This window comes from Pelodiscus sinensis, chromosome 2, assembly GCF_049634645.1.
Source record: "Pelodiscus sinensis isolate JC-2024 chromosome 2, ASM4963464v1, whole genome shotgun sequence".
NCBI lineage: Eukaryota > Metazoa > Chordata > Testudines > Trionychidae > Pelodiscus > Pelodiscus sinensis.
Window position 1 is genome coordinate 37089702 of NC_134712.1, and position 576716 is coordinate 37666417.

A 576716-nucleotide genomic window follows, 5' to 3' on the forward strand; every position below is an offset into this window, starting at 1 on the left:
AGCTCTGTTTCCACGGTGGTTATGACAACTCTGGTTACATCATGCATCCTATTGGACTTACGTGGTGCTACATGAATGTAATTAGAAAATGTGGTCCAACCAAATGCTATTTCACTCTTAATCTCTTCTTCTCTATAGATTTCTCACATCTTCATCCTGCAGAGAAACTCTATCCCTACAAAGACGACATGGACTTATCAGTTATTTAAAACATTTTTGGTATACTTCAGTGCCAAGCATATTGGGGTAACATAGGAACTACAAATTTAAAATATATTAGTAAACATTAAAATGTTATTGTTACCAAGATGGAGATGCATGGACAGATTTTCAACTAACTTGCATGTAATTACCTTGACTGTAAGTATATTATATAATTACACAAGTAAAGCAAGTAAACAAATGTGAAGACAAGTGCACATTTTTCATGTTCACTTTTCTAAAAATCTGTCCTATATGTGAATTTCTCAAATACATTCACTAAAGTAATTCATACTGAACCAAATATTACATAGCTCTTCATTCACAACAGGACAGATCTAAGTAACAGTTTGCAGTATAGTTGTAACCATGTTGGCCCCAGGATATGAGAGAGACAAGGTGGGCGAGGTAACATCTTTTACTGGACCAACTTCTGTTGCTGGAAGGAACAAGCTTCAAGCTTAAAGCTCTTCCTCATATCTGAAGAAGATAACTATAGAGTGTCTACTCTCAATACAAGCTGGGGAAGATTGTTAAGAATAAGAGGTTCACACACACTGGATCAATATATTGATTGCTTCAGGAGAAAACTCAGTGGTGAAATCCTCGACAACCATTACATCCACTGTAATCTCTTCACTGCTGAGAAGACATTTATACAGTCCCTGAAATCCAGCCACCAGATCGTGATCAAACCAGCAGATAAAAAGGGAGCTATTGTAGTCCTTAATTGTAATAACTATCTTAATCAGGCCAGAGACCACTCTCTATTACCACTTACTACAAAGAACTCAAAGACCACCTTGAACTACAATTCACACATGAATTTGAAGATACAAGCAAATCCTTTCCCAAACAACTCCAAGAAAAATTCTACAACCTCATCCCCCACAAACCAACTCCAGGGACCTTCTACATTCTTCCAAAGATACACAAACAAGGAAAATTAGGCAGATCCATCATATTTGGCTGTGACATAGCATCAAGACTCAATAGAAATCATCCTCAAACCACACAAAGGGCCAGTTTCCTTCAGGACACTACCAATTCTTCCAGAAGCTTTGCAATATTAACAACCTTTGGCAGAACGCTATTCTTGCCACCATGGATGTCATCTCCCCTGTATGCCACCATTCATTGCTGTGACAGCATTGCTACCTTTCTCAGATACCTACAGGATAATGAACAGTGCTCAGAAATCCACCCCAAAGTATCCTAACACTCTTCTATATCATCCTCACTCACAGCAACTTTACATTTAATACGAAACATTTTGCCCAAATAATGGGAACAGCCCTGGGTACTATGATGGCTCCCTAATATGCCAATTTCTTTGTGGGCTATCAAAAGGAAGAATTTTGTACTATAAAACCTTGAAAGTATCAATAATACTGTCATCCTCTGGACAGATAACCTAAACTGCCTCTTAGATTTCTACCACTACTTCAATAACCACTATACCTAGCTCTCTCCAGAATATTCTTGTGCCAGCAGCAACTTCCTTGACTCCATAATCACCTTCAACAATGGAACCCTACAGATGACTATAAACAAAACAAAAACCATGGAACACCACACTTACTTCCACAGATGCAGCAACCATTCTAGACAAATCAAGAAATGCATCATTTGCCTTTTCTCCCAATTGAAAATATCATTTTCACTCCTAATCACACTTAAAACTCAACACTAAAATGCACACCCAGCAAGAACACTCCAACAGAGTAATGAATTACATCATGGAATAGGCCACCCAGATAGCCCAGAAGAACCTGCTTCAATACAGAAAACAAACAAAACCAAGTCACCTTAGGCCATACACCCCTAGCTGTCACCCACCATCCCACAATGGAACCTAAACAGGCTAGAAACAATCAAATAGTCTCTATCAATTATGGGTCGTACCTATCTCCTGAAACCCATTTTTTGGCCTTCAAAACAACCCCCAACTTCATCACCAGCAGGAAGTTGCCCACAAGCAAGGATACCAAATCAAATGGCACCAGATCCTTCCAGAACAACAGATGTAAATCCTGTAGACATATCCCACCTGCTACAAATTATAACTGGATTAGAGAATATTGAGATTTACATTGTAAAAAGCAACTAATATTAGTCTGTTTCTATTTTTTCCTTTCTTCCTTAATTTGTTTTCAAACCATTTAGCCCTTAATCTATTTAAACAAAGCTAGATCAAATCACCTATCTGAAGAAGTTTGCCTAGAGAAGACAGAAAAACGATGTTGTCTCACTCTCTTCGAATGCATTTCTTACATTGTTGTTTTAGTGTCAGTTATTGACAGATGTAGTTAAAGAGATTTCTGTCTATATCAGTAACAACAATTTAGTCTTATGCATCACCTTTCAGATCAGAACACATTACAAACTTCATGATCATCAGCCAGTTGATAGCAGAGAAGGACAGCTATGTGTATTGGAGAGCAGTGGAGATTATATATTATTTGGTGTCCTCTAAAAAAAGGATCCAAATAGAGGAGGTAAAATTCCAAGTTCAAACAAATAGCAACATCACAAACAATTTCTTCCACAATTTTTTTTAATTCAAACTTTTTTTTACCTCACTTTAGAACTAACGGTAAATACTGTGAAATTGAGGTTATCTACCAACATTTGGATTGGCCTGGATACCCAGAAGCCTCCTGCTCCAGGACAAGCCCAAAAAAGAAACCAATAGAATACCACTGGCCATCACCTACAGTACTCAGCGATCTACAACCCATCCTGGACAATGATCCCTCACTTTCACAGGCCTTGGGAGGCAGGCCAGTCCTCGCCCACAGACAACCCGCCAACCTGAAGCATATTCTCACCAGCGACTATACACCGCACCACAGTAACTCTAACTCAGGAACCAATCCCTGCAACAAACCTTGGTGCCAACTCTGTCCACATATCTACACCACCAACGCCACCACAGGACCTAACCAGATCAGCCACACCATCACTGGCTCATTCACCTGCACATCTACCAATGTAATATACGTCATCATGTGCCAGCAATGCCCCTCTGCTATATACATTGGCCAAACTGGACAGTCCCTACGCAAAAGAATGAACGGACACAAATCAGATATTAGGAATGGCAATATACAAAAACCTGTAGGAGAACACTTCAATCTCCCTGGACACACAATAGCAGATTTAAAGGTAGCCAGCCTACAGCAAAAAAACTTCAGGACTAGACTTCAGAAAGAAACTGCTGAGCTGCAGTTCATCTGCAAATTTGACACCATCAGCTCAGGATTAAGCAAAGACTGTGAATGGCTAGCCAATTACAAAAGCAGTTTCACACTTGGGGTGTGTCTAGACTTACAGGAGGCTTACAGGATCTGATGACAAAGGGTTCTGGGATTGGCAGATCCCCTTCTAGACTACCGCGCGGTGCCAACAATCAGATGATCGGCACAGCACAGCGGCCATTTTGATGTAAATGAAGCGGTGATTATTTAAATCGCCGCTTCATTTCCCTTTGCCGAGTACACTCATCTACATGGCTCCGTCGATGGAGCCATGTAGTCTAGACACACCCTTGGTGTTCACACCTCCACATCAGCTGCTAGAAGTGGGCCTCATCCTCCCTGACTGAATTTACCTCGTTATCTCTAGCCTGATTCTTGCCTGCATATTTATACCTGCCTCTGGAAATTTCCACTGCATGCATCTGACAAAGTGGGTCTTTGCCCACGAAAGCTTATGCTCCTACATTTCAGTTAGTCTATAAGGTGCTACAGGACTCCTTGTCACTTTTGCAGATCCCGACTAACATGGCTACCCCTCTGGTAATCAAGACAGTCTCCCGAAATAAGATAGTTTTGCTAACTGTGCTTGCATACCTAGATTTTGCCAGGTGTGCCAATTGACCCATACAAGCACTTTGATTGGATGCAGAGGGAGTGCACAGCTCTCGCAGTCAGCACACACCTCACTTCATGTGTGTGTCACTTTATTAATACCGATAGGAAAAACTGACACGAACAGAATTCTGCAGAATCTCTCAACCTTGCACATGAGCAACAGTACACAACATTTCTCACAGGCCATACACAGAACCCCAAAGGGTTATATGTGGCCCTCGGCCTGCAGGTTGCCCACCAGTGGTCTAAACCAACACTGTGTCACCCTAACAACTCTGACATAAGCCCTATGACTCTTGTGGAGCTGAAATTACGATGTCAGTGTAGTAGTCACTTAGAGCGTTTCTATGCTACTCACCAGATTAATGGGATGCAATTGATCCAGCAGGGGTTGATTTATTGCATCGAGTATAGATGCAATACATTGCATGCTGAGCCCTCTCCTGTTGACTCTGGTACTCCATTAGAACAAGAAGCATAGGCGAAATCGACAGACGAACATCTGCCATCGGCTCACCCCAGTGAAGCAACAATAAATAGATCTAAGTACATGTACTTCAGCTACACTATTCACATAGCTAAAGCTGCAGAACTTAAATCAATTACCTGCTGTAGTGTACACTAGGCCTTGCATTGGAGCAAGGCTATGGTTTGAACACTGACATAAATGGGTTGACATAATTCTGACCTTACTGTGCATTTGATTATGTTATAGAAGAGAAAGTAAGTGCTAGAACCTATATAAGAACTGCTTACTATGTTTCCTACCACTTATTCTAAAGATGGATGAAAGCAAAAACTGAAAGCTTTTAGTAAATAAGGGTATGTCTATACCACAGCATTATTTCTGAATAACTGATGTTATTCCAAAATAACTTAGTGCGCGTCTACACTACAAGTCTTTATTTCAAAATAATGTTGAGGTGGAGGACTTCTTACTCCAACTCAAGGTAATCCTCATTTCACGAAGTAAGGGAAGTCAAAAGAAGTGTTCTTCGACTTCCTGCTGTGTAGACCTTGCAAAAAATCAAGTTTTAAGCTATTTTGACTTCAGCTACACAATTGATATAGCTTAATTCAACTTTAGCCCTGCTGTGCAGATGTACCCTAAGAGGGGACTTTCATTAGGAAAATTACAGTGTTATAGGTTGCATTCAGGTTTTTTTCCATGCACAAAGAACAATCATATTATTTTAAGGTTTGCATTATTTTTAGTTTAGATTAATGATAAATAAGAGGAACTTTTTCTTTTGCTCTTTGTGAGCACGGTGTGCAGATGTCTCTCTTCTGTAGCAGTCTGCAGCAAATCTGTAAACAAAATGACCACTGTCTCTGAATGCAGGTTTGCTTCTTATTAAAGGAAAGATGCAGCAGACAATTCATAAAGGCATCATGCTTCCATGGTTTAATACATGACAGATTGTTTTTCTCTGAAATATATTAGCTCAAGAAAACTGCTATACTCTGAATCGGTATTGCCAATATAGTAGCTATTCTTTAGATTTCCTTAATTGTTTTCCTTACACTGTTTTTCAGCTGATGAAGGTTTTGTTGGAAAAACATTCAGAAGCCCAGATGCTTTTCCAAGCTCTTTTGTCTCCTCAACTTGGAAATCTGGGTTGGAAAACTCAAGAGAATAGGCTGTTTCTCCAGATTTTCAGCTCCCCTCCCCCCCTTTTTTTTGTTAGGATGGACATACCACAAAGATAGCTTTCCTTTCACTGTTTTGCTCTTTTAATTTTGGCTTCTGCCAGAACCAGAAGTGCAGCTGTGCTCCAATATGAAAAAAAACAACCTGTTGAACTTTATTTATTTTATTTTTTTAGTTTTATGTTTTGAGCAAAGTTTCAGATAACTTATGCAAACTGGTTCTAGTCATGCCACCTTTTATCAATTTACTTCAGACTAGTTTGATGGGGATTCTCTTTCAGATTGGTAAAAAATTCACCCTACCTGATTAGGTTTCCAGCTTGACTAATCTTTTTTAGGGTCACTGCAGATAAAGTTGATAAAGACACAGAAGCTCACAGCAAAATTTCTCTGGATTTCAACTAAGTCAGATAAAATTCTATACAAGATTCTGTTTCAACAAAAACAGTTGATTTTTCAAACAATAGGATAAGTCACTATTTAAAACACAAAACAAAGAATGTTTGGATAAGAACTGTATTTCACTCTTGAAATACTGTTGGGTCAGAGCCGCCACCTTGCTTTATTATGGATTCCTCAGATTTCCTATTGATTTGACCTCTCCTCTCATATCTTACAAATGACATATTTCTAGTGCTCCTGTCTGCTTCTATTAATTCACCTCATAGAAACTTTCCATGTTCTTTTGAGGCCACGCTGAGTCTTCCCAATTATAGATTGTTTATTATGGCATGACAGTAGTAATTTTGGCTGCAATAAACTTTGTATAATAAATCTAATTCAACACCAACTTTCCTTAAATTCCTCAACCCAAATTGAAACAGCACTACTTGCAAATCCTTGCATTCAGAGATTTTTTTATTGGGGCAGTATGTTTGAAGTGAAAGGATAAGAAGTTTTACAGATATGGGAGTTAGAGGAATGAGAGGATGTAAACTTTAGAAAAGCCCGTAAATCTTTGGGAACAGCATATTTCAGGCGAGCAACTCCAAGCTTATTCTGTCCATCTTCCCTCCGTGAACCTTAATGCTTTTCAATATTTTTGGGTGGTCTCATGTTAATTTTGGAGGCTGGAGTCATTTGATATAGACTTCTGAAGCTCTCAATAGAACTAATTCTTGGACTTTCAAAGATGCCTACAGTCTTAACCTTGCTTTAATGGCTAACTAGCTAAGGGCCTACGTCTGCAGTCCTTTTGCATTCAAAGCGTCTGTTGAAATCAATGGACCTTAAGTAGATATGACATTTCTTCATCTTAGAAGGAGCGTAATTTGAAATGTCTTTATCTTAGAAGGAGCATACTCAAGGGGATTCTGTTTAGGGACAGATTTATGTTTGTAGGGATGAGGTGGGAGAAGGGTACCTGAAACTTTGCATTTCCAAACAGTTCTGTGTTTTAGGGGTTCCAGTGTGTAATCTGAGTTTTAAATTTCCTGGCTTTTAGGAACTTTAACAGCACATGGAAGCTTTCGAGAAACACAAATGTTAAGATTTTTGTTTGAAGTTATTGCTAGAGATTTAAAACCCTAACAGCAGTTTCGTGACCTTTTTCATCTGGGAATACGTCCAATGTGATCAGCTCTTGTGAATCTTCCAGTGTTTGGCACTTTTCTCAAAGCCCCAGCTTCTGGACTGAATGAAATTGGCAACTGCAGGTTTCATTTGTTTTTAAGTTATCTCTTGATTGCAGAGAAGAGCTTGTAAATGCACACAAGTTTATAATAAAGGCTCAAAAACTAGAAAGTAACTAGAACCTTACCTCCCTTTTTTCTGCAATCTCAGGATTTTTAAACCAATCCCTTAATATATTTTTTAAGACTAATCTCATGATTTTTTAACATTTGGGGATAGAAATGCCATATGTTTTAATGTAGTCTTGAAGCCAAAGGATTCAACATAGCCTTAAAAACAGCAGAACAAAGCAAATAAAAACATTATTATGTTCAATGTTATTCTTTAAGTCCAATTGAGGTCCATATTTATCCACACTTAGTGACTTCCATCTGAAATCTGTTCAGCGTACAAAATGAGGTGTCTTCTAACAGATTGAAAATTCCAGCTGTTATGTGTTCTTTCTGCCTCACCCATAATAAAGATTCTGCAATAGGAAATTGACAATTTTGTTGATGATGTGTAAAACAGAATAGAAGCCTGCTCACTCTCTCAAAGTTCTATTGGTTCTGTAGTGTTAACAATAATTAAAAAGGGGTTTTGGTCAGCTAAGTAAGAAGCTATAACTCCAACCAGGGAATAAATGTTTTGAATAAAAATGTGTTTTAACATAGTAACTTTGCTGACAACTAGTATGCCTTAAGCTCTCAATGCTCAGAAAATTGTACATTCCTCCCTTTACACAGCTGGTTCTGTCTGTTCTTAGAGGTTGGGCTCCAAACTGGACTCCAAACCATCTAGCGTGCATGAGTTTATCAAGCAGCAACAGGATCCCCATGTTGACTGCGGTCTGCCCTGAGTCATCCTGCCACACTCAACAAAATATCTCATGGCATAAGCACACTCAGCTATCCCCTGGTAACTGGTAGATTGGCCCTTTTCTCTGCTGCTTCAGACAAGACTAGAATGAAGTTCTGTATTAATTTAAAATGTGTTCATGAACCAGTCAGCCATCATTTTCTACCATGTACCACACAAAGGACTAGGAATGATGAGTTTTTCCATAAGTCTTCTCCTCATCTCTTCAAAATCTTCCTGACACTTTCAACATGACAAAGCATCTTTGAGAGTCTGAGTAGTCTTGATGTTATCAGTAATGATTATTGGCATTTTAGCCCCTACCCAGAACTCTTGGTTTTAATGAGCGAAACAGTGTCATTTTCAGTGCTAACTTCAATTATGAATGCCCCTTGAAATGTATGTGTTCCCTCCATAAAACTGTTGGTAACTCTGACAGAGTTACATATACTGATGTTTTTAAAACCGAGAGAATAAAGCATCCATTGGAATGGACTATAAATTCTTGGTTAACAGGGGTATGAAGAAAGACAAAATCAATCTAAACACTCATCATTACATTTCTGAGGCCAAATTGTCACACCTCTCACACGGCTGCACAGGGGAGTATAGTCCCCTTCCTCCATTGCTGAAATTATGGCAGCAGTCATGGGGAAGAGAGCTGGAATTATTTGCTACTTCACACTGGCTACATCTACACTGCAAGTTTTCTCGACAAAAAATATGCTAATGAGGGACTCATTTGCATGAGTCATCTCATTTGCATATTTTCTGCCAAACCGTTTTTGCGCTAGGGTTTTTGTGCACAAACAAGCAGTGTGGACATTTTCTTTTTGTGCAAAACCCCCTTTTTCTGCAAGATCCTTATGTCCCCCAAAAGGAGGTATTCCGATCTTGCAGAAAAAGGGGGTTTTGCACAAAAAGAAAACGTCCACAGCTTGGTTTTGTGCAAAAACGGATAGGCAGAAAATATGCAAATGAAACTGCAACTCATGCAAATGAGTCCTTCATTAGCATATTTTTGGCTGAGAAAACTTGTAGTATAGATGTAGCCACTATGAATAAGTGGGTGGATGGAGACAAAGGAGGACAGGAGTGGAAGCAATCCCAGCTCTGGTCTACACTAGGGAGTTATTTCGAAATAACCCTCCTTAAGTTGAATTAATAAGCGGAGCATCCACATTACCAAGCCTGTTATTTCAAAATAACGAGCTGGTTATTTTGAAATCTGTACTCCTGCTTTCCTCAGGAAATAATGCTAATTTCAAAAATGTTATTTCAAAATATCATTAGTGTAGATGATCCAGTAATTCGAAATAATTGGCCTCTAGAGACCTCTCACAGCTTCACTTCTGACTGCTCAGGCCACACCTGACATCTCCACTGCTCCCCTTCTCTTGCAGAGCTTAAAACTCCAGGATACAGGAGAAGGGCTTCTTGCATGTGGCCAGCTTTAGAACATAAGAATGGCCACACTATGTCAGGCCAAAGGTCCATCTAGCCCAATATCCTGTCTTCCGACAGTGGCCAATGCCCAGGTGCCCCAGAGAGAGTGAACAGAACAGGTCATCATCATGTGAACCCTCTCCTGTCATCCATTTCTAGGAGCACCATTCCTACCCATCCTTGCCAGCCCTGTGAGGACAGCAGCATCCCAGGAGCCATGAATGACCCCAATGCTGCCTCAGAGCTTCCCATGGCTGACAGCACTTCTGTTGCTCCCTCAGCTGCCACTGGCCAGGGACACAGGAGAGCTCCAGCCTGGACTGGTGCAGAGATCCTGGACCTCATCGAGGTCTGGGGGGAGGAGACCAACCTCTAGAATTTCCACACCAGGAAAAGAAATGCAGATGTCTATAACCAGATTGCTGCCAGCCTGGCCAACAAAGGCCACAACCAGACAATGGACCTGGACCAGGACCAGGACCAGATGAAAGTCAAGGAGCTCCAACAGGCCTACAATAAGGCCAGGGAGCAGAGCGGATGCTCTGAGGCGGCACCACACACATGCTTCTACGTTAAGCAGCTGGATGCCATCCTGGGAGGAGGGCTGGTCACCTCCCCTTCCCCTGTCATTGTGGAGTTCAGTCAGGACAGGTCCAGCATCAGCCTCCAGGAGGGCAGGGTGGCCAATGAGGGAGAGGTAAGCCAAGAGACCATGCCTGCTGGCCAGGACCTGCTCCTCATCCTGGAGCAAGTCCCCCCATCCCAGGATGACTCCCAGGCCTTGGATGAACCCAGGGAAGGCACTTTAGGATAGTTCTATAACTTTCCCTATATATAGGCAGGGGCAGGCAAAGGCTACACACTCCTCTCTTGGCCTACTTAGCCTCAGGGGTCACACAACAGCCTGTGTACCTGGGTGCACATGGAGCGCCAGTCCAGAACACTCAGCCCCATGAAGCTTTCACACAGAAACCACTCGATCCTTCTCAAAAGGTTCCTGGAGAAGCCTGCCTTACTCTGCCCTTCATGTTGGGACACCTTCCTATGACAAACCACCGCTAAGGAGGCTGGGGTCATGGAACCACACAGCAGTGCTGCACAAGACATAGGGTCATACCCGCACTTGGGCAACATCTGCTCCTGGTCAAGTGCAGTGATGTGGAGGTGACTGATCCCATGCATGGGAACCTGCTGGGGGAGGGAGGGCAGGGAGCAGAAGAAGAGGAAAACTCACACACCCCTCCAGCAACCCTTTTCCCCACCTCCATTGGGCAGGTATAGAAGTTCTCTCTCTGCAGAATGCCACCAGTGCTGGACCTGGCATGTGTGAGACACAGTAGGAAGTTGAGCCACCCCATACCTCCACCCCCCGGCCTGCAGGCACCTGGTCTAGCCAGCACCTTCCCATGCCTGCTTGGCCCTGGACTGTGGGTGTAGTGATGCTCCCCTGGGACATCCATGCTCCTGCAGGAAAGTGCCAGCTCTCTAGGCAACATATGGCCTTGCTCGAAGCATATTGCCATCGTCTGATCAAAGACCTTCTTTGTCAGCTCAGAGATTAGAGCTAGGCTTCATACACTGTGCTTCCCAGGATGACTGTCCTTCTCACTTGTCTTCACAGCTGAGCCAGCTGTGAGCTTGGTGCATCCCCCACTCTTCATGCCATTTGCATGACTCCACGGGATCTGCAGGCAGAAGAGAACCCACAAGGACCTGATGCAGAAGCAGATGGCCTGCTTGCAGTCCCTCGTTCAGGTACTCAAAGAGGAGTGCCAGGAGCAGACTGCTGATTGGGAGCAGAAGAAGGCCTCCTGGGATCAGCTGGCATGCCAGCACAAAGCCATGTACTCCTCCCTCAGCTCAGTAATGGAGCATGCCACCAGCCACTTCCCTGCCCCATCATGGCCTGCTGGGGTGCCAGAACATGTGGTGGTGGAACCTCTTGGGCAGCCAAAGCCTCCCAACCAAGCAAAGGCAGGCATTGGTCCCAACCCCATCCCTGAAACCCGCTTCTCCCTTCTCCTCCCTCTGCCATTCCAGGTTCTTTCCCCAGTCCCTCCCTGTTGAATATCCTCCCCAATGAACAGTCCTTTTTTTCCACAAGAGAAGGGTTTTTTATTTGCTCTGCAGGGGAGGTGGGGGAAGGTGGGAAGGAAGGGAAGGGGAAGGGACGGGTGGAGGAGGAAAGGCACACAAAGGGAATGAAGGGGCTCCTTGTGGAGTGGTACAGGGGAGAGTCTCACAGCTTGCCTTGGATGAATCTCTCCCTCAAGGCCTCCCTGATGAGAATAGCCCCTTGATGTGCTCTCCATAAGGCTCTGGTGTCCGGCTGCTCATATTCCCTGGCCAGCCATTCAGCCTCTGTCTGCCCGCCCCTCCCGCCAGAAGAGTCTCCCCCTTACTTTCACACAAGTTGTGGAGCACACCGCACACTGCCACCACAAAGGGGATGTTGCACTTGCTGAGTTCCAGATGGGTGAGGAGACTCCAGAGCTTCCCCTTTAAACAGCCAAACACACACTCCACCACCATATGGTACCTGTTCAGCCTGGTGTTGAAGTGCGCCTTGGTAGAGTCCAGGCTGCCTGTGTAGGGCTCCTTGAGCCAAGGGAGCAAGGGGTAGCCTGTATTGCCCAGGATGACGATGGGCATGTCCACTTCCCCGACTCTGATGGTGCAGTTGGGGAAAAAGTTCTGGCATGCTTCTTTCGAAATAGGAAGGAGTTCTGGAAGATGCAAGCATTGTGTGCCTTTCCTAACCAGCCAATAGTGATGTCGGCAAAGTGTGCCTTGTGATCCACAGGGACCTGCAGCACCATGAAGAAGTACCCCTTCCTGTTTATGAAGCCTGTTGCACAGTGGTCAGGGGCCACAGTTGGGGAAGCACATGACGGCAAAGTCATCAATCATGGTGTCCACATTCCCCAGAATGACAACCCTCTGTAGCAGCACATGGTTGATGGACTTTGCTACCAGCAGGAGCATAGCCCTGACTGTAGATTTTCCCATGTTGAACTGGTTCCCAATGGAGCAGTAGCTGTCCAGAGTGGTGAGCTTCCACAGGGCGATGGCAACACACTTCTGCATGGGGATGGTGGGGCTCAGTTGGGTGTCCTGTCACCCAAGGAAGGGGTGAGTCACTCGTAGAGCTCCAGGAAGGTGGCCTTCCACATGCGGAAGTTCTGCAGCCATAGCTGGTCATTCCATAACTGCAGGACAATGCAGTCCTACTAGTCTGAGCTGGTCACTTACCATCAGAAGCAAAGTTCCATGGTGTCCAGGGGATTGAGGGGCATGTATAGTAGCAGGAGTGCTAGAGCCTGGGTGATCAGGACCTGCAGTCCAGGCTGGTCTTCATCCTGCTGCAGCAGCTTGCAGGCAGTTTGGAAGTACTGTGCCATGGGGTGCAGCACGAGCCCTGTGAGCCTGGCCCTGCTTTGCAGCATCTCTGGCTCTATGCTTTGAGTGCTGTGGCATCCGCAAGGGCAACCATTGCATCCATTTTGTGTCCCACGAGATGGGAGGCAGTGGAAGAGTGGCAAGTGAGATGCAGCCATAGAGAAGAGCCCCTGAAAAAAAGGTATGTGTTGCAGCTTGCCTGACCAAGCAGCCACAGGAAGTGTCTGCCCTCCTCGTGCCCTCTCCAGAGTGCTTCCAAGGGCTCTAAGTCCAAAATAGGTTCCAATCAGTGTGGATGCGCTATTTCAAAATCATTCTTATTTTGATGTTTCCTGTAGTAGGGAGACACTATTTCGATTTTGTTAAATCCGTAGATATGTCGATTTTATTTATTTTGAAATAAGTGTAGACTTGCCCCCAGAGAAGTTAACTGGGCATCTTGTGGCAGGGAGATGGGAAAGCAAAATGCATCAGAAAGATGAAGAACTTATTCCCTCCCTAGAGCAAAGGAAAAGTTATTAAGTCTGAGTCATGATTTGTTCCCTTGTCTGCCTGTAGGACACACAACCCCTTACACAGGGCAGACTACAAGATTACAATCCAGCTCATGGCAAGGACTAATTTAACAGAAATAGCACAAACAGCATACGCTGTCTGCAACTATACACTCAGATGTCTGACTTATCTGAATCAAGAATATTAAACTTAACAGCTGAAGAAACATACACACATCTATGACAAATCTGGGGGTAGCAGTCATGTGACAAATTGCATTTATCATGCACCCACAACTGCCTAACCTGCCCTCTGCCCACTGAGCCAACTCCATCACTGGGACTAACTCTGGGCAGCTTGAAGTAGTTTTAAAAAAAACAAATTGGCATTAAAATGTTTCCTTTCCACTCAGGTTTGGAACTTTCCCACTAAATGTGGAAACCACACAGACTTGAGACAAGAGGAGCAATATTCACTACTACACTTGATTTAAGATGGGATACTTCACAGCTTATCAACCTTTTCATGAGATACCACACTGCCTTCCAGTTCTGGTAGACCTTGGAATAGAATGCCTTAAAATCATGACATTATTAAACATGGAAAAGCTATTCTGGGGTCATGTCAGAGGTTTCCAAAATTGTATTATGATTTTCTTCTCCATACAGGGCTTGTACAGTTGAATTCACAACACTAAAACAATTTGATTTTACAGGTACCAATATTTTAAATTATAGTACTAATACTTTTAAGCTATGTATACACTGACGGCTTTTGCCGATGTATAAGGAGGTATAACGATCTTGCGCAAAAGAGAGTTTTTGGACAAAACAGATCCATCCACACTGCTTGTTTTTTGCACAAAAACCTCTTGTGCAAAAAGCCTCAGGCAGAGAATATGCTAATGACAGTGTGATAAATGCTAATGAGCACTTCATTTGCATACTCTCTGCAGGCAAAAGTCGGCAGTGTAGACATAGCCTTAGAAAGAGATCAACTCTCTAGCATTTCTAAAATAGCTTTTCTGTAAATCGGTTCATGAAGATAATGTTAGATAGCATGGGATAGTATAAAAGTATTACTGGCATGAGCTTGGGATGGCCACATTACTCTCACATGATGAAGACATAAGTTATCTAGGCAACTGCAAATGAGTTTCAATAAAATCCTTGTGCCCTAGTGCTGTTAGCCACACAAAGAGCTCCCATGTAAAGGGATGCAACTGACATTTTATTACAGCCGCTCCCCGAGCTGTGAATGGTCGAGTTACGACCGTTTGCACTTACGACCAAAGCTCCCATGGATCGGTTGTAAAGGCAGTCCCCGAGTTACGAACGCGGCCCGTGTTTACGAACAGCGCAGTCGCGTGTAACTCAACGGGGTCCGAGTTACGAACAGATCGAGTTACGGCCAAGTGTTTGGTCCGTAACTTGTTCGTAACTCGGGGAGAGGCTGTATTATCTCTTTTATTTTGAAGGATTTAGTAATAAATGAAAGAAATCTGTTCTTGCACAGAGAGTAACTAATTTTATACAGTGTTTGGAAAGGGTCTGAGGCTCCCAACTGCCGCCACTGCTACTGAAATAGCAGTGGCAACTGGAGCTCTGAGCCTTTTAAATTGCCACCGGAGTGTTGTGCCACAAACTTCTCACAGCTCCAAGGGATGTGAGAGAGCCTGTACCACAGTCCGGGAGGTACTGAGGGCCTGCTGCCCAACCCCACCCCTACAGCCCGAGGACACGCCCCCTCCAGGGGTGCAGAGCCAGCCGTCCCCCTAGCTTGCTCAGGGGCCCGCAAAAACTGTCAGACTCCCTGGGTGTGAATCTACAGTAACTCTATCCTTTTGTGCTGCAAGCCTAGCTTGAGGACTATATGTTCTGGCATTTATGTTCTCATTTCTGGTAGGATTACAGAATTTGGTGCGGTTCTGTGCTTGTACTACAGCATAGCCATATAAGTGGTGTAAATGGCCTTAGGCAACTCATGCTTCGGGATATAGTATAGTATAGGCAACATAGTGTTGCACTCATTGCTGTAGCACCTCCTGGTGTTAAGACAGAGGACTTCACCCCCACCATGGTCGCTTCTTTAGTCCTTCTTTCCAGAGCCTAGCTCTTCGGCCAGATGAACTCCTAAATTCAGTCACTTTCCAGGATAATGCAAATCCAACTGTACAACCATATCAATGGCCAAACTAATCATTCTTCTGCTTCTCTTGGGCCACTCTAATGTTCTTTAGCTCTGCTCCCATGCACTATAGAGCTCTATGCTGATGCTCGCTTCCCAGCTGGTTTCTCCCACTCCTCTCCTCCTCTTGGGACAGTTTCCTCAGCAACCTCCCTACTCACAAGTCTTAACTGAGACTTGCAGGAGACTTATGGAGAAGGCATAAGGGAGCTGTCAAAAAAGGCTTTCTTTCTCGACAGATCCCCCTCTACACTGCCGCTCTTGTCGCAGTACCATATTCTACAGTCCTTACTCAGACAAAACTCTCTGATATTAATTGACAATGGGAATTTTGAGTAAGAACTACAAGATTTGGCCTAATCTGGAGAAAAATAAATTGTCTTTCAGTTACGTTCAATTGCAGCAGAGTCCTTCCAAGCAGAGTCAAATTCTGCTCTTGTTTTCACCACTGTCAGTCTAGACATAGTATAATGAAATCATTGGGTTCCCTCTGAATTATACCACTATAACAGAGAGAAGTGCAATCTTATGACTCAGTTTGAGGGACTTGTTTTGTTACTGTTTTAGCAAAAATCTTTGAGAGCTCATGCAAGCTCATCAATTGGCAAGCTTTTCCTTTAAAAGGAGTTTAGCACTGGAAAGGAGTCAGAAACCACTTAGGAGGTTTTACTGTGGCCCACAAATATTATGGAGGCACAAGTTTTGCCAAATGCTTAAATTAGGGCCAGCTTGTTTAAAATCTTAATTGTGTGAGTAGTTCCATCTACGTCAGCTGGACTCACATGAGTAAGAACTATGCATGTGACTGGGACTTTGCAGGATCTGGTCTTTACTGGCAAAGCTAAACTCATGGCTCTACTTTATGTAGTTAACCTGCAGTTTTTTAAAAAAGGGATCCCATCAGTAAAGTGGAAACAGATATTTTAACCAAGTACATTCAGTTAAATCTAAAAATGCTGCCTTTGTCAAAGGTTAAACCATTCCCTTCTTTGCTCTTATAAGCATTTTAAACAATCTACATTAAAAGCTATAAATATAAAATACAAGGAATGAGGGTACAATCAAAGCAAAAGAAAACTTAAAGCAAAAGGGAGATTTCTGTCCTTTTTCTAATGCAAAATAAGTTGAGCCAGCTGTTTGTGTTTAACTAATAAAAAAAGGTATTATTTCACACTAAAAGAACAATTTATTTTGTGGATTAAAAACATTTAAAAGGGTCTTACCACAGTGAGCACTCACATATACTGGCAAAGTCCAGGGGGATACTTATGTGATTATTGCTCATCAATGCATATAAAGCTGCAAAATTTGGTCTATGTATTTAAAACAAGTAGGACTGTGTGACAGCCTGTCACTGGTCGGGGGCCGGGGCGGCCAGAGCCCCGGTCCCCAGGAGACTGACGCCGGGGAACCGGCTCTCCGGCGTTCCCCCAGCTCGAGCGGGCGGCGGGCGGGGGAACTCCCCCTGCGCCTGCGCCGGCTGCGCCATGCCGACTCCTTCCCCGCAGCCCCGGACGGCGGGGGCGGGGGGGCGGATCAGCTGGGCGGCGGGACGCTGCACGGCGGCGTGCCCGGAAGGGGCGGAGCCCCAGGGAGCGGCGAATACGGCGGGCCAGCTCAAAAGGGCTGGCCGCCGGCGGAGAAGGAGGCAGGCTTCCGGCAGGAGCACAGGAGCCGAGCCGGAGGCAGGACGGAGCCCGGGCGGCATACCCCGCGGCTGCCAGCCCGGCACTGGGCCCGGGGTCTTCGGGACAGCCACTGCCCCTGGCGGTCCCTCAGCTCTTCGGCAGACGGGGGGCGTACCCCACCGCGTCGCGCACAACAGGAGCGGGACGCACGGAGGCGGAACGGCGCCACGGAGCGATCCCTGGAGGCTACATCGGGAAGTGAGACACCACGAGACCCTGAACCAGGGTAGGTGTGAATGCGGCGGGCCCGATTGGCGGGCGCCGCCCGGGGGGAGGAAGGAGTCCGGGGCAGGGCGCTTTTGGCGACCTTGGGTGGACGAGTTTCGGAGGGATTAGCTCCCTCGTCCACCGCGTCGGGGCATTAGCAAGCCCCGGCGCCTAGGGCCCCGGGCTGGGACCCGGAGAGAGGGCGGGACCGGGTCCCCCTCCCTCCCCGAAGGGAGTATCCCACTCCTCGTGGCTTGAGCGGAGAGCTGTTGTAAGCCACGACCCCGCAAGGGGAAACGCTGAACCAGGGGCCGGCTGCCCCACCCCGCATAGGCGGGTGACTGTCGCCGGGTTCGCTGACCCCCCCTTCCTCCGGGGAGGGGGTGATCGCACCCATTACCGGGAGTCCCCCGTTGGGGGCCCCGAGGCCAAATAGGCACTAAAAAGGGGGCACGAGGGTTCGCTGACCCCCCCTCTTGGGGCAAGAGGGGGTGATCGCACCCTGAAACCCCCACACGCTGCCACACGGGTGAGGACAGAAATGTCAGGCCTTTGAGACTCTGTGCCCTCCCACAAGGGATGGGGCCTCAGGTGGACAGAGCAGGCTGGGGACTAGCCTCCCCTTCTGCATTGCCAGGACCACATGGCCAGAGGCTCTGAGAGCAATTTAAAAGATCACAAAACTGTTGCTGTGGTAGGGGCAGCAACTAGGAGTCCTGTGCCCTTTTAAATTGCCAGGTCCAGGTCAGCTATCCCCTTTTCTCCCCACCCCCATCAGTGGCCTTGTTGCCAGGCATACAGTTTTCAAACAAAATGCCTAGTCAAAAAGGGATCCTGGAAGCTCCAGTAAGCACAGCTGACCAGGATGCTAAAAGTCCATTTGGCCACCAGGATTGGAATGTCCCTCCCATTTCCACAACACAGGGTCAGCCATTGGAGCTCTACATGTTGCCTCTGCCCTGACACAGGTGCTGTCCTGAAAGCCAGCTCTCATTGGCCAGAAACCACAGCCAATGAGAGCTACAGGGGTGGTGCCTGCAGATGCGGGCCATGCACAGAGCCACCTGGACGCATCTTCACCTAGAAGGCATAAAAACATGCTGGCCGTTTCTGGGAGTCACATGTTGAAAATGCACCCCCCTCCCAAGCCTGCTTGCCAACCCTGTGCCTCCTCTTGCACCCTGAATTTCTCAGCCCCGGTGGAAAGTCTGCACCCCCAGCCAGAGCCCTCACTCCCCTGCACTTGAGCCTAAGTGCTTACCCCAGACTGAAGCCTCCTCCCATACTCCAAACCCTGTGGCCCCACCCTCCCAACCAGGAGCCCCATCCTGCACCCCAAGCTCTCACTATGACCCTCAACCTAATCTGATGAAAATGAGCAAGAGCGGGGGAGATTAAGTGATAGAAGGTGGGGGATGGAGTATGCAGGAGTAAAGTCTCAGAGAAGGGGCGTGGAGAGGAAGGGACTAGGGAAAGGAGCCACATAGGGGACAGGGCAAGGATGTTTAGTTTTCTGCAATCAGAAAATTGGCAATCCTAAAAAGGAACCCCAAAAGCATCTGCTTAGTTATAGGTTCAAACTAGGAACACCAATCCAAACCCAATTTATAATTCCCTGATGTCCGCTCTCTATTCTGGTGCAGTACCCAGAAAATGAAAACCCTTAGGCTATGTCTATACTGCGCCCATTTTGCGCAAAAAATATGCAAATGAGGAAGTGTGAAATATCGCCATGCCTCATTTGCATAACTAATGAGGCTCCATTTTTGCACAAGAGGCTTTTGCGCAAAAAGGAGCTGTGTAGATGGCTCCTTTTTGCGCAAAAAAATTCCTCTTGCCCAAGAGCCGTTCTTCTGTATTTTTTTCAGGAAGAACGGCTCTTGCACAAGAGGGAGTTTTTGTGCAAAAATGAACCGTGTAGACAGCTCCTTTTTGTGCAAAAGCCTCTTGTGCAAAAACAAAACCTAGTTAATTATGCAAATGAGGCATGGCAATATGCCATGCTTTGCCTCATTTGCATATTTTTGTGCAAAATGGGCGCAGTAAAGATATAGCCTTAAGATTTGGGTGTATTCACAATTTAAAAGCAGACCTAGTCCTGCCACTTGAGCCCCTTTCTCTGCTGCTGATACTCCCTAAGGTTCTGAGTTGTTTTCAGGAGAGGGGAAGTTAAAAGTTTTTTCTAAACAGGGTATTGTTAGAAAGTTAAACACATATATTGGTGAATGCTCTGTCCGTACCCACCCTCTCCTAATGTCAGTACAGGCAGTCCCCGACTTACGCGGATCCGACTTATGTCGGATCCGCACTTACGAACGGGGCTTTCTCGCCCCGGAGGTCGAGGTGGCGGATTGCTACCTGCGAGCTCTGGGGCGAGAAAGCCCCGTTCGTAAGCTGCTCCGGTGCCCCTGGTCTGCTGGAGACCGTCTCCAGCAGACCAGGGGCACCGGGCGGGTTCCCGCGCTCCTGAGGCTTTGCGAGAGCAAAGCCTCAGAAGCGCGGGAACCCGCCGCTGCTGCGGCTTCAGTCCCGGTGCCTGTGGTCTGCTGGGGACGGTCCCCAGCAGACCACAGGCACTGGGACTGAAGCCGCAGCAATGGCAGGGTCCCGCGCCTCTGAGGCTTTGCTAGAGCAAAGCCTCAGAGGCGCGGCACCCCGCTGCCGCTGCGGCTCTGCTCCCGTGTCCCTGGTCTTCTGAGGGGGGGGGGGGGCACAGCTAGTGTGCCCCCTCCCCCCCCAGCAGACCAGGCTTTTGTTGTGGACCCTGGGGCAGAGCAGCTGGGGCGCTGCCGATTGGTCCTGCAGCGCCGCTCTGGGCACTACTGGACCAACCCGGCAGCACCCCAGCTGCTCTGCCCCAGGTCCTGATTCAGCCGCTGATGGTCAGTTTCAGCAGTGGCTGAATCAGGACGCCTGGGGCAGAGCAGCTGGGGTGCTGCTGGGTAGGTCCAGTAGCGCCGAGGAGCGGTGCTACTGGAGCAACCCAGCAGCACCCCAGCTGCTCTGCCCCAGGCGTCCCCAAGTCAGCTGCTGCTGAAACTGACCAGCGCTGACTACAGGAAGCCCGAGGCAGAGTTGCTCTGCCCCAGGCTTCCTGGAATCAGCCGCTGATCAGTTTCAGCAGCAGCTGACTTGGGGAAGCTTGGGGTTCTTAAGTTGAATCTGTATGTAAGTCAGAACTGGCGGTCAGTTTCAGCAGCGGCTGAATCTGGACGCCAGTTCTGACTTACATACAGATTCAACTTAAGAACAAACCTACAGTCCCTATCTTGTACGTAACCCGGGGACTGCCTGTATGCCATTCCAAACAACATGATCCCAAAGACAGTGTTACAGAGATCTAGTAGCATATTAACACAAGCTTTAATGAAAACAAAAATATCTTGTCATCAGGAAGTTTAAATTTTCCATGAGAAATGTATGATATATGTCTGTCCAGCCTTTGTTTCCAGTACAGCAGGTGTTATATAAAAATGAAGTGCATTAATTCCCTGTTAATCACAAATAATAGTACTGTTAATTAATCAGTTAATTTGGGCAATTAACTCAAAAATTAATAATGGTTAAAAAACTAATCAGTTTTAATCATACTGTTAAACACCAAGACACCAATTGATATTTATTAAAATGTTTTGGAAGTTTTTCCTACATTTTCAAATATATTGATTTCAATTATAACACAGGATACAAAGTGTTCTTATATTATTTTAATACAGATAAGTGCACTGTAAAATGATAAACAATAGAAAGAATTTTTCAATTCACCTCATACAAGTACAATAGGGTAATTTCTTTATTGTGAAAGAGCAACTGAAAATGATTAGGGGGCTGGAGCACATGACCTATAAGGAGAGGGTGAGAGATTTTGGCTTGTTTAGTCTGCAGAAGAGTGAGGGGGAATTTAATAGCAGCCTTTAACTACATGAGGAGGGGTTCCAAAGAGGATGGAGAGAGGCTGTTCTCAGTAGTGACAGAAGGCAGAATAAGGAGCAATGGTCTCAAGTTGCAGTGGGGGAGGTCTAGGTTGGATATTAGGAAAAAACTATTTCACTAGGAGGATGGTGAAGCACTGGAATGGGTTACCTAGGGAGATGGCAGAATCTCCATCCCTAGAGGTTTTTAAGTCCTGACTTGACAAAGTCCCAGCTGTGATGATGGTGTTAAGGTTGATCCTACTTTGGGCAGAGGGCTGGACTCGATGTCCTCCTGAGGTCTCTTCCAGCCCTTATTATTCTATTCATGTATACTTTGTTAGCAATCTGTCCATGTTTCCTCTTCTTAAAGGGTTCTTTGTATTTGTAGGTCTGTCATGGGGTGTATGGCCCATCCCCCCCCTTGTGGGGTAAGTGTGGCCCAGTGGCAAACTCTCTAGCACCCCCGTTGGTTGGGTAAGTATGGCTCAGAGGCCAAGTCTTTAGCACTCCCTTCTGTGGGGTGTGTGTGGCTAGTAGCCAAGTCTCTAGCACCCCTTTTGGTGGGGTAAGTATGGTCCAGCGGCAAAGTCTATAACATCTCCCTGTCTGCCGGAGTAAGTAGGGCTCAGTGTCCAAGTCTATAGCTTGCGGTGTGGGTGTCCCCTCTCTGGGAGGCAAGGGCCGGTGGAGGTGGAGGGGCCCAGGCCCTCCCTTTCCACCGGGCTCCAGCCTAGGGCCCTATCAGTGACTCAGCAGGGAGTCCCCCCTGCCCCCTCCAAGAGGCATCAAGTCTGGTGGGGCTCTGGCTCCCCGCTCTGTGCTGCTTCCTATCCCGCCCCCTTGGCTGGCATAGTCCTCACCTGCACAGGTGGATACTGCTGCAGTGGCAGTGGTGACTGGTGCAGCAGCCGGTGTGGCGACAGTTGGTGTGGCAAGAGCTGGTGCGGCGGCAATGGCTGGTGCGGTAGCGGTTGGCATGGCAGCGGCTGTGGTGGGCTACAGCTGGCATGGTGGCCGAGGCCAGCACAGTGGTTGCAGCTGTAACTCCAGCTGGTGCAGCAGCTAAACCTCACACAGCGGGGATGGCTGCTCCTGAGCTCCAGCAGGAGTTCCTTCCCCTGCAGAGGTCAGCCCCAACTGAGCTGCTTCTCTGGCCTTTATACTGGGCCTGCAGTTGGAGCATGCCCAGCAGGGCTATGCGGGAGGGGTTCTCTCAGCCCAGTAGGCCTGGTTAACCTCCCCTCAGCCAGTGCGGGGTTGGTACACCACGTCACAAGGTCATGTTGGCCTCTTACTATTTTCCTGTCTGAGAAACTGCCAGCTCTCCTGAATTCTTTTTTCCCTTAGATGTTCTTTTTCCTCCACCTTCTTAAACAAAGTTGTCCTCAATATATTCTGAGAACTTGTGGCAAAACACAAACTGCCCAATATTGCTTTTCCAACTGATGTATGTATAGTTAATTCCCCATTACTAGCTGGTCTTTGTGTTTTGGACACGTGAGGTAGTGAGTTTAATTCTTATTCCCCACATCGTTTGTGCAGCTGCATTAGTATTAAAAACAACTTAGTCCTAGGTACACAGATTTAAATATTCAGGTTCACATAATTGATTGTATTTATACAAAAGCATTTGTATAAACTTATAAATGTTGCTCCTCTGCTTACATACAGGTGCTGGAGAGAGTATTTGTTTTATGACTGTCAAAGGAAACTTATTACTAAAAATAAAATTCTAATTTTTGTACTTTTATTGCTTTTGTAATCATCTCTTTGCAATATAGCATATGAAATTTTTCAACATTTTCATTTACTGTACTGGCACTCTAAAATAGGCAGACTAATGCCTAGCAAAATGAAAGCACAAAGGTGCTGAATAGAAATCCAGTCTGCTAGATGCCGAAGTTGTATCAAGATGCTTTCATGAAACTCCAGAAAAAATAGTCAACATCCAAATTGAAGTTGGATTATATGAAAAATTGCTAACCTATTCTTTAGGTGAAATAAACATTACAATTATTTAACTTTTTCTGTTATAGTGTGAATAACTTCCAAAGAATATGCTTATTAATTAACTTATTTATGTATAGGGGAGATAGCATTGCTGTTCGGAGAGAGGGGAGAGGCTCAATCAATATTTTCTTCACAGACAGCTTCTGTGGCACAGGAGCCAACAAACAGAGCTGTACACAGGGGAGTTTGAGTGGGAGTTTGTAAGGGGAGTTTGGATTTTGGGACTCGTTTGGGGTTTGTTTTTGCCGTCGGGAGGGGTGTGTGTGTGTTTTGGTTTGTTTTTGTGTTTACTGGACTAACAGGATTTAGGTGAGAAGGCTAATAAACACAGAGGCAGCAGTGGCCATGGCCCAAGTAGTAGAGGACACAAGGAGGATGATTGGATGTGGTAGCTGCAGTATGTACATGATTCTGGAGGGGGTACCTGAAAGGAGTTTTGTTTGCATGAAGTGCCGCCTGATAGAGCTGATAGAAGAAAAGATCCGAGGATTGGAGATGCAGGTGGAAACTTTGGTCGAGTTTAGAAGGGGGTTCGAGCAGATGATGGAGCAAAGGCATGAGGTGGCTGAAGGGGAAAGCTTAGCCATGCACATGGAAGCAGGATCAAAGACTTCTGAGGGGGGATTTCTGGGCAAAGAAAATGGACAGTGGAAACATGTGACTATGAGAACCAGGCAGAGGAAAAGATGGGCCAGTGAAGGAGAAATAGAGCTCAAGAACAGGTATGCAGAGTTGGAGAATGAAGAAGGGGTACAACAGGTGGCCACTGAAGGTGGAAGGGCAAGGAAGAAGAGAAAAGAGGTTAGTCCCATAGATAAAAGGGAAGAGTCGATGGAGACAACACACCTATAATGAGCACCAGGAGGATACAGCATGGGTTGAAGAGGATTACAAGGGAAAATAGGAATGGAAAGGACTTGCAGCCAGAAGAAACAAGAGATAGACCAGAGAATCGCACTATCACCAGGAAAAGGCAGGACTACGTGACTGGGGACTCCTTACTAAAAAGAATAGACAGGCCTGTAACCAGAGCTGATCCAGAGAACAGAAGGGTGTGCTGTCTGCCAGGTACTAAGCTGGGGGATGTGGAACTGAGGTTGAAGAGGATCTTAAAGGGAGCGGGAAAGAATCCATTGATCATCCTTCATGAAGGAACAAATGATACGGCTAGATTCTTGCTGGAACAAATCAAGGGAGACTATGACAGGCTGGGGAAGATGCTTAAGGAAATCGAGGCTCAGGTGATCTTCAGTGGTATTCTGCTTGTTCCTAGAGAAGGGCAACTAAGGTTTGATAGGATTATGATGCTCATAGATGGCTCAGGCAGTGGTGCTATAAGGAAGGCTTTGGGATATATGGCCACTGGCAGGCATTCACAGACAGAGAACTGTTCTCTCGGGGTGGACTTCATCTAAGTAGGGAGGGAAATAGACTTCTAGGATGGAGGCTGGCACAACTTCTTAAGAGAGCTTTAAACTAGGAATTTGGGGGAGACGGTTGGGAGATGTCCAGGTAATCTCTATGCTGGATTTTAGCATTGAGAGGGAGGAAAACGAAGAAAGAAAGGATATAGCTGGGGGTAGGAAAATGGACATGAGGAGGAAGGGTAGATTGGATACTATTCTAATAGGTCATATTGGAGGTACAATGTCCATGTCAAATTGGGTAAAGAATGTGAAAGAGGCCAAACAGCAAAAATTAAGATGTTTGTACACCAATGCGAGGAGCCTAGGTAACAAAATGGAGGAACTAGAGCTACTGGTCCAGGAAGTGAAACCAGTTATTATAGGAACAACAGAAACATGGTGGAATACTAGGCATGACTGGAGTACAGGTATTGAAGGATATGTGCTGTTTAGGAAAGACTGAAATAAAGGTAAAGGTGGTGGAGTAGCATTGTATATCAATGATGAGGCAGATTGTAAAGAAATAAAAAGTGATGGAATGGAGAAGACAGTGTCTGTCTGGGCAAAAATCACATTGGGGAAGAAAAACTATTAGATCCTCCCCTGGGATAGTGCTTGGGGTGTGCTATAGACCACCGGGATCTAATTTGGATATGGATAGGGACCTCTTTAATGTTTTTAATGAAGTAAATACTAATGGAAACTGCGTAATCATGGGACACTTCAACTTTCCAGATATAGACTGGAGAACAAGTGCTAGTAATAATAATAGGGCTCAGATTTTCCTAGATGCGATAGCTGATGAATTCCTTCATCAAGTAGTTACTGAACCAACAAGGGGGGATACCATTTTAGATTTGGTTTTGGTGAGTAGTGAGGACCTCGTAGAAGAAATGGTTATAGGGGACAACCTTGGCTCAAGTGATCATGAGCTAATTCAGTTCAAACTAAATGGAAGGATAAACAAAAATAAATCTGGGACTAGGGTTTTTGATTTCAAAAGGGCTAACTTTAATATATTAAGGAAATTAGGTAGGGAAGTGGATTGGACTAAAGAAATTATGGATCTAAAGGCAGAGGCGGCCTAGGATTATTTTAAATTAAAGTTGCAGAAGCTATTAGAACGCTGTATCCCAAGACAGGGGAAAAAATTTATAGGCAGGTGTTTTAGACCAAGCTGGATGAGCAAGCATCTCAGAGAAGTGATTAAGAAAAAGCAGAAAGCATATAAGGAGTGGAAGATGGGAGGGAGCAGCAAAGAAAGCTACCTTATTGAGGTTAGAGCATGTAGGGACAAAGTGAGAGATTAAAAGTCATGTATAGTTAGACCTTGCAAAGCGAATTAAAACCAATAGTAAGAGGTTTTATAGTCATATAAATAGGAAAAAAACAAAAAATGAAGAAGTGGGATCGCTAATCACTGAGGATGGAGTGGAGGTTAAGGATAATCTAGGCATGGCCCAATATTTAAACAAATACTTTGCTTCAGTCTTTAATGAGGCTAATGAGGAGTTTAGGGATAAAGGCAACATAACAAATGGGAATAAGGATATGGAGATAGATATTACCGTATCCGAGGTAAAAGCCAAACTAGAACAGCTTAATGGGAGTAAATCAAGGGGCCCAGATAATCTTCATCCAAGAATATTAAAGGAAGTGGCACATGAAATTGCAAGTCCATTAGCAAAAATTTTGAATGAATCTCTAAACTCAGGGGTTGTACCATTTGACTGGAGAATTTCTAATATAGTTCCTATTTTTAAGAAAGGGAAAAAAAAGTGACCCGGGTAACTACAGGCCTGTTAGTTTGACATCTGTAGTATGTAAGATCCTGGAAAACAATTTGAAGTAGTTAGGGACATTGAGATTAATGGCAATTGGGACAAATTACAACATGGTTTTACAAAAGGTAGATCGTGCCAAACCAACCTGATCTCCTTCTTTGAGAAAGTAACAGATTTTTTAGATACAGGACATGCAGTGGATCTAATCTACTTCGATTTCAGTAAGGCATTTGATACAATACCTCACTGGGAATTATTGGTTAAATTGGAAAAGATGAGGATCAAAATGAAAATTGAGAGGTGGATAAGGAACTGGTTAAAGGGGAGACTACAGCGGGTCATACTGAAAGGTGAACTGTCAGATTGGAGGGAGGTTACCAGCAGAGTTCCTCAGGGATCAGTTTTGGAACCAATCTTATTTAATCTTTTTATTACTGACCTCAGCACCAAAAGTGGGTGTGCGCTAATAAAGTTTGCGGATGACACAAAGTTGGGAAGTATTGCCAATTCAGTAAAGGATCAGGATAGCATACAGGAAGATCTAGATGATCTTGTAAATTGGAGTGATAGCAATAGGATGAAATTTAATAGTGAGAAGTGTAAGGTTATGCATTTAGGGATTAATAACAAGAATTTTAGTTATAAGCTGGGGACACATCAGTTGGACGTAACGGAGGAGGAGAAGGACCTCAGAGTCCTGGTTGATCACAGGATGACTATGAGCCGCCAATGTAACATGGCTGTGAAAATGGCTAATACGGTCTTGGGATGCATTAGGCTAGGTATTTCCAGTAGGGGTAAGGAGGTGTTAGTGCCATTATACAAGGCATTGGTGAGACTTCATTTGGAATGCTGTGTGCAGTTTTGGTCTCCCATGTTTAAGAAGGATGAATTCAAACTGGAACAGGTACAAAGAAGGGCCACTAGGATGATTCGAGGAATGGAAAACCTGTCTTATGAAAGATGACTCAAGGAGCTTGGCTTGTTTACCTTAACCAAAAGAAGGCTGAGGGGAGATATGATTACTCTCTTTAAATATATTAGAGGGATAAATACCAGGGAGGGAGAGGAATTATTTAAGCTCAATATCAATGTGGACACAAGAACAAATGCATATAAACTGGCTATCAGGAAGTTTAGACTCAAAATTAGAGGAAGGTTTCTAACCATTAGAAGAGTGAAGTTCTGAAACAGCCTTCCAAGGGAAGTAGTGGGGGCAAAAGATCTATCTGGCATCAAGATTAAGCTAGATGGGATTATGAAGGAGATGGATTGATGGGATAGCATTATCTTGGCAACTAATTGACCTTTCACTATGGGTGGTAAATAGACCAATGGTGGGATGATAGGAGTTACTATAGATAATTTTTTCCTGGGTGTCTGGCTGGTGAGTCTTGGCCATATGCTCAGGGTTCAGCTGATTGCCATATTTGGGGTCGGGAAGGAATTTTCCTCCAGGGTAGATTGGCTGAGGCCCTGGAGGTTTTTCGCCTTCCTCTGTAGCATGGAACACGCGGATCACTTGCTGGAGGATTCTCTGCATCTTGGGGTCTTTAAACCATCATTTGAACCATCATTTGAGGATTTCAATATCTGAGATACAGGTGAGAGGATTATTCCAGGAGTAGGTGGGTGAAATTCTGTGGCCTGCATTGTGCAGGGGGTCAGACTAGATCATCATAATGGTCCCTTCTGAGCTTAAAGTCTATGAGTGGGAATTCAATTTATTTTTTAGAAGAAATATTTACAATATCACTTCTCACCTAGAAGAATACAATAGGGTTTCACATGCTCTCAAAGAATTTCCTACGTCAGCAATGCAGCAACCTTTCAGAAGGGTCAGCCTTAGAATTTTGATAGGAATAGCTCATTGGTGATTCAGTGTCTTACCTCCATGCATGCAAAGTAAAAGCAGAGGCTCCATGGCCCTGGGTTTCATGGGTCCCAAATCCAGCTATGAACAACTATATGATGGAACAGGAGAAATTGTTTAGGGAAAACCTTTCAACAAAACTTAGTGGCTTGTTTACAAAATAAGGCTCTACAATGAAAAAGACTAGAAACTTTTTCTTTTATATGAGCATTTCTTAAAATTGACATGTAAAGGGACTCATTCAGGAGGAACACAGTGGCAGACTTCGTGTTCCCACACATAAACCATATCTCTAAGATGAAGTGCTCCAGCTGGATAACAGCATGTGCAGTGGTGATGGAACAGTTTCTATAATGGGGATGCTGAGAGCCATTGAACCAAACAGTAAGCCCTGTAGATGATGGAAATCACTTCCAGCAAGGAAGTGGGCTGCTCCCCCAGTACCCATAAGCACATGTCACACTGACTGTCATGCTGGAAATACATAAAGAGAGAATTAAATAGGCAGAAAGAGAAGAGTTGAAACTGCCAACATTGGACAGAATTTAGATAGGCAGAATGTTATTAATACAAAATGAGATTTTGCTGGGACATCAGGGTTAAAGAATCCTGCTCTTGTAAAAAGGCTGTGAAATCTTTAATTATCATGTGAAGTTTAAAATCAGAGTTGGGCAACATTTTTTGTTCACAAAATTCTATTTTTCAAACATATTTTCACAAAGACATCTTGTCTTTCTAAAAAAAATTCCATTGTTTGAAACAGAAGTGAAAAAAATTGAATTTTTAGTAATCTCATATCCACTCTGATACTGAAATCAAAATCTGCTTTAGGTTTACCTGCAAAACTTGTATCACTTGGAACCCTATTTCCCCTTCTTTATATATCTGTAACATGCCTTAAAGGGCACGTGACCAGGATTCATCACTGAATTTGATCTGCTGGCTGGATCATTAACTTCCCTGGCCCAGGCAGGGTACTGATGGGAGAGTTATATTAACACTGACCCATGCCCTCACAATTTCCCCTTAAACTACACTGCTGGGGAACTGTTTCAGTAGAAAAAGTGCAACTCTTGAATCTCCAGTACTTCTTCCTATAGCACCTGCATTTTCCTTGAAGGTGTCCCGTGCAAATACTGAATAGAAGAAACTATATCTGTCTTAAATGATAAAATCAACCCTAAGGTGATATTGCCGAATCAACAATACTTACTGTTCATCAAAGATAATTCCTAAGAACATAACATCTTTCCCTCTCATCATTTCATTAGGAAAAAAAAATCAGTCAGTTCAATTCACAGCAATGTTACACTGAATAGTAATTTTATTCAAGATAGTTAAATGGAGAAAATATTTTTGCGTACATTATTTAGACTTAAGTACTTAGAAAAGATTTCACTGTTAATGTTCTACACAATGAATGAACTGCAACTGTTTTATGCAGCTTTAACTTATTACCTTAAACAAATCTGCACCTTTGTAATTACTCTGAAAAGTACTGTAACTGGTGAGAACAAAAAGTAAACAAAAAAGGCTTGAATACATATTATAGAATCATAGAACACTAGAACTGGAAGCAAGTATCAGAGGGGTAGCCGTGTTAGTCTGAATCTGCAAAAGCGACGAGGAGTCCTGTGGCACCTTATAGACTAACTGAAGTGTAGGAGCATAAGCTTTCGTGGGCAAAGACCCACTTCGTCAGATGCATGTAGTGGAAATTTCCAGAGGCAGGAATAAATATGCAGGCCAGGATCAGGCTGGAGATGACCAGGTGGATCCAATCAAGGAGGATGAGGCCCACTTCTAGCAGCTGATCTGGAGGTGTGAATTCCAAGAGAATAGAAGCTGCTTTTGTAGTTAGCAAGCCATTCACAGTCTTTGTTTAATCCAGAGTTGATTGTGTCAAACTTAAAGATGAACTGTAGCTCAGCAGTTTCTCTTTGAAGTCTGGTCCTGAAGTTTTTTTGCTGCAGGATGGCTACTTTTAGATCTGCAATTGTGTGTCCAGGCAGATTGAAGTGTTCCCCTACAGGTTTTTGTATGTTGCCATTCCTAATATCAGATTTGTGTCCATTGATTCTTTTACGTAGGGACTGTCCTGTTTGGCCGATGTATATAGCAGTGGGGCATTGTTGGCACATGATGGCATATATTACGTTGGTGGATGTGCAGGAGAATGTACCAGTGACAGTATGGCTGATCTGGTTAGGTCCTGTGATGGTGTTGCTGGTGTATATATGTGGGCAGAGTTGGCACCGAGGTTTGTTGCAAGGATTGGTTCCTGAGTTCGAGTTATTATGGTGCGGTGTGTAGTTGCTGGTGAGAATATGCTTCAGGTTGGCGGGTTGTCTGTGGGCAAGGACCGGCCTACCTCCCAAGGCCTGTGAGAGCGAGGGATCATTGTCCAGGATGGGCTGAAGATCACTAATGATGCGTTGGAGAGGTTTTAGCTGGGGACTATAGGTGATGGCCAGTGGTGTTCTGTTGGTTTCTTTCTTGGGCTTGTCCCGTAGCAGGAGGCTTCTGGGTACACGTCTGGCTCTGTCAATCTGTCTCCTCACTTCCTCGTGTGGGTATCGCAGTTTACAGAATGCTTGTTGAAGGTCTTGTAGGTGTAGGTCTCTGTCTGAGGGGTTGGAGCATATGCGGTTGTACCTCAGTGCTTGGCTGTAAACACGATCCATTGTTTACAGCCAAGCACTGAGGTACAACCGCATATGCTCCAACCCCTCAGACAGAGACCTACACCTACAAGACCTTCAACAAGCATTCTGTAAACTGCGATACCCACACGAGGAAGTGAGGAGACAGATTGACAGAGCCAGACGTGTACCCAGAAGCCTCCTGCTACGGGACAAGCCCAAGAAAGAAACCAACAGAACACCACTGGCCATCACCTATAGTCCCCAGCTAAAACCTCTCCAACGCATCATTAGTGATCTTCAGCCCATCCTGGACAATGATCCCTCGCTCTCACAGGCCTTGGGAGGTAGGCCGGTCCTTGCCCACAGACAACCCGCCAACCTGAAGCATATTCTCACCAGCAACTACACACCGCACCATAATAACTCGAACTCAGGAACCAATCCTTGCAACAAACCTCGGTGCCAACTCTGCCCACATATATACACCAGCAACACCATCACAGGACCTAACCAGATCAGCCATACTGTCACTGGTACATTCTCCTGCACATCCACCAACGTAATATATGCCATCATGTGCCAACAATGCCCCACTGCTATATACATCGGCCAAACAGGACAGTCCCTACGTAAAAGAATCAATGGACACAAATCTGATATTAGGAATGGCAACATACAAAAACCTGTAGGGGAACACTTCAATCTTCCTGGACACACAATTGCAGATCTAAAAGTAGCCATCCTGCAGCAAAAAAACTTCAGGACCAGACTTCAAAGAGAAACTGCTGAGCTACAGTTCATCTTTAAGTTTGACACAATCAACTCTGGATTAAACAAAGACTATGAATGGCTCGCTAACTACAAAAGCAGCTTCTATTCTCTTGGAATTCACACCTCCAGATCAGCTGCTAGAAGTGGGCCTCATCCTCCTTGATTGGATCCACCTGGTCATCTCCAGCCTGATCCTGGCCTGCATATTTATTCCTGCCTCTGGAAATTTCCACTACATGCATCTGACGAAGTGGGTCTTTGCCCACGAAAGCTTATGCTCCTACACTTCAGTTAGTCTATAAGGTGCCACAGGACTCCTCGTCGCTTTTGCAGATTCAGACTAACACGGCTACCCCTCTGATACTTAAGAAATATGAGACTCTGTCTTTCACCTCTATGATATGGATGGAAATCTAGCCTGGATGGAGAGTGTCCAAATGGTGACTGCTTAGTGATCTATCAAACAAATTTAATAGTCTCGGTCTCTGTCAAATATGATAGCTATTTTTGTGAGACAGTCCCTTGCACAATTGATTCAAAGTGGATTGAAACTAAACAGTTTTCTCCTCAATACAACTGTTCCCTTCAGCTCAAAGTTGAGCCATACTTACAGGGTTAGTGCGTGTAAGTTTTTGCTGTCTCTATCTATGTTTGCTGTAGCCTGTACAGCAAATATATTTAGGTTCTACTCCGCAGCTCCCTCAAATCATGCTGGCACCAGCACCAATCATAAACAGTAAATTAACCTCCGCACATGCACACAAAAATCCACACACACAAACTTTGCCTTTCTACATTCACATATCTAAAAGTAAAGTAATTGGTCACGGCCAGTAATATCTTCCATTAAAATATGTTCTTCATCTGGGTCATTTTGTAGACAACCTCCACTACACCAGATTAGAACAGAGATACCTATCTATTGCCATTGTGTTTATATATACCTCCTTTTTTGGGGCATAAGTATCTTGCAGAAAAAGGGGGTTTTGAGCAAAAAGAAAACGTCCACACTGCTTATTTTTCTCAAAACACCCTAGCACAAAAACAGATCACCAGAAAATATGCAAATAAGATTGCAACTCATGCAAATAAGTCCCTCGTTAGCATATTTTTGCGGAAAAACTTGTAGTGTAGACATAGCCTAACAGTCAACTTGAGTGGTCTGGCTCTGATGGTACTGCTGACCTAACCAAGGGTATGTCTACACTACAATGTTAGTTCGAACTAACGGACGTTAGTTCAAACTAACATTCATAGCCGCTACACTAGCGCTCCGCTAGTTCGAATTTGAATCGAACTAGCGGAGCGCTTAGTTCGAACTAGGAAAACCTCATTTTACGAGGATTAAGCCTAGTTCGAATTTACTAGTTCGAATTAAGGGGTGTGTAGCCCCTTAATTCGAACTAGTGGGAGGCTAGCCCTCCCCAGGTTTCCCTGGTGGCCACTCTGGCCAACACCAGGGAAACTCTATGCCCCCCTCCCGGCCCCGGACCCCTTAAAGGGGCACGGGCTGGCTACGGTGCCTGTGCCAGGTGCAAGCCTGCCATCACCCAGCCGGCAGACCTTGCACCTGGCACGGCACAGAGCCACCCACCCGATGTCCCCCAGCCCACCCCCTCTTCCCGGGACCAGGCTGGCGGCTCCCGGGAGCTTGCCCTGGACCGCAAGAAGCGGGCACCTTCCTGGGCTAGTGCGGACATCGTGGACCTCGTCCACGATCTCCGCACTAGGCACAGGAAAGTGGCCGTCTAGGGCAGGAGAGCTGCCAGCCTGGCCACCCAGGAGCAGGTGTGCATGAAAATCAAGAGGGTCCACTGAGACCCCCGACCCTGAGCCCTGAGCTTACAATGGCCATCCTGGGTCAGACCAAAGGTCCATCTAGCCCAGTAGCCTGTCTGCCGACAGCGGCCAACACTAGGGACCCTGGAGGGGATGGACCGAAGACAGTGACCAAGCCATTTGTCTCGTGCCATCCCTCTCCAGCCTTCCACAAACTTTGGGCAGGGACACCACTCCTACCCCCTGGCTAAGACTAATCCATGGACCCAACCTCCATGACTTGATCTCACTTCCCTTGAAACTCTGTTCTAGTTGTAGCCTTCACAGCCTCCTGCAGCAAGGAGTTCCGCAGTTTAACTATTTGCTTTGTCAAGAACAACTTTCTCTTACTAGTTTGAAGCCTGATACCCATTCCTTTCCTTTGGTGTCCTCTAGTCCTTCTTTATGGGAACTCAGGAAGAACTTTTCTGAATGCACCCTCTCCACCCAACCCCTGCTTTTAGAGACCTCTATCCTGTCCCCGCTCCGTCTCCTCTTTTCTAAGCTGAACAGTCCCAGTCTCTGTAGCCTCTCCATCTGGGACCTGTTCCCAACCCCTGATCATGTTAGTTGCCCTCCCCTCTCCCAGCCTTTCTCTTCCCCTCTCCCACCTCCTTTTCCCAGTCTCCCCCAGTTTTGTTCAATAAAGACAGAGTCAATGTTGGAAGAAACGTTATCTTTATTTTGTACATCAATAAGAAGGGGGGCTAGGGAAGGGTAAGTGGAAGGAGGTGAGGGAGGAATGGGGTACGAGCCCCCGATGAGGACTGGGCTGGCTCTGCGGGCTTCTGGGGGTGGAAGCTCTCCTGCAGCCCCCCGATTGCCCCCTCTCCCCAGATGGCAGCCTGCGGCAAGTGCAGCCGGACTGATGGCCGAGTGGTGTGATGTGCCCAGTGTGGGTACTCCGGGCACTCCAAGCCAGAACTTCTTTGCAAGCGGGGCACCCCTTAGAACTGTCTGTCCGGGATCGGGGTCGGGACCCTTTAAGCGCAGCCCTCGGCTAGCCTGAGACAGCATCTCCACGCTCTAAGTTCTCCTCTGATGCCCTGCCGGCACTGCTTCCGGCCATCCTTAAGCCCTGTTCAGAGTCCACTCAATGTGGACTTGCTAGTTCGAATTAGCAAAACGCTAATTCAAACTAGTTTTTAGTTCTAGACGCGTTAGTTCAAATTAGCTAAGTTAGTTCGAACTAGCGCTGTAGTGTAGACATACCCAAAAAGACTGAGTTATCCAGACATGGTACAAGCACTCAATGTATGACTGAGAGCCAGCCATCAATCTGCTATCCCTTTATTGCCTTCTCTGTACCTTTTCCAATCCTTTTTTGAGATGGAGCAACCAGAACTGCATGTACATGAGGGGTGAGCATAGCATGGATTTGTATAGTGGTTTTATATCTGTCTTAATGTCTCTCTTTATGGTTCCTAAAATTTTGTTTGGTTTTTTTGACTGCTACAGCACATAGAGCAGATGTTTTCAGAGAACGATCCATGATTATTCTAAAAGCTCTTTCTTGAGTGGCAACTGTTAATTTAGATCCCATTACATTGTATGTATAAAAGTTTCAGAGGGATAGCCGTGTTAGTCTCTAAGGTGCTGCATGACTGTGTGTTGTTTTTTAAAGTTTTTCAATTACAAACTAACAAAACATGTAGATGGTATCATGAGCTTTCGTGGGCACTTCATCATCTGAAGAAGTGGGTTGTACCCACGAAAGCTCATGATACCATCTACAGTTTTTGTTAGTCTCTAAAGGTAAACTAACTGGGATTAAAATATCCCAGGCTTTATTTGCATGTTCCCAGGCGCCGCCATTTTTAAATGCCCGGTAGTTCGGACTCCCTGCCCACGGCTACACGTGGCACGGGCTAAGTAATTTGAACTAAAGCCCCTAATTCAGACTACCATTACTCCTCATTGCAGGAGGAGTAACGGTAGTCCGAATTAGGGGCTTTAGTTCGAACTACCTAGCCCCTGCCACGTGTAGCCACGGGCAGGGAGTCCGAACTACCGGGCATTTAAAAATGGCAGCGCCTGGGAACATGCAAATAAAGCCCGGGATATTTTAATCCTGGGCTTAATTTGCAAGTTCGAATGACTACATTAGCCACCCTAGTTCGAACTAGGGTGGCTAGTGTAGACATACCCTCAGGTGCTGCAGGACTATTCATTGTAAGTATAATTGGGACTATGTTTTCCAGTTTGCATATTATTTTTATTTATCAATATTAAATTTCATCTGCCATTTTGTTGCTTAGTTTTGTGAGATTCCTTTGTAATTCTCACAACCAACTTTGGACTTATCTTAAATAATTGTGTATATGTTTGCACATAAGTATGAAACTGTATCCAGATTCTGGGCCTGGTATATGAAAATTTGGATACAGCTTTAAGTTATTCACATTGGTAGATACGTAAATTGAAAATTAATACCCATGACAGAAGTTGTGTATATGAAACCTACTGCTTCTGGAAGCAATTCTATATCCTACAATGGTATTATAGCTCTTAAGAAAAATTAGAGCTATTGGAAATTGATGCCATAATCAGAAATGTGATACTTTTAAAGAATCTCCCCCAAATAAATTAGAGGCTTAGCTCATTGGATTGTTATTTTTTTTATTCTAAATTTCTATCAATTTTGTCTTTGTAATACCATAATTTCTCTTGAAATAGCCAGAATGCTATCTTCTAGATCTTCCAAATTTACCTCCCCATGTTTGATTTCATATATGAAACATTATCTTCATAATAAAGTATTTAAACTATTTCATGAAATGAGTAAAGTGGAATTTATTTGTTCTAGGATTTAGTATTTACACCCTTTTAAAAAAGATGACACAGCTTTGACTCAGCTAAACAGAAGTTAGAGAACATTGGTGCTACATGCATTCATTTCCCATCCAGCTAAGCTTTCTTTGGAATGTGGCTGTCAATTTTTTCCTGTTTCAGACCCTGAAGGAGGTATCCACATTAATTCAACCTAAAGACTCCAAATTTTTTGGACTTCAGTGAGCAAAATATGCCAGAAGGTGAAGTGTGAAACTATAATTACAATCTGTGGCGTGCCTGAGGACAATCTCTTCAATCAGATACATTCCACTGCTACTAAATGTAGTCTGTTCATGTTTAAAAATGTTTATTTTATCATAGCTACTCATAGCTTTTTATGCTATTGACAAACACAAAATATGTGCATCCAGTAAGTATGCTGAAAGGAGAACTATCCATTTCTAATGAGCCCACAACCAGGTGTGTGTGCTTTCCAAGAAACAATTAAACTATTGAGTATTTATTGTTAGATGTTGACATAAATGTAATGCTTAGGGTTTCATTATTGTGTGTGTAAATACCATACGTGCAATTAGAGACAATACCTATTTTCACAGTTTCTACAATACATACATTACTGGGGGCAGGACACAGTTTCAGGTTGATAGACCTTTATGGAGTTGTGGACAAGTGTTAACCTATGACAAGGACATGGAACCATCCCAAGGGCGGGCTGTCTGCAGGAATAAGTTCTCGTTACTACCAACATCCAAACCATCTACATCAGGCAGATTTTAACCATAGTTTTTGAACAAGTACTGAAAAGACTTTGTACTTGGCTACATTTACAGTTAAGCTGTGGTCAGCTGTTGCTGTTCCTCACTGTCATCAATGAGGAATCTTGTTGTGTATACAAAACTATGGATTCAAGAACACAGACATATAATGCCATTTAAGATCTTCTGCCCTTACACTCTTCCTTTTAGAATGATGTGCTTTTTATTTTTTCCAAAGGTGGGGGGAAGGCCAAATGCTTCAGATCTTTGTCTCCTTGACACTACACATTCTTCTTAAACCCTTGTACTTCTAGTGGAGCATAGGTCATCTACAAGTCTCCTCCACTTCATTCTGTCTTGAGACAAAACTTGTAGCTGACTCTAGGAGTACCCCAGTTGTTGTGCTTCCATCTCAATAGATCTTCTCCACGTTGTCCGAGGTTTTCCTCTTTTGCATTTTCCTTACGGGTTCCATGTGAGAGCTTGATGGACTATACTAGATGATGGTTTTTCTGAGAGAGTGGCCTAGCCATCCCCACTTTCTTCTCTTGATTTGAAATGTCAAGTGGTTGTTGTCCTGCTCTGTTCCAGAACTCCTCATTTGAGACAAAATCTTGCCATTTGATGTGAAGGATGTACCTCAGGCATCTGTTTATGAATGTCTGTGATTTCAAGACTTTTTAGTATGCCAGGTCTTGCATCCATACAAGAGCACACTCTGCACATTTGTGTTGAAGATTCGCAATTTCGTCTTCACAGATATTATTTGTGAACTCCATATGGGACGAAGAGTCTTGAATGCATCTGATGCTTTCCCTATCCTAACACTGATATCCTGGTCTGTTCTTCCATCTCTGCCCCATGGTCCATTCCTAGTCGTGGTGAGGTGGCTTGTGTGTCTCAATGACCTGGAGAGCTATGCCAGTGGGAGCTACAGCTCCTGGAAGGGTCATCCAAACTGGACAGGTCAAAGGGTAGAGACCAGACAAATTGGGATCACCTCTCCTCGAAGTAAAAGGGTTTGGCTTAGGGTTAACAACCCTATCCATAAAAAAACAAAAGTTACAGAAACATCTCCAAAGAAATCTACAGCTACACAAGTCTTGGGAGAAGTTGGCAATCTGCACGGGTTGAATATGAAGCATGGTAGAGAAAGCTGAAAGGAAGCTGCCCCACAGATGAACCTTCTCTCATCCACGACAACCACCCAGTTTGGTTTGTGGAATGTTTGGACCATATATCAAGCAGGGAAGGCAGCACAGATTGCAGCAGAGACATCTATACATTGTACCTTCCTAAATAAATGTGATTAACTGCTCTAAAGAATTACTTGTCCTATACAGGTACTATGAAAAATTACTACTTGTTTGAAATATGATGACATTACTGTGGTGGTATCATTCAGAAATTATACTTATCTGTCAATACTTTTTTCTTATTTATCATCAGTTCACCAATGTGGTGATAACATTTGATTTTGTAAGACTAATGTGAAATCTTACCTACTCTAATAAAGATGACGATTGCATCCTTTTGTCACCTATGGAACTTAATGAAACATTCTGCTTCATTAGAGATTATCTGTTCCAAACATTCAGAGAATTTATATCTACACACAACAGCCAAACTCTATTCTTATTTGCACTTTTGCAATCCCATTTAAATTAACACCAGAGAATTTGGCCAACCTTCCAAAACTGGGGATACTGGAACTAACCAATAGTAAGATGAACTTTATTATATACTGAAAGAAAAAATAAGAACCGCAATACTGGAATTTAAGAAAGACAGAGTCTGTTAATCCATTCGACCAACAATATAATTAAACATCAGGGGATAAAAGCCCAAAAGGAAAAATCTAAAGGCTGGGTGAAAAAGAAAACAAATTTAAAACCTCTTGAAATAAACCTAAAGGGAAGGTTACTCCCTGTGCAGTAACTGGAGTTCTTCGAGATGGTTGTCCTCGTGGCTGCTCCACCCTTAGATGCGTCAGCACTGCTGTGCCTCTGATCAGGATTTGTGACAGCAATGCCCGTGGCTAGCAGCACGTACGGAGTGCCAGCATGTGTTCTGAACAGACTACTGTGCCTGCACAGATGGCCACTGCCTCAATTCCTTCTCTGACCCGGATGTGTTTGAGTCCAAAGCAGAGGGGAGGAGGATGGATGGTGGAGCAGCCACAGGGATAACCATCTCGAAGAACTCCAATTACTGCACAGGTGAGTAATCTTTTCTTCTTCGAGGAGTGTCCCCATGGATGATGAAGCAGTATTCATAGGAGGAGGTGGGAGCTTCGGCAGGTGAGAATCTGTGACCGAGAGTATTGTTTGGCCAAATCTCATTTTTGCATCTGAGAATGTCTGGATGGCATAGTGCTGCATGAAGGTATGCATTGACACCCACGTGGCGGCCCTGCAGCTGTGTTCTGTCGTAACAGCACGTAAGAACACCATTGTGGCTGCAATGGCTCTTGTAGAGTGAGACCGTATGGTAGTTGGGGACTCTCTCTGTGCTAGGGTATACACTAGCTGTATGCAGGTAGATACACATTTCGGTAGCCTTTGTTTTGATATGGGTAAACCCTGAGATCTTTCTGTGAATTAAACAAACATTCATGGAGTTTTACAAAGGACTTTATCTGCTGTAGGTAGAAGTGCCCTGCATACGTCCAGAGTATGGAGAGCAGCATCCTTGTTGTCCTAATGCTGTTTGGGAAGAAGACAGGTAAGTATATGGGTTCATTGCAGTGGAAGGTTTTGGGAGAAATTTGGGATGTATCCGCAGAATCACCTTGTCTTTATGAAATATTGTGTATGGGGGGTCCGCCATTAAGTCTCTCATTTCTCCAACGTATCTGGCAAAGGAAATTGTTACAAAAAAGGTCACCTTCGTGGATACATGTAGTAATGAGCATGCGGCTAAAGGCTCGAAAGGTTTACCCATGAGACCTTTTAATACTGGGTGTATAGTTCTTCCTTTAAGGGATTCAGAGGCAATAAGCACACAAATTGGGTGAAGACTTAAAGATGTTACTAAGCAAATATTAAGATGAAATACCCATAGTAAGCATTGTGGCTACGTCTAGACTGGCCCCTTCTCCGGAAGAGGCATGCAAAGCAGGCAAGTCAGAATAGGGAAATCCACGGGGGATTTAAATATCCCCCGCAGGATTTAAATAAACATGGCCGCCGCTTTTTTTCCGGCTTGGGGAAAAACCGGAAAAGAGTGTCTAGACTGGCGCGATCCTCCGGAATAAAGCCCTTTTCTGGAGGATCGCTTATTCCTACTTGCCCTCCCCTCTCTCACCCTCTCTCTTCCCCTTTCCCACCCTCCCCGAGTTTTGTTCAATAAAGAGAGTTTCTATTTCTGAACACGTGTCCTTTATTTTGTACATCAGGAAGGGGGACTAGGGAGGGGTAAGTGGAAGGAGGTGAGGGAGGAATGGGGTACGAGCCCCCGATGGGGAGGACTGGGGTGGCTCTGCGGGCTCCTCGGGGTGGAAGCTCTCCTGCAGCCCCCCAGTTGATCCCCCTTCCCGGATGGCAGCCTGCGGCAAGTGCAGGCGGGCTGATGGCCGAGTGCTGTGATGTGCCAAGTGTGGCCACTCAGGGCACTCCAATCCAGGACTGCTTTGCTATCCCTCATCGAGTTAGACAACCCCTGAGAACTGTCTGGGCGGGGTGGGTGTCGGGTCCCTTTAAGCACAGCCGTCGGCTAGCCTGAGACAGCAGCTCCACGCTCTAAGTCCTAATCTGATGCCCTGCCGGCATTCGAATTAAGTTAGTTCGAATTAGTGCTGTAGTGTAGACATACCCTATTAGAGTAAAATTCAATGAAGCAAATCTTAGAATAAAATAGAATACTTATTAACAGGGCTCGCCGAACTGCGGCGAGCCCTGCTCGCCAGCTGCGCTGTCCAGTGATCTGCGCATGCGCAGAGCGCCCAAACCCGGCTCTTCTGAGTTGCAATCTACTCGCCATGGGTGAGTAGATTGCATTATTTGTCGAGCCCTGCTTATTAAGCCTAAGCAAATCTTAGAATAAAATGCAATGCCTACGTCCCTTCTGCTGCCGGGAACCCCCTGAAGAAGGTCAATGGATGGAACCCAGTGGCCAGTGCATAGCACCTCCCGCGGCTTCGGTCTACGCCAAGGTTTCAATGTTAGGAATATCCCCAGCACTTATATACTGTTGGATCTATAGTATTCACCCCTCTTGTTTTGAGAACCTAACAAGATGGTTGATACATTGCATATTTTCCCAGATCCAATAATTAGTTTGTTGATACTTTGCATAGTTTCCCAGGCCAAATAATTAGCATTATCAGGTGGGAAACATTAATCATAAATAGCTAAGATCTTCCCAAGCACTCCTGCACTCCCATGCCAGGTGGCTGGCCTTGGGACCTGTCTCAGAATTTGTTGAAAGTCAACAGTGGATTCCTACACTGTACCATCTTGAGCAAACAGCTAAACTCTTTGAGACTAACAAAAGAATAATAAAGCAAGAAGCACAAATGGCTGCCTAGATCATCCATGCCTGTAAGAAAATGCAGGCACAAAAGGAACAATTGTGGTGCACCAATTATTCCTCGACCTCACAATCGTCTTCCGCATTTCACTACACTAGGTTCAGGTCCCATGCTGTAACTGGGTCCTTGAGTGGTGGAAACATATTATGTAGCCCCTGTATAAACCATGTGACAGAAGAATGCGTATCCTTGTATGAGAGCATGGAAAGCAGAGATGGAGATGAGATGTATCCTTACGGAGCTAAGGGAAAGGCTTGCATTGTGCAGGTCTGTGACAGGGCACTTGCCCTACACTGGCCTTTTAAGGGCAAAAACCCAGCCCTGAGTGAGGGCTGAGAGTAAAGCCCCAGCTGAGGCAGTTGTTGCTAATGAGGGACCCGCTGGGTGCTAAATAAAAAAAGTGCTCTTGAAGGGAGAGGAGAACTGATAGCTGCTCTGAATAGAGAGCAGGAGGGACCTGGCTGCCAGGGAAACAGAATAGTGCTGGAGAAGGAAGGCAGGGCTGGGGAAGCTCTGGTCAAGTTTGTTCCCTGAAACCACTAGGGCTGCAGAGAGGCAGCCACGGTAGTCGAAGGCAGCAGGTCCACACCTCTTTGCCATTGATGAGTGGCCATTATAGACTGCAGTTTGTCCCTGAAGCAGGGGCTAGATGAAGACTGGCAGCAGGTCACTGAAGTAAGGTGGATACAGGGGAACTGAGTGTTCCCTCGGAGAAGAACTGGGTGCCCTTTGGGAGGGGAGAACTCTGGAGTGCAAAGTTGGATCAACACCTACCCCCGGAAGGGGACTCAGAGACATTGGAGTGGGCACTGCTGGAGGGCAGTGTCCTGAAGAGGATGCCGGGGTCCATGAATGACATGGGTCTGTAGATGCAATGTGTGGATAACGGGATGGGATATCTGACCGTTTTGCTGCATAAATTGAGATGTGACTGGTGGGAATCAATGCAGTGGCCGATTGCTCATTTGTAAGAGGTATGGGTACCACATTTTTCTGGGCCAGTTGGGTGCCACTAGGATTACTCGGGCCCTGTCCTGTCTGATCTTGAGGATCACCCGTTGTATAAGGGGAAACAGCGGAAATGCATATGGGGTGCCTTCCATTGTATGGTGAAAGAGTCCCCAAGGAAGTGGGAGCCTATGCCCGCTCTGGAACAGTATTGTGGGCAATGAGCATTTTTGTGTGTAGTGAATAGGTCTATTGTTGGGAACCCCAACTTCTTGAAGAGGTAAGTCAGCATTGATTGGTTTATCTCCCACTGATGATTTTATGGGAATTGTTTGCTTAGGTTGTCCACTAGTACATTGTCCTTGCCTGTGAAGTAAGCTGCGACCAGGTGTATGTTCCGTGGGATACACCATTCCCACAGACGCATTGCCTCTTAGCATAGTTGATATGAGTATGCTCCTCCGTGCCTGTTGGTGTAATACATTGTAGTGATGTTGTCAGTGAGGATTTGGACTTTTCTGTCCTGGATCAGGGGAAGAAAGCGTAGGCCTGCTTTTCTTACCACCCTTAGGTCTTGCAAGTTGATGTGCTGCCTAGTCTCGTTGTAGATCTATTGTCCCTATACCACTCTGTGGTGCAGGTGTACTCTGCAACCCAGCAGTGAGGCAACTATGGTGATTGTTGCTGATGGCGGGTTGTGTTGGAAAGGGATACCTATGCATATGTTGTTGTGTAGGCCTACCATGTAAGAGAGGATTTTATCTTGTTCAGCAAGGTAAACTGTTTGTTTAAAGGATGAATGCGTGGCCAGTAGGCTGAGCATAGCCATGCCTGTAATAGTCTCATGTGTAGACAACTATGAGGTTCCACAAACGTGGACGCCGCCATGTGCCTCACTGTTTGTTGGCATAGGCATGCCGTTATGACTGGCCTGGTTTGTGCTGTTATGAGGTCCTCAATTGTGACCCATTTGCGGCTCAGTAAAGAGGCCTTTCTGTATTCTAAGTGTGCCCCTATAAATTCCAGGGTTTGAGTCAGGGTCAAAGTACACTTCAGTATGCTTATCTGAAGCCTGAGTGCGTTGAAGAGGGTTCTGATCACTGAGACAGTAACACGCCCTATACAACAGGCTAAGGGTCAGAAGCCAACTGAGCCTTTTTCTCCCGCTGGAACATTTTCAGTTGTAATTCTCTTGATTTTTTGGAACACACTGTCAAGTTTCTGACAATGAGGACAGTGTTCTGTGGAGTGCTGTTCCCCCAGACAGCGGACATGACCATCTGAGACAGAAATGGATAGCCTCAAGTATGTCCCAGACACCCCTCTAGTTTGCATAGAACTGGTATGTCTACTTAACTGCTTATCTGTAGAAGTGGCTTGTTTTTAAAATAAGCTATCACTAAAATCTAGAGAGAAAGTTTAACAAGTATCTGAGGTCATAACTAATTAAAAAACTGGGTAACTATATAACTTGTCAATGAAGTAATAGGCAACTACTAAGCTGTGACCAAAGCCAGTGGCATTTGAGAAGGAACTGAGGAGGTGGCCAGCTGCATATATGCAGTAGCCTCTTCAGAATGCATGCTGGCACTCCGTGCACAGCTGGCCACGGGCATTGCTGTCACAAATCTCCAAGCAGAGGCACAGCAGCACTGACACACCTAAAAGTGGAGCACCCAAGAGGACACTCCTCAAAGAAGAGCTAAAGGAGATTTACACTGGCCTACATGTTTTCACAAAACAGAAATTAACAGGTAGAACAATTTTTTCCTCTGCCAAGGAAATCCATTATGCAAGCCTTGACTGTTAGGAAATAGCAAGTAGTAAAAACCAGATCCATCAAATAGATTGCTTGCAAGGAATAAGTGAATAATAAAGAAGAAAACAGTATGGCTTAGCCCAGGGGTGGGCAAAAGGGCCTCTGCAGGCTGCATCCGGCCTGCCAAGCAAGTTGATCTGGCCCATGGAGGCCCTGCCATTCCCTCCTGCCTCTAGACCATCAGAGCCTGGGGGAAGCACACGAAGTCTCCTCCTGCCTTGCCCCTGCCCTGCAAGGAGTGTGCAGTGCTTAGAAGCGCCACACGCTCCTGGCAAGAGACTTCATGTACTCCCCCACCCCTAATTGGTCTGGGAGTGGGGGGAGCACACAAAAAGTCTCCTTCCACCCTGTAAGGGTCTTCGTGCTGCAAAGCATCACATGCTCCCTCACATGCTCCCTCTCCCCAGGCCCTGATTGACTTGGGGGCAACATGCAAAGTCTCCTCCCACTGCCAGGGGCACAGGCACCTAGATGGAACTGCCAGCTGTTCAGAACAGCTGGTGGTTATCGGCAGGGGGGGCAGGGGGAGAGACTTTGCATGTTCCTCCACCCCCAGACCAATCAGGGTCTGTGGGTGGGGAAGCACAAAAGTGTCCTGGCCCTGCCCCTTCTGCCTGAGGCCCTGCCCCTTCTGGCAGCCCAGGGCCACTTCAAAAATTTCTGAAGTGGCCCCTGGTCAAAAATTATTGCCCACCCCTGGCTTAGTCCTACAAAAGTTGAAAGATCTCTTGCCACAGATTGCTTCAGTTGAAGACCAATGATCAAGACTGCAGTGTATGGATTCCCTCAGAACGGATCCGTAGGATCTCCTGGGAAGCTAATATTAGGGGAAAGGAGTCTAGGAGAGCTTGCTGCATTTTAAAGAAACCTTACTGAAGGTGCAGGAACAAACCATCCCAGTGTGCAGAAAGAGTATGCAGGGGTGTAATCAGGAAAGTCAAAGCGCAATTGGAGTTGCAGGTAGCAATAATGTAAAGGATAACGAGAATAGTTTCTACAAGTATGTTAGCAACAAGAAGATGGTCAGGGAAAGTAGAGACCCTTACTGAATGGGGGAGACAACCTAATGACACATGATGTGAAAAAAGTTGAAGTACTCAATTCCCTTTTTTTTTTTTAAATTTAGTCCTGTGAAAGCTGTTCCCCACTCCGGCACTTTGTGTGCAGGTGGGGACCTGCAAGAGACTTTAAAATACCCTGCCACTAAAGGCTTCTGTTTAAAAATTCCATGGTCACAGTTTCCCTAACCCCGGATAGTATGCTGTTACCACCCAAATGCAAAAGCCCCTTAGAGAATCTAGAAAGACGCATTTGGGAATTTCTTCCTGTGGTTTAGCCTCAAGCTTTTTAACCCTCTCTCCAGAGAGAGCTTAAATTTCTCTGTAAATTCCCTAACAGCTGATCTTGTAGTTTTAGTCATGTACCCACAAAACTTCCTACCTTCTAGAACACGGGAATCAGAGTCTTAAAAAGGTGATTTTATTAATAAAACAAAGACGACATACCTGGTAAAATATTACTTGGTTGCTAGAGGTTACAGAAAAACTGAAAAAAGGCAGATTAAAAACAGAGAATTGCTTCTCTGAGATGTAGTTTAAAAGTTACAGTGTATGGGGTAGTACATGGGCTCAGCACAGAGAAGTCTAAACTGACAATTAAAGAAAACAACCTGGTCACATCTCAAACATTCCTTTTCTACTCACATATCTGTTGTTCCAAGGTTTAGTCCTTCCCTATATGCATGGATGTCACTGGATTCTACATGCCTGGCTTAATTCATGTCTGTCCGGCTCACTTGTGGTCATACCAAGGCTACATCTACACTGTAGCCTTCTTCCAGAAAAGCTTATGCAAATGAAGCATGGAGTGGAATATTGCCATGCTTCATTTGCATAATTAATTAGCAGCCATTTTTCCACAAAAGAGGCTTTTACCCAAAAAGGAGCTGTGTAGATGGCTCCTTTTTGCACAAGACGGGGGTTTTTGTGCAAAAAGGAGCCATCTACACAGCTCCTTTTTGCACAAAAGCCTCTTTTGTGAAAAACGGCTGCTAATTAATTATGCAAATGAAGCATGGCAATATTCCACTCCATGCTTTGTTTGCATAAGCTTTTCTGGAAGAAGGCTACAGTGTAGACGTAGCTCAAGACTGCCATAAGAAGATCACTGCTTCAAATAAAAAACCCACAATCTGTTTTATTGGTTTCCTGCCAATACTTCCTACTTCCCTAGCATTCCTGGCCACTCTTCAGGACCCAGTATCTATGGTTTTAACCATTACAGGCAATTTAGTTAACTGAATGGCTAGGATGTCCAGAAAAGGGTAGCACTCCTCCCATTCATCACAGGTCTTCTCAGAGGTTAGTTCCCAGACTGTTACACCGGGCAGCACAGTATGGAGAGGAGGTGAGCAGTTCTCAGTAGTGAAAGAACAGTTGGACATGCACAGCTCCATTGGGCCAGAGAGTGCTGAGAGAGTTGGTTGGTGTGATTGCAGAGCCATTGGCCATTATCGTCGAAGATTCATGGCAACTGCAGAGGAGGGCCTGGACAATTGGAAAAAGACAAACGTAGTACCCATCAGTGTGCCCTCTAAGCTGCACAGCAGCACAGCCCTGCAGCTGCTTAATGAGCCCCACCCAGGGGCTCAGGACTCATGCACGGAACTGCCTGGAGGGGGGAGAGGCACTTCTATCTCAGTGACAGCAGCAGCTCCTTAGTGAGGACAGAGCAGCAAGTCTCTACCATCTGGTAGGGAGGGACACATTCCCTCCCTACCCATGTGCTCCCTCTGCAGCCAAACAACACACCCAGCAAATTCTATGTATGCAATCTCAGTTAACAAAACTACCCTGTCCTGGAGACCATCACAGGTCCAACAATCTTGTGACACATTGAAATAAAAGAGGGCCACTCATACCGCCCACTCACTAGCCTAGGCTACCCACTGCTGACTCACAGGGACACCCAAATTTTTCCATGACTTAATGGTGCAATTTCTTATCCAGATGACTATCATGAACTTTAGACATCTGGGGTGATTATTTCTTCAGTGGCTTATTTCTTCTCAAGTCCCCTCCCAAAGGTCTCCTCAAATTAAATGTAAGTAATTTCACCTACTGGGAGGAATACTAGATTATGATAATATGAAGGAAACACCACTGGAGCAGCTGTTGTATATCAGGTTATCCTTTGATGTCATCAGCCTCTGCAAGCAGTACCTTTTGACAGCATCTTCCATCAAAATGCTTCTGTTGGGGGGCTCATCCCCCCCTCAGCTGTGCCACAGAGTCAATGCCCCTCTATCAGGGGTAAATATGGCTCTAACAGCCAAATCCCCAGAGTCAGTGCCCCTCTACCAGGGTGAATACGGCTCTAGCAGCCTAGTGCTGAAGTCAGTGCCCCTCTACCAGTGTAAGTATGACCTTTGAGGCCTAGCTGCCTAGAAAAGCGGCTCCTGGACCAGGGGTTGATTGTCCAGGGCAGGGAAAAGGGTGGTAGGGGGACCCAGACTCTCCCTCTCCACTGGGTCCCAGCCCAGGGCCCTCTAGGCAAGGACTATGGCTCCTGCCCACTCATCAGGGAATCCGGCCAATACACGCTGAGCCGCACCTTTAGTCCTTTGCCGTGGGCTGCTTCCTACCACGCGCTGGTTCCCCTGTGGTCTATTTGCCTCAGAGTCAGTACTTGCCAGGGCTGCTGTCAGGGCTGTGAGTGCGTTCCTGCCTCCTTGGGGTTGGTGGCAGCTGCTGCCTCTGCTTCAAGATTGGGCTCAGGCACAGGCAGCGACTCCAGTCTCAGCTGCTGCAGAAACACTAGCACGGCCTGGACTACTCCTTCCCCCTGCAGCCTTCCTCGCTGCAGGACTCTCTCTGCTTTTATACTCTGGCTCTGCTGGGAGCATGCCCAGCAGGGCTGGAGGGGCAGGGCCTTCTCAGCCAGCTGGGCCTGGGCTACTCCCTGCCCTTCCGTGTGGGGCCTGTCCACCCCATCACAGCTTCACAAAAGCAGACTCCAGTTTACTTGCAGTGCATTTGTGAAATTTTCTGAGGAATGGGAATTCAGTCACATTACAGTGAACCCTCGTTTATCGCGGTAGATAGGTTCCAAACCCGACCGCGATAGCTGAAAATCCGTGAAGTAGGGACACCATATTTACGTATTTATTTAACATGTATATTCAGACTTTTAAAACCCTCCCTTTACGTAGTACTGTTAACAAACCACCCTTTAATGTACAGAACACTTAATGCATGTACTACAGTACCCTAAACTAAAACAGGCACAAATATTAAAATGTTAGAATATTAAAGTATAAAAAAATAAAGATTGTTACTGTACTCACCACGAAAGAAGTTGAAGAAAAACTTGAATGATGATGGCGATGAATTTGCTGCACAGTAGAAATGATGATGATGAAGCTGATGATGTCTTCTACTGTGCAGCCAATGATAGTATTTTACGTCTCTTCAGACGGAGGTGTCTTTTCCTGGGACACCTCTTCAACTTCTTCCTGGGACACTTCTTCAATTTCTTCCGAAGGCATAGTAGCAGGAGGAACTGGCTCTTTTTTGCGAGGCTGGAAGAACATTGTGATCGGAAGTTGCTGCCGCTGCTTCTTTTTTCGCTCGAAGAGCATCCTGTAGGGAGTCATGTCTTCATCGATTTTGTTGCAGAATTGCAGAGAACGAACCATATCCTCGTCCCACTCTTGCGACAATTCTTTCAACTCCTTCACAAGGTTGCAGAGCTTGGCAAGCCGTTCTAATGTTAAGCCCGTTTCTTCGACAATTTCTTGGGTCTCTTCCTGTGTTTCACTGTCTTCGTCACTGGCCGATTTCGTCAGGTCTTCGAGGTCTGCGTCAGTTAGCGGCTGGGAATGGCAGTCCAACAACTCGTCGACGTCTTCAGTCGTCATGTCGCCAAACCCGTCACCTCCAATTATTGCAGCCAACTGCACAGATTTCCGTACTGCAGAGTGTTGAATCTCAGCAGGTGTAAATCCCTCGTCATCGTAAACAATCTGGGGCCACAACTTCTTCCAGCTCGCATTAACAGTAGCAGATTTCATTTCTTTCAGTGCCTTCTGGATGTTCTGCATGCACGTGGCTATTGTGTACTGCCGCCAGTACGCCTTCAAATTGAATGTTTCATCCTCATCATCTTGGGCAGCATCCACACACGCAACGAGATCCGCCAAGGTATTCTTCGTGTAGAGGGCCTTGAACGCCCTGATAACCCCCTGGTCCATCGGTTGAATTAATGACGTTGTGTTGGGTGGCAGGAACTCAACCTGAATGCCCTCATGCGACAGATCAGTTGCGTGTCCACCAGCGTTATCCATAAGGAGAAGGATCTTAAATGGCAAGCCCTTCTCTAAGAGATATTTACTGACTTGCGGGATAAAACACTGGTGGAACCAGTCGGAGGTCAGCATCTTCGTAATCCATGCTTTTGGATTATGCATCCAGTACACGGGAAGGAGATTCTTATTTTTATTTCTCAAAGCGCGAGGGTTTTTCGATTTGTAAATAAGCCCCGGCTTTAGCAAAAATCCAGCAGCATTGCCACACATCACGAGGGTAACACGATCTTTGAATGCTTTAAAGCCAGAGGCTTTGGCATCTTCTTTGAACAGGAAAGTTCGCGACGGCATTCTCTTCCAAAACAAGCCGGTCTCATCCATATTAAACACTTGTTCGGGCTTGTATCCACCTTCAGTGATAATATTCTTAAATGTCTCATTCGCGTAAGTTTCAGCAGCGGTAGTGTCAGCGGAAGCAGCCTCGCCATGCAGGGAAACGCTTTTCAGGCCGATGCGTTTCTGAAACTTCGCGAACCATCCTTTGCTGGCGGAAAAACGTTGTTTCTGAGGCTGGGAATCAGTGGATGTCCCTGCTTGAGGTTCATCTAGTACATCATCTTCGTCTTCTTCAGCATGGTCGCCATCGTCGTCTTGAGGTTCCTTTGCCGCAAAATTCTCATACAAACTCAAAGCCTTGGTTCGGATGGTGTTCGTATCCAAGGCTATGTTCTTCTTCCGGCAGTCGGCAATCCAGATTGCTAAAGCACCTTCCATACGGACGATCGTTTTATTACGAGCAGTAACAACTCGCTTCGCTGACCTGCTAAAGGTGATGGCAGCCGTCTTTCTAATGTTCGCCTCGTCCTTCTTAATGTAGCGAACGGTGAATTCGTTCACTCCAAAATGGCGGGCTGCGGCCGCGTAACTTCTGCCTTCTTTCAACATATCGAGAAGTGTCACCTTCTCAGCAATCATCATCATTTTTCGGTGGCGTTTAGGCTCACTACCAGCCTTAGCAGAAGCAGAACGCTTGGGAGCCATTGCAGGGGTTAAACAGAAAGTTCAACAAAAAGTTCAACTTCAAACAGTCACGCACAGCACAGGTTAAAGTTACACAGTAACGTAGCAGCATCTACCCGGCGAGAGAGCGGCAAACAAAGTGGCCGCGAGAAGATGCTACTGGTCGGAGACAAGCAACAAACAATATTATTGGATGCAGTACTACGTATACATACAAAAGATTCATGGAAAAGATGCACATCCATTACATTTGTAGTAGTAGCCATCAGCAGCCTTACACCATTCAAATATGACAAAGTCAGACTGCATCTGATTTGTGTTTCATGTTCGATTTAATTTTACTACGTATACTGAATTATCGTATGATCACATTCTCTTTTCGTGTTTTATTTCTTTCTGTACTGAATTATATGTCATATGTAATGCAATGAACCATCAGTAAGAGCAGATATTACTAATTATTAATGGAATTAACAAAATATTTGGGGTCTTCATATATCGCGGCTATTTTCGAAATTTCCGGAAAATCCGCGATATATTTCTTTTATAATATATACATACGTAATGAAAAAAGTCCGCGAAGTCGTGAATCCGCGATGGTCGAACCGCGAAGTAGCGAGGGCTCACTGTACATCAGTACCTTATCACAGCCAGTCAAACTGCAAAGTCAAATTGGTAATTACAATTGCTAAGACTGTTAAAGACATCTACAAATAGCAATGAAAATGTATAGCAAGCCATTCTAATCTGGAGAAAGCCTATATAAGACCTTAATAGTAACCTAGTTCAACAACAAGATGTCAGGATGCACACATACATTGGCACAACCCACCCAGGGCTCAGGTGGGCTCAGGTACTGGCCCAGTATTACTACAATTAGTAGCACAATGAGGAAGAATAAGAGACAAAATGAATAGAGACATGCAAAAGCCAAAACCTACTATGACCAATAAGCTAAAGAACTACAAACATCGGGCTCAAATTATTATCTCAGTACAAATTATGCATGTGAAAGCAAGATGCTTGTGTTACAGCAGTGGATAGCCATATACACTTGAACTTTTTTGAAACACTGGGAAACAAGGGCATGCCAGATTAAAGATTATGCCGGGTCAGGGTGGGTAATGCAGGACCTGAGTGTGAGGGGGTGAGGATTTATCTGTAACCCCACTCCCGGGGGCACATGTGGCTCTCTACTCCCTGTTGCTCCTAGACACCACACCACTGCCGCTATGAGAGTGGTGGGTAAAAGCCACAAGAGAAGCAAATTTGTGCACTGACATTCCCTCAGCAGAGGGAGAGAGGAATCAGCAGCACACAGAGCTGCTGCCTCCTCTGTACTACAGGTGTTCCCAGATAGGGACATCTGGGGTACGGACATTTAAGTGTATTTCACTGATACCATAAATGCATTCACCCACTACAAGCACAAGACATAAATATGGACATGGAGAACTGTGAAATATGCACTCTGCTCAGACTTGATCAGCGGGACATGGAAGGAACACAGCTAGATGAGTGACTGACGGATACTGAAACAAATTCTCAAAACACTAACCAACCAGAACCATGTGCAAAGCAGCCTCCTGTCATTACAAGAAATGCCTGCACTTGCTTCAACATAAAACTGCCTGCAAGGCATACACAAGATTTTGTACAATACTTGGTGCTGTATAAATAGTGGGGCACTGCTCACTACAAGCATGTGATTTATAAAGTACTCTAGCATGTTGTGCATTAACCGATCCAGGTAGACATTGCCAGTGTGCACTAAAAGTTCCCTAATGCACTTTAATGTAGTACTGAATACTACTTTTAATGCACTGCACACCAGCAGTGTCTGCGTAGACTCACTAATGTGCAACATGTCACTGCACTATAGAAGCCACACCTCCAAAGTATACATTGATGCACCATGCAGACTAATCCAATGGCATGAAAGTGCTCTTCCAAACCTTAGGAAAATATATCTGCCAATCAAGTTAAGAGTTAGCTAATTTATTAAATAGAGTATGTGTTAGGTTATACATACTGTAAGTGTCAGGTTATGAGCGGCCAGACCTTGTTGTCAGAGACAGAGTCCACAGTCATGAGACTGATCTTGGTGTGGACATACACTTGGTAGGAAGTTACAAAAGCCTTTATCATTGCATTTATGGCCACCAGAAAGAAATAAAATATTGCTGAATTTTATATCACCTTAAGTGTCCTGCCAAGATGAACTCACAGCATAGTTGAAGAGCTGCCAACCTCACAAGTCCTGAGGCAGATGTAATCTTTCATTTTAAGTGTCTAATGAGACATGAGAAGTATTTCTTCCACTCTGCTTTATGTTGATAAGGGCTCAACTGGAGTACTGTGTCCAGTTCTAGGTGCCACATTTCAGGAAATATGTGGACAAATTGGAGAAGGTCCAGAGAAGAGCAACAAAAATGATTAAAGGTCTAGAAAACATGACTTTTGAAGGAAGACAAAAAAATGGGTTTGTTTACTCTGGAGAAGAGAAGACTGAGAAGAGATATGACAGCATCTTTCAAGTTTATAAAAAGTTGCTACAAGGAGGAGGGGAAAAAATTATTCTCAATCTCTGAGGACAGGACAAAAAGCAATGGGCTTAACTTCCAGCAAGGGATGTTTACATTGGACATTAGAAAAATTTCCTGTCAAGGTAGTTAAGCACTAGAACAAATTGCCTAAGGTTGTGCAAGCTCCATTATTAGAGATTTTTAAAAAATAGATTAGAGAAGCACCTGTCAGAGATTGTCTAGATACCATTTAGTCCTGCTAAGAGTGCAGGAGACTGGACTAGATGACTTCACAAGCTCTCTTCCAGTCCTACAATTCTATGATTGCTTCATGAAACCCTGGAACTGTTGTCAATTCCTGTCAAACCACTGGGGCAATGATATTGCAGTACAGTATTCACAGTGTTGAGCTGCCTCACTCGCTCCTGCAGACTTTAGTTGTCCAAAATCAGGTGTGAAATTGGGACTGCAATGCACAATTATCTACTTGGAGGCAAAGGGCCCAGCTAGGTGAGTCTGATGCTTTTAGCAGCTACAGAGACTCTGCTGAGTCTATCTTTTTCATACAGGATAGGCCCTCAGGGTTACTGTGATCCAAACACAACTTAAATGCCCAGGTTCTGAGCAGCCAAACCTAGTAGCCAGAACCAGAGTCTGCAGTCGTGAGACAGAAGTCAAATGTAGTCAGGCAATACCAAACAGTTGAAAGCAGGAGATAAACTGGGGAGCAGAACCATGAATCAGGAACCAGAATCACACTCAGACAGAATGCCAAAAAATCAAGCCAAGAAGGAAGAGCAGGAACAGGTAGAACCCACTAGTTCCAACAACTTCCTGTCTCTACTACTGGCTTAAGTGAGACTCTGTACCCAATCAACTGCTCTGGAACTTTACCAATAGGACTTCGGGAAACAGAGCCTCAATCTGGGGCTAAGATTCTTGGGATCCAAGTAAGCAATAGTTAGCAGGCTGCTAGGTGGAGAGTTGGTATGTGGCTGCTCCCATTTGAACCTTACAAAGGTGGATTTAAAACCTATGCATGGTGACACATACACGGAGATAATTTATGGGGCTGTTATAAAATTTTAAGTATGTAAGCAGGTTCTATGATATTAATGTTTAACCTTGTTATCAAATAAATGTGACAAAAGGAATGTTATGATAAACAGCTTCCCAATAAGGGGCATTGCAGTATATTTATATAGATAGCAATTTCTAGGGTCATGTAGAAGTTCTTGGACAGTATCTCTGGAGGAAGGAAAAAGCATGAATGTTGCACTGTCTTAGTTCTACTTCTTTTTGCTCACACATAGAACGATCTTTGTGGATTGGTGTCATGGGGCCAATAGTCCTTCAGGAAAATTAAGGCCTAATTGGCCTATTATGACCCTGTGTACTACACCTGGGAGCAATCAGGCACTCCAGGAAGTGCCCCTTTAGCTAATTAGTAATGGAGCAGTTGAGCTAGAAAGAGAGTGCTAGAACAGTTAAAGGGAAAGTTTCTTAGAATACAGGGGAAAAGAAAAGGAGCTCTCACTAGAGAAGCCCTGCAGCTGCTACCCACAGGAGATAAAGTAAGTGTCTGTGGGGTCAAGCCCTGAATGAGGGGGTCAGAGTGGACAGTGAGAGCTCTAAGAAAGCTGTCAGAGTACCTGGGGAAGGGAAACATGTTGGAGCTCTTCTTGGTAAGCTCTGTAAAGAGAGCAGGTGTAAGCCTCCAGGAAGTAAGGAGGAGGGATGTCTGGTAGAAGAAATCCATGGGGAGAAAAAACAGACTTTTGCCATAAAAGTTCAGGAATAGGCTTTGTAACTGGGAGTAGGGTGACCTCAGAGGTAGGCAGTATAGGGAATTATTACTTTAAATTTGTTAAGACTTTTGTGTAGGTCTCTGTTACTCCAGAAAGGGTTTGCATTTATGTGACTGCCAGAGGGTTGAACCATGGAAGACTGAGTGACACACAGCAAACAGGAGGCACTGGGGATGCACCCTTACGTAAGGTGGCACTCCCATGGGGAGTACATTATTGTATAGTGTGACTTATTGTTCACACTTTTCTATGTATTTAAACACCTTTGGACAAACTATTACATATTGAACATCTGTTCTTGTTTCTTGTCAGGCTCATTCTGGTGCTGTCCGCTCATCATCAGCTCAGTAAGATTTAGAGCTAAGCTCAAACGATATCACCATTACCAGTGGGTGGTTATAAGTTATTTGAAGTGCAAAGCAACAATGTGCAACATTTAGGACAGGAAATGTATAACAATGCTAATATCCAACTGAAATTGTGGAGGAAAATTAAATAAGCAGACTGTTACTATCCAACTAGAAACAAGCTAAGCTGCTATAGATGGCACCCCATAACTCTCAGGTGAAGTGCCATGGGATCTTTGTCAGTGGGTGGTAATATTAGTCTTACATCTCATTTCATCTCAAAATACTAAAATTCCTTTGGACACTTTTGTTTAAAAGCAAACACCTATGTTAAGTAGTGGCTTTACTGAATCAAAATACCAAAAAAAACCCCAACCCAAAGTCCTAAAACAAATTAAAAATATACAAAAGCACTAATTCACAATATGGTTATACAAGATGAACTATAGGATCACAAATCTCCTATATGAAAATTTCCACATTCAGTTGTTTTCCATACTATGATTGAAATCCTGGCTCCACGGAAGTGGCAAAACTCTTACCAACTTCAGTGTGGCCAGGATTTCACACTGCTTCTCTAAAAACAACATGCCTTGGGTTTTAATTTTCTTATTTAAAAAGGAAAACAAAAGATATGTATTTGCATTTGAAACTTTCTGTTCCAAGTTTCATCCCAAACTGAACAGTTAAGCACTAATATGAATCCTTCAAAACAGAAATTGAAAATGTAAAGGTGACTACACCTTAAAAAAAGTCTTGCTAGCTTGTTGCTCCATAAAGGGGCCATACAAAAAGGATTTTTCATAAAAAATAATGTAAATAAAGACTAGAATCCAAATTAAAGAAATAAGCAATAGAAAACCTTCTAGATACAGACTGTAGTATGAAAAAGTAACAGCATATATAGTCACAATTGCATTTAAATTTTGTATTTATTTTCTCAACTCAAACCTATAATATTGTTATGTTAGGTAAAAATCCTAAGAATAACCTATTTTTAAAATTACCAGAAATTCAAAAGTAGATTGAATATAAATATTTGATGTGGCTGAAACAGTCTCTCACAATTCAATTTAAACCTAAATAAGAGCCCATAACTTCTTAAATACTATGCAGCCACATGTTTTCTGAAATGCTGTTCTTTCTAAAAGTATGTCAGAGTTCACAGTCTGCATTTAATCAATGCCTAATAATATACAGTTTGCAATAATCAATGAACTATCCATACATTGTTTGATAGCACGCTATAGCTGTATCATATTGAAACTTCTGCTTCAATGCCATTTGAATGTTAGCAATTATAATATTAATGTATTCATATTAATATTATGCAAGAAAAATGTCTGTGGTACTTTTACAGTTCAAATGGGAAAACAGCTGGTGTTCCCTGACCCAGAATTAAAATTAACCAGGCTCCAATCTGCAAAATAAAACAATACTAAACAAATTATGAGATTCTCTTGAATGCATTAACATAGCTCATCAATCATTCAATACAATGACACCAAAAGAAAAAGTATTTATGCTGCAGAAAGTTGTAGGAATTATCCTTGGCTACATAATTATTATGAAATATGGGTGTGATTTGAAACCCTAGTATGTAATACAAAGCAAGATTTTGGGTGTTCACAACCCACCCTCAGACTGCTTTCAAAAGGCTACTATAAATAATAATCCACAGATCCCCAAATCCTTAATTGGAGGGGAGAAAAAAAGTTAGAACACTTTACCGCTTGGTCCAATAAGTATGATCATGACTGAGAATTGTGCTTTAAATCCAGTGTTATTGCTAGGCCAGATTCAAAGGAAGTCAAATACTCTACTAAGAAAACAGTGGAAGAAGTCCTGAAGAAATAAGTGCTGCATATAAAATGTATGCATGTCACACTCCATTTGTCTTTCATATTTAAGAATAAAGCAGCCTGTCCCGCAGCAGTTATTATATGCCATACTTTTTATTTTAAAAAATGCAAGAAATTTGGCATGAAGAACAAAAAAATCGACTGATGAAAAGCATTTATGTCATGGTTTAAATTAAGACCTTTGTAATGCAAGAATTACATCAGCGGTGGGCTTAGCTTAATGAAAATAAGACACTGTTTTTAAAAACTGTGAATGATCAAATCCTGCCTGTTCACTGAACAAGAGAGGAGAAGGAAGGGAACGAGTGTGCAATTTAAGCTGGAACTGGAGGGACTCCCACTTTACTTTTGTGAAGTATTCAAGTTTTTTAGATGTTTCTATGGCAGTGCAGCTAACTATAGGCAGATATGGATTTTAAAATATATTGGATACTAAGATGTGTCTCCAATATTTATATTATTTGCTTTTCAATGTTCAGTTTGATATTGTGGAATTTTTCTCTTTTTGGTTTAAGTTCTGATTAAGTCTTTCAGAAGATATACAATGTGCCTCTTTACGATCTTTCTAAAATGCTTATTAATATGTTTTGTATATGATTTGATGCCTTTCATAAAAAATTACATTAAAAATGAGAAGCAGCAATTAAGATGAATAGTCTGGAGATAGTGATGGGTCAGCTTTGGTTAATCATTTAATATATGTTTGGAAAAAGGGCAAATAAATTAGATTCATATTTTCTCTTCTTTGATTCATCTTTTCTATCAACTTTTGTCTTTTTTGTATGAATCTATATCTTTATTGGCCTTGTGCATGTTTTATGACCACATAACCAGCAGTTCTTTAGAATGTTTGAAAACAAATGTATATTACCAGACTGTAATAGAATTTGTTTTTAAAGAGTATAAATACATGGTTAAAATGCTATAAGGAATATTTGTTTTGTTAAGAAGTTAAATTCTGAATTGTTTAAATTGTTGTTGCATTTTTGTGATACAGAAAGATCTAAAGTCTACTTATATATTCCTTTCTTTGCTGTTATTGTAGGTAAATGTAGTTGTAGTTTTTTCTGTACAAAACATTTAAAATAATGAACTATATAAATGGCAGAAGACTCCAAAATTTGATTGTAATTACATTAGCTTGTATCTGTATACTTTTACATTCTTTTGAACTAATTAGATCATCTGTTGTTATTGTAAGAAATGGTCACCAATGTGCTATAGAAAATTGGTATGGTATTTTGCGATTGTTAGTGTTTTAGCACAGGATGGTTTCCTACAATTGTATTTCAGAAAGGATGATAATATATATTCAGACTGTCTAATGCCAATACTTTGAGGATACTATATATATTCAGAAGTGACCTTTAATAGTTAAGGGGGGGGGGGGGGAATGGATTTTAAATACTTTGTATTAATTATGGAGGAAAAAATGCTTAATACGAGATGTATAACTGAGTCTAGCACTGTAAATTTACCAATAAGACAATGAATTTTACAATAATGGCCCTTCCTTGTGACAAATGAATGAACTGAAATGATCAAAACAAGTCAGTGAGAAAAGAATGACTAATAGATCTCTATCTTCTAATAAAAATTTTTTCCCCAATGTACACTTATCAGAAAGTAATTATTCATTCCTACCAATCCCAGGGCTTCAGACACCTGTGGTTTTATTTTAAACAAATGTATTGAATGCCTTGCTTTTATTTTAACCTAAAAACTTCTATGGCCTGCTTTGGCCCTAAGGATAAAAGAATGAAGGGAATGGGAAGTAGAGGATATAGTATCAGCAGTGGGTCTGATTCTGCAGCCAGTGCATGTCAGTAGTTATAAGCAACTGCAGAACTGGGCCCCGTGTTGAAAATGAGGAAAAAATTGGGGTTGCATCTTTTTTCCTTGTATGTCATAAAAATGCCTAACATTTTTTCCCCATAGAAATATCAAGGTCAAATGTTATATTCTCTGTTCTGGCAGAAGTACCCCGGGAAAGGACTTGGATATGTAAATTAGGAGCTTGCTCATCTTTTGAATGAAGGGGACTGTATGGAATCTTTAACAAAAAAAGTTTTTCCCACATGCTTTCAGGCATTTTATTTAAATATACATTTGACAAAAAGAAACAAACTATTTTAAACAGTCTGAACAAAACTACTCACATCCCTCAGGTTACTCACATGTATAGGTGTTTGCAAGATGGGGTCCATATTCAATCTCACAGCCTCAGAAGCAGTGCCTTGAGGCAATATTAAGAGGAAGAACTTATTTAAACACCACAGCTTTTCACGGAATATTAAGATTGTTACGTGACAACTGTAAGTAGACTGTTTGCTATTAATCCATCTTTGTTACAGATAACAGAAATTCTGAGCATGTTCTAAATAAAAATAAATTAAGAAGAACTAACTTGACTCTGGATCTGTTCATTTTTGCCCCCAAGAAAAAATAATTTAATTTGCCCCTTGACACACAAATAGTTCATTCTAATTAGTTATGCTATCATTTAAATAATCCCATAGCTCACTTGGAAGAGCAAATTCATCCATTTCAAATGCATATCTTTCACACTGTAACTTACTTCTATTTCATGAAGAGAGTTGAGGAAGTCCTCAACTTACAAATGGGTTGTGTTCCAAAAGTTTGTTTGTAAGTTGATTGTTTGGAACTAAGAACACATTTTCCCATAGAAACAATGTTATAAATCATGGTTAAGTACCCAGGCTAGCCCACAAAAGTTTATTTAATCCATAATGTAGCTAATGTACTATATATTTGCAATTAAAAACAGGAGAAACAATACTATTGCACTACTAATAATTAAACAAATAAAAAATGATAAAATTGACTAAAATAGAGGGTTTTTTTTTATTTAACCCTGAATGCTGCTGCCTGAGGAAAGGCAGGATTAATTAGAGGAGGATGAGGAGGTAGGCAGAGATTCTGAAGGAGACTTCTGGGCATTCCCCAACTGATAGCTCCCCGCAGGCTCTGTGTCAACTCCTACGACCAGCCCCCTCCTCCAGACTACCCCGCCACAGGCTCAGCACCAGCTACTCTCCCAAAGGCTGCACCCAGGCCCCACTCACTACAAGGCAGCTAGCGGCACGAGCGTGGAGCAGAGAACTCCAGAGGAACAGGTGATAGCTGTGCAGTCGGCAGCTGGAGAGAAGCAGCAGTTTCCCCTTCCAAGTGCCAACTTCTCACAAGCTGCGTGACCACCCCCTGCTCCTCAGTCTTCCAGTCTTCAGCACTTACTGTTTCCTGGTGAATGGGAGCTGGGCACAGCCTGGGGGAAAGGGATGACTGGGGGTGGTCTGAGGACTGCTGAACCTGTCATTCATGCCGCTTTCCACAACCTGCAGCTCTTGCCTGCTCCCTTGAGACTAAAGGTGAGCTTTTGTTTGTATGTGCAGATGTTTGTAAGTCAGATGTCTATAAGTCAGGGAGTTCCTGTATTAGATAAATGGGCTTTCAGTCTTACAAAATTGAATTAGACCAAAATATTCATACTGATTGCCTACAGACTGGGATCCTAAATCCATATTTAGGAACCTCAGTGAAAGTGCTCTGATACTCCTCTCCAGCTCTTACTCTCCATTTATCACTGCATTGGCCCACTGAAGTAAATGGCAAAACTGCCATTGCTGTAGTTACCACAAATGTTATGCAATTGTAAATGTTAGGATGTAGGTATTCAGGCCTCCTATAAAGGCCTGTACTTTAAGAGTTTAGGAATTTTTACTATTTTGTTAATTGCAAGGGTATAGAAGAGAGTCAAAATCACAGTTGATCTATATGTGATGGTCTGAGGCCTTGTTCTTGGGCTAAGGCTTTTGGCTAAGCAGCAGGGGCATTCATAAGCTTGGAAAAGTGTGGACCATAGTTTGAATATGTTTGAGAATGCATGGATTCAAAAATAACAACCTTCTGTTTCATCTAGAAATATAAAAATAGGTACTTCAAGTTTATGTGGTTTGGGGTGACAACTACATATCAAATGTTAAAAAATACCTGAATTAACATCTACAGGGCCTGATACAGTCAAGTAACCTTATTTGTAAGAGAAAATCCATAAAGGGCTTCTCTACAGATTTTTGTCTCCTATTTGGAAACTGGTGTTCTTACTTAGTAGACTCTATTTGAAAATTAGTTATTCAAATAAATATTCCCTTTCAAAATATACTATTCTTGCATTAGTACTAAAACATATTGTAAACTCAAATGACCACTACTAGAAGGGACTTACTACTGGTGAGTGCTTGTATCACTTAGATGTTCTTACTTTCAAAATGCTGTACAGACATTTACTAATTAATTCTCTCAGCCATTTCTGTGAAGAAACTAAATATTGTTTTCCTAATTTTATATATGGAGAAATTAAGACGCTGACAAGTTAAGTAAATTGTTAAAAGCCACAGAATAGTTAAGAATAGAATAACTGTGTTTTGGGGTAAAAGGGTTAGTTTTAAAAAGTAGCTTCACTGATTTAAAATTTGAACAGAGGAAAGAGAACCCATATAAAGAACAAATTTAAAATTCCACCTTAATTTCACTCAATGTGAATAAATATCTGCTGAAATGGAAAGACCTGCACAGTGATCAAAGCAAAGTTTAAACAAAGAGCATCTGGAAAAAAAAGTTTAAAGGATATTTTATAATAATAATACACTGACATTTGGGTAACTGCATTTGATCAAAGCTGATGTACAGAGCTCAGATTTGACATTAAGTGAATCATCTTTTGTTAGGTATTTCTTTTTTATTCAAATGGGTAAAATTGTAAGTCTGAATGGAGCGATATGCTGAGGTTTTACTTATCTGCAGTTGGGGCAGACAAATGAAGCCCACTTAATTTTTACATAATGGCCCCCAGCTACCTTGTCTTTAATACAAGATGCAACATATTGAAACTACAGGTCATAACATGTCTTAATCCTTCCTAAACAAAACTGAATCAAGGTGAAGCATTGCTGTGTTGGCAGTAGTAGCCTTTGTGATTTCATCCATATTACTAGCTATCTCATACCACTAGCATAGTGGTTTTCAACATATTTTCATTTGTGGACCCCCAAACTTTTTTGAATGGGGACTGCAGATCACAGATTGTCAACTTACTACTGCAGTGATTTTCAATGGGACAAAAATTAGCTGCCCCAGTTATTCAGGATCTTTGAATCATTCCTTTAACCTATAGATAAGAGACTGAGTCTGTTTAGTGGAAAAAATAATATTTGCAGACCCTGTCTTTGGATTTCCAATAATAGCTATCATGAACTCAGACCACCTTTTCAGCACAGTTCTTTCAGGAATTATGCTGCTATTGACTGTTCCCGACAGGTGCACACCACCTTTCACCCTTTCTATGGTGTAGAGGAGAAACAAGTGATGTTAATTTCCTAGTGTTTTTTCAACAGGAAATTTGTGAGATTGCAGTGCAAGAACCTCAGAGAGTAAAGATCCAACCCCTCAATGCCCCTCATCCAGCAAATGCCTAACAATATATTATTGGTTATCTATTGTCCTTCTAGATTTTAAGTTTCACATCATTTCATGTCAATTAAAAATCCATTGAATATCTTAATTATTGTTATTATAAGGCCAGGTCTACACAGTGGGGGGGGGGGGGGGGTGGAAGGTCGGCTTAAAGTACGGAACTCCAGCTATGTAAATAACATCGCTAGAGTCAACATACCTTAAGCCAAGGTTGGCACCATCTCCACAATGAGAGGTCAATGGGAGAAATGCTCCTTTACTCCTCGCAACAGCAAGGAGTACTTGTGCTGATGAGGGGGCACCCTCAGAGTTCAATTTAGCAGGACTTTACTAGACCCACTTAATCAAATCCCATAAGATCAATTGCCAAAGTGTCAATCCTCCAGTAAGTGGAGACATGGTCTAAACTTGAAAACATATTGAAAAACAACCAGAGTAGGTTTAAAAAAAAAAAGTCAAATGTTTGAAAACATATTTATAAATAAAAATGTCAAATAAAATCTTCAGGAGACAGATTTTTTTTTCCTAGGTCTGCTAATGACCTGTTGTGTGACATTTAACACCCTTTGTCTTCCCTATTTAGATAAAAAATTCTTCAAGACAGACTACCACTTACTTTTTGTAAGTATAATAGCAATGCTGCCCTGACCTGAACTCAGTCATATTGATACTACAATTAATAATAATAATAATAAACCATCCATGCACATAAATTCAGGAATACAGCAGGGGCAATTATGGGAGCTTGATTCTCTCTTCCCATATTTCCCCAAATCTGAGGGAATATCCCACAGTACCATGCAAAAATTGCTCACAGAACAGCACGTCTAGGATCAGATTACATAACAGGGACTTAAAGCTTGTTTGAAAAATGGAAGTAAGCTTTCTAGTCTTTTTCATTCTGCTCGTTTTGAAATTGTTTCACTTATTGCAATATATGCATATTTTTCTTAAATGACTTTCAATTTTTTTCATTTTTCTGTTTTTCTGTAGTTAGGCTTTTGTTTTGCTTTTGTTTTACTACCCACCACCCTTTTCTCCTCTTTCCTTCCCTTTTTACTCATGGTCCTTGAAAAAAGGAGAAAAGAAAACAAATTATAAAAAGGACATTTTCCAATTTCATCAACAAAAAAGAAACAATTTTTTTTTTAAACATTGGTGAAACTTTCTTATTTTAAAAAAGGTCTATTTCACCCAAAAACTGTTTAATTCTGTTACTTATGCTAAGTCCATACAAGCCTTAGTTGTTCTGTGCATCATTCTATCATGGAAGTGGGCATCATTGTGTACTATCAAAACTGAACATCTTTCTAAAAGATATGCCATAATTTACCCAGATGTTATTGGCTAGATGTAGTAATTACTGGGTGAGGTTCTGTGGCCTGTTATGCAGGAGGTCAGACTGGATGAGCTAATTTGTGTTCAGTCTGTAAAACTATTAAATCCACAGTGTGTATGCCTCAGTGCACGTAACATTTGAAATTACATCATATATCTTCAATCTCATGGCCGAAAAAGGTATACGTTGGAGGCATGGGTGTGAGAAGAGGGACTTCAAACTATATAGATTCACTGGCCAAAATCTCATCAATCCCCAATAATGTCTGGATTGATTTTCTTTGAAATAGTTCACAAATTATCTTTTGAGTTAAAATCAAGCAGGAGAACATTCATTCAAAAAGACTGGGGTGGGAAACAGAAATGTGTCAGCGTTGATGTTGATTGAGAGCTATCAGGATATTATAATGAGCTCAGAAATTTCCTACAGGCGTACATTGAGACTGCTCTTTGGAGATTTCCATGATTTTTACACACACACATACGTTACAGGTACTTGGGAGTTTAATACAGCTTATGTTCCTATAATTAAAAAAATAAACCTCAGATTTAAAGAAGATACTCCTCAGATTGCTAGTTTCTACTGTGGATACTTTAGGTATTTCAGTTAAATTAAAATTGTGTTCCAATGATTGTCAGAGCAAAGGGCTGAAAGTCTGAAATCTTCACATTTGTAACCTCAGTTGAATCACAACTTTATAGTGTGACTTAGGTAACAAGTTAATTTTCCTGAAGTGGTTCTGTAGGGTGTGCATTTCATTAGGTTGTTAACATTAAAATCTCCTTTTGGAGGGATAAGGGTTAGGTGCAGGCTTGACTCATCAGAGTCGTAACTAGCTAATTTAGTGCCTGAGGCAAGACTGTCCTCGGCGCGGGTGGGGGCGCTGACATAGTGCGAGGCAGGAGTGAAGACAGCATAGTAGCTGTCTTTTCTGCGTCCCCCCCCCCCCCCCCCCCCCCCCCAGTTATGCACTGGAGGCAAGTACCTCACTCGCCTCACCCTTGTTACGGCCCTGTGACTCATGCACAAAATACATTGTGCTGGTGTAAGTACTGGGAACCTTACTGCTGCTAATCTGACTTCTCCAGATTCTGGTCTAACTGGGAAGGGGTGGGTCCCCTCTGCCATCATCAATTCAAATGAGAGTGGGACCACAACATGAAAGTGAAGCCACAATAATGGATGGAGTGCCTTGAGTTGTGGCCTGCCTAGAACCTCAGATTGGCCTAATTCCACACTGTAAATCTACAAAAGCGGTGAGGAGTCCTGTGGCACCTTGTAGACTAACTGAAGTGTAGGAGCATAAGCTTTCGTGGGCAAAGACCCACTTCATCAGATGCATGTAGTGGAAATTTCCAGAGGCAGGTATAAATATGCAGGCCAGAATCAGGCTGGAGATGACGAGGTGGATCCAATCAAGGAGGATGAGGCCCACTTCTAGTAGCTGATCTGGAGGTGTGAATTCTAAGAGGAGAAGCTGCTTTTGTAGTTAGCGAGCCATTCACAGTCTTTGTTTAATCGTGAATCTATTTACTTTTTCTAATTAAACAATTCATATAAAAAAATAAAATGGTTACAATAAATGAGTTTAGAAAATGCCCAATGTTTGTAATCCTTTCACTAACATTTTAGTCTGTGCTCTCATTGTACATGTACAGTGTTATTCCGGGAATATAGGCTGCTTAACACATAGACAAACTTGCATTAACATGATAGACAGGAACAGTTACATTCTATCATATCAGTGATCCATAAATAATGGGCCACTGGGAGATTTAGAAACTGTACCTTTTAATCCATGCCAAAGAGCTACATCAAGGTGCGCTGACGTGAAGCGCAGCTGACACACCTTGAAACATCCTTAAAACACCTCAGGCAGTGAGTTAGACCCTCCTCTAAAATGGTAATGATGTCAAAGGATGTCAGCTGACAGTTTCAGTGCTGGTGCCTAGTAAACAATGCTGGTAACAAAATTATTTTCCTACCTTTCATCTGGGTAAAAACACCAATTTCCTTTCTCTGTACCAAATTAACATATCTCCAAAACTGTTTAAAATGTACGAGATCTCTCACAAATAGTAAGAAGGAAGCCACAATTCTACTTAAGTATGGGGTACCGTTGAAGCATTGTAAGAGTCTCACAACAGTCTGTAATGTTAGGCAGAAGGCAATATGACAAAGCCCATGGATGGGTTTAGTTAGTATCTACACACACAAGGCTAAATACTGGGTCTAGTGTACAGCAAAGGTAAACAGGGTGTGCTCTGGGGAAATCCACAGGATTTAACTAAGGGTATGTCTATACTGCATTCCTCTTTCAAGAGAGGAATGCAAATGCAGCTGAGTGAAATTGCAAATAAACCTAATTTTATAAAGAGTAAGGGTAATTTCAAAAGAAGGGTTTTTTCTCAAAATAACTGCATCTGGATAGCGTTTTTTATTTCGTTATAGCGTATTTTGAAATAGTGCCCGGACGTGATTATGCAAATGAAGCATGGGAAATTCAAATCTGTGCTTCATTTGCAATTTCGTTTGTCTGCATTTGCATTCCTCTCTCCAAAGAGGAATGCAATGTAGACATACTCAGAGTGAAATCCACTTTCTGCCCAATTCCTCAAACCACAGAGAACCAATGAAATCATGGCTCTTATAAGAATCTCAAGCTGCTGCAGCTTCTTCCTTTCCATACAGGGAACAGTAGTGATGATTGACCAGAAAATATCTGTAAATCCTCTAAGCCCTTCCTTGTCCTTCCAAGATTGCTCCCAAAGTCCTGGGGTGACTTCTGATAGGGAGAGAATATTTCCTTTGCAGAACAATGGGACTATATCAGTTCTGCTGCAAGTCAAGCTTTTCAAACCCCAGACTGAGTTTTTAAATCAGCTACAGATAAATGGTGTAACACAATTTGGCCGGTGGATGGGACAAAACTGAAAAGCCATGCTCTAGCTAAGATAGAATCTCCCCTGGCTGCAACTAGGTTTACCAGTGTTCTCACTAGCATGATTTTTAAGTTCATTTATTCAGCTGCATAGGAGGGGTCCCAAAGAAGAGGGAGAAGCCTACATTTTGAACTTTCACATGGCTGTGGATTTAAGTCAGAAGCTTAACATTTTAACTATTTTTATGTTTCATGTTTAATAAAGCTTCTCAAAAATATGTTTCCATATAAGCAGTTACATCGGGATTTATAATTAAATACTAAAGAGCATGATTTATATAGAAGTACTTTTATTTTAACATATATTACAGAACATTTTAAAAAATCCACCTGCCCCTGCCAACCAACTTTGATTAATGGCTGCACTATTTTATCATGATCTGGATCATGATACATGAACATCCTATGCTATATTAAAATGAAAAAGATTCTGTACGAACTTCAGTTATTGTAACAGTAAAAGATATAGGGGGAGGAACAAGAACCGAAAACAAGAATGATGTCAATAGGCAAACTATAGAAATCCAAATCTTGATATATCCCCATAAACAAGTATAAGTTACACATAAAATATTAATAACATAACAGATATATTAGCACAATCTTAATCTGCAAAATTTAGCAAAATGACTGCTAACAGAGACTCACCATCAGCAACTGCTCTCTTTAACATGGGATGTTTTACTTATTTTGTTTTGCTTTAACCCCAATAGCTTGGCTTCTCTACATTAGTACTAGACTGGACAAGGAAGATACATTGACAGGAAAAGAGAAATACTAGACAGGGTAAGATAAAATCTAGGTTAGTGGCAAGAAAGAACTTGATAATAACAAGAGTCAGTAGGCTAGAGAATAGAGCAGGACTGGGCAAGATGTGGCTCAGGGGCCAGATCCGGCCCGTGGACTGCATCTGGCTGCTTTTTATTTTGCTCTTGCCACCTAATTTCCAGATGGTGGCTCAGGCAACAAGATCCCATTTAAATGGATCACAGCTCCTGGTTGTGGTGTTACCCTGGCAGGGGCCAGAGCCACGCACCTTTTATATAGCTGCAGCAACCCCAAGCAGCTGCCAGGCATTGTGGTAGCAGCAGCTCTGTAAAGCCCTTTGCTGTGTTTTTACTCCCAAGACTCTGGCCCCAGACAACTCTAGGGGGAGGCTAGTCCCCAGCTGAACCCCTTCTTCCCCCAGCCCCATCCCTTTCTGGGAGTGAAGCTGGCCCATGACCACATACCAAAATTCATTAAGTGGCACTCCTGAGAAAATGATTGCCCACCCCTAAAATAGAGTGATACAGACAATATAAGAGACAAGGGTGATGATAGAAAAAGTAGAGGGCTGCTAGAAAAAAGGATAATGAAGAGGGGATAGAGGTTAGGAAACAGTCGGAGGCTGTCTACACTAGAAATGCTACAGAGGCACAGCTGTAATGCTGCAGCTGCACCACTGTAGTACAGACATGTACTGCCCTGATAGAAGGTGGGGGGTTTGTTGGTTTGTTTTCTGTAGTAAATCCATCTCTCCATGAGGTGGTAGCTAGGTCAGTAGAATAATTTTTCCATTGACTTAGCACTGTCTACACCAGAGCTTAGATGGGCTTACTTACATCTCTCAGGGGTGTAGTAAATTTAAGTGTAGTGTTTACAGTGAGTTGGCAGTTTGGGGCAAGGAAGTTTCAGACACAAGCAAAGGGAGAGTTACAGAAAGGCAAGAGAAGCCGAAGGAAAAGAACAGGGAAAAGGTCTGGGGGGAAAAGAAGCTCAAAATGGATAACACGTAAATGCTGGTCTATATTAGAAAATGCCCTGAGAGAAGTAGTTAACACCTCACCTTATTAGTTCCCTAAATAGAAGAACTAGAGGACACCAAATGAAATTAATGGGGAGCAGGTTTAAAACTAATAAGCGAAAGTTTTTCACACAGCATGTAGTCAACCTGTGGAACTCCTTGCTAGAGGAGGTTGTGAAGGCTAGGACTATAATAGAGTTTAAAGAGAAGCTAGATAATTTCATGGAGGTTAGGTCCATAAAAGGCTACTAGCCAGGGGATAAAATGGTGTCCTTGGCCTCTGTCTGTCAGAGGCTGGAGAGGGATGGCAGGAGACAAATCGCTTGATCATTGTCTTCGGTCCACCCTCTCTGGGGCACCTGGTGCTGACCACTGTCGGTAGACAGGATACTGGGCTAGATGGACCTTTGGTCTGACCCAGTATGGCCATTCTTATGTTCTCACTGACCTGAAGTCAGCTTAACTCAGACACTCTTGCCATGGTAAATAAAATGCCAACACTACTACTGATTCCATTCCATATATAAGAAAGGAGAAGGGAAGGGCCACAATTCTGCACAATTTACTGAGTGATATTTCATTTTGATGCCTCCAAATGGGGGGGTGTTTGAGAAATGCTACCACTCATTATTTATCCCCAGGCTACGTCTACACTGGCATGATTTTCTGGAAATGCTTTTAACAGAAAAGTTTTCCGTTAAAAGCATTTTTGGAAAAGCGCGTCTAGATTGGCAGGACGCTTTTCCAGAAAAGCACTTTTTCCGTAAAAGCGTCCGTGGCCAATCTAGATGCGCTTTTCCACAAAAAAGCCCCGATCGTCATTTTCGCGATCGGGGCTTTTTTGCGGAAAACACTACTGTGCTGTCTACACTGGCCCTTTTCTGGAACAGTTTTCCGGAAAAAGACTTTTGCCCGAATGGGAGCAGCATAGTTTTTCCGGAAAAGCACTGATGATTTTACATTAGATCGTCAGTGCTTTTCCGGAAATTCAAGTGGCCAGTCTAGACAGCCATCAAGTTTTTCCGGAAAAGCGGCTGATTTTTCCGGAATAACTTGCTAATGTAGACACAGCCCCAGTGCAAAAGGAGCCATTCACCAGAAGCCTAGACAAGCTCATGGATATATTCAAAGCCCAAAGAGGGACTCAGAGTCCCGCAGAGCTCAGTGATCACACACAAACATATTTTGAAAAGGATAAATTTTGTGTGTGGAGTTCACCATTCATCCACTCCTTTATCCCCTACCCCCAATTCAACCCCTGAGCAGGACACAGCTTGCTTTCCACAAGCTAATGTGTCACTTTAAATAAGAGGTTTTTTCAGATATTCAGCTCAAGCTTTTTCTTCCTTTCATACTATTACACCTAGTAACCATCTAAAATACAGAGAGATGCACAGAAAAGGGGAATAGGAATGGAGGAGACATACTGCACAAGTAAAAAAAGAAATAATGGAGATATAGATTAAATGAAATAAAAACAGGGAGAAACAGGATTTGGGAAACGTCAGTGGGTAACCAGAGCAAGCAGACATAATTGTCAGCAGCAAGACTCTTGAGGAACAAAAAAACAAAAATCAGTGTGTGTGTGTGTGTGAAAATGTATTCATGTGTGAAAGGTTATTCACTATTGTTATATTTATTTTTTACATAATGACAAATGCGTGTGGCATCTTACAGAGATAATAAAAAGCATAGCCTCTGCTCAAAAGAGAGCTGTACAGATAGCAGTATGGTAAACTTAAAACCAGACACTGAGCCATTAACTGTTCTTTGCTACAGTTCCAGCATATTTGTTATTACAGAAGCAGCTTCCATGTGCCCAGAAAAGCCACTCTTGTCAGAAGTCCACAAGCAGGCCTGCTGACAGAAGGGGGGGGCAAAAGGGGCAGTTTTCCCATAACTTCACAATTCAAAAGGGCCCAGGGCTCCCAGCCCCTTTAAATCAAAGCTGGAGTGCCATAGAGTATGCTCTGGACCTTACTAAGGGCTGGCTCTAGGCAGCACTAAGGGCAGGCGGGGGGGAACAGCACACTCCGGGCAGTGCTGCAGGCCAGCTGTCCCCAGCCCCACCCCTTCTTCCTGAGGCCCACCCCTTCTGGGAGTACAGAGCTGCCAGCCCCCCATCTTGCCCAGGGGCCTGGCAATTCTTTCAGCTCTGCCTGGCTACAGGAAATAGCAGTATAGTGCAGTAGCTTAGTTAAACGAACTCAGAGAGAGATTTTAAAATATCTGCTGGCTATTTAAGATTATGGCTACTGGTTAAAAAAAAATCCAGGGAACAAGTAACTGTAAAAAAATCCCTGCCATTGCCTGGGTTCTTCATTTCAGTCAAAAATGTGTAGTGTTTTTTTTTAAGAACTGAGATATAGTGTGACCACATGTCTCTGTTAAGAGTGGGAAGATGATTGACATCTATTGCCTCTTGTTCTATACTCAGATTGTAAGCTCTTTGGGGCAAGGAACATCTCTTTGTTCTGTGTTTGTAAGTAGTAAGTAATACTAATAAATAATAAAAAAATTTGAAAAACACCTCTTGATTTGCTTTGCTAAAGAAAAATGTTACAGAAACTGCAAATAGAGTCTGACCCAGGAGAGACCATGTGGGCCAAATTCACCCCAGGATGCTTCCATTTAAATGGAGTTACCTCAGAGATATATTTGGCCCACTGCATGCCTTTGGGACTGCAAATAAGGAGACAGACTCTAGGATTTAGGGATCCAACACTGAGAAAACAGAGGCAGAGAGTGACTTGGAAATAGGTAACACATTATGGGAATGGAGCACACTGGGAGCTTGAGAAAGTCAATAAGGAACAGAGTATATCAGGGGCTATGAGCAGGGAATGGGTCAGGGGATAAGAAGGCACTGATGTCCGAGAACTCAGGTCAGACAGAGAGACACTGGAGGGGTAGGACAAAGACCAGAGAAAAGAATAGTTAAGGTAATCAAGGGAGAGATGAGAAGCAGCCAATAGTTCCTCCCTGGAATTTGATATTGTATACTGGACTCTACCCCTCAGCCTTTGGACCTGAAAGGCTGACAGTACCTTTAGCAGCCCCAATTCCCCACTCTCTTCATGCTGGAATGGGAGAGGTGGTGCAGCACCAGCTCTTGATCACACTGGGGCTTTTAGCTAACAGTTTTAAACAAGCCTGCCTTTGTCCGTGCTCCAGGGTTACATTCTGTTTGGGATGGTGTTAGTTAACATGGATTAGTTAACAAGTTTCCTGACACAGGCTAGACACATCCCTAGCATGGGCATGCTGCACCAGAGTAAGCTATGTCATTTACCATGACAGTAAATGTTGTCAGCATAAACATACACTGGTGCTGTGCTCCAGCTCCTACTGCTGGCAGAAGTTCCCAGCAGAGCCAGGCCTTAGTCCGCTGGTATGTGAGTTTCAGAGAAGCACCTTTTTCTCCTAGGACACACTCAGATGGGCATGGAGTAGGTAGGGGGGCTTAACCCTGAAGGGGAAAAAGGGAGTACACAGCAGTTCAACCCTCTGCATGGCAGAGCAAGAGACTAAGGGGCCTGACCCTCCCCGAGAGTGAGAGGAAAGGGTAAGGTCTGAACCCCGCAAAGCAGGGGTAGGAAGAGGAGAGGATGGGGAGCTGAGCCCCTCAGAGCGGGGGAGGAAGGGACGGGGGTGCGGGAGAAAGGAAGAGGAGGAGTGAGGCCTCAGCCTCCTAGAGCAGGTGGATGGGGGAGGAGAAGGTGAAGGCTGAGAGGAGTAGAGACAGTGGGAGCTGAGCCCGCAGAGCACAGGGAGAGGGGAAGGAGGGGACTCAGCCATCAGAGCTCGGGGAGAGGGGACTGGGGGGGGGGATGAGCCCCCAGAACACCGGGGTGGAAGCGGAGCTGCCCCGAGCCAGGACGGCCGGCTCTTTCCCGCTGCCCCGGAGCGCCGGGCGGGCAGTGGGACGGTCCCGCTGGCACCTCAGAAAGAGGCTCAAAGCGGAGGAGGCGCCGGACGCGGGAAAACGCGCCCAACATGAGCGAGGCCAGGCGGGACTCGCCTTCCATCCCCTCCCCCCAGCGCGGCCTGTCCGGGCGGGACGCGGGACTTAGCGGAGGGCGAGCGGCTCTCACCTCCGCTCTCCCTGCTCCCTACGAGACCCAGCAAAACAGCAGCGCCCCTACCGGCTGCGCGTGGGGCTTAAGGGCGGGCCGCAGGAGAAGGGGCCGGCGCGAGCCCCTCAGTGGCTGTGCGCGTGGTATAAGCCGGGGTCCCAGCAGCAGGGGGCCAGGTGAGGACTAGCCCGCCAGTGAAGGTGTGGGGGAGGAGGGTCTGAGAGGAGGGGTCCCGGCAGTGGGCGCGGGGCTTGAATCTGGGGCATCCCGCCGGTGACAGGGACTGAGCTCCCCCTCCCAGTGGCAGCAGTGGGGGCTCCCATCAGCGTAGTTCGCCTTTGCTGTCTGCATCGAAGCAAGTGCGGAGCCAGCCCTCCTCCCCCCCCCCCCCCAAGTCTGGCTCACTCTAGGAAGCACAGGTGCTGGGACTAGGGGTGTTTAGAGATGCTGCAGCACCGCTGGCTTGTAGTGGTTTCCATCACGTACTGGGTTTACCGTTTGAGTCAATGGCTCTCAGCACCCCACTGTACACATTGTTCTAGCAGTCCTGCTACGAAGCCATCACCAGCTAAGTTTTAAAACCAGACCCCTTTTGGAAACAAAGTGACCTCTCCCTGCCCCAGTTAGCACACAGGACAGCGCCCTTATTAGGGGCAGAAACCAAGGTGACAGCCCCCTACCCCCACCCCATGTTGTGGTCTTGAGATTGTTCCCATCCCAGCCTCCCAAGGCCGCTTGGAGGTTAGGGCGGCAAGTCATTTTAGCCCCACACTAGCGTTAAAGTCCGTTTAAAGACGATCTTTAGGGAACTGCACGAAGCATTTGGAGCATCCAGTCTGGACGTTAGTCTCTTTGGGGGCAGTTGCAGAATGACTGGCGGTTTGGTTTCTCTGGTGCAGTGATTTATCTCTGTTAATGATTCTGGAGGCCTTTTAAACATCCTCTTTCTTTAACTAGGCACGAGTTACATTTTTGACGGCTTTTATTGACAAATCCTGCAAGCGCCTGCAACTTCTCCGGCTTTGCAGAGCTGAGCCCTGATAACGCAGCCATTCAGCAGATTGTTAGAACTGATAGGGATGTCAATGAAACGCTATTGGGACGTACAATGATCCTTTCCCGGGTGACGGGATCCAATAGGATTTTATTTATGTCCCAGTGTTTGTTTTCAGAGCTATCAGAAAAGAATCGTCTTCTGCAGTATAAAGTCCCTGTCTACGCTAGTGAATTGCCAATGTTCAAAGTCTAATAGCAGGAGACTATCTAATGCAATCTTTGGAAAAGAGATGACTTTTACAATATAAGGGTTGATTGCAAATAAGTTACTAATAAGCCACTGTGGTTTACGGATCGTCGTATACATTATTTCCCAGGCACTCTTTATTTGCAGCTATTTCTTTTTAAAAAAGTTGTTCATTCAGTTAAAAAAAATACAAGAGATATTCAAGCCATTAAGCAGTGAAGTTGTAAATACGGGCACTTCCATTTTATTTTACAATAGATAACACAAAAGCAGCAGTCATAAAAGCGAAAACAAGAACACTTCAGAAACGTGTGACAATACGTTCCCAGAGGGGGAAATTTATTCAATATAAGTTACTATTGCAGCTGACACAGCAGTAAAACAAAACGTGTAGGAAAGTAATAGGACAGAGCTGGAGATATGGGGGAGGGGAAGAGAGGAAGAATTATTTTGAAATACACTTCTAAAAGATATTTTGACTCCCAGATTTGTTATCAATGTGCATCCAACAGAACAATACAAAAAACCGACAACAAACCACATTCTGTACATAGCTCTAAAATGAGCTGCGAATATCTACAGGACACTAGCATATGCTCTTCGTGTGGGTAAGATTGGGGCCCGATCCTGCAGTTCACAACTACCTAAGGGAGTTTTGCTGGAGTATGATATGCAGGCTCGACCCCAGTGTGCGTGTATGTAGCTTTCTACAATTAAGTCCTTGAGCAAAATTAGCAACTTGGAGCTGCAGAGGCAGGTGCAGGTCCTTGGCTGCTCTAGAAGTCCTGCCGCGGGGTGTGAGTTAGACTGTGCCGCCGCAGATCACAGTTTCGCCTGAACACTTTGCCGCACTGCTCACAGTTGTAGGGCTTGATGTCTGTATGGGTAAGAAGGTGAGTTTTCAGATTACTTCTTTGATTAAATGTTCTTCCACATGTGGGGCATTTGTGTGGAGATTCCTGTTCAGATTTGAAGCAAGCAAAGGATTAATCCTTTACAAACTACCTAGTTTACTTATTATTTTTGTTATTAAATAACATAACATGAAGTATAGGGAATCTACTTAAATAAACCTAGACTCTTAATCCTCAGATACAAAATCACATCACTTTTAACTACTTGAAAATAACCTGCCTGTCCAAGTATATTTTAGTCTCAGCTCATCCCATGTCATGTCCCTGAAATCCACAGACAAAAACTTGCAGTACAATTCTTCAAAGTACCAGGCCATGGCTATGAGAAAGACTGAACTTTACTCCAGACACTCAAGCCCTTACAGACATATACAATATATTGGGGTACAACCAAATCGTTTCAGTGTGCTAATTAATATTTCATCGTTGGTTTTCCCCTACACTGCTTACCTTCATTTTTTACTAATATAAAATATTGAAATGCATTGAATAAAGTTTAACAAAGACCATTTATAAGTGTCCATATTCACAAATAATTTATGTAAATTAAATAATCAGTAGATTCTATTGCTTTTTTCTAAAAAGTACATATTTTAAATACACTAAATAAACATGTGTCTTAAGAAAAATAAAAGCAAAGGGCTATATCCTGCTATGAAGCAGATTGCTTTATTGAAGTAATTGGGGAAATATGCTTTAAAAATTAATGGCAAGCTATGGCTCATTATTTCAGGCAAGTAAACATAAATTTGTCTACCTTACATATTATTTAAGGTTTTGTGCAACATAAACAGGGAAAGAATAAGAACAGTATAAAGATAAGAAAGGATTTGGAACTAAACTTACCTGCATATGTAAAGTTTTATGAACTGCTAGAGTTCTGGATTGGCAGAATCCTTTCCCACATTCCTGACATTTGAAAGGTTTTTCTTTGGAATGGATATATCTGAAAGTCAATACAAGGGTTTGAAGCAATGGCTATCCACAGATACAAAAGCCACAAGAAGCCTCTAGGGATTCTTTAATCTATACTTTTTGGGGGGGTGGGAGGACGAATCCTGACTTTTTCTTACTATTTATTCATTATTTTATTTTTGCTCTGAAATTCTGTGTATGATTAACCTTCTTTATCAGTTGAAAACATTTACAATAATGCTTATCAACGCTAGATTGCCCTCTCTGGTGATAGATTAGACTGCATAATGGAAAAATCATCTGTTTCACCAACTGCTCTCCTTGAACTCAATGGGAAATTTCCCGTTAAACGTCAACGTGAGCAAAATCCGGTGTACATGCTATTTTATTTTATTTTTATTTTTGGTAGAAGTTCTACTCTACTAACCTAAAAAAGGGGGTGTGGGAAATGGCCCCTTACATTCAACTCTTAAAATCAGATTGTAAATACCGTTCTTGCTGTACTATTACAATCTTATCAGAGATGGGGAATGTTTGTTTCGGTTAATAGAATCGCCTCCAAATATAATCACAGGTCCAACCCACAAAAAATACATATTAGTATTTATTTGCTAATCCCCCCGTAGAGAAACAGCTGTAACAATGTATCACTTGGTTTGCTACTGCTTCCCTGGCTGAGAAAGCTGAAATGCTTCTACGTGGGAAGTGATGAATCCACCAAACCTTCATGACTAGTTTGAACCTCAGGGGAAAGTATAAGGAAAGTGGGCATATTTCTTAAATTCACTGCGACCCAAGATCGGTGGGGCCTTGAGTTTTCCTTGGCAGCAGATTGTCCACATGCAGCCAGCCTGGGATGAGGTTCTACTGCAGTGATCTGAATCTGGCTGACTCTGAGCCCACGGAACCTTTGTAGTAAATGACAGGAAGTATTTCTGATGTGAGGTCTAGAGAGAGAAACCGCTGCACCTTTTACTCAGGGTAGTAGGAGAAACCAGTTTGCCTGTGACTGCCTCCCTCACCTGTGGTCTCGGAGGTGGTCCTGTCTCCGGAAAGCCTTGTGGCAGATGTCACAGGTATAGGGCCGCTCGTCCGTGTGGGTTCTTTCGTGGATAAGCAGGTTGTAGGATTTGGTAAAGTGTCTGCCGCAGAACTTGCAGATAAACTCTTTTTTCGTTTTGGAAGGTAACCTGCCCCTGGAGGGCTTTCTGTCCGGAGACAGTTTGCTGATCCCTGAGATGGGATTTCCAAGTCCTGGACTTAGCTTGGCCAGATCTGCGATCTTTGGTGGGTCCTCCTGCGTGGCGGCCACAGCCAGATTGGCAAAATCAAACCTGGGTCTGTCTTTGTGTAACGCTGGGATGACATGGGCGATGGCCCCTTGCTTTGGATGAAAGAGGTGTGTGGCGAAAGGTAGCGTTGGGAAAGAAAATCTGGCATCCATCAGGCCCTGAGCTGCAGCCATCTCCGTGATGGTAGACCTGGTAATTTCATGCACATTGGGATACCCCAATGTCCAATGGTTCATATGCATGGTCTGCACCGCGCTGAGTCCATAGAGACCTTGCAGGTGGTCGACGGCTGCTGGGAAAGTGTTCACTGCCTGGAGGAAGGAGTAGTTAGTGAGCTGCAGTGAAGGGTGGAGCGGGATCGGAGCTGGAAGAGCCTTGCTTCCCATCTTCCACGACAGCGGTAAGCAGAACCCTTTTCCTTTCTTCGTGGCTTTATGAACTTCCAACGACAGAAAATCCTGTAAGAAACTGGCCGAGAGAAAGAGATAGTTTACTGAGTGCAGCCTGTTCCTTACTGACCGAGGCAATCGAAATATTCAAACAACAAGTGTTCCAGGCTCCGCGTTTGTTTTGTTTTTGCTCTAGCGCACCCGTGCAGATCCCAGAGAATAGGAAGAGAAACAATTAATTCCCTGTTTGGGGGAAGAAACCAACGCACAAAGCGTCTGGTTCAATTAATTCACAACAGCCGAAAAATAAACTCATCGTGAGAGTGTATCAGGAATGCAAAACGAGTATCGACTCCTAAAGTCATTTACGTATTGGTTTGTTTTCAATCAGTCACTCGCCCAAAATATCTCCAGAGACTGAATTCCCACCAAGAAGCCAAGTGGCTTTAGCCGCACATTGCACAGCACATTGTGACAGCAAAACGCCTTCATTCTGCATTCAGCGCTACCTTCCCCTCGCGCTTATCTCCAAAAGTCACTTCGAACCTCTTCAGACTTATTGATTCGCCCAAAGCTTTGAAGGAGCCGCTGAGGCAGACACATCACCTCTGAGGCCTTCTTGGGAGATCGAGGGAGGAGAATGTGCGCTAATTTACAGGGCTGCAGGCTAGAGGTGACAATGCAGCCTAGTTTATTCTAACTCGGGTGCTTATTTTTCTTCCTTCAACAACAACTCATTTATCAAGATAATTGAAGGAGAGAAAAACGACACGTTTCCAGCACTGCAGGTTCTAAATAAATCCACTTTGCTCTCAGATCCCTTCCAGATGGTCGGAGCACCGCCACACAAGAAGGCTTTGGGCGAACAACGCCATCTGCGGAGAGGAAAAGTGGCCAGGTCCGCAGGCCTCTTTAGACCTACGGACGTATTCACTTCTCTAGACCTCCAAATACAGAAATGCCCCCTTCCCTCTGGATCGGGCTGTTCCCGACTAGATTTCATGGCGATGTGTTTCTGCCATTGAAAACCTCCCGTGCTTAATGGCGCCCAGGGGAATAGACAGGAGAACTGCAAACTCGTTAATATATTAATTTCTCTAACTCCTATTTCTGTCAGGAGGGACACACACTGCGGTGCAAAACAGCCAGTGTTACTAGTCACTGACTGCAGTAAGGTTACAAGAGCCTTGGAAGCACGGGATGTTGCGGGGTTTCTGCCGCAGATTTCTCCTTGCCAGACCCAGATTCAGTGTCTGAGTTAGAATAATACTAACCCCTTTCAGAGAAAGCTCGGCGGACACTGCACTAGCGGCTTCCCCGGGTGTTATTGATTCCTCCTGGTTAGTATTGTGGCCTATTGCGGTATCCGAACGTCTCTGCTGTGTGGGTCTGTTCCTTATTAAGGAAGACATATTGGGCCGTCTTTCCAATGGGCTTTTGACCCACGATTTGTTGGCTACGACTCCGATCCCCACCCCCTCCCTTTAAACTGAGAACGGAAAATGCGATTTAGTTTTTTTCAAAAGCACCTGGACGCTGCAGCGCGCTGTCTCTCCTGCCTGCTGGGACTTCCACACACACGCAGGTCGGTGTGCCCCACCCGCGGGGCTGCCTCGGGAATTCGGCCTTTCTGAATGAAAACCCTGGGCTGTACTCTGCACTCTACAGGATCTGAGTGGCTGGCTGGCCCAGCTGACGGCCCCTCGTGCTGCTTGCCTGCTCGGCATCTCCCCCCAGACGCAGCCCATCCGCTCCTGTGTTTATTTGCTCTTCTTCATTTTTGATTAGTTGCCGGAGAGCGTGAATATGTGAGAGAGAGCCCTTGTGTTTCTCGGCTCCACCGTGAAAGGCGGCAGCAGCCCTGCGCATAGAGTTTTATTAATGAAATGAACCCCTTCTGAGCTGTGGTATGCACTCTGGGAGAGCAAGGGAGGGAGTTAATGAGAGGTGTGTGACAGTCAGAGGGTTTCACTCAGTCCATTCAACCGAAACTATAAACTCCATTTCTAATCAACTTTCCCACCGCTAATCGTGTTCCATGTGTAATCACGGAGCTCCCACTTCACACACCAGAGCCGCAGTGTCTGGGCTAAGCTAGAAATCACTGTGCGGAGCAAAGGCAACTTTGTGTCTTTTCTTTCTTTGTGTTAATTCGTTTTCTTTCTTGCTGTTATGGTTCTATGCCCATCAGGTTTTTTTTTCAGATCAAGACAAGCCGTGTCGTTTTCCCTCACCAGTGATACAGAAATTATGTGTTGGATTGTCCGAAAACCATCGGTATGGGGCACCAAATATAACGGCCCCTGGATTTCTGGAGATGGAAATTGTGACGTGTAAGTGTCAAAAGTCTGAAATACTCTGCCCTTAAAGATTAAATGCACATTCTCCATACATTAGTTAATGTGCCTTTCTTCACTGCTCATAGCCTCAATATTACTGGTTCCCGAATAAAACCAATCGACTACACAAAACAAGATACACTTCCCGAATATTTGAGTGCCCCTTGCTTGGTCTTCGAAGTGGAAACCTGTATTTTTCGGTTCTTTGCCAAAACACACTTCGGTCCTACAGAGTTTAACTTTCAGCATGGCCTACTTAGAAATACATCTAAGCCATTTTATATTAATATAAGGATCAACCATCCACGTTTTCAATTTTAACTGTGCCACGTAGGAATTTCTTCTATTTGCATTTATTGTTTACTATGAAACCAGAAGATGGAAGGCATTTGCAGTTCTTTAAATCTGGAAACCTAAGATTTTTTTTAAAAAAGACTTACTAACAACAGTACTATTGTAAAGCATCACCTCTGCTTGCTTTCCATTCAAATACGTTATAGGAATGTCCATTTAAGCAGATTAGGATCTCTTTCCCGTGTTGCCAATATGACATGTTTACAGGTTAATTTCAGTTCACTGATCCTATAATTTCAAAACTATCGGATATTAAAAGCTACCAAAAGGAGCTGTAGTATTCTAGTAAGTTTACCTAAATCTTTTAATACTATATTCCTTTATTATACGTGATCCAATTGTATGGAGCGCGTGTACTAATATGACGAAGAATCATATCCATAAAGTAATTCTGTAAAAGGTAGTATTCAAATATATTTCATTTACTATATAACATGTTTAAAAATAAAGTTGTATCTATGAAATTGACCATAACGAACGCGTTGCCATTTGTACTTGACTTAAAACAACACATACGCTCACACACAGAGGAACAGAAAGTGTAGTAGTGTGTGTTTTCCTCCCCTTTAAAGGCTACTTGTAATAAGGTGAGAAAAAACGGATGTTATTTAGACCTTGGTACTTCCCTTTCCCTTTCCATTCAAAGCACTTAATTTAATTAAGGCTGGTATCTGCATAATAGGTCTGTTTATCTGCTTGCTTATATTTGACCTACTCCTCAGCGGCGCTGATTTTCTTTTTCCTGTGATGACAATTTGTTAAGTAGAGAAAGTAGCTGTCTTTGATGATCTACAAAGTGAAACAACAACATATTGTTTTTGTTCACTGATAATAGGTAGGCTGAGATGATACTCAGTTACCCTACACAGGCGCCTTTTTAACGTGTCGAGAAAGCCAAAGCACGTTTATCGTTATTACTATCTACAAGTCCTCATTTAATTGTAATTAAATGTTATTTATCTGCGATATCCTACCACACTACGCTAATCAAGCAATAAATGCACGGACCTAGCCTTGCTTAGGGTTTATTTAACATTAAAGGCCCAATCCAGAATTTCTCGAGAAAACAAAACTTCTTAGAGAGACCCTAAACTGAAAACATACTTCAATCATTATCTGATATGCCAATAACGTAAGCAACTGTGCGGAAAACACATCTGCTCAGCACTGCATGGGATTGCAGAGAAGCAAACTGAAAGTAAACCCAGAAATGCTGTCCTCGCCTTAGGAATCGCTTAGCTGTGAGAAAGCAATTTGACAAATATTTCAGTATTTAGCTTGAGCACATATAAGGGAACGTATGATCACGCTGTGCTGCTGATTTACGTTTATAATCAGTCTCCGAATACTCAATAAACATGGACACCTTTCAATACGAACATTCTCGGTGACTGTAGCTATGCTGCAGAGCAATTATCGTTGTGGAGCACGTTACAAACTATAGCATATTATACCTAAGTACACAATCCTTGATGTCTCTTTTTCAGGGCACGGTTCTATGCATTCTTTCTCACAGCAGCTACGTGGTAGTAACAGTGTGACTTACCTATCACAATGAGCTTCTCCCAAAGGGCCTCTCAATACAAAGTTCAAGAAGCGATCCTAGTATCTTTGCAGTGTCATTAGATCCACACCGAACCGGCGGAAAGCTCCACCAAAAGAGTTTAGCAAAGCTGGGTCCGAGTAGCTTTCAGCATGTTGTGGAGGAGGACGAAGAAGAGAAGGATTAGAAATTACTCAAGAGTTTCTTCTTGTCTTTGGGACTCTTGCTGCGGAAGTGTGTAAAGTCCTGGCTTTCTTGGGTGGTTGTGTAGAGACCTCTCTCCTAACCTCTCTCCCTCGCCTTCTCCTTAAGCCTCTTGCTTTCGACTCTTGCGAAGTTTGATACAAGTCTGAGTCTCCCCCTCCCAGGTCCATCACATTTCAGCAGTAAGTGGCGTGGAGCACTGTCCCCGCCCGCTGTCCCACCCCAAGCCGCACACATTCGAACGTTCGCTGCTTTAGTATTCTGATCCCGCCCAACATAGAACGTTCAGAGGGTTGTAAAGTTCCGAGCCCTCCCTCAGCTCCGCCTCTCTTCTCTTGTCACTGTACTGTTTACTTGTGTTTAGATAGCAACAGGGTTTTAAAGGGGCAGTGCTCTCTTTTGTCATTCCCTCTCCAATTTCTTTTCACGTTACCTAAGGTGACTTTTTCCCTTGAGAAAACTCTACGCTTTCATAAAACAACATCTCCCCGCCCATGCCTCTCTCCCTGACTCCATCAGTTGCAGGGAATTCTGTACTGTCCCGATTCCCCGATAATAGAGTTGCTTGGAGCAGTTTGTGAGAGCTTTTCCATACTGCTATAATTCACGTGAGAGCATTTCATACTGCTAAAAGAATGCTTTACATTCTTAATACGCTCTGTTCAATCTTTGAAGCCCTTACATTTTTTCATCTTAGAGGACACGTATCTTGATGTTTGCAATGACACTCTGTACGCCTGACCTTGTGTATTTTTACCCAGGACAATTTATATAATATAACCTTATTTTCTTTATATACGTCTAACATTTCCCGAATGCATCAAGTTTAGCTGTCCATATTTCCGAAAGGTTTTGTATGTACAGTTGTCTGATGCAAGTAGTTTTCAGTTAGTAAATGTTAACCTACGAAATTTCTATCATTCTAATTCCAAGTAATATTTAAACCTGCATTATGTTCTCAAATGCATCTTCTATATTCTGTAAGTGAATCCAGATTTATAGGTATCTGTAATGTACATGCTGATATATACACCTGAGGTAAACTGGTAGCTTCGATAGACATTTCGATGAATAAAGGTAAAGAAACTTCTAAATGCAGACCAAATGACGAACCACGTACTCTTTGTTTTCAGTTCCTTGATCATTAGAAATATATTGTTTTATGTCATTAACTGCATTTCAGTTGATTTCACTGTGGTCAGGATTATTTTTTAAAAATGTTATCATTTGTTATATATTAATAAAACGTATCGTAGGGGGAGCTGATTTTATCATGAGTCTGGAGAAGTGAAAGGAGAGCTCACATACAGCAGCAAAGTGTAATTAAGAACAAAAATGCATATGATGAAATTACATTTTAAAGCGTGAATAATATTCAAGGTGAGGATTGTGGTGGTTAATTAATTTCCGCAAACGAAAAGAGAAAAGCAATAAAGCGTTCGTGGAAACCACTTTATTTTTATTTTATTTTATTTTAGCTTTTGAAAACAACCTACAATGAAACAAATCAGGAACATAAATGTCAGAAATAAAAGCTTTACAATATTACATATTAATAAGGGTAATGCAAAAAACAGTTTACATTAAAATATTTCTATTCTTTATTATTGATGAATGATTAATGTAATCGTTTTTTGTTTCTTTTAAAAAGTGTTATTTATAAAATGCAATTTAACGCAGTTATATTGGTTAACATGCTATATTATTTCAGGAAGCAGGAAATAATAAGAACAAGGCTTAAAATGAAATATTTTGGAAGTAGGAGCGACAGTGAAATTTGCCATTCTACATTGATAAAACTATCGATTTACGCCATCGGTGAAAGTGTAAGCGCTTTGAAGCTGTCTCACAGTACTTAGGTACTAAATTTGATAATTATATTAGTTTAAAAAGCTGAGGCTATTGGCAAGGTGAAAGTAGCTGGTTTTTTCTGTCTTCTCTATGTTATTCTATAATAATATAGTTTGTTCCAACGGCAAAATAGAAGGCAACAGACCTCTTTATTCGCAGAGAGATTGCAGAATCCAAGTAAGACCTCCCGCCCTATAAACAAACCTGTTTGTGTGTTTCTTTCACAAGATGCACTATTGCAGCCCGTTTTTATTAGGAAAAAATATTCCGATATGAAACGAGGATGTGAAGATGAAAATAAATGGGACTGTAGCGATACACATATTGTCTCATCCAAAATCTCCCAAGTCATATTTGCCACCTTCTTGGTCCACGTGTTATCAAAATAAAAATCAGCTCAACGACATTAGTGTATTATATTCTATAGCTAGTCGAAAGATACCTCGCCATGTCTGGACTTGATTGGGAGAGATTTTAAAAAGTACTCTCGGCAATATTGTCATTTTTGACGTGCTCGTGCCATTTGAAAAAGAATCAATAAGCAGGTGTCCTTTCGGTGCTATGACTCAAGAGATCACATGTTTTGGTTTCCCCTGAAATACTGGGAGATCTTTGCTATAGACTTAAACATATGTCTCCGTAAGCCCTCCGCTGCCAGAGCACAGAGCAGCCTTCCACACAGATGTTCCTGAGAATTAATTTGATGCTGAAAGGGTCCCATCAGCAGCGGAACAATCATAATAAAATACTTAATCAGTCGGGTTAAATAGCCCTAGAGATGCTGAGTCAGCAAACCAAGCTGAGCCAGCCAGGGGACTGGAGGGGCTGCGGAGGAGCCTGTCCGGGAACAGCTGCCCTAGCTCTGGAGCAGGGACTGACCAGGAGGGAGCAGGAACTGCAGAGGGACCTGCACAGCACAGAGCTTTACTTCCCATTTCCTCTTCTTTACACGCACACACAGGAGACTCAGGCAGTAGAGCTCGTTTAAGCCTGATACTTCCGCAAAGGGGGTTACCGTTTATCCTCCCTGCCTTTATCATTTCGACACCAGACGGATCCCTGCAGCAGAAAGCGGGCGAGCAGAGCGGTTTCCCAGACCGTGCACTGCAGGCTATCTGTGCCTCTATGTGCACAATAAAGCCCGCTCTGTCTGAGGCCTGCTGCTGCAACTTTATTAGAAGGGCAGGTGTCACTCTCCCAAGCAAATCCCACAGTAACGTTGTCATCTGCTAGGGAATGGCGGGGAGAGATACCCAATCCCCGCAAATCCCAGACATCTCCAGTTAATGTTACCAGCCCCACTCACGGAGCGGGAGAGGGGGCCTGGGGCAGGATCTCCCTTCGCTTTACCTTCCCCCAAAGCCGACTGGCGGCGCGGCGCTAGGCAATGCTCCGGCTCTGTGCACACCCAGCCCGCCAGCGCCAAGTTCACGTGTCTCCCCTGCCCGGGGAAACGTCTAATTATTAACGACCGGCCGCACAGGAGCGGGGAAAGCTAAGCCTAGAGAGCGGGGCGCGTGGGGGAGGCTCTCGGAGCGAGGACGCCTGTGTGATCAGTGGCACGGATGGGGGCTGGGGCCAGGCAGAGGCGCTCCAGTTAGGAGGCCGGCAGCAGCTTACTGCCTCAGCGGCCCGCGGCCGAAGAACAGGAGCGCCCCCTGGAGGTGTCCGCTGCGCAAAACGCAAACAGGCACAGCCGGGGCCGAGCCGCCCGGCAGCCCAGGAGCTGGCAGAGGGAGTAAGGCAGGAGGGTGCCTGTAATGTGCGGTGTGAGCAAGGTGGCGCAGGGCGAGGTCATTTATTGCGGCTCTTTATTTTCGCAGATGTTCAGGGATGAACATGCCTCCTGCAAAGGCGGGAGATTGTATTCCCTGCGCCGGGGAGCACGCTGGGCTCGGTCTGTTTTGTCAGGTTTGAAGAACATTTCACAGCGCTGCAGTACCACCGTATCGTACCGCTCTCGGCACACGGGGCTTGAGGAAACCCTGACTCCTCAAGGGAGACTTTTATGAGGCGGATGCTTCCCCTAGGTGTGGAAACCGCCTAGCCCGGAGTAGCCCCTTCCAGAATCCAGCACACTGTTTTGTAATTACTGCCCCCATCGCATCGCCAAGTTCACAGCTCAGCAGCCAGCCGGTTTCTCTACCTTTTGGAAACGCGTCGTTTTCGCAAAGTCAGAAGAACAACGAGATTCAATAGCCCGTTATTTCTGTGAAATGGGGGCGGGGATGCGGGGGCGTGGGAGTGAATGGAAAACGGTGGGAGGATAGAGGAGCTGAACGGAGAATAGCTGCAAACTTTCTGCGCTCAGTGGGAAACGCAGATTTCCCGCGAGCTGCTGTTCTTGCTGCAGCTTCGCAGATACTATCCCAGTAGGGAAGCCGGATCCCACAGCCCTCGAGCAGAGGATTTCGTTGGATTCGGCTGGCGTCTCACCTGTGCTGGGTTTACAGCGCAGATCGTGTGACAGGGAATCACTTGCTTGAAGGGCTCCCTTGGGGTTTCAAACTCTCTGGGCTCACAGTCCTGTCTTAGTCAATTTTCCCCCAAATCCCTCTGCACGCTTTCTTTCCGCTGTGGCTTCTCCGGGATAAGCTTCTTAGACGGGAACGTTTTTTCTTGCACGCTGGTTATTGGCAAGACAAATACATTCACTGCATCTTCTGACGGAAAAGCAATCAGGGGTTAGGAAGCAACTTGCACTACCTTAAACGCGAGGGTCATTTGTTAAGGTCTCAAAAGGCTTTGAAGCGTGTATACAAAATACTTAAGCTGATGATTAAAGTCAGCTAAATCTCTGCAAACTGCGAGATGGAAACGCCAGTTTTTCTGCACTTTTCTATAACTTTAAAACGTTGTTTCGGGCGATAGGAAAATTCGAAGTCCTAGAACGCTAACAGACGTTTTCTGTTTCTGTAAAATGATGATAGATTGAAAATGCCGCCTGTTGCCAATTTAAACCAATAGTGAAGAAATATCAATAAAGTGTTCTTTCAAGGACCTTATTCTTGTCCTCAGGAAGACGAGATAGGTATATTATCAGCTAGGAATCTCGTGTGTTTTCTGCGCTTTTGGCAGTCAAAAAGTGCTATTTTTCTTAACTTAACGGTAATTTAAAACTACAATGCAGAGATTGTTTATGTCCTAAAGAAAGTAGAAGTGAAATGTTTCAGTGAAAATAACCCAACCAACCACAACACAACGCAGGCGCAAGAAATATTTGTCTTGTTTTTCCATGAAAGACAGACACACACAACTGTTGTTCATTTTCTGGCCTCCGGCATCACAGCGTTTTGCTACGAAGTGCACTATCTTGAGAATAGAAGCGATCTTAGGTTGCTCTTCACCAAATGCCTGTCATTACGCGCTGTCAAACAATGCAGCGGGTATACATAGAGCCGATTACATGGGTACATTATTACTACCAGTGTTAACATCAGCTCCAAGTGACGTTGGATGACACAAGAAAGGACAAACAATCACAGTATAATGTTTACTTACTTCCCATATTTGTATCGGATCACTCCATGGAACAATCCAAACACAGCTGTAATAATCTCGGCTACACTGTTTTTTTTAATACAACATTTCTCTAACAGCTGGATCCCTTCCAAGGGAACATGAACATATGTAATGTTTATTCTTACTGTAAGGAATACATTAATGGACAGGCTTACTTGACTGAGACTATGTCTTCAAGGTAACCTTGACCACCCGTTCTGTCGGTAGCTCAAACTGCACAGAGGTTACAGGACGACACCAGTAAAAAAAAACCCGACGTTGTGTGTTTATTCCATGTAGCATTTGCGATTGCACGTTTCACACACAGGACAAGTGAAAACGGCTTCACAATTCATCTATTAAGGGAGATTGCTTTAAAAGGAGAGGGAGGGAGTATTTAAAAGAACTCCCGATTTACATTAATGGCAAAATGAGTAGTGATTTCAAATGGCGCAGGAGCAGCCTCAGTCTTTACCTATTAGCAAATTGTGTAAGGCATTGATACCTAGTTGGGTTGTGCAAGGTAAATAAATCAGCCTAATTGGGCAAGACACGCTTTGCAGGACAGGCAAAAAGAATCGAATGTAGCAAGGATACAGAGTCGGGAAGGGGCACAGAGGGTCCGATCCCGCATTCAAACGCACTCTGTTGGAGCTAGCGGGAATGTGGGATGTTGACTGTGGGGAATCAGTCAATTCTATCAGCTCGTGGGAGGCTACGAAACCTTGTGCCCAGGTACTCAGCCCCAAGGAGAAGGTCGCGGTCGCTAGCTGAATCTATTTTTCATCTGCATTTGGGCTTTCCCGTGAAGTAGGGAAATGAAGGAACACTTACCTTAGATAGCATGATTCTCACAATCAAATATGTGGGTGTTGCGGAGGAGGGGGACAGGGAGAGAAATCCCTTGAAACTAAATCACCTCTTTGACTCCCTAAGGGAATCTGGCCCCTAGGGCTAGATACAGAGAGTCGCATGATCGGACTCCTGAACCTTCACATCCCTGGCATTGGTCTCAAAGAGCAACACGCAAGAGAAAGACTCGCCATCGGACAACAGCTCACTTGCCAACAGATGTCCTTAGTATATACACATCTGACTGTCGAAAAGGAATGAAACATTTGGACGCCCCATAGCTTTTGGGGGTACAGGGTCGGGGAAAATACTCTCCTTCCAAAGCCAATGGATCTGTCCTGTATCTCAAGTCAAATGCAGGCACTGAGCCCACGAACGTGTTTTCCCCATCTGTACTGCACAGCTCTCCGGGTATTTCTGCCCTTCTTTGAGCTAGGGTGCTGAGAGGATATGAACTCACAACAGTACCGAGCTCTTGAACGCAGCTGAGCTTTGGAGCGTCCAAACAGTCAGCAGATTCTCCATGTGTGTGTCATGGATGCTTTTAATGTTTCTGTATAACAGATTTCTCTGCAACCAGTTCTAAAGGCTAGTTTGGCAGATATGACTCCTGGGATTTAGGTTTAGATCCGTTTAGTTGACTTCTGTCTTGCCAAACGGATTTATCCAGCCTCAAAAACTAGTTATTTTCCATTTCTTAGTAAATGATGTGGATTACTTGTTAAGAAGAGAATTGCTCGCAATGGGCATTTGTTTACCGTTTTAGCAGTTTTTAAAATCATTATTGACTCATCTGACAAATATGTCAACCATTTGAAAGACGCACTCTGAACACTGAAACATTAAGGAAAACAGTTACAGTTGTGTATTCAGACGACTTTTTACTAACACCCAGAAGATCAACTAGTGTATATAGTTTGTTAAATCATCAGCTAACTCAGTCATTTTGTTAGTTATTTATGTGTCCAGCCATGAAATGCCAGGATTTAACAAATAAGGATGACATTTATAAGAAAAATAGATGCAAACCCAATTTCCCTGTATTTCTAATCGCAGATAGAATTGATCTCTAGCACAGTCCTTACTTTAAAGCAGGAACTCACCAGTCAGGCGGAAACCCCTCTTAAAAGTTCCACGTCGTTAACTTTAATATTGTGATATCATTGTCCCGATTAAACTGTGCTGAATTTAAAACACCTGCAGCCTATTACGTGGTACCATTAAATTAGAATCTCGTTTTGCTTTTGGATGGTCCATTCAGTAGTTCCTCCCAAAGAAGGACGGTAATGGTCTAAGGCGAGTATCAGCACCACTTATTTACCCAGCCTTGCTGGGCTCTATTAGGGATTCCAACAACGTGTGCTGTGCGCTCCCCGCCACACCACTGCTCGGTACCTTATATTTTACATCGCTCTTTTATGTATTTAACACGGAATAAAATCTCCACTCCAAATGAATCCACTGCGCGTGGGGGGCTTCTTCTTCTTCCTGTCGCAAAAAGATATAGAACATCACATCGAGTGGCAAATGCTCTGCGCGACATTGAAACCCGCACTCCGGATCTCTCTCTAGAGGGTACCAGGATCCTCTGTAGCCCTCGCGTCTTCCCACTTTTTCCAGCACTAGTTGTCCGATCTTCCTCTAATGGTTTCTAAAGGCCATTCTAAGCGGCAGTTTATTTTGCTAGTTCTTCGGCTGTTTAAGTGCTGTTTCACCGGATATCACAGTCACAGTGCTGTCGAGAGAGATGCTTTATCAGTCACCATTCTTCCTCAGAAGTTTCTGTTTTGCTCATTTATCAGGGTGACGGGTGATTTTTAATGCCGCAGATTTTTTTTCAAAAGTCCACAGAAATGCACAAATGGACTTCGATGCTCTCTCTGAAGATCTGGTAATGATGGGGGGACGGGAGAAAAGTAACCCAGAAAAAAAAATCTTTGTTCACGTTGAAACATTTATACTCTGTTTTCATCACGGTTTTTTTAGGAGTCTTCCACGGTGTGAAATTTAAATGAACTCTTTGAAATTCAAATGTAGGATTTAAATATCTGAAGACTGGTGCTTCTTAAAACAGAAGCTCTAATCTGTGTGGGAGTGTGAATGGATTTGCAGTTTGCGTTATCTGACACTGTCACATTACCCAGTCAATATATTTTAGTTAAGAAATAATGAGAAGTAGCTAGTTACAGCGTTTACACTGAAAGTTCACACCCCTGGAATTTTTACTCCAAGATACATGCTTCATAGGGGTAAGCGGAATGTCTTCAAAGCCACTCCAGAGCCTAAGTTAACTCCAGTTGAGAGTTCAAAGAAAAGTACAGTAGCTAAAGTACTTGCCTATTAAGTGATTAATTGTTGCCGATGGGAGAAAATGGAAATGAGTGATGTCTTCTCTCCTCCCCCACCAGCTTCACCAAGTTCTACTAGTGCTATGCTGACTTTTCCTTCAACTCTGGACTATCAAAGGATTTGTGAAATGAGATATTATAGAGCCCAATGCTACTGCCATGGAAAGTCCCAAGTCCCATTGATCTTGATGACAGCGGGATTAGGCTCAGTGGCAAGAGAAAAGCAAGATCATCTATTGGACATCAATGTGAAGACACGTCTTTTTTATTGCCAAAGATAAGATATTGATTCTATGACATCATCCTATTGAGATTACTTTGTTTATAATCTTCCATATAGTGCAGTGAATGGATATTGGTGCAGTAGAATGATACTTCTTCATTGCATTAGTATAAAATAAGAATATTCTAATAGGTTGAGAGAATTGTAGTAGGTCCTGATCTCAAGCCTTTCCTCACATGAGTAACCTTTTCTCACAAGTGATAGGTGAGGATTAATATAGCAAAGATGTTCCCAGTTCCCCCTGTTTAGACAAATAGCATTGCTGTACTGGAGGGACACAGAATTTCAATTTTCTGGGAAGACAGTGGGAGGTAGGGTGACCTAATCCTTCAGTATTTACTTACTCTTTATTAATGCGACACCCCAATAATATGAAAGCAATGGAACTAAATGAAAGTTTCATCTAAGCAAGGACTGAAAAGAGACAATGCAGGTGTGGGCCTTTGTACATGAGTTGGTAGAAAGAACAGATGCTTAGCAGATCCTATCTAGTATATGCTTGAGAGAATTTGTCTGTGTGAGAGTCTGTTGGCTTGTTTGTTCCAGAACTCCTAAACAGTAAAGAGCTAGAACCACCAAATCTGGTATTCAGCTTCCTCTTATCATAACTTAAACAAAGATATGGGGTTGGTTGTGCCAGGAAAATGGGATGTGCCCTGAATAGGACTGCTTCTTGTAAAACAATACAGAAAAGAGACTAGGCAGGTAAAAGGGGCTGGCTGGAGGTGTGCCCCTCTCCCTCTGGCTGTCCCAGCCTGAGCCTCCAACTACTAATCACCCTTTAAGGAGGGCAGGGAGACTGCCCTTCCTTGATTCATAGGGAACATTGCTACCTGTTACCCCAGGTGAAACTGAACAGTTTGTTGCACTCTTCATTCTGACTGGGGAACCCAGGGGGCAGATGAACCCGGATCTGCCCCAAGCTAGGGGATATGCACCTCGCCCCTGGCTGTGCCCACTGAAGCTGTAACAGCCATGGAGAGGCATGTGAGAGAGGGCTGGGATTGTTCTCTTGCCCAGGGGCAGCTTGTATACTGAACCCCTCATACCCAATCCTATCCAAAAGCAATGATTTAAACAAAGAAAAACAAAAATTAATTGATTCAGAGGGGTAGCCAAGTTAGTCTGTAACTGGAAAAACTTAAAAAACACTAATAGTCTTTCAGCACCTTAGAGACAAACAAAACATGTAGATAGGTTAATTAATTGAGTTAAGGACCCAAGCAATGTTAAGTAAAGAATAAATGATTATATATGTAAGGTATAAAAAGATATGGAGAATCAGGTTAATTTTATCTGTAAAATAACTACACCCAAAGTAAATGCTCATATTCTTAATTATAGCAGTTATACATTAACTAGTGGTGGCAATACTGTAAATAACCACTATCTATACTTGGTTCTATTATTCTGATAAAATGAAAGATCATATCCAACTGGTTGTTTTAAATTAATTGTATTTTTTCATGACAAAGGAAATGATTACTAATTTCAGACCTCAAACTAACAGCACAAACATATGATTAATGATTAGGAAAAAAGATCCTTATTCTTCACTGAAAAATCCTTGCTGAAATAACTACTCTGATAAATGAGCAATATGCCCTAGGCCTGTTCTTGCTCCCACTGAAGTCAATGGGAATTGTGCCACAAATGTAATTGGAGCAGGATTATACCAAATAGAATGGACAACAGCCAGTCAGATTGCTGGATGGAATGCCCTTAGTTACTGATATGGAACCATACTGTACTTTCAGTATTTCAACAGAACTGTCCATCGGAATCTCTGGTACAATATGGACTTTGGGTCCCAGTCCTGCTCCTGTGGAAGTAGAGGGAAGATTTGTTTGAGTAAGGACAGCGGAAACTGACTCAGATATTTTAAAGGAGTGCATTCACCCACTCACGAATCATCCTCTGTATCATACACTATTAGTACTCTATTTATTGATTTTTCAATAAAAATGCATAGTGCATTAGTGACTGCATATATCAGTCTTATTAATAAAGTTGCAAAGAGAAACCCACTCTTCTAACTGAACGAAAAGAAGCCTGTTGTCCCCAAACCACGGATAATGTATATCAAAACCATACATAACACGACTTAATCAGATTCTTCTTTTTAACAGGACTCAGCTGTCAGGATGCAAGCTAGTTGGAGGGGATGTTGTATTAGGAAGACTTGATGAAAATTGCTATATCTGCTAAAGTGATATATTTGACAATAAAGTTATCTTAACATTTTCCCTATAACAAACTAGAAGATTGTGCAAATTCGGTGTAAAATGTCATGGAATCACAATTCTCCATTTACTTACATTAGTGGTACCATTTTACGCTAACTGCATGTAGGTGTCAAGATTACACAAGATGTAAGGCAGCAGAGACTCAGGTCCAGTAATTTCACTTGATATACAGCTAGTGTTAGGAAAGGAAGAATTTCATTGGCTGAGATTCTGCAGTTTCATATATCTTGTATGATCCTGTAGTCCCTACTTCCTAAGACTACTGTTCTAAAATAAATCAAAGGGAAAACAGTATATAAAAGCAAAACATTCGTTCATGAAATGCAGTTGCACATTTGGTCTCACTTTCTCACCCAAGGCAGGAGATGTGAAATATCCATACATAGTGTCTTATGTCTCATATTATTCATCTCAATCTCCTTTAAGGAATTGCTTTATATCCCAAATGAATAACCTAATTTCCACAAATAAAATTAAAAATATAGAGTGAAAAGCAGCAGACAATAGAAAATCTGAGTTTTTTTCCTATTGCGAACATGCAAAATACATAAGGTCACTAGGTATATAGGTAAGTTATGTTTTGATTTTTTTATGCTAGCACCATGCTTACAATATTCTTAAAATAGGTCTACATCCCATATGTATTTCCTGTTTTCAGCAGACATTGTACTTGTAATAATGTGCATTGCAAACCACACATTTTAATACAGCATATTGTCTAGCGTTTCAAATATTTTATTTTAAGAGTATCATACACATTGTGCAGGCAAAAGTAAAATATCACTTACAGATGTACACAATGTCTATATTCATTTTAGGATCATTTTTCTCTTGTTTGTGGCTTCTAATTAAAATAAAGGCTCAGCAATAAATATGATAAAAATGATAACTACCTCAGAGCAGACCCCAGCCACAGACAGCTGGGTAAATCTTATCAACAACTTGCACTCTTTAGCACAGATTGTTCATTTACAGAGAGTCAGGGATCTTCTTTGATAAATGGTCAGGGACTGTAAATTCTTGAAACTTAAGGCATAGGGCCAAGGAAAGATAATTTACCATGATTAGACATTTAGAACTTAAAAAGATTCTGTCAAAACTGAGATTCTAGATGCATTTGCTCCAATTTATATGCATTTGCTCCAATTCAGGAAAGCAAGTAAGCAGTTGCTTAAGTTCCTCACTATTGAGAACATTACAAAAAGAGGGGGGGGGGGGTGTTGGAGAGGGTCTATCCCTATAACATCAAGGGACAATTGCAACTCTAGATCAAGATTTTACCTGATACGACTCCTTTGTGGCACACTCTCATTAATGAAGTGCTTCTCAACTTCCTTGTTGTAGCTATCCAGTTTTTCACCAAGGGTATGTCTAGACTACAGGCTTTTTTCGACAGAGGCTTTTTCGAAAGTGTCTTTCGAAAAAGCCTCTGTCGAAAAAGAGCATCTAGACTGCATTATGCGGATCCAAAAATCAATCCGCTTTTTTGAAAAAGAGCATCCAGACTGCTGGATGCTCTGGTGACAAAAGAAGGCACCCAGAACCGCTTCTGCCAGGGCATGGGGGCAGCATGTACTTCCTGGTGCTGCTGCCTGCCCTCTGCAGAGACTCGTGCTTAAAGGGACCCCCCTGAACAGCCATTGCTCTGTGCCTGCAGCCACCTTGCTTACCTCCTAGAGGGACAGCAAAGGTTTTGCAGTGCTTGCTGTGAGTGCCCTGCTTCCTGGGACACCACAGCAGTTTGGGTTTTTTGGCGGTTTTTCTGATTTTGATCCCTTTTTTTTGTCATGGAGCCAGAGCTGCCCCTAGGCGGGCGATGGCCCCACACAATAGTGCTTCAAGTGCTGCTGCAACTCCATGAGACCTTCATGCTGTTAATGTCCAGTCCGGATTCTGAACCCAGCCTAGAGCCCCTCATTCGGGATGCAGCAACACTGTTCTTGCCACCAAACTTTTTCCATGAGAAGTGATTTTGGAGGCTGGAGACAAGTACAGACTGGTGGGACTGGCTCATAATGGAGCAGTGGGATGACCAGGCTTGGCTCCGAAACTTCAGGATGCAGAAGTCCACCTTCCAGGAGCTCTGTACTTGGCTTGCCCTACCCTGCAACAACAGGACACCCACCTGCGCCCTGCCATCCCGCTGGAGAAGAGGGTAGCTATTGCCCTCTGGAAGCTGGTCACCCCTGACAGCTACCGGTCATTGGGACACCAGTTTGGTGTGGGGAGATCTACTGCTGGCACCGTGTTGATGGAGGAAAGTCCCTGGGGGGGGGGGCAGTCCATAAGGTGTAGGGGGACTGTAACAGGAAAGGGCGGGGGGGGGGCAATGGAGGGGAGGTGATGGAGGGCTCCTGGCCTCACTCCACCCTACTGCTGGGAGCAATCATGGCGGCGGGGGCAGTCCTGGGGTCTTGAAAGGGAAGGCGGGGGTGGAAGGAACCTCCCAAGGACTTGGGCAACCCCTCTAACTTCCTATTCCGTGTGTTTGTATGTGTCTATTTCTGCAGGTGGTGAGGGCCATCAACTCGGAGCTGCTGAACAGGATTGTTCACCTCGGAGACCTAGACACCATCATGGCTGGTTTTGCTGGGCTGGGATTCCCAAACTGTGGAGGAGTGCTTGATGGAACTCACATTCCCATCTGTGCACTGCCCCATTGAGCAGCCCGTTATATTCACCAAAGGGTATTTCTCCATTGTGTGCAGCCTTGGTTGACCACCGTGGACTATTCATGGACATTTGTGTGGGGTGGTAGGGCTGGGCACATGATGCTCGGAGCTTCTGCAATTTGCACCTTTATCAAAAGCTGCAGGCTGGAACCTTCTTCTCCCAGGGAAACTTTGCTGTTGGGGACGTGGCGATGCTGGTGTGCATTGTGGCCTATGCGGCATACCCCCTCATGCCCTGGCTCATGAAGCTATACACTGGGCATCTGAACCTGAGCAGGGAACTCTTTAACGTGCACCTGACGCAGGCGCGCTTGCATGTGGAATGCGCCTTTGTCCGGCTGAAGGGAAGGTTTAGGTGCCTGCTCACTCGCCTTGATATGGGGGAACACAATATCCCAAAGGTGGTGACTGCATGTTGCGTCCTCCACAACCTGATGGAACACAAAGGGGAGACCTTCCTCCCAGGCTGGGGGACAATAGCTGAAGTGGAGGGGAGGTGGTTTGTGCAGCCTCGGACAGCTGCCGTTCGCCAAGCTCATCAGGTGGGGGTCTGCATCCAGGAGGTTCTATGTGAGCGCTTCTCAGCTGGAGCCCAATGACTTTCCCCAAGGTCTCCCTGTGCGTCTGAGCACCTCATCCCAAAACCTTTTCTCCCACAAGCCATCCCTGCACCAGCCTCTGGACAGTTAAGACACACACCCCATGTTAAATCTCAAAAATATAATGTTTATTAACAATTAACGTTCAAATAAATGTTTTAAAAAATAGAACTTTTCAACATGTATTCAAAAATAAACTGTTTTGTAAGCTCTACAACTGTTTTTAAAACTGGGGGAGGAGGGGGGAGGGAGAGAGGGTGGCCAGGCAGCTTACGAATGATGACTGTATCGCCTGGGCCGCAAACCTTTGCCATCTCGGTTCTGTGGACCCAGCCATCCTTAGAGTCGAGTCGGGGCTGTGCTGGTGGGGGGGAGCTGCATATGGTTCTGCCCTAGTAGCGGGGGAGTGGGGAGCAGGGCTGGAGGAGTGGCAGTGGCTGAGGGAGAGGAAGAGGGGACAGAGGGGGCTGAAGCCGGATGAGCGGGAGGAGTCCCCATGGGGAGAGGACCTGGCACAGTCTGGGCCTCTCGGACAGTGGCACACATAGCACTCCACTGGGGGAGGAAATCCTCCAGGAGACGATTGTGTGAGCGAGCTTCCTCCCTTCCCCTTTCTGCCATGGTGTCCTCCATTCTCTCCATGGCCTCGACATGCCTACTCAGGAGGTCGTTGTAGACCCGCCAACGCCTGTGGGTGCCATGGGACTGGGAGGGTAGTGGCACGGGTGTTGCCCAGTGGTCAGCAGCAGCAGGTCCAGCTGTGGAGGAGAAGAGGGAGAACTGATCAGTGTCAGGAATTCACACACTGTCCTGTTTGGGCTCAGTGAATAAGTCCTTACAACAAGGGATGGGAATGTTGACACTGCAAGGCCATGTCTGGCCCTGTCAACCACCCCGGCCTCACAAGGGCCCCGTTGTGGCTAAGGCAACGTTGGCCCCCTTCTACATTCCCCCCCTCCACCATGGCCATACAGGCCAGGGAAGTGTGCAGCCACAGTGGGTCACAAGATGTAGGACAGGGGCCGGGAGCACCTTGGGTCTCCCAGGGCCACCACCCACATACCCATCGCCTGCCCACCTGCTTGCACATGCACAGAGAGATGCAAGTTGTCTAGGAAGTCCAAGACATGTGCAGATTGCTCTGCATCCTCTCTGCTCCCACCTCCTCCGTTCTGTGTCTGTGACCCTGACTGCACTCACCTGATGTTCCCTTGCCAGCTTCAGAGGATGCCTGCGAGGCCTCCTGGGTCTCAGGGACAGGCTGCAAGGTCAGGGTCACCACAGTTTCAGTGGTGTCCTCCTCCTCCTCGTCTTCTCCTGGAAGCTGCTCCTCTGTGTCCGGTATCCCCTTCAGGCAGTGCTGCATCTATGTGTGCAAGCCCGTCTGCACTAGCACTGGGGCAGACAGTTCCCGACCAGTCAGGATGCGGTTGAGCTCCTGGTAGTAGGCGCAGTGCACTGGTGCTGCACCCGAGGTGGAAATGTGCTTACGAGCCTTGGTGTAGCCCTGCCTGAGCTCCTTTACTTTGGCCCAGACTTGGTCCAATGTCCTGGGGGAGAGTCCTTTTTGTGGCAGTCCCTGAGCCATGTCTGCATTTCTGCGCTGGGTGTGCAGGGCATGGAGCGCTTCCTCCTCGCTCCAAAGTTTGAGCAGGGTCAGGACCTCTGGCCCTGACCAGGCTGGAGCTCTCTTCTTTCCCTTAGAGGGCATCTGTGATGGCTCCTTCGAAGGTCCTTGGGGGCCTCGGGGATCCTGGGCTTCACACATGGCCATGTGGCAGGGAGGCAGGGAGAGCTGCGTGCTGACAGTCTTAGTCTATGGCCAGCTTCCTGTCAGAATGGCTGCCCAGGGTGTCTGTGCCTTTAAAACATGGCTAAAGACAGGAACAATAGAGGTTTTCCCTGAAGATGGACTGTCCACCAGGGGTTTTCCCTGGAGGTCTTTTTTTTTTTTTTTTAACCAAAAAACCCCTGTGTCCACACTGGCCTTTTTTCGACAGAACACTGTCGAAAAAGGCGTTATTCCTCGTAAACTGAGGTTTACCGCCATCGACAAAACTGCCACATTCTGTCATCTTACTGTCGACAGAACGCAGTGGTAGTTTTGTTGACAAAAATCCACTTTTGTTGACAAAACTCTGTAGTCTAGACACACCCCCAAAAGCAGCAGCTCTCCCTGGAGCCTTTCCTGTAACAATGTGAGGGAGATAAGCAGTTGGTTCATCATTGAAACTCTGGATCTCGTTCTGAGATCACTTATGCTGGTAGAAATCAGAAGTAATTCTACTGAAATCAATGAAATTACATTGGTATAAAATCAGAGTGAGATCAGGGTGGAACATAGAAGTGCTGCCCTGTTAAATGAATAGATAGGTATGCAAATGAGGCTTGGCGATATTCCACCCTTGCCTCATTTGCATATTACTTGCGCAAGAAGCCACGAGTGTAGACATAGCCGATGTGTTTTAATAGGACCAAATGTAGTTATACAAATAGGAACAAAGAATATAGGCCACATTTACAGAATAGCAAAAAGTGAATCTGAAATAACAATGGATAATCTGCTGAACACAGGTGTTTTCACTGACACTGTGACCATGGAGCCTATTGAGAACTTGGTTGTATCAATGTTGGAATCTCACATAGGAGAAGGAAGTTATATTAAATCTGTCTTTGGCATTGATGCAACTGCTATTGGAATATTGTGTCCAGTTTTGGTATTTGCAGTTCAAGAAGAATGTTGAAAAATGCAAGAGCCATCAGAAAGGCTGAAGAATAGGAAAAATGTCCTTTTAGTGATAGATTCCAGGAGCTCAATCTGTTTATTTTAACAAAGAGCAGGTTAAGTGGTGACTGATCACAATCTGTAAGTATCTATGTGGCAAATATAAATTTGAGAAGAGGGTTCTTCTCAATCTAGCAAAGATTAAAACAACATCTAATGTCTGGAAGCAAAAGATAGACAATTTCATACTAGAAAGAAGATGCAATTTTTAACAGTGATAGTAGCTAACTGTTGGAATAAGAGTTGTGACGGATTCTCCATCACTGGCCATTTAAAAATCAAGATTAGATAATTTTTCTAAAACATTTGCTTTAATTTAAACAGAAATTAATTCAGAGAAATTCTGTGTTGTGCTATATAGGAGGCTAGACCAGATTATCACAACGATCCTTTCTGGTCTTAAAATCTATGAAACTATGGTGAGTAGAACTGAGATTAATGTAAACTTATTTTATTTTGAATAACTATTAACATTTATCAGAGGGGGACAGACCCCCATGTTACAATCACCATTGGCTATTCTATTCCTTATAGAGTCCTCCTCACTTTTTATCTGGGAAACCCATTGAAATACAAATCCAGAGTGCTGGGTTTGTTATATTTCACATATTTATGTCAGAATGTCCTTCCACTCTGTCTTCCCACAGTATTCTTGTGTGCTGGCAATGGACAAAAATCTTATTTTTTGATGCAATCTAAAACATTCTTTCAGAGTTCAGATAGAAAGTTTTCCTCTGCCATCTTGAAAAATGTCAAATTTATTACTTTATTATTGCACTAAAATATTTAATTTATTTGACCTGCTCACTCATTAGAGGCTGGTGGGACTTCTAATTCAGTCTCTTGTCTAACTGTTCCAATAAATATGCATTTTTCATATGAAATTAGAAGAACTAATTTCAACCACACTAATTTCAATACATTTTATCACAATTGTGCAACAGTGGTGATACATCAGTTATAAATTGTTATGTCTACACTGCAGAGTTTTTCCGGGATACCAGAGGTATCCCGGAAAAACTCTGCCACGTCTACGAAATGTGTCTGGTCTTCCAAAAAAATTTTCGGAAGAGCAAACGCACTTTTTTGGCATCCCCATAAACCTCCTTTTACGAGGAAGAAGGGATGTTCCAAAAAAAAAAGGGGGGGGAGAGGTCTGACATTTGGTCCAGTGTAGATGGGCCAAATGTCGGAAAAACCTCTTCCAAAAAAAGAAGCGGGAAAAGTGAAGCAAATTGTGGTTTTCAATTTGCATAGCTTTTTCCGGAAGAACAGTGCAGTGTAGACATAGCCAGAGTGATTAAAAATCTAGGACCCTCCAACAGAGCAGAAGACATACTATCACCAGCTTTTCAGAAGACAGACAGAAAATAGGGATGGTGTGTCAACCACAGTGTCTTCCAACATTTATGCCTTTTTCACCTCATTTGTCTTGCTAATTAAATAAATGTGCAAGTAACATTTTGGCTGTTTAGCTTTTACTATTGTGTTCGTCTGCTGCATTGTATGGCTTCTGCTTGTTGCCTGCCATACATAGCACTTGTCTGTCAGTGCCAGGGGGGTAGGTTTGGGTTTAGTGTTCTGGGAGGGATCAGCAGAGGAAGCAGGGATTGGATGGAGGATTTAGAAGGATAAAAGCAGAAGGCCAGCAGTTATGATACAAGGGTTCAAAAGGATAATAGTAGCATATTGGGCAAGGATGAGTTTTCCCAGCCTTCTGCTGTTCCTCTGGGCTTCAAGCAGGAATTCTGTATTCACAGCTGCACAGAATTCAAATTCTGCTCGACTGGTCTGACTACGATTCTATCTGATTTTCCATAAACAGGGCAGATGACAAATATGCTTCAGCATTGGTGCTCAACATAAAAGAGGGGAATTCATACTTCTCTTGCTTTACCAATATACTGTCTCCTTTTGGAAATGAAAGACTTTGCCAAATGCAGAAGCTACTGTGGCAGCAACCAGCACACTGCGGCAAATATGGAATCCACACATCAAATTGCTACAAACAGTGTTTCTGTTGGGATTGCAGGCCTTATTGTCTCATCATTCACCTCTGCATCTCTCTGCACAGTAGTGATCAGCTTGTACACAGCAAAAACTGTGCTTCAAACTGCAACAGTGTGGTTAATCTTCCCAATGCCATCTCACAGTGCTCCTTCCCATTAAGGTCAGATTAAGACAAACTGAACCCTAGAGATGAAGGGCTGTTCAGAACAGTAATACCAGGGACACCCATATAGGACCTTTTAATTGGGGTCCACATTGGTGCTTTCACACTGGCTTCAGCTGCTGGTCTGGCTGGAGGCAAGGACAGAGTTTCAAGAGGTTGGGGGGGGGGGGGGAGGCAGCAGCTGTGTGCACTGGGATGCAGCTTGCTTTTCATCCAGATCCCTGGACTATTAGGGAGTGAGGGGAAAGTACTTGTATGTGCATGCCTCTTACACCTGGCTGGTGAGCGCCCTCTCACTCTTTTCTGCCCCTCCCACAGCACCTCCCTTCCACTAGCTCCTTGCCACACACCCCTAACTGTGGCCTGTGACCCCAACACAGTGAGTGAGAACTCTTCCATCCCTGAAGCCATGGTGGGGAGAGATTTTTCAGGGAGCCTCAAATTGGCTGAGGCCCCTGGGCATGTGCTCCTTGGCCTCTGCAGTAATCTGCCACTGGGACTCAGCTGTCTTTCATCTAGCCCTAGCAAAGCTGTTAATACCACACAGGCAGTTCCTTCAGTAATCAGAGTTGGCTGGTCCCAGGTTTCTAACCTTTAAGGGGCAAGCCAGGTAGACAAAGTTTGCCCCTTGACAAGCCAAAACTGCCCAGGGAAATGCCACATGGCTGAATGTTTATAGAAAGGCATCAGTCACCTTATATGCCTCTACATGGGACAGAGCCAGAACTTCAGGATAGAGGGTGGTATAATCTACTATAACCAGATACCAGGATGTATTTTTTTCTTGCTCAGATGACTTTGCTGAGGGCCCCCACAATGTCACAGTGAACATTTGAAAGGGTGATAGGGAGTGGGTTAGGGCTGCCTTACCCTTCTCGTGGGCTTTCTCCAATAGCTAAGATGGGTCAGAGGATTTAAAATAGTTTTGCACTGCCTCCAATACCCAGAGCCAGCAGAAATTCTGCAGTAAGCACTGCTTAATGTACTGTATTCCCATATGCCCCAAGAAGGATCTATTGTAGGTCAGGTTGACTAGACTAAATTACTGCTTTTGTGATACCATGTCCTCCACAGTTTCACATTGTTGTGGGGCATCTATTATAGAGTTACCCCTGATCCTAGAGAAACCTTCAGAAATGTCCCTCTGTCAGGAGATGGCCACTAGCAGGGGATCAGGTATCTGTTCCTGCTTGAGCTCCACAGCCGATACTGGGATATTAGGTCCACACTCTTCTCAGGATCATCAACAAGTCTCCTCTCTGTCACGGGCATGCATTTACACTGTCAGGCAGCAGCTCAGAGCTGCCTCTCTGCCTGTCAGCTTGCAGCCCTGAATCAATGATAAAGACAGCTGCTTTCTGCTTTGGGTAACCATACAAGTGAATCAGGAGCAGGACGTTAGATCATTCTCAAACAAGACCTCAACCAGCACCTGGGAATATACTCTAACATCCTTAGGCCCCTAAATGACACTCCACTTAAGAAAGATCCAAGTTATTGGGATTTCAAGGTCCTATTAGTCTCTTACTGGTCAGGAGTTTATTGGGGATGATTCTTGAGAGATCTACCACCTCTGGGCATGCTAGAGTGATGTGGGCTCATGTGTCTCCCCATCCCAAACCCCTTTTCTATCCATCTCCACTGGGAAACAATATTTTTTCATTTTAGACCTGAAATAGGCAGGTTTACTTAGTTGAGAATCAGGAAAGGATCTGATTCAGTTGCTTGCAGGTTGCTATCACTAATCCCACTGAAGGTTACCATTACCTGGTCTCCTCAGTGGTGGCCAGTCTCTTATTTTGGCTATGTCTACACTACAGAGGATTTTTTTTAAATGGCTGTTTTTCTGAAAAAATTTCACTGATATCCACCCTGCAATAGCGTTCTTTCAAAACATTTTTTTGAAAAAACAGAGGGTTTTTTCTGACCTTGGTAAACCTCCTTCTACGAGTAAGAAGCCTTTTTCCAAAAGAGCTCTTTCAGAAAAAAAATGGCCATTTTCCCAACAAAACCTGAGTAACGTTCACACTGCAATCTCATTCTTCTGAAAGTAAATCGAAAGAACGGAGGGGTTTTCCCAGCATTGGTAATCCTCTTTCTACGAGGAAGAAGCCTTTTTCTGAAAGAGCTCTGGCAATTGCGTAGCTTATTTCGAAATAGCTTATTTCAAAATTGGGAGCATCTACACGGCACTTATTTCAAAATAGAGCACTCTTCCTCTGACTTCCCTTACTCCTCATACAATGAGGGTTACAGGAGTTGGAGTAAGAAGTCCTCTAGCTTGACAGTATTTCAACATTATTTCGAAATAAATATCTGCTGTGTAGTCGCAGACTAAGTTATTTAGACATAATGTTAGTTATTTTGATATAATGTTGCTTGTAGACATACCCTGAGTGAGCCTGGGGAGGGCTAGAGAAGAAACCATTGAAGCCATGGAGGCTGGACGGATTCCTGAACCTAGAGAAGGACAAATGTTATCTTGAGCTTGGACTCTTTGTTTACCCTGAAAGTGGAGGTCTTTCTGTGTTTGGCCAGAGAGCTAAGTCCCAAATCACTCTATCAGCCTAGGAAGGCCATTGTATGAGGAGGAAGAAGTGAATCATTGCTGACTGTGTGTGTGTGTGTATAGCAATGCACTTATTTTATGGAGAGTTGGAATGACAGTCTGTTGCCTCAGCAGCATCTCCCACACGTCTGGAATCTGAAAATGAGAGCACAGCAAAGGTTCATTAGCTAAGGTTAAACAAGGTTAACCCTGACCTTTCCCTATTTCCCTCGGAAAGAGCTCTTAAACAAATATAACAACAAAATAAGTCAAACCAAAATAGATCCCAAACTGCTGTCCTATTTTATTCAAATAATAATGTCTATAATTTATTAAACCAGAAGTGCCAGAGATTGAAACCAGTGAAGGTGTAAACAGAAATTGGGGCTATGCAACTGCCATAGGAATACTTAAAAGTCAGCGCACTTTAAAATGGAGAAAGAAGAAAAGTCCTTGTTCCCCAGAAGTATTATTTCTAGAGCCTTTAGATGTATACCAGTAAATAAAAATGTGAGAGATACTTGAGCTCCCATAAATGATATTGTGGATGGAAACTGAAGTGCTACAAATATACGCTAGAGACAGTGTACATCTGATCCAGTTCAACATTAAGACTAACATTGTGTTTTATTTTGTTCTTCCTAATGTCATAAAAAGCTATATAAAAATGGAATGGAGCTGATGTTTACTTTACAGCTAATGGTTCCCCAAATCTACAAGAACTTCTAAAGAGCAGATAAAAGCAGCTGCACATGTGATATAGGAATAAACATCCAGAAGAAAACATTACTGTAATCAAAGTTCCAGCTGCTGTCTACTTAATTCTTATCTGCATTCTTTTTAATCAGGCACATTTTGAAGTCAAAGGCATATTTCCAACAGCTTTTGTCCACATATATGTATATATGTCCCTTGAAATATTACAGAAGTCCTGTTTCATATCAACTTCAGTGACAATGTACACTATTTTATTAACTTTCTTCTCATCATCCCCCATTTTTTTCCTCTGGGCCTCTCTTATGCATCTGGTGTCTTTACTAGTGCTCAAGATGACAAATACTGATAACTGTGAAGCTGCAATGCTGGGTACTTCTATAAGGCAAAGCCTAGCCAAGGTTAGTCATTGATTTATGTGGCATATTCTGTTCAACAGTGCAAGGTTTTTTCTAATCCCATACCTTTTAATCCTCATCACCTTCAACTTAGAATGTGTCAGATTTCCATCTTATTATTGCAGCTGTGGTTTCCTAAAACTATATTTTTGGAATGTAGTAACTTATTTAAATAAGTCAATTCAAATTAAAATAGTCAGTTTTTAAGAGACTAGACTCTCCGATAATGTGCTAGCAGCTGAAAGTGATTTGATCAATAAATGTCAGCTATAGATTACAAAAATCTAATCAGGGATTTTGAAATGAATGTTTTTCCCTTATTTTCCACAGATTTTTACAATATTGAGACATTAAGACAAGGATTCACTTTATGAAAGGAAGTTGCTACACAATACACATGGTAGAACACAGGTTGTGCAGGAGTGCAGGAACAATTTGAATTATGGGGGACTGAGAACCATTGAATCAAACTGTAAATCCCATGTATGTTGGAAACCACCCCTACTTACAGCACCTGTGAACTTGTGTGACCCATGGGCCTTGAATCCAGCTCTATAGAAGTAGCTATGCTCCAACCCTCCGCTTAGCAGCCTGCTGCCAATTACTTACACAGGACCTATGAAACCTAATCCCAGTTTGAGACTCTATCCCTGACTTCCTATTGGCAGAGTCCTAGAGTAGCTGATCCGCCTGCTGGCCCTACTTAAGCCAGCAGCAGGAACAGTAAACTGCCTGCACAACTGGTATTGCCCCTGCTATTGGTATCTGACTGCTAGTTTATCTCCTGCCTCTGAATTCCTGGCATCTTGAAGTGGCTTGCTTCCAGTTACTGACTTGTGGTTCTGATCTCAAGTTCATCCTCTGCTTCTGAACACCTGGTATCCTGACTCAGCTGATTCTCAGATCCTGTCTTGTGACTATAGACTCTGGCTCTGACCACTAGGTCTAGCTGTCCATGACCATGCTGTGACAGCTTGCATGAAAAATTTCTATGCATGTGCAAAGTCCTAAGGAAATGGGCTCTGTTCAGGACAGGTACCATGTCCCTGAGGTTAATGTTATGATCCAAAGTACAGTGAAGCCAGGTGTGCTAAAAAAGCTGTCTCACATGTGAATCAATATCCTGATGAAGCACCATGGTTCAGGGTTTTTTGTTTTTTGTTTTTTTTGTTAATGTGATATATACATGGATATGTAGGACAAAATGCTTCTTCTTTGTGCTCCCCTGCAGAACTTAGTTTTGGGGCTAGGGACACAAATACTTCTCAAGAGCCACTTAAAAGTAGACAAAGCATTTCTTCTAGTTCTTTGCTGGCAGACCAGGTCTTCTGTCTTTTTTAGCAGTTAAATTGCCTACACTGCAAATCTGCTGATGTTGGCATCATGAAAGGATAGCTTTCTGTACTGACCAGTAATACTTTGATTTTGGATTTTTCACCATCAGAGCTTCACATGAAAGCAGAAATACTCTGCTGGGACCAGGGGTAAGGTCTTGTCCACTGCTAGTCTCTTAAAGATGAGATATATATGTGCATGTGTCTGCGAGTTTGTTTTGTTGCAGAACTCCTCCTAAAAGGTAAAAACTATACATCTTACCATAACTTAAAGCAAGGTCAGGGTTTAGTTGTGACAAGAAAAGGGAAAGTGCCAGGAATGGGACTGTTTTCCAGAACATGGAAAGGGAGGGGGCTGCTGTTTGGAGGGATGTGATACTGCAGAGCGGCCACTCGGGGCAGCAAGTGCAGGGGAGAGCTATACTGCAGAGTGACCAGTGGGGGCAGCTGCACCACCAAGAGAGTGGCAAGCTGGGGTTAAGGTTCACCATCTTGTCTGCCACCAGACTGGTAAGTAGTCCCTCTGCCCTCCCCAGCCCTTGGCTGCAGCGCAGGAGGAGAAAGAGGGAGAAAGTCCTGCTGGATATGAGGGAAAGGCCCCTGCTGGGTGGAGGAGCTGGCAGGAAAAGAGAAGGCCCCTATTGGGCAGGGGGTCTGGGGGTGAGAGAAGGCCCCTGCTAGGCAAGGGGACTGGAGGGAGAGAGCCTAGCTGGATGGAACCCTGAGCCACTCTTCACTCCCCAATCGTCACTCTCACACACCCCATCCTTCTGCCCTGCCCTAACTCCTGCACCCCCCACACTACCAGCCCCCTGCCCCAAAGGACCTTGGCAATGCCGGGTAAGTCTTCTGGTATTATCTAAAGTTCTCTGACAATAGTAGTTTAATCATCATGGTTGCTGGAATTTTTAATGGTTTTTGATAATACTCCCACAGTTCAAGTATCTCCCTATACTATATTCTCAAACTCATCCACACTGTAAGAGCTAATTATCTCTTTGGTTTATATAGCAGTAAGTGTTATAAGCAGACAAAGATTTCTCAAACTAGGCTCTGTATCCTGTTCCATGAAAATTGCCAGACATAGTCTGCACAGTATTGTTTAATCACTTGGGATCAAATCGTAGCTAACTGAAGGCCTGAGATGCAGAACTCCAGTCCTATGCTGCACTGAGATGCTTTAAGCTCAGTCAACCAAGGAGTCCATAAAAAACACACCTTTAGGCAGGTAGGCTGGCTGGCCTTAGATTTCATCATTAGGAATCAAATTAAAACCACAAATAAATGGACAACTCACTGCAGCATCATGAGAAAAGTTTGCATAGGTTCCCACAAAGTGCATACAATGATTTATGGGTTCATTTGTGGCTGGCCTAGACCCACTGGGGCTCTTGTCTCCCAGGAGACTGTGGTTACAGAGTGCCTGTCAGTTGCTAACTTGTGCTTACATTCATTTTCTTCAGTGAAAGGAGTCCTTGATCTTCATTTGAAGGTTGATCTGGCTAGTGTCTAAAGGCATCCCATTTTCCCTGCTATTTTTAATGTACTCCTCTTTCTTGTAAATGGTCACCGTTATGAAGATCATCCAAAGGCCAGGACTCCTCCTAGAAGATAACTACTGATGTTCTTAAACAGCAGAAGGCATCCAGAGGAGACACTTTCAGCCTTTCCCTGAAGCACAAAGTAACTATGAACTCCACTGTCCTGAAAAACACAAAGCAATCCTTAAATTCAGGTTTCTACAGTTCACTGCACTAGGTCAGCTTAGTACTACCATCATGCAGGAGAATGGATTACAATCCTACTCAAAATGTAGCTAAACTTTCTCAAATTCATATGTCTATACATAGCACTTGAACATATGGTAAAAGGTGAATGTCAGAAATGGCTGCACTGAGAACAGACACTTCTGCAGCTGCTGCTTCACATTGCATCCCATGTCTTCAGTTGTTTCCAAGTTGTTATTTGCTCTTTTACTGTCTCAGAATTTACTGGCTTTTAGGATAGATTTGGATCAGAATGATAATCCAGCTTCTAGTGTCATCCCCAAATGAGTGAAATTCTAGGAGTGGTAGTTACTGTGATTGATGGGAGTTGTAGGCTTTTAAGCAAAGCCTCCTGGGAAAGTTATAAAGAGCTCTCAGTGGTGGTAGTGGGAGAAGAAGCAGGAGTTGTCTCTGCCTGTAAGGAGAAATCCAGGGGGCTAAATTTTGGGTCTGCTTAATTTAATGGGAACTTTCCCATTGACTTCACTGGACCAGACTTTCGTTCAAAATGAGGAAATAATCAAGAGCCTTAGGTATCCAATCCAAAGGCCAGGGAAAGCCTGAGAAGATGCCTGAAAAGACAGCTGAGTAAAGCACGAGGGAATATAGTATAGTGGCTAATATACCTTGACAGAGTCAGTCACTTCCATTGCTGTAAGGTGGTTGCCTTGTAAGAAAAGAGGCAGGAAGTGTTTATGGTTACATCTGAGGGCTACGTCTAGACTGGCATGATTTTCTGCAAATGCTTTTAATGGAAAATTTTTCTGTTAAAAGCATTTGCAGAAAAGGGTGTCTAGATTGGCACGGGTGCTTTTCCGCAAAAAAGCCCCGATCGCCATTTTCACGATTGGGGCTTTTTTCGCAAAACAAATCTGAGCTGTCTACACTGGCCCTTTTGCGCAAAAGCTTTTGCCTGAATGGGAGCAGCAAAGTATTTCCGCAAGAAGCACTGATTTCAGACAGTAGGAAGTCAGTGTTCTTGCGGAAATTCAAGTGGCCAGTGTAGACAGCTGGCAAGTTTTTCCGCAAAAGCAGTTGCTTTTGCGGAAAAACTTGCCAGTCTAGACACAGCCCTGATGTTTGGGCTTTTATTATTTGGAACCTCCTCCTCATGGAAGGGGGAGGGTATGAAAGATCCTTCTGAGTCCCAGGGGAGCTTCAGGACATTACTATATTGACAGAATTACTCTCTTCCCCATCCCCACCCCCACACATGCAAAGGAAGCTGTAGCTGCACACCAAGGTATGTAGATGAATGGTCATACCCCAGAAGGGAAGAAGTTTTGCTTTAGCTGGAGAGCTAAACTACTCAACAGGAAGAGGAAATGGGGACTGTAGCTATGCTCACACAGGTAAGATAAGAGGCTTTTCTATGTTGGGAAAGGGTTGATAACTGTATATGACTGGCAGGCAGAGAGATCCCCTAGAAATGGTTGTAGTACAGAGTGTGGAGAGCTGGTTTGATCTACACTCTGGCTGAGGGAGAGAGGTGTTAGTAGCTTGGTGGGAAAGCTATACTCTTCAGCCTTGCAAGAGTCTTGTGTAACCTACTGGTGCCCCTCAACAAATGAGTTGTTACAGGCACCAGATGGTGACCGGTGAGAGCCAAGAACTTTTTATCATGTTGGAGCCAGTCCCCTCCTTCCAGTCATGCACTGATCCCAGAGAGCACACTTCTAGTGAGTTCACAATTTTTTTTCTTATTACTACAAGTGGGTTCAGGCAATTAGGTGTGATGTACAGTGTGTTCTGTGGCTACACAGTGCAGGGCCCCCGGAACAGCTTGTTAATATATCTGGAGATGAAGCGGGAATCCTTTCTGTACATCTCCATTAAACTCTTTGATTCTTTTCATAAGGTTTCTGGGGAGGCCATCTTATTCTGTCCTTCATGGTAGGACACCTTCCCACATCAACACACCAGTAAGAGGTCTGCCATCACTGAGCCACAAACCATTGCAGCATAAGGCCCAAGTTTATGGCTGCATCCAGTCAGCATCCGCCCCCGATCACTCTGTGTGATTCGGAGACAACTGATTTATCACATGACAATCTGGATGAAGGAGGAGGGAAAGCTATTAGCTGCTTCCTCTGCTACGAGCATGGCTTCAGCCTCTGGCCCAACCCTCCTCTTTCTCCTGTCCTCTCTGCTGCAGGCTGCCCCACTGGCATGACTGGACCCATCCCCACTCCTGACCACAGGCTCGTGAGGGATGAGAAAGTAGCATTCTCCTGGGAAGCCACATGTACCGGACAAGAGGGAAGCTGCCCTGCCCCACTGGCATGATCATACCGCATCCCCCAGATCCTGACCACAGGATCATGCCCTAGTGGCCACTTACCATGCATGTCTGCATGAGTCCAGATGCTCCCCTGAGAATGTGTACCTGCTGTACAATGGCTGCTTTAAAGCAAAACTTTGGCCTTGCACAGAATACATCTCCATTGTCTTTACAGAGACCTTCACTGTATGCTAACAGATTTGGGTAGGCAGGAAAGGTGGTAGTGAGGCAGGAGAAGTTGGTGGAGAAACCAGACAGGAAAGCTTTTGGGGACGTATAAGCGAGGCACCAAGAGAAAATATTGGCGGTGATTGAGTGCCTAGCAGTGTGCATAGAGAAGAACTCTCCCTGAACTCCCTCTACCCCATGCAAAATCACTTTCCCTCTTCCTCCAATTCCATAGCCTTCACACCCAGGGGCCCCAGGACATGGGTTGGGAGAACTCAAGGGCAAAGTTACACTCAGGTCTCGAGAGGGAAAAGGCTGTCCTTCTTATGTTTCTAAGCACCCTCCACTTCTGGTTCCCACCATGGACTCTTCTTTCCCTGCTGCTTTCCCTAAATAAAAATGCATGATTTCTGAACAACAGTCTCCTTACTGCTTTTACTGCAGGGGTAGGCTGGGGGATCACAGGCAAACACACTGAATGCAGGGGCCCCTTGATGAGACACAAAACTGACCATCCATAAAACGTTTTTTCAAAGCTTCTCTGATTTGCACTGCCTGGCACTGTATTTTCTTTACTGCCCTGATGTCTGGCTGCTCAAAATCTCTGGGTAGGCACTCTGCCTCGGCTTCCCAACCTGCCAGATAACGTTCCTCCCTTTCTCCTGCAAAGATTATTGGGCATACACAGGCTGACACCATAAATGGAATATTACATTCACCGAGGTCCATCCTAGTCAAGAGACTCCTAAACCTACCCTTTAAAATGTCCAAAAGCACATTCAACCACCATTCTGCATCTGCTCAGCCTGTAGTTGAACCGCTTCTTACTGAGGTCCAAGCTACCCGTGCACGGCTTCAAGAGCCATGGGAGCAAGGGGTAGATTGGTCACCAAGGATCACAATTGGCATTTCCACCTCTCTGATTCTGATTTTTGAGTCTGGGAGAAAAGTTCCAGTGTGTATCTTTCCCAAGAGGAAGGAGTTCCTAAAGATGCATGAATCATGCACTTTTCCCCATCATCGCACATTGATGTCAGTGAAACGGACCTTGTGATCCACCAGCACCTGCAGCACCATGGAGAAGAATCCCTTGCAGTTTATGTACTCCTTAGCAAGGTGCCAGGGGCGAAGAGGGGGATGTACATTCCATTTATCACCCCACTGCAGTTAGGGAACCCCAGTTCCTGGAAAAATCATGGAGGGGATCCTCAAGGAATCCATTTAGAGGCCTTTGGAAGAGGGGAAAGTGATCAAGAATAGCCAACATGTATTCACGAAGGGCCAGTAAGGCCTGACCAATCTGATTAGATTCTATGATGAGGTAACTGGTTCTGTGGATATGGGAAAGTCAGTGGATATCTTGACTTCAGCAAAGCTTTTGATACGGTCTCCCACAATATTCTTGCCAGCAAGTTAAGGGAGTATGGATTAGATACATGGACTGTAAGATGGATAGAAAGCTGGCTAGACTGTTGGGCCCAATGAGTAGTGATCAACAGCTTAATGTCAGGTTGGCAGTCGGTTTCTAGTGGAGTGCCCCAAGGATCTGTTCTAGGGATGGTTTTATTCAACATTTTTATTAATGACCTAGATGGGGGGGATGGATTGCACCCTCAGCAAGTTTGCAGATGACACTAAGCTAGGGGGAGAGGTAGATATGTTGGAGGACAGGGATAGGATCCAGAGTGACCTAGACAGATTAGAGGGTTGGGCCAAAAGAAATCTGATGAGGTTCAACAAGGACAAGTTTAGAGTCTTGCACTTGGGACAGAAGAATCCCAAGCATTGTTACAGGCTGGGGACTGAACGACTAAGTAGCAGTTCAGCAGAAAAGGACCTGAGGATTACAGTGGATAAGAAGCTGGATATGAGTCAACAGTGTGCCCTTGTAGCCAAGAAGGCTAATGGTGCATTAGGAGGAGCATTGCCAGCAGATCTAGATAAGTGATTATTCCCCTTTATTCAGCACTGGTGAGGCCACAGCTGGAGTATTAAGTCCAGTTCTGGGCCCCCCACTATAGAAAGGATGTGGATGCATTGGACAGGATCCAGCAGAGGGCGACTAAAATGATTAGGGGGCTGGAGCACATGGCCTATGAGGAGAAACTGAGGGATTTGGGTTTGTTTAGTCTGCAGGAGAGAAGAGTGAGGGGGGATTTGATAGCAGCCTTCAATTTCCCAAAGGGAGGTTCCAAAGAGGATGGAGAAAGGCTGTTTGCAGTAGTGATGGATGGCAGAACAAGGAGCAATGGTCTCAGGTTACAGTGGGGGAGGTCTAGTTTGGACATTAGGAAAAACTATTTCACTAGGAGGGTGGTGAAGCACCGGAATGGGTTACCTAGGAAGGTGGTGGAATCTTCATCCCTGGAGGTTTTTAAGTCTCGGCTTGACAGGGCCCTGGCTGGGTTGATTTAGTTGGGATTGGTCCTGCCTTGGGCAGGGGGCTGGACTTGATGACCTCCTGAGGTCTCTTCCAGCTCTATGATTCTATGATTGCGGCAAAGCCACCCACTATGGTAGCCACATTTCCCAGAGTCACTACCCTTTGTGACAGAATGGTATTGATTGCCCTGGCTACTTGTATAATAATAGCCTCCACTACAGTTTTCCCAACTGAGCAGTAGCTGTCTAGCATTGTAAGCTTCCACAGGGCAATTGTCACATGCTTCTCCACGGTCAGAGTGGGTCTCATTTTGGTATTCTTGCACTTCAGGGCAGAGGAAAACGCTATGCAAAGTTAAATGAAAGTGGCCTGGTGCATTTGGAAGTTTTGCAGCCACTGCTGATCATCCTGTATCAGCATCACAATGCAATCCCACCCATCTGTGCTTGTCTCACAGCACCAGAACCAGCATTCCACTGTGTTAATAGGATTGAATGCTGGCTGCGCTTCCATTTTGTACAACATAAGGGCTTGCCTGCACAGTGTGCGTGTGGGACTCTGAGATGGAGGAGATTCCTCCTCCTCCTCCTCATCCTCTTTCTGGAGTGCCATGCCAATGCTCTTGAAATACTGTGTCATTAAACGCATCAAGGTAGACATCACCATCACAATGGTTTGATGTAGATCTATGCTTGCACTACTATGGCATCTGCACAGGCAACCAGAGCCAAAAAGAGTGTGAAAATACTGTTTCTCAATCCAGAGACGGGAGTAGATGAGTGCATTATGGGATGCTGATGACATGTACCCTTAACAACCTGCTGCACAATTTTGGTCACAGCGTACACCAGGAGCATAACCCAGAATCAGTGGTCTAGCAAGGGGGGGGGCAATTACCCGTAGGCATTACACTAGGGGTGTGCCAATATAGTCACCCTCTGCTCCCTTTGTCATCCCTTGGCTTGCCAGCTCCTCCTCCACCCATCACCACCGTCTGGAGCCTCCTCCCCCCCCCCGCCCTCAGCCCAACCCTCCTCCATCTCTGCTGGCAGGTTAATGCATGCGGCGCCCAGCCCCAAACTGGATGGGGCGGGGGAAGATGTGGTACAAGCTCCCATCCCCCTCCTCCCAGGGTTGGGCTTAGCCATGTGCCAGGTTTTGGGACCCGCCACATAGGGGTGGAGGGTGAAAAATTTTTCTTTGCCTCCAGGCGCATAACAGCTTCTGCCCAGAATGCAAAGTGGTGCAGGCACTGTGGGATAGCTACCTCAGTGCATTGCTCTCAGAGTCAACAGCAGTCTCTCTACTGGTGACATGCTACTTCAAACGATGTTGAATTCTTCTCTGCAGTGAGGACATGGACTTTCAACTTTGCAAAACATATGTGAAGAAATTAACCATAATATATTCAATCTCATCTCATAGTGTAGACATGGCCTAAATGAGGAAACTAAATACAACAGGCAAGACAAACATCGGTGTAAATCAACATTGCTCAGCTGATGCCACCTGTGAATCTGGCCCAATATATACATTTATAGATTCAACAAAATATAAGGCTAAGAACACAAATAATCATGACAAGGCTCACTACAACTTCTGAATTTACATGAAAAGATTAATGCTGTTCTGGATTTTTTAATACTAAATGACACATACACAAACAAGCTTTCTAGAATCCATTAGCGCAACTGAAGGCGCTATCTAAAAATTGCAGTGTACAACATGACGATGAACAGGCTCAAGGCTTTAGAACAGATTTTCTAGCAATACAAGAAGACTGCAATAAACAACCATAGACACCTGTTTTTCTTAAAACACTCTTTTAGCGGAAGTCACCCTAGCTGAATTAAATTTGTTTCCCTTGGGTCTGCATTTTCTTTGGTTAAGACAACAGCTGCACCATATGGAGATGATCCACAAGAAGTGTAACAACACATGTTTGTGATTGCCGTATCAGCTTTGGCAGACCTAAGCACAGAACTCCTTAGTTGCCTCTTCCCAGGAAGCCAGTTTATAATCTATAACTACATCTTGCAAAATAGTAGCCCAAATACATATAGCTTTATTTTTGTTTTACTATATCAGCATGTACAAGAAATAATCAGAACACAATATTATGCATAACAATTAATATTGGACTAATCACTAGCATTCTCAATGGCATGTACAAATAGGAACTGACTAGGTTTACTCATGCCTTATGTACAATCTTCAGAAGTCCTAAGCCCTAAAATGTAATCCAGTCCTACAGAGATACTCAGGCTATCATCAGATTTTCCAGTATCTCTATTTCAAAGTTGTAGAAATAGTCAGTAAATGTAACTTCTCCATGACATTGCTGAATTCCTAGAAAAATATGAACTATCTATATTTATGGACAGGTTTTTGTTTTTCACTTAGAGAATGGATGCCAAAAGTTAGGCTTGTGGTATTTGAATAGGCTTTGGATCAGGGTCTAAAAACCATTTTTGAGGCATCTAGCTGGGAGGTTTTGAATTGTGCCATGCTTGAAGATTGGGCCCACTTACATACCCAAAAACAAACCTGCATCCTAATTTCAGAAACTCATTTCTTTGAAAGCCTCTCTTGAATGTGAAATAGGTATCTGACATACAGCATGGGTCAGACATATTCAAACACGCAGATTTTTATTCCTTTTTCCCCATCTAAAAGGCACTCTGTGTCATTTTCTCACTGAGCATTTTTGGCATTCAAATAAGGCAAATTATCATTATGCATGATAAAGGATTAAAAATTGATATTGTCTACTACAGGATAAGAGAAACTAAACACTGAAGATGGAGAAAATTAGACACTGAAAGTAATGACAAACTCAGACTAAAACTCCAGAATCTTCCCCATTCCCATGGTTACACAAAATATTGAATTCCATTTTATTTACAGGACACAAAAACATGCTCACAAAATAAGTGACATGCAGTTTCAAAGTGATTAAGACCAGGTTTGCATTGGAAACTTCTGCCAGTATAACAATGTCTGGTGGGGTGGGATTTCTTTTGTCTGTTTTTCACAGCATTTCTGCATGGGAAAAAAAGCCCTAGTATAGTTGCAGTTATAGGTATAAAAAAGCTCTTCAGCTGATAAGGTTATTTTGCTCAGGCAGTTGGTAAAAGCGATACTGGCAAAAACTCTTGTGATGGTAAAAGCTGCATCTGTTAGGAGGGTTTGTTGTAGGGATGTAAAATCCCATTTAATTGGATTACTGATTAAAGGGGACATGAGGGGGGCTGCTCTAGCTCCACTGGGTTGGAGCAGCACCCCGCTGTGGACAGGGGCTGCTTTGATTGGCCAGTCAGAGAAGTGCCTGCATGTAGTGGGTCCTGCAGGGCTGAAACAGCTCCCCATCCACTGCAGGTGGGAAGCTGCTCCAGTTCCTACAAGTTAACCAGAACCGGTTAACCATTCATATCCCTAGTTTGCTGGTATAGCTATACTAGTGCAGTGGTTCTAGAACAGACAAGGTCTAAGCGTAATTGTTCTGCATAAATGTTAGGCTGATTATAAGCTATGACACCCAGGGCATGAAACATTCACACCTCTGAGTGTAGGGTTGCCAACTTTCTAATTGCACAAAACTGAACACCTCAGATGCCCTGTCCCCACTCGCTCCATCCATCCTTTATCCTGTCATCATTCACTCTCCTCCATGCTCACCCACTTTCACTGGGCTGGGGCAGAGGGTTGGAATGTGAGAGGGGGTGAGAGCTCTGGCTGGGGTTGCAGGCTGTGGGGTGCCTGGATGGGGATGAGGAGTTTGGGATGCAGGAGGAAGCTCAGGGGTTGGACTGTGTGTGGGGGGGGGAGAGGGATGGGGTTCTGGCTGGGGGTGTGGGCTCTGTGGTGGGCCAGGGATAAGGGGTTTGGATGCAGGAGGGGGCTCAAGGCTGAGACAGAGGTGCAAGCTATGAGAGGGAGTTGTGATCTTGAGTAGGGTGTTGGTGTGCAGGAGGATGGTTGGGGTTGGGCTCCAGGAGGGCAGCACTTACCTCAAGAACCTCCTAGCTGGCAATGCAGCAGGGTTAGGGCAGGCTTCCTGTTTGCCAGGGCTTCATGATGCCCCAGCAGTGGCTAGAAGGTCCAGCCCTTAGCAGTAGAAGTGCAGCCAGAGGGGTTTTTGCACAGTGTGTGCTGCCCATGCCTGCAGGCACTAGGTTCCATTAGCCATGGTTCCCAGGCAATGGGAGCTGGGGGGGCAGTGAATGAAGCTTCCCTGATCACCCCTTCATTGGGGGACTGGAAGGATATGCCAGCTGCTCCACTGTGTCTCCAACTGGACTTTAATCCAGACAGTAGTGCTGACCAAAGCTGCCAGGATACCTTTTTGATTGGGCATTCTGGTTGAAAACTGGACACCTGGCAATCCTGTCTGAGGGCCGTACTTATGCTGTCATAACTGCTGGTGTAGATCCAATTAGGCTGACAGAAGAAGTCTTCTGTTGACTTAAGCCAACACAAAACCCTGCAGTGAAACACTGTGTAGATATGGCCTTAATATTAGTTGTATTCTCCATGGATGCATCTGAGGAGATGATCCCCTCAGTGGCAGCTTAGCCACACTCATTTGCATTTCCTCTTCCTTTCCCTTTTGCGCTAAAACCTCTTGGCTGTGTCTAGACTGGCCAGTTTTTCCGGAAAATCAGCCGCTTTTCCGGATAAACTTGCCAGCTGTCTACACTGGCCGCTTGAATTTCCGCAAAAGCACTGACTTCCTACTGTAAGAAATCAGTGCTTCTTGCGGAAATACTATGCTGCTCCCGTTCAGGCAAAAGTCCCTTTTGCGCAAAGCTTTTGCGCAAAAGGGCCTGTGTAGACAGCTCAGATTTGTTTTCCGCAAAAAAGCCCCAATCGCAAAAATGGCGATCGGGGCTTTTTTGTGGAAAAGCGTGTCTAGATTGGCACGGACGCTTTTCCGCAAAAAGTGCTTTTGTGGAAAAGCGTCCGTGCCAATCTAGACGCTCTGTTCCAAAAATGCTTTTAACGGAAAACTTTTCCGTTAAAAGCATTTCCAGACAATCATGCCAATCTAGACGTAGCCCTTGAGCAAAAGGGAAAGGAAGAGGAAATGCAAATGAGAGCGTGACATATGCAAATGTCCATTTGCATTTCCTTTCACAAGAGGATCACCGTTTAGATGTAGCCTCAGCTGGGGCTTCGCTCTCAGCCCTCAGGGCTGGGTTTTTGCCCTTAAAGGGCCAGTGCAGAGCAAGGCCCTATCACACCCCTTCACATGCCAAACCCTTCTCTGCACTCCACTCACAGTTGCTGCCCTTGGTCAGGGCAGACCCAGAATTGAGAGGTGCATCTACAGAGTTCACCTTCCATCTTGAGTGGGGGGGGAGTAAGGAGGCATCTTACTTACTCTGGTGGTCACTCGTCATCCACTTGCTGCTCTCTGCCACTATTCATCCTACCTCGCTGCCACTGCTCCGCTGGCCGCTCATTACTCCTCTTTATTGCCATTCTACTGGCTGATCATTGTGCTGCCACTGCTCTGCTGGCCAGTTGTCACATCTTCCGCTGGCTTGTGTTGGATATGGCTCTGGGCCAAACCTAGTGATTTCATCTCTCAGCCCAAAGCACAGTCCAGCCACAAGAAATTCCAGCATCCACTGGAGTGAATTTAAAATAATAAAGATACTCATTATGGAGCCTGCTTTAGTTTTATCATTGGGGGAGGGGCTGAAGAGATAAGAAGGGCACGGAGAAACAGGTTGAACCAGTCTTACAGCTTACTCCTGGAGGTCATGCAGCCTGCTGACTTAGAGTCCTGCCCTCCCCAGTTAACTTCACAGACAGTCAAGCCCTTGTCCATCAAAGGTTCTTTACATTGACAATGTCCCTCCTTTTGAGCTGAGTTAAACATAGTCTGACTTTTTTGCATGCACAAAATAACTACAAGCATTGGTACTCATGCCTCACAATTTCTGCATTTAGTGTTAACGCAATTTGTGACCCCACAACTGCCAAATTGGTACAATGGGCAAAACACCATTGTAGCAGTTGAATATCTAGCAGGCCTAAGAAAAACAGGGGCAAACTGTATTTACATAAAGACACCCAGGAATTCTTTCCCATTCCATCTGTCTGTAATGGAAGCACTAATTCACACCCTGTTTACATGTAGATTCAGGTATGTTGAGAGAAGAATATTGTTCAGGGAGGTGATCTTCCTATACAAACAGGAAGAACTGCTTCTTGTGAGTCTACAGAAGGGGAGTATGCTGACATAAGCTCTGTAATGAAGACATATCTATAATTTAAACCACTAATTTACAATAACTCTTGAAACAATAGCACCAGCGCAGTTTTTTAAAGTTTTTTTGATTCATGTAGTTTAAAAGTAACTAATTTGCATGCTGCATGAATAGCTTATTCTGATATGAGTTAAGCTATGTTGATGTGTCCCAGATGAGAAATCTAGAAAACTTTTTTCAGTGTGAGACCTGACTATTGACCGCTCTCTGGACTGTAAAGTCAGCAGAACTGTCAGTTGTTTCACAAATACAACACTCACTTTATTTCAGCTGTGGGACGAATGAGAGAGAGACACTTTAGAACCGTGGATAGGGTTTGATCAATGGCTAGTTTCATAACCAGGGCAATTTTTAATAACTCAAGATATACAGTAAGTCCCCTTTTAGCTATTATTGAAAAGAACCCTGTAGTCATTTAGGTTATGTCTACACTGCCACCCTAGTTCAAACTAGGGTGGCTAATGTAGGCATTTGAACTTGCAAATGAAGCCCGGAATTTAAATATCCCGGGCTTCATTGGCATGTTCCTGGGCGGATGCCATTTTAACCTGCAAGGGGGTTTAACGGTAGTTCAAATTAGGAGCTTTAATTCGAACTACCTAGTCCGTGCCGAGTGTAGCCGCGGGCAGGTAGTTCGAACTATGGGCATTTAAAAATGGCATCCGCCTGGGAACATGTCAATGAAGCCCGGGATATTTAAATTCCGGGCTTCATTTGCAAGGTCGAATGCCTACATTAGCCACCCTAGTTCGAAGTAGGGTGGCAGTGTAGACATACCCTTAGTTCCCCCTTCCTGTTATTGCAACCTTGCCTTACAACTACACTTCCTATAATTAAACAAAAAGCTTCACTCTATCTGTCCTGTGAAAGGTTAACAAAAACAGGGGGAAATTACATAGACCAGGGGTGGGCAAGAGGCTGCCAACGGGATGAATCCGGCCCACCAAGTTACCAAATTCAGCCTGCAGTTGCCTTGACAGAACCCTTAGACAGAGAACATCTCACTCTTTAAAAAGCCAGATATTCTCCATTCCGGACTGCTGGGGAGGGAGGAGGAAGACTTCTCATGCTGATTCTGCCCAGCAGAAAAAACTCTTAGCTCCCATTGGCCAATCTCTCAGATTATGGCAAATAGGAGCTAAGAATTTTTGCTGGGAGCAGGGACAGCATAGGAAATCTTCTCTGTCCCACCTCCTCCCACCTCCCGCTTCCTCTCATGCCTGGAGAAGAGCCACGTGGAGCAGCAAGCATCCTGCAGCAGACAGTTTGCCTCAGGTTTCTGCTGGTAAGCACCTCCGAGCCAGAGCCTGCCTCCAGCACCCCAGCCCCTCCCTTCCCTGCCCCCCCACCGCATACCCAACCCCTCTGCCTCCTCCTCCACCCAGCCAAACCCCCTCCCAGATCTGGCACCCCAATCTCCTGCCCAGATCACAATCCCCTCCTGCCCTAGGTCACATCCCAAAACCCTGCACCCCAGTCTCCTGCCCTTAGTCACAACTGCCTCCTTCACCCAAACTCCCTCTCAGATACCATTCTCCCTCCTGTAACCCAATTCCTTACCCCAAGCTCTCTTCTGCACCCAACCTCTATCCCAGACCCCAGAATTCGCCCATTAGTATCATGGAAGAGTGCAGCCCTTGGCCATTTTCCAAAATCTTGGAGTGGCCTCCTGTCAAAAATTATTGCTCACCCCTGACATAGACAGTGCTGCCCTCAAATAGGGACATCAACGTGTAGTCCATGACATGATTAACTGATAAACCTTGGCTTAACCGGCAATCTTATAGACTACATGCACTCCCCTCCTCCTGTCACTGCCTCTATCAGAGGCAGCAAGTGTGTGTGGAGGGGAGCAGAATCTGATACCTGTGAGGCGCTGGCTTCCCCATGAGCACTGGATCTACCTGGCTCCCCTACTCCCGTGCTGCTGCCTCTGATCCCCGCAGACAGGAGCTCAGATCTCTGCAGACAGGGCTGCTGTCATCCTGTGCTGCTGCCTCTGTATCAGAGGTAGCACAGGGAGTTGTTTTTTAAACTGATTCCGCTCACGGACCGGCTCCTACCTGCCACCCATCGCTGCTGCCTCCAATACATAGGCAGCCATGCAGGATTGCAAGGGGCTCCCTGGGAGTGGGAGCACACTGGCTGCTAGCCCCCACCCCCCGGTGACTATTGAATAGTTGGTAACTGATAAGATTTCATGTGGTTACATGACTATTCAGTTATACTATATCTAACATCCCTACCCTTAAAAATACTTGGATCCAATCTCCAGGTCTTCATCAATGGTTGTGCCACCTAACTTCTTCAAACTCCCTGTGATGGCTGTCAGATTGCTGTTTGCAATGTAAGACACATGGCAAAGTAAAGGTAACATTGCAGAAGGGACAAAGACATACAGGATATAGTCAGAGGGGTAGAGAGGGAATTCTCAGCTAACAAACTAAAGGAATCTTACTGGCTAATAGGGCTCTCAGTTCTGAGAAATTACAGCTGTCAGAGCAGACAGCCTACCATTTGTGCCAATGAATGTTTTCATACAAACAGCTGAGGCAAAAATCATTGTGAATTACTCATTTCTTAGCTCCTGCATATTGTTCTTAACCTCCACACAGATAACAATTTCTTGGTGCTGTTAAGTACATTTACTATCTAATGTTCCAGTGTGGTTGGTAACTGACTGGAGGACTTCTGTGTGTGTGTGTGTGTGTGGGGGGGGGGGGGGGGGGGCATGTAAATTGGCATGGTAAATGTCTCTAGCATAGATGAGCTCAAAGTAATCTTAGGTCCTATTACTAACAATAGGTGACTTTATTCTAGACAAAAATAAGATTAACCGATGGTGAAATATCAAGAGCACAATTGGTACCATTGTAGTGCAGATTAGGACCCTTTTCCCCAGTTAGCTGCAAACAGCAATACTTAGAATACATCCTATTCTGTTTCAGAGTTGTTTAATATACTGTAACATAATTAGGAAAAACAGCACATGGTATTAAAGATTTGAAGTTAAATGATCAACTTAAAATCCCATGTGAACAGACATATCCTTACCTGTGGCATTAATGCTTTGGTTATTAAAGTAGCTTAAGTAGTAAGTAAAAACTTTAGAAATCCAACTAACTCTGCCACACTTCATTGAGTATTCACACTGGTTGAAGGGGGAATAAATGGTGTCAGACCCTGGCCCTAAATTTGCTTCTTTGATCACAATTTAGACAAAGTAAATCAATAAGGTCAATTCCACTCTTTTATGGTCAATTTCTCTTTACACCACAATACTTAGGCTGTAAAAACACTGCAAAGGAATGTTTGTTTATAAACAAACTTCAGTGTAATTCAGGAAAAAATATTGGAAACATTATTTCCTTAGGCTCTTGTAAACTTTTTTAAACAAAACTAAATTTTAAGCCAAACTTGAGTTGTCAGTGTCCCTTATAATATCTGATATATTTATAACTATCTTCTGACTGACAAGGTTAAGGAAATACATAGCATTCTTAGATAAGCCTGCAAGGTTACTTCATGTTAGACATGATAGCTAGAATCTTTTGTTCCCTTTTGGGCAACAGAAAAAGTACATGCAGAAGTTGGTTCTCCTTATCTTCTGTATAAACAAGCCAGGATTCTATCCAAGGCCTCTTTCTTAACTTTCAAAATCCCAGTTTATTAGGCAACTGCAACACAGAAAACATTAAGACACAGAAACAATTTACTGACAATTTGAACGTTTAAAATGTGTAATATTTGGAATAACCAGTTTAAGCACATCACTTAGGCATTTAACTCACTATCCAAAGCTCTTTGAAATAAATTGGCATCTTTCAATTGATTTTAATGAAGTTAGATCAGGTGTTTGCATATCAATCAAATATATGAACACCTACGTGTGAACTCCTTTTAAACAGAAAACAATAAGACTTAAAAATAACTCAAGCTTTCTAATTTTTGTCCTGTGCAATTTATTATAACTTGTATGCAAATAAGACAATCTGTAACTTGCTAGTTCATGTGCTTTGGTATACCATCATGCTCTTCTATTCCTCAAAGCCAATGTGCCCTGTTTTAATTCATCCTTGAAAAGAACTGTACTTGTTGTGATAGGTGCCAACTTTGCGAGTGCTCCAGAGCTGTAGCACCCATGGGAAAAAATAGTGGGTGCTCAGCAGTTCCATGGATCAGCAAACCCCTTCCGCCCCAACAGCCTTGCCAATCAGCTTCTCCTCTCTCCCTTCCTGTTAAGCAGGGGAGAGGCAGAGAGTGGTGGGATGGAGTAGGGGCGGCAAGTGGTGGGGAAGGATTGGGAGCTTGGTGTTGGGGTGGAGTGGATGGGGTCGGGGCAAAGCAGGGTCAAGCACCTCCTCTCCCCTCTGCCCCAGGAAATAGGAAATTGGTGCTTGAACTTTTTGTTATGGCTAATTCTACAGAGGAATGAATGCTAATATATATATTTGTAATATGGGGGATTGGATCAGCGGCTTCAAAGGAATAGTAGCTGTTGTTCTTCTGGCAGATTTTAGGCTGGATCTAAACAAAACTTTTTCTTAAGATCCCATGCCATTGCAACCTCTGGTGCAAGTGCAGCTCTACCATTGGTAGAAACTGTGGGATTACCAGTTTATATTATCCATTAACTTCTTCATCTTCATGTGGTCTAGATATCAGTCACCAACACCATATGCTTCCAGATCTCCTTTAATGGAAAGGTAGAGTTAGGAAGTGGACAGAAATACTGTGTCTTTCCCCTTTCAAGTCCAAAACATATCTCTATCTCCCTTGCTATAAGCACTGTAAGTGGGCATGCTCACTCATTACTGTACTCTGAAGTCAGGTCCCCAAGATCACATAACTGGGACTGGATGAATTACTCCAATAGGCTGTGGTAAAAAATACTACTGTTTAGGCAAGTGACTATGAAAATGAATAATGTTGTAGACTATTCTTTATATCTGTTTTTGACATTGAATTCAATGTATTGTCCTTCCATTTACATTGAGAATACATAGCTAAATTTTAGAAACTCTGTAGGGAAAATTGGAGGTACTGGCATGTGAATAAAGGAAAAAGCATTTGGACAAAAAAAAAAAAAAAAAAGCCTAGGGCAGTGATACTAAACTAGATCTATCCACAGGCTGATTTATGATTTTATGATAAGAGGCAAGCCATTTGTGTAAAAGGCAGATGAGAAAATAAACAAAAAGCCCCCCAAAACAACCACACTTCAGTTTCCAATAAATAAAGGCCCTGATTGCAATGTAAGTGTTAGTATTCCTATATTATAATGAAGATTATAAAACAAAATTATTGCCTATGTTTGTGGCAATCTTTAATTGGAGAAGCGACATTGATGATATCTGGCAAACTTTGTAAAGAGTGGTTTATAGGAGGTCAGGGCAAGGAGTATGCACTGGTGAAGATGCTCATCTGTCAGGTGATTGTAGGGTTGGTATTGAATGATATTTATAATGTTTATAGTACAAAACACAGATTTGTGGAGGTACATTGATCCAAACACTATTAAAAGATAGTTAGATTTTTGGCTATTCTGACACTGGTCATCATCTTGAGTCCAGAAATCACAAAGTCCCGCTTATCTCTATGCTCTCAAGCCTTAATATTTCTAATTGAAACACACCTTCAGCAAATGAATCAAGAATATTCTTTGCTTCAGAAGATCAAGGCCCATTCACAGAGACAACAAAGGGATCACAAACAAATAAAAGCAAATTCTTTGGAATTTTAAAATCTCAAATCACATTTTAATTGATCAGATTGCTGCGGACCTCTTACAGGCTACGTCTACACTGGCCCCTTTTCCGGAAGGGGCATGTAAATTTCAGCAGTCGTCGTAGGGAAATCCGCGGCATTTAAATAAAAATGTCCGCCGCTTTTTTCCGGCTTTTAAAAAAGCCGGAAAAGAGCGTCTAGACTGGCCCCGATCCTCCGGAAAAAGTGCCCTTTTCCGGAGGCTCTTATTCTTACTTCAAATAAGAGCCTCCGGAAAAGGGCACTTTTTCCGGAGGATCGGGGCCAGTCTAGATGCTCTTTTCCGGCTTTTTTAAAAGCCGGAAAAAAGCAGCGGACATTTTTATTTAAATGCCGCGGGGGATATTTAAATCCCCCGCGGATTTCCCTACGACGACTGCTGAAATTTACATGCCCCTTCCGGAAAAGGGGCCAGTGTAGACGTAGCCACATTGTTTTTATTTAGGTTTCATCTGTAGCAACAACATACAATGTGGGAAAATGCAACATCTTTCCTGTTAAGTCTGTCTGAAAGATTTTGAGATTTCTCTGAAAAAGACACACATTTTCAAAACAGATCTCTGACACTTCTTCTTAAACCCTTGTATTCCAAGTGGAGCATAGGTCATCTACAAGTCTCTTCCACTTCACTCTGTTTTGAGACAAAACTTCTAGCTGACTCCAGGAGTACCCCAGTTGTTGTCCTTCAATCTCAGTAGATCTTCTCCATGTTGTCTGAGGTCTTCCTCTTTTGCGTCTTCCTTGTAGGTTCCATGTGAGGGCTTGATGGACTATGCTGGATTATGGTTGTCTGAGAGAGTGGCCTAGCTATCCCCACTTTCTTCTCTTGACTTGTATATCAAGAGGTTCTTGTCCTGCTCTGTTCCAAAGCTCCTTATTTGTGACAAAATCTTGCCATTTGATGTGAAGGATGTACCTCAGGCATCTGTTTATGAATGTCTGTAGCTTGTGATTTAAGACTTTTTAATATGCCAGGTCTCACATCCATACAAGAGCACACTTTTCACATTTGTGTTGAAGATTCGCAGTTTCATCTTAGCAGATATTTGTGAACTCCATATGGGATGAAGAGTCTTGAACGCAGCTGTTGCTTTCCCCATCCTAGCATTGATATCCTTGTCTGTTCCTCTGTCTCTGCCCATAATACTCCCCACGTAGATGAACTGCTCCACATATTCCAGGTTATCCCCTCCCAGTGTGATGGTGGTGGTGTTGGACTCGTTGTTCCTCACTGTCTTGGTCTTTCCCTTGTGACTGCTCAGCCCAGTCATTGAGACAGTTTTTTCCAGTGTTGCAACCTTTTCTTCCATGTTGGTGTTAAGGGAGGGCGACATCGTTAGCAAAATCAATGACAGAACTGGAACTGTAAGCTGAGGGAATTCAAGTGACTAGTAATACTGCACAGAAAAGCTACCTGTGGAGTGAAGGTTCAGGGCGGCATTTTGCAGGGTGATATCCCACCTCCATTCGGCCAGTGTCCTGGGCTCACCACTACCATGCTGGAGCCTTCATATTTATTTATTGATAAATAAAATTTGCAAAATGTTAATATATTGTGTGCAGATTTTTTTTTGGCACAGAATTCCTCCAGGAGTAAGTATAAATGTGTATGGCAATGATATCTGCATTTCCTTGCATTTTGTTAAATATGCATATTTAATGAAGCATTAGTATATCCTAGAATTCTCAGGGATCTGACTGGGAGATATTTGAGTGACTAGTGATTATCTTCAAATAGATGGGAAAGATTCCAGAGGATTGGAAAATGGCATTGTATTTGCCCGATCTATAAAAAGGTGAATAAAGACAACTCAGGAAATTACAGACCAGTCAGTCAGCTTAACATCAGTGCACAGAAAGATAATGGAGCAAATAATTAAGCAATTAATTTGCAAATACCTAGATTTATCACCTTCTGTGTAGACTGTTATTTATCAAGAACAAATTGTGTCAAAACATCCAAACTACTTTCTTTAACAAGGTAATAAGTCTTGTGTATAGGGAAGGGAGGAAGTGATAGATGTGGGATATCTTGAATTTTGTAAGGCTTTTGATACTATCTCATAAACAAACTTGGAAAATTCAGACTAGATGGAGCTACTATAAGGTGAGTGCATAACTGGTTGGAAAACTGTTCCCAGAAATAGTTATGGTTGGAGGGCTTATCTCTTCACCCTCCCACTTCCATAATCCTTGTATGAACAAAGAATAGCAATAACCTGAAGTCTGGAGATGAAAACAATGTGATGTTTATTTGTGTTAGCTTCCAGCAAGCATGAATCCCATTTCCTTTTTCAAACTTACTTCTTGTTTTCCTTCAATTTATATAGTAATATTCTCAGCAATCCCTAAATCAATCATTTTACTGAAATTTAACTAACTATTCCTGACATTGTAACATAATGACCTAACCAATTATATCCCACCATCTTAATTGGTTTACACCCTGCAAAGTTAATTACACTGTGACAGAAGCAAAGTACTAGAGGCTATGTCTACACTATGGCTGTGTCTATATTGGCACCCCTTTCCGGAAAAGGGATGCTAATGAGACCAGTTGGAATTGCAAATGCCGTGGGGGATTTAAATATCTCCCGCGGCATTTGCATGAACATGGTTGCCGCTTTTTTCCGGCTCGGGGTTTTGCCGGAGAAAAACGCCGGTCTAGACGGGATCTTGCAGAAAATAAGCCCTTTTCCGGAAGATCCCTTATTCCTACTTTCCAGAAAAGGGCTTATTTTCCGCAAGATCCCGTCTAGACTTGCGTTTTTCTCCGGCAAAACCCTGAGCCGGAAAAAAGCGGCAGCCATGTTCATGCAAATGCCGCAGGGGATATTTAAATCCCCCACGGCATTTGCAATTCCGACTGGTCTCATTAGCATCCCTTTTCTGGAAAGGGGTGCCAATGTAGACACAGCCTATGGTTTTTTTCAGGATACCAGAAGTATCCCAAAAAAACGCTGCTGAGTCCAGGGAACGCGTGTGCATTTCCGCTTTTTTTTGTGGAAGTGGAAACATGCTCTTTTGCAAGCTCCTGTATTCCTCCTTCCCTGAGGAAGAAGGGAGCTTCTGAAAGAGGTTTTTTTTCCTGACATTTGGCCCATTCTAGATGGGTCAAATGTTGGAAAAGCCTCTTCTGACAAAAGAATCGGAAAAAGGTATGCAAAATGTGGAGGGCATTTTGCGTAGCTTTTTCCGACAAATACTTGTAGTCTAGACCTAGCCAGATCGACCATACAGATAAACAATAGAGAAGTGAGGACTATAATGACAAAACAATAAAGAAATGAGGATGTCACAGTACCCTCTCCTCTCTTTCTCTGGTATTTATTTGGAACTTGGACCCCTTAACTCCATGCATCTGAAGAAGTGGGTTGTGCCCATGAAAGTTCATGATACCATCTAGATTTTTTGTTAGTTTCTAAGTTGTTGCAAGACTATTTGTTATTTTTTTGTCAGTTACAGACTAACACAGTTACCCCCTCTGAAACTTTTGAGGTATATAAAAAGTTGTTACAAGATGGTAGGAAACAAATTGTTTTTAACTCCTGTAGATAGGACAAGAAGCAATGTTTGAATGTTTCTCCTGTCTTGTTTACTGACCGTATGCCTAAACCAGGGACTGTTAAACTGATCCTCAGAGATTGCCAGCAAATAATTGTTTATATTAACATCCACTGGTTTGCATTGCCTGCAGAAGTCTCACCTGCCCTACACTTTAATTTAAATAGGGAGATTTAAATATTTCCTTTGTGATATTAATAGTGTACCTGGACTACTGGAGGAAGCCAAAGACTGAAGATTAACATCCCTCTCTGAAGCAATGAACTAACTACTAACACACCCTTTCTGGCCATCCTTAGGCATGTGCAGTTGCCTAGGGTACCACTAAATTTAGGTTTGCTGCCTCAAATTTTATGGTGGCCTATGCTGCACGTACCTAGGGATGGGATGTTAAGCAGCCACAGGTTGTGCTGATCTGGTTTTGGTGGCCCCATCCCCACGCCACACGCCCTGCGGGGTCAACACTGGCTCTGTCGATACCAACCCCCCCACTCACTAGGCAGCGGTGAGTGGCGCAAGTGCAGGCCAAAGGGCTCCGGGGGAGCAGGTGGTAGCCACGCAGCCGGCGGCTGGAGAGAGGCGTTGTTTCCCCTTCACAGCTCTACTGCTCTTCGGCGGGCGTCGTGTCGGGCCTGCACTGTGTCGCCCATCTACTGCCCGGAGGCCTCCCTCCCTGCCCCGCTCCAGGATTCCCAACTCTACGGGACCGGACACTATCGCAGCAAATGGCATCAGGTCCGTTTGGTCAGAGAGTGGGCAGCCCCCGCCCCCGTGGGGGTGCGTGCGCTGGTGCGGAGCCGCGTAGGGCCCAGCACTGCCAGGGTCGGCTCTGACGCCTCCGGGAGCCCCACTCTTTGTGGCGGTCAAAATGGCCCCTTGCGATAAGGGAGCTTTAATGTATCCCTTAAAACGGAGCTGTGCCACGCCCGGCTCCCCGCAGGACACGCACTGGCCGCCGGGGAAGCGTAAGGGGCTCCCGGCTGTGAGATGCCGCTGCCCGGAGCGGTCACTCCGGCGGGGCCCGCGGACCGCTGCAAACTACACATCCCAGCATACGGCGCTCTACAGCCAGGCCCGGCGAGGCGTGCAGTATGCTGGGAACGCTCTGCGCTCCCCATTGTTCTCCCTCCGACACAAGTCCGCTCGCTCTCGCCCGGGCAGCAACAGCCGCTTCAGTCCAGGCTGGGGGACTTTTCCTTCCGCCTTGTGAGGCTGCGAGTGACTTGGTTAGCCTCCAATCAGTGCTTGCCTTTGCGCCTCCTGTAACCAATGAAAGGAGGAAGGAGGCGGGCCTGGGGCAGCCAGCAGGCTAGGACTAGGTGGCGCTGGGATAGGTTGTGTGAGAGTCCGCCTCAGACTCGAGAGGGAGGCGAGGCGCATTTAAAGGGCCAGCCCCAGAGTTGCCGGAAAGTTGTGTGGAGTTAAGGGGGGGGGGGCCGGCGGGGGCCTGTCAGGCGATATCGCGCCGCGGCGGACTGGGCTCAGCGCGCTTCCAGCCCACAGTGGCAGCATGGAGCCTGCAGCACCGAAAAGGTATCGAGCCCCGTCCTCGCTCTGGCACTGAGCGCAGCTGGCGGCGTGGTCTGGTGGGTGGGGGCAGGAGCTGGAGCTAGGCCTCGCCAGGCACCACTGGGCTACGGCCGGCGCCGCCCTCCCCCGGGACTGCTGGGATATGCCCCTTCTCTCCCCCACTGAGAGTGACGTGAGGAGACATTAGGCCCCCCGGCCTGTGATCCCCTCCTCCCCCTTCAGCCTTGGCGCTCCCCCTCCGTGGGGGGAGGGGACAGACGCCAGTTCAACCCTCCCTCCAACATTGGCGCTAAGCTCTCCCCCTCTGAGGTGGCACTATTGGTCGTAACCCCCTCTCCCATAAATCGCTTAACAGTCACTACCCAATGCTAGGGTGAATGCGAAGACTGGCATGTGCTTACACAATTTAGCACCAATTCCTATGGGGGTGGATGGAAATGTAGACTGGACACCTACAATGAGCCTTCCCCCAGCTCAGGGATTCTTCTTTGCTTTCTACAAACTTAGTTTATTCACGAGGGATGGAGGGTGGAAGAAGAGAACATAAAAACACCCAACATTAAAACTAATCCAGGAGGGAAATCCTAATATATCACTCTTCTGTCTATAGAACTAATTTTGGGATGGCAGAGATTGTAACAAACTTCCTTTCAATCTTACATTGCAATTGTAGTCTGAACCTGACTACAAATGACATTGAAATTCCATATTTTTATCTCAATCCCTTCTAAATAAATAATGCTCAGTTAGCTTCTTTTGTAAATCTTGGCCCTATGTATCTCAACTAATGGATTAAGTTAAATCAGCAACCCATATTATTCTGGAATAGCGGAATTTCTAAGTGAAGACTAACCTTTATTGAGCCCAACAGAGAACTGTCAGGATGACAATAAATCTTCTGTGAGATCAGACTACATAGTCTAGGCTCTGAACTTAAATCTATATTTTTAAAACTAATGCTGAGGAAGAAATTGACATCGTGTGCTATGGGTGTACCACTACTAGCTTCCGTGAGGCTCTGGGCATGCTTCACAGTGCAGCTTTTAGAGATTATATTGGTAAAGTATATTGCTTTTACATTTGAAAGATCCTAGTTTTTTCACTGCTACCTTTTAAAATTTCATTTTAAAAAAAGTTGCCCACATCTAACTGCAGATCTACACTACACATTGCAGGGCAATGCCACCCCATGAATACCGTAGCTGGAGTTGCCAGGACTTAGGTCGAGTTGCCACAGGGTCAGTGGGAGAAACTCTCCTTTCAACTTCCCTGATGCTACTCATTCTGATGGAGTACTGAAGTCGGCCAGAGAGACTGATCAGTGGTAGATTTAGAAGGTCTACGTGAAGACTTGCTAAATCAATCCCTAGGGAATTGATTGTCACAGCATCAGTCTCCCAGTAGGATACACCTGCCCTAAGACACAGCAGAAGCCAGGAGAATATGTGAATGTTCTGTTGGCTATAGACAATAATCAGTAATACTGAATAAAAGCTGCTTGGAGTGAAATATAGCTTAAGGACACTTAATTGTTTTTAGAGGACAGGAATTTGAAAAATCATGACTATATTATCACCTCTCCGTTTTAATTATGGTTCTTCTGGAGAAAAGCTTTTCACAAAATGTGAGCATCTGAAGCTAATTGCAACTAATGTATTATCCAGAATTTTTATTAGACTGTAACAGAACAATAATAAAAGCCATGGACTTCATCCAAATGATTTGGATGGAGCTTTTACTTGAAAAACACTGTTAAAATAGCTTAATCTCATAATTAGCAGATTTATTCAAGTAAATTAGGAAGATCCAAAATTAGAAACTCTTAACAAAAAACCCTTACTGTTGTGGAATTGACAACCCCAAAGGCTCATAAATTGTCAGGTCCCTGACAGATAATGATTTAAATACATTTTGAATTTTGAGCCTTTAGGGTTCATGTATTTAGGCTTTTCTCCACAACCATGAAGATGAGAAACTTGATTCCAGAGCTTTGTATACACATGTTAAAGTTTAAAGCGCTGCTGAGGTCTCCGAGCACTCTGTCAGTGTTTCTCAACTTTTTTTTTTTAAATATCCCTTTAAAAAAAAAAGGCCTCCCTTTTTTTAAAAAAAAATTGCAAGTACCCCCAGTACCTACAGTTTTCAGACACACACAATTTTTTTCTATCCTTGCAACACATTTGTTTAAACAACTTAATCATAGCCGGGTGAACAATGAAATTTTTGGGTGTAAAAAGTACAAAAATAATAAAGCGCTGTAAAACTTAACAAAATCAGTTTTCTCCAAATTTCAGTTGTATTGATGTACCCCTCAGACTGCTCTCGAGTACCCTTAAGGGTACTTGTACCACTCATTGAGAAACACTGCTCTAGGTAAACAATCTACATGAGGCAAGTAGCTAACAGTGCTTGGGCTGCAGCTCCCAGCGCTATAGCATTATTCACACTGGTGCTTTACAGTGCTGTAACTTGCTGATGCTGGTGGTTTTTTTTACACTCCTAAGTGAGAAAGTTAAGATGCACTAACTTGCTAGTGTAGACAAACCCCAAGAGCTGTTGCTTTAAGGAAAACACTAAAGGCCTCATCTAACAACAAAAGTTATATTGCCTTACCTTTGCTGATAGTTAATGGGGTATAGCCCCACCCTAGTGTGAATGCAGTTATAGTAGCATGAAGTGTTGATACCATTATAGCAGGGGTTCTCAAGCTTTTGTATTGGCGAATCCTTTCACAAAGCAAGTCTATGAATGTGACCCCTTTGTAAATGAAAACATTTAACACTATTATAAATGCTGCAGGTGAAACAAGGATTGGAGATAGAAGCTGACAGCTTGTGCCCCTCCCCCGTCCCCTATAACACCTCTAGTTTCAGAATCCCTGTGCTATAGTTTATTGATGAGTATAGTTTTATACCTCTTCCTTTAGAAGTATATTTGTTTTCTGTTAGAGGTGATTGTATTTTCTTTAACTGATGTAGATATAGTTGTACAAAATTGCCCTTAGACCAGGCCTTAATATCAATAATAGCAATACAGTTTTGAGAGTTAACTTATCATACATAATGTTGCTATGTGAACTATCATGCTTCAGCGCAAAACCCCAGACAAATTGATAAGGTGGGGGATTTAGGAGGAAACTTTCCTAGTGAGCAGGGGTATCCTCTGACTGCTGATTGCCAGCTTTCTTGTATCTTTCCTCTGAAGCATTGTTTCCCAAATGGTGTTCTGGGGAACCCCAGAGTTCTGTGAAGTGAAAATAAGGGTTCTGCAAGAAAATTCCATTACAATAACATTTTATGATTTAAAAAAATAAATATTTAAGCATTTATTAATTTTATTGAAAACAATTTTCATTTGTATTGATCTCATGACCTTGTTTAGCATTTGTTTATTATTATCCTTACTTATTTGTGGTCTACTTTTTCAGCTCCACGTAGAAGACTTATTAGGGGTTCCACAAAATTATTTCGAGTTTAAAAGGGTTCCGTGGCCAAATGAAATTGGGGAAACACTCCTCTGAAGCATATGTTACAGGGTACTTTTTGAGAGAGGGTTACAGAATAAGATGACTTTGTTTTAATCCAGCTCAGCAACTTTTGTGGTATTAAATATGTGTTTTAAAACAAGATATATTAATGACAACTCATTGAGGGTTTTTTGTTTTTTTTTTTGCAGGTGCATTTTTATTTTATCTGGTATATATTCAAACTAACACCAACTTTAAGGCTTTTGGTTTGGGATTTTACTCACTGTTTACTTTTTGGTTTTGGAGCTGTTACTACTTCATTGACTATCTAGTGCATGTACTAGAAATACAGCCACTGTGGGTTCATCAAGTCTGTCAAATACTGATTCAGTTGCACAATCTAAAGTTAATGTATTGAGAACTTATATACTGCATTTTTCCTAGATAAAATAAATAGTATTTACAGAAAAAACCCACTTGTATTTCTACAACCCTTCCAGAATCTTGTAGCATTTTACAAGTACAAACTAATTAAATCCCTAACCTTGCTATCTTGGACTATATTTCCACTGTTTTCAGTGGGAATTTTGTTTACTCTGGTTGCAGGCAGGGTTTCCAACTTTCTAATTGCAGAAAATTGAGACCCACTGCTTCCATAAGGTCCTACCCTTTCTCCAAGGCCCTGCACCTCACTTGCTCCATCCCTGCTCCCTCTCCCACCATCATTTATTGTAGCGGTACAGGAGGGGGTGCAGGCTCCAGCTGGGGGTGTGGGCTCTGGGGTGAGGCCAGGGATTAGGGGTTTGGAGTGCTGAAGGGGGCCCAGGGCTGGGGTAAGGGATTGTGTGTGGGATGGGCCCTGGGACAGAGTTTGGGTATGGGAGGGGAATTCGTGCTGGGGCATGGAGTTGAGGGTTTGGGGTCATGGAGGTGTTTACCACAGCTCCCAAGGAAGCAGCCACCAGGTCCCTGCAATCCCTAGGCATGCGGTGGGTGGCTAGGCAGGTTCCATATGCTGCCCTTTTATGCTTGCAGGTGCTGACCCTGCAGTCCACTTTGGTCGTAATTCCTAGCCAATGGGAACTGTGGGGCAGTACCTATGAGATTGAGGGTAGTGCGTGGATCCTTTTAGCTGCCCCTGAGCCTAAGGGTGCAAGGATCTGGTGGCTACTCCAGGAGCCACATGGAGCCAAAGGCAGGAGTGAACCTGGCTTATCCCTGAGTCTCTGCTGCATTTCTGACTGGACTTTCAATTGTCAAGCTTGCAGTGCCAGCTGGAGCTTCCAGGGTCCCTCTTCGACCAGGCATTCCAGTAAAAAAAAACCCGGATGCCTGGCAATCCTATTTGTAGGTTCAGACTCTAAACTTCCTAGTTCACATTTCTGTATAGTAAGTCAGGGATAGACACTTATAAATGGATAAACAAGCATAGTGACTAAGAACAGTAATGGTCATTAACTTTGCATCTCAATCAGTAGTCTTCAGTTTGAGATATCTAAGGCATGAATTCAGTGGGCATTCCAGGATGCCCAGTATCTGTAAAGCTCAAGCTTTAGTTGTCTCCAGTTTGGCACCTAAACAGAGGCACTCAAAATTAGTGTAGACTTCTGAAAGCTTTACCATGACTTTCCCAGAGTTACAAGTGTGGGCAGAAGGAAGTGGTACTACCATCCCCAAGCATTCAAAATTGATTTCATGATAAGAGTTTTAAGTAGGCTTTTTTTTAAATCTATTGGTTTTAGAACCTTTGGGATACACCAACCCACATTTTTTTAGGCTTTTCACTGTAGAAGAGAGCAAGACACATGTTTTTTGTTTGCACTCACTTGAAGGTAAGGCTCTCAACTTCAGGAACTGAAGTTATACAGAAGATACCAAGACTTAAAATTGAAAGAATTGGTGAAACCTGGGGAGAAGCAGGAGGTCTGACACCTGTTTGCTAGCTGTAGCCATTAAACCAGTAGCATTCTCAAACTTCTAATCTGCAAAGGCAATACAGTTTGACATCCAACTGATCCTCTGATCAAGAAAACCACCTTCTGAAGCTTTCCTGGCTGCATCATCATAAAATATTTAATGCTTAGCCTGAACCAGTGATGGGCAACCAAGGCAAATGAGTAGGCTGCAAGAATGACCCTCTTTTATCTCATTGGGCCACAGGATTGAAATTGGGCATGTGCACTATGACCCCAAGAATAAGATTAAAATACATTGCACTTGATTCTCCTTCTATATCATGCCTTTTTAACACAAAGTTATCCATTTATATAGGGCAAATTAAATTGCTGGCAAAAGTAACATACCTGAAGGAAGTGCATGGCTCTCGATCTTCTTTGCAATCAGCATGCACCTTGTGTGTGCTCTTGCTCAGGAGCATCTGGTCTGTAAGGCAAAACCAGGCACAGCCTACCCAAAGCTGGGGCTGTGCTGGCCCTGGCCTTGGCTCTGTTCCTCCCCTCTCTGCCTCCAGCAGCCATATGGGGTTTCTGTGGAATGTTTAGTATGGTTCAGGCAGGTTCCAGAGTGGTTGGGAAGGCAGAGTCATAGGGAGCCTCCTCAGCAGCCTGTCCCTGAACCTGCATGGCACAGACACAAGGCTTGAATTACTGTTACAAGCAGAGTTCCCTCTGAGCTGCTTGGTAGCAAAGCTGCTCAGGTGATTAATCAGCCCCGCCCAGTCAGTCACCTGTGAAGCTGTGGTCACAAGGCTCTCCCTGCTGTTTTGCAGCCTGCAGTTCCCTTCATCTCACAGGCTCCAGGAGGATTGCTAGCCCTGCTCTGTTGGTTTGTTCTCCTGCTCGTTCCCCTCCCTGCTTGGCCCCTTACCCCATTCAACCCCCCCTTGCCTGTGCCTTGGCCCTTCTTGCTGCCTCCCCTTTTCCTCCTTTGCACTCTCCTTGCTCTGTGTGTGGAGTGGGGATGGGTTTGGTTTCACTTTCCCAGCAGCAGGCTCAGTAGCTCTTCTCCCCTTTCCTTCTCCCCAAAGTCCCTCTCCCCCTTGGTAGTGCGTGGAGTGGGGGTGTTGCCTATCCCAGTGAGCCCTGCAGAGATAGCTGCTGGATCCCTTCCCTTTGTCCTCTCTCTACAGGCTTCCTGTTTTGTGCCCTGAAGTGAAGTTGGATGGGAGGGGAAGGGGCTGAGGAAGTGGGGGAAGAGGGAATGGGAGGTGAAGAAGAAAAGGGGATGAGGAATCAGCAGGGGGGAGGGAAGGGAGAGAACTGCAATCTGGCATGCAGCATCTCCTCAGCAGGAGCTGGGGCTCCCTGGTTAAGCAGGCCCATATAACCTTCACCCTGACAAGCCCTGCTCCCCTAAATCTGGACTCCTCCAACAAGCTCCCCCAGCCCACTGAGCCCCAGGAAGTTGCACCTAGACCCCCATCCAATTAAGTCCTATTTCTTCAGCACCTGGACCCCACACCAAACCCCACCTCCCCTCGACTCTTCCACTAGGCTCATCCAGAGTCCCATTGTCCCTACACCAGAACCCCCTAAGAAGCCCCCATGCATCCAGATCTCCCATTGAGCCACCCAGACTGCCCCACATGAGGATCCCCCACAATTAGGGTTTCCAGGTGGTTTCAACAAAAATACTGGACACACTTGACATTACATCACAATCTACATTACATCTTATTTAGAAAATACCAGACATTTATATTTTCTCGTGTATATTTTCCTCAATTTGTTTCCCGAACAGAAAGCTCAATTACTGGACTGTCCGGTTCAAAACAGGACACCTGGCAACCCTACCACAATTATTCCCTCCACAGTTTCATCATGCTGGGCTGAACCTGCCCAGTCACATCTAGTATGTCTGGCACAGAGGGGCAGGGCCAGCCCTTAAACAGTGTTAGGGTCAGGTGCAGCCTCACTGCGGAGTTCCTGTATTGGGGGAAGCTGGAGTTTCAGGGTGATCTTGCCACCTCAATGTAGCCAGTGGCCTGTGCTCCTTTCTGCTAGAAATGAGAAGATGAGGGGTTTTCTCAATGTCCTTCCTGTCACAGACTTCCAGTATGACATTGGATCCATCATGTAAGGCTTGGTCTCAACGGGAGCTTGGATAAGGAACTTAATTATCCTGTGGCTCAGTTTCTCCATTTGAAAAAAGGAATAATAATAATACTTGCCTGCTTCATAGGAGTTTGTATAAATTCATTGGTTTTAGTTACGTGTTTTGATGTCAGATGGAAAGTGCTGAGAAGTGCAGTCTTTTACAATTTCAAAATCTTTTTGTGGTATTCATGTAGTAGCCACTGCTCCTGGATTACAGGAGAATTTTAATTTGAGACTTCATGGCTATGTCTACACTACGGGTTTTGCTAGAAGAGGCAATGCAAATGAAGTGCTGATTAGCATTTTCTCATGCTTCATTTGCATTATCTCTTCCGATCTGTGTTTGCACAAGACGTTTTTGCGCAAAAACATGCAGTTTGGATGTTTTCTTTTTGAGCAAAACTCCCTTTTTGTGCAGGGTCCTTATGCCCCTCCAGATAAACAGATCGGAAGAGATTATGCAAATGAAGCACGAGACTATGATAATCAGCGCTTCATTTGCATTGCCTCTTCTGGCAAAAGGTATAATGTGAAAGTAGCCCATGGGATAACGCCTCCTCCTATTGTGAGAAGCTCAGAGCAATTTGCCCAATTTTAGCGTTGTTAATTAGGTACCTTCTGCATATCTAGCACGTAGTACAAATATGCTCCATTTTGTTGAGAGAAATTGCAGAAAAGTGTGTTTGTGGTGGTTCTCCCCTCCTCACCCCCCAAGTAATTTGCTTGGGTTCAGGGATTTGGCTGGAAGGGGAAAACAACACAGTGAGCAAGAATAAAGGGTGTGCGCGAGACACCGTGGAAAGGGGGCGAGGCCTGGACTGGGAAGCTACAGCCTCCCAAAGTGGAAGCTTCACCAACTGCCCATGCCCTTGCTTTAAATGCATGTCACTTTTCATTTTGCAGTGGGCTGCTTGACCCTCCCCTCTGCTTCAGGCTCCGCCTCCACTCCACCCCTTACCTCAAACCCCTACCAGGCCTCTTTCTTGCCTCCTCCCCTGAGGCTTGGCCTACAGTGGGACTTTACATTGACTTGAGCCGCATTTGGTCAATCTTCTAAGTCAGGGGTCTCCAAACTTTTCTGCCTGAGGGCCGCATTAACTATCAAACAGCAGTTCGGGGGCCGACTACACACTTGAGGTCCAAATAAAAAACAATCAAAACATGGATGTTGTTTTTAATTATTTATTTAATATTATTTTATTCAGTTATTATTTAATAACACATTGATACACTACACATGAACACCTGTATTAGTGTGAATGGTGAAATTGTTTCCTGGATGCCAAAACAGAGCCCAGCCCACTAGTGACCTCATGAGAGAGCTAGCCAATAGGATAAGAACGCACTGGCCAATAGGGAGCAATTGTCCATGCCAAGTCCCAACCCCTCTTGCTGTGAGGGACGCGTAGAGCCCAGGCTCGGCCGTCGGTCCGCAGGGCGTGTGGCCGTCCGTTGGCGGCTCCGATCCCCCGCACCCCCGGCCGGGGAGTCTCGCTGCCCAGGGCAAGGGCTGCGCGGGTCCAGAGTCCCTCCTCCGTCCCGCTGGCTCCTCCGGCTTCCCTCTCCTGGCTGCCTGCCCAAAAGAAAGTGAGTGCCGGCCGCCCCTGTCCTTCCGGCCCCTCCCCCTTTTGAGCCGGCACGCACGGGGCGTGCCACTCACCCTGGCGTCCCTGCCCCTTCTCCTCCTGGGTCCTGCCGCCTTCCTCGCCTGCCGCGCCTGCGGCTGTGCGCCCTCGCTCCCCTCCCTGTGGGCTTTCCCCTGGGCTCCGCTGCGCTGCGCCGCTCGGCGCTTCTCCGGGGGAGGGGCTGTCAGTGTGGGGAGTTTCTTCCCCGCCCCAGCTCCGCAGCGCTGCGCCGCTCGGCGCTTCTCCAGGGGAGGGGCTGTTAGTGCGGGGAGTTTCTTCCCCGTCACAGTCTCCACGGGCCGGATGAGAGGGCCTCGCGGGCCGCATCCGGCCCGCGGGCCGCAGTTTGGAGACCCCTGTTCTAAGTGATGCGTCCATATTATCGATTTAAGTACTCCTGGTTTTCACGAGGAGTAATGTAATTCCGGACCTTACATGTTTGAATTTATGGTAGCTGAGACACAGTGATACTGGAAAGTCGAGGCTATTGGCCTCTTGGAAGCCTTCTGCAATCCCCTGTCTTGACCACTGTGGTCAGAACTTTGTGCTGCTTCTTCTCTCCCGGATAAGCACAAAAAGCCATGTGAAATGTAGATTGGCCTTTCCCTTGTGGCCAGCATTGCAAGCACATTCTGGGTGAGCAGCACACTGCAGCACACGTGGAAATGACTTTGAACAATCCTACCAAGACTGCAACGACTTTGAGTACTTCAGCTCCAATGGGCTCCAGTTCGCAGGAGCATGGAAGAGTGCCTGCATGGAGAGTCTAGGAGATCCTGGACTTCGAGGTTCAGGGTGATGAAGCCTTCCTCTCCGAGCTCTGAACCAGCAAGAGGAATGCCGACACCTATACTAAGATTGCATGCTGCCTGCTGGCTAAAGCCTATTCCTGGGACACTCAGCGGTGTAGATTGAAAATTAAGGACCAGAGGCAGTCTTACCACAAGGTGAAGGAGGTGAGCAGATGGTCTGGTGTAGCACTTCACAGGTGCTGTGACTACGAGCAGCTGGTCACTTTTTTTTTGATGGGGGAGGGGTCTAGCCAGCTAGTCTGGCCAAGATACACATGGTGTCAGCCTGGAGGATAGCATGGTTGCAGAGGAGGAGGAGACGACTTGCCAGCCAGTGACTCCCTGAGAACCAGGAGCTGTTCATGATGCTGGAGCTGGTCCTCTCCTCCTAGTCCAGCACTGACCCTGGGGAGGGTACTTGCAGTGAGTTCACAATATTTTTCTAACTACAACTGGGTTAAGGCAGTGAGGTATCATGTGAGGTGTGCTTTGTCTACACAGCGGGAGGGCCTAGAACAACTTGTTAATGTGTCTGCAGATGGAGTAGGAGTCCTGTCTGCACAGTTCCATGAAGCTCTCAGATCCGTCTCACAAGATTTTTGGGGAGACTGGCCTTATGCCGTCCTTTGTGGTAGGATACCTTCCCATGCCAAGCCACCAGCAAGTCTGCCCTTGTAACTTTTTCTCTGCAGCTGTGCCAGCAGCCAGCTTGGTGTGTCCTTCCCCTCCTACAGCATCTGCCCATTTGTCTCAGATCCATAGGTGAAAATACATGAGGGAGGACATGTTCTTTGAGCAGATGGACTGCATGCACTCTTTCATGGCAGAGATGTGGGCAGAGCACCTGGACTGGATTGCAGAGCAACCAGGAAAGAAGAGCTGGCAGGGAGAAGCAGGCGAGACAGCTCAAGACCATGTTCACCTCCCTGAATGCTGTGATGGAGTGTGTGTAGTGGAGTCATGCTCATAACACCCCTGATCCTCTTCTCCCAGCCCTGTTGCTTCCTCCCTCAGGGGGAGCTAAGCCCTCCAGGCCCTTAGGAGGTAGAAGGCAGTCCTACTCAGTCTCCTAAGTGCCCCCCCCTTTCCCTGCTGTTTGCCCCAAATAAAATCTCCTGTTCTTTGAACAAAGGTCTCTTTATTGGTTCAACTGCAGGAGTGGGGTGAGGATTAAAGGCAAACACAGCGAATACAGGGGCAACTTAGGGAGAGTGATGTGGAAGAGCCTCAAAAGGGGCCTTGCATGAAACTGCTTCAAGACCTCTGTGATTTGCACTGCTTCTTGTTGTGCTCTCCTGATTGTGCTGGTGTTGGGCTGCTTAATGTCTCTGGCTAGGCACTCTGCCTGAGCTTCCCATCCTGGCCATAAGTTTTCCCTTTGCTCTCGCACAGATTATGGAGCACACAACAGACTGACACCACAAAGGGGAATGTTCTGTTCACTGAGGTTCAGCCAAATCAGAAGATTCCTAAACCTCCCCTTGAAATGTCCAAAGGCACATTCCACAATCATTCTGCATCTGCTTAGCCTGTTGCTGAACTCCTTGTTGCTGGTGTCCAGGTTGCCTATATACTGCTTTTGTGAGCTAGAGGAGCCAAGGGGTAGGCTGTCGCCAAGAATCAAAATTGTTATTTCCATGTCTCCAATGGTAACTTTTTGGGGGAGAGGGGGGAAATGGTTCCAGCCATGGGCGGCTGGTAGCCTAGGCAGGGGAAGGCTTTGCCTTCCCAAACTTCCAGGCATGGCCCTACCCACACTCTGCCCCCAAAAGCCTGCTGTAGGCATTCTGGGGGTGGAGTGTTGCTGTCCCCAGCATCCACCCTCTCTGCGCCGGAGCTGGTGAGGGTGGAGCTGTGTGGCCTCTTCCCTCCCTGGTGTTCCAGGGTCAAGGAGCCTTGGGTTTCATGGCCCCCTCTCTGTGGGTGCCTCAGCCTCCCCCAGCCCTAGCTGCACTTACTGCCCATGGTTCTAACATGCATCTTTCTGAAGAAGCAGGAGTTCCTAAAGATGCACACACTGTGTACCTTTCCCAACCATCCCACATTGATGTTGGTGAAATGGTTCTTGTGGTCTACTAGTGCCTGGAACACCATCAATAAGTACTCTTACAGTTTATGTACTCCTTGGCAAGGTGGTTGGGGACCAGGATGGATTTGCCTATGCATTAGGCCTGTTGCACCACTGTAGTTAGGGAACCTCATTGCAGCAAAGACATCCACTACACCAGTGGTCTCCAACCTTTTTACACCCAAGATCACTTTTTAAATCTCAGAATAGGCGAAGATCTACCCCCCTGCCCCTTCCTTGATGCCCTGCCCCTTCCTTGAAGCCCCGCCCTCTCTATTCTCCTCCTGCCAATCACTTGCTATCCCCAGCCCTTACTTACACACTCTGATAAACAGTTTATTTTTAAATTATGCGATATATAAAATTAAAATCACGCGTAGGGAAGCCCCGCGCACGCGTGCCTGCCCCAGGGGCCAAGCCCCCCACCTGCGCAGGGAAACCCTGTGCGCGCGTCTTCCCCCGGGGCCAACCCCTCCCGTACAGGGAAGCCCCGCGTGCGCTTGTCCCGGCGCAACACCCCCCCCCCCCCCCCCGTGCAGGGAAGCTCCGCGCGCATGTGCCTGCCCAGGGGGCCGACCCCCCCCCCCCCCCGTGCAGGGAAATCCTGTGCACGTGCCTGTCCCGGGGCCAATCCCCCCACCCTGTGTAGGGAAGCCCTGCGTGCACTTGTCCCGGTGCTAACCACACGCTCCTCCCCCCCCCAACCCCGCACGGGGAAGCCACGCGCGCATTCCTGCCCTGGGGCCAACCCCCCTGCGTGCCTCCTGCGGGGCTGACTCACCCCTCCTGTGCAGTGCAGGGAGCCGATGTTCCCTCCCACAGTACACCCGGCAGAGCAGCTAGCGCTACTTCCGGAATCGCCGGAAGTGGCGCTAAGCTGCGGGACTTCTGTCCATCCCCTGGAAGCTGACACTACCTCCATTTTCACTTGAGATAGGTAGTGGGGCTTCTTAGGCTTGGGAGGGAAATGAGGGCGGGGCAGACAGGATGCCTCGTGAGCGACTGGTCGAGGCCTCGTGAGCGACCAGTAGATCGCAATCGACCTGTTGGTGACCACGGCACTATGGTATCGTGTTTCCCAGTGTCACTACCCTCAGTAGCAGAATGTTTTTGACTGCCTTGGCTACTTGGATCACAACAGCCCACACTGTAGATTCCGCTCTCTAAACTGATTCCAAACTGCAAAATTGGGTGACCAAACATTGACCTTAATTGGTTTGACCTTATCTTGTAGTGTAGACATGGCCTTAGATTGGTAAAAGTGAAGCCTTCAGGTAATCATTGCAAAACCCAATATATCATTATCTTCTTTTTCAACACGTACAGCAGAGATAAACAAACTCTGCAGCTGAGAAATGTTTCCTAACTTTTGTTGGAAGATTGTGAAGACTAGCTATGCTGCCTTCCCCACCAGTAGAGCTCAGTACTTTCTTGCACTCTTACAACACTTTTGGGTGGACCATTTTGGTGAATAATATTACAGTGAATTTAGCTTGTCTACCCTTCGGCTACGTCTACACTGCAGGGTTTTTGTGCAAAAATGGCTGTTTTTGTGTGAAAACCTGCGGAGTGTCCACACCTCAAATGTGCTTTTGTTGAAGTAAAACGGCAGAACAGAGGGCTTTTGCCGGTGTAGGTAAACCTCCTTCTACGAGGCATAACTTCCTTTTGCGCTACAGCTATTGCGCAAAAAGGCAAGTGTGGACACTCCAGAGGACACAAGAAACCCCTATGGGAAAAAGCACAGGTGCTCTGATGGCCATTCTGTGAAAAATCAGAGTTTTCTTGTGCAAGAGTGTCTTGAGTAGTGCATGTGTTCTTGCGCAAGAAACCTGCAGTGCAGCCGTAGCCTTCGTCTTTTTTTCAACAAGGCTATTTTATATCCTACTAGAAGACTAACCTAGTATTGCCTGGGTCCTTCAGGGAAGGGGGCTGTAGGTGTGGGGGATGTAGGAGTCAGGAGAGGGTCTTGAGGAAGTGGGGGAGGCAAGGCAGGAGGGTGGGAGCTTGTGGGGGTAAGAGTGTGAGCATTGCAGGGGGAGGGGCTTAAGGCAGGGGGCTTTCCCTCCCTCTTCCCCCCTCCCCCCGCCCTGTGGCCAAGGACTCAGAGTGAGGGGTTTGGGACGGGGGTGCTAATTACTTGGCCTGGTGCCAGGAAAGATGGTGGAGCCCTAGCCCTTCTGGCCACTCAGTTAGTGGTACAGCTACCCCACTGATCTCTCCGCAGTGTAGCTTTTCCCTTGCAGGCTCGTTGCTCCCATGGCCACTCTCAGGATCACATCCCTCTACTCTCTGGCCCTCCCTTTCCATCTTATGGAAAAAAAGTCACATTTTCAGCCTTTCCCATTTTTTTTGGCACAACATAAGAATGGCTGTACTGGGTCAGACCAAAGGTCCATCAAGCCCAGTAGCCTGTCTGCCGACAGTGGCCAGCACCAGGTGCTCCAGAGGGAGTGGACTGAAGACAATGATCAAGCGATTTGTCTCCTGCCATCCTTCTCCAGCCTCTGACAAACAGAGGCCAGGGACACTATTTCTATCTCCTGGCTAATAGCCTTTTATGGACCTAACTTCCATGAAATTATCTAGCTTCTCTTTAAACTCTGCTATAGTCCTAGCCTTCACACCCTCGTCTGGCAAGGAGTTCCACAGGCTGACTATGCGTTGTGTGAAGAAGAACTTTCTTTTATTAGTTTTAAACCTGCTACCTATTAACTTCAATTGGTGTCCTCTAGTTCTTCTATTATGGGAACTAATAAATAACTTTTCTTTATCCGCCTTCTCCACATCACTATTGATTTTATATACCTCTATCATATCCCCCCTCAGTCTCCTCTTTTCTAAACTGAAAAGTCCCAGTCGCTTTAACCTCTCTTCATATGGGACCCGTTCTAAACCCCCAATCATTTTAGTTGCCCTTTTCTGAACCCTTTCTATGGCCAAAATATCTTTTTTGAAGTGAGGAGACCACATCTGTACACAGTATTCAAGATGTAGGTGTACCATAGTTTTATACAGGGGCAGTAAGATATTCTGAGTCTTATTTTCTATCCCTTTCTTAATAATTCCTAACATCCTATTTGCCTTTTTGACTGCCACTGCACACTGTGTGGAAGTTTTCAGAGAACTATCCACGATAACTCCAAGATCTCTTTCCTGATTTGTCGTAGCCAAATTAGCCCCCATCGTATAGTTGAGGTTATTTTTTTCCAACGTGCATTACTTTACACTTATCCACATTAAACTTCATTTGCCATTTTGTTGCCCAATCACTCAGTTTGGTGAGATCTTTTTGAAGTTCTTCACAGTCTGCTTTGTCTTGACTATCTTAAAGAGTTTAGTATAATCTGCAAACTTTACTACCTCACTGCTTACCCCTTTCTCCAGATCATTTATGACTAAGTTGAACAAGACTGGTCCCAGGACTGACCCCTGGGGGACACCACTAGTTACCCCTCTCCATTCTGAAAATTTACCATTTATTCTACCCTTTGTTTCCTGTCTTTTAACCAGTTCTCAATCCATGAAAGGACCTTCCCTCTTATCCCATAACCAAACCCTGACCTTGCTTTAAATTGGGAGAAGAGGAAGCTGCATACCAAATTTGGTGGTCCTAGTTTTTAGTGTTTAGGAGGAGCTTAAAAAACAATTAATAGTCTAGCAGCACCTTAAAGACAAACAAAACATGTATCTGTTTTGTTCATCTTTTAGGTGCTGCTAGACTATTAGCCTGTAACTGGAAAAACAACAAACTCGACTACCCCTCTGGAGCTGTTTAGGAGGAGTTCTTGAACAAACAGAATCATGGATGCACAAATTTCTGAAGTATGTATATAGAAGTTATTTACAGTAGATTCAAGAAATGGGAGATAGAGGAGAGAGATTCTGCTTTAGCCTAGATTCAGCCTGTTAATTCAAGACTTAAAAGCTGGACCAGGAAAATAATTCCCAATCCCATTCTACCCTCCCCTCTTCTTAGCTTCCGAGGCACAGTGGCATAGACATATATTGCACAGGTCAAAACTACCAGTGCATATGCCACTTACCATCTCTAAGGCTTCCACAAGACTGCAAAGAGTCTTGGGAGGCTTAAAAAATCTAGCCACTTTCCCTAGAATACAAACAATAATTCTTTGTACTCTTTAAAGAGTTACAGCTAAAGCACATGCACTGGCCTCACCGTCTAGGTGGTTTAGTGACTGGCAAATCTGAGAGGGAGAAAACAAGAAAAGTCATGATGAAATGTCCACAAACATTGTTACATTCCCTCAAAACCTTGAAAAATGTGTAGTGGCAGAGTCTATATCTGAGAACTGATAGTCTGATAAACTTTCTAGGGAGGCTTTGCCATGGCAAAGGACAGCATTACAGTTTTCAGGACAGTATTGCAGTGGCAAGAGATGGTACAGAAAGAGAAAAGTGAATGCAGAGACAACTCTTGGAGGCAATTCAAAGCCAAAATGCCCCTTTGCAGCAAATGTTACTACAGGTTCAACCTCTCTAGTTCAGAATTCTGTGATTCAGCAACATCTTTGTTCTGGCATGATTTCAGTTAGCTGGATGTCCACTTATGAGTGTGGCCAAGTTTCCCATGGTCCCATAAAGTTTGTTTACAGACATCAGTCCTGGCTCTCAATGTTCTATGCTGTTGTTTAGCTTTACTTTATCCCTATGCCCTCGTCTATATTAGGGAGCTACTTAGAAATAACCCCCTGTATTTTGAAAGAATATGTGGTGGGTCCACGCTACCAAGTCTGTTATTTAGAAATCTGTACTCCTGCTTTCTTCTGGGAATAAGCTTATTTCAAAATATTTATTTCAGGAGTTATTTCAAATTTAGTTATTTCCAAAATAAATTTCCTTGTGTAGACATGCCCTAAATGTCTTTTAAGAGCCTAGTTCCTTCTAGATAATATTGAACCTCCCGTGGTTCAACAAATTCTCTAGTTTGGCACTGGACAGGTCTGTCCCAAGCAATGGGCAATACAGTACTGCAAAACAACACCTTGTCGTGTTCTGCAGTCCCTGATCAATGTGGACTAGGGATGGGAATGAGTAGTCGACTACCCGATAGGTTGTAGCATATGGGATAGCACTATAGACTACTCGATCACTCTTCTCACCCCTCCCTCGCCCCGCACTCTTAAAGGGACAGAGGAGAGCAGGCATGCAAAGATGCTGTCTCAATCTCTGGTCCCCTACGAGGTCTCAGGACAACCCTCATGCTGCCACTTTGCATTTTTAAAAGGGACGCAGCTACCCCACCTCCCTTACACTGCTGCTCTGCATTTTTAAAGGGACACAGCAGTGACAGACTGGCTGCTTGTCTGTCTCAGCACAAGCCAGCTGCTGCTGTTGTGTCCCTTTAAAATGCAGAGGGGCAGCATGAGGGAGGTCGGGGGGCTGGCCGCTGCTGTAGCGTCCCTTTTAAAAAATGCAGAGTGGCAGTGTGAGGGTTGTCCTGAGAGCCAGCAGGGGACCAGAGAATGAGCCAGCGTCTTTGCATGCCAGCTCCTCTCAGCCCCTTTAAGAGTGCAGAGTACCAGCCCGGAATTGTGCTCAGAGGCAATCTGAGCTGGAAGTGAGCTGTAATCCCTTCCTTAACAACTAGTCGAATAGTTGATGGAAATTCCATCGACTACTTGACTAGCAAATTAATCGCTACTTAACACTCTTAATGTGTACTGCTGGGAGCAAAAACTTCTGCTTCCCACTGCACCCTCCCAGCGTTGCTCCCAGAGGCCATTCCTCTCTGGAGCCCAGCTTAGGGCACCCAGGACTCTGTACCTGGGTCCCTATCTCCCTTGAGCCCTCTCTTGCCCTTGATATCTTTGAGACAAAGCAGTCCCAACAAGAAGTCTGACAAACCAGAAAAGGCAAAACACAGATGTATATTTGCCTGTGATAAGGAGTTCTCCCCCACAACTCGCTGTCTTGTGCCCTGCCCACTGCTGGATTTTTCTGTTTCATTTTACAGCTGGTTTAATTAAAGGGTTCTTTGTAGTTGTTTCTTTCATAATTAAAAGCTGTCTTTTCGTATTTGTTTCAGTTGAGGTGCATTTTTGTTACATAATTGTTTAATTAAAAACTGTTAATTTCATTCATAAAGAACTGACAGTTCATTTTACACAGAAAATCTGTGTTTTGGTTGCACTAATTGATGAGGGCTTATAAACAAATACTGGCAAAGAGAAGGCCAGTAGAGCTTGCCACAGTGTTTCACTTCTGCACATAACACACAACTGTACAAAAATCTCCTGTGGTGGGGGAGAAGTGGAAGTTAACAGATGTATCAGAGGCAGAAGTGTGAGTGCGTGTCAGGAGCCAGTTTTTAAGCCCACCTTCCACCCCCTTCCTGGTTACTGGCCCTGCTTCCAGGGCAGAGGGGCCAGGAGCTGGCGTGTAACGGTTACAGTAACCGATGAGCTTTTGCTTATTGGTTAACTGTTTAAATCGTTACATGATTACATCCCTAGTTCACACCATTACTGTTCATAGTGTTCCTGGGGGAAAACCAGCCTTCTTCCATTAATTTAGATCTGAATTCCAAAACATCCTAGCACCATGGACATTTTCAGGCCACCTAGCATTTAAGTTTGTAAATCTGCCATGAGGGTGTCTGATATTCACCTGGACGGTCCGGTATGTTTGCTTCCTGTCCAGTAAAAATTTTTGGAGAATACCAGACACCTAAAATGTCCGGTATTTTCTGATTCTTTCTCCCTCCCCCGCCCCCCCCCCCCCCCCCCCCCCAGCCAGGAGGCGAAAATGCTGGGCACCTGGCAACCCTACAAACACTCAGTGCCTGGCCCCCCCCCCCCTCCCGAGTCCCCCCTGGCTCCCAACTCCCCCAGCCCCCCAACCTCAGCTCCCAAGCTTATCTGGTTCCTCAAGGCTGCCTGCACAAAGTGGCTGCAGACCAAGGGGAAGCAATGCTTCCTATGGGTCGTAGTGCTAAACCGTTCCCCTGTTCCTGTCCCTGTACTCACTCTTAAAGGGCACATGCTGTTTTATTTTATTTTAAATTTTTTTTTTGCTCAACAACTTTGGTCCATCCCACCCCCCCCTTTTTTTAACTTCAACAGAATTTTTTCCCAGTGTTTTTTTTTTTTTTGCAGGGGGAGGGGGAGGGAAGTGTTCGGTATTTTTGTTTCAACCTTCTGGCAACCCTGAGTACACTAAAAGTGCAAATTTTGGTCCTCTCTTTCTCTAGGAGAGTGTGACAAAACCCTAGAAAAGCATTGGATTTGAAGAATTGGCTTCTGCATTTTTAACCAACCATTTCATTTCTCATAGGCAAGAGGAAATGTTCTTTTATTATTCAGAGATTTGGGAGGATTGGTCAGTGTAAAGTCTGAGCCTGTCTCCTCTTTTCTTTCTCTTAATACTAATGAATCTAATACTAATGATCCAGTCTATTAACTCTACTTCTGTTGTGTGGAGGATGCCATCTGTTCTTATGTTTGGCAGCTCTTTCTCTAATTTTTATGAGTGTAATATGTATAACTGTCTCTCCTCTTAAAGCTTGTGAGACAACAACAGGCAAGTATAACCGTGTGAGAGAATCTTCTATTCTGTGGATACATGATTGTAGGATGAAGTTAGCCCATTCACATCTGGTTTAAGTTGGTTTCCATGTTTTTTCTGACTCTGATATATACCTTCTTTATAAGGCCAGGCATCTCACTCATGGAACCCAAGGATTGATTGCTTTTGTTGATACTCTAAAACACATTCTTATTTTGTTTTAATGGATCAGTGACAATTCACACTTGTTCAGAAACAGAACATGCTCCTTACTACAGGATTTCAGTTTTACTTTTGACTTCTTAATCTTTAAGAAATGGAAAGAAAGGTTCAGAGGAAGTAGTGATTCATGTGTGGTGATGTTCTTGGTTTGTAAGACATTTATACAAATTTGGGTTAGTTATTCTTTGTGTTTGCAGGTGTTTTTTCTTCTTTTGTATTCATGAACAGCTTCTTTCCTTCACTTGGGGGATCTTTTACTTTGCCTTCAACTCAGACAGTTCCCTGAGTCTTGTGTACACTCACCTTTGCAAACTGCTTGGGCATTATTACAGTTTATACACCATCCCTCCCCAATGTGGGACTCTTCTTGTTCTTGTGTCAGTTGCTACATCACTGACATAATGTGTTTGACATATGACTTTTCCTTTTTGCCCTTTCGTTCTTTGAACTTCTTGCTTGCTTAGACACAAACTTTATGTCCAGAAAGGACCATCATGATCATCTAATGTGACTTCCTGCACATCACAGGCCACAGAACCTCACGCATTTCTCTAACACAGGGGTTCTCAAACTTTGTGATACCGTGACCCCCTCTAAGTTGCTTGTGACCCCTCAGGGGGTCGGGACCCACAGTTTTAGAAACGCGGCTCTAACAGGTCTAATCTCTGGCTGAAGTCCTCAAAACTGGATTTAAAGACTGCAAATTAGAATCCATCATTTACTTCACTTCAAATGAGGAAGTGACCCATGCCATACACTGCAAAAGAAGGTGGAAATTCCCCAAGGTCCCTGCCAGTCTGATCTGAGGGCTCATGCCTCCCTGGCCACAGATATGGTGGTCAGTTAGCCCCATTGGCCAGATACCTAGTAGTAATTTGGTGCCCTCTCCATATCTGACTATTCGAGTAATTAGCTAATAGCAGCCTCATCACAAGCTCAGTCTTGAAATAAATTAGTTTTTTTTTTTTTGCACCCACTATTTCACTTGGAAGGCTGTTTAACTCTGTTTTTTAGTCATATGTCCTGTCCCTCTAGAGCCTTCTTTTTCTGCACTTCAGCTTTTATTCTGCCACTTGGCATATATGAAAATGGCCTTTTCAAGTGTTGGATCCATGCCTCTTTAATAGCTTTTAATGTGTCTTTTTTGAGTTGTTACATTCCAAGATTGCTTGGCTTTTAATAAGAGGGTTGGTTAATGTTCTATGTTCATAACATTGGCTCTTTAATGTGAAAGACTTAACAAGCGCCTGTCTCTGCCTTTTTTTTTCTTTTGGTTTTTATCCAGGAAAATGTCATAGGTGACGTATTTTCCATAAGGTCCCAATGATTCTCCATGCATCATTTTTTTTCCCCCCTCCACATCCTCCATATGGAATACATTGTATATATATCCAGTACTACAAAACCAACCACTATCAAATAGAGGCATTCTTTTGCTCCTCTTTTATTATACTAGTTCCTTTGGCTCCAATATACACTTCAAATTGCTATATAAATCTTTTGTATCAGAATTCCGCATAACTAATAGTGCTGGGGAAGGATGCATGTGTTGCAGCTGCATGTTGCTGCCTCTCAGCAGCCATTTCTTAAGTTTCCACTTGTTGTAGTCAGTGTTTGCGGTCTAGTTGCTATCTTCCTAATCAGCTAGGAATCCATACCTTCCACTTCTAGCATGAGGTATTATTTAAGTGATGACTGAGGCAGGTTTTAGGATTTCTTTGTTGTTTTAAGTTAACTTATTAAGTAACAATACAATTCTGCTGCTGCTGTAATCAAGCTGGGTTGAATTCTTTCTGAGCCTCTGCAAATATTTCCTAATGACAAGACCATAGAGCAGCAGTGTAAATGCAAATAGGTTGTCAACATTATGGTTGCCATATGATGTGAAGGCATGAGGAATAGGGAAGTTGTAGCCGCTGAAAATTTCAGCGGTTACATTGTTACATATGGGCAGCTCCTTGTGTGCACTGGCTTCCGCCTGCCCCCATATCCCACACTGCTGCCTCTGATACAGAAGCGGGTGTGAGTGCGAAGAGATGGAGGGAGGAGCAGGCAGTTCCTTGGGAGTCAGCGTGTGTGGGGAGCCAGCTTTTAATCTGTCTCCCCACACATACCAGGAGCCTGTGTGTAACTGTAAAGGTTAACTGATAAGCCCATGCTCAACAGTTGACCGTGTATAGGGTTACACTTTCACATCCCTAATGAGGAACATGCAGGGCATCAGAAAATAAAGCATTCTGCAGGTATAAAGACTACCGGAAGGATTTCTGGAGGAAGAATGGAGGCATATGGAACCCAGCCATGCCAGCACAAATGGCATAGACTCTCCTCTCCTTACCATATTCAGCCAGTGCAGAATTTAGAAAACTGGGACAGGTGAGGCAATGGACTGTTCCACAAACTGGAAGCACAAGTGTTCTCTGTGTAGTCATATGCAAAGGAAGCAATGTGTTTTTGGAGTGGGGAGGGCGAACAGGAGGAGGAACCTGGTGAGAGAATAACACAACCTTTGATACTGGCCTTTGAACCTTTGTATTCAGTAGTAGTTAATATTTTGTATACAAACACTATGTACTTGCATTGCACAATATGTGGACTATTTATTACATGTCATAAAGTAACATGTAATAGTTATTTTATAGAGGGGTAGCTGGCTTTTTTTCCACTTGAATTTGTTTAATAACTTGTTTATTTTTAGAAAATGTGGCATTGTGGCTGCTTTCAAAGTAAGGAAAATCCAGGAAGTTTTGTACTAAGCTTTTGATAAAGTGCAAAATCTCACAATCATGTAGGTGCTTCACATCCCACCAATCATATAATCTAAACTTACACTAAAGTTTAAATCACCTCTACCCCTATATCAAATAGACAGTTTATATCCCTATAATAAAAGGAGAAAATAAAGTGATGAAAACAGGCAAAATCCCACCCCAACTGCAATCAGTCTCAAGTTCATTGGTTCACCTTCTGGTTGCCTGTACTAGGCCTGCAAACTAGCAGTGTCCAGATCCCATGGAAAAAAACTTTCCTTTGGCCTGGTAGATGTGCTGGGTGCACCAGACCATAGTAATTTGGACAATGATGGCATATAAATGGTAAGATGGTGCTGCCAACAAATTTATTAGCCTGTCAAATGTACACTGTACCAGAGGCAATAAGCGGCCTGTGGGATGTGATTTACCAGCATTCACCCTGGTGGGTCACCAGACTATTTACATTATCGTTAGCAGGTACAACTGCTTGTAGCTCCTGTTCGCTGCAGTTCACCATTCCAAGCCAATGGGAGCTGTGGGGCTCTGCCTGCAGGTGTTCAGGTAAACAAACTATTTGGGTATGTCTAGACTATATGCCTCTGCCGAAAAAGGCATGTAAATTAGACATACCGACATAGTCAATGAAGCGGGGATTTAAATATCCCTTGCTTCATTAGAATAAAAATGGCCACCGCGTTTTGCCGCTTCAGCTGTTTGTCGGCACACACCGGCAGTCAAGATGGAGATCGGTCAACAAGGAAAGCCTTTGCTGACACATCGTGTAAGGCAAGATAGGGTGAAGAGCTTTAGGAAGGGGTGGAGACTGGGATAGAAGCAAAGAATTGGAGGTTGGTGGTCGGAAACAGGGATGTAAAATCCTAATGAAGCAGTTAATGCAATGGTTTCAAATCGCCAGTCTGTGGACTGGTGCTGGACCACGAACTGTTGGCTGCCGGGCTGCAACTGCTCTGGGGGCTGGGGCTCAAGTACATCGCCTAGCGCAGGCAAAATACAGCCCATAGGCTGGATCCAGTCCGCCAAGCCACCGGATCTGGCCTGTGGAGGCAGTGGGGAGCCCCAGGTAGGCTGCCCAGCTTGCCCTACAGCCCCATGTGCCTGGCAGAAACACAGCTTCAGGGTTCCGTTTCAGTTTTGAAACTGGAGGGGAGGAGGAAAGTTTTAGGAGCTGACCTGCCCCCATCATATTTCCATTGGCCGGTTTCTGGCACAAACCAGCTAATGGGAGCTGCTTGTTAGAATAATAGGTAGCTAAAAAGAATCACACCCCCCTCTCCTAGACTCAGTTATTCAGGAAGCACATTGCCAGGCAGGCTGGCTGGAAAACATTTTAAGCTCTGCTGACAGGCAGGCTAGTTTGGCAGCTGGCAAGTAAGTCTCTTGGCCACAGCCTGCTTCTGGCACCCAGCCCTTTCCTGCCCCAACTCTCTGTTCCCCCTCCCCCCCAACTGCACATTCCCAAACCCTCTGTCCCGCTCTTGCACCCATCCCTCCTCCCAGATCTGGCACCCCAATCTCCTGCCCCTCCTATCCTAGGTCACATTCCAAACGCCTGCACTCTAGTCCCCTGCCCTAGGTCACAACCGCCTGCTTCATCCCAGCTCCCTCCCAGACTCCAGTCTCCCTCCTGCACCCCAGTCCCTTACTCTAAGCTCCCTTCTGCACCCAACCTCCATCACAGACCCTGCATCTCCATTAATACCATGTAAGAATGCAGCCCTCGACCACTTTCCAAAATCTTGGAGTGGCCCCCCCATCAAAAATTATTGCCCACCCCTGGTCTAGTGCCTCCTCTCCTGCCGCGGCTGTTGGAAGAGGCGTGTCCTGCCCTGCCTCTCAGCCAGTCAGCATTGGATGGGGGCAGGGGGTTCTCCTCCTGGCCACAGAAGAGCGGTGTGCTGCGTGGTGGGAGGACCCTGCAGAGCCCAGCACAGCTGCCTTAAAGCTTCAGCGACCTGGGCAGCAGTGCTTAGCTGGAGGCTGGGAAGTAGTGCTGGGCTAGGTGAGGAGGGGAGGACTGGGAGTTCCAGGGTCAGGGCTAGTGCTGGGGGGCTCGAAGAGGCAGGGGGCTGGCACTGGGGGGGCTCTGGGGATGGGGCTAGTAATGGGGAGCTCTGAGGGGCGAGGGGCGGGCTGTAAGAGGCCAGGGGCTGACACTGGGGGGCACTGGGGCATCCAGGGTAGGGAGCATAGGGGGAGAGGGGGCTCTAGGAGCGGTGCTAGTAGTGAGAGGGTTATGGGGGCAGGGCTGGCACTAGGGGCACTGGAGATGGTACTAATATTGAGGATTGGGGCTTGGCACTTGAGGCACCCTGAAGGAGGTTGGGTGCAATGGGGCTTTGGAAACAGGAGGCTCGCACTGGGGAATCTGGGGGGGGAGGGGGCTGGCACTGTGAAGGGCTGGGTGCAGGGGACTCTGCGGTCAGTGGCTGGCGCTGAGGGATAGTGGCGGGCTCTAGGGCAGTTGTCTCCAACCTTTTTAAGCACAAGATCACTTTTTGAATTTAAGTGCAAACCCAAATACCATTACCCCACCTCCTTCTCCCCCCCCCCCCCCCCCATCCTCCCTCACTTTCACCAAGCTGGGGCAGAGGATTGGGGTACAGGTTCTGGTCTTGGCCTAAAGGATTTGGAGTGTGAGAGGGGCTGTGAGCTGAGCTTGGGGCAGACAGTTGGAGTGCTGGAGGAGGTTCTAGGTGCAGGCTCTGGAAAGGTGTTTGGATGCCAGGTTCCTCGGGGCTAAGGCAGGGGTTTGGGGTACAGGAGGGGGTTGATGACTTGCATAAAGGTTTGAGATGTGGGCTCCAGCTGGACCCTGCTTACCTCAGATGGCTCCTGGGTGGTGGTAAAATGGGGCTAAGGCAGACTCACCCCTGCCCTGGCCCTGCACTATTCCAAAAGCAGCTAACAAACTTGCTCCATCTCTACTCCTGTTGTGCTTCCTCTCTAATCTGTAGAGATAGGATTTGGGGTGGGAGAAGGGGGCCCCTTGACATCAGCACTCTCCTCTCCTTGCCCTGCATAGCAAGCAGAAGGCTCCTGGGGGAACAGTTCCAAGGCAAAGGGCAGGAGATGCCCAGCAGTGGGAGGGAAGAGCAGCTGAAGTGCCAGCAGTTGATAGTGGACAAACCAATCAGAATCATCTGTCAGAGGCTCCAAGATCTACCAATAGATCCTGATCTACTGGTTGGTGACCACTGCTTTAGGGGTTAGGGCTGGTGGTGAGGGGCTCTGGGGTCTGGGGCTTTTTATGCTGCAGATGGACAAACCTATTCACAGACTTTTGGTGGATGGGAACATTTTATTAGCATATTTGCAAAAGTGTGAGGGTTTGACCATCCGCAGCATTAAAGGGTTGGGAACCGCTGAGTTAACGGGTTAAATGTTAGGTTAACTAATTAACTGAGTAAGTGGGATCCAGCCCAGAGCTGGAGGGATTATCCTGCTGCTGCCGCCATCAGCGGGGGGTGGGCAGTTGTCATCAGCAGGAGGTTCTGGGCTACAACCGCAGGTCTGAGGGGCTGCTGCTGGCGACAGGTGGCTCCCGGCCCCGGGACTCAGGCTGCTGCCACCATGCCGGCAGCAGAACGCTTCAAGCCTTGGGATCAGGAGGCAGCTGCTACTGCCAGCCATGGCCCTGAGGTTAGGGGATTGGTAGCACTGCCAACAGGCCACAGTGAGGGGAGCTGCTGCTAATCACCAGTTAACCTGTACCCAGTAAGCATCATCCTTAATGGTTACCAGTTCGCATCCCTAGATTAGAGGGGACTGAATTAAGTCTGGAAGGGGGGAATAGTATGTGATCATGTAATTGATGTGTGCACACAAGAGGCTAAATCAGGGTTGTTCAGGCAACCTTAATTCTGACATTTTTTAACTTCTTTTGAGTGGTAACTAGAGCTGTGAAATTGTTTTTGATTAATTGTTTATTCATCTTTGATTGATACAAAGCTATTTGCAAATGTGATAGCAATTCAACCAAACATTTTTTTTTTAGTGGACTGGGGTGCCATTCACATCATGGTACCCTCCACTTTGAGTTTTAGCTCTGTGTTAAGGCTCTCATCTGTGATGTGGAAGACCTGAGTTCAGTTCCTCCACACTTCTGCCTGACGTGGAACTGGGATTTGAACTTATGTCTTCCATATTGCAGGAAAATGTACTAGCCACCAGGCTATGCTATTCAAGGGGTCTGTATTTCCCAGCCTTTTGTTGAAGCTGCTCAAATTTGCATAAAATACTTGAATAGTCATGGGGGTTGTGTGGGTGCGAGAGTGTGTGTGTGTCTGTCTGACTCTATCATCTTGTGATTAGGGCACCCACCGACTAGATAAAGATCTAATTCATGTACCTGTTTGAGTCTCTCCTAATTGAAGAGCTATTCACAGCTACACATCATTGTACCTAATAGACTGGTGGTTAAAGTATTCTCCTGAGATGTGGGTAGATACAAGGTCAGATTCCTACTTCACCTCATGCAAGGGAGGAATGGAATCTAGGTCTCCGTGGTGAGTGCCTTAACCACTAAAAGTTGTGAGGAGGACAGTGTCTCCTTCCCTTCTCAATGGACAGGAGTATTGTCTTTTTCACTATTGTGTTTTAATGAGCAGCCTTTTATGACAGTCTGTATCTGATTCTTGTTTTTCTTTATAAGTGCTCCTGACACTTTTGTAGTAAGATTTTAATTTTTGTCCTTTTTCATTATAATACCTAAGTTTTTTCCTTGAGCTATATGTTTTAATCTTTTAAAGTCAAATATAGAAATGACTTATTGTAAAATATTATTTTTATTAGCAAGCTGAAAAAGCTAAGTGAAGACAGCTTAACTAAGCAGCCTGAAGAAGTCTTTGATGTTTTAGAGAAGCTTGGTGAAGGGTGAGTAAAACTGTTTGTGTGAGGGAATATGTGGAGAATATTTAAAACTAATATGATATTAAAAGTGACATAGTGTCAATGAGTATGAACTAAACTGTGACTTTTTTTAGCACTCAAACAGCAAATGCCTGTGTAGGTTTTTTGAAATCCTACCCATGCATTTTTGTCATGCCTTTCATTCACTGAGGCAGAAAAATAAGTTATTTTTGTGGTGGTAGTGAAGTCAGGAATATTTTCTTTTACACAAACTACAATTAATTACAAATTGGAATGTAGATGAGAATGATATAAAGTTATATTCAGAGTGGTATATGGGTTACCTTTCGTGTTATCATTTCATTGCTCATTTAGAGAATGTGGTTACTGTGAAGCAAAGTATCTATCTTCTTATTGCAGACTTACCCAGTGTTCCCCAAATCCTTCAGGACAGGGGGTTGACTGACAGTGTCGGGACAGGGGGACAGGACTCAGGACTGGGCCTTGGGAGTATGGGGTGGTCTTGGAAGCTGGGTGCAGGGGAAGTGCGAGAGTGAGGGATGGGGGGTGAAGAGGGGCTCAGAAAGGGGGTCTCATTTGACATGGGCCACTTCTGTACCCGCAGTCTTCCCTCCAGCCATCAGGAGCATTTTATGTTCCTCCAGCCCCCCTCCAGATGCCAAGGGCCTTTTTTCTCCTCCCCACTCCAGCACTGCGACCCCAGAAGGGAAGGGAAAGGGCTTGGGCCAGGCGGGCTACTTACTTGGTGTGCTTGCAGGCAAGATAGTGGAGCCCCAGCCCTGCTGGCCACTCCTTTGGTGGTACAGCTATCTCCAGTGGCCACTCTGCAGATTAGGTCTCCCCTGCGGGCTTGCTGCCCCAAGTGGTCACTCTCATATTGCATCCCTCAGAACAGCAAACCCTCCATTTGCATGTTATGGAAAACCACTTTCCCCAGGGCTTCTAGTTGTCCTGGCACAACCTGACCGTGCTTTAAGTTAGGAGAAGAGGAAGCTGCATACCAAATTTGGTGGCCCTAGCTCTTACCATTTGGAAGGAGTTTTTGAACAAATGGACTCGCAGACAGATGTGCTCTAAAAGAGATTGTTTTGCAGCTTGACTATTTTTAAGGTGGGGAAAAAGGTTGAAGTAGGGAAGGCCTCTGTGTAGGGAAGAGCTCCATTTTTATTGTGATTTTTCCCAAGGAAAGTGGTAGCTGTTCAGGTGTTTATGCTGTTGGGAAGAGTACAAGCCTACTCACGACCATGAGAATGTAGGAGTGCTGCAGGCTTTGTAAATTGAACAGGGGCTGCTTTATGTGACAAGTGGTGTAGCCTGCAATAAGCCTAAATTCTGTAGACAGTTATTGAATCATCTGGCATTGTGACTATAGAAAAGTCATATTGTTGGCCAAAGTAGTCAACTATAAAGCTGACGATGAGGGACTGAAATGGATAAAAGATTAATCTTGTCCATTTTCCCCTCTCTTGGTTCACAATTATGGAGTATATAAGAGGGACAGATGCCCCAGAGGGAGTGAACACAACAGGTAGTTATCATGTGACCCTCTTCTGTCATCCATTTCCAGACAAAACAGAGGCTAAGCACGCCATTCCTACCCATCCTGGCTAATAGCCATTGATGGACTTAACCTCCATGAATTTATCTAGCTCTTTTTTTGAACCGTTTTAAATTCCAAGTCTTCATGACATCCTCTGGCAAGGATGGACTTCTTTTTCAGATGCACAGTCATGGTGAAATTGAAATCCCTTGTAATTTATAAGCATCTGATTTAAAAAAAAAAGTATTTTAAATGAATACAGTGGTTGGCATCAGTGTTCCCTGTAAGATGAGTGCTTGAGCGGTCACCCAGGAGAGATTCAAATACCAGCCAGCTGATTGGCAGAGTGCCAAAAGCCAGCAGCATGTGTTTCTACTGGTAGTGCACAACCGCATATGCAGTGGTATGCATAACAAAATTTATTCCACACGTTGATGGAAAAAATTAGAGGGAACACTGGTTTGGTATAATCTTTGGAATAGTGCTGATTGGGAGGAAGAAAAGAAACATTTTTAGAACACTTCACTTCAATTTGTAATTCTTTGTTATTTTTAGATCTTATGGTAGTGTGTTTAAAGCAATACACAAGGAATCTGGACAAGTAGTGGCAATTAAACAAGTCCCTGTTGAGTCAGATCTTCAGGAAATAATTAAAGAAATTTCTATAATGCAGCAGTGTGACAGGTATGAACAATATTTATTTATGTATTTAATTCTTTGCCTCTTTTTTTATATGTTTATTTTAAAATGTACTTGTAATATGACAAGGGCGTAACTGAAGATTAGAAGAAGCCTATTTAAACCTGGCACTGAATTGTAATTTTAATGACCACTGCTTATTGCTCGCTGATGGTAACATTTTTACCTGAGCTTATAGTGAAATGTACTTAATATAAATCACTGAAAGTTATTAATATATTTTCAAATTAATATGAACAATTCACTTAATAAATGTTATTCTGAGAAGAATAAAGTACATTTTTGGATACGTACCTGTTTACAAGCACCATCCAACCAAAATAACTTGACATGATTATAATTAAAGCAAGATTTAAAAAAAAAAAAAAATGGTGTACTGTTAATATTTACTATGACCAGATAAATACATGTGAATTTTGAGTCCTCCACTTCAGAGCATTGGTAAGAAATGTGGTAGGCTAAGACTAATAACTGTTAATTTAAAAAAAAAAGAAAGGGGAAAGATGAATATCTTGTACTTGGAAGAGCAGTCTTTATTATACAATTGGCATTTCTGCAGCAATGATTACTCTGGGGGCAGGAGTGAGGGAAATGCTGTTATCCTACAGCCTCTTTTGGACAACTTATCCTCTGATTGTGGTGGCAGTTTTCTGAGTAAGGCTGCAGGAACAGGACCTTAATTTATAAGGAAGTAAAAATGAAAGTTAGCGTTACAAGTGCTACTTGCATTTAAATTGTTTTGTCCTCTGTGTGTATGGGGTGTTTTTTAAGAAAGATAATTATCTTGCTCCTGCAATGTGATCCATGATGGTGAACCCTTATGCATATGAGAAGTCTTCTTTAAGTTGGTGGTATAAGGGCCTCATTTTGCAAAAGTAGGGCCAAAATCTGTCGATCTTTAAACACACATGTCGTATTTCACCCCGCTCCAAGAGATATATCTATACTGATGTAAGTTCCTAGTGTACACCAGGCCAAAGTACCATGAATTTGGTGAGGTGTTCCATCTACAGAAATTTGTGTACAACTAGGTTCTCAATGATTGATGTAGCAAAATCTCTTGTCTATTAATATCGCTTTCTTGCTCTTAGCAGGTACATCTGAAGCATCCAGTATCTATTGCTTTACATTTGACACTTCACATAGTATTTGTCATAGTCTGAATTTGAGAAATGGAAACTATTAAATGATTCTGGACCCTGAAGGGTTATTGGAATTCTTCTTACTACCCCTCCTCCACCTACTCATCCACCTACCCACCCAAAACATAAACCCAAAATGGGAGATTTCCCAGGACATCATGGAAGCTTGGTCTTTTTCTGGAAGACTTTTTAAAAGATTTCCCAGTATGCTCTTCTTAGGGAGCTGTGCTGGAAATTGTGAAATAAGGTATATAGGAGGCAGTATAGATGCAGTTGGGGACAGCACAGAATAGGTAGGATGGATTGTTTAAATCACAAATTTTAATCATGATTTTAAAATCAGCAAACAGGAAACCTAAGAATTAATTTAATTATTTTTTATTAAAATAATAGATTTGACTTGTTTTTGTATTTGCACTTCTCAGTATTTGTCTAAAGATATATTGATTCTCTGTGGTTGGAAACCATTAAAACATGTTGATTTGCAAGTGACTGTAATCTTTACACTAAATTCGATGCTTCTTTTTGCTGTCGAGAAGCATCCACTATATTCACATTTATTTAAGTAATTATGTGTTTTGACATAAGTTTATTCAGATTTATAATATTTACTTTATTGTAGAAAATGGAGAATGATATTATATCTCATTTGTTAGATTATTCTTTTATTTGTGATTTGTGTCAAGCTCTGTTTGGATGCAAATTGTAGTTTGATTAAAAATATACAAAACAGCATTTTCAAAACATTAGTTAAAATTACCTTAAATGTGCTGGATACATAGGAAAAAAATCCCTAAAGTTTATTTTGCATTTTAAAGCTAACATTTATTAAACAAAGGAAGCATTATCTAAGTTAGTGATTTGAACGGATTGTTTCTGATTACCATGTCCTTCCAGAGTTGAGAAATAGTAAATCTCATCCTCTCTCACTAGTTTTTATTCATAGAGTAGAAGAGGAGAACAGGCGTTCCTGTTTTTTCAGCTCCTGATAGGTGGTGTAATGGTTCAGGGCAACTGCATATTTGTATCCCCCTCATCCTGGTCAATCAAGGGCGCCCACTCTAGTCTTCTAGGTCTTCAGCTATCAACTCTCTTAGGTGAAGAGGTGCATCTCTCTTCTTTCTATGTGGGTTTTCCAGGCTGCACAGTTGCCTGTGGACAGTGTGATAACCCCAGCATGTCCGGTGGTTCCCAACCTGTGGTCCACTGACCCCTGGTGGTCTGTGACAGTACTGTAGGGTGTCTGGAAATTTTAAAAATCGGAATCATGCCCACCACCGTGGACCTGATCTTTACTTTTCTTTTTCTTTCCTTACTTTTCTTTTCCTTTTTTTTCTCCCTCAGGGGGTCCATGAAATGTTAATACATTGAAAAGGGGTCCATACGCTCAAAAAGGTTGGGAACCACTCTGCTAGACAGTCCAGCATCTGTGCGTTTTTTCTCTCTGAAGGCCATGCCCAGTTATAAGTTACCACACAGATCAAAAGAACTATATTCTTACTAAAAAGCTTACCAGAGGTCAATCATCAATCTTATGTGGCCTTAGAAGGTCGTGTCCTTCCGACCCTTGCGAAAGAATTGGGAACCCTCCATGGACACAATATCCTTGACCATTTGCTTGGTCAGAAAAAAAGGACTTGTGTCAGACTATTCATTCAAAAGTCCTTTCTTTGTCTATTGGTCTCTGGAGAATCCATTTAATATGGGTGAGCCTTTCCAGGAGATGGTATCTTTCAGGGGTGAGGGCTGCAGCCTGACTGGTTCATCTTAATCACCACCCACTGTTCTTAATTCCTGGAATTAAGTAGCCCTCCATCATGGTGCAGCACACAGTCATACATATATAATTAACTTAAAACAGAGGACTCCAAGAATATTGCATTGGTTTACAATATTTGCCACATATCTCCCTGGCCCATCTTAAAAGAGGTTATATTCTGTCCCAGCTCACAATAATACATAAACTTAATACAGTAAGATCTTTTAAGTATATTGCAGGAAATTGCCATAACTGTCTTAACTCTGCATTAATTAATAATTGAACTGAACTAGCTGAATAACACAAATGAAGAAAATATTCTCTCTGTATATGCAGAAGAGGCTACTGCTGTCAAAAGATGCTTTGTCAATAACTTCTACAACTTAAATGGTTTAACTTACTTTAAAAGTTTGTCAACAAGTATATACTGCTTAATATGAAATGTTTTAGTTTTATTTAAATGATTTTAACAAATTACAGTAAATTTAGGTCTTGACATGTCATAGCTTCACATTTAATTTTAAATAGGTATATTTAAAAAAAAAAGAAAAAATGAATTTAAATAAAAAAATTTATTTATTTTTATTTGTTTTTTTTTAAATAATCTATTTCTATACACCCTGAGAGCAAATATGAAGGCAGGATAAAACTTTAAACTGAAACAGTGTGTTTTGTGTAAAAACACTGCATAGATTATATTTAAAACTGTTTCTTTTCTCCAGTGTAGGCACAAACTTTGAATGTGGCCTCCAGATCTAAGCAACCTCTGAAAAAGTGCTGCCAAGCCTGTTTTTAATATCAAAGAAATATTGCTTTAAATATTAAACTGTTTAAATTGTAAATAGAAATAATATAACTTCTTTTATTATGTCTTATTAATATTTTATTGTTAAGTCTTCATCATTTTTGCCATGGAAATACTTTTTCCTTTGTAGAGAGACATAATGGGAAGAGGCAGTGTTCAAATGGTAATGTGTTCTTTCAGAAGGCTGAAATGAATTTTGTAATACATATTGTCAGTAGTTTGGTATGTGGTCAGGCTGGAGTTGGATCGTAGTGCTTCTTAATGCATATCAGTAGGCACTTTTGCTTTTGTATTGGGTTTGAGTTAGCTTAGCAGTAGAACATATTGGCATAGAAATTTAGAGAAACTCTGTGATCTAGGCAAGGAGAAAGGGTCTTAATCGGGTGGGCACTAATTTTGGGCTGGGGGCCACTTCAACAATTTTTGAAGTGCCCCTAGGCTGCCCAGAAGAGGCAGGGCCTAACCCGGAAGGGGCAGGGCCAGTTTGATCTCTGGGCTACCCTACCTCCAAACCATGATTGGTCTGGGGTTGGAGTCCCCTTTGCGCCACCCCCTTCCCACTAGGCACCCATGTCCCTGGCCTGGGGATGGAGGAGTACGTGAAGCCTCCTCCCGCCCTGCGAGGAGCACATGGCTGGGCAGGGCGAAGGAAGTTTCGCGCGGCTCCCCCATTCCCAGGGCCTGATTGGCCTGGGGGCGGGGGGAGTGCGAAGCCTCCTCCCGCCCCTACCCCACCCTGTGAGGCGCACGTGGCACTTCAAAGTGCTCCCCCCCCTGCCCACAGGCCAATCTGGATCTGGGGGCGGGGGAGATGAGCGAAGCTTCCTTCATCCTGCCCCCCGCCCTGCATGACCATATGGCACTTTGAAGTGCTGTGTGCTCCTCGCAGGGTGGAAGAAACTTTGCGCAGTCCCTTTCCCAGGCCAATCACAGTTTGGGGGTGGGGGAGCGCGTGACATCTCCTCCTGCCTTGCGAGAAGAGCGTAGCACTTTGAAGTGCTGCGTGCTTCTCGCAGAGCGAGAGGAAGTTTCATATGCTCCTCCACCCCCAGGTCCTAATTGGGCTGGGGGTAGAGGAGCAGCAGGGCCTCGGCGGGCCAGATCAACCCGCTTGGTGGGCCGGATCTGGCCTGCGGAGGCTCTTTTGTCCACCCCTGGTCTTAAGGCTGCTTAAATAAAACAAATGAAAAGTCTTTGGAAGACTCAAACTCAGGCTGCAGTACTAGGAGGCCAGCGTCAGAAACCTGAGTAAGTGCCTTATTGCCAAATTACAAGAAGTGGCTGGTGCCAGTTTGAAAGCAGCCCTCCAATTATTAGTGTATGATAATTTTGCCTCTTTAAGAAGTTCCTGAACACCTCTCATTCATTAAGTATTCCTGTTACAGGGACTACTTGCTTCCCTTTTGGATTGGAGGCACCAATTTATATTGGATCACAGTTCCTTGTGCCTTTGGCTCCTTATCTCAAGGGTGGATTTATGTCCTTTATTTGCTATGTTGATGAATGGAAATACCAACTGCACAGTTTATGGCACTATATGAATAACAGTGTTCTGTAACAACTTGATATAGAAACCTCATTTACAGTTCCACAGTTATTTCTATAGCAGAAGTTTAGATTAAACAATATTTAGGTAGCTATTTAGATTTGTTTTTGAAATAGACTCCTGTTGGTTATGTAGAAGAAAAGGGGAATTTTAGAACAATTTCCATGCTGTCCAGTCAGCACTGGAAAAAGTAGAAGGCTACTGAAAACTGTTGGAAAGCAAACTATGAAAAGGGGAATAGACTTTTCTCAAAGAAAACAAGAGTGGGGAAAGTGCTTCCTCTTCATCAGAAAGCAATTGGTTATTAAGAAGGTCTTTGCATTTATTTGGCAGGGTGTGGTAGCATTGTAAGTCATTCGATAGGAATCTTTGTCATTTTGGTTAAGCAACCAAACTTCTGAAAGTCTATCTGTCATGACCTAAAATTCATTTAACTGCAGCTCACGTTCTTTGGCTATGCTAGTGAGTCCCAAATCCTCATTTTATTAGACCTTCAACACTGAAAAGATCTCCAATGTCAGTTCATTAATATATGAATCTCAACTGTTTTGTGTTTTTATATTTAGTCCCTATGTTGTCAAGTACTATGGCAGCTACTTTAAGAACACAGATCTATGGATTGTTATGGAGTATTGTGGAGCTGGTTCTGTATCGGACATAATTAGATTACGGAATAAAACAGTAAGTGCCCTTGTGTATTTTTTATACCATTGTTTTATTCTAACTTTTTAAATTTTAAGTAATATAATTAAGAAAAAAGATATGCTTTGTCTAAATCTAGGGTAATTTTTGAAGTGGGTTCAATCCTAAAGGCATGTCTGCATGGCAAAAAAAAGAAGTGTTCTTAACTTGGGTTAGCTAAATTGGGTTAAAATAGTAATGAAGATAGGGCAAGTTGGCTGTTAACTTCTATTAGCAGCAAGAGTAGGGGAGGCCAGGATTCAACTCAAATTGGTAACAGGTTAAAAGCAGAGTTACTAGGTATGCCTAGACGGCAACCTCCTGCCCCTCTTCCCAAACCAAAACACCATGGCTGTGTCTACACTGCACCCTTTTTCCGGAAAAGGGATGCAGATGAGACAAGTCGGAATTGCAAATGAAGCGGGGGATTTAAATATCCCCCGCTTCATTTGTATAAACATGGCTGCCGCTTTTTTCCGGCTCGGGGCTTTGCCGGAAAAAAGCGCCAGTCTAGACGGGGATCTTTCGGAAAATAAAGCCTTTTCCGAAAGGTCCCTTATTCCTGATTTTAAGAGGAATAAGGGACCTTTCGGAAAAGGCTTTATTTTCCGAAAGATTCCCGTCTAGACTGGCGCTTTTTTCCGGCAAAGCCCCGAGCCGGAAAAAAGCGGCAGCCATGTTTATACAAATGAAGCGGGGGATATTTAAATCCCCCGCTTCATTTGCAATTCCGACTTGTCTCATCTGCATCCCTTTTCCGGAAAAGGGGTGCAGTGTAGACACAGCCCATGAGGCAGCGAATTGGAAGAGCCTGGGTAAACTGATTTGGACTTGCAGGCTTAAAAATAGCAGTGCATACATTTGTACTCAGACTCTGAACCCCACCCTATTTGCATGGTTTCATAGCCCAAAGTGTAGCCTGAGCAAAACCATCTACACTGCTGTTTTTAGTCACATAGTATTGACCCCAAACTTTGAGACTTTCTGCCAAAGGTTTTTGTTTGTTTTTAGCAGTGTAGACATATCCACTGTGTCTTCACTGTTATTTTAATCCTACTTTAACTAAGGTTACCAAAACAGGGTTGAGAACACTCTTTTGTGCAGTGTAGACCTACCCTTAATGTTGGGCGCTCTTTTTAAATTCCATTCAGGCTGTTGGGAATTGGAAGTTGTGATTGGAATCTCTTAATCTGTGAAATCTCTCAGGATGGGGCCCCTCAAATATTTGTATATATTTCAACTAGACCAGGCATGTCCAAAGTCTGGCCCGCGGGCCAATTGCGGCCCGTGTTACGGTTTAATACGGCCCCACAGGTAATTTGGCAATATCTATCTTTTATGGCCCCCAACGAATCCATATGTATTGAGATGAATACATTGTAAAATCTCAGTTAATGTCAGTTGGTCTAAATCAGTTATAAATATATTTGGACACAACATGTATACTTGGTGTTATGTTCCTGTTCATATTTTTTGAACTTAAAAGTTGACAGACAACCTTTATTACCAATAATATGTAATGTACTTTACAATGCTCCTGACATATATTTCAGCTTCCTGGATTTTTTTTTCATCTGGCCTTCAGATATGGAAGGCAGAGTGATTTAACACCTGTTTAGATTTGTCATCCATGTGACGAAATGAAAAGTATGCCGTTTGCAATAAACTTTGCATAAAATAGTTAATTTGCATTTAATTTTAATGGTTCAAAGAATGTCAGACAAAATGGTCGGCCCTCACGCATGTTCACTTCATCAAATCTGGCCCTCTTTGAAAAAAGTTTGGATACCCCTGAACAAGACAAATAATGTCTCTTCATCGGCAAGATCATATTCTTGATCACAAAATTCAGTTTATTTTCATTTGATTATTTTGCACATCTTAAAAGAACTCTCACGGCATAGTTTGTATCTCTAAAATATACAAATTCTTGTCACTGATAGAGTTAAAATTGCAATACTTTGTTTCCCTTTACTCCTTCACCTCTCACTTGCCATCCTCTAAATACTTTGTTTAGGAAGTTGAGCTGTGGTTTGGGCTTTCTTTTTTTTTCTTACATCTGTCTTTCACCTAAATTGATATTTCAGCATTAATTTTCCTATTTCCTGAATAATTTGTAACAAAAACATACATGGGGAAAAGAGGAATTATGAAGTTTTTGACCTATCCATAGTGCCCTTCTAAATTCATGGCCATGAAAAAGTGTCACAGACTGTGAAATCTGGTCTTTTTTTATCTTTACCCTACCCTATACATACTTCACGGGGAGACCAGTGTTTCTCAATGTAGGGGAACTGACCCAAAAGCGAGTTGCAAGGGGATCACAGAGTTATTTTAGGAGGTTGCAGTATTGCCACCCTTACTTTTGCACTGCTTTCAGAGCTAAGCAGATGGAGATCAGCTCCTGTTGGCCAGGCACTTAACTCTGAAGGCAGGGCTCCACCTGCAGCAGCGCAGAAGTAAAGGTGACAATACCATACCATGACACTGTTATTTGCACTGCTGTCTTCAGAACTGGGTGACCAAGGAGTGGCAGCTGCTAACTTAAAGCCTAACTCTGCAGGCAGCAGCACGGTAAGGATGGCAATACCATACCATCCTTAACTTCTGTGCTGTTGCTGGCGGAAGTTCTGCTTTCAGCAGCTGCTGCTCTCCAGCTACCCAGCTCTGAAGGCAGCACTGCTCCCAGCAGCTGTGCAATAGTAAGAGTAGTAGTACAGCAAGCCTCCCCTTTAAAATAACCTTGCAACCTCCCATAACTCCATGAAATTTCAGATTTAAATAGCTGAAATAATGACATTTGCAATTTTGAAATTCCTATGGCCATGAAATTGACCAAATAGACCGTGAATTCTGTGGGGCCCTACCTATTAAGTTCTCACTTGGTGCAGACTAGGGATGTAAAACTGGTTACTTTTTAACTGGTTAATCAATTAAGTGGGATTCCGTGGGTAGAGGGCTGTTCCAGCCTGGCTGGGCTGCAGTGGCCCTTCCGCCTGTGGCATGATGGGCCGGGCCTGGCCTGGCCATAGCACCCCCCAGCTCATGGGGCTGCCAGCTGCTGGCCATTGGCCCCACATGGCTGCCAGTCACAGGAGCCAGTTAACTGGTAAGGATGGTGCTTACCAGGTAGCTGGTTAATTGGTTACTCATTCACATCCCTAGTGCAGGTTAGCATTATCCCCACCTACTACGTGTCTCAGTATTTGATTTTTTTTTTCCTTTTTATGTAACCCACAAAGAGTTGTCTCTTTAGAATGACAAATGTCATATTATCTAGGTGCCATGTTTACTTTAATACCATTTTTTGTTATGAAAGACTGTGTGCAATATTCGAGTAAAAAGTGAAATCCCTCTGATATTGAGTTCCAATATCTCAGCTATGGCCTATTTATGATAAGAAAGGTCATGTGCTGAAAAGCAACTATGGTCCTCCCCCGCAAGTTACTGTTAAATAAATGTTGTCCAGACCTCTAGGCCTTTACAACTTGTCCAGTTTGCAAAGGGAGGAATAGGATTTGGAATTATTGTTTGTGTGTGTGTGTGTGTATAGAGCATAAGGGATTTTTTTCAAGGGGTCCATTCTTTAACATCATTGTAACTTGAAAGATGAAAAAGTTGCTTTCTATTTTATGATGAGTACATAAAATGGAAGAAGTTGCTCTAATTTATTTGAATAGCTTAATTTTAATATATGTCCTTTTAAAAGTAAAAATTTCCCTTCTTTTCCTTTCAGCCTGTTTGAAAGAGATTTAAGAAGTTTTAGTTAACTAAATATATCATAACTACATTTAAGTTTCACATTTCCACTAAAATAATTTTCAGTTCTTTATGTTGTATGAAGTACCTAAGGCAAGTTGTATGTCCCATTAGTGGTTGTCACGTTTTTATAATAATGAAATTCTTATTTTTCTGTCTAATGATGGAGGAACAAAAAGACAGCTTAGACTGTTTATTCTCTGATTGCTGTATGACTTTTGATTACATGATAGAAAACTTCTGACTACACATTACTTAGAATAGGCTAACTAAACACTTCTTCAGGTGATGTTCCCGTGGGTGCTCCATTGTTGCCCCTGATGCCTATTTATAAATGTATATTTTTATGGCATATATACATCTTCATCAGACCCTTTCAACCCTCAGCCACCCCTTTTGTTGAAAGTGTGAGCAGAAAGATTTGGGCTTTGCAGCATGTCAGGAAGGTTACAAATCTTAGCTAAACCTTGTTCAACCAGAAGTATGGGAAACAAATTCCAAAACTTGAGTACCAATCAGACTCTTGTTAGCTACTCCTGTCCCTGTTCATATCAAGGGGCTGCCTCTTAGGTAGTAAAATCCCAAAAAAGCTATTGTTTTTTAGGGTAAACCTACCCTGATCTTACTCCAAAATGCTGACTATATAGATTGTCAGCATCAAAATTGGCTTCTTGAACACTGGCTTCACAGTAGCTGTAAGACCCATTTGCACTCTGCCCTTCCTTAGGGAAATGTTGGCAGTCTCAATCAAGAAGGAACCCAGCCCTTTTCTTACCAACCTTCGCTGATCAGGAGGGTCCAGCGTACAGATCTTAGCACAAAGCTACTTCAGCACTCTAACTTCAGTGAGCAATAGGGGATGACATTCAGAAGACTAATTCATTGTTCCCTCAAGACAGAGTTCCATTTCTATAGAAGGAGACAGTTTATTCTAAATTCAAGCAATTTTTATTTGCCGAGTAATATGAACATTTCTCAGGGGGAAGAACTCAACTATAGTTGTGATGAAACTGCTAGAATTAACTAAGCTATTGGCCACTAAAGATAGTAGGGAGAAAACTATATACTGGCTTTCATGAGATTTCTAATTCTTGTGTTTTGGCTGTAAAGAGAGCACTATGCTTGCTCAGGGTTCCAGTGTGAACTTGGAGATAAACCTGCTGAGCTTCTTTGGATTAAATTAGAGGTGAGAGCAACAAGAGTGACGTTGTTGTGGGCATCTGCTATAGACCACCAGACCAGAAAGATGAAGTAGGCAAGGCTTTCTTTGGACAATTAACAGAAATTTCCAGATCACAGGTCTTGGTTCCTATGGGGGACTTAAATTACCCTGATATCTGCTGAGAAAGTAATGCACAGATAAGCCAGCAAGTTTTTGGAGAGTGCTGAGGACAATTTCCTGGAACAAGTGTTGGAGGAACAAATCAAGGGGTCACATTCCTCTTGAACTGATGCTCAAAAACGGAAGAATGTATAGGGGAAGTAGAAGTGGGTGGCAACCTGGGCAGCAATGACATGAGATTCTTAAGTTCAGGATCCCAATGAAAGGAAAGCGTCAGTAGACGGACGGACCCTGGACTTTAGAAAAGCAGATTTTTACTCCCTTGGGGAACCGATTAACCTTGGGAGGTTAATATGAGGGGGAAAGGAATCCAAGAGAGCTGGCTATATTGTAAAGAAGTCTTCTTGGAACAAACCATCCCAATATGTAGAAAGAATAGAAAATATGGTAAGCAGCCAATTTGGCTTAACAGAAATCTTTGATGAGCTTAAACTCAAAAAGGAAGCTCACAAGAAGTAGAAACTTGGACAGGTGACTAGAGAGGCATATATACCCTGGCATGCTCCAGTAATATTTTTAGTCAGGAAGGCCAAAGTGCAGTTGGAGTTGCAGTTGGCAAGGGATGTGAAAGATAATAAGAGGGGTTTCTGCAGGTATGTTAGCAACATGAAGAAGGTCAGGGAAAGTGTGGAACCTTTACTGAATGTGGGAGGCAACTTAGTGACACAAACAACTTCAGCTCCTACACTGATGCACTGGATAGCACAGCGTGGGAAGGAGGTAAGCAGCCGTCGGTGAAAGAACAGGTTAAGGGCTATTTAGAAAAGCTGGACATGCACAAGGGGCTGGTTGTAATGCATCCAAGGGTGCTGATGTGATTGCAGATCCATTGGCCATTATTTTTGAAAACTCATGGCAATTGGGGGTGGTCCTGAATGACTGGAAAAAGACAAATATAGTGCCCATTTTTTAAAAAGGGAAAAAAAGGAAGGATCCAGTGAGCAACAAACTTGTCAGCCTCACCTGGAAAAATCTTGGAGCCCTTCTGAATACCTTGGAGGAGAGAAAGGTGATCAGGAACAATCAACATGGACTCATTAAGGGCAAATTATGTGTGACCATACTGATTACCGTTCTATGATGAGATTACTGGCTTTGTGGATATTAAGGAAGTGGTGGACGTGATATATCTTGACTTTAGCAAAGCTTTTGATACAGTCTTCCACAGTATTCTTGCCAGTCAGTTCAATGGACTAAAAGGTGGATAGAAAGCTGGCTAGTTCGTTGGGCTCAACCGATAGTGATCAACAGCTCAACGTCTAGCTGGCAGCTGGTATCAAGTGGAGTGCCCCCAGGGGTCAGTCCTGGGGCTGTTTTTTTTCCCCTCAACATCTTCATTAATGATCTGAATGATGGACTGATTTGCACATTCAGCAGTTTCGTGGATGACAGTAAGCTGAGGGGAGAGATATGCTGAAGATATGCAGAGTGATTTAGACAAATTGGAGGACTGGGCCAGAAGAATTCTGATGAAATTCAGCAAGAACAATTGCAGAATCCTGCACTTAGGAAGGAAGAATCCCGTGCACTGCTACAGGCTGGGAACCGACTGTCTAAGCGGCAGTTCTGCAGAAAAGGTCCTGGTGATTATAATGGTTGAGAAGCTAGGTATGCATCAGCAGTGTGTCCTTGTTGCCAGGAAGGTTAACAGCATATTGGGATGTGTTAGTAGAAGCATTGCCAGCAAATCAAGGGAGGTGATTATTCCCCTTTAATCAGCACTGGTGAGGCCACATTTGGAGTATTGTGTCCAATTTTGGGCCCTCCACTATAGAGAGGTTGAGGGTAAAGTGGAGAGTGTCCAGCAGAGGGCAATGGAAATGATTAGAGGCTGGGGTACATGACTTATAAGGAGAGGCTGAGGGATCTGGGCTTATTTAGTCTGGAGAAGAGAAAAGTGAGGTGGGATTTGATAGCAATCTTCAACTACCTGAAAGGGTGGGGATTCCAAAGAGGATGGAGGATGGTGGCAGATGACAGAACAAGGAGCAATGGTCTCAAGTTGCAGTGTGGAAGGTCTAAGTTGGATATTAGGAAAAACTATTTCACTAGGGATATGTCTACACTACAGAGTTTTGTTGGAAAAACGGCCAGTTTTCTGACACAACCTGAGTTATGCCCACACTGCAATCGTGTTCTTCTGAAAGTAAATTGAAAGAACAGAGAGGTTTTCCTGGTGTTGGTAATCCTCTTTCTATGAAGAAGAAGCCTTCCAAAGATCTTCCAAAAAAAGGTTCTTCTGAAAGAAGCCTAGGAGGATGGTGAATCACTGGAATGGGTTGCTCAAGAGTTTAATGGGACCAGGATTGACAAAGCCCTGGCTGGGATGATTTAGTTGGGATTGGTTCTGCTTTGAGTATGGCATTGGACTTAATTACCGCTTCAGATTTCTTCCAAACCTAATCTTCTATGATTCTTTTCTCACTGGATGTGTTTTTTTTTTCTGGGAATGGTGGTGAGGTTAGAGGGCATTTAGGGGCCACAGTGTCACTAGTGGATGTCTGAAGTCTCCTATAAAGCCTTACAAAACCATAGGTTGCTTTTCTGAAAGATCACTCTTATCTATCGTGGCTGCCTGGAAACTCAGTGGTTCATTAATTACTAAGGATGAGCTATCAGGAGAGGCCTGCCACTACGGCTGGGTAAATTGTTACTAACTTCAAACAGAAATTGTGTTTGATCTATAATGGGGGAAGGGGAATATTTCTTCAATCTTAACTCAAACATAAGATCCAGACTTGTGTCCAGCCTTCTAAACGGAGCCTGTGACTACCTAGGACAGTGCAATAGTTGTCATGGGAGCTGTGAAATTTTTAGCCATTCCATGGGTAATATTCCTTACAATGAAAGCCTTAGGTACTGACGTTTTAGCTATTCTGGATTTGACCCTGTGAGCCAGAATCACTTGAAATGCTAACAAAACGCATAATTAAAAAACCCTAAGAAAGAATCAGTCTCATTGCGAACTTGCTTCAAATAAGGCATTCAACATATGCCTTATCTGGAAGATGTGAAACTTGTTTTCCCCATGTATGATGGCCTTATTTTCTGACTTGAAAATGTTAAATTTGTAAGTTTGTGAAACATTTTATAGTTGCAATATTAAATTGCAACTGGTGAAATAACTAGGTACTCATTTGGCCAACATCACAAAAGTATTCAAGTGCCTGTTTTTGTGTTGTTTAAACTAAAATTATGTTTAACTTCTCTTAATCAAACATGCAAAGACATTGTGTCATTTCCCTAAATTTTAGTGAACTTTCCAAACACACTATCAAAATATATTTAATATTTTGCAATAGAATAATATATTTTTTAATACTAGGTACTTAATTATTAGAGCTGTATGTCACTAGGTATGTAAGGAGTTACTGTCAACTCCAAATTTCTCCCAAAGTTTAGATTACTTAAAAAGAAGCTTACTTGACTGATTTGATTTTCTTCTTCCATGCTCAGAGAATTACACAAAGTAAACAATATGTTAACAGTGATAAGTAAACTACATTTTAAAAAAATTGCTTTTGCTAATTTACTGTTGTTATTAATAAACATAGGTCAAGATATATTACAGCATAAGAATGGTATTTCTGAAAGGCTTATTAGTCACCAACGTAAACTCATTGAGGTCTATAGAACTAACCTAGCAAATAAGAATTATTCATTAACCAGGTTTATAGGACACAGCCCTAAAACTTTTAGGGAAATATAAACTGTATGTATTGATGAATATATATATATTTATTCCCTTAAACTGAATCATTATTTTTAAGACTTCAGTGGTGGAAGGTGCATAGACTCAGTGATGCTTAATTGGGTCCTATGGTGACTAAGAAAGGGCAGGTCTGGAAAGAGGGACCTAGCTGACTTTTTAAATTACTCCTTCCCATTGTGCCTTTTGAAGCCTGGGGCATGAGGCATGTCCCGGAGGGGCTAACTGTCCATACACATCTGCCTACCTCTTCTGAATCTGTTTAAAGAACGCAGTTAGGAGAAACTAGAAATCCATTATTTGCTAGAGAGTAGGAGCTTGCAAAGGCAAGACAATTAGGAAGTTCCAACACAGTCACAGATGATAAGGAACTGAGGGAGAGAACACTCTCGATGGGAGTGGCCTTGCATAGGTCGGCATGGTTACAAGCCTCGGGTTTATCTCCAGAGGTCCAGCACACTCTTGTTTTAGGGCAGGAGTCTGTTCTCTGAGCAGATGGAGTCCAAACTTCACTCCCTTAAGGATTTCCGAGCAAATATGAAATCCTTGGGAACGTACATCCCAGCTACCCAAAGGCACCCCTTTAGACTCTAACCCCCTCTGCAGAGGTTTGTACCTAGACAGTGCCATGAGCAGCAGTGTAGGCACAATAGAAACAATAATAGGAGGAGAACCCCCTTTCAGCAGTCAAACCAGGGGAATAACTCCTCCAAAGCCCCTCCTGGCCCAAAACAGAGCTTTTGACAATGCACCAAGGGCAGGGCACTAACCTCACTGGATCCTCCCCTTTGTTTTCAGCACGGGCGGATATAGGGCAGGGCGAACGGGGCGGCCGCCCCGGGCCCCGCGCTTAAAAAAGCCCTGCGCATGCGCCATGGCAAAGGGGGGGCCCCGTGGAGTTACGCTGCCCGGGGCCCCGCAAAACAGTCATCTGCCCCTAGTTTTCAGTTAGGCTATTCCCCTTCTACCATGCATGGGCCAGCATTACCTTGGACCATTGGGTCCTCCAAATGGTTGGAGTAGAATATTCCCTGTAATTCTCCTCCCGACTGCCTTCTCACCTCCCTTACCCATTCCTTTTCAGGGACCCCTCTCATGAGCATCTTCTAAGACAGGAGGTCTGACCACTCCTCAGGCGGCCCTTTGGCCTGTTTATTGTCCCTGTGTGTTTACCAAGTTAGGGGTGATCCAAGAGGTTCCCCTAACAGTAAGGATCAAGGGGCTTTATTCCTGTTATTTTCTAATCCTGATGGCAAAATGGGGTCTAAGACCTATTCTAGACCTGAGAAACCTCAGCTGCTACATGTGGAAAATGAAGTTTCAAATGGTCTCCCTAGCCACCATTATTTTATCTCTTGATCCCAGGGACATTTTTGTGGCTCTCGACATGAAGGACGCATGTTTCCACATTTTGATCCTTCTATGTCACAGATGCAACCTCAGATTCACAGTGTTGAATGAGCACTCTCAGTTTGCAGTGCTGCCCTTTGGCCTGTTTGTTGCCCCTGTGTGTTTACCAAATGCATGTCAGTGGCAGTGGCCTTCCTGTCCAAGAGATTATTGGAACAACTCCATAGGCTCGAAAGACTCACGTTAAAGCTGTTCAAGTCCCTTGGCATCCTCCTCAATGTGGAGAAGTGTTGCTAGGTTAGGTGCAAAGAATAGAGGTATTTGGAGCAACTCAAGACTCGACTCAGGGACAGGAGATGCTTCCAGAAGCTTGGTGTCAGCTGTTATGGAACATAGTGTTCTCTCTTATCCCATATCACACCTGACCATCTTACTAAAGGTGATGTCCCAATTCCATCATAATCAGGATATATTTCTCCCAGTTTTCTATCCAAAACCACACACTAGTGCTAGGTAAAGGATGCTGCACATGCTAGATGCTTTCTATGTTGATTGCACAAAAGCATTTAGGAAATGCCCTCAGCTGTTCTTGGCTATAGCAGAGCAGATGAAAGGGGACCTGGTCTCTGCACAGTGTATATCATCCTGGATAGTATGTGCATACCTGTTATGATCTGGCAGGGTCACACCCCCACTAGTCATAGGTCATTTGACTGGCGCACACGCCTCATCAATTGCGTTCGTAACACAGGTTCTTCTTTGGGGATGTCCCCGCGGGTGCTCCACTATGGGTGCTGGGCTTGCCCCTGCGCCGCAGACGGAGACTTGTCATTAGCAGTGTCTGGCCGGACCACGCATGTGCCGCAGGCTCGTGGCTTTCGCGCTCTTTCTGTCGCGCGGTCCGGCCCCTCCGCCAGTTCTTCTTCACCGCCTCAGGCTGCAGACGCTTCTAATTGCGCTCCTCACTTCACTGCCTCAGAACTAGACTGCTTCTAGTTCTCCCTTTTGTATATACAATTCCCTTCTCCTCCCTCTCTCCTCTCATTCCCCAAAAACTAAAAAAAAAAAAAAAAAAAAAAAAAATTTTTTTCAAGAGAGGAAGGACAAAGAAAGAACTGTCAGGAGTAAAAGCAGAGACCGCTCTTACCTCCCGCCTCTCAGCTGTTCTCCTGTCAGCTTCAGGCTACATAGCTCCATTCACCTTAAAAAAAACAAAAAAAACAGACTGTTAAGATAAAAGAACAAAGATACCTGGGCAGAGTCGTTACCAGGCTATTCGCTTCAACAACCACCTACTGTTCGAAAACAAAAGAAAAGAGGCAGCAGGTTGCCGGCAAGTCAGGGACCCGGTTTAAGAAATGCGGCTCTTGCTGTGAGGCAATGCCAGCCTCAGACGGCCATGCAGAATGTATTCGCTGCCTGGGGGAGTCTCACATCCCCCAAAAGTGTACCCATTGCTTAAGGCTCACCTCTAGAGCCAGGAAGGATAGGGAGAGGCGCCTCCGTATGCTCCTCTTTGACTCAGCCCTACAACCGCAGCAGGCTGACTCTAATCAGTAGCCTCATAAGCGCTGGGCTTCCTCCCCTACTGCAGGACTCCAGAAGAAAATGAGCCTGTTCCCAGCAAGATCCCTGCCAGCTGCCTTTAATGGCAGGGAGAGCCAGGCAGAGACACCTGGGACGTCTGGCATTGTAAAGCCACGTCCCCCTGCCTCGGCGGCTTCAAAGCCTAAGCGGCCACGGGAGTCTTCAAAGACACGGTCTCCCCAGCCTGCATCAGCGCAGCCGCTTCTTCCTCCTCCGGCGCCGAGCGTTAAGCCGGCGCCGAGAGCAACCTCGGACCCGACCACAGCACCGGCCCCAGGACCGACCACAAGTCACCGCGTGGTGCTGGACTACATGGTGCCGACCCGTTCCGCGGCAGGCGCGGTGCCGATCGCTCCTGCCCCGCCGCACCAGGAGCCGAGCAATTCAGCAGCTAGCGCTTGAGCGCATGCCGCAACTCAGCTACCCCAGAGCCCTGCTGCCCCCCATTCTCCACGTCACCGCAGCTGCTCCCGCTCCCGCTTCTTCTCCCCGACACGGTCCTCTCCTCTGCCAGCACTCCGATCCCCACGCCGGTCTCCTTATCAGTACTGGTCTCCTCGCGGATCGTCTAGACTGCCTCCCCGTTTCTGGCTGCTGCATCTCCCCATCGCAGGCACCAGTACAGGCATCTATCTGCCTCCCCTGCCTCGTCCAGGGCATCACACCTCCGCTCTTGCTCACCCTGCTCCCCGTACCGTTATCTGTATGGCAGCCGCTCCAGCTTCCACAATGACCGTTCACCTCACCATGGCGCCTACCATCGTGACGACCGCGACTTTCGACATTCCCATAGCCGATATTCTTACCGACCATCTCGCCACTCTTCAGAGCCGGAACATGCTCCCTTCGTGCACCATACCTCGGGGTCTTCCATTCCAGTTTCATCTCCTCCGGAGGATGCAGTGAACCCCGACGACAGCTCTCCCTCAGACGACCTCCGTCAATTCCAAGAATTATTTAAGCGGGTAGCTATTACACAGGAGATTCCGCTACAAGAGCTCAAGATAAGCAGCATAAGCTTTTCAGGAATCTCCAACCACGACATAGTTCATGCCTCGCCATCCCTCTCGATGAAGGCATCCTGGAACTGGCCGATGAGGTGTGGCATGCTCCAGCGTTGGCCCTTCCCACCAACAAAAGAGCCGACAAGAAATATTTTGTGCCACCAAAGGGCATGGAATTCCTCTTTGCCCATCCACAGGCTAACTCTTTAGTAGTCGACGCAGCTCAACAGAGATCTAGAGCCCCTCACCTCAAACACCAGGGCTCTGATAAAGACGTAAAGAGGCTCGACGTCCTGGGCAGGAAGGTATACATCTCAGTGACTTTACTCCTCAGAATCGCCAATTACTCGGCACACCTCTCCAATCATACCTTCGATACGTTCTCACGCCTCATTCCCCTCATGGATCATCTCCCCGATTCAAAAAGATCGATCCTGAGATCAGTCATCCAAGAGGGCTACACATCAGTGAGAACGTCCCTCCAGATGGCCATGGACGTTGTTCCGCCGCTACGGCTATTGTTATGCGTAGAGCTTCTTTCCTTCAAGCGGCAGGAGTTCCAAAGGAACTACAGACAGAAGTCGAGGACTTACCCTTCGACAAGGATAAGCTCTTTGCAGAGACCACGGACGCAATCCTGCATTCCTCTAAAGACTCTCAGACAACCCTGCGAACTTTGGGGATGTATACACCTCCCTTTAAGAGACGTCGGTACTCACCCTATCAGCGCAGATATGATTACTCCTATATTAGACACCAGTGGCAACAACAGCACCAACAACAGAGGCCTTTTGACAACCAGCGTTCTCGCCAGAGGCCTCAACGATGCCGAAACCCGACCGGCAGAACAAACATGCCTTCCAACAGCAAGCAACAGATTTGATGTGTTGGTCGAGGGCGAGCAGACAGCCACAGGCAGCACCGTGAATCGTTCAACCCAGTTATTCCATCGCCGTCTAAGACCCTTTCTACATCAATGGGCAAAAATCACCACGGACAAATGGGTCCTCGAGCTTATTCAGTTCAGCTATCCTATCTCTCTCATAGCCATCCCACCAACCACCCCTCCCACCCCGTCCCTCTTCAGGGACCCCTCTCACGAAATCCTCCTCAGACTAGAGGTCGACTGCCTTCTCTCTCTGGGTGCCATAGAGCCAGTTCCGAAGGACTTCAGGAACAGGGGCTTTTACTCTCACTATTTCCTCACCCAGAAAAGGTCCGGAAGCTGGCGCCCTATCCTAGACCTTCGTCGTCTGAACAAATATCTCAGGAAACAACTATTCAAAATGACAACTCTAGCTGCCATAATCCCTATTTTAAATCCACAGGACTGGTTTGCCGCCCTCGACCTCCAGGACGCCTATTTCCACGTCCCTATCCACCCTGCTCACAGAAGGTTCTTGCGCTTTGTCGTGGCGGAGGACCATTTTCAATACAAGGTCCTCCCCTTCGAGCTATCCTCAGCCCCCAGGGTGTTCTCAAAGGTTTTATCCGTGGTCACGGCCTTTCTCCGAAGCCAAGGGGTGCTCATCTTCCCTTATCTGGACGACTGCCTGCTCAAAGGTGCTTCGGCACACGAGGTCTCCCACATGGTTCACCTCACGATGCAAGTCTTTCGATCACTCGGACTCTTCCTCAATGAGCAAAAGTCCGTCTTGCATCCCACTCAGGACATCGAGTTCATTGGGGCCCGTCTGGACTCACTTGCCGGCAGAGCGTTCCTACCTTTGCAGAGGTTTCAAGCCATCCAGGACCTCATTTGCATCATCACCGTGAGCCCCCCCGTTCCACTCATCACATGTCTCAGACTCATAGGCCACATGGCCGCCACAACGTACGTGGTGAAATACGCCAGACTACACCTGCGTGCTCTTCAGCAATGGCTAACCCTCGTATACCACCACACCAGATACGATCTCCACAGGCCCGTTACACTGCCACCTGGCGTTCTTCAATCACTCCAATGGTGGACCAGCCACACAAACCTGCTGTCGGGCGTACCATTTCACCCGCAGCAGCCTCTCCACCAAATTGCAACAGACGCCTCCCTACTAGGTTGGGGGGCCCACATGGGCTCCCTCTCGGTACAAGGCCAATGGTCCCCACAAGAAGCAAGGTTACACATAAACCTCCTAGAGGTTCCTCTTATCATACCTTAACCAAACCTTTACCTTGCTTTAGTTTATGCCAGAAAAATGGAATATGTCTGGAATTGTATTGTTTCTCAGAAAAGGAACAGAATCATCAAGCAGGTGAAAGGGGATGGCTGGGGGTGACCCCAACCCTATATGGCACTGCCCTAGCCCTGAGCTCCCCACCCTCCCAGGCACCCATTAAGGATGATTGTGGGGGCTGAAGCTCCCCCACATTCATACAGAAACATTGTCACCTGTTCCCTTTTGTAAGGGAGTGAAGGGAAGGTGCACAGTTTCCTGCATTTCTCACTCTGGCTGGGGAGCTCGGGGGGGGGGGGGGGGGTGGGGAGAGGAGATGAACCTGGACCTGCCCCAGCTGGGAGACATGCACCCCTCCCCCAGCTGTGCTTGCTGGAGCTGCAGCAGCCATCAAGAGGTGCTTCTCATCTGGCCCCAAGCTGCTGTGGTGATAGAGGGCTTTGGGTAGTCCTTTCTCCTTGGGAAGCCTGCATACTGAACCCCACATTCCCAACCCCACCCCAGAGCAATGATTTAAATGAAGCATGTTCATTTTCATTGTATTTTCCAAAAAACAAAAAATTAATCGAGTTAAGGAACAGAGCATGCTAGGTAAATCTTCGTGTGTGTGTGTGTGTGTGTGTGTGTGTGTGTGTGTGTGTGATTGTATGATCTACATGTATTAAATAAAGGGTAAACTGCATTAATTCAGTATTTAGACTGAGTACCTTTAGTTTAGTACCTTTAATTGAACTAAAGATAAAGAAAATCAGCAATCTTAACTTCTTCAAATGAAGACACTATAATATGTTCTTTCATTGTGTGTTAACATAACAGTGACTAGTGTGACACTAGAACTATTCCATAATAAATAATGCTAGAGAGAGAGTGTACATAATGCTGCTCCTTCAGGAAGACTGCAAATTATGTAGTGTTTAAAAGATACCTTTTTCAATACTCTTCAATGTTTTCTTTGCATTGTTAGATATGCAGTCTATGTCTACATTATAGATCTTATGCTGGAACTTGCAAAAGGATTTTTCTGCTGGGATAGATATACCCCCTCTGAAAATGATGTTAACTGTGCTTACAGAAACACTCTCGTTTGTTGGCCTAGCTGTGTGTGTGTGTGTGTGTGTGTGTTTCTAACATTCCTGATTAACATAGATATGCTGATATAATTTTTAAATGTAGACCAACCCATAGTGGATCATATTTAGACCTGGTAAAAGCAGGAACAACTCCCACAGAAGGCTCTGGGCCAAATTTAGAGGTAACAAATGTTAATGTAAGTGATATGGTTGCACATATTGATCAGAAAAGGAAGCATGGATGGGTGTAATTTATATGCCAAGGACTGGAATAGGTGTAGTACATAAATCAGCTCAACAGAAAATTGTAAGATAAAGCAACCCTTTCCCTTTATCCCCTCTCCTCCTTTTTCAAGATACAACCTCTCCCATCTTCTCTGTGCATAGTATATAAACTACACATGCTTATGTCTTCTTTTCTTTCTATCTATCTCTCTGTGCATAGTATATAAACTACACATGCTTATGTCTTCTTTTCTATCTATCTATCTATCTATCTATCTATCTATCTATCTATCTATCTATCTATCTATCTATCTATCTATCTATCTATCTATCTATCTATCTATCTATCTATCTCTAACATGTTAATTACATGACCATTTATACTACCACTGTCTTTTGCCCAGTAAATTGTGAGCACATGTAATATAAGAGGCCTTTTTCCCCATATATCCTTTTACTCAGACTTTTGTCTTGCACTTCATGTGATTCCTACTTTCTCTTGACTCCTAACCAGTTAAAAAACTTTACTATATCAAGGAAAGAGGAAGATAACTTTTCATGCATAACAAGTTGCTTTCAGTTGTCAAACACTCTAAAATCCTTTCAAGTGCCACAACAGTGAGCATAAAGGAGGAGCACTAAAAAAAGGCTTTGAGCTGTACCCACTGAGGGGGAAAAAAAGTGAAAATAATTATTATGGACCATTGAGCCTGATGGTAGACTAGGTATGTGAAACGTGGTGCAAAGGTACTAGCTAATTTTGAGTGAACAGTGAGTTAACTCCACCACTGTTTTCATCCTCAGTTGAAAACAAAATGGGTAGGAAAAGGGACTGGGAGGGATAAGTTTCATACACAGAATAAGACTGGATTGAATTTCAAGTGGAATTTTTTCTAATTATTAAATATTTTAAATTTTGTTATGAACACTAACCTTTAAAGAGATGTGCTTACTAACTATAACTATTTCCCTTCTACCTTCCTCTATCTGTGGAATCATTCCGGTCTCTTATAAAATGATTGATCTTGTGATCTAATAAAACAAAACAGGAAAGGGAGGTTGCAGATATACCCTGTACTGTTTCAAAACAGCAACTGTAAAAAATTGCTGTTGCTTAACTCAATTTCTTTACAATTCTTGGGGTGGGGGGAAGGAGGGAAAGAGGAAAAGTCTGAAGCCTGCCATGCTCCCTAAATAGAGCATTCCTCTTTCTTGTAAGCTTGGTCTACATTACCAACTTATGTTGCTATAACTGTATTGCTCATTGATGGAGATTTTTCACATCCCCGAGTGACAGTTATACTGACTTAACCTGTGGTATAGAAGTGCTGTTACAATAGGTAGACTTCTCTCAGCAACATAGCTGCTGCCTGTTGGGGAGGTGGAATACCTATAATAATGAGAGGACCTCTCCTGTCAGTGTAGGTAGCTTGTTCACTAAGCACTACAATGGCGCAGCTGTAGCACTGTAAGTGTAGACTAGCTCTCAGGTTTCTGGAAGCTTGTTGCATTCATGTATTCCATTATTTTTTGGACATATACCACTTGCATGAACAGCTAACGTGGTTTTAAGATGGATTGTCCAAATTGTGTTACAGTGCATTTTGGAACACAGTGTTAAATATAGATAGAATCTTGCTGTGCAGGGCATGGGAGGGAGAAAAGATAGATTCTTTTTTGGTGTTTTCTTGATTTATTCCATAATTCTGATCAGAAAACTGAAGGGGATCTTTATGCAAAAGATGTATTCTTACTATTCACTTGAAAATAATTGTTGAAAGGGGGTATATGTCCCTATTATATTCATCCAGAGTAACTGAAAGGGACAGTTTTGGTTTTAGTAATCTGTCAGGATATCTGAGTAGTTCACCTGGTTCATTAAGTAGACAAATGAAAATGTCCATATCCCACTGAGTGTTTTCTTATATGATATTATTTTTACTTTTGGTAGCAAGGACCTATCATTTGTTGATCATTGGTTGCCTTCTTGAAAGCACAGTGTACAATTTATCTTTCAGTATAAATGACTGATAGATGACTCGTGTCTTTCCCATTTCTAAAATTTATCAAAGTGAGTTCCTTTGCCATTGCTGGATCTTTATAGTAAGTTATTTTTATAAGAATACCTTGTCCACTTTACTATTAAACGTCTCAAGCAATGGAGTTTAGTAGGTTTTCCACTCAAGAAGTTTTGTCTTGTCATTCATTCAGTTTTTTATTTCTTTAATTTTCATCCCATTTCTCCTTATGTTCTTTTGTTCTATCCTAACTGTTCTAGTCTAACTGAATGTGAGACAACAATTTTCCATTCATCTTGTCTGAAAAAACAAAAAAGCAAATACAATATGAAAAAAGTGGAGTGCAATTCTTCAAAATATGACACACAATTGTTGATTTTTAAAGCAAACTTTAATATTCTTTTAATCTTTTTTTGTAAAGAAATAATGGGCTATCTGATGTTTAGTGAGTGAAATGATGATTGTTGCAAACCCAGAATGATTGTGGATGGTAGTAATATGGGAAGTTAGTCTCTTCATGAAAGAGCAGAAACTTCGTACTAAATATTCTTCATAGGGCTAGTCTGTATTACAAAGGCTTGGCTGATGTTACTATACTGATACTAGAGAGGTAGCCATGTTAGTCAATCTCAGGAAAAACAAGAAATCTGGTGGCACCTTAAAAGACTGACAATTTTATTATGGCATAAGCTTTCATGAGTTGTAATTATGTCATCTGAAAAAATGAGTTGCAACTCACGAGAGCTTATGCCGTTAATAAAATGGCTAGTCTTTAAGGTGCCACCTAACTCCTTGTTGTTTATATTGGTACTGTATAGCTGGACCAGCAGAGCCCCCTAGTGGAGAGGCAGCTTATACTAGTCAAAGATGTTATAACTACATCTGTATGGGGAGTTTTGCTGGCATAATTTGTGAGGAATGAGATTTTTTTCACATCTTTGACACAGCAACAAGTTATTGCAGGGTAGAGCAGCGGGCATTAATCAGATGTGACTACAAGGAAAGTCGTAGTTATTGTAGTACCATTTTCTTCCCATAGTTACAATTGTTCTTATTTAAAATGCAGATGGTCTGATGGTTGAAATATAGTAAAGGGACAGCTATGTTAAGATTCATGCTGTTCTTCAATATAGTGTTACCACTACACTAGTAACATGATATATTATAATGCAGATCATATTGTATATTTGCAATTTATTACCAGCTAATTAAAATAATTTGGCAAACAGCAAAGTAATTAACATTTTTGAAGAACATTTTAAAGTATATTTTTGGCTGCATGTGTGAGGCACTAAGCTCAGTGTGATAGAATTTTGTTGTTTTGGATGTAATGTCATAACGCTTGCCCATAAGGAACTGGCTTTATGCAGGCTCCCCACAAGCACTGGATCTACCTGCCTCTCTCCCTCCCCCGCCAGCTACATGACTTTATCTTTATTAGCCTTGCCAGCACTGGTTCCCGACCCTCCTGGACCTAGTGGTAGAGGAACCAGTGGTGATTCCGTTAGTACCAGACCTGATCACCCGGGTCCTGGGGAGAGGCAGTTGTGCCACCTGAACTTCCTGTCCCTCCACCTTGCAGCATGGAAGGTTTGTGGTTAACTGGGGGTGAATGCCTCTTGTTCCAGGGCGGTAAGGAAGGTCCTGTTGGAGAGCAGGCAACCCTCCACTAGACTCGCATACTCGGCAAAGTGGAGGCACTTTCTTGTGGGTCACCGAGAGGGATGTGGAACCCATGGAAGCTCCCATCCCTCTCATCCTAAAGTACCTACTAGACCTTAGGCATCAGCGCCTTTTTACTTAATCCCTCTGGGTTCATCTCGTAGCTATTGCAGTTTCACCCAGGGGAAGAGGGCAGGATGGTATTTGTGAATGTGCTGATTAAGCATTTCCTCAAGGGGGTAGACAGGCTGTACCCACATGTTCACCAGCCCTTACCACCTTTGGATCTTAACCTTGTACTCACAAAGCTGATGAGCCCTTGGCCACTTGCTCCATGAAACATTTTTTGTGGAAAGTAGTCTTTTTGGTGGCTATTACATTGGCCAGGAGAGTGTCAGAGTTGAGGGTCCTCACATCTGAGCCACTTTATACAGTATTCTTTAATGATAGGGTTCGCTCCCAACCTACATTTCTCCCTAAAGTGATATCCCAATTTCATATGTCCCAGGACATCTACCTCCCGGTTTTCTTCCCCAAACCTTACTCAACACCTGAAGACCAATCCCTGCATTCCTTAGACATCAGGAGAGCTTTGGCATTTTATATAGATAGGACGAGGACATTTCGTAGGTCTCCATAACTCTTTATTTCCATAGCCGAAAAGATGAAGGGCCTCCCAGTATCGGCACAGTGTTTGTCATCGTGGATCACGTCCTACATTAAAACATGCTATGACCTTAACAGGCCTGATTCCCCTCCCCCACTTACAGCCCATTCCATGAGGGCACAGACCTCGTCTATGGCCTTTGTAGTGCAGGTGTCCATTCCTGACATCTGTAAGGCGGCCACCTGGTTGTCCGTACATACATTCACAAGCCATTACACCATCACGCAGCAGGCCAGAGATGATGCAGCCTTTGGCAGGACAGTTGCAGTCTATCTCTCTGTAGGCGCCGACCCTGCCTCCTTGGTTTGGCTTTGGAGTCACCTAAGTGGAATGGACATGAGTGAGCACTTGAAAAAGAAACGGTTACTTCCCTCTTGTAACTGCTGTTCTTCAAGATGTGTTGCTCATGTCTATTCCAAATCCCACCCACCTCCCCTTCATCCGAGGATTCTGGCAAGAAGGAACTGAAGAGGTGGAGGGCCATCGGGGTATATATGCACCAATATATGCACCATTTCAGAGGGCTTCTTGGCTGGCCCAATGGGTACCGCTGTGGGGAAAAAACTTTGAAATCTGGGCACATGCACACCTAAGTGCAAGGGTGGGCAAAAGGGCCTCCACGGGCCAAATCCCACCCGCCAAGTGGGTTGAACTGGCCCACGGAGGCCCTGCCGCTCCCCTGCCCCCAGGCCAGTCGGGGTGGGGGGAGCATGCAAAGTTTCCTCCACCCTGCAAAGAGCGGGTGGTGCTCCTCTTGTGTCATATATACAGCATTCCTATTAATATACCCCAGAGTTGAAAAGGATTTGTTTTTTCTCTGCTCTGTACCCAAAGTTGAAGAATTCATCCTGGTCAAGTCCCGTGAAGTGCTTAGCACCCTCAACTCACACTGAATTTATTATTGTTAATTTATTACTTTATATTGACGTAGCACCTGGAGAAGGGGTGGGGAATCTTTTTTGGGTTGGGGGTCGCTGACCCACAGAAAAATCAGGGGAGGTGGCGGCTGGGGGGCTTGACCGCCAGGGTGGGCTCCCCAGTGATGGGGCAGGCCCTAAGTCTCAGGGTCCAGATCTAGGCAACCGAGGGGCTGCTGGATGCCCCTATCTAGAAGATCTGATGATCAAAGTAATCTGTTGTGTGCTGTACAAATGCAGAATAAAGATGTCTTCCACGTAGGAAAGAAAAACTCATGTACAATTGCAAAATGGAGAATAACTGGCTAAGTGGTGCAGCTGAAAAGAATCGGAGTTATCGTGGATCACAAACTGAAAATGAATCAACCACATGATGCAATTGCAAAAGAGGCTAATATTCTGGGGTGTATTAATTAGGGATGTAAAATCTAGTTTAGTTGATTAACCAATTAAAGGGAGTCAGGTGGTGGTGATGGGAGTTGCTCCAGCCCTGCTGGGCTGGAGCTCCTCCTCCACTTGCTGTAGTTGGGCCAGCTGTGGACAAAGGCTGTGCTTGATAGCCAAAGCCACCCCTGTCTATGGCAGGCCTACCACAGATGGGCTGCTCTGGTTGGGCTGGAGTGTCCCTGCCCACTGTGGGCAGGGAGCTGCTCCAGCCCCCACTGGTTAACTTTTCACATCTCCAGTATTAATGAAGGTATTGTATGTATGACACAAGAGGCAGTTGTTCCACTGTACTCAATCGGGGGAGGGGAAGGGAGCCCTGAGTTGGAATATGGTGTTGAATAAGAAAGATGTGGACAAGTTGAAGAGAGTCCAGAGAAGAGCAACAAAATGATAACAAGTTTAGGAAATTAACTTATGAGGAAGATTATTTTTAAAAAAGAGCATGTTCAGTACTGAGAAAAGGAGGAACCTGATAGCAGTCATTGAATATGTTAAGAGTTGTTACAAAGAGGACTGTTGTCAATTGTTCTCTTTGTCCACTGAAGGTAGGCCAAGAAATACTGCGCTTCATCTGCACCAAGGGAGATTTAGGTTAGAGACTAGGAAAATCTTTGTAACTGTAAGGATAGTTAAGCATTGGAAAAGATTTCCAAAGAATGCTGTGGAATTCCTGTCATTGGAGGTTTTTAAGACGAGATTGGACAAAACCCCATCAGGATTGATTTAGGTTTACTCAGTCCTGCCAAGATGGAGGGGGCTGGATGTGATGATTTGTCAGAGTCCCTTCTGGCCTACATTTCTGTGATTTTTGTGATTCATTGCATAATTAAGCTAACCACCTGGGGTAGTTTAGGCCAGGTGTGAACCATCCCCAGGGCAAAGCCATATCCACATTAAGGATGTTAAGAAGTGGGTAACTGACTAATTTTGTAGTCGATAAAAGTTGTATTGACTAAATGATTAGTCGATAAGGGGCCCCACTGCAGCTCTGTAGTTTAAAAGTAGTAGGAGCTGGGTGCACATGCAGCCCAGCTCCTACTAATTTAAACTGCAGAACCGCAGCAGGGATAGGTCCCAGACCCAGCGTGAGCTGGGGCTGAGCAATTCCAGCTTCTACTGAGTCCTGGACTGCTGTGCCTCTACATTTTAAATGTAGTAAGAGCCTGGCACTGGGTTCTGTGCCTCCCCTTCTCTCCCCTCCACCCCAACACACCACGGAGATGGTGCTTGGGGGAGCTAGTTTTTAAGCTGGCTCCCTCCAGCATTGGCTCCTGCCCCACCCTCCGCCCTTGCTGCTTTTGTTATAGAGGCAGCAAAAGTTGAGGGGAAGAGGGGAAGCGAGTAGTGACTCGACTACGTGATAAGCCTAGGCTTATTGGGTAGTTGATTACTTGACTAGTTGCTTACATCCTTAATCCACATTATGGTGGTCCTCGCTATTTCTTTATTTGATTATTTGTGTTGGGGGCATATCGCATGGTTCTCTGTGGTGAGATGCTCTGATTCTTTCCTAGTCAATTGCGGGAGTACGTGTTTGTTCTTTAGGGGGAAGTGTGGGAAAGCATTAGAGGTTTATCAGATCTTGAATGATTTAATCTGCATGCTTGCTGCAAAGGGGATATATTAAAGTACAAGTTAAAATAGAGATCAGGTTCTAACCCTTACTCTGAGCTGGGTCTGCTAGCTCAGGCTTAAAAGGCTTTAATGTGCAGAGAATGGGGGATAGGGCTTTTGTTTTGTATGCTAAATCCTTGTAAGAGTCTGCATTAATTCTACTGTTGAGACACTTTCTTTGGGGCAGAATCTCTCTAAGAGTTTATAATCTAATTATGGATTATACTGGAGAGAGAAAATTCTATTTCTTGTATTTATAAACTATATACAAATATAAAGACATTTTAAAGAGTTTTAAGTAAAATCTCATAGTACCTTTCAACCTCTATTTTGCTTATGTGATGTTTAGGGCCCAATTTTGCAACGTGATCTGTATAGGTGAACTCCTGCTCCTGTTTGAAGATCATTTATTTCCCATCCAGCTATGTTTATCAAATTACAGTTTTAGACTCTGATCCTGAAAACTCTCTTAAACCTGGTCCTGCTTTATGTCTGTAAAGCATCTAGAATACTTCATGTATGTTATATAAATAATAGTAATTATAAAACAGTTTATGGAACCTGAATTGTATTCTTCTAGGCCAGTGGTCTCCAACCTTTTTTAACCACAAGATCACTTTTTCAATTTAAGTGGAACATAAGATCTACCTCAAACCCAAATACCCTTGTCTCACTTCCTTCCTGCCCCTTTTTTGAGGCCCTGCCCCTATTCCACTCCTTCGAGGCCTCACCATGCTCACTCCATCCCCCTTCCTCCCTCATCCTCACTCACTTTCACCAGGCTGGGGTAGGGGTTTGGGTTGCAGGCTGTGTGATCTTGGGCCTAGGAGTTTGGAGTGTGGAAGGGGCTCTGAACTTAGTCCAGGGTGGAGGTTTGGGGTCCAGGAGAGGTTTCAGGGTGCAAGCTCTGGGAAGGAGTCTGCGGCAGATGATTGGGTATGGGAGGAGGTTAAGGGGTTGGGACAGGAGTTCAGGAAGCAGGCTCTGGCTGGGCACCATTTAACTAAGACAGCTTCTGGTGGTGGAGCAGTGGGGTTAAGGCAGGCTTACTCCTGCCCTAGCCCTACACCACTTCTGAAAGCAGCTGGCATGTACAACAATGGCTCCATGGTCCCATGTGCTGCCCCTCATCTACAGGCACTGAGCCCACAGCTTCTACTGGCCACGGTTCCCTGTTATTGATCAATGGGAGCTACAGGAGTGGTGTCTGCAGGCAAGGAAGCATGTGGAGACCCCCTGCTCTGCCTTTCTCAGGGGCTGCAGAGACATGCTAGCTACTTTCACAAACAGCGGTTACCATAGGGATAATTACGCCAGCCACGGCAGGTTAGGCATTTTAGAACTAACTACTCAAAAGAATTAAATTTTAAGCATGAGAGAGAAATAAAAATTATAAAATGCAGAAACCAATCAACAACTAAAAATAACACACTTTGGAGCAGTAAAAGAGTTAACAACAACCCCACCACCTCCGTGTATGTGTTGGGTCAGGAGATGAGAGTGAAGGACCGTGTGTTAGTGAGAATGACAGACACACACACACTTTGTTAGAGTGACAGGCTACCTCCAGACTGCATCCCTCTGTCGGCAGAGGGATGCAAATAAAGCACTTTGAAAGTGCAAATGGGCCCGGGATTTAAATATCCTGGGCTTCATTTGCATACTCACATTCCGGCGCTGTGCCGATCAAAAAATGAGTACAGGATCTGTCGAAAAAGCTCCCTGCTGTTGGCAGAACCGCGGCTACACAGAATTTTCACTTTCAAAATGGTGTGTGATCAGCATGAGTATGCAAATGAAGACCAGGATATTTAAGTCCCAAGCTCATTTGCACTTTCAAAGTGCTTTATTTGCATCCCTCTGCTGACAGAGGGTTGCAGTCTGGAGGTAGCCACAGAGATTTGCATTGCAAAGCTCCCTCCATCCCCTTCTCTCTGTGTGGAGATCAAGTACAGATGTGGGGGGAGGAGGGAAACCCTGACATCAGCGCCCCCCTCTCTTTTCCCTCTCATGCACAGCAAGCATGAGGCTCCCAGGAGGGCAGCTCCAAGGCAGAGGGCAGGAGTGGGTGGCATGGTAGTGGGAGAAGGGTCAACTGAAGTTCCAGTGCTTGATAGCTTCCTGTTCAAACCAGTCAGGAGCTCCAAGATCTGCTAGCAGATCTGGATCTACTGGTTGTTGACCACTGTTCTAGGCTATAACATTGTTTATTTAAATTTATAATTATTGTGTGCATGTATATACCCAAGAAGAAAAGTAGTTAGTTGTTTGTTTTTCTTGTAGCTAACAGAAGATGAAATAGCAACCATTCTTAAATCTACACTTAAAGGACTTGAATATTTGCACTTCATGAGAAAAATACACAGAGATATAAAGGCTGGAAACATTCTCCTTAACACAGAAGGACATGCAAAATTAGCTGATTTTGGAGTGGCTGGCCAATTAACAGTAAGTATATGAAAAGGACAGAACTGTTTTAGATTGTTATAGTGTTTAGAACCACTGTTTAAAAAAAAAAAAAAAAGGGATTTCTACTTTTTCATTTCCTTTGATCATTCTTCATGGCCAGAAGTGATTGGTGATGATGGGAAAGACAGCACCCTTCTTTGAATTATGATTATTTTGTTGTTCACTAACTTTATTGAACTTACCTAACTTGATTAAAACACCCATAAAACCATCACCTTTTATGCCTTTAATATGATTTTAGTTGGTTGGCAGGGGGTACAACTCCTCATCTGAATATCTGTCTAGTTTTACAACAGGCTACATAAAAACTAGGAAAGTCAGTATAAACTAAAATTTCATGAAAACAAAATGAGAAAGTAAGCAATGTAAAAATAATAGTGTTCTGTGACACTTTCGGATTTTTATGTCTGATTTTTTGTAAGTATTTTTTAAGTAATGTAAAACTTGGTGCTATGCAAGTAAAAGCAGAGTCCTGAAATGGGTACAATAGTCCGGAAAGATAGAGAATCACTTCCCTAGGTAGATTAGTAGAATGTGTGTGCATACTGAAGATCCATCAAAGGGAAGTCAAACTTATGGAACCCAAGGAAGCCCAGAAAACATGTCGTCATATTTTGAACATCTCAGTTTATTGATCAGTCTTATCCTGGTGACTTATGTGACCAGAGCTTGGAAGAATACCATTTTCTATTTAATCAATTTTGACCCTTTTCTGGCACCATTAAGTTGCAAGTGTTCTAAAACTTGGAAAGTGACTGGCTCTAACTTGTTAGTCATATGGATTTACTGGCATTGCTACATTTCAAAAGAGCTTGATCCTTTGTTATGGCAGTTGGATCATGAATGTTTGCATTTTTTGTGTGTGACATAACAGGAATAACTTTTACATTATCATTGTAACAGTGTCTGCTGAACATTATAAATTCAACTAAATATATGAAGTGATCCTTCTAAAAATATTAGAAATGAAGCAGTTAGCAGTACAAATTGATAATTTAAGAGTAAAATTGTTATAAAAATATTGTAGTTAGCAATCTTAGCAAATAATTATTATTTTACAGATATAAATATGTATATAAATAAAAATCCTTGAAATTTAGGGTTAATCTTAGATTTTTCAAGAAATCTGAACATGTGAGAGTTTGGAAATTGAGTTAAAGTACCTACACCAGGGCTGGCAACAGACTTCACCAGGCCGTGGAAAAGATAGGGTGATGACTTGGTTCTGAGTCCCTGGAAGAAGCGGGGCCTTGGGTGGAAGAGGTGGGGCTAGCGCTAGCATCTCCCATCCAGCTCTCAGTGCCGCATGGGGCTCTGAAGGCAGTTTAAAGGGCACAGAACTCCTGTTGCTTTTCACTGCAGTAGCAAAGGATTTCCAGGCCCTGGGACAGATGTCCCCTTTGAATGCCCCCACCTTTCCAATGTTGGTGGCCCTAATCCATACTACCTTAATTCTGTCTGTAGGTGGTCATCAGAGTTGGGTGGGGATAGCATGTAGTTTTGTCCCTTCCCACCTAACATCCCTCAGTCTTTCTAAATATATCCTCTTTCCTTCCTCCTGCACTCTGTGTTGGAGATATGGAAAACAAACAGTCCTTCCATTTGATGTTTACACGTGAAACCTGGCCTGTGTCTCTGAAGCTACTGATGGTCTAAATTAGTTTGGCCCCATTCCCATTTTAAAATGCTAATACTTTTTAAAAATGAGTTTAAATCAACCAGACTTTGTCCTGTTGATTAAATGAGTCCAGTAAACTTTGTGGCAAAAATTTGAAAGAAAAGAAGATAAAGTGGCAAAACACCTTAGACTTATTAGATTCTGAGGAAGCTCTTTATTTTAAGAGCAAAAAAATCAAGAAATCCCTTGTTTCATTTACTGCAAGTTTGGAAAGAAAATTTTCTTTCAGTCACCCATGTCATCTCACAGTTTTTAGGGTATTTGTTTATATATTTAGGAGGGGGATTGATGTAGTACCTACAATCGAAATTCATTTCTAACTATGAAATATGAAACAAATGAAATGGAAATCTATGCAGACAAACGTGCTAATTTTAATTATACAAACAATCTAATTATAGGATACAATGGCAAAACGAAATACTGTTATAGGTACTCCATTTTGGATGGCTCCTGAAGTAATACAAGAGATTGGTTATAACTGTGTGGCAGATATCTGGTCCCTGGGTATCACTTCAATAGAAATGGCTGAAGGAAAACCTCCATATGCTGACATACACCCAATGAGGGTAAGTAATGTGTGGATTTTTTTAAAAAAATTATTGACTGTGGGATGTTGCTTGCACAGCTATCTGTAGAGTTATGGCTGATATAAATAATAAAAAAATAGGCAAAATCTTGGAACCTTTAATTAGGTTTCACTTACTCCTTGGCTCTGTCTAGGCTGGCAAGTTTTTCCAGAAAATCAGCCGCTTTTCCGGAAAAACTTGCCAGCTGTCTACACTGGCCGCTTGAATTTCCGGAAAAGCACTGACGATCTCATGTAAGATTGTCAGTGATTTTCCAGAAATACCGTGCTTCTCCCATTTGGGCAAAAGTCTCTTTCCGAAAGACTTTTGCGCAAAAGGGCGAGTGTAGACAGCACAGTAGTGTTTTCCGCAAAAAAGCCCCAATCGTGAAAATGGCGATCGGGGCTTTTTTGCAGAAAAGCGCATCTAGATTGGCCATGGATGCTTTTCCGCAAAAAGTGCTTTTCTGGAAAAGCATCCTGCCAATCTAGATGCGATTTTCCGAAAATGCTTTTAACGGAAAACTTTTCCGTTAAAAGCATTTCCTGAAAATCATGCCAATGTAGACGTAGCCCTTGACTTCTCTCTTATCAGTGCTTAGAAGACACTCTTACTGTAGTTTGTACCTTGCAAATATTGAGTTGATTTTCACAATCCCCCTATAGGAAAGTCCTGTTATCTCTCTTTTACTGAATGATAACTAAGGCACTAAGAGATGAAGTGATTTCCCCAAGTTAACAAAAGAAATGTTTCAAGTTGAACCCAGATCACCTGAGTTCAGTCTGCTGCTGTAACTGTAACCCACACATCTTCTAGGTGTGGTGTACTGTCCCACCTAGTGGCACTTAGGTCACTTACATTGAGAGATAATGAGGCCACGTGTTCACTTGTGGGAAGATCGATGCTGCTGTGGTAAAGACCCACTGAATCAAACTCTAAGGATGCCCCCCATCAGTGGTGGTACTCCTACTCTTCACGAAGCGTAAGGTAAGTCAGCTGGAGTGTTTCTCACATCGATCTCCCACAGTGAGGACAGTGCGGAAACTTTGTTTAAGGTACACTGACTCCAGCTATGTCTTTTAAGTAGCTAGAATTGCGCACATTAAGCTGACCTTCCCCTGTAATGTGGACATTGCCTTAGTCTGCTCTACAGACTTAGTTCATAATCAGCTGACTTATAGCTCAAGCGGTAGAGGCTCATGCACAATGCTCCATAGGTCCCAGGTTCGGGTCCTCTTGTCAGAGTTACATAACCATAACCGTGTGACCATCCTTCCCCCATTCAGTAGGTATTTTGATTAGTAATAGTCAAGAACAGAATTCAGGATTTGATCAATTACAGGCAGTCCCCGACTTACGCGGATCCGACTTATGTCGGATCCGCACTTACAAACGGGGCTTTCTTGCCCCGGAGGTCGGGGCGAGAAAGCCCCATTCGTAAGCTGCTCCGGTGCCCCTGGTCTGCTGGAGACCGTCTCCAGCAGACCAGGGGCACCGGGCGGGTTCCCGCGCTTCTGAGGCTTTGCCAGAGCAAAGCCTCAGAGGCGCGGGGAACCGCCGCTGCTGCCGCTTCAGTCTGGGTGCCTGTGGTCTGCTGGGGACGGTCCCCAGCAGACCACAGGCTCCCGGACTGAAGCCGCAGCCGCGCGGGGGTCCCGCGCCTCTGAGGCTTTGCTCTGGCAAAGCCTCAGAAGCGCGGGAACCCGCCCGCGGCTGCGGCTTCAGTCCGGGAGCCTGTGGTCTGCTGGGGACCGTCCCCAGCAGACCACAGGCACCCAGACTGAAGCTGCAGCCGCGGCAAGGTCCCTCGCCTCTGAGGCTTTGCCAGAGCAAAGCCTCAGAGGCGCGGCACCCCTCTGCCGCTGCGGCTCTGCTCCCCGTGTCCCTGGTCTGCTGGGGGGGGGGGGGCGCAGCTAGTGTGCTTCCCCCCCCCCCCCCCCCACAGCAGACCAGGCTTTTGTTTTGGACTCTGGGGCAGAGCAGCTGGGGCGCTGCCGATTGGTCCTGCAGCGCCCGCTCTGGGCACTACTGGACCAACCCGGCAGCACCCCAGCTGCTCTGCCCCAGGCGTCCCCAAGTCAGCTTCTGCTGAAACTGACCAGCGCTGACTACAGGAAGCCCCAGGCAGAGTTGCTCTGCCCCGGGCTTCCTGGAATCAGCTGCTGATCAGTTTCAGCAGCAGCTGACTTGGGGACGCCTGGGGTTCTTAAGTTGATTCTGTATGTAAGTCAGAACTGGCGGTCAGTTTCAGCAGTGTCTGAATCTGGACGCCAGTTCCGACTTACATACAGATTCAACTTAAGAACAAACCTACAGTCCCTATCTTGTACGTAACCCGGGGACTGCCTGTAGATTTTGACAGTGTTCATAATTCTAGACCAGTTTTTGTGTTACTAGATTGAAAAAAAAAATAGAATGTGTTATCTAAGAGTGAAAATAATTAAAAAATACTGCTTTTTGAGAAGTTCATGGATAGGTGTTGTCCAGGGACAGTACTGCCACCAGTTTGATATCCTTTTGTTTATTGAAATGCACTATAAATAATAGTTATGCCTTTCTCATAGGTAGGATTCTAATAAAAAATAGTTATTTTCATGTGCCATTTATAATTAGAATCTATTCCAGGCTAATAACAAGACATTATATGTTGTTAAAAGGCAGTTTGTTTCCCAGTATGTCTGTGAATATTTAATCATGACATACATACTTCCGTATAATATTATTTAAACTTTTTTGTCAGTAGCTCATGAGCCATCATGTTAATACAAATACAGGGAACCATAGCGGTTGAGTAAAAAGGTGCTGTTTTTATATCATGACAATAAATTGAATACACAAGAGTCTTTAGTAGACATGTTTTTTAAAAACCAGGGAAGGTCTCTAAAGTTGCAAAATGTTTTTTTTGTGAGTAGTTAAAGCAAAACTACAGATTGTTTTGTGATCTGAAACATAGCATTTAAAGAATCACCTAATAAAACTTTTGGCAAAGCCATTGTTTTTAGCTATTTTGTAATTAAAGTATGAATCAAAATAATTCAAATTGAGATGAAGACAACATATCTTTTTCAAGCTCACCCTTTTTTACTGAGTGGCTTAATTAATGAAGATTTAACATTTTAAACTGTTCTCAAGAACTGTATTGATTGCAGATTTATTAAATTTGATTGTATTGAGTTTTTTTTTTTAGTTTTACTGTTTTACATTAGCGAAATCATCTTTATTACATCTGGGATCATTTTAACGTAATTGCACGTAGTTTCACTAGATAATGAAAGGTAAGGACTAAATTATCATAGAGGATTATATGAGTATGACAATAGCTGCTTATAAACCAAAGGTCACTGTTTTGAATTTGAAAGCTTGTGAATCTTTTTAATTCTTGTAATCAAATGAATGATATCAAAGGCCAAAGTAATTTAACATAACAATTTTGGATTATACAGAACACATGTTCTGGTTAATAAATTGTGTTATGGTCTTTAAGGACTTGTATGCCTTTAATAGTCTTTTGTATATTTGATACCCAAAGTTTTTCTTAATTTTTATTAGTGAGTTGTTACAGTGGTTAACAAGAAATACACAGATTTAAGTTGCAATGGTTTTCCAGGAGTTATATGATCTAACTTCACAGGATCCTTGTACATATGCAGATGCTTTTCTATTTTGTTTTAGTTATGACATACAATTGATATAGGCAAGCATGAAAACTTGGGCAAATTTTCATTGCTGTTTCTGGGCCTTGCTTGAGTTCTGTGGTACTTATGTAAAGTACAATTTTGTTACGTGGTAATGCATGTTGGAATTATTATATGCACTATTTTGCTGTAGGCTGGTTGGCATTGCCACAAATGTAATACACTGCCAGTAGACCATTTCCTTGTCGACTGCATTTACAGTTTAATAGAAATATTACATGACTTTTTTAAACAAGTGTTTTGGCAGGGAGGAAATAGGAGATTCCATGCAAACAAGCATAGCTTCCTCCATTTAACCACACTCTAGCTACTCCAAAGAACTATACTAAGTTTCAGTTTAGGGGAGGATGAAAAGGGGGGAAAAGGCATTTCAGGTTGAAGAATAGCAATGATTTCTTCTTGTAAAGTACTTAAACTTGTGGTTAAATATTTCAGACTACATAAAGGTGATGAGTGCCATTTCATCTGATTGTGTTGAAGCTTAGGACCACCATGTTTGGCTTATGCTAGAAAGCCCATGACCATAAACCAACCCAATAGTCTAATAGTAGCACTTTTTTCATCCATGTAATGGTCCTGGGGTTGCCTCACCCTTCTGGTGTCTAACTTAATTTATGCTGCTGGTAGTTAGATAAGGACATACAGGCTGAACCTCTCTGGTCTGGGTCTCTCTCGTCCAGCAACATCTGTGGTCCAGCAGGACCATGGATGTTGCTGGACCAGAGACCTGCTGGACCAGAGAGTCTCAGCTGCAGAGATTGATATTAGCTGGAAGTGGAGCTGGTTTGTTGGGCTGGCAGCCCCAGGGCCAATGGCTAGAGAGCCTGCTGGGAGTGGGGCTGGCAGCCTGTAGAGCACTGCCACCCTGCATAGGGCTGAGAGCAGAACCCTTGGAGCAACTGCTGACCTGCATGAGGCTGGGTGGCTAAGAGAAGAGTTTGGAGGGATGGCAGCCCATGGGACTGGGCGACTGGGAGCAGAGCCCTGTGATCAGGTTTGGGGGCAACATGTTGGCCAGGCCAGCAACTGGGGACAGCCCCAGGTGAACCCACAGGCCAGAGCTCCCATGGTTCAGCAAGTTCTCTTGTTCAGGACCACTCAGGTAACGATGGTGCCAGACCAGGGAGGTCTAATCTGTACTTCAGAAAGTAACATTTATTCTTCATGAAGAGTAAATATTCTTCTCTTTGATGAAGGAAGTCTTAAAAGGGAGAAAGCTTATGGGTATCCTCAGGACTGCTCTGTAAAAGGCTAGACAACGGTATGGATGCCATCATATTTGTTTGCATTCTGTTACTATGTGTCTTTAAATGAAACTCTCAGCTACTTTATTTGCTCTTAACCTCCCTAATCAACAGTTACCTGCATTTCTGTTCTTCTCTACCATTTTATTTTGAAATGCAAACAAAAATTTGGCACTGGCCATATTTAATTTTGTTGTACTAGATATAGTCTAGACCCAGTCTTCAATGAAAATTCCAATTACCAATTTGGTAAATGAAAGCTTTTAGTTCTCTAGCAATATTTGCCCTTCTGATTATCAAGCTATGCCCTCCAAAATCCATACTTACTGGATCTTTAACAAGCAAAGGAAGTAATTTTTTTTTTTATATGTAAAGGAGTCTTTCCCACCTGCGCTTGCTCGCTCGCTCGCTCGCTCGCTCTCTCTCTCTCTCTCTCTCTCTCTCTCTGTGTGTGTGTGTGTGTGTGTGTGTGTGTGTAGTGACAGGTTATTTATAGCCAAATTCATTGTCTTCCTGGTGTTTTGCTTTAACAAACAAATTTGGAACACAATATCCTAAAGTTTACTTTAAGTCTCTCTAAGCTTGACTGTTACTAGGGTTCCTCCCTCAGAACTGGTCAGTCCACAATCTAGATATTTATTTTTTTCTCTCCTGCAACAGTGCCACTCCCACTCCCTTATAGCCAGGTAAAGTCATGAATCACCTGCCTCAGAGAGCTGACGGAACCCACTTAATACTTCACCAACAGGATCAACATCTACTGACTGGGTGGGGTCCTGCAGGTAAATGCTGCAGGTCAGTTACAGAAACCGTATTCTCTTGTTCTTGTGTCTACTTTCTTTGTAAGCTTACCGCACACTCACAGCAATGCATGCAGCTGTGTTTTGAAACAGGTTGGTAGTAGCTGCATTTTCAAGATATCACAGTATTGGCCTTTGTTTTCTGTGATGCAGTTTATTGGTACCGGGCATATGGACATCATGTGTTCCACAGATTATTCTAGGAAACCAGTTTGAACTGTTTTGATTTGTTTTAAGTCCAATCACGATATTTATTTTTCCATAGCACTTACCCGGATTATCCATACCTCCTGTTCAGCTTGTGTCACTTCCACCAAGGACTAAACTTCTTGTGTTCACCCTCCCCCGACATGTATCTTATAACAAATGATCTTCCTTCATATAGCTTTTGATACTGTATATGCTAACTTGTAATCTCATTTAAAAAAAGGATATCAAGTTTGGTAAAGGTAATAGTGTAATGAGGTAATTTTAGATTTCTGTAAAGTATTTTACTTGGTATCATATGTCATTTTGATTAAAAACCTAGAATGATGTTAAATTAACATGGCACATGTAAAATGGATTAAAAACTAGCTAACTCAAGTGTGTTTTTAGTTGAGGTCCTTGGTCCTTTGCTTGTTTAAATTTTCATCAATGACCTGTAAGACAACATAAAATCAGCATTGAAGTTGGCAGGTGATACAAAAACTGGGGGAGTGGTAAATAATAAAGAGAACAAGCCACTAATTTAGAGTGATCTGGATTGCTTGGTAAACTGGGCTCAAGCCAACAACATGTTTTTATGTGGCAAAATGTATACATTTGGGACCAAGAATGTAGCCATACTTACAAAATGGGGGACTCTATCCTGGAAAACAGTGGGTCTTAAAAAATCTGAGAGTAATGGTGAATATTCTGCTAAACATGAGATCCCAATGCGATGCTATGGCTGAAAGGATAATGTGATCCTGAATATGCAAACAGCTTTTATAGGGCTAGATTAAAGAGACAGTTCAAGTGTTGTCTTGATGACAGTCTGTAAGAACTTAAAGGGGGAAAATATTTAATAATCTGTCATGGGGTAGGAGCTACCTAATATTTGTACCTGAAATATGTGCTGTGTGCATTTTGATAGATGCAGTTTGTAACAGTTTACATTAAGAAATCCGATTCTAATGTTGCCCTTTAAAGAAGATTGCAGAAATTAATTGTGATTACAAAGTCATACTTAATTTATTATTACTTTTCTAATTCCATAATCTACCAAGAGAATGCCAGAGTGGCCTGATGAGACTGAGTAAGTAGGACTTCTTCAAGGAGTGTCACTCTGGGTGCTCCCCCTAGGTGTTTGAGCACCACTGCACTTCTAGTTGGAGAATTAAAATAGCAGTTCTCTTGGTCGATTGCTCACATGGAGCACCTAGCATGCGCTATTAGGACTGGCTACACCACATGCATAGCCAACTGAACCTTTCAGTTCCTTCTCTGCCATGTTGGCTTTGATTAGAACCCAGTAGTTGCTCTCAAAGATCAGTTAGATTCTTAGTTAGTTGTTAGTTCATAGTCTGTTGTTAGTTCATAGTCTAGTTAGTTGTAGTATTTTTTGTCTTTAAAAAAAAGGTTGGTTGTTCATTGTTCCTGCATTAGTGGTGATCTGTTATCTGGTCATATCCAGTTCTCCAGGTTTTAAAAGGGGTTTGACCTGCAGATTGTCAATACCTATTTTGGACAGATGCTTACAGTGTGTCCATTGCTTAGGTGAGGCACACTCCACCAGTCTGTGCCTTCACTGTAAAAAGCTCACCACCAAAATCAGAAAGGCAAGGGAGGTTCAACTCAAAATACAGCTCCTAGAGAAGTCTCTTCATCCACCCTCAGACCCAGAGCACACCACACCGCCAAGACTACCCTATGGTGGTGTCAGAGAGAGCAGCTCCCTCAGACTTGAGCTCAAAGGATTTTGCTTCAGTACAGTCCTCTGAGAGACACTCCCACTCATCATCCAGGTGTGATTCCCCCACAAAGAAGCACGCTCTTACAAAAAATATCAGTCCCAGCACTGGCGGCACCCAGGTCACCAGACTGCAAGGCACCGGATACACCTAGCAATGTGACAGCTCGAGGAGTGAAAGACCCTACTCAGGCCAGCTCTAAGGTTTTCAGTTTTGGCACCAGCAAAACTGCATGCTACCTTGGCACCAAGTGTCTCTGTGCTGTCACCTTCTGCACTGTTGGTATAAGCCAAACACTTGGCACTGATGGCACAGCCTACCTTACAAGCAATGCCTCAGGCACAAGCCTCCTGGTACCACAAGCTTTTACTATGAATGTGGACTCTTAGTCATGTCGGTACCTGGAACACCTCTATTCAGTAGCAATGGCACACCAGATACCTCCTGCTTTAGTTTTTCAGCCATACAAGCTGGGTCTTCTTTTAAGTGATAAGGAAGACGACTCCTTCCTGGGTCTCCATAGCTCTAGGTACTTCTCGCCAAGACCAACATAGTAGCCACCTCAGTGGCAACCTCCTCAGTAGCTGCCCCCACTTATACCTATGCCATCCAGTTGGCCTTATTGGGATCCCTGGGCCATATACCAAGCTCAACAGCCTCAACCACTCCCACAGCCAGCTCTATTATGCAGAGCCTGGGCTTCTCCTGCACACTCAACAGATCAATTAATAGCAGAGGAGGAGGAAGACTCAGAGATCATGGAGGAAGAAATAGAAACCGACTCTCCGGCACCAGAACATATGCCATCTTCCTTACCAGATGATACCATCATGTCCCGACCCCTTATGTCAAGGGACAATTTCAAGTCTTTCTAGGAGCTTTAAAAGAGAGTAGAAGACTCCTTGGACATCTCTCTCTGATGAGCTTACCAGAGACCAAGCATAGACTTACAGACATTCTTCATGTCTCATCTCTGGTTAAGCTGGCGCTACCTATGAACCCAGTACTTATGGACCCAGCTAAGCCCATATGGCAGACCTCAGCCACTAGCCCCCCCATCCTGTAAAAGGTTGGAAGAAAAGTATTATGTGGCACCTCAGAGATCAGACTTCTTATTCTTTCATCTTACCCCTAACTCTTTGGTGGCATAGGCCATAAACCAAAGGGGCAAACAGCAGGCTGTGCACACGGTGTCATACAATAGAGACTGGAAGCACCTAGACCAGTGGTCACCAACCTTTTTCAGTGTAAGATCACTTTTTGAATTTATGGGCAACCCAAGATCTACCCTAAGATAATGTTGTAGATAAACAATTTATTTTTAAATTATGTGATATATAAAATTAAAATCACGTGTTTATAGTTATGAAATAAATGGTCTGTTTTTAATTTATGCTATTTAAATCTAAATTGAAGCATTGATGATTATACATTTTGTCCTCCAATAACAAAGTCTCAGCGTGACACCTGTGACTGAACAGTATTTGCCAGTGTCTTGAAGTCTGGGTTATAGTCTGAGATTGCTACTCATACACAGTCCATCAGATGGGCATCTGTGAGGAGGGTGTGATACTTGGACTTGATTATCTTCAATTGGGAGAATGGTGTCTCACAGAGGTATGTGGAACCAAAATAAGCCTTCACTTTGAAAGCACAAGATGGTAGAAGTGGATAGTTTTCTCTGTTTACAAGTCTCCAAAAATCACTGTCCCTTGCTCTGACTTTCAGCTCAATATCATTTTGCATAGTAATTATCTCCATGTCAAGTCCACTGCTTTGTATATGAAATACCTGATGAAATTTGGTAGCCAAGCCACTAATGTCTTCTACTTGAAGGAATGGATTTGAGATAAACATGATAAACATGGTTCTATCATCTAATTCCTGAAATCTCCTGTTGAATTCCTCTGTTAATTTCTTCAGGTGTGCACAGAAGTTTTCTGGGTGGAACCATTTTTCTTTCTCATTAATTTTTTCTAGTACAGGCAGTCCCCGGGTTATGTACAAGATAGGGACTATAGGTTTGTTCTTAAGTTGAATTTGTATGTAAGTCGGAACTGGCTCCAGATTCAGCCGCTGCTGCTGAAACTGACCAGGGGCTGACTACAGGAAGCTGAAGGCAGAATTGCTCTGCCCCCAGCTTCCTGGAATCAGCCACTGATCAGTTTCAACAGTGGTTGAATCTCGAGCCTGGGACAGAACAGCTGGGCTGCCAGGTAGGTCCCTGCAGGACCAACCCGGCAGCACCCTAGCTGCTCGACCCCAGGGTCCACAACAAAAGCCTGGTCTGCTGAGGGGGGGGTGGGGGGGGAGGGCGCACTAGCTGGCAAAGCCTCAGAGGCGCGGGACCCCACCACCGCTGCGGCTTTGCTCCAGGTGTCCCTGGTCTGCTGGAGATGGTCCCCAGCAGACCAGAGGCACCGGGAGCAAAGCCGCAGCGTAGCTCGGGGACTGTCTGTATTCCCTCCAGACTTGGGAAGTGATGCAGTGTTTTATTCTTTAATTGGGAGGACCACAGGCCCAGTTTCAGTTTGAATGCATTCACAGCACTGAGCATATGTACTAAGTCCCTGTCCTTTCCCTGAAGTTCACAGTTCAACTCATTCAGTTTTGATGTCATATCTGTAAGGAACCCAAAGTCTAGCAACCATGCACTATCTGACAGCTCACTGCACACTTCATTCCTTGATTTAAGAGAAGTGTTGATTTCAGGCATCAGCTCTAAAAATCTTTGCAGGACCTTTCCTTGACTTAACCACCTCACATCAGCATGGAGGATTAGTTCACCATAGGCAGCATCGAGTTCGTTGAGTAAGGATTTAAACAGGCGGTGCTGAAGGGGTCTTGCTCAAATCAAGTTTACAATCTTAACTACTTTCATTGTATGAGAGAAATCCATAACTTTACTTGCTAATACTTGCTGGTGGATTATACAGTGATAATTGACAAAAGAAGGGAAATGAGGATCCTTCCTTCAAAATGCAACAAGGCCCTCAGTTGCACCAAGCATGGCTGGTACTCCATCTGTTGTGATGGAAACCAGTTTCTTGATTGGAATGTTTTTCTCAAGCACATACCTTTTGAATGTGTTGTATATAGCCTCACCTCTTGTTCTCTCTTTAAGGGGCAAAAGGGTGAGAAGATCCTCTTTAATTGTAATATCCTTAAAAACCATACACACAAAAACAATCGGCTGGGCGGTGTCGGTCATGTCAATAGATTCATCGAATTGCAGTGAGAAGCATTTGCAGTCCTTCAGGTCCTGCTGTAGTTGCTGAAAGACCTCTTCAGACATAGATTCCACTTGTCTTGCTACTGTGGAAGCACTAAGTGACATGCCCTGGATTGCTGTCATTATTTCTTCGTTTTTAAAATCTTTGAATAAAGAGTCAGCTGCCACAGACATTGCTGCTTTAATTATTTCACCATCTGTGAATGATTTCTTCTGTTTTGCCAGCAAATGGCAAATATGAAATAATGCTTCAGTGCAAGTCTTGCCTTTTGCTGCTGGTTTAAAAAATAATGACTGTTGAGCTTTCAGAATGGTCTTCAGTTCGTTAACTTTCTTTGTACATAGCATGCTGTTCAAGGGAAAACTATCTTTGAATTTACTATGTACTGTTGTGTGGTGTCGTTCCAAATTGCCCTTTACTGAATGATAAACTTTGATGACATATCAAGCATACGCTCTTATCTTTTATATTTGTGAACAGAAATTCATTTTCCCATTCCACGTGGAATTGTACATTTTCGATTTCTTAGGTGGCCTAGGTTCGCTATACATGATTATTGCCAGCCAGGGAGGTAGAGCTAAAATAAAAAGCAAGATAGCACTAAACTACCAAATGTGTGATATTTGTGTTTTGGTACAGTGTGGTGATATTATTGTCATGGACAGACTGAAGACAGCTTTTACAGCTGTTTGGATTTAGAATTTAACATTTTCATGATTTATTTGTGCATGATAATCAGTGTGGTCTGCTGGAGCTGTAACCCAGCAGGGACAGCTTCACTGGGCCCCAGGCCTTTCCAAGGACCCTGCCAGACCCAGTTCCAATCATAGCTGCTGTCAGTGATGGATACACTCAAGACAGCACAGGTCAATATGAGGGCTTCTCCAGGCTTTGATGTCACTGGGCTGGACTGGACCAGCTACACCTGGGAGAGGACAGGGAAAGGAAAAGCAGCAGAGGTTCCATTCTCATTCCCAGGCACTGAGGAAAACTCCCCACTAGGCAGGTCTGGGCAGGTTTGTGTCTGGGGAGAGACTGAGGCTCCTAGAATCTCATAGACTTTAAGGTCAGAAGGGACCATTATGATCATCTGGTCTGACCCCATGAACAATGCAGGCCACAGAATCTCACCCACCCTCTCTTAGAATAATCCTCTGACCTGTATCTCAAGAAATGTAGCCGTGTTAGTCTGGGGTAGTTGAAGCAAAATGCAGGACAATGTAGCACTTTAAAGACTAACAAGATGGTTTATTAGATGATGAGCTTTCGTGGGCCAGACCCACTTCCTCAGGTCAAATAGTGGAAGAAAGTAGTCACAACCATATATACCAAAGGATACAATTAAAAAAATGAACAAATATGAAAAGGACAAATCACATTGCAGAACAGAAGGGGGATGCGGGGGGGAGGGGGAGGGGGCGGAAGGAAGGTAAGTGTCTGTGAATTGATGATATTAAAGGTAGGGAGAGTGGGATGTTTGTGAGTTAATGGTATTACAGGTGATAATTGGGGAAACTGTCTTGGTAATGGGTGAGATAACAAGAATTTGAACTAAGTCCTTGTTGGCAAGTGTCGAATTTTAACATGAATGACAGTTCAGAGGATTCCCTTTCAAGTGCAGATGTAAAAGGTCTTTGTAGCAGAATGCAGGTGGCTAAGATATCAGACAAGATCACAAAGAGAAAACAGTTTCTTGCCACTTTAACCAGAAAGGACACTCTCTAAATGACTTAGCCACCTGCATTCTGCTACAAAGACCTTTTACATCTGCACTTGAAAGGGAATCCTCTGAACTGTCATTCATGTTAAAATTCGACACTTGCCAACAAGGACTTAACAAGAATTTGAACTATCTCACCCATTACCAAGACAGTTTCCCCAATTATCACCTGTAATACCATTAACTCACAAACATCCCACTCTCCCTACCTTTAATATCATCAATTCACAGACACTTACCTTCCTTCCGCCCCCTCCCCCTCCCCCCCGCATCCCCCTTCTGTTCTGCAATGTGATTTGTCCTTTTCATATTTGTTCATTTTTTTAATTGTATCCTTTGGTATATATGGTTGTGACTACTTTCTTCCACTATTTGATCTGAGGAAGTGGGTCTGGCCCACGAAAGCTCATCATCTAATAAACCATCTTGTTAGTCTTTAAAGTGCTACATTGTCCTGCATTTTGCTTCAACCTGTATCTCAGATATTGAAGTCCTCAAATGGTTTAAGGACCCCAAGATGCAGAGAATCCTCTAGCAAGTGATCCGTGCCCCATGCTATGCAGGAAGGTGAAAAACCTCCAGGGCCTCTGCCAATCTACCCTGGAGGAAAATGCCTTTCTGACCCCAAATATGGCAATCAGCTGAGGCCATATCTTCAGGTTTGTATTTAAACAGCATGGCGTGGGCAGGGATTTGCATGTGGGTTACACCCAGAGGCTATAAGGTGATAAAGGGATATCTAAGGGGGGAAGCATTGTCTGGCGGAGTGGCCTACAACATATCATCATGTGTGGAATGGGATGGAGAGATCACAGGGCTATAGGAAAAGCCTTTGGTATCCTCCAGCAGCACCTCTTGGGAATAGACAAGACATAGAACTGGTGCACAGATGCAGCCAGTAGAAATGAGCTGCCATGGGGATGAGTAAAGGGGAAGGGGATTCCTTTCTGTAATAATTAATATCTTGCACTGGACAGAGCCAGTGGGGAAAGTGGTGGAGAAACTGGGGCATTTGGGTAGCAGATAAAGGCAAACAGCTGCAGTGAAGGAGAAGGAAATGGAGAGACAAAGGAAAGATGCAGTTTGGGGATTTGTGCCATGAGGAGCTTTGACTGCACTTGGGGAGTTTCAATGTTTAACTGGCTGGGGAAGTAGCAGCTTGTGGTTTGTGTCACTTGAAGGTAAATTGCTTCATGGCTATTTAGCCCCAAAGGCACCTCTGGTGGCTGCCCTCTGTTCTAGCCTACTGGAGCATGGTGAAGCTTAGCTGGGATGGCCAGCTGGTCAGGAAGCCCTTCCTCTTTGCTACAATCCAGCTAGGGCAAGGCATAGTCTCCTCAGGCTGAATACCATGGGCACGCCAGCCCAGCTGTAGCACAGAACAGCCTCTGCTTCTGCTGAACTCCATGGCCAGCTGGCCAGGCAGCTTCCCCTCTGCGCCAGCCCACGTGGAGCATGGTACACCTGGGCTGAACACCATGGCCAGCTGGGCGGGCAACTGCTCCTCTTTGCTTCAGTCCAGCTGTGCCTCGCTCCAGCTGGGCTGGAGCAAAGATGAAGGGCTTCCTGATCAGCAGGAGCGCGGTGCAGTCTCCCCGGGTTCAGTGCAGGGCAGCTGGGCTGGAGCAAAGAGGAGAGGCTGCCTGGCTAGCTGGCCATGGCGCTCAGTCAGGGTGCACCACTCTCCACGATGGCTGGAGCAGAGGGAAAGCCACCTGATCAGCTGGAACACGGCACAGCCTCCTCCAGCTGAATGCCACAGGCAGCTGGCCGGGGTGTTTCAGCCTTCCTGACCCAGCAGATCCCACCAGCCTGCCACAGCTAGTTACCTGTGTTGCTGCTCCGTGAGTAGCTGCTCCGCAAATCAAGAGTACTAATTTAAAATTAGTGCGCAGGTGCACAGTTCAGAGGGAGCTGAAGATCGACTCATAGAGCCCCTGCAATCAACCAGTAGATCGCGATCTACCAGTTGGTGACCACGGGCCCTTGACCTATGTGGCAGAAAGGCATACTCATCAGCCACCCTCCAACTCAGAATAGCAAACTATGCTGCTCTTCTTGCCAAGTATGCACACAATGTATTTGATCAAATGTCGTCCTTTATTGAACACTCGCAGAACAATAAATAAGAATCATAAGATCTTAGAATACTAGGACTGGAAAGGACCTTGAGAGGTCATCGAGTCCAGTCCCCTGCCCTCATGGCAGGATCCAGTACTGTCTAAACCATCCCTGATAGACATTTATCTAACCTACTCTTAAATATCTCCAGAAATGGAGATTCCACAACCTCCGTAGGCAATTTATTCCAGTGTTTAACCACCCTGACCATTAGGAACTCTTTCCTAATATCCAACCTAAACCTCCCTTGCTGCAGTTTAAGCCCATTGCTTCTTGCTCTATCCTCAGAGGCCAGGAAGAACAAGTTTTCTCCCTCCTCCTGTTGACACCCTTTTAGATACCTGAAAACTCCTATTACGTCTCAATCTTCTCTTTTTTTGAATAGTTCATGACCAATGTTAATGATGGTGCACTTATTTCCCCCACTGTGCTCCAAGCTGCGTTGGACTCTTCATATACAGTGGCATCCTCTGTCGCCACTGCTGTAGTCATGTGATGAGCATCCTGGTTTCATCTGCCTGGTTTCCCCAGAGAGGTAAAGACAACAGTAGAAGATTTGCCCTTGGATCCTTCAAAGCTCTTTTCCAGCTCCACCAGTGCCTCCTTACACAGTCCACTCTCACGACTTTTGGCATACACATCTCTGTAACCAAGAGAAAATGGGAGATTTTTTAATCAGGGATACAGACCAACTCTCTTCGCTCAGCCACAGAGGTGATATGATAACATATGCAGACAGCATCAGAACAGATGCAGACAATCTGCGGACCCTGCATCAACTTCTCAGTTTTCAAAATCAAGCCAAACCTTTTGAAAGGTTGGTCGAGGGTCAGACAGTTCCAAAATCTCCAAGATAGCATCTGATCATTCCCACACCATTCAGGAATCGACTAGTATCCTTTTATCCAGTGTGGAATACCATCACCACAGATCGATGTGTTTTAGGGTATGTCTACACTTGCACCCTCTTTCGAGAGAGGGATGTAAATGCAGCTGAGTGAAATTGCAAATGAAGTGCGGATTTGAATTTCCTGTGCTTCATTTGCATATTCACGTTATGGTGCTATTTCAAAATAGCTCTATTTTGAAATAAACGCTGTGTAGCCATGGTTATTTCGAAAGAAAACCCTTCTTCTGAAATAACTTGTTGTAGGAGGAATAAGAGTTATTTCAGAAGAAGAGTTTTCTTTCGAAATAACCTCGTCTACACAGCATTTGTTATTTCGAAATAGTGCCATAATGTGAATATGCAAATGAAGCACAGGAAATTCAAATATGTGCTTCATTTGCAATTTCGCTCAGCAACATTTGCATCCCTCTCTGGAAAGAGGGTGCAAGTGTAGACATACCCTTAGAACCATGAGAATTGGTTATTGCATCACTTTCTTCTTCCCTCTCCTCCCACCTCTACTTATCCCTCCTCAGGGACCCCTCTCATGAAGTCGCTGTCATGTAGGAACTGAATCACCTCCTGCAACTAGGAGCAGTAGAAAATGTACCTGAACAACATAGGGGGAAGGGTTTTACTCCCATTTTCTTCTTACAACCAAGAAATCAGGAGGTTGGAGACTCATCCTTGATTTATGCAACCTCAACCAGTTAATTTGCACACAGCACTTCAAAATGGTAATGCTCGCCATAATAATCTCTGCCTTTGAGAAGGGAAATTGGCTGTCTACCCTTGATCTACAGGATACGTATTTCCACATCGCAATACACTCTGCACACAGATGATACCTCTGATTTGATGTTTATTTCTAATACAGAGTTCTTCCCTTCGGGCTCTCCATACCTGTTCAGATATTTTCCAAAGTCCTTGCAGTGGTTGCAGAGCATCTCTGCAGACTGGGAATTGTCATTTTTCCATATCTGGATGATTGTCTTCTAAAAGGGTCATCTTACCATGAGACAGAACAAGTGGTCACCATTACTAGAGCCCTATTAAGCAAATTGGGTCTGCAGCTGAACCTTCAGCTGAACCTCCAGCTAAAACAGTTGGAATTAATTGGTGCCCATCTAGATTGCACCACAGCAGCACTTCCCTATCAGCTGTTTCTCGTACTCATAAACCTATCTCATCAGCACAGAGCAGCCTCCAGGTTATGGTGAAACTGTTTTCTACTGGTAGGCCATATGGCAGCATCCACCTTTGTGGTCCAACATGCTTGACCACGCATTTTGCCAGTACACACATGGCTACAAATGGTTTATAGACCTCACTATCACCTTATCAACAAGCACTTTACTGTGCCCCCAAGATAAAGGAGTCCCTCTCATGACAGACAATCTAGAACAACTCCTGCAGTGGAAAGCCCTTCCATCCCATACCTACGTTGGTGACAATTACCACAGAGACTTCTCTTTTCGGATGGGGAGTCCACATCGACCACCACACTATACACATGTGCTGGTCTCAGGAAGAGTCCAAACTACAGATAAACCTTCTAGAACTCAGAGCAGTTCTCAAAGCATGCCACATCTCTCAACAATGTATTACATAAACTGTGAGGGCAGTGCTCATTCTTTTCAACTGTGTTGTGAAGTGGTACGCCTATGGAATTGGTGCATTCCACCTAACATTGACCTCATAGCTGCCTACCTTCCAGGCAGAGACAATATTATGGTGGACAATCTCAGCAGATACTTTGCTTTAAATCACAAATGGGAACTCTACCCCAGCATTCTAGTCCCTGTATTCAAATGGTCGGGGTACCTAACTGCAGACCTGTTTTCAAACAGCAACAATGCCAAATGCCCATTCTGTTGTTCCAGAGAGAGTCTCGGTTCCCAGTCCTTGGGAGACCCCTTTATGCTACAGTGGGATGCACCATTCATGTAGTTTCCCACCACTACCACTCCTTCATCGAGTAATCTTCAAAATAAAACACGACAGAGCCACAATCATTCTAATAACACCCAGTTGGCCCAGAAATACATGGTTTCCATACCTCCAGATGATAATAGTGTCCCCTTGGCAATTTCCACTTGTCCCTCGCTTGCTTATGCTCAGACGAATCACTCTCTCACCCCAACGCTTAGACCCTGCAACATCAGGGGTGGCATCTTGCTGGCTGATGTCATGTGAAACATCATGCTCTGCACCTGTCCAGGAGATTCTTCTCAATTGCCACAGATCATTTACGAGAAAAAACATATTCACACAAATGGCACCAGTTCTCAATATGGTGTCATGATCATCGCATCTCTCCCATGTAAGCCACCCTTCCATATATACTTGAGTATCTCCTAGTTCTCTAAGACACAGGATTCTCCCTTAGTTCCCTAAAAGTACACATAGCTGCAATAACAGCATTCTATCTCCTCTTGGAGGGCTAATTGGTTTTTGCTCATCCCAGTGTCAAATGCTTTATGAAGGGACTTCAGAATATTTACCCTCCTATAAAACCTCCAACTCCCACTTGGGACCTTAACTTAGTGCTAAGAGCTATTTACTATTGCATCTGTCCATGATGGTGGCATTTTTAGTAGCAATCACTTCAGCATGCCAGGTGGGTGAGCTGAGAGCTCTTGTGACAGACTCTCCATATACCATCTTTCATAAGGACAAAATATTGTTCTCTGTCCAAGTCCCAAGTTTCTTCTCAAAGTACCTACCTCCTTCCATTGCAATGAACCTATCTACTTTCCTGTCTTCTTTCCAAAGTCCTACGCTGATATCAGAGAGGCAGCTCTGCATGCTTTGGATGTCCACAGGGAAATTATCTTTTTATATAGAAGGTACCAGGCCTTTCCACAAGTTTCCAATGCTCTGTGCTTCCTCCACTGAAAGGTCTCAGGGCATGACTATTTCCAAACAGAGACTATACAAGTGGATCTCCAAGTGCATTTGCCTCTTATCACAGTTTTAATCAGGAACCCACAGCAGTAGTCCAGGCTCACTCCATGAGAAGAATGTCTGCTTCTGTGGCCAGCCTTAAAGAATGTCCCTATAACTGGCATCTTCAGAGCTGCCACCTGGGCTTCCATGCACACTTTCACAAAGCATTGTGCTTTAGAAACTTACTCAGCCTCTGACACACAGTTCGGATTCACTGTTGTGTTTAGGGTTATAGTAGACATACCAAAGCTCCCTCTGCCAAGCATGAATACGGCTTAATAATCACCTTGGTGGAGCACCCACAGAGATGCTCCTCAAAGAAGAAAAAAAGCTTACTCACTTTGTGCAGTAACTGATATTCTGCAAAATGGTTGTCCCTATGGGTGCTCCACCATCCATCCTTCCTCCCTTCTGCTTCAGAACATCTTGTTCTGGGGCAGAGAAGGAACTGAGGGGTTGATTGGCTGCATATATGGTATAGCTGCTACTGATGATGCGTACTGGCTGCTCTGTGTGTGCAGGCCCCCAAGGGCACTGCTATCATAATTCTCTGAGTAGAATGCAGTGACACTCAAACACCTTGGTGGAGCACTCACAGGGACAACCATCTCAAAAGAGCCTCAGTTATTGCACAAAGTGAGTAACCTTCTCTTCAAATTGATAATGAATATTATTTAATACTTACATTACAGATGCTTTAGAATGGTGGCTTCCTTTAACTTTCTTTTTCTTTTCTATTATTCCACTTTTCCTGGTAAGGATGGTAGCATGGAGAACAGGGAGGAGCAGACTTTGCTTTCCCAGGGCAGCTGAGGGATATAATGTCTCCAGCATGTCCTCAGGGCCTCCGGCCAGTGGGACATGCCTACAGAGTTTCAAAGAAAGCCTCCAGGGGGGTATCTTTATCAGGTGCCTGAATCACTTTAGTTGATTTCACTTGATCCATGGGAATTGCAGCTTTACTCCAAGGCTCTCTCCAAGACCTGAGCCCCTCACTGTGTCTCGCAGAGTAAGCCCAGCTATCCTGCAGAGAAACTTCATTCTTCTTCGAGTGATGTCCCCGTGGGTGCTCCACTACGGGTGCTCCACTACAGGTGTCGGGCTCGTCCCGGCGCTGCAAACCGGAAATTTTTGCTAGCAGTAGCCCCCTCCGGAGGACCGCGCATGTGCAGAGCGTCCCGCGGCGTTCGCGCCTTTTCTGCGTCACGCGGTCTGACCCGCCAGTTCCTCCTAACCGTCCACGGCCGCAGACGGATTTGGAACACGCTCCTCTCCTGAGGAGAAATCGCATTGATATATTTAGATATTCTTTCCCAGTTAGCCCCTTCCTACTTAGTGTTAGTCAGTTATTGCTTAGATTAGTTAGTTAGTAGTTGACAGTTTTAAAAAAAATATATATTATATATATTTCCTCTCCCGTTATAAAGTCTGAGGCACGCTCCGGTGAGCCCCTCAAGTTGATCTTTCCCCGGAGACCTCCTCAGCAGACATGCCCGGCTCTCCGGGATTTAAGAAATGTGCTTCGTGTGGAGAGGCCATGCCCGTCTCTGATGGCCACTCCCGTTGCATTCGCTGCCTAGGAGAGGGCCACATCCCCCAGAAATGTGGTCACTGTGCCAAGTTAACTGCACGCACAAGGCGCGACAGAGAAATGCGCCTGAAAATGCTGCTTTTCAATAAGGCCCTCCAGCCGCCGTCAGCAACAGAATGAGAGGATCCGGGTGCGCAGAAGTCTAGGGACGGGAGAGGCTCCACTCCGTCCAAGAGCCTAAGTGCAACAGACGCACGAGGCTCGTCGGGCCACCCTCCCACGCAGGGAGCGGTCAAATTATTGAAAGCCCGCAGCACATCAGCGCCAAGTCCCGCGCTCTCAGTGATATCGGTCCCGCCGGGCCGCCCGGAATCGGCACCATCATCGGCGGCACCGAGTCTCCGAACGGCACCGCAGCCAGATACGGTGCGGTCCTCGGCACTGAGGCACTTGGCACGGTTGCCTCATGATCGCTCCCAGGCTAAGCCAGCACCGGGAGTCGACCCGGCACCGAAGCCTAAGCAGGCACCGAAGACTAAGCCACAGCCAGCTAAGGCACCGGATACGGCACCGAGGAAACACTCGGCACCTAGGTCATCCCATTCAAGACCTAGTGATGCAGCTATCCCACACACTCAGGGCACGTCGGCACCAACCCGCACCGACCAACCATCGTGCGCGGCTGAGCCGGCTCCGTGTGTGGTTTCGGCACCGGCCCTTACGGCCCTACAACCCCATGTCTCTGAGAGTGACACGGCTCCACCATCCCCATCTTTGGCGCCTCGGTCACCACACCTTCCGGGAGAAGTCTCGGAAGTTGCCTCAGTTGCCTCCATTCCGGGTAGCCCGGTCCCCCAGACTCTACCATCCACGGCGGTGCCGACTAAGGCGCAAAGGAAGACCCACCATCCTCGCACACCTTCTCCAGGTTCAGATAGGGCAACCTTCTCTCCTGGGCCATTGCTCTCACCACCTCAAAGACGGCGGGACCATTACTACGATTATTCCCCTACGCATCGCTATTACAGATCCCCAAGGCGATCCCATTACACCGCCTCACTATCACCGCACATACTACTCGAGATCCCCGTATTGTTATTCATACTGCTCACGATCCCCGCGATCTCCTCCTCGCTCCTGTTACTATCGCCACAGGAGCGCCGCTTCTTACTCTCCGCAGTATTCACACCGTGGTTCTCGCCATCGTATGCACACCTCGCCTCATTCTGATCGTTCTCGTTCAGTCACAAGGCACTCACCCTTGTCCCCAGACCGGCAACAATTATATTTGCCACGGCCGACTACCCAGGGCTCTATTCTACCGGCTCAACGCCCACCAACACCTACCGGGGATGTGTCAACTACTTCCGCCCCGCATGACGATACCACTCAGTCGCCGGTGGCAGAGCACCAGTCCGTGGCCTCTCCGACAGATGCCGCTTCTTCTTCCCCGGACGACGCGGTTTTTCAAGACGAACCTCCTCTTGCGGACGACTACAAGCAATTTCATGAACTTTTCAAACGGGTATCGCATTCACAAAACTTACGCACCTCTGGGGCACCACCAAAACACCATGCCCTCCTTAGAAACTTGCAGCAGTCCAGCAAGTCAAAACTAGCTCTCCCTTTCGATGCCGCTATCCTGGAAGTAGCTAATGACATCTGGCAAACCCCGGCATCTATGCCCCCTACCAATAAACGCACAGACAGAAAATACTTTATTGATGCCAAAGACGCAGAATTTCTTTTCACTCACCCCGTACCAAATTCCATTCTTGTCGACGCAGCTCAACAAAAGGCAAGGTCCGCACAAGCGAGAAATTCCACCGCGGACAAAGAAGCCAAGCGTCTGGACTTGCTCGGCAGGAAGGTATATTCGTTGGCAACAGCCACATTAAGGATGGCAAACTACTCTGCCCATCTTGCTAACCATGACTTCGATAACTACTCGAAGTTGGTGCCGTTGATACAACATCTTCCTCATTCCAAGAGAGACGTACTGAAATCCATTGTGCAGGAGGGTTACACAGTGGCCCGTAATGCACTCCAGATATCTCTGGATATTGCCGACTCAGTTTCCCGCACTACGGCGACATCGATTGTCATGCGACGTGACTCTTGGCTCCACCTGGCCTCTGTGCCAAAAGATCTACAGCCAAAGGTGGAAGACCTTCCGTTCGACCGAGCGTCCTTGTTTGCCCAAAACACGGATCAAGTGTTTCACTCTGGAAAGGACTCCCGAACCACATTAAGAACTCTCGGGATGTACACTCCGCCTTTCAGGCGCAGGAGAGCTTGGCCGTATAACAGACAAAGGCCTCCTCCTTCTTCTTCTTCTTTTTATTCCAACCAACGCTTTAGACCTTACGACCAACATAGACAAAGGCAGTGCCCCCAACGCCGCCGCCAGCAGCCTAACAAAAACCACAACCAGCAACAACCGCGGCAGCAGGTTTGACAGACTTGTCGAGGGTCTGCGCACCATCCCCCTACTGGAATCCCCAACACGAGTAACCAAGCTCTTCCACCACCGTCTGAACCCTTACTCCCTTCGTTGGTTCGCCATCACCACGGACCGTTGGGTCAGGGAGATCGTAACCTCTGGACTCACCATTCCGTTCTCAACTTTACCTCCCACCAACCCCCCATCCCTGTCCCTTTTCAGGGACCCCTCTCACGAATCCCTGTTACGTCAGGAGGTCATGCACCTGATTACTATAGGTGCGGTGGAAATAGTTCCTCCCGAGTTCCGAGGCAGAGGTTTCTATTCCCGGTACTTTCTCACCGAGAAGAAGTCGGGGGGATGGAGACCGATCCTAGATCTTCGCGGCCTCAACCGCCACCTGCGAAGACACAGATTCAAGATGGTTACTCTGGGTTCCATTATCCCAGCACTACACAAAGGGGATTGGTTCGCGTCCCTCGATTTACAGAACGCATACTTCCATATTGATATCCGTCCAGCTCACAGGAGATTTCTATGCTTTACCGTGGGAGACGATCATTACCAATACACGGTGCTCCCCTTTGGCCTATCCGCAGCCCCAAGAGTGTTTTCAAAGACCATGGCAGTCGTAGCTGCGTACCTCTGTCGAGCCGGCATCACCATCTTTCCTTATCTTGACGACTACCTCCTCACGGCCCCTCCGAGACAAGAGACCGAGACCGCAGTTACCACTACAAAAGGTATCTTCGAGACTCTTGGACTAATTATCAATCTTCCAAAATCTACTATGATTCCCGCCCAGTCCATCGTTTTCATTGGAGCCAAACTAGACTCTACCACCGCTATGGCGTACCTACCTACAGACAGAGCCGACACCATACGGGACCTATCAAGCGTCTTGCTTACGGCCCCGACAGTCTCATACCTTATCTGCCTGAAGCTGTTAGGCCACATGGCCTCCACCACGTATGTCATAACCTATGCTCGCCTCCGCATGCGATGTCTACAACATTGGCTCCTTGTAGCCTACAAACCGGGCATTACCAATATCAATGGTCTCACACCTGTCCCTGCCCATGTCAAGGAATCGCTCACATGGTGGCTCCAACCGGCCAATACTCTGGCTGGTGTTCTCTTCCGGATCCAATCCCCATTAATCCAACTTACCACCCTTGTAGGCTGGGGGGCACATATGCTGCACTATCGGGTCCAAGGATTATGGTCCCACCAAGAATCCCTACTTCACATAAATTTCCTGGAACTCAGGGCAGTTTTCAATGCTTGTTGCCACTTCATCCACCGAATACAGGGAACCACTCTACAGGTCCTTACGGACAACATATGCACTGTATACTACATCAATCGGCAGGGCGGAGCCAGGTCCAGGACCCTGTGTGCGGAATCAGTGCGCCTTTGGAACTGGGCAATTCGTCACAATGTCACACTCACAGCCTCCTACCTCCCCGGCAAAACCAATACAATTGCGGATGCACTCAGCAGATCCTTCCATTCCCAACACGAATGGGAACTCCTTCACTCCGTAGCCTGCAATCTGTTCCAGCTATGGGGCTACCCAGAGATCGACTTCTTTGCTACTCGCGACAACAAGAAATGTCGCGCTTACTGCTCAAGAGCGGGCATAGGCACCCAATCGATGGGGGATGCCTTCCTGCTCAGGTGGGGAACATACCATCTCTTATATGCCTTTCCCCCAATTCCACTGATACCCCGGGTAATAGAGAAGATACTATCCGAATCAGCAACAGTAATCCTGGTGGCCCCGTTCTGGCCCCGCCAGACACGGATCACGCAACTCATGCAGATGTCGGTATCCAGACCTCAACGGCTTCCACGGATCGGCAATCTTCTCCATCCGGACATCGACCGTTTGCACCTGACAGCTTGGCTCCTAACTGGCTCCAAGGCCTAGAGCTAACCTGCTCCCAAGCAGTCAGGGATGTACTAGTACAGAGCAGACGCCACAGCACTCAACGATCTTACCTCTACAAGTGGCGTCGCTTCTTCGCTTGGTGTCAATCACAGACCATCGATCCCCTCAAAGCACATATTCAGTGCATCTTAGACTATGTACTTCATTTGCATTGGCAAGGCTTGACTGCTGCTTCCCTAAGAGTACACTTGGCAGCAATTTCGGCCTTCCACGCTCCAATAGAGGGTTTTTCCGTCTTCTCTCATCCACTTACAAAGAAGTTCCTCAAGGGTATTTCGAATCTCTACCCACCGCGTAGGCCTATCTCGCAACCATGGGATCTTACCCTCGTCCTGGACACTCTTACCTACCCACCATTTGAACCACTTGCAACTTGTGAATTACAGACCCTCACAATTAAAGTTACCTTTCTCCTTGCGATCGCCTCGGCTCGACGAGTCTCCGAGCTCACGGCACTCTCTGCCGATCCTCCCTACACAATATTCACTCAGATGTCAGAGTCTCACTTAGATGTCATCCAGCTTTCCTGCCAAAGGTTAATTCATCATTCCACGTCAATGAGCCTATAGTCTTTCCTACCTTCTACCCCAAGCCACATGCTACACCTGAGGAAGCCCGCTGGCACACATTAGACGTCAGAAAGGCGTTGGCATTCTATTTAGACAGAACGCGTCCCTTCCGGAAGTCCCCACGATTACTATTGTCATTGGCGAATCGCTCTAAAGGTCATCAACTGTCGTCACAACGTATTTCGGCACATATCGTTAACTGCATCACTCGTTGCTACACCCTCAGGAGCAGGTCTCTACCCTGTCCACCAACTGCGCATTCAACCAGGAGTATGGCCGCCTCCACGGCTTTCCTGAAGAACGTACCGCTACGGGACATATGCCGTGTGGCTACATGGTCGTCTTCATCCACGTTTGCTCGACATTATGCCCTTGACCGTCTCAAAGCGACAGACATAGCAGTCGCTCAGGCAGTTCTTTCTTCTGTACACAAGTAATTCTGAAGCACGACCAACGGTTAGATGACTGCTTCATACTCACCTGTAGTGGAGCACCCACGGGGACATCACTCGAAGAAGAAGAAATTGTTACTCACCTTGTGCAGTAACATCTGTTCTTCGAGATGTGTGTCCCCGTGGGTGCTCCACGACCCGCCCTCCTCCCTGCTTCGGAACTCTCTTTTGTCTCTTTCAGATGTTCCGGCTAGGAGGAACTGGCGGGTCGGACCGCGCGACGCAGAAAAGGCGCGAACGACGCGGGACGCTCTGCACATGCGCGGTCCTCCGGAGGGGGCTACTGCTAGCAAAACTTTCCAGTTTGCGGCACCGGGACGAGCCCGACACCTGTAGTGGAGCACCCGTAGTGGAGCACCCACGGGGACATACATCTCGGAGAACAGATGTTACTGCACAAGGTAACAATTTCTTTCCATTGGTTGTACCCATGAGCTCATCCTTTTGGTCATTACCCAAAGTTCATGACCATAGGTGGAAGATGGGAATGTAGACCTGTAAACTGAGAGCATTGTCTGAGAACTCAGCTCCTTTTTCACCTTGATCTGTACAGCACCTGCTTCACTGCTGGCACTGCACCAATTATCCAGTCAATCTTGAACTCCCATTTACCATCACTTGTGAACAAGACCTCTAGATACTTGAACTCCTGCACTGAGAGCAGTTGCTCCCTGCTTCACCTGGAAAGAACAGTCCACTTTCTTACAGGAGAGGATCATGACTTCTGATTTGGAGGTACTGATCCACATCCCGATTTCTTCGATATTTCCCTTGATATCCTGTTTATGAAAATCATAAACAGGAGTGAGTACAAGATTAATCTTTGGGGGAGTCCAGCACCCACTTTGAATGAAGTTGATTTAATGCCAAGATTATGAACACAACTCTCACTCTGAGAACAGAAGGCATGGATAGCATGCAAAATTGACAGTGATACTTCATGCTCCTGCACGTGTCAAAAGACATCTTGGGGAACATACTCGTATGCCCTCTCCAAAACAAAGGTATACTTGATTAGCAAACTCCCATGGTCCCTCGAATATCTATGAGAAAGTAAAGTAAATGACTAGTCTGTTGTTCTGCAACTGGGATATAGATTGCGGAGTGTATTCCACTGTTTCTCCTGAATCTGAGGTTCAGGAGGAATCTCCTCTCCAGCACCTTGGCATAGGGTTTGCCTGGGAGGCTGAGTAGTTGACCTCCCTCTAGTTGGAACATGCTCTCTGTTCTCCTTTCTTAAAGATCAGGACCACCAACTTAGTTCACCTTAGTCCAAAGGTACTGAACCCACCCACCATGCAGTATTGAAGAAGTGCATCAACCACAACACGCCAACATTGCCTAATGATTTGAACAACTCCAGATGGCTCTCATCCACTCTTGCTGCATTACCATAATGAAGGCACTTCACCACTATAGTGACTTCAACAAACAAATAGATCTGATCTCACTGGAGGCTTCTGGTAGTGCCTTTTGAAAGGGGAGGGTATGTCCTCTAGATTGAGCATTGTTCCTCTTCTCAACAATCTCCTCAATCAAGGTCAGTGTTTCGTCGTCCTTGCTGAGCACAGCCTGGGCAATAGCCCACTGACCCTTCCCCAGTGATTTGCCAAAACACTGTTGATGTCATCCGGGAGTCTTTTCATGGTCTTTTCAAAATCCTCCCAAGGCTAGGCTTTTGCTTCAATGACCATCAGAGACCATCTTAGCCAGCTGGTACGTCTCAGCCATATCAGGAGTTTGGTTTGCGAGCATTTCTTGGAAAGCCTTCTTTGCTTTTACAGCTTCCTTTACCACTGATGTCCACCAACAGATCCCAGCATTGTCACCATGACAGGTACCAGTCACCTTCAGGCTGAGCACTCTGAACTACTCTAGGCAAAATAACAATTAGGGTTTTCCTCTCTGAGACCTGAAGTCTTACTGAGGTGACCATCTTATCAACCAGGACAAACTCGATCTGCACAATACCCAGCCAGGCACTTATGAATATCCCCATGTCTTCTATGCAGGGCCACTTCAGAGTAGGAAAGACACCACAGTGGTAGTTCTCTTAAAACTAAATCTTGTGTGAACTTTGAGTGATTTGTCTTATGGTTTTAGAATTGTTCCAAAGAAGTAAATCCTTGTTCAGTACCTTCCTAAACATCAAGTTCTTTTACCAGGCAAGCATTTGTATGCGTACATGTGTGCATAGAGTCAGATAAACGAAAAACAGATTAGGGAATATATTTTTCCATCCTCTGGATTTCAGTGCAACTACTCTAGGATATGAATTGCCTTAATATTTGTGTTTTGTAAAGTGCCATGTACATTCTAGTCCTTAATAAATTGTGGTAGATTGTACACAGTATTCTCGTTTCTCTGGAAAGAGTTATGGTACAGAGAGGAAGGATGGTCCAGGATTAAAGGCAGTATCTTAGGCCTGGGGAGACTTGGGTTCATTTTGTACTCTGCAACAAGCATGCTCTGTGAACTTGGGCAGCTCACTTAGCCTTGTTGTATGGCTATGTCAACACTGCTCCCGTTTTGTGCTAAAAATATGAAAATGAGGCAAAGCGTGGAATATCGCTGTGCCTCATTTGCATAATTAATGAGGCTCCCTCTAGTGCAAGAGCAGTTCTTCCTGAAAAAAATGTGGAAGAATGGCTTTTGCACAAAAGCCTCTTGTGCAAAAACAGAGCCTCATTAATTATGCAAATGAGGTGTGGTGATAATCCATGCTTTGCCTCATTTGTATATTTTTTGTGTAGACATAGCCTACCTGAATTCTCTGGGAAAATCGGGATAACAGCACTTTCGTGCCTCACAGCGGTATTGAAGATAAATTCATTAGAAGTGGTGAAATGCTTAGATACCATGGGGATGAGGGCTATATATGTATATTAGGTAGACCTGTACAGTTTAATTGTTGGTTGTGTATCTTTTCACTCTACTCATGAGTGGTCCTGTAGCCCCTTGGAGACTAACAAAAATATATAGTATCATGAGCTTTCTTGGGCAAAACTCACTTCATCAGATGAGCTGCAGTGAAAATAACAAACAGCAAAAATATATAAACAACCAAAAAAAAATACGTGTCAATTGTAGGACTGGTTCTAATGAGGCTAATTAAATGGGCTGGAAGTGTCCCATTCTTAGCTTTTGATGTAAAATGCAGTGTTAAAGGTGGGGGAGATTGGCTTTATAATGCGACATTCAGTTAATGTCTTTTCTATTCCAGCTCATCTGATGAAATGGGGTTTGCCCACGAAAGCTCATGATACTATATATATTTTTGTTCGTCTCTCAGGTTACATCTACACTGAGGCTGTGTCCAGACTCAGGGTTTTTTTCGAAAAAAGTAGCCTTTTTTCGAAAAAACTTCACCTGCGTCTAGACTGCAGCCGCGTTCTTTTGAAATTAAATCGAAAGAATGCGGCTTTTCTTTCAACGGTGGTAAACCTAATTCCACGAGGAAGAACGCCTTCTTTCGAAAGTGCTCTTTCGAAAGAAGGCGTTTTTGAAAGCAAACAGGCTTTTTAGAAAGAGAGCATCCAGACTCACTGGGTGCTTTCTTTCGAAAAAGCGGCTTGCTTTTTCGAAAGTTCCGCGTGCAGTCTAGACGCGCTCTTTCGAAAGTATCTTTCGAAAGTGCCTCTTTCGAAAGAGGCTTGCAGTCTAGACATAGCCTGAGTGTTTTCTGTGAAAGAGGAAATGCTTAAGAGCCTGTGAACCTTATTTTTGGAGGAATAAGGGCTCTTGCGCGAAAGGGTGTTTTCCCAACAAATGGCACCGTCTACACAGGGCTTTTTATCGCAAAAATCTCTTCTGCAAAAAGGATTGGAAGAAGATATGCAAATGAGTGCGAGATATGCAAATGAGTGCTCCATTTGCATTTCCTCTTCTGCAAAAAATACAGTGTAGATGTAGTCTCAAGTGCCACAGGGACTACTCGTTGTTTTTAAAGTTACAGACTAACGTCCCTATGAGACTCAGACACTATTTTTATGTTCATATCTTATTAGGAGAAGGAAATTTTGCTCAGCTCAAGGAAAATGTCAGGGGAATGGCGAGGAAAACGTTATATAATGCCTGTAGGAGCCTCCATGGCTGCCATGTTCCCTATGGGTAAGGGTTTAGAGGAATTGTACTGCCCACCTTTCTGCTTGGCTGTGTTATGCAGGGAGCCCAAGGAATACAGAGCTCTATGATTTGCAAGTAGTATGCACCTTCTGCATTGCCTCCCAAGTACTGCCTCCTTAGCAGAGAATAACTGCCTAGATTTCACAGCCAGGTGGCCCTCCATTTGTGAAAGGCTGAGGGCAAGACTTGCTCCATAATACATATTCTTAGTGGCCCTATTCATGGTTAGAATTTCAAATTAGCGATTAATGTATTCAAGACAAACATGAGCACAATTAATACCAGAACAATATTTATCTTAAAGAGAGAACATATATTGTGAGTATAAATTGATTCTTTCTGTAGTCAAAGAAGTAGTCTCCCACATAAATCACTATGAGAAACGCCACTACATCTGGTAATCAGATATATAGTGCTTTTCCTCAGAGAGTGCAGTACTGTTTGTGGTTCAAATGGCAGTAGAACAAATGGTGCATTAATATTAACATTGAGCTAAGAATTGTATTTTTTTGCTACATTATTTTTTTCCAGTTTTTCTGAGAGCTAAACTTTAAGGAAGTGTGATGTTTTCTTAAGAGACCTTAATAAAGCAAGCTTTACATTTTAATTTAAATATGCTGTTACTTTGCATCAGCAAGCAGCCTATTCAACTGAGATCTTATCAAAACTCGAATAATTATCCATATAACCCCATACAATAAATAATGAACAGATTGTTAGATACTTCCTTCTAGCAGTACAATATTTTAAAAACAAAATACACCAAATGCTTTTTCATTTAAAAAGTATTTCTCTTGCCAGAATACACAAACATGGTTTTCTTAACCTTGAACAGAAATGTATGCATACAGAATGTAAGCCTATGACCGTGCTACTTGAATTGTTTGCTACCTAGTTATTATAGAAGGCTGCTTCTGGAGTGGTGGTCTGATATTGATGTATAGTGTAAATCCAGGACCCTAATTCATAATTTTACTCTGTATTTGAAAGTTTCTCAAATAGAACCAAAGAGAAGATAGATTTCAGGTAACATTTTGAAAATTAGGCATACACCACTGCACATATATAATCTATGTAAGCAAATACCTGGTATGTATGATTACATCAGGTATTTGCATACACATGGTCAGATGTCATATTGCCAAAATTTGAATATCCAGGTGAAGGTGAGACATCCTGGCCCATTGATGCCAAGGGCTTTTGACGCTAACTTCAGTGGAGCCAGGATTTCATCCACAATGCTTGCTAGTAAGAGTATTTCTTTCTGAGGTTGATCGGTGCTTCTTTATATCAACATTGTTAACATCTTGGGAGTTTAGTCACCGTGGTAGTTAAATGTGTCACTCTTTACGAAGCAAAATGTGAAGGTTAAATGTTTCTAAGTTTAAAGAAACCGTTAAGATAAATGTTACCTATCTTTTCAATGAATACCATATTTATATAGTGAAAATAAGCCAGGGCTCATTTATACTGCAGGGCAAAAGTTGAATTAAGATACATAACTTCAGCTACCTCAGTTGCGTAGCTGAAGTCAAAATAGCTTAATTTGGCTTTTGGTGCCAAACATTCTTCCTTCGACTTCCCTTACTCATCATGAAATGAGGGTTACAGGAGTCGGAATAAGAAGTCATTCATCTTGACATTATTTCAAAATAACAGCTTGCTGTGTAGACGTACACTGTTATTTCAAAATACCGTCAGTTATTCTGAAATAATGTTGCTGTGTAGACATATCCTCAGATATAAATATTTGATAACTTCCTTTGTTTGCACTTTTATCTCATGTGTATCCATCTAAGGAACAAACACAAAGGGCTTTCATGACAAATTGTAGTCTAGGGGGTCTCAAACACATGGCTGCAGGCCATCTATGGGCCGGAGTGCACTCGCTCCTTTTTTTTTGGCTCCTATTGCGGTAGGGAGGGAGTCTTTGATTCTGAGGACACAGAATCTCTAGTAGAATGTGACCCATGCTGGGCCACTCTGAGACCTTTACAGCCTGCCTGGTACCATTGACTCCAGTCCTGGAACAGGTAGCACTGAGTCTGGCAACAATAGACTCTGTGAAGAGACATCAGATACCTACTGCTCTGGCAATAACTTACATATTTTGTGGCCGAGAGATACTTGTTCTCTCGTCTGGTATCACAGTCTCCCCCCGTCTCCCAGTATAGGAGAGCCCACTGGGGGCTCTTGTGCATTTCAAGGCGGAAGTGCAACATGGAGCCTGAGGTCAATGGGGGACTCAGAGTCTTGCGCTGGCCCTGGGCTCCATGCTGCACTTCCTCAGATAGTTGACATAGTCAACTGGTTGCTTCCTCCCCTTGCTGCCTCTGTCACAAAGAGGCAGTACGGGGCGGGATGGAGAAGGGGTGCTTGAGAGAGCCGGCTTAAAAGACAGTTCTCCCCAGCTTTAGCTCCAGGGGGCAGGGGCGCAGCAGCCAACTTTGAAATGTATATTTCAAAGCTGGCACACCTGGTGGAGCCTGGGGCCAACAGGGAGTCCCTTGCTGACCCCAGGCTCCATGTGAGCGCTTCTCCTTTGAAATGTACAAGAGCCCCCACTGGGGCTCTTGTGCATTTCAAAGTGGAAGCACCTGCATGGAGTCTAGGGTCAACAGGACTCCCCGCTGGTCCTGGGCTCCACACAGCATTCCAACTTTGAAATGTACAAGATCCTCAGCGGGGACTCTTATACATTTCAAAGTTGGCTGCTGCTACGCCCGTGCCTCCTGGAGCTGAAGCTGGGGGGAACTGTCTTTTAAGCTGGCTCCCTCCAGCACCCCCTCTTCATCCCCCCCGTACTGCCTCTTTGTGATAGAGGCAGCAACGGGGGGGAAGCAACTAGTTGACTATGTCAACTATCTGAGGAAGTGCAGCATGGAGTCCGGGGCCAGCGCAGGACTCTGAGCCCCCCCATTGACCTCAGGCTCCATGTGGCACTTCCGCCTTGAAATGGGGGGGGAATCAACTAGTTGACTAGTGTGTCAACTATCTGATAAGCTTTTGCTAATCGGATAATCCACTAATTGATTAGTTGCTTACATCTCTATTGTGGACCTATTGAAGTTCAACAAGGTCATGAAGAAACTGAAGTGCAACATGGTCTCCCTTGACTTCCATTATCGCCTCCGTCGATCCAGTGGATAGGTATGTCACCCTCAGTTTGAAGGACACTTATCTTCTGTGTCCCTAACAGACTGCAGTATAAAAATATTGATAGAAATGTAGCCGTGTTAGTCTGGTGTAGCTGAAACAAAATACAAGACGATGTAGCACTTTAAAGACTAACAAGATGGTTTATTAGATGATGAGCTTTTGTGGGCCAGACCCACTTCCTCAGATCAAAAGGAGGAAATGGTTCTGGCCCACGAAAGCTCATCATCTAATAAACCATCTTGTTAGTCTTTAAAGTGCTACATCGTCCTGTATTTTGTTTCATATAAAAATATCTGAGATTCATTGTGAATCATGTGCACAATTAGTTTGCAGTGCTGCCATTTGGCCTGTCAGTGGCCACTCGGGTGTTCACAAAGTTCATGGCAATTTTCAAGGCCTTCCTGAGGAAACAAGGGGTTCAAGTATACCTACATGACTGAGTGAGCAGAGGTCAGATCAAAGCCCAGCTAGAGACAAATATAAAGTTAATATACTTAACTTTCCAGGACTTGAACCTGGTAATAAATACTCGAAAGTCTGTTCTCTCACTGGTTCAAAGGATAGAATCTATCAGGATGATCCTCAACTTGGTCCATACCACAGCGTTCCTTCTGGCGATAAGGGTACTCATAGAAAGCCTCATGAACCAACCCTTCACCACAGTGAGGAACTGCCTAAAGCTCCTGGGCGTCCTGCACCTACAGGTGCAACATGCAAAACTATGGCTCATACCTTTTGAGTCTTGGTTGGTGTTGGTATATGAACCAGATTGATAACACTTGGACACAGTAATCACATTTCCACCATCAGTTATTGCTTCCCCTTTGTGGTGGCTGGGGCCACTGGCTGTGTGTGCAGGAGTTCCATTCTCAAGACCCCATCTCTCAATGTATCTCATCCCAGATACTTTGGTGATGAGCCGAGGGGGCTCATGTAAGGCCCCACAGAATTCTGAGCTTCTGGTTTCCAGAGGAGTTCCTGTTATACATCAGTGTCAGGAAGATCAGGGTGGTTCACCTAACCTGTCAGGTGTTCCAAGCCCACTTGGAGGTCAAGTATGTGTCACCACTCCTCACAGACAACATGAGAGTGCTGTTCCATATAAACCGGCAGGGGTAGGGCATGTTCCTCTTTCCTGCACTAGGATGCTCTCCACTTGTGGCCACTAAATCCATATCTACTGAAGCCATAGAACAAATTAACAGATTCTTCTCCGACCACCATGAGTGGTCCATCCATCTAGACATCACAAAACACATATTCCAGAAGGGGGGACTACTCACATAGACCTTCAGTTCTGCTTCCTCCTGGGCCACAGCTCAGGGTTATTCACAGATGTTTTTCTCCTCCCTTGAATAGATGATCTCCTCTACATGTTTCCTCCCATCCCTCTCATACACAAGACCTTGCTGAAGGTCAGAAGAGACAGGATGCTTTTTATCCTGATGACCCTGGCCTGGCCACATGAGTACTGGTTCACCTCCCTCTTGGACCTCTTGATGGAGAAGCCATTCAGTGTACCTCAATTTCCAGACCTGATCTCCCAGGACCACTGCCATCTATGTCATCTATCCCTTCATCTCGTGAAAGCTCTATGGCTGAACCCCACAGAACTAGCATGCTCCCGGACAGTTCACGAGGTGCTTTTAGGGAGCATTAAACCCTCCACTAGAACCACTTAACTGACAAAGTGGATAAGATTCTCGATCTGGTCTACACAGAAGGGTATTTCTCCAACACAGTCAATACTGCCTTTCATTTTTTACTACAGGCAGTCCCCGGGTTACGTACATGATAGGGACTGTAGGTTTGTTCTTAAGTTGAATCTGTATGTAAGTCGGAACTGGCGTCCAGATTCAGCCGCTGCTGAAACTGATCAGTTTCAACAGCGGCTGAATCTGGATGCCAGTTCTGACTTACATACAGATTCAACTTAAGAACCCCAGGCATCCCCAAGTCAGCTGCTGCTGAAACTGATCAGCGGCTGATTCCAGGAAGCCCGGGGCAGGGGCTTCCTGTAGTCAGCCACTGGTCAGTTTCAGCAGCGGCTGACTTGGGGACGCCTAGGGCAGAGCAGCTGGGGTGCTGCTGGGTAGGTCCAGTAGCGCCGCCGCTCCTCGGCGCTACTGGACCAACCCAGCAGCACCCAAGTTGCTCTGCCCCAGGCGTCCTGATTCAGCCGCTGCTGAATCTGACCAGCAGTGGCTGAATCAGGATGCCTGGGGCAGAACAGCTGGGGTGCTGCCCGGTTTGTCTGCAGACCAGGGGGACGGGGAGGGGGGGGCAAAGCAGAGCCAAGCCTCGGAGCGCGTGGGCAGCGGACAGCCCTGTCCGCTGCCCACGTGTTCCGCTGCTTTGCTTCCTCTCCCTGGTCTGCTGGAGACCAGGGAGAGGAACGGCCCCGTTCGTAACGTCGGATCCGCGTAACTCGGGGACTGCCTGTACATGCTCCACTGGAATCAACAAGGCTTGTCCAGGTCATCTATCAGGCCCACCTAGCAGCAATCTTGGCTTTTTACTCATGGATGAAAAGTTTGTTTATTCAGACATTATCTGTGGTCATTTCCTCAAAGCATTGGAGAGATTATATCCTCATAGGTCCTCAGCCTGGTCTTGGTGCAGCTGACAGGTCCCCATTTGAACTGCTGGCAATATGCTGCCTGCTCTAGTTATCCTGAAAGGTAGCCTTCTTGTGACAATTACTTCTGCCTAAAGGGCCTCAGAAATTCTTATGTTGGAGCCACATCTGACATTCCTTCCAAAGATGGTCTCACACTTCCATAGTATTCAAGATACTTTCTTTCTGCTCTTCTATCCGAAGCCGCATGCTAACAGAGAGGAACAGAGACTCCAGTTGCTGGATGTTAGATGTGCACTAATCTTCTGTATAGAACGGTCTACATAATTTCAAAACTGTACACTGCTTTTTTTTTGGCCATTTTAGACAGGATACTAAACTTTGCAGTCTTGGCCCAGAGAATCTCATTATGCATCACTTCCTGTATCAGTACACATTATAGTCTGGCTCAGGCATCTTTAGTGGCATTCTTAGCTCAAATTCCTAAGTAGGAATGGAGTGCTCATGATAAGTGGACAACTGGCTAACTAAAAACATGCTGAACCATGGATGTTGCCGAACTAGAGAGTGTTGGATTAGAGAAATTCAACTTGTAGCAGAAGCAGAAAATTTTTGAAATTTGCACTACAATGGAAGTATAATTGGAATTGCACAGAAAAGATTTATTTCATGCTTGTAAATGAGGATTTAAGATAGCTCATCTTTTTTAGACTGATCCCTGAATGGGACCTCTGAAATATACTCCAATTGATGGTTGGCTTTCTCTGACTTTGATTAATCACTTTCAAAGTAAGCAGATGATTGGTGCAGTAATTGCATAATTATCCGCAAGTGAGTTAACTTGAAACTTTAAGTACAATAATTGTAAAGGAAGTTTGATGTTGGTTAGCTTCACATGCTATGTATTTATGATTTGAATACTTGCAAGTGCTAATCTGAAATAAACCTGTACGATGATACTATTCATTTATTTGCAAGATTTATTTGCAGTAGGGAAATGTTTGAGGTGGGAATATTATTTTCAAAGGCATATGAAGAGTAATGCTTAGAGGCCTAATTCAACCCAAACTGAAGTCAATAGAAGTCTTTCCAGTGACTTAATGGAAGTTGGATCAGGCCCTACATTTTTAGGTGTTGTTGAAGACAATTTGATGAAAATGTCTTTGTGGTTAAGTGCTGGAAAGTATTCAACATACCTAGCTCAGCATGCATTATTATTCCATACTCATGTGTTAGCTCCCTTTTCCCCAGAGAAATTTTAAAAACAGAACTTTGAATTATCTGAAAGAATTTAAACTGCCACATAGTCTGATTATTTGTGATGTGAGTAAAATAGCCATGTAGACCAAATTGCAAGGCATAACTGTTCTGCAACTTGAATATCTTAAAAAGGCCATACTTCAAGTAAGTAACTATCAGTAAATCATTGAATTCCATTTAAATTTGAATTTGTGAATATTGCAAAATATTTTATTCTTTGCTAATTAACAGAGATACTTATCTGAGAAACAAACCATTTCATCATCTGTGCATATGATCATATGGCAAGTTTATACAATTTATGTTAACTTGAACCAAGAGTTCAATAAAATATTCAGTAAGGTGTTTATGTATGGTTTTACATGGAGCTCTTTTAACTAAACATTCCACATTATCCTGCAGGATATTGTAAACTTCACCAGAGTTCAGCATCTGAAGCTAACAGCTATGTATATTTAGTACAGATACAGGTTGAACTTCTGAAATCTGGGGTTCTCTGATGCTGGACCACGGATGTTGCCGAATCAGAGAGTCCCAGCGTCTGGGATTGGGGGCTGGCTAAAAATCTGGTGGCAATGTGGTTGGTGGCCAGCAGCCCTGGTTGATGTTGGAAGCTGCAGTTGGCTGGCTTGCGGGGGTGGGTCAGTGGCTGGGGAGCCTGGCTGGGGTCAGGAGTGAGCCCAGGGGCCAAGGATGGCAGCCAGGAATGGCGGCCAGAGGGGAACCTAGGATCAGGGGCCAGCTGGGGGTCATGGATCTCTCCTGTTCAGGCAAACTGAGCAGTCCCGAGAGTGCCAGATCAGCAAGGTCCAACCTGTACTTCTATTTCTTTTTATCGTTATTTCTTAGTTTCCAAGACTAATACAAAGTATGCAAGGTCAACTTCTATTCAGGGGCACGGGCAATCAGCTTTATTGAAGAAGGAATTTATGTTCTGCTTTTTAATTGGAGTGTGACCTTTCAAGATTTTTTTTATGACTAGCATCTTGTTAAAGCCAAGGAGAGCTCAGTAAATGATTGAAGTGTCTCTTGAAACATTGAATGGGACTTTCTTCTTCCAAATAAAGTACATTTTGAATTTTCAAACTTGATTTTTTTTTTGGTTGGTTAGTTGACTGACTTGGGTAAGTACGATAAAGACGTTTGGCTAGCGTAGGGACATATTTTTTACTTGGATTTTGGATTTTATTTGGATTTGGTTAGAGGAACATAATTCAATTTTTAATCATATGGGAGAAAACCACAGTCAGACTTAGGAGAAAAATGTTAAGCTTCCATTCTGCTACTCTCTCTAAGAACCTTTTATATGTTTTCAGTTTGTCTGGATTGTTTATTTTTTAGAAATTGTAAAAATTATTTAGATTGGAAGGAAGCTAAAATTTGGGTATGAGGAATCTTAAAAGTCTGTGTATATCATTTTTTTTCTTTCTTGGTATTATATTGCTTGTTAATATACACTGTCATCTTTAAAGAGGAAGATGCATATTTAATGTAAGAAATATATTTAGAAGGAAGACTTGCCAATCAGTCTAAATCTGTTACAGTTAAAATTTGATGGTCTAAAGACAACTTATAATCCTTTTCTTGTTATAAAATGTTGTCAAATGTGTAGTAGTTTCAGTTAAAAAGTTTATGGAAACTTTGCTTTAAGGTGGTTTAAAATAGGACTAAATCTTTAATTTGAAATTGATGGCACCTGTTTTCATTTTGTTTCCCTGGAAACACCACTGGTACCAAAAATTGCCGGTAGACCACCCTAGAGAAGAACTAAATCATTCTGGCCTTTTCATTTTAGCCTTTTACTTTACTGACTAAATATTTAAACAGAGCCGTAACACATCTGTCAAAGTTTGTGAACTAACTCCAGTAAATGAGTTTGGGGTACACAGTTTGCAAATTTTCCCCGATTAAATGTTGTTTCTGTTGTTTGGTTAGTTTAAAATTTTATTAATATCATAGAAAAATGCATGAATATCACATGAGAAAAAATAAAAGCTGTGTTTTGAAAAAAAGTCCCATCTTCTGTCAAACAACATTAAAAGTTTGTATTTTTAGCCAATATGATCTGTTTTTAAAGTTGTACAAATATAAGGTTGGTTCCATATGTGAATAAGTTTTCATTATTGAGGTTGCCATGGGAAAGAAATAAAACCAACCCAAATGTTACCTCTACATTTTTGCACTTTTACCTTTCTGATAATGTCTATAAGTTTACATTGACTGTGAGCACTGGTGAAAGTGTTTGGAATTCCATGCACATCTTTAAGCATTATGGACCCACAGGGAAGTCTAAGAGTGGTGGTTGAAGAGGGCTGAAGTTGGAAACAGACAAAAGGCATAGTAGGTAGTGGTTGCCATTGTCTGTGTTCCTGAAAAGCCTCCCCCCCCCCCCCACTAGATTTTCTTTAAAATACATTGCAAACCAAAATTCCAACCACTATACCATAGTCTTAATGATCACTTTGTTCATACAGAGTAGAATCATAGAATACTAGAACTGGAAGAGACCTCAAGAGATCATCAAGTCCAGTCCCCTGTCCCCATGGCAGGACCAAGCACTGCCTAGATCATCTCTGATGTCTGTCCAACCTGCTCTTAAATATCTCCAGTGATCGAGATTCTAAAACCTCCATAGGCACTTGTGTTGCTTGTACAACAAATTCATGCTAACAACTGAACTTCTGGCTCATGTTGGAGACCAAAGGAAAACTTGAGATACTGGGAAATTTCATATGCAGGCCTGCTGAGAGGGTGGCAACAGGGGTAATTTCCTAGGGATCCGGACGATTGAAAAGGGTTCAGGGGCCCTGACTGCTGCTGCAGAAGCTCTTCCTGCTCTGGGGAAAGTGAAACCATCTCTTGATTCAAAGATGTTTTTGTTGTGCCACATGCAGGTTCTTGGGGTAGGTTTACTCAGCCCCAGAATCTGCATGGGGCATATTGAAAGCATCTGAATCAAGAGACACTGCTGCTGTTTTTCCACAGCAGGCAGGTAGGATCTGGATAAGGGAGGGGAGGTATGGTAGAGCTGCCCTAGGACTCCCGAGTAGGTGGGAGATGGGCTGAGCCAGCTCTGGGCTCTTTTGATGGGGGGAGGCACTTCGGGCTTCTCTGAGCAAAGGAGAGGCTTGTAGCCCTGGATAAGGAGTGGGAAAGGGAGCCCATGGATTTCTGCCATGGGGCCCGGAATTGTTGTCAGTGGTCCTGCTTCATAAGTGTTATATCTATCTTCTTCCTCCTCTCCAGAAACCAGGAATTATGTTCTGAGAATGGGTAGGTACTCCGCACCAATATTCCCTCTAATTGTTTCCATCCATGTGTAGATTTTTTTCATCCACGTGAGGAATAATTTTTATATGCACTGAGGCATGTGTGAATGTGCACTATTTGTGAAAACAAACATACAAAAGCTAGCTGTGGGTGCTCTGCTAATCAACTGGGCAATACTTGAATCTCTCCTGAGTGGCTGTACAAGTGCTCAACTTACAGGGAATGCTGCTCCATAGTCCTAGAAAGTAATTTATGGGGTGGAGGGGGAGGGCAATTCTATGGTGGAGATTTATTCTGGAGAAGACTGAGGAGGGGACATAAGTTTTCAGTTTCATCAAGGGTTTTCAAGGCCAAGGAAGAAAAAGTGTTTTCATTAACATTTGAAGATAGGACAAGAAACAATGGGATGAAATTGCAGCAAGGATGATTTAGGTATGACATTAGGCAAAACATCCTAACTATCAGGACAGTTCAGCACTGCAATAGGGATGCTGTGGAATCTCTGTCATTGCAGCTTTTTGAGAGCTGGTCAGATGAATAACACTCAGGGATGGTTTAGATCAGTGGTGCGCAACCTGTAGCCCGAGGGTTGCAGGCAGCACATCAGGATTCTGTGTGTGGCAGCAACAAGTTGGTGACTCATGCTGGTCACTCTGGCAATTAGCTTAGCTCAGTGCTGGAGCACCCTCTTCCAGCCAGCGTATTTATTGCCTGCTGTTATCTGCTGTCCATTCTCCACTGCCATGTATCAGGATCTGCGTCCCTCCAGGACCCTACTTTCCCTCAGGGCACTGCCCTGCAACAGTGCCATTACATTCTGGGGTCCTCCCCCTCAGGGAATCTCCAGGCCCCTATACCCATTTTGTCTCAGTGATCCTATTGACAGTCATTATCTAGCTCCTTACTTTAGGGGAGGTAAGGGGATGTGAACCTGCTGCCTTAGCCTACCCTGGCTGCTTGCCTACATCCCTAATATCCTTCAGGCCCCTGGTGCTCTTCCTTAGCCTGGGATTACTCCGGTGAAGCTCCGCTGGCTTTGCTGCCTTTCCCCAACACTGCTCTATCTGTGTTACCTACACTAGCAGGCAGCTAGGTCCCTCTGCCTCCAGAGCTGGAGTGAGAGTGGTCTCCTCTCCTACAGGAGCCCTTCTTATAAGAGCCTACGTAGGCCCTGATTGGCTGTCTCTAGGCCACCTCTGGCTCCTGGGATGGCCTTCTCCCAGGGCTGGTTTTAACCGTTTTTCCCCCCGAGCCAAGTGGCTACCCTGCTACAAGGGCCTGTGAGACATTTTGTTTACCATTGCCCATGTGTAGGCTTGCCAGATTCCACTGCTTTCCATCTGTGTAATTTTTTCTTACTAGCACTGCTAAAGTGACATGCACATAAAGCAAGGGCCCATTAAGTGATATTCACGCTGATTGCACACAACATTGGCTGTAGAGCTGTGAACTCCCTCTGCATCCAATCAGAACACTGTTACATTTCCATATGCACACCCCACAAATGCTTGGTATGCAAGTTCAGTTAGCAAAATGACCTAATTTCCTGGAGCCTATATTTCAGTCTTCTGTGATGGAGGACCACTCATGTGGCCCACTCACTAGCCTGGGTTGCCCATTGGTGGTCTAGATAGTACTTAGTGGTGGCTTGCGTGCAGGGGACTAGAGTAGAAGACATATTGGGGTCCATTCCAGTCCTACACCTCTATGATTCTATGATTATTAAAATGGAGATTCTGAGGTGTTCCTCTGCTTTCCAGAATCCTATTGTTATACAGGTCTGGTGAATGTCATGGGTGTGCAGTTGCCTCTCTGCTATTTTGTTTCAGTTCTTCATGCACTGAGGCGTCACATTACTTGAGCTCAACACTATATTTTGAAAGCCCCAAGAACACCCAAAGGTTCCAAGACGACTAACAGGGAATACTTGAAACTAGTAGTGCTTCAGCTAAGCAGGAAGGTATCTTCATGTGTGATATGTTCCTCTATCCACATTCTTCTGGAGTTTCAAGTTCAATTCAGGGGGATGTATGAAGGCTTGAACTACTACATTTATTTTTCCACCAGATGATCAAGGAGTGTTCACACATCCATTCTTGACAGTCTCTGTAGAGTCAAGCTGCGCAAGACAACTGATCATCAGTATAAACTATCTGTCTATATATATCTGGAAAGATGAACATTTAATTTGTTTAAACTGAGAGCTTAGAATAAGCACAGTACCTTAAAAACTGTCAATGTATTTGCATTCACAACATTGAAAGACTATTTAGTTTAGTGGGCCAGTTACCATGGAATCTTATAATGATCACATAATACTTTGCCTACTCCTGAGCTAGACAGAAGTTGTATTTCTAGGTCAATATAGGGAGGCTAAATCTGATAAAATAGTTAATAATTCAATATAAATTTATTTTTATGCCATGGTCTTTTTAATAATTTTTACTTACTTTTTTTAACCTTGTTACACATTGCATTTTTTCTATTTCTGTATCCTGGTTGGTAGGCCGATAATAGTGTCAGACTTAATTTTAGATAAAATTTATCTTTTTATGTGTTCTATTTTTTTGGAGAGTGTTTTATTTAAAAAATGTGTATTGATATAAAATAAAGAAGAGAGTGTCTAGTGTGACTGCCTTCTGCACATGCTAGTTGCTGTTCCAGGGAGATAAAGAAAGTAGAGCCCTCCACAGATACGGCTTAATATCTGCAGATATAAATCCATATCTACAGAATTGTAGGGCTCTTCTGGTAACCACAGCAGCAAAAGTAGCAGAATGTGGAGTTTCTCCTCCCAAGTGCCTGTGCCCCACCCCATCAGCTCCTCCACTGTGGCTGTACCACTCCCAGCCCTGCCCCCATTGCTTCACACAGCTGCCTACATCTCCTGACCAGGAGCATGCCAGTGAGCCCATATGCCTCAGAGCCAAGTGGGTGGGGTTGGTGATGATACAGCTGGCTGGGACACTGGCTTCTGGGAGTGGCATCCCAAGTTCTGCTCCTTTCCCTGCCGTGGTTCCAAGTAAGGATGTTAAAATGCGGTTGATTGACTAGTTGGAATTTCCGTCAACTAGTCAATAGGCACTTCAACATTCCTCCTTTGAAATCTACAAGAGCCCCCCTGGGAAGTTCCGCTGACTGCGGGCTACACGCAGCGTGTCTGCTTTGAAATGCATAAGCGTCCCCAGCATTTCAAAGCAATGGAGCCCGGGGTTGGCAGGGGACTCCATGTTACACTCCATGCTACGGAGTCCCCAGCTGACCCCAGGTTCTCCAGCACTTCCCTGGAACCCGGGGTCAGCTCCCCGGGGGGGAGGGAGGTTGCGTGTTGTCGTTTGGATTAACTGATAAATTTAGGTTACTGGTTAATTGTTTCAACAGCTATACACTAACATCCCTACTCTCGATCATGTTACCTGTTAGATTTAATGAGTAGGCAGACCTAGACTGGGTCTACACTTGGATGAAAAACCTAAATAAGAAGCGATGTGGTGTACTTTGAGAAGTTAAGAAAAAAAAAGATTTTTTGACTGACGCTCCACAGCCTTCCTCCCTCAATCCTTCCTCCCACAAATTAGGAGAGATTAATCTCATATTGTGGTCTAACTTCAACTGTTGTAATTTCATTTTGTATTTCTGAATCCCCCTTATAATTTAAATTAGATAATGTATTCTTCATGTCCTTTACTAAGCCATTGTATGCCTGTTTAATCTGCTGTTGTGTGGTTGCTGATTTGCCCCTCTTAAATGGCTGTATTTTTATGTCTAATGAAATATCCCCGTGTGTAGTGTGTGTATATCAGTTAGGTTTAAACAAGTATTTTTAGATTCTTCAAGGTGGATAATGCTATTTAAGTAAAAAATATCAACAAGAAAGGCTTCTCATCATTTTTTTTTTAAATCTTTGGGTTTTGTACTTGATTTATTAAAATCCATTTAGGTCCCAGCTGAGTGTACTCATTGTTAGGAAAATGTGAACAAATTTAATTTGTTGTATGTATTAGGGGGTCACTGGGAAGTAATTTTTAGTGGCCTTCATAAGTCGCAACATAAAAGTTTAATGCAATACAAATATTTAAAAGAAAAAAGATTTGGACTAACATTATGTTCTACCTCTTTTTCTTTGTTTCACTTATTTCCTTTTCTCATTTCTTCTTTGTAAAGATTCAACATGGCAGAACAAGTACAGATCCATACTTTTTCATCTAATTGTTTTAACTGTATTTCTGGCTTTAGAGTAAGATTGATTAGGGCAGGAGTGGCCAACCCGCGGCTCACAAGCCGCATGTGGCTCTTCCCCCCCTCCCCCTTAAAGTGTGGCTTGTGAAGCTGCCCCATGCCCCTAGGAATGGCCCCCGGCTCCCTGGGGCAGTGGAGCTATCCAGTGCGGAGATTCAAAATGGCATCACCAAGATGGCAGCGGTTGGCAGGTGCCTGATGTGGCCAAAAAACCTTGTCTTTTAAAGGGGCAGCATCCTTTTTTTTTTTTTTTTTTTTTTTTTTTGGCTCAACAAAAATTGCTCAAAAAAAATTTCTGGTGCAGCTCCTCACATTTCTCCGCCACTGTTTCAGCTATCTTCGTTTAATGGGTTGGCCACCCCTGGTTTATTTTGTGATCCTAATTAGTTTTCACACTGCTACTATATTTAACATGCTTCTTTCCTGAGAGTTCAGTCTATTGTTCCCTTTTAAACTGATGGTACTGGTTGTCCAGTTGTGTCAGAGGGGAACATATTTGTAATTAGCTATTTCAAGGTGTGAACTGGGTAAATGATTATTTATTTGTATACTCATTACATTTTAGTGCTTTGTTAATTGCATTTGAAACCTAGTTTTGCAAGTGGCTATTGTCTTAATGCTATTTAGTGATTTGTAATTTACTACTACAAAGGAATGATATTTCTGCTGCTCCTAAGTTTAGCTCTTTTTATATAGTTTATCTCAGAATCTTTTGAGCTATTTTTGATGTTGAGCTAGGCTTCCTGGACTTACCCTTGATCTGGTTCAGTACCATATATGTTTAAAAGTTGTCATGATCATCTGACTTGTACTATGGACATTCATCATTTTGTAAAGCACTCTTTACTGTAGGGCTTCCGAGTGCTTTATTCTGGAGCACACTTTTTCCACTGCTTCTTAATATTAACAGTATATCAAAAGTTCTTTTATCCAGGATGCTGAGAGAATAGGGGGTTCTGGTAAATTTGAAAATGCTGGTTAACTAAGAAGGAGGGGTTTGGAGTGCAGGGAGCGATGTGGGGCAAGGGGGGGGGGGGGTCCGGGAGGTAGTTGCAGCTTTGGGTGCCCAATTGGGGGCCACTTAACTCTAGTGGCCACCATAGGCAGCTCTCTGTACCTTTGCTGCTCCTCATGAAGGTGTGGCCAGATGACTTTGCTACAATCAGGTATGCTGCCTATGTCTGCAGGTGCAGCCCCTCACAGCTCCCATTGGCCACAATTCCTGGCCAATGGGTTGGGAGCTGCAGAGTCATTACTCAAGAAAGGAGGAAGGAAGCAGCATGCCTGAGTAGCCTCCTGGCCATACCTCTGCCCCCAACAGCAGGAAAGGGGAGCCACTTGCAGGGGCTGCTGGAGTGATTGCCCCCCTTTGGTACCTTGAGTTCCTCCCACACCCCAACTCCTACCTTAAGCCCTTTCTTGGACCCAAACTCCCTCCTGTAGTGCACTCCACTGCCCCTCCAATACCCCAGTCCTATGCTAGCTTTGCACTAGCCACATTACAAACTGGACTTCCTGTGCAGATCAGAAATGCCAGTTTATTGAGCTTGCCAGTTGAAGTGCCAGAAGAAAGGGCTTTTATTGTAATTGTTGCCTTTATTAGTTATATCCAGAAAATAAAAAGGGGTTATCTCTGTCTTATTTTGCATGAAATTAACCCTTGGTGTTAGAACTTTAAACTTAGTCAGTTATGGATGGCATTATTTAAATTATTATACCACACTTCTCTGTAACTAAATTGAGACTCTCTTAGGAAGCTTATTTATTTCTTTTGACTTGTAAAATTGCACTGTTCCAAAGCTCTCTGATTGTATGATACTTAAAATAATATATTTCATCCTTCAAAAATTGACTGAATGCCAAACAAAGATTCTAACTCCAAGGTCTGCTCCATGAAAGCTCATCACCTAATAAACTATCGTGCTAGTCTTTAAAGTGCTACATATTTTTCCTTTTGTATTCTCTTAGGCAGTAGCCTGTGTAAAAGGGGAAATATAAATGAGTCTCTTGAAGGTTATTAATTTTAGGCGGTAGTAGACAAGTGGCGGAAATAAGATTTAAGGTTGAAGGAACCACACTGAAAATATCACACTACCTATTTCTACACATTTAACTCTGGGAGCCATAGCTGATTTTAGTTGCTGCAGTGTTCCACGAGTAGAGGGTTCATCTTGGAAACCTTCCTCATTGCCTTTCCATGTTGAGAGCTCTAACACTTCCTTCTTATCCTCCCTTGTCAAGCTTTGTATCCCTGGTCCTCTTTGCCGGTTTTCCTACCCTAATTTGCCCATCTGTAAGTCTCTTGCACAGCCACATAAGAACGGCCGTACTGGGTCAGACCAAAGGTCCATCTAGCCCGGTATCCTGTCTACCGACAGTGGCCAGCACCAGGTGCCCCAGAGAGGGTGGACCGAAGACAATGATCAAGCGATTTGTCTCCTGCCATCCCCCTCCAGCCTCTGACAGACAGAGGCCAAGGACACCGTTTATCCCCTGGCTAATAGCCTTTTATGGACCTAACCTCCATGAAATTATCTAGCTTCTCTTTAAACTCTATTATAGTCCTAGTCTTCACAGCCTCCTCTGGCAAGGAGTTCCACAGGTTGACTACACGCTGTGTGAAGAAGAACTTTCTTTTATTAGTTTTATACCTGCTCCCCATTAATTTCATTTGGTGTCCTCTAGTTCTTCTATTTAGGGAACTAATAAATAACTTTTTTTATCAGCCCTCTCCACACCACTCATGATTTTATATACCTCTATCATATCCCCCCTCAGTCTCCTCTTTTCTAAACTGAAAAGTCCCAGTCGCTTTAACCTCTCCTCATATGGGACCCATTCCAAACCCCTAATCATTTTAGTTGCCCTTTTCTGAACCCTTTCCAAGGCCAAAATATCTTTTTTGAGGTGAGGAGACCACATCTGTACACAGTATTCAAGGTGTGGGCGTACCATAGTTTTATAGAGGGGCAGTAAGATATTCTGGGATATTTTCTATCTCTTTCCTAATAATTCCTAGCATCCTATTTGCCTTTTTGACCGCCGCTGCACACTGTGTGGAAGTTTTCAGAGAACTGTCCACGATAACTCCAAGATCTCTTTCCTGATTTGTTGTAGCCAAATTTGCCTCCATCATACTGTACGTATAGTTGGGGTTATTTTTCCTGATGTGCATTACTTTACACTTATCCACATTAAATTTCATTTGCCATTTTGTTGCCCAATCACTCAGTTTGGTGAGATCTTCTTGGAGTCCCTCACAGTCTGCTTCTGTCTTGACTAGCCTAAACAGTTTTGTATCATCTGCAAACTTTACTACCTCACTGCTTACCCCTTTCTCCAGATCATTTATGAATAAGTTGAAAAGGATTGGTCCCAGGACTGACCCTTGGGGGGGACACCACTAGTTACCCCTCTCCAATCTGAAAATTTACCATTTATTCCTACCCTTTGTTTCCTGTCTTTTAACCAGTTCTCAATCCAAGAAAGGAGCTTCCCTTTTATCCCATGGCCATGTAATTTACACAAGAGCCTTTGGTGAGGGACCTTGTCAAAGGCTTTCTGAAAATCCAAGTATACTATATCTACTGGATCCCCTTTGTCCGCATGTTTGTTAACCCCTTCAAAGAACTCTAACAGATTAGTAAGACAGGATTTCTCTTTACAGAAACCATGTTGACTTTTGTCCAACAAATTATGTTCTTCTACATGCTTCACAATTTTATTCTTTACTATTGTTTCGACTAATTTGCCTGGTACTGAAGTTAGACTTACCGGTCTGTAATTGCCAGGATCGCCTCTAGAGCCCTTTTTAAATACTGCACATCCATGCTTTCTCTATGCCAGGCATGTCCAAAGTCCGGCCCGCGGGCCAATTGCGGCCCGTGTTCCGGTTTAATACGGCCCCACAGGTAATTTGGCAATATCTATCTTTTATGGCCCCCAACGAATCCATATGTATTGAGATGAATACATTGTAAAATCTCAGTTAATGTCAGTTGGTCTAAATCAGTTATAAATATATTTGGACACAACATGTATACTTAGTGTTATGTTCCTGTTCATATTTTTTGAACTTAAAAGTTGACAGACAACCTTTATTACCAATAATATGTAATGTACTTTACAATGTTCCTGACATATATTTCAGCTTCCTGGATTTTTTTTTTCATCTGGCCTTCAGATATGAAAGGCAGAGTGATTTAACACCTGTTTAGATTTGTCATCCATGTGACGAAATGAAAAGTATGCCGTTTGCAATAAACTTTGCATAAAATAGTTAATTTGCATTTAATTTTAATGGTTCAAAGAATGTCAGGCAAAATGGTCGGCCCTCACGCATGTTAACTTCATCAAATCTGGCCCTCTTTGAAAAAAGTTTGAACACCCCTGCTCTATGCAGTCCCCATAGATAGTTTGATGTTCTTGTAATTCATCCTCAGGAGCTCTACCTATGTTAGGTACTTTTTTAAAACCCAGTTTCTTACTGCCTGTAATGAGTCTCATTGGTTGTATAAAACCAGTGTATTATGCTCCCGTTCCTAACTTCTGTTTACTTGTTCTGTAGCTGTGAGCTCCTCAGGGCAGGTACTGCCCTTTCTTTCATGTCTGGAAAGTAAATGCTTAGTAAATTGTGGGCATTACTCTGAACAGCCAGGACTGAAATATTCAGCTTATGGGTCAACAACACCTGAGTTTTACTGAGAAAGAAATGAGAAGCCAGTATAAATCATATATTCCTTGTTGGAAATACTGCTAAAATAAGCGTGTAGTAGCATGTGAGCTAGCTGAAATTTCAGACATAGCTCCATACAGATCACATTGGAGCTCAATCTAGTCTTGAACTGAAAAAGATGTACGTATATTGTTTTGTGTTGCTTTGGATACATACAGGTGCTCATGATTTATCTTTTGCTAACTAGAGCCCTGTGCATTTGTATTCACATCTCTGTCTGAAAAATGAGCCATGGGCATCTGCATATATAAAGCAGATATCCTCAGATTTGCAAGGTTCTAGATATAAAATTTTGTATCTGCACCTGTGTCCACCGAAATGAGTCACGGATATCCATATCCATGGATGTGGGTACGCAGGGATATAAAGCAGATATCTGTGGAATTTCAGGACTCTACTGATAACTGCAGTTCACTTGCAAATGCAGGAAAAAAAGAGAGAACTGCTTTTATAAAAACTTTAAAAATGTTTGTCTGTTTCTTCTTTGGTTCCAGTATATGTGGGAGGATCATTGGTGTGTTTGAATTTGAAGATTTCTTGCCAGAAAATAACTTATCAGAACTGAAATTCCTAGTTATCCTGTTAGAAATGATTTATTTCAAAACCATTTTTTATGTTTCTTGGTTTCATAAGCCATGACTTTAGTAAACTTTAGTCATGACTAGACTTTAGTAAGGTGTTTGATATGGTCTCACATGATCTTCTTATCAGTAAACTAGGCAAACAACTTAGATGGGGCTACTATAAGGTGGCTGCATAACTGGCTGGATAACTGTTCTCAGAAAGTAGTTAATGGTTCACAATCATGCTGGAAGGGCATAACAAGTAAGGTTCTGCAGGGGTCTGTTTTGGGACTGGTTCTGTGCAATATGTTCATCAACAATTAAGATATTGGGATAGAAAGTATGCTTATTAAGTTTGTAGATGATACCAAGCTGGAAGGGATTGCAAGTGCTTTGGAGGATGAGTCATAATTCAGAATGATCTGGAGAAATGGTCTGAGGTAAATAAAAGGCAGTTTAATAAGGACAAATGCAAAGTACTGCACTTAGGAAGGAACAATCAGTTTCATCACACACATGGAATGGGAAGCGACTGTCTAGGAAGGAGTACTACACAAAGGGATTTAGGGGTCATAGAAGACCACAAGATAAACATAAGTCAACAGTGTGACACCATTGCAAAAAAAGCAAACAGTATTCTAGGATGCATTAAAGGAGTGTTGTGAGCAAGACCTGAAAAGTCATTCTTCTGTTCTACTCAGTGCTGATTAGGCCTCAGTTGGAGTATTGTGTCCAGTTCTGGTCACCGCATTTCAAGAAAGATGTGAAGAAATTGGAGAATGACCAGAGAAGATCAACAAGAACGATTAAAGGTCTAGAGAACATGAGCTATAAAGAAAGACTTAAAGAACTGGGCTTTTTTAGTTTGGGAAGGAGAAGACTGAGCGGGGACATAATAGCTGTTTTCCAGTATCTAAAAGGGTGTCACAAAGAGGAGGGTGAAAAATTGTTCTCCTTGGCCTGTGAGGATAGGACGAGAAGCAATGGGCTTAAACTGCATCAAGGGAGGTTTAGGTTGGACATTATGAAAAACTTCCTAATTGCTAGGGTGGTTAAATACTGGAATAAATTGCCTAGGGAGGTTGTGGAATCTCCATCTGGAGATATTTAAGAGCAGGTTAGATAGACATGTATCAGGGATGGTCTAGATCAGTGTTTCTCAATCAGTGGCACCAAGTACCTTTAGGGGTACTTGAGAGAAATCTGGGGGCTACGTCAATACAACTGAAATTTGGAGAAAACTGAATTTTTGTTTTAAGTTTTACATCGTTTTATTATTTTTGTACTTTTTACACCCAAAAATTTCATTGCCCGCCCGGCTATGATTATACGATTAAGTTGTTTAAACAAATGTGTTGCAATGATAGAAAAAAATTGTGTTTCTGAAAACTGTAGGTACTGGGGGTACTTACATTTTTTTTAAAGGGGTAATTTATATATATATATATATATATATTGAGAAATACTGATCTAGATGGCGCTTGGTCTGCCATGAGGGCAGGGGACTGGACTCGATGACCTCTCGAAGTCCTTTCCAGTGCTAGTGTTCCATGATTCTATGACTTTCTTCTGAAAAATGCAGTAGTTGGGACAATAACAAAAACTCAGTTATTAATGTTAATCCCATTATTATGGGTGTTGTCTGGATTCTGGTTATATAGCAGATTTATATTGCAATCTTTTTGAATATACATCAAATGTTTTTCTCGTTATTTAGATTTGTTTGTTCTATGTATCCATGACCTTTTATTGTGTCTTAAAGAAGACAAAAGGTGTCCAATTGTTTTTGTTGCTATGGGCCCTCATTTTTATTTATAGAACTACTTGAATCTTCATATTAAGATATCATCATTTTCTTAAGGTTTTAAGGCTTAAATGGAAATGTAGTTTCCCAGTGAGAATCAGATTTTTCTAAACAAATAAAGATTATCAATAAGAATAATTTGGTGTGCAGAGTAATATGTTGATTTCCTATGCCTTTGCATTTCAGTCAGTGATGTTTTAAATTATGACACTCAGTGCTTTGCCTTAAGGCTTACGATTCTGTAACTTATTTCAGATGCATCAACTAGGCATTACTTAATTTGTTATGAAAGTGAAAGAAAAGTTGTTCAATAATTTTAACTAAATTGTGCTGCTAACATCTGTTTCTGATGAATTTTTGGTAATATGATAAAAATTTGAAAGAACTGTGTGATTACTAGGTTCAAATAACCTTTCCAATGATAGTCAAGCAAAGATGGCTTTTCTTTTTTTAGAGGGTCATTTATATGTATGAGGTGTTATTAAGTCCAAATGGTAGAGAAATATAATGCTAGGAGACATGCTGAAGTTTATACAGCTTTCTTCAGACAATGATGCCAATGGATTAATTGGCAAAATTGTAGAATAAATTTAGTTTTTCATCTGCTTCCTGAATTTAGCATTATAATTATTTTATAATTTCACTGAGGAGAGAGACATTTAAAGTGGAGTCTCTCTCATTTTGGTAAATATGCATTGTACATATGAAAGACTTCCAAAATGTGCTTAAGCTATTTTTTTTTGTAAATCATAGTGATTGCTTAGCCATATTTACAATATGTATAAACAGGAATAATATTTATCTTGTACAATTAATTGTACGTGATTTTACTAAATATATCACGGGAAAGGAGTATGGAATAATTAATGTAAGAGTTTTAGGGACTGGGTTCAGATCTGTAAATGTCTTTAGCTGTCTAAAGATGTAAGTGCTTAGTGGGATTTGGTTTCAGTGGCTTTTAAATACACAGACATTTTTAAAAATCCCACTAAGTGGCAAGCCGTATCTTTAGGCCACAGATTTAATTAAACTCATGTAAAAATTATTTAAATTAGGCTTATTTTGATGTAGCATAATTCTGTGAGGAACACACTTCAAATCAACCACATTTAAAGTGAAATAAGTGTCCACAGTGGAATTTTGCATAAGTTAATGACATTGCTTTAATGAAACTAGTGAAAGTGTATGTAGACAAAGTTTAAGATGTTTTCGAATAATCTGTAATACTGTAACTTCATTTTTTGTGTAATATTGATCATCAAAACCTTTCACATTGGTAAACTCTTGTATAAATTGAATTTGGATGTTCACAGTGCCCCTATTTTGTATGAATTTCTTAAAAACTAATATATGGTTATCTGTGAGGCTGTTGCAGAAAAGCCCCTTACGTTATTACTAATACCATTTCACAGAATGCTAAGGAAGTCCATCAGAAGTTGCAAAATCAACATAAATCATGTTATCTGGCTGTTGTGAAACTAAGGCTGTGTCTAAACTACATCCCTTTTTCGATAAAGGGATGTAGATTAGGCACATCAATATTGCAAAGGAAGCCGGGATTTAAATATCCCGCGCTTCATTTGCAATATCGACATGCCTAATCTACATCCCTTTATCGAAAAAGGGATATAGTTTAGACACAGCCTAAGAAATATTTCCATGACTTGACCTTTAAATATATTCAAAAAGTTCTGAAACAGGTACAGGAAATTCTTACTATTACTTCTTGTTGAATATGTATGCCGTCCTATTTCAGGCCTGCTCAAAACCCTTATACTGTATGTATTCAGTAATCTTGTGCTTTATATTCTTGGCAAAAAAAAAAAAAAATCTGCTAATCCCTAATTTTTCACAATAGGAAAGACTGTTCCCATCTCAGTGTAGATTTTTAAAAGCTCTTACCTTTAGATAGCTTCTTTCCCATGTAGCTATTTGCAGATTGTGATCAAGTCACCTCTTAACCTTCTGTTGAACATATTAAACCGAATATATTAAACTTCTTTAGTCTTTTACTGTAAAAACAGTTTTCTAGATCTAGAATCATACTCTTAACTCTTTTCTGAATCCTTTTCAATTTTCATGTTCATTTTAAAGTGTTTACATTAGAACTGGATTCCATTTCCCATTAATTCCATCATTAATGCCATGTGCACTGGTAATATAACCTGCATGGTTCTATTTTATCATTCCTCATTTAAAGCAGTGATTCCCAACCTTTTTTATAACATGGACTGGCAAAGCCCTTCACAAATTTTTGGCGGACCAGTAACATTTTATTTGCATTTTTATTATGCAAATAATGAATATGAAAATATGCAAATAAAATGATATTGGTCTGCCAAAGTATGTACTCCAGTCCCGGCCCCCAAAGCCGCCACAAACAGCTGGCTTTGGCTGTGGCAACCACCTGCCATGTGGCTGCTGCCAGAGCTGAAGCTGGCTGCTGTGCAGTGGCTCAGGGGCTAGGGTATACCTCAACTCCAGCTCTCACAGCTGCTGCAAGCAGCTGGCTTCAGCAGTGGCAGTTGCCAGCCATATGCCCTGGAAGAGGTGGCATGGGCGTGGCCTTGCATTGTGCTGTGGCCCAGCAGCCAGCTGTTCACAGCCCAGCACTGGTTCCCAGACCAGCTACTGGAAACTACTGATTTAAACAACCAAGGCTACGTCTAGACTGGCATGATTTTCCACAAATGCTTTTAATGGAAAAGTTTTCCATTAAAAGCATTTGCGGAAAAGAGTGTCTAGATTGGCATGGACGCTTTTCCGCAAAAGCACTTTTTGCGGAAAAGCGTCCGTGCCAATACAGATGCGCTTTTCTGCAAAAAAGCCCCGATCGCCATTTTCGCAATCGGGGCTTTTTTGTGCAAAACAAATCTGAGCTGTCTACACTGGCCCTTTTGTGCAATGGCTTTGCGTAAAAGGACTTTTGCCCGAACGGGAGCAGCATAATATTTCCTCAAGAAGCACTGATTTCAGACAGTAGGAAGTCAGTGTTCTTGTGGAAATTCAAGTGGCCAGTGTAGACAGCTGGCAAGTTTTTCTGCAAAAGCAGATGCTTTTGCGGGAAAAACTTGCCAGTCTAGACACAGCCCCAAGGGTAATGTTAATTGTGTTACCAGCCACATTGCACTAGTAGTTCATCATTAGTTTCCCATTGGTAAGTCCCTTTCTATGTCATTGCTTTCCAAACTATAGTCCTCCATTCTCTATGTGTGATCTACATATTTCTTCTAGATGCATGATTTTTCATTTGACAGTATTAAAATGTTTGTTTGAATGAACTTGCAGCTGAGGCCTGTCTTGACATGAGCAATTAACACATGGAGGGAGGCCTTGTTTTTCAGAAGATAGAATTAGGGAAGGAATAAATCATCAGATCGAAAACAGAATGTTTGTGCTAAATAAGATAAGTAAATAGGTCAGTAGGCTAAGACGACAGAATGTCTGAGCCAACTATAATAAGCGGTATAACGTGCAGGGAACTATTTATTAGGAACTAGATTACAAGGGAATTTGGGTATGTAGAGATGTGGTAATGAGGAAGGTGAACCAGGGTCAGTGTGGACAGTGTGTGCGGCACGGGGAATGGTTCGTACAAAGTAACAAACCAATCAAAAATATGTGATAGCAATATATAGTAAATGCAGACAGATGTTTTTGATCAACTCAGCATAGCACTGCTGTATGCTTGTAAGCAGCTTGGCTTCCCGGAGTGGTTTCCCCTCCTCCGTGTCAGTGGGTGGCCACTCCGCCCCACTGCACTGTCCCTTTAACGCCGTGGTCACCAACCAGTAGATCGCCATCTACCAGTAGATCTCAGGGGCTCTAAGAGTAGCTCTTGAGCCCTCACTGAACTGCGCACCTGCGCAGTTCATTTACATTATATTTCCTCATGTAATGTAGGCGGGGCTTCAAGGAAGGGGCGGGGCAGTAGATCTTCGCCTGTTCTGAGACTTAAAAAGTGATCTTGGGTGTAAAAAGGTTGGAGACCACTGCTTTAAGGTAAGCCTCCACATCACAAGTCTGTGCCCGACCTTCCTTCAGGTGGGTGGCACACAACAAAGTCTGCAGGTATAGACAGTCCCAGCCCTGGTTCAGGGTGAGCAGAAAGTCCCCAGAAGCCCCTTTTGGGGGCCGAGCCTGGGTTCTGGGCGTGGCAACAGGCAAAACCAGAGTCATTTTCTGGGTAGGCCAGGCCTTGGTTCAGGGTACAGCAATAAACAACACCAAAGTTAGTTTATCAGAGCAAGGCCAGGCCCTTGGTTCTGGGCGTGGCAAACACAGTCATTTTAAAGCTAGCCCAGGCCCTGGTTCAGGGTGGGCCAGGAACAAACTCCCAGTCAGTTACAAGGTCAGGCCAGGCCAGGCCCGGGTTCAGGGCATGGCATCAAACAGTCAGTTTAAAGGGAGGCCAGGTCCTGGTTCAGCGCGTGGCAACAAACAAACACAGTAAGTTTGGGGGCTTCTTGTTCAGGACAGGTGCAGACCATTTGCCTATGGGGCTGGCAAGGAGTGGAAGACTGCCACCCGGTAGATGAGTGGAAGGGGGGGGCGCAGGTCCACCCACTCCACTGCACCCCAGTCCAGGGCCCTGTGAGCAGCAGTGCAGGCTGCTATCGGTTCAGCAGGGGGTCCAGCCTGAAACTTGCCGGCCTTGGGGCCTTTAACAGCCTCCACTAACCCCTGGGCCACTCCCCTTCTCCTCAGCCGGTACCTGGGATTTTGACTGTGTCCAGGGAGTCCAGGGCAGGTTCGTCCCACCAGGGTCTCGGTGGTCTAGCATAGTCCTTTGCAGCTTGCAGGTCTGCGGGGCTCAGCCGGTCTGCTGGTGCAGGCTGGGTCAGGCATCTGGGCCAGTCCTCAGGGTCAGGCCTGGTCCGAGTCTTGGGCCAAGCCATTGGCCTTGGCAGTGGCAGCAGTTTCTCCCGGGTCCTGGGCAGGGGCTGGGGCATGGAGTCAGGCAGGCCCTCTGGGTCCTCTACAGGGTCTGGTAGGGTCGGTGGGCTGGGCCAGGCCTCAGCCTCCCTGGCAGGGAGCAGGTTGTTGGCCTCTGGCCCTAAGAAGGTAGGAGTCCCTAGCCAGGCCTCAGTCCCCGCCTCCCAGGTCGGGAGCCCTGAGCAAACCTCTGGCCCCCCTGCAGGCTCAGCCCCCACTGAGTCCACCGGTTGGGGTTTTATAGCTCTGGCTCTGTCCCCTGGCTTCCAGTCAGGTGGTTGGGCGGGGTCAGCCTCAGCCCAACATGGTGGCCAGAGGGGTTCCTCCTCCTTGTCAGTGGGCAGCCACTCCATCCCACTACAATGCCAAATGGAGATACCTGAGTGATGAATGTTGGAGTTGAACTGAGATCTTGGGAAGAGGAGAGGAAAAAGGTTTCAGAGGCGATCTCAACATTAGTGGTGCTGTGACTTGATCTTAGGAGGGTCTTGCAGGAATTTGTTCCTACTCCCAACACTACTCAGTTAGGGATGTAAAGTCCTATTTAAAAAGTTAACCAGTTCAAGTTATGGTTAACTGGGATCCTGCAGGCCCCATCTGTGCTGTAGTAGGCCTGGCTGGGCTGGACTAGCCCCTATCTGCAGCGTGATGCAGGCAGGGGTGCTGCTCTGGCTATGTTAGGCCAGCCACACCACGGCTTAGGCCAACTGCACTGTGCCACTGGCAAGGGCTGCTCAGGCTGTGCTGCAAGCTGGGGCTGCTTGGGCTGAGCTGGCCATGCCACAGGCTGGGGCTGCTTGGCCAAGCTGGGTTAACCCCACCAGGTTAACTGGAACCTGTAAGCATCACTCGTTAAGGGTGATGCTTACCTGTTAAACAGTTAACTAGTCACATCCCTACTCTATAATCTATCTCCCCGCCCTCTTCGTGTTCCCTCTTCACGGGCCATTCTTACTATGTGATTCTTTAACAGGAAATGGAAATTCTATTGCACTGAGGGGCAATAGATCGTGTCCTGCCTCAGTATCAAAGAAGTTTCTGTTCCCTGTATTTGTAGTACACAAAAAGGATGGAGGGTGCAGACCCATACTTGATCGTCAGCTATTCAACATCTTTGTGTGAAAGCTGAAGTTAAGGAAGGACATATCAACATAAATAATTCCCTCTGTTCAAGAAGGGATGTGTCTTGTAGCTCTCAATATTAAAGATGTATATTTTTATATACACATACACCCCTGCCCCAGGAGTTTCCTATGGTTTATGATGGGATGAGGGTACTTCCAATTCTGAGTCCTCCCCATTGGCTTAGTGATGGCACCTGTAGTATCTATGAAGGTTTTCTCTGTGGTTGCAGTCCTCGTAAGATGAGAGGGCCATATATTCTTCCCATATCTTGATAACTGACTCCTTGTAGGTCACTCTGGAGAGGAGGTCTAGTTGGCTTTCAGTATCTTTATCCAGAGTCTCACAGCCCTTTGTGGGCACATCTGCACAGCATGGCTAAAGTCAAAATAAGCTATGCAACTTGAAATATGTCAATTGTGTAGCTTAAGTCGAAATAGCTTATTTCGGCTTTTGGCACTGCCTACACAGCAGGAAGTTCGAGAGACAGCACTCTTCCTCTGACTTCCCTTACTCCTTGTAAAATGAGTGTTACAGGAGTCAAAGTAAGAAGTCCTCCAACTCGACATTATTTTGACATTTTGTCAAAATAACTGCTTGCTATATAGATGCGGACTGTGTTATTTCGGAATAACATTTGTTATTCCGAAATAACGCTACTATGTAGACATAGCCTGTGTGAACAGAGAATAATCTGTTTTATCTTCCATGAGGACAATAAACTTTATTGGGGCGACATTGGACTCTGTTCCTGCAAGAACCTCCCTTCCTATAGGAAGGTTTCAGATGATGTACAACCTAATTTCTTTATTTTTCCACAGACTGAGTACTAGTGTGTGAAAGTAACTATCACTGCTAGGTCAGATGGCAGTGTATACTTACGTGACACCCTTAGCCAGGCTTCATCTAGTGGTTCCCAAACTTTTCGGCATCACGCCCTCTTTTTGATTTTTGAGAAACCCTCATGCCTCCCCTCTCCCAAAAATAGCAGCAAAACTTGTTGACCAAAAAAAAAAAAAAGCAACTGACCAGCGCAGCAAAATTTGATGGGAGGGGCGCTGGGTCTCCTTACGCCCCCCCCCCCCCCCCCCCCCCCGGAATTTCTTCACACCGCCCCACAGTTTGGGAACCCATGATTCACATTGACTGCTGGCTTGACTCTATTTTGTCTACTTGCCCAACAAACACAACATCAACTCCAAGATGACCATTCGCACCTGGATCATCATTTCCTTCACTTGATAGTTGAATCCACACTAAGTATGAGTGGGAATCAGTGTTCCCTCTAATCTGCATGGCAGCACAGCTTCATAGGTGATTAATCAGCCCCACCCAGTCAGGCCAGCTCTGTGCATGGAGCCCTGAGCCTCTTACTGGGTAGGGCTGATTAATCACTTGTGAAGCTGTGCTGCGGTACAGCTTAGAGGGAACATTGGTGGGAGTTCTTCTTTAGTCTCACTCCCAATGCCACTGTTGCAAAAGATGTGTCCCTTTTGGAGTGGGGCATCTGCCTGAATGGTTACACTGAACAGGCCAGATGACATATCAACATTACGGAGCTGCACATACTCTGTCTTGCGTGCAAGGCCTTTCTTCCACTCATGAATGCCTGCCTCATCCAGTGGTGTCAGACAATGTCTCTGCCATGATCTACATAAACAAACATGGGGGAGCAAGATCTCTCTTGTATCTGGAGGCAATCAGACTTTGGAACTGTTGCATCAGACACATCACCACCATCCATGTGGCTTACCTTCCAGGTGTTCAGGGCTCCTTATTAGACAACCTCAGCAGGCATTTCTTGGTGGACCACAAATGGGAAATCTATGATTCCATTATGACAGATATTTTCATGTGATGAGACATACTTCTGTGGGGCATCTTTGAGTCACAATAAAAAAGTCTCTTTATATTGTGTCAGGGATCCATGGACCATGGCTCCCAATGCAATGCTCTCCTACTGTCATTGATAAGCTGTTTCAGATATGCCTTTCCTCCCCTCTTCCTGCTTCCAGAGATGCTAAGAAATAAAATATGTTGTGATGAGGTCTTTGCCATTCTTTTAGTTCCCTACTGGCCCAGGTGGTTTTGGTTCCTTTTGGATGTTTGCCTGGTATTGCACTATTGTTGGGCTTGCTGAGATGACACATACGAACACATGGAGATTGGAGTTTTTGTTTATAAGATTACCATTATTGTAGCAGGGACTTGCCCAGAAGCAAAAGCAAAGCAGTACCATCTGTTTGCCTCCTTTACCTCCCAAGGAGTAAGTGCTGTAATCCTTTTGCATTTCTCTTTTATTGTAATTATCAGCCCTCTCCAGGTGGGCAGTTCTCGTTCCCATATTTGCCCACTAATTTCCCTGCTAAATTTCCTGCACCTGTTTGTTTGCTCCTGCCAAGACCTTTATTGCTATATAAGGACCTGTTTTTAAATCCTTGGCTGTCTCTGTCAGCAAACACCATAGTCAGTTTTTCTTCCAATACTCATGCTTCTCCTAAAGAGAAGAGACTTTATTCTCTCAACGTCAGGTGCAAAGAACCAAACTCATCAGAAGTTCTCTAAGGCTCTTTTTCATGATAGCAGAAAGATTCCATAGAATCAAAGAAGACTAGGGTTTGAAGAGACCTCAGGAAACCATCTAGTCCAACCCCCTGCTCAAAGCAGGACCAATCCCAACAAAATCATTCCAGCCAGAGCTTAGTCAAGCCTGGCCTTAAAAATCTGTAGGGATGGAGATTCCACTATCTCCATAGGTAACCATTCCAGTGCTCCAGCATCTTCCTAATGGAAGAGTTATTCTTAATATCCAATCTAGAGCTCCCCCACTGTAACTTGAGACCATGGTCAAGCTGTATCCTCTCATAGGATTTCTAAGTGCGGTTTGGGCTGTATTATTGGTGATATAGGCTATCTCACATTCTGCATCCTGACTGTGTAATCCCTCACTCCATGAGAGCCCAGGACACCTTGGTAGCATTCCTGCAGAAGGTCCCAATGTAGGACATATGAGGAGCAGCCATCTGGAGTTCCATATGTGTGCTAGAAATTTTTCAGTGGTCCAGGCCTCTGCTGTGGATGCCATGGTAGGATCTGCAATATTGCATGCATCTTTGCAGCTGGCTTCCTCACATCCTCGTTTTGCATTCACTTACACTAAGTCTGAATTTGACCTTTTTATTTAGTAAATTAAAATCTGAATTATGTTATCTGTTTTCTTTTTCAGAAAAAGGTAAATGTTGTGTCACTAATAAGATGTTGACAAAGGCATTATTTCTTTCTTGGATCTAAGTTTTGAGGATATTTTCCCATTCTGGAACCAGTTGGTTGACATTATCGTTAAAGCTTATTGTATGCCTAATTACATGGTAGTTCAGGTTGATTTAAAAATACAAATGTTATTGGAGAAACAGTAGAGGCTTATACTATTATTATTTTTAGTGTTCACTAAATCTCAAGTGCTGTGTTTTTCTTTTGTACTGTAGTAGTTTCAAATCAACAGGCTTGAAAAGGTTAGTTAGCCACTTGGGATATTAAAAACGAAGTGCAAGCCAGCTTGTTAATAACCTAGTAACTATAAACAATGCATTTTTAAGTTGAACTGTAGAAGAGAAAATGGCAGTAGTCCTTAATTATACTGCCCTCATCCGTTTCCTCTGTGTGTGGGGGAGGGGGGAATTTTTTTTTTAAAGAGGTATATTTAAATGTGAGAAATCTAGGAGGAATGCAGAAGTATAAGGTATTAGCTTCAGCCTTATGTTTGGTGTTAGCCAAAATGCAATTCAGGCAGTTATGTTCCGTAGCCACTGTGTGACCTACCCAAGGGCAATCAGAATTTTTTCTAAACTAATTGACTCATGTTTAGTTTACTAAATGTCATCTGGACTCAGTAAAAAGCAAGTGACCTGCAATGAATTAGTATAATTGTAATGCAAACAGAACATCACATAGTTTTGGTCTCAGACAGGAAAGGAGAAAGTTAGAAAGACTTTTCTATTTGATAAATAAAAAATGGAAAATATGGGGAGCCAAATCTGATTCAGACTTTCATTTTACCTTTTATGTAAAAAATAAATAACACTTTGGATTTTTAGAATTTGTTTTTTGTTTCAGAATTTCTTTCAGAAAAAGAGGGAAAGAATCTTGTATGTAGAAAGTATGAAATCATGGTACTAATTCTTTTTTTGTCATAAAAATGACTGTGTCCAAAACAGAAGTTCTTTTCTGCACTATTCAGGCTGTCAGGAATTTTGGTGTATTGTTTTACCTTTTTGCAACACTGAGTTTGTAAGGTCACTTTTAAATGCCAGTATATCTGTTTTGGATGGTTCATTTATTGTGTTCTGTTGCAGAGAGGTAATGATTTTATCTACCAAGAGAACAAAGAACTACAAAGAATTGAGGTGTCAGTTCTAACAATATTTTTGAATTTTAATTTTGGGATTTTGATCTTGTAATTAGATCATTCAATTTGGTTAAAAGGGAATGCTGTTTTAAAATGTAGGCCTAATTTGTCATTGTTTAATAATATCTTTTATCAGTGCTACCTTTTTCACATTAAATGCAGTGACCAAATTTTTCTTGTGCAACCCCATTGTCTTCACTGTGGCTTCCATGAAGTGGGAAAGGAAGGCTGAATTTTATCCATGAAATATATTTATTACCAGGAGATCAGTCTTACATTGATCTAACAATAAAATGAATGACCTGTAATTTATTAGTTAAAGAGAATTACTGTGTCTTTTCTCTGCATGGGTGTACAAGATGGGGAAAGGCCACTGGGGCCTCTTGATTTCCCCCCCCCCCCCTTCCCTAGAACCTCCTCTGGCATACTGTCCCTCCTCACTTGAAGGAGTAGGGAGATTGGAGGCATAATGTTTAACAATACCCAATACTTTTTGTGATTTACTAAAATCTTCCTTGGCTGATTCTAGACTTACAGTGGTTCATAATTTAGTTATGTTTAATATTAGGAAAAAATATTAAAAAATCTCTGGGCTTTTGTTCAAACATGTTAATAGGTATTTTGGTTAATATATATTTTTAAATGTAACTGTAAAACCACAAATATTAGCAGAAGGACATAAGGGCAGACATGGTTCAAGCTACTTAACTCTCATTTTAAAAAATGATTTAGGTTTCACATTTACATTTTCTCTACTTATCAGTATTTACGATGTTTGCTTAAATTTTCTAAATTTTCATAGGTTGTACAAAGCAAATAGATTTAATTTTGTTTTGCTTTTAATCATCAGTCTGTATTAGGGATGTTAAATATTGGTTAATTGACTAGTCAAGTAACCTCATGAATTCTTATTGGTTAGTTGACTATTCTATAGTCCCTGGGGACGGGGACGGCAGCTAGTGCGCTTTTGCCTCACTCTCGAGAAGACCCCTGCTCCCTTGTGGACTAGCTCCCCTTGTGGACCAGCTGCCTGTCGCCCTGTGCTGCTGCCTCTGATAAAGAGCCAATGGCACGGGGTGGCAGCAGCCCCCGTCTGGAGGGGGTGGGTTCTGAGCTCCTGGAATCAGCACGAGCTGGAGCGGAGCTGGGCTGCCCCGCTCCTAATATGCTTTAAATGCAGAGCTGCAGCGGGGGTAGGTCCCGGACCCACTGCAAGTCAGGACTGAGCTGGGATGCTGGCTAGCCTGCTAAAAAATTTACTGGAAAATGGGGAAGGGGGAATGCATGTAGTCTATAGCATTAACCTGTATATAAGCTTTTGCTTATCAGTTAATTTACTACACTTTTACATCTCTAGTCTGTATATCTCCTCTTTTTTTGTTATTATATCCTACTAGAAGACTTAACTCGGAGTTGCTTAACTCAAATAAATTTTGTTTTTCTTAATTTAAATAATTGTTCTGGAATTAGGGGGCGAATGAGGGGTTCAGTATGCAGGCTGCCCCAATAAGAGAGGACAACCTCAGCAGTCTCTCATCACAGCATCTTTGGGCCAGGTGAGAAGTGCCTGTCTATGGCCGCGCAGTGGACAGAGCTGGAGGAGGGATGTATGTCCCCTGAATGGGGGACAAACAGGCATAAACATTTGCATAAACAGACAAACTCTCTGAAATATATAGTAGTTAGTTGTCCCTTTCTTCATCCCTGTCCCCTGTTACCCCAAAAGGGTTATAGCTGTCCCGGTCCCAATCTCTGGCCCCTTGCTTGCCCTTCTGTGGCCATTCTACAATATATTTGTCCCTCCTACCGGACCCTTCCCTTTCTATTTTATGAAAAACAATCATATTCCATGCATATCCCATTATCCTTGCACAATCAAACCTTGACCTTTAAGTTACGATAAGAGGAAGCTGTATGCCAATTTTGGTGGTCCTAGCTCTTACTGTTTAGGAGGAATTTTTGAACAAACAGACTCATGGACGGATGAACAGACAAATAGAAGCATGTTTCTAAAATATATTGTAAGATTTCATCTCTTCACTCTACCAGAGATGCCACTTATATTTTCTCTCCTATTATTTTCAGTATCTTCTTTCATTTGGCCTCCATGCTTGGAATGGCCTACATATTCTAATCCCTCACATTTTCCTTCCCACTTAAATCTGTCCTGAAAATCCACTTATTTTGTAAACCTTCCAACATTATAGATTTCCTTGAAATAGATGTCTCTGTGGGTGCTCCACTATAGATGTGAATGTGCCTATGCACTCTTGACTGGAGATTTAAATTAGTAGTATCTGCAGGTTTGTACCTGCACATTATGCAATCTCATACTTCACAGTGAAGGTATATAGGGAAGGAGTAGATACACCCATCTCTCTAGTTTCTGCTCAGCTGCCTACAGGTCAAGATGGAGAAATTGTAATGACTGCTCTTTTCCCTTTTCCTTTATTTTAATTATTTTTACACGTTTGTGCTTAAATGAGGGGTACCCTGATCTTCTGCTGGAAGTGATTTTTTGGTTCCTTTACTCAGCAGGCTAACTTTTAGGGTATGCCGAAGCCCCAGAATTCAGACCCTGTGAGGTTTTTATCCTGATGTGATGGGCACTCCAGCTGTCTCTGATGTCTCAAACTCAGATGTCTTAAGGAGAAGGAGAAGGTTTTCACAGGGTTTAAAAGCAGATCTTGCAAAAGACAGAAAGGTGAAATTGAAGTCCTCCTGATCCAGTGACACCTAAAGGCCTGGGATCTAAGTCTCTCCTCTCCTCCCCCAGCACTCCACAACAGCCTCATCCTCTCAGGTAGTACCTGTGATTGAGATGAAGGAGTTTAAGAAAAGAGAACCACATTTCCCTAAAAGGAACCACAAAAGGAGGAGTAAGTCATCTTTTAGAACTAAATCCTGGGAAAAGCTTGTGTCCTATGATAGGTACAGTGGAGGCTCCAACAGACCCGGGCACTGTTACTGTGTTAGTTACAACCGAAGCATATAGTCTGTTCTGATAAGTCTGCCAGCAAGCAGCACTGATAAGCAGCATCCCTGGTACTAGCCACAGAAATTTCCAGGCATTGAGACTTATCTACAACAAAAGAATTGAAAAGCTCCACCTTGGGAGCAGCTGAACAGCCAACACAGGCTGCCCCAGAGTAATGCACTGAAACTTGTTGAGGAATGTTTAAACTTGCTTGGGCACTCATTAATGGATCTCAAAGTTTTCATATTACAAGCCAATTTAAAAAATTGAAAAGGAAGCTGCAAAATTTAATTTCATTTATAAGTTTGAGACCTGCAATAGAGGTTTAAACAAAGACCATAACTATCTGATACATTCCACATCTTAATGTCATAAAAAGCCAAACACTGGGTACTCAAGAGTACTTAGAATCCGCTCTATCAGCTTCATTTAGCATGGACCCTCATTGACTATTCTTTTCCCATTTTTTTCCTTCTTTCCTTTCTCTTCCCAATCTCCTCTCTTCCTCTGCTATTTATTTGAAACCTGGACCCCTTAACTCCATCTGTCCACACATCTACACAAGTAACATCATCACAGGACCTATCCACATAAACCACTGATTCAGAGGCTCATATAAAAGCAGAAGTAGATTGTGCCCATGAAAGCTCATGATACCATTTAATTTTTTTGCTAGTCTCTAAGGTGCTGCAGGACTATTCATTTTTTTTTAAATATTTTTTCAATTACAGACTAACGTGGCTACCCTTCTGAAACTTATGTATCCTCAGGACCTTAATCAAATTGAAGCATGAGTAGAAGAGGGCCATTTTAATAGCACCTTCATGTTCAAGATAAATGTGATATTTGGGTCAATATTGTCTATCTGTAGCAATGCCTCAGTATCTCCTAGTTTCTGTAGTTGAAAAGGAACTGATGCTGCTAATTTAAATCTCTAGTTCAGAACTCATGGGTGTGCTTGCATTCTATGGTGAAGCATCCGTAGGGCCAAAACATCTCTCAGAACTCAATAGATAATGAAACTCTTCTTTAAAACCAGTTTTGTAGATGTTGTCTGTTTCAGCTTTGGTTGTATGAGAATAACTATCAATTTGCCATTGTAGTCCATTTAACACTGATAAATGAATATTTCCACAATGACATACTCATGTCAGCTGTGTTCATGGCTGTGGCAGAAACTTTAATTTCTTAACTAGTGAAAGTTAACTTACATAGCATAATTGGGTAGATTGATTAAAATCAAGATCTTTTAAATCATAGAATCATAGAATACTAGGACGGGAAGGGACCTCGAGAGGTCATCGAGTCCAGTCCCCTGCCCCCATGTCAGGACCAGATACTGTCTAGACCATCGCTGATATACATTTATCTAACCTACTCTTAAATATCTCCAGAGATGGAGATTCCACAACCTCCCTGGGCAATTTATTCCAGTGTTTGACTACCCTGACAGTTAGGAACTTTTTCCTAATGTCCAACCTAAACCTCCCTTGCTGCAGTTTTAGCCCATTGCTTCTTGTTCTATCCTCAGAGGCTGAGACGAACAGGTTTTCTCCCTCCTCCTTATAACACCCTTTTAGATACCTGAAAACAGCTATCATGTCCCCCCTCGATTGTCTCTTTTCTAAACTAAACCAACCCATTTCTTTCAGCTTTCCTTCATAGGTCATGTTCTCTAGACCGTTAATCGTTCTTGTTGCTCTTCTCTGAACCCTCTCCAATTTCTCCACATCTTTCTTGAAATGTGGTGCCCAGAACTGTACACAATACTCCAATTGAGGCCTAACCAGCGCAGAGTAGAGTGGAAGAATGACTTCTCATGTCTTGCTCACAACACACCTCTTAATGCATCCCAGAATCATGTTTGCTTTTTTTGCAACAGCATCACACTGCTGACTCATTCAGCTTGTGGTCCACTATAACGCCTAGATCCCTTTCTGCCGTACTCCTTCCTAAACAGTCGCTTCCCATTCTGTATGTGTGAAACGGATTGTTCCTTCCTAAGTGGAGCACTTTGCATTTGTCTTTATTAAACTTCATCCTGTTTACCTCAGACCATTTCTCCAATTTGTTGAGTTCATTTTGAACTATGGCCCTGTCCTCCAGAACAGTCGCAACCCCTCCTAGCTTGGTATCATCTGCAAACTTAAGAATTGTACTTTTTATGCCAATATCTAAATCGTTGATGAAGATATTGAACAGAGCCGGTCCCAGAACAGACCCCTGCGGAACCCCACTAGTTATACCTTTCCAGCAGGATTGTGAACCATTAATAAGTACTCTCTGAGTACGGTTATCCAGTCACTTATGCCCACCTTATATTAGCCCCATCTAAGTTGTATTTGCCTAGTTTATTGATAAGAATATCATGCGAGACCGTATCAAACGCCTTACTAAAGTCTAGGTATACCACATCCACCGCTTCTCTCTTGTCCACAAGACTCGTTATCCTGTCAAAGAAAGCTATCAGATTGGTTTGACATGATTTGTTCTTTACAAATCCATGCTGGCTGTTCCCTATCACCTTGCCACCTTCCAAGTGTTTACAGATGATTTCCTTAATTACTTGCTCCATTATCTTGCCTGGCACAGAAGTTAAACTAACTGGTTCTTCCCATAATAGAAGAACTAGAGGACACCAAATGAAATTAATGGGTAGCAGGTTTAAAACTAATAAAAGAAAGTTCTTCTTCACCCAGCATGTAGTCAACCTGTGGAACTCCTTGCCAGAGGAGGCTGTGAAGGCTAGAACTATAACAGAGTTTAAAGAGAAGCTAGATAATTTCCTAGAGGTTAGGTCCATAAAAGGCTATTATCCCGGGGATAGAATTGGTATCCCTGGCCTCTGTTTGTTAGAGGTTGGAGAGGGATGGCAGGAGACAAATCGCTTGATCATTGTCTTCGGTCCACCCTCTCTGGGGCACCTGGTGCTGGCCACTGTAGGCAGATAGGATACGGGGCTAGATGGACCTTTGGTCTGACCCAGTACGGCTGTTCTTATGTTCTTATGGTCTGTAGTTTCCTGGGTTGTTCTTATTTCCCTTTTTATAAATGGGCACTTTAGTTGCCCTTTTCCAATCTTCTGGAATCATTCCTGTCTCCCATGATTTTCCAAAGATGATAGCTAGAGGCTCAGATACCTCCTCTATCAGCTCCTTGAGTATTCTAGGATGCATTTCATCAGGCCCTGGTGACTTGCAGGCATCTAACTTTTCTAGGTGATTTTTAACTTGTTCTTTTTTATTTTTTCTTCTAAAACTACCCCCTTCCCACTAGCATTCACTATGTTAGGCATTCCTTCAGACTTCTCAGTGAAGACCGAAACAAAGAAGTCATTAAGCATCTATGCCATTTCCAAGTTTCCTGTTACTGTTTCTCCCTCCTCACTGACCAGTGGGCGTACCCTGTCCTTGGTCTTCCTCTTGCTTCTTATATATTTATAAAAAGTCTTCTTGTTCTCTTTATTCCCGTAGCTAGTTTGAGCTCATTTGCCTTTCTAATCTTGCCCCTCCATTCCTGTGTTTGTTTATATTCATCCTTTGTAATTTGTCCTACTTTCCATTTTTATGAGACTCCTTTTTTATTTTTAGATCCAGCAAGATCTTGTGGTTAAGCCAAGGTGGTCTTTTGCCATATTTTCTATCTTTCCGACAGAGCGGAATAGCTTGCTTTTGGGCCCTTAACAATGTCCCTTTGAAAAACTGCCAGCTCTCCTCAGTTGTTCCCCTCAATCTTGATTCCCATGGGACCTTACCTATCAGCTTTCTGAGCTTACCAAAATCCGCCTTCCTGAAATCCATTGTCTCTATTTTGCCATTTTCCCTTCTACCATTCCTTAGAATTTTGAACTCTATGATTTCATGATCACTTTCACTCAAGCTGCCTTCCACTTTCAAATTCTCAACCAGTTTCTCCCTGTTGGTTAGGATCAAATCTAGAACAGCTTTCCCCGGTAGCTTTTTCAGCCTTCTGAAATAAAAAGTTGTCTCCAATGCAGTCCAAGAACTTATTGGATAGTCTGTGCCCCGCTGTGTTATTTTCCCAACATATATTTGGATAGTTGAAGTCCCCCGTCACCACCAAATCTTGGGCTTTGGATGATATTGTTAGATGTTTAAAAAAAGCCTCATCTACTTCTTCCACCTGGGTAGGTGGCCTGTAGTAGACTCCTAGCATGACATCACCCTTGTTTTTAACCCCTTTTAGCCTAACTCAGAGACTCTACACTTCTGCAAGCAGCAAGCAGGAAACTTAAAGTATTGATTTAAATGATCAATTTTATATTTGTGGTTTTTAATTATTTTGCCAAGGAAAGGTTAAATGGTTGCTAACCATTAAAACATTTCAGTCTTCAACTAAATATAGCTGATACACCAAAAGTGTGTTTTTTCCTAAGTAAGCAAATATAGCTGATACACTACAGGTGTGTTTTTTCCTAAGTAGGCTTAGGCAGACACATTTATTGAAGCTGTGATGTAGCATAACATATTTTTTCAGATTCTTCATTTTAACTTTTGTATTATGTTTGAAAATGGAGAATAATGCTTTTCTTTACCAGAAGATTATTACTTTTTTGCTCATAATTCGTTAAGCTCTTCTTTGATGAAAATACAAATTCATTTTAAAGTGCACAAAAGCAATATTTTAATTTTTTTTGTTTAACAAAACTATCTTAAATGTGCGGGAAACATAAGGGAAGAAAATTTCCCAAAGTGTTTATCAGAACATGTTGTTTTGCATTTAATATTGATTCATGAAATCAAAGGAAATATTATTTTTAGTTAATAATTTGAATGAATTGTTTTGGTCACTATATTCTTCAGAGTTTTAGAACTAATAGATCTCATCCTTTCCTCTCATTTTTATTCTTCATTGTAAGGGGAAAAACAAGCTTTTCTGTTTTTTCAGTGTTCACTTAAGGAATGTCTACATTTTGAAATATCAAGGCGAGCAACCACACTACCAAGCCTGTTGTTTCAAAATAATGGGCTTGTTATTTTGAAATAATAACTCCTGCTTGTCAAGAGGAATAAGCTTATTTTGTAATAGTTATTTTGGGAGTTACTATTTCAAAATAACTTATATTGAAATAAGCTGGGAATGTAGACATAGCCTTAGTTTCTTATCTTTGAATGAACTTATTCACTGAGCTGAATTAGTTGAATAAGCTGAAATGAAGAAAACATGCTCTCTCTGCATCTGCAGAAGAGAGGATTCTGCTGTCAAAAGCTGGTTAAGCACATCAACAAACTCTGGTTCCAGATGCTTAGCCAGTAACTTCCATCAGTTCAATGGTTTGACGTTCTTTAAAACTTGATGGCAAATATCTATTGCTTAATATTTATATTTTGTGTTTGATTTCGGTGATTTTAATGGATTATAATAAATTTAGGCCTTAACATAAATTTCAATTTCAGATTTAATTTTATTTTTTTATTTAAAAACCCTGTATTTAATTTAAATAAAAATAAAATGTAAATAAAATAATCCAATTAAAATAAAATACCAATATTTGTTTAAAAATCCATAATTCTGTATCCACTCTGTAAAGTGCGACTTTTAGGTATTCTTTCTTTTTTATTGTTTTTTTTAACAAATACAATTGTAAATAAACTTTTTCTACTTAAAAACAATGAGCAGTTCTTTGGCACCTTAGAGACTAATAAATATATTCTATTGTGAGCTTTTGTGGGTAAAACCCACTTCATTAGATGAGTTGGAATGAAAATTTCCCAACTCATCTGATGAAGTGTGTTTTACCCACAAAAGCTCATGTTACAATATATCTGTTTAGTCTCTCTGGGTATGTTTAGACTACATGGCTCCATCAACGGAGCTATGTAAACTAGTATACCCGGGATAGGCAAAGAAGCGGGGATTTAAATAATCCCCGATCCATTAAAATAAACATGACTGCCGCGCTGTGCCGACGATCAGCTGATCCGACACAGCGCAGTAGTCTAGAAATGGATCGGTTGGCTTGGGAAGCCTTTGCCGACTGATCCCATATGCCTTGTGAAACGAGGCCTACAGGATCCCCGCTTTAAATCCCCGCTTCTTTGCCTATGTCGAGTAAACTAATTTACATGGCTCCGTCGATGGAGCCATGTAGTCTAGACATACCCTAAGGGTGCATCTACACAGCAGAGCTTAACTCAAAATAAGCTATGTAAATTGAGCTACTTCAATTGTGTAGCTTATTTCAAAATTGGGAGCGTGTACACAGCACTCATTTCGAAATACAGGACTCTTCCTCCAACTTCCCTTACTCCTCGTACAAGGATGGTTACAGGAGTCGGGGTAAGAAGTCCTTCAGCTTGACCAGGGCCAGCTCTAGGTTTTTTGTTGCCCCAAGCAAAAAATTTTTTGACTGCCCTTTCCCCCTCTTTTTTGTCCAGGGAGGGTGCACGTGCAAATGCAGCTTGCACGACTTTCTGGGGGTGCTCCTGCAAATGCAGCTTGTGCAGCTTCCTGGGGTGTTGGGGGCACAGCCTGTGGGGGAGTCCAAACCCTGGGCCATTTTCGTCTCCTAGGAAAGCACCAGGGACTCCCCACATGAGGACAATGGAGGGCAGGTTCATCCACAGCAAGTCAGTTAAAGACTTCCAAAGCATGCAGCTGTTCACATCACCTAGAGCTGGCATCCCGGTCCCACTCCTCACTCTGCAAAGGGATTTTATTATTAGAAGCCTTATAATCACTCAGACTTCAACCCCAACACATAAGCTGTCCAGCTTTTGGTGTCCATGGACAAGAATCAGCCTCACTATACAATGAGACAGTTCAAAGGGATTAAGAGAACTTTTGTTTCAACTCCCCAGCTCAACTGTCCAGAACAAGATAGGCACCAGACAACAAAACCCCACTACCCTAGGACATATTCCATGAGGGCAGCCCTGTACTTTCTCCTTCACCAAACAGCCTCTGAAGCAGGGTGGATTGATTTAAATAGCTTTCATTTAAATCTCTAATTTTAATCATGCTTTAAACTGGCAAGCAGAAAACCTTGGTTTAAATGAGAAATTAATCATTTAAATTATACTTTTAAAATATTTTCCTAAAGGATGGTTGAGTCTTATTGATTAGCAACCTTTAAAACATGTTGATTTACAACTAACTATAACCTTTATGCCAAATTTGGTGCATCTATTTACTAATCAGGAGAATACACTCAGTATAGCTACCAACTAAATAAATGCCCAAATAATTGTATAACTTACATGTAATCAGATTCTTAATTTTTACATTTTTCTTCTATTACAAAATGGTGTATAATAGGAACACTTAAGAGACCATTTTTACCCATTTATTATTTGCTAAGTGGTGGCTACTTTTTTAAAAATGATTTTCACCTATTTCTGTCTGGATGGAAATTCAATTTAAAATAAACAAAACCAGCATTTAATTTTTATATGAAATAAAACTACCTTAAATGTGAAAGACACATAACAAAAAAGTATCCAAACACATTTTTCATCTAAAATTCATTTATTAAACAAAGGAAATATCCATAGAGAATTTAACAGATTGATTCTAGTCATCATGTTCTTCAAGATGTTAGAACACTCTCATAACCATTTTTTTTTACTGAGAGTAGAGGAAAACAAGTTTTTCTGCTCCGTCGACTCTCGGTTTTGCAACGGTGAATGAACTAATCATTGAATTGAACTAGCTGAATAAACCAATGTGATAAAAACATTATCTCTTCACTTGCAGAAGAAGCTACTGCTGATGTAAACACTAGTTCCAGGTGTTTACACAGCAACTTACACTAGTGAACTGGTAGAATTTCTTTAAAATTTAACAGGACACATGTTCTGTTTAATTTTTAAATTTAATTAATAAGTTATTTAAATAGGTTATGATAAATTTAGGCCATAACAATTTTTAATTTAATTTTAAAGGTATATTATTTAAAACAAAGCCTATTTAAATGGGATCACAATTCCAATTTTAATAAAGCTCTCCTGCCCCAGACAGGAAGGGACTTGGGGACACGGGCACTGGGAACACCAGCATTCCCCTTCCTCAGACAAATGGGAGGGAGAATCACCTGGGTCCCAGGCAGGGGTGAGGTTGTCAGGATACAGCACAAGGGGCCTGGGTTCCTGGGCAGGTGTGGGGAGGGGAGTTCAGGGCCCCGAGAGCAGGGGGAAGGAGGACTGTTCAGAGAGCCAGACAGGAGATGAGGATCCAGGTGGGCGGCAGGGGCTGGGGAAAAGGAGACGGGGTCCCAGCAGGGTTGCAGTGGGCCAGGAGGAGGGATGCAGGATTGCTGGGCAGAGGCCGAGCCGGGGGAGGAGAAGTGAGGAGGGAGGTAGCGGGGACGGGGAGGTTGCGGGACAGTGGGTAGGGGCACACAGCTGGGGGGGGACAGATGGGCAAGAGGGGTTCAATGGCAGCAGAGTTGTGGGGGAGAGAACACAGGTGTGGGGGTGGCCGGCCGTGGGGGTACATAGGCGGGGGGGCCTCACGGGCGGGAGGCGGGGGAGAGGGAGTTGCAGGGGTGTACACGGGGGAGGGCTAACTGGAGGGGGGCACACGGGCAGGAGGGGGCCGTACTCACTCGAAGGCAAAGAAGAGGCTGCCAGGCTCAGCATCACCATCACCACCCGCGGCCACCCTGCAGGAAGCGCCCCAGGAAGGGCCGTTCCTTGGGACTGCCTGTGCAGAGCTCCCAGCTCCCTGGGGCCAGGTGCAGGCTCCGAGCAGCCGGGCGCAGGGCTCTCAGCTCGGGGTGGCCTCCAGGGGGTTCCCCGCCTGCTCCTCCTGCGGGCCGGCATGCTGCCCCTGAAAATGTGCCGCTCCAAGCACGTGCGTCCTTTGCTGATGCCTAGAGCCAGCCCTGAGCTTGACAGCATTTTGACATTATTTCGAAATAACTGTCCTCCTGTGTAGGACTAAAATATTTCAAAATAATGCTAGTTATCTTGAATTAATGTTGCCGTATAGATGTACACTAAGGTGCCCCAGGACAGCTTGTTGTTTTTAAAGTTACAGACTAACATAGTACCTTTCTTAGACTTTTTCCTACTTAAGTGTATTACCTATCAGATGAACATAGCTTTTTTCTGAATGTATTGGTGCTTCTTTTTCTCTGAAATTATAAAAAGATCTTTTTAAAGTAGGCAATCACATTTAAAAAAAGATTGTTGGGTTACTTTGGTCTGTTTCACAGATGGATTGGTGAGTTTATTCTCCTGTTATCAGATGAGAATTGTGATCCGATCCTGTTATCTTGGAACCAGCATATTTAAACATACCCCAAGAATTCTGTTTAAGCAGAAAAAGAGAAACATAGTGTAGGTCAAAAATATTTCATCAAAACTTTTTTTTGACAAAAAGCATTTTTCATCTCAATTTAAACATTTTGAAAAATACAAGAATTTCAACAAAAATTTCCATGGAAAATATTTGGGTTCAGAAAATTCTTGTTTTCAGGAATTTTGAAAAATCATTTTGATACATTCAATATGAAATTTACAGAATTTATGTGTGTGTATGTCTATATAATTTTGTATTATTCCACTACATGTCAGTAATAGTCATAACATACATTATTTGTCATTATTAGGGATGTAAAATCCTGTTTAATCAATTAACTGGTTCAATGTTCTGTTTAACCAGTTAAATACTTAAAAAGAGTGGGCCGGGGGCTGCTGCAGTGGCCTGTGACTCAGTGGTCTGCTCTAGCCAGGCCTGGCTGCTCCAACCTGGCTGGAGCTCCCTCCACCTGTGGTGAGGTGCTCTGGCTATGCTGGACCCACTGTGGGTGAGGGCCTAGCCCAGCTGGGCTGGAACAGCTGATGCCCACATTACAGAAGGGTCTGCTCCAGCCCAGCGAGGCCACTGGTTAACCAGTAACTGGTGATCATCTGATAAGGGTGATGCCTACTGGTTAACCAATTAACCATTAACATCCCTAGTCAGAATGTGCACAAACATATAATTATGTGTGTTGCTACTTCAGCCTGCCATAATGTGACCTAATTGACAAATTCTGGGTTTTTTATTTGAAAATCATTTTAGTGTTTCATTACATTGTTTCTTTAAGACACAAACAGGAAATACTTTGTTCTAGAAAAGAAGTGAAGCTGTTTTTACCAGCATTTACCTGGAATGATTTAAAAATTAAATAAAAATACTTCAGTGCTATGAAATAATGTGAAAATAACATAAAATGAAGTAAAAAATTCTAAAATAAAATTCTGAGTTTTGACTCTCACCTACAATGCTATTGATCACTATGTGGCCACAGAAGAGAAGTATGGATCACCAGGATGGATGCTTTCACCCCCCCCCATGTGTTTTATCCGTCATTCACATTTTAAGAACCTTTTCCTGTCCGTGTGATTACTAAGAATGTGATGTAAAGGCTTAGGTGTTCAGGGTTGTTAACCTCTTCTGTAGCGTAAGTCCCAATTTACAACAAATCATGTCACAGGATTTAGGCTACATTTGCTTTCTGATTTTAAAGGAAAATAAAAGCCTGTGAAATGAGGTCAGTGCAAGTTTTGTAATATGATACATGCGTGAGCTTACTCAAAAAATGATACCAAATTTACTTGTTATTTTAGAAGGGGTGGGGAACATTTTTGGGTCGGGAGCCACTGACTCAGAAAACTTAGTTGAGATCGCACACAAGTCAGAAACAACCTCCCCACCCATTGACGTGGCCCCTGACTGAGAAGGAGAAAGACACTCCCCACATTCCCCTCCCACACCAGAGCCTGCGGGAGCCCTGCCTAGTAGATTTTGTGTGCTCCAGCCCCATGGTGTGGTGATGGGGGGGAGGGGAGAGGACCTGGAGTGCCAGCATTGGCTCTCCAGTGATGGTGGTGGGAGCCTTGAACCTTGGGGGCCAGATCCAGGGAAGCAGGGGACTGCATGCAGCCCCCAGGCCTAAGGTTCCCCCCTCTTTTTTAGAATATAGGCTATTTCATATAATCCACACTAGGAATTATGAGACCCACGGCAAGCAGAATCATATTAATAATACTGTTTTGAAATTTAAAACAAATCTGTTGCCAAAATATAACATTGAACAGTAAGAGCAAGTTACATATGAAACTTTGAATGCAGTTGTGTGGCAAGTGGCAGCATAAAAGGTGAAGGTTGATTCTGTACAGTAGTTTTACAACTACATTATTACAGTTACTGTTGCAAAATGTTTGAGATCAGTATCTTTACATTCTTGACAATGTAACACAGCCAAATGTTATGAATTTACTGGCAATAACTGATTCAATATAAATTGCTTATTCTTTAATGACCCATCTTTGCTCTTAATCATGTGACTATTGTTTCCATTATCTTTATTTTATTTTCTCTGTGTCTATTGCTTTATTACTTTACCATCTTAAGTACATCATGCTTTGCTTTAAGAAGCATCCAAAGGTCATCATTCCAAACAGATGCTTACAGTAGTTAATGGATATTAAACTACTGGTAACAGTTGTAAAAAAACTTCTGCTACTTGTGTTAAAGTAGATGTTTTTGTCATTCTAAAGCAATTTGAGTGCAGTTATAATACTATGTTATTTAATTTAATATTATTTTAAGATATTATTAATTTTTGTTTTATCATTTGTTACATTAAAAATCCTCAAAAGGCTCATAAAATATAATTAGTATGTTAAACCATTTGTCTATGTTCATTTTCCCTCAAAAACATTTTAAAATATCTGCATTGATGTTCACTTGTTTCACTCTTCAACCTGTGTCTCCTCTACATTCTTTTTTCTCCTTCAATTCCATGAAACCACTGATGGAGCTATAAAGGTGGAACCTCTCTAGTCTGGCATCCTCGGAATCTGACTGGTGCAGAACCAGAGAATTTGCCAGACTACAGGAGGTCAATATTATCTAGAAACATTAGCAACATTTCCACTGCTTACTGGGTTCTTAGAAGACATTTAGCAGTAATTTAGAGCTAAATAACAGCACAGAACACTGAGAACCAGGAATGATGACTGTAAACAAGCTTTATGGGACTGTGGGAAACTTGGCCACACCATGATAAGCAGACAGCCGGCTATTTAAAATCATGTCGGACCATGGATATTGCGGACTAGAGAGGTCCAATCTGTACTTAATTGGGTAGGCCTTTTTGCTAGGGATCCTGATCTAGGACCAAGTCCTGATTAATTATTCTGAATTTTAGTTTTCTTCAGTTGTAAACAGGCAAATGTAGTTTTTTGTCCTATTATTTTCCTGGGTTTGATTTTGATTTAAGATGAAAATAATAATTCTGGAGAATGCTTATATTAAGTATAGAGAATGAAAGTGTGAAGGGTTTTACTAAACTTTTAAGAATACTGGAAAAAAATTTATATATTGACTTAAATTTGACATTGTCCATTTTTAAATAGAAAGTGCCATATAACAGGAAGCCAAAGTAACTTTCAATAAGAAGCACCTTTCATTATGAAGAAAGAGTGACTTTTTTAGTTTAATCAATATTGCTGTTTTTCAATTTATTATTGTATATACATCTTATAGGAACCCACTGGCATTTGTGTCAGTAATAGAGTGAGTCTCTTAAAGAATTATACAATTTTTATCCTGCTTTGATTTAATTTGCATAGGAAAATACAGTAATTATTTCAAATATTTTTGTTTAAAATATCTTGACTTTGCATCATATTAAAGGAAGTTAAAAATTGATTTGTGATCTTTTTACATGGGATTTCAGTATTTAACAGAGTCACTGATAACTACTTAGTGTCCTAGACATGAGAAAATGACTCAGAAATGCCATTTTTAAAAAAAGCAATAATATATCTTTCCCAGTTTATTCATGGTATTTTGTCATCTTTCAGATTGCTGAGCAGAACAGACTAGCATAGTTTTTTCTTATGGAGAATTTTTACAAGATCTCAGAATAATGTTTTGCAATGAGCAAACTAAGTTTACAGAAACACTACTATTTTCTGTCTGTTGGAATCTATGGGCCTGAACCAATGTGCATTGAAGTAAATTGAAATTTTTTATTTCTCATTGAGTTCCCTGGGCATTGAATCAGGCCCCAAATGTGCCCAGGCAGTAGTGATAAATGGTCACTATGAATCTTCATATGTATTTCAAATCACAGATCTCAGTTCAAGGCAACCCTACACATTTGACAAAAAAGACTAGTCCTTTTATAATCAAATAGTTATGCCAGTATGATACTCTAAATTAGGCAATGCCACCTGTATCCATAGGAGAGGGGAAGGAAGGGAGTATATTTGATCAGACTAAAAGAAATTATGCCCAACCTTTTGGATTGGGGGTGAGGGAAGTGCTGAGAGCAAGAGTGAGCCCTTCCTCCTTTATTGGTACATGAAAGAATATGATGGGAAGAGGAAAGGAAAGGAGGAAAGTATCTCTGCCTTTCATTGGCTGGTTGGCATAGAGGAGTTGATTGGTTATTATTCCCTTCTCCTCTATAAATTTAAAACCGGCTTGGACTTTCAAGAGCCATCTTGCTTTACAGCTATCCTATCCTCCCTCCCTATTGTTTCCGTGATTTCAGGATGTTGTCAGTCTGGCCAATCATCTGCTCTTGGGATCAGGAAGGAATTTGTTACCCATTACACCAGATTTGAAGAGATATAGTGGGTTATTCATCTTCTTCACAGCATTATGAAATCCCTGTCAGGTAAAAGGAGTAGGAACAGGAAATTAATATTAAGAGAGAATACTGGGAATGTTTTTTGTTGTTACAGCTTGTGTCCGGTGTCCAGTGGGGATAAAAGCTAAAAAGGGACAGTTGCAAGAGGTAAATGAGACCCAGGATTTGCTGGTTCCTGTAAAGAGAAAGTGAGACTTTAAGTCTTTGCAGACTGAAGTCCCTGTTGATATCCATTATCCTTCTTGTGGGGGTGAATGGGAGGGGATTCAGAAGTAAGCTGATTCTTAGTGAAGATGGAATAGGCTGTTTCTCAAGTTATTGATTTATATTGGTGTATATGATTTATATGGGAACCCAATAACACCACACAGGACCCAGTTAATTGAGCAGTATGTAAGAGGGAGTGGGCATGTACACCATGCCCTTTTGTTAAGTTAATAATGCTATATCCTGATGCTTAAACTCATTCCTTGTGTCTTTCATTCCTTTGCATTTCTTGAACAAAGGCTGTCATGACTTCCCATGATCTTTGATGAGGAGTTTTCTTCTTGCTTTCTTTACTAAAACACTTGATATAAAACTTATCTTTCAGCATTCTTTCAATGTTATCAGTGCTTACTTTATTTCTATTAAGCTAGATAAATGAGTGCTCAGCTTCATATAACTGGAACAAAAGTCATGCATGGGTGGTTATGTTAGCCTTGATTGTGTATTCTCTAAAGACACTCTTCAGTGATCTATTTTGAAGTTATGTGTTGCTTTCTTTAAAGCCATGGTGTCCAGCATGTTAGCCACTAGCCACATGTGGCTATTTGGCCTGTTGAGTGTGGCTGGTTGGCTTGAACAGTGTGGCTAGTTTGCTATTGTGGCTACTGCTTCAGAACTGGTTGGACACCATGGTTTTAAAGGTATTGGAGTTCTTGTCAAGTAAAGTACAGTTTATGTGAGCTTAGCATGCCTCAGTTAATTCAGTAGAAATTGTTGCTCAGCTTTTCTGGTGCAAAATGAGTAGATGGTCTGGTTTAGGCTGTCTCTCTTTGTCGCTTCTGTTAGAAATATGTGAGTCAATGAGCTCTTGTCTTTTTCAGGATTCAAGTTTCTCTGAAAGGTTGCTGTCTGCACTATTTGACCAGCTGGTAATTAGTTGCCTATTGTACCTAATTCTTGGATGTAATGTTTTATGTGCTCTGAAATAGAACATTTTTTTTACACAATCCACCCTGTTCTCCTACTCCCGTAGTCTGCTTCTGGGCTGCAGTTGATTTCAGAGGATAAATTTACTGATAACTGCAGCATCATTTTGCACCAAAGGTGTGACAAAGCTCTATGATGTGGGTCCTAAAAAAGAAAATAGGCAAAAATTTATAATGCTAGTGTTCTAGGTGCCCCTTTTAGCCTGGTTATTTGGGGACACTGAGCTCACATTTCTAAAGCAAATGGAATTGCACTAAATTCCTTTGTAGGTCACCTTTAAAGGAAAACTGTTACAGTATCTCAGATGATTTTTCTTTTAATTATTTGAGGGCAGTTGATTTTTTTTCTAAAGTGATTCATTTAAGTTAGGAAAAACTTCTTAACTGTCAGGTTGGTTAAACACTGGAATAAATTGCCTAGGGAGATTATGGAATCTCCATCTCTGGAGATATTTAAGAGCAGGTTAGATAGATGTCTATCAGGGATGGTCTTGACCGTGAGTGGTCCTGCTGTGAGGGCAGGGGACTGGACTTTATGACCTCTCAAGGTCCCTTCCAGTCATAGTATTCTATGATTCTATATAGCATCGCTATAGGAACGTTATATCAGTTTACTTTTGGAAGTTTGTTGACATAAAGGATAATGTAATTACTATAAGAAGTCAATAGCAAAACAGCCAAAGAAAATATATTCATACATTGCCTATGTATGCCTTGCTCTTATCAGTTCCTGTGACCGCCCAGCGCATGGGGCTCTCTACCCTTTGTACTCCCCAGTGCGTACTTCAGGAGGAGAGGGCACTTTGCTGCCTACTGCTTGGGTTTACCTCAACTGCAAGAGGGCATACCGTGCCCAACCCTAACTCCTGGCCCTCCAGATCTCTCCATTGTCCCTTGGACACACGTGCCTTCCTGACCACCTTCCCCATATCACCTGAGCTTTCTGCATGTGTTGCAGGTGGTCCCCTTTGGAGCTCCATCAAAAAGTCATTTGTACACAGGTTACAGCCCTTCTTTCGGCTCCTCCAGAACCTCTTGTTGAGGTTCTGGCTGCACTTTTCCTCTCACCTGTTCGTTTTGCACACCCCATCCGTGGCCCCACAAAGTCCCAGGACCTCCTCATCAATCTCCTCCTGGCTATAGCTAAAATGGCAACTTACAAGACCAGGGAGCAGCAGGGTTGCCAGCTGTCTGGTTTTGAACCAGACAGTCCGGTATTTGAGGTTTCTGTCCAGGAAATAAATTGAGAAAATTCCAGACATATAAATGTCTGGTATTTTCTAATTAAGTAAGTTTTATTATTACGAGTATCAGTCACTTACACTGCGTGAGCGTGTCTACCTGCCAGGCAGTACGCAACAACGCAGTAGAGAGGAGGGAGATGGGGGTGGGGTCAGGGAGGGATGGAATCAAATCCCCTTGGGCTGGACTCGCGTGTGCTTCGCCGGGACAGTGTGCAGGACGGGCAGCACGCCAGGATCTGCATGCGCCCAGGCCAGCCCCGCTCCCCACTGGCCAATTCTCTCCACCGGCTCTTCCCCTCCACCCTCCTCCCTGGCCAGCCCCGCTCCCCCTGACACCCTCCCAGCCAGCCCTGCTCCCCTTCGGCCAGTTCTCCCCCGGCGAGCCCCGCTCCCTCTGAACCTCTCTTGGCCAGCCCTGCTTCTTGCCATCTGGTTCTCTCCCCCCCCCCACTTCCTCCTGGCCAGCCCTGCTCCCCTCCCGGCAGGTCTCCCCCACCTCCCAATCTGAGAACAAGTGTGTCCGGTATTTTTTTTGAAGCCATCTGGTAACCCTAGGGAGCAGAGGTTGGCTGAAGGAGGAGCCTGCAACTCTGGGGCCTATATCTGTATCTCTTCCACTGGGTGGCATCTGCTGGCTCTCTCCGTCAAGGCCTTTGAGGAGCAGTGGGCACTGTCTGGGGTTCTCTGCTTGGTGTTCCTATCCAGCTCCCTCATTTTAGCCCTTTGACCTCCACATCCGTCCCTATTTTTCTCTTTATTTGTCCTCCATAATTGCTTGGGGGCCTGGGCTCTGTGGACCCTCCCCGTAGGCTGGGGTGGGAGGTCCTTTAGATGTGGGTGGGCTTATGCCTGCCCACCTCCCAGACTCCAATAGGACCAGTTCCTGTGACTCTCTGTTCCTTTCAGAAAGGCTTATGTTCCTGTAAATTCCACCTGGTGAAATATCTCACATCACCAATATAAAAAAAGACAAAACAACCAACAACATAATCTTTCTACAGTGTTTGTGTATTACAAAAGTGCATCTAAACTTGTTTCACACACTATTATTACAGGAAAAGTGCTACTTCAGGGTTTAAAAAAACAGGAGTCTGCTTAGGATTCTAAATCCAAGTTTAGGCACCTAAATAAGTGGCCTGCATTTCAAGTAGTGCTAATTACCCATTTTTATTTAAGTACCTAAAAATGGAGGTAGGAGTCTAAGTTTAAGCTTTATATACAAATTAATTATTTTAGAAGCTTGTGTTTTTGACCATTTAAGATTGATCCATAAATTCTTGGTTTCTTCTCAGTTTTGTTGACTATAAAGAAGTAAATACTTTCACATGATTTTGAGCTGCAGTGTAGTTAATTAAAATAACCTTGCCCCTAAATATGATGGCTCATATATGTAGGCTTGTTTGTTCTTGGTGCCACAGTTCAGTGTTTATGATCAAATAGGAGATGTATATATTTAGCTCATTTTATGATGATACTATATAAACAATAGTTACAAGTAGGCTGTTTTATCCTTGTGTTCTTATAGCTACTGCAGAAATTATGTTAAGTTTCAGATTATCTTGAGATAAGACTACAACCCAGCAGCTCAAAGTTCAGAAGAGATCATTACCTTCAAGGACAAAAGCAGCTGAGTTTGTCATCCTTTGCTTTATAGCAGTAGTACTTCATTTTTTCTGATAAACAGTCTGGTACTGCAAGCTAGTAGTTTAACACTAGCGTGGAGATCTATCAGTAGTGGATAGCACTACTTTTGTGAATCTGAACTGACGTGCCATGCTAGGAATACTGTGTAAGGTACCCCTCTCCAAGAAAATAAAGAAAAATAACTTTCATTATGGCAGGAGGAGTATTACTTTTGTTTAAAAAAATGTCGAGATTTGGTACTATGTGTTTCCTATAAGGTAAATCCTGAATTCATTTGTAAAATACAAGTATTTGACTTGATGAAATCCATTATTTGTTACTGAAATATTTATTCTCTGAAAATTGTAGAGAATATTTTGGTTGTATAACATTCCACTTTTCTTGAGAATATGAATTTAATTTTAGATTGTGGTGTTTAAACAAGGTACCAGGGCTTTCATAGACTATCAAAAATATGTTCAGGGATTCTGATGAAAATCTCAAATTTGTGTCCCCCCTCCCACCAATATTTCAAATAGACCTTTATATTTTGGTAGGTATGCCATGTAGAGTGGTAAGAATAAATTGTCTCATTTTTTTACTTCACTCAGTGGTTACTTTATTTTGTTTTCCCTTCTGTGCTATAAAGTTCCATTATCTGTGTAGGATGGTTACAGTGAACGAGTACTATGTTGTTGTAAAACCTCCCCCCGCCTTCTTAAATGGGGAAAAGTGGTGATCCCAGCTGAACCTGATTTCAGAAGTGAATATGTCTCTTTTAATATATCATTTGTTGCTATCTATGCAACTTTTTGTTATTTTATACAGCAACTGATGAAATTCTCATTTAATATTAACATATGACACTTCATTGATAAAAAACTTTCCCCCATCTTATTAGGTGATAGTTCATACGGATGCTTCAGAAAGGTGTCTATTCATCTTTCTTTTCCTCCTCTTATGCATGTAGCTCCTCAATTAGGGTAAAGTCTAGGGTCATGAAAATCAATGGCAAAAATCTCTTGGATTTAAACAGGACAAAGAAAGGACATATAGTGTGATTCTTTCCCCCCACCCCATCTGTAGTCCTGAGGGAATTCTGCACGCTTGTCCTGCCCCTGCCACCCCTATTCCCTGAGGCCCTGATCCTACCATGTCCCTTCTCTGAGGCCCCATCCCCACTCGTTCCATCCCCCCTTCCTCTGTCACTCACTCTGTCCCACCCTCACTTACTTTCACTGGGATGACACAGAGGTGGTACAAGGGTTTGGGAGGGAGTGTGGCCAGTGGTTTGGGGCTGAGAGATTTGGAGTGTGGGAGGGGATTTTGGGTTGAGCTTGGGACAGGGGGTTGGAGTGCAAGCTGGGAGTGAGTTTGGCAGGAAGTTCATGACTAGGGCAGGGGCACTGGAACTGGAGGAGGAAGGGGCTGTGGGCTCTGGGATAGAGTTTGCCTGTGGGAGGGCTCAGGGCTGGGGAAGAAGGTTGAGGTGCAAGAGTGGGTGCTGATTGTGAGTTCTGGAAGGAGGACACTGAGGGTTGGGGCAGGGAGGTTGAGGTGTGGGAGAGAATGAGTGCTGCAGTGCTTACCTTGAATGGTTCACTGTCAGTGGGGTTAAGGCAGGCTCCTTGCTTGCCCTGGTTTAATGTCTCTCAGAAGTGGCCAGAATGTCCTTGTAGCAGCTAGGTGGTGGTAGAGGTAGGTGGTTTCGTAGGCTATCCCTTCCAGAAGGCATTGCTCCCATAGTTCCCATTGGCCACAGATCCCAGCCAAGGGGAGCTGCAGAGTTGTTACTTGGAGTCGGGGCAGAATGCAGAGACCTCTGGCTCCCCACCTAAGGGGCGCTTCAAGGAAGGACATGTCAAATGTTTTTGAGAGCGTTGTGGTGCCAGGACAGGCAGGGAACTTTCCTTAATCCTGCTGCACACTGGACTTTTATTGGCCAATGTTTTGGTTTGACAACAGGAGCCTCTAAGAGATCAAGCCCAATTCCAGGAGAATCCCAATGAATCTAAGAGGGTTTCAACCTCACTCCTGGGGGAACTGTTCAGTGAGAAATACTTTTCTGTAAGGAAACAAAATATCTGTGGGGAACATCAATTTTGTGAATGTGCAGTGGTACAGAATTCCTCCAAGAGTACTACCTGGAGAATTTTTCTGTGTGTCTTTCAACAAAGTGGTATGTAGGATAAAATGTTGCCATTTTCACATTTTCTGTAAGACCTTTTCATACCTAGAAAGGTAATGACATTATTTTACTTATTTTATTGTGCCTTCAATGGCATCTTGTCCATTTTTATAATTAGTTTTAAATCACATTGGCAGAATCAAGGTGTTTGTTTACACCTGAATATTTTAGATTGCAAAATCAAATAAGACTGATCTGATTTTCTTCAGCAGTTCGATTTGTTCAATCTAGAAATTAAGTTAATAGATGGGAAGTGGATCTAATTCTTACTAGCAATATTTTTTAGATATATCTGCCGAACCAGGAAGTGCCCTTCTATGACATTCTGAAAGGGCAAAATCTTCTTTTGAAACTGATAACAAAATAATAGATAAAATAAAGAATGATCTGCCCAATAAGGTACAATTTAAATAAAGTAAATCCAGTGGGAAATAGCTATATTGATAGCAGATGGATTTGTTGCCTGAATCTCATTCGTATTGGAAATTCTAGACCAATTAAAAATTGTACTCCAGATTCTCATTCTGATAAAGAAAAAAAATCGTATAAAATGATGTGTTTATTTTGCTATAGTGTTGTGATTTTGCTGAATTTTTCAACTTTCTATTTTTATTTTCATTTTTTATTTAGGCTATTTTTATGATTCCCACAAATCCACCACCAACATTCCGGAAGCCGGAGCTCTGGTCCGATGAATTTACTGATTTTGTGAAAAAATGTTTAGTGAAGAATCCTGAGCAGAGAGCTACTGCAACACAACTCCTACAAGTCAGTATTTCAGTTGTTAAAGCAGTCTATCCTCTTCGATTTTCTAGCTTCAGAACATCTGTGAGGATTTCTAGAAGCCAAGAGCAATGCTGTTCTGATCACATGATCTTTCTTGACATTTATCTAACTATAAGTACAGAGATTCAAATAACAGCAAGCCGAAGCAAATGATAAGATATGAAATAAAATCTTAATGCACATTTCAAATTTAGACTTACTTTTAACTGGATATGCTCATGTATTGTGGTGATGTATGCACAAAATCCTTGAAGGGCTTTACAAACAGTTTGTCTGGATTCTGTCTGTATAACTTAGCTGGCATGAGCAGGCCCACATTAAGAGAAGATGAGCCTGAATAAGTGATTGCTGAAACAACTAAATATTGTGAATATAGTTAAAAAGGGAGACAGAAACTAACTAAACTAACTATTGTGAGTATCATGAGCTTTTGTGGGCACAGCCTACTTCTTCAGATGACCTGAGTGTTGGATGTCCAGAACCAAAATAAATGAGGGAAGAAGGGTGGGTGGGGGGCGGAAGGGAGGGTGGACAGAAAGAGGCAGAGGGTAAATAAATATCTAAGGCTTAGTCTACACTGCAGGGTTTTTGCACAAGAAGCCTTTTGCGGAAGAGTTCTTGTGCAAAAACTTCTTGTGCGAAAGCGCATCCAGACCTCAAAGCGCATCGCAAAAGTGATATGCTTGTGCACAAGAGAGCTCCCACACTGCATGGATGCTCTTGTGCAAGAAAGCTCTGATGGCCATTCACAGAATGGCCATCAGAGCACCTTTGCTTTTTCCAAAAGGGGTTTCTAGCACAAACCCCCCTCCGGAGCATCCACACATGCCTTTTTGCGCAAGAACTGTAATGCAAAAAGGAGTTATTCTTCGTGGGGAGAGGAATAACTCTACTGGCAAAAGCCTCTGTTATGTTGATTTTCTTGTGCAAAAACGCACTTGAGGTGTGGACGCTCTGCCGGTTTTCGCACAAAAACCTTGTAGTGTAGACATAGCCAAAGAGAAAGCCGAGTATGTATGTAACAAGGCTATAGTATATACCAAGGCTATAGTGTAAATCAAGGTTCGCTGTAAGCTGCACACCTGCGTGCTCGCGCAGCTGTTTTCTGAGCTTCTCTCAGTTCAAAGCTCCTATGCAGGCATGGAGCTCAACTGATCTGCAGGGGGAGGGGCATCTCACTGAGCAAGCAGCTAAATGGGAGCTAGCTACCTGCTTGAACTGAGGAGCTCAAAGAGCTAGTAAATAGGGAGATGAGACAATTAGTGGTGAGGATGAGGGAGGATGGAGTAAATAAGTAATTGGCTGATGAGGAATCAGAGGGGAGGGGAGCTTAGAGTGTCCCTCTGCAGAAGGAGAGAGAGGCAGAAACTCATCACTCTCTAGCCTCCTGGGAAGGGGGAGATAAGGGGCTGATTGCATGGGGTAGACGGGGGAAAAACAGGGTGGGTGGGTGCTTGCATCTGGCATCTGTGCAGTGAGGTGGAAGCAGTGGGCAGTTTGTTTGGGGTCTCTCACTTGCTGCAGTCCTCTCTGTCTGTCTGGGTTGAGGGGGGATGTGTGAGAGCCAGGATATTTGCATTTCAAAGTTTACATTAGGTGTTAATGGCTTAAGATAAGAAAGAAAAAGATTCTTTAAACAGAATGTTTTTGGAGTGTTGCAGATACCTAAAACTCTGAACTTAATGATTTTTTAAAATCCTGTGTTACTAATTAATACATGGTAATTGTATTGCATTAAGACCATATTTTTACTATGTGATAGAATTCTGGCTCTTATGAGTCAGAAGTAGCAAGTACTAGCTTGAGCTGTTAGAAAGGTTGATACATGGACTCCAAGGGTAGTGTTAATTTTCTTTATTTGACTTCATATTAAATATCATAAACATTGCTTCTTGTTAAATATTCCGTATTTTAATATATTTTCTTCCACACATATGGGCTGCTTACAATTGTGTGTGTTTTTTGTTTGTATTGGTGGTGTGCATCCACACACACACTACTTCAATATAGGAGGTGGTGCACATATGAAATTTCAACCCACCCAAAAGAAAATTCAACCCACCCAAGGATAGAAAATGTTAGAGTGAACACTGGTGTTGACAATGACATAATTAAGTCAGTGTAAGCTGCTTCACATTGACCTTAGTCTGTACGATAGACATGCCATCAATTTCAAGGATAGATCTATGTGCTATCTCTGGATTGCAATTTTTTCAATTGTCATTTTTCATTTGGTATAATAACTTACTCTGCCAGTCTCAGAACTGTAGGTATGTTCACTTGGTCTGAGAAATTCCATGGAAGTAGTGATGGAATAGTGTAGTTGACAACATGCATATGAAGTAGGGTAAATTAAATGGCTTTGAATTAAAAATAATCTGCATAATAAAAGGTAATGGAGATTTTTTGCTTGTTTTACATTTCAGCATTGCAAATTATTAAATAATTCATGACATATTAATATATATATTTTTTGAAGTAAGCAACAGCTACCCTGCTTTATGTCCAGTAATTTGTGTTGTCTGCTTGTTAAGATTAATTAAATGTTGTAACTGAATATCTGAAAAAGTTTATTTTTCTGTGTCAGACAATCACCATTCTACTCATATACTATGTACATTTCCTTTGGACAATTACACGCTTAACTATAAAACAGTTGTATTATATATGGTAGTTACATTTTCCCATGGCTTGCTCTATAAAAACCCCAAATAAAGAAACCTAAATCTTATTTAGTTGCAGAGCAGCTAAGAGAGATTATATGTTTCCCTAACCTAGATTTTAATTTCTGTCTGATACGAAAAACTATTGTTAAATAGTCTGTGATATTGAATAACATGTTATTTTTATCATCTGTTACTTGTAATAAAGCTGTAGCCGAAAAGTGTTTATTGTATTTGTGTTATATAATTTCTTGATTTTGTTTTCTAGCATACTTTTATTAAGAATGCCAAGCCAGTCTCAATTTTAAGAGACCTGATCACGGAAGCAATGGAGATCAAGGCAAAGAGACATGAAGAACAACAAAGGGAACTGGAAGAGGAGGACGAAAACTCGGTATTTAAAAAAATTTGTATTTTATGGGTGGTGTTTGTTTGTTTATTTTATAATTTTCTCCCTATATAAATGTTCCTCAGCTTGCAAGTTCAGAACTTTTACCTGTGTTCATGTTGAGTAATACTCCGCTGACTACTGAAGCATTAGCCTGTTTCCAATACAACGTTACCTAGTTGTACTGATCTATGAGGTCTTTTTTAACTAAAAATGCTTTTTCTACCTGTGGTATGCTACAGTAAATGAAAATGCCTGGGCTAAGGTTTTAAAAAATGAGTCAAGATATTCAAGGTATGCTTCTGAATCCATATTTAGGTATCTGAATAAGTAGTCTGACTTCAAAAGTTATGAGTACCCTACATCTTCCTCTGATGTCAGTTATAGAAAACAGTAATTTAAAGTATCAAATAGTAATTTGTGAATTACGTTGGTCGATGTTGCTATTTTCACATTATGCGCATGATTTTTCACAAAGCTGTATTTGGGACATGAATTAGGAAGTAAATGGGATGTATGTTGTTTGTTCTGCAGTACTAAGAGTAAATCATTCTTCCTTCATTTCATTACCAACATTAAATTTATTTATTGCAAGCCTGTGAAATGTGGTCAAGGAGATAATATCTCCAATGGAAAAAGACATTGTTCCGTGTGTTTCAAACAAATGCATTGCCATGCATCATCATTGGAAGAACCAAGGTCATACCAGAGCAAGGTGGAATAAAAAGTTGATGGCTTGAATCTTAATATGAATCTGACAGTTATGAACAAATTGAAAGTCATACATTTTCATAATGTATTGTGTATCATCACAATCCGAACTAAAGAAACTTTGTTAGGTACTCTGGATTTTAGTATGATGACATATATATAGTATATAGTCTAGTAAAATGTAGAATGCTTGATTTGGGTATGGCATAAGATGTGTTCTGTGTTTACATGATGTTTTAACCCTGACTGACAGTATGGGTATGTCTAAACTACAAAGTTAATTCGAACTAACAGCCGTTAGTTCGAATTAACTTTAATAGCGGCTATACGTGCAAACCTCTAGTTCAAATCTAAATCGAACTAGCAGAGAGCTTAATTCGAACTAGGTAAACCTTATTCTACAAGGACTAACGCCTAGTTCGAATTAAGTAGTTTGAATTAAGGGCTGTGTAGTCACTTAATTGGAACTAGTTGGAAGCTAGTCCTTCCCAGGTTGCCCTGGTGGCCACTGTGAGCCAAACCAGGGAAACTTTTCTGCCCCCCTCCCGGCCCCAGAGTCCTTAAAGGGGCATGGTCTGGCTACAGTGCTCGAGCCAGTTGCAAGCCTGCCAGCACCTAGACAGCAGACCCTGCAGCTGGCATGGCATGGCATGAGCCAGCCACCCGCTGCCACCCAACCCTCTGCCTCTTCCCAGGACCAGGCTGGCGGCTCCCAGGAGCCTGCCCGGGGCTGCAAGAGGCGGGTGCCCGCCTGGTCTAGTGCGGAGATCGTGGACCTCATCGAGGTTTGGGGGGAGACCTCCAACGTCCACGACCTCCGCACTAGGCACAGGAATGAGGCCGTCTAGGGCAGGATAGCTGCCAGCCTGGCCACCAAAGGCCACATGCGAATCCAGGAGCAGGTATGCATGAAAATCAAGTTGGTCCAGTGAGACCCCCCCGACCCTGAGCCCTGAGCTTAGAACATAAGAATATAAGAATGGCCATACTGGGTCAGACCAAAGGTCCATCTAGCCCAGTAGCCTGTGTGCCGACAGCGGCCAGCACCAGGTACCCAGAGGGAATGGACCGAAGACAATGACCAAGCGATTTGTCTCATGCCATCCATCTCCAGTCTTCCACAAACAGAGGCCAGGAACACTATTCCTACCCCCTGGCTAATAGCACTCCATGGACCCAACCTCCATGAATTTTTCTAACTTCTCTTTAAACTCTGTTATAGTTCTAGCCTTCATAGCCTCCTGTGGCAAGGAGTTCCACAGGTTGACTATTTGCTGTGTCAAGAAGAACTTTCGCTTATTAGTTTTAAACCTGCTTTCCATTCATTTCATTTGGTGTCCTCTAGTCCTTCTGTTATGGGAACTAATTAAGAACTTTTCTTTATTCACCCTCACCACACCATTCATGATTTTATAGACCTCTATCATATCCCCCCTCAATCTCCTCTTTTGTAAGCTGAAAAGTCCCAGTCCCTTTAGCCTCTCTTCATATGGGACCTGTTCCAAACCCCTAATCATTGTAGTTGCCCTTTTCTGAACCTTTTCCAAGGCCAAAATATCTTTTTTGAGGTGAGGAGACCACATTTGTACACAGTATTGAAGATATGGCATACCATAGTTTTATACTTCCCCTCCTCCTTCTTCCCCTGGCTTCCCCCTTCCAGCTCCCTCCTCCCAGGTTTTCCCCTCCCCTCTCCCACCCTCTCTCTTCCCCTCTCCCACCTCCTTTTCCCAGTCTCCCCAGAGGTTAATCCCCTCCCTGCAGTTTTGTTAAATAAAGAGAGTTTTTATTTTTGAACACACATGTCCTTTATTTTTTCATCAGGAAGGGGGGCTAGGGAGAGGTAAGTGGAAGGAGGTGAGGGAGGAATGGGGCACGAGCCCCTGATGGGGAGGAATGGGGTGGCTCTGTGGGCTCCTCGGGGTTGAAGCTCTCCTGCAGGGCCTCCTGGATCCTGACAGCCCCCCGATTGACCCCCCCCGGATGGCAGCCTGTGGCAAGTGCAGCCGGGCTGATGGCCGAGTGCTGTGATGTGCCGAGTGTGAGCACTCAGGGCACTCCAAGACAGGAGTGCTTTGCTGTCCCTCATCTAGTTAAACAAGCAAGCAGGGAACCCTGAGAACTGTCTGTCTGGGGTGGGGGTCGGGTCCCTTTAAGCACAGCCCTCGGCTAGTTTGAGGCAGCAACTCCACACTCTTAAGTCCTAACCTGATGCCCTGCTGGCACTGGTTCCGGCCATCCTTAACCTCGGTTCAGGGTCCACTCAATGTGGACATGCTATTTCGAATTAGCAAAACGCTAATTCGAATTACTTTTTAGGTCTAGCTGCACTAATTCGAATTAGCTTAGTTCGAATTAACTAATTCAAATTAAGTTAGTTCGAATTAGTGCTGTAGTGTAGACATACCCTGGGTGTTTTTAAAATTGATTAATTTTGGGTAATATTTGTCTAGTCAATTATAAAACCAGGTGGGAAGAATGGAAGTAGCCTTTCTATGTCAAGAAACATACCCAGATATGGAACTTTGTGCCTTCATATGCAGTTTTGTTATTGATTTAATCAGGAGATCTTGACTGATCAAAAAGGAGTTGTACAAAAAGTGGAAACTAGGTCATATTTCAAAGGATGAATATGAACAAATAGTACAAGTATGTAAAGGCAAAAATAGAAAGGCCAAGGCACAAAACAAGCTCAAACAAGCCAGAGAGATAAAGTATAACAAGAAAACATTCTACAACTATATGAGAAGCAAGAGGAAGACCAAGAGCAAGGTAGGACCATGACTCAGTGAAGAGGAAAAAACAGTAAGAGAAAATGAGGAAATGGCAGATATGCTTAATGACTATTTGTTTTGGTTTTCACCGGGAAGGTTGTTGGTGGTTGGATGCCTAACATAGTGAATGCTGGTGAAAATGGGGAAGGTTCAGAATCTAAAATAGGAAAAGAACTAGTTAAAATTACTTAGACAAATTATATATCTATAAGTCACCAGGCCCTGATGAAATGCATCCTTGAAAATACTCAAGAAGTTGACTGAAGAGATATTTCATCAGCTATTATCTTTTAAAAGTCATGGAATACAAAAGAGATTCCAGAGATTTGAAAAAGGCAAATATAGTGCCCATCTATAAAAAGGGACATAACAATCCACGGAATTACTAACCACTCATCTTAACTTCTGTAACAGGAAAGATAATAGAGCAAATAATGAAGGAATCCATTTGCAAAAGAATAGAAGATAATAAGGTGATAAATAACAGCACAGCTTTATAAACAACAAATCAACCTTATAGATTTATTTGACAGGATAACAAGCCTTGTGGCTAAGGAGGAAGCAGTAGAGGTAGTATATCTAAACTTCAGCAAGGCATTTGATACAGCCTTGCATGACCTTCTTATTAATAAACTAGGGAAATACAACCTAGATGGAGCTTCCCAGAGAGTAGTTATTAATTGTTCACAGTCATGCTTTGCTGAAAGGCATAATGAGTGGGGTTCCACAGGGATCGGTTTTGGGACTGGTTCTGTTAAATATCTTCATCAATTGTTTAGATAATGGCATAAGAGTAGGCTTATAAAGTTTGTGGATATTACTAAGCTGGAAGGGGTTCCAAGTTCTTTGGAGGATAAGATTATAAATCAAAATTATCTAGACAAAAGTGGAGAAATGGTCTGAGGTAAATAGCATGAAGTTTAATATGGACAAATGCAAAGTACCCCCCTTAGCAAGGATCAATCAGTTGCACACATACAAAATGGGAAATCTCTGCCTAGGAAGGAGTAATGCAGAAAGAGATCTAGGGGTCATAGTTGACCATAAACTAAACAAGTCAATAGTGTGACATTTAAAAAAAAAAAAAAAAGGAAAGGAAAGAAAACATCATTCTGGGATGTATTAACAGGAGGGTTATACGCAAGACACAAGAAGTAATTCCTCTGCTGTACTCCAGGCTTCAGCTGGAGTATTGTGTCCAGTTCTGGGTGTCTCATTTCAGGTAAAATGTAGACAAATTGTAAAAGTCCAGAGAAGAGCAATAAAAATGATTAAAGGTCTAGAAAACATGACTTGCAAGAGGAGATTGAACTAAATGGATTTGTTTAGTCTGTAAAAGAGAAGACTGAGAAGGGACATAACAGCTTTCAAGCATCTAAAAGGTTATTACAAGAAACAAGGATGTTAAGGAGAAACATTATTCTCTTTAACATCCGATTATATGACAAGGACCAATGGGCTTAGATTATAGTAATGGAGGTTTAGATGGACATTAGGAAAAATTTCCTAATTATCAGGGTAGTTAGTAAGCACTGGGATAAATTGTTGAGGTGGGTTGTGGAATCTCCATCTTTGGTGAGATAAACACCTGTTAGGTATGGTCTAGATCAGTGTTTCCCAAATAGTGCTTTGCAGAACCCCGTGGTGTTGGGGTGGGCTGGCTTTTTTGTTTGTTTGTTTGGTCGACAGTTTTCCCCGGTGTGTTTTTTTTTTAAAGGGTTCTGTGGCCAAATACAATTGGGGAACACTGATCTTGATGATGCTTGGTCCTGCCCTAAGTGCAGGGACTGAATTTGATGTCCTCTTGAGGTTCTTTCCAGCTCTGTTATTCTATGATTCTACTTAATTTATTGCAGAAGAGACTTTATTGGCAGGATCCTGAGCTGATGTTAATTTAGATTCCTAGAAGTGGTCCACAAATAACTGTATTCTGGAGCAGAACTTCACTTCATTAAAGGACCCTTAAAAGACCATTTCTCACAGATCTTTAAAAACTGCCTTTCTTGGCATGTTTCTCTTCCTATTTACAACCTCCTCGTGTTATGAGGAATAAGTAACACTTTCTTATCTACTTTCTGCACACCAGTCAATATTGTATATATCTCTGTCTCTATCATATCCTGCCTTTAGTCATCTCTTTTCCAAGCTGAACAGTCCCAGTCTTATTAATCTCTCCTTATATTGAAGCTGTTCCATAGCCCAAATAATTTTGTTACCCTTTTCTGAACTTTCTCCAGTTCCAGTTTATCTTTTTTGGAGATGGGCTGACCACATCTCCATGCAGTTCTAAAGATGTGAGAATACCAGGGATTTATACAGAGGCAAAATGATATTTTCTGTCTTATTAGTTATCCTTTTCCTAATGATTCCCAACATTCTGTTAGCTTTGTGACTTCCGCTGCACATTGAATGGATCTTTTCGGAAAATGATCGACATCATTCCAAAATCTTTTTCTTGCAGGGCAACAGCTAATTTGGCCCCCGTCATTTTATATGTATAGTTGGGATTATGTTTTCCAATGTGCATTGTTTTACATTTATCAACATGGAATTTCATCTGCCATTTTGTTGCCTAGTCACCCATTTTTGAGAGATCCCTTAGAAGTTCTTCTAGAGTAGTTATGTATCATCTGCAAATATTTGCCACTTCTCTATTTGCCTCATTTTCAGACCATTTATGAATAGGACTAGTCCCAGTACAGACCTCTGGGGATACCACTATTTACCTCTCTCTCTATTGTGAAAACTGACCATTTATTACCACCCTTTGTTTCCTATCTATTAACCAGTTACCAGTCTATGAAAGGACTGTCTCTTTTATCCCCTAACATATCCCATGACATACAGGCAGTCCCCGGTTTACATCAGTCCAACTTACGTCGGATCCCTAGTTACAAATGGCGGGGGGGGGGGGGGGCGCAGCTAATGCAGGGTGCCTCCCCCACTGTCGCTGCCTCCAGCGGTGTGGGGGGCGCTTCCCCCCAGCAGACCAGGGAGATGCGGAGCGGCTTTTCTCGCTGCGGAGGACGCGGGTCTGCTGGGGGGAACAAGACACCAGCCAAAAGGGGGCACCCCAGAGCAGAAAAATTAATTTCCTAGGGAACAGCAGGAGCAGCAGGCAGTGAGACCCGTTGTGTTACAGTCCCCACCTTGGGAGCAACAGCTCTTTCCCTCTTCAGCACTAGAGCTGCAAGTATCTTGTTAGTGTCATGTGAAATTAACAAGTCCCTTCCAGCCTGGCAGAGGTGAAGCTGAAAAATTACCCAGTGGTGTGGGTGGGCAAGAATGGGGAAGAGCAGGGCAGAAGGGAAGAGGGGATAAGCCCCAACCCCACACCCTGGCTGGAGCGGAGCAGGGTAAGCCCTGAGGGGATGGGTCTGGTTGCAAAGTGGGTGAGTGGACAATCAGGTCCCACCTGTGGCTAAACTCCTGTTCCCAACACAGAATTTTTCTTTAAAATTAATCCTGTGGATAAATTCACACACACACTTCACAGGAAGGGATTTCCATTTTCTGCTCAGCAGAATACAGCAACAGCTTTGATTGTATCAATATTTCACTGTGCTCTCCAATGACTATTGATTACACTTAATACCCATTTCACTGAACCATCTGTAGCAAATTCTATTTGGAACAGTAATATGCATTGAATATACTTTTTTTAGTTATAAAAAACAAAGATTCTGACTATTAAATGAATAACTGGGATCTTTCAGGTACCCCAAAAGGAAGATTTGGATATAGCATGAAACACTGAAACTTATGATCAATTTTTAATTAAAATATCAACCAAAAAAAAATCTTCATATCAAAACAGTATGTGTTTTTCTTAGAATAAGGAAGTTGTATGAGAATCAGGGTCTTTTCCACCTGACTCCAGCTCTCCGTTCCCCCCCCCCCCCAAATATGTACCAGTTCCGACTTACATACAAATTCAACTTAAGAACAAACCTACAGTCCCTATTTTGTACGTAACCCGGGGACTGCCTGTACTTATGTAAAATGAATTGAAAAATGCTGTTTTTATCTATCTTTTTTACAGTGCAAGTATTTGTAATACAATAATAACATAAAGTAAACACTGTGTGTATTGTGTTCTGTGTTGTAATTGAAATCAGTATATTTAAAAATGCTGAAAAAATCCAAAATATTTATTACTAGAAGACTTACCTGGTGTTGCCCAGGTCCTTCAGAGCAGTGAGCTGGTAGTGTGTGGGGGTACACCCCCTGGCCACCAAGTGCCTTTTCTCCTCTCACCAGCCCTGCCCCTGCCACAAGGGGCCTTCTCACTCCCCACAGTCCCTGCCCCCCCGGCTGCCACTAGGGGCTTTTTCTCTTTCCCAAACCTGCCCCCTGGCCACCAGGAGCATGTTCTCCCCCCACCCCCCCAAGGGCTGACAGGCAAGAAAGGGTTTAGGGCAGAGGGGCTACTTACCCAGTGTGATGTCCAGATGGTGGAGCCCCAGCCCTGCTAGTCACTCCCTTGAGGTCGTCTAGGTAGGGAGCTACATACTTGGCATGGAGGCATAGTAGCTTATCCATTAGTTGTTGAAAAGTAGCCGAAGCCCCATGAAGACCAAGAGGGAGGACTGTATATTGAAATAGCTCTTCTGGTATTGAGAACACCATCTTCTCCTTGGCGTCTTCAGCTAGGGGAATTTGCCAGTATCCCTTTGTCAGGTCTAGAGTTGTTAGGTATTGGGCTTCACCCAGATGGTCCACTAGTTTGTCTATGTGAGGGATGGGATATGCATCAAACTGGGATATCTCATTTAGCCGCCGAAAGTCACTGCAGAATCTTTTAGTGCCATCAGGTTTGGGCACCAGCACTATAGGGCTGGACCATTAACTGTGGGACTCCTCAATGATCCCCATCTTTAGCATCTTTTCCACTTCTGCTTTTATTTCTTCCCTTTTGGAAGCTGGCTCCTGGAAGGGCCTCATTGTCACTCTGGCTCCAGGGTCAGTAATTATGTGGTGGAACGCTTCCATCTTTTGACCTGAATTTGCTGAGAACATATGCTCGTTCTGGCAGATCATCTCAGTGACCTCCTTTTTCTGTTCTTCTGTTAAATCTTGAGCTATCTTTACTTGTACCGAGGATTCATTCACTGGGGCTGAGTCCCCACAGACAGTGGTAGAAGCCTCCCTCTCTTGACAGGGCTTTAAAAGATTGACATGGTATATCTGTTTTTGTTTTCAGCATACAGGCTACAGTACTTTATAATTTACTACCCCAGTAGGTTCAATTACCTTGTAGGGATCCTGACATTGGGCCAACAGCTTCCTTTTCTGCTGTGGGCACTAGCACCATTACTCGATCCCCAGGCTGGAGTTGCTGAACCTTAGCCTGTTGGTTGTAGTATTCTCACTGAGCCTCTTGGGCCTCCTCCATATGTTTTCTTAAGATGGGCGTAACTTGGGCTATGTGATCCTTCATTTGCAATGCATGTTCCGCTATATTCCTGCTCTCATTTGACTCTTCTTCACAGATCTCTTTTTCTATGTCTAAGATGCCCCAAGGGTTGTGTCCATACAGTAAGTCAAAGGGAGAGATTCTGGTGGAAGCTTGAGGGATCTTATGAAAGGTGAACATGAGGCAGGATATTAGCACATCCCAATCCTTCCCATCTTTGTCTACCACCTTTTGGATCATGGTCTTAAGGATCCTGTTTAATCTTTCTGTCAGTCCCCGTAATACACGAGGTTCGAAGGGATGCCGGAAAGGATGAGACCACAACTGGGGGTTTCAAAAAGAACAAACTGATTTTATTTTGATGGCGCCAGACAATCATCAGAACAAAAATTAAACAGATTGCCAGACAACACAAAACAATTCCCTGAGGCTTTTCTAAATCACAATAATTCCCAATAACTGCCCAGGGGTTAGGAACAGTTGAATTAACATTGGTATTATCCATAGGGCTGACTATTTACACAACTTTATACAAGGAAACAGTAAAAAATCTAAACCACAACTATTTATAAACTAACTTAGTAACTTTTTAGCCACTGTCACTTGGCAAGCAATAAGGACAACTAAAAAATCAACTAGGATAGGGATGATGGTGGGGGGGGGGGGGGTGTTATACCAGTTCTGGAGACAGCAGGAACACAAGTACCGGTCACACGCTCATAAACTGTCTCCACTCGGGTCGACCAACTCGGAGTACGCTCAGTAAGACTCAAGAGCGGGGGGTGCAAGGCGTCTGGGTGATCAGGCCAGGCGTTCACTCAATGCGAATCCCCAGTGAGAGAGGGGCTGCCTGCCTGTTTTATTGCCTGTGAACTTATCACCCCATAGGTTGGTTTTTGCTGCAGTGGGTGGAGTAGCAGGCCTGAGCACCAGTCAGCCCACTGGCTGATCTGTTACTGCAATGGGTGGAGCGAGCAGGGGAAGATTATTAATTTACATGCCCTTATATGGAAAACACTCCACCTCACAGACAGAGCCCCCTATACCAGCCTCAGAGGTATTACAGGCTATGGCTCCCTGCGACGGGCAGTCATTTCTGATGTTCTGTCTCGGACACTTTCGACCAGGCCATCGGTCTGTGGATGGTAAATGGAGGGCCGTACGGTCTGTATACGGAGCAGGGAACACAGGTCCTTCATTAACTTGGACATAAATGGGGTCTCCTGATCAGTGAGGATTTCTTTAGGTAGCCCTACTCGGGCAAAGATTGCCATCGGTTCTTTGACAATATCTTATATGCTGTATTTCGTAGGGGGACAGCTTTGGGGTACCTGGTGGCATAGTCCAGTACTACAAGTTTGTATTGGTGTCCTTGGGCTGTTTTCTCTAATGGCCCCACCAACTCTATGGCTGTCCTTTCAAACGGGACATCAGTGATCGGCAGGGGAACCAATGGGGCTCATAGATGGGGCCGAGGACTGTGAGATTGACATTTGGAACAGGAGACACAATACCTTTGGCCAGAAAAAGCAGTGCAGGATTCTTGCCTGGGTTCCTCCACTTCCAGATGTCATCCAAACAAATGACTATTGGCAAGGTTTAGAATTTCCCTTTGGTGTTTTCAGGGTACTAAAAGTTGGTGTACCTCCTGCTCTTGTAGGTGAATGACCCTGTATAGTAGGTCCTTTTTGATTATGAAGTATGGACCCAGTCCCTGGCTTTTTCCTGCAACAGGTACCCCTCTATCTCAGCCACTTCTTTCCTGGCATTCTCATTTCTGGGAACTTCCACCTGGTCCCATCTAAAAGTCACCCTCCCAGGACTTATGAGCCCAAACTCCAAAGGTCCTACCTCTGTTCTTTTGGTTGGTCCAGTAGGGTTGGGTTCAGAGCTGTCTTCTGGACCCCCCAACATCTCAGGGTTTTCTCCTTCCTGCATCTCAGGGTCCTCCTACCACAGACCGTATTTATCTGCCTATGAAGGTGGGCCTTTGGCCCTTCATTAGGATTCAGGTGCCTAAGGCTTTGGCTGCCCTTCTTTGCTTTTTAGTCTTCCTAACCTTCCCAGGGGTGGGGAACAGTTCCTGGGATATCTCCACAAATGTAGGGGGAGATCACTTCCTGGGTTGAAATTGCCCTAGTTCAGGGTACCCCTTTGGTTCTTGCCCTGTTAGGGGAAGTAGACTACTAAATCTGGGAAAGTCCCTCCCGATAAGTACAGGATATGGAAGGTAGGGAATCAATCCTGCTTGTAGCCCAGTGATCTTTCCCTTCACTTCTATCTTTATAGCTATGCTGGGGTAGTAGCCAATGGTCACATGGGCACAGGTGACCCCCATGTGTTTGGCTTGCCATAACTGGCTGAGCTTCACTAATTTCTCCAAAATCAGGGTGGTAGCACTCCCAGAATCTAGAAGTACTATATTTTCTACCCTGTCTACCTTCACCAGCCTGGTATTCTTATGTGGAATAACTGTGACCCCCACTAGGTTGAGTAGGGGTGCATTGATTGCCTGAGTCCCCAAGTTTACATTGCATAGGCTCCTTGAGGTTGGGGCACTGAGCTGCTATGTGGCCTAATTCCCCACACCTATAGCACCTGTAGCTGCCCCTCTGTGAAGCAAGGGGTTTCTCCACGGGGCCAGTTTCTCTAAAATTATTCCCACCACCCTTGTTCTCCATTGGCTTTCAGCCCCCCCCCCCCCCTTTTCCCTTGTTTTGGGTTTTCTGGGCTCTTGGTCACCTGAGCACGCTAGGTCATCATCAGAAGCCTGCCTCACTGGATACCTTCTCTAGGTAGGCGAATCAACTCTGGCTGTCGCTCGTCTCTCCACCAGTGTGATTGTCTCGTCATAGGTTGGATAACACTGGCCTACCAGCGCAAAGATCTGGCGGCAACTTCCATATGAATTGGTCAATGACCAGGGTCTCCAGAACCTTCTTCAAGTGGTTCGCTTTGGGTCTCAGCCATTGTTGTGCAAGGTGAATCAGGTCAAACAGCTGGGACCTTAATGGTTTATCCTTTTGGTATTTCCGCTCATGAAACCTCCGGGCCTGTACTGCTGTTGTCACCCCTGATCAAGCCAGGATCTCTTCTTTTAGCCAGGAATAATTTAGCTACATCCTGGGTGAACAAATCATCGTAGGCCTTCTGCGTCTCACCACAGAGAAATGGAGTGAGTATGCTTGGCCATTGTTCCTGGGGCCAGGCCTCCTGCTGAGCAATTCTCTTAAATGTGAGGAGATATGCCTCTACGTCATCCTCTGACATCATTTTTGGTAGACAGCCTTTGGCCCTCAAGGTTTGGGTCCTTGGAGTCTGAGTAGGGGTAGTACTCTGAGGTAGTAATCTCAGAGTAGGGCCCTGTCAGAGGCCGCTTGATTTATTAATAGCTGTTTTGTCTCCTGCTGTAGGTCTGTTGCCTCTTGTAGTGTCAACCTGTGACCCCCACTAGGTTGAGTAGGGTGAATTGGTTGCCTGAGTCCCCAAATTTACATTGCATAGGCTCCTTGAGGTCAGGGTACTGAGCTGCTATTTGGTCTAATTCCTGTGTGGCCTCTTGTTGGGCTGCCATGGCCTGCACCAGTGCTTTCACTAAGTCCTCCACTGCTGTGAGAGCCTCTAACCCAATTAAGCAGGAGAATAAAAAAACCACAACACCCTTGTGCAGTTTTTGTTTGTTGTTTTTTTTTTGGGGGGGGGGTTCCCTTTGCTCTCTTTCTTCCACCACACTGTGAACAAATCCCACTTCTGACACCAGTTGTGGGAAAGCTCCAGCGAGATCCATGGGTCAGCTTTTCCCTGGGCCACTTCCCCAAATGATCCTCCTGGTATCGGCTTGTAAAGCCTCTGCTCACACCAATACAGCACTTCCTGTCCTTCACTCTATTCTTCCCCCCTTCTTTGCCTGAGGGGAGCCCTCTTAAAGCATCACCACAGGCCTTAATTGGCTGGAGTTGTTTAATTAGCCTATGGCTTCTGGCAAGTTCCAATTGATTCCAAGTGTGTGCCTGATTATGCTGAATTTAGGCTTTGGCCCTTTTTTTTAACTCAGGGAAGAGCCAAGCTCCAGCAGGTATTCATTTCCTCCACCAGTGAATGGCAGACGATTGGTCTGGATCCGTCACAAAATATAGATATCTATATTTATAATACATATATATAAATTTTAAATTGGTATTCAGTTATTGTTTACCAGTGCTATTAAAACTGCAGTGAAGTGGGATTACATTTTAATTGAGTTAATTTGTTTTGAATTGATTGTTTGAGTTAACTGTGATTAATTGACTGTCTTAATATAGATCACATCACCCACCACTGAAATGCAGTCATACGTGTGATATAATGTACATGTAGGAAACCCAACAGTTTAGGATATGAAGTATGTCATGGTTCAGTTTGATTTATGGGGTAGTTACGTTAGGGATGTTAAAATGTGTTTAATTATGCAATGGTGTAACCGCTGATACAGAGGCAGCGATGGGATATGTGTGTGTGAGATGAGGGGGGGGGGGGGGGGGGAAGAAGGACTGTGTGTAACCTTGTATGTTAACCGATGAATCTAGGCTCATTGATTAACCATGTAAATGGTTACACTGACACATCCCTTGTTTACATCTAGCATTATGCTTGGGCTGATAGTTGTTGCAACAAGTATGTATGTAAAATCATGTGGAGTTAAAATTGCATAGAGATTAATATGGATGTTATTCAGTGTGGATCTTAGAGTGCTGGTTCCACTGTAGATGTACACATGTGCTTCATGCTCCTAGACTTGGAGATTTCTTGCAAGCAGTGTCTGTTGGGGCATGCATATTCCTTTGCCTTCCTTGTGCTTCCCTCAGAAGGCATAAAGGGCTAGAACATATTGACTGCCTTTCTAGTTCCTTTTTAGCACTGTGTGGCCTGGATCAAAACCTCCAGAAGTTTTCCTTTGTTTTTTTCAATCTGTAAATATTTCGAAGTTTGCCTTAATGCCTTTTTTATATAGTTCTTTATAGTTATTTTTCAGTAGTTTTCCAGTTAGATTCTCTTCTCTTGGCGATAACCCTCATTCATTGTTACAAGTATTGGAATGCGCCCAAGTCTCCAGGCTTCAAAAGCTTTTTTTCTGCTTAGTCGGCAGTTAGGGTTGCCAGGTGTCCGGTTTTGAACTGGACAGTCTGGTATTTGAGATCCTAGTGCATATCTGTCTTGAGTGTGCCAGGTTACAGCCCCTCTTTTGGCTCCTCCAGAACCTCTTGTTGAGGTTCTGGCTGCACTTTTCCCCTCACCTATTCATTTATGCACACCCCATCAGTGGCCCCACAAAGTCGCGGGACCTCCTCGTCAATCTCCTCCTGGCTATAGCTAAAATGGCAATTTACAAGACCAGGGAGCAGCAGGGTTGCCAGCTGTCCGGTTTTGAACCAGACAGTCTGGTATTTGATGTTTCTGTCCGGAAAATAAATTGAGAAAATACCAGACATATAAATATCTGGTATCTTCTAATTAAGTAAGTTTTATTATTATGAGTGTCTGTACGTGCGCGAGTCTACCAGCCAGGCAGTATGCAACAATGCAGTAGAGAGGAGGGGTTAGGGGCGGAGCTGGGGTGGTATGGAATCCCCAGGGCCGGATTAGCATGTGCTTCGCCGGGACCACGCGTGGGACGGGCAGCACGCCAGGATCTGCATGCGCCCAGGCCAGCCCCTCTCCCTGGCAGCCAGTTCTCTCCCCCCGACACCCTCCCGGCCAGCCCTGCTCTCCTCCCAGCCGGTCCCCTTCCCCCCTATCTGAGATCAAGTTTTTTTTATTGTTTTCTTTTTTTTGAAGCTATCTGGTAACCCTATTGGCCATGACAACCAGTGTTACTTGCACTGTCTTAGGAAGGCACATGTCACCATTAGCTGTACCCAGGAGGCAATGAAACTCCAGCCTAGAAGATACCCAGGAGAAAAATCTCAAGCATCCCAAATCTGATGTGCTTCATCTCAGGGCCTGTTTTTCATTAAATATTAACATTTGGTTACCTCTGCTCTGAAACCATAAAATCCATCCTTAATATCATCAGAGTGCTCTCTAGTAAAAAATGCAGCTCAGGAAGCCTTGTTTCATCTGAGCGCAGCAAAATCATGTATCTCCTGCGTCAGCAGATACTACTCTAATTTTGGACTATTTTCTTTCTCTCAAAATTGCTGGGTTTTCCCTCACATCTATACAAGTCCACTTGGCAGCAATTATTGCATACTGTTATTCAGTTTTTACTCACCTATTGACTAGCAGATTCTTAAAAGCCTTAACTAGAATTTTCCTACCAGTAAGGAAATTATTCAACAGTGAGATTTAAATCTTGTACTTTTGGTACTCCCTAAGCCTCCCTTTGAACCCTTATCTATTCACTTATCAATGAAAAAACAAGGAGTCCTGTGACACCTTACAGACTACGGGTATGTCTACACTACAGAGTTAGTTCGAACTAACGGACGTTAGTTCGAACTAACTTTAATAGGCGCTACACAAGCGCTCCGCTAGTTCGAATTTAATTCGAACTAGCAGAGCGCTTAGTTCGAACTAGGTAAACCTCATTTTACGAGGATTAAGCCTAGTTCGAACTAGCTAGTTCGAATTAAGGGCTGTGTAGACCCTTAATTGGAACTAGTAGGAGGCTAAGGCTTCCCAGGTTTCCCTGGTGGCCACTCTGGCCAACACCAGGGAAACTCTATGCCCCCCTCCCGGCCCCGGACCCCTTAAAGGGGCACGGGCTGGCTACTGTGCCCGTGCCAGGTGCAAGCCTGCCAGCACCCAGCCAGCAGACCCTGCACCTGGCACGGATCGAGCCAACCACCCGACGCCCCCCAGCCTTCCCCCTCTTCCCGGGACCAGGCTGGCGGCTCCTGGGAGCTTGCCCGGGACTGCAAGAGGTGGGTACCCGCCTGGGCTAGTGCGGACATCGTGGACCTCGTCCACGATCTCCGCACTAGGCAGAGGAAGGTGGCCGTCTAGGGCAGGAGAGCTGCCAGCCTGGCCACCCAGGAGCAGGAGTGCATGAAAATCAAGGGGGTCCACTGAGACCCCTAACCCTGAGCCCTGAGCTTACAATGGCCGTCCTGGGTCAGACCAAAGGTCCATCTAGCCCAGTAGCCTGTCTGCCGACAGCGGCCAACCCTAGGAACCCTGGAGGGGATGGACCGGAGACAGTGACCAAGCCATTTCTCTCGTGCCATCCCTCTCCAGCCTTCCACAAACTTTGGGCAGGGACACCACTCCTACCCCCTGGCTAATACCACTCCATGAACCCAACCTCCATGACTTGATCTCACTTCCCTTTAAACTCTGTTCTAGTTGTAGCCTTCACAGCCTCCTGCAGCAAGGAGTTCCACAGGTTGACTCTTTGCTTTGTGAAGAACAACTTTCTGTTACTAGTTTGAAGCCTGCTACCCATTCCTTTCCTTTGGTGTCCTCTAGTCCTTCTTTATGGGAACTAATGAAGAACTTTTCTGTATGCACCCTCTCCACCCCACTCGTGCTTTTATAGACCTCTATCCTGTCCCCCCTCCGTCTCCTCTTTTCTAAGCTGAGAAGTCCCAGTCTCTTTAGCCTCTCTTCATAGGGGACCTGTTCCCAAACCCTGATCATTTTAGTTGCCCTCCCCTCTCCCAGCCTCTCTCTTCCCCTCTCCCACGTCCTTTTCCCAGTCTCCCCCAGTTTTGTTCAATAAAGAGAGATTCTATTTTTGAACACAATTGTCCTTTATTTTGTACATCAAGAAAAGGGGCTAGGGAAGGGTAAGTGGAAGGAGGTGAGGGAGGAATGGGGCACGAGCCCCCGATGGGGCAGACTGGGCTGGCTCTGCGGGCTTCTAGGGGTGGAAGCTCTCCTGCAGCCCCCCAATTGCCCCCTCTCCCCAGATGGCAGCCTGCGGCAAGTGCAGCCGGGCTGATGGCTGAGTGGTGTGATGTGCCCAGTGTGGGCACTCCGGGCACTCCAAGCCAGGACTGGTTTTCAAGCAGGGCACCCCTGAGAACTGTCTGTCCGGGGTGGGGGTCGGGACCCTTTAAGCACAGCCCTCGGCTAGCCTGAGACAGCATCTCCACGCTCTAAGTCCTCCTCTGATGCCCTGCCGGCACTGCTTCCGGCCATCCTTAAGCCCTGTTCAGGGTCCACTTAATGTGGACGCGCTAGTTCGAATTAGCAAAGCGCTAATTCGAACTAGTTTTTAGTTCTAGACACGTTAGTTCGAATTAGCTTAGTTCGAATTAACGAATTCGAACTAAGTTAGTTCGAATTAGTGCTGTAGTGTAGACATACCCTACCAGATTAATTTAGGCATAAGCTTTCATGGGTAAAAACCACTTTTGTCATAAAGCTGACAAAATCTATTAGACTTTAAGTTGCCACGGGACTCCACCTCATTTTTGCAGATGCAGGCTAACACAGACCTCTGAAACTTATCAATGAAAGTTGCATTCCTTGGAGCCATCACTGAAGTCGAAAGGATGGGTGAGCTAGGAACACTAATAGTAGATCTGCCATACTTTGTATTCCATAAGGACAAAGTCTTTACAATTACATTTGAAATTCACCCCAAATGAATTTCAGCATTTCTCATAAAGCAATCAAACCAATTGACCTGCATTTTTTTTCTTAAACTGCATGCATTGAAAGAAAAGACTTCACACCCTCAACATACAGTGCATTCTCTCCTTTTACCCACAAAGGACAAAATCAGTGAGGGTATGTCTACACTATCACCCTAGTTCGAACTAGGGTGGTTAATGTAGGCAACCGAAGTTGCAAATGAAGCCCGGGATTTAAATATCCCGGGCTTCATTTGCATCTTGCCGGGTGCCGCCATTTTTAAAGCCCCGGTAGTTCGGACTCCATGCCCGCGGCTACACGCGGTACGGAGTAGGTAGTTCGGATTAGGCTCTCTAATCCAAACTACCGGTACACCTCATTCCACAAGGAGTAACGGTAGTTCAGATTAGTGATCCTAATCCGAACTACCTACTCTGTGCCGCGTGTAGTCGCGGGCACGGAGTCCGAGCTACCGGGGCTTTAAAAATGGCGGCACCCGGCAAGACGCAAATGAAGCCCGGGATATTTAAATCCTGGGCTTCTTTTGCAACTTCGGTTGCCTACATTAACCACCCTAGTTCGAACTAGGGTGGTAGTGTAGACATACCCTTAGGTAGTACCTTCAATTTTTAACCAAGGCTAAGCTGAATCTTCTCAGAAGATCACAAGGTGGATCTTGGTTTGTATCTTGGTTTGTTGCCAGTTCTTCTTCATAAGGTGAGGGCTTATTCTGCAAGGGTATGTCTACACTTGCACCCTAGTTCGAACTAGGGATGCAAATGTAGGCATTCAGAATAGTCAATGAAGCGGGGATTTAAATATTCCACACTTCATTAGCATGATCTTGCCGGCGCCGTACTCCGATCAACAGATGTTTTGAAAGTGAAAGTACGTGCCGGGATGTTCAAACCAAACCCCTTGGTTCCAACTAACGTTACTCCTGAGGAACTCCACGTTACTAGACAGTTCCCAAGGAGTAATGTTAGTTGGAACCAAAGGGTTTGGTTCGAACTAACGTGTCCCGGCGCGCACTTTGACTTTCGAAACAGCTGTTGATTGGAGTAAGTGGGTCTTTACTTTATCACCAGTACTGGTCTCCTGTTAAGTGTAAATTGTCTTGGAAGTGGGACAGAGAAGGAACTGGAGAGGTGATGTGCCCCTTTGTGTTCATTTTAGAAGTATAAAGAAGGCTAGGGCTCACTCATGGACCTGCAGACACCGATTGCAAGTATTCTCTGACTCCAGGTGCATGGAGGGCATTCATACCTTCATAGTGTGGACTACAGATAAGGACCACACATCTTGAAGAACTTTCAGTTGCCTGAAGGTAACTTCCTCTCTTTACTGTGTGTAGCTCCGCTGAGGTCAATGGCACTTCACCACATGTTTAAATTTAAGGGCTTACTTGGTTTGCTGAATAGGAGTAGACTTAAGGTCCTGCTTAAAATTAAGCACATGGTTAAGTGCTCCACTGAATCAGACTTTAGGTGTTATGGAACTTTCTCAGATCCTCGTACTTTCCCAAAGTATATTATGTGTTTATGAAACTACTACAGTGCTTTTTCCAAAAGATAGCTGAGACTACAACCACATTTTTCCAAGGTGGTGATGAGGTGTTAATGGTACATGAAATTATTTTATAGGATACTAAATTTTGTCAGCATGTAAATCCTCATTTAATGTACTGAAATGTAGTTAGCTGTCTTTGGTGCCCTCTAGTGTTTTTTAAGTATACAAAGTGTAGTTAGTGAATTTTAATAGCAAGCTACATTTTATTGTGTTTCTACAATCAATAGCAGTCTTAATCCTTTGAGTTTCTATTGTCTGTTTATAAAACTTGTAAAAAGGAAAGCTCTAATTTTATAGTTTTTAAATGCAGTTGTACTTAATGTAGTAACTCATACAGTATGCAGGATCATCTCCATTTTGAAAACATTTTAACATTTTCCAAGGAATTGCAGAGCCTTCTAATATTGTTCCTGCAACTGTGTTGTTTATAAAGTCTTGCATGTACCTTTCATTGCTGGAATGTTGGGCTATATGTCCTGATAAACAGTTCCCTATAGCCACCTTTCAAGCTTAAAAGCTTTATTTTAGTTATAAAATCTTTAACTGGGCATTGGTAGAGAGATGAGGATCCAAAATAACAGCCATGTAATGCCATAGAATATTGTGAAAGGTTTCAGTTAAACACAGGCTATGTCTACACTGGCGCGACCTTGCGCCAGAGAAATGTAAATGAGGCTAAGCATGGAATATCGCCGAGCCTCATTTGCATATCTAATGATCCGCCATTTTTGTGGAAGAGGCTCTTGTGCCAGAAGAGCATCTATACTGCCCCTTCTTGCGTAAGAAAACCCTCTTGCGCAATGCCGTTATTCCTGAATATAATCAGTGTAGTGGCATTGCACAAGAGGGTTTTTCTTGCGCAAGAAGGGGCAGTGTAGACAGCTCCTTCTGGCGCAAGAGCCTCTTCCGCAATAATGGCGGCTCATTAGATATGAAAATGAGGCTCAGTGATATTCCATGCTTAACCTCATTTGCATTTCTCTGGAGCAAAATCGCGCCAGTGTAGACATAGCCACACTGTTTTTATGATTGACAGTGTTACATCATACCAAAATAAGTTAGATATATCTTTCTTTCATATAGTTATGATGGTATTTCTGATATATCCAAATGCAACCAAGTACAAACTTACGAGTTAATTACGCTTGTCTATAAAAAAGCAGTAACTTGCCGTTCCTTATTCAGCTGTTATTTTATTCCATCCTTCATCATTTCAATATTATCTGTTCATGAGGAATCATCTGAGGATGAAGTGTCACCCTCAACACTTATTATCCTTGCTATTCTAAATTTGTCATTCTTGTGTTAATTGATGTTTTGTCATTTAATTTTTTTAAAAATCACCTTTGTCTGGCTTGCTCTTGTCTATCACTTCACAAACGCGAGTCTATGCCACACCATTCCATTTTGTTGCAAACACGTTCTTTCCATTATTGAACAAAGAGTTTTGTTGTGGGATAGTCCCAATGCATTTTTGGTCTGCCCAATGGTCATTTTGGTCTCTGGGGATCAGCATCCAGGCTAGTAGGGAATCTGACTGTGCATCTATTACTCTAGAGCACCCCAGCCAAATGGGGGTGGGTGGCTACCACAGTTACTGGGCACCAGAGTCAGCACCCCAGAAACACTGCTGCAAAATTCTTTCACCAAACCAGCTACATATTTTTTATTAGTAGTTTACATCTGTTGTGTAAACATATATTGATATAATTTTATAAACACATTCAGTAGATTTTATTCAGTGCACCTAAAGTCTAATAAGCTATTATTTACATCTCTGATATTTGTGAAAAATGCTGGAATGGCATTCCTGGAAACTGATGACCTGGTTTTATCCACAAAACTTTTTTTTTAAATACAATGGGCAGCAGCAATAGAAGTTTCATACTACTGTCCCGCAGAAAACACTTTTTAGACCAAATCCTTTTTGGTCATTCAATCCTTGGTCTCTTCAGAGACTGACAGTATTAGTGCTAATGCTAGTGAGGCTTTTTAACAACCACCTGGTAAATCTCCGAACAATCATAAGATTGTAATGACTTTCAGTCACTATTGATCTTGATCCCATTTGAACTGGTGACATAGAAAAGAATGACTTTATTTCCTGTTGTCTGGCTTATGGTTGATGTAACCAAGTTGTTCCATCATGGTAATTTTTTAAATTAAAAAACTTAATAAATTTTAAACAAAGTTTATAACAGATCTTTCAGCCAGTAAGAGCAGCTGCGTAAGCAATCAAACTTGGGGCCCTTTGGACATTCAGGGAACTTCCTGTGATTTTGACAGGACTTTCTCTGCCATGTGCTTACTGGCTTTTTTCTCCCACCGTCTCCTTCCCTCACAATCTGTTCACCAGATCTTCACTCCACACCTGGCCCTTCTGTACTTTAGTCCCTTCACCCTCCCCCTTTCCCTTAGTCTCTCATCTCCATTTATCTTATCCACTCCTAACTAAATGCACAAAACAAATATATTGTATAATCCAGATGATATTTGCTTCAATCACATCAGTCTGCATGTGTGTAATACCCCTTCCCCCACCCTGTGTCTATCTTGTCTGCTTAGATTATGAGCTCTTCAGGGCAGCAATGATCTGTTACTCTGTGTTTTGTAGCATGGGGGAGGGGACAGCTTTGTCATTGGTCCTTAGGCGCTGTCATAATAAACACAATTAGTGTGTGTGTGTGTGTGTGTGTGTGTATGTATATATATATATATGAATGTTTTACACCAGTTGGACTGTTTCCAGTTATAGTAGGTTTAAGGGTTCAAATATTAGGCATTGCTACTAATATTGGTCGGGCAAATTAATAAAACAAACAATTTTTCCTCATCTTACTTGCAGAAGTTAATCTGGATACTAAAGGCAAATCTTGTTTGGAACATTTACCAGAATAAATAGCACTACGTTCACACTCATTCTGTAAATTTGGATAAAAAAGGGTGAAGTTGCATTAGCGAATTTGGCTACTTGGATTCAGACAGAATGTGTATTACCTTAATGAATAATGTAGTTAATGTATCTATGTTCTACACAACTTTTTTCTTCTTTATACATATTGCAATAATATCTAAGGACAATCTGTTTGCCATAAGTATAACAGGGGATGGATCACTTGATGATGACCTATTCATTCCCTTTGGGCACTTGGCATTAGCCACTGGAAGACAGGATATTAGGCTAGATGGATTTTTGCTCTGACTTAGGGTGGCCGTTCTTATGTTCGTAAAATCCCATCAAGGAGCAGCAGCCACATGTAATAGGTACTATACAAACACAGAACAAAATGTCAGTCCCTAACCCAAAGAGCATACAGTACAAGTAACTTAGTTGAGAAGGAAAAAATCTTTAGGTAACCGGTAAACCAGGTGTTTTCAAACTTGGGTCGCATGCCTGCCTGGGTAAGCCATTGGGCCACATGATGCTTTGTTTAGTCTTGAAGCTCCCGTGGGCTATGTTTCACCATTTTCAGCCAAGGGAAGCTGTGGGAAGTGGTGGAAATGGCAAACTGCAGCCAACAGGAGCTGTGAGGTTCTGTGCCTATGGATGCTTAGATAAACAAAGCATCTTCTGGTCTCCCAGTGGCTTGCCCAAGTGGGCCCGCAACCCAAGTTTGAAAACCCCCTGCTGTAGACAAAATAATTTCAATGAGAGTTAATTTTTGCTTCTTATTTTTACCACCAGGAGGAGCACTGTTAAAATTTTCTCATCTGTACACTGATACAATTTTTCTAATGCTTTAGCTATAAATTATCTGTACCTTTGCGAATATTTCTCCCCTCCTCCCCTACCCCACAATTGTTGAAGACAGAAATAAAGATACTAAAGGAATGAAGGTTACACTTAAGAAAAAATTCAGAAAGAAAACAAGTGAAGTAATTTTATTTAAAATACAAAGGTTTAGAATTCTTTTTCATCCTTAAGAAATCATTGTTTTCTTGACATCTGATCTACAAGAGAATTTATTTCTAGATCACAATGTGATTTAGTACTATACAACTCACTGCATTGTTAGCAGGAGGCCCAGAATTGGAATGAGACCTCCAACTTCCAAGATTATAGATTGGTTTACTTTATAGTAGTTTGTCTTCAGGAGACAGGGTGATAGTATTGCTAACAAAAATGCTGTGTCAGCCCATTCTAGCCTTTTACTGGATAAGCATTTAAATGTAACATGAATGCCTATATTCTGCTGTCATAGCTGGGAGAAAAGTTAATATGATTGGGGTCTACAAAGGGGAAAGGGAAAGGCACTTGTCCATTAAGATGTAGCTCAGTACTTGATGCTGCTAGACACTATACAAACACAGAACATAATTCTGTGGGCAGAATAATATTTTCTACTTCCATTTATAAATACCATTTCTTATTTTGAAAATTTAACTTTGTTTTATTTGGTCATGTGCAGCACCACACACATTTTCTGTGCCTAACAAATAATAATTTTTCTCTTCCCAGGAAAAAACACCATGTTTCACAGGACAGTTTCTTATTTTGACTTGTTTAGCTCCGATTAGTGATATTTGGCTTCCTCATTTGGCATTGTTCTGTGGTGACTGTTCCTGAACTCTAATGATGTTATGCCACGACAGTCAAAATAGGCATATTTATTTGATTTATATTTTCCCCCAAGAGAACTGAATATCAAAAGATAGCATGAACATTTAAAAGGAAGTGCTTGAAATTGGAGGTTTTGCATTAACAAATATTTTTCTGTACAATCAACACAAAGTATATTTGTGCTCTTAGATTCTCTTTGTGGACAGTAGATTTTACCCATGTCGTAGAAATCACAGTACACCATGTTATCCTTTGAATTGCTATGATGTTGTGCACATTCTCTAAATCTGACTTCAGAAAAGGAGTAGGATTTCCTAATAGTGTTTTCAAATATTTGTATTCCATATGGATTTTATGATTCATAAACTGGATTATCATCAGTTCTCTGTTTTACATTCCTGGCACATTACTGCCACTGATTGAAAATGCTATTGTAGCCCTTGCTGGAATTAGTTCTTTTTTACAGTGTTGAAGCATCTGCTCAGCAGATATTTTTCTACAATGTATCAACATGTTTTCTTCTTGCCCTTTTATCATGAAAGAGGCTGCTAAAAAGTAAATACAGACAGATAAATTGGCTCTTCTGTCTTCGAGGTAGGCTCTTCTCAAGGATCTTCTAACTCTCAAACTTAACTGGCTCCTATCCTTGAGATCACACATGACATACAGTACAGGTTGGACCTTCCTGACCCAGCTCCCTCAGAAGCCTGACCAATCCTGGATGAGGGAATTTTCAGGCTGAGAGAAGATCAGGAGCGGGGAGGGGTGCCAGCTTCTTGGCTGGGCTCCTCTCCCCAGCTACCTACCACTGCTGCCCTGGCAGACCTGCTGGCCTCTGCCGGTACTTGCAACGCTGCCAGAGGTGAGCTCTGCACCCTCTACTTCCTGGCCTTGTAGGCACGGCGGCCACCCCGCCTCGCAGACTCCAGAAGCCCTGCCAGCTTCTCGGCCCCACTGGCTGCAAGTTCTGCTGTTCCACTGCCTCATGGGCTCTGGAACCCTCACTGGCTTCTTAGCCTGGCTAGCTCCGGGCTCTGATGTCCTGTGGGCTCTGCTGCCCTGTGAGCTCTGCTGCCCCACTGGTGCCACCAGCCAGCTCTGCTCCCAGCTGCCGGCATCCTCTGTGCTGGGGCTGTCTAATCTAGAAAAGGACCACAGATGTTGCAGGACCAGAGAATCCCAGACCACAGGCCTTAGAATTTAGGGGAGGATAATCAACATACCTGATTGAGGTCTCCTGCAAGGTAACTGGCCCTTTATGTAAAAGGGAATTGAGGGGTAGAAATTACAGTAGGCTCAGTGGGTCCTAAAGGCCAACTTAGCAGACAAGATACATATTTGAAAACAACATTTTATACTTTCTCAACTTAAATGTGGCATAGGTCTAAAAAATTAAAGGAAATTTTAAGTGTTTTGCTGAAAATAATTCCAGATAAATGTTTGTTTGCAGGATGAAGATGAGCTGGATTCCCACACTATGGTGAAAACTAATTCAGAGAGTGCTGGTACAATGAGGGCTACAAGCACAATGAGTGAAAGTGCTCAGACAATGATTGAACATAACAGTACTATGTTAGAATCAGACTTGGGGACTATGGTGATAAATAGCGATGATGATGATGATGTTGATGAAGAAGAAGATGGGACCATGAAAAGTATGTTAATTATTTATTTCATTTTTCTATTAAGAATTATTTTGCCATATTGCATTAGAGAGTACGCTATGCTGTCAATATTTAAACACATGTATATATTTAATATATAGGCCTTGGGAATTGTATCTTGGTCTTCCACTCATGTTCCATGTTCGTTTGGATTAATTTTTTGAAATTAAACTGCAATGTTACAGTAATAAGACAAAGCTAATAAATAAGATCCTGATCCTAAAAGTGAATGCATGCAGCACTGTACCTGTGTATGGGCTTATTGACTTCAGAGGGACTTTGAGTGCTGCAATTTATCTGTGGAGTTCTAGTTGCAGGATTGGGGTGTGCTTTTTTGAAGTTGTACCTCCAGAAAATATTGGGGTCAATTGACAATACTTATACAAAATGTGCTATCTTTCATTGACACTCAGGTTCCAGATGACTTCAACTGGGTTTGGACTGGCTCCTAAAAAGAGTGGAAAAATTAGAAATGACTAGTTTTCTTGAGAGCAAAATTGTAAAATATTATATGGTCTTTGTAATCTGCACTTGTTAAACAGTGACTTCATGGCACATATTGGTACCCTTATTTGCATTATATATCACCTTCACTCCACAAAAACATTTGTAGCAGACTATTTATCTAATCAGATACAATTCAACAAGAGCCAATAAGTACCTGAATCTGTGCGATGCTGAGCACTTTCATCTTCCAGTAACTTCAGACATATATTAAATGACTTCAGTAGGAGCTGACATTGCTCTGCACCTTGCAGGAGAAATTCCCCACTTCTAAGATTAGGACCCTCCTGTGAAAGAATGCAAAAAATAATTTATAGTTGGCAAGAATCTTTTGTTAAGTCTGAAAGATAAAATGAGAGTCTGGTAAACTGGAATGGAATTATCAGATAACAAATGAACAATTAAAACTGCATAGAGTGTTTTATATTAAATGTGAAGTTGGGTGTATGTTGGAAAAACTTCTGTTGAGACTTATGCAAGCTTGGTTTGAAACTCAAGGCAGGATTCCATTTTATTTATTTGTCGTGTAGCATACAGGAGACTGGAGGTTGGGGTTTTTCCCCCCCTCTTCAAATGTAAGATAATAAACAGTTCTATTGAGTGATGTGTTTTAGTAAGATAATTAACCCCATAAAACATTTAGTACTTGTTTTAATTTGTTTTGATACTGAAGCAGTATTTGCTTTATAACCTCTGAGAATAATAGGGAGGCTTAGTATAGTACAAGCAGTCCTGGACTAATAAAAGTTACCATGTTATGGAAAAGAGTAGTCATAAGTATAAAGGTAACAAGCAATTTAAAAAAAAAAAACCAAATTTGAGCGAGTGAAGGAAAATCTTGGGTAAATTCTTGTGAATAGAAATGTTAAAAAGCAAGAATTAATTTCAAGAAAAAATTGATATGTGGCCTTTCAAGGCTCAGAAATCCATGCACACAGATGGTCAGCTACCAAAAGGACAGGTCACAATGGTGTGCCAGAGCCAAAAACATTCCCAAGATCTATGCTGAGAATTGTGGAGTTTGGGGGAATGAGTTTGTATAAATGAGCTCCTCACCTCATATATGCTGCAATTCCTAATCCTTGTTCAAATCCTTTCTCTGCTATTGGAGACACACAGGCTGTAATAATTATTTTAATTCTAGTTCTTAAGTAATCCCAGTAGTAAGCCTACCTGGCAGTTGATAGGAAGGATTCGTAACTCTATTGGTAGCTTCCTCTTCTTAAACAGTATTTTTCAGTCCTCTGTGTTCTTCCTGAACCTCTGATTACAGGCTTTTAAAGTACAAAGGGGGGAATAGAATCTCTGGGACAATATGATTCCTCCTCTTCTTTTTGGGAGACAGATTTGTTTTGGGATCACTAGCCAACAAGCAGCAGCTCTGGACTTCATGGTTCCTCCTCCCTGGCTAATTATAGTGCAATGTTATTCCTATGTTACTTTGTCTGTGACCATCATCCCTACTCTTGCCTGTCCAGAAAAAGGGAAGGCTTGGGAGACTGCTCAATGCTCATAAAGAGATTAATTCACTACTTTCAAAAAGGAACGTCTTACTAGGAATAAGGCATGGCTGTCTTGCTTGGGAAGAATGCAGCTCCTCTGCAACTCTCACTCTCTTGGAAACAAATGTGGACTGGTGGGAGCCTTAAGAATGTAAATGACATTCAGAGGTTTCTGCAGAATGCTGTAATTAATGCACAACAGACTCCACTTTTTTAAAAAAAGTGAGAAATAAAACTCTAATGGGGTTTTTGAGGGGTTGCTCAAGGGGTTTATACGAATGAAATTATACATGAAAAAGAAAACTCTGGAATACACAGAGTTGGCATCAAATTGTGCCTAGCCCTTGTGTGCATTTTCAAGGGAAGGAAGGGGCACAAGAAGCCTTCTTTTCGGAGTGATGGTCCCTATTTTATTTCACTTCACATTACTCTTCTGCACAATGTGCCTGGAGTGAAAGAATTTGAAAATAGTGTTCATTGGTCTGTGCATCTGTTCTGTCTTACCTTGTGCTTCCAACCAAAGTGGTAAAGGCAGGGCGAGCTGATCACCTCTTCAATTCCTTCTCAGCTTCAAACAGTCCAAGTTGGAACCTTTAGGTTCCTCAGATCAAGTGTCATTCTGAAAAAATAATATTAAATAGTTCATAGCCTTAATAGTTTTCAATAACTTCAAACTTTGCATCTTCTGACCGTGATCCTTCTTGGTCAGCAACAACCATTAACACAGCCTCTACTCCTGGGAGAAGCTCATATTGTAGAGGATCACATTGCTCAGTGCAGTAGTTGCCACATCTTCCCCAGCCATACCCAAGAATAGTAGGCACTTCGCTTCTGTAAACATCTCATAGAGATGGCCATTAGACCCCAGATGGACCCAGAATGGGGAACCCCAACTGTACATCAGCCTGATTCAGCAAGAAGTGAGCCTCCTGCTGCAAACTCTGTCTGTAGTGCCAGAGAATTCACCCCCACAATGGAGTCTAGTTGGGAAGTTAGGTAGGAAGCGCACTCATAAGCAGGGGACTAAGGCCATGTTTACACTATGAATGTGTCTAGACTACATAGTTCTGCCTACAGAGCCATGTAAACTAGTTTACCCGACATAGTCAATGAAGCGGGGATTTAAATAATCCCCGCCTCATTAAAATAAAAATGGCCACCGCGCTGTGCCAGAAATCAGCTGATCTGGCACAGCGCGGGAGTCTCGACGTGGATCGGTCGACAAAGGATGCCTTTGTCGACCACTCCTGTAAACATCGTTTCATGAGGCATAAGGGAGCGGTCGACAAAGGCTTTCCTTGTCGACCAATCCGCATCTAGACTCCTGTGCTGGGCCGGATCAGCTGATTGTCAGCACGGCGCGGCGGCCATTTTTATTTTAATGAAGTGGGGATTATTTAAATCCCCGTTTCATTGACTGTGTCGGGTAAACTAGTTTACATGGCTCTGTCGGCAGAGCCATGTAGTCTAGACACGCTCCATGGCTGCGTCTAGTCTGGCATGATTTTCCGCAAATGCTTTTAACAGAAAAGTTTTTCCATTAAAAGCATTTGTGGAATAGAGCGTCTAGATTGGCACGGACGCTTTTGCGCAAAAGCACTTTTTGCGGAAAAGCGTCCATGCCAATCGAGATGCGGTTTTGCGCAAGAAAGCCCCGATCGCCATTTTCGCCATCGGAGCTTTTTTGCGCAAAACAGTTTTTAGCTGTCTACCCTGGCCCTCTTGCACAAATACATTTGCGCAAGCGGGCTTTTTCCTGAATGGGAGCAGCACAGTATTTGCGCAAGAACACTGACAATTTTACATTAGATCGTCAGTGTTCTTGCGCAAATTCAAGCGGCCAGTGTAGACAGCTGGCAAGTTTTTCTGCAAAAGCAAGTTTTGGGACACTGGTTGGTTCCTCCTCCCCCCTACAATTCCATGCAGCTGCTCATAGAAATGGCATGTTTGCAGCTCTGACCTAGGCCATCCATTTGCTTCCTTTGTCTTCTAATACGCTTGCCTGTGCTCTTTTATTTTCATGCAACACTAGTGAGTGTCTCTGCTGTACCCATTTTCCACCATTCCATGTGTGATTCTGGCATAGATACCAGCATTTTTTCTGCTGCTTTGTAGTTTTGTCTGTGCAGATTCCTCTCCCCACGCAGCAGTCAGATCCAAGATCTCCTGCATGCGCCATGCTGGAGCTCGATTGTGACCCTGGGCATTCATGGTCTGGAGTTCTACTAAAGTGTGCTGTCTGCTCTGCTCGCCGCAGTGGCCAAACAGAAAATTCAGATTTTCCTGGGGCTTTTCCTATTTACCTAGAGAGCAGTAGAGGTGAAAGTGCTGACCAGACCAGTTACATTGAGGCACTGTGGGACTTTCACAGTGCTGCCTCTGCACTACCACAAAATTGACCACACAAGATCAAATTTAGCATTACTCTGGCAACTTTGGAAAGGACCAGGCAACGATATTTCAGAATTCTGATATTCCAGTATTCTGTCTTGTGACAGTGGCTAACGCCAGGTGCGTTAGAGGGAAAGAACAGAACAATTAATAAAGTCATCCACTCCCACCTTCTGGTGATCAGAAGCTAGGGACATAGAGAGTATGATGTTGCACCCCTATCCATCCTGGCTAATAGCCATCTTCTATGAACTTACTTAGTTCTTTATTGATTCCTGTTATAGTTTTCTCCTTTACAACATTACTTGGCAAAGTGCAGTCCCACATGGCTGACATTTTGCTACCCCCTTCCCTGTTGGGCAAACTGGGCAGCTACCCTGGGGCCTGTTGATTTAAAAGGGCCAGGGGCTCTGGTCACAGCAGCAGTGACCCAGAGCTCAGGGTCCTTAAAATTGCTGCTGGAGCCCCGGGGCTCCAAGCTTCCACTGTTGTAGCCTTGGGGCTCCCAGCTGCCAGCCATAAAGGACTACTGGGGGCGGGGATGGTATCTGACCCCAGCACCACCCTTTCCTCCTGAGGCCTTGCCCCTTTTGGGGACCCAGATCTACCCCCTGCTAAGGACACTGGGCCCAGTGCACTGCAATGATAATTCCTGGCATCTACTTTCACTCCTGCTGTGTGTTGTGTGAGGAAGTACTTCCTTTTGTTTGTTTAAACCCTGTGTCTGTTAGTATCATTGTTACCCCTTTGTTCTTGTATTGTGTGAAGGAGATAATTCTATTTCCTTATTCTTCACATCAGTCAAGATCATGTAGACTGCCAAGATCTTTTTCTTGAGTAGTAACATCTAATTGAGATCCTATCATTTTGTTTGTTTAATTAGGATTATGTTTTCCTATATGCATTACTATTTGTCATTTAAAAAGAATGACTAAGATGTGAGAAACTCACTCATATTTTTTCCAGTGGAGACCGATGCAAATAATTAATTTAGTTTCTCCACAATTGCATTTTCTTTTTTGAGGTCTTCTTTAATATTTCGACCACTTAATGGCTCCACTTATTGTTTAGCAGACTTGCTGCTTTTAATGTACTCAAAAATATTTGCTATTAGTTTTTGAGTCTTCAGCTAGTTGCTCTTCATATTCTTTTTTGGCTTCCCTAATTATAGTTGACTTGCCAGAGTTTATGCTCTTTTTATTTTTCATAATAGGAATTAACTTTGTATTTTTAAAGGATGTCTTTTTGCCTTTGACTGCTTCTTTTACTTTGCTGTTTAGTTCTGGTGGTATATTTTTGGTCTTACTGTTTTTTACTCTGGAGTATGCATTTAACTTTATTACAGTGTTTAAAAAAAGTTTCTATGCAGCTGTAATCTATGCAGTTAGTACTTCTTCTAGGGCAATGTCTACTGCCATTGTGATGTGAAGGGAGTCCTGGCTCCATGCTTTAGGGTTCCCCTGGAAGAAACAGAATATCATCATGGACCTCCTCTTCAATGACTCTCACATCTTCAGTCAGAAGACAGATGAGACCCTACACACTCTGAAGGACCCTGGAATTACCCTTTGTTTGCTTGGTATATATACACCTGCTACTAAGAGGAAGTTCCAACATCAATCCAACTCAACAACATATAGGAAATGACACTTCTGCCATCAGAGACCCAACAAACCACTGCATAAAAATCAGAGGTCTTAAATGTAACTTCCATGGCCTCAGTATCCCAGTCTTATTTTGATAGACCTTGGACTTAAGTTCTTCCTGTACCATTAGCAGAGCACTAACATCAATCCTCTGATCATGGTCACTCGCTGATATGGTACTTCTCCCTAGATGATGCCAGCCCATTCAATAACTGTTGCTGTCTTCTGCCAATTCTTTCTTGGCCTTTCTTGCTTTCTGTTTTCTCCCTCAGATACTGAATTCAATGCTTGCTTATCTTGTCTCCCGTTTTCTATATGGTAGACATGTCCCAATCATCTGAGCCTTCTTCTTTGATAATATTTTCTAACGTGCCCTTCTCTGTTAGCTCTTTTACTCTTATATTTGTTGTTTTATGTTTCAATGAACTTTGTAGTATCGTCCTCAGCTATCTGTGATGTGCAGCCTCCAATCTTTTTGTTACCCACTGTCATCTGCCAAGTATCTATTTAATACAGTATCATGCTCTGTACAATTACATGGTATAATCTGACCTTTGATTTGGAGAAGAGTCAGACAAAAAGTTGTTCATCTTTCAAAGAAGTGGTGTGTGGTTTTCTTAATCTCAAACGAATATTTTTTTGCAGTTACCTTCAACATGTTATCAGACTCCCAGAAAGCTGGACTCTCTTACCTGTTTGATTTCTTTTCCATCTGTGTACACCTTTGAATCTGTAGTCCAGTTTCCCACAGTCATAATCTTGGTTTTCTTTGCATTTACTTTCAGCCCTATTTTTGCTTCCTCCTGTTCTGTTTTTGATATAAGGGCAATAATTCCATTCCACATCGTACTTTGTAAATCAGTATTGTAAGCAAAATCTGGGTTGCATAACTAATATTTAATACCTCATTTTACACTATTCACAGTATCTTTTGTTGCTGCTTCATTGAGGATTGGTGATAACATACCCCCTTGTCACATTATTGAATTACTTACCCAGGCCTATATCCATTCTTATTGCAGATCTACTTCCATCATATATACTCTGTACTACAGGCAGTCCCCTGGTTACGTACAAGATAGGGACTGTAGGTTTGTTCTTAAGTTGAACCTGTATGTAAGTCGAAACTGGCGTGCAGATTCAGCGGCTGCTGAAACTGACCGCCAGTTCTGACTTACATACAGAATCAACTTAAGAACCCCAAGCGTCCCAAGTCAGCTGCTGCTGAAACTGATCAGCAGCTGATTCCAGGAAGCCTGGGGCAGAGCAACTCTGCCTCAGGCTTCCTGTAATCAGCGCTGGTCAGTTTCAGCAGAAGCTGACTTGGGGACGCCTAGGGCAGAGAAGCTGGGGTGCTGCTGGGTTGCTCCAGTAGCGCCGCTCCTTGGCACTACTGGAGCAACCCAGCAGCACCCCATCTGCTCTGCCCCAGGCATCCTGATTCAGCCGCTGCTGAAACTGACCAGCAGCGGCTGAATCAGGACCAGAGCAGCTGGGGTGCTGCTGGGTTGCACCAGTAGCGCCCAGAGCGGCGCTGCGGGACCAACCGGCAGCACCCCAGCTGCTCTGCCACAGGCGTCCGGAGAAAAGCCTAGTCTGCTGGAGGGGGGGGGGGCGTACTAGCTGCGCCCCCCTCACCCCAGCAGACCAGGAAGATTCGGGCGGCGGACCGAGATGCTGCGCGGTCCCGCCGCCTGGGTCCTCCGCGGCTTTGCTCCCCGTCTCCCTGGTCTGCTGGAGACCAGCAGACCAGGGAGATGGGGAGCGCCTCTGAGGACGCCGGCAGCGGAGCAGCCCAGGCGCGCCTGGGGTGCTCCGCTGCCCGAGCCCCCCCGCGGCTTTGCAAAGCGCGGGGAAGCCGGCGGCAGGGCAGTCCAGGCGCACCTGGGGTGCCTCGCTGCCCGAGCCCCCCCGCGGCTTTGCAAAGCCGGGGGGAAGCCGGCGGTGGGGCAGTCCAGGCGCGCCTGGGGTGCCTCGCTGCCCGAGCCCCCCCCCCCCCCCGAGGCTTTGCAAAGCGCGGGGAAGCCGGCGGCGGGGCAGTCCAGGCGTGCCTGGGGTGCCTCGCTGCCCGAGCCCCCCCGCGGCTTTGCAAAGCGCGGGGAAGCCGGCGGCAGGGCAGTCCAGGCGTGCCTGGGGTGCCTCGCTGCCCGAGCCCCCCCCGCGGCTTTGCAAAGCCGCGGGGGGGGGGGGGGGTGTTCAGGCAGCGAGGCACCCCAGGCGCGCCTGGACTGCCCCGCCGCTGGCTTCCTCGCGCTTTGCAAAGCCGCGTGGGGGGGGGGGGGGCTCGGGCAGCGGGGCTGCCCCGCTGCCCGAGCCCCTCCGCGGCTTTGCTCTGCGTCTTCCTGGTCTGCAGACCAGGGAGACGCAGAGCAAAGCCCCAGAGTACACGGGCGGCAGGACCGCGAGGTCCCGCAGTCCGTGTACTCTGGGGCAGCCTTGTTCGTAACTGCGGATCCGACATAAGTCGGATCCGCGTAAGTCGGGGACTGCCTGTATATTGATCAGCTTGTCTGGTATCCTAGAGCTTCTAGTAGTATTCCACTGGGTCTCTCTCTGGACAGTATTGCATGTTTTCTTAAAAATCAGTAAAGTTGATTAGGATGGATGTTTGCTAAGCAGTGATCTGTTGAAGAGTGGGTATGTGTTCACAACATGATTTTCCTGGACAGAAGATTGCCTGTTATCCAGGTAATATTTAATTCATTGCGTTCTTCATTCCATTCAGCATAATAGTGGCTGAAACTTTACCTGGCATTGATAGCAGTACAGTACCTCTCTAATTCATGCACTAAGGTCACCCTTTTTTGGCAATGCCACAATGATATAAGCTTCACAGTTTTCTGGTTCTTCTAGATTTCATTACAGAGTTTTATTAGCTTCCACATCAGAAGCTGTCAACCATAGGAGCTTTCCCGTTTGAGGCCTTTGATGGCTGCTTTAATTTCATTGGGTGCTGTTGATTCCTCTTCTGTTTCTAAATTAGGATTGGCATTTCTCACAAATCTATGTGGGATCCTCAGTCATGAACAGATTAATTGAAATGGGAATGCTCTTTTCATCATCTTAATTGTTTTTCATGCATTTTCAATCTGTCAGGAGAGTATTTGATGGGCATCATGTGTGGTAGTCTGTTTCTTCCTCAGAGATCATTCAGTGTTCTATAGCAATGGTACACAACCTTTTTTCATTTGCAACACCCATGGGGACTGCTGAATTTGGTGGAGAAAAAAAACGGAAGCGGCTGCTCTCCTGCCACTTCCCCCGCTGCGTGTACATCGGAGGCTGAGCCAAGAAGCCAGGAAAAGCAGCCCACCAGATCCCAGCGCTGTGACCCCCCAAGGAAGGCAGCCATGACCCCCAAGGGGGTCACAACCCATGGATTGCCCACCGCTGTTCTATAGAACTGCTTGACGTTTCACCTCCGTGCTGATGCTTCTGCCACTGCAGCCTTCTCCTGTTCCAGATGCTTCTGTCTTGCCTGCATCTCTGTTTTACTTCTTTGCCTTTCTCTCTGCATATTTCACCTGCCTCTAAGGGTATGTCTAGACTACAGGCTTTTGTCGACAGAAGTTCTGTCGCCAGATACTGTCGACAAAGCTTCTGTTGACAAAGAGCATCTAGACTACATCCAGTTCTGTCGACAAAGCAAGCTGCTTTGTCGACATGACAGTGTAGATGAAAAGGACAGTGTAGATTCAATAATGCTTTCTGTTGACAGAACACTGTTGACAAAAGGTGTTATTCCTCGTAGAATGAGGTTTACAGCCGTCGACAAAGCTGCTGAGTTCTGTCGACGTTATGTCAACAGAACTCAGTGGCAGTGTAGACACAGGTATAGTTTTGTCAACAAAAGTCCACTTTTGTCGACAAAACCCTGTAGTCTAGACACACCCTAAGAGTACTGCCTATGTAACCCACACACCAATTGGGTGTGGTTTACTGTCCCATATAGTGGCACTCAGATCACTTTCAGGGAGAGAGAGAGGGAGAAAATGAGTTTCCTCTACACCCTCATCTTTTAGTTCAAGCTGTTTTTAGTGCTCATGCACTAAGTTCCAGAAGTCTCAGGTTTGGTGCTACCTGTAGGCATTACACCTCTGTCTTGCAAATTTCCCTTTTGAACTTTCCATTCATCAGTTATTGCCCTTGTTCCATTTGTCATCCAGGGATCCTTCTGCTCTCTTTGGAGATTGACTTGTCTACTGTCTTCTTCCAGTGTGATCATCTGTCTTCCAGACTTTCATCAGACTGATCCTGTAAAACATTGCAACACTTACTACATGCAGTCTGGAATCTGATCTCTGTTTCTTTGTCCTCGAACGTCTCTATTGATATAACAGTCTTTTGTTGTTGTAATGTGGCTACTAAATGATAATGATCTGAGCCAAAATATGCTCCTGTGCTGACTTTGAGATTCCTCAAAGAAGATGCCTATTATTTAAATAAATGCACATGATCTCTCTGGTTGACTGTTGCATTTTCTGATGAGCTCTGTGAGAACTTGTGAATCCTCTTCTGCTAGAAGAGATTATGTCTATGGTGGTTGTGCCATAGAGATTCACGAGACATTTGCTATTGTCTGTTCCAATACTTTCCACTGCTGTGCCTGTGATTCCTTCCCAGCTAGTAGAGTTGATTGTAGAGTGCCCATTTGTGCACTGAATCTGCCGATCATCAACTTGATACCATGTTTAGATACATCATCAAATACTTGATGCACCAGCTTTCAGCGTGCCTCCTGCTGTGTTTACTGGTTCATAGACTTGAATTATTGTACATTTGACGCATCTTGTTTGCAGCCTCACTGTTGTTGTTCTGTTGTGCACTGGCTGTAAAGCCATCAGGTCTTCATTATGATGCTACATAGCATAATTCCTACACTTTTTTCATGAATTCTTGTACCTAAGATAAAATTGTAGTGCCATCAAACACCATCTTCCCACTTCTTCCCCATCTCATTTCACTGATGCCAAAAATGTTCAGATAGTATTTTTTCAATTCTCATGTAACCAGCTTGAGCTGACATAAAGTATGTACATTCCACGTGACTACATTTGTTGTAGATTTGTTCATAGGGTTCAATGTCTTGAGATCTCAGCTTACTTTCACCTTTCACTGAGATGTTATATCTGGGTTTTGAGCTCCATCTGCACCTATAATCCTGAAGTTTTGGTTTAACTGAATTGTTCCTGTTGCAATAAGGTTTTACCTGTGTGGGTTGCAAACCCAACTGAAGGACCTCCCTCTGTTATTTGGGCTTGGGACTGTCAGTAACAGTGGAAAAGTTATTTGGATAGAGTAGAGAGGGTTGTTGGGTTTTTAAATCCTAGAAATGCTAAATATTTATGATAAAAGTTTTTTTTAACTTTCCTAAGATTTAGTTTCCAATATATGTTCCCCTCTGCCTTTTTTTCCCCCTCCGCTAAAGGACAAAATAACTAATAATAAAAAGTTTTTACTTACAAGCAACCATGCTCAGAGGCTTCTGGGAGCCTTGACAAAAAAATAATTAAAAACATATTTTTTACAAATAGGGAATTGTGCCCAAATAAAGCTGAGATCTGGAACAAAACAAGGCCTGTCATCCGATCCCAGCATTTAATACACACCCAGCAATAAATAACATTATGCCCTCTTTCTTTCTACATCTGTACATGTTCACAAGCAGGGAGTGATGCCTTTTGCCAATATGAACTTAAAAGGAAGGAAAAAAGATGTAAGGCAGTATAGCTGACCTGACTATTCTTGATTTTCATGTTTAAGTTTCATCTGGTCTGAGTTCAGAGACCTCTCTATATACGTAGAGCATTCTCTCTGAGCATGTTTGCCAGTCCCTTTTTGATGTCTTTAAGGCTCAGAGTCAAACCTTTCTATTTAAGTGCAATCACTTTTGATTGTTTTACTTTCTCTTTTTCATATATTTTCTTTTTTGTTACTTTTACATTTGCCTTTTTTTGGGTTGGCAGTGAGAAATTTGGCCCCACTTTGTTTTTTATATTATTATTGCTTTAACGTTGATACTGCATCCAGATACTTGGCGTTTGGTACTGTAAAAATAAAGTGAAGAGGGCAATAAACTAATGGGATGCAAGATGTGGGAGAGATTGCGGTAAATACTTTTTATTTCCCTTTAAGAATTAAAACATTTTGATCCTGATCCTGTAGTGTCATCTTCTATATCCGTGGTCCCTACTAATGCATCAGATTGTACGATCAGATCTTTAATCAAGGTCCTCCTATCCCTCCTGGATAAGTAGCAAACCCTTTTAGTTACTTGGCATGAAAACTTGGTGCAGCAGTTCCAACACTTCCTAAATATGAGTATGTCCACACTTGGAGCCTATTTCGGAATAGGGCTGCAAATGTAGGCATTTGGAATTGCAAATCAATCCTGGGATTTAAATATCCCATGCTTGATTTGCATCTTCCTGGCCGGGCGCCATTTTTTTTTTTTAATTTACAAGTCCGGAATAACTGCCTGCGTCTACATGCGGCAGTGAAACGGGCGTTCGAAATAAAGTCCTACTTCAAATTACCTGTTATTCCTCCAGCAATGCGGTTTAACAGGTAGTTCGAAATAGGGCTTTATTTCGAACGCCCATTTCACTGCCGCGTGTAGGGCAGTTATTCCAGGCTTGTCAGTTTCAAAAATGGCACCCAGCCAGGAAGATGCAAATCAAGCATGGGATATTTAAATCCCGGGCTTGATTTGCAATTCCGAATGCCTACATTTGAAGCCCTATTCCGAAATAGGCTGCAAGTGTAGACATGCCCTATCTGATTGTGTCAGTCATATTGGCGTCACTCAGTCCTATGTCTAATAGGAAGCTGACACTTGAAAGCCCTGTAGAAATGTTGAACTGATCATTTGAAAATCTTAAGGAGAACAAAGCTCTTCCAAGTTTCTTGTTCAGTGGAAAACAAGAAACTCTCACTATTTATTTGTTCATTTGTTTGTTTATTTTATCGTTAAATAGTGGAAGAGGGAAAAACTCTTTGCTATCAGATTTATTGCAGTCTAAGACACAGATCTTGCAATGAGTCCTGAATGGGCAGGCATCTGCACAGGGCCTTATTGACTGCACTGAAGCTCCATTTTTGGCTCTTCCTGCATAAGGGCAGTTGCAGAATCAGGGCCTAAAAAGCAAACATAAAAAAGAAAGGATACAGGGCAAATAAATAAGGGTGAATTAAGGAAAAGAAAGTCTGGGAAAGAGGGAATGCCATTTTTTATAAGAAAGAAAAGACTTGTCACAGCAGACACTTAATTTTAGAGGTTTTCACTGGTTTCCTTAAATCAGTAGTTCTCAAACTGGTCTGGGACCCAGAGTAAGTTGCAGCCCATTTTAAAGAGGTTGCCAGGGCTGGCATTAGATGTGCTGGGGCCCAGGGCTGAAGCCAAAACTTGAGCTGCACCTCTCAAGTACAAGCCTCAAGAGCTTCAGCCCTGGGTGGTGGGACTGAGGTTACAGGTTCCCCCACTTGGACCTGAAATCCTTGGGCTTCAGCTTTTCTCCCCCTTTCCTCCCTCCTTTCCAGGCCACCGGGGTTTGGGAAGGCTCAGGCTTCAGTCCCCCCGCCTGAGGAACATGTAGTAATATTTCTTTTCAGAAAGAAGTCGCAAGTAGATTCTATAGTTTGTCGAGCCCTGTTTATTACCATAACATAAAATAAATAAAATTAATAGTTTATATTTCAGAAAAAATCTTTGTCAATAGTATTTCTGTAGTCAATTTCAGAAATTTCAAGATATGTTTCCCTGCCATTTTGAACAGTTACCTGTGTTCTTGACTATCGTATTTATTATAGGGTTGCCAGATGGTTTCAACAAAAATACCAGACACACTTGACATTACATCACAATCTACATTACATCTTATTTAGAAAATACCAGACATTTATATTTTCTCATTTATATTTTTTCAATTTGTTTCCCGAACACAGAGCTCAAATACTGGACTGTCCGGTTCAAAACCGGACACCTGACAACCCTAATCTATTATGGAATTAATGGTGCAATGTTAGGATTCCAGGCACTGATCTTTGCAATAGAAACTGCACAAGAAGCCAGCTTTTAACTGGGAAAGATGTTCATGCATGTTATTGTTTCCTGCACTTAAGCTGGTGTCTAATAGAGAAAGCCAACATTCCAATTAATATGCGGTTCTGCAACACAGACATTATCCTCTAATGTGGAACTTACACATTTTCTGAAAATCTCATCAAGTGATGTCAGTATATCCCCTTGCGTATTGTAGTAATAGACGAGAATATAAAAAAGTTAGTGAGGCATGACTTTCCTTTCCTATAAACATGTTAGCTGTTCTTAATTGGGTTTTGCTTTTCCAAATGATCTCTTAAATATCTTGTAAGATTACCCAACTACCTATGTCAGACAAATCTGTCTCTAGTTTCCTAATGAGTCCAGCTTATTTCTCTACAAGAGAATTGGTTCTGTAATGAGTTTTTGAAATTCAGGTAACTCTTCTGCAGTTAAAAATGTTCGTTGAATATTCTCTTATTATTCCCATCTTTTTCACAATGTTTATGTTTCAGTGTAAATGTTGTACAGCTCTGGGAATAGAAGTAATTAATTACCAGTTTGTAGAGGATCAGCCAGGAAACCCATATATTATGGGTTTCATTTTCAGAGATGCTAAGCTCCTGCATAGCCATTGACTTCTCATTGATTTGGAATGGCTTAACCAAGTTTACTGAACCTGTACTGAACATCATTTGTTCTGATCCAGAGCTTATTGTGTATTTGATACCAGTTTGTTGAGTATTTTTACTAGCATTTGTAGGTCTTTAGAATGAGAAAGTAATTGTTTTGTCCAGGCCCTTTCAATCCTTGGTACCTCTGCAGTGACAGCTAGTGAAATTGTACATTAATGCTTTTTGCTTTTTATAAAAGGGACGTGCTTGTACGTTAAATGTTAAGGAACCTCTCTAGGAAAAGTCAGGTTTGCATCTCTGTTTGAAGAGTTATTGTAGAGTATGTACTTAACGTGGATTCTCTCTTTTCTGTGCATGAAATAGAGGGCTAATGGGTTTACTGTAGTAATGTTACTGATTTTATTTTCCTTCACTAAGTGAAAAAACAGATCAAAACTTAACAGAACTACTTTTACAGGTCTTGTTCTCAGAATACAAAAACTACATGTTGGTTTTTAACCATTTATGTCTCAGCAAAAACTAAATGGAATTTTATGGACCAAAAATGAGGCATGTCCCTAAGCCCTGGCCTTTGTCCCTGCCATGTTTCAAAAATTTGCAGCACAACAGAGTTGTTAGCATTTCTTAGCTAGTTCATTATAAAATCCTAACAGAGACAGGGCAAATGGTAGGGCTCTCAGAATAAACTCTAGAATCTTTTCTATACTTCTCTACTAGGGTTGCCAAATGGTCCCTCCAAAAATACCGGACACGCGGTATTTTGGTCAAGCAAAAAAGAAAAAAAACACAACATAGGCTTAAAATTTTTGTCAAGGGGGAAAAAAAGGAGCGCAGGATAATAAGTACTGCCTCTCCCAGCCACTCCCCCCGCCTCTTCTGATGGGCCCAGACTGGCGATCACGGCCCCGCCTCCCAGCTGGGACTCCCAGGCTCCCAGGGCCGATCTCGGCCCCACCTTCCAGCCTGGGAGTCCCAGCTGGGAGACAGGGCCACGATCGCCACTGTGGGTGCATCAGAAGTGGGGGGGTGGGGCGCGGGGGGAGTGGCTGGAACTCCCAGCCACTCCCCCCGCCCCTGCTAGGCTTCTGATGCACCAAGAGTGGAGATCGCAGCCCCGCCTCCCAGCCTGGGAGTCCCGCTGGGAGGCGGGGCCACAATTGGCACTGGGAGCCTGTGATTGCGCAGAAGCCTGGTGGAGTCAGGGGAGTCCCAGCTACTCCCTCCGCCCCCTCCAGATCCTTCTGCTCAATACCGGACACGCGGTATTTTGGTCAAGCAAAAAAGAAAAAAACCCCAACACAGGCTCAAAATTTTTGTCAAGGGGGGGAAAAAAAAGGAGCGCAGGATAAGAAGTACTGCCTCTCCCAGCCACTCCCCCCGCCTCTTCTGATGGGCCCAGACTGGCGATCGCGGCCCCACCTCCCAGCTGGGACTCCCAGCCAACCCCCTATCCCCCGCTAGGCTTCTGATGCACCAAGAGTGGCGATCACAGCCCCGCCTCCCAGCCTGGGAGTCCCAGCTGGGAGGCAGGGCCAGAACTGGCACTGGGAGCCTGCGATAGTGCAGAAGCCTGGTGGAGTCAGGGGAGTCCCAGCTACTCCCACCGCCCCCGCCAGGCTTCTGTTCAATCACAGACTCCTAGCACTGATCATGGCCCTGCCTTCTAGCCGCTCCCCCTGCCCATGCCAGGCTTCCATCCAGTGCACAGCCGGAAAAATCAGGAAATACCGGACATTGCTCATGTCTGGTATTCTCTGGTATTTTTTACCGGACAAAGAGCTCAAATACAGGACTGTCCAGTAGAATACCGGACACCTGGCAACCCTATTCTCTACCCCAGTGGTCCTCAATGCAGTTCCCGCGGGTGCCAGGGTGTCCGCTGGGGCATTCATGTGCGCCCATCTACTGACCAGGGCTGGCCCGAGCCATTCTTGGGCCCTGGGTTACAGTTACTGTGGTGCGGTGTATAGTTGCTGGTGAGAATTTGCTTCAGGTTGGTGGGTTGTCTGTGGACGAGGACTGGCCTGCCTCCCAAGGCCTGTGAAAGTGAGAGTTCATTGTCCAGGATGGGTTGTAGATCCCTGATGATGCGTTGGAGAGATTTTAGCTGAAGACTGTAGGTGATGGCCAGTGGTGTTCTGTTGGTTTCTTTCTTGGGCTTGTCTTGTAGTAGGAGGCTTCTGTGTATATGTCTAGCTCTGTTAATCTGTTGCCTCACTTCCTCGTGCAGGTATCGTAGTTTCAAGAATGCTTGGTAAAGATCTTGTAGGTATTAGTCTCTGTCTGAAGGGTTGGAGCAGTAGCAGATTTAAAGGTAGCCATCCTGCAGCAAAAAAACTATAAGACCAGACTTCAAAGATAAACTGCTGAACTACAGTTCATCTGCAAATATGACGCCATCAGTTTAGGATTAAACAAAGACTGTGAATGGCTAGCCAAGTACAAAAGCAGTTTCTCCTCTCTTGGTGTTCACACCTCCACATCAGCTGCTAGAAGTGGGCCTCACCCTCTCTGACTGAATTAACCTCGTTATCTCTGGCCTTATTCTGGCCTGCATAATTATACCTGCCTCTGGAAATTTCTACTACATGCATCTGACGAAGTGGGTCTTTGCCCACGAAAGCTTATGCTCCAATACATCTGTTAGTCTATAAGGCACCACAGGAGTCTGTCAATGTAAAACTACAACTTGCCTTGACTTCACCAGGATTTTATATAGAAATAGCCATTTTGTGTTACCTGTCTCATAAATGGCACAGGTTTTTTACTAGTGAAGAATTAACCATAAAAGTCATAAGAGTCTTTTCTAATGGAAATATCAGGCAACATAAATGGGGGGGGGGGGTCACAACCTGCTCCCCCTAAAATAGCAAACACATTTGAAATGGGATTTCTGAATTTTCCTTCAGAACACATTGGTCTTCACTTTGAGGTAATTGTGAGGACAATTGATGGTTCTTTAGTTAGATATAGCCATGTGTTCCGCTTCAGTGTATGCACACTCATCACTCCATACACTCATAGAGGAGCAATTATTGAACCGTGTGGTGATAGGCTCTCCCCTGGTCATATGAGGTGGTGCCGTTCTGACCCCATTCAAGTTGTTTCTTACTGCCTGTGGCTGGAGTTAGAGCTCTATGTGGTTTCCAGACTCACAGTCTGTCTAGTTCTTAGTGACTTTCTAGTTGTGTATAGTTAATTAGTACTCAGAGGCCATGTCTACACTAGGAAAGTGTTTTGAAATTCCCAAATTTGACTTAGCTTCTGATACAACAAAATTGAATTAACATGTCCACACTACAGGGAAGCCTCTAAATTAGTCTGAGGCAGGTTCCCTTAAAGTGGACGCATTGCCTTGGACTTAGCGCCCCAGGAAGCATTAGGGAGTAATGAGTTCAAAACAGTGGCACTGGAGCATCCACATTACTGTTATTTCAGATTTAGCGTTATTCCTGATGAAAAGCATGACTCCAGATTTTGAATTCCTTGGTCTCTTATTTTGAAATAACAGGCTTGGTAGTATGGAAACTTATAAATTCAACCTTGTGGGGTTTTTTTTGAAATAAGGTCTTAGTGTACACCTATGCTTAGTGTACTGTTAGTTTAGTTAGCATTTGTTTCCTTCTTCCCTGGTGATGTGCCCACCAGTGTTTAAATGTTGTCCATTGTGTGTGGGGGGAGGAGAGGGGGAAAGGATCCATAATGATACCCACCCACAGTGCTTACTGTGTATAGGTGAAAGAGCGGTGTTCAATTTATAAACTGTTCACCAAATGGACACAGGTGTGAAGGGATCTTCATCTGAAGAAGCACCTGCATGAACAGGCCATGCGAGCTGCTTTGGCACCAACACATTTGGTGGTTGTCCTCATTTTGAGAATGCTGCTGCTTCATGTCCTAGAGTTGGTGCCTCACCACAGAGACAGAGTTCCCCATTCAGTGTGCTGAGGAAGATGTCACACAAGACCATCTGTGGCTGCTCAAGGTAGCACGAGGAACCATCTGCTTCCTTAAGGTGAGAATGCCAGCATTCAGGATGGAGCACAACTGCTCCCTGGAACTGCACAGAGAGGTCAGAGATCCTGTGCCGCCATCACTGGTTCTGGCCCCGGTGTGTCCACTTAGCCCAGCACCAGCTGTTTTCGTAACAGCAGTGTATCAGGTAGCAATGGTCATTATTGATTATCTTCCCCACCTTGTTTCAGAATGAGATGTAGGGGGAGAAGAAAAGGAGACCAGAGACAGAGCCCTGTGGCTGTGGAATCCCAAAGAAAGTAGAAGAGGGTGGATTTGAGGAAGATTCTCTTACGGGAAGGCTGAAGGAAGAAATATAGCAAGAGTATGTTAACCAGGAGAGGACAGAGTCATGGAAGCCAAGAAAGGACGAGATCTGAAGAGGCGCATGGTTGATGGTATCAAAGGCAGCTGACCAATGAAGTACAAGATAATGAGTGGAGAGAAGTACTGCAACATCCACAACCCTTTGTATGAACGTCTCTCCTTCTCACATGCACAGTGGAGACACAACATTTTGGGGCTGAGTATCACAACAAGGCCCCAAAAGAAGTATTTTAAGTCATGCATTGTAAGACACAGGCAGTGTTCCCTCTAAGATTTTCCATCCATGAGCGGAGTGAGTTTTGTCTTGTGCACCAATGTTGAGGTCATGTGTGCTTGTTCGGATGGGTGCCAGCTTGGCACCCAATTTATTAATTTATATAATATAATTAAAATGTTATGGAGGAAAGAATACTAAAACAAGGGATATTTAATAAGGTGAATGATTTTAAATGGTTATTTAATATGAAGTCAAAAAGAAAATACTGCAAAGTTTTCAGTATGTTATTAGCCTGAAGGCTGCTCTAAATCTGCACTGTCCACAGTTCCATAGAGGTCATAGGAAGCTGTGATGGGGTGTTCCAGCCCCACACTGAGGAAGCCAGGCTCAGTCAGGGTCACCTGATGGAGGAAGTCCTGCCCCTGCAACTCTGTTGGGCACGCTTGGACTGTAGCCCAGGTATAAAGGCTTGGAAAGAGGTTCAGTCTGGACTGGCTGCTGACGAAGAAGGAGAACTGAACAGGGGCCTGCAGGTGAACTGCCAGTGAGACACCAGTGCCATGGCAGAGGATCTGGAGGAAGGACCCTGGATAGTGGTTACCAGAGAATAATAAGTAGTAGCCCAAGATGGAAGATGGTGGGATTCCTTGCTGAGTGAGCAGTGGACAGAGCCACTTCTAATAGGACCCTAGGCTGGGATCCAGTGGAGTAGGGAGGGTCCAGTCCCCTTACCACCTCCTCAATCCCCAACCCTTGGGGCTGGCACTCACGTATTGACTCTGGCTACTAGGCTGCACTACCTCAGTGAGAGAGGTGTTTACTTATTGACCCCGGCTGCTAGGCTGCACCGGCCCAGCAAAAGGGCATTGTGTCTAGGACAGGAGAGGAATTGTTGAACTTGCAGGGTTGGGACATGATTCCACGAGCCCATGGGAAGTGACTAAGCTCCCCGGAGGGGAGTGACTAAGCTCCTGAGACAACGGCCAAGAATAAGCACACTGCAGCACTGCTTATATTTTGGCAGCAGTGGCCAGAGCCCCAGGCCCTTCAGAACCGTGGTCGCCTGCCAGTCAATCGTGAGGCAGAGTTCCCAGCCCCCTTTGCTCACTGCACTCCCAACGAGGAGCCCGTGCTGGTGCTAAAGCCTCCTGCAAAAATAGAGCTAGCTCCGGCTTCTTGCAGCGTGGGGGGAAAGATCCGTGGCTCTGCGCCAGATCTGGAGCTGAATCTGGCACGGAGCCTCGGAACTTACTCTCCACACCACAGGAAGGAAGGAAGGCAGCACGGGAAAGGAAGGGAAGACAAGAAAGCACACACTACTCCTCCCCCGCCCACAACAGCGCATGTGCTTTCTTGTCTTCCCTTCCTTCCCCGTGCTCTGGGAAGGTGGGGGAAGGGAGTAGTTAAGATGGTAGCGCAGGATCCGGAGTGGCTAGATTTCTTAAAGGAGCTGCACATGCACTTCTTCCAGCATTGCCTGCAGATCATGCCCAGAGATCCTTGTCCCTGGAGACCCCGCTGGTACTGGTCGAGCTGCCCCGACCCCTCTCCCTTGGCCAGATACCCACCAGCACCCTGCCCCCTGGCTAGACCCCTAACTCCTCCTGGCCCTTGGCCAGACACCATCCAGCACCCTGTCCCCTAGCCATCAGCACCCTGCTCCTGCCCCCTCCCTCCTGACCAGACACCTTACCTCAGCTTGTTTCTGTATCCAACTTTCCACCTAAATTCTGTACCCCCATCCCTATCCCACTCACTGGCAGCCCTGTCCCGCACACTGGATTCCTCATTTTTGTCCCCACTTCAGAGTGTAGAGGGGTCCACAAAATCCACTAACCCTGTTACCCCAGAAGAGTTAATCCAGCCTGAGGCCTTAAACCTCAGTCCTACCTACCCTCCACATGGGGTTGGAGTGCCAGGGGAGTGAAGTGTCTCACTTGGGGCCACATCAGTGAGGCCTGGTGGGTTTTAGAAGGGTTTTTTTTGGCATCTCACAGCTGATTTTTCTTTGGGTAAGCGGCCCTTGGCCCAAAACAGGTTCCCCAGCCCTTCCATAAATAAAGACAGTGCTGAAATGTTTTGTGTTGGACATAATATTGTATTTAAAAATGAAGCGTGACTAATAAGCCCCCAATTGGGGCCAAGCCCACATCTGGCTACATGATCATAACCCTCCTGCACCCCCCACAAACCTCAACCCTGAGCCCATCATACACCAGAACCCCCTGCCCTGAGCTCCTCACAGCCCCAAATTCCTGCACCACCCACATCCCCAGTCTTCTGCCACAATACTCCTGCACCATCCACACACTGCAAACCTATGCCCTGAGCCCATCATACACCCCCTGCCCTGAGCCCCTCATATACCTCAACCCAAACCCTTGCACCCCCACATCCACAAATCTGTAGGCTTGCTTAGCACCCCAATCCTCCACCTGAGTCCAACACTCTCCAGCCTGGAGCCCCCGCCCTGAGCCAGCATCCTCTTTTCCACTTCCTCTTGCACCCAGATTCCTTCCCAGAGCTTGCACCTCTCCCCCCTTCGCACACTCAAATCCCTCATCCCCGCCCGCACCTCCTGCCTCAACCCAGTGAGAGTGAGTAAGGGCTGGAAACAGCAAGGGCTGGAGAGGAGGGGAAAGGAGAGGACGAAGCCTCAAGGAAGGGATGGGGGTCTTAGGGAAAGGATGGGGTAGATCTTGGCTTGCCCTGGCATTTAAAAAGTGATTTTGGGTATAAAAATGTTGGAGACCACTGATTTAGAATCACTGAGGGTACTTCTACACTGAGGTGCTATTTCAGGATACTTCCGATATCCCAAAATAGTGTATTCTGCATCTTGACAGCACACCCTTTATTTCAAAATATCTTTCAAAATAATGGGCATGCTATTCCTATGTCCCTGTAAACCTCTTTCCATGAGGATTAAGGGGCATTTCGGAATAGCTCTCTATTTTGAAATCTGGTGCTGCGTAGCTCAAATTGTGTAGTTTATTTTGAACTAAGGGTGCATCTACCCACTGTCCCAAGGAAACTGCCCATTCCACCCCCACTTCACCTTGACAGGCCTGGCAGGGCACTAGCTCCTGGGATCAGTGGCAACACGTGCATGCCACTAAAAGTTGGGCAGTGAAGTTGCTATTTATCAGCTCTTTTGCTGATAAAATATTTCCACCCCCAATGAACGGTATTCACGTTATTCTCAGGACAGCGATCCTTCATACCACATACTAATCACACTGATACTCATCACCACAAAGATTTTTCCTTTGGAGGTGAGGGGTGTAACACCTCTGGACTTAAGCTTTGTTATTCAGTGGCCAGTGTAGACATAGCCAAGTCAACTGACAGACAGTTAAGCTGCAGCAGCCTGAAAATTGCAGCTTTTCAGAACCCTGTGCGCACACGCTGACAATTACAGAATCACATGTACCTGAACCATCATTGAGCCAATTCATGCTCGTACAGATGTCTTCAGTGTGTGGTTTAAGATACTGCTACAGAATCCTACCCAAATAAATCACCAGCTGGGGAGAAGTATTTATTATCAGTGTGAATCTACAATTAATTCATTGGAACAAAGGAACGTGCAGGCTCAAAATTACACTAATGTAATATAGGACTTTTTACTTACTATAGCTATAGAGGAAAGTGGAATATGTCTTCTGGACTGTATTGGGAAGACTAACCAGAAATGGGTACCATTAATGACTCATGTAATTTATGGTAAAAGCATAAGAAGCTTATGGTAAGCCAGTAAATAATATTTGTACCAGTACTGGGAGATGAAAAATGCATTTGGCAACAGTTTTAGTTGCATTTAGTAGTAAAAATTTCTCTGTAAGTAGTTTCACAGAGAGCACCAAGCAAGTAATAATTTCAGATTAATAATGTTTCAAGGAAGAGTTGCACAGCATTCCTCCTACCCTGCACTGTTATTGTTACAATTAGAAGCACAACAGCAGCTTTCTCATTTCTGGTTCAAAATCTAACAATCTTTACCCTCACCCCAACACTTTTGAAAGCCAAGAGTAGTACACATATGTATATTTTAGATAGACCATGCCTTTGCTTTGTACAATATTGAAGAATGTTTAGATTTTCCATATTCCACTGCTTACAATTATTACAGCAAATCTCCTTTTCCTTCCATTTAAAAAGATTATTTTATTTCAGTACATGTATGGGAGAATGAAGTCTAATATCAAGTGCATTACGCATATCACCATCAACTGTGAAACTCTACATTTTAGTCTTCAAGGACAGCTCAAAACAGAGTGATTCCATTTCTAATGTATAAATTTACAAACAGAGTATAAGCTCCAAAATTAGTCCTGAAGCAAAACAGCTCCCAAAATGTTGTTTTGTATTCATCTGTTCTTTTTTTAAAAAGTGTAAATATTTATTCGCATACCTGTTTTATCACTATTGCTGATTCACAGCTGTGTGAGAGCAGAATCAGTCCCACTCAAGACTGAAAAAATGCTGATTTTGCTCTTACTTTACCTGATTCTGTCTTTTCAACTCCCCCCCTCCCCCATTCCCACCCCAGTGTCTGAGTCATACAGCCCTGGCCCCAGAGCAGTCATCCACCTGCCAAGCGGTCGCTGTCTTAAGCCCCAGGCAGCAACCTTCCTCTTGCCTTAACCCCTGGTGACAGTACCAACTTGCCTGCAATCCCAAACCCCAGCAGCAGCCGCCCGCCCTCAGCCCTAAACCCAGGCAACAGACACTGGCCTGCAGCCCCAATTCTTGGCTGCAGACACCCACTGGCCTGTCACACGGCTACAAACCAGAACAGCCCTTCTCCAACACAGCCCCAGCTGCCTGCGTAGCAGCCTCTGGCTCTGCCCACCACCTCTGGGAGCAGCCACGCCACTCACCTTCCAGATCCAGCAGGAAGGTGAGTGCTGCTGCGCGACTCTGGGAAGGAGGTGGCCAGGCTTAGGATATTTTGTGCGCAGCCATGCAGGGGCACACCTTAGAGGGAACACTGGGCTCAAGTATGTTGCTCTAATAGAGATGGGCGAATTCATAAAGGAGAAAAAGTATTGCTGAAGAGAAAAATAACTAATTTTGGAAACAAAATTAGGTAGTATCATTGTACTTAGGTCCTGGTTCAATAGAATTGTGTTTAATAAGTTTTATTAAAATGTAACATTCAGTAAAGAATGCTAGCTTTAATTTTAAATAAATAATTTATAAGAGTTCTCCTGTGCTGCTTATGTGTAACTGGAATCATTCATTGATTATTTGTTGGCAGCACTATTCCAAGAAGTAATATTGAATGAGGGAAGGAGAAAAGACATATACCGCCTTTCCAGTGTAAAACCAACTAAAAAAGAGAACATAGCTTCCCAAGGTTGCATAGCATTTGTAAAGCTGCGAGACACTGTGTTTTGCTCCCTTCTAGGGTATGTCTACACTACCACCCTAGTTCGAACTAGGGTGGTAATGTAGGCAACCGGAGTTGCAAATGAAGCCCGGGATTTGAATTTCCCGGGCTTCATTTGCATAAAGCTGGGCGCCGCCATTTTTAAATGTCCGCTAGTGCGGACTCCGTGCTGTGCGGCTACATGCGGCACGGACTAGGTAGTTCGGACTAGGCTTCCTATTCCGAACTACCGTTACTACCGAATTACCGTGAAACGAGGAGTAATGGTAGTTCGGAATAGGAAACCTGGTCTGAACTACCTAGTCCGTGCCGTGTGTAGCCGCACGGCACGGAGTCCGCACTAGCGGACATTTAAAAATGGCCCGGCTTTATGCAAATGAAGCCTGGGAAATTCAAATCCCGGGCTTCATTTGCAACTCCAGTTGCCTACATTACCACCCTAGTTCAAACTAGGGTGGTAGTGTAGACATACCCCTGAGGAGCATATAACTCTTTGTGAATTATGCTTCCTTCAAAGGAAACCAAGGACAAATATACTAACCCCATGTTGGACTAGAATGTTAAACATTGAAAAGCATTCATTAGAAAGATTTTGTAAAGTGGCGATGTAGTATTATGGACTACTCACATCCCTGAAAGAATCCAAGTGTCAAAATCATTCCCAAGACAGTGTTATACTTAAGCTTGGTATTCAAAACAACTTTCTCAGGTTTTTGGTGTAAATATAATGGAGTGGCTGAAACAAGATTCAGTTTATAGAGTTAATGAATAGAAGGTAATGATATTAATGCAAATACATCCTGCTGAAAGAACCTGCTATCTTTTCTTGATGAGATTAGAGCTATACTATATAAAATTAACATGGCACAAATTAAATAGGTTAAAAAGGAGCTAACTGAAAGGTCCCTAATTGTAAAAGGAGAATTATTGCTGAGCAGGCATGCTTCCAATATGATCCTGCAGGGATTAAATTCAATTAAATGGCTCTATACTACAGGTTGAACATCTCTTAATGTGGACTCACTGGTCCAGCAACGTCCCTGCTCTGGCAAGACCATGCATGTCCCAGGAACAGAGAGTTCTGGTGGAGGGCTGGTGGCTGGGAGCCCTGCAGCAGGGCTAGAGCACTGTGGCAGCGAAACAGGAGTCCAGCAGTAGGGCTGCTGCCCAGTGGCAACACTTCAAGGGTCGGGAGGCAGTGGGGCTGGAGCCCAGCAGCACAACTAGGAGCCCAGCAGTCCCACTGCTGCCAAGTGGTGCAGCTGCCCGACAGAACTAGAAAGCATGGGCTGGAAGCCTGACCATTGAGCTGCATGGTGGTGAGGCCAGGAACTGGGAATGGGGCTGCCCGGTGCTGCAGCAAAGAGCTGCCACCTGCGGAACTGCCTATTGAGGCTGAGAGGCAGCAGAGCTGTCAACCGAGGCTGAAGCCAAAGCGGTGCTGTCGCCCAGTGATGCAGCTGACCCCCAGTAGGCTGGCAGCGAGGCTATGGTTGGGTGGGGGTGGTAATGGGAGCTCCAAAAATGACTTTCTCTAGTCTAGCAAAATCCCTCATCTGGGACCGGTCAGGTGTTGAGGGTGCTGGACCAAGGAGTTCCAACCTGTATTTGACACTTCTATCAGTGATCTGGAAGAAAACCTAAAATTATCATGAAAAGGTGTGCAAATGACATAAGAATTGGGAGCATGATAAATGAAGATGACAGGCACTGATTTAGTGTGATCTGGATCAGTTGGTAAACTGAGCGCAAGAAAACATTATGCATGTTAATGTGGCTAAATGTATACAACAAACAAAGAATGATACAGAATAGAGGATTTTGTCCTGGGAAGCAGTGACTTTGAAAAAGATTTGACAGTTATGGTGCTTAATCGTAGCACCAAAATTTCCAAACATGAGCTCCCAGGCTGTGACCAAAAGAGCTATTGCAATCCTTGGTGTGGGGGTCACTCTAACCTTGGCGTAGTGTGGGGAGAGTGCTCCAGCCCAGCGGTGCTAGAGAAGCCTTCTCTGCTCACCCTGTTTAATCAGTGAACTGGTTAAACATAATGTTTAATCTGTTAACTAATTAAACAGGATTTTACATCCCAAGTCAGACAGCAATACCAAAAGAGAGAGGGAAAGAGAGATGGATCTAACCACTCCATGGAGCTTGAATGGATGAGAATTCCCCAGGTGGTGTTGGTGGGTGAGGCTCTGGAGGGCTGAAGACAAGAAAAGCACCCAGCACAATCAGTTAGGAAAAGATGACGTCTCCCTTGGTACTAATGCAGAATTTGGATCCAAGCATCAGGTCATTTTACTTGAGCATGTGTAGGAGTTTTTGTAGGAAAAGAACAGTGGTTGAAAGGAGAACACTAGATTTGTTTATGGGTAAACTGATGATTTAAAGAAGTGTATCAAAGTTGTTTTATTCAGGCTATCCAATAAGAACTGCTCTTTGGCTAAGGATGGTGTTCCTTTGAGGGAGCTCTTAATACAATTAGGCAGCTTAAGTATTTTGGGTACCAATAAAGGATTTCTTACTGGAATTGGTCTCATAATTACTTCTCTGGGTGTGGAAAGGCATGGGTTCATTACAATCTAGAGCAGAGTTTTCCCATCAGGCAATGCTTTCCTGCTTTTTGGGGTCCAAGAGTACAGTCTGGTTCTTTCCTTGGATTTTCTGTTACCCATTCTGCTAATGGAGATGCCTTTCTTTTCCATCTTTGATGCAAAGGAAGCTAGGGGAGTTTCCAGAGAGGTGTGGGTGTGTCTTCCCCTGCCTTGGCATTGCTTTTTGTAAGTCTTTCTTGTGATCAGCTTAGATGCAGGCAGAGATGAGGGAGGGGGAAGGTCTTTTTGTGAGTCAGACAGGCTGGGTATTATTCCCTTGTTCCTCAAGAACACAGAGCTGGTAAGTAACAATGGTACTGCAACCTTTGGCAAAAAATAGTACCAAGTTTAGTATAAAGGCTCTATTGAGTTATAAATCAATGTTTTAATAGTTATCCATGAAAATAATATAAATAAATAAAACCTACAAATAGAAAATATGATTAGATTACTTAAATCAAGATTTCTAGTTTGCTGATTTAAATCATGATTAAAATTGGTGATTTAAACCACTTCAGTTTAAATCATTCCACCATTTACTACTCTCCCTCCTCCAAACCCTTAAAGGAAAAATATTGTTAATAAAAGTTGCTTTTTGTGTTTCTGTGGGCTTCTTTAGGTAAAATTGATGGCATCCTCTAAACATATCACATTTTTATGCTTGATCATTTTACAGGAAATGAGACAAAAAAGTCCTTTTAAATGTTTGCAGGTTGTAGTTGATTTACAATTCTTAAATATATTACAGTGTACCAAGTCCAAGTTTGTAGTTGATGAAATTTCTTTTCCCAACAGATCAGAAAGCCTACACGCTCATATATTATACATGTGCCTAAAAAGATATTTGCAACATTCTCTTTGTTCTCCACCCTCACTGTAGTTTATTCTCTCTTAAAACAGGATAGTTCTACTCAATCTATGATTTTTCTTAGTTTGTCTTTAATGCTTATAATAAAAAGTACAGCTCTATTTGGAATTCTTGTTTTTAATTTCAACTAGGTTACTTGTGCTTGCCTTAGAATTATATAATCATATGATTGGAAGGGATCTTGAGAGGTCTTCTAGTCCAGTCCCTTGCTCTCAAGACAGGACTAAGTATTATCTACTATCCATGACAGGTGTTTTTCTAACTTCCTCTTAAAAATCTCCAATAACAGTTGGAATCATAGTTACCAGAGTGTGACTAACCTCCATAGGCAATATATTCCAGCGTTTAACTACGCTAAAAGTTGGGAACTTTTCCGGATGTCTAGCCTAAGCAGCCCTTGCTGCAATTGAAGCCTTTTACTTCTTGTCCTTTCCTTGGAAGTTAACAAAAATATTTTTTCTCCTTCTCCTTGCAACAGCCTTTTAAGTACTTGGAAACTGTTATCATGTCCCCTCTCAGTCTTCTTTTTTCCAGACTAAACAAACCCAATTTTTTTCAGTCTTCCCTCATCATTTTTGTTGCTCTTCTCTGGACTTTCTCCAGTTTTCTGAAATGTGGTGCCCAGAACTGGACATGATAATTCAGTTGAGTCTTAATCAACACAGAGTAGAGTGGAAAAGTGCTAGTGATACATTCCAGAATGATGATGTTGGGTTTTTTGTTTTGCTTTTTTTGCAACAGTGTTACACTGTTGACTCATTTAGTTGTGGTCCATTATGCCCCCTAGATTCCTTTCTGAAGTACTCCTTTGGCAGTCATTTCACATTTTGTACATGTACAGCTGATAGTTCCTTCCTAAGCAGAGTACTTTGTATTTGTCCTTATTGAATTTCATCCTATTTACTTGAGACCATTTTCCAGTTTCTTCAGATACTTTTGAATTTTAATCATTGCCTCCAAAGCAACCCTTCCAAGTTTTGTGTCATCCACAAACTTATAAATGTACTCTCTATGCCATTATCTAAATAACTGATGAAGGTATTGAACGGAATTGTACTCAGAACTGATCCCTATGGGACCCCATTTGATATGCCCCTCCAGCTTGACTGTTAACCACTGTTAACTACTATCCAGGAACGGTTTTCCAACCAATTATACACCTACCTTAGGGTACATAAGAAAATAAGAATGGCCATATTGGGTCACATCAAAAGTCCATCTCGCCCAGTATCCTGTCTGCCGACAGTGGCCAGTGCCAGATGCCCCAGAGGGAGTGAACAGAACAGATAATCAAGTGATCCCTCTCCTGTCACCCATTTCCAGCTTCTGACAAACATTATAGCCACTTTGATCCTTTTATCTGCATAGGGCCTTGATCTTTTTATCTGCATATTACTCTCAACTGCCAGTGAAGTCAATGTCTATGCACCTGTCTGTGTACCACTTTTGCCAATTAATTCTAAGATCACATCTTTAATTAAACTGGTGCAATTTGTATTGTTTTTATTTAGTATACATTGATATTTGAGTTTCTATAACAATAAATAGACATTACGTGAATCACTGTAAAATTAGTCCAATAAATTCATAAACATATCTTATTTTGTACGGCGTTAAATCTTTCATCTTCTGACAGTTTAAACTTTTCTTTTTCTTTCAACTAAGGAAATGCTACTTCACCACAAGTACAAAGACCTTCTTTCATGGACTACTTTGATAAACAAGATTCCAAAAATAAAAGCCATGAAAACTGCAATCAGAACATGCATGAACCCTACCACATATCTAAAAATGTTTTCCCTGATAACTGGAAAGTCCCGCAAGATGGAGATTTTGATTTTGTAAGTACATTTACAGTGTTACTCTTCTAATATTTACTTCCTTGCATGCTGTTTGTTTTATTTGTGCTAAAATTATTGAATCCTTTCTATAGCTTTCTAGCAGTAAAAACAAAATAACTCATCTTTCAAGGATACCTTCCAGGTATTTAATAGTAAAGCCATGTTCTAGTTGTTATACTAACACAATAGCCTAACGCAGAACATGACTTCTAAAAGAGTACGTCTACGCTCATTTCTAGTTCGGAATGAGGAGTAACGTTAGTTCGGACTAAGGGCTTTAGTCCGAACTAACGTGTCCCGGCGCGCACTTCCTGGTTCAAATCAGCTGTGATTCGAACTAATGCGCCGGCGAGATCATGTTAATGAAGCGCGGGATATTTAAATCCCCGCTTCATTAACTACTTCGGTCGTCTCCATTTGCATCCCTACTCCAAACTAGGGATGCAGTGAAGACGTACCCCAAGAGAGTGGAAGATTGGCGTGAATGTATTTTTGGTGCTTTTCAAATTTGTATTGTAGTTTATTAAACTACTTGTGTGACCTAGATTATTAAAGCTTTCAAATATGAGTATAATATAAGTGGGCTTTTTGTATTGGTATCTCAAGTGAGACAAATAGAAAGCAATTAATAAGAATTTTAAACTAGGCAGAGCAATTTACATATCTCCTGAAGAGATTGAATAAAGATCACTTAATGTATCTTTTGAACCTGTTGATATAATTGTATTAAAATTCCTGTGATTTCTGGAAAAATTATTGCATCTTTAGAAATAATATGCTAATCTATTTGCCCTCTGTTACACCAGTTTGAATGTTTTTTAATTAAAAAATGTTTGGGAGTGGGGGAGGATAGACAGCAATGCAAAATATGGTAAAGACAAAAATAATCTGTTTTTAAGCAATCAGTGAAGCTATATGGCTTTAAAATATTTTTTTTTCAAAATAAACTGATTAGACTGATTTGGATATGTAATATATAGGTGTAACAGGTTTTTTTCTCTCTTTTATATTTTCTAACTTTTAAAGAAAGGAATTTAACATATCTATTGTAGCTTTAATATGTTCTTTCCTTCACTGCACTGCAGTACCTAAATTATACCTTCACAAAGAGAAAAACCACTGCATTTAATTTTAGTTGGCAGCTGTAAGTATGAGGTTTTTTTTTTTTCAGTTTTCTGTCTTTCTAAATAAGCTGACTCTAAAATTTAAAATACTGTGCTGTGGCAAATGAAGCAGCACAGTAGTATGCAATGTTATAGGAGTAAGTGCTGTAAGTTTTCGAATAAGTACATTACTTTTTTCTAAACTACAAAGATACAATAGCCAGCATCTTCAAAATCAACCAGTGAAATAACTTAGTACATTATTTGTTGGAAAATAACAATATCTAAATGAGGTTTATTATTGTGGTAATAACATTTCTTTAGAACTGTTTTTAAAACTTTTAGTTGTTATAGATTAGCTGATAATTACAAATATAATGAACAGATTTGTAAATTCTAAGGTCCTGATCCTGTAAACATTTATCCACAAGGAAATTATGCACACAAATAGTTCAATTGAACTCAGTGAGACTACTAACATGCATCAAGTTGCTTGCTATGGGTAAGTGTTTGCAAGATCAAAGTCTAAATAATGTATAATCTTTAGCAAGAAATTATATACTGATTTACTGTTAACTAAAGCACTGAAGAGTTTTCATTTTTTTAAAAAATTGAACTGAGATTATTTTATAATAAATAAATATACAAAATTATTTTAGATTTAAGATTATTAAGAGAATGAAGAGTACCCCCCAAAATTACAGACAACACATTAAAAGTTATCTGAAGTGGTAGTGCTGTTTTTCAAATCTGTTAAAACTTAATATGTTTTTACACAATACTAATTTGTGAGAGACAGGTTGGATCCAATGTATTTTACTAGGCTAACTGCAGTAGATGAAAGAGACAAGGCTTTTGAGTTCTGGCATGTGTCTACAACAATATTAATTCATAGCATTTATTGCAAAACTATTATTGAGGTTAAGATTATTTTAAAAAAGGATAGGTAATTTATATGGATAAAATAATAAACGTATAAGGGTACGTCTACATTACAAAGTTAATTCGAAATAACAGCCGTTATTTTGAATTAACTTCAATATCATCTACACATGCAAACCGCTATTTCAAATTTAATTCGAAATAGCGGAGCGCTTATTTTGAATTTGGTAAACCTCATTCTATGAGAAGTAACGCCAAATTCGAAATACCTAATTCGAATTAAGTGCTGTGTAGACACCTAATTCAAAATAGGGGGCCTCCAGCCTTTCCAGGGAGCCCTGGTGGCCACTCTGGGCCAAACCAGGAAAACTCCTCTCTTTTCTTCCAGCCCCGGGGCCCTTAAAGGGGTAGAGTCTGGCCACTGGGCACGTGCGAGCCAGAAGCCTGCATGCAGCCAGCCAGCCCTGACAGCTCTGCACCCAGTGGCCAGACAATGAGCCAGGCAGTCAGCACCAGTCCAGTGTCCCCCGCCTAGTCGCCCAGGGGCCAGCCAGGGGCCGTAGACAGCACGCGCCTGCCTGGACTGGTGCGGAGATCATGGACCTCATTGAGGTGTGGGGGGAGGCCTCCAATGTCCATGATCTCCGCACCAGTTGGAGGAATGCTGCCGTCTATGGCCGCATAGTGGCAACCATGGCCCACAAGGGACACAGGCACACCCAGGAGCAGGTGTGCCTGAAAATAAAGGAGCTCAGGCAGGTGTACGCCAGGGCCACCAGGGGCAGCGCAGCAGCAGGGGCTCCCACCTGCCCCTACTTCCCCGCCCTCGACCGAATCCTGGGGGGCGGGGCGGTCTGTGCCAGCCCAGGGGGCAGCAAGCCAGGAGCTGAGGGCCCTGACCCGGGCGCAGCAGAGGGACCACCACCAACTGTCCCGGCTCCGGAGTTGGCAGGGTCGTCCAGGGAAGCCATACCAGGTAAGTGCCAGCACTGTCCCCTACCCGGGGGGGGAGGGAGACCAGGGACTGCGCGCTTGGACCATGCCTCCCACGGATCACACAGCCACCTGTGCACGTGCAGGCATGTGCCGTGCCACCCTTGGGCAGTTGACTCCAGCTGCGTGCCATGCAGGGGCCGTGGCCTGATAGCCACACGTGTGTGTGAAGAGACCCGACACGCTCCCGACCTCGGGATGGGACACAGCAGGACACCCTCCCTTCACATGCCCCCTCTACATAGGGGCAGGGGAAATCACACACACACACACACACACACACCCCCGGCCGCACTATACACAGCACAGGGGCCCGGGTGCGGTCTCGGAGCAGCTCCCACTCCCAGGCAGAGCCGGACATGCTGACCATGGTCTCTGTGCAAGCACATCGGCTCTGATGGTGCAGGGCACAGTCGCCCTCACCTCGCAGAGGGGGGCTGGGCATCATCCATTGTGTCCCCAGGGAGAACTGACCACTTCTCTTCTTTCTCTACAGCCGCACCAGCTGCTCGTGCAGGGCGCACCACACTGCCGGGACATGCTCCTGCACCCGCGGCCTCAGCAGGACCACCACCATGCGGCAAGGGTACCGAGAGCAGCACCTGCAGGCCCTGTGAGCCCAGACCCAGATAATGGAGCAGCAGGTGCAGGAAGAAAGGGAGTTCTGGTGGGAGATGCTTGCCCAGGGTCGAGCCATCTGTCACCATCTGCAGGCCCTTGTGCAGAGCGTGCTGCCCCGTGCCGGTCCTGCACTTGATGCCCCCCCCAGCTACTGTTCCTCCTCCCACTCCTGCCCCCCCACCTCTTCCTCCTCAACCACCACACCTTCCTCCTCAATCTGCACACCCCCCACCTCAGCCTCCGCACCCTCTTCCCCATCCCCCTGGGGACACCAAGGCCCTCTCCCACACTGTGCTGGGAGGCAGTTGGCCCGGTGAGACCCCCCACTCCTGAGTGCTGAGCTTCCCCTCCCCCCTTCTTCCTCTTGCTTCCCCCTTCCAGCTCCCTCCTCCAAATTGTTCCCCTCCCTCTCCCACCCTTTCTCTTTCCCTCTTCCGCCACCCTTCTCAATCTCCCCAGAGTTTTACCCCCCCCCCCCCCCAGTTTAGTTAAATAAACAGAGTTTGTATTTTTGAGACAAAAGTGCATTTTATTTGACATCAGGAAAGGGGGCTAGGGAAGGGTAAGTGGACGGACGAGAGGGAGGAATGGGGCACAAGCCCGCAGCGGGACAGACCAGGGAGACTGTTAGTGCTCCTCAGGGTAGAAGCTCTCCTGCAGGGCCCCCTGGATCCTGACAGCTCCTCGATGGTCCTCCCGGATGGCAGCCTACAGACAGTGCAGATAGGCTGCTGGCAACATGTCCAAGAGACACAGCAGAGTCCCCGGGGGCAGGTCTGGTTCCATGTTGCAGAGTGCCGTGGTGTCCTGAGTGAGGGCAAGCAGAGCACTCTGAGACACAAATGCTTTGCTGTCCCTCAGCGAGGTAGACCAGCAAGCAGAGAAACCTGAGAACTGTCTGTCCGGGATGGGGGGTAGGGTCCCTTTAAGCACATACCTCGGATAGCCTGAAGCAGCAGCCCCACACACTAAGTCCGACCCTGATGCCCTGCCGGCACTGGTTCCAGCCAGCCTTACCTTCAATTCAGGGTCCACTCAATGTGGATGCGTTATTTCAAATGAGAACAACGCTATTTTGAAATAGTTTTTGTGTATAGCTGCGTTATTTTGAATTAGCTTATTTCGAATGAACTAATTTGAAATAAGTTAATTTGGAATAGCGCTGTAGTATAGACATACCCTAAATTACTTTATTTCGGATTCATGTTTTATTTTTGGAAGGGACAAAAACCTTCATAACTCAAGACATAAGCCAACCATTAACTGTCAGGCAATAATCTTCCATGGACAGGTTGTTCTGTAATTACTCACTGTGGTTTCTTTGTCTAAATTATATGGTAGTAGCTGCCATCAGGGACAAAATACCAGATTAGATGAACCATTGATTTGAGCCAGTGGATCGATCAATCGATCTGTCTGTCTGTCTATCTATAAAATACTTCTGTTTGTCTTTGAGCAGTCGGAAATGTTTTTAAAATGCCTTGGAAAAAGTTATTGGCACTACTGCTGAAAGGTCTGCAAGAGACTTTCCAAAAGAATAAATCACTGGAAAGCATGCATAATGAATTTCCTACTTTTTTTTTTTAAATTGACATTAATTTTTTAGATTGCTGACATACAGTCTTTTAAATAATTTATGAAAATGATAAATAATGAAGAATTTTTAGTACTAAAGAACTCTGTTCTGTCTAAAGTGGAATTATATTTAATGGGACCAAGATAGAAATTCTAAAAGAGAATAGAGGCAATAGTGACTGCTATGTTTATTTAAGGATTAAAGACTAACATTTTATTTCTAAACTAAGGATGCTGCTCAAACCCCACTCTAATTATGCTAACATACTGTAATAGTGCCTGTGACACCATGGGTGTGTCTAGACTACATGCCTCCTTCGACGGAGGCATGTAGATTAGCCAGATCGGAAGAGGGAAATGAAGCCGCGATTAAAATAATCGCGGCTTCATTTAAATTTAAATGGCTGCCCCGATCTGCCGATCAGCTGTTTGTCGGCAGATCGGGGGAGTCTGGACGCGATGCCCCGACAAAGAAGCCTTTCTTCATCGACACAGGTAAGCCTCGTGAAACCAGGCTTACCTGTGTCGATGAAGAAAGGCTTCTTTGTCGGGGCATCGCGTCCAGACTCCCCCGATCTGCCGACAAACAGCTGATCGGCAGATCGGGGCAGCCATTTAAATTTAAATGAAGCCGCGATTATTTTAATCGCGGCTTCATTTCCCTCTTCCGATCTGGCTAATCTACATGCCTCCGTCGAAGGAGGCATGTAGTTTAGACACACCCCATGTGAAGAATAAGCACTCTGTGTCAGATGGTAGTGACCAGTCTCGTATGGAAGATATGATTGTTCTGTAAAAGGGGGGCAGATTGTACTGTATTTTACCACATTCCCTGAGGCAAGTGCATAGTGTGCCAATGGTGGCAGCCAACAAATACTTTACTCATTAGCTAGAAGGGCAGAACAAAAAGTGCCACAATAATGGAGGCTAACCGACCATATTCAGATGTCTGGAGAGGGAAAAATAATATCAAGTTTATTAGTGCATCTGGCTTTTGTTAATGCACTGTAGAAAGGAAGATGTGCCAGTCAAACTTTGCAATTAATTAAAAAAGAAAAAGTCAGATGTTATCCATAATTAATACTAAAGGAAATACTTAAGATCTTTTGCTTTAAAAATGAAAATATTACATTCAGCGAAATAAGATATTGGGATTATTGCGTATTCCTGCAAGCATTCAGTTAGTTTATGCAGGTGCAGAAATGTTGGCAGAAATGGGGCATAAGTTCTTCAGTCCAAAGGGTATATTTTCTTTATGTTGTACTGCTAGATAACCATTTTATTAATTTTCTAAATACTAACCAACCCCCCCCCCCAACCTTTCTTCTTCAAGTAGTGTTCTGTGGGTATTTCACTGTAGGAATGCAGGTGCCCCTGTGACTTTGATTGGATATTTTTGGGAGCAGTCTCTGTTGTGCCTACACATGGAACCTATGTACCCTCGTGCTCTATACCAAGGCTATGTAAGGCTGCTCTGGCAAAGCGCTATTAGTTCCTTCTCAACTACCTTCTGGCAGTGATGCAATCTAGCATGTGCCTGCTCCATGTGTACCTTTCCCTCTCTTTATTAGTGTTTTAGCTTTATAGTTAGTTCTTAATGGTAGTAGGTTTAACATAGGGGTGGGGAACATTTTTGGGAGCCGAGGGTCACTGACCCACAGAAAAAACAATCAGGGGGCTGCACACAAAACAAACCCCTCCTTGTAGCCCCTGACTGAGAAGGAGAGAGAGACAATCCCTACATACCAAAGCCCAGAGGGGCCCGGCCTAGTAGATTTTGTGTGCTCCAGCCCTGCAGAGGGGCAGTTGTTGGGCTAAAGAGCCAATATGGGCTCCTCAATCCTGGGGGGAAGCCCTGAGCCTCGAGGCTAGATCCAAGCAAGCCAGAGGCCCTCGGGTCTGAGGTTCCCTACCCCTGGTTTAATACCTTATAGTTGGAACCTTTGTACAAATATACATACACATTTTTGTTTTTGTTTTTCCCCTGTAGAAGGGCTTGAACAACTTTTTCTTCTGTTGGAAATGCTGGGCTTCCCAAGATATAAAAGATGCCTCTCTGACCAAGAAGCAGTTGATGTTAGTGATGGGCAGTCCCGCTGTATTTGTGGCTTGAGAGACTCTTGCATTCTCAGTAAGGGAAGATCCCATAGAAACAGCAATGGAATCCCATAGAATACTAACAATGGAGCAAGCCTTAAAATCAACTAGGAATGTGGGTACAGAGAACTTTCCTGTACAGGGAGCCTCCATATCGATTAGTGCCATGTTATCATCAAGGTTAGGTCACAGTTATCAAGAGCTTCCAAGGAGAAAATGGCATGGAAATCCTAGTCTCCAATACTCTCCTTAACTGAGCTACTAATAACTGCACTGCCAGTACTGAGACCATCCCACTCCAAGTAGAAAAAAGGGGGTAAGTTCAAAACAACAGGGCGTTCCTCATCAAAGATGATCTCATCACCAGAGATCTCAGGCCACAAGAGTGTAGTGAGACAAATTAAGACTTCAAGTAAGTCCCATACCTCAGCAATAAAGGGCTCAGTCCTGAAGACTGGATCCAATGGAATCCTCCATCCCCCAATATTGATGTCAGTGCCTCACCCAGTGGTCTCAGCAACACCATTGCTGCTGGTATCGAATTCTCTTGTGCTTCTATTACTACTGGCATTCTGATACCTGAAAGACCTTATGGTATGGAATGCAACCTCTGGATGTCTCTTGGTATCAAAGGTTGGCTAGGTCACCAGCTGTTCATGTTTCTGGGTGACCTATCTCTTCTCCTGGATGGTCAAAGATTATCATCTCTGATGTAGTATGTAGAGGAGCATTCTAACTTAGGCTCTGAATTTTCTGTTTCAAGGATCTCCAATTTATTCAAGGAGATGCTGTTGCCCATTTCAGATGCAGCACAGGCAGGACATCATACCCCTGCGTTCCAGCACTTGGGATTACCACTGTTGGATTCCCCCACCTCACCCCCAAGTCTTATAGTCTTCCTCATTAACCAGCAATTTTGTGGTCCTCAACTCAGTTGCACAGGGAATACAAAGATCTTGTACTCCAGTTCTTTCAATCCCTCCTCCCCATTTTGGGCCTCTGACCTTTGAGGAGCAAGAGGCAAGTGTGGATATTGAGGTTACTCTTCCTCCTCCTCCTCCTTCAAATATCTTGTTGTCATCATCTGATAAGGTAGTCAAGCCACCCCCACCACCATCATTAGCTGATGACTTCAGACAATTCTAGGACTTGGTGAAGAGGGTTGTTAACATCCTGCAAATTCCCCTGAAAGAATTCCAGGAACTCCATGGACATATTGCATATCGCTACCTCAGCCCTGTCAATTAATGGAACCCTCCTGCAAGCAGGGATGTTAAATTGTGATTAATCAGCTGACTAGTTGATAGAATTTCCATTGACTACTCAATTAGTCGATGGGGAAGGGTGCATGCTATCCCCAGTGAGCTCTGCAGTTTCAATGTAGGAGGAGCTAGGCACACAGCAGAGCCATAACAGGGTTAGTTCCTGGGGGCAGTGTGAGTCAGGACTCAGCTTGCGCCAGCCTCAGGAGCTAACCCCACTGTAGCACATCCTTTTAGTGGCTCTTACTTCATTTGAAAGGCAGAGCTGCAGCAGTTGGGGATCCAGCGTGAGTGGGGACTGCATCAGTCCCTGCTTGTACCGGTTTCCACACTGTGCCTCAGCCTTTTAAGTGTAGTAAGTGTCTCTTGGTTCTTCATTTAAAAGGCAGAGCCACAGTGCTGCTGTGCCACTACCTGCCTTCCCCCCCACACCAGCTCCTGCTCCCTCCACCATTGCTGCCTCTTATTCAACTACTCTTTTACATCCTTACCTGGAACCAGCCAAGTCCATCTGCCAACTCCAACAATGTGCCTCTCCAACCCTGACACATGCAAGAGGTCTGATAAATACTATGTTCCAGCCATACTGAAGTAAGGCCCTACAAAATTCATGGTCCTTTTTGATCAATTTCATGGACATTGGATTTTTGAAAATCATAAATGTCATTATTTCAACTCTTTAAATCTGAAATTTAATGGTGGTGTAATTGTAGGGGTCCTGATCCAAAAAAGGAGTGGTAGGGGTTGCAAAGCTGTTGTAGCAGGGTTGTGATACTGCCACCTTCACTTCTGCACAGCTGCTGATGGTGGTGCTTCCTTCAGAGCTAGCAAGGCAGAAAGCAGCAACTATTGTCCAGGTTTCATGTTAGTCTGTTTCAGCAAAAACAACAAGGATTCTGGTTGTTACTTGAAAGACTAACACATTATTAAAGCATAAGCTTACATTTCCATATCTGTATCCTTTCCCCCTTTTCTTTCTGTCTTTCTCTCTTCCTTTTTCTCTTTATCATTCATGGAAGTGAGTTGTAGCTCACGAAAGCTTATGCTCTAATACCCTAATACATTTGTTAGTCTTTAAAGTGCCACTGGACTTTTTGTTGTTTTAGCTGTTGTTGAGGTGCCCTGCTTGAAGGAAGAACTGCCATCAGTAGCAATGCAGAAGTAAGGATGGCATGGTATGGCGTTGCCATCCTTACTGTGTTGTGCCCTGCAGATCTGGGCTCTCAGTCAGCAGCTGCCACTCTTTGGCTGCCCAAGACAGAAGCACAGAAGTAAGGGTGGCATGCTATGATATTGCCACCATTACTTCTGTGCTATTGCTGGTGGCGTGATGCTTTTAGAGCCAGGTGCCTGGACAACTGCCGCTGCTCTCTGCCTGCTCTGCTCTGAGGCAAAAATTTTTAGTGAATCTCTAAACTCAGGGGTTGTACCATTTGACTGGAGAATTGCTAATATAGTTCCGATTTTTAAGAAAGGGAAAAAAATGACCCGGGTAACTACAGGCCTGTTAGTTTGACATCTGTAGTATGCAAGGTCTTGGAAAAAATTTTGAAGGAGAAAGTAGTTAGGGACATTGAGATTAATGGCAACTGGAACAAATTACAACATGGTTTTACAAAAGGTAGATCATGCCAAACCAACCTGATCTCCTTCTTTGAGAAAGTAACAGATATTTTAGATAATGGAAATGCAGTGGATCTAATCTACCTCGATTTCAGTAAGGCATTTGCTACAGTATCACATGGGGAATTATTGATTAAATTGGAAAAGATGGGGATCAATATGAAAATTGAGAGGTGGATAAGGAACTGGTTAAAGGGGAGACTACAGCAAGTCATACTGAAAGGTGAACTGTCAGGCTGGAGCGAGGTTACTAGCGGAGTTCCTCAAGGATCAGTTCTGGGACCATTATTATTTAATCTTTTTATTACGGACGTTGGCACTAAAAGTGGGAGTATGCTAATAAAGTTTGTGGATGACACAAAGTTGGGAGGTATTGCCAATTCAGAAAAGGATCGGGATATCATATAGGAAGATCTAAATGATCTTGTAAATTGGAGTACTAGTAATAGGATGAAATTTAATAGTGAGAAGTGTAAGGTTATGCATTTAGGGATTAATAACAAGAATTTTAGTTATAAGCTGGGGACACATGAGTTGGAAGTAACGGAAGAGGAGAAGGACCTCCGAGTCCTGGTTGATCACAGGATGACTATGAGCCGCCAATGTGACATGGCCGTGAAAAAGGCTAATATGGTTTTGGGATGCATTAGGCTAGGTATTTCCAGTAGAGATAAGGAGGTGTTTGTGCCGTTATATAAGGCATTGGTGAGACCTCTTTTGGAATACTGAGTGCAGTTCTGGTCTCCCATGTTTAAGAAGGATGAATTCAAACTGGGACAGGTACAAGGAAGGGCCACTAGGATGATCCAAGGAATGGAAAACCTGTCTTATGAAAGGAGACTCAAGGAGCTTGGCTTGTTTACCTTAACCAAAAGAAGGCTCAGGGGAGATATGATTGCTGTCTTTAACTATATTAGGGTATGTCTACACTACCACCCTAGTTTGAACTAGGCTGGTTAATGTAGTCAATCGAAGTTGCAAATGAAGCTCGGGATTTAAATACCCCGGGCTTCATTTGCATCTTGCCGGGCGCCGCCATTTTTAAATTCCCGGTAGTTTGGACTCCGTGCCCGCGGCTATACTCGGCATGGAGTAGGTAGTTCGAATCAGGCTGTCTAATTTGAACTACCGTTACTCCTCGTGGTGTAACGGTAGTTCGAATTAGAAGGCCTAATTCGAACTACCTACTCCGTGCCGCGTGTAGCCGCGGGCACGGAGTCCGAACTACCGGGGATTTAAAAATGGCGGTGCCCGGCAAGATGCAAATGAAGCCCGGGGTATTTAAATCCTGGGCTTCATTTGCAACTTCGAATGACTACATTAACCAGCCTAGTTCAAACTAGGGTGGTAGTGTAGACATTCCCTTAGCGGAATAAATGCCAGGGAGGGAGAGGAATTATTTAAGCTCAATACCAATGTGGACCCAAGAACAAATGGATATAAACTGGCTTTCAGGAAGTTTAGACTCAAAATTAGAGGAAGGTTTCTAACCATTAGAATAGTGAAGTTCTGAAACAGCCTTCCAAGAGAAGTAGTGGGGGCAAAAGACCTATCTGGCTTCAAGATTAAGCTAGATGGGTTTATGAAGGGGATGGTTTGATGAGAAAACATGATCCTGGCAATTAATTGACCTTTCACTATCAGTAGTAAATAGGCCAATGGTGGGATGATAGGAGTTACTATAGAGAACTTTTTTCTGGGTGTCTGGTAGGTGAGTCTTGCCCACATGCTCAAGGTTCAGCTGATTGCCATATTTGGGGTTGGGAAGGAATTTTCCTCCAGGGTAGATTGGCAGAGGCCTTGGAGGTTTTTTGCCTTTCTCTATAGCATGGGGCACGGGTCAGTTTAAACCGTCATTTGAGGACTTCAATATCTGAGATATAGGTGAGAGGATTATTTTAGCAGTTGGTTGGTGAGATTCTGTTGCATGCATTGTGCAGGGGGTCAGACTAGATGATCATAATGGTCCCTTCTGACTTTAAAGTCTATGAGGCAGTACAGAAGTGAGCATGGCAATACTGCAACCTCCCTAAAATAACTTTGACACCCTTGCAATTTCTCTATTGGGTCAGGACCTCGAATTTGAGAAACTCTGGTCTTCCCCATGAAATCTGTATTGTATAGGATAAAAGCACACAAAAGCCCAGATTTCACAGGGGAGACCAAATTTCATGGTCCGTGATGCATTATTCATGGCTATGAATTTGGTAGGGACCCAATTATGAGTTTATATTTTCTCATCAAATTCTCTGGTCATGGATGCAGTCAATGGAAGAGTCAGGTAGAATGCTCTAAAAATCACCTCTTATAATAAGAACCAGAAACATCTGAATATGTTTGGTTATAACAGTAACACTTCCATTGAGAATAGATAGCCACTAGGCACTGATTTCAAAATACAATTTCCTGAACTATGAGAAGGTTACTGCTTTATTGACTATTTACCCAAGATCATTGAGAACAGTTCAGTGCTAGAATAAAGGAGGGCTAGGTTTTAGTAAAAATTTCACTGCAAGCGTCACTTCATATGGCAGACTCTGCGGACAGGTCTATTTCCAAAGCACTAGTGATGCAGGAACTTCCTGACTTCAGTTGTCTGCATTTCCATGGGAGGTACATTTGACTGTGGAATATTTGGCTTTTGAAGGCCAGTAGCTTTTCACAGATTCCAGATGATTTGTTTCATATCCTAAAGGATCGTGGCTAACTATCTTTTGGGATATATATGCTTGCAAATAAAAAGGGTCTCAATCAGCACAACGATCTGCATACACATACACCTAACAAACAGACTCTATTTTCTACTTTCTGTAAGTCACCAGCTAAGAGGTTGAGATTTTCAAACAAAGAGCCTGCAGCTACCTTGACTGCTTCATCCTAGACTTCAGCATCATACTAACACATGTTTTGATGGTTTGGCCAGGAGTCCAGACCACCCAACGACCAGGTTTTATCAACTTCATGACACAGCTTAGCTTGAGGATTTCAATACATTGATCTTTTTGCCATGGCAGCCAACACAAAATGCAGGAAATTCTGTTCCATAGGGGAGCTCAATCCACAATCTCTAGGAGATGCTTTCCTTAGTACATGGACAAAGGGTGTCTTCTATGCATAACTTACAACTCTGTTGTTCTTACAAATCTTTATCAAGATCAGACAGGACTAAACATAGTTTGGCTTCCTTACCTCATTAAATTCACCTCTCTACCACTGTGGCAGCTCCCAATCAAACCTTTACAGTTGATGCAGTACGTGGATCAGTTTTAACCCAGTCTCAATGTCCTGCAAGTACAGATTTGATTTCTGTGATTCTCTGGACTTGAGACCATGTATACTGGAAGTTAATAGCAAAAGAGAATCTATTAGACATACTTATATCAGAAATTGAAGGTATAATGTTTGGTGTACTCATTACCATCATTTTCCTATCAAGTTGTCTTTTTCCTTAGTCTTGGATTACCTGTTGGAAATGAGTCTGTGTTTCATACTATACTAGATGTTAAGAGGGAGTAAGCCTTTTACATGATCTAGGCCATAAAGGAAAATTCCTTAATATTTTGTTTAGACAGAAAATAGGGAATGTCTGTCTACATTCAGAGACTTTCTAAATGGATCTCTGGATATATTATTTCCTGCTGTGGTTTTACTATGGTTACAACTCCCATAAAAGCAGCTGCACACTCAACTAGCTCACAGTCTATGTCTGTAGCTGTACTCAAAGATGACCTGGTTAGTAAAATCTGCAGGGCTGCAACATGGTGCTTGATACATATGTTTTCCTACCTCTGAACCCTAATTAATGTTGCAAGATTAGATGCAGCGGGAGGCAATATAGTTTCTTCTTTAGTAATGGACTATGAAACTCCCACCTTCTTAAAGGGTTACTGTTAGAGAATTGCCTGAAATGGCGAAACCTAGGGACACTACTCAAAGGACAAGTTACTCACCAGAGCCATAATTAGGACAGGGCTGGACTTCCCCAGGACGCAGAGCCAGCAGGGATGCAAAAACAGGGCAGCACAGGATCAGGCCTACCAGTGTCAGTCCCCACGACCATAGGCTAGGGCCAATTAGCATCTGGTGGAGCCCATGTATATAGTTTCGGGGGCATTCTGCCACTCTTTCCCCCTCCTCCCCCCCCCCAACAGTGGCCTGGGCAGGGAGTGGAGTGCATGATCTAGAGCTGTCTCTCCTGTCTTTGCAACTGGACGCCACCTCCTGGGTCCTAGTGCTGGTCAACTTGCATATCTTTGGTCTAAGACAAGAGGATGTGTCCAGGATGTAGCTTGAAGCTTTGTCACCCACCTGGCCTGAGGAGTGCAATGTCTATATAGAGGCAACCTGGCCTGGCAAGGAGGGGAAGGAGGTCTGCTAGGCAGCTAGTTAGCACTCAGCTCCCACAGTGCAGGAAGCTGGGGGACCAAGTGGACAGGGCAGCTCCCACCAGCTTCCATTCTGCTGGCTCCTGGCAACAATGATTTTCAAACTGTGGGTTGCATCCCTCTAGTGAGATGCACCTCACAGTTTGAAAATGTCTGTGCTAAATGGGAGGCAAAAATCCAGGTTGTCTCTACAGGACATAAATATGATTGCTCACCTTCATGCTAAAATACTTGGTTACAGCTCTGATTCATCTTGTTCAGTAAACAGAGTTCGTAGAGATTTATGTCCTTAAGGGTGCTCCACTGCCTGCATTCTTCACCTCTCTTTTGGAGATGCCTCTGTGAGCTTTGTGATAGAGAAGGAATTGAAGACAGTTTGCTTGCACAGCCTTAGATAGCCTCTGTATGGGGATGTGTAAGGCGCATGGCCAGGCAGAGAAGGCACTGCTACCAAATATCTCAGAAGAAAGGTGCAGCAACACACTCCTAGAGTTGGGCACCCACACGGACACACATCTCAAAGTATTCCAGTAAACTTTTCTTTTCAGTACCTGCAAATTCAAGATAGAAGTATATTCAAATACAATTATTTATTTTGAAACAACAAAAATTATATAATGCAGACTCAATAGTCACCCTAAAAATCTGTTAATTTGTCTTTAAATACTATAAACAGAGAAGGTTAACCCAAATATCTGCAGTAGTACCTGACTTCACTATACTTGCTATAATGAATACATAAAACATTTAAAACACTGAGGTAAAGAGATTCAGTTATCTAAGACAATTGGTAAATGTTTAAGAGTTATACGTATGTGGTTATAGATGTGGGTGTCTGTACACAGGTTTAAGAAATGCACTTGCCCCTGGCAAGTAAGAAACTTTCCAAATGAAAAGTCATATTTAAAGTTGAATTAAACTTTTAAAAAAGTATTTCAGTAATAATTTTTCTTTTTTGAAAGCAAATGTTCATGTTCTATTTTTCCATTAATTTTTTTACCTACAGTCATCTGACTTGAGAATACTGGACTCATCTGTTCATTCTCTATCCATTAATGCTAAATGTAAGATTGAGACATGTCTCTGTTGAGTTGTGTCTTCTGGCCATAATGTCTTTCTGAGTTTCCTGATTTGATTTTTTCTATTGGTGTAATGCTACATTTTTTGCCCAGACAATCTCCTATTCAAGTTAGTGGTAGTTTTGGCAGAATAAATTGTGCTGGATTGGGCCCACTGTGGGTAATTTCAGTGGACCTGATTCTTATACCCTTAATTCATGTTGAATAGAACTTTCCTCCACAAATGGTCCCATTGTAGTCTATACTTGTGGAGTAAGATTCTTTTCAGCATGAATAAGGATTCTACCACATTTGTTTCCAAGAAAGCCTTGCTTAAGTTTTGTAGCTGCTGGGACTATATTCTTTTAAATAATCTAATTATGTTGTTAGAAAAATGAAATTATTTACTTGTAATTCTACATACTGAAAGCATTAATTTAAATAGATTAACACTCATCCAGCTTCCCTTAGGAAATGGCATATCAGTTTTATTTTCCTCTGTTGAAAAAGAAGGCTGTGACATTCCATATCTGTTACTAGCTTAAGGATTCTAGATTCTTTTTGTTTGCTAATCTATTTCCAAATCAGATGCCAAAGGCTGAAACCCAGAAGTATGTGTCTTTTATGACAATGAAATGCAAATAAATTAATAACCAATACAAATTTTAAACATTTTATTTATTAGGCCCAAGTACAGCAGGGACTTATGTAAATAAAATATTTAAAAACACGGGATACACATGAATAAACATGACAAATCCTGTATCTTGGCAGGGAGTTAGACTAGAAGAATCTTACAATACCTTCTAACCCTTTGATTCTATGAATTGTCTCACTAAAGTTAAGCACATGCTTAGTGCTTTGTTGGGCTGGGGTCTAAGATTCCACATCTTTTGATATATACCAGTGATTAACCATAAGTGAGGGCAGATTAATCCCGGACTCCATGCACAGTAGTATATAGGGTGCACCATTTTTAGTGAGGTCTTTCAGATATTTCCTTTCTTCTCTTTCACTCCTACATTTGGCTTGCTGCTTGGATCTACAGCATAGCAAGGAGTAAGCTGTCTCCCTTCAAGATCTTCCCGCCTCTACACACGCTGCCTCTATAGCCAGTATTGACCTGTACAAAATTCAGCATCTGTATATGCTGAACATGTATAGTTAGAAGGAACAATGCTTTCTAGCAGCTTGGAAAAGGCAGAACAGCAGACTGTCCAAGTATTGTACGTCTTGGATGCACTTAGCATTGAGGCATTTGGCAGAAGTGATGCAATTGCTTGACTTTGTTCTTTTAATGTATATTTTTAATGTTATAGATAGATAGGGTTGCCAGGTGTCGGGTATTGACCTAGACAGTCCGGTATTTTTGCCTCCTGTCCGGTAAAAAAAAATTCAGAAAATACCGGACCCTTAAAATATCCGGTATTTTCTGATTTTTTCCCGGCCAGGGGGTAAAAATACCATACGGTCCGGGTCAATACTGGACACCTGGCAACCCTACACACACTCAGCAATCGGGCCCAGGCCCCTTCCACCGCCCGCCACTTACCTTAGAACATAAGAATGGCCATACTGGGTTAGACCAAAGGTCTATCTAGCCTGGTATCCTGTCTGCTGACAGTGGCCAATGCCAGGTGCCCCAGAGGGAGTGGACCAAAGACAAGGATCAAGCGATTTGTCTCCTGCCATCGTTCTCCAGCCTTTGACAAACAGAGGCCAGGGGCACCATTCTTTACCCCTTGGTTAATAGCCTTTTATGGACCTAACCTCCATGAATTTATCTGGCTCTTTTTAAAACTCTGTTATAGTCCTAGCCTTCATAGATTTCTCTGGCAAGGAGTTCCACAGGTTGACTGTGCGCTGTGTGAAGAAGAACTTTCTTTTATTAGTTTTAAACTTGCTACCCATTAATTTCATTTGATGTCCTCTAATTCTTATATTATGGGAACAAGTAAATAACTTTTCTTTATTCACCCTCTCCACACCACTCATGATTTTATATACCTCTATCATATCCCCCCTCCGTCTCCTCTTTTCTAAACTGAAAAGTCCCAGTCGCTTTAGCCTCTCTTCATATGGGACCTGTTCGAAACCCCTAATCATTTTAGTTGCTCTTTTCTGAACCTTTTCTAATGCCAAAATATCTTTTTTGAGGTGAGGAGACCACATCTGTATGCAGTATTCAAGATGTGGGCGTACTGTAGTTTTATATAGTGGCAGTAAGATATTCTGTGTCTTATTTTCTATCCCTTTTTAAATAATTCCTAGCATCCTGTTTGCTTTTTTGACTGCCGCTGCACACTGTGTGGACGTTTTCAGAGAACTATCCATGATAACTCCAAAATCTCTTTCCTGATTAGTTGTAGCTAAATTAGCCCCCGTCATATTGTATGTATAGTTGGGGTTATTTTTTCCAATGTGCATTACTTTACACTTATTCACATTAAATTTCACTTGCCATTTTGTTGCCCAACCACTTAGTTTTGTGAGATCTTTTTGAAGTTCTTCACAGTCTGCTTTAGTCTTGATTATCTTGAACAGTTTAGTATCGTCCACAAACTTTGCCACCTCACTGCTTACCCCTTTCTCTAGATCATTTATGAATAAGTTGAATAGGATTGGTGCTAGGACTGACCCTTTGGGAATACCACTAGTTACTCCTCTCCATTCTGAAAATTTACCATTTATTCCTACCCTTTCTTTCCTGTCTTTTAACCAGTTCTCAATCCATGAAAGAATCTTCCCTCTTATCCGATGACAGCCTAATTTACACAAGAGCCTTTGGTGAGGGACCTTGTCAAAGGCTTTCTAGAAATCTAAGTACTCTATATCTACTGGATCCTCCGTGTCCACATGTTTGTTAACCCCTTCAAAGAACTCTAATAGATTAGTAAGATGTGATTTCTCTTTACAGAAATCATGTTGACTTTTGCCCAACAAATTATGTTCTTCTACGTGTCTGACAATTTTACTTTTTACTATAGTTTCAACTAATTTGCTAAGTACTGACATTAGACTTACTGGCCTGTAATTGCCAGAGTCACCTCTAGAGCTGTTTTTAAATATTGGCGTTACGTTAGCTGTCTTCCAGTCCTTGGGTACAGAAGCTGATTTAAAGGATCGGTTACAAACCATAGTTAATAGTTCCGCAATTTCATATTTGAGTTCTTTCAGAACCCTTAGGTGAATGCCGTCCAGTCCTGATGATTTGTTACTGTTAAGTTTTTCAATTTGTTCCAAAACCTCCTCTAATGACACTTCAATACAAGACAGTTCCTCAGATTCATCACCCACAAAGGATGGTGCAGGTTTGGGAATCTCCCTAGCATCATCAGCTGTGAAGACTGAAGCAAAGAAATCATTTAGTCTTTCACAGGGGAGCTGTCTGGCCCGAGCAGGGAGGGAGGCAAGATCGCCACCAGCTGTCAGCAGCCTGTTAGGAGAGGCAGAGCCCAGCCCCTCCTTTTCTTAAAGGGGCCATGCTGTTTTTTAAACTTTTTAATAACTCTCTGGGTACCTTTTTTTCCCCCCCTCAACAACTTTGGTCTCCCTCCCCCCGCTTTTTTTCAACAAAAATTTTCCCCATTTTTTTTGAGGGGAGCGAGGGTGTTCAGTATTTTTGGTAAACCATCTGGAAACCTGATATATAGATAAATAAAACCTCTTTGTAATTTATCATATATTGGGAGACTGGCTGTCTCAAAGAGCTGCTGATGAACAGGGATCCTAGAAATCCATTTGCCATGGGAAAATTGCATTCTTATGGAGAATCTTTAGGTTTTACATTTTGTGGGGGAAAAAACCCATATATTAACTATTAACTAAATTGTACTGAAAGTATCAGTATCACTTACTCAGTGTGCACAGCCTTCCCCTCTTATGGTTGATTTTTGAATGTGCTTTAAATTTACATAGCTAAACCTACTCCAATCAGCTGCTTCTGGCGTATGAATGGAAATTTGGAATAGAAAACCAAATTAGCCTAAGTTGTGTTTTGTTTAATTTTACTATTTAAAAAACTAAGCCTTTGTGAAATGTAGTTGTTTTTATACCTATTGTGCCTTTCTACTGGCAGATTCTTAAGAAATGGTTTGGATTAGATATCTAAATGCTGCAGGCAATCCATTATTTTGAGTTGGCAATAAATTTACGTGCAGTATTCTTTAAGCAGATCTCTTCACTTTATTTGTTATTTTTTTATTCGGGTGTGAGTGTCATCCATTATGTTGTATGATGATGTACTGATGACACCTTTTGACTTTTTCACTATGAAATTGTACATCTAAAATTTATTCTTGAAAACCTCTTTCCCTCAGTAATCTGTATTACTGTGGGATGCAAATGTACTAAATAGTTCTACACTAATCATATCAAAATGATAAATTAGTCTAATTACTGATCACTTAGGCATTGGCACTACCAGCTTAATCTAATTTAGGAAGAGTTATAAAGTCTCATTTCACTGAGTAAACCAATTATTTTAGCAGCACTTAAAAACTGAGGAAAACTTCTTTTCCTGCATAGGATAACTAATGAAAAATAAAAAAGGCAAATCTGCTTATTACAGCAACATGAGTGTAGTGATTTCTGTCTTTCATATAATTATTTCCAAACAGAAATGGTATCCAGATTGTTTAGCATTAAACAGAGAATGTGTAGATCATGTTTTGCAACAGCTATAGTACCATATATTAAGTAGATATATTTTGGGTGACAAAGATTCTGGAATAGTAACAAATATTTAAAAAGCCATCTGGTACCCTCGGCAGAATCATTCAATGGGATGCATGCAGAACAAATACATTAGTGAAATAATTATTATAAAATAATAGTGTAGATGCCAAGTACTTTAACATTTACACATGTATAATGTGACAATTGATTAGAGAATAGTAAAATACCATTAAATTAAATGTTATATGCTCTGTACTCATGTAAACTCCCATATCTTTTGTGTGTGTGTGTGCGTGTGTATTGTATTTATAAAAAAAAAACCCACACACAAGGAATGTGAAAGACTAGTCGACAAGCTAGTCGACTAGTCGCTTCCCCTCCTTTGCTGCCTCTATCAGATAGAGAGAAGAGGAGGATACTTCAAAGTGACAGCACTGCACGGAGCCCGAGGTAAGCTGCTCTGTGCAGTGCTGCCACTTTGAATACTGTGAGAAGCATGGCGTCAGGCTCCTTATGGCATTTCAAAGTGGCAGAGATGTGTGGAGTCCAGGATCAGCTGGGGAGTCCCTTGCTGGCCCTGGGCTCCATGTGGCACTGCCACTTTGTATGTCATGGGGAGCCGGGCTTCACATTCCCTGTGGCATTTCAAAGCAGTAGCACCATGTGGCGCCTAGGATCAGTTGGGGAGTCCCTAGCTGATCCCAGGCTCAGTGCAGCACTGCCGCTTTGAAACGCTACTACAGCATTTCAAAGCGACAGCGCCACAAGCGTTTTCACCTTTGAAGTGTAGCAGCAGCCCGCAGGCACTTTCACCTTTGAAGTGTAGTAGCAACAGCCCAAGAGTGGAGGTTCCCTATCTACTAATCAAATAGTCAATGCAAAAATGCATCAACTATTCGATTAGTCAGTTACCTGATACTTAACATTCTCAACACACACACATACTTGCTCTGCTAAGTTAGCTTTATTGGGGAGACCTGTTTCCATTCCTAGCCTTGGCTGTTTTTACCCTTGCTTTGTGTTTGGTATATTGTCTATATTAGATGAGATTTTTTTCACGTAATAATGTATGGTTGAGCCATTTCATGCCCTCTTCTAAGCACTCTGAAGTATTTAAATATATTAGTTTTGCTTTGTTTGAAATTAGTTATATGATTTTTGTGAGAGACATGGTGAGAAAGGTAATACTGAACCAACTTTCTGTTGGTGAGAGACAAGCTTTTAAGCTACACAGACTTCTTCCTCAAGTCTTTTTATTGCAGTGCATTCCCAGATGTTTGCAGGAAGATGCATGGCTTTTTTTTTATTAAACAAATAAGAAATTCAAGTTGCTCAGTTTGTTTAGATTTTGAGTAGGCATATGAAACAAACAAGGGCTGCATACCATTGTGTACAGTGTTTGTTCTTGTGAACCAGATGGGGGATTGTTAGCAATTTGGTCTTCATGCAGAATTCTCATCAACTTCAGTTCATAATACAGACAAGAGAGCAGATATGGTTAAGTGTGCACACATGCATGTTAGTATTTGCATCTCCACGCTCTGCACATATTTTGTGAGCATTGTGCATAGCTTAGCAGTTGAACTCGTTAGAGAAGGACTGGAATCACAGTTTATCCACAAATTCAATTCACATGCTAATGGACTCAATCGTGATATGGTCTGGCTAGGACACTACCTATTTAATAACCACTGAAGGTGCTAACAGCTCTCTGAGTGGTATCCTTCCTGTCTTAGTAATCTATCTATTGACTTTGATTTTTATCTGCTTAGGTTTAAGTACCCATTCTCCAGATACTTAATGATGTTCTGTCTCACACACCACTTCCTCCCCCCCCTTTTCCCCTCTCCTATTTATTTCGAGTTTTCATATCCCCTACTCATAACTCCAGTCATCTGAAGAAGTGGGCTGTGCCCACGAAAGCTCATGATACCATCTACTTGTTTTGTTAGTCTGTAAAGTGCTACCAAACCATTTGTTGTTTTTTTCTGTAACAGACTAACTCGGCTAGCTCCTGGAGCTCGTTGAATGATGTACTTCTTGTTATAGAGGATTAGTACAGTAGCTTTTCTTGTATGAAAGGAAGGAAAGAAGGAAGATGGTTCATGTAACATAACACTACTTTATTATATCGATAGTATAATCATTGTTCAACATAAAGGGACTTTGAAGTGGGGTGTAAATTACCTAAAGAGAGCATTGCGCCAGCTGTGGTAGAACTGGCATACATGTGGCTTAAATGTTCCTTTGCTGCCCAGTTCCATCCATGCCCCATATGTAGAATGAAATGACTGACAGTCAGATGCAATGATTTATATCATTGTATCAGACAGTGGCGGATATAGGGCAGGGCGAGCGGGGCGGTTGCCTCGGGCCCCGCGCTTCAATAGGCCCTGTGCAGGCACCCCACGCATGCTACTTCTGGTCAGCTGCTTCCAAGGCGCATGCATGAAATTGTGCCGCCCTGCAGTGCTGCCCTGGGCCCCACAAAATTATCATCCACTCCTGGTATCAGAGTTTAAGATGTTTTACTAAAATACTGTAGCTAGAAAATGAGAAAGGGGTAATTAATAATTCATTATACTTAAACAGAAAGTATAATTGCTTTTCAGTAATCTTAACTTCTATATCATTAATGTTCATCCAGCAGTACTACATGTCACCAGCTTCACAATGTGCATTCACTCTATGGGAGTTTTGTAAGATGAGGAAGTAAGAAATAGGCCTTACAGAGCTAGAACAGTCTTTTGCATTCATACATACCCTAAGTTACTGGTTCTTTAAACTGTCTCTCATACACTTTCTTGAGCTAAATGGAAAGGTACTGTTATGTTCAGTTCTTCTTTTATGAATATCAGGTGAGATTTCAGAAGTGTTTTAATCCCTTAGGTACCATTTACAATTTCATTCATGTCAACAATTAGTAATCAATTAATAATTCCAAACGTATATGGCCCATTCATCTCAATAGACGGTGGTAAGCAGCAGCAGTGACAGTCGGGTAAGTGTCTCCTCCTGAGCGCTGCATTACCTGGGCTAGTGATTGAGGAAAGTGTGTTGCCCAAGCTGTACTATCCCCCTCTCAGTTGCCCCAGTTAGATCAAAAGGAAAGACAAGAGCCAGTATGTTAGGAACTGAGGTGACTGCAGGAGATGCTGGAAAAGCAGATTGGATAAATCCTCACTGTTAACCTCCTTAGGGTCTCCGCTCCGGATTATCTGTCTGGATTTACTCCCATAGCCTTTGGATCTCCCGAGCCTACCCACAAGGCAGTGTAGAATTTTCTGTCAGGGTTCTCTTCCCTGGGGTGACATAAGGAGTCACTATCTCTTGGATGCTGGTGACCGTTCATAATTCATATGCCAATCGGATTATCCAAAGTAATCCAGGGACCCAAGTATCCCAGGTCCCCATAACCAGCACAGTGAGAGGGTAGGCAGCCTTATTTGATGGCGGGCTGCATTCGCCATGTCACAACGTCGTCATCGGGCACTTGTGACTTTTAGTCAGAACATCGGATACCGCCCAGTGTCCCATTGCACTCTGGTAATGTTGCCGCTGCTAGTCCGCAGCTGCATATTCGCATGACAAAACACACTTATTTTGCAGCAAGCCTCTGAAAAGAGGCCTCCTGGTATCTGCCACCTGGAGACATTCCAGATAGCATGCAGCTCTGCCAACTGGAAACATACATTTCCTGAAAATCATAAACAAGTTTCAACAATTTTGTGTTGTGCTGTTAATAACATGAAACTATTTTTTGTTGTTGTATGTGGAGCCTTTTTCTGGGCTCATATTTGGGATGACAGATATTTAAATGAAAAAAGATTAACATGAGGAAAATTTAATACTGCTGCTTTCAGTGCTGGGTGGCCAGAGAGCAGTGGCTAGTGATTAGAAGCTCAGCTCTGTAGGCAGCAGCACAGAAGTATGGGGGGCAATAACATACCATGCCATCCTTACTTCTGCACTGCTGCTTGAGGTAGAATTCTCTTCAGAGCTCCATTCCAGGCCAACAGCCACCACTTTCTAGCTGCCTGGCTCTGAAAGCAATGCTGCTGCCAGCAGCTGCGCAGAGGTAAGTAAGGGTAGCAATAATGCAGTCCCCATACAATAACCTTCCAACCCCTCCCCCCCCCCCAAAAAAAACCCAACAACTCCTTTTTGGGTCAGGATCCCTACAATTACACCACCATGAAATTTCAGATTTAAATAGCTAAAATCATGGAATTTATCGTTTTTAAAATCCTATGACCATGAAATTGACCATAGAATTTGGTAGCACCCTATCCATGATGAAAGGATAAAAAATGCCATGAAGCTTTTTCATCACTTTTGCTCAACTCTCTATCAGCCATGAAACTGTTTCCTGATTAAGAGTTTAAATGTACACATAACATTTTTTCTTCTAACCAATCAGAATGGAGAGACTAGAGGTTTTTTGCATATACTTAATTATGTAAAAGGTTTACATAATTCATGTCTAGTTTAAACAGAAGACCAAATATAAATACACAGTGAGAACGGTGAGATGAAACAACATAGCTCGTTATAATTGTCCATCTTGTTTCCTTAGTAACCAACTGTCTATGTTAATATAGCTAACTGAGCATAGCTTGGTATCGTTTGTAATCCAAAAGTAGTTTCAAAATCTATAAAAACAGTTGTAGCTGAACAAGTTTTAGAAGATGCTTTTTCACACATCAGAACATGTGATTTCATGTTTATGGACATGTAGTCTTCTCACTAAAAAGCTGTCTAAACCAGAAGTCTGTAGATGCATAGTTTCCATGTTACATGAATCCCTGTTTATGTCAAGGCAGTGTAGCATACCTTTGGTTGCAATATCTGACCCCAAAACTGAGTAGTAGTAAAGAGTGATGGCTCACATTTTGAATTTTTCAACTTTGAGTGTTTTTTTAAATTGGCCTGACTAAATATCATGTCAGTTTACCAGGCCAGGCACAAAGACTACTTGTGACAAGGTGGGACTAATCAATGCAACACCTCCTGCTGGCTGTCCTAGATATTAGCTCTGTTTGCCAGTGTGCCCTCTTCTGGGGGTGCCTCACTACTGTCATTTCTGCTCCTGGACCCATGTCACTCCTTGGACTGTGCCCTCTGGCTATGCCACACTGTGCTCCCCCCTTCCAGGGAAATATCACAGCTATTTCCGCAGTGAGAGGGGGGTGGAACCCAGGCTACCTACTATTCTGGGTTCCCACTCAGGGAATCCGGTAGTTGGCCGCTGCTTCCTCACAACCCCAGCAACCTCTTTGCCCCTTGACTCAGAGCAGGCTCATTGACAGCAATTTTGGGCCTCAGGGCAGAATTCATCGGGTCTCCTGTCCCTCTTCCTCGGCCAGGTAATGTTATATAAATCATCATTTAAAAGTAGAGCAGCACAATGACAAGCTCTGCATATAAGGCTCAGTACCATTGAATCTCATTGAAGTTAATGGCAAAACTACCACTGATTGTGATGGGAATTCTGGGTGCTCGGCTTGTTAAAAAAAAATGCCACCACTTCTGTTTAATTGCATTCACATTGGGATTTTAAAGGTACTACAGTTTTTAAAATATTAGATCCCTAATCAAAGTAGTTATACTGAAACAATACCTTTGTGTGGACCAGGTCTCAGTGGCTTTAGTCCAAGATTAGACGGAAATACTTTTTAAAAGCAAATTTGATTTTTTTTCCCTCATGGTGTCACTATAAGCCAATATTTAGGTATTATTTTGTAAAACTGAGAGTTTCTACTTCAACAGAAACTGAAGAAAAAATTTCTATTTCAAAGAATTCACAAAGAACACACCTTTTTCATAATGGCTACCATCACCATTGGTTCTCAATGGAATTAAGATCTCAGGATGACCTTGGTAAAGAGGGCCACCATCTCCACTTGCTCCCAGTGGGACTGAAACCAGGCTGCTCTTAGGGAGAACAGTGACTCCCTGTGCTATCAGGAGGCAGAGAAAGAACATTGTGAGGAATGAGTAAATGGAGAAAGTGGTCATTTTTACTAAGAGCTATCTGTGGCCTATGTCCCAGTAAGAACAGTACAAAATGGATAAACTTAAAAAGAACAAATAGTCTGATAACACTTTAAAGACTAACAAAACAAAGATGGTATCATGAGCTTTCGTGGGCATAGTCCACTTCTTCAGATGGCCGGAGTGTTGGATGTCCAGAACTAAAATAAATAGGATAGAACGGAGGGGGTGGGGGCGGGGTAAACCAGAGAAAGGAGAAAAAATGGGATGGAGGAAGGGAAACAAGAAGAGGCAGGGGGTATAAAAATATCAAGGAGAAAGCTGAGCTGGAATGTAACAGGAAAAAAAAATAGTCTATAACAAAAACAGGACTATGTAGCACTTTAAAGACTAACAAGATGGTTTATAAGCACCTAAAGACCGGCTAGTCAAAAGAGGCAATAAAAAAAGAAGAGTACCAACAGCAGATACTATACAGAAAAAGAACTATTGGCACCTTCATTGTTTGGTAGGTTGATAATGTCCCAGTCATCTGGTATCTTTATTTAATCCATTAGCATGAGTACAAAATGGGGCAGTTTTGAAAGAAAGCCAGTTCTTTATGGAATTCTATGACATAGAATGCTTTTCTGAATGAGAAAGAATTTTTTGGTTATGAAGAATTATAGAAAAAATTTCTCTCTCTAAAAAAGTTTTTCCTGACGTGCAACAGAATGACATCATTATCAGAGGGGGTTGACGAGTGTTGCAAGCAGTGGGTACAGTCCCCTAGTGAATATTAAAAATTGTTCACATGTGACATATGTACACAATGAGTTTAAACTTTATTAGAAATCTGGAGAGACTGTGCTACTTCATTGTTGCCATCATTCAGGACAACAAAAAGTTCTGACATCAGCTGCATTTTTAAATTAATTAAAACTCAAACTAATTGACAGTTTACTAGTAAATATTCAAAATCATTGTAAATCATTGTCACCTATGTAAAATACTGCACTTTTTCCAACTAAATTACTGCTTTTATAAAATGGTAGCGTGCTTTGTTAGTTAATAATGAAGTAGCATTTACTTTTTTGTTACTTGTTAATTATGTTAAGAAGCTCACACATGTGCTAGATGCTGTCCTCAGATTGAAAGACAACCCCTGCCCTTGTGATCTTACAATGTAAAGACACACAACTACCTAAGGTTAGGAGGGAAAGAAGTATGTGTTTAGGTAAAACAATCAAATAGAGCTAAGCATGCATCTTGTCCATAATATATACACACATCACCCTGCTCATTGTTTGTTCTCCCTTTATCAAACTTAAATTCATGGCTATTTCTTTATTTTTGGGAGAGTTTTAGATCACTAATAAAATGCAACTTTAAATCAAGGTATGGAAGGGAGGTTTCAGTGAGTGGCCTGTTGAAGTAAAAAAAGAAATTTGCTAACAAGTTGGGACTGGTAATGGCTTCTATAGATTGATGGGGAAACATTTATTTGTGTGTGTTTGTGTGCACATGCGCACGTGTGTGTTCAAAGAAACAAAACATAAACCTGTCATCTCCCTGCTTGCTATGTGTACGTGATAACCTTTCTTTTCTTTGCTTGCGCTTTGTGATTGTTACATTTCCAGGACAAGGCAGTGTTTTTTCCAATATGTGTGCACAGACAGTTCCTAACTGTACTCTAATATAAATCCCTTTGAAGGATTGGAGTTCTTAGAGCCAAATCCTGCTCTCCTTCCTCATGCAAAGATAGCAGTCTTACTGGATAGCAGGATTAGGGCTTCAGGATACATCATGTGCTTGTGCTTATTATTAAAGTAAAATGCATGTAATTTTCTGTTCATTTTATTATTTAATTTTAAGAGCTATTAACAAGAGAATGAAGAGAGTTTCAGATAAGATTTGTATAGAGATGGAAAGCCAGTGAGGTCGAGAGATACAGATAGGTAAGCAATTCTGCCTCTTTCTTCATACCTTGTGGAACTTAGCAGTGTTGTCCTCTGTCTTCCATTGCCAGCAACCCCTTTGATGGTCTTAAACATATTGGTTAATTTAAAACTACTGTTGAAAATAACTGGAAACAGTGGATAGTTTAAAATTACCTGACCTGTTTTTCATGATTTGGAGAGCTGTTGTCATGGTAACAGCAGTTAGCAGAGGATAGAATGCTGGTAAGTTTCACAGGCTTTTTGGAGTCATGGGGTTTGCCATATTAAGAGTACCCATTATTTATTTTTCATATTTTTATTATAAAAAAGACACATTCATTTCTAGATATTTTTACAGATATTAGAAAATACACAAGATAAATCCAGATATAATAACTAACTCATCTAGATGGATGTCAGCTCCTTCTTCTTTTCCCTGCCGTCCAAAGAGGTGTGCCCTTAGCAACTGCAGATTAAAAAAAAAAAAGGAATAGCCAAAGCTGCAACTTGGATGCTCAGAAGCCCCTGAGAATCCGGCATAACTTCCTGATTATAAAGGAGGTGCATTCCCTTATCAGTTGGAGGCTAATTTGATCTAATTTTCCCTTGTGACTTCCCTACATATAATTGTATTATTTCATCTAGACTAGATGGAGACATACTCCCATTCTAAGCACTGCCATAGGGAACTAAAGACCCAAGTATGCGGCAGGATATTAATCTGTCATGTTCATTTACAAGACATTACATTTTTTTATTCATTGCGCCATTTTCTGGAACTATGGTTGTGAAGAACAAGAGATTTGATGGACAAATCTCTACCAATCTGGTATTATATATTTTAAAAAGTTAAAAGATTAATATTTAGGTTGCAAACTGAAGAATTCAAAAGCTACGAAATGTGAATATGTGGTTTATTGTACTGCTTAGTTCTTCTCTGTTGTGTATCCATCCTGTGCACTGAATGAGGCAAGGATCCTAAGGAAAACATAGTATGTGACCATGCAATTAAAGGCTGCCTCATAATGCATGTAGACGGAAGGGACAAAATTAAGGTTGCATGGGCAACTGTAAATCTGGAATTTCCTGTCTTTGAAGTACTTGACTTTACAACCTAAATAATATTTCAAGAGAGTTGCGCATATGAAATTTGTTTACAGGAAAAGGGTAAAAACAAATTCTTATGTAACAAGTTTAATAACTCCCCATCATGCATCATCAGCAAATTTGAACTTTCAGTATAGGAGTACAGATTGCAGCTACCACACTGTTTTAACTGGCAGAAAAAGGCAGTGAAAAGACTGCTGGACCCAGGGAGGGAAGCTCGTTTCTTCTCTGTGTGATGCCCCATGAAGGGAACAATATTCATCAGTAGGTTCATTATGATTTCTTCACACAGCACTCAGTCTACCTGTGGAACTCCTTGCAAGAGGATGTTGTGAAGATCAGGACTTTAACCGGGTTTAAAAAAGAACTAGATAAATTAATGCAGATTAGGTCCATCAATACTAATTAGCCAGGATGGGTACAAATGGTGTCCCTAGCCTCTGTTTGTCAGAGGTGGGAAATAGATGGAAGGAGAGGAATCCCTTGATGATTCCCTGTTCTGTTCATTCCCTCTGGGGCATCTGACATTGGCCACTGTTAGAAGACAGGATACTGGGCTAAATAGACTTTTGGTCTGACCCAGTATGGCTGTTCTCATGTTCTTGTGCTTGATCTTTGTGGGAGTGAATCTGGCCCAACCCAGCTTTTCTGCTAACAGCAACTCTGGCAATGTCCAGGGGTTTCCAGCCCAGTGTCTGCTGTTGCTGTGTTCACAGGGGAATGAACTCGGTCTTAGTGTGTTCATAGTCTAGTTATTTTGGCACGCTACTAATATTTTCCTGATCAATGTAACCAATAGAAGTGAAGCGATGATTATAAGCAGTTTATATCCCATCAAAAACTAAATGGAATTTCATGGCACAAAGAAAAGGCACATCTGTAGCCTGAGAGCTTTCCACCTGCCAAATATCTAAGATCTACTGCAAAAAATGCATGTGAGAGAGCATCTCCAAGATCAAGATTGGATATCTTTCTAGAACATATGCTGTAGTTCAAACAGAAATTACATGGTTCCTTACTGGGAGAGGTTTTGTGGCCTGTGTTATACAGGATGTCAGATGAGATATTTGTAATAGTCCTTCTAGCTTTACAATTTTTGAAAAGGTAGTGAGAATCCATTATATTAGGGAACCTAAACACAGGGGTTAATGTCAACTACCTCTTTATAAACTGCACAGATTAGTCTTCTCACAGTGTTATTCTTGCAAAAAGACAATATACTAGGGATAATGTTTACCATATTATTTTTACTCTTATGGTACCATCGTTACCAATCAGATCACTGTGCCTCACCACGTATAGTCTTTTTCAGTCACATTTTAGATTCTGCACTTTCTTGTGTAAGGTGTTTCTTAACCACAGAGAATAAGCTCTTTTTAATTTAATCATTTTAAGTAAAGGTGTTGTTCTGTGGACTGTCATTCCCCTTTAGTTGTGTTACTTCTGCTTAGTATTTTCAGGGCTGTTTAAACGCCTGTACACGTGAGCAATACAAAATTCCAAGAGTTATTCCTTTTATGTGGAGAGTCTTTAGGGGATGGGATCCTCTTTTACATTTAGTTTTTTGGGGCAGCTGTCAACTTGTGCCTATATCCTCAGTTGTCTTCTGCTCTTCCCTAGTCCTGGGGCACCTTTTTGAAGCCATTTGCACTGTTTCCATGGTGTGCTCAGTTCTTCACAAGGAGCAGGGACAGCACCTCCTGTAGCTCCTTATTACACAGAATGTGGAGGGAGTAATCTGCTATAGCCCTTTACAGGGCTCAGCATATTCCTTCCTTTTCCCCCATCTCCCACCCCTCAAACGTAGCCAGCTGTGTTAACTGACTGTTGCATGGATTCATTTTAAAAAGATGGAGTTTTTGCATTAGGGAGAAAAAATAAAATTATTCTAATCCTCACATATAGTAATCAAAAACTCAAAATAAAACTGATCCTTTTCTCTTTCTCTCATATATATATATATAAGAAATATTTTTTCTTTTAGTGCATCTGTCTGTCTGTCCGTGAGTCTGTTCATCCATCTGTGATTCTATTGTTTAAGCACTCCTAAATGACAAGAGATAAAATTTTGTTTTATTGGGAAAGAAAAAGTCATGGAAATTAGTAGTGTGGGGATTGAACAAACCCAGTGTTGAGTTTGGTATCATTGATAGAAGTGGAGAGAGTGTGTTAGAATACTAGAACTGGAAGGGACCTTGGGACATCAAGTCCAGTCCCCTGCCCTCACGGGAGGACCAAGAACCATCTAGATCCCTGATAGATCTTTACCTAACCTACTCTTAAATATCTCCAATGATGGAGATTCTGCTAGGTCCTTAAGCAATTTATTCCAGTATTTAACCACCCTGACAGTTAGGAAGTTTTTCTTAATGTCCAACTTAAACCTCCCTTGCTGCAATTTAAGCCCATTGCTGCTTTTCCTATCATAAGAGGTCAAGGAGGACAATTTTTCTCCCTCCTCCTTGTAGGACCCTTTTAGGTACTTGAAAACTGCTATCATGTCCCCTCTCAGTCTTCCTTTTTCCAAATTAAAGAAACCCAATTCTTTCAGTCTTTCCTCGTAGGTCATGTTTTCTAGACCTTTAATCATTTTTGTTGCTCTTCTCTGGACCTGCTCCAATTTCTCCTCATCTTTCTTGAAATGTGATGCCCAGAACTGGACACAATACTCCAGTTGAGGCCTAATCAGTGCAGAGAAGAGCAGAAGAATTCCTTCTCATGTCTCTCTCATAACACTCCTGTTAATGCAGGCGTTGTTGAGGGATTGTGGGGGCATGATGAAAAAATATTTGTGATAAGTTGGGAGAAGCTTAGTTATGAAGGTTTGTGAAGACCATAAGCTCCCCTACCAACCCTGAAGATAGATGATCACCAAGGCCTGATGCAAGGAACCTGGTTTGAGGGGAGAAAACCAAAGATAAAAGGTCCTGAAGTATGTGATCTCAAACCAACAGAAGACCCCGAGGCCTCCTGTCTAATTCTGAAGGCTCCCCATTGTTGAACTTCTTATATAAACCCACAAAAGGTTGTATGCAGTGTTGATTAGCCATCTTGGTCCCAGAATATTAGAGACACAAGGTGGGTGAGATGATAACTTTTGTTGGACCTATTTCTGTTGGTGAGAGACAGGCTTGTGAGCCATACAGAGCTTTTCACCCAAAGAAAACCTCTGTGTAAGCTCAAAAGCTTGTCTCTCACCAACAGCATCTGGTCCAATAAAAGGGTTTGTCTACACTACAAAGTTAGTTCGAAATAACAGCAGTTATTTTGAATTAACTTTAATAGCGTCTACACAGCCAAACCACTATTTCAAAATAAATTCGAAATAGTGGAACACTTATTTCGAATTTGGTAAACCTCATTCTATGAGGAGTAACATCAAATTTGAAATAGCTATTTTGAATTAAGTGCTGTATAGACACTTAATTCAAAATAAGGGGTCTCCAGCCCTTCCCAGAGAGTCCTGGTGGCCACTCTGGGCACAACCAGGAAAACTTACTTACTCTCTTTTCCTCCAGCCCCAGAGCCATTAAAGGGATAGACGTTGGCCACAGTGCCTGTGCCAGCTCCAAGCCTGCCAGCCCAGAGCCAGCAGTGGCCACCGGGGCCCCTGACCCAGTGGCCCCAAAACATGAGCCAGCAAGCCACTAGCAGCCAGTCCTCCACCGCTCCCCAGGAGCAGTCTGCCAGTTCCCAGGAGCCTGAAAGGGACTGGAGAAGGCAAGCGCCTTCCTGGTCCAGGGTGAAGATCACGGACCTTATTCAGGTTTGGAGGGGATGCCCCCAGCGCCCATGATCTGAGCCCTAGACAGAGGAACACGGCCATCTATGGTAGGATAGCTGCCAGCCTGGCCACCAAAGGCCACATGCAATCCCAAGAGCAGGTTTGCATGAAAGTCAGATTGGTCCGGCGAGGCCCCCAACCCTGAGTCCTGAGCTTCCCCTCCCCCTTCTTCCCCTTGCTTCCCCCTTCCAGCTCCCTCCTCCCAGGGTTCCCCCAAGCCTCTCCCACCCTCTCTCTTCCCCTCTCCCACCTCCTTTTCCCAGGCTCCCCAGAGGTCCATTCCGTCCGCCCCCCCAGTTTTGTTCAATAAACCCAGTTTCTATTTTTGAACATACGTGTCTTTTATTTGACATCAGGAAGGGGGGCTAGGGAGGGGTAAATGGAAGGACATGAGGGAGGAATGGGGCACGAGCTCCCGGTGGGGAGGACTGGGGAGGTTCCAAGGGCTCCTCGGGGTGGATGCTCTCCCTCAGGGCCTCCTAGATTGTGACAGCCTCCCGATGGACCCCCCGGATGGCAGCCTGCAGCAAGTGCAGCCAGGCTGATGGCAACGACCCCACAAGATGCATCGGTGTGCCCAGGGGCAGCTCTGGCTCCATGTGGCTGAGTGCTATGGTGTCCCGAGTGTGGGCAATCAGGGCACTCCGAGACAGGACTGCTTTGTTGTCCCTCATCGAAGTAGACAAGCAAGCAGAGAACCCTGAGAGCTATCTGTCCGGGGTGGGAGTAGGGTCCCTTTAAGCACAGAGCTCAGTTAGCCTCAGGCAGCAGCCCCACACACTACATCCTAATCTGATACCCTGCCGGCACTGGTTCCGGCCAGCCTTTACTTCGGTTCAGGGTCCACTCAATAGCAAAACACTATTTCGAAATAGTTTTTGTGTATAGATGTGTTATTTTGAATTAGCTTAATTCAAATTAACTATTTCGAATTAAGTTACTTCGAAATAGTGCTGTAGTGTAGACATACCCAAAGATATTACCTCATCCACCTTGTCTCTCTAATAACTCAGAAGAGGTGGACTTGAATATGTAAACTGGCTTAAAATCTGGCTCCCTGCGCATACCTCCTGCCTCCCTCCCATCCATGCTGCTGCCTCTGTATCAGAGGCAGCAGCGAGGTGGCGAGGCAGGGACAGACTGCCTGTAACTGTGCATGTTAACTAATGAGCTCAGGCTCATCCCTAATATGTGTATATAAAAAAAATCTGGGTTATCGTTTACTCACCTTGCTGTCCTCAGAGTTTGGAGAGTTCTTTCTTTCCTGTATATCATTTGCAATTGATTTAGAATGTAGAGGACAAACTAGCAACCTGATGTAGAGGTGTACAAAGCACTCTAACTTTAAAATGTAGGTCTTATCCAAAAAGTGAGGTTTTAATATGACATTGTATAGTGCCTCATTTTGTGGTCTCTCAGTGACGTTCATCTCAAAAGTTGCTTAGTTCACTACTTGAGCTACCCTTAGATTGCTCTTCTCTATATAAGCAGTTATTGACATTGCAATAAAGACCAAAGAATTAATTTTTCATTCAGCACTAGAAAATATACTTTATATTAAAAGATGATAATACAATATGGAAATTAGAAAAATCCCTGTAGCAGGAAATTGGCTAAAATAACTCACCTAACAATGCTAGGGAAGGAGGTCATGCAGGCCATAACTCTCCCTCAAAGCGTAAACAGATACTTCCTGAAGATTATTAGTGGAAACATGTTTTTGAAATGGGTGAAGTGGAAAACTTTCACAGGCAGTGGTGAAACGTGCCTTAGTTTGCACAATGTTAGGTTGAGGTTTGACACCATCAACTTGGGCTTGAATAAAAATATTAAGTGGTTAATGCACTACAAAGGCAATTTCCCATGTCTTTGATATTTGCATTTACACATCAAAAGTGATGAATGGGACACATCCAGCTTGACTCAATTAGCATCATTAACACTGACAGGAAACTGCTTTTGCTGTTGTATATACTCTGGATTCTGTAATTTCCATTCTAACTCATCTGATGAAGTAGGTTTTACCCATGAAAGCTCATGATATAATATATTTGTTAGCCTCTAAGGTGCCACAGGACTGCTTGTTGTTTTCAATTCTGATTCAAGTTACAGTAGACTTCCGATAATCTGGAACCTAAGGGACCTAGGTGGTACCTGATTATCAGATATGCTAGACTATCAGGAGGTACTATAAGATGGTTATATATATATACTGTATACATCCGTGGTCACCAACAGGTCAGTCGCGAGGCCTCGACCAGTCGATCACGAGGTGTCCTGTCTGCCCCTCCCCATTTCCCTCCCAACCCCGAGAAGCCCCACTACCTACCTCCAGTGAAAATGGAGGTAGTGTAGGCTTCCCGGGGATGAACAGAAGTCATGCAGCTTAGCGCCACTTCCAGCGATTCCGGAAGTAGCGCTAACTGCTCTGCCGGGTGTACTGTGGAAGGGAGCATCGGCTCCCTGCACCTCACAGGAGGGGTGAGTCAGCCCCGGGGGAGGCGTGCGCGTGGGGTTTCACTGCAGCGGGGGGGTTGGCCCTGGGGTAGGCGCGTGCAGGGTTTTCCTGCGCTGGGGGGTCGGCCCTGGGCAGGCATGCGCGCGGGGGGAGGAGGCTTCCCTGCATGGGGTCGGCCCCGGGGCAGGCACATGCGGGGCTTCCCTGCGCCGTCGGTGGGTCGTCCCTGGGGCAGGCACGTGCTGGTTTCCTTCTGGGGACGGGGGAATCCTGGAAGGAGGCAGATACAGGGAACTCTCTGGCTCCCCACTCCCCAGCCCCCACTCCCCAACCACAGAACTCTGTCCCCACTCCCCTAACTGTGTCCCCACTCCCCAGTCCCCACTCCCCTAACTGTGTCCCCACTCCATTGTCCCCAGCCACAGAATTCTGTTCCCACTCTCCTGTCCCCAGCTACAGAACTCTGTCCCCACTCCCCTAACTCTGTCCCCACTCACCTATCCCCAGCTACAGAACTCTGTTCCCACTCCTCTCTCCACTCCCGGAACGCTGTCCCCAGCCACAGAACTCTGTCCCCATTCTCCTAACTCTGTCCCCACTCACCTATCCCCAGCTACAGAACTCTGTCCCCACTCCTCTCTCCACTCCCGGAACGCTGTCCCCAGCCACAGAACTCTGTCCCCACTCTCCTAACTCTGTCCTCACTCACCTATCCCCAGCTACAGAACTCTGTCCCCACTCCTCTCTCCACTCCCGGAACGCTGTCCCCAGCCACAGAACTCTGTCCCCACTCTCCTGTCCCCAGCTACAGAACTCTGTCCCCACTCTCCTGTCCCCAGCTACAGAACTCTGTCCCCACTCCTAGAACTCTGTCCCCACTCACCTGTCCCCAGCTACAGAACTCTGTCCCCACTCCTTGCTCCACTCCCGGAATGCTGTCCCCAGCCACAGAACTGTCCCCACTCTCCTGTCCCCAGCTACAGAACTCTGTCCCCAATCCTCTCTCCACTCCCGGAACGCTGTCCCCAGCCACAGAACTCTGTCCCTACTCCCCTGTCCCCAGCCACAGAATTATGTCCCCACTGTCCTGTCCCCAGCTACAGAACTCTATCCCCACTCCCCAAACTCTGTCCCCACTCACCTGTCCCCAGCTACAGAACTCTGTCCCCACTCCTCTCTCTACTCCCGGAACGCTGTCCCCAGCCACAGAACTCTGTCCCCACTCTCCTGTCCCCAGCCACAGAATTCTGTTCCCACTCCCCTGTTCCCAGCTACAGAACTCTGTCCCTATTCCTGTCCCCACTGGCACCCTGTCCCAAGTTGCAGAAACCTGTCCTCTGCCTTCCCAGTACCCTGTTCCCTCTTCCCCGCCCCCAGCTGCAGAACTCTGTCCCCACAAAATGTATAATTATAAATGCTTCATTTTAGATTTAAATAGCATGAATAAAAAACAGACCATTTATTTCATAACTATAATCACGTGATTTTAATTGTATACATCACATAATTTTAAAATAAACTGTTTATCAGAGTGTGTAAGTAAGGGCTGGGGATAGCAAATGATGGACAGGAGGAGAATAGAGAGGGCGGGGCTTCAAGAAAGGGGCGGGGCTTCAAGAAAGGGTTTCAGAGATTTAAAAAGTGATCTTGGGTGTAAAAAGGTTGGAGACCACTGGTATACATTATATACTGTATATAAAGTGTTATTAACCCTTTTTATTGTACATACTGTATACAGTGTACTGTAATGTTTTAGTTTTTTAAAGCCTTTTTTACCCTTTTTGCTCAGTTCAGCTGCAGCCGCTGTTACCTTGTGACTCATTTTTTGGCAAAGCTCACTCACTAGGCTCTTGCCATTTTGATGCCGGACTATCAGGAGTGCCGGACTATTGGATGCCAGACTATTGGAGTTTTACTATAATTTAAAATTGAAAGACACTCTGGTCATAAAACCAAGTGAAGCAAACCCAGTGATAAATTTTGCTAAAATTCAAAGGCTCTTATTCAAGTGGCCTCTTCATATTCTCACTTTTGAAATGAGCTAATGGTTTATTCTAAGAGTGGGAATGTGCAGAGGTCATCTAAATGAACTCTAGTTACAGGTGAGTAACATTCATTTTGTTACAGCATTAATGAAGATAAAACAATGAAGAATTTCAGTATTTGAGTTTTATTAAGCTTGTGATGCTATTCATTTTAATTTTAAACTTACAATGGAATCTTAAAAATGAGATTGTTAGGTCACTTTTTGCACCCTCAACTACAGTAGATTGTTTCTACAGTATGCTATTGAATGCTTTTTCCAGACTAGGTTAAAATAACTCAAGTGATTGGGCTTCCACCTCTTCTCTTTATCCCACAGTTTCAATAGACCTTGCTGTTACAATACTGGCAGTCCCTGGGTTACATGGATCCGACTTACATCGGATCCCTACTTACAAACGGGGTGAGGCAACCCCGCACTAGCTGCTTCCCCCCAGCAGATCAGGGAGATGTGAAGCTAGCGCCTCCCCCCTGCAGACCAGGGAGACACGGAGCAGCTTTTCTCAGCAGACACCTCAGCTTGAGAATAAAGGACTGAGGGAAGTGAGGTGTGGGAGAATAAAACTGAGCTCTGGAGAAATGTTTGGCTAGAGTTTCCCCTACAATATGTACCAGTTCCGACTTACATACAAATTCAACTTAAGATCAAACCTACAGTCCCTATCTTGTACGTAACCCGGGGACTGCCTGTATGTGTTTTGATATTCAACATATAAGTTCCTTTTTGTTCAATTGCATGACATTATATATAGTTACAGCTTGTCGGGTGACCTGACATAATTCCCATTCCTCCTTGGATGAATAACTTATCAGAGTTGTATTTTGATTATTAAACCTTTCCCCATGTATTTATCCTTGAGAAACTACTATGGGAATAGTATTATATTTTTTATTGTTTAAGTCGGTTCTCCAAGAGTTAATATTCTTTCTGGTTTCTTATCTCTGAATACTATTCAGTTTGTCAGCATCTTTCTGCAGTGTAAGTATCCATGAGGCCTTCTAAGAGCGGTCTTTCCATTCCTATGTAAATCTGCAATTATTGGCCTATTTGTTCATGACCTGATACCTATTAGTAAAGGTCAATATTTTCAAAATGGACTAATGATTTTGATTGCCTCTGTGTTGAGGACCCAACTTGATTTTCAGAAGGGAAGTACTCAGAACTCTCTAAGGCCCTTTCAAGGTAATCTCAAATTGTGCACCCAAAAACTGAACACTCATTAGTCACTTTTGAAAATCTTGGTCATATAGACACAGCAAACTGGACTCTTAATGAGCATTGTTGCATTACAAGAGCACAGGTTTCCAAGTGTCTAGCTAAGAAATCTGTATTTCAAGTAATTGTTTCTCACCTATGTTTATTTATATTTTTACATAGTATAACAAGTGTATGCTAAGTGGGATTCCCTTTAGACCACTTTTAGATTTCTCTAATTGATTGCCCTTTGGAGAAATGCTTCTCTAGAACTCTTTCAGGCAGAATGACAGTAGGTTTCTGTGGTCTGTTTTTAGTTCACGTTGACAAGGAGCATTATCCAGCTCTAAGAGTATATATGATCTAATTATAAATTATTAGATTTAATTTACCAAATTCAGTAAATATAGCCATTTAATAGGGAGCATATCATGTTTCAAAACAAATTAGATAATTTTAATCTTGCTTATTGAACAAAAACTAATCCCAAAGGAAGTAATATTGAATTAAAGTATATTGAATTTGTAGTTTTTGAAAACATAAGAATTAGTAGTTGTCTGTCTAAATTCTGTATGTGTATTTAATTTAAATGATTTTATTTGTTTTGCTTTAGGTTATCTGAACACTCTTTAGCACTTTATTTATTGCAAATGTTTCTAATGCTAGTGGCAAAGCTTAATAATTTTCTTTTTCATGCTTTGAGACTTACTCTGCTTGCCATAAATTCCACTTTCCTCCATTCCAGTACTACAGTTCTGCACAGAATTGTAGAAGTAATTTTTTTTAGGCCAGACAAGTGCTACTGGCTAAAGTAAACAATCAGTCTATCTTTGTATGGGTCAGAGTTGCAGCTTTTCCTAAAAAGAAGACTCTAGTTCTCCAAGGTGCTAAGAATGCTGTCCCTAATCCAGACCAGAAAGATGGGGAGCAAAGCCACGGAGCACGCGGGCAGCGGACAGCCCAGACGCGCCGCGGCTGTCCCACTGCCGGCGTGTTCCGCGGCTTTGCTCCCCGTCTCCTTGGTCTGCTGAACACCAACAGACCAAGGAGACGGGGAGCAAAGCTGTGGAGCACGCGGGCAGCGGACAGCCCAGACGCGCCGCGGCTGTCCCGCTGCCGGCGTGCTCCGCGGCTTTGCTCCGCTTTGCTCTCCGTCTCCCTGGTCTGCTGGAGACCAGCAGACCAGGGAGACCGGAAGCAAAGCCGCAGAGCACGCGGGCAGCAGGACAGCCGCGGCGCGTCTGGGCTGTTCCGCTGCCCCCATGGTCCGTGGCTTTGCTCCGGACGCCTGTGATACAGCAGCTGGGGCACTGCCGGTTGGTCCCGTAGCGCCGCTCTGGACGCTACTGGACCAACCCGGCAGCACCCCAGCTGCTCTGCCCCAGGCGTCCTGATTCAGCCGCTGCTGGTCAGTTTCAGCAGCGGCTGAATCAGGATGCCTGGGGCAGAGCAGCTTGGGTGCTGCTGGGTTGGCCCAGTAGCACCGAGGAGTTGCTCTGCCCCGGGCTTCCTGGAATCAGCCGCTGATCAGTTTCAGCAGCAGCTGACTTGGGGACGCCTGGGGTTCTTAAGTTGAATCTGTATGTAAGAACTGGCGTCCAGATTCAGCCTGTTGAAACTGATCAGCGGCTGATTCCAGGAAGCCGGGGGCAGAGCAACTCTGCCTCGGGCTTTCTGTAATCAGCCGCTGGTCAGTTTCAGCAGCGGCTGAATCTGGATGCCAGTTCCGACTTACATACAGATTCAACTTAAGAACAAACCTACAGTCCCTATCTTGTACGTAACCCGGGGACTGCCTGTAGTTAGAGTTGGAGTTAGTAAGTAACATTATTTACCAGGGAAGCTAAAAGTAGATCCTACATGATTTGAGACAGGAAAGTAAATTGAGTGTGTCCAGCTATTGAGAGAAACATAAATGCCAGCATAAGAAAATACTATCTAGAATTCCTTTTATTCTTTTCTCAGTTACAAATATAAAATGGTGTAGCTTCATATTAAGTATTGTACAAGTTGAACCTCTCTAGTCCTGCACCTTTGGGACCTAATTGGTTCCCACAGGAGGTCAATATTGTCTAGCAGTATTACAAACATTTCCACTGCTTACTGGGCTTTTAGAGGACATTTAGAGGTAAATTAGAGCCAAATAACAGCACAAAACACTGATAGCCAAGACTGGTGCCTGTAAATAAACTTTATGGGACCATGGGAAACTTGGCCACACACATGAAAAGTGGACATCCAGCTAACTAAAATAATTCTGAAAGATGAATGTTTCCAGACCAGAGAATTCTGGACTAGAAAGTTTCAGCCTGTACTTAGTAATTAAATTTGCTTGTATCTTTTTTCTTTTATGGCACATCACTAGTGCACAGAGATCCACAGATTTCACAATTAATTGCTTTCTTGCAATGCTTCTGTGGCATGTTTTTTTATGGTCTGTGATTAACTATGGAAATAATTTGAAAATCTTAATTATCAAAGTAATATGAAAGACTCAGAAAACCAAGTGACTTTAACTTAGATGGAATAGTTCTAAATTATTAGAACAGTTATCATGCTAGTTAAGCACTGAAAGTCTGCCTATCCTGTGCCATTTGATTTTCATTATATGGACTCATATATAGAAAATAATATTGAGTTGTGATTTATAAATCAACTTCATTTTTATTTTTAAACTCGTTGTGCACGTTATAGTCCCATTCAGTGTGAATTTAAATTTCCCAGCGTGTTTTTTTGTCCTTCCTTGCCTCATGACTGTTTCTTGTGATCACCTTTTCCCCCCCCTTTCTTTTCTGGTTTTATATCTGAATTCTAATGTTACACACATATTGTCTTTCTTTGCTCTCCAGAAAATTCTCCTTTCTTTGTATCACTAATATTATTTAACAAACATAATTCTTTTCATATAAAACCAACCTAACTCTTCTAGACCTTAAAGAGACTCAAACACTATTGCAACTATGAAAAATGATTGTTATTAATTTAGTACTTTATTAATCTTAAAGTAAAATACATGATCATTATAAAGCATACATTTAGATGTTGCAGCCCTCGGGTAGGTACTACCATTTTCTTCTTTATATCACCAAAATACTATTGTATAAACTGAAATAGGGTTGTAGAAGATTTTGAAATCATACAAGAAATGTCAAAATTAATCATGAACACCTTGAGAGCTGACCTCTTGAGGGAATTAGCTGTACTTTCTAACTAGTTCATGCCTGTGGATTGTTTGGTCAGAAAACTATAGAGTGATGAATAAGCAGGGATATGACGCAGGGACGAAAAGTTACTTTTTTTTAAGGAGTATAGTGCATAGTAGGAAGTGTTAAATACCAAATGCTTTTATGCTGCGGAGAGTAGAATACATTTGTATTTATTATGTGCCTATTATTGTGTAATACAGGTGATATTCTGTTCTATACAGCAATCTTTTCCTTCCCCTTGCAGACATGGGATCCAGGCCCCTTCCTACAGCAGGATACAGTGCTGTTCTGTAACTTGGATGGGCTGAATGCTTTTTTCTTCACACAGTTTCCTTACCCCATTTCTACTTTGCACCAGTGAGTTTTGGGGTAGGAAATTATGGGGCTGATTTTCCAGTTTTATACCAATGAAAGTATAGTTTTATTCTATTGACCTCATGCAACTTAAATAATAATGATTAATCAGATCTGAGTATCTTTAAGGAGTGGACTCTCCTGTCCACAAGTAGCATTAGGATTTAGTTAATAATTCTTCATAATACTAAAGCCCCAAAAACTGTGTTATGATCCATGCTGATGGGCTGCTGCACCCTGGTAGAAGTCAGTGGAGTTTTTCAGCTGTACATCTTAATTAAATTTACAAATATGGGCAAATAGCATTATCTCCATTATTCAAGACAAGAAAACAGTTGCACAGAGATGTGAAGTGATTTGTCTAAGATTACTTAATATGTCAGTGGCAGACCTTAGGAATAGAACACAGGAGTTCTGACTTCCAGTTTCTTATAAACCCTTAGTTTACACTCCCTCCAATATCACTGTCACCCTCATCCGCCCTTCAGTTTTTGTTTGATTTGTTTGACACTTATTACATCTTGTTTTAAATGACACTATAAATACTTCAGGGCAGAGACTGTCTTTTATCTTGCTTGCTCAGTGTGGAGCCCTGAGTTTGATGCTATTGTTGTAGTAGTAGTAATAATAAATACAATATTTAATCCAAATTTTAATATGTACAAATCTCGCATACAAAAGCAAAAAATGGACTGCCTCCTCTCTGTTCTACCTGCCACAAAAACAAAACAAAAACACCAACAAATCCTATCTCAATTCAAACCCATTTTTGCTAAGACTATATCATGCTTCTAGTGGCAGAATGGGAGATTTTCAGTATAATTATATCTGTTAGCATTGTGACTGTGATGTCAGATCTTGTCCCGTCCTTATGTTACTTTAATATACTTTTATATTTGTAACATTTTCAGGACTTAATATTCCCCTGTAAACAGACATTTTCTCCACTTTGCCTGCCAAATGAATGTAGTAGTAGATCTTTATAGACATTCATGGCAGTCTCTGGAACAGGTAAGCCTAAACATATAGAAACAAATCAATATACCAGTGTAAGAATTATGAGGATTTTAAATCAAGAACAGCACACTAGGTTTGCAGTTATATGGTCAAAATAACACAATATAGTGTTTATTACATGTATTTAGCACAAGCCTGCTGGAATTATGTAACGTTGAGAACATTCATAATATTCAGTGTCTTTCTGTCTTGTACAATGTCATGGTCTAGTTTTAGTAGCATACAGTGTAAAACTATACAGATCATTGAGAAATATTTTGGAGGAATACGCTTACAAAACAGATGTCAATGATCATGATAGTTTCTTCTTGAGTATGTTTAAATTTCAGATACACAGTATTCTTATTTAGTTACATTATTGACAGATACTAACTATAAAACTTGAAATATTTAGAGCATTGATTTTTGCTTAGTTTGAAAGCAAGGAATAATGTGGTATACAAATAGCTACTATAGAGCGCTGGTTTAATTTAGCAAAAATGTAGGCAATTTATTAACCTGAGGAAAAAAAAGTGAATGAATATATTTCTTTAGGGCAAATCCTGACATTTTTGTGACTGTCTGGAGAGAGAATTCTTTCCTTACCCTTCCTGTAGGTAACTTTCATCCCATATGTGCTCCTGATCGGCTATTCCTGCTCTATGCAGAGGGAAAGATTTGGTCTTCGGTGATTGTCAAAGTCAAGAATAAAATGAAATTATTGCAATTTTTTTTAGATTACATAGATACCTAGATAATTTACTCCTGCTGAATTTGCAATATCAATCACACATATAGTGCAAAAGGAGAGTGCTATGTTTCATTTATAGATATATTATATTTTATTGTCATTTTTATGTTAAGTATAATGTCACCCTATTTATTTAAATCCCAAGTGTATATTAAATGTATTAAGGGCTAATTTTCACTGTTACTTTGTCATGGATCAAGAGAGAGGAATCTCAAATATGTAAATGCCTTTTTAGATTTGACGAAGCATTCTTATAAAAACAAATGGATCTAAACTCAAGAAGGTACTTAAGCATGTGCCTAAAAGTTTAAGCAAATGAGTAGCCACATTGACTCCACAGGGAGTACTTGTGTTTAAAGTTAAGCAAATGGGACTACTTTTATGGTTAAAGTTAAACTTGTGTTTAAATTAGCTTTCTGAATCAGGGTCCTTGTTCCAAAGTTGTCCTTTTTACAAGGCGACTCCATTGTCATAGCTATGTTTCCTTCATGAATATTTATGCAAAATCAACTGCTTCAATTTCTGAAGCATGTTGCTCTAGTTCAAACAGAAAGTTAATTGCTTTCTCTAGGTTTAATATATTCTAGGACGTTCTTAAGATATTAGCAGTATGAACTTAATGTTTTCCTATAGGACTGTTTATAGTACTATTGAAATCTAAGAGGATTTGCATTAATAATGAGGAAAGCAATACAGTTTTAAAAAGTGTATACAGATGTTTCCTAATGTAGTAAGTCTGTTGCTCTGAAGGCATATGATCACATCTGGAAAATTACTATTGCATGTCTTGGCAGTTTGTTAAAAACTAAAAACTTTTAAAACTAACTGGTGTTTTGATAGATTAAGTTCAAGGTCACCTTTTGTTTAAATGATGTTTTGTTTTCTGTAATTAGACCATGCCAGGTGTATTCAGAAGGTAATTAAAAACAGAAGGCTTGGCTACTTCAGAGTAAATGAGAACAAAATACAAGGTCATTATTCGTCTCTAGTAAGATCTCGAAATCAGCAGTGCACATGGAACTATTTATAGAACATTTTGCATGGTCAAGAATTGCTTTAGGATGCAGACCATGGCTTTTAAATTAAACTATTCACAGATTTTTATGTATCTGTAGTGCAGAAGTACGATACAGTGTTCAATGTTGAACTTGAATGGAAATGAGAAAGTGTGTAATATCTAATTTTATAGGCCAAATGGAAAATAATACAGGTTGGACCTCCCTTGACCAGCACCCTCAGGACCTGACCGATACTGAAAGAGGGAATTTGCTGTACCACCAGCCTGCAGCCCCTCCCTGCTGCCAGCTCCACTTCAGGCCAAGCATGCCTGCCTCTGGCCCGACTGGGCAGCTAACTAGGCCAACTCCTGACCCTTACCACCAGCCCTGGCTTGGACGGCCACAAACATTTGGCCCCGGTGTGGTGGACAGGCTCTTGGAGCTAGGCCCTATTGCCACGGGCAGGATCCTGGCACTCTTCCGGGAGCTGCTGAGAACACTGGGCCCCATTGCCATGGGCAGGTTTCCGATACCCAGGCCGGGGCTGCCCAGCCCCAGTGTCCATGGACTTGGCGTGGGACTCTCTAGTCCAAGAACATCAGTGGTCCTGACAGACCTCGGATGTTGCCAAACCAGAGAGTCCTGGTTTGGGGAGGTAGAACCTGTAGTAATAACAATGCATATAAAATATCCAACATCATGTCTGGGAACACCTTACCTAGGGTGTGGTGGTACCAAGCCTCTGCCTAAAAAATGAAAAACCTCCAAACAGGAACAAGAAATTCTTGAGGCAGGGGAATTGGTTTGATTCCGTGGGAAACAGAATCATAGAACACTAGAACTGGAAGGGACCTTGAGAGAACATCAAGTCCAGTCCCCTGTCCTCACAGCAGGACCAAACACCATCTAGATCATAGAGAGATTAGGGGTTCCATCCATATACCATGGACCTCCCAAGATCTGCTGAATTCAAGGTGCATCCATTAATGCCAGCGTCTCTTGCCTCTGCACTAGTACCCAGCCTCCCTTTCTGTTAAAGTTTCTGCATTTTCCAACAGCATGTAGATGGAGGTGGTATAAATTCTTCTTCAGTAATCTAACTGTTATAGGTTAGATGCTGGAGAATTTTCTGTAACCCAGGAAGTAGTCTTGCTTTCCCCTCCAAATCTGTAGCATATATAATAGATCAGAATAAAGGTCTATTACCTTAAATTTGTTGAGGTAAAAATCACTTATAAATACATATTTTAGAAATATCTCTTTTACAATAATATGCATGCTTTGTAGCTTCTATATACGCAAATTGAGCCCCCTTAGTTTGCTTTCAGAATTCATGATAGTTTGGTCTACAAGATAAATAAAGTTGAGAATATAAGAATGGCCATATTGGGCCAGACCAATAGCCCTCCTTGCCCAGTATCTTCTGACAGCTGCTGGTGCCAAATGCTTTGGTGGGAATGAACAAAAGATGGTAATATATGCTGTGATCCATCCACTATTGTTCAATCCCAGGTTCTGGCAGTCAGAGGTTTAGGAACACTCAAAGCATCAGGTTGTATCCCTGACCATTAATGGCTAATAGCCAATGATAGACCTATCATTCCTGAACTTATCTCATTCTTTTTTCAACACATTTATGCTTTTGCCCTTTACAATATACCTGGCAATGAGTTCCACAGATTGTCTGTGTGTTGTGTGAAGAAGTACTTCCTCAAGTTAGTTTTTAACCTATTGCCTATTGATTTCATTATGTGGCCCCGGGTTCTTGTGTAACGAGAAGGAATAAATAACACTTCAGTATTCACTTTCTCCATACCATTCATGATTTTTTTTGAACTTGTGTCATATTGCCTCTTGATTGTCTCTCTTCTCAGCTATACAGTCCCGGTCTTTTTAATCTTTGCTATGTGGAAGCTGTTTCATAAACCCCTCATCATTTTTGTTGCCCTTCTCTGTACTTTTTCCAATTCCAATATATTGTCTATTAGATGGGATGATCAGAACTGCACACAGTATTCAAAGTGTGTGCATATCATGGATTCCTATAGTATTATGATATTTTCTGTCTTCTAATCTATCTCTTTCCTGGTGATACCTGACATCCTGTTCACTTTTTTGACTGAGGGTGCACATTGAGCAAATGTTTTTAAAGAACTATTCACAATGACTCTTGAGATGTGTTTCTTAAGTGGGAGACTAATTTAGACCCCATTATTTTGCATAGATAGCTGGAATTATGTTTTCCAGTGTGCATAGCTTTGTTTTCGTAGCTGCAGTATAGTCTCCGTGTTGATAAAGGCATAATAATGCACATTGAAATTTTAAGGCTAAGATTTCTAAAATCACCAGTGATTTTAGGGAGCCCAAATTGAGGTGCCTTAAAGAAGCCTGCTTTTTAAAAGGTGAAGAGCACCTATCCTCTAAAAGTCATTCTCTTTGAGGTGACTCAGCTTGGGCACGCTGATGTGAAGCACCAAAAACTTGTTCTAAATATAAGACACTTCTACAAGATATTCTGGGGTTTTTTCTGACATTTATATTTGTTTGTGTTCATGTACAGTATAGAAGAGTTTTATACAATATTAGAAACACATTTATTTGATTCTATTGTAATCTAAATTCTTTTCAGTGAGATAAACCTATTTTTTCTTTATAAAAAAGTCTTCATTTAAAAAGTGACATAGGATCTCAAAAGAGATGTCTTCAGGATGAGCAGCAAGAGTAGAACAATTCTTACTTAAAATAGCATTTTGAGTCTTATAGAAATACATTCAGCAACAGTTGCAAGTTGCTGAACTTTATGCTTTTGATATATAAAGATAAATGCAGAATGATAACAAAATTTTAGGAAAAGTCCCTTCATTGTTTCTGTGTTTACTGGAGCAGTAATTCAGTAAGCCTATGATAATGCTAAAGTATGGGGAAGGATGAGAGAGTGTTTTTGGGCCCATATTTGCACTTCCCTTTCTAAGATCTTAGTCCCCATAGGGCCATGATGGATGGATATGACAATGCACTGAGCACATTTAGAATTTTGTGGAGGGTTAGTAAGATAATTCTGGAATACTAATTATTTTGCAATCAATTCATATTCCAAAGGCAAACATGTTGCCTTGAACGGGTGGCCTTTCACATTACAGGAAGAAATCCTGCTGCTAACAACAGTGCTTTTAGGAATTTCACACTATAAAATTCCTTAAAATTCTTCGTGAAGTAGTGTCCCTGAGGGTGCTCCACTCGAGGTGCTGGGTCTGTCCCGGCACCGCAAAATGGAGAAACTTCCATAGCAGTAGCCTGCCGGCCCGCGCATGCGCTCCTGTTGGTTCGCGCCGTTACAGCTGAGCGCGGGCCGGCTTGTCGGTTTCCTTCAACTGTCCGCGGCCGCAGACGGATCTAGGACGAGCTCCCTCTCCGCCTGAGGATAAAAGGGAAACTTTTCCTTAGAAACCTATTACGAGACAATTTAGAGTTAGGGTAGTTGTTACTAGTTGTTAATAGTATTACTAGTTAGTTCTCAGGTTTTGTTTCGTTCTAGTTTATAGTCTATTAGTAGCCTTAAAAAAAACCAGTTTCTTATTATATGATAACATGCCTGGCTTCAAGAAATGTTCCCAATGCCAGGAGGCAATGTCTGACTCAGACGGGCACTCACGATGTGTTAAATGTTTAGGGGATGGGCACATCCCGTTGAAGTGCCCTCACTGCATGAAATTGACAGCTTGCGCTCGGCGTGATAGGGAAATGCGACTGAGGGTGATTTTGTTTAACAAAGCCCTTCAGTCTGATACACCGCTCGGGAGCGCACCTGCCTCGCTCGCCCGTGAAGGAGCTCCACAAAACCACCGGACTACTGCACCGCAGGAGTGTGTCGGACAGACTGGGTACCTCTGGCTCTGTGCCGAGGCACCTGGCAGAGAAGACGGGCAAGGGCCGTAGTGCCTCAGCCCCGGCTTTGGCGAGCGCTAAAGACCCGATGCGGCCTCCTGCTAAAGGACCGCGGGCGGAATCGGCACCGACAGTGGCCCCAACGGCCGAGTTACAGCCGATAATGGCGGCCCCGGTGCCGGCTGATGTCACGCATGCGCAGCCACTCACGGCTCTATCAGCACCCATGCCCACGGTGCCGACGGCTGAGACCTTGACTCCAGCAGCGCCGCAGCTGACAGCACCAACTCAGGCACCGCAGTCTATCATCGGCACCGTGCAGCCCTCTGCACCGCTGCCTCCTTCGGCACCGACACAGCCTTTAACTCCCGCGGCACTGCTGATTCCTTTGCAGAGCAGCCAGATGGTAAGGACCACATCAATTCAAATGGCACCGTCTTCCCCTGCTGATCACTCAGTGCTGACTGAGGTCCCATACAGGTCGAGGCACGTTTGGACGCCCTCACTCACTCCTGAACGAGCTCGGTTCTCTCCAGGACCCTGGTCACCAACTTCATTTTCCTCGAACAACCATCGTTCTCCTCGTTATGTCTCCACCAGGGACCGCTACCATGCATCACCTCAGTGGTCATCCTCTTACCATCACTACCATTATCATTATGAACGACGCTATTCCTACTATTCTTGCTCTCCATCTCGTTTTTCTGACAGATCGGTCTCACCGGGACTATCCAGGCGTTCGAGATATTCACACCGGTATGATGCATCCGGAGCCTACTCCCTCAGACACTCCCCAACTCACCGTCAGAGATATGATCGTTACTATGATGACCGTCGATATTCTCGTAGATCACGATCCCCACAACCCACTCGTCCAGCGTCTACACTTCGCGCGTCTTCACCGACGATTCCACCAGTGCCTGCAGAAGACGCTATCTCAGTTACTGATCAGGACGGGCATGAGAACAACTATACTCCGAATAAGGAACCGGAATCTCCAGCCAATCATTCATCGTCATCCCCGGACGATTCTGTCGTCCCTGGAGAGTTATCTCCCACGGAAGACCACAAGCAGTTTCAAGAGCTCTTTGACAGGGTTGCACAATCTCAGAACATTCAAACTATGAACATACAGCAAAAACAACACCCTTTGCTGAAAAACTTGCAGCCCTCACAAAAATCAAAACTGGCTCTGCCCTTCGATGAGGCTGTCTTGGAAATCGCAAACGATATATGGCAGACTCCCGCCGCTTCCTTACCGATGAACAAGAGGGCGGACAAGAAATACTTTATAAACCAAAAGGGTATGGACTTTTTGTTTATGCATCCCCAACCCAATTCCCTTGTTATGGACGCCGCCCAACAAAGATCGAAGACGGCTCAGAATAAAAACACTGCAAGTGACAAGGAGGCTAAACGCCTAGACATTTTAGGTAGGAAAGTATATTCTTCGGCCACTTCAGTCCTCCGTATGTGTAACTACGCAGCTCCCCTAGCGAATCATGATTTTGACAATTACTCTAATTAGTCCCCCTCCTAGAACACCTACCAGACTCCAAGCGCCAAATCTTGAGGGCGGTAATACAGGAGGGCTACACAACTGTCAGAACAGCACTGCAAATCACCCTGGACACGGCAGATGCAGCAGCTAGAGCCACGCTACTGCTGTAGTCATGCGGCGTGTGTCCTGGCTGCATCAGGCAGCTGCACCGAAAGAGTTGCTCAACAAAGTAGAAGACTTACCATTCGATAGACAGTCTCTTTTCGCCCAAGCCACGGATCAGGTGTTCCACTCGGGCAAGGACTCCCGAACGACTCTTAGAACGCTGGGGATGTATACGCCTCCTTATAAACGCAAAAGGTATACGCCCTATAATAAACAGAGACCCTTCTCTTATGCAACATTCCGCCCCAAGCCGTATGAACAACAGAGACCAAGGCAACGCCAGCAGAGACGAAGACAGCAACCTGGCAAGACATCCGGTCAACAACAGGGCCGGCAACAAGTTTGATGGGTCAGTCGAGGGACTGTGGACAATCCCTTTATCGGGAGCATCACAAGTAGCTTTATTCCATCATCGGCTGAGACCTTATCAACATCGATGGTCTCTGATTTCCACCGACCGATGGGTCAACGACATAGTAGTTTCAGGATATGCCATCCCTTTCAACTCCATTCCCCCCCCCCCCACTTCCCACCCTCGCTGTCCCTTTTCAGGGACCCCTCTCACGAGATCCTTCTACAGCAAGAGGTGTCCCGACTACTTACTATAGGAGCTGTGGAGAGGGTACCCGTTCAGTTCCGGGGGAGAGGTTTCTACTCCCAGTACTTCCTCACCCAGAAGAAATCAGGGGGTTGGAGGCCTATTCTGGACCTGCGTCGACTCAACCGCTACCTGCGGAAACAAAAATTCAAAATGGTCACGTTAGCTTCTATCATCCCGGCTCTCCACAAAGGGGATTGGTTTGCGTCCCTCGACTTACAGGACGCCTATTTCCACATAGCAATTCACCCGGCCCACAGGCGATTCCTTCATTTCGTGGTGGGCACAGAACATTACCAATGCCGCATCTTACCCTTTTCCAAAACCCTGGCGGTGGTGGCTGCCTACCTTCGATGCCTCAATATTACGATCTTCCCGTATCTCGACAATTGTCTGCTAAAGGCCCTTACCTGCCAAGAGGCGGCATGGGCAGTGACCATCACCACATCAGTATTCGAGACGTTGGGCCTTATAATCAATTTCGGCAAATCGTCCCCAACACCAAGTCAGGACTTGGAATTTATCTGCGCGAGACTCGATGCGCTGAGTGCAAGAGTGTACTTACCTATGGTAAGACTCCAGTTGATCCAGGATTTGGTGCAGTCTGTCTCAATTGCTCCCAGATCCAGCATACTCGTCTAAAATTGCTGGGACACATGGCTGCCACCACATATGTGGTGCCACATGCGAGACTTCACCTATGCAGTCTCCAGCATTGGCTGTTCAAGGTGTACACGCCGGGGGTACATGCTGTGAGCAAGACAGTGTCCATTCCCGGACGCGTCAAGACTTCACTGGCATGGTGGGACAACCCCAAAAACTTGTTATCGGTCGTACCATTCCACGCACGCAGGCCCATGGTACAGATCACAACGGATGACTCTTTGATCGGCTGGGGGGCACATCTGCAGGAACATCGAGTTCAAGGGCTCTGGACGACACAGGAGTCCCTGCAACACATAAACCTCCTCGAACTGTGGGCCGTATTCAACGCATGCAGACATTTCCTGCAGATGATCCGAGGTCATGAATATTGTCCACATTCTCACCGACAATATATGCATGGTGTACTATATCAACAGACAAGGTGGGGCACGTTCACGACCCCTTTGCGCAGAGGCCATACGACTGTGGAACTGGGCAATCCACCACGGTATAACCCTCACCGCATCGTACCTCCCGGGCAAGGACAATACCATCGCCGACGCCCTGAGCAGACACTTCCTTACTCAGCACGAGTGGGAGTTACACAACGAAGTGGTTCACGGTCTCTTCCATCTCTGGGGGTTCCCGAGTATAGACCTCTTTGCCACACATCACAACAAAAAGTGTCATCAGTATTGTTCTTGGGCGGGTACCGGCAAGAATTCCCTGGGGGATGCTCTTCTGCTCAATTGGGGCTCTCACCAACTTCTCTACGTGTTTCCACCTCTTCCTCTTATTCCGAGGGCACTGGAGAAGATAGCGACGGAGGGCACAACAGTGATCTTCATAGCACCCTATTGACCTCGTCAGACCTGGCTGACACAATTGTCCAGAATGTCGGTTGCTCAGCCACAACGGCTTCCACTGAGGCCCAACTTACTGTCTCAATGGCACGGTTCAATGCTGCATCCGAGCATCGATCGCATGCATCTTACGGCATGGCTCCTAACTGGTTTCAGCCACCGGAAATGACTTGTTCTCAGGAAGTGAAACATGTACTGATGAATAGCAGACGCCATAGCACTCGCAAGGCCTACACCTACAAATGGCACCGGTTCCAAGCGTGGTGTCTGGAAAGGGACTTGGACCCTCTTTCTTTACCAGTGCAGCATACTTTGGACTACATCTTCCATCTGAAGACGGAGGGCTTAGCGAACGCTTCGTTGAAAGTGCACTTGGCAGCAATCTCGGCCTTCCGTTCGCACATTGACGGACATTCACTGTTTGCTCACCCATTAGTTAAAAGATTCCTAAAGGGACTTGATAACCTATATCCGACCTTCACAATCCCTCAGGAGCCGTGGGACTTATCTTTGGTACTGGACGCACTAACTCGTCCCCCCTTTGAGCCTTTATCAACTTGCGACCTGCGCATGCTCACAATGAAGGTATCTTTCCTTCTAGGAATCACGTCAGCACGTCGGGTTAGAGCAGGCATGTCCAAAGTCCGGCCCGCGGGCCAATTGCGGCCCGTGTTCCGGTTTAATACGGCCCCCCAGGTAATTTGGCAATATCTATCTTTTATGGCCCCCCAACGAATCCATATGTATTGAGATGAATACATTGTAAAATCTCAGTTAATGTCAGTTGGTCTAAATCAGTTATAAATATATTTGGACACAACATGTATACTTGGTGTTATGTTCCTGTTCATATTTTTTGAACTTAGAAGTTGACAGACAACCTTTATTACCAATAATATGTAATGTACTTTACAATATTCCTGACATATATTTCAGCTTCCTGGATTTTTTTTTCATCTGGCCTTCAGATATGAAAGGCAGAGTAATTTAACACCTGTTTAGATTTGTCATCCATGTGATGAAATGAAAAGTATGCCGTTTGCAATAAACTTTGCATAAAATAGTTAATTTGCATTTAATTTTAATGGTTCAAAGAATGTCAGGCAAAATGGTCGGCCCTCACGCATATTCACTTCATCAAATCTGGCCCTCTTTGAAAAAAGTTTGGACACTCCTGGGTTAGAGAGTTGGCGGCTCTTTCAGCCGATCCACCATACACTTTATTTTCTGAACAAGGGGTTCTGCTTCGCATTCATCCCCCCTTCCTGCCGAAGATAAATTCTTCCTTCCACATAAACGAGCACATAAGTCTGCCAACATTCTATCCGAAGCCTCATTCCTCGCCAGAAGACTCACGTTTACATACCCTCGATGTTAGACGGGCACTGGCCTTCTATCTGCATAGAACACACGCCTTCAGGAAGTCTCGGCGCCTTTTTATAGTTGCGGCGGAGCGCTCCAAGGGTCAACAGCTCTCCGCACAACGTATTTCCAATTTGATCACCTCCTGTATCTCACGTCGTTATGCCCTATGGTACAAATCCTTGCCAGGACGACCTCGCGCTCATTCCACCAGAGGCATGGCCGCATCTATTGCGTACCTTAGAGGGGTACCCTTGCAGGACATATGTCATGCAGCAACCTGGTCATCCTCTCTTACCTTTGCCAAGCATTATGCTCTTGCGAAAATATTGAGGAATGATTCAGCGGTGGCGCAAGCGGTCTTGGCTACAGCACAGAGATCATAAGTCCAAAGCATGCCAATAGTGTTGGACCACTGCTATGTACTCACCTCGAGTGGAGCACCCTCGGGGACACTACTCGACGAAGAAGAGAGAGTTACTCACCCTGTGCAGTAATGTCTGTTCTTCGAGATGTGTGTCCCCGTGGGTGCTCCACGACCCACCCTCCTCCCTGCTTCGGAGCTTCTATTTATCTCTTTCAGATGCATCCGGTTGGGAGGAAACTGACAAGCCGGCCCGCGCTCAGCTGTAACGGTGCGAACGGCGCGAGGCAACAGGAGTGCATGCGCGGGCCGGCTACTGCTATGGAAGTTTCTCTGTTTTGCGGCGCCAGGACGGACCCAGCACCTTGAGTGGAGCACCCACGGGGACACACATCTCAAAGAACAGACGTTACTGCACAGGGTGAGTAACTCTCTCTTCTCAACTCAGTAACTTTGGAATTCCATCTCAATTATGTCATGCCAACATTTTCCTTCAGTGAATTATTCTGATACATCATAAGTTGGGTATATATTGGTTCTCAGTTTTTGTAGACAGCAGACTAATGATAGACAGTTGGTCACTCTATTTTACATTGTTGTTTATGCTTAAGGTTAACTTAAAATTTGTTCAGCCAGAACTACATTGATGGTACCTTCATCAACACCACCTCTTGAAATCTGCAGTACAGGCACCTACAACTAATTACATCTTTTTATTTAATGTTGTTGCTTTGACATTGTGTCACATAGAGAATCTAAATATGACCTGGCGGTGTTTCAATCATTACTTCCTAAAAAGATGTCTGCCTAAAATAGCTGTGTCTCAATTTTTCTTTTTAATTAATAGTCTTTCTAGCTTTTGACCTCAGTTTTTCATGTTGTAAATCAGGGTTACTCACTTTGGAAGCCCCAGGGGCCACAATGATACTCACAGCACATGCCGAGGGCTGCAACTTAAGTGTGGTTGCATATACATGCAAATATATGCAAATAGCTCCTTTCACACTGATGGGCATGAATACAAAGATTAAGGTAAGACCAGGAGGACGGGGGGGCAAAGCAGAGCAAAGCCGCGGAGCATGCGGGCAGCGGACAGCCCAGACGCGTCTGGGCTGCCCGCGTGTTTCGCTGCTTTGCTCCCTGTCCCCCTGGTCTGCAGACCAGGGGGACGGGGAGCAAAGCAGAGCAAAGCCACGGAGCCCGAGGGCAGCAGGACAGCCACGGCGCGTCTGGGCTGTCCTGCTGCCCCCGTACTCCGCGGCTTTGCTCTGGACACCTGTGGTACAGCAGCTGGGGCACTGCCAGTTGGTCCCGTAGCGCTGCTCTGGGCGCTACGGGACCAACCGGGCAGCACCCCAGCTGCTCTGCCCCAGGCGTCCTGATTCAGCCACTGCTGGTCAGTTTCAGCAGCGGCTGAATCAGGACGCCTGGGGCAGAGCAGCTTGGGTGCTGCTGGGTTGGTCCAGTAGCGCCGAGGAGCGACTGCGCTACTGGACCAAACCAGCAGCACCCCAGCTGCTCTGCCCGAGGCGTCCCCAAGTCAGTTGCTGCTGAAACTGACCAGTGGCTGACTACAGGAAGCTCCTGCCCCGGGCTTCCTGGAATCAGCCGCTGATCAGTTTCAGCAGCAGCTGACTTGGGGATGCCTGGGGTTCTTAAGTTGAATCTGTATGTAAGTCAGAACTGGCGTCCAGATTCAGCCGCTGTTGAAACTGATCAGTTTCAGCAGCGGCTGAATCTGGACGCCAGTTCCGACTTACATACAGATTCAACTTAAGAACAAACCTACAGTCCCTATCTTGTACGTAACCCGGGGACTGCCTGTACTGCAAAAAAACTTTGTAAATGCAAACTAATTCACAAAATGCTTTGCTAAAAGTCTTTTTAGCTTGCAAAAAGGAAGAATATCTTTGGCGGAGTTCAAGGCATTACTGACAGTTCAGCAGTATAATACTTTGCATTGTCTCAGTGTTATGCTGAGGTCCTGACCTTCTTTTTGTCAACTGTTCATGCAACTTATGATTAAACCTGCAGCTCTCAAGGTTCTTGCCCTGAAACTGGTTCAGCTGTTTGGCATCACATCTTTTCACCAGCACAAAAAAACACCATGTTGTCAGAAAATAATCTATTTAAAAACAATAAGATAAGAATTGGAATCCATGACTCCCATGACAGATCTGACAAAAATGCAGCCATGATTATGATCTTTCAGGAAAAGAAATGTTTACACTGAAACACTTTGGGGATACTGGATAAAATGACTATTTCTCCATTTTACCTCATCTTCCATTTGATCATTAGAAAATAATGCAACCAATTGTACTCATAAGTTAAAAACAATGGAAAGATCACGGCTCCATTAAGAATAATGATTTCCAAATACTAAATACAAATTCCCTGTTAATAAAAGGTAAGTCTCCTCTGCAGGACCCATGTTAGATATTAAAAAAGTAGACGCATTTCTCTACAAAACATTATAGAATGAGATACCATAGTAACTGTCAAAATTATACAAATAATGAAGTTTTGCAAGTGCTGCAAAGAAAATCACATTTTAATGTAGTAATGATACATATTAATAGTTATAGTTAATGAAACATTGAATCTTATTGTTATTATTGTCTAACTTACTGTATTGTAACTATTTACAACAAGGCTACTCAATATGCGGCCCATGGGCCACATGTGGCCCACGGCCTGTTTGTCTGTGCTCCATGATGCAGTTTGAGTTTATGCAGGGCTCAATATGAGGCCCGCAGGTGGGAGCCAAAACAAAAAAATAGTCAATATAATGGTCTTCTATTGATATGCATTTTAGTAGTTAAATTCCTGGACTGTCATTGCTTACTAAACATGCTGTCATATGGGTGGAAATTGGGTAAATATTGCATTTTATTAATATCAGCAGAACTGACTTAAATGGGGCCTGTGTGTCTTACCTTAATCTTTGTATTCATGCCCATCAGTGTGAAAGGAGCTATTTGCATATATTTGCATGTATATGCATTAAAATAATGGAGGGAACATTTAGTCTGAAATCTAGTGAAATATTGCAGAAAAAAACTAAGCAGGTTAAAGAAAATAAATACACTAAATCACATTTATCACAACAAAATCCCGGAGCCTCATGGTCTTATCTGTCCACAGTATTTAAGCTGTTGTGATATAGCTGTGTGAATGTTTCTCCTCTTCAAAAGCAACACATTTTTGGCATCTTGTGAATATTACTTTGGTGTGAAGTTTTCTGGAATCTCTCCCAAAATTTTTGCATTGGTGTAAGGCAGCTTTTGCATTTGAGAAGCACCTCTGCTCTTGGAGTTAGTAAACAAATGTGCAACCAGCAGTGAAAGCTTGGAAATGCTTAGGGCCAAAGAAAATAGGTATGATAATTTCCTTTTGGGGATAGTGCATGACTGAATTAGATTTGGTACTCATTGCCTGTGCCACATATTGCTCATTTTAGATGTCTCGAGTACTCTCAGAAGTAATGTCAGCCTTCTAGCCAATGATGTATCAGGGTAGAGTTATCATGTAGCTTAAAAAATGTATTAAGGCTGCAGGGCTTCTGTGTTTTAAAGTGGTATAAATGCCAGAATGAGACAAACCTCCTTATAGCTTTCCTCCCACAATTTGGCAGTGTTGTGTTTGGAAACTTCTGATTACTTGTTTAAAGTTGGGCTTGCAAATTAAGTTTGAAAAAGCTGTCAGACCTGTTGCCAGAACTTTTATGAAATATTTGCTATGAATAATGCTGTCATGATTGCAGTGTATAAAATCAATTTTATCTGTTTTATGTTTTGAAAGTGTGACCATCCTTTATAGACTGTTTTGAAGAGACCATGCTCTTCCTAATACAAACTGATATATTCAGTATTGCCATGTATTTTCTGTCAACATTAATCTAATCAGTGTTACTAATTATTAAAAATTAGCTTGTTTTTCAGAGAGAAGTTTGCTCAGTTTAATTCCATAGCATTTTTAGAGATAGTTGCTGTTGTTTCTGGGCACATCATCTCCATCCACATCCATGTTTCTTTAGGATGGATGTTGCAAAATTCTAATGCTTCTCTTTTTACAACATATAAAAAAAACCTGGTGATTCAATTAAATTGCTTGTCTGTGCCTTAATTATCTTCCACCATAACTAAAACTTCCTTACCCACTCTTCTCTCTGAATAACAACTTCCCTTTGCCTACCTAATAAAGTTTAAGGGCTTGTCCACAGTGCCACACAAGTTGGATTGCAGGGATATACCAAAGTACAGGCAGTCCCCGGGTTACGTACAAGATAGGGACTGTAGGTTTGTTCTTAAGTTGAATCTGTATGTAAGTCGGAACTGGCGTCCAGATTCAGCCGCTGCTGAAACTGACCAGCGGCTGACTACAAGAAGCCCAAGGCAGAGTTGCTCTGCCCCGGGCTTCCTGGAATCAGCCTCTGATCAGTTTCAGCAGGCTGAATCTGGATGCCAGTTCAGACTTACATACAGATTCAACTTAAGAACCCCAGGCGTCCCCAAGTCAGCTGCTGCTGAAACTGATCAGCAGCTGATTCCAGGAAGCCCGGGGCAGAGCAACTCTGCCTCGGGCTTCCTGTAGTCAGCGCTGGTCAGTTTCAGCAGCGGCTGATTTGGGGACGCCTGGGGCAGAGCAGCTGGGGTGCTGCTGGGTTGCTCCAGTAGCGCCGCTCCTTGGCGCTACTGGACCAACCCACCAGCTCCCCAGCTGCTCTGCCCCAGATGTCCTGATTCAGCCGCTGCTGAAACTGACCAGCAGCGGCTGAATCAGGACGCCTGGGGCAGAGCAGCTGAGGTGCTGCCGGGTTGGTCCAGTAGTGCCCAGAGCAGCTCTGCGGGACCAACCAGCAGCACCCCAGCTGCTCTACCACAGGCGTCCAGAGAAAAGCCTGGTCTGCTGGGGGGGGGGGGGGGGGGCGTACTAGCTGCACTCTCCCCCCCCCCCCCCCCCCCCCCCCGCAGCAGACCAGGGAGACACGGGCTGCGGACCGAGACGCACCGCGGTCCCGCCGCCCGGGACCTCCGCGGCTTTGCTTCCCGTCTCCCTGGTCTGCTGGGAGATCACGCGGGCAGCGGACAGCCCAGATGCGCTGCGGCTGTCCCGCTGCCGGCATCCTCAGAGGCTTCGCTCCCCGTCTCCCTGGTCTGCTGATCTCCAGCAGACCAGGGACACGGGGAGCAAAGCCGCGGAGCACGCGGGCAGCGGACAGCCCAGACATGCCGCGGCTGTCCCGCTGCAAGCGTCCTCAGAGGCTTTGCTCCCTGTCTCCCTGCTCTGCTGGCCTCTGAGGACGCTTGCAGCGGGACAGCCACGGCGCATTTTGGCTGTCCGCTGCCCGTGTGCTCCGCGGCTTTGCTCCCCGTCTCCCTGGTCTCCCGCTGCCGGCGTCCTCAGAGGCTTTGCTCCCTGTCTCCCTGGTCTGCTGGAGACCAGCAGACCAGGGAGACGGGGAGCATGCGGGCAGCGGACAGCCCAGACGCGCTGCGGCTGTCCCGCTGCCGGCGTCCTCAGAGGCTTTGCTCCCCGTCTCAGCAGACCAGGGAGACGGGCAGCAAACCCCGTTCGTAACTGCGGATCCGACATAAATCGGATCCGCGTAACTCGGGGACTGCCTGTACTGCACTGTAACTTCCCCATCTTGACGCTGTGGGCACAAACTAAAAGATTCCTATCTTATTTTATGTAATCCTATTTAAACAGGATTACACAACTGCAAACTGGGAATCTTTCAGTTTATACCCATAGCATCCATATGGGAGAGGTATAGTGTAGCACTTTGGTTCCTACTGGGATTCATCCTCCCTCCTCCATAATCCTAACTGTGGTCCAGTTCTATGTAACTCAGTCTTTATTTCTCTTTTTCTTTCTTTTCAGATTTTGCCTTGATCCTTTTACTCCACAAATGATACCTGATTCAGTTCTCTCTCGATTTTCTTCTCCCATTCTCCTCTTCATACCTTCTACCACACAGTCTCCTCTATCTAGAATGATTTCCCTTTCATACTGTTTGTTTTCTTTTCTCTCCTCATGCAAATTACTCCTGAACCACAATATTGTCTATGAACCCCACAAATATAAACCTATTAATATAAGTATGTCACTATTTCAGTTTCTTACCAGTAACTAAAAAGTCTTTGAATTATTGTCAACTTCTGTGTCTCCCTGTTCAGTCTTGTCTTGCCTTTTACTTTTTAACTTCTTTGGGACAGAGAACCTAAGTTAGATTTCTTTTTTAAAAAATCCTAGGTGCATTGATGCTTAACTTTTAGGCACCTAGAAAATCACTAGGCTTCACAATGCCCGAATTCAGTACTTAAGCTCCTTATACAATGTCTGTGGATAGAGAGGTGCCACAGAATGGGATTCACAAAGGCCAGCACTCTAGGTAGTTCCTCATCTAAGATAGCCAGTGGGAAATTCCAAGCCAAGAGGGTTATGCTGAACCCCTCGCCTATCTTGGAAGTAGGTGTGTAAGTCTGGGGTGCACCTTTCTCTGTTTGGGATTCTCAGCTACAAACCTGATATAGAAAGAAGCTAGGTAATGTCCACTTTATAGCTTTTGGTTCAATGGTTGAAGTAGTCACATGGAATGTAGAAGGTCCCCAGTTCAAGTCCCCCCTTCCACCTCAGGATGGGAGAAGAGATTTGAACTGGGATCAGTCACCTCTTCAGTGAGTGAACTAAGGGATATTCTTATGTGGGGCTCTCTCCATTTTTTCTTTTGAAGCTATTTCACTGTAGACTATTTTAAAAAGTATTTGGCAAAAGGGGACTGGAGTCTGGATCTTCAGGTGAGTGCTCTAAGCACCAGGCTACATTGTTCATCTCAGGTTTGCTTTCTGTCTCTCAAACTCTGTCTCCGGTCCAATGATTCTTTCATTGTTTATCCACAGTAACTTCAACAAGGAGCCCCACATCAGAACAGCCCTGTGGTTAGAGAACTCATCTAAGACAAGGCAAATTCCCATAAAAGTCCCTACTCCCTTTCAGATGGAGAAGGGGCTTGAACCAGGGGTCTCCTATATCCCCAATGAGTTCTTTAATTACTGGATTGGACCACAGGATTGGACCACACAGGGGATTGGATTGGACCACACAGGGGGTTAGGTGGAGGAATTCCTGTCTACCCCTAGGTAGTACATCACAGTTGGCTTCAGAGGTCCTTGTTTTGGTTGGACATATTCCTGGGGTTGCAAGGTGTCTGATTTTTTGACTAGCACGCCCAGTTGAAAGGAGATCCTGGGGGGCTCTGGCCAGCACTGCTGACTGGGCCATTAAAATATGGTTGGAGGTGCAGCCAGGACTAAGGCAGGCTTCCTGCCTGCTCGGACTCTAAACAGCTCCCAGAAGTGGCCAGCATGCCCCGATAGCCCCTAAGTGGAGGGGCAATAAGAGAAGCTATGTGCACTGCCCTTAGCACCAGCTCTGCAGCTCCCATTGTCAGGAAACTGTGACCAGTGGGAGTTGTGGGGGTGGTGCTTGTGGACTCAGGCAACATGTAGTGCCATATAGCCCCTCTACCTTCATGCTATAGAGATATTCTGGCCTCTTCTGGGCACTTCATGAAGCCAGGGCAAGCAGGTAGCCTGCCTTAGTCCCACTGCACTATGCACGGGAGCTGCAAAAAGTTATAAAGAAAAGTTATTTATTAGTTCCCTAAATAGAAGAACTAGAGGACACCAAATGAAATTAATGGGGAGCAGGTTTAAAACTAATAATAGAAAGTTCTTCTTCACACAGCGTGTAGTCAACCTGTGGAACTCCTTGCCAGAGGAGGCTGTGAAGGCTAGGACTATAATAGAGTTTAAAGAGAAGCTAGATAATTTCATGGAGGTTAGGTCCATAAAAGGCTATTAGCCAGGGGATAAAATGGTGTCCTTGGCCTCTGTTTGTCAGAGGCTGGAGACAAATTGCTTGATCATTGTCTTCGGTCCACCCTCTCTGGGGCACCTGGTGCTGGCCACTGTCGACAGACAGGATACTGGGCTAGATGGACCTTCGGTCTGACCCAGTACGGCCATTCTTATGTTATTATGCCTTAGATAAGTGCTACCAGACTGGAGCTTGTGCCCTGATCACCCTCCTGTACCCCGATCTCTGCCCCAGCAGTAAGCCTCCTCCTACACCACAAACCCCTCATCCCCATCCCAGAACTCATGCCCACACCTCTCTCTTACATCCCAACTCCGTACTCCACCCTGAGCCCACTCCCATACCTGAAACCCTTGTTCCAGCCTAGCGAAAGTTAGTGGAGGTGAGAGTGAGTGAGTGAAAGTGGGAGGTGGGATGGAGAGCATGAGGGTGGGGTTTCTGAGAGAGGGTGGGGTAGGGGCAAGGCCTTGAACAAGGGGCAGTGCAAGGGTTTTCAGTTTTTTGCAATTAGAATGTTGGCAACCGTACTTATTCCTGGAGAATTCAACACATGGCATAATCTTTAATTAAAGATTCATTCCTGGAGACCTCAGGAGAATCCTGGAGGATTGGCACACCTACCTGGGAATCCATACACTTTGTACAGGGCTGCAGTGCATATGCTCTGAGGAAGAAACATAAATGCCTAAGGAATTTTTTAAGCAAAAAATTCAGGTGTTGAGCAAGTCTAGGTGCCTACATGGTTCAAAGGCAGCTGAACAGGAATTTTGTGAATCCCATTGCGGCCTGATTGTGGAATGTAGGTGCCTAATGTGGCAGTTGGGAGCCTAAGCACCTTGGCCCATGTCTTTATTTGTATCCTGCATGTTGTTAGCCTTAATAATAATAATTAATAAAATTACAAATTCTGTTTAAGAGAAACCTAGCTATGAAAATGTCATTTGGAGGAACCAAGTTTGAAATGCTTAAAATTTTTTTTATAAAGTTACATTATGGCATAATAACCTGTGGATAAATCATATTATTTTCTGAATCCATTTTGCTCATGGTTTGATGTGTGTGTGTGTGTGTGTGCGTGCACGCACGTGTGTGTGTGTTTTATCATTTTGTGTACTTTCATCTTTCATTTCAAAGTATTTTTCTTGATTACTGCTCATGTTTAGAAAAATCAAGAAAAATATTAGAAATGACAGTAACTAGAAAGTTTTTAGCTATGAGTTTATTAATCCTTAAAACAAATAATTTATATTTATTATATTTATATTTATTTCATTATATATTTAATTTATATTATTTCTTTTATTGTACACAAAGCTTTCATTTTGACTGGGTCACATTTTGATTCTGCCATTGGCATATAGACATTCACCCAGTATTTATTTTCATTTCACGATAAATTAATATATTAAAGGTGTTTAGCTGGTAGGTAGGAATGTCATATTATCCTGAGTATGTGACTTGCATGTCAAACAAAATTCAGGCTGCAGGGCGTTTTCTCTTAAAGGTCATTGGAAAGGTGAACAGCAGAGATGAAATGATATGATTCAATGTTTACATTTATTATACAGTGCAGCAGTGGGGCAAACTGGAAAAAATCCACTACATTTGAATTCCTTTATAACTTCCTAAATCAATTGTTGTTTCCTTCTGCTGGAAGAAATTGTATAGAATCATGCAGCACTAGCAGCAGTTTAGCTATTATTCAGTTCTGTTTTTGAGTGCTTTTATCTGTTTAAATAATATTGCAGCATAGGAGCACTATTAGAGACAGGTTACAGGTGATAACTCTGTAGGAGAACTTAAACCTGTAGGGCCTGATTCTTTATCTAATTTATAGCAGTTTTCACCAGAGGAGTTACTCCTGATTCTCCCTAGTGTAAGATTAAGCTTTAAGCACCTTATTTTTAATTTTCTATTAATGCCATTTTTATTAATTGTTCAATCAAAATATTTCCCCCTTCTCACCACAAGCTGTGCAAATGCCCTTAAACTTTAAGGTGTACTTTAGCAATATTCTAACTAGCCAAATTATTTGATGTTTTAATAGTCTAAGTTTCTTAGTATTATAGTCTGAGTTTCTTAGTGTTCTTAGTAATTCTAAATTGCATTACATTCATACTGGCTTTTGAAATGCCATTACTTAAGCTTTATTGGAGATGTGGGTCTTTCATTTAGATTTAAACATGCTAAAAGTCCAACTCGGTGTAACCTTCTCTGGTAAGATGTTCCAGAGTTGGAACATTTATAGTCAAATACTTTGTCTCTGGGCATCTGAGAATCTTATCTTGGATTTTTTCTAACATCCTCTAGAGCAGTTGTTCTCAAACCGCCGCCCCTCTCCCCCTGCAGCTAGGAACCCACGTTGGCACTCTAGCTCCATGCACCTGCCCTGTGAGGTTGGAGCACCAGCGCCAGCTTCGTGTTGCAGTGGGGGGAGTCCCGAGCCTTGCAGCTGGGGGAGGAAACCACTCATACGGAGGCTTTCCACGCTGTTCCCATTGGCTGAAATCATGGCCAATGGGAGCAGCAGGAGGTGGTGCCTGGGGCCAGTGCCTGGGAGTGGCAGGGGCTGCAGAGCCAGGTAAGTGCCCCCTCATGCCTAGATCCTACATCCTCCCCACACTCCTGCTGAGACCCTGCACCCCATCCCTGCACCCTCCTTCCTGCTCAGATTCCCATCCCCATCCCACCTCTTCACCCTCCTTCCTGCTCAGACCTCTCACCTCCAGCCTCCTCCTGCACCCTCCCTCCTGGCCAGACACCCCACCCCCAGCCTGTTCCTGCACCATCCCTCCCAGACTCCCAACCCCAACCCCCTCCTGCAATCTTTCTTCCTCCAAGATGCTCCACTCACAGCCGGCTCCTGCACCCTCCCTTCTGGCCAGACACCCCAACTCCAGCCCGATCCTGCACCTTACCTCCCACTCAGATCCCCCACCATTATCCATTCCTGTACCCTCATCCCTATCTAACTCCCTGGCAGCCCCCTTCCACACACTGAACCCCTCATTTTTGGTCCCACCCTAGAGCCTAGAGAGGCTCACAAAATCTACTAACCTTGGGACCCAAGAAAAGTTAATCTGGACTGTGGGAAACCCTGACCTCGGTCCTCCCTGCCATTCCCCCTCCGCTCTGCAGGGCTAGAGCATCAAGGGAGTGAGCTGTTTCAGCTGGGCACCACATCAGTGAGGGTTGAGAGGTGGTTTTGTGCGGGGGGTGGGGTTGCTTCTCATTTTTGTTTGCCCCCCTGACTGATTTTTCTGTAGATCAGTGACCTCTACCCAAAAAAGTTTCCCCACCTCTGCCATAAATAAAGACAGTATTGAAACCATTAGTTTTGGACATACATTAATATTTTACTTAGTTTACCAAACTTCATTTTAATTAAATATGATAAAAAGTCTTAGAGGGGTGGCCGTGTTAGTCTGTATCTTTAAAAACAAGTAGCCCTGCGACACCTTAAAGACTAACAAAAATGAATAGTATCATGAGCGTTTGTGGGCGAGACCTGCTGCATCAGATTACTTGGAGTGGAAATAACAGAATCCAATATATACAGCAGACTTCCGATAATCTGGCACCTTTGGTACCCAGGAGGTGCCGGATTATCGGATATGCCGGAGTATCAGGAGGTACTCCAGCAGGGGGGCTATGATAGATCTGGGGGAAGGTGTGTTGGGCAGGAAACAGCGTGGTGTGGGGTGAACCACGTGAACCAAAATGACCTAGGGGATAGCCAAAGGTTTTGGATAACCAGACAATGGGCTTAAATTTCAACAAGGGAGGTTTAGGTTGGACAAGGAAAAACATCCTAACTGTCAGGGTGGTTAAACACTGGAATAAATTGCCTAGGAAGGTTGTGGAATCTCCATCTCTGGAGATATTTAAGAGCAGGTTGGATAGATATCTTTCAGGAATGATCTAGATAGTGCTTGGTCCTGCCGTGAATTCAGGGGACTGGACTTGATGACCTCTTGAGGTCCCTTCCAGTTCTAGTATTCTATGATTGTATGATTTAGAAAAATGGAAATGCTGTTAATTAACTGAGGTCAATGTTGGGGACAAACTGTGAATTTGGATAACTATGACTTTTGTATTAAAGGGAAATTGGATAATTGGAATTGTACAGTATTCATTTTCCCTGTAATCAATTGCTGTTATTTGCCACAAGGAGATTATTTGATTAGGAACGGAAGAACTATCAATCTGAGAAATTGATAATTCATTGATTCTCTGTAAAATGTATCTTTTTTCTCTTGTTTGTCTGAATTGTAACTCTATCCATTAACTTACTTTTTCCAAAAATGTTGCTGCAGGTTTAGTAACTTCTGACACAGCTCATTCTATTTTCATTCGGTTTCTATGGTGTTTCACCTCTTATTGCTTGCTATTTCCTTATGCAGACTCCTTTGGTTGCTATAGTGACAATAAATACCACATTTTCAGACTATGTTCCTACTTTCAAACTGTTGAATGATACTACATTAATGAACAACATAAGTTAACAAATTAATGTAATTAAGTTTGTTTAAATTACAGTATGATTTTATAATACAAATACCTCCAGTTAATGCTCTGGACAATGAAAATACATGAGGCTACAATTTCAAAAATAAGGAGGGGAGATGAAATCTATTAAATTACTACACTGATTATCCACTTTTCTAATGAGGGGGTTATAGTAAAGTATTTGGCCTTCTAGCAAGCATTTTCTTATAAAGTACCATCATGTTGGTAAATTAGAGTTTATTGTAATTATCAGGGTTCCCATAGCACTTTGAAAGATAATAGTGAGCTGCAAAATTATTTTAATTCAAGCCTCCAAAATATATTTCACACTGTTGGTTTTGACATCTGGACTGTGAGATAGGGTGGGTGAGATATTTAGGAAATGGGTACATAGGGTAGTGTGGTTGAATTCACTGGGAACTGCAGGAATGTTGCACTTCTGAAAATCAGACCCAAGTTATCTCAGGTTTAGGCATTCAAAATTAGGAGATGATTTTTTTAAAATGTTGTGCTGGCTGCCCAAAATAAATGGGTCTTTAATATATAGTATGATCACAATGGTAATTTAAAAATACTTTTAAAGCTGTTTCTTTTGTAGGTCTTGAGGTCATAATTTGCACTTAGCATGATCCGTTAGCATGGGCTCTACTGATGATGCCAACGTCTTCCCACAACTGAATATGCTACAGTCTGTTGCTAAAATAAGTTTATTCTGGAGTATTCTAATATCCTGAGTTTTACAGCAATGCAATTCATGTAAAATGCTCAATATTTTTATTTGATAGTATATAGGAGAATGAAATCTTTACAAAATGATTATGTAGTGTTGTAAAATGAGGTGCAGCAGATAGGGTTGCCAGATACTTTCACAAAAAATACCAAACATGGCAGAAAAAAAATCGGTTGAGCAATAAAAAAACTGGGAGACCAAAGTTGTTGAGCAAAAAAACCCAGTCACTGCACCTTTAAATCCCCATGCTCCCTGCCATGCGCAGCAGTGGAAAAATGTCCCAAGTAGCCTTCTGTCCAAGAAAAACAAAAAATACCGGACATTTTACATGTGTGGCATTTTCTGTTTTATTTTTACCGGACAGAGGCCGTAAATACCGGACTGTACAGGCCAGTACCAGACACCTGGCAACCCTAGCAGCAGAAAGAGAATTTCCCTTACCTTTGTCTCTAACATTTTGAACTGTTGGGTGTTGTATCCTCATGAGAGGATGGGGGATGGCTGCACAGAAGAAGCCAGTGACATCTACAAACTCTGTATTTTAAGATGAGTGAATTTTAAAAAGTAATTTCCACTAAGAATTCGCTGAAATATGCTTTAGCATGCTTATTTGATTTTATCACAAAGTGGAAGATAATTATTTTTGTATTTTATAGAAATACGTGGGTTGGAATTTTCAAAGAAGTCTGAGAGAGTTTGACATGCAAACCCCATTACATTTCAATGGCTCTTTTGAAAATTTCAGCCTAGAAGGCCAACTGTACTAAGTCAGGGGAGGAGAAGTTTGTTTGTTTGTTTGTGTTTGTATGAATGAATTAATTAATTAATATGTTCTTCTTTGAGTGATGTCCCCATGGGTGCTCCACTCTGGGTGTTGGTGCGTCCTCACACTGGCAACTAGACATTTTTCTAGTAGAGCCCTGCTGCTCATGCGCTCTGGCACCTCCTTGTGCTGTTGGTGTCTTTCTCTGCAGTCCTTAGCAGCAGACAGAGCTCCGTTCTCTCACCTCTTTTTCACAAAAAACAACAATGTTAATTCTCCTCAATTTTACTGTCCTTTCCAAGTTTTGAATCCCTCTCAACACTCTACCTTAAAAAAAGAAAATGTTTTTTTTTTTCTTCACTGTTCACCCCCAACCTCATTTTTCTTCATGCCTGGATCCCTATGCTTTAAATGGTGTGAATCCTGTGGTGAGGCTATGCCCGTTTCTGACTGACACACCTCGTATATAAAGTGTCTGGGAGAGGGCCATCTGACGCAGAAGTGCGCACAGTACTTGAACCTCACGGCTAGAGCATGATGCCACTGTGCCAATAGGCTGAAAACATATTCATATGAGAAATATCTTCAGCCTCCACGGGATTACTCATCTCCTAGGGCCAAAGCATCAGACAAGCCAAAAGGTATAGACAAAAGTCATCCCTCTACCTCTTTTGGCAAGCCTAAAGTGAAAACCCGGGTCTCCCTGGCAAGATCACTACCCCCAGCACCGAGCTCATCAAGGATAAGCGTAGGTGATACGCCACGCACCTCTGGCTCGGCACCACCTAAATCATCAGCATCACAGAAGAGGGCTCATTCTGAGCCTAGATAAACAAGTCAGTACTGGTGGCACCATCAGAACCCACAGCACCCGCTAAACATAAATTGGTGCCAAAGATAGCACTGGATATGTCACCAAAGAGACCTTGCATCGAAATGCCTCCACCCAAGGCACCATCCATGACAGCACCAGTGGCACTGAGTACCTTACGTTCAGTCTTGAAACTGCCACAGGATCGGACATGGCACTGCATGCCCTCTTTAGCCCGCAGCTCGTCGGCACCATCATCCCCGGACTTCTTGGTGCAGTCTACCCATTCCCCAAGGTCATCAGTCCCATCCATGTCTCCAAGTGAAGCCGGCACTGAACTGCACAGCCGCTTCTCATCACAGCATTCCAGTCCAACTCAACATTACCCATGTTGGGAGTCTTGCCCCTCAACACACTCTCACCTGCCACCACCACCGCTTTGGTACTCACAATACTGGCTGTATCCATCGCCCTGTTACCCTGGACAATGGTATTTCTGTGAGTCCTACTGATCTCATAGAGGCCATCACTCTGTTCCTTCATCAGCAGCAAGAAGACCACCTCAGTCATGCCAACCCACACCCTCAGCCATGGTGCCAGATTCCTCAGAACCCTTTCAATCGGAATTCGACAATTCCTTATCAGAAAGAGAGGATAGGTCCCCTCTGCACAACTTCTCCTCTTTACCAGATGACACCATCATTCCTATATCCCCACCTCCATCTGATGATTCCAAACAATTCTAGAAGCTTTTTAAAAGAGTAGCCCTGGCACAAAATTGGGACCTGCAAGAGGAACAAGAAAAACAATACTGACTCTTGCACACACTGCAACCCCCTACATCCTCCCACATTGCCCTCACAGTGGATGAAGCCATTATGGACCCTGCTGATAAAATCTGGCAAGCCCCAGCATCTATTACTCCCACCAATAAAAGGGTCAACCACAAATACTTTATAACCCCCAAGGGTATGGACTTTCTTTTCACATACCCTCCCTCAAATCCTTTACCAGTGGACACAGTCAGGGACAAGACAAAACAAGCCAATATGAGGTCTGTTCCTCTGCAACCTTGATTCTCAGAGCAGCAAACTACATGGCCATACTGGCTGATTAGGAATATTCCAATTATTCCAAACTCCAGGAGCTTATACAATTCCTCCCGGCGCATAAGTGGCCGATACTGCTCAATGTGATGCACATCATCTCCCACATGACCAGGGCCAGATTAAGGGGGGGGGGGGGCTGGCCAGGCAGCTGCCTGGGGTGCCAACCTATGAGGGGCACCTGATGGCAGCTGTAAGGGGCGCCGCGTGCCCAGCTGCACGACACTCCTTAGAGCTGCAATCTAGCGCCGCGCGCCTGATCACAACTGTAAGGTGCACAGCGCACCAGGGGGCAGGACTGTGCGAACGCTGTGTGCCCAGGGGAGGAGCCATGCATGCATTGCACGCCCGCTGCCCGGGGCACAGGAATGTCTTGAGCCGGCCATGCACACGGCATTACAATCTGCCATGGATATGGCCTATACAGCTGCCCAGGTCACAGTATCAGCCGTCATTATGCAAAGGGCTTCATGTCTTCAGGCGTCTGGAATACCCAGAGACCTCCAGCAGAAACCTGAAGACCTTCCCTTCAATAAAACTACTCTATGCGTAACCAAAACAATGAAGTCCTTCACCTACCAAAGGCCCAGACAACTGTACACTGACCACAGACAAAATAAGACTTCCAACAGATCCCAACACCACAGACCTCAGTGCCAAAAACAACATTCAACATCCCAACCTCCCTCAAAGCAACAAATTTGAAAGCTTGGTCGGGAACCAGAAAGAAGTCCCCTCTACTGTTACACCACCAACTGGACAGCTATAGTTCACCCATCACCTCCAGCCCTTTTTACATCAATGGGCACAAATAACATCAGACAGATGGGTGCTAGAGCTCATGAAAGTAGGTTACTCCATCCCCTTCATCTCCATTCCCCTATCCGCCCTCCCTCCCCATCCCTCTTCAGGGACCCCTGTCATGAGACCCTCCTCCAGCAGGAGGTTCTTCACCTACATAGAGCCAGTACCAACAGCTTTCCAAGGGAGAGGGTTTTATTCAACATACTTCCTAACCGAGAAGAAGAATGGCTTGTGGAGACCCACTTTAGATTCAAGAAGACTTAACAAGTATGTCACATACCAACAATTCAAGATGGTAACACTAGCAATGGTTATTCCAGCACCAGACCAAGGGAGTTGGCTTTTGGCTTTCAACCTTCAGGACTCGTATTTCCATATAACGATACATCCTGCCCACAGGTGCTTTCTACAATTTATAGAAATCACCACTATCAATATTGAGTTCTTCTTTCGGCCTCTCAGCAGCTCCCAGAGTTTTTCCAAGACTAGCTATTCACAGAATCATAGAATACTAGGACTGGAAGGGACCTCGAGAGGTTATCGAGTCCAGTCCCCGCCCTCATGGCAGGATCAAATACTATCTAGACGATCCCTGATAGACATTTATCTAACCTACTCTTAAATACCTCCAGAGATGGAGATTCCACAACCTCCCTGGGCAATTTATTCCAGTGTTTGACTATCCTGACAGTTAGGAACTTTTTCCTAAAAGTTATGACATACCTATGTCATCAGGGAGTCATAATATTCCCATACCTGGATGACTGCCTTATAAAAAGCATATCCTTCCAGGAAACACAAGTCATGGTCAATGCTACCACTGATCTTTTACTCCAACTTGGCTTTCACATAAACTACCAAAAGTCCATACTGTAACCCACGCACTCTGGAGTTTATAGGAGCACACACTGACACCATCGCAGCCAGGGCAACTCTACTCATGCACAGATTCAAAGATCTCCACAACCTCATAATGGTGGCACACATGAGCTCCACTATGATAGTCCATGAATGCCTCAAGATTGTGGGTCACATGGCTGCCACCACGTATGTGGTTCAACTGGCCAGACTACACATGAGATGTTTCCAGGCCTGGTTAGCCACACTTTACATCTCTTCCAGGGACCCTGTTTCCAAGGTGGTCACTATCCCACCATGTATCCTCAGTTCATTGGAATGGTGGATGGACCCACACAATGTGCCGATGGGTGTACCATTTCATCAGCCAACCCCAACAGTCACCATTACAATAGATGCATCCCTTATGGGATGGGGAGTTCATCTCGGACCTCACACGGTACAAGGCAAATGGTCCTTCAGCAAGCAAAAGCTCCATATCAATCTGCTAGAACTCAGGGCAGTGCGCTATGCACGCTTCCACTTCCTATACCATATAGTGCGCAAGACAATTGGTATCATGACAGACAATACAACTTGCATGTATTATATCAACTGACAGGGTAGGGTCTAGTCACCCTCCCTCTGTACGGAAGCCCTCAAATTATGGATCTGGTACCTTGCATACCAAATTACCTCTCTAACCATGTATGTCCTAGAGGTACTCAGTGTTATGGCGGACACTCACAATCATATCTTTTATGACCATCACAAATGGGAGATAGATGCCCAAGTCCTCAAACACATTTTCCTTCATTGGAGCAACCAGACATAGATCTTTTTGCAAATGTCATCTTTATTGCTCCAAAGCAGCCCTAGGGAAGGGTTCTCTGGGAGATGTTTTCTCCCTCAAATGGGACACAACTTTGTTTTACGCATTCCCACCACTCCCTTTGCTCCATGGGCTTATCACACAAATTAGAATAGAATGAGCCTGTGGGATCCTTGTCGCACCAGCTTGGTCGAGACGAACATGGTTCCTTTACCTTCACAGATTGGCGATAGTTGATCCGTACATCTTTCCCTCACAACACCATTTTCTCACTCAACATCACGGCAGAGTTCTTCATCCCGAAGCATGCAAACTGCACCTCCAGGCCTGGCTCCTTAATGGTTCTAGAATGCAGAAAACATCTGTTCAGAATGAGTGAAACAGATATTAATCAACAGCAGGAGAAAGTCGATCAAAAAAGCTTACCTTTATAAGTGGACCAGATTCTCCGACTGACTCAAACGCAGTCATCCCATCCCTCCTGATATCACCCCTCCCCCCATCATATTGGACTGCCTGTTGGTACTAAGGGAGTCGGACCTAACTTTTAATATGGTAAAAAAAAAAGACCTCCCCCCACTACCGGAAGGGAGAAAATACCCCTCCGGAAACCATCTTGGGTGCAGTATAGCCCCGCCCAGTCACCTGACCGGAAGGCAAGGGGCGGAGCTAGGACTATAAAAAGCCTGGCTGAGAGCTCAGTCAAGGCCCAGCCTCCGAGGGAGACAGAGGCCTGTCCCGAGCTCCCTGACCTAGAGGCTGAGGCCTGGCTGGGGCTGCCCACAGCTGCCTTCCACGCAGCCAGGGAAGACGGCCCTGCCAGGGCTGCTAAGGCCTGGCCAAGCCAGCCAGTAGAGCTACCCTCTGACTCAGAGGAACCCGGGGCTCTGCTGGTGCCTGGTGAATTTGAGGACCTGCCTGAGACAGAGGTCCTGCTTAAGCTCTGAGGCCAGTGGACACCCAGAGACCCTAAGGTCCTGCCCGAATTGCTTCAGGTCCCCCGGGGCCTGATGAGCCCACTGGACGCTGCAGGGTTCCAACCCATTGAAGCCTGGATTGGGCCGCCCGGACCCTGCTGGGACGACATTGACCTCGGCTCCCTCGCCTGCTGAAGAAACAGGTACCTGCGAAGGGGGAGACGAGGAGTGGCCCAGCGGGTAGCACGGGCTGAGAGCAGCCCTAGGCCAGCAAGTTGCAGGTTGGAGCCCCTGCTGAGCCAGTAGCAGCTGCACCGCTGCATTCAGGGCCCCTGGGCCGGGGCGCAGTGGAGTGGGTGGGCCTGCGCCCCCTGCCACCCACTAACTGGGTGGCAGTCTCCCCCCTTACCTCTGCTGAAGGTGCGCTACCTGCCCTGCTCCTGCACTAGGAGCTTCTACAAACTTGTGTGTTTGCGGCCACGCCTTGCATCGGCCTGGCCGCCATTTATTGCCCGCCCTGAGCCAGGGCCCGGGCTTGCACCCTGTGCTTTGCCACCCCGCCGTGCTTGAGGGCCTGGATTCCATACTGGTTGTCGCTCTGCCCTGCCCGAAGGCCTGGGCTTCCGTACAGCGGTTTGGCACCCGGCCGGGATCTGGACCGGACCTTTTAAAGGGGCCAGGACTAGAACTGTTTCCCTGCCCATAACTGTGAGTTAAGAGACTTGAGGATACGGAGAACTTCTTCCCCAGTGGCCCGAACCTGAAGCAAGGCTGGGCCCCTGAACTATTGCCTCTCAGCCCGACCTGACACAAGGCCGGGAATAAACTCCCAGATTCGGACTGTTTTAAGGCATAGTAGGGCCGTATGGCGGACTAGCTGCCCACTGTACCAGGGTGGAAGAACTGCCTCCTGAAGGCCTCCTGACCTACAACCAACCAGCCCCCGGAAGGGGAGGAAGCATAGAGGCTGTTGTGGGCACTGCCAGAGGGCAGTGTCCTGAAAAGGATCCCGCCACCTGCCAGCAAAGCTAATTCCCAGAACTGACGGCAGGTGGCGCTGTGGCGGTAAGTGTACCCCTCTACAACCAGCAATAACGGCCTTTCACTGGACCACTGACAGCAACTCTTTCTTTTCAGAGCCAATCACCAGACAATTCTTTACTGGTCTGCAAAATATTTTTCTGTTGGTTCAGCCTCCAGTCCCCATATGGGACCTTAATCACATCCTTAAGAATTTGACTAAACTGCCCTTCAAGCCTCTAGCCTCTTGTTCATGGTTATACTTATCAATGAAAGTTGCCTTTCTGGTGGCCGTAACCTCCAGCAGGAGAGTGGGGGAGCTTGCGGCATTAATGGCAGAACCCTCTTATACAATATTCACTAAGGACAGAGTAACCCTTCAACCTCACCCCAAATTCCTCCTGAAGGTTCCTTCTCTCTTTCATATTAACAAGCCCATACACTTACCTGAGTTGTTCCCCAAGTTACACGCTGATCCATCCCAAGCTGCATGGCATACTCTCGATGTCTTCAGAGCACTCGTGTTCTACATAGATCGAACAAAATCATGGAAAAAAATCACCCAGACTCTTCCTATCCTTCACCAAACCTTCCAGGGACCAAGCAGTCTCCTCTCAGAGGATTTCCAACTGAATCTCATCATGTTTCCACGCATGTTATACCATCCACAACAAACAGCCACCTGACATTATCATCACCCACTCAACCTGGGCTGTGGCCTCCACGACCATTTTCCTCCAAAATGTACCTCTAGAGGACATTTTCAAGGGAGCCATCTGGTCATCTGAGCACACATTTGCAGAACACTACGCACTTATTACTTCCATCGCGTCATCTATGGCTATTGGACAAGTGGTGTTATCCTCAGTTACGGGGGCAGGGCTCCAAACCCGCCTCCACAATTCAACTACTACTTTATAGTCACCCAGGGTATGTCTACACTACCCCCCTAGTTCGAACTAGGGGGGGGAATGTAGTCATACGGAGTTGCAAATGAAGCCCGGGATTTGAATTTCCCGGGCTTCGTTTGCATAAAGCCGGCCGGCACCATTTTTAAATGCCGGCTAGGTCGGACCCCGTGCCGCGCGGCTACACGCGGCACGGACTAGCTAGTTCGGACTAGGCTTCCTACAAAACTGTACGAGGCGTACAGCTAGTTCGGATAGGAAGCCTAATCCGAACTAGCTAGTCCGTGCCACGTGTAGCCGCGCGGCACGGGGTCTGACCTAGCCGGCATTTAAAAATGGCGCCGGCCGGCTTTATGCAAACGAAGCCCGGGAAATTCAAATCCCGGGCTTCATTTGCAACTCCGTATGACTACATTACCCTCCTAGTTCGAACTAGGAGGGTAGTGTAGATATACCCCCAGAGAGGAGTACCCATGGGGACATCACTCGAAGAAGAAAAGAGAATTACTCACCGTGTGCAGTAACGGGAGTTCTCTGAGATGTGCGTGCCCCTGGGTGCTCCACTACCCTCCCTCCTTCCCCTGCATTGGAGCCTGCTTGGTCCAGTGGCAACAGTAGAGAAGGATGGAAGGGGCCGTGCTGCGCACGCACCTAACAAACACCAATGGCACTAGGAGGTGCCAGGGAGTGTGCACGGCAGGGCACTGCTAAAAAAATCTCCGGTCACTGGTGCGAGGATGAACCAGCACCCAGAGTGGAACACCGTGGGGACACATATCTAAAAAAACTCTGATTACTGCACTGGGTGTGTAACTCTCTTTTCTTACTTTGGATGCCCCCTCATGTACTTCTTGATGGTATCCAAACTGAAAGGATGAGGGCCAATTGTTAACATGAGGGCCCAGTACAGGCAGTCCCCGGGTCACATGGATCCGACTTACATCGGATCCCTACTTACAAACGGGGTGAGGCAACCCCGCACTAGCTGCTTCCCCCCAGCAGACCAGGGAGACGCGGAGCGGCTTTTCTCAGCAGACACCTCAGCTTGAGAATAAAGGACTGAGGGAAGTGAGGTGTGGGAGAATAAAACTGAGCTCTGGAGAAATGTTTGGCTAGAGTTTCCCCTACAATATGTACCAGTTCCGACTTACATACAAATTCAAACTTAAGAACAAACCTACAGTCCCTATCTTGTACGTAACCCAGGGACTGCCTGTACTTCATCACTGAAACAAATACAAATTTTGCTATTAAGTTCATTAGACTCAGGAATGATGACAGAATTCTGATGTTCCACACATTGAGACAGTTACTTAAACTGTGTGCAAGAGAGGGAGATGATTAAAGGACCCTTCAGTCACTCCCTTGTGCTCCTGTACAACACTGTACTGCACCAAACTCAATTCCAGGATAATGGGGCAAATTTTAGGACCTAGCATATGAATGCAAGGCTCTTCTGTTGAGTCATCCTGTTGTCAAATTTCAAATACTGAACAGAGAACAGTTATTTTTGCCAGCTCCTTTTAAAGTCAGTTCATTAGCTCCAGCCCAGAATATAAAAGGGTTTGAGCCTTTCTTTGAGGAATGAGCACTAGGACTAGGGATGTAAGCAGCTAGTCAACTTATCCGCTAAGCATAAGCTTATCGGATAGTCAACTGGTCCCTCGACTAGTCACTTCTGCCTTCCTCCCTCTCCCCCCCCCCTCCCGCTGCCTCTCTCAGAAGCAGCAAGGTGGGGAGCAGGAGCCAGTGCTGGGGGGGGAGCTGGTTTAAAAGCTGGTTTCCCCAGCATTCTCTCTGCTAGGGACAAGGGGTAGTGGGGACCAGGCACGAGCTGGGAATCAGCTTATCCTGTACTGGACCTAATTTGATCTTCCAAGTTAAAATATCTGCCTCATAATTTCCAGGGGGAGTTTTTCAATGGCTGATGTTATACACTAATATTCTTAATATTATTAGTATATATTAATGTTAAATAGTAAACTTCTTGGTGTCATGTTTCTATTTGAGACAACATGTCAGTTTCTAGGACACTGAATAGAGATGCAGGACTCTTTTCCTGTGTCATCCTGGCTGCCACACCAACTGGATACCATGAGTTCTTGCTCAGGTGTGTAAATGGAGTTCATATGTGTCTGATTGGGCAAGGCCAGACCCATCTCTAATTTAAAATAGAGTGTGTGTGTAGTTAGGCTATCATTTTCAGTCTCATGCTAGTTCATATTTCTTAGTTTTATTTAATAGTTTTCTTCCCTTCAGCGATTAAGGTCTAGAAAGATGACAGCTAATCAGATCCTAGATAGTTCTTGCAAAAGATGACAGTTAAGTTAGAAAACTAATTATGGGTGGGTTCAGAGGGAGATCTGCATTGTGGAGATCTGGGTCTTATTGTAATTTATGAATTTACAGACCTCATACTAATCCCATCTGCATGCTGCATAATTGGTAATATTTACTGAAGAGGAACCAAGACAGAAATAGGAAGTGATGAGGTGAATTGACAGAACTGTCAGGAAAGCTTCTACTGTACCTGTCTGTGTTATGCCAGGCTCAGTCCATTCTTATTAGTGTTTTACCCTAATGAGCAACATCCACACAATTTGAAGGAACTAATTAAATCAACTAATATTATTATGCACTTTGTGACCGTGTAAATTCATCAGATGTGGTCTGAAGTTTCTAGGAGTTAATATTAAGGTCAGAATGAAGTAAATGTGATATTTCCAACTTGGTCAGAGATTGGAATTAGCATCTTTAAATCATGGACAAAATATTTGAAAAAATGAGATCTTTGACAAAATACTTTCAGGTATACTGGGCTTCATAACAAATAGATTATTTTTAAAGTATTAAATATAGTACATTATATCACTTCATAAATAGTTTCAGGGCAATCACAATTTGTACATTGAATGCATTTTTATATATTTAGTGTTCATTTAGTGAATGCTCATTTGAAGTTGCTGTTCGGTAAGGAAATACTCTCAATATAATTTCCTTTAAGATGTGGGTTTTTTCCTTATTTAATAATTGCCTTTATTATAGGCTGATATACAGGCTCCTTCATGATTGTTCTTCTGTCTCTTAAAGATTGATTAATGCATTCCTTAATTTATCCTTTGTAATGAGAGAGCAGCATTAGTAGTCTATAAATGAAAGGATATTTTATCTAATTTAAAAACTGCTAGTGGATTACAAGTTTCTAAGGGTATGTCTACACTACAAAGTTAGTTCGAACTAACGGACATTAGTTCGAACTAACTTTCATAGGCGCTACACTAGCGCTCCGTTAGTTCGAATTTAATTCGAACTAACGGAGCGCTTAGTTCGAACTAGGTAATCCTCATTCCACAAGGATTAAGCCTAGTTCGAATTTACTAGTTCGAATTAAGGGCTGTGTAGACCCTTAATTCAAACTAGTGGGAGGCTAGCCCTCCCCAGCTTTCCCTGGTGGCCACTCTGGCCAACACCAGGCAAACTCTACTGCCCCCCTCCCGGCCCCGGAGCCCTTAAAGGGGCACGGGCTGGCTACGGTGCCCATGCCAGGTGCAAGCCTGCCAGCACCCAGCTAGCAGACCCTGCACCTGGCACGGCTCGAGCCAGCCACCCGATGCCCCCCCAGCCCTCCCCCTCTTCCCGGGACCAGGCTGGCGGCTCCCGGGAGCTTGCCCGGGACCGCAAGAGGCGGGCACCCACCTGGGCTAGTGCGGACATCGTGGACCTCGTCCACGACCTCCGCACTAGGCACAGGAAGGTGGCCGGCTAGGGCAAGAGAGCTGCCAGCTTGGCCACCCAGGAGCAGGTATGCATGAAAATCAAGGGGGTCCAGTGAGACCCCCAACCCTGAGCCCTGAGCTTACAAAGGCCGTACTGGGTCAGACGAAAGGTCCATCTAGCCCAGTAGCCTGTCTGCTGACAGCGGCCAACCCTAGGGACCCTGGAGGGGATGGACCGAAGACAGTGACCAAGCCATTTGTCTCGTGCCATCCCTCTCCAGCCTTCCACAAACCTTGGGCAGGGACACCACTCCTACCCCCCTGGCTAATACCATTCTATGGACCCAACCTCCATGACTTGATCTCATGTCCCTTTAAACTCTGTTGTAGTTCTAGCCTTCACAGCCTCCTGCAGCAAGGAGTTCCACAGGTTGACTCTTTGCTTTGTGAAGAACAACTTTCTGTTATTAGTTTGAAGCCTGCTACCCATTCCTTTCCTTTGGTGTCCTCTAGTCCTTCTTTATGGGAACTAATGAAGAACTTTCCTGTATGCACCCTCTCCACCCAACTCCTGCTTTTAGAGACCTCTATCCTGTCCCCCCTCCGTCTCCTCTTTTCTAAGCTGAGAAGTCCCAGTCTCTTTAGCCTCTCTTCATATGGGACCTGTTCCCAACCCCTGATCATTGTAGTTGCCCTCCCCTCTCCCAGCCTCTCTCTTCCCCTCTCCCACCTCCTTTTCCCAGTCTCCCCCAGTTTTGTTCAATAAAGACAGATTCCATTTTTGAACACAATTGTCCTTTATTTTGTACATCAAGAAAAGGGGCTAGGGAAGGGTAAGTGGAAGGAGGTGAGGGAGGAATGGGGTACGCGCCCCCGATGGGGAGGACTGGGCTGGCTCTGCGGGCTTTTGGGGTGGAACCTCTCCTGCAGCCCCCCGATTGCTCCCTCTCCCCAGATGGCAGCCTGCGGCAAGTGCAGCCGGGCTAATGGCCGAGTGCTGTGATGTGCCCAGTGTGGGTTCTCAGGGCAATCCAAGCCAGGACTGCTTTGCAAGCGGGGCACCCCTGAGAACTGTGTGTCCGGGGTGGGGGTCGGGACCCTTTAAGTGCAGCCCTCAGCTAGCCTAAGGCAGCAGCTCCACGCTCTAAGTCGTCCTCTGATGCCCTGCCGGCACTGCTTCCGGCCATCCTTAAGCCTGGTTCAGGGTCCACTCTGTGTGGACATGCTAGTTCGAATTAGCAAAACGCTAATTCGAACTAGTTTTTTAGTCTAGATCCGTTAGTTCGAATTAGCTTAGTTCGAATTAACGTTGTAGTGTAGACGTACCCTAAGATATCTTAAATTTCTCATACACTTTAGTCTTGATTTGGAACATGACAGTAGCTACCTGCACTAAAACTAGACAACCCTGATATGGATTTCATCAGATGGTTTAAAAAGTTTGTTGTTTAATATTCTGAGTTTTTAATTTAATATGTGGTTGACAAATGTGAAGCTGGCACATTATGAAAACTGAAAAGTTTGAGATTAATGAACAATCATGAACTATCTTGAAAATTTGTATTTGTCTGATTTGTGCAAGATGTGTGGCTTCAATAAAAAGCTATACTCTACACACAGTAACTAAGGGTATGTCTACACTTGCACCCTCATTTTTTGAGCAGTAACATTAGTTCGAACCAAGGGGTTTGATTCGAACTAACATGGCCCGGAGCATACTTCCTGGCTCAAATCAGCTGGCGATCAGAGAAGTGCACGGGCAAGATTATGCTAATAAAGCGCGGGATATTTAAATCCCCGCTTCATTAGCAATTTCGGTCGCCTACATTTGCATCCCTAGTTCAGACTAGGGTGCAAGTGTAGACATACCTTAAAGTATTTTTAAGGTGTAAGCAGAGTTTGAAAAATCCACTCACTTCTGTTTGATGCACAGTAAGCAGGAAGCTTTCCTATATTAATGTTATCAGCTTCTGCAGTGTCTAAGTTTTCATTTAAAAATAAAATTATATCTTTAGCCTTTGTGGTTGATAATCTTCTAAATACAATCCCAATGTAAATAAAAGTGGTGGTGTTTTTATGAACCTCAGACAGTTGCAGTGCCACTCTGCTGTTCAGAATTTCTCCAGGCAGCACCAGAGTTAAAACTGAGCAGAATTTAGTCAGGTTTCACTGCTGCTATTGGAAACCTGTGAAATGTTGCTTGTTATATTCTGTTGCATCAAACCATGTTGTCAGAGTCCCATGTTAGAGCTATTCACTGGAGAGGAGGGTTCAAAACCAGTGTTTGATGGAGACACAAAGACCCCCTCCAGCAGCTAAAAAGTGTGAGGGATTTATAGCTGAGAGCCTTATCCTGCAGCAGAGCAAATATTGCTGCTAATTTACGCTAGGTTCTTGAAGTTCTTGAGTGGAGAATGAAACTTGCTTTTGTGGCTAGCAAGGATAGCGACTGCCTGAATGTGGCAGAAAATCATGTTGCCTGAACACAACTCGGCCTCAAATCAAACCACTAACAGACAGTGCATTCAAAGTGAGGTTCAGCCACAGGCATGCTCATCCATGCCCTTTTCATGGCCTCAGCCTCTTTTTCCAGAGTGTTATTTGTGTTGCTGACATCAGCAAGGCTTATTTGTCTTTCTCCCCTGTGATGGACAACTTGATTTGATTGCTCTGCTTAGCTTCTTCTATTTCCACCATCTTGCCTCTGACTGGGTGGCTCAGTTCCATTGCTTTGGTCAGTTTCCCCTCCTTAGGTTGGGTTGTGTGATAGCTCAGTTCTCTTTACTACATTCCCACTCTGCCCACTCCTTGCTTCTGACTGTCAGCTTAGTGTTTCTGTGCTTGATATCACTTAAATTCCCCATTGTCTGTGTCTAATAGGTAGGAAAACTGACATTTTATTTGCCCAGAAAATTTTCCCAAGCTTCTGGATTGTAAGGTTTTCCAATCCAGTATGCAAGTTGATTGAAGCTGAATGTGGATGAATCCCATACAGTATTGTACTTTCTGCATAAAATGTAAACCAACTGACGTGTTTTCTGCATGAAAGGTAAAACAACAAACAGTATGCCTATCATTTTGCCATTGATTAAAAATGTGTTGTTTTCCTAGTTCATTTCTAAATTGGCTTTTTACTCTGCACCGAATTTTCTTCCATACAGAGAATACAAGTAAATCAAGGCTCTTCAATAACAAAGATAAATTTGTGTATTTAAGCAGTTTTAAAAAATGAGGCAGCTCTCCAACAGTCCTTTCCTATTAGCAAAAATTAGCTTTATTTGTATCAATTTTGTTTTAATTTCAGAGAGGAATATTTTGTGCTTTTAAGGAACTTGAGATTAACTTTTGTAGCTCTTCACTAGAACAGCTAAGCTGTACATTATTGTTTGTAGTACAGGCAGTCCCCGGGTTACGTACAAGATAGGGACTATAGGTTTGTTTTTAAGTTGAATTTGTATGTAAGTCGGAACTGGCTCCAGATTCAGCCACTGCTGCTGAAACTAACTACAGGAAGCTGGAGGCAGAATTGCTCTGCCCCCAGCTTCCTGGAATCAGCCACTGATCAATTTCAACAGCGGTTGAATCTCAAGCCTGGGACAGAACAGCTGGGCTGCCAGGTAGGTCCCTGTAGGACCAACCCGGCAGCACCCCAGCTGCTCTACCCCAGGGTCCACAACAAAAGCCTGGTCTGCTGGGGGGGGGGCGCACTAGCTGCGCCCCCCCCCCCCCAGCAGACCAGGAACACGGGGAGCAAAGCCGCAGCGGCGGCGGGGTCCCGCGCCTCCCCAGCTTTGCCAGAGCAAAGCCTCAGAGGCGCGGGACCCCTCCGCCTCCCCGGCTTTGCTTCAGGTGTCCCTGGTCTGCTGCAGACGGTCCCCAGCAGACCGGGGGCACCCGGAGCAGCTTTTCTCACCCCGGAGGTCGAGGTGGCGGGACCGCTGCGCTCTGGGCGGTCCCGCTGCCTGCGAGCTCTGGGGCGAGAAAGCCCCGTTCGTAAGTGTGGATCCGACATAAGTCGGATCCGCGTAACTCGGGGACTGCCTGTATTTCCAGGCACATACATTTCTCTGCTAGATTGAAGAGTCTATTATTCAACATTTGTTCACATGAAGATACTTATATACTGTAATTGTCATCCGTTAGCCTTCTCTTTTGTTAAGATATATAGATTTCGGTTTTTGGATCTTTCACTATCAGGCATGTTTTCTAATGCTTTAATCATTCTCATGGCTTTTCTCTTGTATTTATCAACAACAATTCTTCAATTGTGGACACCAGAGGTGGACATAGCATTTCAGCAGCAGTTGTACCTGTGCCAAATATAGACGCAAAATAAGTAAAATATCCTATTTGAGATTCCCTTGGTAATGAATCCAAGGATGACAATAGCACTTTTAGCCACAACATCACACTAGGAGTTCATGTTTAGCTTATTATCCATCACCTCCAAATCTTTTTCAGAGCCACTGCTTCCTAGGACAGAGTCCTCCACTTGTAAGTATGACCTACAATCTTTGTTCCTAGATGTGTTTATATGTAGCCTTATTAAAACACACATTATTTGCTTATGCTGAGTTTACCAAGTGATCCAAATCTCTGAATCAGTTACTTGCTTTCTTCATTATTTATAATTCCTTCCGTTTGTATCATCTGCAGACTTTCAGTAATTTTATGTTTTCTTCCAAATCATTAATTAGAAATGTTGAATACCTATAGGGCCAAGAATCAATCCTTATGGGACCCCACTGGAATGACCCCCACTTGCTGACAATTCTCCATTTACAATTTCATTTTGAGACCTCTCCGTCAATTTTTAATCTATGAGTGCCGTGTTAATTTCATATCATTCTAGTTTTTTAAACTGAAATGTTGTGCAGTATCAACTCAAACACCTTAAAGTAGTCTATTATATCAACATTATTACCTTTATTAATAAAGAATGATAAAAGAATAATCTACTTAACAAAAACGAATATGCATTTTTGGAAAATAGATCCTGCCTAACTTGATATTTTTTACAAAATTACAAATTTGATTGATAGAGTCCCATATCAGCCATGTCATCATCTTGTCTGGGATCAGTGTCAAGCTGACAGACCTTTAATTACTCTGCTTGGCCTTTTTGCCTTTTTTCAAAGATGGCACAACATTAGCTGTTTTGTAGTCTTCTAGAATTTCCCCACTGCTCTAAGACATACTGAAGATCAACATTAATGGTCCAGTGAGCTTTTCAGCCAGCTCTTTTAAACTCTTGAATGCAAGTTATCAAAACTTGAGGGGTTAAAAATTTCTGACATTAGTAGCTGCTCTTGAACATCCTCCAGTGATACTAGTGAAATGGAAATAGTGTTAATAGCCTTTTAACATTGCAGTTGTGCTGTACATTCCATTAGGTTTCCGTAATACCACCTTTGAGGTATATCTAGATGTAAATGGACTGAAATTTTATTATCACAAAAGATTTGTGATTTTTACATGTCTACTTTTAAAATCCAACATCTTAACTGAAGCAGAATTATTAGTGAAAGTAAAATAATATGATATAAGACTATATTAACTGTTTTTCCCCAAATACAAACTGAAATATATATTGCATACTTCTACTTTTTCTGCATTATAATTGATAATTCTACCATTTCTGTCTACTAATGAATCTGTACCATTGTCAGGATTTTTTTGTTCCTAATGTATTTTAATAACTTTTCATTATTCTTAGCTCTGCTGCTTAAAGATTTCCCCTTGTGTCCCTTCTGCAATTCCTAATTTCTGATTTATATTCATTATTATTAGCTCTCCTTTTCTTTAATTTGTTATAAATCTTTTTTATTATTTTTATAGCTGCTTCACTTCCCTTTTAAACCAAATTGGCTTTTTTAACCAGTCTGTCCTCCTTCCTCAATGTTGGGATTGCAGCTTTTAGGGCATCTGGTAAGAGGTTCTTTAAATTGTTCCCAGTTATCATTCTCATTTTTCTTGTTGCATTTTCCTCCCCTCTGATCTGGCTGACAATTGTTTTCAGCTTTCTGAAATTGTCCCTGTTCAAGCACCTAGTATATATGTTACTGGTCTGGACTTTATTCTGCTGCATATTATAAACGTGATCATGTAAAGATCATGTAAAGACCTAAGGTGCCATTAATTTTTTGGTTCTGTGATCAGTTCTTCTTTATCTGTCAAAATGAGGTCTAATATAGAATTCCTCCATGCTAGATACCACACTTTTTGAGTTAGGACATTGTCATCTCAAAGGGTATGTCTAGACTACAGGGTTTTGTCGACAAAAGTGAACTTTTGTCGACAAAACTGTACCTGTGGCTACACTGCCACTGAGTTCTGTTGACATAACGTCAACAGAACTCGGCAGTTTTGTCGATGGCTGTAAACCTCATTCCATGAGGAATAATGCCTTTTGTCGACAGAGTTCTGTTGACAGAAGGCATTGTTGCATCTACACTGTCCTTTGCAGCTTGCTTTATCAACAGAACTGGACGTAGTCTAGACACTCTTTGTCAACAGAAGCTTTGTCGACAAAAGCCTGTAATCTAGACATACCCTAATGTTTAGAAACTTCAAGGATATTTTAGTTCTGGCTGTATGAGGCTTCTAGTGTATTTCGCTCAAATTGAAGTCCCTATAACCCTGAAGGTTTTTTTCCTATGCATTGTAGGAGAGGCACATAAAAAGGTGGTCACCCTGTTCCCTAGTGTGCTATAGTGATTTGTAGTAGATACAAATACTCTATTTTGTGCTATATTTTTTAGGTCATTGATCAATAATGATTCAAGATAATTTTTCCAAGTTGTCAGTAACCTGGAAATTTGGTGATTCCATTTATGACATAAAATGCCACTCATCCTTTTGCCCACTTAAGCATTTCTAAATAAAGTATACCCATTGATTTTAATATTCCAGTCATGCTAATTACTCCATCAGATTTCAGTAACACAGAAAGAGAACTTCTATCCCTGCCCACTGGGGGAGGGGAGGGGAAAGGTAGTATTGGGGAAAGTATGTGTGAGCGGCAGATACCATTTCCTGGAGAGAGTGTTACTTGGCTCCCCTCTTCTTCCTCCCACCCCAGCAGGTTATCATGCAGGTGATCAGTCTCCTCTGCATTGCAGCACTTGACCGGGACTGGACTCTGCCTTAGTGGGGGCATTAGCCTGTGCTGTGTGTGGCACTGCTGTGTGTTTCCATGACCTCAGACTCCTTAGTGTTGTCTTCTTGTGGAAAGGTGTCCCACCATGGAGGCTGGAGTAAGGCAGGCCTCTCCAGGAACTTTGTCAGAAGGAATCTCTCCAGGAACCATGTGAGGGGTTTTTGTGTTCTGGGGCTGAGTGTGATGGCCTAGTACTCTACATGCACCCACGTGCACGTGTGACACCCCCCCTCCAGGCTGGAACGTGCAGCCCGTCACCTGCCCCCGCCTGCATATAGGGAAAGTTGTAGAACTCACCTGAAGTAACTTCCCTGGGTTCTTCTGAAGCCTGAGAGACATTCTGGCAGAGAGAGGGACTGGTTCCAGGGTGAAGAGCAGGTCCTGGATGGTGGGCATGGTTGCCTGGCTGGCCTCCTCCTCCTCATTATCATCTGCAACCCCGCCCTTTTAGAGGCTGACACTGAGCATGTCCTGGCTGGACTCCATGACAATGGAGGGAGGTGACCGGCCCCTCCCTCCAAGGATGGCATTCAGCTAGTCAAAGTAGCAGCAGGTGTGGGGTGCAATCATGGAGCATCAGTTCTGCTCCCTGGTCTTGTGGTAGGCCTGCCGGAGCTCCTTGATCTTCATCCAGACTTGGTCAAGTGTCTGGTTATGGCCTTTGTCAGCTAGGCTGGCGGCATTCCTTTTCCTGTTGCAGAGATCCTGGAGGTTGGTCTCCTCCCCCCAGACCACAGTGAGGTCCAGGATCTCTGCACCAGTGCAAGCCAGAGCTCTCCTGCGTCCCTGGCCAGTGGTAGCCAAAGGAACAGCAGGAGTGTTGGCAGCCATAGGTGGCTCTGAGGGAGTGTTGGGGTCAGTCTCCTTCACCCGACCTTGAAAATGTCCTTCCTTGTGGCCATTACCTCTGATAGGCGGGTTTTGGAGCTGTGGGCCCTAATGGTAGACCCTCCATACAGTTTTCTTCAAGGACAAGGTCAGGCTTCTCCCTCACCCTGCATTCCTGCCCAACGTGGTGTCCCACTTCCACTTTCATCAGGACATTTTTCTTTTACCCCAAACTCCACAGTTTTGGGACAGAGCAGGCTTTACACCCCTTAGATGTTAAATGAGCCTTAGCCTTTTATTTGGAAAGGACTAAACCCTTTTGTAAGTCTCCCCAGCTATTTGTGTCCATAGCTGACAGAATGAAGGGCCTGCTAGTGTCAGCCCAATGTATTTCATCCTGGATCATTTCCTATATTAGGGCGTGCTATGAGCTGGCGCATATTCCAGCCCCACATATCACAGCCCATTCAACCAGGGCCCAAGCATCTTTCTCTGCCTTTATAGCTCTGGCGCCCATCGTAGAGATCTACAGAGCAGGTAGTCAGTGCAATTATGCGAACCACTATGCCATAGCACAGCACACCAAGGAGGACGGGGCAGTGCACAGGGCAGTGTTGCAGTCTGTCTCTCTGTTGGCTCCGACCCCGCCTCCTTGGGTTTGGCTTTGGAGTCACCTAAGTGGAATGGACATAAGCAAGCACTCGAAGAAGGAAAAATGGTTACTTACCTTTGTAACTGTTGTTCTTTGAGATGTGTTGTTCATGTCCATTCCACATCCCACCTGCCTCCCCGGTGTTGGAGGATTCTGGCAAGAAGAAACTGAGGGGATGGAGGGCCAGCAGAAGTATATATGTACCTCTATGGCAGCACCACTCCAGGGGGTTTCCCTGCTTGCCCAATGGGTATGGCTAACAGAAAACTCTCCAGCAATCTGTAGACACAGCATGCACACTCATAAGTGGAATGTATATAAGCAGCAGATTTTGGAAGACAACAGTTTTTTTTCAAATCCATCAAAGTCAATAGCTATATTTACCTTTTCCCCCCTAAGATTTCCCACCAGTGTGATATCATGGGAATGCCAGAGTAGGCAGAGCTATAAATGGCCATTGATGTCTCATGCAACACACTGTCTAACCTTGCTCAGGGCAGACCTACATGATACAGTGCTTAAACTGCTTGCTGCTGCTGCCTTGCCTACACCAGTGCTCCTCCATTGCTACACTGGTGATAGCAAATGTGGAAAACCTGAAAAAAAAAATCCTTGTGCAGCCAAGACAAATATGACTGCTTTTCTGAGTAAGGTGAGCAGGATCTGTGTCTGTTTGGGTGTTAAACAAAAAGATAAATGGGCTGACTCTTGACCTCTTACACTCTGGCTCAAATTCCAGCTTTTAATATTGGTAGAAATGAGCATAAAGTCCTCTATGGACCACACTCTATAAAGCAAAACCAGACTGTTCTACAGAAGTGAGGGAATCAACTATTATGAAGAGATGAAGAGAAAAGAAGAGTGTCTGTTACTTGAGGCCACTAACAATATAAAACAATCTGAGGCATGCACTGGTTGAATCTTAGAAAGTGCTATAGGCAATCCAGTATTGCAATTGCCATAGCAAATTATTGTTGTTAGCCATTCTGTTGATAGTTCATATTGTAAGAATTGCTAGCAGATGGGAAAATAGATGACTCAGAATACAGTATTAGCAAGCCATATTTTTTCAATCAAAGGCCTTTAATAAGGCATGTAGCATCTGTAAGCTTCATTTAAACAGTTGCTAGGAAGAATGTGTTTTTTCAAGTAAACACAACAAACTTTATACAGATTATTTTTATTTGAATATCTATTTTATTAACAATTTAAACCCTGAAAAAGCATTTTCTTGTTTTTGCTTCACCAGCGTAGCAGCAGTGTCCCATCATTTAATTTGATGGACTGAAAGATTACTCAGATACCTCATGAAATATGAACGCTATTAATGAAATCTAATTTTAGCATATTGAAAACATCTCAGGCCCAGAGCTTTTATTTACCTCTTTATTGTCAAAGGCAGCCTAAGACAATAATGGACTGCATCCACCGAAACTGTGGCTCTCATCCCCTGAAACGTTTGGATGCCCTGGATATATGTTGGACAAGTGACACCCCACCCCAGTTCCTGCATCCCAGGCCTCTCGCTATGAATCATGCATGATGTGACCTGGTAAGGGACACTATACATCCAAGGTGCACCTCCTCATGTCTGAGTCTTGTTCCAGAAATAAGTGACAAGCCAGCAACCAAGATCTGCACACTGAAATGCTGCTTACCGACTCTGAAAATAGAGCCTGGGTTCCATTTTATTGGTCCTATGGTAGTTTTTATTTCAGTAGAGTTCTAAAACCTCTGGGAAGAAGGCATACCAGTTTACACACTTCCCATATTGGCCTGAATTACCCCAGCTGGATTTTGCCCAGGATTGCAAACACTTGGGACAGCCTTCCAGACATGCAACAGGTTAGGCCAGTCTAACAGTTTACCTTCATCCAGCCAGCAAAGGAAGAATTACTCACTGAAAAGAGCTCTCATTCTGCTTCACAGAAAACAATGACCCAGCTAAAACTGGTCTTGGAGGAAGCAAAGACATTACATTAAATCAGTGACAATTATTTCCCTTTCCTTGATAGAGTTTGATCCAATCATACAAATGGAACCCCAGAAAGTTCTGAGAGATGTCTGAGAACCCTATGTGAAGAAAGGAAGCCTTCTCCCTTACGGTTGTTGGAGGATAGTGAAGAATGGCTGGGCCCATTCCTGACCAAGAACATCAATGTTGCCTACAGACAAGTAGGGTTGCCAGGTGTCCAGTTTTGAACCGGACAGTCCAGTATTTGAGCTTTCTATTTGGGAAACAAATTGAGAAAATATAAATGAGAATCATAGAATACTAGGACTGGAAGGGACCTCGAGACGTCATCGAGTCCAGTCCCCTGCCCCCATAGCAGGACCAAATACTGTCTAGACCATCTCTGATAGACATTTATCTAACCTACTCTTAAATATCTCCAGAGATGAGGATTCCACAACCTCCCTGGGCAATTTATTCCAGTGTTTGACTACCCTGACAGACTACCCTGACAGTTAGGAACTTTTTCCTAACGTCCAACCTAAACCTCCTTTGCTGCAGTTTATGCCCATTGCTTCTTGTTCTATCCTCAGAGGCCAAGATGAACAAGTTTTCTCCCTCCTCCTTATGACACCCTTTTAGATACCTGAAAACTGCTATCATGTCCCCCCTCGATCTTCTCTTTTCTAAACTAAACAAACCCAATTCTTTCAGCCTTCCTTCATCGGTCATGTTCTCTAGACCTTTAATCATTCTTGTTGCTCTTCTCTAGACCCTCATCAATTTCTCCACATCTTTCTTGAAATGCGGTGCCCAGAACTGGACACAATACTCCAACTGAGGCCTAACTAGCGCAGAGTAGAATGGAAGAATGACATCTCGTGTCTTGCTCACAACTAATATAAATGTCCGGTATTTTCTAAATAAGATGTAATGTAGATTGTGATGTAATGTCAAGTGTCCAGTATTTTTGTTGAAACCATCTGGCAACCCTATAGAGCAGACAGTTGTCTAATCTTGCTGAAGTGTGTCATAGTCCAGCAAGCTCACATGACACCAGCAGTTGTTGCCCATGATTTAGCCAACTACAATTCGTGATTTTTTTTGTTTGGTTGGTTTTTTGGTCCAAAAATCATTGAGGAGACAGAAGCAAGCAAAATCAATGTCACCTGTTTTCTGTCAACATATTAGACGGTTAACAATCTAGTTTATTTTGGAATATAGCATGGCAAAGAATTCAGTAGCAATTATGCATAATTTCTTTGGCTATACTGTTGACTTCTTATGAGTTTTTATTGAGATGTTGATTTCTCACAATACCTAGCAGGAGTGGACAGTGCAGTACTGTACTAAAATAGCTTTACTTACTCTTTTCAGGTGGATCCCAGCTATTCATAATGAACAATTGCTCCTCTTCCCCAAGCCCAAATATGTTGAGTTCTGCAAAGTTCAGTCCTATTGCTTCACAAATATTTTTAAAACTGACTTGCGGAGGTCATGAGACACTACAGGCTTCAACACAGTCAATATAGCAGTGGCATACAACTTCCTTAGCAGACATAATTTCTTGCTGTCACCCAGTTTGTACTACCTCATGAAAAGAAGTAGTACCTGGATGAACAGAAGCAACCTCTAGATTAATCTATATAAAACAGATGATGTTGCTGAACAAGATCATGAGGATTTGATCTTACCCTCTGTTAGAATTTCCATACTCCTAAAATCAAACTACTCACATTCCTGGCTTATATTGGACTCACTACTGCTCCTGTAAATACAGATAGCACAGTAGTGAGAAATACCTTCAGCTAGCATGGAGATTGTACTGGTTTCTGTCTGAAGAACTACCAAGTGTGGTCTCGGCTCTCCTCACACCCAGATTACATTACTGATGCTCTTTCTGTGGGTGACTGTGACGGCCTTAAGGAAATACCAATGTGTTCAATGCCCTACAGCTTAACTCTGTAGGTTTGGGTAATTGTATACTTACTCAACCCCCAAATCTTTAGAGACCCTTATAATGAGGCTGTCCACGTTAAAAAAACACACACAGCATAAGTTAACACAATGTATAAACAATCCTCTGGTGGCTAGAGGCTATCCCTGAACTTTTTTTTTTTTAACGCAATGGGGGTGATTTTGACAAACCAGGATTTGGCTATTTTTTCCCTTTGGTGACCCCTAGAAAATCCTTGGTTTGGCAAACAATTATTGCTTGTTTCCTGGCAGATGTAATGTTTAGAGAATAGGGCTTCAGAGTCTGGTGAGGCACCTAGCGAAGGTTAAATTTCCATGCTAGCATCATCCTGCAGGGCCTCGCCTGAGATTCAATAGACCAGAATTCAATAATCTGTTCTTCCACAGCTTTCCTGATTGACCTTCAGTGAGATCCCTTGTATTGTTGTGGTATGTGAGGTTCTTTATATTTTTTGAAGCTTTAGCTAAATATGGAAGAATATCCAAGTTGCACTTGTTCAAGGCTTTAGAAAAGCTCTTTTGTTTTTTAATTGGTATCTTTTCAAATCTACTCATGGCCTTCCTACCTTCTGTGTTTAATTTCAGAATCCAATGCCATTATTAATAAAACAGACTGTTTGTTTGTTCTAACATTTTATGCCACACATTGTACCAATTTTCATCAAAATGTTGGCTCCTGTTGTAATTTGATCATGCCCAAACCTTTCTGACACATGAAAGTTACAAATAATTTTAAAGGTCTTTTTATTCAAGCTCTTCAATTGCTCCAAATATTTAAAAAACAAAAACAAAACCCTTTTCTCCCATGAGACCATCTGTTAGTCCAGTAGTTGATCCACTGAGTTCTTTTGACAGTGAGTACAGGGAGAGAGTCACGGAATGGTTAGCATTTGGGGTTTCCAATGAAACCTACTGTGCCTGGATGCCTCTCATATGTTCTACCTCTGTGTGGGCAGTATGGCTATACAGACAGACCCAGTTTCCTCTCGTGATTTTCTGTAAGGCAATTACTACAATGCCTGAAAACATTTACTTTCCTATTAAATTGACCTTGTCAACACCAATTAGCCTTTATGCCATTGAGTCTGCTGGTTTTTTTTTCCTTCCTATGCCTATGCCTTCTTGAAGCCTGTGACAAACAAGTTGGGAGGCCAAGACAGAGTCAAGCAAATGTGCAACCCTTGCCCAAGTAATGTCATTAGCTACCCATTCAGTGTGCCTCACTCCTGCTCTATACTCCTCTGACATATTTGCTGGAGGCGGAGGAGATATGTGATGTGGCCAGACCTGTTTTTTCCAAAGATGAAGCAGTATAAAGATACCATCAAATTAGTGGTACCAAGGTTTTAAAAACCTTTCTCATGTCAAGAAATCAAGCTACTGTCCTTCTGTCCTAGTCCAACCCATTAGCATGAGATCATGGCATAAATTAGATGTCAGAAAGCAATAAGAATTTAAAAGCAAAGCAAGTGTGTTGTGTGGCTTATCCAACCCATTATCAGGGGAAGAAAATTCTCTAGAGTTCCATTGCAGAGTGCACACAACACTGCTTATTGGAAGTCTACAAAATAAAAGGCCTTCCTTCTTCACAATAAACCTTAAGGTACATTCAGACAAATCTAGAACTGAATTGTGGGTGGAAAAGACATATATCCTAGAGGAAAAAAGAGAGAGATTTCCTGGTGCCCAATGTAAACTTTCACTAAATACTCAAGGCTGGGGTTAGATCATGCTGGGGCAAAATATGGCCCGTAGGCCAGACCTGGCCTGCCAAGCCACCAGATCCAGCCCACAGATGCAGCGGAGAGCCCCTGTTTGCCACACAGGGGATCCCAGAAACTTCAGATCCCAGAAACTGGCCAATGGGAGCTGCCTGTTTGAATAATAGGCATCACACACAGCACCGCGCTCTCCTCTCCGGCTCTGTTATTCACACAAACACATGGCTCTGCAGCTGGTGCAGGAGTGGGGCAGGCTGGCTGAATTGGCTGAGAAACGTTTTACGCTTTGCAAGCATTTAGCTCTGCAGGCAGGTGGGCTGGTTGGGCGAGTAGCTGGTAAGTCTCCTGGCCAGAGCTTGCATTCCCCAATTCTCACCTCCCACCCCCCCTCATTCAACATACTCAAACCCTCTGCCCCCCCCCCTCCTGCACTATACTGCCTCCCATATCTGGCACCTCAGTCCTCTGCCCCAGATCACAATCCCCTCCTACCCTAGATCACATCCTAAAACCCTGCATCCCATTTCACTGCCCTAGGTCACAACTGCCTCCTTCACCCAAACTCCCTCCCAGACCTCACTCTCCCTCCTGCACCCCAATCCCTTTCCCCCAAGCTCTCTTCTGCAGCCAACCTCCATTCCAGACCCTGCACCTCCTCCATTAATATCATGGACGAGTGCGGCCCTCAACCACTTTCCAAAATCTTGGAGTGGCCCCCCCTGTCAAAAATTATTGCTCATCCCTGGGTTAGATATTCCACTCAGCTCAGGATGAAAGGGATTGGTAGGAAATGACTTATAGTTGTGTGACTCTTTGCTACCCAGCCCCACCCTGTCTCAAACCTTATGCCACCAAAAGACTGCTGTAGCAGAGCTCCCCTGCACCATTCCTCCATTTTGCCACCTCATTCCTCCAGCATACTCCCTGTACCAGTGAGGGGAGGAGTCACTGGTATTACTTCAAAGGCGATCGTTTTCCACAAGGAGAATTCTTTAAAGCCCAAATCTGGCTACTTTGCACCAATGGAACAAAACAAAATAGGCAGAATGGAGCCAAGAATCTGGCCCAGGCCCTCTAATTTTTTTTGGGGGGGCAGTAAATTAGGGATGTGAGTGGGTAGTTGATTAGCCAACTACTGGCTCCCCCCCCAACACCATCTCCACTGTTCTCCCTCCCCTCCCACTGCTGCCTCTACCATAGGCAGCAGCGCAGAGGGCAGGAGAGGTTGCGCAAAGCTCTTACTATATTTAAACTGCAGAGCCACAGTGAAGGTAAATCCTGGACCTAGCGTGATCCAGGACTGAGGAAGCCTTCTCTTATCAACTAATTGTGTAATCGATAAAAGTTTTATCAACTGCACAGTTGTTGGATTACCTGCCTCTGAACATCTTTAGTGTAAGTGAGAGGGCTGTAGAATCAATTATTTAATGTAATCTTGCCCTGGAGACCTCTTTCCTTCATTTCCTTCCCATTGCTTTTCTCCATTGTTAGCAATGTTCCCTGTAGCTGTTGGATTAGCCAATATGCCTTAAAGGAGAAAAGAAAAAATGTCTAAAATGCTAATTTTTCTTCTTAAAGCTACATGTCTACAAGTCTACGTCCTCCCTATTAGAAATATATGTGAATGTGTGTACACACATATGATGCATTTCTAATTTGCATGTTGTACTAATTTGGACATCTATTTACCAGTCAAATAATAAACTAATTAGCAATCTGCAGTGTTCCAGCAGGGGATGAATGCTTTACCAGAAGTTCCTTTTTCTGAGAGTTAAAACCAAAAGGATTCAGTCTATCAATTGGTGGATTGTGGAAAGGCAATCCTGGAAAAGAAGAAATAAATGTATTTTACTGGGATTGGTAGGAAATGAATACACTACTGTCCTCAGATTTAGGAGGATAGACAAGCCTGTCTTGATTATTGAGCTACTAGCACTTATCAGCTTTTAAAAAGCTATCAAAATGTAATTTAAAGTCTTTTTGGTTTCCTATGGCCTTCATGGCTGAATGCATAAGAACTCCTTTCTCTTCCTGCTGTTTGTAGCCCTAGGAGATTCTCAACAGCAAACTACATGGTAAATTATTGATGGTGATTTATATTATGGGCTGTTTGTGGTTAAGACTAAACTAAGAGCATCCATCTCCATTGCTTTCAGAGTTGGAATCAAAAGGAAATATTTCCTGTTTAACTACATTTTAATTGGTATCTTGGAAAACTGAAGCTTCTTTTCCATTCAGAGTTGTCCCTTCTTATAAAAGTAGATTTAAATTAGAATAGTTTCAATTCCTTAGAGTTTTTTCACAGTAAAAAAATTGCTCAAGGAACTTTTTATCACGCAAAGCAAAACCAGAAAATCACATTGGGCTCTATTAAACAGAAAACAGGATTTCTGCCTAATCCTTTATAAATAATGGTGTTGATGGTAATCTTGGTGAAGAGCTTTTCTTTGCCTTTAGCAGTTGAATTCTAGGCTTTGCTGATCATTCACTTCATTTTTTACCAAACAGAGAAAAATTTTGTGTAACAGTTCCCATAATAAAAAGGGAATTAAAAGAAAAAGGGAAGCAAAATAAAATGATGTAAACTGAATTACTTCTGAATAAAATGAGTATGAAAGATCTTCGTGAGACATCAACAATGTGTTAAAAATAACATAACGTGCAGTGTACTTCATTTTGAGGGACATCCCTCATTTTAATTTCAGTTACCTACATTCTACACAATTCAGGTGTTCCCTTTTATTGTTGAAAATTGCTTGCATGAGAAATAACAAACCGATTACTTAGACAATATAAAGCAGTGTTTCTTAAACTGTGTTCCGTGGCATACAGTCGGAGGTGTGCTGCGGAGAATAACAGAGTTCAAAATGGCTGCCCTTAAAGAGGCAGGCATCCTTGGTGTTCCTCATTAAAAAAAGTTATTGTTTGGTGTTCCTCGGTCTTAATAAGTTTAAGAAACAGTGATATAAAGTTACTTGCCCTAAAGCTGTGGTCACCAACCTGTCAATCGTGATCGACTGGTCGATCCTGAAGGCTTGACCAATCGATTGCGAGGCTTTGGGGGCCCCCCTCGTTGCCCCACCACCACCCCCAAGATGCAGGCCGTGCTGATGCTACCTCCAGGGACCATGGAGGTAGTGCAGGCTTCCTGCAGGTTTGAGGGACAGTTCTGCAGCTGCGCACCAGGTCCCAGAAGTATGAGGGCTGCTCTCCCTCTTGCCCCAACAGCCGGCGCGGTACCTAAAACACCAGTCTATTGTGTGCTGGGGACTTTGTTCCCCTGTTGCTTTCCTGCATGCAGGGGAGGGTGTGGAGATCCAGGACTGCACTGGCTCCAGCTATTCGGTCAGTGCGTGCTGCTGTGGGGAGCGGAGGAGCAAGGCGTGTGCTGCCCAAGCAGTTGGGGCTGGTGTGGTCCGGGACTCCCTCTCTCCTCTTCTCTTCCCCCGCGTGTTAAGGCAGCAGGGGAATAAAGTCCCCAGTACACTGGCTTCAGCTGCTCTGGTGGTGCGCGCTGCTGTGGGGAGTGGATTACAGCATGCACTGTCCCAGCAGTTGGGGCTGGTGCAGTCCAGGACTCCCCCTCCTCCCACGCAGGAAGGCATCAGGCATGTGATGGACCAGAGTTTCAGGCACCGTGCCACTGTTTGGGAGATGGGGGAGCAGCTCGCACACTTGCTGGGCCTTGGCGTGCAGCTGCAGGATCCCCAGGTATCGGTCCCTATCCCCTCCTTTCTACCTAGACCCCCCACAAAGTACCCTGCCCCAGCACCCACCGGCACCCTGTCCTCTGCCCTAGCACACACAAGCACCCTGTCCCCTGCCGCAGCACCCACAAGCACCCTGTCCCCTGCCCCAGCACCCATTGGCACCCTTCCCCAGAACTTGTCCCAGCACCCACAAGCACCCTGTCCCCTGCTCCAGCACACATTGGCACCCTGCCCCAGAACCCTGTCCCAGCACCCACAAGTACAGTTGGGGCCACATTAGTGAGGTTTGAGGGGTTGTGTTTTTGTATCTCTCTTGTGTGGCCCCGACTGACTTTTCTGTGGGTCAGTGACCCCTGACTCAAAACAGGTTACTCGCCCTTCTCATAAATAAAGACAAAGCTGAAACCTTTTGTGTTTGACATAATATTTTATTTAAAAATGAAGCCTGGCCAACAAGCCCCCAATTGGGGCCAAGTCCTCATCTGGCCACAGCATCATAAGACTCCTGTACCCCCACCCCCTCCTGACTCCAAATCTGAGCCTGTCTACACTGGAATCCCCTGTCCTGAGTCTCTCATATCCCCAAACTCCTGCTCCCCCACATCCTCAAACTTCTGCCACAACACTCTTGCACCATTCACACACTGCAAATCTATGTCCTGATCCCATCATACTCCCAACCTCTCTGCCCTTATCCCCTCACACCGCCAACCCAAACTCCTGCACCCTCACATCCACAAGCCTGTGGCTTGCTCAGCACCCCAACCCTCCACCTAAGGCCAGCACTCCCCAGCCTGGAACCCCCTCCCTGAGCCAACCCTAACCCCTTCTCCACATCCTCCTGCATCCAAATTCCCTCCCAGAACTTTCACCTCTCACACCTTCCCACACCCCTCATTCCCACCCGAGCCCACACCTCCTGTCTCAACCCATAGTGATAGAAATGTAGCCTTGTTAGTCTGGTGTAGCTGAAGCAAAATATAGGACTATGTAGCACTTTAAAGATTAACAAGATGGTTTATTAGATGATGAGCTTTCATGGGCCAGACCCATTTCCTCAGATCAAATAGTGGAAGAAAATAGTCACAACCATATATACCAAAGGATACAATTAAGAAAAAAAAAACATATGAAAAGGCCAAATCAAATTTCAGAACAGAAGGGGGATGCGAGGAGGGGGCGGGGGGAAGGTAAATGTCAGTGAGCTAATGATATTAGAGGTGATAATTGGGGAAGCTATCTTTGTAATGGGTAAGATAACGAGAGTCTTTGTTAAGACCCCCCACGCAAAGTGTCAAATTTTAGCATGAATAACAGTTCAAAGGATTCCCTTTCAAGTGCAGTTTTAAAAGGCTTTTGAAGCAGGATGCAGGTAATTAAGTCGTTGAGACAATGTCCTTTCTGGTTGAAATGGCAAGAAACTGTTTTTTCTTTGTGATCCTGTCAAATACAGGCAGTCCCCGAGTTACGCGGATCCGACTTATGTCGGATCCACAGTTACGAACGGGGATTTTCTCGCCCCGGAGGACTGGAGCGGTGGGACGCCTGGTCCCACCGCCCACCTCCTCCGGGGCGAGAAAAGCTGCTCCCTGTCTCCCTGGTCTGCTGGGGGAGCCAGCAGACCAGGGAGACGCTGAGCAAAGCCGCGGAGGACCCGGGGCCGGACCCACGGCGCTTCCAGCTGATCTGGAAGTGCCGCAGGTCCGGCCCCGGGTCCTCCGCCGCTTTGCTCCGCGTCTCCCTGGTCTGCTGGGGGGGACGCAGCTAGTGCCCCCCCTCCAGCAGACCAGGGAGACGTGGAGCAAAGCCCAGGGCCTGTGGTAGAGCAGGTGGCACGCTGCCGGTTGGTCCCGCAGCACCGCTCCTTGGCGCTACTGGACCAACCCGGCAGCACCCCAGCTGCTCTTCCCCAGGAGTCCTGATTCAGCCGCTGCTGATCAGTTTCAGCAGCGGCTGAATAAGGACGCCTGGGGCAGAGCAGCTGGGGTGCTGCTGGGTTGGTCCAGTAGTGCCGAGGAACGGCTGCGCTACTGGACCAACCCAGCAGCACCCGAGCTGCTCTGCCCCAGCCGTCCCCAAGTCAGCCGCTGCTGAAACTGACCAGCGGCTGACTACAGGAAGCCCGAGGCAGAGTTGCTCTGCCCCGGGCTTCCTGGAATCAGCCGCTGATCAGTTTCAGCAGCAGCTGACTGGGGGACGCCTGGGGTTCTCAAGTTGAATCTGTATGTAAGTCGGAACTGGTGTCCAGATTCAGCTGCTGTTGAAACTGATCAATTTCAGCAGCAGCTGAATCTGGATGCCAGTTCCGACTTACATACAGATTCAACTTAAGAATAAACCTACAGTCCCTATCTTGTATGTAACCCGGGGACTGCCTGTATCTGTTTTGTGGGCATTGATCCTTTGGCGAAGTGTCTGAGACGTTTGTCCAATGTACATAGCAGATGGACACTTTCGGCACATGATAGCATAAATTATATTTCTGGATGCACAGGAATATGTGTTCTTGATCTTATTACTCACTTGGTTAGGTCCAATAATGGTATCAGCAGAGTGAATATGTGGACAAAGCTGGCAACAGGGTTTGTTGCAAGGGAAGGTACCAGGGTTGGTATTAGTGTGGTATGTCCTGTGGTTGTTGGTAAGAATCATCTTGAGGAGGTGGTCTCAACCCAGTGAGGGAATGGCTAGAATGCAGGAGTTTTTCCAGCAAACATGCTCTCTGACAGCTCCTGTATACTTTGTTCCACAAGGAATAAGGGGTCTTCCAAAATAAGTTGGTTTTCCAACATTTGGCCCAGTCTAGATGGGCCAGATGTCAGAAAAATTTCTTCTTTCTTCTTTTCATTTCCAAAAAAAGTGACAGTGTAGCTATACCCTGAGAGTTTATAAGGGCCAGGGATAGCAAGTGATGGAGAGAGGGGGAAAAGAGAGGTCAGGTCCTCAAGGAAGAGGTGGAGTTTTGGGGAAGGGATGGGGTAGGTAGATCTTGGCTTGTCCTGACATTTAAAAGGTGATCTTGGGCGTAAAAAAGTTGGAGACCACTGCCCTAAAGGAACAAATCCTCATTTTGCATATTTGTCCCATGCCGAATGCCATCTTCTATCCTTGGCAGGTTGAGTAGTACCGTTAGTGTAGGTGAAAGCCAAGCAATAATTATCTTTGAGTTATCCAACAAAGCTCATATAAAGGTTAGAATGAAGTTGAATGCAGTGTTGTTGAAGCTGTTTTGGTCCCGGGATATTAGAGAATCAAGCTGGGTGAGGTAATATCTTTTATTGTGTCTCTCACCAACACAAGTCCCATCTTGTCTCTAGAATGATAGCCGTTTGGGATATCATGGCAAAATTATTTGCTTTATATACAGTTCTGTAAAAAGTAAATCGCTTTTCTGTGGTTGTGCCTGCTTCAAAACACCTCATGTCAGATATGAGCCAGTTTTAAAAAATTCTGCTTTCTTTTTTCACACGAAGTGCCTTGCTTTTTTATATTCAGTGTTTAGAGTGATAGTTATTTTATACAGACAAGTATTCTAATGTCTTAGATCCCTGCTGTGACATGACTGAGAAATCCCTCCAACAACAGGTCGCACAATGGAAGTAGTCCAAAGACAAGTACAAACTCTTCATAAACTTGCTCGAGCTTTGAGCAGTTCACAACACATGCAAGCACTTCCTCCCACACATCAGGGTTCTTCGGTGCATATCCTCACCAACAACATGACTACAATGTTCAATCTCCAAGGGGGTGCGAGATCCCAATCGTTATGCGCAGAGGCAATCAAACTGTAGAATTGGTGTATCCACCACAACATAACCATCACGGCAGCATACTTACCTGGGGACAAGAATATTATGGCAGACACCCTCAGCTGAAACTTCCTCAAAGAGCACGAGTGGGAGCTGCACTATTACATCGCCCATGAGCTCTTCCAACATTGGGGTGTACCGCAGATAGACCTCTTCGCGACCAGACAGAACGCCAAATGCCACCAGTACTGTTCAAGAGCAGGCATAGGAAATGGCTCACTGGGAGATACAATGCTCCTTTCTTGGGGGACCCATTTACTATATGCCTTTCTTCCTATCCCCCTCGTTCCCAGAGTCCTCTGAAAGATACAAGAAGACAGGGCCCGAGTGATTCTAATAGCTCTAGTGTGGTCTCGACAGACATGGTTCCCATGTCTTTATCAACTGTCTCTGTGACCTCCCTCCCTGCTTCCGAACCACTTGGACCTTCTCTCTGAGAACAAGGGCTCAATACTTCATCTGGTTCTTGGAAGTGGAGCGCCAGTGTTCCCAGCAAATGAGAAGCGTACTGCTGCACAGCAGAAGGCAAACAACATGCAAGACTTACCTGTAGAAATGGTGTTGCTTTGCGCAGTGGTGTGCACACAGAGGAATCCAACTCTCTGGGGTGCCACTCCACCTGAGACTGGAATACGTTATGCACCGGAAACAACAACATTTATCTCTCTCATCACTCTGAGTGCACGTAGCAGCCATTATTGCCTTTCATCCCCTCCATTGATGGGTTCTCCATATTTTCCCATCTCATCTCTAAGAGATTCTGGAAGGGTCTATAAAACCTTCACCTGCAGCGTACACCCATACCTCCCACGTGGGACTTAGGATTAGTCCTCCACTCACTCACAGAAGCACCTTTCGAACCAATGGCAATTTTATCACTTACCTTCCTCACCATGAAGATGCTGTTCCTCCTCGCAATCATGTCCTCAAGGCGGATTAGCGAACTTGCAGCACTCACAGCTTCGCCTCCATACATGACCTTTCACAAGCACAAGATTATTCTCTGGTCTCATACATCCTTTTTACCCAAAGTTGGTCAGAATTCCATATCAATGAACCGATAGACTTTCCCACTTTCTATCCAAAACTGCACCGCTCCAAAGAGGCCACTTTACACACTCTGGACGTTAGAAGGGTAATTGCCTTCTATCTTGATAGGACTCAATCCTTTCGGTTATCCCATACATTGCTGGTATCCCTGGCTGAAAGGTACAAGGGACAAACACTGTCTTCTCAGCGCATTTCAAAGCTGATAACATCATGCATTACTACCTGTTACTCGCTCCAGAACAGATCATTACCGATGACTCCAAGGCCCCATTCTACCAAGACAATGGTGACATCAGCTGCTCTCCTAAAGGGGGTCTCGCTCCAGGAAATACGGAGAGCAGCAACATGGTCATCAAATTACACATTCATGAAGCACTATGCTATTCCGCCATGCTCCACAACAGATACCGCAGTACTCTCTCTGGTCCTCTCCACAATTTGTAGCAATTAATCGAAGCCCACCGTCCATCTTGCTACACAGTCACCAACAGTGGAGCACCCACGGGGACATCACTCAAAGAAGAAAGAGAAGTTATTCACTGCATGCAGTAACGATTGTTCTTTGAGATGTGTGTCCCTGTGGGTGCTCTAGGATCTGCCCTCCTCCCCACTTCTTTGGGCAATAATAGCAGCCCATGAGGTCATCAAAGAAGAAATAGAGGGAAAAGTGGGCTGCGCGTGCTACTTCAAAGCTGGGAATGCTGCTCTCCGCTTGCACATGCGCAGCCCGCCTGATGATTGCTTGAAAGTCTTCGATCCGTGCTGCCGGGATGAGCCCAACACCAATAGTGGAGCACCCACCGGGACACACATCTCGAAGAATAATTATTACTGCATGAAATGAGTAACTTCTCTTTCTTTAGATTTTGATATTTTCTACTGCTCTGTAATTGGCAGCCCCCATCTGTAGTCCTCACATAGTGCTCATTTCAGTTTATTTGCTCTGTTTCTTGATTGAGTTTTAAATAAAAATGTACCCATCACATTTCTCCTGGCTACATGTTCAAAAATTGTTGTGCAACAGTAGATGACAGTCTCAAACAAAATATAAAGAGACCCAAATCCTCTTGGTGTGTTTATAGTGACTATCCAAAGAAGACATCTGAATACCCAAGTCAGGTCCAGGGCAGACTGTAAAGATCATATAAAAACCTCATCAAGATCACTCCTGAAAAAAGGGAAATTTTTCATGCATGCAAGAAATTTTTGCATGCAGCAAATTATACTTGGATCCCATCAGTTCCTTCACTTCTCCATGGATCTCCAGAGCTCTCCATCCTCTCACTAATGGATATCAAAAAGAACCATTAAGGAGAATTTAGAAAAGTAGGAACTCACTTAGCCTCCTTAGTTCTTGCACTTCTTCAGAATCCATTAAACATATTTGCCTATTAGGGCTATGAACCCTCCATATTGTACCCTAGATCCCTTTTCATGGAAGATCCATTTACAATCTTGCTGCCTAAAGAATATCTCCACTAACGTGATTTGTAATATGCTACTTTCATTTAACAGTTGATAAAAATAGTAAAACAGAAGCTTCTTCTCTCTTTCCCCATAGATTAAAAAGTGTCGTGGCCGGCAGTTGTGACCCCTTTCTCCCCATACCCTCTCTAGAAGTAGGGCAGGGCAACTTGTCAAACTAGATTTTACTTATCAGACTAGATTTTAATAATTATGGCATACAGTTCACCACAGCTGCTTGCAGCTCCCATTGATTGCAGTTCAACCAATGGAAATTGCAGGAACTGGCACAGGCTGGACCATTCCTTCCCACAGCTTCCATTGTCCAGGAACGGTGAACTGCGGCCAGCAGGAGCAGTGATAAGCATCCACAGGCACAGCCTAGATAAATAAAACATCTGGCAACCTGCCAGAGACTAACCCTGGTGAACTGTGTCCAGGCTGTGGGCTGCTTATTGTCCACTCCTGCATTAGGGGCAACACCTTTCCTCAGTGGAAGCCTAAGTAGCTAGTTGTGCACTGGGGGAAAGAATCTTAATCAGCGGGCTTGCAAAACACCTTTGGGCTGCTCTGTGGCTAATGCTGCAGCTTTGGATTTATATAATTGAAGATCTGTTGCCCCAAATGACTTCTTTGGTTAGAGCTTGGTCCTACTGCATGCTGGGGTGTGCATCCTGCTTGTGGCTACAGGTATCCTCTTTCTAAAGAAATGGCTGAACTGTACCTAGTCTGCTATCATAGGACCCTTTGTCCCTGTATAGGTGTGGGAAGAGGGATGTATCCTAATCAAGAGGGTTTGACAAATAATGCAGTCTACTCACCCGTGGTGAGTAGATTGCAACCCGGAAGAGCTGGGTTCAGGCGATCTGCGCATGCGCAGATTGCCAGACAGCGTGGCTGACGAGCGGGGCTTACCGCAGTTTGGTGAGCCCTGCTAATCAATAACTCTTCCTTGATATCTCATATTCAGAAATGTTAATGCTGGAATTGCCTTGCATGGCATACTGTTTATTTTGCTGGTTTTTGTTTCTTGTTTTTTATTAATTCTTCCTCCAGTTCTCTCTGTGTCTAACTGAAGTTCTGACACTCAATTTTTCTTTACTATTGTGATGTGGCATTGCATATTCTTTGAGAAAAATTTATAGTATGCATATACCATAACTGAGATATGCTTTATGCAAGATAATTCATATAAGGTATCATTGGAAAGGTTATAATTTACCGAATATTATTTTCCTATTTGTATGCATGTATCATTTTTGTAGATCAAATTAGGAGTATTGACCCGTGTCTCTCTATTTCATATTTGCTGCTTTGGGTCACTCCCACTACTGACACTTCAGGGACCATGATAGAAAAGCCAGACAAGGCTGATGGGCCCATCAATGTGGACAATGGACTGTGAATAGGCTTGACTTCCAGGGGATACTCCACACTGCTTCTGATTCATGGTCAGGCCCACTGACATGGGGGTGGGGCGCAAAAGGGACAATTGCCCCAGAACCCAGAGATTCAACGGGGCTGAGAGCTCCAGGAGCAGTGGTGACCAGAGCCCTGGGCCCCTTAAGAATTGCTGCAGGAGTGCCAAAGCACTGCTCCACACACTCCGAGGATGGTAGCTGTTAGCCCCACTACTCATGACCGCTGTACAGTTTCAAAGTCAGGTGACTTGGTCTCCTGATACTATGGGCTTGTCTACACTGGCAAGTTACTACACTGTAACTTTCTTGCTTTGGGGTATGAAAAAAACATCCCTCAAGTTGATGGGGGTATGTGCAAAAGGCTGTTCATATCTTCCTTCACAATGAGGAGGGAGACAAACTTCATATAACTTTAGGTTTGCATCCCAATAGGCCATGTGAACATCTGGGTGGGGTAGTCAGAGCTGGCAGCAGACTACCCTGGGCCATGGGGGTGGGAGGAGGTGATTTGGCTGTGGGGTATCCGGTAGTAGCAGGGTCTTGGGCAAGAGGAACAGGGCTAAGAGCAGCCAGCGCTCAGCACCACCTGGACTGCACCACACCAACCCACCCAAGCACAGCAAGTTATAGTGCTGTATAGCACCAGTGTTAGCTGGTCCCCAGCACTATTAGCTACTCCCCTTGCAGGGGTGGTTTACCTAGAACACTGGGAGATCTCTTTCACCGCATTCTTTCCGTGACCACCCTGCTGTATTAAGTTCTGTCATAGCAGTGCTTTAACCACAAATGTGTAGACAAACCCTAATCTGCATCTTGGTCTGCTGAACTGTTCAATGGGGAACAGGGGGGAAAGAGATCAGACAAAGGTTTCCTGCCTTATGGAAATGCTATAAGGGGGCAGAAAATAATCATTGTCTTCAGCTTGCTTTACCTCTGACTATCCACCCCAACGCGATACTGAAAACACTTAGAAACAAAAGGGTTGTACCTGATGCTGGGGGAGAGATGTGGACCCAGGCTAAGAGTTACCTAACCTGTGAAGGAGTCTACCTGAAACAGTTATTAGAATAGAGTGAAATTATTTCTAACCAGTTGTTAGTGAATCTATCATAGATTGAGTGCTTTGTATTATTTTCTTAATAATCTTCTTTATTCTGTTTGCTACTTCTTTGACCACTTAAAATGTACCTTTTCATAGTTAATAAACTTATTTTTGGTTGATAATATAACCAGTGTCAAAGGCTGTGTATATTTTACTTCACAATGAGGAAGGAGGTAAATTTAATATAACTTTGCATTTGTACCTCGGGTGGAAGAGGGGGAGGGAGCTAAGCATCTGGGTGCTGTAGTTAGGCCTGACAACAGACTTCAACAGGCCCTGGGAAATAGCGGGGGGGGGGGGGGAGATTGGCTGTGGGCCCCCGGAGGGGGCAGAGTCTTAGGTAAACAGGGTGTAGCTATGGGCAGCCAGCCCTCAGTGTCTCCTGGACCACTCTGCTCTTTCCCCATGAAGTAGCAGTGGCAACAACCTAGAGCCCCAGGCCCTTTTAAATCACTGGGCCCCAGGACAATTGCCCCCCTGTCCCTCCCCTGTTGGTGGCTCTGGCTGTAGTAAATCCTTTAAGATGAGTTCTCCCAGGGCTGTTCTCAGTGTCTGTATCGGCAGCTCAATGAGGCCTTGCTTTTGGTCTTTGCAAGGGGAGGCTTGAGAGCCTGGCTCAGCAAGACCAAGTAAAAGGGAATCCAGGCTGGTAGAGAAGGTGGACTAAGTGGTATCTTAAGCATATCAGTTGGCATCCCATGGTCCCAAACCGCCACAATGACCATGTGTGATATAGTGTATTAGTACTACTGTAGTCATAACGTAGAGAGATGGATTGTATGTAGCAATAGTAGTGTTGTTAGTTTGTATGCTTCAGGTGCTGATAGAGAAATCAAAAGTAATCTTTTATTCCCTAGGGAAAATAGATTAGATTGTGTTGATGGGAAATTGCCCAGGATTCATGAACTCAATATTGGCTCATAAATGTGTTGATTCAGGAAATGTGTTTTCATTTTTTTTCTGACGTAGGCAATTATTGTGTTTATGGTGTCAGAACATTTACTTATATTCAGACAAAATATAGATTGTCCCTTAATAGGATGGATCTTTGTATAATTCATTAAATTCCTTCTGCCATCTGAATTGTGGTGATAATCTTTACAACCAGTGAAGTGCTGTTGGCACAAAAAGGACTCTGTGACAGGATTGTGAAAGGCAGAAAGATACCTTGCTACCTCCTCGCAATAAAAATTAACTTTACCATTTATGTTTTCAATTATGAAACTATGAATTATGGAGAGGTGTGGAAAGCAGTGCCTATAAAGGACTCTTGAGCAATTAATGACTTGCTCAAAATTTTGAGAAAATGTTAACGTGCTGCTTAGAAAGAAAAGAGATTGGTTATAACTAACTCCTTCCCATAAATTCAGGATGTTGTTTCATGTAGTATTTATATACTTTTGTTGGCAGTTTGCCCTGTGTAGATAGGGCATTGAGGAATACAAGAGACTTTTAATTCTTATTAGTAGGTAACTTTGACTGTCTGGCATAGTACTATTTGTAAATGTTGTCTATCTTATTATTAGGGCTTCCAACGGAGACTGTAGCTCAACAAGTCATTTTTGATTAAGTGTGGTAATTCTCCTGGATTCCATCATATTCACAGAATTATATCCATAAATTGGCATGCATATTTTTTATAATCTAACTGATTCAATGTAAGGCATATATAACTGTTTGCAGAGTATACAGTAATGCCTTTCTATGAAATGTAAGTGGGAATGTATGTACTTTCGTGCTTTTACATTAGTTGTTATTTTTGATCATTTGATTTCACTTTGCCAAAGTAAATTAAACACCTAATGATTAGTATTAACAGTTATCAGTCTTTGTTTGTTGTTGGAGGCAATTTTATTAAACAGCTTTCCTTTACTGTTTGTTGTTTACAGTTAAAAAACCTAAGTTTAGAAGAATTGCAAATGAGATTAAAAGCTTTGGACCCTATGATGGAACGAGAAATTGAAGAGCTTCGTCAAAGATACACAGCAAAGAGGCAGCCTATCCTGGATGCAATGGATGCAAAGAAACGCAGGCAACAGAATTTCTGAATTTGTTTTAGTCTCAAAGATAATGCTAGTAGTTAACATGGACACTTGTTAAACTGTAAATCTGAAGGAATTCTATAGTTAGAAGAGGTGTTTTTAAACTTTAAATTGTGCTTCATAACCAAACAAAGTTGGAGCAGTGAAACCTGTATATGGTGTTCAGCAAAGACGGTGGAACACATACTCCTCTGTGCATTTACCATACTTCTATTTTCAAATATTTAATGTAATAGAAGTTTAATCTGTTACTTTCTGACCTCCCTCAACTATATAGCAGTAAATTGTTGTACAATGAAGTGTGTTTAGGGTACCTGCAAGATTTTTAAGTGTTTCATGATTGTCAGCACTACAGGGCCTTATGTTGCAATATATTTTTTCTCCCATTTAATAGCATATTTATTATGTACTCGTAGGTGATTGTATTTATTTTTATGCCCATTTACTTTTTAAAACTTGGGTAATATTAGGATAATTGTGGTGGAGAGCAGTCCCAGATTAGTTTAAACTGAACATGGGAATGCAAAAAAAAAAAAAAAAAAAAAAGCTTACTGCCGTATTAAAGTCTTGATTCGGAACAGTATTTATGCATGGGTTCAAGTTCCATTGACATTGGACTTTACGCACACCCTTAAAGTTAAGCATGTGCTTAAATGCTGTCCTGAAGCAGGATCTATGGCTGTAAATGAATGACACTGTTGCTACAGTAGAGAACATTCATGTAAGGCTCAGTTCTGTCACCCTTACTTACTAAATTGCGTGGTCTCTATTATGAGGAAACAAGTGCCTACTTAATTTTAATTCTTTTATAGTGCAGGAGAAGCAACAAGGACAGTCACACCTATAGTGTATATTTCAAGGTGCTATTACAATTCTTACATTCTGACCAGTTTCAAACATTCTGCACCACAGTTTTGTAATGAAGCAACACCTACACTTTTTGACCAGTGTTTTTTACCTGGTTAGTTTGTATTATGTTTTGTTTGTTGTGGTTTTGGATTGTAGAGGTATAAGGGACACTAATTTTAAAGCCAAAGAAAATCAACTGAAAGCTTGTATTATTCTGTAATAAGCCCCAAAAGAAGCAAAGCTTGGCAATACCCCCAATCCTACATTCATTGGACACTCAAAATTCCCATTGTCTTCTGTGGGAGTTTTGGGTACATATGGAATGCAGGACCCATTCTTGTTAATATTTTGTTCATTTCTTGTCTTTGCTTCATGTATGTAAATATATGATAGGTGAAATATATCACATTGCAATAATTACAACAGTCATTTGTATGGAAAAGTGATCTGCTTTCTGAACCACCAATTGTGGTCACTAGTCACTTATTAATATTTATATTTTCACCATTTTTGCCTATTGCCTAATTAATATTACTTTAATATTCAGATATTTCCGTAGAAATCAGACATAATGACAATTACTTGCAAAATGCAGGTATACAAATTTTAATGGTTATTGGCATCCTTCCGATAAATGTTTTTTGGAAGTTAGTAAACATCTTGCACCTCTTATCATTTACTGTTGTCATATGTGGATCATTTATATGGAACAATGCAGCCTTTGGAAACTATGCATTATCTCTAAACAGTCTAACCAAATAAGGAAAAATAGTTTTAAACAGATCAGCATATGCATAACCCTTCTGGGACCAATTCTTTTCTTTAGTTGTTACATAGCCATTGTTATCATTTCTGTTCTGTGCATGTGTTTAATTCCAACTTGTACATCATAAATTCAGATACATTTTAACTGTGGCAGTTAGAACAACTGCCCTCATACATTCCTAAGTTTTAAAAAATGTGAATTGCCTTTTGCAAAGAAGGAAGGAAAGCCTTAATAGATATCCATAAACCTTATGGTAAATCAAGAGGCCCCAACATTGTGCTTTTACTGCCTCACAACTAAACAAGCAATGAAGTGATAAATATAGTTTATGAAAATGACAGCACAGACTTCTGAATATATAGACCTGTTTTTCAAAATAATTTCTAATTCTTTGCTATATCTCTTCTTTAAATTCATTGATGTGTACATCCAAATACAGAGATATGATAAATGGAAAGAATGTATGGAAAGCATAAAATCATCAAGAAGAAGAGAGAGCCTTATTTGTCCTTTGCTGTTGTGCCTTGTAGGCAATGAATGTCACTGCCCAAGTATGTCCTTTTTGCATCATTGTGAACTTTCTCTTCCCAAATTTTCTCCCACTTGCCCCATCAAAAATAAAATATATTGATTTTGTATTTGGTAGGATCACCTGGGTTCATAGAGATTTTGGAAAATTTCCAGTTTAGTGCACAGCATGTGTAATGCTTACCAGAGGGAGCCCACATTAAAGGCCATTAGCCAGGCTAGAGCTTTTCTAGTGATGTCTGAAAGACAGAAGGACTTAAAGCACATTCATTCTCAGTTGCTGAATCTGCCAGCAAGCCACACTTTCTCTCCAAAAGAAGCAACCCAATTGAATTTTACATGTTCACCAACACCACAGACGCAGGAGAAAAGTCAAAAGCCATGGTGAAAATTGAAAATGGAATAAGCCACCTGCGATGGGAAAGTTAATCACTTCTGAGATTATTGTAACTCAGAAACAGGAATTTTTTACGTCCAATTTTGATATCCTTCAACTAATATAAAATTCAGTAACTCTGATATCTGTTACAGTGAGTGAAAACCCTCTCACAAACTTCAGTGGAAACTAGATCAGACCCTTAGTTGTGTGCAAGGAGTAAAATCTAGAAATAGTTTTATATTAAACACTTTTTATGTTTTTCTTTCTTCTGTTTATTTACCAAATCACAGCATCCATGTTCATGACCACATTTATCTCCACTGAAGAACAAGCATTTTCTGTAAAGGAACTTAGGTAGCACACTACAACATTGGAACATCAAAAGTTGCAGTAAATTCAGTAGAACTACTGGCACATTAAGAATCAGTATTTTCTTTTTTGCTTCCCATTTTGTATGTTTAAATTCAGCATGTAAAAATCTATGGGAAAAATAATTACTTTTCACTACACATCTAAATAAAAACGTATTTTTCTCTTATGGATGTTGTGTTGTTCACTCCATCTCAAGGTAAATCAGAATTGCCAAGTACACCCAACTCCAGTTGAAGTCAGTGTTACTCAGCCCTTCTGAAAATCAGTTTTTGAAACCCTATCCAGCAGAAGGTATCCACACAGACTTTAGAAGCTGCATATTGGGATCGGAGGTAGATAATTTATATAGGATATAAATAGTAGGCCAAACCAAGTCTCCCTGTTTAGGAATTAAAGAGCTTGCTTAGGGGTGAGAGTTTATGTAGTTTCTCTGCTGCATTGCAGCTCTTAATGCTAAACCTGTCTTGCTGACTCCACCATCCATGGCTGTCGCAGTCTATAGGCACTACTGCACTGCTAGGGTTCTAGTAACCATGCTATATGTGATTTCCTCCTCTCCCCCCAGAAGAAGAAAGGGGCAGATCTTAAGCCAAAGTTTGTTGTATTTCACCCACCCAAGGTGTCATGGCTCCTTCCCCACTCTGGCATGATAAATGCAGAAGTGGGGGCCAGCAAGTGTACCCCAAAGCCTTATCTACCAGGCTTTGGTATAAAACTTCCCCCAAGATCTTAAAAACCTAGATCTTGGGAATAAAACTTCCGCTGCCACCACCCAAATGTTGATAAAGCACACAATTAACCACTGCCGGGTTAATAAAAAGAAAAGAAAGAACTTTTATTATTACAACAATATTCCGGTTGCAAGTATAATGACTAGATAGGAAGGTAACAAAATATACTCATGGAGAAATTCCATGGGCCTAGAACTTAGTTACAAAGAAAAGCCAAAACATCTTTTAAGCAGTGCCAGATCTCAGATCCCATACCCAATCCTTAAAACAATAAAACCTAACGAAACTACCTAAACTTTACCCTACTTACAGAAAATGAAGAATGGTGTCTTGGAGAGAGAGAGACATGCTTGTCCCTCTCTGTAGCTGCAGAGAACTCTCCCCGAGAGACAAAAAGGGAAGAAAGGAAAAAAAAACCCAAATTCCTTTGTCCCAGTTTGAAAAGTCCCACCTACATTCCTATTGGTCACTCTACCTGGCTAGGTGTAGTTAACCCCTTAATCTCCAGGCTGCTGGCTAACCCTCATAATCATGACACAAAGTACTGGAGAGATAATGTTGAGAGATGGTACGTGTCACAATTTCAGGGAACTGAACCTTTGCACCCTGTCCCCCTCCCCTTCCTCATGGTCTGCTCCAGGATTGCCCTATTGGGTCAGGCCTCTTTGGGTATGTTTACACATCAAAGTTATTTCAGGATACCAGAGGTATCCCAAAATAGCCACTCCATGTCTTCACAAGCCAGCCATTATTTCAAAATATTTTTTGAAATAACGGGCGCGCTATTTCGGCATCCCGGTAACCCTAGTTCCACAAATTGTGTAGCACAAATTGCATATCTTATTTAGAGATTAAAGTTCAGTGTAGATATAGCATCTCTGGGCAGGGACCTGCATCCCTCAGTTTCCTGACCAGGGATTAGCCTTGCTGCCCGCTTGCAGTTGCATTGTGATTACCTCTAAACTAGCCAGCTCTCCCTTCCTCTCCTCTCCTCTCCTCTCCTCTCCTCAAAGCCAGAGCTTACAAGTGGACACGTATTTAAGGACAAAAACATCTAGAGAAAACAAACAGTAAAATGATCTAAATGTATATTTAAATGTACAGAAAGTCACTCATCAGGCTTTGGGGATCCTGGCAGGTTCAGGCCTTCCAGATAGGCTTGCCAACTTTCTAATTTCAGAAAAACAAACACTCTTCAAAACACCCCTTCTCTGAGGTTTTGCCCACTACATCCCCTTCGTCATTCACTTGCTTTCCCCCATCCTCACTTGCTCATTTTCACAAAGCTGGGGCCAGGAGTTGGGGTGCAGGAGCGGGGGGAAAGCTCCATTTGGAGGTGCAGGCTCAGATGGGGGGATGTGGGCTTAGGATGCAAAAGGGGACTCTGATCTGGGGTAGAGGGGGTCAGAGTATGGGAGGGGACTGCAGGCTGGGGCAGGAAGTTGTAGAGCAGGAGCCGGTGGGCAGGGGCAGTGTCAAGGAGAAAGTTTAAATGCAGTATGGGGCTCAGGGCTGGAGATGAGGGGGTTCAAGTGTGGGAGGGTTCAGGGGAGCAGGCTCTGGGCAGCACTGACATCAGATTGCTCCCAGGAAGTGCCATCATGTCCCTCTAGCTCCTACATGGAATCTCTGCAAGCTTCCTCTGCCCACAGGTGCCACTCTTTTAGCTCCCATTGGCCACAGTTCTTGGTCAATAGGAGCTGTGGAATTGGCACTGGGGTGGAGACAACACATGGACTGTGGCTGCCCCTTTATCTAGGAGCTGAATATGCTGGTTGATTCACATAAGCCACACAGCAGTGGGTAGGGAGCCTGACAGTTTCACTGTGCCCCCAACCAGACTGTTGATGGCCCAGTTGATGGTGCTTTCTAGAGCTGCCAAGGTCCCTTATCAACCAGGTGTTCCAGTTGATAACCAAACAGCTATGAGCTGGCAACTCTATGTTCAGAGGGCTTGGCCTCCCCTTGGACAAAAGATTATGTCCATTTGGTGAAACAAAAGAGAGGCCACTTTGCCAGGTTAATTGGGTCCTGTGCATTATTCTGAACCATATGCAAGTCACCCCTGAAGGAGGTATGTCTCTGAAACTATGCGTGTATGTGCACGCACGCACATGCATACGCACCTCTCCCTGTGGTAACTTTTCTTTGTGGAATCCTCAACCTGCAACCTTTGTAATGTCAATAAATTGTTCGCAAAGATGCTGCATTATCTATTATGGTTGTTGAGGAAAGCACCCCACTACTGTGAGGGAACATTCAGTTCACTTCCCCCTCTCTTGTGTGGATCTGTTTGGATTCAGTGTCCCTTATTTTCTTCAGGAATGAAGTTGAAAGCCTGGGAAACAGTCTTTAAAAAGCACAAAAATGTGTACAATTCCTAACTGGCAGTGAGTCAGGCAAGCACATATTTTTAGACATCAGAGGACAAACTGAGTATAGCTCTTTTTGCTATTATGTGGCACCATCAAAGAGCAAGTATCCCAACTGAATAAATAGCAGTTGTAGGAGTTCTGGAAGGCCAAAGGGGCTGCTTTCTTAATCCACATTTTCATCTTACCCTGATGAAATGTGTACTATTTTCTGCAGTTCTGTTTCTTACAAATTGTAACAAAATACAAAAATATTGTGCTGCTCTCAGTATTGTAAAATATGTATAATAATATTTATCCAACTTCAGGGTGAGATCGTCCTCTGATTTTTGCCCTGCATGGAGAGAAAAGAGCAGAAATCCTACTCAGAGTACGATGAAGGCAGCTGAGCACCTCCTTCTCATCTTGATGACATCCCTTTTGGGGAACTAAGCTTGTTTTGTGGCTTGATCCTGAGAAATGCTGAATTTCTCTGTGCCCAGGGAGTTGGGGGTGCTTAGCAGTTTGCAGGATCTAGTCCTTGGTGCTGTGCAGGTGCAAGGAGACATGAGTGGGTTGGAGAGAGATGAGCCTGGGGAAGCTGCTCTACTTAACATCCCAAAACTGATTGAAATGTTCCCCTTCTTTTAAAAAAATTATTCTCCTTTAAGCCTTTGTCCACATGACTCCCATGATGAGTGAGGTAACAGTTCTGTGGCTAATCTTTGAATTCCCACACAGCACAGTTTCCTTATGCACAGAAACTCCCCTTATGAAAGAACTAGAAGGTGCTCTAGTATTTATTCCTCACTTGTCTGCCTTTGCATAGATACATGCAGAGCAGAAAACAGTGTTCGTTGGCTCAAATTACCCACATGTTCAGCTATATTATACATTGAGCCTTCTAGCATATAAAGCTGGTTCTTTGTTAATGAAGCAGTGTGTAAGTATGTGAGATCAGCTGTTAGTGACCTTTCTTGCATCTGACACTCCTAAGTAGAGTATGTACTGTAAAGTACCAGCTGATTAATCAGAGAATGTGACAAACTGATTGTTACACTGATTGCATATACATTGAGTTATAAAAATAAAATAATTAAAAGGGTCTGGGTCTAGAATATGACAAGAAGCCTTTGTTTCTTTGCATTCTTAATCATTTACGGCCCAATCCTGCACCCATTTAAGTGCATGTAAAATTCCCATTGACAGCAATGTACTGGGAATTTAATGATAAGCTCATCTGTTGTACTGCACTGAAGTGTACAGTACTGTTAACACAGTATGTCTTAGCTCTTAAAATAGTTCACGGAATATTTTAGCAGATTGCCAAAGTCCATGTTAATTTTTAAAAATATGAAAGTGACATAATGTGGGATGTTAACTGAAATATACTGCTGAGTTGGTAGAGGGGTCTGGTGAAAGATACCAATCCAGGAATATGAAGCGGTTTAATGAAGTGGTTGGAAAATTGGAATCAGAACCACTTTTTATGCCTGTTAACTTTTAAAAGCATCAGTCTAATTTATCATTAAATTCCCCTTTTTGCTCACTGAACAGTTTGCTGCTTTTTTTACATTTTGAACTTCTAGAGATAGTAGAGAAAGCAGATGAGCATTCTGTAATGTCACAAGCAAACTGTACAGACTTTTCTTTATAACAGGGCTACTCAACACACAGCCAGTGGGCCACATGTGGTCCACAGCCCATTTGCAGCTTGGGTTTACACAGGGCTCAACACGTGGCCCGCGGGTGGGATCTTTTGAACATGGCCTCCACTGGGAACATGCTCCACAACGGCGAGGCATCTCCCAGGTGAGGTGAGCATTGAAAGACGCAAGCGGACGGGCTGGCTGGAACAGACGGGTACAGGGTGTCAGCGTTTCTAGCACCCAGGGAGGAGGTGGCATTGTGGGCATTGTCCCGGGGCATTGTGGGAACTGCTGACTGCTTAGCCTTGTGGGCAGATCCTGAGAGGTGCTGACTGGCTCACACTGGCCACATTTGGGTCCAGCGCCACGGCTTAAGGCTTAATCTTTGTATTCATGCCCATCAGTGTGAAAGAAGCTATTTGCATATATATTTGCATGTATATGCAACCACACTTAAGTTGCGGCTCTCAGCATGTGCTGTAAGTATCATTGTGATCCCTGGGGCTTCCAAAGTTGAGTACCCCTGCTTTATAATATCTATGGCAGGCTTTGGGTTTGGGTCTCCTTTGCTTACAGTTATATAGCCAGGAAGAACTCTGCTCAAGTGAGTGCTGAAACCAGTCTTAAGGCCTCTTCTACACTAGGGAAGTTTATAATGAAATTCACTCTGCCATTCCCAGTGGGAGTCATAGTGTAGACAAGGCTCTGGCAGCTTCTGCTGGTTGGTTTGGTTTTTTTACCCATCATGTTGTTAAACTCTTTCCAATGGCCTATCCTAATTTTGTGTACTAAGATGGCTGGAGAGCCAGATTCTGCCAGAAGTACAGTATGAAGCAGAAACACCCTATTAGGGGTCTAGCCCATTACATCTATTTTATAAAGCTTTCTCACCTTTCATGGTTAATAATGTTCAGTGGTGAAAAGGTCTCCTTTGAAGATGTAGACACATGCTCCCCCTTTCCCAGTGAGCTTTTTGATCTCATAACTTGAAAGTTTCTTCCTCTTCCATTCTATAAATAAAAGAAAAATGGCCATGGCTTTCAAGAAGGGTATACAAGATCGAGGTGCTATGGACACCATCCTGTGATGTGAATGTACACACATGGCTCTTGAAGAACTGCAGTGACTGGCAAGTCACTGTTTATTTCTGCTTGTTTTGAACCTGAGTGATCAGAGATACACATTCTACGCTTTCCTGTTTCTGCACACACTATTAACTGCATGAGATGTTGAATCTTTAGCCAAGACAACCTTTCCCCAAAATGTTCATTGGACACCAAAGTTAAATAGATGTTAACAAAAACAAGGTTTAAATAGTCTTGACTAATCCCTTCTCTTTCTCTGTTGCTTGCTCCCTGTTTCTTGGCTCTTCTGTTCACTACAGAAGTTCAGTTAGTTGATGTGATGCTGAACATGATTTATGCTCCTCTTTTTCACTGGCTGCAAAGCCAGTGTAGGCTACATTATAATTTCACTAGTTGCTGCAGAAGCTTCCATGCTTGACAAGATTTACGTTTATCATGTAAAGGACAAGAAGAGAGAAAATCTCTTTTAAAAAGTACAAAAAAATCATATAGGTATTTATATTGTATTTTAATCATAAAGAAAAAAAGGTTACATCGCTTCCCTCCCTATTTTTAACTCTTTGCGGGTCATGTTATTTGCAACTAAGAGCAAAAATATGGGCAGACAAAAGCAAACCATGTGATTCACATCTGTGTAACTGTTACAATTTATGCTTCAACAGTTTGTAAAGTCAGTACAGGCATTCCCCGGGTTACGTACAAGATAGGGACTGTAGGTTTGTTCTTAAGTTGAATCTGTATGTAAGTCGGAACTGGCGTCCAGATTCAGCCGCTGCTGAAACTGACCGCCAGTTCTGACTTACATACAGATTCAACTTAAGAACCCCAGGCGTCCCCAAGTCAGCTGCTGCTGAAACTGATCAGCGGCTGATTCCAGGAAGCCCGGGGCAGAGCAACTCTGCCTTGGGCTTCCTGTAGTCAGCGCTGGTCAGTTTCAGCAGCGGCTGACTTGGGGACACCTGGGGCAGAGCAGCTGGGGTGCTGCTGGGTTGCTCCAGTAGCGCCACTCCTCGGCGCTACTGGACCAACCCAGCAGCACTCCAGCTGCTCTGCCCCAGGCATCCTGATTCAGCCGCTGCTGAAACTGACCAGCAGCGGCTGAATCAGGACGCCTGGGGCAGAGCAGCTGGGGTGCTGCCGGGTTGGTCCAGTAGTGCCCAGAGCAGCGCTGTGGGACCAACCGGCAGCGCCCCAGCTGCTCTGCCCCAGGGTCCACAACAAAAGCCTGGTCTGCTGTGGGGGGGGGGGGGGAGGGACACAAGCTGCGCCAACCCCCAGCAGACCAGGGACACGGGGCACCCCACCGCTGCTGCGGCTTTGCTCCTGGTGCCCCTGGTCTACTGGGGACCGTCTCCAGCAGACCAGGGACACCGGGAGCAAAGCCGCAGCCGCGGCGGGGTCCCGCGCCTCCCCGGCTTTGCCAGAGCAAAGCCTCAGAGGCGCGAGACCCCTCCGCCTCCCCGGCTTTGCTCCAGGTGTCCCTGGTCTGCTGGAGACGGTCCCCAGCAGACCAGGGGCACCCGGAGCAGCTTTTCTCGCCCCGGAGGTCGAGGTGGCGGGACCGCTGCGCTCTGGGCGGTCCCGCTGCCTGCAAGCTCCGGGGCGAGAAAGCCCCGTTTGTAAGTGCGGATCCAATGTAAGTCAGATCTGCGTAACTCGGGGACTGCCTGTACAGTACTGGTTTTTGAGTAACATTTTCTTATATTAATATTTGTATTGTGTGTCTCTGGGTGCTATTTTAGTTATCATTATTAAAGATACAAATTTCAATTAAATCTATTTTTATTGGATATGTGAAAACATATGTCTGCACAATACCACATAGATTAATACTGGGAAATCTAATCAAAGGCTGCTAATACAATATGCTAGGGGCAGGCAAAGGGTGGACTATGGGTTAAATCCAGACTGCCAGTTGCTTTCAAATGGGCCCCAAAATCTTTATTGTTATTAATTTTTATTATTTTCTCTGGGGTATTGTCCTTGGTGAAGAAATTTGGACCTTGATAAAAAATAATTGATTATCCCCTACAATACAGTATGATGGATCACCTAGTAAAATTTGTCCTAGCTTCTAATAACTCAGAAAAGTTTGTCCCATCACTTTCAAAGAAAACAAGAGGAAGGCATTAGGAATACAACTTGCAACAGTAAGGATTCCTGCCAAGTGGAGTTTGAATGCTTCACATAGAAAAGCTGGTTTAGGTCAGTACAAGAACTTCCTGCCCTCTTACTCAGTTGCACAAAAAATACATTTGTATTTTAAAGATTACCTTCATTGTTTATTATTAAAAAAGACAACTATATTTTGCAAATACTTATTAGTGACTCATCATTTAAAGTTTGGAACTTTGACCGATGCTAAAGTGTTTAATTTTTGCAATTGTTCACTGCTGTATAAAAATATAAAACTGCAGTGCATTTGTAAAAAGAAATGAAACAACTTTTAAAAAGATAATCCAAATATGGTATATTCATTTAATTTTGGAACTATGTGTTATTAATGAGCCTTAAGTATGGTAAATGTATACAGTGCTTTTCAAAACATAGAATTGGACAGAGTTCCTTCCCCAAAGAAATAAAGCACATGATGGATCAGATGATATATACCCCTTGGGTTCCAGTACTACACTGCATTAAGAATGACCTTCAAATTTTTTTTAAAAAAAGAGCTTGTACCCTTATTTTTCTTCTTTTGTAAGGAAGGAATAAAAGGTTTGTGTAAAACTAAAGGGTAGGAGTAGAGGATCAGCAGAGCATGGTTTTGCTTGAAATTGTCGTATTATCAGTTCAGAGCATGTTTACCCTTAAAGACTTAATGCGTTGAGAACTAATGAAATGATGGCATCACAAGATTTGGAAGACAGCAAGTTGAGCAAGTGAGGCTATGTCTTCACTAAATGGAAGCCACAATTGATCTTCTGGAGTTCGATTTAGCGAGGCTAGTTAAGACTTGCTAAATCGAACACAGAGGGAGCCCTAGTTGGCATCTGGTTCTTCTCTTGCAAGGAATAAGGGAAGCTGACAGGAGGCCTCTCACTGTGGGGATGGCAGGGAAACTAAGAACAAGGTATGTCGACTCCAACTATGTAATTAATGTAGCTGGAGTTGTGTATCTTGATTCAATATTCCCTTTTAGTGTAGACTTGGCCTGGAAGCAGATGAGCCTCAAGCATTTCACACCAATGACTAATGAATACTTTAGAGTTAGGGTGTCATTGTTGAGGATTTAACCTCCCTGTTCCCTCCACCAATATGAAACTTCCAATCAGATTCTGAGATCCTTCCACTCCAACAATACCAGATGTGACATTCCCGATATTTCTAAGGTAGAAAAGAAAAGCAAAAAAACCCCAACCTTAATAAAAGGCACTTTCAGGTTTTCTAAAGTTTATACATTACAAAGCAGCAAAAAGTTCAAAGGATCTTTTCTATATGGCCTTGAAAGATGAAGTGAACATCTTTCATCTCGCAAGAGCTCACTTCAGGATTCTGCTTTTCATCCAAATGGTGTCTGAATGTTTTGAGTGGGATACTATAGCGATGACCTTTCTGCAAGCTGTTCCCAGCTCTACCACTGACTTATTCAATGGCCTTGAACAAGTTACTTAATCTGTAAAAAGGATAGAGTAGCACTTATCTGTCAGAGCTCATATGGATGCTGTGCTGACTAAGTGATTTGTGTTCCTTGTTAGAAAGGTGCTATATTAATTTAAAGTTTGCTTGTTCATAACAGCTGAAGGAAAGACAGCCATCTTAATTACAGGGGAACTGTACTCTTGACTCTGTTAGTGACATTCCTAACTTTTGAATCAGAGGGCTCTTGACAATTAAATATCCTGGTTTCCAGCTATTTTGCTATAAATGCATTGATTTGTAATTTGCAAAGCTACAAATGCACTTGATTGTAACCAGCTGTAGTCTCATCCCCACATATGGTATGAAAAAGATAATAGGAATTTAGAAGTTGTCATACTGAATCAGACCCATGGTCCATCTAGTGTAATGTTCTGTCATTGATAGTGGCTGGAAACAGATGTCACCTAGGAAAGTGCAAACCTCTCCCTCTCCCCCCACAAAAAAAAAACAACCCATACCTGCCCATAATTAGGGCTGTCAAGCGATTAAAAAACTTAATCACGATTAATCGCACAATTAAAAAATGTAATCGTGATTAATCATGTGCACCCCCCACCAGTCCCCAGCTGATCCCGGGCTCCATGCAGCGCTGCCCCTTTGATGTGCCCAGCTGATCCTGCGCGCTGTGTTGTGCTGCCCCTTGGAAATGCTGCCCCTGCGCCTAAAAGGGGCAGCACATTAGGAGCCTGGGATCAGCTGGAGTGCCCAGTTGATCTCCAGTAGGGAAGTTAAAGACTAGTTGACTAGTGGACTAGTCAATCCCCCCCCCCCCTCCTTTGCTGCCTCTATCAGATAAGGTGTGTCTACACTGGGCCACTTATTCCGGAAAAGCAGCCGCTTTTCCGGAATAAGCTGCGAGCTGTCTACACTGGCCGCTTGAATTTCCGGAAAAGCATCGACGCTGTAATGTACAAAATCAGCCGCTATTCCGGAAACCATACGCTGCTCCTGCTCGGGCATAAGTCCTTTTTCCGGAAAAGCTTTTCCGGAAAAGGGCCAGTGTAGGCAGCTTTTCCAGAAAAGCAGAAGAAATGTAAAAAAGCGGTTTGGACAGCGGGAGACCCCGTAGAAGCCGCGGACTTCAATGTTACCCAAGCGCTTAAAGAGCCCGCACGCTACTGGCCGCACGTGGCAGGAGCCCCCCGGACACCACCCTTCCCAGCTCTGCCACATGGCAACTGTGCTGCCCAGCCACCTCAGCACAGGCATGGCAGCTCCAGGTGGTCGTCAGCCACCGTCACCCGGGGCAGGGGAGGAAGCCCCCAGGGGCCGGAAACGATGGGCCCCATCCTGGACCCCCAGGGAGCTGGAGACCCTCCTGGACTTGTGGGAGGAGGAGGAGGGTCTCCATGACCTGCAGTCCCGCCGCCGGAACCCAGACTTGTACACCCGGCTGGCATGGAACCTGGCCCAGCAAGGCCACCCCAGCCACAACTGCGAGCAGGTGCGGTCGAAGGTGAAGGAGCTGCGGCTGGCGTACGTGTGGGCCACGGAGGGGAGGGGAGCAGGACCCGATGCCTGCCCCTATTTTGAGAGGCTCCTCTCTTTTCTGGGCGAGCCAGCCCCGCAAGCCCCAGCTGTCCCTGTGGACACCTGCCAGCACCCCCCCCATCAACCGTCCCACCAAGCCGGAGGAGGGAGACGACAGTGGTGGCGCGTCGGGAGAGGAGGCCAGCGTTGCCACCCAGCAGGCCCCCTCCAGCAGCTCCTCTGTGGCCAGGGAGGAACCCACTGGTGAGTCTTTGCAGGTTACACTCCCAAAGGGCGGGGGGCGGAGGGCGGGGGGGAGGGAGAGCCAGGTGCCCGGAGAGGGGAGGGGGAGAGCATGTCACTCAGGCCACGTGAGCTGCACGCTGCGTAGCATGAGGCAGTTAGCAGCACGTGCAGCCTGGTGACCGAGCGGCAGGTGGCCGTGGCAGGCAGCTGCAGGGCACGCCTGGGACCGTGCTCCTCACACACATTCGGCAGGACCAGGGGGATGGGTGGATGCTGGCTGGAACCGTCCAGGGCCCCAGGGACTCAGCCCAGAGCCCGCAGCTCCACCAAGGGGTGCAGCCCAGGGAACAGCACACTGTCCCATGCCTGGCTGTGAGGCACAGCCAGCTGCTCCTGGGATAAGCGCAGCGTCACAGTCCTGTGACCGTGGACCCCCACCGAGCCCCTCACCTGCTCCCAGTGCCTTGGCAGGTTCCCCGAGGCCACACCTGTCCCTGGGCTACCAGGTTTGCAGGAGGGATAGTGGGAGGGAGAAGGGCCCCTGAGTTTTGCTGCAAGGATGGGACATCCCCCCACCCAGTCACCCTTCTGGTTCTGTCCAGGAGATATCCCACGCGAGGGGATCTGAGAGCCCAGACCGCCACTGACAGGTGTGCTCCCAGGCACTGCCGTGGGGATGCATCTCGCTCCCTGTCAAACACCACTGATTAGCCCTAAGCTTTTCACAGTGTCCACCGGCAGGGAGTTCCACAAGTGAACGCAGCACAAGCACCCTCCCACCCTGCACGGGGCCAGGATACAGACCGGTGCTTACAATACTGGAGGGAGGACCCTACTCCCAGGGGCGGTCCTCCTTGCCAACATACAACACGGGAGCAGGAGGGGAACCGAGTGGGCCCAAGCCACAACTGTGCGGTCACCTGGGCTCCGGGGTGGAGGGCATGGAGGTGTGGGGACAGTGGACGGCCTGCCTGACTAACCCATCCTTTCTTCTCTTCTCTGCAGCGGGACCCAGCACCAGACCCGCAACTCCAGCAGCAGCGGCACCCCCAGCTACCCAAGCCCGGAGGCCCAGGCTCCGACACCGGGACCAGCTGCTTCAGCGTCATGTCACCGCGGTGGAGGGGATCCAGACCTCCATTGCGGAGCGTGTGCAGGGGGACCAGGAGTGGCGGCAGGAGGGATGGGCTGCGTTCCTGGAGGAATGCCGCGAGATGCGCGCCACAATGGGCACCCTGACGGCACATTTAATACATGCCATCCACTACGGCATGGCCGGACCGCATGCCCCCGCCATCCCTCCCGGAGCACAGCCCATTCCCCCTCCTATCCCTGCTCCTCTCCCAGCTCCTGCTCCTCTCCCTGCCCCTGATCCTGTCCCTGCCCCTGCTCCTGACCCTGACCGTGCTCCTGCTCCTGACCCTGACCCTGACCGTGCTCCTGCTCGTGCTCCTACTCGTGGGCACCTCAGTGTGTAGGCTGCCCCGACGCGGTCTGCCCAGCATGGGCAGGTCCGCCCCCAGAGGGGCGCTCACAGGGGCCACCTGTCCCCGTAACTGCCCCCCTCCTTCTCCCAGTTAAAGGTCCCCCCTCCCTCTCCTTTGTAAATAAAAAGTTCTGTTTTCATTTGAATCTTGTGTGGTTATTGTGTTCCTCTAGTAACTGTACAGAAATTATGTGAGATGCCAATTAGCCACTTCAATTTAACAGGGTTACAAACTGTGGACAACAAATTCATGACTCTATCACCGGGGGGGAGGCCTTTTTCAGTGGTCATTGGTTTTCGGCGCATAAAGAAATATTGAGACTTTTCAGTAAAGATGTAAACCACAAACTATATTTACATAGCAACAAACAAGCAGAAATGGTTAAAAGATGCAGTACAGTACAGATTCTAAAACATAGTCTAGGCGCAGGGAGGACGATTGTGGTGTTGCTGGCCACCTCAATCCTTTGGTCCTTCCGGGCCTCAGGAGAGGACGAGCCAGGAGATCCATCGAAGATGGCACTAATGTGAACCTTCCGCACGAGTCCCAAATCCTGTTGGCTGTTCTTCAGGACGGCGATGGTGGCCTAAACCCTAGCCTAACTTAAAAGAAAAACCCTAACTAGGCCCGACGCACCCGATGAACAGACTCGATGACGGCCGATGTGCTGTGACCCGACGCTTTACTATACTATTTGGGGGGGGGGGAGGTAAGGGGAGGAGGTGGGGAAGGGTAGGAACTGGGACAGAGTACTCTGGGGTGACCCAAGCGACCCTGCTACGGGGCTTGGGCAAACATGTCCACCAGGACCTCTCTAATGCGCACCGCCTCCTGGCGCGCCTGGCGGATGGCAGCTGTGGTGGGCTGGTCCAAGGTCTGTGCCTCAGCTGCCACCCATGCAGGGAGGAAGGCCTTCCCACTGCACTCCACAATATTGTGGAGCACGCAGCACGCGGCCAGCACCTCCGTTGCATTCTGCTCACCCATGTCAAGACGGGTGAGCAAACAACGGAAGCGGGCTTTTAAGCGTCCAAACACCAGCTCCACTGGGTTTCGGGCCCGGTTGAGGCGGTCGTTGAACCGGGCCCGGTTCTGGTCCGGCTGCCCCGTGTAGGGCCCCATGAGCCAGGGTATCAGGGGGTAGGCCGCGTCCCCGACGATGCAGATGGGCATTGGCACATCCCCGACAGTCAAGTCCTGCCGGGGGAAGTAGGTGCCCGCCTCCAACCTCTGAAACAGTCCTGAGTTCCGGAGGATGCGGGCGTCGTGTGCCCGGCCGGACCAGCCACCGTAGATGTCCAGGAAGCGGCCCCGGTGATCCACGAGGGCCTGCAGGACAATGGAGCAGTACCCCTTTCTGTTCATAAAGTGGGCTGCTCGATGCTCCGGGGCCCGGATGGCGATGTGGGTGGCGTCCAGGGCTCCCCCGCAGTTGGGGAACCCGAGGGCAGTGAAGCTGGCCATGGTCTCATCGACGTCGCGCGGGCGGATGATTCTCGGGAGCAGGACGTCATTGATGGCGTGGACAACCTGCAGAAGGGTGCAGAGAAACACAAGGGAACACATTACATACAGCCAGGGGTGAGTGTGCGCTCCCTTGGGTCCCCCCCCCTTGATTCCCTCTGTCCTCACACACACACACACACCCCAGGACCCCCCTCGCCCCACGCCCCCCCCCACCAGCGGGCCGGTGCAAGGGAGGGACGGCCGAAACCCCTGGGCGACCCAGCCTGGAGTCTTGGGTGTCCCTGGGCCTGGAGTGGAGCACCCTCCCCCCATCCCACTCCCCCTGGGACTTACCTGGATGACAATCACTCCAATGGTGGATCTTCCCACCCCGAACTGGTGTGCCTCCGAGCGGTAGCTGTCCAGTGTGGCCAGCTTCCACAGCGCGATGGCGACCCTCTTGTTGACGGGGATGGGTGCCCGCAGCTGGGTGGCGGTTCTCTGCAGCGTGGGGGTGAGCCAGGTGCACAGCGTCATGAAGGTTTGCTTCCTCATCCGAAAATTCCGGATCCACTGGTGGTCGTCCCATTGTCCGAGGACCACACGGTCCCACCAGTCAGTGCTCGTCTCCAAAGTCCAGATGGGCCGGTCTATGGTAGGGTGCTGATGCCACGCGGTTGCCAGGACCTCCCTGGTGAGGGAGTCCAAGGCGATCTCTAACTCCTGGTATATGAACGCCAGGGCACCAGCCTGCAGCACGAGCTCCAGGCACCTGTACAGGTCCAACAGGGGCCCGAGCAGATACATGGCCACCCACGGCTCCATGGCAGATAGAGCAGGGCAGAAAAAAGAAGACGCTGGGAAAAGCAGTTGGGGGCCAAAGGGTGGTGTCCCCAAAACTCACAGGGCAACCACTGACCCTGTGAAGGGTGCCAGTCCCTGGCAGAGGTCACAAGGCACGGGAGCAGGAGACCAACGGCTGCCTGGCGAGACCCCTTTAACCACGCGTCTGGACGGAGCTCCGGCCCCGCTCCCGGAAAGGTCTGGTGGCCTTTGCCCTTTTCAAAATGGTTCCGGGCTTTTGCTTTTCCGGAAAAGCGCGCCGCCAATGTAGACGCGCTTTTCCGGAAAAGCGCATCGTTATCACGGAAACTCCGCGGCCAATGTAGACACTACTTTTCCGGAAAAGCTGAAAACGGAATAGTATTCCATTTTAAGCATTTCCGGAAATTCATGCCAGTGTAGACGTAGCTATAGAGTGTGCGGTGCAGCCACTTTGAAACACCAAGGCAGTGTTTCAAAGGGGCAGCCATGGAGCCTGGGGTCACCTGGGGACTCCCCAGCTGATCCCGGGCTCTGCGCTGCACTTCCCCAGAACCTGGGGTCAGCTGGGGACTCCCCAGATGACCCTGGGTTCCACTGCCACAGGGAGTCCTGGATCAGCTAGGGTCCCCAACAGACCCCGGACTCCATGACTGCCCCTTTAAAATGCTGCCTCTGGTATTTCAAAGGGACAGCTGCCATGGAGCCCGGAGTCAGCTGACCCTGGATTCTGGGAAAATGCCACACAGAGCCTGGGGTCAGCTGGGAACATCACAGCTCATCCCAGGCTCTGTGGCATTTTCCCGCAACCTGGGGGTCAGCTGAGGACTCCCCAGCTGATGCCAGGTTCTGAGGAAATGCTGCATGGAGCCCAGGATCAGCAGGGGAGTCCCCAGCTGACCCTGGACTCCACTGCCCCTTTGAAACTTGTGGAGACAGCATTTCTAAGGGCAACCACTGCACAGCTGATCCCCAACTCAGCTGTGAGGCAGCTGCCTCTTTGAAATTCCATCTCTGCACATTTCAAAGGGGCAGTGGAGCGTGCGGTCAGCTGGGGAATCCCCAGCTGATCCCGAGCTCCGTATTGCACTGCCCCTTTGAAGTGCCACAGTGGCACTGCACCTTTGAAGCATTAACGCCTGTGATTAACACATTAAAAAATTAATTCATTAATCCTGGACTATGTTAATCGTAGGCATTAATGCATGCCAATTGTCAGTCCTACCCATAATGTAAGATTATTCCTAATCCTATTTATTAGGGTTTGTTCATGCCCTAAAGTATTAGGATGATATGCTAACATCCTGGATCCTGGTGTTCCCCAAAAATTCCCTACAATCCGGGGTTTAGCTTTAATGGAATTACTTGTGTGAACAAAGTTATGTATTAGTTCAATGTTTGCAGGAAGGAGAATTAAATGATTCTGTTTATTCAGACTACTGGATGCCTTTTTGAACATAAAAATTAATTGTAGATATTGAAGAAATACCACAGAACAGTGTATCCTGTTAGGAATTTTCCTGCATGATCTGCATTAAACCATTGATTTTTTGCTGAATGTCTGGACTTTCTCCTCCATGTAAACATTTCTTCAAATGGAGAAATTTTACATTAAAAAAAAAAAACCCTTTCCCTATTGGTCCCTGAGAAGGCTCATAAAATGTAGCTTTCCTAAATCATCTTTTGCAGACCAGAGATCAGTGCTTAAAATTGACCTCTCTTATTATCTCTCTCTCTCTCTCTCTGAAATAACCTATTAATGGAAGAGGGACACATGTCTTGGATGTATATGACACCTTTTTGTTTTCTCTCTTTAAATTCTCAACATTCATTTTGTGCTTCCAGAGCAATTGTGATTAGACTTAACGATTCAAGGAAAAATTAAACAAAATAGATTAATGAAGAAGGCAAAAAGCTTCTCTGATTGTCTCATTCATACCAAGCTTTTCGTGAGATACAGCAACTGATACTTTATGATTATTTCACTACAATCTGGCATGTAGTCTAGTACAAAGAAGAGTCCTTTTGCTCACAGAGCACACAAAAAATGGATGACATAGCCCAGAGCTTATGTAGAGTAAGAAATGCAGATTTATTTATTTTTTTAATCAGGCATTTGTGACAGTACCCAAAATGTGAAATTCTTCAAATTCAGGCCTTATAACCAGTCTGTGGATACATTCTATAACTCATAGACATGTAGGGCTGGAAAGGACCTCAATAAATCATCTAATCATTCTTCCCATGGTCAAGTATACTTAGTATACTTAGTAAAATCAAGTATACTTAGACCAATCTGATAAGGGTTTGGCTAACCTGTTTTTAAAAACCTCCAATGACTGGATCCCACAACGTCCCTGGTAATCTGTCCTAGAATTTTACTAGCATCATAGTTAGAAAGTTTTTCCTGATATCTAAATTAAATCTCCCTTGTTGCAAAGTAGCCTGATTGTTTTTTGTCCTGTCTTCAGTGGACACACAGAACAATTCATCACCTGTTCTCTTCATAACACTCAGGTCCCTGTTCAGTCATCTTTTTTTCAAAACTAAGCATGCCCAGTTTTTTTAACCTTTCCTGGTAGTTTCTACTGTTTTATTGTTCTCCTCTGAACTCTCTCCAGTTTATCCATACCTTTCCTAAAGCTGTGACATTCAAAAGTGGACACATTACTACAGTTGAGGGTTCACCATTTTCAAGCAGACTCGTACAATTGTCTCCTGTGGCTTGTACATGTCACTGCTGTTAATACACTCCAGAATGGTATTAGTGAGTTTTGCAAATGCTTCCTATAATTGAATTATATTCAGTTTGTGACCTGCTGTAACTCCTGGATTGTCTTCAGCCATATTAGCCAATTATTCACTATTTTGTATTTTGCGCATTTGATTTTTTTCTTCTTAAGTGCAGTGCTTTACTCTTGCCTTTGTTTAATTTCATCTTGTTGATTTAAGACCAATTCTCCAATTTATCAAGGGCTTTTTAATTTCTAGTCCTGTTTTCCAAAATGCTAGCAACTGCTCTCAGCTTGATGTCAACTACACATTTTATAATCTCCTCTCCACACCATTATTCAAGTCATTAATGAAAATGTTGAATAATATTGAACCCACAATGACTTCTGTGAGATCCTACTAGATATGCCCTCCCTTTTAACATGGATCCACTGATAACTACTGAGTGTGGCCTTTCAAGCAGTTAAACACCCACCTTTTTGTAATTTCATCATATTACACTTCTCTGCTAATAAAATATCATGAGAGACTGTTAAAAGGCCAGAATACTGTCAAAGAAGGAAATTAGGGTTGGTCAGGCATGATTGGATTTTTACAAATCCATGTTGGCTATTACTAGGGCCCTACCAAATTCACAGCCATGAAAAATGCATCACGGACCATGAAATCTGGTATTTTCTCTGCTTGTACTTTACAATGTACAAATTTCATAGTGGGAGACCAGCATTTCTCAGATTGAGGGTCCTGACTCAAAAGTTGCAGAGGGTCATGATATTGTCTTCATAGCTGTGAGGCCAGAGAACAGCAGCTGTTGGCCATTTCTGAAGGCAATGTCCCACTAGCAGCAGTGCAGAAGTAAGACTGACAATTCTACAATCCCCTAATCTTTTGACCCCTCCCACCCCCCCAAAAAAAACCTTTTGGGTCAGAAGCCCTGAAATTAAAACACTATGAAATTTCAGATTTAAATAGCTGAAACCTTAAAATTTATAATTTTTAAAATCCTCTCACCATGAAATTGACCAAAATGGACCATGAATTTAGTGGGGTCTGTGATGGGGTGTATCTACCCCTCACTGAGTTGTTCTGGCTCACTAGGCTGAAAGGGCCCCACCCCCACAACGGGACATGCTCACAAGAAAGGCAGGGTATAAAAGCCCAGGGAGCCATTCAGCTGGGGCTGACCACCAGAGGGGAAGGAGCTCAGGCCGGAGCTCCAGAGCAGCCTCAGCTACCATGACAACCTCAGCCAGAGAGGCCATTTAGGAGGGTCGGACCTGCCAAGCAACATCCTGAGAGCTGAGCGGCACACCAGGAACAGTAGGAAGTGGCCCAGGGCAGAGGATTGTCCTCCGGGAGCTCAGCGCGCTTTGGCTGGCATCCCCGCCGAGCAGGCAGCGGAATCTTCCACTGCCAACAGGGCCCTGGGCTGGGACCCGGTGGAGCAGGAGGGCCTGGGTCCCCCTTTTTCCGCACCCCACAACAGACCAGCTCCCTAGCAATTGGGAGGCTTAGCTTCCAACTTGGCCTTCAGGGCATGCATACCCTGATGAGGGGACTGTGCTTTGAACTGGGCCGCCAGTCCTTATATACCCTAATAGGGGGACTGTGCTTTGAACCAGGCCTCCAGGCCAGACCCACTCTGATAGAGGGACATTGGCTAAGAACTGAGCCTACAGGCTGTGTTTGCCTGGGAAAAGTGAGCACCGACCCAAACTTTGGGAACTTCCGGACCATGGAGGGGGCTTGCCCCTTGACAGGGTCTTAATTATTACATACCACTTTATTATCCTGTAGGTGCTTACAAATTGAATATGTAATAATCCAGTATGGAAGTTCACCTGCCTGGTCTATGACTCCATCTTTTAAAGCTAGGTACTAAATCTGTCATATAGTCTCTCTCTGATAAAACCACAGGAAAAATAATTGTATTCCAGAAAAAGTTTTTAAAACGTTTAAGTGAAATCAGACCATGTCATAACTGAATACATTTAGAAGCAGATGCTTCTTTCATGTTTTAAGATTGTTAGTGGTATAACTGATAAAGTATCTACAAAATTGTGTAATTTCCCTTAATTTTCTGTAAACCTTGTTTCCTTGTTAGCTAATCCTTACATATAGAGAAATAACTTGATAGATATTCAGTAATGTATTGATCATCGAGGAGTGAAGGTGTATGTCTTGATTCAAAGCACAAGTCAACTGCAGTTTAAAGTCTTTAATAGGCTTTGGATGATGCCCTTTATGAATATATGCTGGTTCAGCTAAATTTTTCTATTTGGTTAAATATAGAGAGTATCACTTATAGTGGTGGAAGCTTTCAAAACTGGAAAAGAAAAAAATATTTTAAGTGGAATCTCTGCACATAGGTATTTCTGATATAAATTGTCAATTGACTATAATTATAGCCTATTTTCTTAGAAGTTCATTGTTTTAGTCAAGGGTACCTAACACTGATTGCTTTACTTTTATGAAAATTCAATGGCATTCTGGTTTGTTTACAGTCCATTATTCAATAAGTTTCCAGTAGCTACCTGTGATGGGGTGTGTATCTCGCACACTGGGCCAGGAGGGCTTAATACCCTGTGGGCGGAAGTCCTGCACCACACTGGGCATGCTCCGAGGGATGGAGCAGTATAAAAGGGAGCAGCTCAGCTCAGTCTGGGCTGGCCACCAGAGGAGAAGGACCTGTTGCTGGAACTCTAGGGATACCCCAGCCAAAGACCCAGATGACAAGAGCCAGAGACCTGGGAGACTGTTGCAAGTTGCCAGTGCCAGAGGAGCCCCAGGGAGAGGCTGTGATGGAACTGGAGGACATGGAGACCACATGGAGCGTCCCCAGGCCAACGCTGATAGGAAGTGACCCAGGGGGGTGCAGGAGTGGTGTTTCCCACCTGAGTGAGCTTGGCATATTGTGGTTGGATTCCCTGCTGAGCGAGTGGTGGAGCACTCTGCCACTAACAGGGCCCTGGGTCAGGGACTGGTGGAGCAGGGAGGGCCTAAGTCCTGCTACCAAGGCTATTGCCCCATACTGCTGACTCTAGCCATTAGGATGTGCTGCTCTGAACCCTAGGGCTGTGTTATAAACTGTGGCCATTAGGCCGCAACACCTTGGGACGAGGCATGCTTGTGACACTACCCAACAGTGTTTGTAAATTCATTGCTCCCTGTTCGATAATTATTATGTTTTATGGATTCCTAGATGTTGATACACTCCAAAAAATCACATGCTTATTTGGTCAAATTTAGCAGAAGCATCTAGAATTTCAGTAAACTGTTGATATGTGCAGTAGAACAGCCTTAAACCCCAACAAAATAATGCAAAATATATTCTAAAATCCAACTTCATTTTGAAATGTTTTAAATTGTTAACAAAAATTGATTTATACAGCCAATCAATTATATCAGTTTTCTGAATTCCATACCAGTTCCATGATTGCCCAACTAAAGGGAGCAGAATCTGGGTAATTTTGCAGTTGAAGTAGGAGGGAATCTCAGTAGTGAAACCCCTCCTTTAAAACACAATTTATTTTATAGCCAGATACTAAACAAATCTGTCTAGTTCTGCTATCTGCTCTGGAGCAGGGAGGAAGGGATTGAGTTGAATGTAACAAAATATCATCCAAAAGTAACATTACTTTTTGTTCAGCATTCTAAATCAGTAAGCATCTGCTCCAGTTCCTGTTATAGTCATTTGAAAGAGTCTCATTGACTCCAGTAGAAATCCAATGGGTCCCTCCATTGTGAACTGCTGCCACTAATGTGAAAATTAACTATACAGAGCAAACAACAAAGCGGTGTCCCACCTGAATAATGGCCCTGTGTTAGCACCACTGTATATTAAGTACTGCAATATCCAGTGGGATGATATATCCTTGTTGTTTTAAATGTAGGTTTAAAAATCAGGTTCCAGATCCCCAAAGGGGAGAACAGAAAGATTAACTGCTCCCAAATAAGTGGTTAAATCAGCTGATAACAGACTCTGTTACTGTATTATAAAAACATATTTAGTAAAGTCTTTTATGGAAGCTTGTCATGTACTGAAATCACTGGTCTCTATGAGACATTCACATACAGACTGTGTTGATGAACTGGGAGGTGACAGTGCTGTTACTTCACTTGGCAAATCAATTGATAGAAGGACCTAACTACAAAGCAGTTTACTTCAGAGAATGCTTTAAGGATGGGCTATAGAAAGAGGCCAAACGGGGCATGTACATGATTATCCTGCTCTCACATGCACTCTGCCAATGGTGTGTGCAGTAGGGATGTTAAAGGTTAACTGGTAAGCATATGTCTTACTGGCATGCTTACCAGTTAATCAGACAGTCCCCTCCCATGGTGGCCCAGATGTCAAGACCCAAGCTGTGGCAGGCAGCGGGGCGACAGCAGCTCCCATCCTTAGGTGCCAGAGCAGCCCCTGAAATCTGTAGCTTGTGGTTAACTGGTTAAATGAATCATTTAACTGATTATCTATTCTGAGATGTTTTTACATCCTAGTGTGCAGCTTTGTATAAGATTAATTGTTGAGGTTCTCTTGCCTTCCTTTAGGCAGTCATTGCTGTGACAGGATCCCTGGCACCATTGCCCCCTTCAACTCTCCAACTTGTGGCGTTTCCCACCAGGCTTTGCTAGTGACAAGCTGCAATCCCTTCAGATGCTGCTATCACTCAACACAACTGCATATGGAGACCCAGACCCAGCTAGATTGCATGGATGCTCCCAAAGGCATTCACGAATCACACAGAGAAAGGCACTAGCCAAATCCCCCAAGTTCCCATCTTTGAATCTCAGAAATATACTGGCTTATACTGCTCAAGATGAGCCATACAAATTTACTTATTGCACACCATCTAAATGCTCAACCTTATTAGACTGACTAGACTAGACTCATTAGACTAAGCAGGATTTCTCACCACACTAAATATTGCAGTACTTAATATACAGGTTTGTTCCTTAAACCTGGGCCAGTCTCTTCTGTTGGAGTTTTCAGTCATCTTCTCAGTGTCCTTGTTACTTGCAGCCTTGGTGGGGATAGAAGAAAGTTAAACATGTAGCCTTTCTGTTCTGTTTTATAACCTCAGTCCCATGTGTGAACTTAGGCTGCATGGCTGTATCCCATCCATTTTATATAATGGTGGCAATAGCAGTAGACTAATTTAAAATTATACAAGAAACAGATTCAAAGTGGAAGCTAAAAAACTTCTTTTCTGACTGGTAAGCACACAGAGCTACTCCAGACATCTTCTTAAGAAATGCCTCAATAATCATCTGAGTGTTTTTTCCAAAAGTCCTTTGAATGGTTGGAATAGGGTCACTGCATAGAGTTTTAAACAGAAAAAAGTGTTTTGTTCATGCATTAGATGTAGACAAAAGGGTATATACAGTGGCACTGAAGGAACAGACTAATCCGGTCAAAACTACAGCCACACACCCAATTACTGATCATGTGGTAACCACATGTCGATTGATCATCCATCTCAGGCAGAGCAATTCACTTAAGATGCTAGGTTTCAATGCACATAAAGAAGATGTTGGCAGATTTACAGCAGGCCTTGTCCAATGCAAGAATAACTTAGTTCTATTTATTTCTGGGTAGGGTTTGTAGAAGTGCCAAAAACCTATTGGTAAAGTGAGCAAAAAAATGTATAAGCTGCTGACATCGTGCTATTCTTTTGTGGGGACTGCAGTTTTGAAACTGTATCACAGCCTCCAGATGGATGCATTTATCAAAGGAAAGGCTCACACCATTTAAATGTGCAAAGGCCAAAGGGCTGTGTGTGGAGAAGGTGGAGTTTTAAGAGCAAGAAAACTTCTTGGTCTGGTAGCAGAAAGTTAATTTGAGGTTTCGTGCCTGGGTTTTGTATCTTTTGTGTAAGCAAGATAAATTTTTAAAAATACAGTGTTTTTTACTGTCAGAAACTGAGAAGTAATCATGCCTAGTGGTTGGAGCAGCAACAGTCAAGCCCAGTGGTTGAGCTGAGACCAGAGCCAGGGGTTCAAGAATGGGTAAACTAGGAGCTGGCATAAAAGTGGGCAGAGGGTGGGGCTGGAACAGGAGTGGGTACAGGTTGGAGTTGGAAGGGAACAGAAGAAGGCATAGGCTGGTTCTGGGATAAGAACTTAAATAGTCTGTTAGAACCACCAACTCCCAGCAAGGCAATGACACTGAGCAGATTGGAGTGGCTGCTCTGATTGGGAACCTTTATCCCGGGCCTTAAGGTCACCAGGTTAGACCTGTGCCTCTGGATTGGCAGAGCCCTGATTGATTGATGTGGAGCCCTCAGTTAATCATGCTCAGGAAAGACTCGGCAGCACTTGTCAGGTTCAGGCTCAGAGAGGACTCATTGCATTGCCATACCCTGCCCCTTCCCAAAGATGCCCGCAGCGGTTATTGGACCAGGGTTACCAGGATGTGACTGATGCAATTCTCAGAGCAGGTTGGGTGCATATATATTTTCATCTGGCTCCCAAGAATGATCAGTTGAACCATTACGCTCCCAATAAACAAGGTATATCCACTTTCTTCTGAGAATTTTGGAGTTCAAGATCTGCTTCATCAGATAATCCTCATGCCCTGGACCGTGGCAGGTAGAGATGGCTATTGTACCCATCTAGGGAAGGTGTGCTCCGTGAGATTTTTCCATAAGGAAACTTGAAATCCTGGGTTCAACATCCGGGAACCTGAACAACTCTTGTCAAACTAGGATCCTCAGTCAGATGTAATATTAGATGAAATATGAAGAAAAAGTTGAAAAACAATTGGGGTGACAGGAATTTTAATGCAATCTAATTTGCAGCATGGGCCATATCTGATGAGAAAGTATCTGAAACAAATCAACATAGATAAGGCTTTAGGCAGGAGTGTCATCCCAGTGAAGAAGAAATAGAAGAGTGAAGGGTAAATGATGGAATTCCTATTACTAAGGAATTAGCAGATTTACCTGAAAATAAAAAATAGAAATGTGAGGAAAATGATAGAGAATAGTGCAGTTTTCCTGCCAGCCTATAGGAGAGCAATGATGATGAAGAATGTGGCTCTGATGAAAATGAGACTAATAAAGAAAAATCTGGTTTAAATGAAATGATAAAGAAGTGTCAGCATGATGACAGAAACAATAGTGAGAAAAATTGCACACCACAAACAACACATCATGTCCGGCTTTATGGCCAGTGGTCCTAAACTCTCATTATATTTATCATACAATTTTGAATGGGCCAGGCGAAATCAAGGATATGATTTTCCAGTAAATGAGCAAAAGCAACGTTTCTCAAAGTCACACCATGAAAGAGTGCTTAAGAATGGTGAGAAACTGAATTGGCATGGGCTAGAAAGGGTGGAAAACTTAGGAGTAGAGCCTGTTTTCAAGGAAATGGGTATTTATCAAAAGAGATAGTTCAGTGGTGAGGACAGAGACAAGGTGATGGGAAGCTTGGAACTAAAATTCCAGAGGGAGTTTTTTGCTCACTAATTGACACTGCTCTGGTGTCCATTGAAGAAAGGTTTGGACAAATGAAACATCATGAAAAGATGAGGGTGGGGGCAAGACAGGAAAATACTCCTGAACAATACTCCTGACTGTTCACCAGATGCTGATACATGGGGAATGTTTGGATATTAAGGATAAAGACCTCTGTCGAATTGGACAACATCCATCACATTTTGCAACGTGAAAGCGCTCTCCACTCTCGGTTCTCCTATTCATTCAAATTCAATTTAAAAAAGTATTCAAATGTTTAACAAATAGAGGTGTGGGGGGGATGCCAAAGATGCTCCTTGCCTACGGTGCAATTTGGTCTAGGGCTAGCTCTGTCGGGGTTCTCATGGTCTGTGGAGGATCCGTGACGGTCGCTCTTGGTAAATACCTGGGCAGAACTTTTCCAACAGCTCATTGATCAAAGGAAAAAGATACTTAGTCTAGATGGTGATTTTGTTCAAAGCACAATAGTCTACACAAAGACACAAGAAAACATCCCTTCACAAACAAAATTGTGGCTGGAATGGTTGACGTGGATAAATGGACGAAATTCTTTTCATCAAGGCATTCTCTTAGGGCCCTGAATTCTAGTTTGATAAGGAGTAAATCCATCTGAATGGAATTTTATTCCCATCAGGGGATAAATGGGATGACTGCAAGGTCTATGCAGGGGTGAAATGTCAGCATTCCTTTAATCAAATACATCAGCAAACCCTTGATACTTTGCAAGGATTAAACAGCTGTTAACTTCTTGAATCTCCTGGATACACAAGGCAGTGGACTTTAAATTCTGTTCTTGTTTCTTTGGCCACTGATTTCTCTACACATGATTATCAGCAATAGCTTGACTTGAATTGTCTCTCAAGTATATTCTGTGAGATGTGTGGATCATGCATTGAGAGCCAGGGAGTAATAAGTATGATTGGAAATTGTGATGACTTAATTAAATTAAACTGCAGTCTCTAGATGATCCTGGATTTCAATATGAAGGGGCATGGATTCATGGCCAACCAGATTAGACGAAAGCATACTACCATTGGTTGTCTCTGCTAGATCTGAAGTGGGGAGGAACCTTTTCACTGGCAGTTAATTGGCCTTAGCTAATCCAGCACCCTAGAAACTCATAGACTCATAGACTTTAAGGCCAGAAGGGACCATTATGATCATCTAGTCTGACCCCCTGCACAGTACAGGCCACAGAATCTCACCCACCCCTCCTAGAATAATCCTCTCACCTATATCTCAGATATTGAAGCCTTCAAATACTTTGAAGACCACAAGATGCAGGGATCCTCTAGCTGTGATCTGTACCCCATGCTACAGAGGAAGGCGAAAAACTTCCAGGGTCTCTGCCAATCTACCCTGGAGGAAAATTCCTTCTCGACCCCAAATATGGCGATCAGATAAACCCCGAGCATGTGGGCAAGACTCACCAGCCAGACACCCAGAAAGTTCTCTATAATAACTCCTATCATCCCTCCATTGACCTATTTCCCACTGATAATGAATGGTCAATTAGTTACCAAGATCATGTTATCTCATCAAACCATCCCCTTCATAAACCCATCTAGTTTAATCTTGAAACCAGATAGATCTTTTGCCCCCACTACTTCCCTTGGAAGGCTGTTCCAGAGCTTCACTCCTCTAATGGTTAGAAACCTTTGTCTAATCTCAAGTCTAAACTTCCTACTAGCCAGCTTATATCCATTTGTTCTTGTGTCCACATTGGTATTAAGCTTAAATAATTCCTCTCCCTCCCTGGTATTTATCCCTCTAATATATTTAAAGAGTGCAATCATGTACCCCTCAGCCGTCTTTTGGTTAAGGTAAACAAGCCAAGCTCCTTGAGTCTCCTTTCATAAGACAGGTTTTCCATTCCTCAGATCATCCTAGTGGCCCTTCTTTGTACCTGTTCCAGTTTGAATTCATCCTTCTTAAACATGGGAGACCAGAACTGCATACAGTATTCCAAATGGGGTCTCACCAATGCCTTGTATAATGGCACTAACACCTCCTTATCTCTACTGGAAATACTTTGCCTAATACATCCCAAGACCGTATTAGCCTTTTTCACGGCCATGTCACAATGGCGGCTCATAGTCATCCTATAATCAACCAGGACTCCAAGGTCCTTCTCCTCTTCTGTTACTTCCAACTGATGTGTCCCCAGCTTATAACTAAAATTCTTGTTCTTAATCCCTAAATGCATAACCTTACACTTCTCACTATTAAATTTCATCCTATTGCTATCACTCCAATTTACAAGATCATCCAGATCTTCCTGTATGATATCCCGATCCTTTTCTGAATTGGAAATAGCTCCCAACTTTGTGTCATCTGCAAATTTTATCAGGACACTTCCACTTTTGGTGCCAAGGTCAGCGATAAAAAGATTAAATAAAATTGGCCCCAAAACTGATCCCTGAGCAACTCCGCTAGTAACCTTCCTCCAACCTGACGGTTCACCTTTCAGTATAACCCGCTGTAGTCTCCCCTTTAACCAGTTGCTTATCCACCTCTCAACTTTCATATTAATCCCTATCTTTTCCAGTTTAACCAATAACTCCTCATGTGTTACTGTATCAAATGCCTTACTAAAGTCGAGGTAGATTAGATCCACTGCATTTCCTTTATCTAAAAAAATCTGTTCCTTTTCAAAAAAGGAGATCAGGTTGGTTTGGCACGATCTACCTTTTGTAAAACCATGTTGTAATTTGTCCCAATTGCCATTAGCCTCAATGTCTCTAACTACTTTCTCCTTCAAAAATTTTTTTCCAAGATCTTACATACTACAGATGTCACACTAACAGGCCTATAGTTACTCGGGTCGCTTTTTTCTGCTTTCTTAAAAATCAGAACTATATTAGCAATTCTCCAGTCAAATGGTACAACCCCTGAGTTTAGAGATTTATTAAAAATGTTTGCTAATGGACTTGCAAGTTCATGTGCCAGTTCCTTTAATATTCTTGGATGGAGATTATCTGGCCCCCCCGATTTACTCCCATTAAGCTGCTCAAGTTTGGCTTTTACCTCAGATATGGTAATATCTACCTCCACATCCTTAGTCCCATTTGTTGTTACCATTATCCCTAAGCTCTCCATTAGCCTCATTAAAGACGGAAGCAAAGTATTTGTTTAGATATTGGGCCATTCCTAGATTATCCTTAACCTCCACTCCATCCTTAGTAATTAGCGGTCCTACTTCTTTTTTTTGTTTTTTTTTTTCCTATTTATATGACTATAAAACCTTTTACTATTGGTTTTAATTCCCTTTGCAAGGTCCAACTCTACCTGACTTTTAGCCTCTCTCACTTTGTCCCTACATGCTCTAACCTCAATAAGGTAGCTTTCTTTACTGATCCCTCCCATTTTCCACTCCTTATATGCTTTCTGCTTTTTCTTAATCACCTCTCTGAGATGCTTGCTCATCCAGCTTGGTCTAACACACCTGCCTATACATTTTTTCCCTTGGGATACAGGCTTCTGACAGCTTCTGCAACTTTAACTTAAAATAATTCCAGGGCGCCTCCACCTCAAGATCCATAATTTCTTTAGTCCAATCAACTTCCCTAACGAATTTCCTTAATTTATTAAAGTTAGCCCTTTTGAAATAAAAAACCCTAGTCTCAGATTTATTTTTGTTTATCCTTCCATTTAATTTGAACTGAATTAGCTCATGATCACTCGAGCCAAGGTTGTCCCCTACAACCATTTCATCTATGAGGTCCTCGCTACTCACCAAAACCAAATCTAAATAGCATCCCCCCCTTGTTGGTTCAGCAACTACTTGATGAAGGAATTCATCAGCTATCACATCTAGGAAAATCTGAGCCCTATTATTATTACTAGCACTTGTTCTCCAGTCTATATCTGGAAAGTTGAAATCTCCCATGATTACGCAGTTTCCATGAGTATTTACTTCATTAAAAACATTAAAGAGGTCTCTATCCATATCCAAATTGGATCCTGGTGGTCTATAACACACCCCAAGCACTATCCCAGGGGAGGATCTGATAGTTTTCTTTCCCAATGTGATTTTTGCCCAAACAGACTCTGTCTTCTCCATTCCATCACTTTTTATTTCTTTATAATCTACCTCATCTTTGATATACAATGCGACTCCACCACCTTTACCCTTATTTCTGTCTTTCCTAAACAGCACATACCCTTCAATACCTGTACTTCAGTCATGCCTAGTATTCCACCATGTTTCTGTTATTCCTATAATATCTGGTTTCACTTTCTGGACCAATAGCTCTAGTTCCTCCTTTTTGTTACCTAGGCTCCTCGCATTGGTGTACAAACATCTTAATTTTTGCTGTTTGGCCTCATTCACATTCTTTACCCAATTTGGCCCGGACATTGTACCTCCAATATGACCTATTTGACTAGTATTCACCATACCCTTCCTCATGTACATTCTCCTACCCCCAGCTATATCCTTTCTTACTTCGTTTTCCTCCCTCTCAGTGTTAAAATCCGGCGTAGAGATTACCTGGACATCTCCCAACCGTCTCCCCCAAATTCCTAGTTTAAAGCTCTCTTAATCAGTTGAGCCAGCCTCCATCCTAGAAGTCTATTTCCCTCCCTACTTAGGTGAAGTCCATCCCGAGAGAACAGTCCTCTGTCCATAAATGCCTCCCAGTGACCATACATCCCAAAGCCCTCCTTATAGCACCACTGCCTAAGCCATCTATTGATCATCATAATCCTGTCACATCTTAGTTGCCCTTCTCTAGGAACAGGCAGAATCCCACTAAAGATCACCTGAGCCTCAATTTCCTTGAGCATCCTCCCCAGACTAGCATAGTCTCCCTTAATTTGTTCCAGCGAGAATCTAGCCGTATCATTTGTTCCTATATGAAGGATGATCAATGGATTCCTTCCTGCTCCCTTAATAATCCTCTTCAACCTCAGTTCCACATCCCGTATCTTAGCACCTGGCAGACAGCACACCCTTCTATTCTCTGGATCACACTGGCCACACTGGGTGCAATTCACTACAAGTTTAGTTGGGATCCAGAAATGGAGCAAGACCTATGAGCGTGAAGGATATCACTTCATTGCTACCAAGATGCATCTGAGCAGAAGAGGGCCCTCACTGCACGATTCAACTCTGAGGTCACATCTACCCACAAACTCTTAAGTGGCGATATATACAATAATTTCCCTAGATTGCCAAAGGTCTGGATTTAAAGGGATCTCAGTGACATTAGATATACTGGCATTAGAAAAGGTTCAGAGAAGTGCAGTTAAAATGATTAGGGGTTTGGAACGGGTCCCATATGAAGAGAGATTAAAGAGACTGGGACTTTTCAGCTTGGAAAAGAGGAGACTAAGGGGGGTATGATAGAAGTATATAAAATCATGAGTGATGTGGAGAAAGTGAATAAGGAAAAGTTATTTACTTGTTCCCATAATATAAGAACTAGGGGCCACCAAATGAAGTTAATGGGCAGCAGGTTTAAAATAAATAAAAGGAAATTCTTCTTCACACAGTGCATAGTCAACCTGTGGAACTCCTTGCTTGAGGAGGTTGTGAAGGCTAGGGCTATTACAGGGTTTAAAAGAGAACTAGAAAAATTCATGGAGGTTAGGTCCATTAATAGATATTAGCCAGGATGGGTAAGGAGTACTGTCTCTAGCCTCTGTTTGTCAGAGGGTAGAAATGGATGGCAGAGGAGAGATCGCTTGATCATTACCTGTTCAGTTCACTTCCTCTGGGGCACCCGGCATTGGCCACTGTTGGCAGGCAGGATACTGGGCTGGATAGACCTTTGGTCTGACCCAGTATGGCCATTTTTATGTTCTTATGACAAAGTGGCCCTCATGTCCACCGAAAAGGCAGATAGCATTCCACTTTCTATGAGCAACCAGCCACTGAAAAAGTGCAGTAAAGGTCAAGATGGGTCAGTGGCTCTGCTAGAAAAACTACAGGGCAACTGCAGCATTGCACAAGTGATTCAGATCCATGTAATGCTCAGTAAGCATTACAGAAAAGACCTGGATGAATTATCAGAATTCTTGAGAATGGGGCTGGCTATTCCAGAAGCTGTGAGACCCAGTCCAGGGCTTTCCTGGTTAATAAACTAATAATAAATCTCACATTGGTCTGATCATTGGGCTATATTGCAGGACTCATTAGGAGCCAAAGGTTAAGAGCTCCTGGGGATTCCCATCAAATATTTCCAGCAGTGGAACCTTTAGGTTGGGTTCTAAAGGTATCTTGACTGGTTCAGTTGAGGTTATTGGTGCTAGCAGGATCTCTGGGTGAAAGGCGGGATTCTCCAGATGTAACTGGGAAACTTGATCGCAATGGCTGTGGACCAACTGTCGTCACAGTGATGGACTTTCCAGAGGTCTTCATCACAGCTACTGGGTCAGGACACAAAAGGAGGAAAATTACTCAAACAAGTGGTTGAAGCAGCGGTGGTCAGGCCAGGAATCATGAATGGGTTTGGAACAAGTCTGAAATAGGAGCTAGAGCAATCTGTCAGAACCACCAAGTGGCAGGTGGTATTTCTGCTGAGGCAGTGATTTTGAGCAGACTGGAGTGGCTGCTCTCCCTGGAAACCCCTATCACTGGTCTTGGGGGCCACCTGGTTAGATCTATGCCTGTGGATTGGTTGAACCCTAATTGGTTGGTATGGATCCTTCAGGTCATCAGGCTCAGGAATATCTCATCAGGCTCAGGCTGAAGTATAGCTCATCAGCTCAGCAACACTTTTCCGGCTGAACTTCAGAGAGCACCCATCAAGCTCAAAGATGACTCATTATAGTTGCATAACCTTGGCAATCACTTCCTGAAGTTGGAGGAGGTTTCTTCTGCCAATTGACGGTCCATCATTTTCTGTATGAGGGTTCATGATTCAGTTGACGACAGTGTGGGCATCAGGTGCTTTTGATGTAGATAAAGCACCATAACAGACTTAAAAATTGGGCTGAAGGGACAGTAGAAAACTTAGCTAATCTCTCAGGGTACGTATACAGCAATTAAAACCCTGTGACTGGCCCATGCCAGCTGCCTCCAGATTCTAAGGCTTGAGCTAAGAGGCAATTTAACTGCAGTGTAGATGTTTGGGTTCAGACTGGAGCCCTGGATGTAGGAACCTGTGTGGTGGGAGGTCTCAGTGCTCAGCTGCAGCCTGCACCCAAACAGCTACACAGACCAGCCACATGTGTCTAGTTGCTGTGTAGACATACCCTAAGCCAGCTATGCAATGAGTTCTGTATAATGCATTAGATACTGCTTGTACTATTAACACAGTAGTTTATTTTCTGGTGGGAAGAACTGGCTTTTTAATTTGCATATAAGACATATCTCTGACAGATGCTTCTGAATCTGCAGGAGATCATCATCATTATATCCCCACCTTGCTTTGGATAGCTGGAAGGAGAAGAGAGTAGATCAAATTAATCTCTGGTGCAACCTCATTGATAGTGAGGTGGTAAAGTGAGATATGAATGAAGAGGCATAAACTGAGGCTATCACTGGATGACACCTTCCTGAGGGACATGGGCAGTGATTGCAAGTCAAATGTTATCTGAAAGTACCATCCAAGGTAGATTAATCAGAAATGTTATGAAAGGAACCAGATAATCAAGCTAGCACAGAACACTGTTTATATGTGCACAGCAGGGGCCTCTAAGGAAAGATTTTGTTGTGGAAAAAATGAAAGGTCATGTCAAATTGATTTAACACCTAGGAACATTATTAGTATTTTGCTTAGTCCCTAATCTACCAAACAAAAAACAAGAGTTGTATGCCATCTGTTTAACCCCAAAAGGTGTTTCTCTAGAGAAGAACATTTAAATAAACATATTCTGATGTAAAGTTGTATAAAGAAGCCTATCCTTTTGTAGGCTTCCCTTTAATCAAAATGTATAATTAGAATGCCCCGCAGTTTAGATAAAATGTTTAGCCCTTGATGAAATGTAAATATTGGTTTTTTTTCTGTTAATTTGCATTATGTGGCACAAGTCTGGAGTTACAGAGTGTACCAGTGTGATTATACAGATAAAAAAGTAAAATGGTAACACATATATCACTTCTGTCTTAATAAAGGCCTACACAACAATGTGCAACACTATATGCTAAAACTGAAGTAACAAACACAAAGTTATCAATTTTTAAGCTTACAAATGTGAAACAAAATCATGCTGTATTATAAAAGAAAAAAGTCTGATTTCAAAATGGATAACACACAGCCTGCACAGGAGGAGACGACTAGTAAGTGACTAAGATCTATGAATAATAAAACAAATGTCAATACCTAAATCTAAACAAATACTAATTCCATCATCAGAAGCTATAAATAAATTACACTGCTTTTCAGTGGCAGCCTAGAATGCTATAATCGTCAGCCTAGATCTATAAAGTCATGGGATTAGAAGGGAACTCAAGGATCATCCAAGATGCAGAATTTGTTGGGTCTAAATGTCCAAGACAGATGGTTATCGATCCTTCTTTTGAAAACCTCCAGTGAAGGAACTTCCATAACCACCGTAGGCAGTCTGCTGCATTGTCCTAATGCTCTCCCAGGAAGTTTTTCCTGAGATTTACTAGAAATCAGAATTCTGTAACAAAGTGTAATCCCTCAGATGAAGTAAATTACTTGGTTGGAAATAATACCATAATCCTCATTTAACCACTTTAAACTTTTTAGCATGCAACAAGCAATAGCAACAGGTTTTCAGAGTTTTCTCTGAGACCAGATATGTGCCCTTTACAAAGCAGGTGCTTTCTACTCACAATTAGAAAGCACATGCATAAAAAGCAGATTTTGGGCCCTGGCATGTTTCAAGTTTAGAACACAATGGAGTACTGCCAGTGACACCTCTCTGCCTCAAATTCAGGCATTACTACTTCATAAGGCACAAGACTGTCTCAAATTTACAAACCAGTCATGTAAAAAATCCAGCAGGATAGTGCCTGACCAAATAGTTTGTCTTCTCTGTAAGACTAGGTCTATACTATGGAGTTTTTGAGCAAAACCAGCCATTTTTGTGCAAAAACTCGTGGAGCGTCCACACCTCAAGCATGTTTTTGCGCAAGTAAAATGAAAGAAGAGAGGGGTCTTTCTGGAGTAGGTATTCCTCTTTCTATGAGGAATAACTCCTTTTTGCTCATGAGCTCTTGCTCAAAAAGGTGTGTATGGATGGGGAACAGGGGTTTTTGCGCAAAAAGAGGCAATAAAAAAAAACCCAGGTACCCTGGTGGCCGTTCTGTAAATAGCAATCAGAGTTTCCCTTTGAGAGAGCATCCATGCAGTCTGGATGCTCTCTTTCACAAAATTGCTTCACTTTTTTGATGCACTTTTGCAATGTGGGCGCTCTCTTGCGCAAGAGGTTTATGTGGAAGATCTCTTCTACAAAAAGCTTCTTGCGCAAGAAGCCTGTAGTGTAGACATAGCCTCAGGGTCAGAACTACAAAGTGCTCAGTTGCTCCTGCAACATTTCTAGTTTTATTAATTTCTATTGCAGTTAATGGAGGATGAGGGTGCTCAATATCTCACAGGATTGGATCCTAAAATAGCTGCCTTTATAAAATAGCAGATAGACTGTGTCTCATTTCTCCTTACACAGGCATATTTACTGTATTATTTAAATCAAAACCAATGGTGCTAGAGAGAGCTGTGCTACTGGGGTAGTGTATTTTGTATGTGATACAAAACTAAGATCTGAGTCCCCTTTCTCTTCCACTCCATGTTGCATTAGTCTTGAAGCATTTTACAAAAGCAGGGCTGTAAGTCTTGATAAAGGACTCATTTCTGACATTGGATAAAACAATGACAAAACGATCAATTGTTTGATTTGGTTTTGTCTGTGTTGTTAGTGTCCTGGGAAAGTTTGAGATTTGATAATTACTTTCAGTCTGCCAACATGTCCTCTTTTGGATATGGTTCTCACTACTTTGTGTCCTAAGCACTGACCAAATTTCACCCCACTAGCTATTGCATTTATGTGATGGATGAAGCTTGTGAAGTGTACAGGGAGGGGCCCTTTGGAATTAATGGTTCTATATAAGGTTGTTTTCATAATGAATCATGGCAATGAGTGCGTACTAAATTGCAATACTTTATTTAGCATTTTTGATCCATAGCACTTATATAAAAAAAGCAATAATGAAAATTCCTTACAACCAATACAATAAAAACAGTGACGCCTTGGGGCACTTCATTTTCTGTCATAAAATGCAACTTGGAAACATTCTATTCAATTTCTGCAGAAATTATTTAACAATGGCCCCATAAATAAATCTATAAGAGAAGATAATCTATATCTTATTTAAATAATCCAGACTTTGCAATGCTAAACTAAGAGCTGGGGGAATTGGTGACACTTTAGCTATTCTGTGTGTTTGCTGACATAATGGCCTAACAATAAAATACTATTTGGGATTTTTTTGACTTTATGAATTCTTTGCTTGTGAAGATGAGAAAATAAGAGCCTTGCATTGAGAGTCTGCACAGACCACAAACTGGTAAATATAATGAAGGCCAAATTGTCCTTGGCATCAATGAAAATTTTTGCCATCTTTGCAGGATTCAGCCCACCCGGTGCTACATACTATGCAAGCATTCCTAACCTGAAATGCCTGTAATCTAGTGCTGTGCTTTTGACTACAATTTTGATGATACTGTGATCCAATTAAGTACTTGGTTGAATCCACCAAATTTAGCCATACATGTGACCCAGTACAGAAATTGATCTCAGCCCTCCAGTGGTAAAAGTCTTAGCCAAACTTTTCAAATGTGAATGCCTAAATTTAAGCACCTAAATTCACATTCAAAAGCTTAAATATAAATGGCCCCATGTTTTAAAAGAAAACATTTAGAATGAATATAAACCTTCATGCTTCAGGGCATAAGCCAACCACTAACTGACGAGGGCTGGGAGGAAATTTTCCTCATGGGCAGGTTATTCCACATCTGTATACTTCAGGTTTCTTCTGAAGCATGTGGTTCGGGCCTCTGTCAGAGATCTAGACCTATCACTGAACTATCTAGTCCTCAGGCTGCTGTAGTTTGACAGTTCCTATGTCCTTATGACTGAAGGGGAGGTCTGGATGCTCAGCATATCTGATAATTAGGCCATTTTCATTCAAGTGCTGGAATATTATTTAGATGTCTAATTTTAGGCTTCCAAATGTTACTGTGTTGGCCTTAATTCTTTAATACAATTCCTAGTCTTCCTAATTTGAATCTATTTTCTGAATCCACCATATCTTCATAAATTAATATACACTAAATTGACTTGAAAAACAATATATTACTGAATGGCAATACAACAGGGTTTGAACAGAAAAGAGTCATTTTGCTAGCTGAGAACTGGTAGTTTGTTTAACAGCATAGTTCTCTAGTAAACAGGAAATAAGGTGGTATGATAGAGAGGGTATTATCTGAGTGGATCATAATATCCTTAAACCAATCCAGTGGGCAGGGGAAGACAACTTTGAGCACTCATTAATTTACGCTGCCAATTCATAATTTGGACAATTAAATAACAATAAAATCTTCTCTATTGATTAAAACAGACTTTACAAATGGTAGGTCGGATGCTATAAATCATCCATGCTGATGCTCTAATGCAGTGAGTGCAACATTATGTGTTACATGGCTTTAATACTTCTGCCTTAGCTGAGAGACAGGAGTTCTTTTCTGAACCATTTTAAGTTGAACTACTAGATTTTTTTTTTAGAGTTTCATATGCAGACCTCTTAATGAGATTATGTACCATGGACACCTGTTTTAATTCTCATGCCAAGCATCAAAACAATCCTCCCTGGTAAAATTAGGCAGGATCTCAGAAATGCATATGCTATCATTTTAATTAGTCATCTTCCAGTAGATAAATGTCAGCTCCAAAAATATGGCCTTTATCATTCACTTCGGGATATTTCCATACACTAGCCAGACCCAAGTTTTCACATGTGGCTTCTAATTGTTGAATGCCTTCTTTTGGGGAACCCAACTTCCTTTGGAGCCCAGCTTCCTCCTTTCTTCCTTTGGGATTGACTTTCAGAGAAGCTGAATATATGCAGCTCTAACTAAATAGGAGCTACAGGTACTCAGCAGCTCTGAAAATCAAGCCCTTGGTGCTTTGATAGGCACCAAAGTTGTAGGCCACTTTTGGCAATGTGGCCTTAATCTCTCATAATGTAAAAGCTTTGGGTAGGTTTAAAAGTGCTCAGTAATGGCCTGTCTCAGTTCCCAGTAAAAGCAATCAGAGCTTTACTTCTGACATGGCTAGAAGCAGAGTTAGATTAATGCCAAGAGTTTTTGGAAATCTCTCCTACGTGTTTAATTTCAAAAGAACACCTAGTGCTTTAATACACATGCTCTAGAATAAATACCAATTTCCACTGAACAGCTAGACTCAAACATGTTTCCAGGGATGTGGTTATTATTAGAATTAGCAGGCATAACAAGGTAGCAATGTGTTACCATGTAAACTATTCATGGGTAATTTCTAAACTTACAGTTCGTATCAGTTAAAATGTGTATTATGATGGCTTTAAACTAATTGGGAAATGTACAGATATTAAGAGCTGTCACATCAATGTAAGGGAAAACTAGTTATTTCATTGTTAATTTCACAGTTGTGAATTTTCCTCTGGATCAACTCATTTCTCTACTCACACAAGGACTTCTAAAGCAAATGAGCAAAGTACTGTAACAAATCAGCACTGCACCACTAGCACTAGTGTCATGTACACAGCAATATTTGTCTAGAAAAATGAGCATTTAGATTCTATGCAACAGGATGAAAATGTGCAAATTGTCAGCTTGTAACTAAATTTCCTGTTAGGTGCAAAGTTAGTGCAGTGTCAGCAACACTATACACTAGAGAAAACCCAAGGAATAGGAAAATGTTTATAAACATAGCTCTTGGTGCATGTCATGCAAAATGCTGTCAGAACTGCAGTCTAATGTGGTGAATCATTTAGGCTTAGTTCACTAGGAGTACTCCTGCTCAGATTGGTAAAACTGGCCATAAGGGATTTAACTTTATACGCATAGTAGTCCCTTAAATTGACTGGTGGAACCTCTTTCATTCCATCACCAAAATCACAGCTCCTCATGGCACTTTCTAGCTGCTTCTGACGCCTATAAAAGTGAGAGAATTTATTGAAGATAAGTGTTATAGGAAGCACTACCACCAAGATACCAGCTAGGATGCATGCAGACGCCGTCAGCTTGCCAGCAGTGGTTCCTGGGACAACATCTCCATAGCCAACAGTGGTCATGCTAACTGTAGCCCACCACCAGCAAGCAGGGATGGTGGCTAAGCCCTCGTTTTCTTCTTTTTCAATAGTATAAGCCACTACTGAGAATATGGAGATCCCAACAGAGAGGTATAGTAAAAGAAGCCCTACCTCTCTGTAGCTATACTTCAAAGTGGCCCCAAGAGACCTGAGGCCGGTTGAATGTCGAGCAAGTTTTAAGATGCGAAAGATCCTCATTAGTCTCAGAACTTGGGCTACTCTGCCTAGATTTGCTAAAGCTGGGCTACTTTCCACAACCAAGTTAACAATTAAGGTAATGTAAAAGGGCAGGATGGACATGAGGTCAATCAGATTCAGGGCATGCTTGAAAAACTTCAAGAAGTCAGGAGCCACTGCAAATCTTGCCACCAGCTCAAATGTGAACCATGCAATGCCAAAATGTTCCACAATTTCAAACCGAGGGTCTTCTTCTACCTTCCCATAACTATCAACCAGCTGGAAGTCCGGGAGGCTGTTCAGGCACATGGTCACAATGGAACCAAGAACAACCACTATTGACAGGATGCTAAATATTCGGCTCAAGACAGAGTAGCCAGGATTGTCCAGAGCCAGCCAGAGTTGCCTCCTAATGTTTCCAAAGGGCTGTCTGTCAAACTTGGCAGCATCATTGTAGAAGGCCAAGATTTCATCAAAGGAAGAGGAGGTGCTTTCCCGGTCACTTTGCTCTTCCCATTTCTCTTGATCTGGCTCCATTTTCCTCCCATGGTAGCTATAGCTGCAACAGGAGTCAATGAAGAACTCATTGATACCCCAATATTCTATTTCCTGGCTGAAGGAGAACACGCAGAGCTCGCCCATCACGTGCAGCTTGCCGGTGTTGTAAAAATGTAACACATAGGGGAAAAGTTCGGGGTTCCGGTCAAAGTAAAACTCGTTCTGGGCGTCGTCATAATCGTCACAGAGCTCCAAAATCGATTCCTTGGAGTGGCAGCTCAGCAGTTTGCCCAGCCTGGTTTCGGGAAATCTGAGCAAGGTGTTGGATCTCAGCTTTTTCTTAAAGCCTCCCACGTTGATGCTGATCTCGTTGTCTTCCGAATGTGTCGGAGAGAAACCCTCCAGGCTGTGCTCGGGCATCATGAGCCTCTTCCGAGGGCCGCTGACAATAGACCTAGAAGGGGATCAAGCGGGAAATCAGCGCCAGGGGCGAACCCCAGAGATTCCCCGTTTCCCGTCTTTCCTTCGGGCCTGGACAGGTCCAGGGCATGGATGCAGCGCCCCGCCGCTCACACGCATTCGGGGCCGCTTCTTTGTTCAGAAGGCAGGTTTCACATCGCGACAGTCTGGTTAGCAGGGGCTGCAGGTCGCTGGGAAAGCGCCAGTTAGCCGGGCTCGGCTGGGCTCGGCTCCGTCTCTTTGCTTCCCCGCCCCAGGGTGGGGAGAAGCCCCCTGGAGTGAAACACGGTGACAGGCGCCCTGCGAGCGCAGCCGCTCTTGGGGGATGCGGAGCGGGCGGGGCTGGACAATGCTAACCCGGCACTTGGTGCCTGGATTGGAGACCCCCACCACGCCCTTCAGTGCAGGCACCTGCCGGGCGTCCCCGGCGCCACTCCCCCCGCGCCCAGCCCGGGCTCGCCACCCCTGCGCGCCCCGCCCGGGCACCGCGCCGCCCTACCTGTTCGCTCAGCAGCTGGGCGTCCGGGCCGGAGCGTGGCGCGTCCCGCAGCCCCGGGCCAGCATCGCGGCTGCCCCCATCGCGCCGAGGCGGGGCGCTCGGGCTGGGCAGCGAGCCGGGGCTCCAGCGGCGGTCACTGGGGCTCGGCGGCGGGCGGCGGCGGGACTCCCATGCCGGCGGGCTGCCCGGGGCGGTGCTGAAGGGACAGCTCCCGCGCTAGCCGCGCCTCCCCTCAGCGCCGCCAGGCTGCTGCCGCACGCACGCTAGTCATGGCGACCACCGGCGCCCCCCGCGCTTCCCAGCGGCGCGCCGGACACTGCAGGCGGGGGCGCGGGGCGGGCTCACACGCGGCCGGGCACCGCTCTCGCCTGGGAGCCCGGCGCTGGCCAGGCTGCTGAGGCAGGCTCCCGGGCGGCGCGCCTGGCTCACGGAAGCGTGGCCCGGCTCCCTGGCGGAGCTGTGATGGCGCGAACGCACTGGAGGGGCTGGAGGGTTTTCCTCTCTCTCCCTCTCTCTCTCCTGCCCCCGCGCTCCAGCGCGGCAGGGAAATGGCAACAGCCCCTCCCGAGACCGGCCTCCTCAGCATTGCTGCTCGCCTCGCGCTGCCCGGCGCCGCGCCGCAAGTTTGCAAAGCAAGGCGCTGGCTCCCGCCTCAGGGCCCGCGTCCGGCGCCGTGAGGGGTTGCGCCCCCGGATGCACGGGAGCTCTGGGCAGCTCTCAGCAGCCTGGCCAGCGCCGGGCTCCCAGGCGACACCCGCGGAGAGACCCTCGGGCACACCCGGGCGCGGGCCCTGTAGAGTAGCTAAGGCTGGGCCAGGCAGGGAGACAACTGGACTGTGTGTGGGGGAGGAGGGCAAGGGAGGCGCTGCATTATCGCCTCACCTGCCTGCAGCGCTCCCTCCATGGCTGGGCAGCCCGCGCTCTGACACGAACCGGCAGGTGTGTTCTGGGTGAAAACACACAGGCGCGTGTCAAAGCAACCAGCTTGCCTGGGGTCGTGCTGAAGCTCGAGAGGAGCTACATGCCGCTCCCGGCTCGCGCCCAGAAAAACTTCAGTGTTTCACCCTCACAAAGGCCCTTGACTGCCCAACCGGCTGGGCAGTCTGAGTCCCACAGGACCCCAGGGATCTTCCGCAAGCCTTATAAATGGTGCACTGCCTCATTCACCTACAGCTCCGCAAGCTGCATGACCATGCCCTGCGTGGTCTGCTATTGAGACTCAGACTCCGGGGCTGAGCCTGGTAACATAAGAATGGCGGTCCTGTTTCAGGCTAAAGGTCCATGTAACTCAGTATCCTGTCTGCCCACAGTGGCCAGTGCCCGGTGCCCCCGAGCGAATGAACAGACCAGTGTGCCAGTAATGGACCAAGTGAGCCAGCTCCCTGTGGCTCAGTCCCAATTTCTGGCAGGCATAGGCTTAGGCGCACCCAGAGCGTGGTTGCACCTCTAACTGTCTGGGCAAATAGTCATTGGTGGCCCTTCTCGTTAAAAGCTGGTGCTGAAAGCAGTACCAGAGACCTAGGCAAAATGGAGGAGGGTTTTCTTTGGCATGCTCCTTTCCGGGGTCCTTTATTCTTTCCTCCTGTCCTAGAAGCCCTTGCTGCACAACGTAGGGGGCCGAGCATTTCTCTGTGAGTGTGCAGCTCTGCTGAACCGCACTGAATACACACTTCCTAGGGGTCCTCAGAGAACCAAACAAGATTTTGCTTTTCACTGCTTTGGGGCAAAACACACCCTCCTGGGTCAGCGTTCACGTCTTGATATTGTTTATTAAAACAGTTATTTACCTGTTTGCAGGAACCCACCTGTTATTTTTATAAGGGACACTCTCCTGACCAAAGTAAAAAAAGCTGGTAGCACAAATGACCTCACGGTTGGGCTCAGCACTGTACTTCTGATCCTTGTTGTGTTGGTAGCCCACCTTATGAGGTATGCAAATCCACAAAGCTACTGTGCATGCTAGGGAAATGCTTAGCCTTAGCTGGCCACTGATAGCTCTGGGGTTGTATAGGCTCATACTGCGAAGTGATCCATCAAAGCCTGTTAGCATGTGCTTAGCTTGAAGCTGAGGAACAGGCTCATTGAAATCAAGTCACTTTATAGGTATGAAACACTGAAGCCAATAGGAACACTTGGGCTTCAAATGAAGCATATGCTTAGATACTTTCTCAAATGGGTACTACTGTGCTGCTCCCATGCCAGCTGTGTCTCATGCTTCTCTGCCTTCATGCATTTACCTTTTTCTATAACCCATATCTTCACTGCTTCTTACTTCCTTCTGTCCTTTCCCTACCTGGTATGTGATAGGATCTCTGATTTCCTCCCTTTCTCACTCCTCCCTGCTCTGGGTGTGGGTGGTGGATGAACCTCTGCTTTGGGGAAGGTAGCCCCAGCCCTTCCATCTAAGGCCCTGCCCCTAGCATGTTAGAGCCCCAAACTCCTCCTCCTCCTCTCTGCAACTGGAGGAGCCCTGCCCTGCCCATCCCCTACTAGCGGCCTGGGTCCATCACCTAGCTGAGTCATCAGCCTTCCTGAACGATGCCCTCCTGAGCTCTAGGCAGGCCAGTGACTGGCCAAGCTGCCTCAATCCTCCACTCAACCACACCTGCCCACTTGCTACTGGCTCGACTCATCCTTGCCCATCTCCTTATTCCCCAGCCAGGCCCCGCCCCACACCTGCTGCTGGATTGCCATGCCCTTCCTCACTCCCCCCACCCCTGAGGAGAAGGGATGCAGTGAATAGTAGGGGGAAGGGAGAGGGTGGGAGCGGAGGAAAACTTACTAGGCATGGCAGACAGCAGCAGGAGGCAGTGGGGCCTTGGGGAATGGGCAGAGCACTATGGCCCAGGGGTCCAGCAGTGGCTAAGTTAGGGAGAGGGTTAGCCTTACCTGGCCCATTATACCCCCTTGGCTCTAGCGCTGTTTGCCTCTCATTTCTCTGTGTTCTGGGTTCTTTCTCTCACTCTTGCCTCATCTCCATACACTGGCTCTAGCTCTGTGTCCCAGATAACTGCCCAGTTGTCTCTGGAGGCACCTAGAATTCCAGCCAGATTCATTTCATTTCTGAGGGAGTCTAACATGACTGAAATGATTGGCATCAATCTGCCTGTATTAAGGGAGAGTGCAGCTGCTGCTCAGGATATTTTTTCCTCCTTTCCCCCCTTTCTGGTTACTTCTGTACAGTGGGCAAGCAGACATCTGTCTAAGGCTGGTTACAATCCACACAGCAGTGCCAGGCTCCCCAGTCAGGTGTCTGTCCTACTCTTCAGTGGCACACAACATTTTCTATAAAGGGCAGCACCATTGTAGTTAACAGTAAGACAATCTTACTGGTTAACCCTTGTATAAGTGCCAGATTCCTAGGGTATTTAGTAGCTAGCCCTGCTTTCAAGATCAAGTGAAGACAGTGGTCTGAGCACAGGACTGGGAGCCAGGAACTTTGGAGTGCTAATCCTAGCTCTGACTTTGACTCTCCCTATGGGCTTGGGCTCTCTACTTCAGTTTCCCTAGCACTATAGCAGAAATAATAACAATACTTACCTCACCAGGCTGCTCTGAGAAATGAGGAGTTCATAAAGCACTTGGACACTGTAAGTCAGGAGTGGGCAATAATTTTTTATGGGGAGCCACTCCAAGAATTTGATAAGTGGTCAAGGGCTGCACTCTTCCATGATATTAATGGAGGACATGTGGGGTGTGAGATGCAGGCTGGGTGCATAAAGGAGCTCCAGATAAGGGAAACTTGGTATTATTTTCAGTGCTTAATTGGTAATGAAAGAAGTGCTGGGACTTAATCAATTAGGTGCCAAGACTCACGACATTTTTTTAATACTCATAACTGATGTGGCAAGCCTTGAGGTTCTGGTGCTATGAAATATCAAGTCTAGAGGCGCTTGGGTTCAGGCCTGGCAAGCCTTGGCACTAATTCAGCACCGATTAGTTTCAGAAATAGACTCTGGTTATCCACCTATTCATATTGGGTAACACAATTATCTACCACCCTTCAGAAGAAGCCGCTGTTTTACTATCAATCAAATGAGTTACTGTCCTAGAACAGTGTTTCTCAACCTTTTTTTATAAAGTACCTACCTCCTTTTTAAAAAATTATGAGTACCTCTTTTTTTTTAAAAGATAATTATAAGTACCCCCAGTACCTACAGTTTTCAGACGCACAATTTTTTTCTGCCATGGCAACACATTTGTTTAAACAACTTAATCTTAGACAGGTGGGAGATGACATTTTTGGGTGTAAAAAGTACAAAAATAATAAAGTGCTGCAAAACTTAAGCTACAGGTATTCGGGCATACATGCAGAGTGAATGACAAGCGAAAAGTTAAGACCCTGGTATTCGGCGTAATGGATGGTCTGTATAAAAGAGGCAGACCCCACAGAGAATGGGTAGATGATATAGTAGATTGGTGCAGAGCTAGTCTACAGAAACTAAGCCACTCCTCACTGGGCAGGGAAAGATGGAAGGCAATAGTGAGGGAGGTATCAGACACCAACGGGCGTTGAGCCCATGGTTGATGATGATGGTGATGATGATATAAAACTTAAAACAAAAATTCAGTTTTCTCCAAATTTCAGTTGTGTTGATGTACCCCCAGACTTCTCTCGAGTATCCCCCTAGGGGTACTCGTACCACTGGTTGAGAAACACTGTCCTAGAATATTTCCTTTTTCTTGTCTTGTCACAAAAAGTCTATAGCCACCTATGGGTTGCTGCCTATCTCAATGGCATACACTTGCTATTGTGTGCCTGCAAAGAACTGCATGCATCATTCCAGATCATTCTTACCATTGTCATATACAGAGGTAAAATCACCTCAATGTACCTATTCCTGTGGTTATCCATCCATTAGCTCCTTACCCCACAACTTCACCCTGATGCGCATGTGTGTTTCTTGTCTACTCTGGCCCCTATATTCTTTTCAGACTCATTTCAGACACACTGCTTTCCAGGATATAGTGCCTCATTTTTTAGGAGTGCTTGAGTAACGGGGTGTTTTCAAACAAAATACATTTTAATACAGCCAAATGTGAAATTCTACATTAAGGAACAAGTGCAGACTTACAGAGTTATCACACTGATATCTTCCACAAATGCTAGATTCATCTAAATTGAATACAATTGAATGTTTGTTACATTTTCCAAAATTATTCATATTAAAATAACTTTCCTGTTCCAAGATTTAAAAAAATAATCTGTAAGTATCCAGCAGTCACACAGAGGGCATGTCTATATAGCAGGGCTAAAGCTGAGGTAATCTACACAACTTGAGCTATGTCAATAGCATCGGTTAAATCAAAATACCTTAATTTGGCTTTTAGTGCTGCCTACACAGCAGGAAGTTAAGGAAGAACATGGAACTCTTCCTTCGACTTCACTTACTCCTCATGAATTGAGGGTTACAGGAGTCGGAGGAAGAAGTCTGTTATTTCGAAGTGATTTTGAAATGACAGGCTCACTGTGTAGACACGCTCTTTGTTATTTCAGAATACCATCAGTTATTCTGAAATAATGCTGCTATGCAGACATACCCTAAGAGTCAGTAACTAGGTCCTTTTTCATCTTACGGTTCTGAGATTTTCATTTATCTGGATCATGTTACTCCAGGAAACACCAACCAAAATGTGGAACCCCTTACCCTCAGCCCGTGTAGATGCCTGGGTCATAGGCTGATCTATGTCAGCTGAGGATCCAGGCCAAATTGTGGACACTATAAATTGCTTTCTTTGCTTTCAATTGTTTTGTGCTGAGCTGCCAGGGGAGATGCACATGATGCTTGTTGTTCTACCATAAGCTAAAACACACCATTTACTCCAAGGATAGTAGAACTAAATTTTTAATTTCTTCAGTGTGTGGCAAAAGCCTCTTCACCTACACAAAGAAAACAAGTAAAATACAAATGTGGTCATCTTTATTTAGAAATGGTTTAATGAAAACTTGTGAGCACGATAAACCATTTTGTAGCCTATATCAATTCCAGCTGAGAACTGATTTTGATTATTAAAAGGGCATATGGAAGGAGGAGAATGAGGGCAGAGATGCTTCCTAGACCAAGGGTATGTCTAGACTACAGGCTTTTGATACTGTCGACAATGCTTCTGTCGACAAAGAGCATCTAGAGTACATCCAGTTCTGTTGACAAAGCAAGCCACTTTGTCGACATGAGAGTGTAGATGCAAAGGACAGTGTAGATACAATAACGCCTTTTGTCGACAGACCTCTGTTGACAAAAGGCGTTATTCCTCATAGAAATTTTTATGTCAACAGAACTTGGTGGTAGTGTAGACGCATGTATAGTTTTGTCAACAAAAGGCCACTTTTGTCGACAAAACCCTGTAGTCTAGACACACCCCAACTAAGCAGACAGCCTAACACCCTAACATATTGTAATTAAACCTAGATGGCTACAGATTGTTACACTGCAAGCCACTGTTACTTACTCATTCTCCTGCTACATGTCATAGTGACCAGTATAACCTCCTTGTTTCCTTGTATGCCCCGTCCACATTTGTTTCTTTTGTCCTCCTGTTGTGTCTAGTCAGGAACTGTCTCTGTCAGCTATTTTTGTACAGTCCCCTACCAATGGAAACAAGGCCTCTAGGTGGTACTACAAAATAAATATATACTAATAATATGCAAAGCCTGCTGGTCATAGTGAAAACAGAACTCAGGTCCTCCCACTCCATAAGCACCAATCGCTACCCCCTAGGTGAAAAGTGACTTTGCGTTAGCTGTTAGCAGCAATGTGAAGAAGTTCAGATACCAACCAATAGAGGACAGACATAATATATACATAATCTCCAGCTCATTATGACCCTATTTGAACTAAAATGAGCTCCCAGACTGGGTCAGTGTCTCTAATGTCGTGTCCTCCCCTGTTGTAATGCGTGATGTTCAAAATTCTTTATGAAGTGGAGACAAATATGAAGACATATATACCTCCTCTTCTGCAGAACCTCAAGGTGATTGCTATAGAAAATCCCATTTATAAAAACAATCCTGTTTATCTTTAATGGCTAAACATATATGTTCCACTCATAGACTCATAGACTTTAAGGTCAGAAGGGACCATTATGATCATCTAGTCTGACCCCCTGCACAGTGCAGGCCACAGAATCTCGCCCACCCCTCTTAGAATAATCCTCTCACCTATGTCTCAGATATTGAAGCCTTCCAATACTTTGAAGGCCCCAACATGCAGAGAGTCCTTCAGCTGTGATCTGTGCCCAATGCTACAGAGGAAGGCGAAAAACCTCCAGGGCCTCTGCCAATCTACCCTGGAGGAAAATTCCTTCCTGACCCCAAATATGGCGATCAGCTAAACCCTGAGCATGTGGGCAAGACTCACCAGCCAGACACCCAGAAAGTTCCCTATAGCAACTCCTATCATCCCTCCATTGACCTATTTCCAACTGGAAATGAATGGTCAATTAGTTACCAAGATCATGTTATTTCATCCAACCATCCCCTTATCATAGAATCAGAACTGGAAGAGACCTCAGAAGGTCGTCAAGTCCAGCCCTCCGCTCTAGGCAGGACCAATCCCATCTAAATCAACCCGGCCAATCCCATCTAAATCACTCCCACCAAAAGGAATTCAACATCCTGGCTCTGAAATATAGATTGCTTGCAGGTTATATTAAACGGGAGGAAAAACTTCAATGAATTAATAATTAACTTTTCTCTACCAACAATACATCTTGGATTGATTTGCTGCAAATATGGTTTGGCAATTCTTATAATGAAATGTATCTTCAGTGTAATCTGAGCTGTAATTTATCCCAAATATCAGACTATCCTATCGAAAGATCTAATTGGTAGCATGCACATTTTTATGTGTTTCCAAACACATGCTGGCTGTTGAAAAGTTGCTCGTCACTAAATGAGGACTCCAGATACCATTTTCTTTTCACTAAGATTTTATTTCCTTTGGTGTTTGTAGATTATGTTTAAAAATGAATGAACTGATTCAAAATTAAATTCAAAGCCCAATGTATTTTATTTTCCTTCTCCCGTTTTTAAAGTTTCTGAAAGGTCAGGAATTATTGGATACAGTGTTGATGTCTCTGGGTCAGTCCCAGGATTGTCCCAGAGTGACAAGCCTCAAATTCTGTTGGTAAGAAAGAAAAACTTTCAAGCTGAAGGGCCAGGATCCCATGAGAGAACCTGTTTTCCTGGGGTTTCCACTCCATGTCTATGTTCTTAAGAGGTCCATCTAGTTAAAAAAATACTTTAAAAAAAGCATTCAAATTGTTGGGTCCTTACTTGAAATGACCTAGAACTTCAGTTTTGATCCTGATTCAGGAAAGCATTGAACTATGTACTTAATTGTAGGCACTTTCTTAAATCAAGTGAAGCACATGCTTTTACTTCTGGTTTTCTGAATTGAGGCCTCTTGGAGGTTTGCTGTCCTGAATTATGTTTCCCCCTTTCTCCCGGAGTTTGTTATTCTTGTAATAAAGAGTGAGAGGATAAACTGAAGTAATTCTTTTCAAGAGCACAGTAGGGAACCATGAAAATATAGGAATATTTTTGGCTAATTAATTTAGTATGAAGTTACTGCTGAAGGCACTGTAAGTACAGGAAAACATGAATCCTGGTTTTGTCTTCTTTACAAACTAATGCTTCACAATATCATTTTGTACTTCAGCTTCAGTCAGAATATGACATCAACCAGCTGCTGAATGAACATTTTGAGTGAAACTAGGTCAGACCTAATTTGTGATGTTGATAGAGCTAGTCATCATGGCAGTACTTCGATGGTGCAGCTGGCATGTCCATGAGTTGAGAACAGACCAATGGGGCTGCCTCTCACCATCACTTTTCATGCAATTCAGCGTGTCTCCTTTTCAAGTTAGTCCTTGTTTTGTGTATTTAGTAAAAGTTAAACACGACAGCCACATCTGTTTTATCAAATTCCCAAAGAGATAGCAGGTTGGTAGCTATATCAAGCAATGTTAAAAGGGAATGCTTCTGGTCTAAGCAGGTGGTCTAGGAACAGTTACAAATTCCATTGCACTTGTATAGTGACTTCGATCACAGGATTTTCAAGTTTGTTAGAAGTATCAATTAGTTGGGCCTTCCAGTTTCTTTGTGAGGTGATGGTTATTGCTTTGTAACTGAAGGATGAAGTTTTTCCTCCTTGCCAGTCTGTTTCTATCTGCTGAATCCTACTTGTGACACTCTCAATGTACCACAAGCAGGGCAGATTTATGGCTGATGCTGGAAATGAGATTAAGTTTGGATGCAATTAATACTTTGTTTCACAGTTATGATGATTGTTATTTCCAGTCCATTAACTCCATCCTTCACTGTTCTACAATTAATTCCACTGGTAGCTGTAGTTCCCAATGCTCTCTGCCAATGTCACACTGCTGTTAATTCTTTTTGAGAGTGTATCTATCATCTTCCCTTTGTCCACTTTGGGTCCATTCCCTATCAGATGGTTTTACATAATTAGTTGCTTTGGGAGATGCTTCTGAACTATTTGTAGGACATGGTCTGTCCATTTAGTAAGTTGTATCTTGTCTAGGACTGTGTAAATAATGGATTTTTTGTTTTGTTTCATTGGTAATTCTGGGGAAAAAATATGCTTTGGATTAAACCAAAACCATTTTTTAAAAATTTCAATCAAAAAATGAATCAAATCAATCAAACAACTGGGTTGATTGAAACATTTTGTTTACATGCTGATCTTTTAAAAAGTTTTTAAATGTTTAATAAAATTTAAGGGAATTTCAAACTGAAAATTCATTTGGGACTGAAAAATTAAAGCACTTTGTTTTGAAAACATCATACCAAAATGTTTTTACTTCTTTAAAGTGTTCTGTTTTTGAGCCAAACAATTCAGCAAAACTGACAGGAATTCATCAAATATTTTTGGTGATGGTAAAGCTACGATTTTTACTGAAAGTTTCAAATCCAACATTTTGTGCAATGCAAACTTTAGTCAGCATGTTCCAACATGCTGAATGGGAAACTAATGGTGTCATTCTACTCTCAGGCTTCATTTGCCTCACTGTTTTGAGGTTAACCAGGACTGAGAGTGCAATATAGCACATGCACATAGGGTGACCATATTTCCCTATGGGACACCTGATAAAAGTACTCATACTCAAGTGAGTTCAATGGCAATCGATCAGAATTGTGCTAGTTAGGCACCCACCTTATAGTAGTCCTATCTAGGTTGTATTTTCCTAGTTTATTGGTAAGAAGAACATGCAAGACCATATCAAATACTCTACTAAAGTCTAGTACACCATGTCTACCACTTTCCTCTTATCCACACGTCTTGTTATCCTATCAAAGAAAGCTATCAGATTGCTTTGACATGATTTGTTCTTTACAAATTCATGCTGGCTGTTACCTATCACCTTATTACCTTCCAGATGTTTGCAGATTAATTCCTTCATTATTTGCTCCATTATCTTTTCTGGCACAGAAGTTAAGCTGACAGGTCTGTAGTTTACAGGGTTATTCTTATTTCCATTTTTATAGATGGGCACTATATTTGCCCTTTTCCAGTCTTCTGGAATTTCTCTCGACTTCTATGACTTTTCAAAGATGATAGCTAAAGGTCAGATATCTCCTCTATTAGCTCTTTGAGTATTCTAGGATGCATTTCATCAGGCCCTGGTGACTTGAAAATATCTAACTTCTCTATGTAATTTTTAACTTGTTCTTTTCCTATTTTAACGTCTAAATCTACCTCATTTTCACTAGCATTTATTATGTTAGGCATTCAGTCATCACCAACCTTACTGGTGAAAATGGAAACAAAGACGTCATTAAGCACCTCTGCCATTTCCATGTTGTCTGTTGTTTCTCCCTCTTTATTGAGCGACGGGCCTACCCTATCCGTGGTCCTCCTCTTGCTTCTAATATATATGTAGAATGCTTTGTTTCTAGCTAGATTGAGTTCATTTTGTGCCTTTGCTTTTCTAATTTTGGCCCTACATACTTGTGTTATTTACTTATATTCATCCTTTGTATTTTGACCTAATATCCACTTTTTATATGACTCCTTTTTGATTTTTAGATAATTTAAAATCTGCTAGTTAAGCCAAGGTAGTCTCTTGCTATACTTCCTATATTTTCTACACAGTGGAATAGTTTGCTCTTGGGCCCTTAATAATGTCCCTTTGAAAAACTGCCAATTCTCTTCAACTGTTTTTCCTCTTAGTCTTGTTTCCCATGGGACCTGTGACGGGGCGACCCCGCCCCGCACACAAGCCCAGGGAAACCACCTGGTGCCGGGGGCGGAGAGAGCCCCACCCACACAGCCCTACTGGGCATGCTCCGAGGGGAGCAGAGGTATAAAAGGCTGCTGGCCTGCTCAGAAGGGGCAGACTGCAGCCCGAGCTGGAGCTAACACCCAACTGCCAGAGGGGGAGTTGCCAGGACTGCGGAACGCACTGTGGCCAGGCCCAAGCCGGGCTTGGGCCCAACGACAAAGTCGCCGGCCGACCCCCCATGACCCAGGCCCCGGACCGGACACTGCCGACCCTGACGCGGACTGGGGAAGTGCCGCTACAGCCACCCGACCAACGCCGACAGGTGGGACCGTGACGGGCTGGGGGAGCAGGGGGTAGGAAGCGACCCAGGGCAGGGAGCTGGAAAAGCCCCTGGGGGCTCGGTGCGTTGCGGGGAGGAGCCCCCGCCGAGCCAGTGGTGGGAGCCACCCGCCACTTATAGGGCCCTGGGTCGGGGCCCAGTGGAGAGGGAGGGCTTGGGCCCCCCTACCCCTCCTGCCCTGAACCCCAGCGAGTGGGGAGCTCGGCTAGAGGACTAGGCTGCAGAGGGGGTTTTCTGACATTGGTAAACCTCTTTCTACAAGGAAGAAGAACTTTTCCAAAAGAGCTCTTTCAGAAAAAGGAGCGTGTGGATGGGGAAGAGGGAATTCTTTCAAAAGAAGAGGACAGAGGAAAAAGCACAGGTGCCCTGGTGGCCATTTTGCCCATAGTAATCACAGCTCACATGCAAGATCACATCCATTCAATGTGGACTCTAGCTGTTGAAAAAGCAGATTGCTTTTTCGATGCGCTTTCGCAGTGTGGATGCTCTCTTTCAGAAGAAGTTTTTTCCAAAAGAAGCCTGTAGTCTAGACATGGCCAATGAGTAAAGAGGGATATGGAAGAGAAGAGGGAGACAGCAGAGAGGGGACAGGACCTGGACAGAGCAAGGGTGGAAAATGTGTGGGGCCACAGGCTGGGAAGCTTGCTTCCCCAAGCAGCAGCTTCACCCACCATCCTTGGTGACACATCTCACAAAGCAGACAATGGAACTGGAAAAGATTCAGAGAAGGACAGATGCTAGGTACTAAGGATCTAAAGAGCTCGCCAGAACTAACGGCTTAAATAATTCTTATCAATAAACTGGAAGAAAATATGAAATCACTGCTGGCAACATGTGTGGTGACAAAATGCAAGCAGAATGGTGAATAAGATTGAAGTCAGCTATGTGGATCCCTTGAGAAGCTGGACCCATGGGAAGAAAACAGGTTTCACAAAGCCAAATGCAAGGTCCTATTCTAGCCCCAAAGCATGCAGGCCACACCCCTAGGAGGGGGAACAGTCCCCAGGCAGGCAATGAGTCTGAGAAGGATTTAGGAATCATGCTGGGCAAGCCACTCAACAGGCGCTCCCAGGGCTATGCTGTGGTGAATACAGCTAAAACCATCATTAGACATGTGAGTGAGAAGTAAATAGGGCAGGGAGGTGACACAACATCAGTGAGACTGAGATTGGAGACTGCAGTCTATTTTAGGAGTCACAATTTAAGAAGATGTTGAAAAACTGCAGATGGAGCAGCAAAGAGTCCAATGTTTTGTTTCCCATGGGACCTGTGACGGGGCAGCTGAGGAAAAACACCTTCTTGTGAGCTATTGAAAGGAGTCCAATCTGTTTAGCTTCTATAAAAGAAGGCTGAGAGGTGACTTCATGGTAGTGTCTAAGTGCCTTCCTGGAGAGGAAATATCAGGTATTAAAAGGTTGTTGAATGTAGCAGAAAAGGCAGAACAAGACAAGTGTCTGGAAGGTGAAAATAGACACATCCATATTAGAAATAAGACACGACTATTTCACAGTAAGGATGATTCACCATTGGAACAAACTGAAAATGCAAATGACAGATTCTCTATTTCTTGATTACATCTAATGAAGACTAGAGGCCTTTCTGGTGTGTGCTTAGATCAAAACTTAGCAACTAGGATATATAGGTAGGCTGTGATATATAGGGGTCAGATCTGAAGCTCTAATGGTCCCTTCTGGTTGAAAGTCTACTAAATAATGAAAAACTGAGGCCATGTTTATACTTACCTGCAGATTGATGCTCTGGGGGTTGATCTTGTGGCATTCGATTTAGCAGGTCTTATAAGAACCCATTAAATCAAACGTTGAGGGCATACCCATTGGCTCTGGTACTCCTACTCCTTGCGAGGAGTAAGGGAAGTTGATGGGAGCATTTCTCTCATCAACATCCCACTGTGGGGACAACTCCAAAGTTTGAATCAAAGTACGTAAACTCCAGCTACGCAATTAACATAGTTAATGGGCCTAACTGTGGCATATGGAGCTCCCTCTGAAACTTAACTGTGTATCTGGCTTGATCCCCAGGCTCAGCTGTCATTAAGTGGCATGATCCAGAGGAAGCCACTCAAACATCCAGTGTCAGGACACCAGCCTTTCGGGGAGGGATAGGTGTGGTGCAGCAGTGACATACATCACAGAGATCTGTTGCAGGACCTCAGCCTATTGGGGGACATTGGTGGGGAGGTGGTGACCTCATGGAGAGGTCCTGGCATCCTATATGCAGGACAAAGGTGCAAGTCAGGGGCAAACTCAGGGGCTTGCAGCAGGAAGGCTCCTTCTCAGGGTCTCTCCTTGGGAACTGAGGGTACGTCTACACTGCAAGCTTCTTTCAGAATAAGCTTTTCTGGAACATATCTTCTGGAAAAGCTTATTTCAAAATAGAGCATTCACAGTACAGAGAAGCCTCAAAATTAGTCCAAGGCAGGCTCCCCTAATGTGGACGCGCTACCTCGACTTAGAGCCCCAAGAGGCACTGGGGAGGAATAACTTTAGAATGGCCCTGGTGAGGAGCTATTTCAAAATAGCAGCAGAGGAGCATCTACATTCACCCTCTTCCGAAAAAGCTTTTTCAGAAAAGGGCCTATTCCTCGTGGAATGAGGTTTATCGCATTGGAAAAAGCTGTCAGTTATTTTGACTTTCTATTGAAATAACACAATTGCAATGTGGATGCTAGTATTGTTTTTCCAGAATAACAGCAGTTATTCCAGAAAAACAGTGTAGTGTATATGCACCCTCAGAGAGAATTGGGGTTAATATATGCAACCGTAAGGAGGAACCTAATTGGTGTTTTCTCTTTTCCTACTACTGATTTTGCAGTCTCTGTTTAGAAGGGAAGAGCCGCAAGCTATTTAGAAGGGGCGTTTGTAAGCTATTCAGTCTGATCCACCTGGTACCAACTGAATTCTAGGCATAGCAATCACTAGGTTAACTTTGTGCCATAGAATCACTGGGGGCATTGTGGGTTTGGGGGTTTTAGATTTCCCTTTTCCTCCGTCTCTTCCCCTTTCTCTTCATCTCTTCATTCTTTCCCCCTTTTCTTTTCTTCCCTCCCTCTACTGGGGAGATGTCAGGAGGGGTTTCTCTCACTGTGGGAGGCCCTCACAGAGGTGGAGCTGGAGTAGTGCTTGGAGGCTGTGTCTGATGATAACCTGGGCCATCCTTTTGGATTTGTTCTGAGATCCCTCTGACTCCCAGCTCTCAAAATCTCGATGCAGATTGGCCGAGCAGGTGGCTATTGATGGGGAAGACTAAAGTCCTTTTGTTCTCTTTAAGACCAAACAAATAAGTCACAAGCAATCATGTATTTGATTGATTGTGCTGCTTCACTCGAATTACTATCTTTGTGCACTTCCTGATTCTTTCTAATGTTCCAGTTTTTCTCAAAATACTTGATGAACTATGAGCAATTGTTGGTCTGTAGATCATTGGAGAGCACTTTATTCTGATCAGTCAGTGTGCCCATACTAGTTGGTTAGGGGTAGGTAGGTCATCAGTCTTCCCGAGGAGGGATGGGTGTGGCAGTGACATAAGAAAGGCCTGTTGCAGGACTTCATCCTTTTGGGGAAAGGTGTTGGGGAAGCAGTGACCTCACAGAGAGATCCTGACATCAGCCAGGCAGGACAGATATGCAAGGCAGGGGCAACCTCAGACACCCTCCATATGGCTTTGTGGGAGGCCGTCCCAAAGAGGTGGGGCTGGAATTGCATTGAGACTGATCCTCTCTGGTGGCGACCTGGGCCAGCCTTTTGGATGTGTGATGAGACCTCTGATTGGACAAGCAGTGGGCTAGTGACAGGGAGAAGTTTTCCCAGCTGTGACCCATGGCTGTCTCTTCCTTTACAGGCTATGCACAAGGCCTTGTCTGAACTCAGTGTCTGTGTCTCATGTACCTACTGGCAGAGTCCTAGACACAGACAGGCTACAATACATTTTGGAGGTGAGCATGGTCAGGAGGGGCAGGAGGAAGTTTTACCTCAGTGCTGAGGAGAACTGGGAAGAAGGGACAAGAAATCCATTTTCCAGTTTGTTCTCCTAGCCTGAACCCCAGTGGGCCATCCTTGGTTCAGGCAGTTCTATGTTCTTCTTTCCCCCTTCAGGAACTGGGAAAGGAGATGGAACTTCAAGTCAGGACCATGTCTGGCTTTGGTTTTGAGAGCCTCAAATCCCCTGTCCCCTGCCCACAAAGGAGGGGAACACTCTTTTAAAAAAATGAGATTCTGAGCATGTGCATGTAAATACAGTTCACTCAGTTTGCTTAGGCCTGCTAGATATTCAACTATGTTACAATGGCGGTTTGCCCATTGTAACCAATTTGGCTCTTATGGTGTCACAAATTGTGTTAGCACTAAATACAGGGATCGTGAGATATGATCACCAATGTTTGCAGTTATTGTGGGAATGCAGAAAAGTTCTCAGAAGTTAAGCATGTGTGGGCAGGACTCTGAATCAGCAGACTACATGCCCTCTAGGCATGAGCTGTAAGACTGGTTCAATCTGTTTCTCCCCTCTCTCTCCCCGTGTTCTAATGATAGTACTAGGACAAACACCATAAGGAGTCTCTTTTGTTATTTTAAATTTACTATAATGGATGCTGTAATTTCTTGTGGCTAGACTGTGCTTTGGGCCAAGAGCTGAAATCATTAGATTTGGCCCAGAGCCAAATCCACTACAAGCCAGGGGAAGATATAATGAGCGGCCAGCAGGGTGGCGATGGAGAACTGTAATGAGTGGCTAGCAGAGTGACAGTGTGAGGTGAGATAATGGCCAGCAAGGTGGCACCAGACAGCAGCAAGCAGGTGGCTGGTGAGTGACCAGTGGAGAGTAGAATGCCTCCTTACCTTCCCTCACTCAGGGTATGTCTACACTACAAAGTTAATTCGAACTAACGGACGTTAGTTCAAATTAACTTTGATAGGCGCTACACTAGCGCTCCGCTAGTTCGAACTTAATTCGAACTAGCGGAGCGCTTAGTTCGAACTAGGTAAACCTCATTCTACGAGGACTAAGCCTAGTTCGAACTTACTAGTTCGAATTAAAGGGTGTGTAGCCCCTTAATTCGAACTAGTGGGAGGCTAGCCCTCTCCAGGTTTCCCTGGTGGCCACTCTGGCCAACACCAGGGAAACTCTATTGCCCCCCTCCCGGCCCCGGACCCCTTAAAGGGGCATGGGCTGCCTACGGTGCCCGTGCCAGGTGCAAGCCTGCCAGCACCCAGCCAGCAGACCCTGCACCTGGCACGGCTCGAGCCAGCCACCCAATGCCCCCCAGCACTCTCCCTCTTCCCGGGACCCGCCTGGTCTAGTGCGGACATCGTGGACCTCGTCCACGACCTCCGCACTAGGCACAGAAAAATGGCCGTCTAGGGCAGGAGAGCTGCCAGCTTGGCCACCCAGGAGCAGGTGCATGAAAATCAAGGTGGTCCACTGAGACCCCCGACCCTGAGCCCTGAGCTTACAATGGCCGTACTGGGTCAGACCAAAGGTCCATCTAGCCCAGTAGCCTGTCTGCCAACAGCGACCAACCCTAGGGACCCTGGAGGGGATAGACTGAAGACAGTGAACTAGTTTTTAGTCTGGATCCGTTAGTTCGAATTAGCTTAGTTCAAATTAACTAATTCGAACTAAGTTACTTAGAATTAGCGCTGTAGTGTAGACATACCCTCAGTGTGGGAGGTGAATTCTGCAGCTGCAGCTCTGAACTCTGGATCTGCCCTGACTAAGGACAGCAACTGTGAGTGGGTGCCGAGATGGGCAGGGCATGTGAAAGGGACATTTACATTGCTGGACTTAAGAACCTGAGAGGAAAAGGACATTGCCCTACCAGCATGGGGTGGGAATGTAACTCATGGTTTTGGTTATGAACTCTGTTTATGGTGTTTTCCCAAATTAATACCACGTTGCTTCCCTCCCCTTTTATTAAAGGCTTCTTTTCTATGCTAAGACTCTTTGCATGAGGGTGGGGAAGCATTGCCTCTGAGAGGCTCTCAGGGATGTTTTGTGAATTTCCCAGGTTACTGGGTGGCGGCTCAATCCACTTCTGTGTTGGATGGATGGAGAAGAACCCCTAGATATAGCATCTGGCCCTGGCAATCTAGTCAGTAAAAACATTCAAATTAACATCAAGTTGACTGAGCCCCCGTTCAAAAGAAATGCTGGGCAGCTGGAGTCTTTTTATTTACCTTCTTATCTATACGGTTTGCATGGGGAGAAGTGACACACACACACACACACACACACACACACACACACACACACACACACACACACACACACACACACACACACACACACATATTCCCATACACATTTCTTACACGGGGATGGGGTTACTGACCAATCTGCCCTACCTTTCCTGCTCTCCACCCCCTATGCCTGGCTGGGACCCCAGGATGGACCTGTCTCTTCTGGAAACTGGAGCTGCATCATCTCAAGGCAGCATGTGGGGGGCACGCAGGTTACATACTCCTCCCCAGAGTTCTGTCAGGGTTTACACCAGACCATGGCCAGCAGCAACCTTTCAGTACAGTGTGGGAGGGATGGGATGGGCGCTGCTTCCAGCTGCAGGAAGGTAGGGGTAGAAATGATTTGGCCTGAGTACTGGGGAAGAAATTTCTTCGCTCCTACACACTCCCTGTCCCACTCCTCTGTGGCTGGAAGCACATAACACTTCCAAGCTGCTACTAATGCATGGGCAGGAAGGGGTTCAGCCCTAAGGATACATTGTGCTCCAGGTCTCAGAGAATCTGTCTGCAAGGGCTTCAGAAAACCTGGCCATAGAGGTGACTCAGCAGAGGAGGGTTTCTAGGGGACAGAGCAGCCCTGCATGCCCCCAGGGGGCAGGACCTAGGGCCATGGCAGTGTGTGAAGAGGTTGCTATGCCCTTGCCCAAGGGGCTGCTGCAGAGCCTGTAAATAACTTCTTCCCCCTCCCCTGTCCCCCGCACTGCAGAGCTTAGCTGAAGGGTGGCAAAGCTTCCCTGTGCCAGCTCTGTGTGGGACTTTGGCCTGGCCAGCTCCCTGGGCGGTAAGATCTTGAGCGTTCCCTGGGTGCCAGCCTAGCCAGAGGCAGTGAGGGAAGGAAGAAGCTTACCACCCAAGGTGTGGGTGAGCTGAATGAGCCAACCAGTGTCTGGTTCTCTGCACAGCCAGGGCCAACCCACATTTTGGCACCTGAGGTGGGGAGCTCAAATGACGCCCCCATTCCTACTCGCTGCACCAGCAGCAGACACAATTTTCTACACTCTGGTTCCTAGTGGTGCCCCCCACAGTCTGGCACCTGAGGCAGCTGCCTCAGTTCGCTTCATGGTAAGGCCAGCCGTGTACACAGTACTGGAACCAGGATACATCCTGCTCTAGGGGGATATGGAGGAGCAGCGGGATTGGGGCGTGCGTGCGTGTGTGTGTGTGTGTGTGTGTGTGTGTGAATGGGCACAGTAAGCAGAGGACAGTGAGGGGGAAGCATGTAAAGGGCTGTTGATGGGCAGCACAGGTGACATGTAACCCGCCACCGCCAGCCCACACTCACCAGCCACTGCAGCAAGCAGCCAGTGCAGGCTGGAAACAGGACTCAGGGATGTGGGGAGGGGACAAAAAGGGCCTGCTGGCCAAAAGGAGGTACTGCAGCAGGGACTGCACTGGTGAACCAGCAGGGGGAGTGGCTGGCCCTGCACATTGCAGCTGTGCCCAACCACCAGCCTTGCACTCCCAACCCCATCACCAGCCACTGGATCCCCCCTGCCACACTTGCCATTGGTGGGTGGGTGGGTGGTGAGCAAGGATTCAGCTAGAAGCAGGACCCACCAGTATGATGGGAGGGGAAAGACAGACAATTTGGGACAATTGACCCGTTTTTTTTTTAAAAGTAGTGATACCTGCAGGAAAGCTTAAATATGGGACAGTCACTTTAGAAATGGGACATCTGGTCACATAGCTGCTGTAGGCTGACTGGACCATTTTGCTGAGCAGCCTCCTAGCCCTAATGTCTTGAGAAGGTCAGGAATCAGGTCCAGCCTTTCTTGACTGCATGGAGAATCACATCCAACACAGGGCCCCTCTCTAAAATACTTTAGTCTTTTATTTTCACAGGAGACTATGAATGGCTCATTTTGCAGCATTTAATCCAGCTATGATGTATGTTTATTAACATTTTGCTTGTACAGCTCTAATCAACATTTCATACAGCTTATGGCAGGGTTTCAGTAAAAAAATTGCTCTTTGCTTAGTTTATTTCTGTTTGAGTCAACATCCAAGCTACCCATACTGTTCCTTCTAAGATCTGCTTCCATAGTAATAAAGAAAAAAGGCAGTGGAATTATAACAGTAAAACCAGAGGTATAAATGCAGTACATTAAATATAAATATAAATGCACTGCATTGGACACTGGGGCTCTTTTGCTCTTGAAGGGCCTGTAAGTTATTTTTCCAGACCAGTTAATACTGAAAATCCTGTTTTTTAAGAAAGGAAAATAGTGTTTGTTTTGCTCAGCCCAGCACCATAAAAGGGCACAATATGATAATAGAGAAATGGTCTGAGCCTATTTCTGGATATGATCACAGGCCTGAAGAGGAATGTCAAGTTGTAATAAAGTGGTTTGCCCCATTAAGGGCCAGTAGTTGGGTGGGTGTAGCCAGCCTGTTCCGAAGAGTCCAGCAGGCAGGTCCTGGGAATCCTCTGACACATCTGGGAAGCATCGGGTGATTGGGTCTCATGCTTACCAGAAAGAGGATATGGATGAGGTAGGAAAGCTGGGGCAAGAAGAGGACTAGGACAATATTCCCCTGTAATTCAGAGTAGGCTGCAAGCCATGCAGTGGAGGTAAGCAAACCCGCTAGCCCTGCAAAGGTTCTGAGGGGAGATCCTAGCCATTAGACTGCCAACAGGCCTACAATCTGCCTATGGAAGCAGCACAGTTGCTTTATGTTGTCAGTCCACGGTCTTATCTTTTGCACTAGACAATAAATAGTTCCCAGAGGCAATGGCTACAAACTCACATGGGCCTTGATGGTTGTCGTCTTAGTCTCTAGTCTACACACATGCCCGGTAGAAGACCATACAAGTTTTCTATCTAAAAATTGACATCCCTCCACTCTCGGAGGGAGGAGCGAACTGTCACTCTGGTGGCAATCTCATGGCACATCACTGTTTAGGGCCTCCAGAGATCATGTCAGGTTCCTTCAGCAAACACCTACATCATAGGTTGTTTTCTTGGGTATAGCAGCCTGGGGTTTTATTGGCTACGTGATATCATTCATATTGCCAATATCAAACAGTGACCTGGACACTTTCCAGAATGGGCTGTAAATACTGATCCATGTTTTAAGCATTCAGTAAAATACAAACTGCATCGAAAGCTGGATGTATGTTGGATTCTGTTCCCAATGCTACCACTGACCCAATGTGTCTGGATTTAGTGTTCAATATTTACAAGACTTGCTACAGAACTCTTATTTAAGGCCATATCTACATTATAAATTGTGCTAATGTGTTTACATTGCCTAGAGCTTCCCATATTAGTTACATTGCCTAGAGCTTCCCATGTTAGTATGTTGCTTGTGCATGCGCGTACTTGACTGCTTATCATGGCACTGCCCATACTCATCAGGAGTGCTTGTTTCAATGCCAAGTGCAGTGTGCTATGGGCAGGTATCTTACTGTGCCACCATCCAGCACAATGCCTTTTGCAAAATTTTCACAGTATGTTATGGACTAGAATTGAGTCACTCAGGGATCTCTGCAAGGTAATGATCAAGTTTCCAACCTGCACCATTCTCCATCCCATAATACCAACTATATCTCATAATTTTGTGCTTTTTAAAAAAAATCCCACAATCCTTTGCAGCTGTGTTTGGTGTCTGTCATCCCTGACAGAACCATGGACCTCGCAAAGCTCTCTACTATTCTCATGAATGTTGCAAATACAAGACACATTTCTCCACCTTTTTTTGCAGACCCACAGGGATAAGCGCAATTATTGGGGGAGGGGAGATGATAATTTCTTCAGGGACAGATTGCTGAGAGACATAGTAAAAAAGAATTCCAAGCTGTTGATGGCATTCATGGAGCAACTGCAGAAGGAGCACAGCTTCTGGGCCTGAGACATGAACACAGAGTGGTGGGATTTCATTGTAATGGGTTTGGGATAGTGTGCAGGCTGCAGAACTCTCCAGTCAGAAAAGCCACATTTCTGGATAAGTATGCAAAGCTTACGACAGCCCTCCAGAGCGTGCAAGCTACACTGGCAGTGGAGAAGCAAGTGGCTATTGCACTCAATATATTTGCAACCAGTCAGGGAGAAATCATTCTGGGGTAGAAAAATCTCCACAGAGGGGCCACTGTCATGCAAGTGTGTAAAACAGTTAATCATATCCTGCTACACTGGACTGAGACTCTGGGAAATATGCAGGACACAGAGGATGGATTTACAACAATGGCGTCCTGAATTGTGGCGGGATAAATGTTGGCATATACTGCCCTGTTTGGCACAAGGCTGCTTTGCCACAAACAGGGCTGCTTTTCTATGGATATGCAACCAGTGACAGATTGGGAATGCTCCACCAATGTCATGTGTGTTGGTCAGGGAAGGTGCACGACACCTCTCTATGAACAGAGGAATGTTCAGAAAGCTGCAAGCAGGGACATTTGCTCCCAACCATCGGTGATATTGAAATGCCAATAGTGATTCTGGGGGACACAACTACTGCTTACTCCCTGACTCACAAAGCTGTATTCTGGCCACCTTGACAGCATCCAAGATTCTGAGTACTGAAAGATTCAAGTTCTAGGTCAGCAGGTGCAGAATGACAGCTGAACGTGTTTCAGATAGATTGACAGTGGAGTGGTGGAATTTACTGACTGGATCGATCTCAGTGAGAAAAATATCCTGATAGTTATAGCGGCCTGTTGTGTCCTGCATAACATCTGAAAGGCAAAGCTGCCACCCAGGTGGAGGTTAAGCAGCTCTACTGACTTGGTATCCCCAAATATTTGGGTCATTATAATAGCTCAGCATGGAGCTCTGCAGTTGAGAGAGGCTTTGAAAGAGCACTTTAATAGTCAGCTAGAACAGTAGTAATATTCTGTGCTGGATTGTTTTCTGAGCGTGAAGCTTTGGATGCTGCTAGGAATTGTGTAGTGCTTTCTGTACATTTCAGATTATGACAGTGAGTTTTACTGAAGCTATGAATTTTATGATGCAAATTTTAAATATGACTGGGTGTTTGCTTGAACATATGAGGTGTGTGGTGTTCTGCATTTAAAAGTACTGGGCACTCTGAATGCCATTCTGCATTGTGTGTTGTGAACTAATACAATCATTTTATTTAAAAAATAGAAATTCACTGAATGGTAAAAACACTGTAGAAATACAATGTGCAAGAAATGACAGGCAATGGAATACAAACTAAAAATATACATTAGCAGAATGGGACTATGAAACTGTGAAATGCAGCAAACATTTCAGCAGAAATACAGAGTGTGTTGTAGCTATGCATCTACCAACAGTGACTCCTAAATGCCAGTGTATGGGATGCTGTGGTTTTCCTTGCTATCCCCAGGATGATGTGGTAAAGGTAAGGATGTGGACATGTGAAATGTTGGGGGGAATGTAAGGGGCTGAAGTTCTAAGGACTGCAGAGGATGCCGAGTCTGGGATTTTGAACATATAGGTCAACCAGGGTTTGCAGCACTTGTGTTTTTGGCCCGAGAAGACCCACTGTGTCCCGGTGCATCTCCTGTTCCTTTTTCTGCTGGGATTGCTGGGCATTTTTCCTGCCTGCTCTTCCTTTCTCCATGTTATTTTCCATATTAGCCCTCAGGCCCTTTCTTTGCAGTCTAGTATCACTGGTTCTCAGAAAGATTTCTGGTTTGGGAAAGAATTTTGTTTGCATGAAACAGGGACATTTCTGTCCTTATTCCTTGGGTATGGGTATGGAGCAATGATACTAAGCATTGGCACTGTCTCCCCTCAGAAAGTGGTGATTTAGTGGCTATCTCACTCCTTCGGATAACAAAGGCACCAAGCAATTAGCTGCTTTCCGCCTCCTGAAGCCATCCTGGCCTATATCCTGTGAGCAGAGAGGTATGGGAAAACATCCTATGTGGAGGAAGAAGTAAGGCAGCCAACCCGATAAACTCTCAGCAACAGATTGAAGAGTTTATCAAAAAGATCATCAAAACCTGTCAGGAGGATACGAGGGACAAGCCTGGGCACATAAACAAACTTCTCCATATGCCCACTCCACCTAGTGAAGTGGTTTGAGTGTATCACCACGGGGCGCTTACATCTGTTGTTGTACTGTTACCTCCTTTTATAAAAGTAAAACAGCAAAAATTCAATACCTTTGTCAGGATATCTTGGGGATGGGCTAGGAGCCATCTTTAAACTGAAGCATTGTAAAGGACAATGCAAGCACACACTTAACTACAATCTTTCCCCCTTTCATCAGGCTCAGCCATGATCAGCTGGTGGGGCTGGCTCAACTGCAGTGGAGTCTCTGACTTGCATCATAGCTAGACTCCCCTGTCACATCTCTCCTGCCTTTCCTCCTCACTCCTCATGACAGGCCTCTCTGTCTCTGGCTCTTCCAAGGAGGTGGTTTCTGGGCTGCTAGTGAAGTCTCCAACAGTAGTACTGTGTCTCAGCACCAGACTGCTTGTTGGCCTCCCTGGCCTTGTGTTGTATGCCTGTTCTGATTTCTGTTCTGCTGAGTCCTGCTGCACCACTTTACTGGCATCACCCATGTTTCTATGACTGGCCCATAGTTGTGCCTGTACAGCCTCTTCTCCCCAAGGCTCAGGAGATCCATTACTGCTTGTCTAATCCAGGAGTATAGCCAGACCATGGAGCTGGCATGGGCAGTTGCGTATAACAAGGAGAACTGCTAGGTGTACTCAGCAAAGTGGACAGTATGGAAAAGGTATTTTGAAAAACATGCATGAGGTTTTAAAGGTTGGGATTGGCTACCAATGTCCACGACCCATTAGTAGTTGAGCTTACAATGTGCAGAGCAGTCACTGTGGCAGGGAGCAGTATGGGACAGCTGCTGGAGGACTGTTAAGGTTGAAATAGGTTGTGCGGTGTTGACACTTGCACTAAATCAACTTCCTTATGTTAGCCAAGGCTCCACACTGTTTGGGGAGGTGGTCTGATTGTGTTACCATAATGGGACTCTTACATCAGTGAAAGTAAAATTTTTAATGTAGACCCAGCCACAAATAGGTTGCCACAAGATGACTTACTTTGACATGACTTTGTAGTGCACACCAGATCTAAAGAGCACTGAAAGATTACACTGCCCTGAAATCCACTGGGAAAGATGCAGTGTTTAATATGGGCAGGAAAAATAATCAGGAAATTGACTGTGTTTAAAGTTTACTTTGCACCCCTGACAAGGGAAGCAAAGAGCATGTCCTTTTGAAGAGATTAAAATATGTATTAACAGTCAAACCTTTATGAACTCAGAGCATCCAGTCCTTAACACAGCAAACAGTAACCTAGAAACATATGTGGTGAGCAATAACAGTCATAAATCTTATGAGATTATGTGTTCCTAATGCGAGATTTTAAACTGATCCATTTTGTTAACAATGCCAAACTTCAGCATGATTCAATCAAGTTTTTCTTAATCTGAATTTATTTATTCCTGGTGATGATGATTCATTGAACATGCCTCTAGTCCAGTTTGTTGAACTAATTTATCTGGCATTTTGATGGACTTGTGATTTGTTTTCTCTGCACATTTCATAGTTTATATCATTAAATAAGATCTGGATTGTGTTGCAGAAAAGCTGCAGTTCTGCTAAAAATGAAGTATTCCTTAGTGCTGCCTTTAGCAACAGTAAACACCTTATAGATTGGCATTCTTGTCACAGTTTAGCCAAACAACCAAGCCAGATAAAATAGCGTTGTTAACTGTAGATCCCATTCACCATTTTAACCTCTCGGGGCTAATTCAGGCTGACTTGTATGTGTGATGCAGCTCTACACAGCAGGAATAAAAGGGTATTTTTCTCTCCAATGGACACAGCATGTAACTGCCTGTAAATTGCTTTGGAGCTTTGTGTATCTGTTTGTGCAAACTTCCATAATAAGCTATAGGAACAAACAGGCATTTTCTATTCATCAAGTTGTGACTCTTCTTCACTGTGAGGTTTATGGGGCCATACTCTGAGCATGTAAATGGCTGGTGTAAATTTAGCATCAGGTGTAATGGGTACAGTGATATAGTTTGCATTGGTGTGGTGTCACAGAGTATGGGGGAGTCTCCAGGCCCTGCACCCCCTTCCACAGGCAGACATGACTCTTGGCCAGCAAGTAGAACTGAAGGTTTATTCATTGACAGGGATATAGCATAGTTCAGACTTCTTGTTACAGGAAACAGGAGCTGTCAGTGTGGCCCATCTTGGGGAAAAGGGGGCCCAGAGCCCCACAAGCCAGCTAGCTTCCCGTTATCCTCCAGCCAGCCAAAAACTAACTCACACTCACAGCCACTACTCAGAGCCTCCAGGCAGCCCAGCCTCCTGCTTTGTCCTGCTCCCAGGACCAAGGTGTTATTTGCTGCCACCTGGTCCTCAGGACATGAGAGACTGACATACGTCCACAGTGAGTCGTATCCAGCCTTCCCTACCTCATGCAGATAGTGCCGCAGTGCCCAGGGAAAGTGAGGCACACACACACAGAGTCACTGCAGAGCAGCATAGAACAGTAGGAATCGCATACAGCACAACGAAACAACCAGTGAGTGCAAAACCAGAGTGAAGATAGGACTACAAGAATAGACAAAATCCTAGCTACGTCACACATGGCTTTCAATAGTGTGTAAAATGAATGTCACACAGCAAAGAGGTGGGTATACACCGTGAAAATTAACTAGCAGGAGGGTTAATTTCATTCCACGAGGTGTAACAGTTAACCCGAACTAAGGACTTAGTTCGAGTTAATGTTTGACTGCCGCATGTAGCCGCGGGCAGTTAGTTCAGACTAAGGGGATTTAAAAATGGCGCCCGGACGGGAAGATGCAAATAAAGTCCAGGATATTTAAATCCTGGGCTTCATTTGCAACTTCAAATGCCTACATTAGCCTCTCTAGTTAGAACTACGGGGCTAGTGTAGACATACCCTGACTAATAGATGGCCATCTTGGCCAAACCTAGGAGAAAATTAATGAGAATTTGTGGGGCCAGAGGTGGGCTTTGGATAAATATAAAGGTGCAGCCAAAACTTCTTGTTGAAGGAGGGAAAGGAATTGCTACCTGGCATGCTGCAAATAAGAGTATGTCTACACTTGCACCCTCTTTCGAGAGAGGGATGCAAATGAAGACATTCGAAATTGCAAATGAAGCTGGGATTTAAATATCCCATGCTTCATTTGCATATTCGTGTTATGGCGCTATTTCAAAATAATGCTATTTCGAAATAACAGACGCTGTTAAGACACGGTTATCTGAAGAGAAAACCCTTCTCTTGAAATAACCCTTATTCCTCATACAATGAGGTTTACCAGTTATTTCGAGAAAAGGGTTTTCTCTCAAAATAACTGCGTCTTAACAGCATCTGTTATTTCAAAATAGCACCATAATGCAAATATGCAAATGAAGTGTGGGATATTTAAATCCCAGCTTCATTTGCAATTTTGAATATCTTCATTTGCATCCCTCTCTCAAAAGAGAGTGCAAGTGTAGTCATAACTTAAGCATGTGCCAGAGTCTCCCTTTCATCATAAAATGTCAGGGGATTCCATTAACCAAGTCTGTGACATAACCATGCTCATAACTCCAATTTTTCTCTCCAGTGGGCCATGGCACTGAGGTGGAGTACATGCTAGGCCACCCTCACTCTCCATGGGTGGCAAAGGTATCAGGGCAGACCTGACATCAAGCTCCCATGGGCCAGTGAATACCAGGGTGGAGGTTTGGGGGCTGCAGGACTTACCTGAGATAATCCACAGAGTTAGAGGACAGGTGACCTTTACTCCTGGGGCACATAGTGGGGGATAGGAAGAGAAGGAAACCCCATGTGGTGAGGCAGCATCTCAGGTTCACCCTTTCCCACCAACCATAGTCCAGGGGGCCTCCAACCTTGGTGATGCTGGCCAAAGACCAGATACCGGCACACTGAGAGGCTCTCTACCACTTGTGCTGTGAGATATGGCTTATGTAACAGGGATTCACAAGGTCTGCACCATCAGTATCTGTGACAGGCTTGGTTGCAGAGACTAACTTTGAAGTCCTGAGAAGGTCCTGGGCCCATATGAGGAGAGGTTAAAGTGACTGGGACTTTTCAGTTTAGAAAAGAGGAGACTGAGGGGGGATATGATAGAGGTCTATAAAATCATGAGTGCTGTGGAGAGAGCTGATAAAGAAAAGTTATTTATTAGTTCCCATAATAGAAGAACTAGAGGACACCAAATGAAATTAATGGGTAGCAGGTTTAAAACTAATAAAAGAAAGTTCTTCTTCACACAGCGTGTAGTCAACCTGTGGAACTCCTTGCCAGAGGAGGCTGTGAAGGCTAGGACTATAATAGAGTTTAAAGAGAAGCTGGATAAATTCATGGAGGTTAGGTCCATAAAAGGCTATTAGCCAGGGGATAAAATGGTGTCCTTGGCCTCTGTTTGTCAGAGGCTGGAGAGGGATGGCAGGAGACAAATCGCTTGATCATTGTCTTCGGTCCACCCTCCCTGGGGCACCTGGTGCTGGCCACTGTCGGTAGACAGGATACTGGGCTAGATGGACCTTTGGTCTGACCCAGTACAGCTGTTCTTATGTTCTTATGGGCCAGGACTGGCAATTCAGACAGATCTTGGGGAAGACATAAAAAACCTGCTGGTCATTTCAGATCCCTCAGAGGTAGCCGAAGAAAGCGCCCTACCTAGGTCCATGCCAGACAACAGGCACTATAAAGGAACCTCTGCAGGGCTTGAAGGCAGAACGTATGGACCTGGCTGCAAAGCCGCTGTGCTTTCCCAACCCCCAAAATGTCAGGACCTTCCTCTGGAGGCTGGCCAAGGAGTGGGCTCAGGTTGTTGAACTGGAGCCAGAACATGGCCAGGATGCCTGGCAACTCTAGTGTTAGGTAGCAGCTGAGCAGGAGTTCTGTGGATCTGAGTGGTGCCTAAAAATGGACTCAAGCGCCTAAGCATCTTTGTGGGTCCCCTCCATGACATGATCGTGATGAGTGCCATGAAAGTACTTTATTGGAAAACATACAATTCTCTGCTGAGTACAGGCTATACAACCCGCATTTGGTTAGTGTGTAGTAAATAAGACTTGAGGCCACACATTGGATGCTGAGGATAAAAAAAAAATGAATTGCTGCTCATTAAAAGCAGCACCATCTATCCTGTGCACTGACTGGGACACATAGGATCATAATGCATAGACACAAAGGAGCCAAATTAAGGTTGCACAGGAACCCTGACTTGTAGCATTTCCTTAGAGTGTGACTTACACCTTTAATGTTCTTTTAATCCAATTTGTATATGTAATAGAGGCATACAGAACGTCACTCATTTTTGTGAAACAGGAAGCTCTAAAATTCACCTGGACAAATGAAGTGTCATATTCTATCGCTGAAACTAATGGGCGTTCTGTACATGGAATTAATCTAGAATAAGTCACTTCTGAATTAGTGGCATTAAAGAAATATATTTCCATTAAACTTTCAATGGGCTGATGTCCTCCAGGGCTGCACCCATAATAAAGGGAGTTAAGCTGGGTACCAAGGAAAGAAAAGGGCCCAAAGCAATTTTGAATAGCCCTGTTATGATTCTGCATGGTGAAACTTCTCCAAAGCTGCAGTCTGTTTTTGAGCATCTTTCCAGCCTCCTGACACTTAGAAGAATGGTGTAATTATTTGTTTTTAATTGACTTGCATTCCTTTAGAGAATTACCAAATAATATTGACTACTGTCCAAGTGTAAGCTGCAGCTTGTTATGAAGTATAACATCTACATAATAAGCAACAAAATTAAAATGCCCATAACCTTTCCCTTTCTCCTTATCTCCTCCATGCAGCTGTGAAATCAGTCCCAGGCCCCCTTTTTAAAATTGTGGTTCTGAACATACATCTCTCTCTCCCTCTCTCTCTCACACATATTTCCTTGTTCATTTCAATCCAGCCTGCGAAATCCTGTTTTGCAATGTATTATTGCTACCTGTTTGAGGACTGATATTAATAAATCATTTTTAAAGACTAATTTCCAAGGGAACACAGACAGACATGGAATTCTTATGCTGTACATGAAAGAGACCCAATGCCCAGAGAAAAAGACTATACACGACAATAGTGTTCATCTATAAGGGTATGTCTACACTACAAAGTTAATGTGAACTAACGGACGTTAGTTCGAATTATCTTTGATAGGTGCTACACTAGCGCTCCGCTAGTTCGAACTTAATTCGAACTAGAGGAGCGCTTAGTTCGAACTAGGTAAACCTCATTCTACGAGAACTAAGCCTAGTTCGAACTTACTAGTTCGAATTAAGGGGTGTGTAGCCCCTTAATTCGAACTAGTGGGAGGCTAGCCCTCCCCAGCTTTCCCTGGTGGCCACTCTGGCCAACACCAGGGAAACTCTATTGCCCCCCTCCCAGCCCCGGACCCCTTAAAGGGGCACGGGCTGGCTACGGTGCCCGTGCCAGGTGCAAGCCTGCCAGCACCTAGCCAGCAGACCCTGCACCTGGCACGGCTCGAGCCAGCCACCCGATGCCCCCCAGCACTCCCCCACTTCCCGGGACCAGGCTGGCAGCTCCCGGGAGCTTGCCCGGGACCGCAAGAGGCGGGCACCCGCCTGGTCTAGTGCGGACATCGTGGACCTCGTCCACGACCTCCGCGCTAGGCACAGGAACGTGGCCGTCTAGGGCAGGAGAGCTGCCAGCTTGGCCACCCAGGAGCAGGTGTGCATGAAAATCAAGGGGGTCCACTGAGACCCCCGATCCTGAGCCCTGAGCTTACAAAGGCCGTCCTGGGTCAGACCAAAGGTCCATCTAGCCCAGTAGCCTGTCTGCCGACAGCGGCCAACCCTAGGGACGCTGGAGGGGATGGACTGAAGACAGTGACCAAGCCATTTGTCTTGTGCCATCCCTCTCCAGCCTTCCACAAACTTTGGGCAGGGACACCACTCCTACCCCCTGGCTAATACCACTCCATGGACCCAACCTCCATGACTTTATCTCACTTCTCTTTAAACTGTGTTCTAGTTCTAGCCTTCACAGCCTCGTGCAACAAGGAGTTCCACAGGTTGACTCTTTGCTTTGTGAAGAACAACTTTCTGTTACTAGTTTGAAGCCTGCTATCCATTCCTTTCCTTTGGTGTCCTCTAGTCCTTCTATTATGGGAACTAATGAAGAACTTTTCTTGATGCACCCTCTCCACCCCACTCATGCTTTTATAGACCTCTATCCTATCCCCCCTCAGTCTCCTCTTTTCTAAACTGAAAAGTCCCAGTCTCTTTAGCCTCTCTTCATATGGGACCTCTTCTAAACCTCTGATCATTTTAGTTGCCCTCCCCTCTCTCTTCCCCTCTCCCACCTCCTTTTCCCAGTCTCCCCGAGTTTTGTTCAATAAAGAGAGATTCTATTTTTGACCACACGTTTTCTTTATTTTGTACATCAGGAAGGGGGGCTAGGGAAGGGTAAGTGGAAGGAGGTGAGGGAGGAATGGGGTACGAGCCCCCGATGGGGAGGACTGGGCTGGCTCTGCGGGCTTCTGGGGGTGGAAGCTCTCCTGCAGCCCCCCAATTGTCCCCTCTTCCCAGATGGCAGCCTGCGGCAAGTGCAGCCGGTCTGATGGCCGAGTGCTGTGATGTGCCCAGTGTGGGCACTCAGGGCACTCCAAGCCAGGACTACTTTGCAAGTGGGGCACCCCTGAGAATTGTCTCTCCGGGGTGGGGGTCGGATCCCTTTAAGTACAGCCCTCGGCTAGCCTGAGGCAGCAGCTCCATGCTCTAAGTCCTCATCTGATGCCCTGCAGACACTGCTTCCGGCCATCCGTAACCCTGGTTCAGGGTCCACTTAATGTGGACATGCTAGTTCAAATTAGCAAAACGCTAATTCAAACTAGTTTTTTAGTCTGGATCCGTTAGTTCGAATTAGTTTAGTTCAAATTAAGTAATTCGAACTAAGTTACTTAGAATTAGCGCTGTAGTGTAGACATACCCTTGTAAATTTTCCTCCGTTTTCTTAGCTGTCATTTATCTGTGCTGCTCCGATTACTTAGGCCTAGATTCACAAAGGTACTGAAAGCAGTATGACACTGATAATCACAACATCCAACTTCTGGGAAACCTAGAGAACCAAAGGAGCTTCACTGTAATTCATAAAGCCTGAGTTAGGTGCCTAAGTACCCTATACAATGAATGGGGAGAGATAGGTGCCTTAGACTGTGATCCATAAAAGCCAGCACCTTAGATGGAGAGCTGCCTAAGCTAGCCAATGGGAGCTGCCACTGGAAGGAGTGTGTGCTAAGTCCTGCCCTGGTCAGGGCGATAGGTGCCTATGTCAGCTGGCAATTCTCAGCTGTAAATGCTCACGTGAGTACCTAGGAGTTTTTTGCTGGAGGCTGGGGTGGGAGGGCAAAGGAGAGCAAGTGCAGCCTCCTCACAAGTTTTAGTTCAGCAGTTAGGGTATTCCAGGGACACAGGAGACCCACCAACTCAAGTCCTACCTCCACCTAATGAGGAGAAGGGCTTTGCCATCTCTCAGGTGTGTGCTCCAACCACCGAGCAAGGGAACAGTCTGACGAGGCACTTCCTGAGTCACTCCTGTTGAAACTGTTCCACTTGGGATAAAGATTCAGCTGTCAGTGCAGCAGGCTGGGTCTCCCACATAATGAGTGAGGGCTCTAATCATCAGGCTGTAAGAACAAAAGAAAGGACTATGCAGCACTTTAAAGACTAACAAGATGGTTTATTAGGTGATGAGCTTTCGTGGGCCAGACCCACTTCCTCAGATCAGGCTGTAAGAGTCATTCTCATGTATGGGCTCACCTTGTCTCGATGACTCTTCAATTATTTAGCCACTGTGGCACTGCTTCAACAGGAGGAACTGAAGATGTCCCACATCAGATCAGCACAATGGCTAAAGCGCTCAGCTGAGAGGTGGTAGAACCCCATTTCAAGTCTCCACCTGTCTGGTGAGAGGAAGGGCTTTGAGCAGGGACTTCCCATATCTTAGCTGAGTACCCTACCCCCCACTGGGCTAAGAGATATAAGAGGGTCTCCTGGCACCCAGCTATTTTGTGTGAATTTTCCTGAAGGGTCAGATCTGGTAAGCTGCCTCAGAACACGCCTAGGTCCTGCACACAAGTCAGGTGGTCAAAGGCCTGTCTTCTGAGGTTCATGAGTCATTCTGAGGTTTTAGCAGGACATAAGCAACCTGATGCCTAGAGTGAGGCAGCACTGTGTATTCACACAGCCCGAAACTTAGACACCTGGGAAACTCTTCCTGCAAACATCTGAGTTACTGCAGAGAATTCTTTCCCAGGTGTTTGGCTGATGGGTTTTGCCAAAATACTTATGGTCTCACTGACCCCATGTTAGGGGTTGGGAAGGAATTTTCAATGGGTCAGATTTGCAGAGACCTGAGGGTTAAGTGACTTCCTTTGCAACCTGAGGCATGGGTCATTTGCTGGTTTCAAATAGTTTAAATGGTGGATTCTCCATAACTTGACATCTCTATATCATGACTTGAAGATTTCAGTAACTCAGTCATATGGATGAGATTCTGTGGCCTGCAACATGCAGGAAGTCAGACCAGATGACCATGATGGTCCCTTCTGCCCTTAGAGTCTGAGTCAATGAGACCTGCCTTTTGGCTTGCTCTGGGACTCCTGACCCCAGCTCTGACCATGTCTCTGAATCCTGGTCTGTGATAGGGATGTTAAATATTGGTTAATTGAATGGTCAATTATCCTCATTGATTCTTATAGGTTACTCAACTGTTCTATAGTCCCTGGGGGTAGGATCAGCAGCCAGTGCACTCTGGCCCCTCTCCCAAAGAGCCCTTGCCACTCCACGCTGCTGCCTCTGTTTCAGAGGCAGCAGTGGAGGGTGCTAGGCGGGAGCTGGTCTGTGAGGGGAGCCAGTTTAAAAACCCTTTAAAAAAATAAAGAGGCAGCAGTATGGGATGGCAGCAGCCCCTGTCCCCGGGGGGCGGGGAGGGGGAAGTCTGAGCTCCTGGGCTCAGCATGAGTCAGAACTGAGCTGGGCTGCCTACCTGCCTGGCTCCTAATACAATTTAAATGCTGAGCTGCAGCAGGGGAAAGTCCCAAACCTATCACAAGTCAGGACTGAGCCAGGCTGCTGGCCAGGCAGCTAATAACTGTACTGGCAAGTGAGGGTGTATGTGGAAATATGTGTAGTCTATAGCATTAACCAATAAGCTTTTGCTTATCAGTTAATGGGTTAATTGACTACACTATTCTATCTCCGCGCCAGGGTCTGCTGCATGTTACGCAGGATGCTAACATGCTGGTACATGAGGTCTTCCTGGACCTGACGCGCCTTTGGGTCCCCCAGGCCCTGGCAGCTGGCTGTGGTGGCGTGGCTCGCCCCTCAGTCCCAACTGGTCTGGCTGTGGAGAACACAAAGAGGGAGAGGTGGTCAGTCATCCATGCACACATCATCCCTAAGGCCGTGCCCTCCTCTGTGAGCAGTGACCAACAGTTCTCGAACCAGAGGAGGGGGATGTCCCAGGAGCAAGGCCAAGGTGCCCAGGGGACTGTGTAACCTGCTTCCCAACTCCTCCCTGTCCCCTGGCCCATGGACAAGCAAGCAAGGGAAGTGTCCAGCCACAGTGGGATCCCCTCACGGGTGGCAGAGGAGCTGGGAGCAGCCTAGACCTCGTTGGTGTCCACACACACCCCTGCGGCTTGCAGCACTGCCTGCAGGAATGGGTGGTGCCTCGCACATGCAGGTATGCAGGTGTTCTGTGTGCGGCACTCCTCAGGGTGCCTTCGGTCGTGCCTGTGTCCCTCTGGGTAGCCTGCTTCCAGCTGTGGCAGGTGCTGGGAGGGCCCCCCTCTCCCGTGGCAGGATGTGTGTGGCCTCCCCTGAGACTGGCAGCAGGATCCCACCCGTGCTCAGGGGTTGCCTGCTACGTCCGCATGCTGCACACTAACACTGCACATGGTTGCACGTGCGCAGATTGGATGTCAGCACGATGTCCAGCCTGAGCAGCCCTACCGATACTCGCACCCCTCATTCCACAAGGAATAACAGCTAATTCGAGTTAGGGGTTTACTTCGAACTCCTGCTTCACTGCCGCGTGTAGACGCGGGCAGTTATTCCGGGCTAGTCAGTTTCCAAAATGGCGACCGCCCGGGAACATGCTAATGAAGTGCAGGATATTTAAATCTTGCGCTTCATTTGCAATTTCGGTCACCCTCATTAGCCTCCCTAGTTCGAACTACGGGGCTAGTGTAGACGTACCCCCAGAGGTGTTCCAAATTTGTCAATTTCACAATTTCAGAAGTTTATGCCTTAAATGTCATGGTGTTCTAACCATGTGGGTCTTGACTCAAAATAGGATTGTGTGTGTGGAGCGGGGGGGGGGGGGGGGGGAAGGGGGAGAGTTTGCAAAGTTGTTGTGGGGAGGGGGCCCCAAGAAAGCCACCTTCACTTCTGTGCTGCTTTCAGGGCAGAGCTAGAGCAGGTTCCACCCTCATTTCTTCACTGCCTCTCAAACTGGCTCTGATCTCCCCACCAAGAGTGGCCATGTAGAAGATGAAGAACTTCTGTCCCTCCCCAGAATAACAGCTGAGTGACTCAGCATCCTAGCCCCATGGGGAGATCAGATTTCACAGAGCAGAGCAGAATTCATAGTCCGTGACACATTGTTCATAGCTGTGAAATTGATAGGGCCCTAGTCAGATTCTCAGGGACCTTTTTTCCTCATAATGGTCTGCACTTGATAGTAGTTTCCATTGGAATGTTCTGGCAATGCTACAAACCCCAAGGGGAGGTCTGCAATTCATTACATTTGCTGTTTCTTTTCTTTCCAGCATCATGGATTAAGGCACTGGCAGCCTAAACTCAGGTTCTGGTGAAAAAAGCATGATGAGGAGTCCTTGTTCTTTTCAAGTCCTCAGTGGGTGCATGTGGTATAGCCTATATTTCATTTCTCTGCCCTGGATGGTGGCTTTCATCATCTACTGCCCTTGCCTTGTTTATAACCATGAATGATCCTTGCCACTTGGACAGCAGTTTTAACTTCAAGGTTAGCAGCAACAACACATCCTCTCACTGGGTTGAAATTCTCACATTCAGTCCCATTGTTCTCAGCCTGCTCCTGGTTCAGAGATTACATATTCTCTTGTAACAAACTTACAAGGGCTCCAAGTTTTCCCTCTCACAGAACACATATTGCATCATGTTGTTCTGGTTGTTCCTGGAATACTGTCTTTCATATAGTAGCTCCACTGCTAATAAGAGGAACCATGGGATCAGCCTGGCTCAGGCCACCAACGAGTTCCAGATTAACAGAGTGCAACATAATGTACAGTCCAACATCCCCATAAAAGAAGCATCTGCAGCCTCCTCTGGTTCCTGTGAATGGCTCCAGGCTCAGGGCTTATTATGTCTTTACCTTCTCCTCCTTCCCAATGGAGGAAAAAGGGTCTCCTCCAAGAAATGGGTGGTTAGGGTAGTAGCCTGGGCTTTTCCTCTACACTGGGCATATGGTCACATGTCTCAGCCATGGTCCTCCAGATGTTAGAGCAAAGGGTTCTGTAGTCTTAGCAAAGGCTGGCCCCTGTTCTCAGACCTGGACAGCTGCTGCTAGCAGAATCTCTCCTGTAGCCAGGACTCCTGCTGCACCCTTCCTCAGCCAGTCTCTGGTTCTTTGGTCTCTCTTCTTTTGGAGCTTCATGACTTGTATGGGGGCGTGTCATGGCAGAGGTGCAACGCCTGGCCAAACTAGGGGAGGATGTGGCTCCAGCTCACTCAGTTGAGTGGGGCTGTCTGTCCACTCCTCATGCCCAGGAATCTGGAAATTCACTCTGTGCTCAGGCCCATCAGGGAGTTTGTCTTCTTTGCCCCTTGCTGGGGGATGCCCCTGGGTGGCTCTCTAGCAGTTTGTTGACCGGAGTTCCTTTCTCCTGTATGCTCACTCCTCTTTAGCTGTCCTGCCAGTCTGAATCCCAGCCCTTTGATCCTTCCAGCCGCTGTTAGCCTGCCAATCAGCAGTAGCTGGCAGTGTCTGGATTAACCCTTTGGTTTCTGAGCTAGCATGCAGGCATCTCTGAGCTGTCCTGCCAGTCTGAATCCCAGCCCTTTGATCCTTCCAGCCGCTGTTAGCCTGCCAATCAGCAGTAGCTGGCAGTGTCTGGATTAACCCTTTGGTTTCTGAGCTAGCATGCAGATTCTCTTTGAAACTTTTCTGCCAGCTGGAGCAGGTTCTGCAGGGATGGTGGGGCAGGATCCCAGTAGCTCAGGCCTCCTTTCTAGCCCCTCTTGGCCCAGTGTGGGGTTCCACATCCCATCAGGGCCGCCCTAAAAGGTGCAGCCCTTGCTGTGCTTCGGATACATGGTGACAGGATCAGATGGAGTGAAGCTGGCACATCATTGCGGTCATGGTGTCCTCCTGTCTCAAGAGAACAAAGGTGTGTCAGAGACTTGGAGGCCTCCAGAAATCAGGGAGGACGAATGGCAACTGGCACCCTGGGATGGACTCATGTGGTGGGTGGAGTATCCTTTGTGTCTATGGGGGGATTGATCCTAAATGGAATAGGGGGAGAAGGGACAGACTCATCCTCCACTTGGGGCCAGTCTCAGAGGATTTGGGGAATTTCAACAGAACTCCCATTACCCAATGGGGGACAGTCTCAGATGGGAGGTGGATCATTGCTTCAAGGGGGTCCCATTGCCTGGTTTCTGTCAGTGTCACTTTTCTATTGGGTCCCATTTCCCAGCTGGATTTCCTTACCTCTGGCTTAGCAGCAATTTGTAGAGCTAGTAAATCCCCTCCCTGGCCAGACAGCCAAAGTGCTTCGCTGGGTCACTGATGGACAGTTGCAGCTCAGCCACCACATTCCCTAGTTTGGGGAACTGTGCTGATTTCTAAAGGAAGGGAAGGAGAAGGGGCTCCATCAGGATTCGACTGTCAGCTCCCAATCTCCCCTGGGATAGGAGTCTTTCTCTCTCAGGTCCCTCTGCTGGAGACACTGGGGAAGAAGAGCTAGAACCAAACTCCTTTTTGGCTTTTCTTATGATATGTTTATACTTGATTTGAAAAAGTTTATGCTCCTTTCTATTTTCCTCACTAAGATTTAACTTCCAATTTTTAAAAGTTATCTTTTTATCTGTCACTGTTTCTTTTACTTGGTAGTTAAGCCACAGTGGCACTTTTTTGGTTCTCTTACTGTGTTTTTTAATTTGGGGTGTAAATTTCAGTTGGGCCTCTTTTATGGTGTCTTTGAAAAGTTTCCATGCAGTTTGCAGGGATTTTACTTTTGTCACTGTACCTTTTAATTTCTGTTTAACTAACCTCATGTTTGTGTAGTTCACCTTTCTGAAATTAAATACTACAGTGTTGGGCTGCTGAGGTGTTTTTCCCATCACAGGGATGTTATATTTTATTACATTATGGACACTATTTCCAAGTGGTCCAGTTATGTTTACTTTTTGGACCAGATCCTACGCTCCACTTAGGACTAAATTAAGAATGTCCTTTCCCCTTGTGGGTTCCAGAACCAGCTGCTTCAACAATCAGTCAATTAAGATATCAAGAAATTTTATCTCTGCATCCCATCCTGGGGTGATATGTACCGACTCAATATGGGGATAGTTGAAATCCCCCACTATTATTGAGTTTTTTAATTTGATAGCCTCTCCAATCCCCTTTAGCATTTCATAGTCACTATCACTGTCCTGATCAGGTGGTCAATAATATATCCCTACTTCTATATTATTATTATTGAAGCATGGAATTACTATCCATAGAGATTCTGTGGAACATTTTGGCTCATTTAAGATTTTTACTTCATTTGATTCAACATTTTATTTAATTTATAGCGCTACTTCCCCAACAGTACAACTTATTCTGCCCTTCTAATATATTTTGTGCCCTTGTATGACTCTGTCCCATTGATTATCCTCATTCCATCAAGTTTCTGTGATGCCTATTATATCAATATCCTCCTTTAAAATGAGGCACGCTAGTTCACCCATCTTATTATTTAGACTTCTAGTGTTTGTATATAAGCACTTTAAAAATGTGTCATTATTTATCTGTCCTTCGTTTCCTGATGTGTTATACTCTTTTTCATTTGATTGTATCTCAACTGATCTGACCCATACTTCCATCCTGTCCTCCTGACTAGAACATGGAGTATCTCTATTAATAGACCCTCCTCTAACAGATGCCTCTTTCTGATCCATGTGCTCCTCTGCACACATTGACTTTCCCTCAGCCCTTAGTTTAAAGACTGCTCTGCAACCTTTTTAATGTTAAGTGCCAGCAGTCTGGTTCCATTTTGGTTTAGGTGGAGCCCATCCTTCCTGTATAGGCTTCCCCATCCCAAAAGTTTCCGCAGTTCCTAATAAATCTAAACCCCTGCTCTCTACAGCATCATCTCATCCATGCACTGAGACTTTGAAGCTCTGCCTGCCTACCTGGCCCTGAGCGTGGAACTGGAAGCATTTCTAAGAATGCCACCATAGAGGTCCTGGATTTCAGTCTCTTTCCTAGCAGCCTAAATTTGGCCTCCAGGACATCTCTCCTACCCTTCCCTATGTCATTGGTACCTACATGTACCACAACCACTGGCTCCTCCCCAGCACTACACATAAGTCTGTCTAGACATCTCGAGAGATTCTCAACCTTCACACCAGGCAGGCAAGTCATCATACTGTGTTGTCACAGTTTGTCTCTCTAGATTAGGACAATATTCAATGTCTGGGTTGGTCCCTTCCTTTCTGAACTCCTGATTCATGAAGTCAGGCTGGAGATAGACCCCTTTCCTTTCACTGTCTTGAAAGCCCTTGGTCACTGGAAGGGAATGACTGTGAGGACAATTCCCTCCTCCTCCCAAATCTCAGTGCTTATAGGAGAGAAGAGCTGATTCCCTTTGGGCACACTTTGTTCCCTAGGAAGGAGTCTGTGACTATTCTGTGAGCACCATCTCCTGGATCTCAGGGTGGGAGTGGGGGAGGTTGGGCGTGGGGCAGGTGATTTGAGGCTTTTACTGTCAAATCCAGCCAGAGCCCTGACTTGAAGTTTCATATTCTTCCACTGTCCCTGAAGGAGAAAGGGCCCGACATAGAGCTGTCCTGATGAAGGATGACCCACTGGGGTGCAAGGTAGGAGGATAGACTGGAAAACGGATTTCCAATTTCTCCTTTCCAGTTGTCCCCAGTGCTGCCTCCTGCTCCTCCTGATCACGTTCACCTCCAAGAAATATTGGAGCCTGTTTCTGGAGATTCTGCCAGCATGTTCCTTATCATGGTATGCCTGAGTTCAGATAAGGCCCTGTGAAGAGCCTGCAAAGGAAGGGACAGCCATAGGTCACAGTTGGAAAATTTAGAAAACCTCCAGTCAATAGACTCCTGCTCAGCCAATCAGCATTGAGACTCTGAGAAATGGGAGGCTGAGAGCCCTCACAACACTTCCAAAAGGATGGCCCAGGTCACTGCCAGAGGTGATCAGTCTCAGAGCAATTCCAGCCCCACCTCTTTGTGATGGCCTCTCACAAACCCATAAGGGGGTATCGCTGAGGTTGCCCCTGCCTTGTATCTCTGTCCTTCCTGGTTGATGTCTGGGTCTCTCTAGGAGGTCACCACCTCCCCACCACTGTCCCCCAATAGGCTGAGGTCCTGCAACAATATCAATTTTGTGATGTCACCGTCGTGCGTATATATCCCTTGTAAGGCTGGTATCTTGACCCTGGCCAGCCTCTTTGGATGTCTGAGTCACTTCCCCTGAACAATCTGACTTAATGACAGCTAAGTCTGGGGATCAAGATGGCTTCACAGTAAAGTCTTAGAGGCTGCTCCCTTTGCCACACTCAGTTTTTCATTCATTAGTAGACTTTATGGTCAGAAGGGACCATTAGAGCATCACATCTGACACCTGAATGTCCCAGCCCTTCTGTATATAATAGTAGCTAATTTTTGATCCAAGCACACACCAGAAAGGCATCAAATCCTCATTAGAAAACATCAAGAAATGGAGAACCCATCGTTTGCTTTTCATCCTCACTGTGAAATAGTTGTGTCTTATTTCTAATATGGATGTGTCTGTTTTCACCTTCCAGCCACTTGCTAATGGGGGCTGCAAGATTGCGTTGGGAGCAGGGACGTGCAGCACAATCCCTCAGATTCCATTGGCTGGTTTACAGCCAATAGGAGTTAAGAGATTGTGCTGGGGAGGTGGGCAGTGCACAAAGCTTGTGCCCCCTCACAGTGCAGAGAGCCACATGGAACAACCAGATGCTATCTGGGCTGCTGGCAGGCAGAGAAACCTGCCTAAGAGAGCTGTTGGCCAGGAGTTGCTTAGGTAAGTGCCTCCAGGGCAGAGTCTGCCTCAGGCACTGCACCCCCTTCCACTCCCCAACTTTCTCTCTCTCCTGCACCCCTCATACATCCTTCCCCCAGGCCTGAATCTTCTCCTGCACCCAAACCCCCTCCTGGACCCTGCACCCCATCCCATGCCCCAGGTCACAACAGTCATCTGGCTAGGGGAATGCCAGCATAGAAAACTGCTTACCTAGAGGCTTTCTCTGCTGCTCCCACTGGCCAGACTCATGGTGGGGGCGGTGCCTGGGACCATGAAGCCAGGTGAGTGTCCCCCATACCTCTCATGCCCAGAACTCCCAGCTCCCCCAGCTTGAAAGTAGCCATCCTTATTTAAACAGGGTCAGGATAAGCTCTACCCTGACATCTGGTGGTGAATTGTGGTGAGTGGTGCAAAAAGACTTCAGGAGCTGATCTTGTTTGCATAGGCACACCCACCCTGCTTAGTATAAGCTCACAGCAGCCCAAATGGTTACTTTGGCCGCTGAGGGATCCCCAGTCTCTCTGTTATTGAGGCAGGGGGGGGATAAAGTGTTGTTACCCTGATTATGTGAATCAAGGACAGTGGAAGTGGAACTGTTTTATGACAGAGGGATTTGCTATCAACTAAGTTCCAAACCCAGTGAAGTGAGAGAGGATGGGGACAGGTCTTTGTACTTGGTGGTGGGGCCCTTCTCTAAGGGCTTGAAACATCAATTGCACCCTCTCCACTGTGGAATATCAGAGCTAATTTTGACTCCATTAGGAGTCTGGTTACAGGCTGCTGAGCTGAATTCATTTTGGGCCAATGGTGCACCAGCACTGAGGCTCCCCTACTATGAGCTGAAATCACTAAAGAGCTAAAATTTACTAAGAGCTGAACTCACTGAGTGCTGTGGGGGAGCCTGACCCTATATTGCTGAGCTGCTGGCAGAGCAGTTAGGGGAACGACTGGCAGGAATGACCAGCGGTCGGTTGGCAGGAGCGGCGGCAGGTAGGCAGAGGAGCGGCTGGCGGGAACGACCGGCGGGACAGCTGGTGGAGTGTGGTGGAGTTGCTCACAGTAAAGGCTGCAGCAGAACCCTATGGAGAGGCGGGGACGTCGGCCTCAGACCACATAAAGTGCCCCTATCAATCCCCCACCTCCCCTTGTTCCACCCAGGTGACTTTTTGGGTGTTGAAATCTCTAACAAGAGACTTTTGGGGTGTTGGACTTTTGGGAACTTCGGGTGATTCTGGGCTGGGGTGGGTCTTTGCTCATGGTTTGGTCTATGAATCCTAGTTTTGGTGTTTTCCCAATTTAATGCTGATGTCAGTTACCTCATGTTATTAAAGATTTGCTGCTATACCAAGGCTCTGTGCTTGTGAGAGGGGAAGAATTGCATCTTTGAGGTGCCCAGAGGTGCGTGTAAGATTTCCCAGGTCACTGGGTAGGGATTCGAGCTGGTGTTGCATTATGTTGTTGGGAGGGGACCCCTAGGTACTGAACCCGGCCCTTGCTGCTATTAACTTGGCCTGGCAGAAGGGTTACACTTATACAAAAGAATTTCAAAATCTGGCTACAAAGAGAGCCATCTGAACTGGAATTCATTTGAAAATTCAATACAATCTATTGAGGATTTAATAAGGATCTGAACAGGTTAATGCATTATAAAGGCAATTTCCCCTCTCTGGATTTTCACATCTCCAAACCAAATGCTGTGAATGTCCCACTTCCACCCTGACTTGATTGGATTCATTAACACAAGCAATTTCTTCCTTATATGTACACTCCTGTTTCTGTAACTTCCACTCCAATTCATTTGATGAAGTGAGTTTTACCCACAGAACCTTATGCCCTAATAAATCTATTAGTCTCTACAGTGCCACAGGACTCCTCATTAAGGATGTTAAAATGTGGTTAATTGACTAGTTGACTAGTCAATAGGCACTTCTGCATTTATCCTTTGAAACATACAAGAGCCCCCCATTCAAAGGAGGAATGAAGAAATCCGCATACAGTCCGGGGCCAGCGGGAAGTCCCACTGACTCTGGGCTGCATGTGGCATGCCTGCTTTGAAATACACAAGAGTCCCCAGCGGGGGCTCTTGTGTATTTCAAAACCATGGAGCCCGGGATCAGTGGGGGACTCTTAGTTCCCTGTTGACTCCAGGCTCCATGCTACTCTGAATGCTGCTAGGAGTCTGGTGTCAGCTGGGGAGTCCCCAGCTGACTCTGGGTTCCATGCAGCACTTCCCTGGAACCTGGGGTCAGCTGGGGACTCCCCAGCTGATCCCAGGTTCTGGGGAAATGCCACAAGTAGCCCGGGGTGAGCTGGGAGTCCCCAGCTGACTCTGGGCTCCACAGCAGCTGCCCCTTTGAAATGCGCAGAGGCGGCATTTTAAAGGGGCAACTCGCCGCACAGCTGATCCACAGATCAGCTATGCAGCAGCCACCTTGGGGTTTCAAAGTATCCCTTCCCCTCCATCTTTGCTGCCTCTATCGACTAGTTGACTAGTCAAATGCTTATCGGCTAGTCGACTAGTCTTTAACATTCCTACTCCTTATTGTTTTTGAAGACGTTGCTGGTTTCCATCCACATAGGTGTTTTTTTCCTATCGTTATTACTAATGTGACATGCTCATCCAGCAAATCCACTTGACGTGAGGTACATGCTGACTACAGAACACTGACTGTAAGAACCATGTGCTCCCTCTGCATCCAATCAAACCATTGCTATGGTTCAATTGGCACACCCACAAATTCTAGGTATGCAAAAGCAGTTAGCAAAATTACTCTATCCTGGGAGACTGTCTTGGTTATGACAAACTTGCAGTCCGCTGAGTTGAAGAAGGGCCACTCACGTGGCCCACTCACTAGCATAGGTTGCCCATTGCTGTCATATACAGTTTGCTATCCACTACCATTCCTAGCCCATCAGCCTTACCGCTTCCAAGGATCTCTCTCCCACTAAATATTTGCAGTTCAGATTTTTCTCCCTCCTCCATAATATTATGTCATATGTATCCAATTAAAATCCCATTTTGTTAGTTTCTATCATTATTTCCAGCCTCGTAGCTGTCCTCATTGGATTTTGCAACACCTCTTGATTTACCATAATCTGTAAAACTGAGTATAAACTGAATTAACATCCTGTTTATTCCTCTCTTCCAGATCATTAATAAAGATGTTAAATAGAAGCAGACCTGGAACAGATCCCTCTGTCTACCCGGATACTTCCGCACCAACTCTAAGCACTGCTGTTTATCATTCATTATGCTTTGTTTATTGGTCTTCAGCCTTCATTCAGTATATATGACAGTGCTTGTAATCAAGCCAATTAGCATTTGTTTTTGAAGCTTTTCTCAGGGCTGAATAGATGTCTGTTCCTGCATTGTGTCCCTCTCCTAGTTTTGTAATTCAACCACAAAGACATGATTTATTCTTTATTAGCACAATAGGATGAAATTCACTGCTGGAGTATGTAAGAGCAATGTCACCGATATCAATGAAACTGCACCTTCTTACACCAATGGTAAATTTCACCTGTGCTTTTTAACACTCGTGATTCCATTACTCTCAGTAGCTCATTCCCTTAACACCATAGAAAAAGGTGGTGGATCATCTGGATCAGCAGTTTTCTAATCCCATGTATTGTCTCACCTGCCTTACAAGATGCTTGCATACAACTTTTTTATCTTTGGGCCTAGAAGAGTCAGATTGTCATCGACAAATTTTGGGCAAGAATATTCCTGACTGAGTCCTGGATGGTTTTGAGAAAATGCCTCCATAAGGTAATCTCCAACAATCTGCCATTCTAAGCAGAAGCTCTGTGAGAATATCAGAGCATTTCTCACCTCCCAGGAGAGGGGGTTTAGATAACAGGAACTCTTACATTTCCCCACCCCATCTGTTGCTATTTATAAAGGTCTGGGATTGTGAAATATTAGGCATCAAACTGTGGCAGATGACCAGAAAGGGTTAACCAGCTCATAGGCTGAATGACCAAGGATCCAACTTTAAAAAGTTGTCGGGAAGATGCATAGATGATAAGTGGGCCATTACATTAGGTTAGAGAACATAAGAACATATGAAAGGCCATACTGAGTCAGACCAAAGGTCCATCTAGCCCAGTATTCTGTCTTCCGACAGTGGCTAATGCCAGGTGCCCCAGTGATCAGAACAGGGAATAATCAAGTGATCCTTCTCCTCTCATCTATTTCCAGCCTCTGACAAACAGAGACTAGGGGCACCATTTCTACCTATCCTAACTAATAACCATTGATGTACCTAACTTCCATGAATTTATCTAGGTTTTTTTATTTGAACCCTGTTAAAGTCCTGGTCTTCACGAACTCCTCTGCCAAGGAGTTCCACAGGTTGACTGTACTCTTCATGAAGAAAAACTTCCTTTTGTTTGTTTTAAACCTGAAACCTATTAATTTTATTTGGTGACCTCTAGTTTTTATGTTATGGGAACAAGTAGATAACTTTTCCATATTCACTTTCTCAATACCTATCATGATTTTATAGATCTCTGTCATACCCCCAGTCTCCTCTTTTCTAAGATGAAAAGTCCCACACAGTCTTTTTAATCTCTCTTCATGAGACCCATTCCAAACCCCTAATCATTTTTGTTGCCCTTTTCTGAACCTTTTCCAATGCCAATATATCTTTTTTGAGATGAGGTGACCACATCTGTATGCAGTATTCAAGATGTGGGCGTACCATTGCCTCTTTATATAGAGCCAATAAGATATTCGATGTCTTATTCTCTATCCCTTTTTTAAAGGATTCCTAACATTCTGTTTGCTTTTTTTACTGCTGCTGCACATTGAGTTGATGTTTTCAAACAGCTATCCACAATGACTCCAGGATCTCTCTCTTGAATAGTTATGGCTAAATTAGTCCTCATCATTTTGTATGTATAGCTGAGATTATTTTTTCTAGTGTGCATTACTTTACATTTATCAGCATTAAACTTCATTTGCCATTTTGTTACCCAAACACTTAGATTGGTGAGATTTTTTTGGAGTTCTTCAGTCTGCTTTGGTCTTAACTATATTGAACATTCAATCTGCAAATTTTGCCACCTCACTGTTTACCCCTTTCTCCAGATCATTTATAAATAGGTTAAATGGGATTGGTCCCAGTACGGATCCTTGGGGGACACCACTAGTTACTTTTCTCCATTCTGAAAACTGACAATTTATTCCTACCCTTTGTTTCCTGTCTTTTAACCAGTTATCAATACATGAAAGGACCTGCCCTCTTATCCCATGACAACTTTACTTAAGAACCTTGGGAGCGGGGCCTTGTCAAAGGCTTTCTAGAAATCTAAATATACTATATCCACCAGATCCCTCTTGTCCATATGTTTGTTGAACCCCTCAAAGAGCTCTAGTAGATTAAGTAAGGCATGATTTTCCTTAACAGAAACCATATTGACTTTTACCCAACAGATTATGTTCATGATGTGTCTGACAATTTTATTCTTTACTGTTGTTTCAACTATGGGGATCTGGTCTGTAAGGCAAAACAAGGCACAGCCTGCCAAAAGCTGAAGCTATACTGGCCCATCCCTGCCCCTCCCTGACTCCAGCAGCCACATGGGGTTGCTGTGGAATGTTTAGTGTGGTTCAGGCAGGTTCCAGGGTGGCTGGGAAGGAAGAGTAGCAGGGAGCCTCCTCAGCAGCCTGCCCTTGAACCTGCATGGCACAGACACAAGGCTCCAACTACAGCCAAAAGCAGTGTTCCATCTGCTGCTTGGCAGCATAGCCGTGGCTCCCTGCATGGAGCTGACTGCCTGGGTGGGGCTGATTAGTCACCTGTGAAGCTGTGGTCACAAGGCTCTCCCTGCTGTTTTGCAGCCTGCAATTCCATTCATCTCACAGGCTCCAGGAGGATTGCTAGCCCTGCTCTGTTGGTTTGTTCTCCTGCTCAGCCCCTTGCCCCATCCAGTCCCCCCCCTTCCCTGCACCTTGGACCAGGGTGGATAAAGTGGGCTTCCTTCCCCTCTTTTCCTTCTTTGCACTCTCCCTGCTCAGTTGGCTTCTCCCACCCCCCATGCTAGTGTATGGAGTGGGGTGGGTTTGGTTTCCCTTTCCCAGACTAGTTGCTATTGAGCCTGCTGCTGGGAACGCTTCTCCTCTTGCCCTCTCCCCGCATGTGCTCCCCATAGTCCCTCTCCCCCTTGCTAGTGTGTGGAGTGGTGGTGGGGGGGGGGTTGCCTAGTGAGCCCTGCAGAGATAGCTGCCCAGTCCCCTCCCCTTGTCCTCTCCCTGCAGGCTTCCTGTTTTCTGTGCCCTGCAGTGAAGGTGGGAATGAGGAAAGGGGGGTGGGGAGGAAGAGGCTGAGGGGAAGGGGGTGAGGAGGTGGGGAGAAGAGGCAGTGGAGAAGGAATGGGGAGTGAAGGGAATGAGGAGAGGGGGGTGGAGAAGGAAAGGGGTTGAGGAATTGATGGGTGGGGATGGGGATGGAGCAGGAGTCTGACATGCAGTGTCCCCTCAGTACCAGCTGGGGCTCTCTGGTTAAGCAGGCCCATCTAACTCACACCCTGACAAGCCCTGCTCCCCTACACCTGGACTCCTCCAACAAGCTCCCCCAGCCCACTCAGCCCTAGCAAGTTGCACCTGGACCTCCATCCTCTGAACATTTCCTCAGCACCTGGACCCCACACCAAACCCCACCTCCCCTCGACTCCTCTACTCCTCAGCTCAACCAGAGTCCTGTTGTCCCTACACCAGAACCGCCCATGGAGCAAGCCCATGTGCATATAGCTCTCCCACTGAGCCACCCACACTGCCCCATACTCGGATCCCCCACGATAACTCCCTCCACACTTCATGCTGGGTTGAGCCTCCTGGGCTGAGCCTGCCCAGTCACATCTGGTACGCCTGGCACAGAGGGGCAGGGCCAGCCCTTACACTGTGTTAGGGTCAGGTGAAGCCTCACTATGGAGTTCCTGTACTGGGGGAAGCTGGGGTTTCAAGGTGATCTCCCCATCTCAATACAGCCGGTGGCCTGAGCTCCTCTCTGCTAGAAATGAGAAGATGAGGGGTTTTCTCAGTGGCGTTCCTGTCACAGACTTGCAGAATGACATTGGACCTATCATTTAAGGCTTGGTCTCGAGGAGTTTTTCCACTGATTTAAAAAAAAAACAGTGGATAAGGAATTATCCTTTGCCTCAGTTTCTCCATTTGAAAAAGGGATAATAATAATACTTGCCTGCCTCACAGGAGTTCATGTAAATTCATTGGTTTTAGTTAGGTGTTTTGATGTCATCAGATGGAAAGTGCTGAGAAATGCAATTTTGAAAAGTGTTTTTTTACAATTTCAAAATCTTTGTGTGGTGTTCATGCAGTAACCACTGCTCCTGGATTACAGGAGAATTTCAGTTTGAGACTTCATGGGATGACTCCTCCTCCCATTGTGTGATGCCGAAGCAATTTGCCCAAATTTAGTGCCATTAATTAGGTACCTTCTGCATGTCTGGCACGTGGTACAGAACATGCTCCATTTTGTTGAGAGAGAAATTGCAGAAAAGTGGAGGGTTTTTTGCAAAAATAATTTGCTTGGGTTCAGGGATTTGGCTGGAAGGGGACAAGCACGTAGTGAGCCGGGACACAGGACGTGCAGGAAAGAGAGGAGGGAGACAGTGGGAAGGGGCTGGGGCTAGGGCTAGGAAGTTACTGCTTCCCCAAGTGGAAGCTTTACCAACCGCCCATGGTTTCAACTAATTTGCCCAGTACTGACATTAGATTTACCAGTCTGCACTTGCCAGGATCACCTCAGGAGCCCTTTTTAAATACTGGTGTCACATTAGCTATCTTCCAGTCACTGGCTACAGAGCTGATTTAAAGGATAGGTTACAAACCACAGTAAATCGTTCAGCAACTTCACATGTGAGTTCTTTCAGGACTCTTGGGTGAATGCCGTCTGGTCCCAGTGACCTGTTACTGGTAAGTTTATCAATTTGTTCCAAAACCTCCTCTAATGACACCTCAATCTGGGACAATTCCTCAGATTTGTCACCTAAAAAGAATGGCTCAAGTTTGGGAATCTCACTAACATCCTCAGCTGTGAAGACTGAAGCAAAGAATTCATTTGGTTTCTGCACAATAACCTTATCATCTAGAGCAGGCCTGCCAACTGTCTTGAAGCCCAGTGATTCAAAAGGGCCGGGGCCCCCAGCTTCCGCTAATGCAGCAGAGGCAGCAGCGGCTGGAGCTCTGAGCCCTTTAAATTGCTGCTGGAGCACCACATGGAGCACTCCAGGGCTAGGTCTACACTCGCGGCTTCTTGTGTCAGAAATATGCAAATGAGGCTAAGCATGGCATATCGCCAAGCCTCATTTGCATACCTAATGAGCCACCATTTTTGCAGAAGAGGCTCTTGCGCAGAAGGAGCTGTCTACACTGCCCCTTCTTGTACAAGAAAACCCCTCTTGTGCAATGCCGTTACGCCGATTATTTTCAGGAATAATGGCATTGCGCAAGAGGGGTTTTCTTGTGCAAGAAGGGGCTGTGTAGACAGCTCCTTCTGGCACAAGAGCCTCTTCTGCAAAAATGGTGGCTGATTAGGTATGCAAATGAGGCTTGGTGATATTCCATGTTTAGCCTCATTTGCATATTTCTGCCGCAAGAAGCCGCGAGTGTAGACATAGCCCAGGCTGGGTAGAGTGCTGCCTAGGGTAGGCATGGTGCGCTCTGAGTGGCACATAGGCTAAGTTAGTCCCAGCCATATCCCTTCTGTGCGCTCTGAGGCAACCCCTCACCCTGCTGTTGGCCCCACTGGGTTAGAGTAGAACTTTGAAATGCAAACTTGCAATTTCAATACTGAAATGCAATAATATCACTGGATTGACGTGGTATTATTGTTTATATTGTGGGCCATGGGTAATGTAGGCAAGGGGAGGCATTACCTTCCCAAAACTGCCTACACTGCCCAGCCACCTGGGAGGGGCTGGGACCACATCTTATGGCATCCTGGTAGCTGGGGAAGGCTAGGGCTGCACTGAAGGCAGCCCTGGTTCTTGGCTGTGGGTGGAAGGTGAAGGATGTTGAAGAAGCATGGTCTGAAGGGAAGAGGTGTGGCTTCAGGCAGAAAGGGTGGTATTTTGGCTTGTCTTGTCCAGATGGGCCTTCACCTGCTGCCCATTATTTATGTCTCTTTGAAGGCTAAGGTAAATTTTATATGAACTGTTTAATGAATAAATTACCTTGTGCTAATTGCCATGATGTTTGGGAGACAGAAGGTTATGTCAAAACCGTATTCTGTTGTCCCAGGACAAGAGGCTGCTGCAAAGATATAAACCCCCTTTGGACAGGATCCTTTTTGTCTGATATCTGTTTGGATGCTTTTGGGAAAAGCTGCAAGCCATAAGATATGAGATCCCAGGATATCCTGGTGCCCCTTTAATGGACATCGACTTAGGGCCTCAGTCCTGCTTGAGGTTTCATACCAGGGAAACCTAAGCCATAAGGATTAAGGTCCCTGGATATGGATTTTTAGACTATGACCATGGACTGAATTCTAAAAGAACTTTCTGCAACTGCAAGATCACCATCTGCTATGTAACTGAACCTCAAGTATTGAACCTGTGTCTGTATGTACACTGATGTTTTAACCAATGCTCTCTTTTTTTCTTTCGTAATACATTTTAGTTTATAAGAATTGTCTATAAGCCTATGTTTGAGACAAGATTTGAAACATCTGGAAGACAATGTGTCTGATCTTTTGGGATTGGTAGAACTTTATTTGACTGGGGTGTCTGGGTGTTGGCCTGGGGCTGGGTATTTTAAGGACAATGCATGGTTTGGACTGCAGAGTGACCAATATGGTAATACAGGTGCTGGCTTGGTGACTATAAATATTGGAATAATCACCAGCTCTGGGGAGTGGCCATCCCATTTCTTGTAGTGCACCCTAATTGAGTGACCTCAACTGGCTCCCCTGGAGCCCTGCATATAACAGGGATCACCTGAGGAGACTGATCCACCTGAATCACCTGACAGAGGGACTGGTGTGTTATAAAAGGACTCCAAGAAGGAAGCCTGAGGAAGCTATACAGGGAGTTTGAGAAGGAGAGGAGGAGGGAACAGACAGACTGGCCAGCCAAAGCCAGCGAGGCTGATATCCGGCTAAAGCTTCATGTTTCAGAATCCAAGGCAGGCAATGCCACAGAAGAACTCTGGTCCCAGTTGACCCTAACCACAGCCCAGAGAATGCTCTGGTGTAGGGAGCAGACTAAGGTAGGGAAATGTGTGTAGGTTTATTATTTTGTAACTTCTCAGCGTGCTTCTGTAAAGAGCAACATTCTATGAGTCTTGTGTGATGTGTCTGTGTTTTGTGTGTTCCGCTTAGCTTGTACTCCCTGAGTCCTGTCTATTCTAGGGAGTTATTCCTCATGGAATAACAAATGGAACGTCCATACTACCAAGCCCATTGTTTTTTGAAATAATAATTCCTGCTTTCCATGAGGAATAATGCTTATTTTGAAATAGTGGATGCCCCACTGCTGCTATTTTGAAATAACTACCCCTCCCCCCCCAGAGTCATTCAAAGTAATTACTCCCCAGTGGTTCCCGGGGCTCTAAGTCGAGGTAGTGCATCCACATTAATGGAGCCTGCCTCAGACTAATTTTGTATTATTCATCCACTGTGGAACAGCTTCTTGAGACAAAACTAAGGAAGTCCTACATGGGAATGTCCCACAGTTCAGTGGCTAGAGCAATCTCCTGAGAAGTGGGGCACCCGTACTCAAATATTTTCTCCTGCTCCAGCAGAGAAGTTTGAATTGAACCTGGGTCTACCATCTCCCACATCCCTGGTAAGTGCTGTAACCTGTGTTCCCTTAAGCTGTGTACTTGTGCATCCACTCAGGAGAGCTTCAAATAGTGCCTAGCTGATTAGCAGAGCACCCACAGCTAAGTTTTGTTTCTACCAGTGGCTGGTGTTGGGTAACCAATCACTTTCATACTGTATGCGGGGCAATGAAATGCTATTTCAATGGTATTTTCATTATTGTATGAATTCAGAGAACCTGTCCCAAATGAGGGGTCCTCCTCGGCTCAAAGGATTTCATTAAGCCAGGGGTTCAATGTGAAAGTAAGAGAGGCAGGACAGATCTCCCAGCCAGGAGGTATGTGGGCTCTCCCTAGAGGTCCCTGGACTGCTTTAACATGTTCCTCTCCACTGCTCAAAGAAATAGCTCAATAGGCTTTACTAGGAGCCTCTTTGGTACTTTAAATGCTCAGTCAGAGCTGAAATCAGTTGGGGGCAGGGCTGTTCCTGCCCAGCCTGCAAAGAGCTGAAAATGATTAAGAGACTGATGTGCAGGGGTCACAGCAGAGAGGCAGCATGTGGCACCATCAGGTGACTGACAGTTGGCTGGTGAATGAGTGACTGGCAAGACAGAGAACAGAATGAGTGATTGGCAGGGTGGCAAGAAGCAGCAGCTGGCGGAGCCAACCAAAAGGAAATGCTCAAATGGTGGGGCAAGAAATGTGCCTTCTTCCTTAAGTGGGAGGTGAACTTACACAGATACACTTCTGAACCCTGCATCTTCTCTGACCAAAGACAACCAATGAAAGTGGGTTATGGCGAGGGAGCATAAAGGGGCACAGAAAAGGGGACTGTTGGTTGTGGAACTCACGAACATGAGACAGAGGTCCCTGCTCCAGGCGTTCAGGTGTGAGTGTCCTGCTCGCAGATTGATAATTATGAATCCCACATGTGGCATTCTGTCAGGTGACTTCCCTCCTTTCGTGAAAAGTTTCTCTTCTGTACTCAGACTGTGTACTGTGAGTGGGGAAGCACCCAGGGTGGTGTATAATTCACCCTGGTTACTGGGTGAGGATTCGAGCCAGTTCTGTTTTGGATCAATGGACAGGAACCCCTACCAATTGAACTCAGACCTAGTTGCTGCTGGTTCCACCTGGCAGAAGGGTAAAATTGAGATGGGAGCCTGATTTTAGCTCTGTGGATGGCAAAGAAAGGCTATATTGTAGAGGCATTATGGAGCACTATACTGCAAGGTTTAGATATGGCTTGGATGTGAGGACCCAGGAAGTCCTGAATTGAAGATGAAGCCCAGGTTACAGGTCTGAGTGACTGGCAGGAGGGTGGCAATATACAGAGTAAGTGAGTTAGGGTATGTCTACACTACCCTCCTAGTTCGAACTAGGAGGGTAATGTAGGCATACTGCACTTGCAAATGAAGCCCGGGATTTGAATTTCCCGGGCTTCATTTGCATAACCCGGCGCCGCCATTTTTAAATCCCAGCTCGTTCGAACCCCGTGCCGCGCGGCACGGACTAGGTAGTTCGGACTAGGCTTCCTAGTCCAAACTACCGTTACTCCTCGTGGAATGCACGGCAGGATGAATGAGGAGTAACGGTAGTTCGGACTAGGAAGCCTAGTCCGAACTACCTAGTCCGTGCCGCGTGTAGCCGCGCGGCACGGGGTTTGAACGAGCCGGGATTTAAAAATGGCGGCACCTGGTTTATGCAAATGAAGCCCGGGATATTCAAATCCCGGGCTTCATTTGCAAGTGCGGTATGCCTACATTACCCTCCTAGTTCGAACTAGGAGGGTAGTGTAGACATACCCTTAGGAGTTAGCAGAGTGGGATTGGGGGAAAGGGTGCCATTTGAGGAGGGGGCTTAAAGCCCCTTGTACTGGGAGGCTGCTGCTCTTCTTCCCTTTCCTCTGACTTTCAAGGAATGAGAGGAAAGTATTCATCCTGCCGTGCATGTACCTCCTGCTCCCTGATAAACAGTAATGGGAAAGGGAAGTGGAGCAAATAGCATTCTGGTACGAAGGGCTTTAGGCCCCCTCCTCAAATGGCACCCTTGCTTGGGGGGAAGATGAGGAGCTCTGTTTCATCCGTCTTTAACTTGAGCTGATAAGCAGACTTCTTCAAACAGATGTTGGAAAGACAGGCTGAGATTTTAGTTTGGACAGAAGGAAATACCTCTGCTCTGAGAGTTTTCAGCATAAGAGCTGAATTTGCATCTACCTTCCAGTCCCTGATTAAAATTCTTCATTGCTTGATGCATACAAATAACACAATAATGGTTAGGCTGCTAGTGCACTGAGACCACTACCTATCAGTCTGACAAATATTATTTCATTGTCTTGTACTTTGCTATTTGTTTCCTTCTGTTAGCTCTTCAGGGAGTGGGCCAAACTTTGTTCTGTGGGGGTCCAGGAACAGGGCTGTGATGGGCTAGGGGAACACAAATAGTACATGATAATGGATGAGATTACCCAGATATAAGGTGTCATCAAGAGAGAAGAGAAGGATCTGGAGCCCTGTGTAACTCCCACAGAAAGCTGGAGCAGGGAATAAGAAGATATTGAGGAACACACTGAAAGAATGATCAGAGCAGTATGAGGAGAACCAGGAGAGAACAAACTCATGGAAGCCAAAATTTCAAGAAGAGAGTGGTTGATGGTGTTGAAGGTGGCTGACTGATCAAGGATGAGGTTGGAGTCCTGGTTCAGAGCTGTGACTGTTATGAAGAGATCATCAGGGACAGTTAGTCAAGTACAAGGGTTGAAGCCAAGTTAGTCTAGGATGGAATGGAGGAAAGGAACTCCAGTCCAATGAGCTCAGGAATGGAAGGTAGATGGGACAGGGTACTTGGAAGGGGCAATTGATCAAGACAGATGAAAATGTGTGTTTGTAATTTAGAAGAAAATGTGTCAGGAAGCGGCAGATTAAGGAAAAGATTAAGGGTGCAGATGAGAAGGACCATGAGGTCCATCCGGTGATGGAATCCCTAGTCCTTGGGACAATTTCAGGGATTAGAGGAAAAAACTTGGTCTGTAATAGGCCTGAAGAAAGGTGGAAGGGTAGGTGAGCCAAAGTAAGGGGGAAAATCACAGTGTGTTCTGTTCTTCTTTGGGTTTCGGCATTTACTGATTTTGTGAAAGGGGCATTTCAGAGCTCTAATGGCAGCAGGATTCGGCCAGTGCACGAATAAACATTGGTGCTAGAAATAGGGGTGTAGGGAATGCTGCAGAACCCCCCGGCGTGAAGTGTCTTCCATTATAGACAGGATTTAGTTTGGTTCAATGGCTTTCAGCACCCCCACTATACAAATTGTTTCAACACCCCAGTGAATAAACTCCACTATAGCATCTTCCCTTGAATCTCCTAGTGACAGTGCAGCTGGTTAGTGACAGCACTGCTTGTGCCAGGATCTAATTTGGAAATCTGTAGGAGAGAAAAGCAAAGGGAAAAATCTATACTCTCAGACTGTGACACTTCAATACCAAAGTCTGTTTATGTTCTAGTGTTACTCTGGGAGATCAGCCACATCAGTTGGGAATAATTTTGCATATCAGTTTTGATGCCATTTCTTCTGCAGCTATGTAGAGGAGGAGGAACAAGAATCTAATTAGCTGATAGATCTTCTTTCAAGCTGCTGCTTGATTTGTGAGATTAACTGTGCAATGTTAGACCCTCGAGTGATCAGGACATCCCATGGGTGTTGAGTAAAGCAATGTTCCTGGAGGCATGTGCTGTAGTTCTGAGGTTGCTGAAAAGTGCCTGGGTACCTTTCCTCAGCTTTGTCAAACCAATTTGCTTCTCAATGCTCTGTTTTACATCGCTACATTTGAGTAGCAGAAATGGTATGGAATGCTTAGTGCTGTTGCTCCAGTAACAATAACTGCTTAGATACCACAATGATAGGCATAGTATAAGCATGGTGGTGTCGCTGAAAAACTTCCTCAGAGAAATATCAGAGGGGTAGCCGTGTTAGTCTGAATCTGCAAAAGCGACGAGGAGTCCTGTGGCACCTTCAGTTAGTCTATAAGGTGCCACTGGACTCCTCGTCACTCAGAAAAATAGATATGGTTATTTCAGGGTCTGTCATCTTGCATGTGACATGTGGCTTTCAAAGAGATTATAGGTGTTTAGATATTATGGGAAGAAGTGCTAGAAAAAAACACTTCTAGATATGTGACCAGAAAAAGTTAAGCATCCTGCAGGATAAATTACTCAAATTCAACTTTTAGGGACATACTGGTAGATGTGTTTTTGTGGGTTTACATATATTGTTAGGTTAGCAGTGTAATCAAACGGTTCCTGTCTATAGTGTGTTTTATCTCTCTGAAATGTATAGCAAATAATCTGTGAACAAGAAGTGATTATGTGATGTCTCATGTTAAGCCATATAGCTAATTACTGGTGATGCTTGAGAGAGAAGTCTATTTGGAAATCTTCATGATTGCATCACATTCACACAGGACTTGATCAAGAGGTTGCTAGGAAACGATATAAAAGACTCTTGGGACCTGATACTTATTTCAGATTTGCTTAAGCTTTTGTAAGGGAAGTTTGAGTCACAAGACTGAGATCTTCAAACCTATTTGGATTCATCCTGAATATGGACATTGGACTGTAACCTATGGCCTGAGTTGGAGTATTGTGTGGAGTTCTGGGTACCACATTTCAAGAAAGATGTGGAGAAATTAGAGAGAGAGCCCAGAGAAGCGCAACAAAACTGATTAAAGGTCTAAAGAACATGACCTGTGAGGGAAGACTGAAAAAACTGGGTTGGTTTAGTTTGGAAGAGAGAAGACTGAGAAGGGACATGGTAACAGCTTTCAAGTACAGGTTGAAACACTCTTAACCAGGGTTCTCTGGTCCAGCAACATCCATGATCCAGTTTGGATGTTGCGGGACCAGAGTCACAGTGGAGGACCAGCAGAGCAGCAGGCTGCCTGCAGGGAGCTGATGGCAGCAGGGCTGTCCAGTGGGGTTGGGAGACCCAGCGTATGGCGGCTCAGTGGGGCTGGGAGCCCCGGTGCACATTGTGCACACGGCTGCTCAGGGTGCCTTGGCACAGCACATGCATGGCTGCCCAGGGAGCCCCAGCATGCATGGCTGCTTGGCGCCCCAGTACAGCGCCAGGCTGCCTGGAGCCACAGCAGCTATAGCTGCCTAGCAGATTGACAGAACAGGAGGGCCAGCAGGAGGCGGGGAACCAGCTGGGAGGCCAATGGCCGGGCCAGACGGGCTGGTGGCAGCGGTCCAAAAATGACCTCCCCTGATCTGGAAAAATCCCTCATCTGGGACCAGTTGGGTTCTGAGGGTGCCAGGCCAGAGAGGGCCAACCTGTACCTAAAAGAGTATTATGAGAGAGAGGGGGGGGAAACTTGTTCTCCTTGGCCTCTGAGGATGGGACAAACAGCAATGGGCTTAAATTGAAGCAAGGGAAGTTTAGGTTGGACATTAGGAAAAGCTTCCTAACTGTCGGGCTGGTTAAACACTGGAATAAATTGCCTAGGGAGGTTGTGGAATCTCCATCACTGGAGATATTTAAGATCAGGTTTGACACACGTGTCAGGAATGATCAAGATGGTGCCTGGTCCTGCATGCGGGCAGGGGACTGGACTCTTATGACCTCTGGAGGTCCCTTCTAGGTCTAGTGTTCTATGGTTCTGTAGCCAGACATGAACCCCATCTTGGTTTCCACCCCCCGCCCCCCCCCCCCCCGCAGAGAGCAAGAGAAAGGCAGTCAGCCTTTGATGCCCTGGGAACGCAGGTGTGCTGCCTGTCCCTGAATCTACCATAAACAGAAACCAGACAGTAAATGGGCTAGCTGATGACCCAGGGCCTCCCGCCACCCTGATGGCTAGTACCAGTAATTGACACGCCTGCACTGTCCCAGGAGAGGAATCTTCGCCCATCACATACCAGAGGTTCCCATTGTCTACATTTTCCCAGGTGTGAAGTATGCTTTGCACCCTTTGTGGGAAACTTGGCATTCAAAGCCATTTTTCCTAATTGGCCACTTGAGACCAGGAAGAAGCCTACATGACTCAAGGGCTATAAAGAGGGGTTTAGTAGCCCACCCCATTTGAGCTCCAATCATCTACACCTGCTGGCAGGTATTGATTGTCTCCCGAGGTCTGTGGGATGCCCAACCTCACCCTATTTCTTCCCGAGGGATTGAGAGAATGACGCTGGCCACGCCAAGTCTGGAACACAGGGGTGAGAATATATATCTTCTAGGTGTCTATTTTGCATGCATTTAATAAGAGCTCAGAGAACCAAAAGGTTCTTATTAGTGACTTATTAGTGTAATTTCTGTCCTGTCCTTTGTAGTGGCTGTGTTATCTGTAACACAGTAGTAGCATTTAACAGCTAAGTTTACCCTGTAACAATAAAATAGTAACTGTTTAAGCTTTAACCTGACTCCTTCAGTTGCTGTAACAGAACCAAGCACAATTTTTAAAAAGAACTTCAGCCGGTCATAAGGGACAGGTATAGGAAGAGCTTGGGTGTTTGGATCATGGCACTCCCAGGTGACAGATCCATTGGGGCATCTCTCAGTCTTCCCTAGACTGCCCGCTGCGAAGGGATCCTGTATCTTAGCAGCTGAAGTCTGAGATGTAATAAGCTCTTCCTATAAACTCAGGGCATCTGTCAGCCTGTTGGCTGCCCTCTGCGACGGGACCCCAGTCCTAGCAGTAAAGTCACGGACGTTAAACTCTTCTCAGGGCACCCGTCAGTCGGACCTAGACTGCCCACTGCGACGGGGCCTTGTGTCTCAGCAGCTGAAGACTCGGGTGTAACACATACACATGCATGCACTGCTCTGACCATCAGCTGACAGGTTCTATGACTAATTCTGTAAGAACTCTTTGCAACTAGAAAGCTTAACTTCTCTGCACTGAATCTGAATCCTGAACTGTATTTATGCCTGTGTATGTTCTGATCTCTTGTAATCAATACAAGGTCTCTTTTTTTTCTTTAACAAATTTTAGTTCAGTTAATAATAATTGGCTGTAAGTGTGTATTTGGGTTAAGATCTGAAATATTCATTAACTTGCAAAGTGATGTCTGATTATTTGGGATTGGTACAACTGTTTTATTTGATGAATAAGATTTTCAGTGATGCCCAAGTCAAATATGATGAGCCTCTGGGTAGAGACCTAAAGGTGGGGTTGCTTTAAGGGAACTGTGGTGTTGGTTTCTGAGTACTCAGTAAGGTATCATAAGGCTGTTTTATGCTGGACTATCCACTGGCTTTGGAGAGTGCCTTTCCCATTTTTGTAGTTCATCCTAATTGAGTGACCAGGGTCAGAGTTTCAAGAGGGGCCAGCAGCCATGTGTGCCAGCAGCCATGTGTACTGGGACACGGCTTGCTTTTCTTCCTGTTGCCCTGACGATAAAGGAGTGAGGGGACAGTACTTGAATTCTGTGCATGCCTCACTCCTGGCTGGTGAAGGGAGGGGGCAGAGGTTTTAATCACAGAATGCAAGCACTTTCCCCTTGCTCCCTTATTGTCAGGGGAATGGGAAGACCAGTAAACCACATCCCAGTGCACACGGCTACTACCCACGCCTTGAAACTCTGCCCTTGTGAGTGTCCCCAATTGGCTCTCGTGGGATTCTGGTCACAACCTTACAATAGCTGGTCTGTAGTCTTAAGAAATCTTTGGTCCATATTTTCAAGCCTGGCCAGTAGGAGATGTACCAGGAAGGGGTGTGTTGGGGATAAGGTGAGGCCTGAGAGCACTCTGACCCAGCTGTTCTCACAGCCCATTGCTGCTGTGACCCACAGTGCTAACCTGCTCTGACTTACATTGGTGCTGCAGCTGGACAGAGAATCAGGGAACAGAAAACAGGTTAGATAGACATCTGTCAGGGATGGTGTAGGTGGAGCTTGGTCCTGCCTTGAGGGCGGGGGGCTGGACTTGATGACCTCTTGAGGTCCCTTCCAGTCCTATTATTCTATGATTCTATGAAAACAGCCTTTTTGGAATATAACTGAGAATCATGGACCCTCTGCTGTGCTGCATGCATCTCAACAGCAGCAAATCATTTGTTGTTGGTTGTTTTTTGGGGGGGAGGAGTAGTTGGGTGTTTTTGTGGGTTTTTTTGGTGTTCGTGAACAAGAATGTTCTCTCTGAACACGTGTATTAAAGTATCAAATCACAAAAGGCCACACTGTCAAAGTTTTGCTGTTTAAAATGGTAAAATCCCTAACTGTTCAGGCTGTTGGAACAAATCTGAAGTACAAGTGCTATTAGAAGAAGTGCTCTTGGGCCAGCATTGTGACTTTATACAAGGGCTCTTGAGTAGAGACTGAGTCAGTAAGAGTTGGCTGTGCAATTCCCAGAACCGCTACTACTTGTGTGCAAACCATGTCTGCAGTAATGACAGCAGGCTGGAAAGCAAGGCAAGCTCTGCTCCCTGGGGACATGAGAAGGAAGGTTTTAGAGTGACTGGCACCTGTGAAACAATGTGCTGTATAACAATACCAGGCATCAGCAGAGAAAAAGCCTGTAGTGCTTAACAAATGTTTCTGCAGCAACATGGGTCACAGTGAACACATACAAATAAAGCAGCTATTAAAAGGTTTTCCCTCTCTTTGGCTGCTGCTGACAAGATTAAGGATGTAGTGAATGCCAAATGATAAGCATTACAGTTTCTAGCACTCCAGAGACCAGAAAGAAATCTGCTGGTAATTGTTTTAAGTTAATTATTCCCTGCAGATTGATTGGTGCTGATGTGGTTAGGGGATAGAAACTATAGTTAAAGCAATTATGAAAATGGCCTCTGTGTTTAAGGGCCTGTTTAACCCACTTCTGGCAAGTTTATTTTAGGGTTTGTTTGCAAACTGATTTTTTTTCCCCTCCCCTTGTGACTAACTAGGCTCCCATTGATATATATATATATATATATATATATATATATATATATATATATATATATATATATATATATATATATATTTTAACCTGGCAGTTTTCTCTGCTTACACTAAAAAGATGCACTAATGCTGGGAAGCTGTCTTTCCTTATTAAAGATGGGGGTGGTAGTAATGCCCAAGTGCAAAACACTTATTTTATTTTATTTTTTTGCATGACATCCTTATGTGACAAGATGGAGACAGCAGCTCTCTGCCTTTATTAGGATTCCATCCTGTACACTCATCTTTAAATTGAAAATATGGTTTGTTCTTACAGGTACTTGGCTTTTGTCTTCTGGCTTCCCTGCTAATATGACTCTCTCTTGAGAGGGGCTGACAGAGGGCCCCTGGGCGAGATGCAGGGGGGTACCCAGCTCTGCACTCCCAGAAGAGACGGTGCCTCAGTTGGAAGGGGTGGGGCTGGAGCAGCCAGTCCTTAGCATCCCCTGGAATATGGCATGCTAGTCTCCCCAACCTTTGGAGCTGCTGGGACCGTGCCATGTGGCACAGCACTCTAGGAGTGACTTAAAAGGCCTGCAGCGCCAAGTGCTGCTGCAGCTGTCTTATCCGTGGCTGGAGCCCCAGGCACTTAAGAATCACTGGGCCCTGGGGCAATTACCCTCTTGGATCCCCACCACCACCACCCCATTGGTGGTCGTGGCTCTCTTGACTGTGTCTCGTTAGATATACTGTTCCTTGGCCTCTTTGATTTCCATCAGCTTCGCAGCTGAAAATGGGAGTGTGTGCAATATGTTAATGGATTCAAAGTAGTGATCCACTTTCCCCAACCCACTGAGGCTGGGTATATATGCTTTGCCCAGAATGTCAGGTAATGCGAGGAATCATTCAGAGCTGTATTTGATCTTTGCTTGTTGATGCATTTCTGGCACTGTCATGTGCTGCAATCTCTTGGGAGCACTAAGAAGGGCCCTTGTCACAATTTTCTCTAGCAGTTTATGATTTGATAGACCAATAACCGAGGGGCTATAGGTATACTGATGGAATAGTTCCACTATATATACACCACAGACAGAAGCTTTTTTCCTATTTGGGCATATGCCTATTCAGTCTCTGACAGGACACTGGTGGCATAAGCTACCCAATGCTCCTGCAAAAGATCTACATCCAATCCTTTCTCCAGTGTAGTACACTGGATTGTCCATGAATTTCCTGGCTGGTATTCTCTTAGGACATGGGCTTCCATGATCAGTTGTTTCAGCATGTCAGTATTTGCTATTGGGGACCTGCCCAGTGCCAATCTGTATGTCCGTTCACAAGATAGCACATAGAATTCTGCTGCTGCAGTCAGGTGTGGACAAAACTTGGACAGAAAATTTGTCATGCCTATGAAGTGCTGTACCCTTTTAAATCCACAAAGCTGGCCTGTCTTTGACTGCCTTGATCTTGTTGGGATCAGCTTTCACTTCCTGTGCTGTGAGCAGATGTCCACTGAACGTCCCCTCACGCTGCTTGAGTTGCATTTTTTCTGGCTTGAAATGTATGTTCTCATCCCTGTATCTCTGAATCACAGCTTGTAGTTTTCTCCAACTGTCTCATTCTGCTTCTGTATCATTACTTCATTCACCTCCACAGTGTATATCCTCTGCAATGAATTTTATCCCATCAGTTCTTCCAGTGCTTGGGTGAGTCTCCTCTAGAAAATCTCTGGTGCTGGACTTATGCCTGTTGGAGAACACACACAGCCATCTGTAGTGGCCAAATGTTGTTACAAAGTTTGTCAGCATGCTGGACTATTTATCCCAGCTTATGAGCCAAAGCCTGTTCCTTGCAACATGGACTGTAAAATTTCTGGCTTTGGAAAGGTTTTGGCAAGATGTCTTCAGTTGCGGGCAGTGGACGGTAGCATCTTTTCAATGTGCCGTTCAGTGGTTTTGAGTCTATGTGGATGTGTAATCTGACTGATGGCTTTATTGCCATGATAAAGCTTACCCCGGTTGTATTGGTCTCCACAGATGTTATGATATCCCCTATTTTGCAGACCTCTGAGTTCCTTGAGTACTGGATTATATGCATTACAATCAGAATTTTCCTTCATAGTACACACACTGATTCCATTGTGGTGTCTAATTCCAGTCTCAGATCTCCTTTAAGACAGCCATTAGCTTTGTAAACATCCTTATATGCTTTAAAAACTGTCTCTTGTCTATGGGATTCCTGGTTTGTGGTGGTGGTTTTTTTTTTTTTCCTTCTTACACTGTATCTGTAAAATATTTATGCTGTGCCCTCATCAGATTCATAACGTGTATGGTTATATTCCTCAAGCGGGGTCTGGAGTCCTTACCATCCACCATTATAAACTTCAAGACAGTGTGGGCTCCTTCCACCATGCCTATTGCTGGGCTAGGCTTGTGTCTGCAAAATTTGGGGTTCCAGTGGACTTCAGACTTTAGACTTTCAGAAGGGAAACTTTACTAATCTCTGTGCTCTTCTCTGTCCCCATGACTGCATTGCTTCCAGACTAACTCCATGAGTTTCCTCGTATCTGGTAAATAACAGTCCTTCTAGGTAGGGATGTAAAAATAGCATTTAAAATGTTAACCTGTTAACTATGCTATGCTGTGGGGTGATGGTGGAGCTTCTCTAGCCAGGCCCGTGAGGGGCCGCTGCACTGCACCATGGGCAGGGGGGCCACCACACTGTGGTTGGGGGGTTGCTCTGGCTGGATCAGGTCCAGTTAACTGGTTACTGGTAAGCATCACCCCAAAAGGGTGCTGCTTACCCATTTACATCCCTACTTCCAGGCAACATGGGCCCTCTGACTCCAGTTCTATTGATTGATACAACAGGGTGAGCTAGACCAGTGGTCCCCAATGTGGTGCCCGCAGGCGCCATGGCTCCTGCCGGGGCATTTGGCCGCGCTCGCCGACAACCTGGGCCGGCCCCACGCGCAGCGCACGGGAGGGAGAAATCTCCACATTGAACCTCATGGCACTTTCCTCCCCTCTTGACACTTACTATTGGGGTGGGGGAGGGGAATTTTGCCCTCTATCATGTACCCAGGTGTTGATTTTAGGCATCTAAATCTGCACTTAGGTGCCTGCAATCTGTATTTAATTGTCTACATAGATTCAGGTCTTTAACTTTTTGCACCAAAATTTGAAAATTGGAGCCCTAACAAGTGACATAATATTACTGTAGCTGCTCTACTTTCTAGAGAATATTAATCATTATGGACCTTATCCTGCTCATCTGTGACAATGAAGAGAGATGTATGAGTAAGGCACTTTTGACAATCTAAGTTCCAATGACACTCAATTGACTTAGACTCCTAAATGCTTATGGCCCTGTTTACACTACAGGCACTCTGGCAGCACATTATGCAGTTCTAGTTACGCCACTGAATTGCCAAAGTGTAGATACTTCTTACAGTGACAGTTTCTTTCATTGCTGTAGTTAATTCACCAAGCAATGGTAACCAGATGAATAGAAGAATTCTTCCATTGACTTGACATCTATACCAGGTATTAGATCAGCACAGCTCTGGCACTAAAGCATTTTTCACACCCTGAGCACTATAACCATCTTAACCTAACTTTTAATCCTAGGCCAGGCCTCTGTTATGAAATAGGATTTGTATGAAAGTGATTTTTGCCATTGATATTCTATCAATCAGTACTAGTTCTGTTAATCTGTAATAATGTTTTTAACTGGCCAATCCTGTATATCAGGCCTAGAACTAGCAGCACAACCTGTTTTTTTTCATCATGAACAGAGAGATGGAAATCATCTTACAAATGCTTCATCAAATGGGTCAGAAGCATCTACCTCTACTTTTGATGTAAAAAGAGTCTGATCATTTTGAATTCAAAGGCTATTTTTGCAATATGGGGGAGAGCTGTGCTGTTGGAATACAGAATTCGGCATATTTCAAAGGCATGTTGAGCTCTGTCAAGAGTGGTGGCATCTTCCCCTAGCCAGAACTCCAATCTCTCACTGAAATTGCTGCCACAGCTTTTTGAAATAGAAACAAATCCTGGTTTTTAGAACTATTTGTTGCTGTCTGCAGAAAAGAGAGAGCCACACAAAATATGCCAACATCAACAATTTTGTATATGTTTTCCGAATACATTAAACCTCTACCTACAGTAGTGGAAAGCAACAAGGTAAATCTGTTCACATGAAATCTTTCTCCTTCATAATCAGTAGGATGCTAACAAATCTCATAACAGGCAGTTGCTGCATATAATTATACAACACAGAACAGCAGTCTAGTAGAAGCCAAGAACAGCAGATTGCCTACACATGTATGTTTTTCTTTAGATTTCTCAGACTGATTACACTCCATCCTGAGAAATCTTTCTTCCAATTATATATTACTTGGTGCAGCTATACCTACCAGAAAGCTTCTAAGTCAAATAAGCTAGTAAGTGCATACACATTTATGTTTCTTGGTAATCACAATCTTTTCATAGTATTCTGCAGCAAATGCTGTAACTGTCAATGATTTGATACAGATGCAAGTTTCTCCATCAAATAAAGTTGTGCACTAAACATGCAATCATTTTGCCCTTGAAACAAAATCAGCATAGAAATATTTGTTTTCTACAGTCACTTAAATTAGCTGGAAAATTACAACTGACTATAGTCCCCAGCCAAATAAATGGTATGCATTTTGGAATTTACTTTTCAAATAAATCAGCTATTACAATCAATCAGCACAAAGAGAAGAGAACTTTTTTCCTTCTAATCTGTAGGATGAAGCACATAATTCTTTAGTCACCTCTGCAAGTCAAAAAAATCTTTCAGACTTGTAACATGTTTCAGCAACTGTAGATGATAAATGCAATGTATGGACAGAAGATTATATTGGACATCTGAACAGTTTCTGCCAATTATGTTTTTAGAAATATTTGTCACAATTTCTAAGAAGTCAAATGTGCAACTTGTCCATTATACCTTGTATGACCTCACATGTTATTGGCATAGACAAAAATAAGATTTGTGTCCCTACTTTTACCACTGAATACCAATTGTAGGGGATGTTTGTTTCTGTTTGTTTGTATTTTTTTATCTAGCCCTTATGTTCCAGATCCTTAGTGGTTCCAACACTCCACTGAAAGCTTCTAAACCAGCTTTGTGTTTCCTCTGGAACAGCTGGAAGGCCAGGGTGACCCTGGCATAACCCTGAGCAGCATGTAAGTGACCCCTCACAAAGGGCCTTACAAAAGCCTTTTGCTTTCCCACCCATCATGTGATTTAAATTAAATTAATGGAGATTGCCTATCTCCTAGAACTGGAAGGGACCTTGTAAGGTCATTGAGTCCAGTCCCCTGCTTCACAGCAGGACCAAGTACCATCCCTGACAAATTTTTGCCCCAAATCCCTAAATGGCCTCCACAAGGATTGACCTCACAACCCTGGGTTTAGCAGGCCAATGCTCAAACCACTGAGCTATCCCTCAGTGAGTGAGTGAGGTAGGGTAGCAAAGAACTGGCAATGCAATACTTATGAGTCCAAGGAGTCCCCATTTGCCCAAGTAGGTCAGCCTTAAGGTTGTTTATGGTGCCAGAGCACTGCAAATCCAAGCTGATAAGGGGCTGGGATCTCACCTTAATGCTTAATTAGCAATTTCAGAAGTGACTTCCTATCTTCTATAAACAGTGCAACAAAACTTTTGAGGGGCCAAAGGTAACGAGAGGGTTGCACTCAATTGGGGAGCTCTTGACTGATGTACAATTTTGCTACTGTTTTCTACACATCTGGAAAATCCACAGATGTGACAATGCGTATTGCTTACTAGTGAGTCTCAACGGCTTCTTCTTTCTTAGAGAGACAGACACACATCATGGGCCTGTGGCTTTCTAAAGAAATGTCACATTATTGCTTGCATGCAGAAGCAATATTAAAAATGAACCAGCCAGTTGTCACATCTCAGGGAAATGTACATAAATTAAAAACAGACAGTGAACAATAACTGAAAGAATCTGCACCAAGAAAAGCTTAGAGACTCTATTGGGTTGATTTACCTCAAAATATAGGTTTTATAGAATAGGATCAATAAAAACGTTTCAATTGTGGGTACTCTGTTTGGTTTGGTTTACTTTAATTCCAGGGAAAATTTGGATTTAAATATTTTAGAGCAACATTTGCAACATGAGCACTGGAATATGGAGCTAATGCATGCAAGTCAGAAAGTGAAAGGGAGCAGAAACTGACAGTAAACACAAATGAAAGTGACTAGGTTATTTTCATTCCTGGGGATGGATATAGACTGGTTACCATTCAAATATGGACACTTTATACCATGATGCTTACGTTTACTATGGTGGAGCTTGGCATCTGAGGTATTCCCCAGTCTTAGGACTAGAAAAAATATCAGGTTCAATTTAGCTAATGTAGAGAATGGGCCCAGGTCCTTCCACCTCCCCAGAAACTGCCAAAGTGGCCTGGATTTTGAACTCTTTTAGGGTGTATCTACATTGCATAGCTTATTTTTAGTAAATTTCAAAATAAACTTATTTGGCTGTCTACACAGCACTTACTTGGAAATAAATCACTATGTGGAAACATCCCTCACTCCTCATGGAATGAGGTTTACAGGGACGTCAGAATAGCAAACCCTAATTTTTCAAACTAACAGGCACACTCAAAAGATGCAGAATAGCTATTTTGGGATACCTCTGGTATCCCAAAATAGTGCTGCAGTGTAGCCATAGCCTCAGCAGCCAGGCTGAAGAGCAGGGGGCAGAAAGGCCCAGAGAGGAGACAACTCTCTAGGGAGGGAGCCCTGGGGAATATGGCCCTGCACTAGAGCTGGGACTGTTTGAAGAGCAGGGACAATTCAAGGGAACCCAGAAGCAATTGAGAGACCGTTCAAAGCAGGATGCTTTGATGGGCCTTGCTGGACTGATTGAGGAGTGAGCCCAGAGCAGTGTTCTTTGTAAGTTGAGTGCTTGTGCAGCTGCTCAGGAGAAATTCAAATGCCACCCAGAGCTCCCCCAGCTAGGTTTTCTAGGCTAGGCATATTTACACATGCCTCTGTGCACATAAAATTATGCCACACATGGATGGAAAGCATTAGAGGGAACATTGGCCCAGAAATAAGGCTGCAGATTTTAAAAAACAAAAACATTATAGATAGGCCCAATTAGACTTGTATCCTTGAAGAGGTTTGATTTATTTCTAACCTCATATACAGACTGGCTACGTCTACACTGGCATGATTTTCCGAAAATGCTTTTAACGGAAAACTTTTCCATTAAAAGCATTTTTGGAAAAGCATGTCTAGATTGGCAGGATGCTTTTCCGCAAAAGCACTTTTTGCGGAAAAGCATCCATGGCCAATCTAGACGCAGTCTTCCGCAAAAAAGCCCTGATCGCCATTTTCGCGATCGGAGCTTTTTTGCGGAAAACAGTACTGTGCTGTCTACACTGGCCCTTTTGCGCAAAAGTCTTTCAGAAAAAGACTTTTGCCCGAACGGGAGCAGCATAGTATTTCCGGAAAAGCACTGACGATCTTACATGAGATCGTCAGCGCTTTTCCGGAAATTCAAGCTGCCAGTGTAGACAGCTGGCAAGTTTTTTCCGCAAAAGCAGATGATTTTGCAGAAAAACTTGCCAGTCTAGACACAGCCACTGTGTGTGACTCAAAGATGGTTGAGTCACTAAGGCCTACCACAAACACAGAGAAAGAGGGAGAACTTTTGAGGTGAGTGCACCCTATCACCGCACGTATCATCTTGGATTTAAATTTATTAATATTGACTCTGTACCAGTAATTCAAACATGTTTGCTTCTGTGGTAATACCTACATGGTGGTTATTTTACATTCAGTCTGGCCAACACAGGTGAGTGCACTATTCAAGTTGATGGCCCTCTATGTAACATTTAGCTTGCACGATAGATCTTTTACCCTATGAGCCTTCCTGAGTTTGCTTTAGGCAGAATGTGGGTAATGGCTCCTGGTACGAGTCACTGACACATGCAATGGCATGTGACTTGCTAAAGTGACCATCAACTCCAGCTTGTAACTGCACTTTTCCACAAATGAAGACTGGGGGGTTTCCTTTCTCATGGGGAAAAGTATAAAAGGACCTGAAAGCATCTCCCTTTTGCTTCGTTTTTTGCTTTGATCTCTGGACTATGGATTTACTCTAAAAGGAACATTCTACCCAATGGACTGAGGGTCTTCCAATCTTCTGGAAGTTACCAGAGACTCTAGAAGCCAACTGTAGAATCCATCACTGCTTCAAACCTGATACAAGAACTTGCAATGACTGTATATACAGGCAGTCCCCGACTTACGCGGATCCGCAGTTACGAACGGGGCTGCCCCAGAGTACACGGACTGCGGGACCTCGCGGTCCTGCCGCCTGTGTACTCTGGGGCTTTGCTCTGCGTCTCCCTGGTCTGCAGACCAGGAAGACGCAGAGCAAAGCCGCGGGGGGGCTCGGGTAGCGAGGCACCCCAGGCACGCCTGGACTGCCCCGCCGCCGGCTTCCCCGCGCTTTGCAAAGCCGCGGGGGCTCGGGCAGCGGGGCACCCCAGGTGCGCCTTGGCTGCTCCACTGCCGGCGTCCTCAGAGGCGCTCCCCGTCTCCCTGGTCTGCTGGTCTCCAGCAGACCAGGGAGACAGGGAGCAAAGCCGCGGAGGACCCAGGCGGCGGGACCGCAGTGCATCTCTGTCCGCCGCCCGAGTCTTCCTGGTCTGCTGGGGTGGGGGGGGGGGGGGCGCAGCTAGTACGCCCCCCAGCAGACTAGGCTTTTCTCCGGACGCCTGTGGCAGAGCAGCTGGGGTGCTGCCGGTTGGTCCCACAGCGCCGCTCTGGGCGTTACTGGTGCAACCCAGCAGCACCCCAGCTGCTCTGGTCCTGATTCAGCCGCTGCTGGTCAGTTTCAGCAGCGGCTGAATCAGGACACCTGGGGCAGAGCAGATGGGATGCTGCTGGGTTGCTCCAGTAGTGCCGAGGAGCGGCGCTACTGGAGCAACCCAGCAGCACCCCAGCTGCTCTGCCCCAGGCGTCCCCAAGTCAGCTTCTGCTGAAACTGACCAGCGCTGACTACAGGAAGCCTGAGGCAGAGTTGCTCTGCCCCAGGCTTCCTGGAATCAGCTGCTGATCAGTTTCAGCAGCAGCTGACTTGGGGACGCTTGGGGTTCTTAAGTTGATTCTGTATGTAAGTCAGAACTGGCGGTCAATTTCAGCAGCGGCTGAATCTGGACACCAGTTCCGACTTACATACAGATTCAACTTAAGAACAAACCTACAGGCAGTCCCCGGGTTACGTACAAGATAGGGACTGTATTTGAGTCCTCTGACAGTTTTAACTCTCACCTCTTTAATTTCTCTTTATAAATAAACTATTTGTTCATAAAGGATTTGCGACCATATTATCAGTGGGTAAGATCTGTGTGGTTTATTGATCTGGATATGGGGCTACTACTCTGGGATCAAAAGGACCCTTAAAGTAGTTATTTAAAAGCCAATTTAATTAAAGTCCTCATCATATAGATTCACACAAAAGAGGCCCCTGAAGAATTCCACCAGGATTTCAAAAATTTCCACTCCCCCATCAATCTCAGCCTGGGCCAGTCCAAACAAGAGAGCCACTTCCTGGACACTGCAGTACAAATAAGTGATGGTCATATAAACACCACCCTATACTGGAAACCTACTGACCACTACGCTTATTTACGTGCCTTCGGCTTTCATCCAGGGCACAGCATGCATTGTCTCTATCTATGGGATTGTCCCAAATACGATTGTATCTTAGAGCTTGGCTGTAGACAAACACCTACAAAGCCTTTATCAAACATTCTTGAAACTGCAATATTCACTTGAGAAGTGAAGAAACAGATTGACAGAGCCAGAGGGGTACCCAGAAGTCACTTATAAGACAGGCCTGCAAAAAAAATAATAGAACACCACTGGCCATCATCTACAGCTCCCTACTAAAACCTCTCCAGCACATCAACTATCTACCTATCCTACAAAACAATCCCTCACAGACCTTGGGAGACAGACCAGTTCTTGCTTACAGACAGCTTCCCCAGCCTGAAGCAAATACTTACCACCAACTACACACTGCACCATAGAAACACTAAACCAGGAACCAATCCCTAAAACCAACCCCATTGCCAACTCTGCCCGCATATCTGTTCAAGCGACGACATCACAGGACCTAACCACATCATCCCACCATCAGAGGCTCATTCACCTGCACATTCACCTGCACATCTACTAATGTGATATGTGCCATCAGGTGCCAGCAATGCCCCTTTGCCATGTACGTTGGCCAGACCATACTGTCTCTACACAAAAGAATAGATGGACACAAATCAGATATCAAGAATGGTAACATACAAAACTCAATACTCAGCAACAGGTTTAAAAGTGGACATGCTTCAAGAAAAAAACTTCAAAAACAGTGACACCATAAATGAAAACACTATACTGCCCCTCACTTATGGCTTGTGGAAAAGCCACAAGTCAGCCCTAAGAAAGTGTGGCAGTTGATAATGCTGGGATGAATGTGTGACAGGTGCTGCCAACACTTGTGGTTTTATCATTAAACTCACAATATATCTGTTTTGCTTAAAGCCCAGCTCCTGCAGATGAGGGATTAAATGAGACTTGTAGCTGTCATTTTTTAAAAAGGATGTTTTTAGCTGGCATGGTTATGGAGAAAAGCTTGATAGTATGCCAAGTAAAGGAGCTGCTATTTTTTTTTAAACCTAACAGTGTCAGATTAGCTTTCTGGCAGGAAACCCCATGTGAGAGGCTATGGGGAAGAAATGTTTTATGGAGCTCTGCTTGTGGAGAGTTCTCCTGCATTATTTTTTTGAGGATGGAGTCTCCTTCTGAGGAATAATGAGTAGTCCTTAGTGTACATCTACACAGCAGCGTTATTTCAGAATAACTGCACAGTCAGAGACTCGGCTCCGTACACGGTGCCAAATTATGAAATAAGCTATTTCGAAATTGACTCGCAATAAGCTATGCAATTTACGTAGCTCAAATTGTGTAGCTTATTTCGAGCTACAGTGCAGTGTAGATGCATCCTTAGAGAATAACAGATCTCTCTCTCCCTCTCTTCCTCTCTTTCATGGGCAAAACCCACTTCTTCAGATGAGACGCACTCCAGATCATCTCATCTGAGGAAATGGGTTTTGCCCACGAAAGCTCGTGATACTATATTTTTTAGTCTCTAAGGGTACATCTACATAGCAGGGCAAAGGTCGAAGCAGCTATGCAACTTCAGCTACATCAATTTCATAGCTTAAGTCAAAGTAGCTTAATTCAGCTTTTGGTCCTGGCTACAGGGCAGGAAGTCAAAGGAAGAACACTCTTACGCGTGAAATGAGGGTTACCATGAGTCAGAGTAAGAAGTCCTCCAGCTTGACATTATTTCAAAATAAAGGCTTGAAGTGAAAACGTGCACTATGTTATTTCAGAATAATGTCAGTTATTCCGAAGTAACACTGTGGTGTAGACGTACCCTAAGAAGCTACAGGGCTATTCACTGTCTTTAAAGCTACTGACTAACATGGCTATCCCTCTAAGAACCCTGAGGAATAGGCAGTGAGACCAAGCCAGGTAGATTGGTCTCACTGCTGGTTCTTCGGGGGTGAGGAGGAACCAGCAGGAGGCCAGAGCAATCTACCTAGAGGCATGGTGTCCCCAGTAGCACACCCCCACTTACAGTATGTGTAATTCACTGGAGCCATGCTGCTATTGCCAGGACTTCTCCCACTGGCAGTTGCCTGGGGGGTGGGGCTGCTTTAAAGGGGAATGTGGGCATGGGGCATTTCTGTGGTACCAGTAGGAGTACGGCCATGCCCCTATGTAGGCCTGTCCCAGGTCTACTCCTAAATCTCCACCTGCCCACTGCATGTCCTCTGACTCCAGAGTCACAGATGGTTGATGTTTGGGACAAAGTGGAGGATGCTGCTGCAGAGGTGGTGATCCCTTTTCCACACAGGAGAGGTGGAATCTGGGAGGAGAAGAATTTACACATGAATTCATGGGGGCACAGTCAGGTCCACTGTTACCAGTATTAGTTAGGAAGCTAAACCAGGGTCAATAACCACAGGCCAGTAATAATATCAAAAGGACAGAAGAAAATCACAGCTGCAAGAATGGAATGTAGCACAAAAATAAAATAAACACTAAAAAACCCCAGTGAGAACTGTTGAGATTCCTCCACCCTTCTAGGTTGTCAGCAAACATCTCAGTGTCAATGAGAGTGGAAGGCATCTAAATAATACACTCAAAACTATGCATTCCTCCAGGCCCATAACACATACAGATCATAACTCATAATACACAGGCATAAAGCCCAACATTCAGGCATTGTCTCTTTCTATATTTCTCTTTTACATTAATTCTTCTGGAGAAGAGAGAAAACAGGCAATCAGGGCTAGCGACTAGCATGTGGAAGAGAGAGAAGAGATTGTATTGGCAGGCATTATTGGGGTTATAGTATCTTGTCTACTCAGATGGGAGGGTGTTCACAATTCTTATTCAACCAAGCAAACTGTTGGAGACAAATTCTGCACCTGCCATATGTGAGCATCCCCCCTCATGAAGCAGAATTGCAGAAAGGGAGTCCCAGACACCAACCCAATAGCACAAGGGCAATGTTCTGTATTACAGCACAGTGCCTAACTGGCAACAGATAGCTTATCTGATGAGCATTGACACTTTGGACAGACCACCATTTTCTCGAATTTATTCATTCTTCAAAATTATTTACCCCAAAATGTCCATGAATAATTCTGGAACTCCAGAGGGGTTGTGAGTTGTGCTTTGTGTCTGATATTAAAAATTGAAGTTGCTTAAATTATGTGGTGGTCCCCTTTTTTGCCCAAGTTGGATTGCTTTTATTTTTAGTTGCCCTAATTCAGTAAAGCACTTATGAACATGCTTACTGATTAGGGATGCTTTCTAATAAGATGTTTCCAGTGTGAAAATGTGTGATTATAAATTCCTTGTTTATTTTCCCTGGATTTGCTGATAACTGCCTAAGCTGTCTAATTATCCTGCCAATACACTCATCGGCTGGAAAGAATCAGAGCCCCATGTATGCCACAGCTACTAAAGATTTGTCCCAAATTCTTAGCTTTCAGCTTTATAGAAAAAGGATGGGTTTTAGTCCTCACTGAAATTATCTTGATAACAAAAATTCAATTTGTGTCTAAACTATAGCAGTGTTGTCTTCAGGAGAGTTTCCTCTGGATGAACACAGCTCATTCAGAATTAAGGCCCCCAAAGCTGTTGCTGTCTATGGCCTGATCTAAACAAATGTGGTAAATTGATCTTAATTATGTTATCTAAGATATATAACTTAAGTTGATGCAACTTAGATGGCTTTACAGCAATGTCTACACCAACGTTCCTTCTAATCTTCCTTTCATTTGTGGAATAAATTTTATGCACACTGAGGCATGTGCAAACGAGCGCTACCAGTAGAAACAAAGCCTAGCTGTGGGCACTCTGCTAATCAGCTGTGGGGCATTTGAATCTCTCCTACACAAGCACACAGCTTACAGAGAACACTGGTCTACACTCTTACAGCAGATCGCCCGAACCCAGCTCTTCCAGGATGTAATCTACTTGCCATGGGCGAGTAGATTACATAGATTGTCGAGCCCTGGCTGTAAGTGTCAACAAGAGAGGCTCTCTTCTACTTCTTGGAGAAGTGGAGTACTAAAGTCGATGGAAGTGTGCTCTCCTATTGATTTATCATGTCTTCACCAGACCTTCTAAATCAATACCTGCTGCACTTATTGCAGCAGTGCCAATTTAGCCCATAGTGAAGACAAGACCTATGTGTTGAGTCCCATTGAATTCAGTGGGCTTTGTTTCAGGCTCTGTGAGTTCTACTGTAACTGATCAGGGAAGGCAGCTAACAGTTTGAGGGTTTTTGTTGTTTATTGGTTTGCTTTTTGCATAGTACTGAGCCCTCTGGCTCCAGTCCAGCAAAGCACTTAAGCACATGCTCAACTTTAAGCATACAGGTAGTCTGACTTGAGAGTGCTCAGCGCTGGGGAGGGTCACAAGATGGAAAATATCAGGTGTCTTGACCTGGTTATCATATTGTCATGACATGGCTATTATTTCTTGTGGATAACTGTGCATGGCACCCGCCCCCTTCCTGCCTTTAACACTTGTCTACTGAGAGAAAGGAAACTAGACATTCCCGTTACCTTTCAAAGCTTTAAAAGGGACTTGATCATTTGATTGGTTAGGCATTACTGAGATGGAAATTAAATGGCAGTCAGCCCCAAAGATAAACTGTCACTGTCATTCTCCACTGCTTTTATCAGATCTTCCCTAGTAACACTGCATGCCATTGGGGTTGTTAATACACTACTTTAAAAGGGGGAGAAATCATGCTGTAGAATAAGAACCATACTGGTACATTTTATCTGTATGAGTCACAGTGTATTTAGAGATCCTGTTCCAGTTAAGCATGATCTATTTACAAGCATGCGTAGGCTTTCAGGTTTTCCCAATAGCTTGCATAAAAGGAATAATTTATCTAAAATGTATCGTTTTGTTCTGGACTACTTGCTAGTCATGTGTGTGTGTGTGTGTGTGTGTGTGAGAGAGAGAGACAGAGAGAGAGAGAGAGGTTTTGTTTTTTTTTAATTTAAGGTTACAATGTCTTTTTATAAATTCAAAGGAAAACTTTGATCTTGCTGGATCTGAGATGGTCCTTTTGCAAAGAACATTTTTAATTGTCAGCCCTCTGACATTCAAAACTCTGTGTTTTAGAGCTGAACAAACATGCATTTCGTTCTTGCTTTTACATTAACCAGATATCTCAGAGTACATTGCACTGATTCTGATTGCGTTTCAGAAGCTGAGGAAATGTAGGAACTAGGATCATCAGTTTATGCTTAGCATTATTCCACAGGTGTTGCTCAAAGTATATCTTTAACTAAATTCCTCTTGGATCAATTTAATTCAAGAGCCTGTGATTACGTGTTGTTTGTTTGTTAAAAATAATTAAAGCCTTGAGCTCTTGATCTCTCATCAGGGGAGGCAGATAGTTCTTTGCCTGACATCTCTTAGACCAGGAGTGGGCAGTAATTTTTGATAGGGAGGTGACTCCAGAATGTTGGTAAGTGGTCAAGAGCTGCACTTCTATGGTGGGGGTGCAAGGTCTGGGATGGAGGTTGGGTGAGAAGGGATCTTGGGGTAGGGGTCTGGGGTACAGGAGAGGCTGTGGGGACTGAAAGGAGTTTGGCTGAAGGAGGGGGTTATGATCTGGGGCATGGGAATGGGGTACAGGGTCTGGCAGAGGGTATAGGTGCAGAGGAGGATTCTGGCCTGGGGGAGAGATGTGGAAGGGAGTGCAGGGTGTAGGTGGGAGTTGTGACTTGGAGGAGGTATGGCTAGGGGTATAGAGAGTTTGGGTGGTGACCAGGGGTAGGAGAGGGTGGTGGCTTGGAGCAGGTAATTGGGGCAGGGGGAGAAAAGAGGTGGGGTGCCAGAGGCAGGCTGTGGCTGGGATGCGCTTAACTAAGTGGCTCCTAATCAGCAGCCCTGTAGGAACCTGAGGCAGACTCCCTGCCTGACTGCTGCAGTTCCAGGCTGCTCTATGTGGCTCTGCTCTGGGCAAGGAACAGGAGGAGGGACGAGGCTTTGCACACTGCCCCTGCCCCTAAGCAAAATCTCTTGGCTCCTATCGGCTGGAAACTGGCTAATGGGAGCTGAGAGATTTTGCTGGTGGGGAGAGACCACAATGCAAAGCCTCCTCCTCTCTCCCCTCTCCCCTCCAACATCCAGAGCTGAGAGAAGCCAGACTTTAAAGTGGCTGTAGCTGCTCTGTGCTAAGGGTTCTGTCAAGGCAGCTACAGGCCCAACATGGCAGCTTGGCAGGCCAGATCTGGCCCCACCTTGTCCACCCCAGTCTTATGCAATGGGGACCCTAATAACTTCCTCCTTTGGTGACCTGTTTTCACATACATTTCCTTCCAGCTCTACAGCGTGTATGTTGCACTGACATAGGGTACATTTCTCCTTGGAGCAGGCAGGTACATTCCAGCATGAGGAGACCTACCACACTAGCTCTGAGCTTGTGTGCTAAAAATAGAATGTAACTGTGGCAGTGTAACTGGCAGGAGGGCTGGCCACCCCAAGTCAAATCCTCTCCAAGACCTTAGGCACCTATTTGAGATGCACCCACTCCACCCTGGCACTACTTCTATTTTGAGCATACCATCTGGATCAGGATTGGCAGGGGCTGGGTAGTCACTGAGTTTCTAATCTACCAAGGGATGCTCCGCTCAGGCCCTGCCCTCCCTCCAGCCCATCATCTCTCCCCTTCTCTCCCCTTCCCCCCCAGGTCCCTGACCTGCCTCTTCCCCTCCCAGTTCTGTCCACTCCCCTGAGCATGCAGGGGCCCTGAAAACACAGGGCCCAGGGCAGATGTCCTTATTTATAGCATCCAAAGGACAGCTCTGGATATACCCTTTGACAGAAGCAGCAGAGAGGGCATAAATTGCTCTAAGGCGATCTAACTGAAACATCACCTTTGCATTTGGCCCAGTTTTGATCATGTCTGACTAAGAAAGCAAGAGGCCAGATCCTGCTCCCACTGCAGGCATTAGCAAAAGTTTCACAGACATCCCCTTTAATTACAGTCTTGTTAGATGGAGATAGGAGATATTTCAGTATCAGTGTAGCAATGAACTGACTAAGGGCCCAGACACACATCCCTGGCACACTCCCGAGTCCGTGGGAGTTTGGAGTGAGTAAAGAATGCAGGATCATGTAAAAGGAGGGAGAGCTATGAGAGCCAAGCTGGAGAACAGCAAGTGAAGACAGAGAAGGAGAACCAAATAGAAATAGAAAAGTGCAAACTGTTCTGTAGCAGTATTACAGAAGACCCCAGTGCTCTTCATGTACTGAATAGAAAAGCAGGGTTCTCCCTTCTTCAGTCTATATGCATCAAGTACTGCTTTCCCAAGGGATGGGATTAGGAGATTGTGATGAAAAGCAATTGTAATGTAGCATCTATATGACCTTTTCAAATCATTGTTATCAGATGCAATCTCATGGCTCCTACTGAAATGAAAGGGAGTTGCTCACAGATAAATGATGACAGAGACAACTTGTACCTGCTGATAATGGAGGAGGGGCAATAATATACAGGTGGTCGGCATGTGACCACCCCATATGTCTCCTATGGGAGGAATCTTCCAGCCCCACTTCCCCTCCCCGACCCAGGTTGCTTGGGAGAGGTGTTGAATGAGCCAGAAATGTGCCAGGAGGGAGGCACAGAAGGCGAAAGCTAGAGCCCCCCCCACCAGCAGGCTGAGCAGAGCAAGCTCTGTCAGGGCAGTTCAGAACTGGCAGAAATCTAGGAGGGCACCTGACTCCCCACGTGTTGCCTCTGCTGATGGCAGAATTTGCCCTGGGTTTAACCAGAACAAAATTCTTCCAAATATTTTTAAAGGTCCTGCCATAAAAATGAGAAGCTGAGCCATAAAGCGTCCAGCCTCTGGGAGCAATGCTCTTGAAATTATGTTATTATGATGGTTGGGTGAAGTTCTCATTATAATCAGCATTTCAGATGGCCTGGAGCTATGACAATATCAGATATCGGGGTGATAACCTGGGCCCACTGAAATGGAGGTCAATACTTTCATTGATTTCAATGGAGCTACAATTTCATTCCAGATATTTAAGTGTTAAAAATCCTATTCTTTGGCCATTTAGGGAGTATAATAGAGGGTGTTTTTGTTTTGTTTTGTTTTTAAAGGGATGTTTTAAAACAACCAGTTGAAAGGGGAAATTGCAGTGTCAGTATGGTCTTTTAGGTTGTTTTTGGTACATGCTTTAGAAGCAATTGAACCTGACAAAGGCACAATGAGGATTTTTTTAATGTCTAATCCTCTCTCGCTTTAAACCAGTGACACTACACTGCTGTGGTGTAGGGGAGATCACTTTTGGGAGCATTACTACCAAATAAAGGGTTGATTTCCCTGATACTATGGGAATTCTTTCCCTGTTTGTATGGAATTGACACATAAATGGACCCATCCTTTCAGATGATGTCATGGTATCCTCTGGCCTGGAGTTAATGTCTCTGGGAGAGGGGACCCCTGTTAGGAAAACTCAGGAAACAATAACACGGGATTTTTTAAAAAATATATATAATAGAGCAGAGATGGGCAATAACACTGCAGCAGTTCACCAGGTTTAGCTCCTGGCAGGCTACTGCTGCTATATTTACCTGCATGGCCGCAGGTATCGGTGATCGCAGCTCCTGTTGGCCATAGGTCACCATGCCCAGCCAATGGGTGCTGAGAGCCATTGAACCAAAACTGTAAAAATATAATGGAAACTACTTCAAGCCAGGGACTGCTGCAGCACCCAGCCCCTCCTGCCCCCTTAGCTCCAGCATGGATGGCATTGTGCATGCTTTCACAGCTAAGATTTGAACAAACAGCCTTGTGGTCTCCAACTCTACTAAGTGAGTCGAAAAGGATTCTAGCTCTGGCTAGGCCAGCCAGAAGCTAAATGTTGCTGGAAGCCACTCTGTGCCTATCCTACAACATCTCCTTCAAAAGATGTGTCTAATGTTGGAAGAGAACATCCCCCTGCAATCCTTCACAGAGTGAATCACTTCATGCAAGGCATATTTTTGGGAAGTGGTCAGTTTTGCTGGAGGGATAGCGGTGTCTGGTGTTTGGCACCCACCAGGACTCAGTAGGGAGGAGAGAGAATAAATAAAGTAAAATTAAGAGGTATACAATGTTGCCAACAAGAACAGTGCCTGTCATTATTATACTTGTTTTCCTTACCCACATATGTTGCATATTATAGAGCCCTTTGTTGGTAAACATACCCATAGCAGCCCTCAGAGTGCCACTGCCAATCACCAGTGGAACAATGGAACTCTGAGACTGAAATTGGGCATGAAGTGCAATGTGCCATGCAAGCATTCAGCTTTTGTTTATAAACATATTTGGGTTTCCATGCGCATTTTGCTAAAGCAGAGTGACTCCGCTAAGCTGGAAGAGGCTATCAATTGGCACAGGGATGCTCAGACTGAATGGAGCTTCAGTCTGAATAAAAGGGAAGGCTGAGATAAGATTAGTGGTTTGTGTTGCTTGACATGTTTAGTTCATAACAATTTGTTTCCCTAGTATCTTCCAGCCAGGGATCTTCAGACTCTATTGAAGCCCATTATTGCAGTTTTACTTCTGGAGAAATTGGCAAAAAGAGGAAGTACCTGAGATTAGACAGAACATTTGTGACATATATAGGATTAGAACCTTTGACATATATAGGATGGGATCATTACACCTGTGCTTCAACCATGAGACTACGAGCCACACTAACTTTTATAATAATAGCTGAGCATAAATCACAGGAGTCTGAATTTTTTATTATAGATACAGAGATACCTTCCAAACAGGATCTATTTCTTACTAAATTGTTATTCTGTTTGCCTTTACTGGCAAATAAAGTTGATGGGCACTGGAAAATTTCTTTGTCATATATTTATCCACTAATTGTTCTATGTGTATTGTTCAAGAGTGATGTAAATTACCATTGCCACCTCACTATGTATTTGTTTCTTCATCAGTTTCTCAGGGTAACCATTAACTACCATATTTAAAATCTCAGAGGGGTAACCAGTGTTAGTCTGTATCTGCAAAAACAATGAGGAGCCCTGTGGCACTAACAGATTTATTAGAGCTTAAGCTTTCATGGGTAAAACCCACTTCATCAGATGAATTGGAATGGAATTTATAGAGGCAGGGGTATATATATTTAAGTACAACAAGAGAAAGAAGTTACTTGTCAAGTGTAGGATTTATGCCCTAATAAATCTGTTAGTCTCCAAGGTGCCACAGGGATCCTCATTGTTTTACTGTATTTAAAGAGTATGTTGTATCACACCTAGGCATGGTATAGACTAGACCAAGAAGGTTGCCTTAAGGTATGCAATTCCAGCTACTCAAAATGTGTAGCTGGAATCGGCTTACCTCAAGCAAAGCCTTAGCGGTGTCCACACAGTGGAAGGTCAATGGGAGCAAATGTTCTAAACTAGACCCGCTAAATTGAATGCCAGAAAATTGACTGCTGGAGCGTTGATCTTCTGGTAAGTATAGACATGTCCTTCCTGTATGTACGAAAGCTTTGCTATTAAAGGGAGTGAGATGGAACTGAAACAATGAGGGAGAAACAGCATGTCTTTTCTCAGAACAAGGGGAACGACTTCATTAAGTTTTGAAGTGGCTATGAGTATCAGATCAGCTAACTGCAGTTTAGGAGGTCTGTGTATAATCTGCCTAGTCCCAGTTGTTTTAATTCAATGTTGCCAACTGGCCCCTGCAGATATATATTGAGGGTTAAGTTCTAAACAGTAATGTTTGGGGAAAGTACAATCTGAAACAGACAGATCTGTATGTGTTTAGGTTTTGCTTTCTTTCCACTTTTAAATAATAAAAATTGACTCCAGCTGTGGGGTAAAGTAACGCCCAACCTATAAAGACATTGACAAATAAATCACTCTGTAATTTGCTGTGCATTTTTGTGAGGTCTAAACACCAACTCTTGAAAGGAATTTTCCATTATTACATTTTGGGAAGATATCTTCACTACCAACGACTCATTTGACTTTTATACTTCATACAAATCACCACATTTCAGAGGAGCTAAATCCTGCCATAAATTCTGAGCTACACACTGGAGATGTAAACTCCTGAGTTCTAATTCTAGCCCTGACCTGGCTCACTCTGTAACCTAAGGCAAATCACTGTCTTTCTGCCTCAGTTTCCTCATGTATAAAATGGGGATATTTAGATTCCTAGAAGGGAAATTCATCTTATACAACTTCCTCTTCATTCTTCCAGCAAGAGTAGCCACAAACCCATGGTTTCCCCTTCATCTGCATGGATATCTGGGGCTTTATCAGAAGTCAGGGCAAAGCACATAGAGCCTTTATGCCCAGTATGGTTCCCTGTGGCTCTGTGAATATACATCACCGCAGAAGCCATTGTTCCAGGAACTCACTGTACTGTTATGGCCCTAGATTTCTAGAGCCTTCATCTGCAATAACCTCTGAAGGTTTGTCTTGCTGACTTTTTTGAGGGTGAAACTTTGGTGGAGAGTGGCCAATACTCCAGCTTTTTCTTCCCTTCCTAAGGGACAGGAGCCCTGCAAAAATCAGAGGAATGGTTTGCATAGAGTTGAGCGCCTGGCTCACGGTAATGTGAGATTAAAAAAAAATCCCAGCCTGAATCGGGACAATAAGTTGATATCTCAAAAGTTTTCTTTGCAAACTGAAAATAAAGAGATTGATTGATCCAAACTAAACACATGGTTTTGATAATTCCAAAATGTTTCCATTTTTAACTTTCATACATTTTATAGTATACATTTTAATACAGAAGCAAAATGTTATTTTGAACCAAAAAAAGTATTATTTTGTTTTAGAAAATGTCAGTGTCGTGTTTCAACAATTTCCAAAAAAGATTTCAAATAAAAAATTGATTATTTCATGTGAAAAAATCTTTGTTTTTTGCAAACTAGAATTTTCTAAATGAAAAAAAAATTAGGTAAAAAATTCCCAACTGTGTCTCTTAAGCATGTTTAATAGCTTACACTTCCCATTCTGTGTCCTTCCTTGTCAGAGTTGAAAACCAGTTTTTCCACTCTCCCACCAATCTAGAAAACTTCTAGCCTTCACTGTGTCCATACCACTATGTGCAGTGACTACATTATGATTCTAGGGAAGGTTAGACAGACTATTCTTTGGAGCATTCCTCAATATGACTTACTGTACGTGCAACGGAGATAGGGAGCTTGTTGCTGTCACCAACTGCCTGCTGGAAAAAGGAGTAGCCCAGCAGTTTGTGGACATCATTCAGAAAAGTCTTCCGGGGGACATTTGTCCAAACTAACTGGAGCGACAGGCAGCAAGACCCTCAAGATTGTGCATGCTCGCTGATGGATTTACTAATTAATTTTCACAGCTCTCTGGTGAGGTAGGCATGCAAATTATTGCTCGCTCCATTTTGCACATGTGGATTATCAGGCACTAGTCAAGGGCTGCGTCTAGACTGACAAGTTTTTCCGCAAAAGCAAGTGCTTTTGCGCAAAAACTTGCCAGCTGTCTACACTGGCCACTTGATTTTGCGCAAAAGCACTGACGTTCTACTGTCCAAAATCAGTGCTTTTTGCGCAAATGCTTTGACGTTCCCATCCGGGCAAAAGACCTTTTCCAGAAATGTTTTTGCGCAAGAGGGCCAGTGTAGACAGCTAAAAACTGTTTTGCGCAAAAAAGCCCCGATGGCGAAAATGGTGATCGGGGCTTTCTTGCGCAAAACCGCATCTAGATTGGCACGGACGCTTTTCCGCAAAAAGTGCTTTTGTGGAAAAGCGTCCATGTCAATCTAGACGCTCTTTTCCGCAAATGCTTTTAACAGAAAAACTTTTCCGTTAAAAGCATTTGCGGAAAATCATGCCAGTCTAGATGTAGCCAAGAGGTTTGAAACCATGGAAAAGATTGTAGACACTCACTGGATAGTTGACAGAAAGTTGTGATGGTCCCAGTGGCATCTGTGGAAGGTCAGATAGAACCAATTTAGTCTGTCTCCACCCATTTAGATGTCTTGGGTTCCAATTCTGTGCAGCAGTGAGTGTATTGGGGAGGGGAAGACTGAATTTTCAGGGATCTTTTCAAGTAATCAAAGTAACAAGCATTAAGAAATCTGTTTGTGTCAGTTTACATTTTCAAGTCTATATGTGAAAGGGAGAGGACTGAAAACATCAGCCTGATTGGCTGAGGTCAATTGCTGCTTCAGGAACTCAGCACCTCTGACATTCTGGCCTTTTCATATTTAAATGAAAGATGAGAGCAGCTTTCATTTTTCTAGCTCCTGAAAAATCAGTGAACAGAGGCCAAAGGCTGGGTCTGCCTCCCTTCCCCCCACTAATTGTGTCATGAGTATTAGTTAAATCAAAGGAAGCTGCTAGAAGGAAACCAACAGGGAACAAAACAATAGCAAAGGAAAGGAACCTCCAAAGAGAGTCCTTGAGACAACAATTGGGGAAGCTATTAATTGGGGAAGGCACCTCACACCTGTCTCCAATTAGACTAGACATTTGTTCTCCCCAAGACCAAATCCAGGATCAAAGGGGATACTAACACCTTAAAAAGCAGGGCTGATGGGGGAAGGGGATGTGCAGGCAGCAGTGACACAGGAGGATGCTATAGGGGCTGATTGATAGTCTCAGCCCAAGAGAAGGTATGTCTGGGTTTAATGGAATAAGGGTAGTCTGGCATGACAGGCTTTTATAGTTTTAATCCTTGAATCAGATTGCTTTGTACCTTTGGGTGAAAGAATAAATAAGGTTTTGTTTTGAAGAAGCTGTTTGACTCATTTTAATCAGCCACAGCCCAGCTCCCAGAATAAAAAGGCTTACAAGTGCCAAAAAGAGCTTGCACCCATCAGGCTAACATGGGTAGGAAACAGAGGCTGCACCTTACAGCTCCAGCCCACAGTGGTTGGACTGCAGGGTTCTGCTCTTGAGAGAAGTGCAAGAAGACATGTCTGAGGGGTGCACTCAAGAGGAACTAGAAGGGGTCTAAAGCACAGCTTGCTCTGTCACAGTGATGCATTGGAATTTGGAAGACCAAATACACTACACCCATTCAGTGTTAAGCATTGCTATTTCTAACTGTTGGCTGGCTCAGTGATGCAGTCAGAGAGAGAGGGGAATCTACTGGAATTCTCTCAATTCCTCCCCAATTTCACTTCCTTCCGCCCTCTTAAAGAAGTTCCGTTGTAGTGATCCTTGCTTTTGAAAGCAGAAGACTAAATCAGCTTCTAATGATACCATGCTACCAAAGGGGTCATTGGAGAGTGAAAGGGAAGATGTTCCCCTCCTTTTGGAAGAGCATGTGTTGCCACTACCATTTCTCAACATTCAAAGGAAAGAATGTCTTCCTCACAGTGTATGGCTGGGTTCTGGTCACACTGTAATTTATAAGGAAATGGTGTTCAGGTGAATATAAAGGGGGTAGGAATTTCAGCAACCTTGAGAGTTATGGGGTGTCTGAGAGGGAGTGTGCAACCTACACAAACAAACAGGCCAAAGAGCAATTACAGCGAGCATGCAGCACTGGAAAAACTGAGCAAAGGATGAGTATCCTCTTTAGATGAGTGAGTAAGCAACAAGAGAAAATAAATATAAACTTGTTATACTGCTTAAAGCTGGCCTACACTTCCTTCAATGTACATGCTAATCCAAAGCCCAACTCAGAATGATACCCACCCCCCTGTCACAGTGGCAGCACCACCATATCACACCCCCAGCATCTCTACACACACGTAGACATATTCTGGGGCAGGGACCATGTTTTTTATACTCCATGCAGTGCCTAGCATGCTTTGGATGCTATTTTAACAGTAATAATGTTACAAGACGTTAGTGAACATTATGTTCTGTTTTGCATATAAACACTTGAATAATGATTCCATAGCTAACATGCCACTTTTAGCTATGTATGAAATTATAACTTGCCTTTTAAGGATGGAAATCAATAAAGTCAGAGTGCTTCTACTGACAACACACACCATTTTGCCTATTAACATTGCCATTAAGAAGTTCAATTATTGTGAATTAGCAAAGCCCCTTGTACTGCGTTCTGCTATTGCAGCAACAACAAAAGTAACAATGGTGTCAAGCATGTTTCTATTTTCTGTTTAATTTGCTTAAATTATTAGTGTGATAAAATCTATACTATTACCAGTGACTATTTCCAATTTACCACCCTGAGAGAATCAGGTTTGACAAGATAATAAGCTGACACTGTTAAAGTGTGGTTCTATTCTAAGAAGTAACCATGTAGAAATGGCACCTTTTGTCTCAGCATATCCACGCTTTGTGCATAGGTGCTTAGGTGTGACTTAAGTAGTGCATATATGGGGTCTGCACTGGCAGGGGGATCCACATTCTCAGAAGGAGCAGGACCTTGGACGGAAGGGCAGGGGCTAGCGCTGGGGCAGCCAACCCCTTAGCATTGCACAGAGCGTGCCACACCAACCCCTAGTGCTGTCCATAGTGAGCTGTATGGAGCTCCAGAGGCAATTTAAAGGGCTCAGGGGGTCTGACTGCTGCCGCAGTCGTGGCAGGAGCTCCAGGCCCTTTTGAATCACCAGGCCCTGGAATATTTGCTCCTTTGTTCCCCTTTTCACCACTCGCCATCCCCCCCATCAGCAGGCCTTTGTGTTGGCCTTCTGAAGAGGAGTGAATTTTACCCTGTGTGTATTCAGTGCCTTATTTGTTTACCCTAGCAGAAGAGCAAGTTTATTTCTGACATCCCTGAAGAATCCAGTATGCCCTGGAAGACTTAACTAGATTTTTTTTCTGGCTCGTGCACCATGAATAAAATTCTTAACTCAGTTCCCCTTGCAATCCCTCTGTCTTTCAAACCAGTTACATCTGTGAAATGCCACTGAAAGTACCAAGGCCACAAAGGTGTAAGTAGGGCAGGGCTGGGCAAGAAGCTATCAGCGGGCCGGATCTGGCCCACCCAGCCCTTTCATTTGGCCCATGGCAGCTCCTGGCCTCACCCCCTAACATGTTGCCTGGGAGCCACCAGGGAGGCCTGAGCCCTGTCACTTGCTTCTATTTAAAGGGGCTGCACCTGCCGGTAGGCTGACAGGCAACACATCAGCGGTGGGCCAGGAGCTGCAAGCCCTTTCAGCTCCTGCTATTTAAAGGGCTTGTGCCTCCCTGGTAGCTCCTAGGGAACATGTTAGCAGCAGGTCAGGAGCTGCGAACCCTTTCAACTGCTTTCATTGAAAGAGCTTGCACCTTCCCTGTGGTTGCTAAGGCATGAGCCCTTTAAATAGCAGGAGTTGAAAGAGCTTGCAGCTTGTGCCCCACCGCTTATACATTGCCTGGGAGCCACAGGGGAGGTGCACACCCTTTAAACTCCTGCTATTTAAAGGCTCCGCCCCTTACACTTGAGGCCCCACCCCTTCCGGGGCGGCTCACGATCACTTCAAACATTTTTGGAGTGGACCCCCTTCAAAAATGATTGCCCATTCCTAAAGTAGGGGCTAGTCAGTGGAAGTCAGTAGAGTTGCAGAGGTGTTATTGAGGATGCCTTTTGGTCTATTAATCTGTTGTTAGTCAGTGAGTCCAAAAGAACTTGTTGAGATCACAATTTGGGCTTGCAAGGCTGGCAGTTTAGAGAACCTATTTTTTGTCACCTGTAAACTGAGCACATTTGATCTGGAAGCCATTGAGACCCCATAAACTTTTCTTAAAGTATCATTTTGCTCAGTAGAACTGTACTTTAAAGTAACGTGAAGATGTCTGCTTGCTTTTTCTCTGATGCCCTTTTCCTGTGATGGTGTTCTTGTTGCCAGTGGAAGCAAACACATGTTGTACACTCCCCTCACGTACATCATGCAGTGTCTTCGCTTACAAGTCCAACTCTAGAAAAGCAATATGGTCTAATGAGCCCAGTCTGGGACTAGAAGCCAATAATTCCCAGTTTGACAGTGTCTGTGTCCTAAATTCTTTACATTTCAGGTTCTGGAATATTAATTGTTTTGTATGCTTAGTGCTGTACAAGACTCAGATGAAGACAGGTTCCCTATTCAAGGAATTAACAGGTCCCATTCTGCAAGTGCTCATTGCTATGGTACCACAAGATGGCTATGAGAAAACGGTAGGGTTCTTATCAAAGTATATTTACAGTGGTAAGTGTTTTATAAAATTGGGTTGCTTGAGACTAATTTTGATTTCAGTTAAACCACTGTAAATCAGTTGAAATCAGTGGAGTTTCATTTATGTAAAAGGAGCATTTAATCAGGTCTCCTTTACTATGCGGAAAAACTTAGTTAGTTTGATTTAGAACTGTGAAGATGTAATGTGTAAAGTAGTATTATTAGAATACCTCTCAACCCCCACAATATATTTACC

General features: G+C 44.1%; 3 protein-coding genes and 2 long non-coding RNA genes across 11 annotated transcripts; 1 reads left to right on the forward strand and 4 right to left on the reverse strand.

Moving 5' to 3' along the window:
- Positions 1–74645: 74645 nt before the first annotated feature.
- Positions 74646–82614, reverse strand: OSR2 (odd-skipped related transciption factor 2). 3 transcript variants are annotated; one of them, XM_006123918.4, is made up of 4 exons: positions 82179–82614; positions 77281–78018; positions 76190–76289; positions 74646–75306 (listed from the first exon to the last, which is right to left on the reverse strand). In XM_006123918.4, the coding sequence occupies exons 2-4, from the start codon at positions 77934–77936 to the stop codon at positions 75232–75234; spliced, it is 831 nt and encodes a 276-aa protein (XP_006123980.1). In that variant the 5' UTR covers positions 77937–78018; positions 82179–82614; the 3' UTR covers positions 74646–75231. The 3 variants fall into 3 exon arrangements, with proteins under 3 accessions (XP_006123980.1, XP_006123977.1, XP_006123978.1); XM_006123915.4 differs by having other exon boundaries at positions 74646–75388; XM_006123916.4 differs by lacking the exon at positions 82179–82614 and adding an exon at positions 79469–82115 and having other exon boundaries at positions 74646–75388.
- A 47569-nt stretch (positions 82615–130183) lies between these two features.
- STK3 (serine/threonine kinase 3) lies at positions 130184–449140 on the forward strand. Of its 5 annotated transcripts, none has more exons than XM_075920320.1 (12): positions 130184–130422; positions 157739–157819; positions 159912–160040; positions 165874–165988; positions 191817–191981; positions 194082–194249; positions 279449–279586; positions 282536–282661; positions 307696–307900; positions 337712–337887; positions 341362–341509; positions 445928–449140. In XM_075920320.1, the coding sequence occupies exons 1-12, from the start codon at positions 130400–130402 to the stop codon at positions 445999–446001; spliced, it is 1548 nt and encodes a 515-aa protein (XP_075776435.1). In that variant the 5' UTR covers positions 130184–130399; the 3' UTR covers positions 446002–449140. The 5 variants fall into 5 exon arrangements, with proteins under 5 accessions (XP_075776435.1, XP_075776436.1, XP_075776438.1 ...); XM_075920321.1 differs by lacking the exon at positions 341362–341509 and adding an exon at positions 421653–421685 and having other exon boundaries at positions 130187–130422; XM_075920323.1 differs by lacking the exon at positions 341362–341509 and adding an exon at positions 380114–380226 and having other exon boundaries at positions 130187–130422; positions 445928–446056.
- LOC112545955 (uncharacterized) lies at positions 308222–309744 on the reverse strand. The gene is made up of 3 exons (XR_003089533.2): positions 309587–309744; positions 308571–308700; positions 308222–308357 (listed from the first exon to the last, which is right to left on the reverse strand). It is a non-coding gene; the product is annotated as an uncharacterized LOC112545955 (long non-coding RNA).
- A 37760-nt stretch (positions 449141–486900) lies between the features above and the next one.
- KCNS2 (potassium voltage-gated channel modifier subfamily S member 2) lies at positions 486901–490132 on the reverse strand. The gene is made up of 2 exons (XM_075920312.1): positions 489012–490132; positions 486901–488507 (listed from the first exon to the last, which is right to left on the reverse strand). Exon 2 carries the CDS (start codon positions 488474–488476, stop codon positions 487040–487042), a length of 1437 nt encoding a protein of 478 aa, XP_075776427.1. The 5' UTR covers positions 488477–488507; positions 489012–490132; the 3' UTR covers positions 486901–487039.
- A 35826-nt stretch (positions 490133–525958) lies between these two features.
- On the reverse strand, positions 525959–529320 carry LOC112545953 (uncharacterized). The gene is made up of 3 exons (XR_003089531.2): positions 529270–529320; positions 526526–526659; positions 525959–526183 (listed from the first exon to the last, which is right to left on the reverse strand). It is a non-coding gene; the product is annotated as an uncharacterized LOC112545953 (long non-coding RNA).
- Positions 529321–576716: the final 47396 nt, after the last annotated feature.

Excerpts from the sequence above, each read along its gene's own strand:
- STK3 (XM_075920320.1), top strand. The coding sequence starts at position 130,400 with ATGGAGCCTGCAGCACCGAAAAG. Across the intron at positions 307,901-337,711 it reads AGAAGATGGGACCATGAAAA|GAAATGCTACTTCACCACAA; the intron begins GTATGTTAATTA and ends CTTTCAACTAAG. Across the intron at positions 337,888-341,361 it reads AAGATGGAGATTTTGATTTT|CCGCACCAGCTGCTCGTGCA; the intron begins GTAAGTACATTT and ends CTTTCTCTACAG.
- OSR2 (XM_006123915.4), bottom strand. The coding sequence starts at position 77,936 with ATGGGAAGCAAGGCTCTTCCAGCTCCGATCCCGCTCCACCCTTCACTG. Across the intron at positions 76,290-77,280 it reads GACCACCTCCGAGACCACAG|ATATATCCATTCCAAAGAAA; the intron begins GTGAGGGAGGCA and ends ATTGACTTTCAG. Across the intron at positions 75,389-76,189 it reads ATAAAACTTTACATATGCAG|GAATCTCCACACAAATGCCC; the intron begins GTAAGTTTAGTT and ends AAATCTGAACAG.
- KCNS2 (XM_075920312.1), bottom strand. The coding sequence starts at position 488,476 with ATGATGCCCGAGCACAGCCTGGAGGGTTTCTCTCCGACACATTCGGAA.